Consider the following 489,855-nt stretch of genomic DNA (forward strand, 5'->3'; position numbering starts at 1 on the left):
AACATGCTTTGACTTCACCTGAATGTATTTCTAAGGCCCCAGACATTTCTAATCAGCCCGTCTCCTCGCAGATGGCTCTGCAAACCACTCCTATAGTTGGAAATTATGTTTCAGAAGCCTTACAACCATGATAAAATGCTGTTGCCACAAGTATTTTCCTGTCTCCCCAAGATGAATTAGATGAGCTACTTAGTCCTTCATCAATAAATCATAAAGGAAGAGGCATTGGAATGATGGATGCCCTTCAAAGGTACTTGACTAGTGACTTGCCCTGTGTCCAAAAAGATCAAAACATAAAATGAAATAAGTGGCAAAATGTGCATGATTCCTGGCCACACACCCAAATATTCTTTCCCTTATCCAATATGGTTTTTCCTATGCGTGCTTTTTCACCAGGCTAAGAAAACTAAAATATCTTTCTACAACAAATCTTTAAGGTTTCCCAGAAACACAAGGCAATAGCACCTTATTTATCTCTCGTGAAATTTTACCATGATATTTTTAGCAGAGTGGGTGTTACCCTGACACTGGCCATAAGACTTACTCACGTCTTTGGGGTCTGATGAATGTTGTCTTGTGATTGATTTTACAAGGAGAACTTACTGGGGGGCAGTTGGGGTTCCCAGAGGGAGTCTGTGCCATTGTTGCCTCTGCTGTTATTTAGTGGGTGGGGCACACAGAGCACAGGCATGTGCTCCCTGATTCTATAACAAAACTAAGGACTGAGGCTCCCCTGGAGGGAATGGATTCAGAGGCTCCTGAGGCTCAGTTCTCCAGTGAGTTCCAGGTAAAGTGCAGAAACCAGGCCAAGTGCAATGGCTCACACCTGTAATACCAGCACTTTGGGAAGCCGAGGTGGGTGGATCGCTTGAGCCCAGGAATTTCAGACCAGCCTGGGCAACATGGTGAGACCCCCTCCGTCTCTCCAAGAAACACAAAAATTAGTGTGTGCCTGTAGTCCCAGCTACTTGGGAAGCCAATGTGGGAGGATCGCTTGAGACTGGGAGGTCAAGGGTGCAGTGAGCTGTGATCGCACCACTGCATTCCAGTCTGCTAGGTGACAGAGTAAAGAGCCTGTCTCTTAAAAAAAAAAACCAAACAGGAAAAAAAATAAAGAAGGAGAAATCAGGAAAAGGGAGCTAGAGCAAGGGTTATAACATGAAGGAAAATGAGAACAGCTGCACTTTGAGTCTATGCATTCAACCAAGGTCTGGGAGCATCCATTGTACTCCAAGCGCCATGTAGAGGCCAGGGATTCAGTGAGCCGCACAGAGATGGTTCTTTACCGCACAGAGTTTACAGGCATGGGGAGGAAACAGCCAAAGCCAAGCCAATCCACAATTTGCATAACTCAAAAATTTGCTAAGTGTCAGCAAGAAAGGGTGTTAGGCGAAGGAATTAGGCAAAGGAAGGACATGAGTTAAGACATGTCCAGTGGCTGTGTGTCAGCATAGGTGAAAGTGGGGAGAGCAGAAAAGAAGCAATGGCAACCTTCTAGGTGAGACATGACCATGACCTGGACTCGGGGGTGGGCACCGAAGAGGTAGGATGGACTGAAGACAGCTGCTGGACTGCCACTGGCAACCACATTTTGGATAAACTCTAGCAGTTAGTTCTTCCAACACAGTTCCTACGGGTGATGGGATCAAAATAGAAGATAGCAGTGGAAATGATGAGGAGACCTGGAGTGCTTTAGTTATGATTCAACTCAGCCTGTGTCAGAGCCACAGGGACTCAAAGAGGAAGAAGGAGACACTTCCTCCATTTAACGAGTCTATGTTTCATGGAAGAAGGTGCATCTAGCATGCATGTAACTATAATAAAGGAAAAATATGACAAAAATAATAGAAAAGGCAGAAGACTCTGAGAAGGAGGCTTGAGGTCAGAGTAGGACTGCAACCAGAAGAGATGAGAGTAGGGAATTCAGAGGGGAGGGAGAAACAAGAGCAAAGGCCTGAATGTGGTGATCTGCGGTATGTGCTCTGGGCTCAAGTGTTGGATATGCAGAGAGGACATTAGCTGGAGACTGTCAGGCTGACATTGAACACCAGGGGCGGGAGTGGATGCTTACTGCTCAGCCGTGCACCCCTTTCATGTTCTTTGCTATATTTGTGCAATTGAATGTCTGTAGCATATGTATGTATCAAAAGCCAACTCTCACTTTGAAATTCTTCTTAGTGGCAAGATTCTTTTCTCTAGATTGACAGTGCAGAGCTCACATAGTAATAACCGCTGTTAAAATAGATGTTTAGGACTATACAGCTAAAGCTTAAATACCACTTAAGGGAAGCTGCCGCTATCTGAAATGATTTTTCTTTCTTATTTAAAAGAACCAAATACTCTCTCTCCCTTCCCTCTCTCCTTCCCTCCCTTCCTTATCTCTGTTCTTTCTTCCTTCCTTGGAAGAGTGGAAGCATAACAAGGGGTTCTGGCTAGAGTCTCGAGGTGTTGGCTAGACAGACTTTTTGGAGTTGCTAGTGCCAAGAGACCAGTACACACATTTCTCTAGGGGAAGTACCCCCTAATGATTCCACAGACATCCATGGATTGCTCTGGCTAGCAGAGTAGCACTGCAAAAATAATGATTTATTTTCAGAAAGTTTTTCTTCTTTGGCTTAATGTTCCCATGACCAAGAATCACACTTTATAGTCCTTACGAGCCTATCCCATGCTCAGAAACTTTCCTACAAAATCGTGGAGACGTGGGCAGGCAGACACGTGCATCGGAGAGATTCTTAGATCCTGTCTGCTCAGGCCGATGCAGTGACCAGAGTCACCAGAAAACCTCTGCTCCATCTGGGAGAACCAAGGGAGATCATCTGGAAGCTGGTATCTGGGGACATGGAGTCTGTCAGCTTTGTTTTCTTTCTCTGTCACACGAAAAAGTAAAACAGAGTGTAGAAACAAGCACTGCAGGCAAGGTTACCTTGTCTCCGTGGAAATGTTTCCTTCCTACTGGCTATATTTCAGCCTAAGGGAAAATGCAGCCTGATGCTCAGCTTGAAGATTTTCTTTCACATTGTATTGCACATGGGAGTATAAAGGAATTTCTCTTACTATTGGTTTCTTCCATCTCTGATTCCCTCTCCAAAGGCACCACATTTCTCCAGAGAGTGTGTCCCAAATGCTTTATGTCTACAGAGTTCTTTGCAAACATTAATAGACAAATGGTTAGTTTATATAAAGCACACATGTATTGCTCTGACATAAGCAGTGAGGAGCCCACAGTTTACATTTTTCATCTTTCTTTTAAAGGAATGAGAAATCATATTCCAGATGATCCAACCTTTTATGCTAGGAAGGGAAGAGTGGAGAAGGAACCAAGATTGAAAAGAGATTTAAATTTGGACCTTTTGTGAGCCAAGTGCAAATTGATGTACAAATTCACATTGATCTTTAAAAGAGAAAGCAGGTATTGAATTTGCTTTCCACCTTCAGCTCCATCCTTCTCTGCCTTGAGAAGACCCCCAAAACATTGAACTTATTATAAGCTCCTAAAGATAGACTGAAACATGTTGGGCACGGTGGCTTATGCCTGTAATTCCAGCACTTTGAATGGTCAAGGTAAGCAGATCACTTGAGGTCAGAAGAATGAGACCAGTCATGGCCAACATGGCAAACCCCTCCTCCACCCATCTCTCCTAAAAATGAAAATTTAAAAAAAAAAAATAGCCAGGCATGGTGGTGAGTGCCTATAATCCCAGCTACCTAGGAGGCTGAGGCAGGAGTCACTTGAACCAGGGAGGCAGAGGTTGCAATGAGCTAAGATTGCACCATTGCACTCCAGCCTGTGTGACAGAGACAGACTCCCTCAAAAAAAAAAAAAATATATATATATATATATACACACACATACTGTATATATATATATATATATATATATAGAGAGAGAGAGAGAGAGAGAGAGAGAGAGAAAGAGTGACAGAGAGAGACTGATACAGTCACTAATAATGGTTATAACGGCAACAGGCAGACTTGAGTTTTTATAGGAAACCTCAAGACAGGGCATATCTGGGTTTTCAATGGCCACACGTTCAGCATTCGTGTTCAGCGTTCTTTATAAGTAAACTCATGTGATATCCAAACCCATATTCCTCATTTATGTATTCATATTTTACACAACCGAATGTTTTGACAATACCACTTATGAAATTATTTAAGTCATTTGGCACTTAGAAATTTTTTTTTCATGTAAAAATAGTAGTATTTGAATATCAGTTTTAACACAGTGTATGGTGTAGACTGTAGATCACAGTATAGAGGGTAGAAGTTCAGTGTATGGGGCATAGGGGTCAGCGGCTGTGAGTTCTTCCTCTGCTTCATAGAGCTATGTGTCCTTGAGACAGTTATAACCTCTGTAGACATCAGCTTCTTCATCTTTTTTGTTTGTTTGTTTGCTTATTCTTTTTTTGAGACAGAATCTCGCTATCACCCAGGCTGGAGAGCAGTGGTGGTGTGATCTGAGCTCACTGCAACCTCTCTGCCTCCCGGGTTCAAGCGATTCTCCTGCCTCAGCCTCCTGAGTAGCTGGGACTACAGGCGGGTGCCACCACGCCCAGATAATTTTTGCATTTTTAGTAAAGATGGGGTTTTACCATGTCTATCAGGCTAGTCTCAAACTCCTGACCTCATGATCAACTTTAAGAAATGTATGTATACACACACACAAACATTGTTACTCCTACAAGAGAAAATAGTTAAAATGTTACGTTAGAGTACGTTATTCATACAAAAGAATGTTATACTACTGTTAAAATGATATTTTTGAAGAATTTTAATGTCCTAAAAATAATTAAAATAAAAAGTTAAATAAAGCATCCTATTATATACAGCATCTTCTCTCTCTCTCTCTCTCATATATATAATATATATATATATATATATATATAATTAGAAGAAAATCCATATATGTACATGTATAGTGTGTGTATGCAAACAGTGGTTATTTGGGGATTGTGGAATTATTGCCTATTTTATTTTCTTTATATTTTTCTCTATTTCCAAGTTTTCTGTGATAAGTTCATAATATTTTTACAATAACTTTATGTTCATAAAATATTGTATAAGATGTAATGAACCAGTCCAAGTGACACATTCAGAGAGCCGCAGCAAGAACACAATCACACATAGACTTCCGTGCCTTTAACAAGGAACAAAAGATTGAAGAGGTGACTCCTAAAATGACTTCTAGTAAATAGCAGAGATATCAAGGAAACAAAGACTGGGAATGAACTAAATAAGCCTTTTTTTTTTTTTTTTAAATAAGGAGCAGGATAGCCAGAGACAGTGGGGCAAAATCCTGCAACCTTCAGTTTAATAGGTACTTTCCAAAGATCTTCCCCAGGGCACTAGCATTTAAAAATTGCAGTAGAATGAGCTTTTCTCAGAGAGCACACCCCCCAGCCCTGCCCCAAAGATTTAGAATATGAAGAGTAGTTCAAGCTATAACGGAAAATACAAAATTATTAACTGAATAAAGTCCCATGGCATTTTTTTCCAAGAGTGAGGTCACATTAAAGAGTTCAAAACAAATACATTCAGTATAAACCTTTCAAACTTAACAAGTCGTCCTGTCTGCAAAGAAAGGAGCCTCATTTCACACAGATTCTGTTATACTTAGGCATTGGGTATGTGGATTTTTGCATTTCTGTTTCTGTCTTTCTGTCTTGTTTCACTCCCCGGGAGTTTCAGCCTGTCTAACGAGACATTTGGGCATCTCCTGGTCTCTTATTCTTGGCAGTGGAACCATCCCAAGGAGGGTAACTTTAGGTTAGAGTGATTCTTACGGTGCAGGCGAAAAAGAGTCAGAAGTGTTTGGTAAAACTATTTTCTGGTTTTACAAAACAAACAAAAAACAAGTTGCTGTGTCATTTACTAGAATGGTATCACGCATTTTCTTTTTTGTCTTCCTCCCTCCCTCTCTCTCTTTCTCCCTTCTTTCCTTCCTTTCTCCCTCCATTCCTCTTTATCGCTTCCTCTATTTCTTTCTTTCCCCCTTTTCTTCCCCCACTTCCTTTCTTCTTCCTATGCAAGTACTCATTTCATAGCTTTGTCAAGCAACTGCCGTGTGCCACCCCCTGCATTATCCACTGTGAATTAAAGATTCATAAGACCCAACACACGCTGATGGACAACTTACTGTTTTTTGTGTTAGCTCCCAACTGAACTCTGGTATTCATGTAGACACTGATGTTTATTAGGTGCCTGGCACTTTCACAGAGCTCATTTTACCTAATTCCAGCATCTATCCAAAGGTGGGTGTTATCACTATTCCTATCATTCAGATGGTTGAATTTCAGCCCAGAGACTTTAAATACCTAATGGAGACACTCAGGTTCTACGAGGAGCTTTCAGGAATTTACTCTGACTTTTGGGACTCCAAGTTCAGTGCTTTTTTTCCCACTGTGCCAGAACTATTGACTGTGAAGGATTACGTTCATAGTTTGAAGCTTTCACCTTTTACATACGGCACTGTACGTGGAGTACACACAATAAATATGTGTATGAAACAGGGCATGAATTCTATTACAATGGTCCTGAACAACTCATTTCATATACCTGTATTTGGCAACATTGTCCAGAATTTTCATACGCACATGCATTTTTCATACACAGGAAACTGGTTAGGCATAGACAGCAAGGTGCAGAGCCGGGAGTGAGCCTTCAGACAGGTCAGCAGACAGACGCACTTACACACGGGCTTGTTTGCATTCTGAAAACATGCCTACTCAGATTGGAGCTGGTTACAAAGGACACGTGGGAAACAAAAATATTCAGTTTCCAAATGATGATCAAAATCACCCTTGAAATCATAACAGAAACATCACATTTAAGTTTGAGGGTTTAAAAAATTATCAACAATTAGAGGGAATTATCTAACAAACATTTATGTACCCAGCACTTAGAAATAAAAATTGTCCACATTTTGTCATATTTATTTCAAGATTTTTTTCAAAAAATAAAATTTTCTAGTATTTTGTAATGTTGAAATTTCTTTTGTCTTCCATGCCTGATTCACCTCCTCTCCTTCTCATTCTGGTGAAGATGATTAAAGATCTGGATTCCAGTTACTTATACATACACATGGACACATGTTTTCACAAGGAATTTATGCCATTTTTATATGTTCATTATAAAATATACATAATGGTATCATACTACTTATTCTGCAGCTTCCTTTTTTTTTTTTTTTTTTTTTTTTTGAGACGGAGTTTCGCCCTTGTTACCCAGGCTGGAGTGCAATGGCGCGATCTCGGCTCACTGCAACCTCCACCTCCTGGGTTCAGGCAATTCTCCTGCCTCAGCCTCCTGAGTAGCTGGGATTACAGGCACGCGCCACCATGCCCAGCTAATGTTTTGTATTTTTAGTAGAGATGGGGTTTCACCATGTTGACCAGGATGGTCTCAATCTATCGACCTTGTGATCCACCCGCCTCGGCCTCCCAAAGTGCTGGGATTACAGGCTTGAGCCACCGCGCCCGGCCAGCTTCCTTTTTTTAAAAAACAAAAACTGTTTTTGAGCTCTATGCTAAAATATAAAAATCTAATCAATTTCTTTTATTAGCTATGTAACATTTTGCCATATGAATAAAATAATTTCTTATGCCTTCTCCTATGCCTGCTGATGGACATTAAGATTGCTACAAACAATACCACAATAAACATGCTTATACAAGTTTCTAGTTCTCATACACACATTCACATTTTTCTAAGGTGTTTGTTTACCTAGAAGTTTAATTTCTGGGTGACAAACTTAAGTGCATGTTTAATTTTAAGGCATATTGACAAATTACTCTCTGAAACAATGGTACTAATTTACCTTCTTGCTAGCAATGCATTTGATTGCTTGCTTCTCTATACCTTTTCCAACACTGGATATTGTCAGACTTTTAAATCTTTGGTAACCTAATAGATAAGCAAAAGTATCTTCTCGTCTCAGTTTGTATTTCCCTGATTTACTGGTGTAATCTAGCATCTTTTTGTATTTACTGGTTGTCCAGGTTTTCTTTTTGTGAATTACCTGGCCATGTGTTTTGCCAATTTTTTTTCCTATTGGGTTATTTGTGGGGATTTTTTTCTTACTAATTTATAAGAAAAATTTATTTTGAATATGATCCATTTTACTGCTATTTGACTATTGTACATGTTCTTACTTAATCACTGTCAAGTTCATAGTTTCAAGTCAAGTTTTACTTAATCACTGTCAAGTTTTTTCTTTAGAAAGGGTATACCAAGTCAGTTCCAAATGTGTAAAAGGCTTTATTCTTTTTTAATCCAATGCAAGACGGCATACATAGTCTCTGCAATTGGATGCATAGCTGTAAATAGCTTTTGCAGGTCTAAAACTCTTCCATAAAGGTCTGTGTTGAGAAAATGTTAAGTTTATGAATATTGATGAATGCTGAGTGTATGATAGAATATATTGTTTGTTAGGAAGAACAATGGCAAGGAAAAGGTAGCTGGCATCACCCACCCCCACCCTCGCCCCCACCCCCCAAGTAGAAAACTACCTGGGCCATTCTAAAGTGGTAGGACAATGTGTAAATATCTTACACCGGTTACGACAATTCTTTGAGATCATCTGACCCTGCCCCCGTGGCTCCCTCGTGGAGAATCTCTTTTAGCTTATTTGTAATCAGTGGTAAGTGGGCAACAGCTGCCTACTTGGTAGATTTCTGTATTATGAGAAAATACAGAACACCTGTTTGTTAATAATAATCACCTGTTCAGAGAAAATAAATAGCAGTGGATTAGCGTTTGCTTCGGGCTTTCAGCCTGAAATGCTGTCAGTCCGTGAGGCTCTCAGTTTGTCAAGGCTGCTGGCCCCCCTAAGTAGGGCCCACTTTCCTGTTTTATTTTGAAGTCTGTCTCTCAATTTCTTCAGCTCTGCCTGGGTGGAGGTCTTTATAGCCAAGCTGGTTCTCTGTAGGTTTTTAAAGTTCTTCGCGAAAGCTGGGAAGTAGCACTCTTTGAACTTCTTGGGGTTAGAGAGAGCACAGTTCCATAGACTGCTGGGCAAAACAAGAGGAAAAGGACTTTACTTTTAGAAACCAGTAACTGAGCAGAGTCTACTCTTCTTACCATCTCGAAGTAGTTTGGAAGTGCCCTTCCTAAGTTTTTCACGAAAGTACCCTTCCTAAGTTTTCCATGAAAAAAATTTCTCTCTAAATTTTCCACGAAGAAATTTCTCTCTAAATTTCTCACTTAGCGATCGTTGTTTAGGCATCTCAGATTAAGGAGTTTTAACTTGGACTACGTCGGGTCTTTCTTCTATTTCTCTCTTCACTAAAAAAGCAGGTTTTAATTATGTAAGCATGTTTAGAGTCGTCTAGGGAGTTTTTACCCTTATGTCTTCATCCTGATTGGATGATGGTATGGAAGAACTGGCTGGGCGCTATGGAAACACAAATATGCGCCAAAAACTTTGAGTCTCTACTTGGTTACAAACGCACTAGACTCTAAACACTAGGAGGTGAAGGCCTCATATCCTATCCACGATGATTGTCTGCAGCATTTGGCTCAGTTGATAATCCTAGTTGTAATCTGTTGAACATTCTCAACCCACAACTATTATGGGATCCCACGGCTGTGTTAGACTATACTCTAGGTGGTTCTCGCAATCAAAGTGAGTAGAATAGACATAAGCCCCTGCCTTTATGAACCTCGCATTCTAGTGGTAGGAAATACTATAATGCCGGCGAGTAATGAGAATGAAAAAAAATGCAGTGATGCACACTCCTCTCTCTTTGGGATATGCGGGGTGGGGGGCTGTATTGGGGGGAAGAAGTGAGGGTTCTGTTGTTAAAAAATTCGGCCTGAGACGCTTGATGAAGAGTCATGATTTGATAGATGGAGATACCAAAAACCAGTGTCGGGGCTCCAAAAACTCTTTGTATTTTGATTTGGGGAGCAAAAAGTCTTGAGGGGGAGAAAAAGTGACCAAAACTTATTTTAGATGAGAAGTAGTTAGTGAATTTGTAAAATAAGCTTCCTTTTGGGGGGAGGAATACAGTAGTTTGCACGGTGGGAGAACAGCTGCCTCCAATTCAGCTTGGTGGGCTTCAGCTGAACTGGTCATCGCTTAAGTGTTTTCTGTTTCTGATCACGTATCTCTCCAAGAGCCCAGCTGAGCAAGATAGGTCTTTAAGCTGGTTCAATGCTCCCATCCTGCAGGCAACTACAAACTGTTGCTTACTGGATGTTCTAACAAAAAATGATTGAGAATTCTAAAGTGCAGCCTCGAGTTTGTGTAGAAACTGCCACTTGCACAATCAAAACATTCAGATGACTAAGATTTTAAAGATTAATACAGACTTCTTCGTTTATTTAAAAATATTTCGTCTTCCTAACAGCATCTAGTAGATGTTTCTTCCCCCTAACGCTGGACCAAAAAAACACGCTGTTTTCTAGTCTGGCTTTGTGTTTCTAGCCAACTACTTAAATTACGGATGTTTCATAAGGATCTTTTGATGGATTTCCTTGTTTGGTTTATTTTGCTTTAAGCAATACAGACACCTTCAACTTTTCTATAACAATCCTTTTCAGTCTTCATTTGCGGTGGTTGATGGAGCTTGTCTGAAGATCTTGTAGACGTGCTGATTTTTGCACCGACTTAGCTTCGACACACAACTTACTCTTTGAGGAACCAATCTTTAGAGCTAAGAATAAAAAAGTGTTTGCTCATCTTTCCAAAAATAGATACTTGGGATCCAGAATGAGACAACCGTTTTACACGCTTGTAGGTTTTTTTCCCGAAATGTCCGATCTAACGTATTTTCCTGACTCGTCTTTAATACGCTACAGAAAACCCCTCTCGCCCAGTGACTGTCTTCGCTCTCTAAGATCATTTAAGAATAGAGACCTTGACTTTTGACGGTCTTTTTAGTTTTATTCTTCTCCCGTTACCCTTCGCTGTACACTCGCAGCCGAGGCAGCCGGCGTCTGGGCTGAAAGAACCCTTGGCGGGCGAAGAGAGGAGGGTGTCATGTTGGCGACGGGCTCCTGCTGGCGGCCGGCGAGCCCGCCGGGTTAACGGGGGCGCAGGGGTCAGCGCCCTCGAAGTTGAGGGCCTCGGGCGGGACGGTATCGGAGCCGCGACTGTCGCTGGACCAGAGTATCCCGCAGTCCTGCTCCCTCCAGAGGGGAAGAATCGCCGAATCTGGCGCGATCCCACGGAGATACTGCTCTTTGCGGTGCAGTCTCCGCTGCTGACCGCGGGACCAATGCAGGCGAAGTTGGACGGGCAATAGGGAAAGCCCAGACCTGGGGCAGACAAGGAATTGAGGGGCCGGGAGCCGGGGGGGATTTCCTCCCGCTCTTCCCTCTCGAACGGGAGCGGAAAATGTGATTTGCTGTGCATTCCAAGCGCGGTTCCCTGGGGTGACCTCTCCCAGCCGGCCCAGGCGGAGGGAGCAGACAAAGAGGCGAGGCGGGCGGAGAGGGGACCCCGCGGGGAAGCAGGAGGGGTGCGGGGGGCGGGGGCAATACCGGGAAAGGGGGCGGATAGCGGGTCTGTCGGCGGCGGCGGCGCCTGGCCAATGGAGAGGCGCGGCCCCGGGCGCCGCGTTCGGCTGCCGGCATTTAAACGACAGACTGCGCGAAGCCTGGCACTCGGTGCGTCCTCCGCAGACCGGGCGACCCAGTGCACCGCTGCAGCATTACTCTCGGTCCGGCCAACCCCGCGCAGAGCCCCGGCGGCTCTGGCCGCGGCAGCACTGAGCGCCACGCGTCGAAAGCGCAGGCCCCGAGGACCTGCCACACTGACAGGTGAGCGCGGACGCACCTGGCAAGGAGTGTGAGTGTGGTGGGAGGAAAAGGGCGGCCAACGAACCGCAGGGACCCACTCGATTCCATGCGCGGCAGTCCTCTGCGCGCAGGCCCGGGTGCGCTGTTCGCGGTGTTGAATCATGCAGAACCATCGTGGGGTCCTTCTGAGACTGCGGACACCATCTCGCTGCTCTGGGTCTGGGAAGCGTAGGAAAAGGTTGTCAAGAGTGGGCAGGATGACCCTAGCTCCCGCAACCCCTGGAACACGCTCCCGATGACCGTGGCAGCAGCGCGTGGCACACGCGCTGACGTAGCGTGGGCGCGCAGTCCCGGCCGCTGACAGGGGTTGCCTTGAGGGGTCCCATGGGCGTGAGGCGCTGCGTTGGGTCTGGGGGCGTCTTGGGACGCCCACTGGAGTCCGGGGGCTGGAGCATCTGGAAAATACACAATGTTTGCGTCTGCCCATCCCCGAGATGAGATGGAGACTGGCAAGAGCAAAGCGGCTGTGTTCAGCCACAGCGGAAAATGGAATCTTGGGTAACCCGACAGCTGGGATCCGGGGCGCGGCCCTGGCCGCAAGGTCCAGCGAACCAGCAGTGCTCACACAGCACATATCAACCGCTCGTGCACCGGCCACGCACTCGCGGGTGCTCGCTTCTCTACTCGAGCTTCTTTGCGGCCCCGCGCACGCCGGGGCTGAATGGTAGACGTTTTGGCGCCGGGCAGCGGCCACCGGCTGGTTCCCACTTCTGCGTGCATCCCTTAAACTGTCCTAAAGGAGCCCTGGCCTTGCCGCGCCTCGCTGCACCTCACTAGCTCCTGAGGATGAGGGACTGGCCGCGAAGGCGGGTTGGCAGCTCCAAAGAGGTGAGCGTCTGTGGTTCTCGCGCCCGCCTCCTGGCTCAATCCACTGGCCCCTCCACAGCGTGCCGTGCAAAGGCGCACAGTAGGGGAGTGGGAGGTACATTGGCGCTGTCACCTCCTTGCTGGCTGGAGTTACTTGTAGACTACAGCTCCGGCAGAACAGACGCGCCACCGCTCTCACTTGGCATTGCCTTCAGATCGCAGCTCTTCCTTGGGGACGCCCCAGCTTGGCATTTATTTGCCTGCGCCAGGCTCTGTACGGTCCCCGGCTCAGGCAGGGAGGGTTGGGTGGCAGGTGACCAGCCTTTGCTGTGGATAAATTACTGCGTCCCCAGAGCTGTCCCTAATGCGCTCCCGAGTGGAACCCGTCGACTGCCGACTCGAATCCCGTCTTACAGAAATACAGCCTCAGCGTTAGGGGTTAAAAAATCTCTTAAATGGTCCGAGGGCAGAGAGGTGACCACCGATAGGTAATTGGATCTCCTGCTGGAAAGAGCAAATCTGGGCAGTGTGCACATCTGTTTATGTTCCCCTTCGAGATGGTGCCAGGACACGAACTGATTAAAACAATCTATTGTGTTAAGTGGCTCACTAGGGTTTTAAGCTGTCCAAGGGACCCCAGAGTAGTGGCTTCCTTCTGGCTGTACACACAAGTTAAATAAATAGCGCAGAAGAGGTTAAGATAACCCCATCCTAGGGTGAGGAGTCCTTTCATCCCTAGGGCTTCCCCTCTTCTCTTTCTGGAAGGAGGGGGAGCATGAAAGTCTTGGGGGGATGTACTTTTCAAAGCAAGGAGGGAAAGATCTTAAGAAAACTGTAGATTCTAACTGCCCCCTCAAGTCAAGCCTACAACAGTAGGTGATTTGATTACTATCTCTGGATAAATTGCACTGTCAACTTGTTAATAACTATTTAAGGGATTTTTATTGGGATAGTGGCAGTGTTGAGTGTGTCTGTGTGTTTAACCCCCAGGTCATTGTAGGAATTAGTCTTTTGTAAACTGTAATTTCACAGGTTTTCTATTTTCTTAAAAGTTCGTTTTTAGTGAAATGTTTTGGTAACCCACGCTCTGTAGGAAATCCAGGTTGACTAATGGGCTGCTTATGTGAGTAGTTACAAAGAGAAGAATACAAACCTATTATGTCCCCACATCTCTGAGGGCTGCTTACCCTGTCCTTGAAACTAAGCAATGATGTCTTAAGTCTTAATGGTCAAGTATTAAAAGTGATAAAATTCAAAGAAATTTCATGCCACAGACGACACCTCCGAACTGCTTGTTGGCAGCAAAGCTGTGGAGCATGTTTCAAAACAGTAAAGGACAGCCAGGAAACATTTCATGTAAAGAAAAGGGGGTTTGGCAGACAGTGGTTAGGGGAGGTGACTGCAGCCTCCGACCAAAAAGCAGTGATTGAGGCAAGTGCTACCAGCCTGTGTCTTCTTTAAAAAATCTTTAGTTTTAACATGTGCTCTTAGAAATTCAAAGTACAACGAATTCATTCTTGGGACAAGAGAAATCTATCTTCACATCAGAACATGAAGACGTAATATAGACAATTAGTAATCTTCAATTTGTATTGTATTAGAAAACATATCCGTGGTTCCACTGTTAAGGACAGCACTGGGTGTCAATAGGACAGTGGTTAAGGATCTGTTTGGGTCCAGATGGAATTGGGTTTAAACAGCTAGCTCTGCGGCTTACGAGCTGTGTGACCTTGGACAGATTCCTAACTTTTCTGAGTATAGATTCCATGACTGAAAAGATAATGTTTTCTACCTCATTTTATTATGAAAAATAAATGATAAAATTGGGTCAGAATTGAGCATAATGCCTGGCACAGTAAGGGCTTCAAAATGAAAGATAACTCTTAATAGCAATGGTGTTTGGAAAAGTCATGTTATAGAAGCAGGATATCGCAGGGTAGTTCCGAAATGAAATCCTGAAGCCTGCATTACACAGTGACTGACAAACCCTTCACTACAGAGCAGAACCTATAACTTGGCCACGTCTCAGTCATGCTGCTCAGTGAACATTTGCTATGTTACTTTCTAAATCGGTTGACCTCAAGAATTGTATATAGTCATTAACATTCCGAAGAACTTTGACAAACAGCGCTTCTGAGATATTTCACACCCAGTTGGTCTCCCTGTCCTATACAAAGTTGGGCCCCAGCCAGATTTAGCTGACCTGGTCTTCAGACTGTAGTCAGTCTGTTTAGGGTTTTTACAACACAAAGGGGATGAGACTTTATCCTGTTTGCCAATCAGGATCTCAATATTTCTTCGGTGCAGCTTGTCTGAAAAAAATCAATTGGCTTTAAAAATTGAAGATCAAATTAAAAGTTAGACCTTTCCCAAAGATTTAGACCTGAGAAAAGGAATAGATTTTTATGAAACCAGGCCTACAATTAGAGCATTTGCAGTCACTTCAATTATTTTGATGCTGGGATAATAATTTGATGCCATACCTATTGAATGTCTTTCTAGCGCTTGATTCATCAGGAGGTCATTGACCAGAAGTCCAGGCACAGATATTTGGCTTTCACTGTAATTCTTACTCAAAACTCTTTAACTGATTGAGGAGGTTGCTTAGCTAAAATGAGAAATACAGCAAGAGTGATAGGAACTGGCTTAAACTTTCTCAAAAACATCATGGACACTGGAAACAGGCCATACAGACAACATTTTTGAGTCCTGAGAATTAGAATATTGTGTTCCTACAGGCTTTGTAAAAACTGGAATAGATTTCCGTGACCTGCATAGGATAGAGGTGGTTAATGTGGCTTATCTCGCTTGTGGCTGACTCTTGATCCCTGAGGGAAACAAAGGAAAGCATGCAGTAGAGAGGACCTGCTTTCAGAGTATGTGTCCTTTGGGACAAGTGAAATGAAAGAGGATAGAGGCAGAGGGGGAAAAGGTGGAGATGGGGTGAGACTTGCTGGTGGAGAAGAGTTGCGAAGAAAACTCATGATGACATTTCTTGAGGCTGAACTGCATTGATGGGAAGTGGAGGTAGAGCTGGAAAAGGAGATAGCTAACATCTTTGATACTTTTTTGCAGATAGTGTATCTTGATGCACCCTGGGTCTGAGATGCCGCTTAATTTAATGACGAATAGGCCATTTCATAAGTGGAAATTACCATACAGTTTTTGCGGCTAATGACTGGGTATGGATGTCATAGGAACCTAAGTCTGGATGAACTATGGATTGAACTTTTACTACAGGACACCCTGCTACATGCTGTGGAAAAGAATTGTGCTCAAGAAATGTAGATCTTCATTTCCTCTACATCTCTGATATTTACTAAGTACACATTTGGTGACAATACAATCGGGATTTCAAGTGCACATCATTCCTCTTTGAAGAATCGAGAGCAGTTTGTGGGTGGGGAGAGCTTGGATGATTGACCAAGATGTGGCAGAGCCCTGATTCCACTATCAATTATAGTAATTGCCCCACTGGCTGTCACTTGTGTAGAGCAGCTAGTGTGCCTCTGAGCACTGCTGTTGAGAAGCTGAGGTTTTGATTGACATTTTTGAAGTTGGTGTTTACTTCTCAGAATAAAGGTTGACAACTCGAACATGTTCCAATAGGTACTAAAGATTTTTGAAGAAAAGGCTTTTAAAAAGTGAATAACCATTTCACTTTCCATAGCTAATCTTACTTTGAGAAAGAATTCCTGTCACTCCAGACCCTTTGGCTTAGAAGGTAGACACACTCACATAGGAACAAAGTCTGTCCAAATTAAAACTGAAAACCACAGTTGACTAATTTTGAATTTACAGCTCTGCTGTTGACTTCTGCCATAGTATTAATTTCAATGGCTTCAATTAGAAAATGAAACCCATAGGTTCCAGATGAGAACTCGTAAAATTTCGGGAACATTTGGAATTCCTAAGAAGACAAGTCTTAGGAAGCTCTCTAGGATGGAAGGAATTTGCCACGCTGAGAGTAGGACTGCAATTGCCTCTTCTGTTCACGGGCACTGGTGAAGGCATTTAAAACGCAAAGAATGGTAACTCTGTAAATCAGTGAGGTTCATAACAATCGTGCATTTACCAAATTTTAACGAGCACCTGCCTTGTGCCAGGCACTTGAGGGTAAGGTGATGAATAAGCCCTCATCAACTCTCAGACTAGCTATTTACTCAACAGATGTGAAAATGCCAAGAAGGGAAAGTTGTCTAAAGAAAGCCTTAAGTTGGTTCAGAGAAATAAAAGTGTGTTTTTCAGATAAATGTTTGTGCAAAGGTATGGCCTTATGAGGTAAACCTGTCATATGCAGTTAACATACATTCCCAGTTAGTCTCAGATTGACCTCTGATGAGGAACTTGGAGAGTCTTGGTCTGCGAGGGGTGAAATTGTCTGGAGACTATCTTCAGGAGGTATAGAGGAAGATTGTGGGCATAGGCCTTGGGCCATCTCCTGGAATCCCCCTCTGAAATGGGCAGCAACTGAATTGTATTATATTGTGTTTTACGTTTTTGTTCCAATTGAGTAAATAGCAGAAACTCATGAAACCTCAAATTCACAATGTATTTTGAGACCAGGAGAATGGCTCCACTTACCCTAATCACAGGAAAAATTCAGTCTTGTATTATAACTGGACTCTTCTCATAAGTGGTTCTTTTTTTCCATTATACTTGAAGTTTTGGGATACACATGCAGAATATGCAGATTTGTTATCGGTATACACATGCCATGGTGGTTTGCTACAGCAGTCAGCCTGTCATCTATATTAGGTATTGCTCCTAAAGCTATCCTTCCCTTAGCCTCCCACCCTGCAACGTGTGTGTGATGTTCCCCTCTCTGTGTCCATGTGGTCTAATTGATCAACTGCCACTTACAAGTGAGAACATGTTTGGTTTTCTGTTCTTAGGTTAGTTTTCTGAGAATGCCAGTATTCAGCTTCATCCATGTTGCTGCAAAGAATATGAACTCATCTTTTTTTATGGCTGCATAGTATGCCATGGTGTATATGTGCCACAGTTTATCCACTCTCATCGATGGGCGCTTGGGTTGGTTCCAAGTCTTTGCTATTGTGAATAGTGCCACAAGCATACGTGTGCATGTGTCTTTACTTAATTTATCATCCTTTGGGTATATAATGGGATTGCTGGATCAAATGGTATTTCTGGTTCTAGATCTTTGAGGAATCACCGTAGTCTTCCACAATGCTTGAACTAATTTACACACCCACCAACAGTGTAAATGCATTCCTGTTTCTTCAACCTCTCCAGCATCTTGTTTCCTGACTGTTTAATGATTGCCATTCTAACGGGTGTGAAATGGTATCTCATTGTGGTTTTGATTTGCATTTTTCTGAAGACCAGTGATCTTTTCACGTTGGCCACATAAATGGCTTCTTCTGAGAAGTGTCTGTTTATATCCATCCATTTTTTGATGAGGTGGGGTTTTCTTGCTGTAAACTTAAGTTTCTGTAGATTCTAGATACTAGCCCTTAGTCAGATGGATAGCAAAATTTTTCTGCCATTCTGTAGGTTGCCTGTTCACTGATAGTTTCTTTTGCTGTGTAGAAGTGCACTAGTGTAATTAGATCCCATTTGTCAATTTTGGCTTTGGTTGCCATTGCTTTTGGTGTTTTAGTCATGAAGTCCTTGCCCATGCCTATGTCCTGAATAGTATTACTTAGGTTTTCTTGTAGAGTGTTGATGGTTTTAGGTCTCACATTTGTCTTTAATCCATCTTGTTAATTTTTGCATAAGGTGTAAGGAAGGAGTCCAGTTTCAGTTGTCTGCATATGGCTAACCAGTTTTCCCAACTGCGCTTATTAAATAGGGAATTCTTTCTCTATTGCTTGTTTTTGTCAGGCTTGTCAAAGATCAGATGGTTGTACATGTGAGGTGGTATTTCTGAGGCCTTTCTTCTGTTCCATTGGTCTTATATCTGTTTTGGCACCAGTACCATGCTGTTTTGGTTACGGAAGCCTTGTAGTATAGTGTGATGCCTCCAGCTTTGTTCTTTTGTTTAGGATTGTCTTGGCTATACAGGCTCTTTTTTGGTTACATGTGAAATTTAGTTTTTTATAGACATCTATAGAGCACTCCACCCCAAATCGACAGAATATACGTTCTTCTCAGCACATGACACCAATTCTAAAATTGATCATATAATTAGAGAAAATGCAAAAGAACAGAAATCGGAAGTCTTTCAGACCACAATGGAATCAAATTAGAAATCAAGATTAAGAAACACAAAACTGCACAACTACATGGAAGCTGAACAACCTGCTTCTGAATAACGACTGGGTAAATAACAAAATTAAGGTAGAAATAAGTTACCTGAAACCAGTGTGTACAAAGACACAGCATACCGGAATCTCCGGGACACAGCTAAAGCAGTGGTGAGAGGGTTATAACACTAAATGCCCACAGGAGACGGCGGGAGCTGAAAGTCACATTATCGGCTCCAAGCTTGAACTGGTCTAAAAGTACTCGGTTAATGTTGGAAAGATGGTGCCATTTAAAGATACCTTAAATTCAGCATTTTATTACCTTATTCTAGGGTTGAATGGTGTTTACTTAATGTATGCTGTCCATTAGAAAATCGAGTTTTTATGCTGACTTTGTACAAGGTAATTGCTCTGGCTAATACCAACTTGTCCAGTTTTGGAGGAAGGAATGTGACTGTTCAGTTGCACTTAATGGGTAAGTGTAATACTGGTGTTCCAAAGAGCACAGGGGAATGGGGGCTACACAGCTGTGTTCTTAGGTTCAGAAACCATAGGAATTGGACAGCAGCTTCAGGATTCAAGTCCAGTTGTTGGGATAGCCACAGGAGAGAGGCTGTGAATTTGAAACTGCATTCATCGAAAAGAAGATCCTTCCACATTTTAATAATTCTCTGCTCCATGGCAGCAAGTACTCACAGGCCTTGCTACTCAAAGCTTAATAAAAGACCTGCTGAATCAATCTGCATCTTAATGTCTCCAGATAACGGTCTGTGCTTTCAGGTCTAAGAAGCACTATCCAAAGAGAATCTTAGTCTGGAGGCTTCTCTCTTGCCCTCACTGCTCTGGCTGGGCGTGGTGGTTCATGGCTATGTGCCAGCGCTTGGGGAGGCTGACATGGAAGGATCACCTGAGGTCAAGAGTTGAAGACCAGCCTGGCCAATGCAGTGAAACCCCGTCTCTACCAAACATAGAAAAATTAGCTGGCCATGATGGCACGTGCCTATAATCCCAACTACTCAGGAGAGTGAGGCAGGAGAATCGCTAGAACCCAGGAGGTATAAGTTGCAGTGAGCCGAGATCATAACATTGCTCTCCAGTCTGGGCATCCCAATGAGACTGTCTCAAAAAAAGATTCTTGTCCCCTTCAATCTCCTCACCCTCATCCTCCTCTTCCTCCTGCTTTTGTCTGCCCTACCTCCCCTGAATACCCTACTTGAAGTGTTCCCCTTTCTCTGAATGGGATTCTTCCCTCCATTGTTTTGTCTATACTTTCCTATTTTCTGATGGTTTTCCCTCTGCCTTAATTCCTTGTTGTTGTTGCCTCTGTTCACATGTGACTGCCCTTTCAGACCCATATCTAGCTTCAGACCTATCCATAGTAATGCATTGCCATTAATGTAGTCAATATGCCCATGGCATTTATTGATGTAAATATTTGCACATACTTGTACTGTCATGACCGTTTTTCTAACTTTTGCCTTTTAAATTGTTTATACACAACACATGTGAGTGACAAAGTTCACTATTTAAAAGGTAGAAAAATGTATATCATGGTATAAAGAATGACAGAGTATCTCTGCCCAGTTTCAAGAGGAGAATAAGTGAGGCCACGTGGCGGAGGCTCATGAGTCATGTCAGCCGCCCGCTACGGTCTTTGATTCTATCTGCAGTACTGCCAACATTTGGTTGGTTCTCCAAACGCTCTCACATTGACATTGAGTTGGATCTGAACAACCTACCTGGGGAGACAAGGTATTGGTATCTTTGCTTAAATTGAGCCACTTATTGAGAGGTAAAGTGACGTCCTTAAGATCAGACAGCAAGTTACTGCACCAGGATTGTGACCTTTTCTGTTTTGTTTTCCTTCTGTCAGATGCTTTTTGGTCTCTGGATCTCTCCTTCCACATCCGATAAAAATGCAAAGTCTCATGAGCATTCACAGCTTAGGTCTCCATGAATCTCTCCTTCCACGTCTGATAAAAATGCAAAGTCTCACAAGCATTCACAGCTCCAGAAGCCTCAGGCTGTTTGGGGAGAAAAGTCCTCTGGGCAGAAAGGTTAATTGATCCTGCTGTAAAACAAAACAGAAAAAAGTTTCCTCCAAAAGATGGAAAGGTCATAGGGCAAAAGAGCTTAAGAAATACTATCAAATACAAGAATGAATATAGTCAGGTAAATGTAATAGAAAGTCAAATGCCGTTGGTGCCAGAAGCCAGGAAGAAGTTACTGTGAGAATAGGTGAAGAGAAGAGTCAAGTTTAAACTCAGCCAGGGCCTGAGTCACTGTGGGACTGTGGAGGAATGACTCCATGGATTGATGGCTGGGTCATGGAGATAACAGTACCTAACTCACACAGGTACTATGAGAAGTAAATGGAACATGTTACACATGTGTTTAACAAGTACCGTTTAAGATGATAGGCGCTACTAACTTTTAAATTAATGGTGCCATGTTCTGTGTCTGCCCCTCTCTGCTTCCTTCCTTTAGTATGAGCCGCACAGCTTACACGGTGGGAGCCCTGCTTCTCCTCTTGGGGACCCTGCTGCCCGCTGCTGAAGGGAAAAAGAAAGGGTCCCAAGGTGCCATCCCCCCGCCAGACAAGGCCCAGCACAATGACTCGGAGCAGACTGAGTCGCCCCAGCAGCCTGGCTCCAGGAACCGGGGGCGGGGCCAAGGGCGGGGCACAGCCGTGCCCGGGGAGGAGGTGCTGGAGTCCAGCCAAGAGGCCCTGCATGTGACGGAGCGCAAATACCTGAAGCGAGACTGGTGCAAAACCCAGCCGCTTAAGCAGACCATCCACGAGGAAGGGTGCAACAGTCGCACCATCATCAACCGCTTCTGTTACGGCCAGTGCAACTCCTTCTACATCCCCAGGCACATCCGGAAGGAGGAAGGCTCCTTTCAGTCCTGCTCCTTCTGCAAGCCCAAGAAATTCACTTCCATGATGGTCACACTCAACTGCCCTGAACTACAGCCACCTACCAAGAAGAAGAGAGTCACACGTGTGAAGCAGTGTCGTTGCATATCCATCGATTTGGATTAAGCCAAACCCAGGTGTGCACCCAGCCTGTCCTAGGTATGCAGCCCCAGGAAGACCTAGACCCAAAACCACCCGATTCTTACTTGGCTTAAACCTAGAGGCCAGAAGAACCCCCAGCTGCCTCCTGGCAGGAGCCTGGTTCTGCGTAGTTTGTGCCTGTGGGTGCTTTTAGACACCAGAGGAAACAGTCTCTGCTAGAGAGCACTTAATATTTTGTAAACGTATTTGCTTTAATGGGGATGGTAGCAGAAGCCCACATTAACCTGCTCACGTCTAAAGGGGCGGTGCAGTGGTCTGGTTCTGCCTTTGTGTTCCTTGTGCCCTCCTGGGGACCAGAATCTCCCTTCAGATTGAATGTTCATGGAAGAGGCTATTCTGAGGGCAGGAGACCTGTTTTAGTGCTGTATTCGACATGGAGAAGTCCTTTTAACCGGTGCTTGCATCCTGCCTTACTCATCCCTCCCACAGTCTGTCCCTTAAGTTCTGACGAGGTCAGTCTAATCTTTTTTTGGAAAAAACCTTGCTCTGTTCCCCAGGCTGGAGTGCAGTGGCACAATTTGAGCACACCACAACCTCTGTCTCCTGGGTTCAAGCAATTCTCTTGCCTCAGCCTCCCAAGTGGCTGGGATTACAGGCGTGTGCCACCACATCCAGCTAATTTTCATATTTGTCGTAGAGATGGGGTTTTGCTGTGTTGGCCAGGCTGGTCTTGAACTCCTGACCTCTGGTGATCCACCTGCCTCAGCTTTCCAAACTGCTGGGATTCCAGGTGTGAGCCATCCCAGCCGGCCGATGTCAGTCTAATCTCACGTTTGCCAAGGTTTCTAGATTAATTCACTTATCCATGATGTAAATGTTTTTCATTTGTGAAGACCCTCCAGACTCCAGGAGAGGCTTATTGGAGGCAAGGGCAAGCAAAGAGGGGAGGGTTGGAGGGTTGGAGGGTAAGGCCAAATGAGGCCCAGCAAATGTCAGCAGGGAGATCGCAGAGGCTTGAAAGGCCAGTGCCAGAACACAGTGAGGCCCATGCTTCTGAGAAAGTCTTTTCCTAGTATTTAACAGAACCCAAGTGAACAGAGAAGAAATGAGATTGCCAGAAAGTGATTAACTTGAGCCGTCACTGCGATCTGCTCAAACCTAACACCAAACTGAAAACACAAATATGGACCACTCCTATTTTCAGACTGAAGCAAGTTAGCCAACCCAAACTAACCCCTCTGCTTTGTCCCTCAGGTAGAAAAGAGGTAGTTGAGAACTCTCTGCATAGGGGTAAGAAACAACCAAAACCCTCGGAGGCTGAAAAGTCCTAATAACTCTGCTTTTTTGTGGTTATAATCAGCTAATTTCCAGTTCAATATTTCCCGTAATTGCTTCTGAGAGCCCTTAACCTGATGGACGAAGATGCGGTCTCAGCTGAGCTCTGCTGAGGGTACCTGACAATATTCTAAGACAAGAGTTTTTAGGGACTACTGTTTTAGCAAGAGGTATTGTTTGAGGTGTTTTTCTTTTAACCATTGTCAGGAGATTGGGCTAGAGAGAAGAGGAGTAAGGAAATAAAGGGAAGTGCCTCTGGCTAGAGAGTAGTTAGGTGTTAGCCCTTATGTCTCTACCAAGTGTCATGACCGGCCTCTTTCATTTGCTCTCTGTGATCAGAGGAGAACCCTGCTAGGAGAGGACCGCATCATGGTGTATTAGCTGTTCATCTGCTCTTGGTTGGATGGACATATTGTAACCATTCAGTGTCTCCTGGTACGCACTGTCCTGATTAAACTTGGCCTACTGGCAATGCCTACTTAGGATTTACATAAGAGCCAAAGTACAGGGTGGGTGAACCTTACTGCATTTTGAATTTGGTTAACCTGATTTCTTCAAGTCTGAGGTTTTCTATGCAAACTGTACGAATACTCTTTTCGCCTTGTATCTTCTCGGCCTCACTAGCCAAGTCCTATGTAATACGGAAAACAAGCACTGTAGACTTGTGATTCAGACTTGGATTCAGTTGCCTGTCGGGGCTCCAGCATTGAAAGAACCCTTGCAACTCAAGAAGCCATTTGCTTGTTTTGATCCAGTGCTCTGCCATCTCGCAACTACAAACGGCCATTTCAAGGCAGGCGTTATTTTAAATTTCCAAAATGTTCGGTCCGATTTTCAAACTTTTAAACTGACTACTGATGATTCTCACACTAGGTGAATTTGTCCAAACACATTGTGTTTTGTATACACTGTATGATCCTGTCCCAGATCTTTGTATCATCCGCATTCTCCAACAATAAAGCACAGAATGGATTTAATTAAGCACACAAATGCCACGGCAGAATTTTTGAGGGTGGGAGAGGAAAAAAAAGAAGCTAAAGAGAAGAAACCACACCAGAGAGGATAAATGACATTCAGAACCAGCAAACACTGAATTTCTCTTGTTTATGCGACAAGCCTACAGTTAACAGAGATGACTTAAGTTGGCAGCAGTAATCTTTTTAGGAGCTTTTACCACTGTCTTGCATATAAGTCCAGATTTGGCTCAAGTAAAGAAAATCCTCAAAACTAACTTCACTGGGATAATCAGCAGCATAATTACCATAAAAGCACATCACTAGCCAAAGAGGGAAATGTTTGCTCTTGTTACTGTGCCTATATTAAGACTAATACAAATGTGATGTGTCTTCCAACATGTATTGCAAACACCATATCTGTAACATTTTATTGGTGTCATCGATGATGTAATGATACTTTTCATTATTATAGTAGAATATTTTTATGGCAAGATATTTGTGATCTTGATCGTACCTATTAAAATAATGCCAAACACCAAATACGAATTTTATGATGTACGCTTTGTGCTTGGCATTAAAAGAAAACACAATCCTGGAAGTCTGTAAGTTGTTTTTTTACTGTAGTTCTTCAAAGTTAAGAGTGTAAGTGAAAAATCTGGAGAGGATAATTTCCACTGTGTGGAATGTGAATAGTTAAATGAAAAGTTATGGTTATTTAATGTAATTATTCAAATCCTTTGGTCACTGATTTCAAGCATGTTTGGTTTTCCTCCTTTATATCAATCACTTTGAGTTGGGCAAAGAAGCTGACACATTGTTGTTGGGAATCTCTTATCTAGTCAGCGGGAAACAACTTGATCCACCAGAATGTGTTACTGAGTCATGTACCTGAACCTTTATTTTTTAAATTGAATGTTCTTTAACGGTTAACATTTCTAAAGCAATATTAAGGAAATAACATTTACTTTAAATGTTATTTTGGAAGACTTAGGTGTGTGTACAGACAAATAGCAGATACTGATGAATAGTTCACACAGTTTGAGAAAATAAATGAAAAGTGGATATACAGAACATTTGTTAGTGACCCGTTAATGCTTAAGAGTGGAAGTAGTTCTAATGATTTGTCATTCCTCAAGATACTTAATATCAACTGCGTTATGTATTGTCTGCTTTAGTCAATTAAAAACAGCAGAGAATTACATCGGCTATGACTGAGGTCCTTGATATGTAGGAGAGGATGAAAGGGGATTTGATAGCCTCAAACTAATTTGGCTTCAAGTTTCATGAATCTGTAACTAGAATTTAATTTTCACCCCAATAATGTTCTATATAGCCTTGGCCAAAGAGCACCTAATAAATTAAACCTCTATTTTTGTGTGTGTGAGCGTGCATCTATGTTGTACCTGGTGGTGTTCCTAGGGCATGGGTGGAGCAGGGATGCATTTATCATGGAAAGGGAGATGGAAAAGAGAGAGCTCCTGTCATCTTCAGTGGAATGTATTCCTTTTGCCTAGGCCTTTCAGATCCTGCTTGATTTCCATAGGACACCTCAGGTTGTGGCAAGGGAGAGCTGGTCTGCAGTGGGAAGCATCAGCCTCTTCCCTAGAGCACAGCTAGAGAGAAGAGCTATAGAGTGTTGTAAGGGAGGCCAGCAGATGGAAGGGCCATCACGCACAAATGAAAAAAACTTCATTTCAGAGTGTTCCAGGGGAAAACAGATTTGAGGCTCAGTAGAAGGAAAAGCTTCCTAATGATAGGGGTAACTGGCACAATACCATGAGGTACCTTTAAAAGCTAGTGAACCCCTGTCCTTGAAAATATTCATAGGCTAGATGCCATTTAACAGTGACTCGAGGTGTATAAGTCACTGCCCTTGGTGTGCAATTGTGAATTTGGATTTTTGAGGTTCCTTTTTACTCGGATATGTGATAAAAGATTTCTATTAGGTATGGGTGCTCTGACGATAATGAAAACCCTAGCAACTATGTATAGAATGATAACAGTAGACCCATTGCTAAGGACTTCTGTGAATTGTTGTTCACTCAATCTTGACGTGAGCTCATTGAGGGTAGGTACCGTTACCACTGCTAGAAAGCAGTGAACTTATATGGTGTTACTGTGATATTGGCACCTTAAACATTATGCAAAATGGAGCAACTTTTATCGATTTGGTCTTTAAAGAACAGAACACAGCACTCTAAATAGATCTAACTAGATTGTTCACATCTAGTGAGTAAGGCCACCCTGAGGTTACAGTTGCATCATCAGGAGCCCAAGATCTGAAGCATTCAAAGCCTCTTTGCCACCCCTCTTTTTGTTACGGCCTTCTTGGACTTGGAGGTGGATAGTGTGGAAGCAAGTACCAAGGAGACGGTGTTCTCAAAAAGCCACACCTAAGAGGAAACATCTGAACATAGGCCTGAATTAGGTGAGTGGGACTTGACATGGAAGAGCATTTAAAACCAAGAAAAGTGTGTGGGATGCCATCAGTAACAATGCTAAGGAGTCCCCAAAAGTCTCTCCTCCGTAACACCAATAGAATCTGGCAAAAGTAGACACAACTTTTTATAGCTCTGGAAATTGACTGAAGACTTGCAGCAATTTGCAGAGCATTCATTCAAGGAAACACTAAATCTCTAAGAACAGTGAGCACTGTGATCCTGTAATCTTCACTATTCTCATCTCCCCCTCTTCAGCTCCACAATAGCCGTGAAATCAAATGCTGGTAAAAACCAGCAGTCCGGGAGCCACTGGAGATGGCAGAACAGAGTTCTTCCAAAGTCCCATTCCTAGACAATTGTCATTTAACCTGTTTGGCAGGCCCCGGAAGCTTCACTTGCAAGGCTATCTTTATTTGACCTGATTGGAAGCTTCCCAGTATGAAAAATGTTGTCAAAAGAATTAGAGGCAATCGATTATCTTTGTGGCTGCCTGGGGCATCTGTATGGCAGATGGGGAAGGCAATTGGCTAAACAAAAAGCCTAAAAAAAGCTGGAAAATGAGATTTTCATAGGGGCTTTGAAATGCTCCAAAGTGTTACTGGCAATCTGGACTGCCAAATGCATAAATAGGACTCCATACATGCCCAGGACTGTACGCGTGCTCAGGAAAGACCTGAGAAAGCCTTAAGCTCTCACTTCAGGCTGATCTTGAGGCTCTGCACAAGGGAAAACAGTTGTGAATTGCCTGGCCGAGAGTGAGCGTGCAGTATGCCTTAGCATTCACACACAGTCCCTTGGCAAAAACTGGTTGAATTACTGGTTCTATGTGTTTGAGGAAATCCCCGTACAACTATATTAGATGACCACTAAGCTAACCAAGCGAAGACTTTAATGTCCACACAACAAAAAATACAGACGTTAGAGAATTAGTTCAGAAAAGTTAAAGAAACAAAAACCCTGGGGGAATGACAGTATGATCAAATCATGCAGGGCCCTGCCTGCATGTGGCAATTCTCATCCAAGTCAGACTTGCTAACCATCATGAAAACCCCAAGCCAGACTCCCTTCCTGTTCTCTCAAGTCACTTTCAGACCACCTTAGAGGAGACGTGAGCTGCTCTTCACAAAAAGCCTCATGTGAGTAATGTTTCATACTCCCTTGGGGGGTATATGACATCAATCTCGGCATCTAAACCAAATTTTGGTGATTCATCTTTACAAAACATACACCAGGCTGGGTACAGTGGCTCATGCCCATAATCTCAACATTTTGGGAAGTTGAGGCAGGAGGATCACGTGAGCTCAAGAGTTTGAGACTAGCCTGGACAACATCATGAGACCTTGTCTCTACTAAAATTTTAAAGAACTAGCCAGATGTGGTGACATGCACCTATCATCCCAGCTACTTGGGAGGCTGAGGCAGGATTAAGTGAGCCCGGCAAGTTGTACCACTTCACTCTAGCCTACATGACAGAGCGAGTCTGTCTCAAAACGAAAATAAAACAAAAATACTGAAAGCTTTCCTTGCTCAGTAACTAACAGGATATCTGCTGTCACTATTTTTATTAAATATTCTGGAGGTTCTATCTAGGGCAATTAGGTAAAAAGTTATCCAGATTAGAAAAGCAACAATGATTTCAATTTTCAGATGACATAAATACTGTATGCAAAAATCCTAAGGCATTTACAAAAGAACTGCTACCTTACAAATAAGGTTTGTAAGGCAAACACCCTTGTAATTACCATTAGGTAAATAAGTTTCTCCACGAATCAGAAACTCTCCTATACCCCACCTCAATTTTAACCTTTTCCTGTACCATAGTAGTTAAGGCTTCGCCTAAAATTTAATCACCTCCTTGTATATATTTATAGTTCTATCAACAAAGTGTGCATCCCTAAACTCAACACGTTAGTCTGGTTGTAAACAGTTTAAATGAGAAAAGAAAGGCCTGGATTAAGGCAAACCTAAACCTTTTTGTATAATCTCGATAGTGGTTACCACCTAGGGCATTACGAATGTTTGCTGCTTCCTCTGGCACCAACAAATGTACTGAGCAGAAATTGATAATTGGATAATCAGGCAGGTGACATCAGCAAGATGTTGTATTAGAAAACAATGGACTCTTCAATCCACAAACACACCTATTCTGCAAAAATTCATGGCTAAACTCCTTTGTGAAGAATCTAGAAACTAAAGGGATCCTGCACTCCAAGGAAATGCAAAAGCCAGACGCGCCAAAGCTGGCAGAGATTTGAGACACCACCCTGTCCAAATCTCTAACCACAGCACAGTGCCACATAGTCAGCAAGAGACTCCTAGCATTGAATTTCTCCCAGGTGAGAAGAGTTGGTTCACATATCTAGTACCTCCAACCTCTCTGAAGGGATTCCCCTGAGGACTGGCTTTTGTGATATCAGTCTTGGAGCTCCGACAGAATTGCTACAATCTAGCCACCTGGGGAAGGACAGAGACAGAGGTGTGTAGACCAGTAGATGACCTGGCACCCTGGCCTCGACTGCCTCACCTCCCTCCTGGCTCAGCACAGAGGACAAAAATCATGGCTGTCTGCTTTTTCCTGGAGAAGGAATGATTGGTTAAAAGCCCCCAAATCTCTGGGCAGACTTCTTGGTGGGAGTCTTCTCCTGAGGTCCACCAGTGAAGACTGAGACAGGTGGCTGCCTTGTCTAATGTGCAGACACCAACACGGAGTTACGGAAAATGAAGAATCACACAAAAAGCAATCCAAACCAAAGAACAAGATAAATCTCTGGAAATTGAGCTAATAGTTATCTGATTTATCTGACAGAGTTCAGAATAGCTCTTGTAAAGTTTCTCACCAGAGTCGAGAGAAACAATGCATGAAAAAAAAAAGAATCTTCAGAGTATATTTAAAAGTACCAAAAAGAAATGGAGTCGAAGAACACAATAACTGAAAAAAAATTTACTACAGGACATCAACAGAAGGACTAGGTTAATCAGAAGAAAGAATCAATGACTTTGAAGACAGATCATTGGAAATAATTCAGTTAGAGGAAAAATTAAAATGAAAAAGTGAAAAAAGCCCAAAGGTCTTATAGGACCCTATTGTATAGGCTGAACAATATATTCATTATTGGCATCAGGGAAGAAAAGGGAGAAGAACTGAGAACATAAACAATAGCTGAAAACTTCCCAAATGTGGTGAAGAAACTGAAAACATTCTGATCCAAGAAGCATAAAGTCATGGAAAAAGTGATCCCGAAGCCTACAAGATGATTAGTTTGTCATCGAGAGGAAGAAAAAAAAACTCTCCCAGTGTCCATATTCAAATCTTAGGGAACTATCTTAGGGACTTGGTTTGAGTTTCAAGTCCATTTTTAAAGCCAATCAATGGTAACGAAATGGAGCAAGCTTTTGCCAATGTGGTCTCATGTTACCCTGATGCCTAGAAAGGAAGCAGGAGTTGTAAGGCATGGCGATAGGAGGACTGCTGTATGGCACCATATCGGATGGGGGAAAGGAGTTGTTTTAAAAAAAAAAAAAAATTTTGCAAGAGATGGAAGGAGTCAAAGGTAATAGCTGCTTAAAAGCCTTTACCACATTTAATGTTCTCGTCCACTATATTGTGTAGTAATAAACTTGTATACTTAGAGTTAGTATTGACGTGTTTAAAATGAATGGTCTGGGAAACAAGGAAGCTCATTTCCAAAAGACTGATGCTACATTGTTTAGTGACGAGGGGAACAGAACAGAGAAAGTGATTTCAGCCATAAATACAGGAGATGATTAAAATCCTTTAGTAAATATTAGTATCTAAACCTTGTTTTTATGATACTGGGGAAGAGAAATAGATCAAAGTACTGTAGTCTTAAGTATACAGACCTGTTACTTTCTTAGTTGATTCCAGGGTCTTTTATTCTTTTTCGGTGCTATCGTAAATAGCATTGTTTTCCTAATTGTTATTTAAGATGGCTCATTGTTGGTATAGAAATACCTATGCTTTTTGTATGTTGATTTTTGTATCCTGCAACTTTAAGGATTTTATTAGTTCTAACAGTATTTTGATGGAGTCTTTGGGGTTTTCTGTGTATAAGATGTCACCTGCAAACAGCATTATTTTACTTGTCATTTTCAATGTGAATATCTTCATTTTTCTCGACTATTTCTTTTTGCCAGGACTTCCAGCACTAAATTGAACACAAGTGATGAGAATGGGCGTGTATGCCTTGTTCCTAATCTTAAAGGAAAAGATTTTAGTGTTTTCTACTATTGAGTATAATCTTGGGGGTTTTTTAATCTATGGCCTTCATTATATTGAGGTACTGTCCCTCTAATTATTGAATGTTTTTTTTCACAAGTGTTAAATTTTGTCATACTTTTTCTACATCTATCAAATGATGATGTACTTTTTATCATTGTTAACGGATATATCAAATTAACTAACTTTCATTATCTTGAAGCATACGTGCATCCCAGGGATAAATTCCACTTGGTCATAGTGTTTGAACCTTTTAATATGATGTTACATTTGGTTTACCAGCATTTTGTTGAGGATTTTTGCATCTATATATTCATCAAAGACATTGATGTATAATTTTATTTTCTTGTGTCTCTGGCTTTAGTATGAAGGTAATTCTGGCTTGATAAAGTGTTCCTCTTGGATTTTTTTTGGAAGAGTTTGAGAATAATTGGCATCAATTCTGTTACATGTTTGATTTAATTCACCAGTGAAATGATCTGGTTCTGTGCCTTGGGAGTTTTTTAGTTACTGATAGAATCTCTATACTAGTCATAGGTCTGTTCAGTCCTTGTATTTATTCATGATTTAGTCATGTATTCATGGGTTGTAAAACTTAATAGTCTTAAAATGCCCATATTACCCAAAGTGATCTATAGATTCAATGCAATCCCCATCAAAAATCCCAATGGCATTTTTATTTACAGAAATAGAATAATTCTAAAATTCATCTGAAGCCAGAAAAGACAATAAACCAGTCTTGAAAAAGAACAAAGCTGGAGGCATTATACTTCTTGATTTCAAAATACCCTGCAAAATACAGTAATCAAAACAATGTTACCAGCATAAAGACAAACATATACAGATCAATAGAATAGAGAGCTCAACGACAAATCTATGCATATACAGTCAACTGACATTGGGCAAGGGTGCCAAGGATACTCAATGGGAGAAACGATAGTCTCTTCCACAAATGGCATTGGGAAAAGTGGATATTCACAGAAGAATAAAATCGAACCCTATCTTGTACTCAAACTCAAAATGGATTACATATTTAAATGTAAAACCTGAAACAGTAAAACTCCTAGATAAAACAGAAAAAAGTTTCATGACATTGGCCTTGGCAATGATTTCATGTACATGACGACAAAAGCAATAAAAACGAAAATAGACAAGTGTGACTACCTCAAATTAAGATGTTTCTGCAAAGCAAACAACCAACGGAACAAAAGGTAATGCATGGAAGAGAAGCAATGAGGGTGACATGAGACCACTTAGGCAAACCAGAATGCTCAACTGATTTGGCCACCATGATTGGTTCTATAAAAGGACTTGAAACTCAAAGTCCGTAAGAATTTTCCATAAGATTTGAATATGGAAGCTGGGAGAAACTTTTTTTTTTTTCCTGCTGGCAACTATCATTCACAGGTATACGGATGAAACTACTTGAAGAATGAAGCCCCCATACAGAGAAAATCGGAGCTGTAAAAGGAAGATGCTGTCTTGATTATTTTTCTTGAATTGAGCCGTGCCTGAAGTCAAGCCAACTTTTAAATTATCCTACAGTAGTTAAAACTGTTTGGTAACAAAGTAGGCTAAAATTTAGTAGTTTAAAACAACAAACATCGAGATAGATGGAGTGACTAATCTGGGTGGTTCTGGCTCACTCTGGTGAGTGTAGTCAAGGTGTCAGTAGGGGGCTGCAATTATCTAAAGCAGGCGTCCCCAGACTATGGCCTACGGGCTGCATGCGGCCCTCTGAGGCCCGGCCCGCCGCTGCACTTCAGGAAGGGGCACCTGGAAGCACAGTATGTGGTGGCCCTCCAGCGGTCTGAGGGACAGTGAACTGGCCCCCTGTGTAAAGTTCGGGGACACCTGAAAGGCTAGAGCTGGAGACCCACATTCAATGTGGTGTATTCACGTGGCTATTAGAGGGAGGCCTCCGTTCCTCCCCTTGTGAACCTCTCTTCACGACTGGCTTCCCTTAGAGTGAGTAATACAAGAGGCATCAAGGATTGACAGCCATGACAGCACAGTGCCTTTCATGGCTTACTCTTGAAAATCACAAACCTTTCCTATTGCTTTACCTTACTTGTTAGAGTAAGTCACTAAGTTTGCCCCAATGGAAGATGAGGGTATTTGGGCTTCACCTCTTGAATAGAGAAGCACCCAAAAATCTGTGGCCTTTTTTTAAAAAAAAGAAATTATACTCTAAGTTACACGAGTAAATAAATTCCATTTTTGGCTTAGTTTGTATTGGGTTTCTATTACTTACTGCTTAGGACTCTTGGATTGTATCTATATCTGAATCATTAATAGTTTCAAATATTGTTGCTTTTAATCTAGAGAATGGATATACTGTCATTTAATGCAAGCAAAGCAATATTTTTGTACAGTGTTACTTTTTGTGCATTATACAGATGCAGGATAACACTGCATTGTTAAGCTAACTGGCACCCAAAACTGGTTCTATAAAGGCAGGACCTTAGCGTATAGCAGAGATAACATAACTTCCAGCAGATCCAGAGCTGTGTTTGGTAGGCAGAAATGAATGAAGGAGCTGTTGCATCATTCATTCCTGTTTCCTCTCATTCCCTCTCTAAATTTCAACCCAGGCATTGCCTGCCTTGTTACTTGTTAAAAACTTGATTATGTATATTGCTTTAAAATAAAAACAAAATGCACTTTTACATAAATAATTGTCTGGTTCTCATTAATTTGGAAAGAAAGGCAAGACAGATATTCAAATGACCCCTATTTTAGATGTAAACAAGCTGAAATCGGATAAAATGATTTGCATAATGCCTCATGAGTTACTTGTTCTTTGAAATACTTTAGGAGAATGTTTGAGGATTAAGTCTAAAGATAATAAGCGAAGGTCAGAAAATAACTTAGTTTTCTACACTTTTTTGAGAGGAGGCTATAATGTGTGCAGTTCAGAACAACCCAGAACATGAATGGCATTGATGTGGCCCATTCACAATCTAGAATTTTTGATAGACGTGAGCAGTCATGGTAGAGTGGGTCAGGCCATGCATGGCTCAGCTTCCTACTTCATGCCACACTGTTCAATCTGCTCACTTGATCCACATGCGAGGATGTGAGAATTTTTCTTACATCCCTTTGCTAGAGTCATTTTGGCTGTGCTTATGGTAGTGACAGTTTCAAAGAAGAGGAGCCTATAATGTCTCCCAGGCATACTACAAAGGAAATATAAGTCATCAAATAGCTGAATCTGGATCTGGGCTGGGATAACTCGACTCTTCTTAGAGAAGGTGCCATGGGATCTATAGTGATGGCAGGTGATGGAAGAAGTGAGTCCCCTCAGCTTTATGTCTTGCCTGAAAGATGATAACCATGCTAATAAATTTAGTGCCACATTCTTTACCGTGTGCTCATCCGACCTCTAGAACAAGGCCATAAACCGTAATGGGGTCCATGATGCTTTCAATTATTAGACATTTAATTCTGCTTTTCACTTTCTCTTCTGCCAAAATTTGGCTTTATTGATTACGCTTTATGGAAGGATGGAAGAGGGCAGGGGTAGAAAAAAGGCCCACTTTGTAGAAATCCAAGAAGAATTATATGTCAAAATAAAATCCAGGCTCTCTAATGGGGGAACACAAAACATTTTTGCTATTGTATCTGCCATAAATACATAGATAAAATGAGCAGAGCCTGGTTGGGGGCAGTCCTGAGCCTTTTCAGAGCCACAGGTTATAGTATGTTAACCCTCATTAAGAAAATATTACGTTTTTCTTTTACTAGCAGTGAGGATACATATGACCCCACTTCTGTGGTTTTTTTTTTTTTTTTTTTTTTGACAGGAGGGCATACAGAAAAGTTTATGGAATGTGTCAATGAGCTCCAGAGAGAGGCTCCATTTGCCAAGGCAAAAGGGAAAAGAATAGAAGTGGGTGTTAAAAGATGTTGTTTGAATTTCTTGCTCTAATACTTGACTCCGAAAACTTGCCTTTCCAGTAGTTGAAAGGAAGGCTGGAAGAGCTATTTTATTCCCTGCTGGTCTATTCTTTTGTATTTTATTAAACATATTAACTAGTCACCGATTTCCAGACACAGTTAACACTTGAATGCCATATCCATACCAAATTCTCACCCATGATTCAAGGGAAACTGGGTACTATTCTCAAAATAGAAGTAATTGGCCACCAGCAGTAATGAAATACTAGATGGAAAAATCTCAATTCCAACTCCCTCCAGGAATTGAGATTCTAAAATATTCTTCTACCGTTAAACTTGTCTTGGAATCAAAGTCTTTCATCAGCAATAAATGGTATGGTTGGTGAATAATCAAGATTGTGGAAGAGAATCATGTCTTTCGGAGATGATGATCAGTCTAGAATGATGCAAAATCTCTTGGTGATTTTTCTCTTCATAACTTTTGGCTGGGAGTAAAAGTTTTATCTGAAAGATTAGGGTAGGTGAAAACAAGTGAGGAGAGGAAAAGCCTGAGGTAATAAGAGAAAATGTTGGTTTGCTTTGTAAGTTTCCAGAAGGCCCTTAGTCAAGTACAGAACCAAAATCAGTAGAAGGAAATTGCAATGGAAGGGAAACACAAAAGTGGGACTGAGCAGTATGAAGCAATTTCTGGGTCCTTTAATAGAAACCTTATCCACTATATTGGACAATGAGTGAACCATGTCAGTAGCTAAAGAATGCTGCCAAGAACTCTGTGATGTTCCAAATACGGAATCCATATTGCCATTGTCTGCATTCCTTTCTAGAGTTTTTGGAGTGAGGAATTGGTGAGGGGGGAGGCGGTTGGAATGAGGAAGTACTGAGTAGTTGGAAAATATTAATTGTGGCACTTCCTTCTTTAATAGCTCTCTGAAACAATCTGGAAAACTTATTCTGCATTTTTGCCATTCATTCATTAGAACAAATGAAGTCAGGGTCATATGTACTGTGCCTAGTTGTGGATAGATATTAACAAAGGCCTTTAAATTGAATCATGTCTCCTTTTTTTTTAAGACAGTCTTGTTCTGTCACCTAGGCTGGAGTGCAGTGGTGCAATATTGGCTCACTGCAGCCTCTGCCTCCCTGTGATTCTCCTGCCTCAGCCTCCCGAGTAGCTGGGATTAGGCATGTGCCACGATGCCTGGCCAATTTTTGTATTTTTAGTAAAGATGGGGTTTTACCATGTTGGCCAGGCTGGTCTCGAACTCCCAAGCTCGGGTGATCCACCCACCGTGGCTTCCAAAGCTCTGGGATTACAGGCATGAGCCACTGTGCCCAGCCCATGTATAGAATTTATAGAGACATTAAATAAATTCCTAGTCGAATAGCACAGTTGACTTTGCTTTCAAAGCTTTCATTAGAAAAAACATACGGTAAGGCAACTGTATGTTTTTATAACCAAAATGGGGGAGAATGGGAGAAGGGAGGCACACAAGTTTTCAGCTATGTTTTTGGTGACTCAGTGTCAAACTGATTTGGGCAGAAACAGTCAAATAATCCAACACGATGTGTCTCCTTAACTAAACTAGCTTTAGAAACCAGAAAAGTTCTAGCTTTAGGGGATGGGCCCACACAGGAGGGGTCAGTGGACTAGGCCATGTGATGACAAGATGGCCATGGCTTTGGGTTCTTGAAGGACTCAGATGACCAAAGAGGCACAGGAACAAACTCCTGAGCACATTTGTATATGATCTTGTAGAGCTCGTTTCTTGAGTGTCGGGAGGTTTGACTGATTCGCCCAATATGCCTCAGTGGGAGCTGAAAAAGCCATGTTCTCTAGACCCCAAAAAAGAGAGTGGATGAATTCAGCAATTGGTAGGTAATGTGATCTGCCTTTTGTAGCAAGCCAGAAGCCAGATGTCCCCACCCCTTTGATCTGAATAACACTTTAGGCTGCAGACAATAAGATTGGTTTTAAATTTATTGTCTCTTTGATTTCTGCATTCTAATGCTTTTTAAAATCTTTACACAAGACAGGGCTATATATAGGCAACTGGGGTGGTTCAATGGAGGCCAAAAAAATGCCAGTAGCTTATGAAAAGTGCTACGCAAAGCCTCATGAACGTTTCTCTGTAAGGAAACAAAGCTGGCTTACTAGGGGGCCAGGATTTTTTTTTCCCAGTTGTTTTACTTTAAAATGAAGTTTCCTGCTCCCAGTCCCAGCCAGATAGGGTTGTTCTGAAAGGATTATTTTTTTTTTTTCACTTACTAGCAAAGCAGTAAAGCAGAAGAATCCGACTTAAATGAAAGAAACCAAGAGAATATCTTCCTTCTCTAAGTCCTTCATGACTTTGATCCCGGTTAGTTTTCCTGTCCTTGTTGATGCAGCCTGTGTCAGGCAACCAGATGACAAGGCCAAGAGTTTGATTTCATTTGTTCTGTTGGTGGTGAGCAAACATCTGAACCAAACCTCATCCCAATGAGAGAAAGCAAAGGGCATTTGGAAATCTCCTTCAATCTTCTTTTAAAACGGTCTCTTTTGCCCAGGGTGGAATGCAATGGTGCGATCTCAGCTCATTGCAGTCTCCATCTGCAGGGTTCAAGCAATTCTCCTGTCTGAGCCTTCTGAGTAGCTGAGAATTAGAGGTGTGCACCACCATGCCCAGCCAATTTTTGTATTTTTCCTAGAGATGGGGTTTCCCATGTTGGCCAGGCTAGTCTCGAACTCCTGGCCTTAAGCAATCCAACCTCCTCAGTCTCCCAAAGTGCTGGGATGCCAGCCTTCTTCAATGAATACTATTTCACTTTTCAGTGAATACTATTGATGAGGCCTTCAACTGAATCTGTAAAAACATTTGGCCCCGTTTTTGCCCTCAAGCAGATCAAACCGTGAACAACTGCCCTAAGATGTCAGCCTGCTCTGGAGAACACCAGTTCCATAGCAGGAGAAAAAGGTTCAAGTCTCAGTACATGATGTTTTCACTGCAGCTATATGACCTTGAATAAATCATGGCTTCTCCATTTATTTTCTCTTCTGAAAGAGTAGGTAAACACAAATTGGCCTAACATTCTACTAAATTTAAAAGCCCTTCTACAGACAGAATGTTATTGGAGCCAAACGACACACTGAGGTAGCCAGGGCAGCACTGTCCTTCATATTTTAGGATGAAGAGGCCAAGCTCAAGGACTCCAAGAGTACAGTAAAGCCTTGTGACTGGTTGGAGAGAAAGGCGGTTCTGAGACTCAGATCGCCTGATCTATTTTTTTTTTTTTTTTTTTTTTTTTTTTTTTTTTTTTTTTTTAAGATGTACTTTCGTTCTTGTGTAGGCTGGAGTGTAGTGGTGTGTTCTGAGCTCCCTGCAACCTCTGCTTCCCGGGGTCGGGAGATTCTCCTCCCTCAGCCTCTTGAGTAGCTGTGGTTACAGGCTCCTGCCACCCTGTCTAATTTTTGTGTTTTTAGTAGAGATGGGGGTTTCATCATATTGTCCAGCTGGTCTTCAACTCCTGACCTCAGGTGATCCGCCCAATTCGGCCTCCAGAGTGTTGGGATTAGAGGCAGGAGCTGCTGTGCCTGGTCTTGTCTCTTCTGTCCACTTAGTAAGACTCGCCCTGCCCTCTGCCTCTCCACCTGTGTACTACAGGACTAGAGGTTTTGTCTGTAAGAAGCGTTTGCAAATGAATCCTGCCATTACAGCGAAATTCTGATTCTTCTCAAGAATCCCTTATGAACTTCTAATGACCAGACAAGCCATGAAAGCACTCAGTGGGGTGAGGACTGAACAAACAAGCGGCAAAGGCTGATGGTATTTTTTTCTGTGCCTTGTGGTGCAGCTCACCTTTGCAACATCAAAGAGTTCAGGGTGCCCCTTTATCAACACATCTATCAGATTTTCCAGTCAGTTTTTAATCAATTCCTTGGATATCAGGTATTAGGTCATAAAGCATTTCTTTCCACTTGATCGTTCTAAAACAAACTATGGCCACAGCTGAAGCTTTCAAGTCTGATAGGGATGGCTCCCAAGAGAGGCTCTTCAGAAGCCTAAAGAATAGTCCGAAGGGAGTGTAAATTTGGGAGGAAACTCAGGCCCTCACTGCACTGACATGCAAGTCTCCCTAGGATATTTTCTGAGTGCTCACAAAGCTCCCTCATAGATGTTTTGAAGAAATATGAAGAAACTATAAGACCCAATCTGTAAACCCAAGGACATTACAGGCAAAACAGTAGCAAAAGCACTTAAAGATCTGTGAAGTCAGCGCCAGCAAGAAACTATCTGAACAACTAAACATGGAGATATACTGAGACACAGTGGTGGAAGTGCAGATGTGGCTGGCTTTGCTTATGTTTTGAATAGAGGTCTCTTAAATAACTGCTTCGGGTCGGGCCATTCTGGCTCACGCCTGTAATCCCAGCACTTTGGGGGGCCTAGGCGGGCGGATCACGAGGTCAGGAGATGAAGACCATCCTGGCTAACACAGTGAAAGCCCGTCTCTACTAAAAATACAAAAAATGAGCCAGACATGGTGGCACACACCTGTAGTCTCAGCTACTCGGGAGGCTGAGGCAGGAGAATAGCTTGAACCTGGGAGGCAGAGGTTGCAGTGAGCCGAGATCGTGCCACTGGACTCTAGCCTGGCCAACAGAGTGAGACTTTAAAACAACAACAAAGACTGCTTCAAATTGTCCTTTCAGGCCTGGGAGTCACCTGCTTCTTTTCTATATTTTTGTCCTTTTTTAAAAAAAATCTTCCTATCCGAAAGAAGACTAAATATATGGAATGAATGCTGAAGAGGTTGACTATATGTAATTTTGGGCCTGAAAGAATTGTATAGGGTCTATGGGATTTTCTTACAAAGGACCAGAACCCCTCTGTTTGTTCAGTTCCTGAGAAGGAGCATGAATTCTGAGTTCTAATACACAGGCTCTCCCTCTGACTCCCAATCAGCCAGATGGAAATGGATGGTCTCAGTGCTATGGGCAGGATGCAGGATGTTACTTTAGACTCTATGTGCAGAGGAGATGACTGTAGTAACAAATTTATATGTGGGTCTGGCCTTTCAGTGCTGGAATTCAAATGCACATGAGGTTGCAAAGGAGCCTGGAAATTCAATTGCCATCCCTTGACCTAGCCCAAAGCAAAACATGAAGGTAGCCAGGAAACACCATTGTAAACTGAAATCATCTGGTGTGCACAGCATAGGGATATATAAACATGAAGTTTAAAGCATATAGAATTCTCCAGTGCCACTATCTTACAGTGTATGACAATTTATTCTTAAGTGCTACTTTATGATGTGATTCTTAGAACTTTGTAAAGTAGAGAGGTGAATGTACATTTGGCAGGCGGAGAAACCAAAATTCTAAAAGGTCAAGTAACTTGCCTAAAGTCATAAATGAGAGCTGTGACAAAACCCCAGCCTTCTGATGCTGTAGTACTTTCTTTTTTTCTTTTTCTTAGAACATAACTTAATCTGCATATGGCTCCTGTATTTTGTTTTGGTCCTTTTAAAAAAAAATGTTCTTTATGCATATATATGTGTGCGTGTGTGTGTGTACACACACACACAAATAAAGACACAAAACAAAGTAGAGCTGATTGAAATACTGTCGAACAAAGACCTTTGTAACGTTACCAGCACTGTGGATGTCGTTGCAGTGTACTGACTCAGGAGGACTTCATGCATGTGAGACGGGCTCCTGTGCTTAGCAGAGCCCACACCTTGGTTAGTGTTCTACTGAAGTTTTAAAATTCCTAACAATTTATGAACAAGGAAACTTACATATTCATTGTGAACTGGGCCTGTCAAATTACGTATCCGGTCATGCTCCTATCCAATCACATCTCCTTCTCCCCGGCAACATCCTTTATCCTAACTTCTACGAGTCCCTAGTTTGCTCTTCTCTATAGTTTTATCACCTCAGTATGCTATGTGCACATTATAGTTTTTTACCTGTTGGAGAATTTTCTATAAATAGAATCACACTGCATATTACCGTGTGTGTGGCTTCTTTCAATCAACCTTGTTGGTGAGATTCATCCATTTGTTTGCACTTGTCTCATTCCTGTCTAATATTTTAATCTATGAATATGGCATAATTTTAAAAAATATACTCTATTTTTGATGGAAATTTGAGAGATTTCCAGTTCGGCCTATCATGAATAAGGCTGTTAAATTGTATGTGTTTCTCTGTACAAAAGTGCATGTGCTTCCGTTGAGCATTGACCTATGAGTGGAATTTTGTTAGGTCATAAGGTGTGTGTTTGCTCAGTTTCAGTGATGATGCCGAGTGTTTTTCTAAGCTATTGTCTCAATGTACACTCCCTCCAACAACATCAGAGGATTTTCTGGATCCACAACCTCACCAATGCTGGATGTCTGTTCTTTTAACCATTCCAGTGGGTGTGTGTTAAATCACAGTAATAATCTCGTTGTGAGTTTTTGAGACAGAGCCTTGCTCTGTCATCCAGATTGAAGTGCAATGGTACAATCTGTTTACTGCAGCCTCCGCCTCCTGGGTTCAAGCGATTCTTCAGCCTCAGCCTCTTAAGTAGCTGGGATTACAGGTATGTGCCGTCATGCCCGGCTAATCTCATTATAATTTTAGGGTGGTCTTCCTTGATCAATAATGAGGTTGAATATCTTTCCAAAAATTTATTGGCCCTTTGACTATCTCCTTTTCTGTGGTTTCTTGCTGGTTCTTTTATTAGTTGGGATGTTTTCGTATTAATTTGTAAGAGTTCTTTATACATTCTGAGGAGAGTTCTTCATCAGAACCGTGTAGCAAATAGTTCCAGTCTGTACCTTAATAGAAGAGAGGCTCTTACTTTTAATGTAGTAACACGTATCGGTCTTCATGGTGGGTAACTTTTTGTATCCTATTTAAAAATCTTTTCCTTTCTCAAATCATAAATACAGTCTTTTAAAAATCTGATGGCTTTGCTTTGCCTTTCACATGCAGATCTACAAAGTACCTGGAACTGATATTTGTATATGTATATTAGCTAGAGGTCAAGTTTTCTGTTTTCTGTTTAAATGTAGCATTATCCCAGAACTATTTATTGCAACAGTTTTCTCTGCTTCTCTAGAGTGGCACTTGTGTAATAGATTGTACAGCTATATATGGGTCTGTCTGGGGAGTCTTTATTGTATACCATTTGTCTATCCTTGTACCAATATTACACTGTTGTACTAGCTGTATAGTTTCAAAAAAATCTTTATCTGGTAGAATGCATTTCCAAAAAGCTTGTTCTCTTCTTCAAGAGCATCTTGGCTATTCTTGACACTGTGCAATTACATTCAAATAGTAGAATCAACTTGTCAAGTTTTACAATGACATTTGTTGGGATTTTTAAATGCAACTGTATTGAATATTTATTAGTTTGGGGATGAATTAACATCTTGAAGTGGACTGAATGTTTATGGCCCCCCAAAACTCAGACGTTGAAATTCTAATCCAGAGAATGATGGTCTTAGGAGGTGATTTAGGAGGGAAGTAGGTAGTAAGAAGGAAGGTTTCATCAATAGGATAAGTGCTTTTATGAAGGATGGCTCTGACACTGTCCTTTCAGCATGTAAGGATTCAAGAAGTCAGCTGTGTGTATCTTGAAAGAGGATCCTTACCAGAACGTGACTATGCTGATCCCCTGATCTTGGATTTAAAGACTCCAGAAACTGACAAATACTTAATGTTTAAGCCTCCCCACCTGATATGATTTGGATACTTGCTCCTTCCAAACTTAATGTTGAAATTTGATCTGCAGTGTTGAAGATGGGGCCTAATGGGAGGTGTTTGGGTCATGGGGATGGATCTCTCTTCAACAAATGAATGCCCTGCCTCTGGGTGAGTTCTTGCTCTAATAGTTTCTACAACAGCTGCTTGTTAAAAATCCTGGCACCTTCCCCTTCTCCCTCTTCTGTCCTCTCCCCTTCATCTTCCACCATAAATGGAAACAGCCTGAGATGCAGGTGCTGGTGCCATGCTGCTTGTACAGCCTGTAGAACCGTGAGACAAGCCTTTAAAAAAAAAATACTCAGCCTCAGGTATTCCGTTATAGCAACCCAAAAGAGACTGAGAAACCATCTTTGGTCATTTCTGTCTCTTTGGAGACAGGGTCTCTGTCACTCAGGTGGGAGTGCAGTGGTTTGATCATGGCTGACTGCAACCCCTGCCTCTTAGGTTCAAGCGATCCTCCCACCTCAGCCTCCTGAGTAGCTGGGACCACAGGTATGCACCAGCATGCCTACCTAATTTTTGTATTTTTTGTAGGGATGGGGTTTGATTATGTTGCCCACACTGGTCCTGAACTCCTGGGCGTGAACAATCCACCTGCCACGGCCTCCCAAAGTGCTGGGATTACAGGCATGAGCCACCCCCCCAGCATACCGTAATTTCTTAAAGCAGCCCAAACTGACGACACATCCTAAATACTCAGCGTATAAATATGCTTACATCCCTCTATTTGTTGACATTAATTGCTCACAATAGTGATTTATAATTTTCTATGTAGAAGTCATGTATATACTTTACATGTGATTCTAAATGATCTCACAAATAAGTGAGAACATGTGACGTTTGTCTTTCTGTGCCTGGCTTATTTCACTTGACGTAATCTCCAGTTCCAATCGTGTTGTTGGAAATGACTGGATCTTGTTCTTTTTCATAGCTGAATAGTACTCCGTTGTGTATATGTACCGCATTTTCTTTAGCCCTTCAACTGTTGCTAGACACTTAGGCTGCTTATAAATCTTAGCTATCGTACACTTGATCTTGGCCAAAAGGCCGAGAAGTGATCTGAGCTATTGCAAACAGTGCTGACAGTGCTGCAACAAACCCTACAGTGAAGACGAATCTTCCACATGCTGATTTGCTTTCTTTCCACTCTATACCCAATGGTAGGGTTGCTGGGTCATATAGTAGCTCAATTTTCAGTTTTTTAAACTTGCAAACTGTTGTCCATGGTGGCTGTACTAATTGACAATCCCAACAACAGTGTACAAGGTTCTCTGTTCTCTACATCCTTGCCAGTGTTTTATTGCCTGTCTTTTGGATATAAGCCATTTTAACTTGGGTGAGAGAAGAACTCATTGTAGTTTTGATGTGCATTTCTCTGATAATCAGTGATGTTGAGTGCCTTTATATTCCTGTGTGCCATTTGTATGTCGTCTTTTGAGAAATGTCTGTTCAAATTATCTGCCCACCTTTTGATCAGATTATTTTTTTTCCTATACGGTTGTTTAAGCTCCTCATATATTCTCGTTGTTAATCCCTTGTCAGAGAAGTAGTTAGCAAATGTTTTGTCTCATCCTGTGGGTTGTTTCTTCACTTTGTTGCTTGTGTCCTTTGCTGGGCGGAAGCTTTATAACTTGTTGCGATTCCATTTGCCCGTGTTTGTTTTGGTTGCCTGTGCTTGTGGGGTATTGCTCAAGAAGCCTTAGCCTGACCAGTGTCCAGAAGATTTTCCCAAAAGTTTTCTTGCAGTAATTTCATAGTTTGAGGTCTTAGATTTAAGTTTTTTTTTTTTTTTTTTGAGACGGAGTTTTGCTCTTGTTACCCAGGCTGGAGTGCAATGGCGTGATCTCAGCTCACTGCAACCTCCGCCTCCTGGGTTCAGGCAATTCTCCTGCCTCAGCCTCCTGAGTAGCTGGGATTACAGGCACGTGCCACCATGCCCAGCTAATTTTTTGTATTTTTAGTAGAGACGGGGTTTCACCACGTTGACCAGGATGGTCTCGATCTCTCGACCTCGTGAAGTTTTTAACAATTTCGATCTAATTTTTGCATGTAGCGAAAGAGAGGGGTCTAATTTTCTTCTGTTGCTTATGGACATCCAGTGTTTCCAGCACCATTTATTGGAGACACTGTCTTGTCCCCAGTGTATGATCTTGGCATCTTTGTCAAAAATGAGTCCACTGTAGATGTGTGGATTTGTTTCTGAGTTCTGCATTCTGTTCCATTGTTTGTCTGTTTTTATGCTAGTACCATGCTGTTTTGGTTACTGGATCTCTCAGTATAATTTGAAATCAGGTAATATAATTCTTCCAGTTTTGTTTTTGCTTAGGATAACCGATTACTCTGGGCCTGTTGTGGTTTTGTATATATATTTAGGATTGTTTTTTCATTTCCATGAAGAATGTCATTGGTATTTTGATAGGGATTGCACTGAATCTGTAGATTGCTTTGGGTAGCGTGGACATTTTAACAATATTCTTCCCATCTATGAACATGAAATATTTTTTCCGTATTTGGGTGTCCTCTGTTACTGCTTTCTGATATGGGTTCTCATGCTCTCACTTAAGTGTTCCCAACAGTTTAAAAACTTTATTAGACTTAAACAACTTTTGGTGGTGCTAATCCTATTTTCTGTTGTACTTATTTCATTATTCACTTTCATTAGATTCTATGTATTTGTCTAACTTTTTTCACCCAAGACACTTGTTATAGCATGTCTAATTTCTCGATTAATATTTAGTTTTCTTTTGTAATTATACACTTAAGATTATAACTTCCCTGCCAAATACTGATTTTGCTCTATTACACAAGCTTTTCCATGAAAAAAATACTATCTTTCCACTCAAAATATTCTAAAATTTTCATGGTGATTTTTTTACCCACTGTCATTTAGAAAAACATTTCTTACTGCTTATAAATTTTTCTACTTTAAAAGTTTTTTATCTCCATTTTAATTGATTTGCTTTCACAGAGCATCTTTCATAGTTTCAATTATTTTAAATTTGTTGAGACTTGCTTTATGATCGAACACATAATCAATTTTTGTAAACATTTTGTATGGGCTTAGTTGAGTGTTCTATTTTTGTAGATTAGGTCAGTTTATTAATCAGGCTGTTCATGATCCTACTTCTAATTCCTTTCTGTGTGATTTGTTGGCCAGTGTTGGGTGGATTTTTCGATTTCTCTTCATATTTCTATTTTTTCATTAATCTGAGACTATGCCATTACATAAATGAAACTTTTATCTTCCTAGTAAGTTAAGCCTTTACTCAATGTGAAGCATTCATTTTTTTAATGTACAGTTATGCTTTAGTGTCCTTTAGTGTATATTAATGTAGCTGTATCAATTTAGGGCAGGATTTCAGGTGACAAATTTTCTTTCATTGTGTGCATTGTTTGAACACTGAATTAAGCATATAATTACCTTCTGGATTTCATGCTTTCACTTGAGAAATCAGCTGATGATCTAATTTTCGTAACTTTAAATGGTATATTTGTACATTTTCCACCCTTTCACTCTCATCCTTTCTGAATCTTCGTATATCCCCATAGCTGAAAGATTTTTGGTCTTCCCAAGAAATCCATTCTCACAGAATTTGTTTTAATTGGGGTATATAATAATTACAAATAGGAATTTAAACTCATAGGTTGGTAGATTTTTCTTAGCCAAAATACTTGGGACCATCAGTTTGTCAGATTGCAAATATTTCTGGATTTTGGAATATTTGCATATATATAATGAGATATCCTGGGGATGAGACCGAAGTCTAAACATGAAATTCATTCACGTTTTATATACACCTTAAACTGAAGCTAATTTTACATATTTTAGTAATTTTGTGCATGAAACAGTTTGTTTACATCGAACCATCAAAACATAGGTGCCACTATCTCAACCACCTGTGTGGACAATCTGTGGTTGTTTGGCATCACCATCTTTCCTGACTAAATTTAAATGCAACTGGTAAGCAATCAGTTTCTTAACCTTACTCACACAAGTACCTAACAGTAAAAAATAGGAGGGACCATGAATGCAGTGAAAAAATAATGTTCAGGGTAACTAAGCAGCACAGTAGCATCACCAGAATACCTGTATCAGTTTTTAAATAACAGCAACCACAAACAAAGGCAGGTATTCAATCTCTACCTTTGATGTATATTTTGATTAAAAGGTTACTACACACTGAATTTTAGCTTTTTGGATAAGAAGCATCAGAAGCAGTTGAGAGACAGGAAGTGGGCCCTCTAGGAATGAGGAGGCTTTGTGCTGGATGGCTGCTTTTAAATAGCTTTAAGGGTCTGTTTTCCTTTGGGAATCCTGAATCCACTGAGGTGGTGTCTGCATTTTGACTGCAATCTATCACATGAGGTCAGTTGTGGAATTTTTCCACATAAAATGTCATAATAGTGATCAAAAGTTTCAGATTTTGGAGAATTTCAGATTAGAGATTCTGAACCTGTATAACAAGTCTTTGATTTTGATATCTTTTTTTTCCCTGGATGCCTATTTATTTATTTATTTTGATGGAATCTTGCTCTGTAGCCCAGACTGGAGTGCAGTGACGTGATCTCTGCTCACTGCAACCTCCACTACCCAGGTCCGGTTCAAGCAGGTCTCCTACCTCAGCATCCCAAATAGCTGGGATTACAGGCACGAGCAACCAGGCCCAGCTAATTTTTGTGTTTTTTTTAGTAGAGATGGGTTTTCACCAGGTTGGTCACGCTGGTCTTGAACTCCTGACTTCGTGATCCACCCACCTTGGCCTCCCAAAGTGCTGGCATTACAGGCATGAGCCACCTTGCCTGGCCCTATGGATGCCTTTAAAATTTTATTTTTGTTTTCCTCAAGTTTAATTAGAATGCATCTAGGAGTGAATTCCTTGTCCTTTATATTGCTTGGGTTTCCCAGAGCTTCCCGAATTTGTTGGCTGATACTTTCCTTTGTTTTGGAATGTTTTACCATGAACCCTGCTAATACAGCTTTACCACTTCTGTTCTCACTGTATCCTCTACATTTCATACCTTCTCTTCAGTGTTTCATATTTCTTGAGTTTCATTTTAGTTTCTTCTGGTTTGCTTTTCAGTTTTCTAGTTCTCTAATAACTTTATAATTTGCTATAACACCCATCCTTGACATTCTTAATTGGGATTACTGCGTTATTTTGGTTCTAGAATTTTTCTTTCTCCCAAATTTGCCCTGAAATCTTTCATGGTTTTCAGTGCTTTGCCAAAATTTCCAATGTTTTCATTTATTATCCCTGAACATCGGAAGCTGATAGTTTGTATATGTAAAGCCTGCGCTTGTTTGGTTTTATTGAGCATGTTTCCTACTAATTTGCTTTCATGATTGTTTCCTTGTATGCTGGGTTACCCTTGATTGTGTGACAAATTTCATTTGAAAAATTTTTTGCGAATATAGGATGACATTATATATCTCCAGAAAGATTGTGCTGCTGTCATTCCAGGCACTTAAGAGCACTAGCCATCTGGTATCACCTTATTTCGGTGCTATTGAAAATTGACTGGTAATTTTTTATTGTGGAAGGAATGTCCTTATGCCCTGTAGGAACTTCAGCGACTTCCCTGGCCCCTACTCACTAGATGCCAACAGCATTCCCTCCCAGCCATGACTATCAAAGATGTCTTTAGACTTTGCCAAATGTCCCTTGGTACTTGAGAACCACTTCCTTAACGCAAAACAAGGTGATTTTATCAGGTTTAAACATAATGATGCCTGATCTCACTTTTGTACCTCTAACACATCAAAGCTTCCCAGCCTCTCGGTAATCTTCTTTAGAAACCCTGGGTGGAATACAATCCCAAATGTCATGTTTATCTCTTCTCTCAAATCTTAGTTCAGTAACTCTTACTTTCTAAAGTCTTTCAAGTAAAGACTTTCTAAAGACTTTCTAAAGTCTTTCTATTCCTGTTGCTGTCATTGGAGAGGAGACGCAAACTACCTACCATGCCTCGACATAGGGTGAATCTACATACACACATTTGTGCTGCCTGGACAGCCTCCTGTCTTGTCTTTTGATCTATTTGCAAATGTGATCATACGGTTTCTATATTACTGCCTGTGTCCCACATGGGTCATTATCTTGAAATAGGCTCTTTTTTTTTTTGCCATTCTTGAAGAGAAATGTCTAAAGAGCCAATCTTCAGCTCTAAGCATCAATGACCTCTGCCCAAATATTTTGTGTTTACTGTAAATGCACATTCGTTTTCATTAGTGCTGTGTTTACTATTTGGTATACTGTAGGTCTTGAAGATGGGAGCTCATACGTTGCTTTCTGTAATAGCTGCTTACAGAGAAGCTTAAAAATCATCTGGTCTGAACAGATGTGGAAACTGAAAGGCAAAAAGTCCAATTGAATAAATAACGTACTGTTGTGGGCTAACTAGAACTGAAAGAATATTTCATCCCTAGAGGAATGGGAAAGGCCAGAATGAATCAACTCACATGCAAACTGAGTAATCAAGTGACAAGGTTTGGGTTCAGAAGATGAGACAATATTTTCCAATAGTGAAGTTCAAAAAGGGAAGTTCAAATATTGACTGTTTGTACAGAGCACCTCTGACATAACTCTATCTTAGGAAAAGACTGTATTTCATAGGGCACTTTGCCAATAAGTATAACATGTTTTATTTAATAAACATACAAAGTAAAGATTGCATCCAACCAGATAAGATCACAAACAAGCACACTCTTCCACTACTAGTTATCACCAGAGAATTCTGTGACCTATAAAACAAGCCTTCAGGAGCTTAAAACAGCCATCTTAACTGACAACTTCTTGTAGTCACTTGTAATAAAAACTAGGCATTCTACCACCAAAGGCTCTGCCACCTCAGACACTTGCTTGCTAGGCCTACTGTATTAGCCTATTTTCATGCTGCTGATCGACACACCTGAGACTGAGACATACCTTGGACTTCCACATGGCTGGGGAGGTCTCAGAATTATGGCCGGCCATGAAAGGCACTTCTTACATGGTAGCGGCAATGAAAAATGAGGAAGATGCAAAAGCAGAAATCCCTAATGAACGCCTCAGATCTCACGAGACTTACTCACTATAATGGGAATAGCACAGAAAAGACTGGCCTCTATGATTCAATTACCTCCCCCTGGGTCTCTCGGGCAACATGTGGGAATTCTGGGAGACACAATTCAAGTTGAGATTTGGGTGGGGACACAGCCAAACCATATCATTCCACCTCTGGCCTCTCCAAATCTTAAGTCCTCAAATTTCAAAACCAATCACGACTTCCCAACAGTCCCCCAAAGTCTTAATTCAGCCTTAACCCGAAAGTCCACAGTCCAAAGTCAGATCTGAGACAAGGCAAGTCCCTTCTGCTTTATGAGCCTGTAAAACTGAAAGCAAGCTAGTTACTTCCTAGATAGAATGGGGGTATAGGTATCAGGTAAATACAGCCATTTCAAATGAGAGAAATTGGCCAAAACAGAGGGGTTACAGGGCCCATCAAAGTCTGAAATCCAGTGGGGCACAGTCAAATTTTAAAACTTCAAAATGATATCCTTTGACTCCAGGTGTCATATCCTGGTCACGCTGATGCCAAAGGTGGGCTCCCGTGGTCTTGGGTAGCTCCATTCTTGTGGTTTTGCAGGGTACAGCATTTCTCCTAACTGCTTTCATGGGCTGGTGTGTACATGTGCACAGTGCAAGCTGCCAGTGGATCTACCATTCTGGGGTCTGGAGTACAGTGGCCGCCGCCTTACAGCTCCGCTAGGCAGTGCCACAGTAAGGACTCTGTGTGGGGCCTTGAGCGCCACATTTCCCTTCCACACTGCCCTAGCACAGGTTCTCCATGAGGGCTCTGCCCCATAGCAAACTTTTGCTTAATCATCCAGGCATTTCCATACATATTCTGAAATCTAGGGGGAGGTTCCCAAACCTCAAATCTTGACTTGTGTGCACCTGCAACCTCAACACCACATGGAAGCTGCCAAGGTTTGGGGCTTGCACCCTCTGAAACCATGGGCTAAGCTGCACCTGGCCCATTTTAGCAACAGCTGGAGCATCTGGGACACAGGGCACCAAGTCCCTCGGCTGCATACAGCATGGGGAGCCTGGGGCCAGGCCACAAAACCATTTTTTCCTCTTAAGCTGTGATGGGAGTGGCTTCCATGAAGACCTATGACATGCCCTGGAGACGTTTTCTCCATTGTCTTGGGGGTTAACGTTAGGCTCCTTGTTACTTAAGCCAATTTCTGCAGCCAGCTTGAATTTCTCCTCAAAAAATGGGTTTTTCTTTTCCACTGCATTGTCGGGCTGCAAATTTTCTGAACTCTTAGGCTCCATTTCCATTTTAAAATGGAGTGCTTCTGGCTGGACACAGTGACACATGCCTGTCATCCCAGCACTTTGGGAGGCAAAGGCAGGCAGATCACCTGAGGTCAGGTGTTTAAGACCAGACTGGCCAACATGGGGAAACCCTGTCTCTACTAAAAACGCAAAGACAACAACAACAAAATAGCTGGGTGTGGTGGTGGGTGTCTCTCATCCCAGCTACTCAGAAGGCTGAGGCAGGAGAATTGCTTGAACCTGGGAAGTGGAGGTTGCGGTGAGCTGAGATCATGCCACTGCACTCCAGCCTGGACAACACAGTGAAACTCCATCTCAAAAAAGGAAAAAAAATGCTTTTAACAGCACCCAAGTCACATTTTGAATGATTTGCTGCTTAGAAATTTCTTCTGCCAGATACCCTAAATCAACTAACTTAAGTTAAAAGTTCCACAAATCCCTAAGGGAGAGGAAAAATATCACCAGTCTCTTTGCTAAAACAAGAGTCAGCTTTCCTCCAATTCCCAACGAGTTCCTCAACTCCATCTGAGACCACCTCAGCCTAGATTTCATTGTCCACATCACAATCGGCATTTTTGTCAGTCATTCAACGAGTATCTAGGAGGTTCCAAACTTTCCCACACTTTCTTGTTTTCTGAGCCCTCCAAACTGTTGCAACCTCTGCCTGTTAACCAGTTCCAAAGATGCTTCCACATTGCAGGTATCTTTTCGGCAATGCCTCGATCTACTGGCACCAATTTACTGTATTAGTTCTTTAGTGCTGCTGATAAAGACATACCCAAGACTGGGAAGAAAGAGGTTTAATTGGACTTACAATTCCACATGACTGGGGTGGCCTTAGAATCATGGTGAGAGGTGAAAGGCATTTCTTACGTGGCAGTGGCAAGAGAAAAATGAGGAAGATGCAACAGCGGAAACCTCTAACCCATCAGGTCTTGTGACACATTGACTATCACGAAAATAGCATGGGAAAGACTGGCCTCCGTGATTCAATTACCACCACCCGCCCTCTCCCTCCCACAACATGTGGGAATTCGGAGATCCAAATCAAGTTGAGATTTGGGTTGGGGACACACAGTCAAACCTTATCACCTAGGAACCATCCAGACCCAATCAGGACTCCTTTTGTCTTAGGGCCGTCTGGACTGGTTCATTAACCCTTTCCCCTATCTTTTCTTCTCTTGATGTTAAACATTACTTTGTTGTAAGATACTTAACACATAACACACCTGAATAGGCTATTATGTATGGTTTGCAATATTAACTGACTTGTAAAGTGGCTTGAACCTGTGTGCCCATTGTTTTGACTACTGAGTGAACAGAATACTAAGAATTGCCTCCTTGGAAATTCCATGTAGCTTGTGACTTTTGCGATTGAAATAGCATTAATCAAATCCTGACACTGTGAACAGACACAAACATGCATGGGCTTGGTTTTCTCTAACCTTACACCACTCGTGACACTGTTTTTAAATGAAAGAAGAAAATGTTTATTGCCATGTCAAAAATTGTTGCATTATTTCGTTGTATCATTGACAAACTCGTGTGTGTTCATGAAGAAAGAGCCCCTGACTATCTTAAACAATCCACTGGAGATGTTTTTAATTCCTATTTTTAGATGAGGCATCTGAGGCTTAAAGTGCTGTAACTTGCATCAGGCCACCGTGTTAGTTAAGTGGTGGAGCTTGGGTATAAGACTGGGTCTGATCACAAAGGCCGTGATGTTTCCTTATATTGTGCTTCCCCCACATTTTTGTAGGGTCGTGATTGCTCATTTGAGGACACAAATAAAATTGTGCATTATAGGAGATCATTTTAATCTAAGTTGCTACTGAATTTTAGATGGGGATCCAGTGAGATGAGGGAGGTGTCACATCAGAAAGGATCTCTTTGGAGAGACTTGTAATAGGCCATTGGGAGAGCCCTTGTTGGGACCCTTCATGGTCTCCTACCTCTCACACGAAATCAGAAGTAGAAGCTAAAGAGCAGCAGTGTTTGGACTTTCTAATTCAACACTGTCTTCCCATGACTGAGGCCAAAATTCTTCTGTGGGACAAATCCCTCCAAACACAATGGTTTCCCAGAGGTAACAAAACCATTCTGATCTTTGGAACTAGGCTGGAAGTCTTTGGAGGTCAGGCAAAGTGATTGAATAATTTGGTAACTCCTGTTTCCTAGAACTTGAAGTATGAGGGGAGGGCATTTTAATTCTTGAAGGATTTATCCCTTTCCTTCTATTTCTGGCCAGCATAAGAAAATTGAGGACAACTATCTGTTGTGGTTCCTTCAACAGGAGATGTAATTTCAGTGGCAAATATCTTCAAAATAATCCTGAATAAGCTCCAACTGGGTCTCATTTTGATTATGATCAAGCAATGGACATAGCCACAATATTGGTGCTGGGAAATTCTGGGCAGTGTATGAGGCAATTTTCTTTAAACATTTTTTTTCGTGGCTAGGACATTGTTGGACTTTGTCAGATATATTTGTAGACTGATTGACTATGAGGTTACTTCAGGATAAAAACTCAAAGGTGGATTATATGGCTGCTCCTCTGTCTCATACTGTCCTGTCCCTCAATGCTTGTTACCAGCTCCTGCTCACTTTTTGCCTGTATTATACCCTGCTTCATCCTACCTATAGGAGAAAGAAAAAGTGTTGGATGTATATTAGCTGTTCTTTAAAGGATATATGTATACAAATTTTCTTTGCTTTTTACAGAAACACTGGTGGCTGTAAATGCTCTTGGGCTAGGCATTTGACAAAAAGTAGGCCAATATTTGAAAGAGCAATAATGGCCCGGTGTGGTGGTTCATGCCTGTGATTCTAGCACTCTGCTGAGGCAGGCAGATCACATGAGGTCGGAAGTTTGAGACCAGCCTGACCAACATGATAGATCTTGAATGTACTAAAAATACAAAATTAGCTAGGTGTCATAGCATAGACCTGTTGTAATCCCAGCTACTCAGGAGGCTGAGGCAGGAGAATCGCTTGCATCTGGGAGGCGGAAGTTGAAATGAGTCGAGATCATGCCATTGCACTCGAGCCTGGGCAACAAGAGCGAAACTCCATCTCAAAACAAAACAAAACAATGACTGAGAAGCATCTTGTTAGATGGTACTTTCTTACTATCTCTCAAAAATGAAATAAGACCACCCATATGACAAGATCTCAATCTTTCTCGATACCTTCCTCTTTCTCCTGAATCGGCTAATTCAGTTTCTGTGACCTAAGAGATGGATAGAATTGTGGTTGAGAATGTTTCTTTTGAGTGTTGGAATTGTTTTGTCCACTCACCAACTGCACAGGAAAGTTACTAGATAGTCGAAAAGTCACTTTTAACATCTGTAAAATGGGAATAGTACTGCTCTTTACCTTGTAATATTATGACTATTTTAAATACATAGAAAATGCTTAATAGAGTACCTAGTATATAGGAAGCCCTTAATACATACATACACACTATTTTTTATTGTGGTAAAATATACATAAAACATACCACTTTAAGCATTTTTAAATGTACAGTTCAGGGGCATTAAATACATTCACATGGCTGTGCAGCCATCAGTACCATCCATCTCGAGAAACTTTTCATCTTCCCCAAACTGAAACTCCATACCCATGAAATTGTAACTCCCCACTCCCTCTTCCTCCAGCCCCTGGAAACCAACCACCATTCTACTTTGTAATTTTGATTACTCTAGGTAATCCCTGTAAGTGGACTGTATTAGTCCATTTTCATACTGCTGTGAAGAAAAACCCAGGACTGGGTAATTTATGAAGAAAAAGAGGTTTAATGGACTCCTTAAAGGAACAGCTCCACGTGGCTTGGGAGGCCTCACAGTAGTGGTGCAAGGCAAAGGAGCAGCAAAGGCATGGCTTACTTGGCAGCAGGCGAGAAAACTTACGCAGGGGAACTCCCATTTATCAAACTATCAGGTCCCATGAGACTTACTACCATGAGAATATGGGAGAAACTGCCCCCATGATTTATTTCCACCTAGCCCCACCCTTGACATGTGGGGATTATTACAATTCAAGGTGAGATTTGGGTGGGGACACAGCCAAACCATATCATGGACCATATAATATTTGTCCTTTTGTGACTGGCTTATTTCACTTGTTACATGAATGAACCTTGAAGACATGATAGTATGTGTCGAAATTTCTTTTAAGACTGTATTTCACTTATTTCTGGCCAAGACCCAGCTTTAGCAGGGATAGTCATCTTTTCTAGACATATAAGTAATTAAGGCTTAGGATTTTAGAGTAAAATCCTAGGACCATCATTGAGTTTTTTCCATCAGTGTTCATAAAGTCACTTATAAAATAGAAAGTCAGTTATATCCTCCACTAGTTAAGATAACTCTCACTTTCTTGAAGGTAAAGAGTACTTCTATTCCAGAGAGGCAAGACAAACATAACTGTCCTCCAATATGCAGATTGAGGAAAGGAAGATTTGGGGAACAGTAGAAAAAAATTTGAAAAAGAAATATGAAACCTAGATTTAGGACAAAAATAAGAACAAGGGAAGGAGGAGAAAGACTAGATAGAAAGAACGGGGCAAGCCACTGTGACAGACTGTATTTTCCAAGGATCTCGCCAATATACATACCATCTTACATGCTCTTACAATGTGGCACTTAGATGGTTCCATCAAGAGGTAGAATCTAGTTCCCCACTTCCTCAATCTGGGCAGACCATTTATAAATGGCTTAATATGAAAGTGACTGGGTGTACCTTCTGTGCTTTGGTCAGAAAAATTACCCATTTTATTATGGACCACTAAAGACTCCCATGTGGAGAGGAACTGAGGATTCCAGCCAGCACCAACCTGCCAGCTGAGTCGGATAACTGGGAAGTGCAACTCCTAGTCCCACTCGAGCCATCCAGTTTTCAGATGAGGACAAACTCATATTAATAATTTTTTTTAATGTTCACAGATACTTAAACATGTTTATTAACATCACAGATAAGTTAATAAACATATCACTACAACCCTATGAGACACTCCAAGTGAGAACTGCCCTGCTGAGCCCTTCTCAAATTCTTGATCAACAAAGAGCAAGAGAAATAAGTAATATTGTTGCTTTTAATGCACTATATTTTGGGGTATTTTGTTAAATCGAAATTAATAACTAATATAGTTTCTCTTACCATTTACCATCACACAATGATGGAAACGAAGCAAATGTTACCTTCAGAATTTGACTCAACAGCATCTGCTGTGCACGAAGGGTCAGTGGAAAACTTTTAAAGTTTATTTCCGTAGTGACGATCACAGCAAAGTGAAAGTGAGCAGCTGATCTAGAGAATATTTAGCCTCAGGGATTTATAACCGGTGCTGTGGTTTGAATGTCTTCTGTAAAGTTTATTGCCATTAAAGTTTATTGCCACTGTAACAGTATTAAGACATACGGGATCTTTAACAGGTGATGAGGCGATGAGGGCTCCACCTTCATGAGTGGGATTAATGCTGCTGTGAACAAAGCTAGGGTCCCCTTGCCTCTGTGGCCTTCTGTCTGCCATGTGATGATGTAGCAAGAAAGTCCTTACAAGATGCGGGTGCCGTGATATTGGACTTCTCAGTTTCCAGAACTGCTAGACAATACATTTCTGTGTATAAATTGCCCATTGTCAAGTATTCTGTTACAGGAACACAAAACATACTAAGCCAGATGTTGGACCATCAGCTTCATAGACTAAAGACTAGGAAAAAATGTATAGCCATGAACTAAGCAAGGGAGAATAAATCTTGGTTAGACCAGAGATGAGATGCTTGCTATGGTGTGCTGGTATTTATTCCTAGGTCCTTATACCCAGGCCTCTACCCTCATATAGGTGCTGTAATTCAGAACAAAACCCTAATAGTGTTCCTTAAAAATGTTAGCAGCGTTTGGATCTTTCTTTAAAAAAAAAAAAAAAAAAGTTCCAGAATATTTCTCCATGATGGAGTATTTGATAGGAGAGAGCAATCTAATTTAATGAATGAATCCATCAGTGGCAAGGGCTTTGGCCTTGAGTGTCAAGAAATCTGGTTTCCAGCCCTGAAGTGTTTACCAACATTGCATGTGATTTTTAGCAATATCCTTGAACTTCAGCAGTTTAACTTAGATATTTTCTTCAATGTCCAAAGATTTTTGCAGCTCAATGACTGAATTAGGAGATTTTATAGTGATGAAACGTCTTCCTAGATAAATGTCTGTTCATTAAACATTGCTATACATAATGGGATACATTTCAGCAAATAATCTACAACTCTAGAGTGTATGGCATTCAGCAACACCAAAGAAATAACACAATCACATTTGTATTTAAATAGAACAGTGTTTTGCTTAAAGTGTTTTGGTTTTACGTTTATAAAATACCTGCATGCTTCATATTATTCCTTGAAAAGAATATGTACCTTGTGCTTAGTAAGAATACTAACAATTATGTTTCTATTCTGTTCCTCTAGTTGATTATTTTCAACCCATAACCTGAAGTCACCAATCTTTGTGCCCCATTCCTTGGGCAACTTACATTCGGGGAGTGTTGCTTTTGGGTAAGCCTTGTTGAGACAATGCGGGGCTGGTTGTGTGTGCATGCTGTTAGCCTTGAATGCTTGGCCAAGTTGCCTACAGTTGATTGATAGGGTACAGATGGGAGAAGAAGGAAGATAGAAATGATACTTAGTCAGATCCAGCTCTTGTGCTGAGTAGTAATAGTGTACCTGAGTGGAAATGCAAGTTGGAAATGACAGGTATTCTCCACATTACGGTACTGTGGGGATATTGCTTTACAAGCCTCCTGAAAACAAATCTGCATTGCACACCAGATGGACATGAAACCAAGATTTATTAAAATACCCTTAGCATATTTACAATGGAAACCCATGAATGCAATTCTCTGCAAATTCCCAAAAATATAATTCTATCTCTTAAGTGAATAGAGGTATCAACAGATTAGGATAAATAAAATCTATCACAGAGATAGAATTTTATTGAATAGACAATTGACACTTTTCTAAGCAATGTATATTATGTACAAAAATACACTTGATAGGGTGACCAAGTACTGTCAAGGAGGAAAAATATATAATACACATGTACAAATTGGTTCCTTCACCCTTTTTAAAAATAAATACTTCATTTGGTTGCAAATGACATTTATGAACTCAACTCATGAGCATTTCTCAGCTTTGACAAAATTAAATATGCAAATTAGAAATACATTTTTAAGCAAAGGGAAAAATACCTGAATCCAATGAGATTATGCTTAAAAGTATGGAAGAGCATGTAACGTAAGGTCTCATGTCTTTAAAGTGCCTTCTCCTTTCCCAACTGTCTTAGTTACTGCCGAAAACCCTTTCAGATTGTATCTACAGATTGGTATAATAATTAAACAGAAAAGCCTATGTTTTACCAGGTTAAATGGTTGACATTTTAGGACCTGCTTACACTTTTATAGTTACTGCCGAAAACCCTTTCAGATTGTATCTACAGATTGGTATAATAATTAAACAGAAAAGCCTATGTTTTACCAGGTTAAATGGTTGACAATTTAGGACATGCTTACACTTTAAGTGCTTTCAAGAGTGTAGCAGTTACTGTTGATCTGAAAATACCACAAAGTGTCAACATCCTGATTCAGAACAGGGGTAGATGCTTGAATCATGAATAGTAGTAAGAATGGAGTGACAATAAAAAGCCTTAGGATTCAGTGTTTGCCTGCACAGCATTAAGTCAATTTGTCCAGCAGCACAAAGTTACTTCAGATTGAAAAATTTAGCCTTCTGCATCATAGCTGGTGACCCGGTCTGATGTACAAACTTGTCAAAAGAATGGCCTTAGTTTAAGGTAAATCTGAGAAATTGAGAAGGCCTAGAATAACATGCCCCCCACCCCAGCCAACCTTCTTAAAGTAGAATAAAATGAAAGAGACGTATTTTCCATCTCTTTTATGGATTTTCCTTTTTGCCAAAGTGATGAGGTGATACTGACATTAACAAGAGGCAGTCACAGCAGTGTGTCTCACATGGGCTCCTTGGTGACAGCGGGGCTCCCTGTCCAAACGGCTGAGAATGGAGCACAGGGTATGAGGGGATGGAGGAGGGGCTGCGAGAGATACTCGGTTGTCTGTGATGCAGAGGGGTGAAAAAATCTGGGTCTGGGAGAAATGTAAGAAATAGCCACGGAATATGAAGGAAAAGGAGGCTGAAACAAATATTGAAAGGAGAAAAGCAAAACGAAGCTAGACATCAAAATGACTTTTGAACAGGCATGCAGTAAACAGGGTTTATGGACGAGCAGCCCCATGGATTTGAAACTGTCGGCGCTGTTAAACCAAGTACAGACCAGTTTAACTGGGGTACCTGCTTTTCCAGTACTGTCTGGCACTGATAAACACAAGATCATGGGCACTCATATTTGCCTAACAGATACCTTCAATTTCCATTGAAAAGCTGCCCATGATATGACCATGCCCCCAAATCACCAGCTCTCTAACAATGTAATCTATCAGCAAAACATTGCATTAGGCTCGTTCACATTTTTCTCCTCCATCCATCCTTTTATTCTTGGTCATCCCATTGCTTGCAACCTCACAAGGCCCCAGTTACATGAAGACATGTAACTGCACGGATCAAATGCACTTTAGACAGCAGCATCCAGGGTCCAGGGTGTCACTAAGAAAACTAAACTCTAAAGCACTTTGTGAAGTAATTTACATTTCTGCTAGGTCCGATTCATACTAGGATGCTGACTGCCCTCACTTAGGTTCCGGGCATGCGGGACAGTGCTTATTCCCAAGCCAAAGCACGATCCCCGAAATCAAAGTCCAAGGACATCGACTTGGCATGCTAGTCTAAATTAAAACTTTTAAAACTCGATGAAAGGAAAAGACTAATACAAATCAGTAATATGTTTTCTCTAAAGATTCATAAAAATTCTAATTTTAAAAGTTTCTGCCTTTTTAGAAGTATTTTTAGATTGGTTCTTTAAGGGAAGTCCTTTTTCTTAAAGCTTACACACTGAATATTAGACATCTAGCTGACAGTAGGGTCATTATGCCTTGGGAAATTATAGAATTATAAAATTAATAGTTTTGGAGTAGACTTATCCCTTAGCTAGATCCCTAAAACTTACTTGTGTCATTATAAGCAAACAGGAAAATTGTTACTAGACTTTCCCTCTGGCTCACGGATTTATCAATGGAAAAGGAAGCCTTTCAAAGATTATGCAGAACACAATCTCGGAGGGGCTGAGCTACCCTCTTCATGCCTTGTGGTCCGATGCATGAAGAAATGAGATTTTATCTAGAGACAAGTTAGCATGAAGAGAAGAAAAAGATTTACAGTTCACAAAAACATCTTAAGTGTAAAGATTTAAAATGTCCTTTTAGTCCTTTAATGGGAAGAGCAGTATAATTTCTGTATGCTATAAATTCCTTATTATACATCTCCTATAAAGAAATCTGGAATTCAAAATCCATACTAAGAGTTGGCAGAGAGTTAATCCGGGAAGACTTAGCCATGAGGAGGTAGAGAGTAATTTCCCTAGATACCCAGTCGTCTATGGGACTAACCTTTCATTTTGGAAAGATGGACCTGGAAAGCTAACCCAGCTGAACAATCAAAGTCGTTTGTTTCATGAGATGAAAGTGGAAGAAAGCCCCTGAAGAAATCAATGAAGGAAAGTAGGTACAACTTTGACAGGGACATTAACAAACCATTGCTAATGTGTGCTTGACAACATTTGAGTTCCTTCTTGATATACTAAGTATTAGATAATGCATTGGCAGCTCATACTATAAAGATAAATAATCATTTAAGACATTCTCATAGTTTCAAAGGCAGAGAACCTCTCACTGCACAGCTAGAGTTGAGGAAAATGTTCAGCCCGTGTGAGAGCTACAGGTGGTAGAGGGAGGTTGTTGAATCCAGGCCAGATTCTGTGGATGTGATTTTCTGCCTGAAAACTGTAGTCTACTTTGTATTTTGCTGGCCCAGTGTTAGCAAGTTTAGCACAAAGCTTGGAAAAACAGCCAATAAATGTAGTTAGATCAGCCTCTAGAAAAGGAGACAGAAGATTCTCAGTATATTTAAGAGAAGATTTAAAAACGGAAAATTACATAAGCTTAGAGGCAATGTAGAAAAATAGATGGCTGTATGTACCACTTTCGTATAAAAATGGAATTAAAGTCAATCATCTTCCCTAGATCAAGTACTTCAGAGATATAAAATAAAGTCTGGAGTTCATGTGAGCTACTGACTGAAGGAAACTATCCTACTGGAGAAGAGAAGGATAAGAGAGAAGGTCTTCTATGCCCCTGGTTATCACCAGAGTAGTCCGGAGAAGGGCTAGGGATAGAGGAGGAAATGAGTTCAGTAAGTTCCACTGGACAGCAGGCCTACTGAATGAGGCTTAATTTGCCACCCTCATCTTTCCATTGGTAGAAACAGCATAGTGGCTCAAGAGACAGTTAGCTGGCTGCCATTTTAATATCTTCATGTTTCCAAATCAGTTGTTTACTACACAAGTTTCCCAAATGCTAACTTTCTATCACATTATTGGTTAAAGAGTTTTGGAACAAATAAGGCTACTGAATTGGCTTTAAATTTAACATGTTAAAATTCTCTTAAATTTATCACTTTCCAACAAAGCATTGATCTGGAAGAGTTTGGTAGACTGCCCATTCCTTGGGAAAGGGAGATGAAGAATTAAACAAAAATGCAGCGCCTCTAAGAAGGTGTCAACAGCTGATGAGTGTGCAGAAGTGACACAAAATGGGCTTCTCGGTCACATACAGCTGTGTAACTGAGCCTGGCTATGCCTGGATTCAATTGCTAATGGACATAGGAATATCATTATGTAAGTTTAAAGAAGATCTGCTGAGTCCAGTATTCGAGGGTGCTTTTTTTAAAGCCGCTTCCATACAGGCAGCTGGATTGTTTCTATAGCTGGAAAATGGAAATACATCAAGCAAGTTATTTGCATTCTGGAAAGGCTAAAAATCACGCACTTTTCAAATCCTGTCAGCTTGGCCACATAGACTGGTTCCATCTGTTGCAGGTTTCTTTATGAAGACAAAGCAGATATGAATGAAAGTCCATTTCTTTATTCTCTCCACCCTCTTCAGTTGTAGGGTCCCTAAAGGTAATATAACTACTATAAAAAATATAAAAAGCAGCTTTTTCTTTCCTCTCCACTTTTCGGCCATTTCTTTCTCTGATTAGAACGGACAGGATTTTAAAAAAAGCTCAAATATACCTGATGCTTCTATATAGCAATTTAAAAAGGCAATTTAAACTACTTTAAGAAATCAGATATTTGATACATGGATCGATACATGGGAGGGGGGAGGGGGAAGGCTATTTCTGGACTTCTTCCTTCTCTTTGCCATATAAAGCTCCAAATTGATTCTTTATTGTTTTCGTGGGAGGAGGCGAGTATTAGAAAACTGACCAATTTATTATGTCACGGAATGAAGAGCTTCCCCTGTCAATGTTACAGCCTGATTCCTGGGAAAAAGAGCCTGCAGGTGTGCATTGCTAACCACCCTTCACAAACGGACTTGGTGCAGTTTGCTGTGCTATTGTATGCAATGATCTGCATCAATCAACTGGCCAAGGGAGAAGCAGAAATAGAAATGTGGACACATAACATTCAAGAAAGGAAAAATATAATTAAAACGAAAATTTCTCTGTTGCAGACAGCATCATGCAGAGGGAATACGCAATCCCAGGCCAACAGGCAAATCTTTGCCCCAAATATACATTTCTTCTGCTACATCTCACTGTGGCCCTTAGAAAAAAAAGAATGACTTAACTTACCAGAGGTGTTATTTTTACAAACATGTTATGTTCCTTCCTTCAGTTTTTCGATTTTCTTTACCAGCAGTATATGAACTTTTCATTTAGGAAGCACCATTCTGTGTGGTACTTACGAAACCAAGAGGTACCTGAAGGGAGGCTAAGAGGTTCCCAGCTTCTACTGCCCTCGAAAGGAGAAGGGAGGGGAGACCAGCATGCCCTCTGATACTCAATTCCTCAACCATACTGGCAACTTGTTTTGGCTAGAATATGTAAAACTGTAATAGCACCACTGGGTTTCCTTATTCTACTGCTTAGATTTCAGAAAATCTTTCTCCATAATTCCTGAGTAGTTGCAGTGAGCGTGTAGAAAGACACCATCATCAGCATAAGGATTCAAAAGGCAACTGTTGGACAGTAGGGCAATCACCTGTGACCTCTGGGCCTCCACTGCCGTCATATACATCCACTTCTGCTTGGCCACACTTTGTCTTGTTCCTTTTCCCCCATAAGCTGCTGCTTCTTGAGGTAAGAGCCATAAGCTGGTTTTTGATACTTGAAGGGCCTGATGCTTTTTACCTAACATGTCTATAGTATATTTTATGATATATTCTGTGTAATTTATGGAACTTATGATATTGTATGCTCTGATACTTATTGTCAATTGCTCATGCAAGAATCTGAACTGTCACATTGTGTCCTTGGATTTAGTGAATTTTGTCTAGGAAGAGACAGTGTTGTAAGTTAAGGGTTCTCAGAGTTACCAGTAAGTCACGTGTGAGTGTCTGGTTAGACAGCATAGCAATACTGGCTACTCTGCTTTGTAGTTCAGGAAGGGCTATGCCTACAACAGCCACATAAAGCCTGCTGGCTGGATGTGCTCAAGTTGCCAAATGGCCTCCTGATCACCTATTCTCCAGGGAAAGTTCAGACACTCCTGTTGCACTGAACACAAGCTCAACAGCATTTTACAGGGATCATTTTCAAGGACTCCAGATTATTTTAAATGAACTTCTTTGAACAAACCATCATTGACCTTTACTGAGCATCAACTTGAGTTAAAAATGAAGGCTGTGTCAACAATGTGGTACACTGGTGGACTTCGGTGGGGGGGGCATCCCAGGGTTCAAATTAGTTGAGAATAATGAAGATTTTGCCATGTTAGTCTTAAAACACTACATTAATACATTGACTAGTGTGACAAAACCACTAGATTTCCTTAACTGAGGCAGGCAAATCTTGCTTTGTAGAAATAGGCATTTTACTGCCAAGTTTTAGTCTGTTCACTAGGATGAACTCCAATTAAGTGCTTTTACTCATTCTTCAGCACTGGCCCTGGAACATGGGCCACAGTAACAGCCTTGCTTACCATTAGTGATTTCTCATGAGCATCCTATTTGGAGACTGAAGTGGACTGCAGTGACTCCACTGCAAACCACCTGCTGCTCTCATCAGCCTACCAGGATTTAGACTTCTGCGGGAGCCACAGAACTCAGAGCTGATTTCTATGGCATGGGTAACACGGGCACTTTTCTTGTGCATAACACTAGAAGGAGCACAGGATGGCTACGAGTGGAATTAGTTTTTAATTGATCAGTTCTTTTGGGTGTCTTCGGAGTTGTGAAAACCAAGAAACTAAGAAAGCAGTATAAAAAGCTTCTTGCTCACAAGCAACTTCAAGCCTTTTTAGTCATGGATGTTCCTTCTCAGCTTTGCTATTTTGCTTGTCTCACTGCTTTATTTCAAATTTAAAAAATCCAACCATGTTACCATATTCCTTTCAGTTGAACCAGTAGAAAAGGTGGTTAGCACCTGTATGAATATGGCTTGTATGACTTGATTTGATCCTGATTGCACTTCATTCCGGAGGCTGACATTAGATTAGGATATGGTGCTGCTTTCGTTACTGGATCTATTGCAGGAGCACTCCTGAGGGGCTGCTGGCTGGCAGGCATATCCTGGGAAGATGCTCAGGCACCTGGCAAGTCGAAGGGTTCTGGAAAGATGGTGGAGCAAGGGGCAGGCCACATGTGGTGGCTGGATCAGGAAGGAATGTAAGATTCTTGCTCATCTCTGGACAGTCCTCTACCAATTGGAGGAGAAAGCTCGGACCTCTACTTCAAGGCCTAAAAATGAGTCTGATCATATTCTCAATTCATCTCCAGTCCTCTTTCTTCACTCCTCAAAAGATAAATTCAGAGAGGTGGCTTAAGGACAACATCGTCAGAGAGGTCCAACGTGGTTTCCCCATGTGACTCTAGCCAGGGTCAGATAAAGCTGCCTATGAATAACCAACTTGGAGCTTCATATTGATGTAATCTTTTCATTTTAATATAAAACTTTTTTTCTGCCCTTAAGTTTTTTGACATCAGAGTCCTGCTTCATCCTACTTGACATGCCTGTCAGTCAGGGTCACGAGTGGGGGCTGTGAGTTGCATTTGCTCTCCTGTCTGGAAACTGCCTTCTAGGGATGGTGGGGGAGGTCCAGCTGCACAGTCACAGCACATACCGTAGAACTTGGCTGCAGTTCGACACAACATTGCCCATTCACGAACGGTCCAAAATGTGAAAGGTGCTCTGGCCACTGGGTCTCTTGTCCAAGCAGGGTCTCTGACCCCAAGGCTGTGCTTGCTCAGGTATTAGTTTCTTTTGGGAGTTAGGGTGCAGAATCTCTGCTGGCCCACGAAACCATCAAAGACTGATACAGAAACAAGAATGGGCCTCACTGAATAACAGATGTCTACTCCTTGCATGATAACTTGTTCTCCAGGATGTTTATGGCTGTTTATCTTCCTTTCTCCACCCAGGTACGATTCTGTTTTCTCCTTTCCAATACATAAATAACAATCATTTTTCTAGTCTGGAAAATACATATTCTTAGACCCCTTCAAAAACGGTTTTGATAAGCTGCAACATTATTGGAGAGTAAGATGCAGGATTTTGATGCGACAGGATCAAAACTAAGACAAATAATCAAAATAGCAGTGTGTAAAGACAAAGACTTGAAATCTCCCAAGGCAACTGTCCCAAATGATTGTTTCTCTCTTCTGTAACAATGTGACTTAAATCAAGCTTTGGTTATAAACCTGGAAATGTAAGCTTTAAAAAAAATTTCAGACAATTTTGGTATTCTGGTCTTAAAACAGTGGACTTTGGGCTTCAACAAGAAATAATATTTCTGTAGTGTTCCCTTAAATAGTTTCTCACTGTTCCTGTGGCTTAATAAGGAATGTCTTAAAGAAGGCATGGGGCAGTCTGCAGGTGACGTCAGAAAGAGATGAGTAAAAAAACACTAAGTAACAAATCTCTCAAGAATGTCCTGCAGTCCTGGGGTCACACACAGCATGTGTGCAAGGTTCTCCATGGCCAGAGCTGCCATTTCCGTGTGTCTTCATATTAGTTGGTGTTCACACTAGCTTCCTTCTGACGCAGTCTTTCTTTCTGTTAATGGAAAAAAAAAGTCATTTCTTTCATCTTAACTTTTGATAAATTTGTTAAATTTTGGTCTAGAATGCAGAGTGCAATTATGCCAAACAGCCTAGAAATATTGTTCTTCCCCTAAGCCCTCAGTTTTCTGCCCCTCCCTACCTATTACCCTTAATGCCCAGAAAACAAAAAAGAAATCAACAACCAGCCAATCTACCAACTACATCCATCCTAAAACGAGGGCCTCTACCAAGACAGGGTGATCTTTTCTGTCTTCCTCCTTTGTGACAAAGACCTAAGTTCATAGTGTTACTCCAGGACTCTTTCTTCCCTACCCTTGGCCCACTGATGGAATTAGGGAATGCTCAAGAAATAGCTTTTAAGGAGTCTAGATATGAAAAAAAAAAAAAAAAAAAAACTGTTTCCAAGTTGAATGTATTTGCAAATGATAAACTTGGCAGAACGCAACAAAAGCCGTGCAGAATGGGAGATGACCAGATCTAGTCTCTACAGAATGCGAGAAGTTCCCGATTGGCCAAGGCTGTTCTGCTCTTCTCCCAGCTTCCTCCTCGTGGACAGCCTTCTAAAGGGAGGGACGTGGGCATCTGCTGGGAAGATGTAAAAACAAACAGGAGCACACTACACAGAAACACGGACCCTCACAGTATCTGTGACACCAGGGAAGTAAACACATGAGTGTAGCAAGGATGGGTGTGCCTGCTCTTAGGGGAGGGCAAATAGAAGGCTAAAAATGAAAAGGGAGAGGAGGAGGACACGCTCGGTTGGAATGAACAGAGGCAGAGAGAAGCCTTTCAGCATGGATCCTTAGCTGCTTGTGAGCTATGAGATGTGATGTTCCAGTGAATGACTAAATCGGCCTAGACATAAACTTAAGTTGATAATTTGTTGACACTCATCCTAAATTTGGACCCCATCCCTGACTAATTGGGCAAAATTGAATCAGAAATCTGTTTACAAGCTCTTCCTTAATTTCTACCCACCCACCCACACAGACGAGAAAAGAAGCAACTCCAATAAGCTCAGGATCACAGCTGGGAACTTGCTCACAGGGGAGGTAGTAAACCCACCGTTGCCCTTTGGTCTACATGGGTGACCCCATTCTCCCTGCCTTGGAGGACAGGCTTGGCTGTAAAAGTCTGGATAGAGGCCCAAATAAAAGGTCTGAAGGAAGAGGTAGAAGCTGATGAAGATAAAAATCGGGGTTCAGCCAACTGCCACTGAAAATCATACAACCGGCATGTCACAAATATACTATCAAATGGGAACAGGGGCCATGTCCTCAACAATGGCTTTACCTGACCAAGCTCTATAGCCCTGATGTCTCCATTTCTCATTCATCAACCTCATGAAGCATTCATTTAGCTGCTCATGGGGTGGTTATGAGAAACACCATGGTCAATCAACAGAAATAATCTCACTTTACAACTTGGATCCCACCTACGTTTTCAAAGGGGTTGAAGCATCCAGCAAAAAGGGTAATCATATATAAAGGATAAAGTAAGTAGTTGTGGGACATCAGGCCCAGAGAGGGAGGCGTTTGAAAAATCCAAGAGGGGAGGGTGATACTTTCACTTGCTTCTCACTGCCATTCCCCATTGCACCATTGCAGGGTCAACCAGAGCAGCTGAAATTCACAGCAACAAGAAAAACAACTAATACTTAGCTGCTAAGGCATTTTAAAGTTTTTTCTCACTTTTCTCAAAATAACCCCAAGGGAAAAGTTAGACTACTTTTCATGGAAGAGAAAGAAACAAAATTAACTTTACTAAGGTTTTACAACTATTTAGGCACAGATCTAGGACAAAAGAAAGTAACTTTAAGACTTTTACAACTACTTAACTGGCAGAGATGTGATCTGAACCCAATTTTCCTTCTCAACATCCTGGGATCCTAACCGTGCAGCTATTCTGACTATTGTCTGTATCACCTAGGTGGAGATTCATTGTGATTTCTATCGAAAGCTGGACTTTGGAGGGTAGTGCAATCCCAAATCTAGGAAGACTGGGGAGACTGCTGGTTTCCAGCACGGGGAGAGATGTCGGGAGGCCCAGAATCTGGTCCTGGTTTTTGTTACCCACTTGCCAAGTGACCCTGGGTATTCTGTATCTTCCTGCACTTCAAATTTCCCAACTATCAAAATAGGAGAATTGCTGCCTTTTTCTTTAATGGGGAAAAGGAACTGAAGAGAAAGAATGTATTTAAACATTCTGAGAAAGATACTTTGCAATAAGGGTGACTGTGTTGTGGGTAGGGTATGAAAGGAGGTGAAATGGCAAGTGACTAAATGTGGCTGAGAAATGACCTATGTGGAACTTAAAGGAAAAACATAAAGCTATGTTTTGCACCTTGACCCACACACCTTTTTTTTTTTTTTTTTTTTTTTACCACCTGCAACTCTGGGATGGGAAATGAGAATCTAGATATTACATTTCAGCTTTGAGTTTCCCTTGAATTCAGACGCACTCCTGGATGCACTTCAATTTTAATGAAAATCATTAGGTTATGTTGAAAAATGTCTCACCAGGCTAGCAGTGGGATTGATTTTCTTTGTCTCCACTTTCTTCTCTGACGTCAACTTGCTGACTGATTCCTGAGCCATTTTCAATCTGAAATACAAATAGGGAAAAGACAGGAAGAGGGAAAAGGAAAGAAGAAAAAGGAAGGTTAAACATAAACTCAAATGCTTTTGAATTAATCTGTCAGCGATTTGAAAATACTGAAATGTTTTTTCAATACTTTTTGTTACTAAATTCAAACCCTAATTCGGTGTGAAGGCTTCTCTGCTTTATCAAAACTTAATTTTCTTCACTAGCTGAAGAGTTTTTGTGAACAATGTGATCGTTTCTGATGGATGGAATCTATGCACTCAGAGCATTGTTGACTTCAGTGTACTCTGGCTTGTGATCCACTCAGCAGGTAATGAGATTATTTTGAAAAATGATGTTCTGAGGAAATGTGAAACCACAAGTATTAAGATTCACCAATTCACATCAATTACCATGTGATATCCTAAAGAATGGGCAAAATGTTTATTTTTTGAGACAAGGTCTCAGTGTGTTGCTCAGACTGGAGTGCGGTGGCGTGATCTTGGCTCACTGTAACCTCCGCAACCAGAATGGGAAAAATATTTATATATCATATCTGATGGAGACTAGTGTCCAAAACACAAAGAACTTAAATCTCAAATAAGACAAATAGCCCCTCCTCTAAAAATAGACAAAGGATTTTAATAGACATTTTTCCAAAGCTGACATACACATGGTCAGTAAGCACATAAAAATATGTTGAACATCATTAATCATTAAGAAGTGCAAATCAAAACCACAGTGGGATGCTACTTCACATCCACTGGGATGGCTGGAATCAAAGACATAAAACAAGTACCAGAGATGAAGCTGTGAAGACATTGGAACCCTCATACACTGTTAATGTGACTGTAGAATTATACAGTTGCTTCGGAAAACAGTTGAGTAGTTTTCCAAAATGTTGAGCAGAGAATTACCATGTGACCCAGCAATTCTACTGCTAGATACATAACTATATGTATAACTAAGAAAATTGAAAACATGTCTATATAAAAATTTACATATGAATGTTTACAGACCCATTGATTATAATAGTCAAGAGTAAAAGCAACCAAATTTCCATTACCTAATAAACAAAATGTGGTATATCCATACAACATAATATAATTGAGCCATCAAAAGGAATGAATTTGCCGATACATGCTACCACATAGATATACTTCAAAAACATTGTCTAAGTGAAAAGAGCTAATCAGAAAACACATGACCCCATTTATAAGAAATGTTTAAAATACGCAAACCCATATAGAAAGCAGATTACAAAAACCATGGGTCGCACCAAGCTGGGGAAAATGGAGAGTGACTGTGAACTGGTAAAAGATTTTCTCTAAAATCAAATTGAGGTAATGGTTGTACATCCTTGTGAACATACTAAAAACCACTGTGTACTGAGTACGAATGTGTACTGAATTGTACACTTGAAAAGTGTGAGTTTTAAAATATGTAAACATTGTCTCAAAACTTAATAAAAATTCATTAATTCAACATGATAGTATTTCTTACCCATAAGGTTGGCAAATACAAACAAAATATTAACTGAGGATGTGGGGGAATGGGAAGTGCCACACTAGTGCACTAGGGAGAATAAATTGGTGTAGCTGGCTTTGACAATACCGGGTAAAACCGAAAGCATACACACACTATAAGCCATCAATTCTTCTTGTAGGGAGATACCCAAAAGAATTATAAACTGACACAGAGCTTTCACTGTGGCAATAAACGCAATTGAGAAAAACTGCAAACAACCAAATGAATGTGTTCAATAGAATAATAGACATAGGACAATAACATAACATTTACTGGGTACTTAATCTGTACCAGGTGCTGCTCTACTTACTGTATTTGAATTAAACTTAATTTTTACAACAAGTCTGTGAAAGGAACGCGTCCTATTCGCATTTTATAGGTCTTAACCACCATGCAATGTGCAATGCTGCTTATGTACTGTATTCATTCAGCAGAATAGGGTATAATGGTGAGAAGGAATGAACTAGATCCACAAATTAAACAATCACAGGTATGGGAAGCACGATACTGAGAGTGAAGAATTCTGTAGTGATAGAATGAAGAGGCCATCTATGATGACGGTAGAATTATCAGCCCTATCACTTAATAGCTGTGTGAGCCTGCCCAAGAGGCCTGTCTGGGTGCCTTATTTCCTAAGAAACACGATAGCAAAAGTGCATGATACATAGGATCAATGAGAGGACTGAGTAGGTGTCGGAGGCGCAAAGCAACTCCTTGAATAGAACCTGGGTAAAATGAGGCTGAAACCTACTGGGCTGCATTCCCAGATGGTTAAAGCATTCTAAGTCACAGGATGAGATAGGAGGTCGGCCCAAGATACTGGTCATAAAGACCTTGCTGATAAAACAGGTTCCAGTAAAGAAGCCAATAGAAAGTTATCAAAACCAAGATGGCTACGTAGTGAACTCTGGTAGTCCTCACTGCTACATTTGTGAACTGTATGTTTACTACATTTATAAACAGAGTTTACAAATGCCATGGCAACATTAGAAAGTTATCCTGTATGGTCTTAAAAAGAGGAGGCATGAATAGTCTACCCCTTAGCGTATCATCAAAAAATAACCATAAAAGTGGACAGCAAGCAGCTCTCCAACTTCTCTGCCGATGGAGTAGACATTGTTGCATTTTACTTTGCTAATAAACCTGCTTTCACTGTACTCCATGGACTCGCCCTGAATTTTTTCTTGATGAGATCCAAGAATCATCTCTTGGGGTCGGGATTGGGACCCCTTTCCTGTAACATCTTTCTGGCAACTACAGAAGGGACTATAGTGAGGAAACCCCTTAACCAAAGGCTAGCTTTGGGTAAGTGGTGGGGTCCTGAAACAGCAGTTAGCTCCAGGCAGGTGGTAATAGCTGAATAAATGTAAGCTAGTATTGTTACTTACATGCAGTATGCAACATTGTGCATATAATTTTAAACTGAACCCATACAAACACCTGTCTGTGTTTATATATGGATACATACATATAAAAGTAGTCAAAATAGACTAGACAGATACTCAATGTCACCGTAGAGGTTATTGCTAGAAAGATCTGGGAAGAGAATGACACTGGCAATAACATGCCAGGTAGAATTTCATTTTATCTGTAATACTTCATTTTTAAATTTAAAATCTTAAAGAATATGTGATGAATGTTAATAGCTACAATTCTAGGTAGTGGGAACATAGGTGTGATACATTATCCTTTGTATTTTTATTTTCAAAATTTCTTCAAAACATTAAAGATCTACCAACTCAGACATTTAAAAATACGCTTTTTCTTCCATGCTTCAAATAAAAATCTCTGGGTAAATATTAATCACATACTTTTTGGCATCCATAAGTGGCTGAGTAGCTTAGCGCTTAGCTAATGTTATACAATTTGCTTAAAACACATTTAGTAATCCCATCTCCCTGCCCACATGTGCATGTTAGTTACAATAAATTCAACATTCTTACTTGTGCATTGGACAATAAATTCTGCTGTTGCAGTATGAAAACAGCCATCAGAAAAATACATCAATAAGTAGGCAATGCTGTATTCTAATAAATTGTATTGACAAGCACGATTAGTGTGCCAGACGTGGCTCATAGGCTGTAGTTTCCCAGTTTCTGGACTATATCACAGGATTCAAATCACATGACTTTGGATTGGCAATCCAACCTCCCCCTGTTCTAAACCAAGTTTACTTGTCTGTCCAACCTTTTCAGACCCAGATCTGTTGTATTCATAGTATTCTGGTTTAATTGGCTGAGTATCCTTGGATAAGTCACTTAAGGCCCTGCACCTCAATTTTCTCATCTCTTAAAAGTGTGAATAATACCACACCTAATAACATTGCTGCTATAAAAATTAAGGAAAAAACTATATGTGATTACTGATTAAGTATCTTTTCCTTCACCTCACACCATGTCTTCCACATGACCTATATTCTTTGTACATGGCTTTTTCTCACTTTTGCATCTTGCTTTCATTGTTCCCTCAGTGACTAAGTCATTTCCATTCATTCAAATTCTTCCCATTCTTCTATTCACAGCTTAAGTGTCAAAGTCACCACAGCTTCCTTCATCTGTTAGCCAGAAGTAATTGCTCTTTTCCTAAGTGACAAAGCACTTTGTGCCTCTCTTAAGGTACTTAAGGCGTTTCACCTTAAAATTGGGTAGGTGTCTTCTTAAACCACTGGAATGACTTGAGGACAATGAGCAGATTTATGCATATCTGGGACCGCTCCCCATCCCTTTATCCAGCACTGTGCCATACACAAGTTATTTCTTAGCAAATACCTGTGTGATAAGTGATATGCACTGATAACTTTCTTTTTCTGCCTTAAACAGTTTAAATGTTTAGTAAATACTCAAGAGTTATAAAATAATTGCTTTTTGCATTTATCCTTGGGAAAAATCTATAAAAACGCTTAGAAGTGTAGTTTTAGTTACTGATTAGCTGATTGAGTCTTAAGGAAAAAGAAAAGATGCTCAAGGTGACCCAAATTTGCTAAACATTTACACGTCATCTTATGTATATATGCCAAGATAATTAAAAGTAGCCACATTACTTTGCCCACAAGGAGACCAAGACTGAGAGGTTATTAATTTTGTCCTAAGTCTGGAATTTATTTCTCCCACTTAGGTAAGGGCTTTGGGCATTTAAAGAAAATTTGCTGGTTAGTGCATGTTCTCACTCGTAAGTGGGTGTTGAACAATGAGAACACATGGACACAGGGGAACATCACACCCTGGGGTCCGCTGAGGAGTGGGGAGATTGGGGAGGGATAACACTAGTAGAAATACCTAATGTAGGTGACGGGGGTGATGGAGGCAGCAAACAACCATGGCATGTGTATACCTATCTGACAATCCTGCAAGATCTGCACATGTACCCCAGAACTTAAAATTTGCTGGTTAGACAGTTTCTAGCTACATACATGCTCAACCTCCTCATTGTTTGTGTACCTGTTTTTGTTTCTAGCCTAAATGTTGGTTCTAATGTCCCTCAGTAGACGATGGCACAAAGAAAATGTGCAACACATATACCATGAAATGCTATGCAGTCATAAAAGAATGAAATCACGTCCATTGCAGCAACATGGATGGAGCTGCAGACCACTATCCTAAGTGAAATAACTCAGAAAAAGAAAAATCGAATACTACATGCTCTCACTGATAAGTGGGAGCTAAACGGGGGGTTACACATAGATACACAGAGGGAAATAACAGACACTGGGGATTAAAGTAGGGGAGACAGGCTCAACAAACAACCTCCTGGGTACAATACTCACTCTTTGGGTGATGGATAGAAACCCAGACCCTACCACTATGAAATACATTTGTGTAACAAACCTGCACAAATTCACGTACCTCCTGGATTGATAAAAATAAAAAGAAATAAAGGGTGACTGGCTGTGGTGGCTCATGCCTGTAACCCCAGCACTTTGGGAGGCTGAGGCGGGTGGAACATGAGATCAAGAGACTGAGACTATCCTGGCCAACATGATAAAACCACATCTTTACTAAAAATATAAAAATTAGCTGGGCATGGTGGTACACATCTGTAGTCCCAGCTACTTGGGAGGCTGAGGCAGGAGAATCATCTGAACCCAGGAGGCAGAGGCAGAGGTTGCAGTGAGCCGAGATCACAGCACTGCTCTCCAGCCTGGTGACAGAATGAAGACTCCATCTCTCAATAAATGAATGAATGTTATATGGCAATCCCTACAAAATAAATTGGAAATATAGGGGAAAAATACAAATATGTTAGAGAAAGATAAATATTCTCAATTCATATATATCTCAATAAAATTTTTGAAAACTTTCTTTTCCCTTTGCTCATGATCATGCATTTATTCCCTAAGGAGTTATTGGGAGCCCCAGTAAATACCAAATGCTGCCGAAGTCTACTGAGGAAAGTCACAAGTGTAAGATGGGACAGGGAGTCATGTCCTCTGATGTTCTTGCTTAGTGTTGACCCTGTAGAAGTTGACTGTAACTTTGCTTTCATATTAGAACCACCACAAAATCTTTTTTTTCCAACTCATCAGTGAGCATGGGTTACAGGAAACTAGGTGAACTACATTCAAAAAGTGGCATGCCTTTCCAGTGAGAAACTTAGGCTCCCCACTGTTACTGTCTCATCTTTTGGGAGAGCCTATAGCATACTGTGGGCTTTCTACAGACGAGAGCCACATGCCCTGTAACTAATTCAAGCCAACTCACAATCTAGCTCTCTGGGAGACTGAGGAAGTACCATGTCTTTATTCTGACATTCAGTATTTATCTGGTTTGTGTTGTGCACAACAGAAGATACTGAAATCATCATGAAGTTTGTAATAACAGAAGTGCTTTTATTTTTGACCACAGGGATTGAGCACACGAGCCAATCAAGATAAATGAGATATCGAGGAAGTGGGGCAGATAAGAGTTCAGGTTGCTTTATATTCCTTTTCAGTTTGGGGCAGTGTATGTAATCTATTTTTTAAAGAGCCTTCATGTTCAGCAAAGGTGTTTCAAGGAGAAGAGGCAGAATTAGGGGATCCTCTGGATGCCAGTGTTGGCAAGCTCTACTTCAATAAGAAAAGCTTTATTTTGTTTTATATGTTGATGTTTTATGTATGTTTTTATTTTTTTAAAAAGTCTGCCAGGCGTGGTGGCTCACGCCTGCAATCCCAGCACTTTGAGAGACCACGGTGGGCAGATCATGAGGTCAGGAGATGGAGACTATCCTGGCGAACATGAGACCCCATCTCTACCAAAAATACAAAAATTAGCCAGGCATGGTGGTGCGTGCCTGTAGTTCCAGCTGCTTGAGAGGCTAAAGCAGGAGAATCACTTGAACCCGGGAGGTGGAAGTTGTAATGAGCCAAGATCGCACTATTGCACTCCAGCCTGGGTGACAGAGTGAAATGACAGACCAAAAAAAGGGGTCTGCTGGGTTTGTTTTCCTTTCCCCCGCCCCTCTAAACAGAACCTATTGAAGCTCCTAGTGTGAAAAGAGAAGAAAATAACAAAACAACCGTCTGCTTCAGGAGAATGACAATAGAAGCCAACAGAAGGCTGCTTCCTGAATAACTGCCCATGAATCTCTTAGAGGTGGACAACTGATTTAAGAAGACAAGGCCTGTTAAAAGGATGATTCTTCTGACAGCCATAGCCACAAGATTTCAGATTTTGGGCTGCAAAAACGCATCAAATCTACAAAAATCACAACATGGCCAGCTTTCCCACCATACTTGTTACTTTCCAGATAAGTTTTAAGCCTGTGAGATCACCAGTATCTGGCAAATACAGACAGGCACAGTGGGGACAGATCCAGATGAACCAGACTGTGGAAATAAGTGGGATACCAATTTACTTCCCTGTCATAAAGGCAGAGATGGCCTCATATTTCATTGATTGATTTTATTTATGGTCTTTCCTGGAATTTTGATCTCCCTGATTCCTGCCCTATGCTACTTTCCAATGTCTGTTTTCCCTCCTTTGCTTTTACTAACTTCAGAATAAAAATTAAATAGAGCTAACTTATTACATCTTGCCTATGGCCTCCCCCAACTTAATTCTGTGACTGCAATTAACTTTTTGGGTGGTGGGGGGGTTTGGTGGGGCTTCATCTGCTCAGCCTCGTTTCCTTTCTTTCCCATTCTGCATATTTGTGTGAATTGACAGCCTATTAACTTTTGAGTAACTCTTAAGTATGAGGCTAGGTATGTATATGTGTGTATATATATGTAAACACACACACATATATACGTGTGTGTATTTGTACAGATGACGTTTCACCTTGTTGCCCAGGCTGGTCTCGAACTCCTGAACTCGAGCAATCCACTTGCATTGGCCTTCCAAAGTGCTAGGATTACAGGTGTGAACCACTGAGCCCAGCCAATGACCAAGTAATATTTTTAATGTAAAAAGGAATGTAGGCTGATGACTGGTGTCTGGACACAACTGGTCTGAAATCATGGTTCAGGTTGGGGTCCACACTCTAACATACGGGATTAATTTTAGTGTTTAAAAATAGGTAACTGGTCCCTGAAAAACAGCATTATCTTTTCAATACCTATTGGTGATAAATTAGAAATTCTCCTAAATGATACTGATCGGTTCATTTCAGTCAGTAGAGAAAACACAATCTGGTAATATTATCAGGGCATTCTTGTTAATACATTATCTGCTTTTTTTGTATGGTAGACAACAGGACCAAGAAGTGATTTCAGGAGCAGAGGGGTAAAGTTTTGGCCTCTAGTGCTACCAGCTTCAAAAAGAAAGCCCTGTCAGCCAGCTAGTACAGCGTAACTTAGTTAGTGCATAGCTCAGATCATGTATGTTTCTTTGTCCAAGCCATTAAAAGTTAATGACTTTGGAAATACTGGCAGAGACACATTAAGAGAATATGGTTCATAAAAGGCATATTGGGAAATGTATGAGATCTGATCAGCTATAATATGAATCTCTTTAAAAAGGTCTTAATATCACTCATTGCTAAGGAAAAGGTAAAAATGGTCTAAAAAATGGATAAGAGATGTGGTGTGTATCAACAGGTAATGTGCCTTTAAGTCAGCATGCCACAGGGAATGTCCACATTCCCTAAAAGGCAGGATGATAAAAACTGAAGGTCTAAGCTGCTACACCACTGGACTTATCCTAAATGTAAATACAGGAGTTCAGAATCTCTCTAATCTCTCTAAAAAAAAAGTAAGTTCTTTATTCTCATGACTGTTCAGAAATACATGGAGGAACATGATAAAGGAAGGTGCAAAAAAGCCCATCTTTGCCACTGGCTCAGTCAATTCTGGCCTATGGTCCTTTGGAATGGTGAATAAGATTTCCATGGTATAGAAAAGGTATTGGCCCTCACCGTAGATCACACCCGTAAAATAAATGACTCACCGGTCTGACTACCCAAAATAGCTTGGCTTGACCGACCATTCCCAGGGACAACTTGTATGAGCAAATAACGACACTCTGATGGTCTCCCTTCGGAAGGAAGTAGTCGGCAAAGGGGTATATGGAGCTTCAAGGATGAAATACAAAAAGGAGTGAGTGTTCACTCCTGTGCCATGATCACCTTGCAGCTTTGAAGTAAGTCGCATCAGGCCGAGGCACAAGAAATAGCCTACAGACTTCAGGGCAACATGCAAGTGGCTTTCTTGCCTCAAAAAGCTCACTATCACATGGTTTATGGCACTTCGAATAGAGAAGATTGGGGACAACATTTTGATATTTTCCTCATTAGGCTTACCTGAAGCATAGATGGTATTAACGCTATAAGGGCTCTTGTAAATGTGCCTTCAGAGGGACATGGCTATGTCCAGCCATCCCTCCAGCCACTTCCTGGTAGCCTGAACATCAGAAGTAAGGCTCCGTCCATGCTATGTAGTTTGTTCAGGTCTTTTGATACTCCCTGAGTTTATACAAGGTACGGCCCTGCAGTTCAGAGTCTAATTGTTTCTCCAGGCAAAAAAGGACTAATGTCCAACTTCGCTTCTAAATAAGCGCAATCATAGAGACCTGACTAGGACTGCGAGGACCACTCTCATTTCTATCCTTCTTGACAACGTTCACTCATGAGGCATTTCTGAATTCTTGACATAACTATTGCCCATGATTAATAGCTATAAAAATGAAATAAGTCACTCCCTACTGTTAGAAAAAAAGAAAAACCAAACGTACTAATTTCTTAATTTAAAGGGAAACTTGTCTCTTTGCCACAGTAGCTGATGAAAACGTCATTGACTAGCCTACGTGGAATGTTTCCAAAAGGTAGAAAAATAACAGAAAAGAGCCATAAACGATAAAATAATGAGTAATCCAAAGTTTGTTTATCCCACGCAGGCCAACAGGGCCACTTACTTAGACAGACACACTCTTCCATGCTCATTTTCTCTTCAGAGTCTGACCTTTGGCCCTGACCACTCTGGCACCAACCACCTCCTGTGCCTCCCAGGTCAGTTTCACCAGGAGCCATGATAAAACAGACCAGCAGGAAAGTAAGAATGCTAGCAGAAAGTAATCTTAGGCTTAGCTCCTAACACACCAGAATTTAGCCTTTAAAAGTAATTCCAGTTGGGCATAGGAGCTCACACCTGTAATTTCAGTGCTTTGGGAGGCCGAGGCAGGAGGACTGCTTGGGCTGGGATTCAAGGCCGGCCTGGGCCACATAGCAAGATCCTCTCTATTAAAAAGCTTTTAAAAAAATGAGTTGGGCATGATGATGTGTGCCTGTGGTCCTAGTCAGGAGGCTGAGGCAGGAGGATCACTTAAGCCCAGGAACTGCAGGTTACTATGATGACACCACTGCATTCTAGCCTGGGCAACAGAGTGAGACTTTGTCTCTCAAAAAGTTACACCATGATAAATTAACATAGCAGTTCTACTTTGTCCAATTGTCTACTTTGTCAAATCCAAATTTGACCATTTTCCCGACTCTATTCCGATGATATTTTCCTATTTACAAGTCAAAAACTCCTCTTGGAGACTGCATTTTACCAGCTACACAGATCAGCCACTATATAGTTTTTGTGAGCTATCACTTGTAGTACCCAAACATACTTTTGACTTCAGTGATTAATTGCACAACAAATTCCTCTTCCGTTTGCAGAGTTTCTCCCCCAGGCCACAGGGGAGTAGAAGTTGGGGAGCCCTGGACTTGCCCTGGAATGCATGATCAGTTAAAGCCAATCACTCTGCACTCAGTAGACATAACACCCAGCGCCGACCGGGCGATTTAAGTGCAGAGTGAAAGGTAACAACATTGTATTCATTTTCTCATTTAGGGAGAGCAGTCTGGGAGACAGTTTGAAAACTGAAATCAGCCCTGTGTCATAAATTTACACATTTAATTGAAATGCATGGCTAGTCTTGGGAAGACATTTCCAATCCTGATAATGAAGACATGTGTGTGCTAGCAGATGCCAACTCCCCCTCTTCTGGTTTTGAAACCTCTACCACCTACAGAGTCTCACCAAAAACCAGCACTGACAGTCTGTTTGCACGGGTGACTGGAACAAAAGGGTGAGGAAACGGGGAAGATTGTCTGGAGCAGGGAGCCTCTCTGGCGCCCCTAAAATCATTCTATCCAGGCAGCCCCCTGTTGCATCTCTGCCCAAGGCAGTAGCTGTCAGGAGTCTCGCAGATAAGTAATTTAGAAATATTCTAGGCTGAATGAAGGAGACATACTTGAGGTTTCCATTGTTCTCTGCCAAGCTAGGGAAATAGAGTGTGGACAGATGCTCTCTAAGGTTTTGATTTGAGCTCCAAAGAGGTTTGAGGCTTGGCATAGCCATGAATCCAAAGGATCTCCACTTCCTTGTTTTTTTCTAAACAAATTGAAAGTAATAACAGTCAAGAACAGAGCCGGTGATTGTTTTACTCCATTAACTAATCTTTCTTGTTCTGAACATGTCTATTCTCTTTAACAAAGCTATTAAGATTTTAGATTCTTGGGCAAAAGCAACCCATATGGCATATAGTTAGAGACTTCTATCAGCAAAACCCAAATAAATGGGATTTTTCATCTATTAGCAGCAGATAGCAAATCTTGCAATCAGTTTCAACATGCCAAAAGAAAACAGTGATTATTTGTTCAACAAATAACTTAGCATCTACTATATACAAGGAAAAACAAAGGACGAGAGAAAATAAAGTGGTACAAAACATTGTAATTATCTTCTAGGGGCCTATAATTTATCTAAAAGTGTCGATAACCAAATGAATTTTAAAAAATCATTAAATGCCAAAATCGAAGACATAGTAAACCCCCAAAGTTCTGGAGGTAAGATAGCTCACACAGATTGGAGGAAGTTTAATGAAGGATATCCTATGTGATCAGTAAATTTTTCCAGGACAGAGTTTCAGAGTTTGCATGATTACTTGAGACATAATATTTATTTTAAAATTATGCCTTTACATCAGTATTACGACAGATATTTTAAAAGTACAGTCACATACCACATAATGAAATTCTGGTCAAAGACAGACCTCATATATGATGATCGTCCCATAAGGTTATAATGGAGCTCAACCATTCCTCTTGCCTAGTGAAGTCAGAGCCACCATATTGTTGTGGCACAATTACTTTATCAGAAAAAGAACTTTAGTGTAGCCTAAATGTACAGTGCTTGTAATGTCTACAGTAGGATACAGTAACATTCTAGGCCTTCAGATTCACCCACCACTCACTCCCTGACCCACCCACCCAGAGCAATTTCCAATTCTGCAAGTTCCATTCATAGTAAGTGCCCTACACAGGTGTACTATTTCCTATCTTTGATACTATATTCTTACTGTATCTTTTCTGTGTTTAGATACGGTTAGCTACACAAATACCATTGTGTTACAATTAGTACAATAACCTGCTTTACAGGCTTGTAGCCTAAGAACAATAGGTTATGCCATATAGCCTAGGTGTGAGGTAGGCTACACCATCTAGGTTTGTGTAAGTACACTCTATAAGCCTCACACAATGATGAAATCGCCTAACTGCATTTCTCACCATGTAGCCTGCTAGTTAAGTAACACATGATTCTATGTGTTTGTGCTGCAAATATATATTATAGGAATGTGCAAATACACAAGAGACTGGAGTAGACCAACCACTAAGAAGAAAGCACAGAAAACAGGGCCGTTAGGCCAATCCCAGGGGTAACACTGTGTGATTCCTTCAGAAATGTGTTGTCATCCAAGTCACGTCTTTACGATGTAAACCCACTAGGTCTATGCAGCCAAATTCCTCTGTTCTGTCAATGCCCAGCTCATTTCTACTTAAAATTGCAGGGTTGGAAGAGAACTGCACTATCACCTGAGCCCAGGAGTTCCTAAACTTGGCTGAAGCTAAGAATCACTAGGAAGGTGTCCTGTCTCTCATCTCCAAAGCTTACCTGGTGCATTTAAACAAGAGGATGGTGAAGCCAAGACATTTATTAAGGAAACTACACACAATATGTGTTCTTGCTCTGCCTTTTCTGTGGGGAGCTTCTAAAACAACCAATTTCTAGACTCTACACTCCGATATTCTGATTGCATAGATCTGTTTACATTTTTACAATGCTCTCCGGGTGACTGGGAGATCTGCCAGGTTTGGGAGCTGCTGATCTCTAGCCACTACCCCACTAGCTTCTGAATCTCCTCTAAATCTCTGCTTAGGGTGGTGGTCCTGATTATGGCTAAGTGTCTGCTCAAAGCTCCCTGTAACTTCCACATTTTCTTGGGATCATTTCTTCCTCCAAACTCTTACATCAGCCAGGATCTTCAATGCTCTTTCAATAACTAGCTGTGTGCTGGAGAATGCACCATACAAGATAAAACAAAGAACAGGCTTGTGTTCTAGCAGTGGAAAGATACACACAAACTGCTAAAATAACAAGTTGGAATGGATGAAATGCTAAAGGATGGTAAGAAGAAAATGCTGTCAGAGACCACAGGAAAAGCGAATTCTTTTATTAAGGGAGATTTCAGAAAATTTGTACAGGACCTGGTTGCTAGAGGCACTCCCTGAAGGATGACTATTTTGATCAGCAGGAAATAATGGGGGGCAATGCAGCATGAAGAAATTATCCAATGAGAACATAAAGTGCAGGTGTGAGACAGTGAGTGGTTACAGTAGCTGCAGGGAGGGATAAGGCTATAGGAAATGAGGCTGGAGAGTGAGATTAGGGCAGGTTCTTACAGTGCCATGCTATAATTTGGGAGAGAATATAAAGTTCTTGAAAGAGCTCAAGCTTTAGTGTCAAAGACCTATGTTCCTATCCTCATTCTGTTGATTAACGAAACTATGACAGTGAAAATTCATTTACTCTCTCATGCTTAGCTGTGAGAAATAGCAGTAAATCTTTTTTTTGGTGGTGGGGGGGCTGTTGTGAGAACTCAATACATTAATAAAGTACCAGCCATGGGGCAAACTATCTTCCCTTTATTTCATGAGCAATGGAAAACCACATAATATGTTTAAAGAGATAAATATGATCTAACTTCTGTTTTGGAAAGATAATTGGATGCAATATTAAGGGACATTTAAAGAGGAAATGGAAAACCTCTAGGCAGACAAGAGTTTGAGGGATGTTTTAATAATCCAAGTGAGAGATTAATAGAGCCTGAATTAGGGCAGAGCCAACTTATCCAGGGTAAAGGACAATCACCATTAAGACGGCAAAACAGAGTCAGAAATATATGAAAATTCTTGTAGCATTAAAGAAAATTCTGGTTTCCAGCCTCCCTTTTGATACTGAGAGGAAGATGGTGATGCAATTCAAAGTTAGGGAACCTGAGAAGAATAGGCCTTAGTTGAGATAGATTAATTTCTAACTGAGACATACTGAATTGCAGATGAGGTTTGGATATACTGTGAGAATGCTTAGTGTTCAGTAGGCAATTTAGGTCTGAAACTTGGGAGGCCTTGGCAATGAGGTGATAGGTGAAGCTGTGAAAATAGTTGGGACTAGGTATACAGAGTATAGAGCAGAAAAAAGGAACAATGAGATTTAACTTGGGGAAAGCCTACACTTAAGGAATAGAATAAACAGGAGCTAATGAGGGAGATAAAGAGGGGGAATAGTCACCTTGGCAGAGAGACCCAATATACTATCAGAGCAATGAGGCATTTCAAGATGGAGAAAACTACCATTGGTGTCAAAAACTAGCAGTGGCAAAGAGTTAGGAGTCATCTGACTTGACAATTAGGAAATGTGACACAGTCTAGTAGTAATAATCTCAAAACACATTTCTCCTGCTTCCTTTAGTAATGGAAACCATGAGTCTTTAGCTGAGGACTTGGCTCCCAGCTAAGCCTACATTTCCTGGTATCCCTTGTGTATGGTCATGAGACTAAGTCCTGCCCAATGGGCTAAAGTGGAAGTGATGTGTGTACCTTCCAGCTCATGCTATTTAATATTAAAAAGAAAGATTGCCGGGCGCGGTGGCTCATGCCTGTAATCCCAGCACTTTGGGAGGCCGAGGCGGGTGGATCACGAGGTCAAGAGATCGAGACCATCCTGGTCATCCTGGTGAAACCCCGTCTCTACTAAAAATAGAAAAAATTAGCTGGGCACGGTGGCGCGTGCCTGTAGTCCCAGATACTCAGGAGGCTGAGGCAGGAGAATTGCCTGAACCCAGGAGGCGGGGGTTGCGGTGAGCCGAGATCGTGCCATTGCACTCCAGCCTGGGTAACAAGAGCGAAACTCCGTCTCAAAAAAAAAAAAAAAAAAATGTGCAGTCCCCTTCCCACTGGCAGGAACTCGGCAGCAGTGACAGCAGTACACCTGATGAGAGCCCTGCTTCCACCTTGGGACTAAGGACCTTACCTTAAGGATACCAGTCACAAAAGAGAAAAATGGGTTCCTGACATCTAAACTCCTTGCATTCAGGTTGTTATGCCAGAGGAAAATGAACTTTTCCTCTAAGCAACAGTTATTTTGATCTGTTCTGGCAGCCAAGACGTTATCTTTACTGAGACAGGAAGGAGTGTGTGGTACGAAAAAGGAAATAAGGAAACGAACATAACTTCTTTTGAAAGAAGTTAGAAGGGAAGAGGAAAGGGAAGGAATGATGCTTTCAGAGGAAAGATGGCCAAGAGATCAGTATAGTTTTTTTAAACCAACGATTGTATAATTCTTGCGTCTTTAGCTTATCCTCTCTCCTTAATCATGGCATACTTTTAATTTTACAGATGTTTTACTGCTTGGGGAAATAAGCAGGGTTTACTCTGTTTGAGACAGGGTCTCTATTGCGCGGGCTGTAGTGCGGTGGAGTGAGCTCTGCTTACTGCAACTTTCGCCTCCCAGCCTCAAGCGATTGTCCTGCCTCAGCCTCCTGAGTAGCTAGAATTACAGGAGTGCACCACCACGCCTTGCTAATTTTTATATTTTTTAGTGGAGACGAGGTTTCACCATGTTGGCCAGGCTGACCTTGAACTCCTAATCTCAAGTGATTCACCTGCCTTGGCTTCCCAAAGTGCTGGGATTAGACAAGAGCCACTGCGCCCGGCTATTTTTTGTGATTATGATAATTCTGTTTGTCTTTGGGCATTTACTTTTCGCACAGAACCGTTTTGAAATGTGATTTAGGAAAATTGAAAGTTTTGCCAATTAATCAGAGTGTGATTGTATTATTAAGGGGTTTTTTAAAATAAGCAGCTCTTTAGTGGTTAAATGAATCCAAACTGTTTAGTTAACAGAGGGCAAGGAAAAGAAAGGTAACACATTACAAGTTACTGAAATCATGTCTGTATGTCAGTAGGAAAGCAGAATTCAATAAATAAAAATTGTAAAGAGAAGAACTCCTGTAGTATCTACACTGCAGTGAGTGGCTCCTTTGTAGATTGACAGTATCTCTAAGTCCCCAATTCTTGGTCCTAAAGTGACAGAGCAAGAGGGAGTTCTGAGAACAGCTTTCAGGATAGCCCCACAACAGCTTTTAACTATCTTCTGTCAAGGGTGCAGCAGTTCCATAATTACCCATAATAATAGCAAGTAATAAACTTCAAAACCCTGTTGGTATGTAGCTGGGAGAAAAAAACAGCCCTCCAAAGAAAAAACAAAGTAACTATCCATTCTCCTATGGTATAAATTATAGCCATGTGTATAGTGAAATTTCTTATTTGCATTTCATACACAATTCACCAAACTTCTAATTCACTCATTACTTATCCATTACGGGTTTTTTAAATGACACTTTGAAATTTTGCTTTGGCTCAGGGTGAATTATGTGCCTAGAATTTATTCCTCGAGTCCTGACTCCCGTAGGCCTTGTGTACCTTTTGCAGATTCACAGCTCATTTTGTGGGAGGCAGTGTGTGTATATGTGGAGGCAGTCTTAGGATATCCTAAATGGTAGAATGTTTTAGAAGTAAGGTCCTATCACTCAGAATAAGTAAGCAGCCAAAAAAAAAAAAAAATAAATAAGGAATAGCCAATAATAGTATCAGCAAAAATCAGGTTATCTCCTTGCAGTTACGCATATACTTGGATCATCTATTGACTTAATACATAGAAGAAATGTGTGTACCAAAAATTGAATGTTTGGACATCAGGAGGCACAAATACCTTTTACCTTTACATGAAAAGGTAAAAGCGAGGCAAAGCTGCTTCTGAGGATAAACTCTGATACATCATAAATGTTGGATATAGGTAAGTAGAGAAAAAAACGTTTTGTGTACATGCTCCATAAAAGAGTGGTCTTAAAGAACATTAGGGCCAGGCATGTGGCTTGTGCCTGTAATCCCAGCACTTTGGGAGGCCAAGGTGGAAGGATTTCTTGAGCCCAGGAGTTCAAGACCAGCCTGGGTACCACAGTGAGACATCGTCTCTATAAAATTAGCTAGGTATGGTGGTGCACAGCTGTAGTCCAAACTACTCAGTAGGCTGAGGTAGGAGGATCGCTTGAGCCCAAGTGGTCATGGGTGCAGTGAGCTATGACAGTGGCACTCTAGCCTGGGAGACTCAACGCAAAACAAAGAAAGACCAACGTGAGTATTTTATGAGAAGAACTAGAGGTTCAGGTGAGGCAAGGTAGTTACAGACATCTACTAGTTTCAGGATGGCAATGAAAATTCTCCTTGCCACCTAATCTCTCTCTCAACTTGCCTGCGAGTCCTTGTTTTGAAATATCTTCCAAATTAGTTCCTATAGCTCAAAAGCAAAGGTGAGGGGCATTATTGCAGACCTGAAACACACAATTCCTCATAAAATTATACAGTAGTTTCTAGATTAATAGAGATCTTGAACTAGAAGAGCTCATAGTCACCATTTAGTTCTTGCTTCATCCTAATACATACATTTTACAGATGTGACAATTGGGTTCCCAGTGAATAAGTGACTGGCCTAAGATCACATAGCCAATTAATGGTGGGCAGAAGGGTAAAAAAGCCTATTTTCAGCTCTGTCTCCACGTCTTTTTGACACTGCTCAGCAATGCATGTATTCAGAAGGGATAAGAGAAAGGACTGGGATGCTTCACTGAAAGATGAGTCCTGATAGCAGGGGCAGCACGACAGATGACTGGGTCCCAGACTGCAGGTCTAGAAAGTGGCACTTTGAGATTTGTGCCTGGGCACAGAAGTTTCCTCTTTTGCTTAAGACTGGCTTGAATGTCAAGGAAAATAAAATGCCATTAATACACCATCACACAGTAGATTGCTCTTCCAAAGATACTTAATCTCCAGGTAAACCACCTTCCCTAGTGACATACTGTTTCTTTTACTCAACCACAGAGTTGTGCCCTGACGCTAGTTTAATGATAAGGTTGTTGCCCACTCACAAGGCACAAAACTTTGGACATTTTTACGTGGTCATTTGTGTGTTTAGAGATTATTCCCGATTTTATGAGGGGAAGTTACCTTGTTACGAAGATGCATTCATCTCAATTTTGCATCAAACTAATGGATACTCATGAAAACTATCCTAAACAGGAAAAGTCTTCTCTACCACCTAAAATTAACCTTAAGTGGCCTACATAGTTTTCAACACTTGAATTTCATTTGGAAGTAGAATTTAAACAAACACTATTTTTCATGAAACCCATCCCTTTAAAAATGCTACTATTGATTGTTAATTTTGCCAATGATTTTGAGCACTTAGTTGGCCTACAGATATATTTAAAAAATGAGTTAATTTTTTCTGATGGGATCCCAAACTAGTTTTTTTCCTTATAATGACACATGATCAAGGTTTCATTTGGTTATTTTTTAGGATGACTTTGTTAATGTTCTGTTACCTCCTGACTTTTAGTGTTGTTGGACTATATTGGTTTTCTGGGGAAATTATAATTGAAACTATAATATCAAATATCATTAACAGATGTCAAAACAAAGCAACTTTTTTTAATTTAATTGCTTATTTTACCAAAATGAACGTGTGATTCTAACAGCTAAGAAGCTAAAATCTTTAGCAGATAGAGAACAATTTAACAAAGTTCTCACTTCAGGATTTTAAGAAAACCCTGGATATTAATCAGTTTGTATACCTGGTTTGGCAGTAAGACACATAATGTGCTGATATTTCTTAACATTTTCCTAACTATGCTGCTGCCTCCAAAAAAATTTTATTAGCCATCATCAACTTTGAGATGTTTTACGGTGGACACCTTGGCAATCCGTCCTCACAGAGCATGGCTGGAATGAAGGGTCCCCTGAAACTGCTAAATGAGAAGAAATGAAAAGGGTCTTGTGAAGTCATGACCCTGTAAAGGTGTTGGTTTACAGAGTGTGAAGCAGGCAATTCAACAGCTGCACCCAGGAAGCAATGCCGCAAACACCCATGGCTGGGAATCGCAGATACTGTCATTTTTAAGGATTTCTGGATACCACCTCTATGAAAGACAATTTCTTTGATCTAATTTGGTGATATAAACTCTTTAATTTGGAATATGGTTCAGTATTTCAACAGAAGATTATTAAAATGAAAACCAACTAATTGCCTTCTGTTAGTCTTTTGTTTTAGACCATTTTTAGGGCCCTAAAGATAAATACATTAAGGACTGTGCTCAAAATCTGAGGTGCAAATTCTAAAGCAAAAGTTGTGGATTCCAGGCCCACGGCTGGATGTCCCAGCCCTAAGGTGTGTGGACCTGGAGAGCACACTGGCCAGCTCCCAGGCGGGTATAAGAACAGCATTTTCATATGAGAATTGATTCCAGAGAAACTGATTTTAGCTTACTTTAAAAAGGCTAAATAAGTGATTGCAGGGCAATAGCAATGAGTTGGGCGCCAAGATTTTTAGGATTTTTTTCATGTTATTATCAATGACCTATTTTCTCAACAATGGTACTTTTCTCTGCTTCAGTTTATCTATATAATGGATATATTCAGTTTAATTCCCATGTTCCCAAAGAGGTAATGATGGGAAGATGGGTTGATAAACGGTTTTAAAGCTCTTTAACTTCCTTGGAAAGAAAGAAGGCCTTTTTCTTTTTATAGTTCTCTGACAAAATACTTGGAGACTCAATACTAGGTCAAAAATCTCAGTTTTGATCCTCTGAACTAGTGTTTTAAGGTGAAATAGAGTAGATTGTAATGTGTCTATAAATATGTTATGTATATATCTTTGATTACAAAGTGAAGAATAAGAATACTGAATTACAGAATGCCAGGCCTCAAAGGTTAGTAAAGTGTAGGTGCTAAAATTACATACATCATTTTCCTTACATTGAGGAATTTTTTTTGCCTCCTTTCACTCTGTTTTGAATGCCATTTGTATATATCTGTTCCACAGGAGTAGTAGCTGTTGGAAGTTTAAATCCATGACGCCCTTTACAGAACAGTGTCAATCTGATTGCAAAATGATGAAGCAGAAATGCTTTTTTTCTGATAGAGGGGCAAATTCAATTTCTCCAAGGGAAATGAACACGCACACAGACACACGCACGCATGCGCACACACACACCCGTCTACAGAGTTGAGGTTTTTCGTCTACCCCCAGCTAATAAAATCAGGGGCTGCAATGGGGCTGAGCGGCACACAGTTTGATGTCCGCAGCAGGATACAGGGAGTCAGAAGTGGCGCTGTAAATCCAATGCGGGGTTTCCACGCTGTGTGAAGTGTGGCCCGAGTCAGAGATTTTTCCTTTGATGCAAGTTCAGTATATTAATGGGAAAAGCATTCACTTTTATTTGTCTATACTGTCTGCGACAGCAAGGCTGCCTCATTTAGCCTGGGCCAACATGAAAATACACAGAGAAGCAATCTGTTGCAAATTAGCACAACTCTCCTTTCATTTACTAGCTAGTAATTGGAAGGGGTTAAGAAAGTGTAACCTATCTGCCTGTGTGGACAGCAAGCTTTCCCCGATTCTCCCTATGATACCTGAGGCAAAAGTCCTTCCTCGATGACCACTTTATCCATAAGAAAACATCAACCCGTGTGAAATAGACACACTTTGTTAGGTTTAAGAGTGTAGTTTCCTAGGCTCCTGAAGGAGGCATTAAAATTTTTATATGAACCTTACCTTTCTTTAGATATGTTTTTACTCTCCCGTTTCCAAATTGTCTTGAAGTCACTGCAGAACTCGTACCACACCATAAACACGTAGCTGGGTGTGATCTCCTTCTCGCCAGACTTTGGCTTCATCCCAAAATATCCTACTGTTGTTTCAAAACTGCAACAGGTAGAGGGGCAAATGGAATGAGGCAGAGGGTGAGAAATTGTCAATTCCAAAACCCATTAGAGAGGGAACACTGGGGGTAGTTTCCTGTGGGTTTGTTCTCTAACACAGAAGCTGGGGCTCATAGTTAACTGAAGTTTATTCTAAGCCTCAGAAAATGTATTTGCCCACACTAATTTGCCAAGTAATGCAACCTGATTGGGATGTTCCTGGGCACATCTTATCTGTATAAAATCAGCATGTATAATTTCTGGGGTTGTACAGGTAAAATTTCCTGAGTTTGTTCATCTCAGATCCATGTCTGTTCCCTGCTCTTCATTTGATGTTTAGTGATTACATGAAAGGCTGATGAAACACTGTAATATTAACAGTGGTCAGTTTGATAGCTCGTTGGAAATAATTAACCTGTCAAATGTTTCACAGAAAAGCAAGAAAATCCATTCTATCATTCTGTCATATACTGCCTTTGTAATCTTGGGTCAGTCACTCAGCATCTTTGACTTTGAATTTTCTCAAGAGTAAAATAAGAGATGTAGATGACATGATCTTTAAGAGGGCTACCTTTTAAAGCTTAATATGATAAAAGAATACAAACCACAAATATACAAAAATAGATAGTTGTGGGCATAGCAAGTTTTGGATGAAAAATCATTTCTGATTATGAAAAATGATGTCCAATCTCATCAGAAAAGAACCCTAGTTTTCCAGAGTGGACTCCAAGATACCAATAAGATGTACCTCGGCAAGGCTCACTGCACACCAGACTACCTGGGCCTCCCAAGCAGCCCTTCTTGGAGGCACTAGCTTTGCAGCAATTTATAGCTCTGAACTAATCTTTCCCCCTCACCCCCACCTACCCCAAGCCTCATAAGCTCATTTGCCATGAGCAAGAACACTTAAATAAATGGCCCCCTTTTCCAGGGTGTTGGAAACTAATCAAAGCAGGAATGGCTGGCCAGGTTTATTACTCAATGCTTGATCATCTGTTCAGACACAGACACAGTGGGTTTTTTTTTTTTTTTTTTTTTTTTTGTGGCCATCCTGAATGCTGATTTTCTAATGGAACTCTATTCAATGGCGATTGTAAAACCCTGAAGCCCTGTTACTATTATGGAGCATACTTTCATCTCGTTCTAAGTTATTGGGCAATATGTATCTCATAAGATTTTATCACATTTCACAGATGAACTGTTAATTGATTCCATGGCTACGATTAGGCGAGATCCAAGCTGGAACTGCAGCTCTGAGTCCCATAAATTCTTTGTGCTTCTGTAAAGAATAAATTTGTTTTTAATGCAAATTAAAACTACTGGTCAGGGAATTTTGGCTCCCAGTTATTAAAAGACTGGAAGTGCATAAGTGGAGAAAGGCAATAACTGCAGTAATCTCTCACGGGACTCTATTATAATTCCAAACACACATAATGTGAAGCACAACCAGTAAGGGAAGAAAGTGCCAACGTCCACTCTTGCCCCAGACATAACCCTTAACTCCATGGCAGTCCAAATAGTGGTAAAACCAAATGTATACTCCACAGCATGTAACTTTATTTCATTCCAATGAAAATTATTTTGATCATAGCATGGGAATATAAAAGCAGAGAGTTAAATAGCCTATAGAAACAGGCCATGCATTTCCTATAAAGTCACAGGACTTTAGATGGGGAAAGAATTTACAGGATGACTTGCTAAATTATCGTTTTACAGATGACAAAACAGAGGCCTGGAAAGAGTGCCTGACCTTATTCACTGATGGAGTTGGGCCTAGAACTCGGGTCCCCTGATTTTCTGTGAAACGTTTTGTCTGCTCTATCTTCCTGTTGCTCATGCTGGGTAACACAGGCATTTAAGAGACAAAATAGGTGTTCTCCCCCACCCTTTTCTACTTTAGAAATAGTTGGCCTCTGTATCACACATAACATGCGTTACCCCGGGGAGGGCACATGATGATTTTTTCTTTCTTATGTGTACATTCTATACAGATACATATTCATTTGAGCATTCATGGGGAAGGGAAAGTTGCATTTCTAGTATTTAGAGGAACAACTTATCTTCCAATTTTCCAGCAGAACATAGTGGAGTCCAGTTACTACGCTTCATGGATCACCTGACACCTCTAGCCTTACCTGGAGTCTAGATTGTGAGATCAACATATTGTAAATCCTGGTGTAGTTTCAGAGCATGACAGTGTGATGTGGTGGTTGTCTCAGGTCCTGAGAAAAGCACGTCATTTTCCTGAGGCCTCGATTTTTCCCAACTCTAAACTGAAGCTAACCTTTGCCATCCTTGCCTCTCTCCCCAGGGATTTGTGAGGTCCTGCTTGCTTACTCTCCCTGAAAGACTGGGGAACACTAAGAGAAATACTAAATTTTAGCATTTAATTTTTCCTATGGGTTTTGGAAACTAAGAAAGCAAGTGAACCTCTTCAGAAGAACCAAAGCAAACAGAGTCCCAGAGGGATGGCCTGGCTTTGGCACTCAGCAGTTTTTAAAACACAAAGTCACTTCCAGTATGTGCCTTATTTGATTTCATTGTTATCTTATTGTTTAAGAAAAAGCCAAGAGCTAGAGTACGAACCTACAGTGATCAGCTAAGGTCTAGACTGTTACCTTTCCTACACAAAACTCCACTTTTAAATTCAGTTTTGATTCACAGAAGGCTGATCATTGAAAATCTTTTGCAATTTGGGCAAGAAAATTGCTGATATTTAACAACCAGGAGAATTTTCTCCGATATACAGGAAACAAAGGTCAATGATGTGATTTGAAACTTCTATTTGTCAGCAGACAGCTCTAAAATGGCTCTCAACTTTTAAAAGATTGATTTCTAATCATATGTTTTGTTTTATGTAACTTTTTTCACTGCAAACTATTCTGACCCTTTTCTCTCTGCTATAATTTCCTGTCTGATTTGTATCTTTTTAATTCGGCCAAACATTTATAAAGTACAGACAATGATTACATCAAAGATCCCATAGCAAAGTGAACTGTTTTACTTTTACAGTGCTGAGATGCCAAAGCGAAACACATCCACTTACTGTCTTACATGCATGTCTTTCAGAAACTGCTTAGGAAAAGCAAATACTCCTTACCCTCAGAGTAAATTGTTTCTCTTGAGAATAAAGCATAAGAATTTACTAGATCTCGCACAAATATTGCAACACTGACCACAACCTCCTTAAAGAGTGAAACCAAACAACCGTGGTTTCTACATTACAGATGGGATATAACATATTTGATGTATGACATGAAAGCTAGACTACCTTCACCACAAAGCCACAGAAAACGCTGACAACCAAAATTTATGACTGCCCTCTGCATAGCTAATGCACGGCAGCAGCTTCGGCCCCTCTACGGTGGGTCCCCTTTTCCTTCAGCAAGGATCTTGAAAAAGTATTAGAAATTTGACATCCATCCCGGAAACTGAATTTCGGTTTGGCCTGACACCAATGCGCCCTTGTTGATAATCTCTTCTCTATGTGCTGCATGTTTCTATAACACATGCATGCTAGTTCTATGCACTGGGGAGGGAAGCTTAATAAAGGAATAAGGTCAGTAGAGACACAAATGGCTAAAAGCATAACCATGGAGTTATCTCGCTTTTGAATGATTGTTATGCTAAGATAAGCATGATTTGAAAACATGTCCGTACTTAGCAAAGTGCAAGACTTGCCTTCAATTTGGTTTCACCAGCATTTTAATCTTACTGGTAATTTTAGTGGGAAGCACAGCAAGATGCTGGCACCTGTGAAAGTAGGGCATATGGCACTGTCTATGGGATTTCAGAACTCTCGGAACTTGTGGCTAGACAGGAGGAAAATGATTGATTTCTACAATCTGTTTACTGGCATTTAAATTCCTAACTGGGAGACTTCCTCTCACACATTTGTAAAGCTCCTTTTTCCTTATATGCTGTCTCCTACCCCTACCTCTCATCTAATTTACCAGTACTTTTAGAACTGGTATCAGCAAAATATATCTCAAATTTCAGCCCCCAATACGAGAATACCTCTGTCTATTGCCACTCACTCTTCTATGAGGAAGGGAGAGACAAGTTGACTAGCCTCATCAACGAACAAAAAGGAAAAAGCTCTAAGGGATGAGAATTGATGATTAGACTCTACTGGGTGGAGTGGATGATTCCCCTCTGGTGTCTATTGGCAGACAGAAAGCAAGGAAGATGCCTGAAGTGGGTGACATGAGGCTGAGCAAAAGACCTCTGAGGTCTTCGTCAAATTATGGGGGGAATTGTCCATATGCTACATGGGCATATGGACAGCCCCTTCTCCACACCTGAACATATGGACAGCCCCTTCTTTCTAGCTGCTCCTTGTTTTTAATATCCTCTAGAAGCCGAGGAAAGACATAATAATGTCTCTTAGGTGTCTGCAATAATTAGTTTGATCTAACTGTAATGCTAAGAAGGATCAAACTGTCCCTGACTACCATTAAGCGGTTCAGGAGCAGAGCAATGCAGGAGAGGCAAACAGGCAGAATAATGTCATGACATGTGTGTGAGGTAGGTGTGTCACTTCTGGATGATCCCTGCTTCCTGAGGAAAACTATTCCTAAGTCCCGTTACACTGCTTTCACTCCAGCTTGCAAGTGAAGCTTACTGCTTATGGATGGTATAGTCTTAACATAGGAGGTTGAAAGCATGGCTAGTCAAACATTAAGCTACAGGAAAGAAGCCAGGCACATAAGGACAAATACTGGATGACCCAACTGTAAAAGGTAGCTAAAGTGGTCAAAATCACAGAGATATAGAAAGGAGGATGGTAGCTGCCAGGGGACAGGGGAGAGGGGAATAGGCAATTTGTGTTGAAAGGGTCCAAAGTTTCAGTTGCGGAAGGTGAAAATGTTTTGGAGATAGAATTGCCTAACAAAATGAATACACTTCATAATAATAAAAGAGAATGGCTAGCCAAAGAAAGAATTAGGGTGAAATCAGAGCTGCTTACCTTTTCTGTGCATTCTCCAAGTGACTTTCTTCCATTTTATGCTCTTTTTTGGCTGTGAAAGAGAAATGATGATTAAAAATAGTTTCTTCTATCGTCTCCTTTGTGTAATCTTACAGCTTCAATTACAAGCATTCATTACCATGGCAGGTCTGAATTCAGGGGTGGGCAGCCTCTAGCACATGTCCTGGCAATAGCACTCAATTGGCTATATCTGCCACCACTGCTTTCTAGATAACAGACATAGCTAACAGTGACCAAATAATTGATTTCTCTGGGATACTTTTGAGAGTGATATTACACCTGGACAAAGACAAAATTAGGGTAATCTTGGGCAGATCGGGACATGTGGTCACTCTTGCATGTACCATCATGTTTCCCCTTGCTCTAAACATAATAAATCCAGTAGCATTTGCAGCAGCTCTGTTGAGAGTCATGGGAATCTTGTGCATACTGCCTCCACACTCACAGGCCCCTTTGGTAGTCTAAGGAAGCGTATGGACTCTTTTGTCAGAATAATGTTTTCATAAGGTGACTAAAAAAAATCAATGATACTGAGATACAATTCTGAATCCACAAGTCAAGAACCTAAGTTCTTTCTATAGGATTATCAAGAGGTTTCATTTTGGGGTGTTTCTTTTACATTTCCTTCTCTACAATCGGATACATGATTGTATATGAAAATACCACTCTAACACTTGAAAAATAACCAGAAAGAGGAAAAATCATAATGTGTAAGCTACATAAGCCTTAAAATTCCTTTAATTTAGGGCTACAATGATGTAAAATGAATAAAAAAAAGAATCTCATATCTAGGATCTATGCTGTGATACTTCATGAAAGGTAGTAAGGGATTTTGAAACATCACCATTTTATTAAACCTAGTTCTACCATCTGTTTGACTGTGGGCAAGTTATTTAAGACCAAATGCTTCATTATTGCCTCATCTGTTCCATGAGAATAGCCATAGTGACCATTATCATATACCTGCTATAAAGATTTATGCAGATAATACATGCAGAGGGCTTAGCACACAATGTGTGCTCAATACAGGCCGTGGCAGGTATTACTACATTACCACAATCTTCCTTACTGATTTTAAAATGTGAATTTTATCAAGTGGCTCCCCTGCTCAAAACCTTCCAATGGCTTTTCCTGCCATCACTCTTGACATAATATCTACAGTCTTCACAATGCTCTAGAAGGCCCTGCACTTAAGTCTGCTCCCCAGCTGCTCCATGGCATCACATCCTCTTTCCCACACTCCTTCCTTTCCAGCCTTGCTGGCAGCTGGCTCTGTCTTAAGCACACTGAGCGTGCACATTAGAGGATTTTTGCACATGCTGTTCCTCCTCTCTGGAATGCCCTGACCACAATCTGCACGACTGGGCTCCCTGACTGCACTGAAGTCTCAGATGAAGTATCTCCTTCTCCAGCTTCCCTAAATAAAATACCATCCCTTGCCACTCAGTATCTTCCTACTAACCCTCCATACACCTGTCTTCCTTCCAGAGCCTTCCCACAGCCTCTATCTACCTAACAGACTATTCCTTTCCTCATCTGTTTATCATGCAACAACTGAATGTAAGCTCCAGGAGGGCAGCAGCTTCATCTGGCTTGCTTTCTGCTGTAGCCTTACTGTAGAAAAGTGGCTATATATGTTAAAGCAAGTATTTTAGCTTAAAAACGCATATACTGGATAAAGCTCACTTAAAAAGAGATATACTAGCTTTCCTGAAAAAAACTTTAAGAACATGAACATAACCTAAAGAAGATTGAGAGGCTAAAGTTGTATACCATTATCTCTAAATGTAGTATATTTCAACTAATAAAAATTACTATGTTTTGTAGTAAAATGATTCAGTTTTCCTAAGTGTGTCATTTTAGGCAGAGTGAAGCCACGGCAAGGGCCATCTTGTGCTGCGTTACATCCCCCCCATACTCTTGGCAGGAATTCTGTGAATTAGTCTGGTATTTAGGTAATCAGATACTGAGAAGTGACCTGTGTCTCCCCTAGGTTATCAAGTTCCCCCAAACGTGAAACAAACGAGTGATTTGTTCTTTCCCGGTGATTTTTAAGTTATGGGCATTGCCAAACAGGAGGAAAAATTCCTCTGAGGCCTGAGTGATCTTCTTGGACCAGCTCTGCGCTCTCACAGATGGTTTTCTAACTGCCTACTTCCAGGCTGTGCTAAGCAGACTGTGGCCAAGCCATAAACGTATATGAACTTAGTGACAAGAAATACCCTATTCAAACTGAATTGAGCATCAGATTAAGATTTTGCAGTACCTCTGTGAATATGGTTATTTGGAAAAACAGATTCCAAATGTAAAAAGAGGTATTAGTAAAGGGCAATGCACACTGCAGAAACTCTAAGGGTTTAGGGAAAAGAGCCTTCAAGAAAACGAGAAGAAATGAGAGATCTAAATTTTGCCCAATTTTGCCCATGTACAGATAAAGACATCTACCCTTTTGGTGTGACTTGGAAGCTCTAACAGCCTAAAATATTTCTCCTACCTCACTGTATAAAATTTTAAATCACGACACTATACATTTTAAGTCTTCAAAATGCTCCAAGCACAACACAAATACATTACCTGGAAGAACCATGTGTAAAGATTGGAGTCACAAACTCAAATTCTAATTCCATCAACAAATACGGTAATTGTGGGCCAAGCATAAGAATCCCAGTGTTGTAACATTCTATTTCTAGTCTTTCAATATGGGAAATGATAGCCTTCAAGTGGGGGAAGAAAATAGGAAATTGTAGGAAAATGGGAAGGCTGTGCCCCATTTAGGAGAGGAGAGGCATTTGCATTGTTACTAGAACTAGAACTAGTTTTTTAGATAAACTAGAAAGAAGTTTTTAAATGAATGTTCCCAATTTAAAAGTTGTCAAACAATATGACAAAGGGAACAGTCCTGCTGGCCATGTGTAGGTCTGCAACCTCTGATTTCAGCCTGTAGTAGCTGCTGACGTAATGACATAAGAGGGTTTATTCCCACCTCCATGTGCTAGACAATATTCCAGGTGCTTTGGAACCACCAGTGAAGAAAGCAAACAAAGGTCCCCCCAGAACTTTTGTTCCAGTTGGGGAAGACAAATGATTAAATTTAAGAGAATAAGAATCAGTGTAAGTAATTTTTGGTAAGTGGTCACAACAACAAAACCCCCCAAAAAAACCCTCCAGAGCACAGATGGAGGCCTATAGATGGAGGCCCATGAGTTACTGAATTAGGCATGCCAGGGCAGCCACAGCATGACCCACTGGGACTCAGCACAAAAAGGGGAAAGACAAGATTTAAATTGAAGATGACAAGTCTTAGATGAAAACTGTCCTTTGACTAGGAGTGACTCAAATCTATATGCAAAATTTACATAGTCTTTAATTCTACAAAGCCACATAAATAGTATTTAGATGCTTCGTTTTTCTTTGAGACAAGGTCTCACTTTGTCACCCAGACTCAAGTGCAAAGGCATGATCACAGCTGACTGCAGCCTCAAACTCCTAGGATCAAGTAATCCTCCCACCTCAGCCTCCTGAGTAGCTGAGACTACAGGTGTGTATCACTGTGCTTGGCTAATTTTTTTTATAGCAAAACATGTATGTATATCTATACACACACATATATGTAAAGACATATATATAGGCTAGTCTACCTGTATAGCAAGACATACATATGTGTGTGTGTGTATGTGCACGTGTGTGCTAGTCTCGAACTCCTTGGCTCAGGCAATTCTCCACTTTGGCCTCCCGAAGTGCTAGGATTACAGGTGTGAGCCACCATACCTGCCCATTTTGGGATTTAAATTGCGGCTCTACTAGTGTGAGGTGAGGCAAGGGTAAGCTTCTTAGGAGACAGATGAATTTGGAGGGATTGTCAGACTCAGTATGGGAGAGGCAGGGAAATAAAAGGCATCTCTCAATTTGCTGTTCTTTCCTCTATTGTCTTGAAAAAATTTTTTTTCTTGTTTTCCTCCTCTTATGTATAAGAAGCTCTCATTGTCTGCAATGAGTTAAATATAATTATTTTCCAACTCATAGGAATAAAATGTACCTGCTTAGAATAGTGATAGTCTTACAGTTTTCAAGATAATAAAAGCAATAAGGAAAATAAGTCAGAAATCTGCCTCCCAAATACTTGGTCAAGGTGACTTGTATGCTGTAATGATGACAAATCTTGGAAATACTTGGAGAAAGCTGAGAGGTAAGTTTCCTTGGTGACACACTTACAACATAGTACAATTTTATGTCCTTGGCAGACTGTAGTTTTTCTTAAATTTTCTCCTTGAATAACATTTATTTTTCATAATTCTATGTCACAGAGGAACTAACATGGCTTCCTTAGAAGGTGTTTTTTTAAGAGACATTGATTTGAATTTTATTTAATATAGTCTTGAATGACAAAAGACTGCTAGCTTTTGTGCAAATCTTTAATGTCTTGAAATTTTGTTTTCTGGTTCATTTGATGACAATTATTAGTTATGAAATTTCTCCACAAGAACAGTTCTGAAGTTCATAGTACCATAGCCTACCAAGTGAAGTAGAAATGGCTCTTTGCGTTTCTTGGGCCCATAACCATGGAAGCAAATCGGGAGTCATGATACCTAAATGCCGAGCTGTAAGTCCAGCTGTGTCACTGAATCTCATGAACAAGTCAGTGTCCTGTGTTTGAGTTTCCTGCCCTGTCAAATGGGGATATGATACCTACCTTGCACATAACTGTGAGGGTTACATGAAGTGGGTGTGTGAAAGTGCTAGGTTGAATCAGTCTTTGCAGTCAGGTCTTTGACAGTTAAACTTCATGTTGAGGCTGCTGGAGGTTCAAGCCTCCAGTGGGTTGGCTGTTGAGCCAAAGTTAAACAAAGTGGAAAGAAATTGGGTTTTGTATCAAGTGGACCTGGGTTGAATTTCTGCTCTGGGTGATCTTGAGAAAATCACTGAACTCCACTGAGCCTTATCCACATAAAAATGGGAATAATAGGATCTACCTTGCAAAGTGCTTGTGACTGAGATATACTGAATGTGTGACATTAATCTAGTGACTAATATATGGTGAGCATTCAAAATGGCAGCCGTTTATTGATTGGCTACAAGCACTTTTAGTTAGAGGCAAATGCTAGTAGTCACTAGTCTAGCTTTCTGACTTTAGAATGGTGATTACAAAATTTCACACAAAATGCTTTCTTTAGAAGGTTCATAACCGCTTTCAGTAAACAAGAATTTTGCCTGTTAACATTTTATGCCCAAACCTTTTTTTTTTTTTTTTTATTTCACACACTGAGCTGATGTCCTTAGCATGGGCTGTAAAAGGCTTTTCTACAAAAGGGTGGTTTCCTACTTCTGACCTAAAGTCATTTTATTTGCTGTTTCAACTCTTCTTCCTCAGGAGAAAAAGAGATATTTATAATTTCACAAATAACTAGGGGTCCTGGGGATGGGTGTGAGGGGAGAGGTACTTATGATTATTCTCACCTGTTTTTTCCCCTTAATTATCATTGAGTTCTGTGATCTTTGAGCTGATTAACTGGATCACTGCCCTAGTCCCCCCCAAAAAACATGAGATAGAAGTCTGTTTTTAAGACGTAAATTTTCCGAGAGCCAAGGTTTCTTCCTTGACCTTTAGGCTCTGTATCAGGCGTCCCCAAACTGCGGCCCCCTGAGGCCATTTATCCCTGCCCACCCCTGGCCGCACTTCAGGAAGGGGCACCTCTTTCATTGGTGGTCAGTGAGAGGAGCACAGTATGTGATGGCCCTCCAACGGTCTGAGGGACAGTGAACTGGCCCCTTGTGTAAAAAGTTTGGGGACGCCTGCTCTATATGGTGACATGTTACAGGTTCCCCTCGTTGCACAGTAAATTCACTTCTCTTCATTGCCACCATAACTGCCATCTTAAAAGGCAAACTATGCCCACATAAGTGAATTATGCTCCCTTTCTGCTTCGTGTTCTCACTGGTTCCTCCTCTGAAGACACAGTGCATTTGCAGTTCGCCGTGAGCCCTTCACACCTGCCTCCTGCAGTCAGCACAGCTGCGTCCCCAGCGCTCCAGCTGGGTGGGACTCGTGGCTGTTCTCTGGATTGTTTGTTCTACGGTGATTTTATGTTCGGGCACTCCGCTCCTTCTGTTTCTCATGCCTTCTCTTCCTTGCCTTTCTCCCTTCTCCTACACTTCTGTTTGAATGTCTTGTCTTTTTTCGAAAACCAAGCTTAGAAATCTCCACCTCTCCCCCATAAAGTGGTGAGCCTTTCTTTCTGTGGAGCTCCAACCACACTTGCTCCACACAACTCCTTATCACAGCAAACAATGCTATCTCAAGATCACCGGCTTGCAGCTGGCTTTTCCCACTGGACTCTCTGCTCCTTCAGAGTTGGAAATAAAATGTTTCAGAGCCTTTCTCTCAACTATCAGCTAGTAGGCATTCGTGGACTTAATTTTTTTTTTCTTCTTTTGAGACAGGGTCTTGTTCCGCCACTCAGGCTGCAATGCAGTGGCGCAGTCTCGGCTCACTGCAACCTCCATCTTCCGGGTTAATGTGATTGTCCAGCCTCAGCCTCCTGAGTAGCTGGAATTACAGGTGTGCAATTTTTGTATCTAGAGTAGAGATGGGGTTTCACCATGTTGGCCAGGCTGGTCTTGAACTCCTTACCTTGAGTTAGCTGCCTGGCTCAGCCTCCCAAAATGCTGGGATTACAGACATGAGCCCCTCTGCCCGGCTTCGTGTACTTACTTGACAAATAGAAAAGTAGACAACAGAAGAACCCATGTTAGCAGAACACAGTCCCTACTCATTATGTGCCCATTTTTTGGCACAGCAATTTTTAATCGTCCATTTTTTGTTTGCAACAAAATAGTAAAAAGTGGAAAAAGCAAGAGAATACTAAGACGATCTTATATCCTGTTTTTTAGATTGATCCACTAACACAGGCACAAATAACACACTATAGGGAGGCACAAAAGCATTAACCTCGAGTTTCATCTGTATCAGATTGAGTCTTTAATATACACTATTTTCCAGAGTTAACTTTGAAAAAGAAAGTTTTTATAAATGGTATTTCCATAAAATATTCAGACCAAAAACATTCACCGCTTAAATGTCCCCAAATATTCTAAGTTTTTCTTCTCAACAGCGTGGCATTCATACAATGAGAGTGGCTGAAGGAGGGGGCCACTCTTCAAAGAAAGTGGGGCTTTTATGCCAAACACAATTAAGTCCTATTTATGGATGCCCATCTGGGAGGCAGTAAATTGTGAAATGAGGGGAAGGGATGAATATCTTCCTAGTATTCTTTACACAGTCTATTATACTTTAATATACCATGGTTTATGGACCTGACATGGTTGGTATAAACCAACAGGATGCACAGTAAAGAAGTTGTTTTTACTATAGCTCTACAAATAGAGGAGCTGGGTGATGCTAATAAGGAAACAAAGGGACTGCGCTCTGCTTCACGTGGGATCCATCTGACATGAGTGTGTTTTCCATTTCTTAGAAAATCCCCCTGTTGTGCACTTTCCAGGAGAAACAAATGCTTTACACCAACAGAGGCACAGCACACTGACATTGGAAAGGGATGGCCTTTTAGCATTTCAGAGAAGAAAAATACAGATATTTGGAACCACTGAGTGATGCAGAGCTCTTACCCTTATATTTTTCCTCCTGGTACGCTTGCCTATGGAGGACGATACTGTGTCTGGTCTTCCTAAGTTAGTAGTTTTCCTGGTTTTGCATAAATTAGAAGAATGATCATTTCTGGTCTGTCCGAGCTTACATGTGCAAGTGTCTAAGCTGGATGGTAAAGCTGAAGAGCAGGGGGCCATTTGTGAGATTTTCTATATAAAGTGGTATGAGGTTGTATAAAGCCATGATGCCAAGGTTCCCAGTGTAGGGTGTAAGATTTCCAGGTCGCTTGCCTAAGGCTAAAGTGGACTAGGAAACTAGGCTTTGGGTAAAAGCATCAAGTAAAGGACATTGTATCACTAGACTCTGAAGAGGTCTTTAGAGTCCTAACATTTAAAAAATCCAGATAAAAGGATTCTTCAAATAGTGGTCTAGTCTACCTACCCAGGCTGACGTTCTAGCCTAGATCCTCTAGTATTTTCCATCATTTTATTTTTACTTATTTTTGAAATGGAGTCTCGCTCTCTTGCCCAGGCTAGATGGAATACAGTGGCATGATCTGGGCTCACTGCAACCTCTGCCTCTTGAGTTTAAGCCATTTTCCTGCCTCAGCCTTCCAGGCAGCTGGGATTATTAGCTACCATGCCCGGCTAATTTTTGTGTAGTTTGGTAGAGTCAGTGTTTGGCCATGTTGGCCAGGCTGGTCTCAAACTCCTAACCTCAAGTGATCAACCCGCCTTGGCCTCTCAAAGTGCTGTGATTACAGGTATGAGCCACCACCCTGGCCTTTTTCACCATTTTAATCTACCATTTCCAGTTGCCCCTTAAGTGAATGAGTATTTTATGGATGTCAAAAACTAACAAAATGGCATTGCCTAACTTGGGCACGTGGGGCTGTTCTCAGCTGTGGTCCTTTGAACTGCAGAACACAGAAAAGGATTTGAGCAGCTATTTTCTCAATTTCCCCATATGCACATCACTGGTAACATTCTAAATGTCCAGGACAATGCCAACCCACTACACATAATGGTGGAGTTAGGGCAGTATGACTTAATTCCCTTACAAATAGTTGAAAATGCCTGAGGCAATCAAACTTATAAGTCACTTAAAACATTAAGTCATTTACACTTTCAGACAGGTTGAGCATCCCTTATCTGAAATGCTTGAGGCCAGAATTGTTTCAATTTTTGTCCGTAACATTTTGGGATACTCGCGTATACAAAATGTAATATATTGGGGATTGGACCCAAGTCTAAACAAAAAATTGACTTATGTTTCATATATACTTCATACATACTGCTTGAGGGTAATTTTATTCCCTTGAGGTCACTGAAAAAAACTGTTGTGCTTTTTGGCCGAGACTTGTCACATAAAGTCAAGTGACGAGTCTTACTAAAATGCAGGTGCACAACAGGTTATTCAGTGTCATGTCAGTGCTCAAAATGTTTCAGATTTTGGAGCATTTTGGATTTTCAGATTAGAGAAGCTCAACCTGTACTTCTAAATCTACATGTGATGTTATTCATAAAGTATCTTACTGGTATAACAACATGAATTATGAAGTGCTATACAAATAATCCTGTTCGTATACAATAAAAAGGGTCGGACCTTCTACAGTACGTTAGAAGTATTTCAGGTGCCTTGTATTCATTTATATTCTGATGACTGTAATAATTTGTATGGGTGATAGGTACAGTTTCAGAGATCACAATATACAGTTAGTACTCTGGATCCATGGGTTCCACATTCATGGATTCTACCAACTGCAGTTGGAAAATATTTGGCTAAAAAATGGATGGTTGTCTGTACTGAACATATACATGCTTTTTATCCTTGTCATTATTCTGTAAACAACACAGTCTAACAACTAGTTACACAGCATTTACATTATATTAGGTATCATTTAAGTAATCTAGAGATGATTTAAAGAATGAGTGTAGGTTATAGCAATCACTACAACATTTTATAAGTGAGACTTCAGCATCTGTAGAGTTGGGTATCCACAAGAGTCCTGGAGCCAATCCTCCACGGATACTGAGGGATGACTATAACCTCAAACACTTCAGCACATTTTATCAAGTCTCAGTTCTAGGAGGTAATCAGACACAAGTAGAATTGGGATCTATATGAAGTATATTTACCCACACTTTTTCACAAGTAAACTCACTTTTTGTTTCAATATATTTTCATTAGAGATGAGATGTTTCACCCTGGGTTAGTCTTTGAACCATTTGCAATACTGACAAAACACTTAGCCTTCAGACTTCATGAAGAACTCTGCTCATTCTTCTTAAAGGCAATCATTTAATTGGTGGCTAATATTCTACCTTTTTTCCTCTGCTTCTGTGTATTTCAGTGAATTCCTTCAATGGTGTAGAACTACCTATACACAGAAATGTCTTGGCTTCGAGTGATACAGATGCAATACTTGAGAAAGTTGATAAGACTGTAGAACCTTAACCTTGCTATAACCTACCCCAACTGTTTAACCTCAATGTGGAGAAAACAGATTCTCCAGAATTCCTAAACACTAAGGTGGTATCTCAGAGTTGCACTGTACTACACATCTTCCACAGGAATATATACATCAGAGAGAAAGTTCCAAGATGGAATTTCAGCTTTCACTCTAAATTTCCTGACTCTTCATGCTTTAAAACAGACCATGGGGGTAAAATTTTAGAATGATCCAATGAGAGACTCATTAACATTAATGGGAGTCAGGTGGCTGCATTCTCAAACGGGGTCTGAAATTCTCCATATTATAGCATCTTCTAGGCCCATATAGACCTTTAACTCAGTAGCATTAATAGAAGTGACATGTTTTTGTAAAATGCTTTTCCTTAGTTACTTTTTGCAGATACTTCTAAACAAGCATATTTCTCCCTTAAGTGAAAATTATATTTTGTAATTATACATAAATGTTTCCTTGTAATTAAAGGAAATAATTATACATAAATCCTGTTTCCTTGTAATGTCTACCTGGTCTCCCAGCCATCTCATTTCCAATGGGAAGGGTCAGACTTCTATAACACTTGAAGTATTTCAGTTGTCATGTAGGGACACTAAACTCTATAGCCTCATCATTCGGACAGCAGACACCATTTAAGAAATATTGGGAATTGCAAATAAACTAAAGGCTTCCTGCATTTTGTTTCATCAAGAACCTTGGTGAAATTTCAAAAGCAATGGGTTTACAATCACAGGGCTCTGGATAACCATTTGGTGATAAATCACAGGTATATTAATTTGGAAAAAGGTCATCTTTCTCAAACAACTCTGCCTTACCTTAACGTAAGTACTTGTCTGAAGGTGTATAATTTCTGAAAGGCATGGACTATGGCCTTTTTCTTTTAAACTTTGTATTAAAATGCTTAGCACTTGAGACTATAAAGCTAGTGTTTATAAACTAGTAACTTGTTGCTCTATTAATTGGTGAGAATGTCCACAAAAGTTTGAATTTGTAGCAGGTTCAGTTCATGAGCAAAGTGGTAACAGGCTGCATGCTTATTCTTCTTCCTTCTTTAAAGCAGTGTTCTTCAAAAGCAGTTAACTTTTATTTTTTATCTCATCACATTTTAGTACTAGAAATTCAGCAAATCTAAAGACAGAGAAAGCACCTCCTGTTAATTTTTAAATGAAGAAAAGTTCAACTGGCTTCTTTGGGATTCCCATAAGTGTCTCTGATGATTATAATATTTAGGGCCAATACTTGATTCTTCAGACCTTAACTTGTTCATATGTATGTTGGATAAAATGAAACCTTACATTTGAAAACTTTGGAGCTATATGAAACTTAAGATATATTACCTCTTATAACCCCCCAATGCTATAGTTTAAAAATGAGCTAAGTTATATAATAAGAGATTGAATAGATAGTGGATTTTCCAGTAACAAAATCATGTACTGGATTGTGTCCCCTTCCCCTCACCAGCCATAGCTAATAAGATCCAAGGACAGTCAATCAAATGCTTATAGAGGAGTCTAATGCAAGGGCCTATGATAGTCAGATTGGTGGAGGCAATGATGATGATGAACATTCACTGAGTACTCACAGTATGCCAGGTGCTATGCTACAAAATTCTTAGGTTCTACACTGTGGACAGTGGCACAGCTGAAGCTTAAAAGCGCTCCTTTACTTTCTAACTATTGACATTGGGTAAGTTGTTTAATGTGGCTAAGACTCAGTTTTCTCATCTATAAAGTAATGATAGAACCTACATTAGACAGTTACAGTAATTAAAAGAGATGTTTGTACTAGGCACGATGGCTCAAGCCTGTAATCCCAGCACTTCGGGAGGCCGAGGTAGGAGGATCACAAGGTCAAGAGATTGAGACCATCCTGGCCATCACAGTGAAACCCTATCTCTACTAAAATAAAAAAAGCTGGGCATGGTGGTGCATGCCTATAGTCCCAGCTACTCTGGAGGCTGAGGCAGGAGAATTGCTTGGCACTGGGAGGCAGAGGTTACAGTGAGCTGAGATCATGCCACTGCACTCCAGGCTGGCACCTGGCAACAGAGCAGAATTGTCTCAAAAAAAAAAAAAAAAAGTGTGTTAGGTGCTCAGCCATGGTACTCAGCACATGAGTTAAGTAAATATTAATTATGATAATCGCTACCACCATCACTATAATTCTTTGTCATCCAATGACATTTGCTTGTGCAACCTTTCTTGGGTTCCTGTGAAACTTCTCTGGGGAATTTGAGCATCCTGTTTTTCCTTAGTAATACATGTATCCTTGTGGTAATCTCCCAAGGATTAAAGCACACTTCCTAGACCCCCATACCCCCAAACATGCTTGCGAAAAATATCAAAAAAAATGCTATGACAAAATTATAAATAAAAAAGAATATAAAGCAGTAGGTATGATGTGCCTAAAATTACGTCAAAATTTATGTCACAGGAATAGATATATATAAAAAACAAGGTAACATACCAAATCTTACGGTTGCTATTTCTGCCTCTTTGGTTAAAAGGATTTTTGTTTATCATTTGTTTTTGGTTGCTTTTTGAAAAAAGGGGCTTTAATCGGAAAGAGAAACAACCGACGCTGTTTGGAGGCAGCTGCGGAGCACTTTGACCACTTTGAAAGTGAGTGACCTGCCTAAGGTCATACAACCAGTTTTGGACAAAGAAGAACCTGTCCCCTGACTCTAATCTAGTTTTCACTATGTCATACTGTGATTCTTTATGGGTTCCTGCTGAAAAACTATAAAACTGTCATATTATTACAGAGTGGAACAATAGAGAAATAAGTCATAATGAAAAAGCAAACATTGGGATGGGTAAGTTAAATTTTAGTGAACAGTCACCCACATTAAAGTCCTCTATTCACACCTTACACTCACAGACAAAGTGAAATTCTACAATCTCTATAAAGTAATTATACCAGGTATTTTTACCAATTGTTCAGAAATAAATCCAATATTAAGAATGGTTTCAATCACATTATAAAGCGTAAAATTCACATAAGCCATTAGGAATGGTCAGACAGCTTAAGGCAACTTAAGACTAATGGCTTAAGACTGATTTTTAGCTAAAGAAAAACTAAGAAGAAAGAAGCCATACCTATACATGATTTACAATATACAGCATCATACCTTGACAAAGGAAATTTCTTAATTCTTCTAGATCTATTTACACTAAACCTCTGACATCTGTGTAGCTTAACACATTTGTTAAATAGTTCAAGCTCTCCATCTGGAAAAATAATTGTTCAAATGTTTAGTCACAAAAATGAATAGACTACCAAAACACTTTTTAAGTAATCATGAAATAGCCTTTGCTATCCTTAAACCAATCTTCTTTTGAAACCCTGGCAAAGGCTAAATGTACTTAGGAAAACTGAATTTACAGGGCCATAGAAACTGACAAAGTCTAACTTCCCCAATATTGGCTGTTGCTTGCAACATTAAATTATGTTTTAACCCATTTTTCTTTCACTTGGTCAAGGATTGTCATAGCTGGGGGGTTTAAAACTGGTCCACTAGACACAGGTCCCAAGAATTACCATGACAACCTCAAGAGCTGATGTTACCAAGTATCTGGAGGTGATGAAGGTCATAATCTGTCTCTTGGGTGACACTTCTAGAAAAAATGCTGAGAGAACTGGGATTCCCAAAGAAGATGCTGCAGAGGAGATTTTCCATGTTAAAGCACATTTGATCTGTTCCACCAACAGAAGATAAGCAGAGGAACCATTAGCACAAGTGATCATTGTCAGAGCCAGTAAAAGGAAACAAAAAAATGAGGCTTGGTTTTTAGTGACCACACTGCTTTTTAGGTCCAGGTGAAAATGCTGAGAGTGAATTGAACAGAATTCCTTGTGGACTCCTCCAGAATCACCTTTCAATAATAACTGTTATCCTTAGAGAAAAGCTGTTGTTAAAGAAAAATCTGTACAAACACTGAATAAACACATTGATAGGGTAGCAATTTAACAACACATTCAATAAGAATGAATGTTACAGTTGGTCACTTTTCCCCTGCTTTTTAATAAACCTTTGTATTTTCCCCAGCTTTTACAAGTAATCCTCATTGTAGAACATTTGGACATTGGAGAAAGATGTAAATAAGAAAATAAAAATTGTGCTAAGACTTTCTTGAATGGCACTACTAATACGTTGATTCATTTCATAAAAGTATATATTTATAATCACACTCATTTGTGCTTTGGTATATAGTTGAAATTTACTGAATATAATGTCCTTTCTTGCTTTTTGATTTTACCCCTTGCTTTATATTTAACATAAAAGTGTAGGTATAAGTCAACTTTTAAATGACTACTTTTATAATGAATTTATATTTAAATCTATAATTATTAAAAACAGTTTAAAATTAGGCTTTTTTTCAAAGTGAGTATGGAACTTATTCAAACAAAACATTTTCTAGAAACTCATAGCATTTCAAAATAATTTTTTGACAGTACTTCCTAAATGAGATCTTATAGAAACGTTTATGAAGGATTATTAAAACATTACCAAATAGAATTAAGGCAGATTTCCATCTTTTGATTTAACTTGGTTATAATCTATTGCTTCACTCTTTAGTCCTATTTTTGTGCCTTAGAGAAATGCTTTACATGGCTATGAGTGCCTTTTAAAATAGTGTAATACTGCAAAGTAAGTTGAGATTTCCTTATCCTGCGCTTAAACCTAGTATGTAATACTTACTCTGTATTTGAAAAATACAGTATAAAGAAAATACTCTTAATGCAAAAAATATTGAGGATCAGTATATTCTTGGAAGCAAATATGAAGAAGCCTCTGAGTATATGACAAGCCACACACACAGGCACATGTTCAGTAGGAAACAGATTTCCCTCGAAATCTGAGAGGGTGAAATGTTCAAATATTAGGTAAATTGGAGAAGTGCCACCATCTCCTGCAAGCAGGAGCCTGAAGCTAATTGTACAAGTGCCATGAAGCTGATTTTGGAAAGGGAAAAAAAAATTTCATGAAACCAGAGGCTTGAAATGTTTTACTGGAGAAAAACCATAGCATTACCTCCTCCTGTGGGATGATAACAATGATTTATGAAGCTGAAGTCATTTCTTTCGATGCACTTCAGGGAGATTGGTTTCACATGATCTGGAAGGCAGGCAAGGCAAGCTGAAGAAGAGCCCCACATGTTCAAATGAGGCTTAGCTCTGCCTCTTCAAGCGAATTCCAGAGCTCCAAGGAGGGGGAGGAAAACCTATTGCTTTCTGATCCATGCAACTCCCTTCCCCCAACCAACAAGCTCATTAGGTGGACACACGGCTCTCTTATTTTCCCTCTCCTTTTAAAAAGTATTACTACTTCTACTGTGTGGGAGTAGAAGCTTGTTGTAAATGCACAGCAGGATAGTAGCAAAGCCAAGATTAATTCCCCATGGATTTATATGGGTCGTTCTCACCCACGATGACTTGTACCATTTCAAAGGTGCTTATGCTGCTGTTTTTATGGCTGGTCACTAACTTTATTCTGGCATATGGTGGTTGGCGCCATGACATGGAGTGAACATTTTATACCTGAATTAAAGTGGATATTTGACAGTTTCTGTCAGAAAGTTCAGAGCAAAGAATTTGTGGGACAAGATTTATTGCATATTTTATATGGGACACATCTGTTTCTTTGCTAGCTTTGTTCCTTGCCTTAAAAAAATTTAAAGAAGTTTCCTAAAGAAATATAATGACTGATAGAAAAAAAAATTCCAAAGCAGAAGAAATACATGGTCAAAAGTTGGGCATTTAGGACCTAACTTGGAAAAAAAAAAATTCTCATTTTGACGAGGAAAAATGACTCATAGTCATGTACAAAAGCTCAGTGAAACAATGCTGTTATTATTGGGAATTATTTTATGGTTTAATGCCATTTATATAATGAAATTAAAAATATAAATGCATTACCTACTATTTTCTGCATAATCGAAAGAGAACTGGAGAAAATAATCTGCCTTTGATGTACTTTTTAAGACTTAGAACATCTGAAACGGTGGACTGAATTATAAGTCCAACTACATCAGTGTTAAACAGAATAATTACAGATATTAAAACATTTAAAATTGATATGCCTAAAGATAAACGCAGACAACTTACAGCCAAAGCCATCAATACAACGTGAAGGGCATGTATAAACTTCTCATCTAAAAACTCTATTTTAAGAAGTGAACTAAGAGATTCATGATTACATAAACCGTGGGCCCAAACTGAAACTTTGCATTAACAGGGTACTTTTTCTTTTCACTGCAGAGAGAGGCTTTAATTCGAACTATTGTAAAACTGAAAATAAATCTTCTACTCTTAAATATTGGAAAATTAATCATTAAGTAATTTAGGTAATATACATTCTCCTTATAAAAATATGAAACATTACAGAGAAAGTACCCTTGATAGCCCTCGGCATCACATCCTCTGTCTTCCCCAACACACAAATACAGAGCTATCTTCCACAACTCAACTACTGTTATTTTGGGATTTATCCTTCCAGAACTTCTAAGTGTCCCTGTGCAAACATGCAAGGTTTAAGACATACATAAAGAGGTAGATTTGTTAGCATATCAGGTAGACTCGGGTAGACTGTCAAATATTCCTCCATAATGATAGTATAATTTAATAGGACTAGGGACTGATAATTGTCGTCAAACTTTTAAAATTTTGCAAATCATAGAGCTTTTGGTACAAACCCTTGGTTAAATATTTTGCAAATATATTTTCCCATGCTTTTGCTTGCCTATTAACTTGGTTTACGATGTTTATCATATTAAAATTTAAATCTGAAAAAGTCACATTCATAAATATTCTCTTCATGTCTTTTGCTTCTTAAATCAATTGCAAGAAGATCCTTTTTACTCCCAAGGTCATAAGAAGGTCTTCTATTTTCTTACAATACTGTTTATATTTTTAGTTTTGCTTTTGTCCTTTTACATGTAGATTAATTGAAATTGGGTGAGGCAGCTTTTTTTGTTGCTGTTGGAGATTGATAAACAGTGTTCAAATACCATAGATTTTCTAAGAGATAATCAGAGTATCCAACTAGTGGCAGATTGTCTTGTCCTCTCGGTTTTAAATGAGTCATTTCTTTTTCCTTTCAGCTGCCCTGGGTAAAGCTGGTCCATTTGTGTTTGATTATGAATAAATTTGGATTAATCCTCATTTTATTATGTGCTTTTCTTCACCAAGCTTGCTGGCTGTTTACTTTTCACCTTTTCCTAATTGATTCACCAAACTGTCTTTGCTTCATTTTTCCTTTAATGGTCTGAATATGATAAATTCTTTTTGACTAGTAAATACTTAAATCTTAACACCTATTACACCTGTGATTTTATCTATCCCTAATGATCTCTCAATACCCTAACCTGGAACAATATAAGGCAGGCTGGCTTTTCCTTTCATCCTCCTCCTAAATTCTATGGTCAAATCCAATGCCTCATCCTCTTCTGATCATCTGCAATTTTATTTTCAAATGTTCAAATACAAATACTTCATATTTTATTAATAATGCCTTAATCATTATGGTAAACATTTCTTTGCTCATTATACCTTTTGCTACTCCACTTCTTCCTAGATTTGTTTTCAACTTGGAGAAGTACAACTTCAAGAGATCTATGAGATGCCTCTAATCCCAGCACTTTGGGAGGCCAAGTTGGGTGAATCACCTGAGGTTAGGCGTTCGAGACCAGCCTGGCCAACATGGTGAAACCGTGTCTCTACTAAAAACAAAAAAGTGGCCAGGTGTGGTGGCATGCACCGGTAACTGCAGCTACTCAGGAGGCTGAGGCAGGAGAATCGCTTGAACCCAGAAGGCGGAGGTTGCAGTGAACAGAGATCCCACCACTGCACTCCAGCCTAATGAGAGAAAGAGGCTCTGCCTCAGGGGGAAACAAAAATCAATGGGTAGTAATCTTTCTAGGCCCTGCATTTCTCAAAAGAATTTACTTTTCTCATTTACTTTAATGACAGGTTGGTTAAATTTACAATTCTAGGTTCTGACTTTTCCCCCCTCCAGAATTTTACACTTACTGCTCCATTTTTGTTCTGTATCCAGTGTTGCTGCTGAGAAGTTTGTTGTCTATCTCAGCATTTTTCTAAATCCTTGGTTTCTCAAGGTTCATTACAAAGAATTAAGGGTGTGTATATGTGTGCATTTATTTTTCATTGCCTTTGTTGGCTCTTTCAATAAAAGATGCAAGTCTTATCATTTCTGGGAAGTAATCTTGCATTATTTCTTTCTTACTCTATTTTAAAAAATATTTCATCAACTCAAATTTTAATTTCTATATTCTCCACTGGATTTTTTTTTTATGAAGGTGACTGTATCTTACAGTTCTGAGATTAGAAAACACACGTTCTGAAAATCTGATGTGTCTACAAGCGTGTTTTCTCAGGTGTAAGTTCTCCTGTTTGTTGAGTTTCTTGACTCTCCTCAGTTGCTGATTCTGGATAGTGAACCAGTCTTTATAGTTGAGTCTCAACACTGGGTACAAGAGTGGGACATTATATTGCAGCTATTGTACCTATTTTGGGGAGAGCAGAGGAGGGCAGAATGTTCTACGAGGCAGGGTACTCATTCGTATCCTGAAATACCACTACCTAGCCAAAGCACTGCTTTGTCCCTCCCACGGAAGAGCCCATTCGTGGCCTGTCTGGGAGATGGACAGTTTCTATTGTTACTGCCTACACCAAGGTGTGCCCGAAGAAGTCATCTCTGCAGAATGAGAAAATTCACACAAATGCTGTCATTCCAAAACTGCTTAAATTTTAAAACTCAAAGTTTTAAGTTTCTTCTCCCATAGATTCTATAAGACAGCTCTTGCATGTTTTGAGCATTTTTTAGACTTTAAAACCAAAAAAATGCCAAAATAGCAATTTTACTATTATCTAAATAATGACATGGTGGTATAATCATAGCAATTTTTAAAATACCTATTTTAAAGGCACTATGTGGTAACAAAGCCCCTGAAACCTATTCCAACTCATGTTGGAGATGTAGTCACACCCATGGTCCAGAATGCTTTATGGGTAACTTTCATATTCAAAAAGTATTCTTCACAGAATGGGCTTCTCTGAACTTACAAGGGGGAAGGCATGGAGCCTGGAGCTGTAACATCTTACTGCAAAAATAGGGAAGGCCACTTTGGAACAGTGTGTCCCTGTCAAAAACCATGTGCTCCCTTCTTTACAGTTCTATAAAATGGCATCTGTGACTAAATAAGATTTCACTGGAGTCCTGGAAGCCACACACAGTTGAAACATGGACTGGGGGATGGCAGCAATACCATCAACAACAGATACTGTAGTGTGCCCCTGTGGGAGGTGATAGGTGGGAAAGCAATTTTTAAAAATCTTTGCTCACATTACTATTAATCATGTTATTTAATAACTATGAGCACCATTTAAAAAACATGTCCCATTTCCTTCACACCATGAAAGCCAAGTTCCAACTGGGCTGCAGTGTGGAGCCCAGCTGTGGTTTTCAGAGGCTCAGATTGTTACACAGTCCTCTTAGGCCATGCTTATCTCAGAGTGGATATATGTCCACATAAATTTGACAGATTACACATAGGTAATGCCTGATAGTTTTTTGAATATTTTTAGAAACAGTATTTTAAAATTTTACTTGAAAGAAAAAAATACTTAACAATGGCAAGTCAGGTAGGTTCACGTTCAACATTGGTCAATTATCTCAATAATTCTGATGACTTGCTCTGTTCCCTCCACGGGCTCCTCTCCCTCATACGTACATTCAGGCTCCAAGGAGCTCCGGCTCTCTTGGGCTCGCTCTCTCTACTCTTTTCTATCTTTGAAGAGACAGGATCTCAATCTGTCACCCAGGCTGGAGCACAGTGGTGCAATGAAGCCTCACTGCAGCCTTCAATGCCTAGGCTAAAGTGATCCTCCCAACTCGAACTCCTGAGTAGCTGGGACCACAGGGGTAGCCACTGCGCCCCACCTTCTCTTTTAGCTATCAGTTAGCTATCAATTCAGCTACTCTTTATTTCTTTATTTTAAAGAATATTTCATCAACTCAAATTTTAATTTCTATATTCTCCACTGGATTTTTTTTATGAAGGTGACTGTATCTTGTTCTGCTGATAAATCTCAAATCTATATAATCAACTCCAAACTACATTCTCAACATCAAATTTGCATTTCTCCTGCCCTGCTGGATATCCTGACAAGAACACCTGTCCAGGAATTCAAACTATTTCCTGATTTCCCCTACCATAACAGAAATTTGTTCCTCTCATTGTCTTAGTCACCTCAGTAAATAGCATCGGCATTCACTAAGATGATCAAAACCTGGGAATTATTTTTTGGCTCCTCCTTTAGCATAACTCCTATGTTTAAATCCAATTCCTGTCTTTACGATTTCAAAAATAGTCTTGAATTCATCCATACTTGTCCATCTCAATTTCTACCAGCCTGGTCCAAGATGCTCATTTTCCACCTGAACTACTTCAATAACTCCCTTATCTACTCTTGCCCCTTTGCATTTATTTGTCTACACAGCAACCAGAATAACCGTTATTAAAATGTAGTCAGGTTACTTTCATTTTACAAAGTCTTTTAAGGCTCCCTGTAGAATAAAATCTAAATTCTGCCTCATGATCTTCAGGACCCTCCTAGGTGGCTTGCCCTAGTTCCAGTTATATTCGCCCATCTTAATCTCTCAGCATGCCAAGCTCTCAGCTGCCTCAGAGCTGCCAATCACAGTGTTCTTTCTGCTTACGATGTGTTTTTCTTCGGTGTTTCCTATAACTGGCTCCTTCCCATACTTAAACGTCACCACAGCTCTCCTCTCCATACTCTTTTAAAGTAGGTTTCTTAATAGCAGCCCTCTTCAGCCAAACCTAAACAACTTTCCACGACTGGTAATTATACAATGGGTTACTTATTTGCTCTTTAGTCTCTTGCTCTTGCTAATTAAAAGTTTATCTGTCCTGTTTTTGACTATATAATCTGTGCCTGGCACAGTACCTGACAGGCTGCAGGCTCTCAAAAATGGGCTGAATTCTCTATTATCCTTTGCACTGCAGTTCCCCTATTACATAGTCATCTGTTTAGGACTGACTCTCCTGACTATTGTGAGATCTTTAAGCCAGAAGACCATCTGTTGTCTTTGCTCAGCACAATATCAGCACACTGTGGTCCTACTCTTAAACAATGAATGGTTAAGATTAGGTACTCAGTAACCTTTTTCCTAAATTGTATTAGACATCACATATAAAATCAGTGTGGGAGATGTTATTTAGAGTAAGTAGTTTTGAGAGGTCAAACAACAACAGCGTTGCTAATAATAGCCAATTTTGTACAGGGTCTGTTTGGATAACAAAACTTGAATGATGGGAATAGTAGTTACAAATCATTCAAAGTGAGACTCAAGGGAGCTGACCCTCCCTCTGGATGTTGAAATCTATCACTGACTTAGCAGTGCGGTCCCCAGAGCGTGTCTCGGAATACTGCTTCCCACATATGTCAAGAGGGCCTTAGGGCTGCTTCTTTCACAAGGGTGGTGGGGAGACAAATGAGGTCAAGTGTTCCACAGCCCACAGAGAAGTATCTCTCCAAGGAGAGTGGAAGACTCCCCAGGGCCCTGCTTAGTGCAGCCTGAGAGGCTACAGGCCAGCAGCAAGTGTTGAAAGACACTGATACTGAATTCCCTGGGTGAAAAATGTTGCCCTGAGATTTAAGAAAGAGGCAACAAGCCAAAAGGGTATGCCCAGAAACTGAGGGAAAGAGTTAACGTCATCAGATCAAACCAAAGGAAATTAAAGGAAGATTTAGAGAAAAGAGCAGAAACAGAATCAAAGGATCCCAAGGAAGTGCAGACCAATTTAATGAGAAACCAGGGAAGCAGTGAGAAAAACAAAGGAGTCTCTCTACATCTATGTTCAATCTAGACTTCTTGCCATTTAATGCTAATGCTTTGCTTTGCTCCATTCTTAAGTCATACCCACCTAGGAGTTTACTTTGACTAAGAGAGACCCACTTTGTTAGAACACGAGGTTATCCCACACTATTATAATATTCCAGGTGGCTTCTAGATACCATCTTAGCTGTGGAAATGCTATTCTGTTACGTCTTTCCCAGTTTTCCTAGTACTGGCTCTTTCCAAAGCCGCTCATTCTTACCTTCTTCAGCTACCTTCTAGATAAACAAGCTCAGAAAACACACACATTTGCCTACAATTGATGCGTTCACCATGTTCTGAAACTAAGTAGAACTAAGAGTATTAGAGGAGGGGATCCAGGGATGGCATTTCTTCAGGTCTGTTGCCACGTCTCCATTAAGTTCTGCTTATGTGTTTATTGTTATAGCTCCCTTTCATGAACAGATGGTGTGAGACACAAGTCTGATTTCCAAGGTTCACTTTACTGAGTGGCCTCCAGTCACTCTTTCCGAGAAGAAAGATGGAAAATTATGGTGGAAGCAGCTTTACTGTCCACCTAGGAACCAAGGAGAATGCTGGACCTCAGCCACTCACCAGCTTAAACTGTCATTTACGAGCAACAACATGACGGTCATTGGGTCTTGGCAGCATTATCTCGGTCTAAGTTTGTGGCGTTAATGCCCAGCTAATCACATTTGTCTAATTTGACATTCCCATCACTTTCACAAATAATCTTAGCCACTATTCATTTAAATAAAACAAGAAATGATAACGGAATCTTGTCCTTTTAGATGGAAATCATAACATAAGAAAATAGCATTAGCTTTCATGTTTGTAGCACCTTCTAACAAAAGAGTTCTAATCATTTCACATTGTCTTGTTCATCTTTTTAACAATCCAATGAAGAAGAAAGGATATATAGATTGCTGGCTGTCCTTTATAGTAGAGGTCCAAAATGATGTGACTAACTTAAGAACAGGCAGAGAAAGAGGTATGGATAAAGAAAAACTTGGTTTATTCACACAACTGAATAACGCATAGCAGTTAAAAGTAATTCGATCCAGGCCGGGTGCAGTGGCTCACGCCTGTAATTGCAGTACTTAAAGAGGCCGAGGCAGGCACATCACTTGAGATGGGGAGTTTGAGACCAGCTTTGCCAACAAGGTAAAACACAAAAATTAGCCAGGCATGGTGCCAGGCACCTGTAATCCTAACCACGTGGGAGTCAGAAGCAGAACTGCTTCAACACAGGAGGCAGAGGTTGCACTGAGCTGAGATTGCACCACAGCACTCCAGCCTGGACGACAGAGTAAGATTCTGTCTCAAAAAAAAAAAAAAAAAAAAAAAAGTAATTAGATCCATATGTATCAGCATGAATAGATACTAAAAATTAGGATGCAGAATGATAAGTCCAATATGGTTCATCCTTTCTATAGTGCAGAAAGTCAATTTCTTTTTAGTTCGGTAAATTCTAATCACTGAAAGTCATACAAAGGGAAATTCCATTTTCGTAATTAATGGAGCTAATTAAAATGATTTTATAGTTCTTTATCATTTGACCCTTTTTTTTTTTCCTCACTAGGTTTTTTGTAACAGTTACTAGAGTCTAGCTTGGCTCTAAGAGCTAACAATTTGGCTAACAATACTGCTTTGCAGCTATGGCACTCTGTAGAGGATGATTCAAAAAAGAGGCTACTCATCTCCCCTGAGGATGAAAGATTAACATTTATGTTTAAAATATTGTCACAACTCAGACAAAAGGAGCAATTTAGCCATACCACTTGGCTCATGTTCCCTCCTAACCAAATCATAATTTTTTAGTGATGTAATAAAATTACTGGGAATAGAAAGCATGCATTCTGACTACTAGAAATACGGATACAACAACAGAACACATTAGTAGTTTTAATGTCTTTTACTTAAGGATTTCAAAATTCCTCTCTGTGAACAGGGAGATCAGTAGGTAAAATATAGTATTTCCTGGTAGATGACTTAAGGCAAAACTCTTTATCTGCTGGCACCTTTACACATGTGCTACACATCAAATGCTTTGTAATCCCATAGAGGAAAGACAGTGGTGGATGGCAAGAATGCTAATATTTGTTAATTTGGAGCAAGGGCAGGCGTGGTCACAGACTCAAAATGCAGTGCGTGAGAACTCAAATTGGGTAGCAAAACTCCAGCCAAAATGAAGCAAAATTGCCTACTCTGCTTCCACAAGGTCTACTCTAGTTAATATCGATGTAACTAGACAAATGCCCAATAACAAAAATTGGTCATGCAGTATCTCAGATGGCACAACAATTTATGAGACCACTCTATTATTCTTACTACGTTAAAAACACACACTCGGGCAAAAGTTCTGTCAAACTTAGAGCTCTTAAGATGCGTGCAACCAGGAGGTCTAGGTAAGCCATCTTCTACTTCCAGCTGCTAGGGTTTCTAGCTGGTGAAAAACACAAGACCCCAGGATAGCGGGGTGAAGGATGGTTTTCAAAGATTGAAAAATTTCCTCCAATTTACATTTAAATTAATATTAAGGGCTCTATATTTGGCTGCTGGAGTAGAACGGTGGGCATCAAATCAACACCCCATGCCTTCCTTCCAGTTTCCTAAAATTGGTTCTCTGTGTCTATATTGCATGAGCTGAAAGCATATGGATGAAATAACATTCCAAGATACCTTATTTGGCATTTATATAGAGTGGGCATATCGTCTCAGCTTACAAAAGCAATTATTCTGACTCCTGCCAATCCATGTAAATCACTCTATCTGTTAAAAGGCCAAGATTCGTGAGTGATGAAATTAGTTAAAACTGTTTTGTTGCTGGCATATATAACCATGTTGTATATCTAGATGGAACTCTGCAAGGTGTGAGACCTCAGTGGTGGGAAGGAAGACAAGATTTAGACAAATAACCACATAGAAATGAAGGGGGACACATTTCTCCGAAGTGGCACAGTTAGGAGGTACGGATGGAAATTTTGTCATTATGTAGAGACCTTATGCTGACTGAGAAAGCAAAATAACTAATTAGGCATGACTTTTATCTGCAACTCATTTTAATGTCTTCTTCATTTTTAAAAGCAAATGGCTTAGTGAAGGGAAATTCACTTCTCTGAGTTGTAATACAGGATCATCTCACATTCAGGTTATCTAAAATTTGGGGGATCTGGAAGGCCAAAGACCAAAAATAAAGTATAAAAAAAGTAAATATACATAGGGACTAACAAATGACAAGAGATTCAAATCTTTTGATTCTTATGTCTGGCCATTTAACTGAGTGCCACTGACCATTAAATAAAGACAGTTTAAAAAATAATTGCCCTTATTATAATGGAGCCACCCCGACTCACTGTCTTCTATTCTTATTAGTTTGTTGATTGTTTTTTCCCTCCAGATCACATTTTTAGAGTTGTTGTTTTGGTGAAATAGTGGTTGAAATAATTTAATTTTCCTTTTTAAATCCTGTTTTCACCTCTAGATGAATCTCCATTTATGATGGAATGTCATTCCATTTAGAATCTAAATGAGGAGGAACTCCTTTAAATTCTCCCTTCTGTTTTTGGACAAATTCAACTTGTTTTTCACTGAGCACCACTGCAAGCTAAGTAGGGAGGATACTATTAATGAAGTGAAGAGACACGTTTTCCCTCTCAACAGCTAAGTAATTTCTTAAATATTTAAAAACTGAGAGAAGTGCCACAGAGGTAACAAAAAAGTAGTTATATTAAGAGTGGAAAACTAATTTTTCCTAGGAGTATATGTAAGAAAAGCCCTCCTTGTCTGAGGAGACACTGTCATAAGAAGTCAGATATGAAGGAAGGCGGAGATCAGTTAGGGGTAGGAGCAGCGAGGGCCCCAGGGAGAACTCAGATAGTGCAAATAACATCAAAAGACAACATTAGGTGTGACCTTTCAGATCTGGAAGCCAGGATCGAAGCCACCAAGAAGTCTAGTGGGTTGTACCCTCTAAATAGTTCTTAGCTCTATAATCTCCCTCCACTTACTCAACCACTCTAGTCCAAGCCACCAAACCCCCATGCTGGATTCTTAACCTGATCTCGTTGAGGTCCTCCTTTAAATCGCATAGATCTAGCCCATCTGAGTTCAATTTTCTCCCACCCTTCATAAAATGGAGATAATAGTGCTTTCCTCAAGGTTTTTTTTTTTTTTTTAAATGAGAAATGAGATACTACTTAATATCAAACTTGGCTGAGAGTATTAAAGAAATGTTAGCTGAGACTATTTTTCCTTTTTTTTTTTTTTTTTTTTTGAGACAAGGTCTCACTACTTGACCCAGGCTGGAGTGCAATGGTGCTACCTTGGCTTACTGCACCCTCCACCTCCTGGATTCAAGTGATTCTCCTGCTTTAGGCTCCCGAGTAGCTGGAACTACAGGCACCCAGCTAACACTGTTGTTAATACAGCATAAATGTCACGGAGGCTTCGCAAGTTTTTATAAAACAGGTAGGGCTTGATGGCGGTTTTGAAGGGTATTTGTTGCTTGCCTAGAACACGGGAAGTGGAGCTGGCAATCCAAGCTCAAGGAGCCCCAGGAGCCAGGGCTTGCAGTGGCTGCAGAGGAGGAAAGTGTGCGTGGGATGAGGAGGCTGATATTGCATAGGTCCAGGGAGGCAATCACGAGAATCCCTAGACTGCAGGAAAAATCTTTTGTGGGATCAGTAAGCTTGGACAAGTAGACTAGAGACTATGAAGATAACCTCTCAGACTGACGCAAATAATCCACTCATGCAAATCATCTCAAAGAATGTAGACTTTTTTTTTTTTTTTAAATACTAACTTATGATTCTTAAGGATGAAGAATGTGGGTGGGGAGGAGGGGATGCTTGTTCCCGGTGTCAGTATATAAAATATTTTGGTGGGGAAGTATTTTGTATATTTGCAAGGAAAGTTCAATGCTCTCCAAAGTGTAGGTAAAAACTGGCACCAGGGATTTCTGTGTACCTGCCTAGAAAGACAGGGCTTTAATCTAAAGCCAATGTGAACTTGTTAACTCTTTACAACATCATCACTTCTGAGGGACTTCAGACTCTGTTCCACAGGTCAGCACCAGACCAACAATAAAGAGTTCCTGCGACTACTTAGGATTTGAAACACAAACTCGGGCTTTGCATGTTTTTAAAACATCCCTATAACTATGGGTTGTTTAAAAATATCTATACCCCAAAGAGTTTATTTCCAACATCTGACATGAATGCATTTTGCAGTGATTTGTTATGTAAATAATGGTAGCAGAGAAGACATGAAAAACCAGTGCCCCCTCTCAAAGCCCAAGGAATTTAATGCTTTTGTTAACTCTGAATTCCAAGTCCAGGGGTTGTTTGTTCGTTTGTGGTGTATAAAATAAAATAATACATGCCTGCTTCAGCATTTCTTCTGATGAAGCTATAATTTGCAAAAGAACTATTGTTGTTCTATGGCTTCAGTGTGGAGAGGGGTTTCAATGTATTGGCTGTTGCGGTGATGCTGTGAGTCTTTGCAAAGCAGAGGGAAGAGCTTTTTGAGATGAAGACTCAGGTAGTGTTTGGAATTGGTGATGATTCAAGGTCTGATGATATGGGGGCTATTTGCTGAAGGTTTTATTTCAACTCTCCTTTATGACCCTGGGTTACCTAAATATGTTGCTTTCTAATGTTTTTATGTGAGAGGTGGGAGGTGGGGTAAACATCAGTCTTACATGTGTCAGTGGGAGAAAAGCAAGGGACAGACTTTTTGGCCCCAGTTTTGTCCTCCTTCTAAAGTATTAGCTCCTCTTCCCCACTTCACAACTCTTCCTCTCTCCCCTCCTTCCCTGCTCTGCTCTTCTCTTCCACCACCACTCCCCTGCAATTGTTTATTAAATGCCCATTGCATGCTAGCTTTCTAATTTCTTCTTGTCTCTAATGGTCATATTTTAGAATGTCATTCTTCTAATGACTGCTACCACTTCTAGAGTATCCTAACCTGTACTTCTTTTCTTAAGAGGATAAGTAGAAAAGACATAATGAGGAGGGGAAATGGTTTTGGTCTTCAATTAGTGGAACTGATAAGGAGGAAAGGCCTTGGGTTAAGGGAATGTCTAAAGAAACAGCAGCTGTTTTATAAGGCACTCATCTGGAGAAGTGGGGTTTATCCTCTATTGATAAGGGAGAAGATCCACAAAAAGTCAATTAGCATCAAAACATCTCCAGAATCCAAGCACAGAGGAAGTGAGCCTTCTGACCTGCCATTATCTAATAAGCCCTGAAATTAGCCCCTGCAAGAGATGAGCAACATCCCAGGGAGCAGTTTGTGACTCATGTCCCTGACCCAAAAGTGTAATGAACTTTGTTTCATGGTTTAATGGACTTTTGGCTGAGTTGAAAGGGTTAACAAATTTGAACATTTCTCTGAAACCTGAGACATCCAAGCATCTTTTTTTGAAGGTCTCCATTGAACACACCACTCACAAGTAACTTCTGTAAAGAAAACTTATATGAAAGTATCATAGATGAACCAACTGCTTTTTTCCCCTAAACTCTTAGCAAATGATCTAAGGGCTTAAACATATTAAAAGCCTCAATTTCAGCTTGTGGAATCAAAAGGGCAAAGGACAGTGAGCATATTCATTTAAATATGCATTTGCTGATTCCATTCTTACTCTCTTGGGTTCCTCCACAAACCCAGACCTTACACTAAAAGGCAGCTACTTCTCACTGCAGCAGGATTTTGAGAACGATCACTCTTTATCATCTCCACCCTGACCATTCCCATCTTTTCTCTGATTCTCAGACCCTCCTGGCATGCATTTCCAAAGCAGTTCTATTTGCTTCTGCCAGCTTGGGTTAGCTGCGCCCGTTTTGTCATACTCTGATGAAAAGCAAATTAAACCTTTGGATGGTAAACTCTCTTTCCTTAAACTTCTTTTTGGTTCTTCAGAAAAAAATTAAAAAATTATATTTATGTTAATATCAACCAAGATATTCGATCCATCTCAGGATCCTACATCCCTTGACCAGCAAGTTGATAAAGCTGTCTAACTCCTCTTAGTCAACCTCTCCTCTCATGGTGTGTGAAACAGAACTTGGTCTCCCTTGGTCCTCAGTAGTCGCAAATTGAGGAAGACCTTAATTACATATAAATGTGTTTCCACCCTATGTTAGCTCTGTTCCCTTGTGCTTTCATTTCAAGCTGCCTCAAGGAGGTAGGAAACAGACAGATAAAGCACAAAAGACAAAACTCAGAAGCCCAAGCCTAAATCAAGACTATTAATAGTTCCTACAAAGAAACCAACTGCCATCACCCAAGCTCTATTCATCGAGTTCTTCCTTTCTCCAAATGTGGCTGAAACTCATCTCTCTTTTAGCCCTTTTATTCCCACCATTATAATTTTCAGCCATTTTATCCCAGAAAAGGCAGCCTCATCAAGAGGTGAGCAAATAAAGGTAATCTAGGTAGGACCTGTCTTGGAACAAACACGTTTCCATCTTTTTCTTAGTTCAACTGATCTTGAAAACAATCACCGTTTAAAGGGGCGAAGCCAAGCCCTAGTTAGCACTGATCACCTCGGTTAATTTGGGAATGGGTGCTTCACATTCACCACATAGAGGAGTCTAAGGCTTTTATTCATTTAAACCCTTAAAAATGCTAACATAATGATATAAAAAACTTTTTAAAGTTTTGCCATTCCCAAACTGCCATGCAGTTGGCTTTGTGGCTTTAGACCACACTCAGAGAAGGCATCACCTTTGTTAGAATTTGTGAATTTGAATTAGGTTGGGTTTGTTTGGAAGCAAAGCAACATCAGAAAATGCAGTCCCTTTCTTCCTAAAAGCATAAGCCTGCTAGCCCATGAGGAAGAGCTGAAGCAGAGGGCAGGGCACAGGGATGTCACCCAGCCTGGCTGGGATACACGTCAGGCCTCACCACGTAATCACAGATACTCATGAGCAAGGGAAAGCAGACTATCCAGATACAATGAAAACTGACTTTAAATAAGAGGCGTCCCTTATTTTGTTTGTTATTTCTTCTAAATCATGGCTCTAAAAAAATAAACTTAGGATTATTTTCCTTTTCCAAACTGAAACATCTTTTTCTTCCTGGCTTAGACCACCAACCAGGTTTCTGCCACCGGAAGTGGGGAAAATACTGGATATTCTTTGAGGAAGACTGATCAGATGCCCTATTATCCCAATTTTCAAACCAAAGATGCTTGGAGATGAAGACGCATTTTTTGGTGTGTGTTCTAAGTTGCAACCTCAAAAACTTGGCAGTTTTCTCATCATGGACTATCATTTCCACGAAGGGATGGTTTGGAAGGGTTTGTTTTCAAATAGATGTTATGGGTAACTCCATGGGAATTCTAGGTCAATCCCTCTGAGTTGACAACCTTTCCCTTCTTAAGTGTAACTTTGGTGTTCAGATGACCTTGGGACACAGACAAGGAAGAGTCCCGGTGGTAAATGTCTGTCTGGTACAAAGTGGGAAGGCAGAAAGTGAAGCTTGAAAGTCATGGAAATAAGAAAGAGATTTGCATGCATTATCTTCCTCACCGTTTTTTTTTGAGACAGGTTCTCACTCTGTCACCCAGGCCAGAGTGAATTGGCACAATCATGGCTCATGGCAGCCTTAATCTTCCAGGCTCAAGTGTTTGATCCCCCTCAGCCTCTCTGTATCTGGGACTACAGGCACATGCCACCATGCCCAGCTAATTAAAAAAAAAAATTTTATAGGATGTGGTCTCCCTATGTTGCCCAAGCTGGTCTTAAACTCCTGGCCTCTAGTGATCCTCCCACCTTAGCCTCACAAAGTCCTGGGATTACAGGCATGAGCCACTGCACCTGGCCCACACTGTTCTTCTAGTTTACATTTATTTAGGAGAGTACAGTTCACATTTTCTCATTTTTCACTGGTTCTATTTAGGTTAGTTACAGTAGCAGTAATTCATATTCTAACTCTTTATCCCCTAACTTTTAGTCTTAGTACTACAAATGTCTGCATGCTTTCTCCCTAGAACTGAGGCCTTCATATTTTTTTCTCCCTAAGTTGCATATGACTTAAAAATTTGTAAAATGAATGTAAATGAATGTAAAACTATCCCCTTGCTTGGTGAAGAACAAGAAGACACACCCATTACTTGAGCATACATATCCCTCAGTGACTTTTTTTTTAAGAATGCAAAGTATCTTATTTTTAAATTTTTAAAATCTGAAAAGAAGGTAGCCTATGTTAAATAGCATTGTTTCCAAAGCTGAATGTGCTCACTGGGAGCCCAGTTTTTCTGCTTGAAATACACAACTTCCTGACACTGGTAGGTGAAAAGACTCCTATTTGATGATCTATGATTAGATGAACTGAAAGATCTCAGTTGGTAACATCACTCCCCCTTTTTCTTTTCCATTGGTAAGGGTTTAAAAAATTCTAGAATAGATCCTTTTTTTTTTTTTTTAAGTTTTACACTGACGGTTTCATCCCAAATGTTTCCTGGGAGGTATAGACTGTACAGGAATCCATCTTCATCCTTCTCATTCTCCTACACCTCTGAGATCTGTGTGAAAACACTGACCATGCTGTGTCTGTTCACCACCAGGAAGAAGGTTTGATTAGCATTGAGCTGTAAGCACTTTCTAATTATCTTGATGAGCTCACTCAGGTTGCTTTGGTAAGGTATAAGAAACATCTTTTTATCCAGGACAGGAAACTGCTTCTTCCCCTTGTATTGTTCTGTTACCCCACGGGTTTGGGATGGATGCTGCTCTCTCGTAAGTCGGACATCTACTCTTTGTTTGGAGGTGTGGTGCTGCTTGAAGGTCTTTTCTGATGGCATGGTGCAGGGGTCTGGGAGGTGGCAGCAACACAAAGGTTCTGGTGGCTACCCTGGGTGGCAGCAGCAGTGAATCCAACTCCAGTGACAGTGACTTTACTTGTCGCCCTCAGTCTATTTATTATACACTTGATCAATAAGAAACTATCAAGTTTCTAGGTGCCTCAGAGATCCCAGTGCTCAGGTAAGGGCTTCATGGACTGAATCCTGAAGCCCTCTTGTGTTTAGAAATTGGAAAGATGGAGAACCAGCCTAAAGACTGAGGAATACACATGAAATAGGAAGGAGACAAAAAAGGGTAGGACCTGAAGCAAAGACAAGGAGTTTTCAATCCATCACTTGATCAGCTGTATCTAACGCTCCTAAAAGGAAGAGTAAGATTTTGTGTCAGATACATAGGGGCTTTGAGGCTAAAATCGTGTGTGATTCATTTTTTTTTTTCTCAGAGTCTCACATATAGTAGATTACTTATAAATGCTGAACAAACAGCTGAAAAAGAATAGTAGTGATTGGTCACAGAGAGAGGGATGTGCTCTGTTAATTCCTTGCCCATTAACAAATGCCCATCCTAGGACAAAATGGGAAAAGGACGATCCCTTCCACAGTCCTCATGCTAAAAGGATCCCAAGTGCTGTTACTTTATCTATGCAGCAAGATCCAGAGACACTTCCAGTCTGAGGAACTTCAAAGGTTTTAGGAGGCAGAGGTGGAGGGCTCGGGGAGGAATGAAGGCAAGAGGGAAAGGGATGAACAACAACCACAGAAGGCTGGCATGTTCACAGCGATGCTGGCCAAACATGGTGATTCCTGAATATGAAGGAATCTGGAGAGCGAGTCACAAGAAACCAAAGACATAAGCGGGTGGAGGAGATGCTGAGAGAAAACAGAAAGCTATGAAAGAAGGCAGAGGCTCAAACTGAGGTAGGAGAGAAAAAAATTAAAAGCAGAAGGGAAGAAAAACAATTGGAGGTGGTGATGCCAACGTACGGACAAAGAGCAAAGGAAACACAGGGCCATCGTCTTATGCTCAGAACAGTCTGGGTACAGAGCGACTGGAGCCTGACTTCCGTGTGTCTCAAGAAGAGACAAATGGCAGTTTGAGGGGAGCCTCTCAGCATTTTGGATCCAAGAGGAAAACATACCAGGCGCGGTGAAATGCTCAAGTAAACACAGCAGCAGCTGTGGGGCCTGATGGCAGCCTCAGTCCTCTACTGGCCTCCAGCCTGTGTGCACAACACACATGCCTGCTGAAGGGGGAGGGCAAAATACCCTGCAACTGGGTGACCTCTGTTGTCAGCATTTGGCTAAGTAAGGAAAGATATTACCTACAGATCTCTATGCCTTGGTCCTACTTCCTGCTCATTAAAAAATGGTTTCATGTGAAAAAAATCAAGGCAACAGATTCCAAATTACAATTTTTTCTCCCAAATGAGCTGAATGGCAGTGGCTGTTGTCAAAAATGCTTGAACAGTAAGATTGTGACACGAAGACTAAAATCCAAACAACATGAAGAAATCTTGAAAGCCAAGCCGTCCCTATTATCTCATGCTTGCACGACGATAGTCCAAAAGATGAGTGATGAGTCTCCATTTGTGCAAGGAGAGCAGCAGTCCAAGGCCCTGACACAGCCACTAATTGTCTATCTGCTTGTTTACACAGCCCAGAGATGGTGACTGGACAAACAGCTCATTTCCCTTGAAACTGGACCAAACTGGGAGGAGCCTATCAGGAGTGACACAGGAGGACTAGGAAGAACTCTCATTGGAAAGTGCCTCTAGATCAAAGCCAAGGACAAGCAAGCCAAGCAAAGATTGGTTTAAGCGGTTGGCTTCCCATAGGCAACTTGAGGTCTACCACTTTCTGTGCCCTGCCCACCCTCTCCCAGCAGAACTGGAACCCCACTCCCTGAGGCCGGAACATGTTGAGCCATTCACATAAAACTCTCAACCAGGGAGCGTCAGCACCAAGCTAACCTCCTGGGCTTAACAGCAAGGACACAGTTGTGTTCAGGTTAACTTCTAGCCCTTCTGGACTTTACCTGATGCTTGCTATTTGCTACACTTTCTCATTTTAGTGTTCTTCTTGTCTCATAGACTGGACTGAAAACCTGAGGACAAGGGACTTGAAGACCCTGGATTCCACAGCAGGGCACTTTACATGTGAAGAGTCATTAGCCAGGAAATGCTTATGGTTGTTAATGATGATGAGCTTTTCAGAACATAGTTTGTTATTTGCCTACATCAGAAGCTTGGCTTCTTGAGACAAGAGACTCAGACTTCTCAATTATACTCTCGGCAGGCTGTGGAAATCAATAATGGCTCACACCTATCAGTGTCCCGGAAGTAGGATTCAGAGACGATTCTCTTGAGAATGTTTCTCCTCAAAATAAGATTAGGGTTAAAAAACCAACCTCCCTACTGCTTAGCTCACAGGTATTGTACTAATGGCAGCAATGCAGTCATGAAGTGGGAAGCAACGATTTTTAAAATCCTTGTTAAATTGCTTATTATCCAGAACTAAGGTACAATGAAGAACCATATACTTAACGGGAGGGAGATCTACATTGTTAAGTCAATAAGACCGATTTCAGAATTTTCCCTGTGAGCATGTGCAGAGCCACATATTAGCAACATAAGAAACTATTGTTGAACAATCCCAAGAAGTGATGACTCCTCCCTGGGAGAACTGGAGTCCTGGAATCCAAAGCAGAATGAGGTGGGGGCAGCTTAAGGTCTGTGGGTGGAACTCGGCCCTGCTCTAGGACACTGCTCACCCATTAACTTGGCCTCCTCTTGTCATTGCTGTGTGTTAGCCCTTAGTGAGCATCTGTTAGGCTCAGATTTAATCAGACTGAAGGGACTATGGTGGTGAGAGGGCAGAGAAAGTGGGAGAAAGAAATGGCTCTTTTTTGGAGAGATCTGAGGACTAAGTCACCTCCAGGATGACCTTATTCTCAGGAGGAGCTACACTATGATAATATTTGAATATCTAGCTGCAGGCAGCTCTTTTCCCCATATCACTACTAGAGAGGATTGTAATCATCTGGTATCAGCACATTCAAGATACTACTGAGAACATATCAGCATGGCTAAAACCTCTTATGTCTGCATATAACAGCATGCAAATGACCAAAATCACTTTGCTTCCAAAAACAGTGTGAAAGGCATTTTAGAGCATGTGGGATTCTACACGCAGACAAGTACCAGGGATCTCAGAAGCTTGGCTATTTCATTCAGTGCCAAGGAGGCGAAGATGGGTACAGGCAGTCATGTGGGCAGGAACCAGTCCTTGGATGATTAGCACAGGTGTCTCCAGGAGGGAGGGGAGGATATGGAAAAGATACAAACAGGAGAGAAAGCTGTGCCAGTGGGTTGCCATGCCCCAACTGTACAGAACATTGACTGTAACTGGACAACTGAAATACCAAAAAGAAAATGTGCACACACTGGTTACATTCTAAATTGGGAGAAATCATTGTTTAAAGAAGAGAATTGCTCACTCCACCCTCCCCAGTGTTTGGAAGATACACACAGGAGTGTCACACAGTACAAAAGGTTTGTATTACACGGAAAGAGGGACTTAAATGCAGAAACAACATTTAAAAACAAATGACCGACATCTATCACAGTTTATCCAGCCAATGGTTTTCTCGATCCCTTTTACTATTACTTTAGACATTCTTGCTTGGAACTTCTCCCCGCTTTTTTCCTGACAGCTCATTGATCTTGGATTGGATCATCACAGTTCGTGGGAAGCAATATAGGTTACTTTTCTAGCTTATTCCTTCTTAGATGCCTCTTGGATGTTGTCCATTTAATATGTTTGAAAAACAGAGACAAAACACACAGTATTTTAATCTCGGAGTATATGTAGTGTGTCCCTGGAGAAGTCTCATAGATCCAAGGGAATCATTTCATTATTTTAAAGTAAGGCTTGTATTTCAAATTGATCCACCTGGAACATGTAGTCAAAACCCATGAACTTTAACATGAATTTCAGATTCTGGTTTCTGATCTATATTTTTGGGAACATAATGTTGGTAGATAAACTAATTGAAAAAAGTATTTTCAATGTGATTTAGAAATGGCTTTTAACTATTTCTACAGATTCCATCACTCAATCTCAGAAGCAGCACAATAGAAAACTGCAGCAAATGGGACTTCATATGAAGTCCTATGAAATATATTCTGGCTGAGGTGATGGTTCTTGTGTGCTAAAGCAGGCATGTAACATGTGAATCACTTTTTGGAACTGGGTTTGTGAGGCTAGTATTTATGAAGCTGTATATTTCCTCCCATGTAGTAACACAGAGTGATTAAGGAGAATGAGAAAATCCCATTCCCTGGAAATACCATACATCCTGAAGAAGTGATGAGAACCAGAACACATTTGTATTTTGCTATTTATCTGACCCTTAGAGATTATACCAATCTATATTCCTAGGGCAAGCACAAATGGTCAGTTTTATAAATCTTGATGGACTAAACCAAGTAAAAGCCAGAGCCCACTAGTTAAGAGTCCAGATATCAGCAGATACAAATCTGAGGAACGATCAACTATACATGGCGGTAGCTTGTCTCCAAGACGTCCATCATCAGCTCTTTGCTTCCCTGCATGTTTGTGCTGTTCTCTAATTGATGGGTGGTATCTGTTGCTTCACTCCCTTAAAACTGGGCTGGATTGTGACTTCTTTGAACAGTGACATGTTTCATCCCCAGTGTTTGAGAGGATAGGCAATTTCTAATATCTTTTTTTTTTTTAGAACATTTCCTCAGGAAAAAGCCAGTAACTACGTAAGAAAGCTAACTACTGTGACACTGCCATGCTGTGAGAAAGCACAAGCTATGTGGAGTGATTACATGGGCTCTCAGAGACGCTCAGCCAAGCCCCGCCCTCCATCTACCCAAGTCAAGAATCTGCAGCCTACAGATGATTTCAATTTCAGCCATAATCTAACCCCAAACTCAAAAGAGACCTGAAGCAAGAACTAGCGAGTTAAGCCTAGTCAACTCATTCAACTGTGAGAGACAGGTATTTATATTGCTTTAAGCTACTAAGTTTTAAGGTGGTTGGTTATGCACTGTAGATTCCTATTGCCAATCGGCTATAATAAATGTACATTCCAGAGGCAGAGATTGTGTTCATTTTGCTCATCATTGTATTCATAACATGCAGCACAGCGCCTAGAACATAGCCCTAAATTAATAACATGTAACAACTTGAAAAAGTTTATCCGAACTAGTATGAAAGACAGACCCATAGTCAACTGGCTGACATTTTTTTTTTTTTTTTTTTTAGCAAGTTTGATGGTCCCAATAACCTTATGGTAGTGGTATTACGATCTCTGTGAGATGAGGGAACCTCAGCCTTTTTTCTTTTTTTTTGAGAAAGTAATTTTCCCAAGTTCAGAAGGGTAGGGGAGAGACTGGAACTCGGGTTTGTGCAATTCTAAAGCCAGTCTTTGTTTGTTATAGTCTCCCAGGAGATTACAACAGAAACAATGAGAAAACAATTTGAAAGAGATGCAAAACCCATCCCTTGAATCTTATCCAGGACTATCTAGCTCCATTAATTGCTGTCAACGCGCTGGAACCTATTTCACCACATGAAGCTCAGATGAATTACAGTTAATGCCACAGTCATGACTGCAAGCTAGAAACCAATGCCAGAGGAAGCTGAAGCTAAAGAAAGCAGACGATCACGCACATATATTATGTTAGCAATTAGGCTTAATCCTAGAATTATGAAGCCAAAGGGAATATATTAGAGAACAGTGCCCTCCTGGGAAGAAGAGCAATTTCAAATAGACTCTTTAGTGGCTTTCTACATTACCTACTTGAATATATTATGCTCCCCTAGAATTTCTATATTACTATTACTCATGCCACATTGTATTTCAGCAAGGAAATGGGATGGTGCAATGAGCTCAGAGGGCAGATGGTTTGGTTATTTCAATGAATAATTTGCACGTCAACAAGTTGGTGGATGCTAAGATGAAAGGGGAAGTGATAAATAGCAAAGGTCTTGATGCCTGAGTCTGAGATGGACTAAGGATGAGCTATCACGACTGGCACTTCACTTCTAGAAGTTGAGCACTCAGGCTTTGCTAAATTTATAAAAACACATGAACTAATGTCACATATTTCCTATAATGAGACAACCAGTTTATCTTTAAAACAGTTCAGATCTACTCAAATACACATTTTTAATTTTTAATGAAAAATATTATAATTCAAACTTTAGATACAAAAACTGGGAGGGAAGGTAGATCTTTTTCTTGCTTCTCACTTCAGAAAATTAATAAAATCATCAAGGAATCAAATAATCACAGTCTCTAGCCTCAGCTTACAACTTTTTAAAGGCTGTTTCTCAATAACTGGAAAAGCAAATTCTCATTCTCCCAATCTGTTTGAAAGCAGAGTTGAGCGTTACAGTGATTAGCAGTTATCAAGGCCCATTAAAGTTGTTAATTATAGGGGCATTTACTATCATTTTCCATCATTTTAGCTGCTGTGCCAGGGTCTTTGTGGATTCCCAAGGATCATGTGTTTGCAGTTCAATTCAACAGCCACTAGGTGGTAATATTGTTGATTTTGGTAGCCATGAGGCGAGATCTATCAGACCTGCCCTCTTAGATGGAATTATGTACATCCCTTATATGATTAGGATGTAACTATAAAAATTATATCTTGAAATTATACCTTATAATTATACCTTAAAATAGTTAAAATATTTTAATTGTGAAAAATATAATCCTATATAAAAGCCCCATGCATATCTGGTACCTTTTAAATTTATGCTAATTCTACTTACCTTTTACTCTAATTATATATATGACTATCTTCAAAGTATACTAATAAAAAGTGTCGTGTCCTAGAGAAATCCAGCTTATATTTATTGCTTTGGCTTATTTTTAGAGGAGATGAAAAAGATGGACATAAGTTTGCTTCTAATAGTTAAGACCTTCTATAGTAAATAATTATCTGCTACTTGAACTTGGAACCACAGCTATTTGCACTGCTAGATAAGAAAAACTTCTGTGATTAACTTTCTGAGACACAGTGTCTTAACCATCTGCTGAGATTTGACAAAGTGACATAACAGCAGGAGCAGCTGATACACATAGTGCCAGGTTCTGTGCTAACTGCTCCACATACATTAGTCCTGGTTTCCTACTAGAGCTGTCACAATTCCTTTAAGGCCAAATGAACTAAGCAGAAGAAACAGACCTGTATTATTTGAAAGAAGGAAGAGATCTTTCCCAAATTGGGCAATGTCTACAAAACTATGTATTATATAATATGTATTCTGCACAGTAACTCCCAGAAGGCAATACAAGTGTTAAGTTCTTGTATTATGAAGAAGACAATAACTGTATGTCAAAGAAGTCATGTGACAGCACCTTTGATCAATCACTGATAGAAAACATTACCATAGTTGTCAAGAATCCAGAGAAAGTGGTGGCTAGGCCAATAATTACACGAAACAATTTATTATAAAAACAAGATGCAGAGTTCAATACTGATTACATAAAATAATTAAATACTTTTCACTGCAGTTCCTTACTAATTACAATGGAAACTTTGTTGTTACTGTTGGGAAAGGTAAAAGAGAATCTCTATTAAGACTCAGAAAGGAATCTCTGATGTTAAGGTATTACCCAAGTTAAGGCAAATCTGCTATTCTGATAGTTTTCTGTTATAGATGGTAAGACAAAATGCTTATTTCTGTTTACCCATAGGGTCATGGGACTCAGAGAAACTAAACAGTTCTCTAAGTTAGTACGGTGGCAAGTAACAACACTGGGATTGAGCTCAAAATGACCTTAAGTTACCGAGACCCTCAGACTGTTTTCTTATCCTGAAGTTAGGAATGAAAAATTCAGTTTCAAAGGATTGCTGCAAAAGTTAAATGAAGTACTATGTACCTATTGAAGTCAAGTAGCAAGCCCCCCAACCTCCCCCCGCCCCGCTCACACACACCGGAACCAAAAATTCGGGAGGAAATTTTCAATACATTAGTGTTTTTCACAGAGGGTCAAAGGGGGATAATAAGAATGCCTTAAACATAACACATTGTATTTATTAAAATTTTATAGTTTATATGGTGATTTCCTATGTATGTTATCTAATTTCATCTTCATAGTGACACTGTGTACTAGATGTTACTATTTCCATTTTACAGACAAGAAAAAAAGGTTCCAAGAAATTTAAAATCCTTTACAAAATCAAACAGAAAGGTTAAGTGGTGAATCCAGTGTTCAAACCTAGGTCTTCTAACTTCAAGCACAATGCTCCCTTACATTCGGAACACTTAAAAACCTAACACTTTATTGTGCCTATCGTTATAAGATTGTATTACATACTTAAGAATTTAAGAGGGTAGAATTCATGCTAAGTATTCTTACTAAAATAATAAAAGTTGTATGGATATAGACAAAAGCATTGCTTAATCTAATTAAACTAAAGAGATACTGCATAGCAAAAGAACTAGCATCAGAGTGAACAGGCAACCTCCAGAATTGGAGAACATTTTTTCAATCTACTCATATGACAAAGGCCTAATATCCAGAATCTACAAGAAACTTAAATTTACAACAAACAACTCTAATAAAAAGTGCGCAAAGGATATGAACAGATAATTCTCAAAAGAAGATATTTATGCAGCCAACAAACATGAAAAAAAGTTCATCACTGATCATTAGAGAAATGCAAATCAAAACCACAATGAGATACCATCTCAGACCAGTCAGAATGGCGATTATTAAATAAAAGTGAAGAAACAACAAATGCTGACAAGGCTGTGGAGAAGCAGAAATGTTTTTACACTGTTAAGGGAATGTAAATTAGTTCAACCATTATGGAAGGCAGTGTGGTGATTCCTCAAGGATCTAGAACCAGAAATACCATTTGACCCAGCAATCCTATTATTGGGTATACACCCAAAGGAATAGAAATCATTCTTCTATAAAGATACATGCACATGAAAGTTTACTGCAGCACTATTTACAATAGCAAATACTTGGAACCAATTCGAATGCCCATCAATGATAGACTGTATAAAGAAAATGTGGTACATATACATGATGGAATACTATGCATCCATAAAAAAGAATTAGTTCATATTCTTCGCAGCTCCAGAGTCTCATCAAACTATCTTGGATTCTGCCATGATGAAAGAGAAATTAAGAGATTACCCAATAACACCATCACGAGGTTGTCCTTAGTAATACTTGAATTCTTAGTTAAGGGGCTTACTCAAAGTTGTAAAAACCAGTTTAAGGTACAGTCCCCTGTTCTACCACGGCAAGCAAATAATCTGGTTCCATAAGGTTGGAAAGATGTAGGGGTGTGTGTATGTAAATATCTGCTGCAGCTCTAACAGAGATCACGTATGAGTTAATGATACTTATCTCACAAATAATATCTTACCTCCAAACCCAACCACTATTTTCTCTCTTCCACTTGCATGTAGTTTTGAGACAGTGTTTAAAAACAGGAGACAAGGTGGAGTGTGGTGACTCACGCCTGTAATCCCAGCACTTTGGGAGGTTGGGGTGGGTGGATCACTTGAGGTCAGGAGTTCCAGAAAAACAGGAGACAAAGTCTTTAAAAAATTAGAGTTAAGGCCTAAAATGCAAATACCCATGGAAGAGGTCAGATCCTGACAATGATCTTAAGATATAAATGACTGAGATTTGGTTCTTAGTGATGAGGTTTAAAGGATGGTCTGTGTCGGGGTAATCCGAGATAAGATCTTTACTCTCTGACTTTGGTATGTTCATCAAGTGTACATTGAAGCACCCGTGTAATGAAGGGCCCAAATGAAACAAAGAACAGGATTATGGCAACAAGGGAAAAAAAGATGAGGAATAGGTAAAACACCCTATATAGAAGAGGCCTCTTCTTGACCATAGTGTGAATTAGGGTTCATGTTATTTACCTAATATCACAAAAGTGTGATGCCTGAAACTGAAGTAAGGATGGAACCATGAGCAAAATAAGTGAAGTCAATTCAGATCAAGGAGAAAGAACCGAGGGGCTCCAGCAGATGCGTGTGTGTGTGCGTGCGTGCGCACGTGTGTGTATTGGACTGTCTTGAGATCTTGATGCCTTTAAACATTTCCTTCCATTTTTTCACTTACTGGGAGGATTCCATTGGATAGAGCTATCTAGAGTGAAGCTGAAGACTGGAGTTACAGGAAAGAAACCAAGGTACTAGCTCATGGATCTGGCTCCATAAGGGACCTTCAGATTTCCTTTTAAGCTGTCTGGTCCAGCATCCACCAGAATTAATGAGGCTGTGAGTAAGACCATTTGGTTTCCAATTCTAGATTCAGGTGGCTAAGGGACTCCAGTTGGTACAACAATGGGGAAGCAATGAATAGGAAGCAGAATCTTGGTGGGGAGGGGGGGGAGCAGGGAATGTGAAGTGCAAAGTACTACAGAAAGTTGTTTTTCAAAAAATTTTAATGTTTTAAGAGATATTCATTGGTTAAAACACTCAAATTTATGAAAAAGCTGCACATACTTATGAACCTCATCTATTTTCTACCTGCTACAGCAACGGACCTATTTAATTAGTTTTATGGGTAATAGCCTAAATATTTGACAATAACATAGGTACTAACTAGCAGAACAGACAACCTGTATGGGTGTTATGGTGAGGACCAGCCGAGTATCATTCTTAGGTTAGTTCTTATTTGTTCTCACTGTTAGGCTGTATTCATGTTTTGCTTCATCTTTATCTGAATGGTAAGATAATACACCTAATAATAACATAACTACTCTAACACTTGCTTTTATTCACTTAAACATATATATTAGGGATCCTTCCATGGCAATACATAATGACTTTTTTTCTAAAAATAAAAACCCCAGATGTTTAGTATTCCATTGTATGGAAATACCATAATTTCACAGCTCCATTACTGAATGGTCATTAGAAACTGACTTCGGGGGAAAACATGGGCTCTTTGCAGAAATTTCTGGAAAAACAAAACCCTCTAACCCTTTCACATAAAAGCCTACTTAATAGACCTCTGACAAAATAATTTTTTCTTTTTTCTTTTTGGAGACAGTCCTACTCTTGTGGCCCAGGCTATAATGCAGTGGCATAATCTAGGTTCACTGAAACCTCTGCTTCCCAGATTCAAGAGATTCTCCTGTCTCGGCCTCCAGAGTAGCTGGGACTATCGGTGCACACTACCATGCCTAGCTGATTTTAGTACTTTCAGTAGAGATGGGGTTTCACCATGTTGGCGAGGTATCTCGAACTCGTGACCTCAGGTGATCGGCCCACCTCTGCCTCCCAAAGTGTGGGGATTACAGGCATGCGCCACCACACCTGGCCAAATAGCTATATTCATCTTCCAAGGATTACTGCTCTGTTACTTAAGTGATCTGGAAGTCACAAGAGATTACCTTAATTCTTGGCTATCTGATGATCTCTGGAACCATGTCTGTTGGCATTTTCTTGAGTAACTGTGGGGTATTTAAGAAACCATTTTGGCTCATGGAGAGTGCATGCTCTCCAGCCATATTTCTTCTTTCCACAAGCTTTGTAAAGAATGTCAGAATTATTTCCTCTCGCAAGTTCCGTTGCTCAGATTACTGACCTTTTCTGATCTCTGTAACCTTAGTGGTTGAATATGGTAATTCAGATAGTTTTGTTTCTACATTTCTGGGGGTTGAAGTGAAGAGATTACATAATAACCTGCAGTTACTTTGCAATTTAGAGATTTAAGTATGGCCTTTGTCAATCTAATCTGACTAAAGTATTTACTAAGAATAGATTATAAGCACATGCCCAACATAGAAAGATGATTCTACATCCAGGAGGTCTGACCACAGAAATGTATTATAAACCAAAAATGAACCTCGCCAGATTATGAGACAATTCAGCAATTCTGAAAGGATTTAAACAGACAACTCAAGGAGCGGCGAACAAAAAGACTCTAGATACTTGACACAATTTAAGATGTTTGTTCATAAATTGAAAAAATACTTATTAACACCTATCATGGGACAGGCTGAGCCTATACTACGTTGGGACAAGTAAGTTAACAGGACAAAACAGATACAGTCCTGGCTGTCATGGACTACTCATCTATTTACAAAATTCTTTTTGTATTCAATGTAGAAAATCACAATTACTGCTTTTGTTTATTTTAGCCTGGTAAATTTATCTAACTTTTACTTTCAGATTTTTTTTTTAACTTTTATTTTAGGTTTGGGGGTACACGTGAAGGTTTGTTACACAGGTGAACAAAAATAATTTTTGATATTAAGAATATCTCCAATCTCAGCTGGTCAAAGAAACTTAGTAGTTTCACAGACTGGGGCTAGAATGGTTCATGGAGAATCATTTAGAACTTGGCTCCATTCATGGTTGCCAAGTGATATTAATGGAGAAAGAGATAAGGCCAAGTGTGGGAGAGTGCTGGGATTAGAGCCAGCCTTGGTTCCAGCCCTCCCTGCCAAAGCTATAAATACAAATGACCAATTTAACAGCATGGAAAGACCACCTACAAGATCTATACCTGGGATCTAATCAGTTGCTCTGCGCCTTCTTTTAATTATAGGATCCCTGCCATGTTTACAGGAACTTTTAATGTGAGCATCACATTTTTGAAGGCCATCTCATTATGACCATGTTTGATCTGAGGGTGGGAAAGTAGGAGCTCAGAAAATGCCTGCACAAGGTTATTCTGAACTGAGCTATAAACCAGCTTCAACAGCCTACTGTGGGCGGGGGAGGCGGGGGACCAACAAAACATGTAAGAAAAAAGGCATGGATATCATGGAGTTTGCAACCCTGCCAAGCGTGCCATTAAAATTACTTTAAATTCTGCTCAGAAAATGAAATTCATTAAGAAAAAGTACCACAGTTTTGTCAAATAACACCATATATGGGCATTCTGAGAAAAGAATGATAAAAGACCTAAGGATAAGCACATCATCTCCATTTGAGTGTGGCAACAGGATATGATTTATAAAAGAAAAATTAAATCATCAGGATCGTTAGAGCTGAATTGCAGCTTATGCAAAAATAATCCTGAGTCACAACGCATGTGACTTCTGAGGCATAAAGAACAAAATTGCTTAAAATGTGATGAGTGATAAGAATTCTAATAGAGAATTAGCTTTCTTGCAAAACGCTCTGTGTACGCTGTGCTATAGAAGTATAGAGGTGTCTTTTCTCAGTTACACTTATTATTTGATATCCTGTGCTCAGATACTCTGATACTTCAGGTTTTGTCTCATTCTACACCCTTTTCTTTGGGTCATCTCATTTCTTCCTATGACCTGAACTGCTACCGTTAGAGTCGCATCTAGTTCTCTCCCATGAGCCCAGCATCTCTACCTCTGTGTCTCATATGTACAAAGTTAACATGTCTAAAGTTGACCTCACTGATTTCCATCTCAAATCGTGTCTTCCTCATCAGCATCCAGCCAATTATCGAAGCAAGAAAAAGGAATTACACTGTTCTCCTTCGTTTCATTTTTATATCCAATTATCCTGTTTTGTAATACCTAAAACAGCCTGTTACTGTTTACAAATAAGTCCTTTCCTTTCTTTATTTTTACTGCCATTGCTTTGTTTGTTTTAGAGACAGCACCTTGCTCTGTTGCTCAGGCTAGAGTACAGCAGTGTAGTCATAGTTTACTGTGGCCTTGAACTCTTGGGCTCAAGCAAGCCTCCCACTGCAGCCTCCCAAGTAGCCGGAACTACAGGCACCATCCCATCCAACTAATTTTTGTTGGATGCGGGTTGCACTGTGTTGCCTAGGCTGGTTTCAAAGTCCTGGCCTCAAGTGACCCTCCTACCTCAGCTTTGCCATTGCTTTTCTCAAGTTTTTCACTAGTCTGTTAATTGTCTTTTTTGATATTACTGTTAGTTGTAATGTATTTCTTAGCAATAACAAAAAGCAAAGTGATACATTCTACCCCCCGCCAAAAAAAAAAAAAAAAAAAAAAAACTGCACAAACCAAAACAATACAAACAAATCCAACATAATCATGTCACTCCTGTACACATTATTTTTCAATGTTAGCTGCTGCCTGTCAGACAAAGTTCAGATTCTTGAGCAAGTCATTATGACTCTTACCTCCTTTTTGGTCATGTGTTCTTCTCATACGCCTTGTGATCTAGCCACACCAAGTCACTTGCCATTTTCCAAACACATCATGTCTTTCATCCTTCTGAGACTTGCAGTATTTTCCTCTGCCTGGAATGTCTTTTGTAGCCTGTCTGCTGAGAATTTCTAATCCTCAATTTCCTCATCTGTATAGCAGGGTGGTAATAGTACTCACTTCAAAGGATTGTCATGGTGACCAAGTAATAAGGTGCTCTGTTCCCCATGGCATTTAGCAGATAGAAGCACTCAGTAAAATGTTAGTTAGCACTATCACTGCCGTCATTACTATTTTGCTCTTTTTCAAGTCTTAACAAAAATATCTCCTTTGCTGAAAGTCTTACCTAAAATTGTTGGACATTCTTCCTCTCTGATTCTATGTCCCTACCACATTACACCAACTCCAAAACTGATAGAATTTTCACATTTTAGAGCCTCTGATATTGGGGTACATCTTATTGTCTAAATGCTGTGGCTTATGGCAGCACTTTTTCTTTCTCTGTAGTACATATAATAATGGCATTTCCTACAATAAATAAATATTAGATGAAACACTAAAACTGTATGACAATTGTCATAGAAATTTGATTATCCATGGTGAATAGTACATATTTGTGGTAAATGGAAAATCCTACATTTTCTATGAATCAGTGAAATATCTATGTAATAGAGGGACTACTATTGGGAACTCTAAATAGTAGCAAGAAGATAATCCATTTGTATATACTATAACTTGGCAAAAACCCAGCCCCTACAACACAACATATTGCTGTGAATTATAATGTATTTCTTCACCACAGACCCTAAACCATACATTTCAGAACTGCAGAGGTAATAGTCTGACAAAGTGGCATGCTGTCACCTCCTTTGGTTAAGCAGTCCCACTTGAGAGCCAAACAAGGGCCAGGCCCAGAGTGGGCAGGGGGTGAGCTTATAAAACTCTGCATTCCAAAAACTTAAGATTCAAGCTGAGAAGGTTGAGCAAGAATGAGAAGAGAGCGTAGGCATGAACTGAGGAAAGCCTATGGACCATGCCTCTAGACTAGCACTTTCTGACAGAAATATAATGTGAACCACAAATATAATTAAGATTTTCTAGTAGCCACATTCAAAAAGAAGAAAATATAATTTGGCTAATATATTTTGTCAGGTTATTAGCATATTTATTAACTTATATTAAAATATGATTATTAATTTACAGGTATCTAAAATATCACTTTAACATGCAATCAGTATAAAAAATTAGCAATAAAGCATTTTACATATTCTGTGCTGCGTCTTTGAAACCCAGTGTGTGTTTTACCCTAGTAACACATCTCTGTTTCCATTAGCCACATTACAGCTGCTCAAAAGCCACCGGTGGCTGGTGTTTGCCACATTGAACAGCACCATTCTAGACTTTTTTTTTTTTTTTGACAAAATGAGTTAAGTAATGAAATAATTGTAACAGGCTACTTCTACAGTAGACTTTTCTACCATATGATATTGGGAGTGTTTAAGATTCCTACAATAGTATATATATTTTTATATACTTAATTTTTAAACAGAATGGTAATGTTTCCTTCAAATTCATTTTGTGTCTTGTTTTGGCTGGTTTTGTTTTAAGCATAATTTGATGTTATCCCAGTATCCCTTTTACTTAACCTGTTGGTTAAAGAGGAGCTGATTATACTCAATTATAGACATTTTCCCACTAAGAAATTGCTTGTGAGAAGGTGTAGGAGTATACAATTAATCTTAGTACTCTCAGTGTCTATCACAGAGCCTACCACATAGCAGGCTCAGAATAAATCTTTTTGAATACACATTAACAGATGAACTAAGCTAGACATTAGTGGCTATCAATCTGGGTTCCACACTGGAATTACCTGGAGAGTAAAAAAAAAAAAACAAAAACCAAAAACCTGATGCCTGGTCCCACCCCAAGAGATGCTGATGATGGGTCTAGAGTTGCGCCTGGGTATCAAGATTTTCAAAAATCTTCCAAGTGATTCTAGTATATGATAGAGTTGAGAACCAGGGTTCTAGGGCTTTCTTAGAATAGCTTCCTGTGGCCATACCCTTGCTTCCCTGACAGAAGATCCAGTTTCCCTCATATAAATTCCCTTTCTCTGAAAAGACCAGAATTGTCTTAAAAGCCCTAGGAGAGAAGAGGCTGGCACATTATCCCAAATGGGGATTTGCAAATTCCTTTTCCAACATACCAAACAAGATTCTCAAGATTTTAAATCTATTCACATTTATGTCTTCTCAACAAAAAGAATAAAATTCACAATATAAGCTAGCTGCTTTGCAGAGCTAGGATTCTAAGGCCATTACAGTATATAGGCAGATAGTACCCCAACATACACATGACAACATTTCTAGAAATAGAATAGCAATTAAAAACAAAAATGGAATCCAAGTACACATGAGCTTCATTTCAAGTTAATTCTACATATGTAAAAAGCCGACACTATTAACTTGGATCAGCAAAGGGAAGTATTTCATGCTTTTCTTCAGGCTACTTAGGTTGTATTTACACAGTATAATGATATATTTTTTTCTAAGTCACTTAGAAAAGCCATCTCCTATAGTCACATAACACATAAGTATTGGTGTCTTTGCTCTCTAGATGGTTCTTTGCCTGACAGCATTTCTTCCATCATATGTGAGGTTCTGTAATGGCTGAGAGAGAAATCTGACTTCTCCTACTTCACTACAGACAACTTTGTATCATGGAGAAGGAAGCAATGGTCTCTGCACCAAGGGAGAAGCAGCTGGAATGGAGTTTCTCTGACTCATAGACTGAGAATTTCCCTGCCAAATCTCAAGCTGGTTTGGCCACACTTTATGCATTCACCCTGCTTAACAGTCTTTTGTTGATGGTGTGGTCCCACGTGGCCTTACTCAGTAATAGAAAAAGCATGTTGAGATATCCCCAAAGACTCCTATGTGTCTTTCCTTCAGCTTTCCAGCAAGGAAGAAAGCTGCCTTCAACAACCCTGCACTTATTTTTGTTTTACATCTTAAGTTGAATTTGAGAAATGAGAATAGGAATTATCTAAAAGAATGATACTTCCATATTCATTAACCCCAATCAACAAAAGTTCCATACTCAGGTCAAAACTGTGAAGGAAGAAAATCTAAGATTTCACAATAAGTGCTGAGTCTCATGCATATCACTTCTACAGACTAACTTCAGAGGGCTGACAGATAGCAATGATTGATGTGTGACATTCACTTGGCCCTCATTTTCCTATCTGAAAAGGAATGGAAAATACCACACAAGTTTCCAAGTTGCTACACTCATATAACCAGGAAGGTGATCACCATCCACCTGTCCAGGCTGACCACAAATCTGAAACACATGACTGCATCTGCCTTGCACATAGATCGTTTAACGGTCAACATGGGCTGAGAAATCCCTTAAGCTCCATGAAGAGACAAAAAAGTTTGTCCTCAGTTTATAACAGCCAGAGTAGCATTAAAGGATTTAAAACATTAAAATGGATTTGAAAGGTGATATACAAGCTATAGGACAACTCCATCTACTTTGAGTACGTAACCACCATAGGAAGATGGGCTAATGAAATCACCAGAGCTGCCCCTGGTCAGCCAGGATGCAAGGGCCGTGAGCCTCAGAGAAAGCTTCATGGAATGAGGAATCGGGGCTGTGTGTATGTGCTGCTGACAAAGCTTCCTACCTTTTTGGAAGAACTCCTCTAGTTTGTCTTTGAAAGGCTGGAGATACTCCTTTGGAGACTCCTTGCACACCACCACCATCTGTTTTTCACTTGCTGTAAAGAGAAATTTAGAATTAGACTTACTCAGGAACACATATTTGCTCAGCTCCTGCTATGGACCAGGCACTTGGGTACCAACTGTGCACACCCCTTGTCAATTACTGTTTGTCCAAATTCCAGGGAGGAAAAAAAGAAAAAAAAGGAAATAATAAGCCAACAAAAATAATTAGTTCATTCTACACCTCTCTTGAGGAACAGGGTAATGCATAAGCCTTCAATTTTTCTTCTAGAGTTCCAGAAAAATCTCAACCTAGGATAGATGAAATATTCTGCCTGTGTTCTCCCAAAGATAAAGAGAAGCAGAAACTACTTGAGGATTAGTCCCACAGAATTAAGGGCACGACCCTCTTCAGATTCATGCTCCAAAAGAAGAGCCTGAAAAAGATACTGCGGAAATTATCAGGCATCTAAGCTGTCTAGAACTAGCAACCTGGTGATTGGCCAGGGTGACACATGCACCCCAACGTGAGAACTAAGCCCAGGGAGAACCCTGTCTGTCCTTCCTGCTTCCCATTCACCTAGCCTTCCTTTTAATCCTCTACTAACACGTGGGAAATAGTTTTTATAATTTACTGCAGATACACTATCTAAAATTTGTAATAGAACACCTTTTGATAATCAAGTCTGAGGTGACTTGACTTAAAAAATGACCTACCTTATTAGATATGACTTGGCTACATGGAAACCACACTAATTCATAGATCACCATCACAAAAGGTAGTTAACCCAGGCAAGAGATACCTCCCCAAGGTTCCTATGTGTTTGTGCCAGTTGCAGCACACATGGGGGAAAGAAAGTCTTCGCTTCTACAAGGCTAGACCTGAGTCATGATCACTTTTATCTTTTGACTACGGCCCAAAATTACATATGTTCTTGTTCAAAAGCCTATTAAGTACTGGATTTTCACCATAAAGATATCATGCCACCTTGTTCACAAAATAGAGAAATACATGCTAGACATCTTAGAGGAATTTATAAACACACAGGTAAGGCATCTTGAAAGAAGGAGGTTGGGAAGGAGATCTTTACGTTGGCAAATTCCTATCCAATAATTTGGCATACTTAAAACTAGCATTTTGGAACAATTATTGCAGGCAAAACAATAAACATGTCAGTACAGAAATATAAAAAACACAAAAGACACCACTTAATTGTTCTCTGAAATTAGTTATGTGAAACTTTTCATTTGCAATATTGCCAACTAAATTGCAACTGGACAACTCTGGGGACTATAAAGTGGTGCTAAAAATAAAAGAACAATTTGAGGAAATGCTTTGTCATTTTCTGTGTCAAGGTCAAAATCACCTACATTCTCAGAGGTATCCAGGGATTTGTCATGATACAGGGATGGTAGATCACAGGACAGGAGTACCTAAATTCAGGCTCTATTGACATGGTTTCTTTCTAAGAGTTTTTAATAGAGCTATATAGAATATCTGCTATTAGCTATTCTGACAACCATTCCAAGGCTATCTAAAAAATCCTGTCCATTGGGATGCAAAGACTAATTTCTTTAAAATGACTTAACTTACTGAAAATAAAACAGAAAAAGGCCCAGTGAGGTGGCTCATGCCTGTAATCCCAGCACTTTGGGAGGCTGAGGTGGGCAGATCACGAGGTCTGGAGATCAAGACTATGCTGGCTAACACAGTGAATCCCTATCTCTACTAAAAATACAAAAAATTAGCTGGGTGTGGTGGCATGCACCTGTAATCCCAGCTACTTGGGAGGCGGAGGCAAGGGGATCGCTTGAACCCAGGAGGCAAACGTTGCAGTGCGCTGAGATCATGCCGCTGCATTCCAGCCTGGGCAACAGAGTGAGACACCACCTCAAAAACAACAACAACAAAAAACAAACAAAAAAACCAAATCTTACCTTGAGACAACGAGAACAAATTCTATAAATCCAATCACATCATCATTTAAAACATTCATTTTTTCCAATTTTTTTCCTTTCTTTGTAAGCTTTTTTATCCCCTCTCCAATAACTACTTTATAAGTTGCCTGCTATTATAAGGTTACCCTTCACCCTTTTGAAATAGATGGATCCGTGGCCAAATGGCAAGTATGTCCTTTCCACTACCATCCTTTTCTCAAAATAGGGCACTCTGGGCTAGGGTGGGATCCAAGGAGCAAGAGAGTAGATGGAGCTGGAAGATATTTTGCAGATGTAACAAATAGGTCTTACTGATTCAGTCAAGGTAGGGTTGAAGCAAATGGAACAGTAAAGGGGTGAGCAATGGGTTGCTGGGAGTGCCATTTACTGAGATAAAGAATAGCAGGGAAGTATCTTGTTGGATTATTTTTTTTTAAGAGGCACACGAGATCAAGAGTTAAATTTGAAGCTTGTTAAGTTTCCTCTAGTCTCTATAACTTACAAGGCCATCTCATCCCCTGGAAACAAAGGGGGAAAGGTACAAAAAGATAAAACTATTATTAATGAGTTCTCATTGAGAACTCAATTAAATTTAAACTTTAGGGCCTTGGATTTAGGGCCTTTTCAGTTATGGCATATTTCAGCTCTATTTCCCATGTGTATTTGACTAACCAAAGCTGTTCAATGTTTTCGAATTATATTATTCAGCATTCCCAGTTCCATGTCTTCATTCATGTGGTTCTTTGCTCTGCTCTCTTGCCATACATACTTTCAACAATATGTGACGAAGTCCTGTTCCTCCTAAAAAGCTTCTCTGAGATGCCCTGATTGCCATAAAGCATTTTTCAACCCAATGTTTTTGCATCTTTCAAACATCTCTATTATTTTCTGCATAGTGTTTGTTTTACCTTTTATTATACATATTTATGTAAAACTCCATACATTAATCCCTGAGAGGTCATCATGCAGGATTCCTTTACTAATCCCCAAACTTCTCTAGAGAGCTTCATGTATGTGGCCAAAGCATCAGATTTCCTTATTTTGGTTGAATGTTGGGGTTCACACCTGTAATCCCAGTGCTTTGGGAGGCCTGAGTGGGAGGATCACTTGAGGTCAGGAGTTCAAGACCAGCCTGGCAACACAGTGAGACCTTGTCTCTCAAAAAAATTTTAAGTCAGCCAGGCATGATGGTGCATGCCTGTAGTCCCAGCTACATGGGAGGCTGAGGTGGGAAGGTTGTTTCTACCCAGGAGTTCAAGGCTGCAGTGTCATATTGTATTCTAGCCTGGGCAATAAAGTGAGACAGACAGACAAGAAAGAAAAGAAAAACTGAAAGAATGAAAGGAAGGAAGGAAACAAAGGAAGGGAGAGAGAGAGGAAAAAAAAGAGGAAGGAAGGAAAGAAGAAAGGAATGAAGGTGAAAGGAAGAAAAGAAAGAAAAGAAAGGGAAAGAATAAGAAAAAAGGTGTCTTCCTCTTATCTAGATTCCCACATATAGGAAAGTTTAAATAAAATTAGCAACGTTGGCCTGGCACAGTAGATCATGCCTCTAATCCCAGCACTTTGGAAGGCCAAGACACAGGTGAGCCTAGGAATCTGAGATAAGCTTAGGCAAAGTGGTGAAATCCTGTTTCTACAAAAAATACAAAAACTGGTTGGGGATGGTGGTGTGCACCTGTGGTCCCAGCTATTCAGGAGGCAGAGGTGGGAGGATCACCTGAGCCCAGGGAGGTTGACACTGCAATAAGCCATGATCACACCACTGCATTCCAGCCTAGTCTCACAGGGTGAGACCCTGTCTGAAAAATATCTATACATATATATATTAGCAATTTGACCCAGACTCCACATGGGCTTTCCAGAGATGCAACGTGATCTATTTGTCTCTTCCTTTCCCCGACCCACTACTTTGCAGGAGGTGGGTGCACCAACGGGTCCCAATGTCTGTACTTCTCAAATATGGTGAGGTGTCTCAAGATGATCTGAAAGGGTTGCGTGTATTTTAAAGAACTCCAGAAATGTCCACCACTTCACCCCACGAGGCATAAGCAAGGTAACAGGTGATTATCCTGATTGGGTAGTTCTGAAGGTAGCCAGGGAAGTGGGAAAGACATCTGCTTTAAGGAAACAGCATTTCTCAATGAACATTTGTGGCCACATAAACTTTCCTGATTATTTCCAGCTATGATTCTGAGAATACAGTTAAAGAAAAGCTAGAATTTCACACAATATAAATTGGGAAGAGTTCTTTATTTAACCCTCTACTACATTCAAATTCCAACAATTTCATTTATAAAGAATTGTTTTTCATGAACATAAGGTAAAGCATGCCTGCAATTTACTAAAAGGATATAATCGAAGGCCTGACAGTAATTCCTTCAAGGTTACTTCACCGGGTGAAAGCAGAGCGGAAGGCTCAGCTTGTTTCACCAATTACAAAAGCAATACCTCTGCTTTTGCCTGAATTCACAGGGTTGATCACCGCAGCTCTCCCTTTGTGCTAGATGTGGTGACAGAGCCCATGGGGTGCCCATCAAATTGCTCAAATTTTATGAGGCCATATCATGTGGGTGGTAAAGAGCTTGTGCTTGGATAGAGACCCACTGGGGCTCAGGTGGGCTGTGGCTTGTTTTTCTCATCTGCAAAATAGAGACTCCCCCAACCATTGGCATGTTATGAGAATTAGATGAGATAAGTCATACATAATGATTTGCAGAATGCCTGGCACTTGCAAGCAGGCTCATAAATATTATTTGTTATTTTTATGATTTAGTAAAATTGGTTGGGAAACACGTCTAAGTCTGAACAGCAAGAGAATCATGGCTGAGGATGATTCGCTACAGATGCTGGGCACTGTATTTACGGAAATATGCCACAGTGCAAATCTCCTTTTTAGAACATAGGGATAATGACTTTCATTCCTGTGCTGAAGTTCCACCACCCATTGTGAGAACTCACTGAAGAATGCAGGCAAAGTCCTGGGGAAAGACGAAGCAAAATGGGAAACAATTCTCGTAGGCCTCTGAGCCTCACGGTTTTGAAATTAGAAACTGAAACCAGTACAAACGAGAGCAACTCCACTGCTGTGCTCTGAGGTCCTCTCTGCACCCCCACGGGCTGGGATTCCCATGTGGCCTGTTAGAATTAAACTTCCCCACACGATCAAAGGAGAGGGCTGCCCTCCGATGGTACCCACAGAGCCACACACCCCAGAGGCCAGGCGGCTTGCCTGCTCCAATTTATTAACTTGGCTTATCCAAGATGCTTTCTAGCAGACAAATGGGAGACATGAAGCCTAATTAATGATGACACCAGAGACTGGCAGTGCATAACGAAGAGAGGTCATGGATAAATTCACAAATGTCGTTTATTGTCCAACCAGAAGACTCGCATACAATATTGCTAGACCACCAAGGTTGCCTTAGGCACAGGTTGTGCCAGGATCTCCAGTGTTAAAAGCCAAAGTCACCCCAGGTTCTCTTGCTGTTATTTTTTTCTTCGTAAAATTTTTGGCAATAAAAACTAAAGTGATTTCTGAAGTTAGCTACTACTAAGTGATCATTGTGAGAGAGAGATGAACTATTAAAAACAAATACATAGTGAAATAACAGACTACATTGAGAATATTTTCACTTACAAGTTAAACACATGTGGAGTATTTTAGTGAAAGATATGGGCTTGACTGTTTTAAGATTTCAGATATTAGGCTGTTAAGGTCAGGGTTACCTGTTTTTTGTTTTGGACCCTTAAGAACAATGGATAAAGTACTGAGCCACTTAAACAGCATAGGTAGGTTAGAAGAATGTAGCAATAAGACCTACATATAATTAACACCAAATATGTTTAATTGCATTATAAATCAAATGTATATAGGCAGTTGTTAAGAAGATATGGAACTTGTTTCTTTTCCTGTGAGCTGAAGGACCTACGGGCTTAGTTAAGTCAGAATACAGTTTTAGAGGAAAGGAAAAGTTTATCAGCCTATCTGCTCTTCTAGAGTTCTCTCTTCTTCCCTCTCTGGTTACTTAAGTCTTACCCTGCCCTCCCACAGTCTTGTGCCAGTTCTACCTCTTCTTCATTTTTACAAGATCCATGTCCTTTCCACAAGCTCCATGCTCAAAGAACCACTATAGAAAACGGTTGCAGCAACATACGGAACTTTTTGACTAAAGCGAATTTTTGTGTTATATCAATGGGGCTTAGAGGAGAGATACAGACTGAAGTGAGAGATAAAGAGCCTAGAATGCTTGGTTAAGGAGTTTGTCATAAAGGAATCCATTCAATAAATATATCAATTCAATACATGCCTACTGAGCATCTACTATGTGCCATACATTGTATCAGGTATTGGAGTTCCACCAGTGAAAGAAACAGACTAAATTCTCTGCCCTCCGACATTATAGTGAATGGGTCGCCAACTAAGATTTCTTAATGGGCACGGCACCTAGTAACCATTGTTTCTAGTAATTTGAGCTGTAAACAAACCTATGAGTTATTTTCTTTCATGGTCATATATCCTGCTTTAATTTCTTTAGTAAGAAGAGGACAGTCTAGTGCTCTTCCTAGTGCTTTTTACACATTCATCAGTGGCAGCAGTGAGGTGGGAAGAGGTGATTAGAAAGACTGAACACCGTTTTAGCTTTCTGCCTCCAAATACGCTTTTATCAAAACAAATGTAAAAACAAATTCAGAACTCAGAATCTCAATATTAGCGTGACTTGCACAATTTTATTCTTATATTATTGGCCTTAAACTAAAAAATTACATGAAATTCATTGTAATGAAATACTAAAATCAGAAGAGTAACATTTTATTTCTGCTAGCAGCAATTCAAGGAGTTCTATGAAAAGGAAAAATCGTAGTTAAAATTAATAAAATGTTATTTTAAAAAATTTGCTTATTAAAGCTTGGCACAAATTGAGAAATTACTATTTTGTGGCTATCTAATGTACACATTTTTTTAATAAGACTATATGGAAAAGGCCACACAAAGGGAGATTTCAAGTTGGTTTAAGACAAATGATAAAAGCCTGCAATAAAAAGTAAGTATTTCATGTTCTTGAGGTCTGATGCTAAATAGCAGAAGTATTATTAATCTTGGCAGTGGAAAGAGTAGTGAGTGGTATTACTGGAAATCACAGGGTAAGGATAAGTGGGAAAGGGCAAAGGGAAAATCTATTCAAGGAGACACCTACATATGATAGATTTTTGAAGGGGACTGCTAGGTCCATTTTCTGTTAAATACCCCTTCAAAGCCCAAATTTCTGAGCTCACATCAGACAACTGTGCATTAATGACCTATGTATAGAAAATCCATATGTAACAAAAGATGCTTTCTTTTTTTAACCTTGGTTTGGGGATTCACCTGATAACATATACAAATTTTTCTTCCTAATGATTCTATTCATCCAAAGACAAGCCACTATATTTAAAGTGGTCAAAAAACTCCTAATTCCCAATTGTCCATTCTCGTTAAAACACAGGCTTTAGACATGTAAAACCAAGGTCAGAATATTACCTCAGACTAATGTAGCTACATACACAGACTTACACATACAAGCACCTTTTTATATCTACACATACAGTGTCTGAGCCTCAAAAGCTAATTAGAACATTACGCTTAGTGAGTAGAGCTTTGGTATATTCCAAGAAGTAGAAGCAATCCCAATGTCCATCCGTCATCTGATAAATGGATAAATAAAATATACAAAGAATGAAATATTTGGCCATTAAAACAAATGAAGTACAAATACATACTACAACATAGATGAACGTTGAAAACGTTATGCTAAATGAGAAAAGCGAATCACAAGAGACCACATATCCTATGATTCTACTTTGATGAAATATCCCAATAGGCAAATCTATAGAGACAAAGAGGATTAATAGAGGCTGAGGACTAGGAGAGAAAGAGGGAGAGAGTGAGACAGGTTACAGCTAAGGGTGTAAGGGAGAAAAGGTTTTCCTTTTGGAGTAATAAAAAATTTAAAATATTGATTGTGGCAATGGTTGTAAAACTTTGTGAATACACCAAAAGTTATGAAATTGTATACTTGAAATGGGTGAATTATGTGGAATGTAATTTCATCTTAGTAAAGCTGCCTAAAGCTAAGCTAATGAGAAAGTCAGCCTTAAGCTGGAACTATAATGAACAGATAAATGAGGAATCCCTAATTTGTACTTGTTTAAGGGAAAATAATTTTTAAAATCTTAGGTGCAACTACATCTTCATTATAATAGTTGCAATACCACTAGATTAGGAATCGTAAGTGGGAAATGAGTTTGAGATGCACATATAATTGAGAAATTAACCATATTAGTTGATCTTCAAAAAGTAGTACCAAATGTTATTAAAATAAAAGGCCTACTAAAAATAACTGAACTTCATAAGAGAAATACAAGTAAAGCATTTAAATTAAAAGTGCTAACTTGTGGAAAATTAAAACAATAGCTTTGGTACGTTCTTAATTGTGGTATCTAGCTGTATACATAACTATACAAATATATATATACACATATACACCAACAATTGATACATTAGGACAATTTCCCCTTTGAACTACTCTTGATCTAAAGATGCATTTGTTCTATCTTAGTTGTTCATATACTGTATTTGGCTGGAGAAGTGATTGAATCTCTGACTCTTAGTTCCTGGATACATAAAATCTTGTGAGGACTAAATAAACATGCCAAAACAGCATTTTGTATATTGAATAGTAAAAAGCTAGCCAAAATATTCTTTAGCTATTTAAAATAGTCAAACAGTAGGAAGGCTGGCTGGATAAAATACTGTACATGACCTTAATCTTTGTTTCGAAGAAGGGCTAAACAATAACAGCAACCTCACAAACATTTTGAATAACTGACATTCCTAATATTTATGTGTTTAATAAGCAAATCATGATATAGTCTAATCCTTTTCACAGTCCAACTTTCTTTTAAAAATTGCAATACTTTTTTCCGTTTCTTGTTTCGTGACCCATTGAAATTTACTTCCTCCCCATTGTGACACTGAGAAAGCACTCTGAAGTCGCTAATTAACCCATTCTGTGGTCACTGTCCTCATTTTGTACCTGCTCCCTGACAACCCAGAAGGATGCTGCATCTTCACTACTTCTCTTTTTGTAAAATTCTTTATCCCTTTGCTTCTGAGTTCCCCATTGTGGGTTTTCCTCCTACTTTGGCCCGCCCTGTTTCCTATGCAGCCTCATCTTCCTATATTGAGTCATTAAATGTTAAATTTTCCTAGGGTTTGGCCCAGGGCCTTTCCTCCTCCGTGCTATGCTCTCTGTCTAGACAATGTCATCCAGGTAAACATTTCAGTAACAAATTCGGGATGTGTCTCCCAAGTTTACCTGGCTAGCCCACAGTTTCTCCTCCTAAAGAACTCTCTAATTCATTACTCTCTGCCTGGCTGCCATAGTCTCAGCCTAACTGTTCTTCCCACATCCACCTGCTTCTTTCTGATTTGTACTTCATACCTGAGTCAAAATGGCCTTTATAAAAATCTCATTATGCCAGTCTCCTACTTAAACCTGGCAGGTGCCTCTATTACTCTTAGAGGTTGTCTCCTATCCCTCATGCTGGCCTGCGAGGCCCTACATGCACTGGGTCTTGGCTGCCTTCCTAGCCTTACCCTACTTTCCCTGCCACAGTGGTCTCTCTTTCAGTTCCTCAAGCATGCTCACTTCTTCCCACCATTGGGGTATTCCTCTGCTATGTCATTCTCCTCCACTTCCTAGTAACCAGGGCCTAGTCAGTGGTTAGTCATCATTATGACCTCAGCTCAAAAGTGTCATCAGGATTTCTTTTCCACCTTCCATTCTGTAATGAGATCTCCTCTGTTACAAAGTCATAGCACTGTATATCTTTCCCCTTTTCATGAATTGATTTTCTCTCGTTAGGCAGAAACTGTATTTTTCTTACTGTTAAATCTCCAGCATCTACTATAATGTCTAACCCATTGAACATCTTTTACCGGAATTTGCTAAATAAATGAATAAACTACCAATTAAAGGGCAGAAACTTATACATGTGCAATATGTAGATGAGTGTCTTGATAGAATTTGGCTTAGTATATGCATAGTCATGAACCTCATAATGATGCTTCTGTAAATAATGGACCACATATAAAACAGTGGTGCCATAAAATTATAATGAAGCCGAACAATTCTGATAGCCTAGTGATGCTGTAGCCTTTGCAACACTGCAGTGCAAGGCATTACCTTTCCTTTGTTTAGATACGCTTAGATACACAAATTCTTACCATTGTGTTGTAACTGCCTACAGTTTTCAGTACAATACTGAATATAGTTACAGTATAGCCAGTAGTACTATAATATACTGTATTTGGTATTCTGCTGAATTATGTTGGGGACTGTTGGCAGTATAGAAACCTGCTCTGCAGGTTTGTAGCCTAGGAGCAATAAGCTACAGCATATAGCTTAGGTGTGAGGTAGGTTACACTATCTAGGTTTGTGTGATTACATGCTATGACATTTGCACAATGATGAAATCGCCTAACACATTTCTCAGAACGTATCCCAGTTAAGTGACACATGACTGTATGTATATGTAGACACAAACATAGGCATAGACATGTGAAAAACATAGCTCTTCATTTATAATACATAGCTCTACATGTATAATACATGTAGACGGATGCAGGGGCTGGAGAAAACACAAGTAGACTGAATGCCATGCTATTTTCACTCATTCAGATGTGAGATATGCATTTTTTTTAAGCCCCAAAACTAGATTCAAAATCTTTAGAAAAGGGACAGTCATTGTTGGAAACAAAGTCTTTGATAAATTCTTGCAACCAAGCATTCCACCATCCCCACATGAGGATCTGAATAGGTGTTACCTCATAGTGTAGCTTTATGGAAGGCATGTTGTCTTTCATAACAGAAGAACTGGAACCTCCATAAGGAGAGACAGATAGAGAGAGATAAGGCTAAAAACAGAGAGGAACAATTGAGTTGGAGAAGGCTGGCCTCTGGGGTTTCCCCCTGCTTCAGTGAAGCCTCCTGAACTCAAACTGCTTGCTTTGAGGGTGGGCTGTGAATACTAAATACAGGGCTGAATTTTATGCCAAGTTTGGACCTAGTTCAGAAGACAGCTCATACAGAAGCAGGAGTGCCCCTATGCATCCTTCAATACTCTTGCTTTCAAGTCTTATGGATAGCTTTATCTTACGGGATTTCCGAGTATTTGCTCTTAGGTCAGAGGACACTGGGTGGTTCTGAGCCCTATCACGAGTATATACAGTTTCCCTAAATACTCACACATTCAAAATACTTATTAAGTATCTGCTATATGCCACTGAGCTGAATGTTGGGTACAAATATTTAATGAGATCTATTGGTCATTTCTCCTCCAGAAACAGTCACAGTCTAGCAACAATGAGAAAGAAGGAAATGAACAAATTGTCGTGTCATGGAACACGGTACAAGCCTCTATTTCACATTGGGCCAGGAAGGTTCTCCAGGAGAGGTAGGAAGGCTCTCCAGGAGAAGTAACTTGGGAGTTGAACTGCAAAGGTCAAGCAGGAGCTGACCTTCAACCAGAGTGAGGAAAGAGAATTGTTTAAGGGGAAATGTCATGAATAAAAGTAAAACATGACAAGAATGCATGGGCCATTTGAGATGAGTTAAGTGGTATAGCATGTCTGGTGCTCTGGGACCTTCTCTCCTCCTCAGATCACTAGTGTTCTGCATTCAGATTTTGGTGTAAAGGAAAGAGTGGGTGTAGGGGAGAAAAGCTGCTGGACCCCAAAGCTATCCCAGGTTACACACAGGTGAATGGTGAGAAGGCTGGTGACCAGCCTGATTAGGAAAAGTGTCACAGACATAGGGAGCCTGCAGTTACATAAAGTAGTTAGGAAAAGTCTCACTGTGAAGATATTTGACTAGAGCTTTAATCAGAGTAAGGGAGGGACTCAGAGGCAAGCCTGAGGTGGAAAATCAAAGGCGTTATTTAGAGCATGTTAAGTTTGAAATGTTAATTAGACACTCATGTGGTATGCAGAAGTCTGCAGTTCGGTACTCATGGCTGGAGTTAAAATACAAACTAGGAAGTCATTGATATACAACTCTATTTAAAGTAACAGCAAAAGATGAATTAACATGGGGAGAATAAAATAGCCAAGGAAGAGAAGGGGTTGCAGGACAGACCCTGGGGCCCGTGCACAGTGGAGGAGAGGCCAGCAATGAATGGAGAAGGAGCTGGTAAATAGGAAACTGTGCGTCTGCAGTCACATGACCTGAGAGGAAAACAGTATTGCAGGAAAGAAAGAGCAGTCAGGTCTGTGCAGAAAGGTCAAGTGAGATGGAGACAGAGAAGTAACACTGATTCTAGTGACACAGAAGGCACTTGTAAACTCAAAATCAGTTCCAGGGAAGCTGGAGGTGCAGGGGGAAAAGCCACCTTGGACAGACGTGAGGTAAATGGAGAAAGATTGTGTAGCCACTTGTTTAAGCTACAGAAAGAACACCAAAATGGGGAAGTCATTGGAGTTAAGCCTAAAAGATGGCTCTGGTTTTCCTGTTCAAGGGCTACAGATCAAATAAGGCCATGCAAGTGTTGTTTTCTTAGTACTTTAAGTACTTATCTGCCTGGGATGTTTTTGATAGTTTCCTTTCATGGTTGTAGGACTCCTTAGAAAGATTCTTCCTTAAATATTTCAAGAAAACTCCCACAGCCCTCATGTCACAAAAATCAGTCCATACAAGAAGATATTCTCCAGGGCTACTTTGATCACGTGCAGAAGAGGTCTAACCCTTTACAGAGTGGGTGCCTCTTTCTCCAGAGGAATGTTGCATAAAAATAAACCCACCAGGAAGCTTGAGTTCAGGGGAATCCCATGATTCTGATTCACTCCACTGAGGGAGGCTGCCCAAGATCAAATTCACCTTAATGTCCCGTGATCGGGAGTGAGTATTCTCCATGAAAAAATTTAAGCAGAAGTGACAGGGCCAAGTGAGGACATGCCAGCATGCTTTAGGACTTTGGAAAGACTTGCAAAGCTGGGCCACTGACTACAGCCTTTGCACGGAATTGTCTAAAGCACCATTCAAAGGTCCCTCCTACCCAACGTCACAGCTGAGTCAGAATTTCCACTGTGATGATTATGTGGTTACAAATGTAGCTTTGGTCTGTGAGACATTAGCATGAAAAATATTCATTAATCACCTACCCATGATGAGGCCTAAACATAGAAGGATTGAGCATGATTTGATTTATAGGGTGTTAAGCGATCCAACCATTTATTCAAAAATATCCCTTCTGTGGTCCCCACAAAAATTGCCACCATTAGAAGCCTTCCCTTGAACTAAAGATGGTAACTCCAGAAGTTTCGTTAGAAATGCATATGTATTTGTTGAAAAAGAAAACATTGTCAAGAATAATTGAACACTTGAAATTTATTTTCTCTCTTTTTTTTTTTTTTTGAGACAGAGTGTCACTCTGTCACCCAGGCTGGAGTGCAGTGGCACATCTCAGCTCCCTGCAACCTCCGCCTCCTGAGTTCAAGCAATTCTCCTGCCTCAGCCTCCCAAGTACCTGGGATTACAGAAGTGTACCACTATGCCCAGCTAATTTTTGTATTTTTAGTAGAGATGGGGTTCACCATGTTGGCCAGGACAGTCTTGCTCGCTTGACCTCGTGATCCGCCTCCCTCGGCCTCCCAAAGTGCTGCGATTACAGGCATGAGCCACCACCCAGCCTGTAGAAATTTATTTCCAAGTTTGGTTTAGGAGACAGCGGATTTCAAAAACAACAGGTAGAAAAGTTGTGTTAAAGTGGAAGAAAAAGGCACATACTGCAAGGCTCTGACATTGAGGTAGACTGTGTAGTGGGGGGGTCCTTAGGCAGCTCAAGCAGGAAGGTACTGGGCCTCTGAAGGGGAACGGAACTCCTTTTTGGGAGGAGAGCAGTGACTATATTCTGAAAAGTATTAGGAAGGTAACATATATATACAAAGACATTTGCAAAACAGTTTTAAAACAGCAGAAAAAGCAAATCGGTCGTGTTACCATGATCAGAATACAGTCACCATCTTAAGACGGGCACTTTCTCTTTCAGGGTCTTGGCCTCTGTGTCACACTCTTTGCCCCTCCATAATTTTATGGGGGTTGCCTTACTTATATTTGATACAGATTATTTTTTTGTACTTTGTTTCTATTAACATATTATGCACACAGTCTCCTGTTATTTCACAAAACCCATAAGCATGTTTAACAGCCATATAAAATTTCATCAAATAGATATGCCATAGCTCCCTTAATTCTCCTGTACTTGGACAGTAAAATCCTAGTCAGGCTTGAGTCACATCTGTGTCCATACAAACTTATTCTAGTTTTGAGGGTCATTTCTTTAGGAGAGATACAAGAAATGAAATTATAGGTAAAAAGGAAAAACCTTTTTCAAATTTTCAATATATAGTGATCAAACTGTTTTTGGTATGAAACGGGTTGTACTACAATGGAAGAGATGAAGGGAGAGATTTTGGAAATGAAACTATTTTTCTTTACCACTTCGCAGAGGTGGCTGGCTCCATGTAAGCTAGAATGGTGCCTGCCACTGTCATATAGGGGCTATGGTCATTGCATGTGAAGTGCAAAACTCTGGAATGGAAAACAGCAAGAAGACCATCCTTCCACTGAAGTAATTTCATCAAACACAGACCATAACTGGTGATATATGAGAGTTGATACAAAAATCGGGGATTAATATTAGCATAAAACTAGGTTTGAGGCCTGTGAATGAAAATTACTTTTTTTTTTTTTTTGGAAAGGCCCTAATGTGTCACATTTAATTGAAATGTAAATTATGCAACTGTCAGCACTAGCAGAGATGTCTGAACTTGGGGAAAGTATACAGCAAACTTACATAAAACGATCAGATTTTTGTAATATACATTTATGTAACTATAAGCACACATAATTTTAAATGCTCAGACTTTCCAATCAACAATATCAAGTAATTATTTGGACACAGGATTACAATTTGAGCCATTTGTGAAGAACTTATAGAGCCTACATTTTGGGGCACCCCCGTTAAATATTACTTCAAGAAGCACGCAGGTATCAGTGCAAGACACTGGTAAAAATCAGCAAAGGCAGAGCAAAGCTGTTAATGTAAAATCCCTCACTGCCCCAAAACTATAGCCACCCATTTTTATCCACTGCTCTAATCAGGAAAATAGCACTTCTATAGGAATGCTTAAATAGTAAATATGTCCTCTGGAGTCAAAATGCACATTTCGTGGCAATTTTTACTAGAATTAAGGGAGGATTCTCTCACATATACAAATCTTGAAGGCCACAGGCCTGAGCCTCTTTATGAATCAAGGAAATCAGTAAGAGGAAGAGGTATTACAGCAATGCTGGTCTTAGGACTGTTTCCCTTCCAGCAGTACAACGGCTGGCTACAAAGAGGCCAGTGATTAATATACACAAGCCTGTTAGCAAAAAGCAACCTGTTCCCACATTGCTCCACCAGGACAGCTGCAAGCCTTCCATGGTTTCTCTGACCTCTGAGCCCATGTTCCCATTTGAGCCCTCGCCGGTTAGTCACATTAACTGTAATTTTCTACTCTGGAAAGTGTTTATATCTAAATGAACCATGAGGAAATAAAGGAGAAATGATGGAAGGGCAGAAGGAGAAGAGAGGGGGGGAAAAGGATGGAAAGTTATTTTTAAGACGCATAACCTAATCTGGTGGATGAATTCTGGTATCTAGTCTTGGCTCCAGCAACCGCTGGCAAAGCATGGGGCTGGCAGCCACTGCTAATCAGTTTGCCACTGTCTTCAGATTTAATGCAATATTTGGCTCAGACTTTTTAAAAAATTCCCCTATTCCAGCTAAAATATTTACACAGTCCTATGTGTCTCACTTAATGCCTGTTAAGCAATCGTCTTTTAAAACTCCACAGACACTTGTAAATCTGTCGGGAGAACTGTGGCCTATAAACAAGGTTTCATATAAAGAAGGCTGCATTGTCAATTTTGGGGGAGTAGGGATTTCTTAGGATGTGTCTGAAAATAAAGTTGAAGATCAGAAATAGTCTAGAGTGGGTAACAAAGTGGCCAATAGACTTGCTTGCTGGACACTGTTAGTGGTATTAACGGGAAGCCTCCAGACACTGATCTCAGCTATTTACAACTGTGCTCTCCTGTAAACCTGTCATTGATTCTACCTCTCTCTCGAGTTATGTTGCAGGGAGAGTTTCTGGTCCAGCATCCCCTGGTAGTCTGCATCCCAGGGCCTGTCAGTCTAGAAGAGATGAGCTGCTGAAGCCTTTAACAGGAGGCTATTAGGTTATACACAACGTGAGTGTGTTTAAGCATCTTAGGAAGGATGGGGAACTGCTAGAGGAGAGGGGGAGTTCTGGGCAGGGCTGATGTTGAGAAGAACAAGATGGCTGAAATGACAAATAGTATCCACTGAGAGAGGCTAGGTGTCATAGATTCTGAAATGCCTATGAAGCTCTTGAACATCCTCAGGCCTGGTGTTAATAAGACTAGGTGATAAAACTTGAAGTCAAGGGAGGCCCCTCCAAGCTGTCTCCTGCTGGCCTGGGGAGCCCCAGGAACGTGTCTTTGTCTTTGGAACGAGTCAGGTACTTATAATATGACTGAGCAAACTGCTCCATCATTTAATGGTTCCTAGATTAGCTGCCTTTTTATGTTTATTCCACTTAATTGTTGAATATGCCATTGGTCATGAATCACAATTTTATATTAGTTTTTTTTTTTTTTTTCTTTTTTTGAGACAGTCTTGTGCTATCGTCCAGGCTGTAGTGCAATGGTGCCATCTCAGCTCACTGCAACCTCTGCTCTTTGGTTCAAGCGATTCTCCTGCCTCAGCCTCCCAAGTAGCCAGGATTACAGGTACCTGCCACCATGCCCAGCTAATTTTTTGTACTGTTAGTAGAGGTGTGGTTTCACTATGTTGGCCAGGCTGGTCTTCAACTCTTGACCTTGTGATCTGCCTGCCTCAGCCTCCCAAAGTGCTGGAATGACAGGTGGGAGCCACCACACCCAGCCTATATTAGATGTAAAGAGAAAAATCATACATTAAATGTACACATCACTTTAAAAGCTCAAGCCCAGCTTAAACACTCAAGTTTGGGGTATCAGGGAATTAGGAAAAGCTATGTCATGGATTGAAAAAAAAAAAGATTTGTAATTCCAAGGCATATAATGCCTTGAAACTGAGGTAGTAAATGTTTGTTGATTGTCTTCAGGATCACAGTCAGGAAGGGCTTTGCAGTTGTTTTTATGAATCTTCAGAACAGCTGGAGGAAAATCTGTATACCTTCCCTCTGTATACCCTTTATCAGACTGACAAGTGTTATCACTGTTCTCAGGTACAGTCAGATTCCTGTTCCTGAGCAGAAGAGAAATCACAAGTAGGAATAAATCTCTCCCCTAGAAAATGGGGATAAAACTTACCCTTAAAATGTGTTTATAAATGACTTGATATTTCAGTGAGTTTATTTAAAATTAGCAGTGAACTCAGTGCTAAGAATAAATATTTGCTGAACAAATTAACTGTCTGCAAAGGTCAAACAAGATATCTTCTGTCTCATTTTCTGCAAATTTTTTTTCTTTGATACCAGGAGACTTGATGACTTTTTAAAGACCATCAAAATGGTCCGGAAAAGGTTTAAAAACAATACCAAATTAGCATTGTTACTACATTAACCATTACAGATGTTCCTTGGGCATTTCCTCCTTCTGTGTACCATGACAGGAAAAGGTTCTGATGCAGTAGGTCCTGGTCCTCCATGCTGACTTGGACATACTGTCCATTTATCTCTACACCCAGTAATTCCGTGAAAACAATACCAAATTCTAAAACTGTATTATCAAAAGCAAATGACCCTTAAATGGCCAAGGGTGGCTTAGATCTCAGCCTGCTTTACGTGTGTTATCTCATTTTATTCCTTATGAGAACCTTAGGAAAGTTTTCCTGCTATCAACCCTGCTTGTCAGTGAGAATTAGTAAAGTCACACAGATAGGAAGTGGTTTAGTCAGGATCTGAATCCAGGGGTAACAGACCCCCTTCCCTTACACTATGCTGCCTCCTACTTCCACCATCTGCAGGGAAGTTCTAGAAAAAACTGAGACATTTAGGAGAATCCTTTGTAAACTGTAAGGAACTAAGTAAAAAGAAGCTCAAAAAAATGACCAAGTGCTACCACTGGGATCCTGTCACGTTAAACGGGGAAATGGTCCATCAGGAGGCTGGGTTATTAAGTGGCATGGCAGAGAGCTGAATGAGGGCTCTCCATTCCCTGATAGGTCTGTCATTCTTCCAGGTGTATTAAAAGTTAGAGTCATAGTTCATGGCCCCTATTCACCTAGGAGCCACACTGAGGTTAAGCTATCTGGGAAAGAATCTGGGAGAGAGAAGGATATTGGCAAAAACTCTAGTCCACTTTGCAGAGGCTAAGGAGGTCTCCCTGTAACTACACTCATTTGGTTGACTGACATGAGAAGAATCCATTTGTGGATCGTGAATCTTCTACCGAGTCCAAGATATACAACTTACTTGGGCAGAAAAAATATTTTGATATTCCCAGAACGACCCACAAATCTATTTCTGTGAAGAAAATGTTTTGACCCAATACAAGTTTATGGTACAGTAGCTTGGGCACTGGCTTGGCAAGTCAAGGACCCACATTCTGTGCCTGGCTGGGTGATCCTGGCCACGCCGCTTCCTATCTCGTAGACTGTTTTCCAAGCTGCATACGCCTGCCCTAGTCACTTGGGAGGTGAAGCACCATAGGCAGGTAAACTATGACTAGTATAAGAGTACCTTATAAAAAATCGGAAGACAGGAAATATCAAAGACACTTTGTTAATGAACTTGCTAAATTAATGTTACTTTCCATTCCTCCTACTTGATTTAGTCTTCCCACTATGGAGTAGAATCCTAATCAAAAGCAGTTGCATTGTTTCTAAACCTGTTTAAGTCTGTTAATTTTACTGAAATTATCTAATGACTTGATGGTAAACTACATAAATGACTGCCAAAAGGTACTATTTCTATAAGTTTAAATGAAAGAAGCGAAAATATTGCTGTTAAATATAGGTACAGAAGGCCAGTGGAAACTGGGGAGAGATGGCAATTAAATGCAATGTGGTAGTCAGGATTTGATTCTGAAACAGAAAGGGAACAGAAATGGAAAAAAACCAGTGAAATCCATATAAAAACTAGCATTCAGTCACTATAAATGTATCATTGCAAGTTTCTTAGTTTTAGCAAATATATCACAGCAAGGTGAGATGCCAGCAATGGGGAAACTGACAAAGGCTAGATGAGAACTTTCTACTCTCTGCAACTTTTCTGTAATTTAAAAATTATTCCAAGACAAAAATTAAACTTTTTTGTTTAAAAAGTGTGGGAAAGACAGTTTTAAAAGATGGAGAACAATTCTAAATATCTAGGAAGATTCTGTGGTGATATTTACAGTCTTTACTTAAATAACACAGTAGGGATATTATAGACGATCTATGATGGATGTGGAGTATGAAGGGAAGACCCATAGGACTGCATTCAACAGACTCATAATCCAAGAAAAGGCCTCATCCCTGCATCAAAAGGCAGACACAAGATAGAATATTCATTTGTTTTAAGTTAGAATGTTAAGGAATACAAGTCCATGATTGTTGATTCTGGCTCTTTTTTTTTTTTCCATTAACCTACCACACCGGACAAGTGCTCGGCTCTATAAAGATAGATGGTTTCAGCCGGGCATGGTGGCTCTCACCTGTAAACCCAGCACTTGGGGAGGCCAAGGCGGGTGGATCACTTGAGGTCAGGAATTTGAGACAACCCTGGCCAACATGATGAAACCCCATTTCTACTAAAAATACAAAAAAAATTACCCAGTCATGGTGGCGGGTGCCTGTAATCCTAGCTACTCAGGAGGCTGAGGCAAGAGAAGCACTTGAACCTGGGAGGCAGAGGTTACAAGTGAGCCTAGATGGCATCACTGCACTCCAGCCTGGGCAACAAGAGTGAAACTTTTTTTTTTTTTTGAGACAGATGGTATCAACACAAGAATTTTTGAGGCATGAATTCAAGAGCTCTTTCAGAGTCACTTACAAGGAGAGCACCTGAGATGTAAGCCTGATATAATTTTACAGTTGACTTAAAAGATATTTTGTAAATGGTCAGAATTCCTAGGATTTTTAGTTGTTCTAATTCAGTCAGTCAGTCTAGTGAGGAATCCAGTACAGAAAGCCTTCCTGAACAAGGAAAATTGTAGAATGAACTGAAATAGCATAGTAATAATGATACTCTCAGAAACTCAGGAGTGGAATCTATCTTCAAAATTGTCTAGCAAACTACCAGTCTAATGGTAACTGCTCTACCTACCCACATAACACAATCTTTCAGCAAGCAGTGGGTAAGGAACTGACTACTGCTCAAGGCCATCAGTTTTCTCTTCAGACAACTTTAAAATTGATCTCTGTAAAAGATTTTACTCACAGATGCTTGTCGGACATCTTTGGCCATAAGGAAGTGATCTAATTTCTCTCTAATACCAGAGTCAGCAATTATCTGAAGTTCACTCATTTCTTTCATTGTCCATTTGCTGATTCATTCATCTACCCATTTAGCAAATATTGACAGCACATATGTGGCAGGTGCTGAACAGCACAGTAAATATAAAGATAAAAGGGTCATATCTGCCTTCAAGAAGCTAGTGGAGGAAGAGATAAAATTTACAAATAAATAAATAGAAAATGATATGAAATATGAATACAATATGAAAGTAATATGAAAAAAAGAAGGGTGTAATAGACAGCGATTATTCAAAGTGCCTCCTGAAGACTGGGTGGGCAAGGAAGGCTCAGGGCATGGTACAATATGGCAGAAGGGCTTTCTAGGAGAGGGAACCATTAGGCAATGATCCTAGAGCAAGAACAAGCATGTCGTGTTGGAAAACAAAGAAGGCCTGTGTGGCTGAAGTTTAGTGGGCTCGAGGGATGGGTGGTATAAGAGGCGAATGGAAAGGCAGAAGTGGTTAAATCATGCACAGTTTGTAGGGCATGACTCTGAGGTTGGATGTGATTCCAAGAGGAATAAATAGGAAGGAAGCGAGTGCTATGACCTATGCGGCAGGTGGACTGGATTAAAGGAAGGGCAAGAGTGGAAAGCAGGGAAACCTGTTAGGCAGCTGTTGGTATGGGCCAGGTGAGAAGGTGGTAGTTTGGATTAAAAATGAGGTAGGTGTGGAGATGGAGAGCAATGAATCGATTCCAGACACTTTTTGAAGGTAGAGGCAAGAGGACTAGTTGTTAGATAGAAGGGCACAAAAGGAACCAAGGAAAAGTATGACACATTTGGCAAATGCTATGAAAAGGAATTTCCTTTGTAGGATCCCAGTAAATCCTCTCAAAGAATCAGTGGAGCAGGTAGTATACTTTTTTTTTTTGAGACAGAGTCTCACTCTGTTACCCAGGCTGGAGTGCAGTCGTGTGATCTTGGCTCACTGCAACCTCCGCCTCCCGAGTTCAAGCAATTCTCCTGCTTCAGCCTCTCAAGTAGCTGGAATTACAGGTGCCTACCACCATGTCCAGTTAATTTTGGTATTTTTAGTAGAGATGGGGTTTCACCGTATTGGCCAGGCTGGTCTCAAACCCCTGACCTCACGATCCGCCAGCCGTGGCCTCTCAGAGTGCTGGGATTACAGGTGTGAGCCACGGAGATGTCAGGGATGAAACGATTTGCCAAGGGTTACACAGCTTGTGAAGCAAGAATCTGAATTCAGGACTTCTACCCAGACTTTTCCATGATTGTAGCTTTTATTTAAATATTTTATGTTTCTTGTCAGGGAAAAATCTCAACTAAACACATTCTATTAATCATGTGTTTTTATAAATACAGGGTAGAAACAAAGGGTGCAAACTGAGAGGCGGAAACCAGGACAACATAACTCATCCTTCCCACCTAGAAATGTCACAATCACAGCTTCAAAGGAAAACACAAACTTCTTCCATTAATTAAATGGATGAATCAAGTTTCAGTTTCCTCTCTCCTTTCTGTACAACTTGTCTTTGAAGGCATTTCATTTGGGAAATGTGTGACCTTTAGTCTCCATGCTCACTTAATTGAATGCTTTGCATCAAAAGTCACCATGCTGATCAACATTTTACACCCACAGCTTTTCTGAAATACTTATCCCAGTTCCTTAGCTCTGTTTTGTTGAAATCATTTTACAAAAATAAATCATATCAAAGCTTTTTTTTTTATTCTAAAACTTTGCTTGCAAAACTAAATATTTTTAACACCATGGCAACAGGCTCAGGACTCTGGCTAACATAACCAGTCTCCTACCAGTGCTCAGACTTAGTAAACTACTGCTGTGGACAAATGGGCTGTGAAGGAGAAAAGAGCTAATAAATTAGGGACGGTCAGTAATCATTCAAGTCATGTCTTCTGGAGCTTCCCAAAAGGTGATACATTAGCCAGACTTGTCCTAATGATCAATACCCTGCTCTCCCTTCTAGAACACACCAGCGTCCACTGAGTAAAGTGCAGACTGCAAGGCTTCTGAGGGTATTTAGGTCCTTCTCACACATTCTGAGGTACCTCCTCAGGCAGCACCTCATCTGTCCCTTTCAATACCCCTTTTTGTGTGTTAGGCAGAGTCCAGAAGTATGATCATCTTCATCTTTTTTCAGTAGCGATTCACAGAGGTTAAGTGATGTGTCAAAAGTGCATGGTTTATCATGTGGTAAGTCGGCAGAATTAACTTTAAAGTTACATCTCCTAAATCTCAGTTCAGTACTATTTTCAACACACCAGCTTCTGTCATTGAAACTTAACAAATTCACAATGTTTGTTTCATTGTGGGGTTTTTGTTTTTATATATTTGTCAAAGTGATACATGCACAGAAAAAATCAATGCATTCTGTCTACTCTAAGCACAGCAGTCTCCTATCTCCACCCCACCAATTTCCTCAATAATTTCTCCTCAGAGGCTTCCTCTTTTACCAGCTTTACCTGATTATTTGGTGCTTAGCAGTATGTCTATAACAAGCTTCTATTGGTATTTTTTAAATTTTTCTCTTTATCAACTGTAAATGACATTCTTTCCTCCATTCCCACCTCTTAACTTCCATCATCCCAATACACCACAACTTGGTTAGACTAGCATTTAGTGTTGACGTTATTACGATTTTGCAAAAAACAACTCACAGTCCCAGCTGATATTTGTAAACTCTGATTATCCCATATTTCCAGCACATTCCTCTCTCTCACTTGCTCTCAAAAATTTTTTTTTCTGATTTGGTTTTTCTATGAGCTTACTGTTAAATGAACCTCACGCTGCTTACTAGTTGTATAAATCTTTTGTCCAAACACTCAGATATGTTAGATGCATTAATTGCATATTCCTTAAGAATCTTCTCCATGATTCTTTTGTCCTAGTCAAATCTGGAATGTTTTCTTTCAACGTCTGGCTGTCATCTTGGGCTTTTTCTCTATCTGGAGGCTTTATTCACCTTCCTTCTCCACTGGAATCTTTATTTCCTGGGACCTGTCTTCCTCTTTAATGCTAAAGTACTTTCTCTAGTAGCATCCTAACAGATAACTGTATGGGAGATAAGTTTTTTGAAAAATTGCATGTTTTGAAATGTTTTACTCTCTCATATTTGACTAATAGTTTGGTGGATGTAATGTTCTGGACTGGGAAAATTTTTTCTTCAGAATCTTGATGGATTTGTAGCTTTTAGTAATGCTACTGAAAAGTCTGAAGTTACTGTTTTCTGGCTCGCTCTGTGTGATCTATACCCACATCCCAGCTACTCATAGAAGTGGGTAAGCTTTTTCTTTGTCCTAAGTATTCTGAAATGTTCTAATAATAGTGTAAATCTGTTTTATTTTCCCATATTAGTCAAATATCTCATGGTAAGTAAGTGGTAGAATTAACTTTAAGCCTGACGTCTCCTAAATCCTAGGTCAGCACTATTTTCAATACACCAGCCTCTGCCATTGAAACTTAACTGCCATTCACAATGCTACATTTCATTGCACAAGTTTTGTTTTTGTATATTTTGCATATTAATCAAATATGGTGTGTAAAACGGATTTACACTACTGTTAGAACTTTAGAACATTTTTAGGCCTTTTAAAATTAGGAACTCATCTAACATTTAAAAAAAATTTCTTAAATGACTATTAACTAATTGATGTATAAATACGTATGGCGTTTTGCATATTTATTTGTATAAATATGCACCAACTATGCTATCTATAATAAGCCTTACAGTGAAAATTGGATTGCTTCTCACCTCCTATCATTCTTGGATTAGAATTCAGTTTTCTTGTTGAGATAATTCATTTATCATGTATCTGTCTATTTTTGAGTTTCAAAAATTTTGTGGTTCTCTCTATGCTTTTAAGTTGATGCTTTTAAGGAATTCTATTATCATTCTAGAAATTTTCAAAAGAAATTGAAATTCTACATGAGTGTTAAGTCCTAGATGAGTGTTCAATCAATGATGTTTCTGCCAAAGTCCTCCAAAAGGTTTCCAAAGTGACTTTCTCCACTTAGTAGAGCCATACCATTGTTTATGGGTGATGTTTTAATTAGTAATTAAAGAAAATATTCACTCTCATGATAAAATCTAATTTTTGTCTTAAAGTAATCTATAGGTTCAACGCTATCCCCATCAAGCTACCAATGACCTTCTTCACAGAACTGGAAAAAAACATCTTAAACTTGACACGGAACCCAAAGAACCTGCATAGCCAAGACAATCCTAAGCAAAAAGAACAAAGCTGGAGGCATCACACTACCTGATTTCAAACTATACTACAAAGCTACAGTAATCAAAACAGCAAGGTACTGGTACCAAAACAGAGATATAGACCAAAAGAACAGAACAGGGGCCTTGGAGGTAATGCCACACATCTACAATGATCTGATTTTTTGACAAACCTGATGAAAGCAATGGGGAAACGATTCCCTGTTTAATAAATGGTTTTGGGAAGACTGTCTAGCAGTGTGCAGAAAGCAGAAACTGGACCCCTTCTTGACACCTTACACTAAAATTAACTCCAGATGGATTAAAGAGTTAAACATAATACCTAACACCATAAAAACTATAGAAGAAAACCTAGGCAAAACCATTCAGGACATAGGCATAGGCAAGGACTTCGTAACTAAAACACGAAAAGCATTGGCAACAAAAGCCAAAACAGACAAATGGGACCTAATTAAACTCCGGAGCTTCTGTACAGCAAAAGAAACAATCATTAGAGTGAACAGGCAACCAACAGAATGGGAAAAAATTTTTGCAATCTACCTGTCGGACAAAGGGCTAATAGCCAAAATCTACAAAGAACTAAAACAGATTTACAAGAAAAAAACAAACAAGCCCATTCAAAAGTGGGCGAAGGATATGAACAGACACTTTTCAAAAGGAGACATATATGAGGCCAACAAACATATGAAAAAGGCTCATCATCACTGATTATTAGAGAAATGCAAATCAAAACCACATTGAGATACCATCTCACACAAGTTAGAATGGTGATCATTAAAAATCTAGAAACAACAGATGCTGGAGAGGATGTGAAGAAATAGGAACACTTTTACACTGTTGATGGGAGTATAAACCAGTTCAACGATTGTAGAATACAGTGTGGTACTTCCTCAAGGATCTAGAAATAGAAATTCCATTTGACCCAGCAATCCCATTACTCAGTATATACCCAAAGGATTATAAATCATTCTATTATAAAGACACATGTACATGTATGTTCATAGTGGCATGGTTTACAATAGCAAGGACCTGGAACCAACCCAGATGCCCACTGATGATAGACTGGACAAGGAAAGTGTGGCACATATACACCATGGAATACTATGCAGCCATAAAAATGATGAGTTAGTGTATTTGTAGGGACATGGATGAATCTGGAAACCATTATTCTCAGCAAACTGACACAAGAACAGAAAATCAAACACTGCACGTTCTCACTCATAGGCGGGTGTTGAACAATGAGAACACATGGACATCACACTGAAGTCTGTTGGCAGGGGCCAAGGGAGGGACAGGGAGGCAGGGGGTGGGAAGGTCAGGGAGGGATAACATGGGAAGAAATGCCAGATGTAGGTCACGGGGGATGGAGGCAGCAAACCACATTGCCATTTGTGTACCTATGCAACAATTCTGCATGATCTGCACATGTACCCCAGAACCTAAAGTATGAGAAAAACATTTTTTAAAAAAGGAAGCACTTACACTCTCATGGAAGGAAAGCCACTTGATGATACCAGGTGGCAGAGGTCATTTGTTCTGTAAGGTCAGGGCTGGTCCTGAGCACAGGAAGCATAGTTTGCCCTGTTAAGTGACTTGACAAGTCCTGGAATATTCCCTTACATTCTCAAATAAATCGGGTCCAATATGTGTAACTTCCACACATGGAAGAGACAATAAAACCCTGCAGTTTGCCTAGTGGTGGCCCTTTAGTCCTCTATTAGTTCAGCTAGCCACATCAAACTAGTATGTTGTCTGTCTCTGGTATTAACTGGTGCAATCAGAAAGATGAATTCACTCCTTGGTGTATTAGTTTCTGATTGCTATGATAACAAATTAGCACAAACTTAAGAGGCTTAAAACAACACAAATACAGCACATTATAGTTCTATATGTTAGAAGTCTGGCATGGGTCTCACAGGCTAAACTGAAGGTGTTGACAGGGCTGTACTCCCTTCTAGAGGCTCTAGGGAGAATCTGTTCTTTGGCTTCCCCCCTTCTAGAGGCTTCCCACATTCCCTGGCTCATGGCCCACTTCCTCCACTTTCAAAGCCAGTGACATTACATCTCTCTGATCATTCTTATGTAGTTATATCTCCCTCTGATCACAGCCAGGGAGTCCTCAGTGTTTAAAGATTCGCTGTAAAAGATTCATGTGATTAGATTAGGCCCACTTGGATGGTCCAGGATAATCTCCCGATGTCAACGTCGGCAACGTCCCTTTTTGCCATGTAAGGCAACATAGTCACAGATTCTAGGGATTAGGGTTTGGACATCTTTGGGGGGCATTATTCTGCCTACCACATATGGGTGGGTAAGAATACCCTGAGGGTTCCAGCCCGCAAGCAAGGACAAAGAGGGAAAATGAAAGTAACTATTGCTGTTGTGTTTCCCCAATTATTTCTTACAACTTCACAGTATCAGGGCAATAGAAATTATTGTTAAGAGATGCAGAACAATCAACAAAGTATGGAACATGTTCCCAAGCGCCAATAACTTGGTTCTCTCTTTAGAACGTAGAGAAGCAAGCACAAGTGCTCTGTGAATTAGATACTCCACAAATACAGCCAGCCGGCCTCTTAGCAACACAGGCTGATTATATAGGCTATGTACTTTCCAGTAAAAGGTACATGCCCCTAATAAGCTTAACTGAAACTGCCCTCCCTAAGAAACTGTGCAGACATTATTTCCTATGATGCAGGTCCTATAACTGTCCCATTTTACAGGTGAGAAAGTGAATACTTTGTACGATTATGCCACTTGGCAAGCTGTTGCTTTCACTGAACCAGTAAACATACACATCGGAACCCAAAGCCTGATTTAGTCCTATGTAATATGCCTATTTCTATGTCTATTTGAAAACCCATCTAATCAGTACTTCTTCCCCCTTCTAATTCCAACCCAAAGCAAGTTCTTTCCTGTGACTCTATCTGATCTGACAGTTTACATTTGTGGTTTTGGGAGTGTGTGCACACATGTGCATGCTTGTGCATATGTGTTGAGGAACTCTCTAATTTTTTTCTTCATGAGGCTTCACATTTTGAATGCCATACTTTCTGATCTCCAATCAGATATGGAGACTTCTGGCTCAGAGGCGGGATATGTATTGAACATATGCCTTAGAGTCATATCAAAACTTGGCTAGATCATCACCTGTGAAACATTGGCAAATTACTTGAGTGCCACAAACTTCAACTTTCTTATCTTGTGAGAAGTCAAAAATAGTATCTATCTCACAAGGTCACTGTAGAATTAAAAGAAGTGATAGAGATAATAATCACACAATACATTGTAGTTGATACTATTATCAATTCCATGCTATGTTTACCTGCATAAAAATGCTATTCAAAGTTCTTGCCTCTCTGAAAGATGGTTATTGACAACCTCTACTTAAATCAGTGACATTAGCATGACCAATAACGATAGGTTAATTCACATTAGGTTAAGATGTGTTCATACTATTTTTTTTTTCTAAAGGGCTCTGCCTGCCCAGAGAAGTAGTACCTGATGCTGCTTGAAATTTGGTAATCACATCTGGTTTAGCTTTAGACATTTTCTGGGATTTTGCCAGCAGCTACGACACTTTAATGGCTACAATAAACCTCAAAGCCTCATCAAATCTTTGCTGTATGTGTGAAAATTATGTCCTCTTCAATTAAACATTCAATCTCAACTCGCACCAAGGCCTTATGGAAAAGAAGGTGAAACCTGAATGGAAATGTAAGATGAAATGAACCGCCATGATTCTGGCCATCTTGCCAGATGGTATTTAGAAGAAAAAGAAATTCATTAGAGAACCCACAGTCTGTATTTTCTTTAAATATTTACTGGGTACCTTTCATGTGTTGAAAACACTGGCATCTCTAAAGATTAGCAGGGCATTTTTGTTTAAATATTCTATGTGTCTGAGGTGGGGGAAGTCATTTCCTCATTTGCCTCTGTGGTACTTCATGTGCTTTGGTGAAGCCCGGTACAAAGAAAAGTAACTGAGGCAATGTTCGGTTTTCTCTGCTAGGGCAGCTCTACTAGCTTCGAAAACTTCTATTTTCTTAAAATCAGCCGAGGAAGGATTCAGTTGAGTACTGAGAGATCCAGAATGACAATTCAGAGCCTCCCTAGCCAAAAGTGAGGTGCTGTGGGGGAACCCTTGCCTCTCTACTGTCCTCCCAATTCACTCCTCTTATTCTCTTGATGTTTATCATCAAATATACAGGGACGTCGAAGGGAGGCAGCCCCTGGGAGGAGAAGGGAAAAGACCAAACAGGGATCAGGTTTCGGCTCAAAGGCTATAGGAGAGGTCAGGCCAAGGGTTTCACAAGGGGCCAAGAGACAAGAAGAAATGGGCATTCAGGAACGGCCATGGAGCAAACAAGCTGGAGTCTTCCTCCGCCATTGCTAACTCTTGCTGCCACATTGAGGACTGGCCTGGGCCCTAATTCTACCACTAGAGAGGGACAGACAGAAACGCTACGTGATAGCTTACTATGCTTTATGACAATATTCATCAAGCTTCTCAACTTCAACAAGGATACAACTGCCAATTCTTCAGGAGAGAGAAAATAATGACCACAGGTTCACATACGGCATTTCTCAAGGAAGCATCCATTTGGCTGAATTCATTCAACCACATCAATGGAAGAAAAAAACCCCACAAGTTCCTTTAAAAATAATATACAAGATAAAAATATTCACTTGTAACCATTATCCTTTCCATGTAAGTTTTATGCCCAAAGTAAAAATAAACGGCTCTCTTTGCCACCAGGAGCAGATCTTTCCCACTTTACTTCCATTTCCAAGTTGTTCTCAGTCTCAGACTTAGATTTCTGAGTACTCTTTCACAATAAACATTTTTAAAAGGTTTACTTTATGTCTTAATGTTAAAATATTCCTGGTTGAAGCCCTTCATTTCCTCAAGCTCTGCTTCTGGCACTCCGGGCTCCATTTCCACATTAACACACTCCCTAAATCCTCCGTAGAGCTCTTCAATTGGAGTTATACAAGCTCCAAGGCAAGTATTTATATTCTTGGACAAGGAGATGTCTCCACAGGGAAAATACAAGACTCTAGAAATGCCAAAGGAAAATTCCTGGCCAAGCAAGATACATTTTCACCTTTTAAAAAAGCCAAAAAGGGGCTTTCAGCATTTTCTTTTGAATAATTAAATGTGTAAATTAGACTAAAATGGAATGTTTACTGTGGGCCTTACCATCATCATTAGACTCATATATAAACTAAACATACAGGAACGTACGTGTGTGTGTGTACACATATGTGTGTGATACATTTATTTAAAGCAGCAGAGTAAACTAAGAAAATGTGTGAGTTCTAATTGGATAGACTTGATTAGAGTTCAGTAAATCTGTCTCTTACTGGCTGTATGAACATAACTTCTCTAAGCCTCATTTTTCTCATCTGTAAAATGGGTTTAGTGTAGTTCCAGCTTGTTAGCATTATGAGACAACAGTAAGCATCCAGTAAAGGTTACTACTATTATTAACGTTATAACTACTAAATGTTAGAAAATGAAGATATAACAAGATAGGTATATAAGAAACATATGATCTACACTAATGAAAGAGAAGAATTTGAAAATACAGTGCCTCTATACACTACGTAGAGATGGAAAGTTTCATGAAAGCTGTAGTGTGCCATCACTGAACTCTGCACCAATCCCACTCCATGAGCCAGACCTAAACAATCCTCTTAAAACATTTTTTAAAAGTAATCTTTAGCTATTATCAAAATAACAGAACAGTTCCTATTACCTTCCAGTTGCCTCTTCAGTTTTCTCAAATCTTTTATGAGGTCTTCAAACTTGACTTGGGAGGCCAGAAAGAAATCCTGTGGTTCAGGCAGAGGGAAAACACTCTTTTCTGTTCCAGCTTCCTAAGAGAGAGATGGTGGACAAAAAGTACATTATACTTCCCAATTGTCACTTTCAGTTGAAATTCCAAAACATCAGTGAAAAAAAAAAAAAAGCTTTTTTATTGGATGTCTGAATAAGAATCACAGTAATGCTCCCCTGCTATTCTTAAATTTGGACTAGTGACTTTGTCTTTCTTGTCTTTCACATCTTTTTGGACTTACTGGCAATGAGGTTGGCTATAGCTTTGGCACAGGCTGGGTTCTATTTTGCCTCATGAATCAAAGAGAAAATTATCAGGTCTGTCCTGATTTTGGACACTCTACTTCCATGAAAAATGGAACAGGGGAACACATCAAAGTACTTAAATTTAAAGTCCCTGCTTGATTTACACATGCTAGCAATTAGACAAGTCCTCTTTGGGGTATGCCAATGGGGGTGAATCAGAAGGTGCTGAATAAGAAGGCACTGAAATGGAAGATACAATCATCCTCCCATCACCCTTCCTCACCTTCTCTATGGCTTAAAGCTCTTCTGTATGCATGCATGTTCAAATTCTTTGTATATGGATGTCTACACACATATACATATGTACACTTTTTGTTTTGATCTAGGGTCTTGCTTTGTCGCCCAGGCTTAAGTGCACTGACACAATCATGGCTTCCTGCAGCCTTGACCTCCCAGGCCCAAGTGATCCTTCCACCTCAGCCTCTCAGCTGGGACCACAGGTGCATGCCACCATACCCAGCTAATCTTTAATTTTTTGTACAGATGGGGTCTTGCCATGTTGCCTAGGCTGGTCTCAAACTCCTGGGCTCAGGTGATCCTCCTCCTGCCTTGGCCTCCCCAAAATTCTTCATATATTTGAAAAACTTTTCCAAATGTTGTTTGGCTTATCTTAGGAGACTGAGTGCAGGGTGGGGTATAGTTTTGACAAGCTCCACTGCTGTACCTAATGGAGGATTGTCAGCTGAGAAACGTCTTGAAGGACAAAATCTTCAGGCACATTGAAACATAAGCTGAGCCTGAAATATCTTTTCCAGCCTAGCTCGCTTTGTCCCTGAGTTGTTTAACGTAAGCTTTGTATCTTGCATGTCTTAGTCTTCAGTTATTCCTCTTTCTGCACAGGCTACTTTGCCAGTTTTCCTTCACATTCCATCTTCCCTACTGCCATTAGGACTAATTCCAAACTCTACAACTGCTTTACAAGGCACTTTATGATCTGGCCTCTGTCTTCATCTCTAGCCTCATTTCTACCTTCCTCCTATCTCCAACTCCCTCTAAACCTTCATGAAATAATAAACCACAATCTCTTGCTTCTAGGCCTTTGTCTATGAAACAGTCCCTTTCCGACCCTTCCCTAGTGCCTCCTTAAACTTCCTTGTTCATACTCATCCTTCAAGTCTTAAACATCCTTTCTTACAGATTTCCCCCTAATTCCCAGCATGTGGATGTTTCTCCCTTGTTCTCCAAGGGCCTGTGACATTTACATTATCATAGTATTTATCACCATTAATTTTTTTTCCATAAGTTATTGAGGTTCAGGTAGTATTTGGTTACATGAGTAAGTTCTTTAGTGGTGATTTGTGAGATTTTGGTGCACCCATCACCTAAGCAGTATACACTACACCCTGTTTGTAGTATTTAATCACTCAACCCCCTCCCACTCTTCCCCCCAAGTCCCCACAGTCCATTGTACCATTCCTGTGCCTTTGCATCCTAATAGCTTAGCTCCCACGTATCAGTAAGAACATATGATGTTTGGTTTTCCTTTACTGAGTTATTTCACTGAGAATAATAGTCTCTGATCTCCTCCAGGTAGCTGCAAATGCGGTTAATTCATTCCTTTTTATGGCTGAGTGGTATTCCATTGTGTGTGTGTATATATTCCATCGTGTGTGTGTATATATATTACTTACACGCGCGCGTGCGTGCGCACACACACGCATCATAGTTTCTTTACCTACTCTGACTGATGGATATTTGGGTTGGTTCCATGATTTTGCAATCATGAATTGTGCTGCTATGCAAGTCTTTTTTTCATATAATGACTGATTTTCTTCTGGGTAAATATCCAGTAGTAGGATTGCTGGATCAAATGGTAATTCTACTTTCAGTTCTTTAAAAAAATCTCTACACCGGTTTCCATAGTGGCTGTACTAGTTCATATTGCCACCAGCAGCGTAGAAGTGTTCCTTGATGACTGCATCCATGCCATCATCTGCTGTTTTTTGATTATGACCATTCTTGCAGGATAAGGTGGTATCGCATTGTGGTTTTGATTTGCATTTACCTGATCATTAGTGATGGTGAACATTTTTTCATATGTTTGTTGGCCATTTGTATATCTTCTTTTGAGAACTGTCTATTTATGTCCTTAGCCAGTTTTAGATGGGACTGTTTTTTTCTTACTGATTTGAGTTCATTGTAGATTCTGGATATTAGTCCTTTGTCAGATGTATTGATCGTACAGATTTTTCTTTCACTCTGTGAATTGTCTGTTTATTCTGCTGACTGTTCCTTTTGTCTTTCAAAAGCTCTTTAGTTTAATTAAGTCCCAACTACTTATCTTTGTTTTTATTGCATTTGCTTTTGAGTTCTTGGTCATGAAATCCTTGCCTAAAACAACATCTAGAAGAGTTTTTCCAATGTTACCTTCTAGAATTTTCAAGTCTTAGATTTAAGTCCTTAATCCATCTTGAGTTGATTTTTGTGTAAGACGAGAGATGAGAATCCAGTTTTTCTCCTATACATGGCTAGCCAATTATTCCAGCATCACTTGTTGAGAAGGGTGTCCTTTTCCCAGTTTACGTTTTTGTTGGCTTTGTTGAAGATCAGTTGGCTAAGTATTTGGGTTTATTTCTGGGTTCTCTATTCTGTTCCATTGGTCTATGTGCCTATTTTTATACTAGTACCACACTGTTTTGGTGACTATGGCCTTAAAGTATGGTTTGAAATCAGGTAGTGTGATGCCTCCAGATTTCTTCTTTTTGCATAGTCTTGTTCTGGCTATGTGGGCTCTTTCTTGGTTCCATATGAATTTTAGAATTATTTTTTCTTTTGATGGGGATTGCATTGAACTTGTAGATTGCTTTTGGCAGTATGGTCATTTTCACAATATTGATTCTACCCATCCTTGAGCATGGGATGTGTTTCCATTTCTTTGTGTTGTCTATGATCTCTTTCAGCAGTGTTTTTTAGTTTTCCCTGTGGAGGTCTTTTGACTCCTTGGTTAGGTATATTCCTAAGAGTTTTATCTTTTGCAGCTATTGTAAAAGGGGTTGGATTCTTGATTTGATTCTTCACTTGGTCGCTGTTGGTGTATAGAAGAGCTACTGATTTGTGTACATAAATCTTGTATCTAGAAACTTTCCTGAATTATTTTTATCAATTCTAGGAGCTTTCAGGAGGAATCTTTAGGGTTTTCAAGGTAGACAATCCTATCATCAGCAAACAGTGACAGTATGACTTCCTCTTTACCAATTTGGATGCCTTTTATTTCTTTATCTTGTCTGACTGCTCTAGTTAGGAATTCCAGTACTATGTTGAAGAGGAGTGGTGAGAGTGGGCATCCTTGTCTTGTTCCAGTTCTCAGACGGACAAAGCTTTAAACTTCTCCCCATTCAGTATTATGTTGGCTGGGGTTTGTCATAGATGGCTTTTATTACATTGAGATATGTCCCTTTTATGTGGATTTTGCTGAGAATTTTAATCATAAAGGGATGCTGGATTTTGTTGTATGCTTTTTCTGCATCTATTGAGATGATCATGTGATTTGTTTTTAATTCTGTTTATGTGGTATATCTCATTTATTGACTTGCATATGTTAAACCATCCCATCCCTGGTATGAAACTCACTTGATCATTGTGGATTATCTTTGTAATATGTTGTTGGATTAAGTTAGCTAGTATTTTGCTAAGGACTTTGGCATCTCATCAAGGATATGGATCTGCAGTTTTCTTTTTTGGTTATGTCCTTTCCTGGTTTTGGTATTAGGGTGATGCTGGTTTCGTGAAATGAATTAGGGAGGGTTCTCTCTTTCTCTATTTTGTGGATAGTATCAAAAGGATTGGTACCAATTCTTCTTTGAATGTCTGGCAGAATTCTGCTGTGAATCCATCCAGTCCTGAAGATTTTTATTGTTGGTAATTTTTTAAATTACCGTTTGATTCTTGCTGCTTGTTATTGGTCCATTCAGCGTATCTAATTCTTCCTGATTTAAGCTAGGAGGGTTGTATTTTCCAGGAATTTATCCATCTCTTCTAGGTTTTCTAGATTATGTATCACGATTAATTTTTAATTGCCATGTTACCTTGTACATCTTCCCTACTAAACTATAAACACCTCACAGGCAGAAACTGTGTTTTGTTCTCGGTAAACAATATCTGGCATATCAATAAGCTTGATTTTTGGTTTGTGGGCACTACTACAGAGGGCCTATAAGACATGGTTCTGAGATGTATGTATCTTCAGCAGGAGACATCTATTTTATCACTATGTTTTCTTGTGGTTTCAGGAATTCTCTTGACCCTTCCTCTTTAAGGCCATTAGCATCATTAGGGATGCTAGGATACAGTAGTTGTCCTCCTTTTATCAGAACACAATGTCCTTTTATTTTTCCCATCTTCATATACTTATTTTACTACTTTAAAAAGGAAGCAGTACCCTCGTCTGAGGGCCAAGATGGAACAAACTCTAAGATCCTCACCACAAAGCTCCATTCTAATCTTTACTGAGAGAACTCAGGCATGGTATCTCTTTCAATTTTCTAAAACTGTATCATTCAGTCCTGGTTTTGATTGTGTGTGTGTGTGTGTGCGTGCACACACACTAGAAAAAGAGGAAACTGCTGCTGAGCATATCAGGCTGGTAGCAGCTCTTGTGAAAGCTGCTCAATTAGAGTTCAAAAAGCATGACTCTAAGTGGGTTTCTTTAAATTTCACAGACCAAGACTTGGACCAAAAACCAGGCAAGAGAAGAAGGAAGCAGGGAGCAGGAGTCACCTTTCTTCAGCTAATTGCTCATCATCGCTAACCACAAAAATCATCACTTAGGTTCTTAGAAGAAAGGGCCAGTTTCATAAATCACATAATTCTACACTCCAGTTGAGTGAAATACATTTTGCACAGTAAAAGCTAGAAAAGCACCACACTAATGTGGGCTTATTTTTCTTAGACTGGGCCATCCCGTTTGAAACTGTTCTCATTGTAAGATTTTCCTCTGTGAAGTTGATTCCACCGGGTTCAGCTCTCTTCAACCACAACTATATTCCACAGGCAAATTTTAGTCTTCCCACACAATACATTTGACTTGGTTGAGGTAGGCACTACCAATATATCTGCCCATGCCAACCTAGGGTTAGAAATATCACCATCAAAGATCCTTCAGGATAATTCTTCTGCCACATTAGTACTTGCTGTCAAAACCTAGGGTATGTGCATATGTGTCTGCTACTGCTCCTTAATTTCCTGAAGCTAAACACACCTTCCCCACTCTACCAGAAAACAGCTCTCATCTCCTTGTATCTAGTTCTTTGCAGATGCCACTTATTACACATTTGTGAATATTAATATTACATCCAGTTCAGCAAGTTTTATCAGACATCTGAATTGTAGACAATAAAAAGAGACAATGGCCAGGCATGGTGGCTCATGCCTGTAATACCAGCACTTTGGGAGGCTGTGGTGGGTGGATCACTTGAGGCCAGGAGTTCAAGACCAGCCTGGTCAACATGGTGAAACCCTATCTCTACTAAAAATACAAAAAAAATTAGCCGGGCATGGTGGTACATGCCTGTAGTCCTAGTTGTTCAGGAGGCTGAGGCATGAGAATCACTTGAACCCAGGCGGCAGAGGTTGCAGTGAACCAAGATTGCATCACTGCACTCCAGCTTGGCAATAGAGCAAGATTCTATCTCAATTTAAAAATTAAATAAATAACAAGAGTGAGACAGACAATGATGCATTCTGAACCTTAAGAACCAATGCCAAGGAAATTCCTCATAATACATACAAGGCAGAATAAGATGTATCTTGAGAGAGATTCAAATAAAATACTTCCAGGCTTCAAAGGTGAGGGCTTTAAAGCCTTCCTCCAAAGATCAGGATGGTAGCAATGACCTCATAGAAGGGCCATGTAAGATTAGACTAAGTTATTTTTGACTACATCTTTTTTCACTTTTACAAGTGATACATGTTCATTATGTTTAGTATTGGAAAGACAGAAGACAGTAAAAAAAAAAACTCTTAAAACCCTAACATCTGGAAAAAAAAATTTAAATATATTTTTTCAGGTTTTTCTGTATGTTTGTGTGTATTTACATTTATCTATTACATATTTGGTATTATATGTTATTTTGAAACACAAGCTTGTAAATTAAAAGCAGATCAAAAATACTTTGTAGCAACAGATGGAGAAACATTCCATGTTCATGGTTAGGAAGAATCAACATCGTGAAAATGGCCAGACTGCCCAAAGTAATTTACAAATTCAATGCTATTCCCATCACGCTACCAATGACCTTCTTCACAGAACTGGAAAAAAAACACCTTAAACTTCATATGGAACCAAAAGAGAGCCCACATAGTCAAGTCAATTCTAAGCAAAAAGAACAAAGCAGCAGGCATCACACTACCGGACTTCAAACTATACTACAAGGCTACAGTAATCAAAACAGCATGGTACTGGTACCAAAACAGATATAAACCAATGGAACAGAACAGAGGCCTCAGAGGAAATACAACATACCCACCACCATCTGATCTTCAACAAACCTGACAAAAACAAGCAATGAGGAAAGGATTCCCTGTTTAATAAATGGTGTTGGGAAAACTGGCTAGCCATGTGCAGAAAGCAGAAACTGGACCCCTTCCTGACACCTTACACTAAAATTAACTGCAGATGGATTAAAGACTTAAACATCAGACCTAACACCATAAAAACCATAGAAGAAAATCTAGGCAAAACCACTCAGGACATAGGCGTAGGCAAGGACTTCATGACCAAAACGCCAAAAGCAATGGCAACAAAAGCCAAAATAGACAAATGGGACCTAATCAAACTCCACAGCTTCTGCACGGCAAAAGAAACAGTCAGTAGAGTGAATCGGCAACAAACAGAATGGGAAAAAATTTTTGCAGTCTACCCATCTGACAAGGGGCTGATATCCAGAATTTACAAAGAACTAAAACAGATCTACAAGAAAAAAAACAAGCCCATTCAAAAATGGGCAAAGGATATGAACAGAAACTTTGCAAAAGAAGACATACAGGAGGCCAACAAACATATGAAAAAATGCTCATCATCATTGGTCATTAGAGAAATGCAAATCAAAACGACATTGAGATACCATCTCACACCAGTTAGAATGGCGATCATTAAAAAATCGGGAAACAACAGATGCTGGAGAGGATGTGGAGAAATAGGAACACTTTTACACTGTTGGTGGGAATGTAAATTAATTCAACCATTGTGGAAGACAGTGTGGTGATTCCTCAATGACCTAAAAATAGAAATCCCATTTGACCCAGCAATCCTATTACTGGGTATATATCCAAAGGATTATAAATCATTCTACTATAAGGACACATGCACACGAATGTTCATTGTAGCACTGTTCACAATAGCAAAGACCTGGAACCAACCCAAATGCCCAACGACGATAGACTGGATAGGGAAAATGTGGTACATATACACCATGGAATATTATGCAGCCATCAAAAACGATGAGTTCGTGTCCTTTGTAGGGACATGGATGAACCTGGAAACCATCATTCTCAGCAAATTGACACAAGAGCAGAAAATCAAACACGGCATGTTCTCACTCATAGGCGGGTGTTGAACAATGAGAACACATGGACACAGGGAGGGGAGCACTACACACTGGGGTCCATTGGGGGGAAATGGCGGAGGCACGGGGGGGTGGGGAGGTGGGAAGAGATAGCATGGGGAGAAATGACAGATACAGGTGAGGGGACAGAAGGCAGAAAAGCACACTGCCATGTGTGTACCTATGCAAGAATCTTGCATGTTCTTCACGTATCCCCAAACCTAAAATGCAATAAAAAAAAAATAAAAAAATAAAAATACTTTGTAGCACTACTATATTCTCTCCTATGCACTCTCGATAGCATTATATTATTCCAGTGTGTGACTCTAGTATAATTTATTTGACCTTGGTCTCTATCATTGGATACCTTCCAAAATTTTTCCAATATTTTGCTATTATAAACTATTATAAGTGAATAGTAATTAAATATATCATTATATTCTTAGGATAGAAATTTATTAAAAGCTTACACATATTTCTAGAGCTTCTAATGCAGAAAGGTCAAAAACCTTGCTTTTGATCCTTTTGCAGTTCATGAGCATGATGGATTGGGTGTTCATGTGCATGTATAAAATGTGCCACCATCGAACCTTGTTATAATGTGGGCACATGACCTGGCTGATATGAAGAAAAAAGAAAATGAAAGGAAAAAAATGAAAAAAACTGGGGTAAAAAGGGAAACAAAACGAGAAAAAACAACCTTGCTTTCCCTTAAAGCATATATGTATAGGCTAGGAAAATGCATCCCCTGTAGACAGGAACAGCTTCATCGACAAACAGCTTGACAAGCGCATGGCATCTTTATGTGAATTTTTAAATTTTAAAGTGTGGTCCTTATAGTGTATATAGTTTGGTGAGTCAAGGGCAGGCTAGATATGAGTCCCATTTGACCTAGAGACTTTAAACAGAGAATAACCTGATTTACCATACGTGACAGTCCTGAGAAAGGTTTGATCGATTTACAGTATTAATTCTACATATCTAGTTGACAATTTATGTCTTCTATATGCCTTTTATAAATTGCCTGTGATATATTTTGCCATTTTAAAAAATAAGGAAGAACGTTCTTTTTTTCTTGTTAACTCTCAAGAGTTCATGGTCTATTGTGTTGTAGACATTTTTCCAGTATGTGATTTTGAATTTGGTTTGAAGTCATTTTTGAGATACTAATGTGTTTTTAAATTTTAATTAGGAATTAAAGTTTTTTAGTTTTATACATTGAAAGTTATCATTCTAATCTTTTATGGTTTCTGCCTAGTTTGAACAGTTTGAAAGAACTTTGCTACTTCAAAATCAGAAAACTATTTACCTATACTTTTGTCATGTCTTTTATGATTTTACTTTCATTTATTTCTACATTTAACTCTTTTGATCTTTAAAGATTTTCTCTGGTCTCTGGTACAAGGTCTAGGAGATAATTCAATTTCTTCCTCCTCCCAATTACTTGAAATTTTTCCATTATTACATACTTAACACATATTTATTTAGGTCCATTTCTGAGATTTCCTTTCTATGTTCTTAAGTTTTTTGATGTTATTCTATCATTCCACACTTATAATTATTACAGCTCTATAATACATTAGCATACATAAATGAATGATTCTGTCTTCATGTTTAAATCCTGTTCAAATTTTGTCCAATTATTTTTACATATAATATTTAAAATTATTTTGTCAATTTCCAAGATTGATTAGCATTCTAACTGATTCTTCCAACAGAACGTGATGCCACTCCTTATTGTGGTTAAAAATAATAATAAAAATAAAAAAATAAACCCCCCCACATAACATGATATCTACTCTCCTAAATTTTTAAGTGTACAGTATAATATTGTTAGCTATAAGCACATTGTTGTACAGATCTCTAGAACTTTTCCATGTTACATGACTGAAACTCCATATCCTCAATTCTCCATTTCTGCATTCCTCCATCACTCATTCTTCTTTCTGTTCCTTCAGTTTGACTACTTTAGATACTTATATAAGTGGAATCATGCAGTATTTGCCCTTCTATGACTGGTTTATTTTCACTTAGCATTATGTCTTCAAGGCTGATCCATGTTGCAGCATATGACAGTATTTCTTCTTTATGGCTGAATACATATATGCATTTTCTTTACCTGTTCATCTATTGACAGACATTTAGAGTGTTTCCAAATCTCAGCTATTGTGAACAATGTTTCAATGAATATGAGAGGAAAAATGTCTCTTTGAGATCCTGGTTTCAATTCTTTTGGATAAATACCCAGAAGTGAGATTATTTGATCATATAGTTCTATTTTTAATTTTTTGAGGAAACTCCCTACTGTTTTTCATAGCGGCTTCACCATTTTATATTCCCACCAATAGTGCTAACAGGTTCCAATTTTTCTACATCCTTGTCAACACTTGCTATTTTCTGTGTGGGAGGGTTTTGGTTTTGGTTTTTATTAACAGCCATCCTAATAGGCATGAGGGGATATCTTACAGTTGTTCTGATTTGCATTTCCCTGGATTAGTGATGTTGGTACCTATTGGCTATTTGTCTTATTTGGAGAAATGTCTATTCAAGCCCATTAGCCATTTTAAACAATAGATTTTTTTTTTAACTTTGTTTTTAAATTCTTATGACTTTCAGTGCAATTATGTAAATTTATTCACAAAGGTCTGTACTTTTCTAGTTAAGTCTGTAACACATATATTGGTAATGTTACTGGGAGATTTTTCCCAAAAGATCTTTAAATTTATTATTTCTAGAGAAGAACAATGAGAAAAAGTGAGGTTTTATAAAAAGGCTAGAGACAAAGATACTTTCAGTTAGGGAGAACATCAAAAGTAAAAAAAAAAAAGCACAGGGTGTGTTTGGAAAACATCAGGTCTTGAGTTGGATCACAGAGTATTTGTTGTGGGAAAGTAATAAAAATGAGGTTGTAAAAGATTGGAATTAAACTGGTAGAGTCCTAATTCACTTGAAAATGGGGAGCCACTTCTGTTTTTAGTAGAAAAGCAATATGATCAGAGCTGTGTCAAGAGGGTGTGGCGTGGCTTAGAGGTGTAGAACCTAGAGATAAAGAGCTGAGCTGGAAAGCAACTGAAATTCGCCATGTGAGCCATCTTAAAACCTGGGTAAGCTGGGGTCAGCAGGAAAACAAAGCAAAACAGGGAAGACATAAGAAACAACTCAGTGGAAAGACAGAGAGGAGCCAGGGGAGGACAAGGTTTCATGCCTGAATGACCAAAAACTATCAAAAACTACGATATTCTTAATAGAAATCGGGGAGAAGTTTGAGGAGGGAGGAGATGATGAGCCTAGCTAGCTAGACTGAGAATAGATAAGCCCGCCAGGAGAGCAGAAGAAAGTATTAAGAAGTTCATCAGAGCCTCACTTGTCTTCTGGATGAAATTGCAGGCCTATTGAAAACAAGGCCCTGGGATCGTTACTATTCTTTCCCCGATGCCTAGGAACAATTTTGCTTACAGGGACAGATAGGCAGAAGTCCTGACAACATTTACTTTGAGACTTTTACTATTCATATTGATCGCTATATTTCTCGACATCTTACAACAATACCTCTTTCTTCTCAAAATTGCAATTCCTTTTTCTCAATTTAACAAGAAGGAATAAAACAGAAAATTCTGCTCAGATGGATTCACACAAAAATGGTTACTTCTAATTGCAAATGCCCTTTAAGCAGAAAAGATGGATTTTTCAACTTCCACATCTTCAGCCTGTTCACAGATTCATTACTGATGAGTCTTACTTTCCTAAATTTTGCTCTGCATCATCAGAATACAGTTTCAACTACAACCACTTACTAAATGGATCTAGATTTCACAGAGAACCTCACTCTCTGGCCATAAAACACTAGGGCAACTAGGGTCTCTCTGAAGCTACCATACAGTCTATTGAGACTCAGAAGATTTATACCGCTGAATAATGCTTCTATACATAACTCAATTAAATTATCTTGGTTTCAGTGTGTTCTTCTGTAAACCAAGGAGCTGGAGAGCTCTCACATTCTGTGTTGGGCTTGCAATTCATCCATCTATCCACCGTCATGCAACTTATGAATGCCAACAATGACTAACAGTTGAAAGTTTTCCACATAATGCCATTTCTTACCTGATCATAGTAACGCAGGTAATACTTCACGACGTAGTCCACCAGATTAATCCCATTATCCTAGGTTTAAAAGAGAAATTTACATAAAAATCATTCCCACGAGACTGTCATGTTTCATGGTTGAGAGATGAAATCTCAGGTTGAGAAACTTATAATTTGCAAAAACTGGCTTTAATTCTCTTCCATGGTAGCAAGGTTTTCCTTCCTCGGCTTCATCCTATCCATTTACTATGCCAGCTACACAAAGAAATTACCTTGTACTATCCTTTGTGGGGAAAAACAAACATAATCCATAAAACTTCTGAAATAATGGCTAAAACAAACAAAAAACTGTCTCCTTGTATTTTCTGGCATAAAGCCAAGACAGGAGGGGGCAGGGAGAGCTAAAGGGAACCAGGGTCTAGAACAGAAAAGCACCCCTCCCTTCCCACCTTTCAAAAAATGTGTGTTCTTAATGGTGTGAAAAACAATCCAGGCCAGCTTAAAAGGAGCACCACACGACTTTATGACCCCGGGAGGCCAGGGGGGAGCAGGCCCTCCCACAAGGCAGCCTTTGTGTCCTGTTCACTGGGGTCTAATTCTAATTTGCCTGTGTGTTTCCCCTCCCTGCGCCCCTCTGCCCGCCATGGGATGCCTAGATATGGGCTGGTTGTTTCTAAAGGGGTAGCTCGGCAGGGGTGTGGAGCCAAGTGATCATCAGGCTCACAGAGTTTGACAGTAGACCCCAGCCCAATTGTTGTGGCAAAAGAATGATGGGTGATTCAACATTGCTCTGCCATTCAGGAATCAGTAAAGTACTAGTAGACAACACTAAACTCAAACAGCCTCCAGCCTTTACAGGACGCTGGTACTGTATGCTATCTGTTTTGTTCTCTCATTGAGCAGCAGTTCAATACCTAATTGTGTATGTCAGAGAACACATACGCATAATGGGAATTAGATCCCTGAAAATAAGGTCTAACATGAAAAAACAAAACAACCTCTTTATTCAAAAGTCAAAAGAAAGCAAGAAAAAAAAATGCATGATTTAATATAAATGATTGTTGTTGGGAGAGGACAGATATATGGAACAATGTGGAATACTTTTTTTAAAATTAAAGATAAAGAAAGAAAATAATGGCAGATCATAGAAACTTATGAAAAATAAATACCCGACTTTTGACATCCTTGAGTTTGGGCAGAATTTCTAAACTATATCCATCAGCTTGTCCCCGAGTCCTATTTCCTCCGTTCATATAATTTCCAAAAGCCAGAATGAGCGCTAAAATATCCTTCACACTCTTCATGTGCAGCAAGCCCTGTGATGGCAAACACCAATCATTATGGAGCTGAACTCCAAATGCACCCAGGTTCATTCAATAACAAATATTTACTGAGTACTCAATCGGCTGTCAGGCGGCTTGGTACCAAAAGGATTAACAGTTGGTGAAATAAAAAACACACTTGACTAAGCCATAAGTGTCTTTACAAACACATTAACAGCCATTATTTTCTACCCACTCAACAAATTAATTATAAACAGCGCATGTTTTAATACGTGAGGATTAATGATTAGTTCTAAATTTTCATTTGAGTCAGTTTAATTTTTAATACTTAAAGTAGACATTGTTAAAAAGGGAGTTGGCATAGTAAAGCTTAGCCTTGGATGACTTCTAGGTAGAAAAAGGGTTACCTTTATGAGGATATATTTCAGGCCTATTTATCTACATAGCCAATACAGTTAAATGCAGAGCAGACACAGAAAAAGTATGTTCTTCTTTATCCTCAGATACAATTTTCAGAGGTAAACTGTAATAATGCATTTTAAGGCCGTAGGCCATCTTTAAGAAATTTATTAAACTTACATTTATTAAGTCCTTGTATTTCCATTAACTTTTACAATTTCAAGCTGCTTAGGATTTTCTTTGGCTCCCTGTCTCATTCGTTTTTCCTTTTATCTATTTTTTACTTCAAGTACAAATTTTCCAATTTAAACATTTTTCTTATAGTCTTAGTTGACCTTCTGCCCCCATCCTTTATTTCAGGGTTAAAAAAAGAAAGAAAAATTAAGCTCCAGGCAGACTTCTTTATCTGCTCCTGCCTTTCAGGTATTATTAGTGAGTATATAATTATACTTTGGTAATATTTATTTTTTCTCCATTGAAACATTTCATATCTTAGAGAAAAAATAATCATGCCTCCAAATAAGGAACAAAGTACTACAGTATTTGTGGAGAAGAATAACGTGTCCTTAAGAGCATGGGTCAACTGTGAGAAAAAGCCAGGTGCTAGAATTTAACCTTATAATGAACACCAGTGTAGTAAAACGAACTAAAATTGATTTGCCAATGACTCATTGTCAGTCATTTCACTTGTCAAGTCTCTGGAATCCTTTTGCTTTCTCAGGTTGACAGATTTCAGATGATCAAATGCATGGATGTAAAGCAAAATCTCTTCTGCAATCCAAATTGTAAAATAGGAAACAGATCATGCTATTTAGATTGGTTCTTAGTGGCCAGTATGTACTTTGGAAGATATTCAGAATTTTTTAGAAGCAATCTGTGAAAGTGTCATTTTTTTTTCTTCCTCCCTCTTCTGTCTGCATCTCTCCTCTCCTCCCCTCCCCTCCCCTCCCCTCTCCTCTCCTCTCTCTCTCTCTCTCTCCCCCCTCCCCCCCTCTTCCCCCTTCCCCCCCAGGATAATCATCAAATTTTCACTTAGAAAAACATACAATCTGTGTCCAAAAAGGTTTCTATAATGGCACTACAGTGGTCTTTCCCACTTTCTCCTCTACTCTCAATCAGAATAAGGCTATCTTTTAAATTAGACAGCAAACATACCTTAGAAGCTCGCGTGATGATCTCTACCTTTCTGTGCAAGGAGGTGATACCCTCAGAAAAGATAGATCTGAAGATTATGCACTGGGCACGTTCAGCAAAATTAGGAATCTGGGCTAACTCATGTAAAAATCTGTAAAAAAGAAAATGAATCATCTAGCTTCACATACAGTCACAAGAAAAATAAAAAGACAGCTGAAAAAGATCCACTTTGAGAACATTCTTTATCTGACAATCTCAACAACTATAAAAGATGTCGGATCGGTAGACTCAAGGAATTCCAAGGGCATGGGTTCCATTGCTGACAACAGGGACACTTTTTAAAGGGGTTCTATCATGATGAATAAATGTACAGTGTATAAATTCCTTTGGGAACAGAAAGTTAATGCAAGTATACTGAACAAGTTATCTATCTCCTGCTACCCCAACAAGAGACTGAAGCCAAATGGAAAGCCCTAGTCTTTAACATATGAGAAAAATTATACAATAAACTCCCTCATAATGGAGCATTCTCTAAAGGTGTATTTATACAGGCTAAGCAAACTGAAGACTTGAGGCAAATGTCTACAGACAAGTGATTTAAAAAAATCTCTTACTGAAGTGATATTGCTACTATTTTTGCTCAGTGAGTTACATAATCACATATAATGATCACATTCTCCAGATATTTGTTTACTTTTTCACATTAACTTACACATATAGACATAGTTTACAGCTCGGTATTTAGAACAAACCAGGCACTCATTAAGTAGACTACCTAAAGTTTCCTTAAAAATATGGCAAGACAGATCTTAAAAGCTAAAGGTGAGTAGTGACCTACACACAGTAGCTTACTGTGTGAGCAGTTGGGCACTGGTTCCCTTTGCAAAACTGAGTTGGAAGAGCTACATATTCTCCAGGCCAACCACCAGAGGAAGGGGTATAAACGAAAGTGGGTGGAAACAGTTGGACATGAATTCAGAAAAGGAAAGAATCCACTAAGAGCCATTTATTTCATTCTGGAGTTGAGATGATGATTAACTGATATTTCTGTAAGTCTTGGTCAACTCATAATGTCATTACCATGAAATTTTTGCCATCTCTCACCATAAACGGTTTTACATAGGAACAAAGCTGGAGGCTACTTTTTTTATACCTGAAGATATTTTCTTGGCTTATATTCTCTGTGCCTTCTCTACTTTTAGGGATATTTGGGTTTTAATAACTTTTCTATCAACTGATTTCATATTTATTCCACAACTAGGTCATAATCCACAATCATTTTTTTGAGATGACACTTCATTAAAGCAAGGAATATCCATAAAAGAAAACAGTCTTGTTTTAAAGTTCAATAACCCATTACGAAAATTATATGATGTAGTATAAAAGCAGAAACTCATAGGAATATATAAATTACTTCTTTATGAATGTAATACTAAACAACTTATTCATTGATTGTGACTGAAATCAGGGGTATCAATTTTTACAAATACCTAAGAAAATAAGAAGCTCACAGGACTGGTAACATCTGATCTTGTAATGAGTCTTGGTAAGAAGTATTTATTCAGATGCTGAACTATTTTGAAAGAAGGACCTTGCATTTCTCCTCTTCCAAATGTGACCATAAGATGTTATTCAGGACGTCTCGTGTATACTTCCCACTTAAAATGAACACAGTGAGTAAAGCAGTTACAGATACCACATGAGAAAATATATAGATCAATGCCTCAGCTCAACTAAAAGGACTTAGATGAAAAGCAGAAAATGCTGGATGAATAGTTACTCATAAATAGTCTTAAAAGAGGAAGTGTAGGACCAATATGAGGAGAGAAGACCATAGTCTTTCAAATGTATCTTATGCAGTAAAGGGTAAGATCAAATTGCAAGGCTCTCTAGGATTAAAGGCCTCACGGGGGTTAGGGCTTGCACTGGAAAAAGTCTTAGAGCATCTTAATGTTCCAATGTCCTCTTTAACAGAATGGCCCAGAACCCACACACAGAGTTGCAGTGGGGAGAAAAGATCAGAATTTTATGTTATTTTTGGAAAGAACTGAAAATTACTACTAGAAGATCAGTAACTAAGAATGTCAGTCGCCTTCAGGAATGTATAAGGCATGTACAATATGTCAGGGACCATGCTAGGGCCTGGGAACAGAGCTTAACTTATAATCCCTTCTTGATAATCTGAGAAGTAATTCAACGATTACTGTGGAGTGTGAATAAGTGCTATCAGTGATGGACTGGATCCAGAAGAGGAGCTAGGAAACTAAATGCAGGACACTGAAGTGTCATGGGGGAACAATATCAGCTAGGGTCCCCAGAGCCCTGTGATGCTCATGCATAACATGTGAGAAACTGCCAAGAGAGCCATGATAGGCTGAATGGGTATCTGTGGGGGAAGTGAGTAGAAGGCGATGCTGAAATAGTGTTCTGTATTCTAAAATGCAGGGTTTCAACTTCTGAATGAATGAATGAAGGTTTGAAACAGTAAAGTGACAGTTTCTGCTTTTTGTTTTAGAAAATCTCCATGGCAGCAGCTCAGTTGATTGGATGGGATAGGAAATTTGAGGCTGGGAGACCTCTTGGACCACAGCTGTAGTCTTCCAAGAGGAAAGGTAAGAGGGCCTTGCAGTGTGAATGGTGAGGGGCAAATGGATGAAGAAGCTACTAAGGCAGCAAGACCCTGAGTAATCTAACTCTAAGAGATGTTGTGAAGAGTCCAACTTTGGATGACTTTGGAGTTTTGGCTTGGATGCTTGGTATAAAGTGAAAATACAAAATAATAAACAAATTTGGAAAAAAATTAGGGTTTTATGACCCTTGCCATTCAAAAATAGCCATGCAAAGAGCACTACAGCTCCTCTCTTATTTATCTGCTAAGGTACCAGAAGCATAGGTTACTTTGAAGGCTGTGAAGCAAGCATCTGATAAATATCTTCTCTTCCCCTGCCCTGCTCCATTACTGTTTTATCCTCTACCCTCAAGAGCAAAAACAGTAACTCTCTCAAATATTCCCAAGCATAGGATCTTAGACACCGGGCCTTAGTACTTACGAATCTTTATGGATTGAGTTCCTTTTGGACTAGTCTAACTTTACACTCTAGGTTCATTAATAAAGGAAAAAAAAAAAAAGAAGACTAAATATTCCCAAAAGAGGCCACAAATGCAGGATCCTTTCCTTCTTTCTCCAATACAGGCTAATGTTTCCAGGAGGGACTGTAACTTCAGCTTCTAATATATAAAAGAAGTTCTATGTCTCACATTGTTTGGGTGACACATCCACAGCAGGAACTCAGCTGATAGGTGGAATGATGCAATGTGGCCCACTGTTTTTATGGGACTGACATTTGATTTATTATCCCTAAATTTCTGAATGGTATTACTTAAGGTGTATGTGCACACAGGCAATACACAGCATAACCGAATGTTGTAACCTACATTCTTTGATGGAGGAGTACACTAACAGAGCCTACTGTGTGGGGGTCCCAAAGCAGCTATGGACCCTCATGAAACATCACAAAAGGCTGTGTATAGTGTTCTCACTCTAGGCCATAAGGAGTGTGAACCAGGCCAGATCAAACCCAGTAGAGCCTCACCTCACAACCATTACCAGGCAGCATAAGAAAAGAGTCAAGAGTCATCCCTAGAGGGAGTGGTTCTCAGACAGCCTGGTCCCAAGCAGATGACACCTCTGTGGGGAATGGCTTTCTAAATCTGGCACTGGGGTGTAAGAGAGTTGATGAGGTGAGTGATGAGACCAGTCTCTCCATGCTCTGATTTATAGGACTGGGCACCACAGGACTCTTAGGAAACTGCAATGTTAAAACTATAAATGATTCGTATTTTCCAGTATGTAAAAGATGCTTATAGTTGACTCACTTGGAGTTAACGGCAAATAACTTGGAGTTAATGGCAAAATAATGGTTTGATTTACTGCCAGAGAATCAGAGTGGCATAAATCAAACAAATGCTGGTTTGTGCAGGAGATTGGTAGCAAAGGTGAACTGTGCACCCAGGTCTGAAGGCCCCCACCTATCTGTGCCTCACCCTCCTGCAACTGAGCCCAAGCAAGTCACCTCACCAGCACAACATGATAGTCCTTTTTGCTAGCTCTGCATGTTCATGAAGCCATTACAATGACCATTTATAAACATTAAAATGCTTTTCTATCTAAATCATCAGTAGAGACAAAAAGAGTAAGTTATGTGTTAATTACCTGCTACCATTATCTAAGTCCTGGCAATTAGAACAATAATTAGGACAGTTACAGAAACCCATGATCTCTCCATGCCTATTCATTTCACCATATCAGCCATTCTCATAGATTAGAGCAAGGGCTGCTTGGTGGTTAAGGGGTTGGCAAATTGCAGCTCACAGGCCAAAACCAGGCCAGCACTTGTTTTTGTATGGCCCGTGAACGAAGAATGATGTTTACACTTTTAAATTGCTGAAAAAACAATCAATAGAAGGCTAACATTTTATGACATGTAAAAAATGATATGAAATTCAAATTTCAGTGTTCATAAGTAAAATTTCATTGGGACACAGCCATACCCATTTGTTTATCTATTGCTTGTGGTTGCTTTTGCACTGCAATGGCTGACTTGAATATCTGTAACATCCCGTAAGTCACAAAGCCTAAAATACTTATTATCTAGTCCTTTACAGGAAAGGTTTGCCAACTCCAGGCTTAGAGGAGAATATTACTGTGCAACTTGGTATAACCAGCACTACCCTATTGCTTGATGTGCTGGCTGTGCTCAAATACATCCCCATGGCCTTGTCCCTGTTGAAATATCCCATTATTAGTCACTTTACTTTCAGTCATTAGCACCTTAGGAGGGACTAATTTGTTTTATTAGGAAACATGACTTGGAAATAAACCATAGATCAGTTGAGGGTAGGGACTGGTAAGGAAGGTGTCTCAAGTCAGTGGAACAAGACAGCAGGGGAACCTCATTTGACTTGATTCACAATATCCCTAGGCTTTAGAAACCAATTTGAGGGGGGAATCTTGAACCACGCTCCATGTGAGAGCAAATCATCCAAGGTTCCCAAAACCATCATGTAGGTTTGTCAGTAACTGAGTACACCCAGAATTCTCTTCCTGACTCCCATCCCCAGTCATTTAGAGATGTTTTCTTAAGTCTAAATGTCCAGGCATCCATGGGGACTTAGGTATTCTATAGCAGCTGTGCCCAACCTTTTTAGCACAAGGGATGGGTTTCAAGGAAGACAATTTTCCCACAGACCAGGGGTTGGGGTTGGGGGATGGGATGGTTTCGAGATGACCAAGCTCATTACATTCATTGTGTACTTTGTTTCTATTATTACATTGTAATATATAATGAAAAAAGTATACAACTCAACATAATGTAGAATTAGTGGGAGCCCTGAGCTTGTTTTTCTGAAACTAGATGGTCCTATCTAGTAGTGATGAGAGACACTGACAGATCATCATTAGATTCTCATGAGCACACAACCTGGATCCACCTCCTGTGCAGTTCACAGTAGGGTTTGTGCTCCTATGAGAATCGGATGCTGCTGCTGATCTGACAGGAGGCGGAGCTCAGGTGGTAATGCTGGCTTGCTTGTCGGTCACTGCTCACTAACCACCTGCTGTGTGGCTTGGTTCCTAACAGGCCATGGACTGGTACTAGTCTGTGGCCCAGGGGTTGGGGACCCCTGTTCTAGAGGATCCAAAGGACAAGGCATGGAAGCCCCAGTGCAAGCCAGAGAAACTTGGATGCTTCTACGGCTGACTTGTAACCCTGATCTGATCACTGCATTTCTGCTTCGTTTGCTACACTTGCCTCATCTCTAGGTTGAGAGGGTCGGCCTGAATTGGACAAAAAAAAATTCAAGGTAGCAACAAACAAAAGCAGCCCCTGTGTCCTCTGAACCCATTTTACATTCTCACAGAGTCTTAGGCCCTGGAAAGCCAGGCCAGGGGCGTGGGGCTGCAGAGCCCCAGGAGCTTATGTGTCGCTTCAAGACCCCAAGAGTCACTCAGTTACACCTCGGAGTGCTGGGTTTTCAAAGCCTATGGAACGGCATCGCAAATGACAGAGCAACCAGCTAGAGACAGTGCGTGGAGAGAAGAACAAGCATGTGCAGAGTGAGGGTGAGAAAAAGCCACATGTAACTTGGGCAGAGCAGGTAGAGAAGTTTGAGGAAAAGCTGGCACATTCAGGCTGCATTTACTGGATATGACCTTTAGGAAAATAAATTTGAATTCTGTGACTCTGATATCATCTTTTCAACTACATCAGCAGAACCTGAAATAGAACAATGCCTCTTCCTTCCTCAGTTACCCTTTTGGTAAAAATGTTTAGTCTAGGAGGATTTAACAAGTTGCTAGAACAAGAAACGGGAGTCTCGTAGGGTGGGGGAAGTGGGTGAGACACGCTGTAGCCAGCAGCACAAATCTCACTGCTGCTCTTCCCGGCAGCAGGGTCATCCTGCTGCCTGCAATAGGTCACAGGAATGATGGTGCTGTGATTTAGCTCACTGCTAAAAATTTAGATTTTGTTATTCTGAGCTGGGAGACAAGAAGACAGAAATTGCAGTTCTTTTTTTGGCCAAACAGAAAAGTGTTAAGTATCCTTACTGCTCAGGTTTATCCAGCAGCTTCAGTTCTTCTTCTTTGGATGTCTCATAATACTTTCTTATTTTAACCAGCTCATCCTCTTGGGCTCTCTGTACCAAAATAGAAAACAAAACAAAATAAATGGGCAGTGAGACGCTTGTAATGGGAGTGGGTCTCAAAGTGTGATTCCTAGACCAGCAGCATCAACATCACCCGTCACTTGTTAGAAATGAAAATTACTGGCCCACCCTACACACAAGAACTGGGGTGGGGATACAACCCCACCGGGTGATTTTGATGCATGCTCAAGTTTAAGAGTCAATGCAAATGTTCCTAACAAGTGCATGCAGCTGGACACAGAAGTACAGCTATTTGAGTTCTACCTTTGAATCCCGTCTCTTCCCCCATAAGGAGGCTGGGGACAAATTGTTCTTAGAATTTGCTTCCTTACCCCTAGAACAGCCCTAAATTATATGGGCTTGCAGCTCTTTTATTTGTAGTCACCATCATCCCTTTTTTCAAATTTCATAAGCGCTCATTGTCTGTACCACTTATATTGCCATTTAGTTACTTCCTCAATTTATCCACCTATTGCAGTTGCATGCAGCTTATCTCTACTGTGAGCTAACAAGCGGCAACCATGTGCACAGTCCTGAGCTCATGGTAACAACGGAAAGCATCTGGAAGGTAGTGCCTTTGACAAAGTCCTTTAACATGAACCACTGCAGCCTCATTTTACAGATTATTCCACTGAGGCTTCTACTAAGTAACTGTTAAAGAGCTTCAGACTTGGAACTCTTTCTGCCACTATACCATGCTGACCTCCGAGTATTCAAGTGCATAATTGGCTCTCAATGGCCTGTTATTTGTGTACTCTGTGGTTTATTAATGAAAGCTTTACTAAGGGAAATGTGAGAGGTTCCCACCCACTTGTATTAAGCAGCCCTGATACATAGAAAAGATGTGAAATGAGCAAGGAATTGGGTGATGCCACCAGGCCTAGAATATTAGACTTTGGAAATTTTCTGTAAGAGACTTAAGGTCCCAGGGGACAAAATATTGAAATGAATCATCTTTTGAACTGAGTGACCACAGCATACTATAGAGCCCTAGACAGCTTCCTGGGAAATACTATTACTTAAGAGAATGTGGTTCAATCTATGTTTTTGTATCCTAACAGTCAGTGAAGCAAAACAATTAACAATCATGGGAATTCTGACTCTGCTGTGTTATCTTCTCAAGACAGCCTGATAATTCTGGTTACGTCCACTTAAAACCCAAATCAAAAGACCTTGTATGTGTATAGTCCTGTTAACTTTCAAAATACATTGCTACTGCTACATATATTAAATGCTCATTTGATTAAAAAAAATCAGATAGAGCCTGCTATAATCCCCACTGGACTGATGATCAAACGAGATTAGGGAGTTTAAGTAACTGGCCCAAAGTCACTTAGCAGGCAATGGTAGACACAGCTGGACCTCAAACCTAAGAGTGTCTCACTATAAATCCAAAACACATACCCGCCATTCTAGACACCTTTCCACATTCAGTATCATCAGCTCATTTGGACTAAGAGTAATCATCCAAGCTGGTATCAGCAGTCCCATTCCTCAGAAGGAGATCCTGGTACACACTGTCATTTCAGTAGGCAGCTTACCTTCATTCACTCTGCCAGCAAGTGACTGGACTGGGTCTCAGGGCACATAAGTGGTGTCCACCTGAGATGCCCTACCTTGCAAGTGTGCAATGAGATCCACCAGTCTAGATACCACAGTGGGAGTTGGGAACATAGTGCTTCTCACATCCACTCCCATTCAAGCTTGTGTTTCTACGCCTTCATCTCTTCTAGGCCATGTCAAAACCCTTACTACCAAAGAACATGAATGGCACAGTCATTCTCAGGTGGAAGATAAATATGGAAATGCCAGCTCTGTAAGTCTTTGACACTCACGTTTTCATATAAGGCTGCCAGGGTCTCCAGATCAACCACAGAGTCATCCACATTGAAAATGGCTGCCGAGCACCCAAAAAGAAAAGAAGATAAGGGATTTGATTAGGTTCCCTGCACCAATGTTTACTCCACATCCAGCTCCCAAGCAATTAATAAAGTATTGCACTTTCTTACACAAGTTTTGCCTCTCAGCTTGTTTTTGCTCCCCTTCCTTTCACACCCTGGGTCTCAAGTGAAAGAAACCAAAATGGTTCCTATGGTTGGCCTGAGCCTTGGCTCTGACTTGTTTAATTCCTCAGGCTCTGTGTCCTTTCTGCAGGTTAATTTGGACTCCACAGGAGGAGTGTTTGTGCTTTAAAACTAAATCAGTTTGTAGGTTTGAAGTGCAATTTTAAATCTTTCTTCCCGGATGGTAATTGAGGAGATTTAGTACCTAATGCACCAGAACTGACTCTTGCCCATTACCAGAAAAAAGGAGAGAAAAAGACAGTGTTGGCAAATTAAATGAATTCAGGCATGTGATTTCAGGCACTTTTCCACGGCCACTGCAAACATCTTGTTTGGATTAAAAAGACAAGAAAAAGCAATAACTGCATCAATAGCAAATTAAGATTATGGAAACCTCCCATGAGCCAGTCTTGAGGTAGATTCTCATTCCCATGGTTTTATTAGGAATCTACTTGTTCTGTATTATTTAAGATGAAGCAATTTAGCTGTTAACTAATATGCTTATGATTTCATCTAGAGAGGTACCTTCCCATATATACTGGGATGCAAAAATTGAGATTTTAAATCCTTAAAGGATTTGGCTATCCAAGTGTTTGAAATAAGCAGGTCCACATCTTTAAATAATTATTCAAAACTAATAAGGTTTGTTCCCTCAACCCTACCTCCCTTCCCTGACTTTACATTGTGAAATTAACCAGCACGCTAGTAAATTTTCTCCATGGCAGGCTAATTAATTTTATTAAACCAACCAGTGATACTTAGAATGCCTTAAAATTTTGCTCGTCAACCATTATTCTGTTCATTTCCATTACACCATGGTTTTTGAGAAGGTGGGGATCAAGGTAAGGGGCAGGTTGTTTTTCAGGCGTTTTGCTTCTTTCGTGGTTTAGAATCACATGAACTCTTTCATACAATTTTAACAAAGCTAATTAACTGAGCTAAGATCATGGACCCTCACAGAACACCAAGAAATGTACTTAAAATTACTTCACAGTCCACCTTCTTAAATTTGGGAGTTATTCAGCAAGCTATTCCTAGATACGCGGAACAGAGAGAAAAGAGGTGGTTAATATGCTATAGACAAAGTAAGTTACCTCAGATTCCACCAAGACAAAGGAACATCACACTTCCATAAAGACCCATCTAAAACCACCAAAGAAAAATGTAGTTTGAGGACAGAAAGAAAGAATTTGCCCTCTCAAAACTGTTATTTTGTGTGTTGAGATAATATCAATTGACTAGTTTGTCAGACAGAACATGCATTTTTAAATGTCTAGCGTTTTGAAAATCAAAATAGCCAGAAACAGTGTCTATTTTATGTAAATCTCAGTATTCTCTTATAAAAATCAGCCAGCATGAACATAGAAGAAAAGGTCAAATTCTAAACAGTAATCTACCAAACATGTTTACATGTTAACTAATCACACATCTTGAGTAACTATACATGTAACTACAAGCTTAGATATAATCAAATAATCTTAATGAGAAAGAGAATGACCTGTGAATTTCTTTTCCTCGTAAGTAAATATTCAGTTTTTAAAAGTTAATCAGTCTGGGGCCCAGGAACACAGTTCCTCAGGTTATATTATCAGCCATGCCCCTCCCACTGTGTTTAGTAGCAGAAAAATAACACCCAGAGAGGCTGGGACTGAGTTCTGAAGACATGGATTCACATTCAGAATAAATATTTATTGAATGTGCACAGAATGCTCCAGAAACTTCTAAAATACTGTGGATTTTTAAGTTGGAAGTGCAAAATACTTAATCTCATGAAATTTATATTCTAGATTGGACAGAAAATAAACAAGTAAATACATAATTTCAGATAATTTACTAAGAAGAAAGTAAAATAAAAATGTACAACATTGGACAGAAGGATCCCTGTCACTTCTTTGGGAGGTGACATATAAGTGAAGACCTGAAGAGGTCAGTTTTGTAACTATGTTGGAGAGTAATGTCCCAGTGAGAGGCAACTGCAAAGACAAGTTTCTTTTTCTGAAGGAACACATTCAAGGTGGCTATAATGGACAGGGCAAAATTTCCTCACTGTGTGATCCTAATGTGTTAAATTTTCTGAGCTTCAGCATATCTATAAAATAGATCTAATACCACTTACTGAAAATGTTAAATGACGTAAGGTGTATGCTTAGCATAGCGTGTCGAACGTGGCATGAGCCCAAAATGGTATGTATGAGCTATTTCTATCATGATTTCAAATATATACATTGTAAATGTGTTTTAATGCTTGTTAATGCCTTATCCCCTTTAGCACCTGGAAAGAATTAGAGAAAACTACAACTACTGAGTGATTTGTGCTGTAAATCCAACTTTCCAGAATTCTTAGGTGTTTCAGATAACAGTTACTATGAAACACTTCCAGTCCTTTAAAACCTCACTCAAGGGCCAACTTCAGAAAGCATTATTAGTAGGAAAGGTCTATGACATAACTCCAATTACAAAAAATAATGGATCAAGTGTCAAAATGTCAGGTACCTCCAAGTCTGTATTATCATATTTTTATCTCTAATTTCAATCTTTCTCATCAATCTATCTTTCATTGTACCAAGGTTATTTTTTAAAAATGGATTTCGAAATTTTACTGTGATGCTTAAAATACCTCCAATATCTTCCTTTAAATACTAAGTGAGGTCTAAACTCTGTAGCCTGGTTTTTAAGCTCATTCCCTGCCTGGCCTCAATTACACTTCCAAAGTCATCATCTACCATGTTCTCCATGCACCTTGGGTTCCAGTCACACTGTGTCATTCCCCATTCCTGAACACACCATGGCTTTCTCCTTTTCTTCATCTCCCCAAGGTACTGAGGTCAAAGCCCTTTAAGGACATCCCTTGACCTGCAGATCATTAAGTTCTCAATCTCTTCCCCTGCCATGGTACCTCTCTCATATTTTACATAAGGTGAAGATGGTATATTTTATGAATCTATATTATGGTATGTTACATAACAGTTTCCTTCCCCACTGGATTGTGAGAGGCTTGCAGTCAACAGCTGGTTTCTTATGCATCTTGATAACTGTCTCCCAGCATAGTACCAGGGGTGCAACAGGTATAACATAAATGTTTGTGGATGTGGTTATACTATAGGACTCCTGAAGAGTGAGTCCTGCTGATGGGAGGAAAAATTTCTTGACAAAGAAAACAAAGGGTCTTACAAAGAAACCAGAGAGCCTCCGAAGAGGGATAGTCTTATATAATGGGGCATGTATCTGAATTATGGTTGTTTGCTTCTTCCCAATTTTACCCTGTCCAAAAATCAAGGTTTGGCTAGCAGTTATATAATTGTGCCCCCAACTCATACACTCGGTACAGATCACACTGCTTGCCTGAATATATTCTTTTTTTTTTTTTTTTTTTTTTTTTTTTTTTTTTTTTATGAGAGGGAGTTTCGCTCTTGTTACCCAGGCTGGAGTGCAATGGTGCGATCTCGGCTCACCGCAACCTCCGCCTCCTGGGTTCAGGCAATTCTCCTGCCTCAGCCTCCTGAGTAGCTGGGATTACAGGCACGCACCACCATGCCCAGCTAATTTTTTGTATGTTTGGTAGAGACGGGGTTTCACCATGTTGACCAGGATGGTCTCGATCTCTTGACCTCGTGATCCACCCGCCTCGGCCTCCCAAAGTGCTGGGATTACAGGCTTGAGCCACCGCGCCCGGCGCCTGAATATATTCTAACAAAAATAATTAACTTCAACAAATGAATGTTCTGATTATTAGGGAATAAATAAGGAAAATATCTTTCCCTATTCAAAAAAGTTTTAAACAGCTGTATCCCCTTAGGAAAAAAAGGTTATGAGTAAAAGTTCAACTGCTATATCGCTTCAGGCAGACACCTAAAACACTCATCTATTAATCATCAATAATTAAGCTAAATTAATCCATGCAATGACAATTTGCAAATATGCAGTAAGTGCCAGTGAACATATACTGGAAAAATGTAAGACATTCCAGCTAGAAGAAGCAGAACAGTCTCATGAAATGTTTAGGAAATGGCAGGTAGCTCAATTTTGGTTTGAAGAGAGAATTAAAGGGACCGGAAAGGTGCATTCCAAACATAGTTTGGGGTAGGACCTTGTTGAATTTTGAATGCCATGATGAACCTGTAATACACTTATTATACAGGAGGGAGTTGTTGAGCAGTTATGAGTAGAGGAGTAAATTGGACAAAGTTAGGTCACACACAAAGTCAAAATTTGAAAAGACTAGTTTAGAATTTATTGTAGTGGGCAAGAGGTAGCAAAAACCTGAATAGTGTGGAGAGAAAGGATAGGGTAGAAAGGAAAGACACTATAGAGCATTATTACAGTGATATTGCTAACTGGCTTTAGAGACTGAGGAAAGTAGAGTCTAAAACCTACTTTTCTCTAAGGCTTTAAGCCTAGCTTTAGGAGAAGAGCTTTGTACCATCCCCTGCCCAGAAATGGGCCCAGGAGTCTAAGAGATGAGCATACTGTTGATCTGTCCCACAGAGACTGGGAAAAGAATGGAGTAGGGAGGAAAGGACAGGTAAAGGAAGTAAAGAGATGAACCGAGGGCCAACGCCAAGCATTCCACTGAGGTTTCTCCTCTTCCACAAAAGGATCTTAAAATTTAAAAAGTAAAAGAAAAATCAGATGGAGAAGAAGCAAAAGAGATTAATACTGAGCCTAGAACTTTAGGAAATTAAATTATTTGTATTATTTCTAATAAAAATAATATTGGCCTGGGAAGGTTAGGGTATCAGCCAGAAAGCTAAAAAAATAAAAAGACCTACCAAGTCCTAGGACTCCAAGGAGAACTGCCTTACATGTACGTAATTCCTTCCACCTCTTAGTCACCAAATATAGTTTCAGTTCCTAGAGAGCCAAAATCTATACCTGATAATTCTATTCTCAAAATACGGGAACAATATATTAGAGAATCAATGAATGCTCTCTGATTAAGTCATTCTTGAAAGCAGTTACCATTAAACTTATTAGCTATTATATAAGCCCAATTAATTAGTTAACTAACTAATTAGTGACCACAATGATCACAATATGGAAAGAAGTCAGTCTTTAAACTATTTTTGGAGTTACCTAGGATCAGATTTCTCCCTCCATTTTACACTTTAAATACACTCACTTTCTGTCTCTGTTTGTCTCTTCTATGCATGTGTATGCATACAGGCGCACCTCTCATATGTTGAATAAACAAATACTGGCCTATGCAATTTTACAGCAAGCCCCAAAGCTCTGATACAGTAATTCCAAGTAATCCTAGCTTTTGTTCCCATCTGTATAGGTCTCATTATACCAACACTCCTGCAGATGGTGTCAGAAAGGTGAAGTGTCAAATCCACAAAGGGGAGACCCCAACAGCTCATTGCTACTGCAATATCAATCATTGCTGGTGGTTTTTACTTTTATCTCCCTCCCTCCTTAGTTGTCCGGCTCACACTGTCAGTTCAGTTAGAATATTTCACCTACACCTCACAATATGTCAAAAGGAAGTAGACACACGCTGTGAAAAGCTGGTAATTTTATTGGGTTCCTTTACCTTTAAAAATCTGTTACTTGGTCAAGTCTGGTTTCTGGGCTTCTTTTTTGCAGGGAAATTGAGGCAAACATTTTTATGTGGTCCTCTGGTGCCTGCTCTGTACCACAAGAATTATATACACAAGGATCATTAGAGAGTAGTGTTTCGCCCATTAAGATATAATAACCGTCAGCAAGGACAAAAAACAGATCAGTATCACAAATTCAAACTAACAGGCACACATAAAAACTATGTGCCTGCTTTAGGTACATGCACAGGGTCAGGGTCTTACACAATAGGAAAATTCCCTCTCCGGGTCAGAGATGTCTTTTCACAAGACCAGCGTAAGTAGAAAGAACATGCAAAATTCTCTCAGCTCTCCAGCCATTTTTCAACCCTGAACACTTCTATCTCCAAGTGTACCATATGCAAGTAAGCCAATAATGCGTTTGCTGTTCAAAGGGCTTCTAATTAGTAAAAAGGCAGAGTTATTTAAGGGAGTTGTTCTTTTTGACTGAAGGAGCACCTTTGAGCAGGAAGCATGGGACAGGGTAGTGAGAAGGGCTTACCCCTTAAGAAGTCTGTTAAGATTAGCCAAAGTAAATCTGGTTATCTGAAGTGTGGAAGATGCCACAGGCAGGTAGGGGGTTGGGTTAGCTCACCAGGTTTTGGCTGATGGTAACTTTGAGAATAATTTGTATGTAGCCCATTTTATTTTATTTTATTTTTTAATTTCCTTAAGCGGCTGATGTAAGTCTCCTGCACAAAGTGGGTATGTAATAATGTTTTGCAAATGGACTGGATGTATTCTAGTCTGGCCCAGGAAAGCAAAGATTAAAAAGATTATTTAACTCTATTAACAGAAATTATTTTGTTTACAATGTTAACTCTCAAATAGCCAAATAAAACTTAAGCTACTTTGCCCAAATTCCTGATATTTTTTAGAACTTGATAAAAATTTAATCAGTAAGAGAAAGAGAACAGACCAGGGAAAGAAATATAGAAGGACTTGGTTTTTTGAAACTCTTATGTCACCTATGCCCACAAAACTCTGACAAACCTACTCCCTGACCTCTACAAAGCAAAGGATAACATGGAGTTCATGGGAAGAGGCAGGGGTAGAATGTGAGAGTTGAAGAAAGGAAAGGCAGAAACATCTTCCCGCAGTTTCACTCCCAACAGTGAGGTCATCCCTGAGAGTGAAGACGAGGTCTAAGAAAAAAACTGCAAGACATGGAACGAAGGGGAGCTGGCAGAGAGGGATGTGGAGCCTGGAAGGACCACTAGAGGCTAGGCCAGGGAACTGTATAGACCTGGTCCTACTGAAGAGCTCTGTAACAAGCGTCTTCAAAATGGTCACAGTTCTCCTATAATCTACACCTTGCATTTCTTCTACTGGACACTAGGTTCCACTTCCAATAAGCACCAGGCATGCCTGTGCAGACCCAGATAGGCACAAATCCTCACTCTATGCAAGTATCCAAATGAGATGCTTACGGGCACCAATTAAGTAGCAGCTTAAAAGAATCTCTGTCTACTACACCAGAGGGTGAGGACAGCAAGCAGACTTTATTGGGGATTTATACTTAATAACTGATAGGATTTATTGTAGCTTCCTCTGTATCAGGTATTGTTCTAACTGTTTTGTATTTAATCATATGAAGTACATGTGTTTGTGATTTCTAGTTTCAAAGATGATGAAACCAAGGTACAAAGTCACACTGCTTGGTTTCTCAAACTCAGTTCTATAATCACCCCAACTATCCTCCAAGAAAGTGGTAATTTACAGGACCAAGATTGTACTTTATTCATCTTCAGAGATGTCAGGTTACAAATAATCATTCCACCTAAAATCCTTACCACCAAAAAAAAAAAATTTTCAATGAATTAACCATTGAAGAACAAACTACCCAAAAAAGTCTACAGAGAAACCATGGTTTCTAAATGGCATCACATACTTTTTACACTAATCAGCAATCTCTGAGTAGGAACCACATACAGCCCATGTTACAAAAGTTTCATTTACTTAGTATATACATCTATAATTCTACCATTATTTAATTCACCCTAATATGTAGTTCACTTCTAATATGCTATTTCAACATATGCAATAAAATGATTACGCTTTAATCTTCGTTATAAACTATTTGCAGCTCTTCAAAAGTAATCAGTAATGCAGCTAAGTTAGAGCAGACAGAATTCCTCAAAAAAAAAGAAAGAAAGAAAGAAACCTGGAATTTGAAAAGACCTTATCTTAAATAAAAAGAAAATAAAATCTATAGTAATATAAGGTCTAATTTTCTTGAAGATAAGCAATAATTGTAATTTTACACTGCATGCCAAAATTGACTAAAAAGAAAAACTAAGGCACACAGCACATGAAGAAACACAAACAAAAGTTGCATCTAAACAGATAAAAGAATAAGAAATGTCAAGAGAATATAGTTTATAATGTTACCTAAATTGCTAACTGCCTGCTACTGTGTCATGTGAACCTGGCCTCTGGTGGAATAAGAGACAAGTATAAAACACACAGTGAACAGGAACTGCGTAGGAGATGGAAGAAATGAACAGTCGCAAAAGGGACACATATCTATCTAATCTATTACAAAACTTCAAAATCACTCAATCTGATAAAGCAAAAATCCTGATTCTCACCTAATTCCAGGCATGTACTATGCCTGAAGTGGCCCAAGGTGTCCTTTTATAGGTACAATTAAAATTGTCCATGGTTCAAACCTTAAAGAAGGGCATAGAGCATAGAATTTACAAAACTTCCCCTTCTATATATCCTCTCTTCTCCAGAGGGCTGTGGAATGAGAAACAGTTTGGGTAAAGCTGCTTCTGTTCGTCCATTAGTTCTGGTTCTTTTAAGCCAAAATTACATTCCAGGCAGATTGGATGGTCTCAGTCAGTTGCCTGAAGGTAAAGTACAAAGAAATGCCACCCTCTGCTTTCTGGACTCGGCTCTATGAGTGAAGGAATGCAGAATGGTTTAGAAAAGGGTAGGTGGGAGCCCAGCTGCTTAGGTGTTTTAGACTCAGCAGGCGTGAGGAAAAGGTAGAAGAGCAAAGGGAAATACTAGAGCAGCTACTTATATTTATCTAACTTTTAAAAAAATTTAGCTCTACCTATATTTAATACGTTAATTAAAACAGCGCAGGTCAGGATCACTTGTCACTTTTGGTGGATAAACTCTCTCAGACATGGCATCCTCACTTGCTCCTTTGCTTTCAACATACTGTGATGGGGGCGGGGGCAGGATTAAATGAAGTTTTCTCATTCTAAAATCTGGTTTTAACTAAACTTGACAAAATAAACAAGTTGGCTTCAAAAGACTCCTGCAGTGAAACCCCAGATTTAATATAATCCGTCAACAATAGGAAAATGGCAGAGCAGACACTTTGGTTGCTAGCATAAACTCTTCATCAGTTATGGAAGTGAGTAAAAACAAGGATAGCCAAATGACATCTGCCAAGAAGTTGACCCCAATAAATAGAATTTATTACTAAGACTATTTAAAATGTGGGTTTAATTTCACTATTTAACAATAGTTAAATTTGATTTCACTATTTAACAATAGTTAAATAATGAGACTCACTGAATTGCATATTGAGTCTTGAGATGTCATCAGGCTAATGACAATCCAAAACCATCAAAATTAGCAAGACTTTTAAAAATAATTTTCATTCATATTTTTGCATATTTTATAACATGCATGTTCGTTTGCTCATATGCTTATATATTTTAGAAAATATACCTTGAGAAGCATGCTCTAAAACTTTTTACTTTTAGGGGTGCATGATAAAAAAAATTCTGAATGCCAAAAGTATTTTGAGTAGATGCTCTTGTAGGCTAACCTAAGACTGTTCCTCAGGAAAGTCCTAGATAATCTATGGTGGATTTCAGATGCCTAGTCAAATTTGCTATGTTTTAGACAACTTGCATAAACTTTGAAAAATATTTCTGGCAATTATTAAGGCAAAAGGTAACAAGGTCCAGTGGGCATTCTCAGATCTAGGTTTTAGACTCTGAGGACATAAGTGATATCCCTTTTGTGCATTTTGAACTGAGATTCCTTAAACAGAAAGAAAGTCAATGTCGCAGCTGCTATCTTAAACTGAGATTCTGAACTAGTAAGAACTAAATAAAGGATGTTTATCTTGATGTTATTTAAATATTATAAATATGAATTCTAAGTGTATGGGAAATTCCAAATGAATGCCAGGAGGTCGATGGCATCTAGTCTTTTGCAATGCATATGAACATTTATATCAAGAATAGTCAACAGCAATTTTCTATCTCCCCTGGGACACAAATAAGAGGAACTCACTAACATGGAATGAAAACACTAATGTAGGCAGTCAATATGTCCAAGGATGCCAAATGCTTTTAAATATAAGTCATCCTGGGGGTGGGGAGTTAGGGAGAGATAGCATGGGGAGAAAGATGGGGAGGAAGGCAGCACATCACACTGCCATGTGTGTACCTATGCAACAATCTTGCATGTTCTTCACATGTACCCAAAACCTAAAATGCAATAAAAATATAAGTCATCCTATCTAGCAGATGGAAACCAGCAGTAAGTAAATGACTTATTGAGAGTCTCTCCTGCACAAATGCAATTGCTTTTGGTATTATGGTCACCCTCCTGAAACCATTCTTCCTCTACAACCAAGGCTTTTTTTTTTTTTTTTTTTTTTTTTTTTTTTTTTTTTTTTAAGTAATTCAGTGTTTAAAACTTCAGGCAGCATATGGATTTGGCTTTCTTCTACAAGACATCAAACACTATCTTGGGTAGAAATAAATGGATAAAGGTTACTTCTGGAAGTATATTATGTCTAACCTAGCCCCATCGACTTACCACTAGCACAGAATTTTCAGACGCTCACTGAACACTTTGGCTGAGATGTTTCCAGTCATCTCACACTCTAATCACCCAAAACAGAATTTACCTTTACATTTCAAGCCCTGCTTTTGCTCCTATGTTTTCAGTTTCTGGTTTTGGGCACCATCATACACATTCCTATTGAAGCCAGAAACCCAAGGTACAGCCAAATGTCTTCTCTATTACTCCTTGCATCTTAGGTGAGACACTGTAGCAATTCTCTCTCCAAATATCCCTCATACACGGTCTCTTCTCTACATTTCTATAGACACAGCTTCAGTTCTGAACAAGTACAATCCCTTCTAAAGGATTTCTCCACCTTCAGTCCTATTTTTGTTTATTCATTCAACAGGCACTTGACGATCATCGCCTGGGTGCCAGACACAGGTGCAAGGTGCTAGGGACATATTACAGGCATTGATCGACTTACGACCCATGCAACTTATGACCATTTGACTTTACGACCACAATCACTAGCCATGACTGCTCCGCGTCTGGCAGCGCAAACGTTGCCCAGCTGGGTGTACGACAGTGCGGACCAGCTTCCGGCAGCACTACCAACTCTGCGTGCACGATTTCAACTGTTATCCCACAGTTGGTACAGCAATTTGTGTTTTGTGTCTTGGATATTTTTCATCAAACCCCTCCCAGGATGTCTACCAAGAGGAAATTGTCTTTGTCTATGCCTCAGCCTGCCAAGAAGGAAAGAAAGGTCATCGATCTCGACACGAAAATGAAGGTAATTAAGCAGTACGAAGGAGGAAAGAAAGTGAATGTGATCGCACATGATACGAAGTTATCACACTCAACTGTGTCGACGATTTTGAAAGATAAAGAATTCGTGAAGCTGTAAAAGGTTCTGCCCCCATGCGATCAACAGTTATAACACAGCAATGAGGTAGGTCCATCCACGAAACGGAGAAATTGCTATATATTTGGATGGAAGATCAAATTAAAAAACGGACACCATTAAGTCTTTTTACTGTGCAGATGAAGGCGAGAAGTCTATTTCAGACTCTGAAGGAGCGTGCTGGAGAAGATTACAGTCAAGAATTTGTAGCAAGCACTGGCTGGTTCCAGCTATTCAAGAAAAGATTACAAATGCATAGTGTTCAAGTGACTGGAGAAGCAGCGAGTGCGGATGAGGAAGGAGCACATAAGTTTGTTGATAGTCTGGATGAATTAATAACAGATGAGGGATATCTAGCAGAACAGATTTTCAATGTTGATGAACTTACAAATGAAGAGCTAATTGAACTGGAAGAAGAAAGAGTGGCGGAAGAAGAAAGAAGAGAAGCAGAGAAAGAAGAGGAGGAGCCAGAAAGAAAGTTCACCACTAAGGGCTTATCAGACGGTTTATCTTTACTGAATAAAGTTCTTAAACATTTCGAAGCAATGGACCCAAACATCGAACGATTTGCAAGGATTGAACGGATGGCGCATGATGTGTTCGTCCGTATCGTGAAATTTATGAAGAAAAAAAGAAACATACAATTCAGACAAAGCTCACCATGTTTATGAAAAAACCAACTCAGGTAACCCCAACTGCTGCCTCAGATGACATCAACGATCCGCAGCCAAGCACCAGTGGCTAATAAAATGTTTCATACATGTTTTATATATTTTGATATGTTTTGCAATTGGGAAAATGTTTCCTATGGTATTTTTTACACCTGTATTTTGTATTTTTGTATGCACCTGTATTTTGTAATTTTGTATGTTTTGCAAATATTAAACCAGTTGTACTGGTAATGCAGTGTTTTACTTAAACCTGATGAATGTAAAAATACAGTAAGAAACAAAATGGCGTAGAGATTATACAAATGGCATAAAATGAACAAAGAAAATTATGATATATAACAATAATGAAAGAAAATTATGATAAAATATGACTTAAAGATTTTTATAATATCATTTCACAGTACTGTACATATAGCCTACTCAACTTATAACCAAATCGTGTTACGACTGGTCTGTCGGAACCAATCGTGGCCGTAAGTTGAGCACTAGCTGTAGTGAGCAATCTCCTTCTTGCAGCTTATATTCTTGTGGTGGATGTAAATGAAAACATAAGTAGATGAACAAATAAAATATTAGCTGCTGTGAAAGAAATGAGAGTATTAAATTAGAATGACCTGTATTGAGGGGGAGGACCTAGGAAGCTTCTCCTAGAAGGTGACATTTAAGCTGAAACCTAAAGAAAAAGATCTAGTTACATAGAGAGTAGGGGAGAAAAGTATTTCAAACAGAGGGAGCCTGCAGTGCTGTTCATGCAAAATACGTTGTGCATGCAGCAACAAAGAGTAAGAAAAGTACTTGGCCTTTTTAAGAAATCAAAGATGACCGCCATGGCTGGCTAGAATGCAGTGAGATGAGATGCAGGTGGAACAAAGTGAAGTCGGAGATCTATGTTTTGGCCAAGCATGCAAAGCAGCAGAGCCCAGTCTTCCATGAAACAGTGTGATAGATATTGCTGCATTCAAAATCAGATCACAACATGGCCCTTCTTAGGTTTCTTGTCCCCACCCACTACTGATGCAATAATGTAAACATTTCTTGTTATCCTATTCAGGGATCTTCCTGGTCTGGATGATGCTTGTGTTTCTAGCCTTCTATCCTAAAACAACCCACAATCATAAATACAATCTATGGACACCAGCGCTCGCTCGCTCTCTCTCTCTCTCTCTCTCTCTCTGAGATGGAGTTCTGTTCTGTCACTCAGGCTGGAGTGCGGTAGCATGATCTTGGCAACTTCTACCTTCCAGGCTCAAGCAATTCTCCCACCTTAGCCTCCCAAGTAGCTGGGATTACAGGCTCGTGCCACTATGCTCAGCTAATTTTTATATTTTTTGTAAAGATGGGGTTTGGCCATTTTAGCCAGGCTGGTCTCGAACTCCTGGGCTCAAGCCATTCACCTGCTTCAGCCTTCCAAAGTCAGGGATTACATGTGTCTCTTTTTCACATTTTGTTTCATGCTCTTTCCTGAATTGGAAAAGCTCCATCTCCATGTGATGACCACTATTCCATCCTCTCAGACTTAACATTAATTTCTACAGGAAGAGTCAAGCTATTGCTCTGTTATTTCAGAGCCAATTCTACTGTAATGTTGGGCTGCTTTACATCGCTCCCACCATTTTGGGCATGCGTGAGGATGTTAGAGTCTGAACTTACGTGATGTTGTAGTCATGACACCTGATGCGGAGCTCACACTCAATACAGGTTTATGGAAGAAAAGAAGGCAGGCAAGCAGGCAGTTTTGTCCAAATGCACTGGAATGGAATACATGGCATTTGGATCCTATCTAGTTTAAGTCTGTATTTTTTTTTAAAAAAAATTTAATTTAACAAACACTTGAAGATATGACTTTTATGTGTCACACATTAGCCCAGTTAGTTGCAAACAATGTCTAATCATCTCAGACATTCTTGGCAAAGAAATGCATAAAGGAATGAACACTGGCTCTGCTCCTTGTTACCTGTCAGACATTAAGGTATAGAGCACCCAAACTCCACTTCCTGAATGGAGAGTATAGGCTGTGCTAGGAAGACCACAGATAAGCGTTCATCTTAAAAAAGAAGACAAGCAGATTGCTCTTAAAGAACGGAACCAGTAAAAGCCAGATTATCTATTTGTGGGAGATAACTGCAGACTGAAATACACAAAACTGTTATGAAGGTGACAAAGTTGTAATCTCAGAAAGACTGAAATGTCATTGTCCTTTAGAAAACTGGGATGCTCGAAGTGCTCCAGAGTGTCTGTATTTCTATTTCTATGAACTGAATAGTACAGTCTTCCAAGAATCACATACTGTATTTTGTCCCTAAATCTGTTTATGCCTGTTTCTTTGCATTCATAGCTTCATCTATCTCTTTGCTCACCCATTCAAAAAATATTTACTGTGTGCCTGCTATGCATATGCTGAAACAGAGTGATGGAAATGACATTTTAAGGGGAAAATGACAGGTAGAGAGAAATGATGTGGAGAAAACCATCAACAAATGTGATAATTTTTTTTTGTCATAAGAAAGGAATACTCTTCTCTAAGTAAATATGCTGGCTTTCTGGTTTATACATCTGCTTCTTGTGAGTTTGGAAAGTATGAGTTAATGCCTCTGATCTTTGTACATAGCTAAAGATGAATATACAATGATAGGGCTGGAGAACAGTCTCTGAATTGTGGTCATTCCACCAGGGCTGATCTGCTGTGAGACCTTGCCTGGCTGCCAGCTGGCCTCCCCCAATCACATCTAACCATAGCCCCTCTTAAGGGGCTTTTAGGCCAACATCAGCACAGGAAGTCCTTTCACCCGGGTGACAACACAAGGCCAAGTACATTCCACACACGAATTCAGAATGAAATATAACTGATACAGCCTGGGCTCCTAATGACCTTCAGATGCCAGTGTCAGTCAATGACTCCAAAGGAAAACTAACCTCCGGTTATGGTGCCATATTCATCTGGAATGCATTACTAAACCAAGAAATGGAGTGGAGATAATTTTTTAGAACTTAGAAGCTAACTTTGTGGTGGATCACAGAGGTGCTTGAGGAAAGAAAAAGAACAATAAAGTTCCCACAAGGCCTAGAAGTCTGTGATGCTACAATGAACATTTCTGATGCTGAAATGAAAGTCCATTTATGCTTCATGCAAGCATGTTCTTGTCTAGAGTTTAACATTGGGAAAGGTCTGGATCTATGAATATCTTACTGAACTCACAATAAACATTCAATCTAATCAGGCTAGAATGTCATGGGAAAGTTGACAGTCCTGAGCTGGTAACTGGACTATCACTTGGTTGGAATGACTTCTATACATGTGGAAATCTGACACTGCAGCAGGACATGCTTAAAACAAACAGAATATAGTCCTATGTTATGTGGACATTGTGAAAACTCACATCCGTGGCATTACACATCATGGTGATGAAATCAAGCACACTCGAGCTTCACCAAGCTCATGGAGAACACTGTTAAGACAAGACCCTTTCATCATACCTGAAGAATCCCTAACTTCAGCGACTGCCTCTAAAAAGTCAGTCCTTTACCAAAAGACTATAAACTCTCCTGAAGAGATTGATTTTTGTTTTTCCTTCCTTTTCCTCTGCTCTAACATCGTATTTTCTGACGTAAATTTATCAGAAATTCAATTCTTCTGGAAGATCTAACTTTAGATTCTTCTAAAGTCCCTGAAAAATCCCATTCAAATCTCAATGACAGGTCTTTTTAGCCACCCTCTGCCAACATCGATTTATCTGAACTTTAATATTCACACTTAGGTATTCAGCTCTGTTACTCAGCTTAACTATTAAACAGCTTATTTGAATGCTCTGTGACTATCATTTAATTTGTTTCAGTTTTTGTGGAATTTTTAATTTTCACAATGTAGCAAAATTTTAAGTCTATAACAAAGCTTCCTTGAATGGAGGAGTAGCAGGTGATATGAAAGTAACTTAAGTGTCTTGTAGGTCAGGACCCACGGGTATTCTGTTGAGTAGCAAAGTCAAACAACTCAACAACATGAACTGGAACCTAAAAGGCAGTGTGGTTTCAAATGTTTCCACTGTGAAACCCCTAATAAACTCTGTTGAAACCAGCTAAGAGATTGTATTAGCACTCAGAAAATGTAAGTGAAATGTCAATATAAATATTTACATTTAATTAATTACTGAGGAAGGGCAATATTGTTGTCATGCAAGACACAGATTTCAAAAAGGTATGATGTCTTCTGGTCTACTTTTCTAGATACTAATAAAAATACATACACACAACATCTCTTCTCTTTTTATCTAAAATTGAGCCAAAGCTAACCAAATAGAAATAACATTTTGAAAACAAAAGGCTTAAGACACAATGACAAAACCAAATAAAGGAAAGTGTTTCTCCCTAGAAGTATTCCAGCTAATGAAGAAATGATGGAATTAGTACATCATTATTTTGAAAAGTTCTAATGAATAATGAATCTAGGCAAAGATCATCAGTGCTCACTAACATCACAGATAACAAAGTATTATCTACTTCTTGATAGAAAACATAATAGCATCTACGATTTATTCTTCCACTCAAGATAGTTTATAGAAAATAGGGAACAGGGGAACATGATAAAAACATGGCAACAGGATCAGCAAAATCTAAAATGTGGGAAAGTCTACAAGACAAGTAACCTGATTTCTTCAACAAATACATTATAAAAGAGGAAAAATGGAGAGTAGAATCTTCTAGATTAAAAGAAACTTGAGAGGCACATCAAAGGCAATGCATGGAATTTGTTTAGATCCTCATTTAAACTAACTGTAAATGAATGCATGAATTAATGAGTATACAAACAAAAGGGAAATTAGAATTACATTGTGATGATAATTGAGAAACTACAATTAATGTTTTTAAAGGAAAAATAATGTTACTGGAGTATTGTTTGAAAAAGTATCCTCGGGCTGGGCATGGTGGCTTATGCCTGTAATCTCAGCACTTTGGGAGGCTGAGGTGGGCACACTGCTTGAGTCCAGGAGTTCAAGACCAGCCTGGGCAACATGGCAAAACCCCATCTGTAAAATATAAATAAATAAATATAGTTTCCTTATTTTTTAGCAATAGTACTAACATTTTTAACAGATGACTTATAAAGCATCTGAAATTTGCTTCATAATAACCTATTTGGTGAGAGGAGGGTGTTTTCAGATGAAACAAGACTGAGTTGATGGTTCTGTAGCTGAGTATTGGGTATATGGGATTCATTATGGCGTTTTAATTTTGTATGTTTTTGACATTCTTCACAATGAAGTGTTTTTTTAAAAAATAGAAAACATAAACGTGATAGAAAAGACTTACCCTGCTGGATATCCTTCATTTCTAAATGTAAACTAGATATTAAGATTCCCACAGTTTGAGATCGTTTTCCATCCAATAGTTTGATGATCTAAAATTAGAAGAAAAAAAGAATACAAGCTCAAATGACCATGCAGTCTTTCAGAATGCACACCAAAAACATTAACATTTTTTAGATACACTGACTGATGAACTAAATTGATGCTGCATGCACTCTTCTTTAAATAATACTTAACTGGGAAGTAACTTATTCACAATTATAGACATCTTACACAGTGAAAGACAGTTTACAAAATAGACACATAAATTCCATCAGCCTAGTACAAACACTAAATCTTTATATGCTACTGTGATCGTTTTACTCAAGTACTAAGTTATACTGACATCAAGATGTATACAATGTTGTATTCATCTTTTTTATTTATCATTGGAATATTTTCTTGTTGTTACTGATGAAGTCACTTCATGGCTTCCAATCATTTTTAGTAATGTCATCTGCTGAGTGATTTAGGGGAAAAAGCATGACCATCTGAGACAGCCATGACCCGCGATATGGCCTTGGTAAAGTAACAATCTCTATGAATTGATTTCCTCATCATGAAGAGCTGACTGTATTTAGTCTATACTTTTATTTTGAGACAAGGTCTGGCTCTGTCACCTAGGCTGGGGTGCAGTGGTGTGATCAGAGTTCACCTTAGCCTTGACCTCCTGGATTTAAGTTATCTTCCTGCCTGAGCCTTCAGAGCAGCTAGGATCACAGGCATGCACCACCATACCCAGCTAATTTTTAAATGTTTTTATATAGACAGGGTCTTGCTAATCTGATCCCAAACTCCTAAAGTCAAGTGATTCTTCCATTTCAGCTTTCCAAAGTGCCAGGGTTACAGGCGTTAGTCATTGCACCCAGCCTATACATTTACTTTAGAAATTAAATAACTATATGCAAAGCACCTAATGTAGTTCTTGACATGTATTTATTTAAATAAAAGTTTGTCGGTTTCAGAGTGATTACTTGTGTTATTGTTAATATAAACAATACAATACCTTGCACACAAAGCTTTAATTATAAATTAATTAATGAATTAATTTTCGAGATAGTATCCAGCTCTGTCACACAGGCTGGAGTATAGTGGTGCAATCATAGCTCACTGTAATCTTGAACTCCTGGGTTCAGTGATCCTTGTGCCTGAGCCTCATGCATCTTAGCAAGGACAATAGATGCATGCCACTATGCCCAGTTAATTTTTATTTTTTTGATGTTTTGTAGAGACGGGGTCTCACTGTATTGCCAACGCTGCTCTCAAACTCCTGGGCCCAAGCCATCCTCCCACCTTGAAGTATTGGGATGACAGGTGTGAGCCACCACACTTGGTCTTAAAATTATTTTTTATAATAATATATATGTTTACAATCTTTGTAGAAGCTCCATATACCTCAATGCCAGTTATTTAAACCTTTATGAATATTCCATGGAGAAGTCTACATGGTTTTGTGCTTCTCTACAACTAGGAAACCAAATCAGCTCCCTAATAACACATCACACAGCTGCCACTAAGGGAAAAAACTATCTTTTCTCTCATGTGACAGGGCTACAAAAATCAAAGAGAAGCACCCATAAGACATCGCCAAATCTTAAAAATGTTTTTAATGTGCTTTGCTGGGTAAAATACAAACTAGACTGAACAGGTGTGTTCTCCTTCCCACCTAAGTACTTATAGACTTGCCAAACTACTGCGAAGACAAGACTAAACAGTAACAAATGTCTACATTTGTATTATTACTGTAACATCTGAATTGCTTGCTGGTTGAAAAATAAGGGATAACAATAGTTTGTTCCAAAAAAGATTACATAACTGCCTAATTGTCTAACTACCTACTGATCAATCAATCTTGAATCAATTATTGCCTGACATTTTCCCCCCTTCCCTGTACAGAATGGCTACTTTCATATAATGATTAGAACTGCAATACAGTAAATACTAAGCATTAATCAAGATGTAAGGGAAAAAAAAGTCTCATTTTTCAGTCAGTATGTTTAAGCCTTTCAACATCTACCTTAGAGAGAAACATTCTTGGGGCATACAGAATTTTAGGAATTTTAAAGAGAAATAGAAAAGGTACTCAGTATTTTTTTATATGAAAGCAAAAGCAAGAAAAGGCAATTAAGCATAATAAAATATCTTCCTTTAAAATGCGATTTCTGGCTTTTTCTTAGAAAACCCAAACTTAAATGATTTTTTTGTCCAGTAAAATAAAATTAAGAAAAGTCAATTTAGTTTTAAATAACTATTCAGCCCTGCACCCATTCAAAAAATATTTACTGTGCATGTTACATGCCTGGCATTGCTTTGTATTCTGGGGATGCAGAAGTGACTGAGACAGATCAAGTCCTAAGAAGTTTGCTGTAAAGAGTCAAAAAGGCAAATAAAAGCATCACCTAAACTAATGGAATATTACTTGACCACAGAAAAGAAGGAAATCTTGTCATTTGCTATAACATGAATTGGCCTTAGGACATTATGCTAAGTGAAAATAATCTAGTCACAAAAGAATAAATGCTGCGTGATTCCACTTATATAAGGTATCCATGGTGGTCAAACTCATAGGAACAGAAAGTAGAACGGTGGTTACCAGGGGCTGGAACAACAGTGAACTGGAAATTTGCTCTTTTGTGGGTATAAAATTTCAGTTATGCAAGGTAAAAAAGTTCTAGAAATCTGCTGTACAACATTGTGCTTATAGTTAACAATAATGTACTATACATTTAAAATTTTGTTAACAGGGTACCTTTCACGTTATGCATTTTTCACAAAAATAAAGAGAAATTAGTGTTAAGCCTTCAAATCCATGGGAGAAAAAAGAGGAAGAGACTAAGAGGATTTAGGACATACCATTCTGTGTCCATTGCATTCCTACCATTTTAGCTGGTTTTGAGAAACCTGGTGGTATTACACAACAGTAGCTATATGGAAACATAGAAGGATATTTTTGAAAATCTAGTCAAAAGTAGACAGAGAATTTTGTACAGATAGGGAAGAGAATACAAAGGCTCCAACTTCACCACTGCCTAAATTTCCAAACAAACAAACAAAACCCTCTTAAGGCATTAGTTCCACTAAAGGCAACACTCACCAAATACCCAGTTGCAGCTTTTTTTTGCCTTTTTCTATATTGATAACTTCTTTTGTGTTTTGTTTCTTACAGTGAGATACTTCAATTCTTTTCCCTTTTTTGTTGTTATATCCTCTTTAGGCATTTTCTTTGTTACTATGAGACTTATATAAAACATTTTATATTTATAATCTATGTTAATTTCAATCACATATACAAACTCTACTCTACTTCTCCACTCCCAAATTTTATGTAATTGATAGAACAAATTACACTTTTTATGTTATGTATCCATTACCATATTTTTATAATTATATTTGTTTTTAATACCTGCAGGTATAAATTCTATACCAGAGTTAAAAGTGATTTATGCACATCATTAGAGTACACTGTATTTGTCTGTACATTTACCTTTATCTGCGAGCTTTGTGCTTTCATATCCTTTTGTGTCTGCTATGTCATGCCCTTTCATTTCAACTTTAAAGGCCTCCCTTTATCAATTCTTATAAGCAAGTTTAGTGGTTGTGAACACCCTACACTTTATCTAGGAAAGTCTATTTCTCTTTTGTTTTTGAAAGACAGGTTTTCTTTTTGTCTTTTTTTGTTTTCGAGACAGAGTTTCACTCTGTCACCCAGGCTGGAGTGCAATGGCATGATCACCACTCTGTAACCTCTGCTTCCCAGGTTCAAGTGATTCTCCTGCCTCAGCCTTCTGAGTAGCTGGGATTATAGGCATGTGCCACCATGTCTGGCTAATATTTTGTATTTTTAGTAGAGGTGGGGTTTTGTCATGCTGGCCAGGCTGGTCTTGAACTCCTGACCTTGTGATCTGCCTATCTTGGCCTCCAAAAGTGCTGGGATTACAGGAATGAGCCACTGTGCCTAGCCAAAAGACGATTTTTGTAGATATAATATTTTTACTTGGTAATTTCCTTTCAGCGCTTTAAATATATTACCCTAGATCCTTCTGGCCTGAAAGTTCATGCTGAGAAATCTTCTGATAGTCTTGTTGGAGTGCCCTTGTATGAGTTGCTTTTCTCCTGCTGATTTCAAAATTCTCTTTTTGTCTTTAACTTTTGACGATTTGATTACAATGTGCTCACTGTGGTCTTTTGAGTTCTCCTAATTTGGATCCACTGGGCTTCTTGAATCTGAATGTTTATTTCTTTCCCCAGAATCTTGACCATTATTTCTTCCAATAAACTTTCCTTCCTTTCTACTTCCTCCTTCTGTGATTCTCATAACGCATCTATTGATCTGCTTGATGGTGTTCCAAAAACCTTTAGACTTTCTTATCTTTTTTTTTTTTTTTGAGATGGAATCTTACTCTGTCACCCAGGCTGGAGTGCAGTGGCACGATCTCAGCTCACTGCAACCTCTGCCTCCCGGATTCAAGCGATTTGCCTGCCTTAGGCTCCTGAGTAGCTAGGATTACAGGCACATGCCACCATGCCCAGCTAATTTTGGTTTCACCATGTTGGCCAGGTTGGTCTTGAACTCCCGAACTCGTGATCCCCCTGCCTCAGCCTCCGAAAGTGCTGGGATTACAGGCATGAGCCACTGCTCCTGGCCTCCTCTTCATTTTTGTCCTTTTGCTCCTCTAAATGGATCATTTCAAATGACCTCCGATTTTTCTCATTCCTCCTTCTGCTTCCTCAAGTGTGCTATTGAACGTCACTAGGTGAGCTTTTAAATTCAGTTATTGTATTCATTAGGCTCCAACATTAGTTTGATTCTTTATAGTATTTTCTGTCCCTTTGTTGATACTTATTTTGTTCATGTATCTTTTGTCTGAGCTCATTGAGCATCTTTATGACATTTATTTTGAATTATTTCTCAAGTAATTAATATACATCTGTGTCTTCAGAATTGGTTTGGTTTCTTTTGTTCCATTCGTTGGTCCATACTCCCCTGTTTCTTTTGTGTGTTTTGTTACTTTGTGTTGGGATTTGAAAAAACAGTCACCATTCCAAGTCTGTACAGACTTATTTCATACAATGAAAAATCTTTGCCAATAAGCCCAGCTAATGACTCCAGAGGATTCTCAAGCCTTTTCTGTGGATAAATATTTTCATGTACATAGGTGAATTCCCAATTAGAAGGATTTTTTTGGGTTATTTTTCAGGTGCTCATAATCCCTGCTCTCTCTAGTGTCTGTCTATGGTGCTGCAGGTTCTCTGGAGGTATAAGCTGCACAGCTCATTTTTGTTTACATCTGACCCCAAACATCTAGAGTATGTCAAGTCCCATGAACACACAGAGTGGAAGAAGGAAAAGGAGAAAGGAGAAAAGAGGAGGGGGGAGGGGGAAGGGGAGAGGGAAGAAGAGGAAAAAGAGAGGAAGGAGAAGAAAGAAGGAAAACAAGGAGAAGAAAAGAACAAGAAGATGAAGAAGAGGAAGACGAGGAGGAAGCAGAGGAAGAAGAAAAAAACAGTTCCTTGGGCAACACTGTGAAGAACTGAAACACTGGACACAAGCTCCATTCTTTCTTCCCCTACCATCCCTATGGGAGAAGCTGCTGAGCTGTATTGGCCTCTGTCTGTTGTACTGCAGGCCACCTAGCTTTCTGTTTTCAGCAGTCTCCAGGCATCTAGAGTATGGTGTGTCCCATCAGCACTCCAAGTCAGGCAAGACAGAAAGCAGTCTCTTGGGTGGCCCTCTGAAAAGCCAGAGCATTGGATGGATGCTCCTACTTTGTCCTTCTCCAAGCAGAAGACAGGATTTGGAGGTTTACTCTCACCTACTCTATTCTGAGCAAGGGTGAGGGGCAATCGCAATGAATGCATACTAATTCATACCATCCTTTCTTCTCAGTGGTTCCCAACCTGGTATCTTTCCCTGTTAACTCTTAGATTCAGACACCACAGAAAGCAGTCTTTCAAGTACCTCTCCAAAAGTCTGAACATTAGACATAAGATCTAGTTTTTTCTCTCTCTCCCAAAGGAGAAGCCAGGAGGTAGAAGTTTCTCTAAATCACTGCACTGTGCTGGGGAGGGAGTCAGGTGAGTGAGTGCCATGAATTTTTCTATTAGCTTCAATTCAACTGGTTTCATGCTCACCTGGAATATAGGAGCCTCTTAACTGATTTCTGATTCAATACTTTCTATTCTGCCATCTTGACGACATTACCTCCCCGCTTCCCACTTTTAGTTTCTGATATGCAAATGCTATATCATCCATGGGTAGAGAGAGAAAAGTGATTGGGTCCCACCAAATATGTTGCTAGTCATGAAGTGTATCATATGGCCATGGTGGTAGAGTAGTAAGAGCAGGCTCATCTGAGGCCGAGTCAGGCTTCACTGAAAGGAGGCTGGCCTCTCCTTCATAACTGAAGGACGGTACCAAACAAATGACAAGGAGAAGAATTAGAAATGAAGGAAGAGTAACAAGAAAAAGAGTACAGGAAACGTATCTTTTAAAACATCCTCCTCAAGTCAAGATACGCAAAATAACTGAAAGGAAACAAATGGAGGAAAATAACACAGTAGACTTGTGAACACAAAGAAACGGTTCAGTCCAACCCAAGACTTTGGTGTATATTTAGATCTTTCTGAGATTGGTTAGAAACTGGGCTAAGCAGACTGTGAGGAGGTGAGGAGAAAGTGTTGAAAGTAGGAGGAAAAAAGAAACTTGAAGACTAAAAGAGAGAAAAAGTATACGTTTTGTTCTATGTTTTTTTTTTTTTCACTCTGTAGCATGTTTTTTCATGTAGAAACACATTACTGACATCTTCCTTGTCAGTGTAGGAAGAGCCATTTCTAAGAATATCACATCATTGAAGTATTCCCTTATTAAAGGGCAATTAGAAATCATCCAAATTTTGGCCGGGTACTGTGGCTCACACCTGTAATCCCAGCACTTTGAGAGGTTGAGGTGGGCAGATCACTTGAGGCCAGGAGTTTGGGACCAGCCTAGTCAACATGGTGAAACCCCATCTCTACTAAAAATGCAAAAATTAGCTGGGTGTGGTGGTGAACACCTGTAATCCCAGCTACTCGGAAGGCATGAGAATTACTTGAACCCAGAAGATGGAAGTTGCAGTGACCCAAGATCCAGCCACTGCACTCCAGCCTGGGTGACAAAGTAAGACTGTTTGAAGAAATGTTTCCAATTTTGTCAATTGTTAAAAATGCTACAATGAACAAGCATGCAGATATATCCTTATTCACACAAGTTTGTATTTTCATAGGACTTATAGAAATAATTCAAATAATATACCCATTTGAAAACTGATAAATATTTCAGAATTGTTTCTAACAGTCCCTCTCAAATACACCCCTGCCAAGTATTTGAGAGGTACTGTTTTTCTGTTCCCATACATACCCACTCTAGGTGTCATCAATTTTAAAACTGTTGGATTCAAAAATAAGTGGAATGTGTTTTCATGATTTTATTTTGCATTTTTAATGATTTAATAGTAAAGTGAAAGATTTAGTTTATTAGTCTCATCTTCTTATGAATTAACTTTATATTCTTTTTACTATACTTTCCAATTACTAGGTATACTAGGCTGGTATAATGCAAATACATTTAAATAAGGACTTAGCTAAATAAAAGGAAAAAAGATTTACAAAGAGCTTGCTGTACATAAGTCATTTTCAAAGGGAAGAAGAGGGAATAGAATGACTTTTTACTGCACCTCCACTAAGCACTGGTATTGTGTTCCTTTGTACATTAGCCAATCCAAACGGACAGTTGTGAACTAGGGGCAGTGAGCACTGCAATATTGTAAACCTTTAGTCCTTTAGTGGTCCACTGTGAACTTCCAGAGTAATAATACTTCAGGCTCAAGAGTCTTGTAAAGTAAGTATAGCTATCTCACTGCTGGGCATTAAAGCAAGAAACAGAGCTAACCGGTTTTTTATGGTAATTCATTTTTTTTATGCTTATTATCAAATCTTACAACCTCCTTACCCAGATATATACCCATTACTGAGGAATTTATTATAGAGTAGTGAGGAATAAAATACTAAGAATAAAAAAAGAAAACAGTGAAGAAAACTGAGAACAACAAAGAGGAAAACAAGATTTGAAACATGGCAAAGATTTTTTTAAAGGCTTGATTTTTTTATCAACGAATATTATTACTTTGCTTTCTGAATAATTTTTTAGAATCATTGAGTTTCAAATAAGCAAAACACAATTTATGTTGAACTTTCTATTAACTGAAAATTTCCCTCGCTTTTCTTTTATTGGATTATATGCATTATTAGTAAGCTAACTTTTAGACAGAAAAAGTGAATTTCAAAAATTCCCCTTGGAAGAGAAAAACTATATGAAGAAGAACTAATATTGGGTATTTTTTCTCCCAAATCCATTGACTTCTCTTATACTGGGCTTGAAAGAAGCCTAATTCAATGAATTACACTTTCTATATCTGTATATTTACTGAATGCTGTGGACTGGGGATCACAGTGATAATCTAGAAATTTTTTAGATTCATAAATTGCCTGAAATTGTCAGATACTTAATACTCTTTTTATGGTAGGAAATTTAACTAACATATATTTTTAAATAACCACAAATTTCCAATACAAAAGTTATAAGATACTGATTACTACCTCAAAAATCTAATTATTAAGCACCAACACAACAAAGCTTCTGTTTGAGATTAGCATTCTGTGCTATTTTGTTCCACAATGTTCCCAACAATATCATAATCTAAGAAGAAATACAGAAACTGAGAACTATAGCCATAAACTATAACAGTACTTCCCTCTAGTTTTCAATCTTTGCTTGCTGAGCTTTCATAAATGACCCCTTGGACAGCTGTGGAATGGGATCAATGTCACCATCTAGTAAATCAGTTATTAAGAGAGAAGTCAGGAGACCAGACCTCAGCCTTCTATTTCCAGGCCTGCCCTTACTCATCATTGTACCAATGCTGAAAGGCAGACAGTTCAATTCAACAGTTCTCACAATATGCAAATTCCTTTGTCTAGTGCAAACAAAATAAAAATTACGTACGTGTGTATGCGTGTGTCCAACATTCAAAGACTAGTTTAAAGAGGGTAAACATATAAATAACTGATACAGGAGCTATTCATAAGATCAGTAACTTAAAGAGTTTGGAATTACCCTCAGGTATATGATCCTTGAAGATGTCAAGACTCTTATTTAAAAAGGGGGTTTGAAAAAGATGGCTGTTTCTGGCACAGTCTTTTTCCAGGTAACTCAAACACATTCCAGAAAGAATGTTATATGAGGTGCCTTTTTTTCTGAAACAAAGATCTAGATTCCACGTTAGGAAACCTCTCCATCAAGGAGACTTGAGAGACGACAGGCTCTGCAGAACATGAACCCCCAAAGACATTGTAACTCACCCAAACCCTTCTGGTTTGGGTGTCCAAACAGTGGCCATTCTTCACAGCCACTAGGGTGAAGGTTCTTCCAGGTATTAGGACCCAACAGCAATAGAAGCTTTCACAAAAACCTGAGGTCAGTTGATCACATTTGATTGCTGGACATTAGTGGGATTCCTGACTGTATTAGTATCCAGCTTCATCATATTAAAGGGAGTTAGTTAGCTTACCTTAGGTAAATAACAAAGGAAGGGTTCCTGGAGAGCCCCTGGCCGACAGGTTAGTGCCTTATCCCCACATAATATGAAAAGCAGGCTGGGGAAAAGATCAAGTTGCAGGCTTAATATTAATATTAAAATAATGATTTTTTCATGTTTACGTGAAGCCAATACATAGAATTTATGCTTTAAGCTCCCAACTTGATTTTATTCCATGTAGGTTCTTGGGAAAAAGTGGCTACTCCAGGCTGTTCAGGAATAATTCAGAAAACATTTACTGGAGAGTGCAAGTCTTTGGGAAATTTTGCTTATCCAGTGTTACTCTGGTTGAATTGGATTTAGAAGTCGTTTAATGCTTAGCACTGAAGAAATCTACAAATTTTACCTAATGTATCCCTCTGCCTTTGGGTTGAACCAGAAGAACACAGACCTTACTTCACAAGAATGTGCACACTTTAAGAAAGTATTAAGGTGACATTTATACAATGCACACATTTATAGTCATTTTTCTATCAAACAAGAAAACATAATACTACTTCAGCTAATTGTAAACACAAATGAAACTGTTCATCCCCTTATCATGACCCCTTATCATACCTACTTTTTATTCTTCTTTGTCCTCATATGCATATTATGTGACATGTAATAATCCTCAAAGTCATTTTCTAGTATTAAGAAACTTTTGACAGTGAACTGTTTTACCTGATGTTTGACTTAAACTCCTCATGCTTCCATTTTGAACAATCTTTTTCTGCTCTCAGGGAAGGGAGAAAGCAGCTGGTCACCATCCCCTACACTAAGGTTCAGAAAACTCAAAATCACCATTTTTTTTTAACAAGAGATGTCTTATATCAAATTCTTAAAAATCAGTTTTTGAGGGATGTTAGCAACGCCTCAGTTTATCCCAGTCCTATTTACTGTCAGCTGAACTTGGCAGCACGTGGTCTTCTCCTAGGTATAATTACAGTCTGGAGGAGAATGCAATTTGTGCAGTATTCCACTGATCTACAAGCTGACCTTGTGCAGGGGCAAATTCACAGGTTGCATTAAACCCTATTAGACATGCCTAGTTTAAGGCAAAGCCTTTCCAGACCCCTGCCACATGCCAGGATTAGGGCCTGTCACACATGCGTACCATTATGTTGCCCAAGGAACTCTCCCAATGCCTTCCAGAGGGCTAAACGCAGGCCCACACTCTCTAAACCTGTACCTTAAGCCAGTATAGACAAATTATTATTATTCCTCACATACGTGAATTTTTTTTAAAGCCTGCCTCTGTGAATAAGAATTAAGACAAAAATGGGAAGACAGATTTGTGACACTGGGAAAATCATACCCTCAATTCAGCTAGAAAAGTTCTGCCAGACAGGCTGAGAAAGAATTCTTGTCAGGTCCAGTAGGATTTTCACATCTACAGAAAATCTGTACACTGAATATCTCCAGCTTTCTGCCTGAGCTTGGCAGACAGGGCCAAAAGTAAAAATAAAAATAAATGGTTCTGAATAGACCACAAGTGCTGGAATTCTGCTCAGCCAAGTGAGTTTGGCATAACTACAAAATTAAGAGAAACACAGAAGCCCTCTTCTTCCATGGAGCGTTCCCTGTCTGAAATGAAGATGATTAATTTCTACATCTACACCTTTGCTAGACACCAAATGCATTCATACCTATACCAGATCGAATGGATATTTGGTTCTTTGGCTTAAGTCTCACACTTGAACATACTCAGTTTCAGTTACAGTATTTTTCACCTCCAGCAAAGTCAGTTTTATCCTAGACCGTGGCAAATAAGCACAGAGTCTGTTCAAATACAGCCACATGTGTTATCAACAATGAATAGTTGCTGGTGCTTCAGGGAACTAAGGGCATCTGAAAGCTGCTGCTTTTGTCTGAATCAACTCTTCCACCCCACAAAAAACAAACAAATAATTGTATAATCCCTATATTGAGTAAACATTTGCTTTCATGACAGTAACATACAGATCAAGCATCCTGAATTCAAAAATTTAAAATTCCAAACTATGAAATACTTCAAAATCCTTAAGTTTTTGAGCACCGATACAATGGTCAAGGGAAATGATCATTGGGGTATTTCAGGTCTTGGATTTTCAGATTTGGAATGCTCAGCTGGAAAACCTGAAATCTGCAACATTTCTGGTCCCAAGCATTTCAGATAAGTGATACTTGACCTGTATACCAAATATCAACATAAAGTACATGGTCAGCTATAGAGAACAAATGGGTACGTGATCTGGCCTTTCTTGTTAAGATTGAACAACAGAGTGGAGAATACATACAAATTAGACAATCTGATTCTCCCAAGTACAATTCTAAAAAATACAACTTCTATTTTTGTGCCAACAGACTAGTGTTATCTTTTGCTTATGCTTCACATCAGTACTCACTAATTTTCACCATCTGGTAAAACTATGGAAATTAAGAGGCTCATTGGTACAAAGCAGATATGCTACTAATGGTAAGTAACAGTCACCTGTTATATACACTTCTAAGTCATGGGCTTCCAAATAGATAAAGGTACAGTCTTATTAACAGTCACCTGTTATGCTTCTAAGTCACAGGCTTCCAAAGGGATAAAGGCACCTTCGTAATGACTGCTATGTTTCTCTTTAAGACATTCTTGTGAAGTGGGTTGGAAGACAGGTAGAGTCCTATCTTAGGGATGTAGAAATTGATTCATCTATTCAAAGGGCTACAGGCTCTGATGATTGCACTGCTACTTTAGTCTGAACACCTCCAAATTATAAATATAAATTAGTATAGGGCCTAAAATTTAGCTGGATTAGACAGCTGCATCTTCATGGGATAAGAGAGAATATCAATGAGCTTTTAGGTTGAACTTTCTCATTTAACTGCCATCCAAATCAAAAATTCTTATAAATGATGGACATCTAATTTAGCAAACAGAGTGAGAGTTTCCCAATGGAAAGAAATTCCAAGAACTGATACACAACAATGCAAGGCATGGTAGCCCAGGGACACAGGCCTTATACACAGAAAAAAATCATGGGGGAAACAATTGGCACAATCCTTTTATAGCTATTCTGGTCCCCTCCCTACCATTTCTAATACGGCAGTGACTATAGATGGGCCAGGTAAGCAATGATTTCTCCCAGCCAGTGCCAGGAGAGGGAGTACTTGGGGAAGGGAAGGGCAGGACCAGAGTCATCTTGCTTTCTCTCTTTAGGGAGAATGAGTGCTTCTTTGGAAATATGCAATTGTTACTTGGCAGGTGCCCACTACAAATGCTGACTCAGGTTCCTTGGTCCCCTTCTGCTCCCCTGCTCCACCCCCTGCAACTCTGGCATTACACACAGAGGAGCTGGTTGGCTGGCTGTGTAGTGCCATATTATGAAATGTCATTCGACGTGGTGCAAACAAGCTCTTGCTGCCAATGGCCAGCAAGCCCTGGTATGCTTGTGGAGAGTGGCCTCTGTCAACTGGCCTGATAGTGCCATTAAAATAAGCTTTCCACACACAGCTGATAATCTGTCCCATTAAATGTTTCAAGGAAAACTAAGCTTCACTGTTTAGTCAAACTGTTAGGTCTGAATCTCTTCCATGGCCTTATTTTTGGGGACACATAAAATTACTTGGATGAAGTTTACTTTAAGGCTCTAGGCTCTTCACCAAGAAATGTGAAAAGGCAAATTGTCACCCTGTCCCAAGTCTGAGAACATATTTGGCACCTCATCCCCATCCTGATGAGACAGAAAAACCTTTTTCTTGTTTTGCAGGCTGATGAATTCTACTCAGAAAGTGAATGCAGAGGCCACAGCAGGTGAAGGCTATGGCAGTGTTGGGGTGAGATGGGCTGGCCTGGGGAAGGTAGGGCTGTGGGCAGGCGATATTTCTGATATTGTGTAATGTAGAAAACAAACCCCCAAACAAAATCACATGCATTTTCTCATTGATCGTGGAGTCTTGGGGGAAGAAATGACCAAGAGACATCAATGCATTCACTGCCTTGCCTTCAGACAGAACCAGAGCTACCAAAGCTTGGCCCTGCCAACAGCTTTGATTTTAGATTTCTACACTCCAGAATTATGAGACATTTTTGTTGTTTCAAGTCAACAGTTGGTGATAGTTTGCTAAATCAGTCCTAGGAAATGTATACAGGGGCTAATATTTTTATATTTCAAACAATCTTCCAGGCAATGATGTTGCTGGTCCATGGACCACATTTGGAGTGGTGAAATGACTATAAATAAATATACTATTTTGTTCCCTATCATTGGCACTTAGCACAGTGCCTGATACATATGTATGTATGTATCTATAATCCCTGATTTCCAGAGGTTTTTTCCCATATGCCCCTTTCAGAATATCAATCTCCATGGAGTCCTTTACTAAAGCTATTGAACTCTTTCAGTAATTACTGCAAGTAACTTTCTCATAGAAAAGGCCAATCCTAAGTATACAAACAGCCATACTGCCGTCCTAAATCCTTTAAATAGCAAAGTTTGCATGACCTTTGGACTTCCTGTCTTGTCTATATAATTTCTCATCTAATAACAAAAACTTCAACCCAGCCTCGCACTCGTATATCCTTGGTGGTTCAAATAGGGCTTTTTCTTTTCAACATTTAGAGTGTTAGGCTTTTGAAAAGAACACATGCTAATAATTACTCCAAGCTGGTTAGAGATAATGGGCAACAGAAAAGTTATTATCTTCAATGTCATTGTATGTCTTTGATATGATAATCATTTGCATTCAAGATATCAGAAATGATGGATGGTCTTTGATTTAGAGGGTACCCATGATGTAAATTACCTGGCTCTTTCCCACTGCTGTTTAGAGGTGAAGAGCCAGCAACAGTGAGCACCCCTAGCTGCAGTGCCTCAAGCCACTGGAAGGCAAAATCTGAGACAGAACTCCAAGGGAAACACTTATTCCTTTAAAGATACTTAGGGCAACTTCACATTTTTCTTTTGCAGACAACCTCTCACATAGTCTTCATTTGCCACCATTTTCATAATGTACACTATTTACAACCCAAGTCATTCTACTCTATTAATTTTCTGGCTAACAGCTGCTGACATGAAGTATCACATTGCTTCAAACAGGTTTACTGAGTTCCTTCCATAAATATAAAATAAATATTCCACAAAATGTTGGTAAAAAGAGAAAGGTAAAATAATACTGTATTTTAGTACATATTCTAGAACTGCTACAAGATTTTATTAGGACTTGAGGTGTTATGTCCCATAACATTCCTCCCATAATGAGTCTTATCCTCCTTCTTACTCTCATAGCACAGCTATCACGGGAAGCAAGTAGGTATCATACTATCATTCAGTCTTTCAGGTGAATGGAGTAACATAGTAACTCAAAAAACCTACCCACTGCCATCCATGAAGAGTGAGCGTCTACACCCATCTTGACTGGAATCATGAACATATGCACCAGAGCATATGTTCGTATGCTTCTCTTAGATGAACCAGAGGTTCTCTCAGATGCACCAGAGCATAACACATACACGGCAAGTGATTTGCCCAGAGATGCCTAGATGCCTGACTTCTACTCCTGTGTCCTTTCCCTTGAAATAATTATTCCAGCAAAGATGTATCTCCCTAATTAGTCATACTGTAATAAGGCAATAGCCTTTAAGATATGAAAATCAAATTCACTTTGAGTTTAGGGTGGTAAAGGTCTTTCAATTTCCTTTTCCCCTAAAGAATCACCTCAAAATTATGAAACTGAGGATTTGAAAAACAAAGTCTATCTTCCATAAAACTAGAAGAGCCCTTTAAGTTTTAAAACAGAAAATGCAAAGTTGGAGGAGTAGTAAATTCCTAGGCATAGCTGTGAGAGGCAGAATACCAGACATACATAAACAAGAGGCATCCAGTGTTGGGGAAGGCAGGGATGGTTAAGAATCTAAACAGAAACTGATTATTTCAAAGTTGGCAGATAGAGCAACTAGGTGCATGATCTAGAATTCCATCTACTATGATCAGGTGGCATAGTTTCTAGAGAAATTAAACCAGACAGACTTTGGACTCAGGACATCAGGCATTGCAGAGGATAAGGCTGAGGTCACATACTGGAACAGGGTGATTATCAAAATTCAACATCCTTCCTTGGCTTCCCTCTCAGATTGCTAGCAGTCAGGCTGACACTCCATACTCCAGAGTATGTATATAGCAGAATACATCCAAGAGAGACAGCTGAAGGCACTGAAAACCAGTGCCTCTGTGTTGCAAGGTGGGAATGCAAAGAGAGAGTAACAGGAAACTTTTTCTTTTGCTAACGTTGAAAAGCTGTGAAATATCACACGTAAGAATAGCATAATAGCATACATACCCTTATACACAGTTTAAAGGATGATAAAAATAAAATGTGTCCTCACAACCACCTTAAGAAATTGAGAACTGCTAATACCTGTAAACGCTTTCTGTTTTCCCCATCAACTTTCCTCCAAAAAACCACTTTTCTGAATTTTATGTTGATTATTATTTTTAAAAATTGTTTTGTCACAAATGTGTTATTCCATAAAATTCTTCAGCTTTTTATGTTTTTGAATGTTAGGCCAATGAAATCATTCTTTTAAGACTTGCTTTTTATCACTAAGTAAGCTTAACAATCATTGATGTGGATGCATTTGGCTCTTTCTCAAAGCTATATATTTTATTATGTGTCTCCACCTCAGTTCACTTATTACTCTTTATTTTATTTTATTTTATTTTGTATTTTAGGTAGAGATGGGGTTCCGTCATGTTGTTCAGGCTGGTCTCAAACTCCTGACGTCAGGTGAGCTCCCTACCTTGGCCTCCCAAAGTGCTGGGATTACCAGCATGAGCCACGGGTTAATGCTGATGGACATTGTTGCTTTCCGACTTTTTCTATTACAAACAAAGCTTTCACATTTTTATGTGTGTATCCTGGTATAAGGGTCCAAAAATTGGAGCAGAGTTTATACACATGTTCACATTGACTGGATAGAACCAAACTGTTTTCCAAATATCTGGAACAGCTGACTTTGTCATTGGTAGCAATGAGAGTTGCTATTTTACCACACCCTCCCAGTATGTCCCATGGTTGTATTTTTTACCTTTTGCCAAGCAAATTAGAAAATGCAAAATAAAACTAAAATGAGATTATTTTACACCCAACAGCTTGGCAAAAGGTAAAAAATACAACCGTGGGACATACTCTCTCAAGAGCATGAAAAATTATGCCATATGCTTGAAGACATTTGTAATACATGTAGCTAAATAAGAATTGTTATCCAAACATATATATGTATGTATATATATATACACACACACGCACACACACACACACACATATCTATATAAATGTATATAGAGAGCCAAATTTGTGTGTGCGTATATATACATATATATATATATATATATATATATATATATATATATAGAGAGAGAGAGAGAGAGAGAGAGAGAGAGTGCGAGCGTGAGCACGTGCTATATATATACACATTTTTTGAGATGGAGTTTTGCTTTTGTTGCCCAGGCTGGAGTACAATGGTGTGATCTCAGCTCACCATAACCTCTACCTCCTGAGTTCAAGCGATTCTTCTGCTTTAGCTTCCTGAGTAGCTGAGATTACAGGCATGAGCCACCACGCCCAGCTAATTTTTTGTATTTTTAGTAGAGATGGGGTTTCTCCATGTTGGTCAGGCTGGTCTCAAACTCCTGACCTCAGGTGATCTGCCCTCCTGGCCTCCCAAAGTTCTGGAATTACAGGCATGAACCACTGTGCCTGGCCGTATATATTCAATTTTTAAAATTTATTTTGATTTTTTTGATAATTTATGTGGCGCTGAGGGAATATATTCAATTTTTGAATTACTTTTCTTCATAATCAATTTTGCCCACTGATCTGGGATATCATGTTTCATATATTAGTTTCCATATATGCATAGATCTGCTTCTGAGCCCTCAATTCTTTTCACTCATTATTTATATGTTGTTTATTTTTTCCAGTGACAATTACTACCATATTATAGCCCCTCTACTAGCTCTTATTACCGTATTTCCCTTGATATGAGGTAGAATTTCTCCCACTTAGTTTTTCTTTTTGGAGTTTTTGATAATTTTGAACATTTGTTCTTGCATGTAAATTTTTAGAATAAGCTTATTAAATTCCAAATAATTCTTAGATTTTGATTGAAATGACTTTGAAACTAGAAATCAATTTGGGAAAAACTGACATCTTTATAATACTGGCTTTTCCACTCATGAAGGGACTGCGTCTCTCTTTTTATTTATTTCTACTTTAACACTTTCAATAAAGTTTAATAATTTTCTAAATTAACTATTGACTATATTTGCTTAGATTTATTCTTATTTTATGTCCTTCTAATGGTATTTTAATTGTATTTTCCAACTTGCTGATAGTGTATAAAATGCAAGTGATTGTGTACTTATATCTACTCTAATAGGTTTATTCTCCTATGTTTAAAAATTTGTCAATACAGATTTTCTATACAGAAAAATCACAATTCATGGTTTCATTTCATTTCATCCTTTCCAATATATTTTATTGGATTTTTTTTTGCCTTATTATACTTGCTTGGTTTAAATAAAGGAGGTAGAAATTGGTATCACATTCCTATTTCAGGCTGATCTCAAAAAGAAAGCTTTCAAATTTTCACCAAATATGCCTTTGTCACATGCAAATCCTAGTTATAATCCCAGTTACAAAATTTCACTATAAATCAAAATCAAATTTAATCAAATGTTTTCCCATCACCTTTTAATTATTTGGTCCCCCCTTAATCAATTAACATTTTATTAATTTATGAAAACATTTACTAATTTTGAATCAAATTTGTCAATCTGGAATAAATTAGTTAATCATCAGATTTTTTATATATATTACTGGATTTCATTTGCTAATATTCTGGTTAAGATCTTCACATTTCAATTTATGAAAGAAATTGCCCTGTAGTTTCTTTTACTTCCTACCCTTGTCTGTTTGTGCTGTCAAGATTATATAAACTAATCTTGAGTTCAATATGATTTTCTATTCTCAAATATTTTGTGTAAGAAAGACATGTTTAGGGTAATGAAACAACCTGGACCTTGTATTTTGTGTTAGAATTTTAAACTACTTATTTAATAACCTTCAGATTTATGGGACCATTCAGGTGTTCCACTTCTTGACTCTGTTTTGACTATTCACAATCTTCTAGAAAATTATTTTCATTAATTACCAAAAATTTGTTCATGGTATTGTATTATACATTTCTATTGCATCTATAGTTACATTCACTTTACTTTCTTAATATTATTTATGCTTGTTTTGCTCAATCTTGCAAAAAGTTTTTGAATGTTATTCTTTATTTCAACGAAGAAACTTTTGTCTTTAACTGATCTTCTCTACTCAAATTTTTAAAAATTTAAAAATTTTCAATGTATTATGTTAAACCACATAAAACTAAATATTTGACCATATTTAACCTTCAAAAATGGCTTTTTTTCTGTTGTTCAATGTAATATTTCCTTCTAATCTCTTTGATTTATTTGTATTTTTCTAGCTATTGATTTGGGATGCTTAATTAATTTTTGATTCAGCTTTTACTTTTGTAATAAATATTCATGACTATACATTTCAGCTACATCCTATGAGTCTTGTTATCGGTATTTTTATTCTTTGCTGTGTTTCTAAATTCCATTATAATTAATTTCTTAACTTATTTTATTGATGTGATCATACATTTTTTAGTGAGGAAGTTTTTCCCTTTTAAAATTTATAGGGAATCAAGAAAAGAGCCCAAATAGCCAAGGCAATCCTAAGCAAAAAGAACAAAGCTAGAGGCATCACACTACCTGATTTCAAACTATACTAGAGGGCTACAGTAACCAAAACAGCATGGTATTAATACAAGAACTAACACATAGACTAAGTGAACAGAAGAGAGAACCTATTCACTGCCACCAATAAGACAGCACACATACACCTATCTGATCTTTGACAAACCTGATAAAAGCAAGCAATAGGGAAACGATTCACTATTCAATAAATGGTGCCAAGATAACTGGCTAGCCATAAGCAGAAGATTGAAACTGGACCCTTTCCTTACACCATATACAAAATTGAACTCAAGATGGAGAAAGGATTCAAATGTAAAACCCAACGCTGTAAAAACTCTAGAAGACAACGTAGGCAATATCATTCAGGACATAGGCCCAGGCAAGGATTTCATAATGAAGATGCCAAAATCAATTACAACAAAAGCAAAAATTAACAAATGGGATGTAATTAAAATAAAGAGCTCTCCTGCACAGCACAAGAAACTATCAACAGGGTAAACAGACAACCTACAGAATGGGAGACAAATTGTGCAAACTATGCATTTGACAAAGGTTGAATGTCTAGCCTCTATAAGGAACTTAAATTTGTAAGAAAAAACAACCCCATTAAAAAGTGGGCAAAGGACATAAATAGACACTTTTCAGAAGAAGACATGCATGTGGCCAAGTATATATATATATATATATATATATATATATATATATATATATATGTATATGTATATGTATATATCTCAACATCACCGGTCATTAGAGAAAAATGCAAATCAAAACCACAATAAGATACCGTCTCACACCAGTCAGAATGGCTATTATTAAAAAGTCAAAAAATAACAGATGCTGGCAAGGTTGTGGACAAAAAGGAATGCTTTTACACTGTTATTGGGAGTGTAAATTAGTTCAACCATTGTGGAAGACAGTGTGGTGATTCCACAAAGACCTACAGACAGAACTGCCACTAGACCCAGCAATCCTGTTACTGGGTATATATCCAAAGGAATATAAGTCGTTCTGTTATAAATACATGCACATGTATGTTCATTAAAACACCATTCACAATAGCAAAGACAAGGAATTAGCCCATAGATGCCCATCAATGATAGACTGGATCAAAAAACTGTAGAATACTATGAAGCCATGAAAGAGAATGAGATCATATCCTTTGCAGGGACATGGATGGAAGTGGAGGCCATAATCCTTAGTAAACAAACACAGGGACTAAAAAAACCACACACTACATTTTCTCACTTGTAAGTGGGAGCTAAATGATGAGAACACATGGACACATAGAAGGGAACAACATACACTGGGGTCTATTAGAAGGTGAAGGGTGGGAGGAGGGAAAGTATCAGGAAAAATAACTAACAGCTACTAGGCTTAATATCTGAGTGACAAAATACAATAAACCCCCAAGACACAACTTTAGCTATGTAACAAACCTGCACGTGTATCCCTGGACTTAAAAGTTTAAAAAATGTAGTTTTTGATACTGACATGTTAGTTATCTTTTTTAAAATTGCATTTTAGGTTTTGGGGTACATGTGAAGAACATGCACAATTGTTGCATAGGTACACACACGGCAGTGTGACTTGCTGCCTTCCTCCCCATCACCTATATCTGGCATTTCTTCCCATGCCATCTCTCCCCAGCTCCCCACCCCCTGCTGTCCCTCCCGAGTTATCTTGTTGTTATTTACACATAATTCCTAACTTAATTTCATTTTTATCAGTGGATGTGATCTATATGAAAAATTTCTTGAAATTTGCACAACTTTTGCTTTTCTGTCTTAATATTACTTGACTTTTAAATTCTATTCACGCATTATGCTGATAAAATTTAATCAAGTACTGTATGAAAGTTAATGAAGTCTATTTGTTAATAAAGAAACCAACTTAAAATAACATCAGACTTGAAGGCCTCACCATTACCAAAATCAGCCATTCTATATATGTTTATTTATTTATAAGCTATTATGCACTATAAAGATTTTAAAAGGTGACATTATGTTACCTGCCAATAGCTGGCATTCTTAAAATTGTACCACAAACACAGGTTACCATCAAAGTCAAATACAAATAGAACTAGAAAATGGAGACACATTTTTTGAAACTTTTTGTTGTACTGGACATTTTTTTCTTGGTACACACTGAAGGAATTCATCTCTGAGAATCTGGCTAATGTTCATTTGCTTTAACTGCATAGCTGTGACCCAGTGGGACATACACATGCACACACACACACACATACACACACACACACACAAATAGGGCAAATAGATTTTAACTGGCATTCCCTGGAGTCCAGGAACCATCAGTGAATGAGAGATGAAGCTTCTGGTTAAAATCCAACCTCTGCCGGGCGCGGCGGCTCACACCTGTAATCCCAGCACTTTGGGAGGCCGAGGCGGGTGGATCATGAGGTCAGGAGACCGAGACCATCCTGGTCAACATGGTGAAACCCCGTCTCTACTAAAAATACAAAAATTAGCTGGGCATGGTGGCGCATGCCTGTAGTCCCAGCTACTCGGGAGTCTGAGGCAGGAGAATTGCTTGAACGCAGGAGGCGGAGGTTGCAGTCAGCCAAGACTGCGCCATTGCACTCCAGCCTGGTTAACAAGAGCAAAAAATTCAGTCTCAAAAAAAAAAAAAAAAAAAAAAAAAAATTCCAACCTCTTACTTTCCTTTGGGATGACACTAGAAGATGTTTCATTATTCATATTCCTGCTCCTGATGGTGGCAACGATGGTGGTGATAGCATGGTGGAAACACCATTTATGTGCCAAGCCCAGGCCATTATACATAAAATAATTTAATTTTCACAACCACCTTTGAAGTAGGCACTAATATTATTTCTTTACAGGTGAGAGAACTGTACAAAGGGGCCTTAGAAAGATGAAGGGACTTGCCCCATGAATGATGACTCATAAAGCAAAAGCCCCCTGCTGCCCTACCACACTATCACCTTCCTTACTTAGTGTAGAGGTGACTTCCACTGCACTGGGTATGCTAGACAAGGCAGCTGGTCAGAAACTGGAGCTTAGGCCTCAGCTACAGCCTTGTCACTGGCTTCTTATTGCTCTGAGGCAAAGACCAAGATCTCAGCTTGATCTTGAATTCACAGGTATGAACTCTCTGTGTGGGTCTGCGAGTTCTACCTCCTTTTCCATGCACCTTTAGCCTCAGAGGCTCATCCTTTCCTGCAGGGGCAACTGAATGGCTGGGTCTTATAAGGCTAAGTTTTTCAGATACCTCCACACCCCAAGAAGATATGTTACACAACAAAAACATCATCATGGCCCAGTCTCTCCAATGTCTTACTAAAGCATTCTAAACATAGATGCTTTAGGCATTTTATTGCTACATTCTGAATCACATTCTTCTCCAAGCAACCACCCCAACGTTTCATTTTTTCCATTAGTAAGATGATTATATACAGAGTGATTTATAATGAGCCCCAGCTCAAGCAGTATAGCTTTCAATTGGCCTCATTTTATATAAATCTTTCTTTGTTAATTAATGTGTCTTATCCCAGTGTTGCAAGGAACATTTATGTTCCTGAATTGGACAGGAAGGAAGCAAACCACACCCAAGGTGAAGGCTCCCAAATCCTTAGAATCAACAGGAATGTAGTAATTGTTTGAAAACAAAGTTTAAACACTAGTTTCTGTGCATATTTTAAACTGAGGAAGTTGTACAAGAGGGTCTACAAGAGAGTAAAAAGTGATGTGATAATTAGGCCATGAATTAACCCCCTGTGTACTTGCAGCTCTGTACTATTTTTAAAGACCTCTTTCTCACCTCTTAGGATATTTTGAACATGCAGAATGCCTAATGTGACTAATAAGGCACCTAGCATGAAAGTTAATTAATGAAAATGAAAACACTAAAACTCAGGTTATTTAGTAAGGAGGGCCTGGAGCCAGATCCCAATTAAACCACTCTTGTGGTGAAGGGAGGGATCAAAATGCCCAATAGGTTCCATCTGGCTGCTTCTCTGGGTCAATGTAGAGCCTCATGTCCATGTCAAATTAGCTTTTCCACTCTCTTCTTTCACTTGCAGGGAGGAGCAAAAGGCAGTCGTCCCCACACTGTACTGGGAACTCCCAGGCTCTCCCACTTACATACAAGGGGCTTGGCAGCTAAGAAATCCAGCTGGAAGCAAGTATGATTCACTTGCTCTTCACAGTCCAATCCCTTTTGTCGTTCGCCCCACTGGAGGGGCCCCCTAAACCTCCAATCCCATTTGTACCCCACCTAGTAGATCTGATAATGGTCCTGGCAGAGCTGTGGCTTTTCATAACTTCTGGCAGGGGCCTCGCTGACCCATAACATGACTACACACATGATTTCTTCTCATACTGTCTTTGTAAATTGACCATGGCTAACCTTGCTGCCCTAATCAGATCAATCAGAATAACATGTTTTTAGCTGCTGCACACTGGAAGCCTCCTGGGCTGAGGCATAACTCAGAGTCAGGCTGGGATACAGAAGGTGGATTTTTGAATGTCCTGTGGTCTCAGGTTTCCTTTGCTTTTATCACAGTTGGTGAGCTTTGTAAGGTCCGTGTTTACAGCCATGCAAATTAGCCTCAGCTGGAGGGAAATCAGGTCAGGCCTAAAATGAAATGAAGCTCTAGGTCAAAGGTATTTTTTCAAAAACTGGAAGTGTGGCCATAGTGCTGAGGTCAAGCCAGACTATCCTAGGAAGTAAGTGGATAGTTTTGTCTGGTGTAACCTGAGCTCCAGGCCTCTGGACTGTGGAAACTCTGCTAAGAGATGGAAGAATGGTGGAGGGCCACCTCAGCACAATAGGGGCTGGCCAGTTCCACCACTGGTTGCTGCTGCCAAATGCATTTCTGTTACGTAAGAAACACTGCAAAGAGGGAATATTTTATATTGGAATAGGGAAACATTGTGGTTGTGAGTCTGGTTTGCAGCATATCCCATGTCACTCATTGACTAGGAAAAATCTAAATTCACTATTTCAATCTTACACACATTGAGTTTAAAAATGTATGTGGGAATGAATCCACATTAAGTCCTGAGATTGTGCATCTGGAAAGCATATTTGAAAATTTTCACTCCAAATGCCATACTAGGTATAGAAGCTAAGGTCAGAGGGGTTACATGACTGGACATACAACAACCAATAGTTACTTTCAAGAAAAGATCTCTGGCTCCCAATTTCCACTGCAGTTTTCTCTATCATATTCCCAGTCCTTCAGTATCCCCAGTATATAAAGAAACTTGGTTTGTTTAAAAATAACTCTCCAATATATAAACCTGCCTTACATTTGGGGGATTATTAAAATCAGAACAATTATTTGCTGAACCCCCATGTACCTGTGACTCATACAATATGCTACTAGAGTTTGAGACAGCTCTATCTATCTGATTAGGACTGGCTCTGAGTGCTAAGATAGATACTGGTCCATGTGATAGATAGAAAGTTGGTAGATTTTGAGTGTCTTCATCTGCAAAGTAGAAGTAATGACCAGATCCTTGGAATTCATCTAATTAGAGTTTATCTTTTGACATATGAGAAACCTGAGATCAGAGAATTTAAAAGACTTGTCAGGATTCGATATTTGGTTAGGGTCAGAGTTAGAATTAGAAACCATGTTTACTGACACCAAAGCTGGCACTTTTTTCACTGTACAATGACTAAGAAATAAAATTCAGGCTTGGTAAAGTGAATTTAAAGTCAGGACTTGTAGTTAAATGCAGATGAATGACCTTCGGTCAAGTAATTAAGAACACAAGGCCAGGCATGGTGGCTCACGCTGGTAATACCATCACTGTGGAAGGTCAAGGTGGGTAGATCACTTGAGGCCAGGAGTTGGAGACCAGCCTGGCCAACATGGTGAAACCCCATCTCTACGAAAAATACAAAAAGTAGCCAGGCATGCTGGTGTGTGGCCATTGTCCCAGCTACTCTGGAGGCTGAGGCATGAGAATCACTTCATGGACCTGAGAGGTGGAGGTTATAGTGACTGGGCAACAGAACAAGACTCGTGTCTCTGTCTCTGTCTCTGTCTCTGTCTCTCTCTCTCTCTCACACACACACACACACACAGACAAAACAAGCTCTGGGGTTGTTGCTGGTGACATTCCTTTGCTCTGCAGAACTATGTGGTGCTGGGCAAGTTGCCCAACTCCACTAAACTCCAGTTTTCTCATCTATAAAATAGGAAAAATAATAGGAACTGTATCACTAGGTTCTCGAAGATCAAGTAAGTTAATACATGACAGGCACTTAAACAAAACTCTTTATTTAGCAGTGGCACTACTAGTGATATCTTTACTTTTTAATCTCCACTTGAACAATATCAAATAAATCCAAGGTCACTGAGACTTCTCTCTGTTCATATTAAGCATGTGCCTGTGAAGGCATGTGCACATGCACAGGCTGTTTTGACCATCATGTACATAGGAGATGCATGTATTGTGCAAAGCATTTACAAGTTCAGCTTCAAAAGCATCCATGTGACCTGGATTTGCAGCACAGGTATACATATTATCTTTCCCTATTCTTGTTGCATCTTCATACACTTCTAAGTTAGAAATGAAGGTCAGAGGAGTCACTATTACCATCAAGGTCCCAACCACAGGCACTCAGCCTCATCCTATTGTCTAGCTCCAGCTGCATAACACAGTCTCAGAAAAGGGCCTGGACTGAGGATAAACGAATGAGATTCAGGAAAATATAAGTGAGATTTCAAAACTTTCCTCAACAAGGAGAAGATAAATATTTAAAAAAACACAAATATTTAGAATAGTTCTTTCATAGAATATACTATACTTTCTTGTATTTTCCAATTAGATAACCTCAAATCTATATTTAAATAAATTTCTGCTTTTCCCTCTCTTCAAATATTTAAGATTTTAAAGATATGTTTGTGTGTGTGCATGTGTCTGTGTGTGTAGTGAGAAGGGAATTCCAGAATCAGTCCCAAAGGAGCTAACTCTAACACTTCATATATTTTTATACTGCAGTCATTCATTCTAAGCACTGGAACAATGGCTACTAATAATTTTTATTCTACTAATACCTTCAAGTTTTTCTAATATGCAATTGGCTCCCAATTCTCTGTGTGGGTAATATGCTGTGAAATTTGGTCTCATGGTCCACAATACAGAGATATAAGAAGACTAAAGAGAGAGCTGAGGGGCAGTTACTCTCTTTCATGTTCCTGTTCTCCAGGTTCTAGGATTGATGCGGCTTTATCTTTGTATCTCAGCATTCTAAGGTGCCCTCTTGTGGTGCAGGGTTGGTAAAAAACATACTAATACAGCTGGCTGGAGACACAAATCCAGATTAAGTTACTGTTTAGCAGCCAAGAAGAGAATCTAGTTGAACTCCAAGAATAATACTTAGATTCAACATTCTGAAAGAATCATTGATATTCATATTTGACAAGTCCTAACCAGCCCCTCCTTTTCTTAAAATAAGCAAATAAAATAAACCTACAACTTAACTTTTTGGGCTGTCTCATTTCCAAATAAAATTTACAAGGTGGAATTTTTGTAAACTGGTGCCTGTCATTGAGCTCCTGTTTCCTTTCAGTAAATTTGGCCAGTCAGGGGTCTTTAAACTGAACAGGAAAGACCTGATCATTCCAGATATCACTCAAGAAATTGGGACCGAACACTAATTTAGCCTCCCAGGTCATATATTAGTACAATCAACTCATGGGCAAGTTATTTCACTCACTTCTATAGATGATAATCCCTAACCCCACTGCTCATTTTTCAACCATGTAAAAAATGTAAAGGGGTAGACAAAGTTATCACCACCCCCTATATAAAAAAAATAATGCACATACCTTACACCAAGTGAGCCCAGAGAAATTATCTTTGTACACAAAGCTGAAATAATATAAACTTGGAAAGCAACAAGTTATGAAAATCCTATAAATTTATGTTCAGGCTTCCAAACAATGTTCTCCTTCCATCTTCTCCCCTCCCCAATAAACTGAGACACGGAGTCTGGGATTTGAGAATTACAGCTATGATCCTTGCCAAAGTGACCAAATTACAATCAATGCTGAAGGCTTTTGGCACCAGAAAGTTTCAACAGACTAGTGTCTGCTGAACCATCACAACCCCCTTCTCCCACAGTGCTTAGGGAATAGCCATTATCTCATTAATTCTTAAGAAATATCTATTAAAAAGACAGAGAGAGGGAGAGGGAGAGAGAGGAATGCTTTTCCGTATCTCACAGAACAGGAAACAAACAGAGATGATTTATAACTTAGTCAGATCATGAAATCTCAAAAAAGGAGGAATATTGGCAGGTCATGCTGCTTTGCAGAAAGTTGTTGGGCAAGTTTAGGATACAATTGGAAAGTTTATCAGAGCAGCTAGTTCCTTTATAGGAACCAGGAGAAAGAATCACAGATAATGAAGGCAGATTTCTGGCTCCTCGTCAAGGTTCTGACCTACCTTGCTCGGGAACAAATGTCACTCAGAGACAGTGTAAATATGACATATTAACAGGGGAAACTCTTATCTTTTAGTGAAAAGAGACCATACAAACATGAACTACTAGATGTCTGACTGTATCACTAAATAAAGTTATGGAATACTTCCATGAATGTTGAAAAGCAAGAATGGCCTAGAGATTCCTATTTGCAAATAGCATCAGTTTGACTCATTAATGCTTTAAGACCTTGAAAACATTGGGAATTAAAGACGTTGAAGAATTTCTTTCCAAAACTTTCATATTAGTGCATAAACTAGGAGATTAATGCAAAGAATGCTTAAGGCCTTCTTACAATTTCATATTATCCTTGCAACCACCACATTAAGGAGGTGTTCTTCCCAATTTGGTAGAAAAGAAATCAGTGTGAGAAGGTTAAATGACTTTTTCTGAATGTTATGAGAGGAAAAAATATGAGACCGTACCAAGTGGTAGTGATTTTACTGAGAGCTGGTATTGTGAGCTCTGGTTCTCAGTTTCGTTACTACTATGTAGCAGCAGAGTGGTCTTGTATCACAAATGAGCATGGCACCTAAGTATGCAATACAAATGTCTAATAATTTCTATTCATTTTATTATAGCTAATATTTTAAATGGAATTGATAAGGTCAAAGAAAAACACCAGCTCCAAATCTGTATATCTTTTGCTGGAGTTACACAGAAAGCACATTTTTTTACTCAAAGATTTGGCTTCCTATTGGAAGACTCTGAAGAAAACTGTGGATAATTATACAATGTAGGAAATACTTTGGATCTGCAGAAATGTGGCTATATTTTGTTGATGATTTTAATAATGGCTACTCTCATTTATAAACTTCAAATAAATCACCCCAGTGCAAGTTGATACTATTGCCAATGTGGCAAATTACCATTTAAATAAAGAGGAAATGCTGACACATGCTGATGAACAAGTGTTTGTCATTATCAACGTCTTCCCAGTTAAAAGTGTGCAAACCCCTAGGAGTCACTTTATCTTTCTAGGTCTCAGTTTCCCATGTGCCAAATGAGAGAACTGAATTAGATGATGGGTAAGATTCCCTCTAATTCTTAGACTACATGATATTATAGAAGAGGATCCCTGCCTAGTTTAAGAAGATATATAGAGAGAGTTACTTTAAACAACTGCCAGTGATATTAACTTTAAATACTACTGCAGTAGTTGAAGTTAGAAATTAATACAGTATCTGAGTTCCAGACTCTTGATCATCCTATTACATGTGAAATGTGCTGAGGGATGAAGATCAGCTGTGTTTAAGGGATATTCATGGCTAGGTACAGTGGCTCACACCTGTAATCCCAGCACTTTGGGAGGCTGAGGTGGGTGGATCACCTGAGGTGAGGAGTTCAAGACCAGCCTGGTCAACATGGTGAAATCCTTGTCCGTCTCTACTAAAAATACAAAAATTAGCTGGGCATTGTGGTGGCTATCTGTAATCTCAGCTACTTAGGAGGCTGAGGCAGGAGACTCTCTTGAACCCGGGTGGCAGAGGTTGCAGTGAGCCAAGATCGTGCCATTGCACTCCAACCTGGGTGACAAGAGCAAAATTCTGTCTCAAAAAAAAAAAAAACAAAAAACCGAGAGAGAGAGAGATTCATATTTTCATATTCACATTTCAATGCTGCTGAGGCCCTATAGCCAAGATTCAGAATCTTGGATTTTGAAATCCAGTAATATACTAAGTACTTTCTCCTGTTTAGTCATTTTATTACAAAAAGACCTATTTGGCATGTGTCCTTCTGGTCTTCTCATATGGGAACCATTCCATGATCCAGCTGAAGGATTTGGTCTTCAATGCTGAAACTCCTCAGCTGCTCACCACCTCTAAAACCACTTTTCATTTTCAAGAGGGAAGAAAACAAACATCTGACTCTCAGAAGAAACCAAGGGATCCATCTTGATGTTGGAAATCTGGCCACAGGCATGGAGGAAAGATCATAGGAGGCAGGTTTGGAGTTTTCTGGCATCAGTTCAGCTTGCTATTTTCTTTAAAACTTAAAACCTCAGCTCTAAGGTAGGACATAAAGCTTACTGAAAACTCCAAGCTGCATATTACCACAAAGCCCAGTACACCCATTTTTTTTTTTTTTTTTTTTTTTTTTTTTTTTTTTTTTTTTTTTTTTTGCCTCCACTTACAGAGAAAAGCAAGCACTACTCAAGTGCATAGATTCTACGGGGCAATGGCAACCACCCTGTACAGAAAACTTAAATGAAGCGTATTTCCCGCCTCAGAGAAACAAAATGAATTTATCGAGTACTAACTGGCTTAGTTAAAATCCTTTGTTGAATACGCAAACCATTATAAGAAAAGAAATAAGAATAAATGACCAAATGCTTCAATGTTTTAAAAACAAAACTCATTCACCAAAACAGAAGTGCATAGTTCTATGATAAACAACATGTTTTCAAGCATCTGGAGAGAAATGAAGAGTAATAGCAATCTAAGAAGCAATAGAGAACAAAAGTAAGTTTAATATGATCTTGCATAAGGAAGTATTCAGCAGAGTTTCTGATTAGTCAGAGAAGCCTTCCTGAAAGAGGCAAACTGAAATTAGCTTTGGAATATAGAGATTTTCCTTTTTACATTCAGGTAGAAACAAGTCTTCTGTTTCTACAGATGGCATTTAAAAAGCCAGCCTGGTTACAACATGTCGTATGAATCTAACTGCATGAAAATACATTTTATGTAAATCAGCTGACTTTTTTTTGGGGGGGGCAGATTTGTCTGGAACTTACTATTTATATTAATCTATTTTCACACTGCTATAAAGATACTACCAACACAGCAGCAGGAGACAGAAGGTGGGGTGGGAGTGGCACCAGACACTTATCAAACAGCCAAATTTCGTGAGAACTCATTCACTATCAGGAGAACGAAAGGGGAAATCTGCCCCCATGATCTAACCACCTCCCACCAGGTCTGTCCTGGACATGTGGAGATTATAATTTTTTTTTTTTTTGAGATGGAGTTTTGCTCTTCTTGTGCAGGCTGGAGTGCAATGGCTCAATCTCGGCTCACTGCACCCTCTGCCTCCCAGGTTCAAGTGATTCTCCCTCTTCAACCTCCCAAGTAGCTGGGATTACAGGTGCCTGCAACCATGCTGGGCTAATTTTTGTATTTTTAGTAGCGACAGGGTTTCTCTGTGTTAATCAGGCTGCTCTCAAACCGGTGGCCTCAGGTGGTCTGCCCACCTCAGCCTTCCAAAGTGCTGGGATTACAGGCATGAACCACCACACCTGGCTGGGGATTACAATGAGAGACGAGATTTGGTTGGGGTCATAGAGCCAATTTATTAGAAAAATTCAATTTGTTCCATGCAATATAGCCTCTTAAAATTTTGCTTTAATACTTATTTGGATATTTTTCTCAAGACAACACAATTCCAGCGAACTTGAGAGATGAAAAATTTTGATCATGATTGTATCCATAATTAAAGTCAGTGGGAAAATCTGACTCGATTAACAGAAAACTATATTCAGACATTTTCCATTTGTCCCCAGTAATTTGCAGCTAATTTCATCATCATTACATTACTTGAGAAATGAACTGATAATGAACCCCACTATATAATTTAAGAAGGAAGGGTAGCCAGGCATGGTGGCTCACACCTGTAATCCCAGCACTTTGAGAGGCTGAGTTGGGTGGATCACCTGAGGTCAGGAGTTTGAGAACAATTTGGACAACCTGGTGAAACCTGTCTCTACTAAAAATAGAAAATTATACGGGCATGGTGGTGCATGCCTGTAATCCTAGCTACTTGGGAGGCTGCGGCAGGAGAATTGCTTGAACCCAGGAGGAGGAGGTTGCTGTGAGTTGAGATCGTGCCATTGCACTCCAGCCTGGGTGACAAGAGCAAGATTCTATCACACACACAAAAAAAGGGTTGATGCTATCATTCAATATTATACACTTTGCAAAACACTGCCGCAGACCCTCTTAGATGTAAATTTCACGACATTCTAGAGGGTCAGGTAGATTCAGGTACTATTAATCCTATTTTACAGGGAAGGGAAAATATGACAAGGAAGACAACCAGCCCAAGCTCACATAGCAAATCAATAGCAGACCAGAGTACTATACTTTTTCCTTGACACCATTTCTGCTACTATTAAAAATAAGGAAAACCAACCAAACAAACAAAAACCCACTAAAACAGGGAAATAGTAGCCGTGGTATTAACAGTAGCAAAAGCAAGAGCAGCTATAATATGTTGAGTACTGACAGTGTGCTGAGCCTGATACATGTATTACCTCATTGAATAATTAGAGGAACATTATGAGCAGACATCATCTCATGCTACGATGCAGGGACCCAGACAGAATGGAAGGACCTAGCATCACTGCCTCAGATCTCACAGTGAGTGTGTGGGGCAGAGTGTGATTCATCCTCATGGTTGCCTGACTGCTTGACAATCTTAAACTCATTCTCTTACAGATGGCTGGTGCCTCTCAGTTTTCAATCCTTGAGTCACTACTCAGAAGTCACCTTCATAATGAGGCCTACCTCGAACACCCCATTTTAAATTGCAGACCTCATTCCCACCCTACTAAACTTGGCCCTCCTCCTCCTGCACTAATATGTGATTGACAGAGTTTGTGTTTAGCATTTGTTAATATAAACTCCACGGGGGAAGGATTTTTTTTTTTTTTTTTTTTTTTGCCCTCAACACATCCCAAATGCTTATGACAGTGCTGTCCAACAGAGCTTTTTATATGATGGAAATGTTTAACATCTGTGCTATCCAATATAGTAGCCATTAGCCACAACAACAAAATTGTAAAGCGGCTAGTACAATGAAAACTACATTATTTTATTTAATTTCATTACTTAATAGCCACATGTTACCATACTGGGCAGTGTAGGCCTAGGACAAATGCCTAGCACAGTAAACCCCTAGGAAATATTTGTTAAATAAATGAATTTATAGAAAAAAACAATTTTTTCATATAACCTACAGACTACTTTCACTAACCACAAATTAAATTTTATTTTTATTTCAATAGAATTAACGGTTGAAAAAGTCCAGATTAAATTTTGAAAATTCGGAAGATATGGCCAAAATAGTATGCACAGATGCATGAACTATTGGCTCCCTTGCCCTCTACCACTCAAAACCTTCTGAAACATTTCCTGAAAACAGGGAAAGCAAACCAACAGCATGTAATGAATTCCCATGACTCATATAGAGACACACATATAATGAATATGTAATAAATTCCCATGAATGACACATATATGTATATGTGTGTATATATGATATACATACCATTTCCCTGTATTATTGTATATATACGTGTGTGTGTGTACATATAATTATAGCTTTGCTATAATCACTCAGTACCTTTTTGACCTTGTTTTTTTTCTCGTAAGTCTCTGACAGAGGTTTTTTCTTCTGTTGAGTTGTGTCTTTGGAGAATAAATACTCAAATTCACTGGGGTCCTGAATGTCAGGTTCTTCTAAGGAGTCCCATAAGGTTGGTGCAGCATTTTGGCTAAAAATAGAAAACGACAAGTTAACCATAAGAACCAAAATAGGAGAGAATATAATACAATGAAATCTTTCTCTAATGCATTTTTAATTTTACTTAAAAAAACACAGAAAACTCTCATAATGCTTGGAGAAAAGTTTTTCATATTATGCATTTGTTAAAGTCAAAATATACTACAGAACATTGAAACACACGCAGACATATTTCGGAAAAAAACCGACTGTCATTAGGTACAATCAGAGACAGAGCTCTAGAGAACTCCTTGGGGCTACAAATCCTGGGATTTGGATTACTAGGGGCACCCAAGCTGCTCCTCCTTCAGTCTGGGCATTTCCATGATGCGTAAAAATCGGCATCATATAAAGGCTGAAAATATAAAACAATTTGAGTCTTTGACAGGATAATTCTGAAGTAGATTGAAAATGGAGTACCAAATTAAAGATCTGCCTCCTCTTTGGACTTTTTCAACTACTTTTAAATACAGCTTTTAGGATTCATGCAGGTTAACTCAGTGCAGAGTCCTTAATCTGTGCAGAGGCTGAGCTTATTTTAAAATAACATGATTTATAGTCTCTACATCCCCTAAACAATGTAACATCAGAAACCAATCAGAAGCCTTCTCCATTATACCAGCCCTCATGGGATTTCAACTAAAGCAGCCACAGGGTAATTGTGCTGACTTGACTTCCAGAAATGAGCACTCAAGTTTGGGAGGGAAGAAAGAAAAGCACTTTGGGAGGTTGAGGTGGGCAGATTACTTGAGATCAGGAGTTCAAGACGATCCTGGCCAACATGGTGAAACCCTGTCTTTACTAAAAATACAAAAAATTAGCTGGGCGTGGTGGAGTGCGCCTGTAATCCCAGCTACTTGGGAGGCTGAGGCAGAAGGATTGTTTGAACCTGGGAGGCATAGGTTGCAATGAGCCAAGATTGTGTCACTGCACAGGTGACAGAACCAAAGTACATCTCAAAAATAATAATAAACACTCTCAATGCCCACAGACAGGAAAAAATTTTATCTACATACTTATCATTTATCAAACATACGTACATGTTACAATCCATAACATCTAAAATACATACCTCTGTTTCCAAACATATTTTCTCAATGAAAACTAAAAAGATAACTATTATTATATAGAATGGTCCACCAAACTTTTTGATACTACAGTTGATTTTGATATTTAAAACAGTTGGCAGCACTGGCTTCTCAGGCATGCATGTTCACATTTTGCAATAGAGCTGCCTTTCCCATGATATATGACATTTTGGTTTTGGCCACATTCACCCCTTGTCTCCTCTGCTTTTTGTTATTTTTTAAATTATGATTTTTCTAATGGTTGAACCATTTAATAGTATATATGTGACATGGAAGTTATAAAGTATAACAATATAATGAACACCTGGGAAACCATTACCCAACCCAAGGGCTAGAACATTTCCAGTGAAGTATATCCCTGTATGTGTTCCTCCCTCAGCCATACCCCTCTGCTACTCACCTAACTTCAACTTGAAACATGAGCACCACTAATGTTCAGTGCTTATCATTGTTGTGCTGGGGGAGAGGTGGGGAAAGGTGGGATCTTGATTGAGGAACCCAGCCATGGAATTCTGGAGTGAGCATGTGGCATATTAAGGGCCACTGGTATGGGCCTCAGGAAGGTTCTGGGCAGCTAAGGAGTGATGCTTAGAGTGAGGTGATACAATGTGATAGGCCAACTGCTCAGCCCCATCCCCACTTCCTGCACCTGGTTGGTTCTAGCTACATGGACTCTGAGATCAGGCCAATATAACTAGTATTATAATTCACTTATACTCCGGTGTAAATTGGCTTTGGGAATCAATGGTGATCAGTTTGAGCACCTGATCTCCATTTACAACACTATGTCTATCGGAAAGGCATTTCCAACACTGAATAAAAGAATTTTGGAACACTGCCTCTCAGTGATTTGGGGATAGCTGGCATTTGGTAGGGCAATAATAAGGATCTGCTTCACAGTGAATGACCTGCCATGGTGGTCAACTGACCACTGAACATACAATTCTAGCTCACATGGAAAGCAGGGGAGGGAGAGAATGAAAGAAGAGGAGGAAAATGAGAAACTTACTAAAAAGCTTAAAAGGTAGTTAGATGGGGATTTATTTTTCTTTAACTAATTGTCTCTTTCTAATTCTAGAAATCACAAAACAGACACCGAAGAAGGCAAAATGGCAAAATAAAAAAATCAGTTCATACCAGTAGTCAAAAGCAATTTAGGTGGATGAGTGGCAGTGTATATATAATGCTGAAAATTCACATTTTGTTTCTGGCTTCCCAAAAAGCAAGACCAATATTTATGATGCAATCATTATATAAACTACTTACTCCTCTAGTTGCACAAAATATTAAAATACAATTTTGCCTCCTTTATAAGAAGGTACCCAAATAATTGCACTTTTGCTCATAAGCAAATACTCCACAGACTCTGAATCATTTTCATTTAAAAGCAGTAGTTCTAACAAGTAGAAAAAGTTGGAGGGACCCATAATAAAAGAGATTGAATATGTGGTGTCATCAGGAAGTCCCCATGTAATAAGTCGTAACATATCATAGCAGGGCAGCCCCTATGTTATATTTCAGGCTCAAGGGTGATATGCTCACCAAACAGGGCTCTCTTGATGTCCTATTCATCTGCTTTTCATTTGCTCAAAAGTAAAGGCCTAGATTTATGATGAAACCAATGAGACCTTGAGTATCTAATTGGTTTTCTTCTCCAAATGGCCAACTACATAAGGAGGAAACAAGGCTGACAATAATTATCCCTAGCTTTCCCTTTGTCTTGGGTGAAGGGCCCATATCTCCCAGTGCCACTGTTTTATGGCTGCTGTGGTCTACAGTATCTGTTGCTCATGAAGTGTCTCAGGGAAGGAAGTGAAAGCAGGCTAGTAGGACACAGGTGTGGAACAGTTCCCTGCACTGCCGGACACACTCATCCAAGGCTTGCAGGTGGCAGCCATCACCCTGGAACGGCTGTCCACTAATTCGAGAACACTAATAAGGAAACATGACTCAGAATAAATATTCTGGGAAATGATTTTTTTAGGAAATGTCTGAGTCTTTATTGGGGAAAAGGGAATACTAGTACTTTAGTTAATGGCAGAAGTTATTATAGGATCATCTCACTTTTTTATTAACTATTCATTTGGGAAATTACAAAGTATAATTAAATTTTGAAAAAAGAAGTATCAGGATATTCCAAAAATTAACTCTTGGCACTTATTTTTTGGCGAGAGGAAAGGGGGAAAATATGAAGCACATATGCTTAGTTTTAAGGTATTCTCCATTCCTCCAGTGATTTCTGGCTGTTTTATAATTGTGAGTTGTGTGTTATTTTGTTTCATAACCTGCCTTCCGTAAGCAAAATGTTACATAAATTGAAGAATTTACTACCACATCATGACTTGGGAACAGTTGTAAAATGTGTCCCATATTTGCTGTTCTTTGCAAATAAATTTTAAAGGAGAAAGTGGCAGAGGCAACATCTCTCTCATTGTCCTCCTTCCAGACTCAAAAATAAGGCCGAACAAATCACATTCAAATCTGTTTGAATGATGTTTCCAAGCAACTGTATCTTGCTACCTTACAAACCCAGCTTATCAACCTATATACACGGAAGATGCTTTCAGCTATCCACATACTGATACTTTCTTTGAAGGGCATCAAGGTATAAAGAAAGATGTGAGAGTATTTAAAAGTTAGAAGAAATAGCGTTCAAGCAGAGAGAGTTTATATTTTAAGACTCTCCTCTAATCTAAAGAACTAATAACTTATCCATATCTTGTTCTTTTAATAAAAATTGAAAAACACCCATTTCTATTAAATATCTAGATTATAGGTTGATTACAGCATCTAAAAACAAGACAGTAAAAAGTATTAGAAAAATCCTCAGTGAACCTACAGTACAGAATCAGGTTCAATTCTTTATGATTACTCATCAGTTGTAGCGATGTTGGGGAAAGCCCTGGTTTAGACCTGGACTCCAGTCTATACAATTGAACATTTGCCTTAGAGAAAAATTTGACACTGAAACACATTGTTTCTCCCAGCAACTTTAGAGAATACAGAGAGGCCTTGCTGGAGACAGACATTCTCCCCAAACATCCCAACCTTGTTTATCCAAGGCATTCACTGTATCACACTAGATAATGGGCGTTACACTATGGACATATTGACCCAGTAAGAATAAAACGTAATTTGGGCAAAATCCTGGGAATTCACATGCTGAGAATGGGATACGGGAGAGCTTACCTCCTATCACTTATTTGTATCCTAGTCCAGTATAAAGGCTTCATGGGACAACTGGGCTCAATGGCTGGTTTTCGAGGACATTGACTGGAAGAAGAGCCAAGTCCAAAGAAGAGTCCAGGGGGAGGTGGGGGTGCAAGTCCTGGTGGGGTTGGAGCAGGAGGAGGCCCTCCAGCTTTGGGTGGGGCAGGGAAGTTAGGAAGTGGGGGTGGGGGTGGGGGTGGTGGAGGTCCAACACTTGAAGGTGGAGGTAGAGGTGGTGGTGGAGGTGGCGGCGGAGGTGGTGGTGGTGGCCCAGCACTCACAGGTGGCATTGGAGGTGCTGGAGACAAAGACCCAAGTCCTGGGGGAAGAGGTGGAGGGGGAGGGATGGATGCCGGCAGGGGCGGTGCAGGAGGTGGAGGCGGTGCCCTCTGCAGATTTGACTCGGAGCCTTCCATTGGCTGGAGTGCTGCATGGATGTCTTTGTTGTCGTTTGGGGGAGAGAGCTGGCTTAACGAGGAGATATTCAGCTTTTTGGGTACTAATTGATTACTTCTGGTTGTCTTGCTTTCACCTTCGCTGGGCTTGAGGAATGTCTCTCTGTCTGTCTGGATGCACACATTTCTATAGGTCTTTGGAGGGCAGTCATCTTCGGTGGAAATGCATGCATCTTTCCTCTCTTCACAACCCCCTCGCCATCTGTGTTCTAACTCGTGTTTCAGATTTTCAATCGTTTCTTCTAGTCTCGCTGTTATCGCTGCATGCTCGCCCCGGATATGAAATGTCTGAAGTTCAAACTGGGCCTGTCAGAAAATTCAGTGGGAAAGAAAGTCATGAGTTTATTAAAAACCAATATAGGAATTTAGAAACTAATAATACTGTCACTGTGCCACTGTAGCATGGCCCATATAAACGCAGGGAAATACAGAGACATTCTTTCAGGAATCCATAACAGTGTAAATTTCACTCTATGCATTTTCCAGGGACCTAAACAGGCAGGAGACAAAGCACAATTTCATCCAGCCTAAGCTCAAGGGAGGTAATTTTCATGGATTAAGGCTTCAAGTACATCTGTTTCCTAGGAACTCTTACCCAGTTTTAATATCAAACACAAAACTTTTAATAAAGCTTTGGACATACTTGAATATCACTTTATAACTTTGGGGTTTGGTTTCAAAAAATTATTTCTCCACATCCTCTCCAGGACCTGTTGTCTCCAGATTTTTTAATGATCGCCATTCTAACTGGCGTGAGATGGTTTCTTAATGCAGTTTTGATTTGCATTTCTCTAATGACCAGTGATGATGAGCATTTTTTCATGTTTGTTGGCCTCATGTATGTCTTCTTTTGTAAAGTGTCTAACCATCATTCTCAGCACACTGACATAAGAACAGAAAATCAAATACCACATGTTCTCACTCATAAGTGGGTGTTGAACAATGAGAACACATGGACACAGGGAGGTGAGCATCACACACTGGGGTCTGCCGGGGGGAAACAGAGAGACAGCTGGGGGTGGGGAGTTGGGGAGAGAGAGCATGGGGAGAAATGCCAGATATAGGTGAGGGGGAAGAAGGCAGCCAATAACACTGCCATGTGTGTACCTATGCAACAATCTTGCATGTTCTTCACATGTACCCCAAAACCTAAAATGCAATTTAAAAAAAGAATAAAATAAAATAAAACTATACAGAAAAAATAGGTTTGGAGATCTTCTGGCTTAGGGCTGCTGTTCTTCTAGTCTTCCTTAGAATGTCTCTTTCACTGAGTTTCCAGAACAATAAAGCAGAAACAAGCAGTAAGGAAAGAACCAGTGATAACTTATTTTTTTTAAGTTTCCCTATAACAGCAGCCCAAGATCAGTATTTGTCTGTTTGATAATACAGCAATAAATAAGCAATGTAGAACATAAATAATGAAGATATTAAAGTATGCAATTTTCTTCTACTTACACAGCACTTTAACCTATGGAAGACAGTAGCCTTTTTAATACTTATTGCCTCAGTTATTTTAATACACTGAGTCTATAATTGTACACTTACTAACACAGAGCTAGTATACTCACATTCATTAACTAGCCTGTTCCCCAGTATTCAAGACCATTACAGTTAACTGGAAAACAATCACATTTAGAATTTTATTAGAGTTTTCAAAATCCAGTTAAAAGTAATTAAATATTTTTGGTCAGCTTTTAAAATTTCTGCTTCCCCCATGAGATTATAAACTCCAAAAGATGAAATTGGTGACAATATTGTCTTTATTTCTGTATCTCAGCAGGTGGCACAGCAAGTACATAGCTTGGAAGAGATGGATGGATAAACATCACTGGGATAGTTATATTCACTTTCATTGTCCCAAGTGCCTTGCTTATCGAGACTCTCTTCAGTATAATTTCAACACAGGTATCCAGAACAACTAAGCACACACAAGTACAGCTCCCTTTTGCATTGAAAAAGTAAAGAAATGTTTTTAACAGCCTTGTCAAGCAAGATATAAACATAGGAAGCTTCTCTACCTTGATTGAGATAACTTTTATACTATGATGTTTGCATAGTTCAGCAGAATGAATTATGAAGAGATCTACCATTTGTCTGGTGTTGCAAAAAAAAGATAACTTTTAACTATTTTTTACTAGGTTTCCCCTAATATTCATTTCCCTAATATTCATTCTCAAGAACAAAGGCCTAAAGAACTATAGTCAGAAGAATTGAAAGACAAAGTTTTTCGAAGGCTAATCTTCTCACATGTGGACATGGTAGCTCTGAGCCAACTCTGAAGGAAGTGGCTAGATCAGGACACTGTCTATTTCTTGTACAGTGCAGAGTTTTGAGTGCTTGGGTTTGGAGTCTCACCACCTGGCTCACATCTTGGCTTAGGCACTTGAAAGTTCTATGACCTTAGACAGGGAATGCTGTGTCTCTAAGCCCGAGTTTCTTCACGTGTAAAGTAAGAATAATAGTGAGCCATTCTAGGACTTTTATAAAAGTAAAATGAAATACTTCATATAAAATAGCAGGCATTGTGCCTGGAACATAGAAAGATTTGGATAAATCTTACTGTTAGTTCTGTTGCTAATACTAATAGCAGAGCAAGAGACTAAAAAATTCCTAATTATTTTTTAAAATTTTCAAACAATGCTACTTTTGTAGAGGGATAGGCATAAAACTAGGAAAAGCTCAAGCAATCAGGATAAGCAATGTGACTCAAATACAAAAGTTTACCTAGCCTTTTGTGAGTTTTACCAATTACCTAAAAGTAATTTCGAGCTTCACTCAACTGTGTGATCAAGATAATCTTTGTTTCAACATCCTATCATTTCCATCTTCATTTCTCTCTTTCTTTCCTGTCCACTTCCACCCACATTCTAGCCCTGATTACCACCCTGAATTACCCACATTTTAATTCATTCTAATGACTAGTTCAGTTCTGTCACAACAAACTGACTCTCAGCTGTTATTCTCAACTAAACTTTCTTTCAAGATTAACAGTCAAATATTCAAGAGACAATAATTTTACTCAATTCTCAACTTTTTAATGATATGAAAGAATTGCAAAGACATATTGCATGGTGAAACTTCCCCTAATAAGGGAAATATTTTTGGTGAACTTAGTTTCTGCCCCCCCCTCATCAGATTATAAACTCCACAAGATGAAATCTTTTATCTATAGCAAAAGCCCTGGTCTCTACCTCTTCTTTCTACCACTCAATCAAGGATCTTCTAAATCTGTTGAAGCTGATGTGTACAAGTATATATCATTTTAGCAGCTCTGAGGTAATGCATTTGTTTAGTGTAGCAGGCAAAACACAAATCAGGCAGTTAAGTTTACCTCTTTGTACCTCAGTTTTTTATAAGCAAAATGGGGATTATAAAATGGACGTGACAGAGCAGATATGCCAGGGAAGCAAATTAATACATGTTAACAAAATACAGAAGAGTGTTTGTAGCATAGTAAGTACTATTTCAGTTTGCCATCATTATTATTGTCTCGGCAAATCAGAGGCCAGTGGCCCCATCAGCTTGCTCTTAGCTCTGGGTGTCCTTCCTGGTCCCATACCTTGTCTACATGCTCTATGCTTCTAAAACAAATATAGACATCCCAAATATACCAAAATACTTCTTAAATTCCTTTAGCAATTGTATTTTTAACCCTACCTCTTTTCCTTCACAGCAGAAATTTTTGAAAAAAGCACTCAACCCATGCTTTATTTTTCTCATTCATTCGTTTTCCCCCCAATTACTGGCTCCTATTCCCACTATCCTATTGAAACTCCATGATTTGATTATTGCATTCAATCGCACTTTTCAGTGATTTTGACCTTTGTGCCCCATTTATTTGAGTTGACTGTTGCACAAGCATTGAAATTCTGCTTCCCTGAACTCGATTTTACCTCTCTCCTTTTGTTCACCTCCTACTTCTCTGCTGTCTCTAGTCAATCTGTAGACTAATTTGCATTCATTCATCCCTTAACTGTGGTTCTCTGGGCATCCTCCCTGCCAGTTCTTTCCTTCTTACCCTACACAATCTTTCTACATATACTCATATGATAAATGACACTAGGTGAGTACCTTCTAAGTTGGTACGTCGAGACCATATTTCCAACTATCCTCTGGATTAATCTACTTGAATATTTAACCAACTGCCTCAGATTCAACAGGTTGGAAAGTGAAGTCACTGCTGCTGAACCCCAATTTGTTCTTCCTCTGAAATTTCTCCTCTCCATTAAGGGCCACATTGCCTCCCAGTCAGCACATCCATAAACCTGACGCCATGCTGGATTTCCTACTCTCTCTCATCCTCAACATGCTGTTTTCCAATTGTTATTGATTTCTCTGATTCATTTCCTTCTTTTTCACCCCCACCGCCTCAATCTTTCACTGAACAAAAGCGATGAGCATTTTCTTTATCTAGACAAAGGCATGAGCATTTTCTTGACTCAAATTTAGCCACTTTGGTTCCAAGATTTTGAAAATAATAATAATAAATGCAGATCCCTAGTCCTTAAAATCCCTTCAATAATTAGCTATTACTTGCAGACTAACAATGTAACTTTTTGGCACAGACACATCAACAGCTCTTCTGATTTGCTTTCTGACCAACTTCTCCAGTACTGGTTCCTGTCTATTCCCCAGATACGCCTTGGATTCCAGTCTTCTAAACTGGTCCATGCTCTTTCATGCATCTAGGTCTTTTGCAAATATTGTCCTCTTCCAATTATCTTCCTCTTTTGCAAGCACCCAAGATAAGGAGTCGATTACTAGGCAGAGATTCCATGAATGGGTTCCTTACATACTGTATTCACTGATATGGAGAATAACCAAATAAGGAAAACAATGAATTGCTATGTACTGTATACCAGTATGCTGAGATGATAGTAAAAACCTTTCTGGATCTCTAACATTTAATTGCCTCTCTCTGTCCCTCACCCCCCGAAAAAACACTTGCCTTTGACCTTTCCTGTTCCATAATCTTTTGATCATTTCAATTTTGTCTTGGTTGTGTTCTTCACCTCGGTATGGCAGAGTAACTCAAAGTGATTAAAATAATAAGCACCTCATTCATTCTGTCTGTCCATATTATGTCAATTATTTTACATTGTGTCTGGCTCTATTATAAATGAAGCACCTCAAGTACATGCATACCATGAATTGAAGCTTCGGGAAAGCTAATCTTTAGACACTATTTTTATTTCCTGTTAGTTACCACTTCTACTTTGTACATGAATATTATGTGCTATTCCCCCTCCTTTATCTAGATAGATAGCTAGAGAGACTGGTGATGATTTGATGATTCTAATACAGAGTAGAACTTTCTGTTAGATAATCATGTACTCCCAATCTTTGCCCAGGATCCTGGGAATCTTTAGGAAGTGTCAAGCCTAGCCTCTTAGAATCGAAACTACAGATAAAGCCAGGTCAAGGAAACAAATGCCTTTATATCCTGTTAACTTTACTTACAGATTGAACATGTGCTTGTAAGCAGTGTACAATTATAAACCCTCCATTCGTTTTTAGAACAAAGTTCTTTAGGACATACAATGAAAGACTTAAGTTTTTGCCTCTCCCTCCCCTGCTAAAAATCTGCGGATATGACCCAATACGTCATTTGAAAAGACACAGGTGCTGAATTTTGACATATTTCCAGTCTTTAAGTTTTATCTATCTCCTTTACTCTTAATTTGTTTGCTTCAATTGCTTTCATTTTTAATCACATCCTCTTCTCACCTGCAATGGTCTGTTATAATGATATATAGCCACCTCTTAAGAAGATTCAAACTTATTAGCTTTGAGAGAACAATGCCACTTAAACAATCCTGTTTTGATTATCCCTTTTTTTTCCTAGTGGCACAATTTTTAATCTTTCTAATAAAGAGGTTCTCAAGCCCTGCTTCCATTAGAATCAGCTGGAGAGCTTTGTGGACGACACTGACACTGAGGTCCATCCCCAGAGATCCTCATTTAATGAGTCTGAGATGATGCCTTTGCACTGGTGTCTTTAAAGCACCGCAAGAGATCCCAATGGGAGCCAGAGGTGGAACCAAAAACAACTGTTCTTAATCTATATTCTGCTCTAACACAGCTCAGATAGTATAACATCACAATGTCAATGGGTTCTTTTGGCAATGACTTTCACTTGGGTCATTTCAGAATCTCCAAGGAAATATGTTACTTGGTAAAGCCCCTTTCCTGATTCTGATATGCCCAATAAAGGAAATATTCCTTCATTGCCCATATTGAGAATAGTTATTCTATGCAGCAGACAAACCTAAATTCTTTCCATGATACTCATGGCTCTTCAAAACTTGGCCTCTGCCTACTTTCTCAGATATTTCCCCACTCTTTTCCTTCGCTACACCACTATAGACTCAAACATTTAACTAACTCGCACATCTTTACTCTTTTGCACATGCTGTTTCATCTCCTAGTGAAAGCCCCGAAAAAAAAAAAATTCAAGCTCAAATGAATCTTCTGGCTTAAACTTTTCTTGATTCTTCTTGACAAAAGTTTTCCTTTTTGTTTCCAAATAACATCCTAGGTTCCTGTTGCATTATAGTCATTTATGTTTATCTTCTTTGCAAATTTAAAAACCTCAGGCAGTTGGGGACCACAATTTAATCATATTTGAACCGCCAGAGCATCACACACTGCTTGCCTATTGAACTGATTTTTTTAGCTTTAAATATTAAGACTTCCTCATGCCTTTGTATTACCCATCCAATTACAAGTGAAACTCCAAAAAAAATTAAGGAGAGATAAAGATCCTTTTCTTTTTGCTATTCCCCTATGCAGCAAACTCTAAGACCTGTTAGTCATCAATTGTTAGCCATTACTTAGAGACTAACACTGAAACTATTTAGATCAGACATACTAAACACTCTTCTGATATCTCTTCTGTCATTTGCTTCACTTTTGGGCTAGAAAACTCATAAAGCATTCAAGTTTTAAAAATGAAGGTTGATGTTGATGTTAGTTTTAATAATTCAAAATATTTAATGTAGATAAGAATTCTCTTCACAGTAAGCTCAAAGGCTATTCCCATACATATAATAAACTATCCAGTAGAAATGAACCACATTTGTGATTCTAATCTGATTAGGAATTGGATTCTAGCAACTTCCGCAGCCTCCTCTGGGGATAGTTCTCCCTTCCTCTACCAAATCCTCATTATTTTTTAATATCCTTCCCATTACCACTGCTCAGAGATATCATCGAAGGAACACATTGTACTGAAACCCAAGCAACAGGAGGGAGACTTCTGCTTGTCTCGTCCCCACAAACATGTCTGTCAAAAAGAAGGTGGAAAAGTGCCTACTGATGAAAGAGATCCTGCTAGTGCCAAGCACTGTGGAAAAATCATCCGTTAGCATTTTGTTGTTATGAACATTCTCTCTTGGTGGTTCTGCCAGAGCCAATAAAAAAATCAGGTTATCTTCTGCACAACTTGAGTAAATCAGTCTTTTCCAGGGACTCTTCCAAATTCTACATCCCTAGGTTGAGAAAAGCTGGAGAGTTCCTGGGGGCTGCATGGAGGCTCTATAAAGCATTGGCACCTCAGAAAAGTACAGTGGGAGCAGAAGGAAGGAAAGGAAATGAGGCTTAGGAACACAAAATGCCTGGCAGGGATGGGATTCAGTTCTTACAGAATGCTTAGCTAAGGCAAGAAGATGGTGATTCTATGGCTTTGGATGTGCATATGAGTTTTTTCTTTCTTTTTTTTTTGAAGGCTGTCCGAAGACTTCAATAACCCCTTAGCTAATTGACTTATACTTGCCACTGTAAAAACGAGTTTCTATTAATGAAGAGAATGGAATTGGGTTAGATGAGAGCCCCATAAATTAACAAAAGCTGGTTTTAATTAACTATTATAATTTTTTTGTTCTTATCAGAAATGAAAGCACATTAAGTTACAACCAAAAGGCCATCTCAAGGACACTTAGAAACATGAGGCACATTTGACACATTTCTGTAATTAGAACTTGCTGGGAGGGATAAAGAAATAGAGAAACAGAGCAGGAAAAGAAGGGGTAATTGACATGAAATTGATTCAGAGGAAAACCCAATGCATCCAATACTGGAGAGTAAACACATGTGAAAATGGTGCTCGGGAAAGACAAGAAGAGAATCCAAACCAACAAGGAGTGAGTGTTGTAATGTTAGGTGTCTTCATCCTCACGACTCTGCAAGGCAGATATTCTGGGGAATGTGTTAATCTGTATAAGATCCTGTGGCTGGAATCTCAATCCTGGCTGGTATAAAAATTTATGCTCTTTCTTCCTCACTATTTTGAATTAATATCAAATGACTCCCTACATTGATAGCCAGTAAATAATAGTAACTCATAATAATTGATGATTAGTAACACTACATTCCACTATTACTTACAATGCATTTGCATTACATCAATGCATATAATTATCACAACAATCTTTGGGTACACTGGTATTGTGGCTGTTTTCTAGATGAAGAAAGAGAAAAAAAACACTGAGGAATTAAGTAAATTGCCAATAAGAGATAGACTAAATCCACTATCCACCTTATCACTGATCCTCAATGATTAACAATCCTTCCCATGCAACACATTTCAGGAGGTCAGTATGCCAACACGCAAAGAGAGATGATTTCTAGTCACAGATGCTTTCTTCAAAAAATTTTGCCCTCCTTTCTTCTGAAAAAGAAATGGAATTATTAAGTAAATAATTTAAGTTTCTTGACTTCCAAGTGGAAAAAGCATTGGGTTCAAAGACTTGAATTCTACTTCTGGTTATCTCAATCGTTAACTACTTGCCCTTAGCCAATTTTTAAATTTCCTCTAAACCTCATTTTACACATGTCTGAAATCAGAAGTTCAAAATACTTAATTATTAAGATTTCCTCTAGTTCTAAAACATTAACAATTTCCACACCCAAGACTCTGTATCACTTTCTTTCAAAGCTTTTTTCAATACATCTCTATTCCTGAAAGCTTCATAAGGACTTAAAGCATGGTATTATCTAAGGAATATAAAGAGATAGGTTTATATAAAGATAAACCTCTATATAAATGCAAATGTTCACATGATGTGGGATTCATTAAGGTGCTCTGAAAACCAGTGATGAGTATGCAATCTAGATAAAATTGTTCTTTTTTTTTTTTTGAGACAGAGTCTTACTCTGTCACTCACACTGGAGTGCAAATGGCATCATCTTGGATCACTGCAACCTCCACCTTCCAGGTTCAAGCGATTCTCCTGCCTCAGTTTTTTGAGAAGCTGGGACTGCAGGCAAATGCCACCACACCCAGCTAATTTTTGTATTTTTAGTAAAGACAGGGTTTCACCATGTTCACCTGTGATGTCTTGACATCGTGATCTGCCTGCCTTGGCTTCCCAAAGTGCTGGAATTACAGCTGTGAGCCACCGCATGGCCTACTAATTATTGTTGAAATGTGGTAGTTAATTACAAATATTAAAGAAACACCTTTAAAATCAGCAAATATAACCATGGATAGTCATTCAAGGAGTAGCAGGCAAATAAAACAAGTATTTGAAATCTGCACTGAGGTTTATACTTGAGACACAAAACAAAATTGTAGCCAGAGTGCATTTTATGAAATAAAAGTCAATGTTACTTATCAGGGAACTTCAGTAACATTTTATTTCTAAGTTATTAATATCCAAAATATAGTATAAGTCACAGACTGGACATACATCCATGAAAATGACATTAAGACTTCATTTTTCCAAAAAATAATTCTAAACCCAATGAGCAGACCCAAGACTGCACATTTTAGGCAATGAGCCAACATACTAATTCCTTCTCTATTAAAACAGAGGACTTGCAATTTTATATTGTTTTATTATTATCACTACTGAAGCTGCAGCTAGTCCAGTGAGGCATTACACATTCTAGAGTACATGCAAGCTTAGAAGGAACAGATGACAAACCCTGGTCCTTAATATACTGTGACAAAATAGGGTTCTTCAATTAATTACAATAATCATTTTAATATTTCCCTCTAGATGCCTCACACACTTGTCTATAAAGGGATACTATTCCATGGTCAGTGTTCATCTGCCAAATAGTATCATTTTGAAAACTATGATATGGATTCCTCAAACATGCTTGCCTCACATACTCCCAACACTTCGTGCATTTTCTAAATTGGAATTTAGTAGGAAATGAAAAAAATGACATTAGGTCAATTTTGTAGAACTACCAAATGGTGTCAGATGATATCAAAAAGGCCAGCTGTTGAGTTCTCTCTTGTGTAAAAGATGAAACTTATGCATAAGACTGTAGGAGTACTGACTAGAAAAATAGTTACCACAACTTTACAAATGATACAGCCCTCTGGGAGCAAGAAGAGGCTCAGAGGAGTGGTTGGTGACAAAGTTCCTGCTTATGAGCTTACTCTTCATAGTGGTGCTGTATAAACCTGGTAGAATGCAAACAGGTTTTCATTACCACAAAGATGGGCTCCCTACCAGCCAATATTCAAACAAGCTTTGATAAGCATCTTGCAAAGTACCAGATCTTGTGGAAAATAAGAAACCATTCATACTTTGAGAAGCTCACATTCTAGGTAGAAATGGTAATATATTTGTAAGTTATGAATAACATCCAGGACAACTGAGCTTGTGTGAGTTCTGCAGTATCATTACTTTTTTTATTATTATTCAGACATAACTTTTTCCTTGACAACTGAAGAAAACCAAGGACAATACCATTAAATGCATTTGATTCATCCAGCAAATGCATACCAAGTCATCTGTGTTCACTGTATCCCATCAGCAACAACCTACTCCAAGCTCAACCATTCATAAACCAAACTCCCTGAATTAATTTTTGCAAGTAAGGAAGGAAGTATTTGGCTTTCCACCTTCATTACTTAAACAAATGACCAATGATGCATGCCTGGATCACAATCACCTTCTCCTTGCCACTTCGAGTCTTCTTAGTCACTTGATAACTCTGCCATTGAATGGGTTTTAAATTATTGGCCAATCGACAGGGCAAACAAACAAAAGAGTTTGCTTCTCTTTCTTTAGGATTTGAGTTCTGGCTTAGGACGTCTCTTCTAAAGAAGCTAGAAAGGGAAATGTTTTAAATTTCCAAATATTGCTCACCCCAGTTGAAAGGAACACTCATTATGCAAGACGTAAGTTGAGATGACAGAATGGACTCAGAAAATTGAACATAGTCTTTCTTCTTTAAGAAATAGACTCAATGAGAAATATTTTCTGCTAGAATTTGAGTGTCTAAGTCAGTTAAAAAAAAACTAAAATAGAGTCATAGCACTCGACTTTAGTTCTGCATAAGGCTGCTAAATAACCTTAAATTTGCTTTATATATCTGGTGTTTATTTTCTTAATCTGTGAAACAAACAGATCAGAAAAAGATCAGGGCATTTTACAAACCAGGTTTCTAGGGATCTAAGGAGGTGCTTCAGTTCTGTAAACACTTAATTTTCACACTATTTTAAAAGAACATTTAATCTTAATTACTGTGATTTTAAAACTGTACTGTATTATGCCAAAAATGTTACACATTCATATACCATGTTCTGTTTTTTTTTTTGTTTTATTAAGTCTTTGGAATACCAAATTTTCTCTGATTTTCTGAATCTATGTCTCCAAAATGGTTTCATTGATTAGGAAAAATTATAACTGGTCTATTTTCCTTCCTTTTCTTTTTTCTTCTTTTAAAGTTCAGGCTCAGCAGATGGATCATCCAAGGTCAGGAGTTCATGATAGTCTAGTTAGCATGGCAAAACCCCATCTCTACTAATAACACATAAAAATATTGCTGGGCGTGGTATAGCATGCCTGTAATCTCAGCTACTCAGGAGACTGATGCACAGGGATTGCTTGAACCTGGGAGGTGGAGGTTACAGTGAGCAGAGATCACGTCACTACACTCCAGCCTGGGTGACAGAGTGAATGTGTCTCAAAAAAGATAAAAAAGAAGAATTTCCTAAAATTCAAGTTTAATCTTAGAGACTCTTTTTAATTTATACAATTCTATTCAAACCCTGCATAAGGCGAATTTTTTTTTTCCAAAAATGTTTCCATTTTTAACTATATATTTTCTAATGTGATTTTTGAGATTTTCTGTCAGGAAAATATTACATTAAAATTAATTAAATTCTGTGCTAACAAAAGACCTGACAGTCTTTGATTCAACTTTTTGGTCAACTCTGTCATCATTCAAAAGCATCTTAATGAAAACATAGAAGAATATACTTAGGACCCCGGATTAGGCAGAGTTCTTAAATATGCCATCAAAAGCATGATTCATTTAGCATAGGACATCAAAAGCATGATTCGTTTAGGATATGTTACTTATCTTGATTTAGACATTCCACAATGTATCCACATATCAAAACGTGTTGTTGTACTCCATAAATAGATGCAACTTTTGTCAACTAAAAAAATAATTTTTTAAAAAAGCATGATCCACTTAAAAATTGATCCATTAGACCTTTCCACTATTAAATTTTCTGTTTGTTGCAAGTCTCTATGCCACACAAGAGAAAGTGTTGGAAAACAACTGACAAAGAACTGGTTTCTGTAGCACAGAGAGAACTCTGTTAAAACAAAGAAAAAAAAAAAAACTTCCCTCCACCTCTGAAGAATGGGTAAAAGATTTGAACAGATAATCTACCAAGGGAGATATGTGCATAGCAAATAAGCACATAAAAAGTTGTTCAACATCACTAGTCATGTCAACAGGGAGACACAAATTAAAACCACGAAAGATATCATCACATGCCTATTGGGAGAAGGGAGGAGAGGGAAGGGTGACAGAGGAAAAGGACTGACCTGACGATACCAAGTGCTGTTTTGAATGTGGAGCAACTAGAACTCTCAGATGGCTGATGGGAATGGACAGTGCTACAGCCCCTTTGGAAAGCAGTATGGCCATTTCTTTAAAAGTTAAATATACACTTTCCATATCAATTATCAATCCCACACCTACTCACTAGCCCAAGTGAAACAAAAACAGTTTAATACGAAAATCCATATGCATTGTTTTTGGTGGATTTATCAATAATGGCCTGTGATGGTTAACCTTAGCTGTCAACTTCACTGGACCCCAGGGCACCCAGTTATTTGGTCACACGTTATTCTGGGTGTGTCTCTGAGGGTGTTTTTGGATGAAATTAACATTTAAATCTGGAGGTTGGGTAAAGCAGATTGCCTTGCCTAATGTAAGTGGGCCTCGTGTATGTGGGCCTTGTGTAAGTGGGCCTCGTGTAAGTGGGCCTAATGTAAGTGGGCCTCTGTTAAAGGCCTCAACAGAATGAAAAGACTGACTCTCTCACTACTAAGAAAAAAATTCCTCCTTCCTAGTGGCCTTCCAAGTGGGACACAGGTTTTCTCCTGTCTTTAGACTTGAACTGAAACATTGGCTCTTCTTGGGTCTTGAGTCTGCCAGCCTTTGCACGGGAACTATACCCCCACCCCCTCTGGATCTCAGGCCTTCAGACACAGATCAGAACTATACTGTCAGCCCTCCTAGGACTCCAGTTTACCAACTCACCCTGCAGGTATTGGAACTTATCAGCCTCCATAATCATGTGAGCCAATTCTTTATAATAAATCTCTTTATATACATTATTTTTTTTTGAGACAGAGTCTCATTCTGTTGCCAGGCTGGAGTGCAGTAGCACGATCTTGGCTCACTAAAACTTCCACCTCCCAGGTTCGATTCTCCTGCCTCAGCCTCCTGAGTAGCTGGGACTACAGGCACATGCCACTACATCTGGCTAATTTTTTTTATTTTTAGTAGAGATGAGTTTCACCACGTTTGCCAGGGGTTTGATCTCTTAACCTCAGGATCCACTCGCCTCAGCCTCCCGAAGTAGTGGGATTACAGGCATAAGCCACCACGCCCATCCTATACACATTCTTAAATATTCACATGTATTAAAATATATCTATATATTTTATGTATACACATACATAGATACATATATCCTATTAGTTCTGTTTCTCTGGAAAACCCTGACGAATACAATGCCCAAAATTAGAAGCCACTCAAATGTTCTTCAACTGGTGAAAAAATAAAACTGTGGTAGGTGCATGAACTGCAATCCTACTCAGAAGTAAAAAGAAATCGACTGCAGGTAGATGTAATAATATGGATCAGTCTCAAATGCTTTCTGTGAAGTGAAAGGAGCTGACTCAACAGGCTATATATTGCAAGGTTCTATATATACGACTTTGTGGTAAAATCAAAACTGTATGGACAGAAAACATCAGTGGATACCAGGAGCCTGAGGTTGGAAAAGGGGCTGTCTTCCAATGGACACAGGGACATTTTTTATGGTGATGGAAATGTTCTAAATCCTGATTGCAGTATGTTTATATGACTGCATGTTTTTGGTGAAACCTCAGATGGTACACTTAAAACGGCAATTTTTTACTGCATGTAAAATTATATCTCAGTGAAAAACACCTCTTAAAGACTGACATTATAAGTGAAACACACGTTAGATAAATTAAAAACTGTAAAATAAATGAACACTTATAAAATGTTACATAAAAGTGGGGCTTCCACAGCAAAATTCTGCCTGCAACAAAATCTCTGTTGAAAAAAGACATTATCACTGTCAGTAGAGTAAAATGAGCCCCAAAAGTATCTAAAGTAGTACCCACATCTTAAAGAGACTCAAGTGTTTAAATTTCTTGAGGTTAAAGTTTAACCTCCTTCAATACTAGAGCATTTTGCACTCTAATGATTCACCTTTTAGAGGTTTCTCTGTTGAGGTGAAGTCAGTGCTAAGATAGAATTATTAGTAATCCTCTAAGATAGTACTGCCACATTCAGCAACATTCTTACATTGCAGCTATGTAGGAACATGGCCAGGGGAGGGAGTGAATGACAACCAAAAGCTCATAGCATTAGGCAGAATGTTATGTTGCATTTAACATTGTGATACCTCATTTCTTCCCCTTTCTCTACAGCCGATTTTTTATCACATCACTTATTTGAGTATAATTTTTTCCAAAGTAGTTAATCAATAAATGCTTCTAAACAAAAAACATTTCTGCTTTTGTAAGGAAAAAGGACCTAACATATTCTATTTCCAAGCCAACTTGAAGATTTTTTTTTTAAGTTTTGTTTTTCTTAAGCCAGCCTCCAATACAAGGATCAGTATTAGGTTAAAAGACTACTTTGGGTGTTCTATTTTCTTTCTTGCAATAGATTAATATTTTTTTCTTAGTAATAAAGAATACCACTTATCAAAACAGACAGTTTGTCCCACAGTGCAGTTAGAACAGTTTCCTCCTATACGTAACAGGTCTCCAAGACAGTAACAGTTATTATTCCATCAGTATAGTAAACTGCAAATTCTCCCTCAGGTTCCAGTCTGTAAAATGAGGATGATATTGCCCATCTTGCTTCCTGACATATTTTTCATGGGGAGTGAAAGAAACTCAGAAGAAACTTCACAACAAATATAAGCATATTCTGAGAAACACTGAAGAATTAATATCATATTGGATACAACTAACAGCAACTATTTGGGATTATAGTGCATTATCAATCAGAAGCTATGAGCACAACCCTTACATTTATGTATAGTTTGTATATTTAGATGGTGGTGGCCTTAGGGAAAGGAGTGGCTAAGTGAAATTCAACATTGTTTTTTTCTACACAAATTGCATTAAGCAGGATCCATACATCACAAGAATGAAAATCAAAAGTCATCACCATTGCATATGCAATAAAAAGCTAGAATATCACTTGCGTGCAAGACACACTGAAGTTTTGTTGAGTTTTTTTCAAGCAACTTTTTAACATGTTTATTGATAGGTATGCCTCCAATCTCTCATCCCTACCTAAAAAGTGCTTAAGATCTCCTTTTCTCTGTTCATCCATCACCAAAAAAAAAAAAAAAGAAAAAGCAGCGCAAAACATTTGCCTTCATCCCTTCTTCAAAATAAAATCCCCCATTATATTCATTAACAAATGTTGCTCCCAAGGATTAGTAGTTACTTATTATCTTTGTATCTTTACCATATGCTTTCTGTAAGGCTAGTTCACCATTGTGCTGAAAATGTTCACATAATTAACTAACAGCTTCCTAAACCACCCAATTTGGTGGATTTTTCCTCATTCTCATTTGGAGCTCTGCACAGCTTAACTTGAGAATGGCCTCTAGATTTCTCTGATAGTACAAATTACTGGTCCTCTTTCTGCCTTTGAGATTATCCTGCCTGCTGTGCTACCTTCTCTTCCTCCTTCCATCTTCTAAATACATCAACTTTATAGGGACTCATGTTTTTATCTTTTGTTCACTGATGTATCACTGTAGCAGGGATAACTGAATGAAAGAATTCTTCAATGTCCTTGGCTGACTGTTAGAAATCCAAAGCTGTAGTGCCCACAACTACTAGGTTCTGTTAGCAAAAGAAAAAGAAGGAAGAAGGGATTGTCATATTAAGTAGTGCCTATGAGCAGCCTGTTACATACATGATAAAAACTAACTTGTATGATTATTGTGACTGTTCCTCAGCAAGGTCACAGCTGCTAAAGTGCACAGCTGACTGTGACTACATTCTTTGCAAAAACCTAGCATTCTTAAATCCAAATTGACAGGTCTATCTCCACACAGGTATGGTAAGTTTGTTTTGTTTAGCAGTCCTCCCAACTGACTTATTTTACAATATGGACAGGGCCCAGATGAGAGTCGATTAATTGATCTCAAATGAGTCAAAATAAAGATATTAATATTGCCATCACTGTGAATGCACATCACATTTTAACTGGTAAGAATTTTTATAGCTCTAAGTATATTCCCACTTCAATAACATTAAAAGGACCATTGAAGATGTTTTAGGCCACATGCATCCAAGTGTTATTTTTTATCCTACCTTCACTGAGAGACAACAAAATGATGGGAAGAGGGGTCATGAAAATACATCAATCAACAAAAAGAGCCTTGAAACAGCACCCATAATAATATGGCTGATAGATCTATTCTTTGTGGTAGCAAGGCTCTTTTTGAGTTCCTGGATATAAGCAACTAAGCTTACCAAACATATCCAGTTATGGATCTACCCAGGAAGAGGCATAAAATGTTTCTGGAGCTGCACTTGTTTCATTTGGAATACTTGCAATTGAGGACATACATGGGCTGACAGTGTACAATTGATAAAGTGCATCTATTACGCCTAAGCTTATATGCTTTAAAACAGCAGTGAGAACCAGAATAAGGGTATTTTTGAGTAACGAGAAATTCTAAAACCTCACAGGGAAGATCCCCTGACCACAGGGCATCAATACCCATCATTTTTACAAATAGTTTTGGCAAAGTGTCACCCTGATTTATTTGAATTCACAAAGATCTGATGTAATATTTAAAAACAGATATCTTCTTTGTGTAAACATAGATTAAGAAAAATGTAAATCTCCCATCTAGGTTTATTTTTTAACAGCAATTTAAATTATACATTTATAAATCTAGAGTGCTCAATGCCTTAACCAGTTAAAAAAATAAATGGGATTTGGCAGGACGTTTGTTCTGATCACTAGATGTTTAATGATACTTGGAACATCAAGATGCATGTGGAATTACACTCTGCTAAGATGCAGACAGAATAATTTGGAAAAGATCAGATCTCATTTTGACTGATTCTCTTCTCCTGGAATACAGACAAACCACATTCTTCTTTTCCTCCCCCACCTTAGATTATACCATATTACTTTTGATTGATACTCATCTCCATAATTTTTGCTTTTTGAAAGGATAATGGTTATAGGAATTACATATTTCAGTTTTTTCTAGTAATTGGAATGTATGAACTTAAATCAGACTTATTTCCTAACTGATCAAACATAGAATATAATTTATGAAATATTTTCAAAATAAATGTTTATCCAATGTGAACTTTAAACAACAATTCAAATGTAGTTTGACAGAGGGTTATAGATGGCTACATTTCTTTTTCTCCCAGGCAATTATTTTAGTTTAAATGTTATAGCTGCACATACTAATAATGTGAAAAGGCAGAGGCAGGATTACTTTAAAACTCATACATCACTTTTTCATAAGTCACTCAAAGGTCACTACCTAACCATAAAGGTTAATGATACAAGGTCAGCTGTATAATATCCATACTAAACCACATGACTGCTGTAGTGTTTCATATCACTGATGTGTTGCTGTTTTGTGGAATGTATTTGCTGGCTACGAGAGATGGTATGCTTATTTGGTGCCATGTACCTTTTATGAAAAAATGAACTGGCTCAAGTATCCATGCCAATCATGTACTCCAAATAATTACAAGCTACTTCACACTCTAAATACTTAGATCACTAGGAATTTCAATGTTGGACATCACCTTTACCCGCACTGCACATCGTAGCAGAAGACTTTCTAACTGTATCTCCTTGAACATGATATTAATACAACATATGAAATGGATTAGAAAGGTTGAGGTGTTTGAAAGAAAGAAAGTCTAATTTTTATAAAGATTGGCATGAAGATCATTCTTCTTGGTCCAAATTTGCTTTGCTAAAATATACCTCCTTCTCAATTGCAGTTGCCAAATATAAAAACAAATGCCCACTTGTTTCTGAATCACTCTTTTTGATATTTGTCTTGTGTATTTTTCAGATTTTCATATCAATGTCACACAGGTAAGAATAAAAGTATAGAATTAAATCCGAATATTTATCTATGAGGAAACACTTAAAAGGATGGTACTAAACTTGGAGCACGTAAAGGCAGAAATGTGTCTTTCTGTTGTTGAGTATCATTTAGTTTAAAAAGATTTTTCTTTTAGGTTTGCTATGCAAAATCCTCTAGCAACAGTCACAGCTTCTCAGAAATGGTGTTTAAAATTTCGCTGCTTTGGGTAGTGCCTCGTTGCAGTTTTAGCAGAAAAAAAAATGTAAAAATCACTAGAAAAGGTATTCCTGACAGCTGGCAGCCTTTCTGTCTCTCCAGCTTTTTTTTTTTTTTTTTTTTTTTTTAAGGTAATAAGGTTGGTAATGAGCAGTGAGTGAGTGATGCCGTTGGACTCCAACGTCTGATTCTAGGTCACAATAGGACACAGTCAATCTGGACACTGACCCATGGCTCATGACTCAAAGAATGTCATCTGATTAGAAAATAATCGACCAAGCTCCTATTTGTAAACCTTCAATACAATTCTTAACCTTGCAGAGATAAAGTGTTGGGGAAAAGGAAGTATTTTACAACCTTTTAACCTTAAAAAAAAGGAAATTTGAACTTGACTAAAGTATGTGAAAGAGGTGGTCTTATTTTCCTCCAACTGATTTGTACATTCCTAACAGAAATGTGTTCAAGTTTGTGTTATCTGAAGATTCTGCTTTTAAACATGCTACTTTATACCTAAGACAGCATATTCTCAGTACAATTCACCATTATGAGCTGAGTGCTGGTTTTTCTGCCCATCACTTAGATTGCAGTCAACACTTAATCTTTGGCAGAGCAATTTCCCATCAGTGATGGGGCAGTGGACTAGGAAGAGGCTTGAGTTTCAGTCACTGTGCTTCTATCAGTTGCCTGCATGGTCTTGGGCCCTCTTGTTGCTAACTAGTAGTAACCAGACGGTCAATCTCACAGGGTGGTCAACTTCCTTGGCTACAATAAAGCCCGTTCCTGTTGTGATAATGTCACCTCTCTTTAATGTACCAAGAAAGAAAGGTTGAGAACCATTAAGCTAGAGTCTAAGACCAGTTCTTTTTGCCTTTAGCTCCTTATCTATAAAACGAAAGAGTTTCCAAATGATCACAAATTCAAGTAAGCCTAAGTTGCTTTCACTTAAGCTATCTTAAATGATCATGCAAATGTTGTCTAAATGCACATTTAAGACAGTCAGAAGCAATAAACATTCTCCCAGCAGAAAGTCAGAAACTGTCAAAAAATATCTTAAAAAACTTTCTGGGAACACAGTTTTCCCACTCTAGTTTTACTTTGTCTCCGAGTTTTTGAAAAATATTACCTGTGAAATCACTTTGGTTTACATCCAGTTTCCACTACAACGGATGGAGAAAGGAAGACCAACCAGGGATTAGTTTATGGACTAATGCATTATTGTGACGGCAGATTCAATTGTTTGCTATTTAGTGAAGGTTTATGTCCATCACGTACATGACACTGGGGATGGAAAGTAGGTGGAGGCACCTCTGCTTTCATAATTATAATATGAGAAAAAGTCTGCTAAGTGACTAAGTCAACTTAAAATTTCCTAGGAGGAAGCCTTAGGGAATTAGAGATGGTTTATGTATGATAATGAACCCTTTCAGGGCACAAGGAATTGACAAAGGTAAAATGAAGGATTGTAAGCAATCCAAGTGAAAGGAAAAGGCATGCGGATGAGAATGCTTAGGGAAATAGAAGAGAAAACCACAATAATCATTCCCCATCCTTTGTAGTCAAGTGCATTTTAGCCCCCATACCACCCCACAAAAAAAAGAAAGCCAAGATAAGTTGGAGGGTCTTAAATACCATGCTAAGGACTTTAAACTTAACTTGATAAACAGTAGTGAGCCATCAGAGGTGTTTTAAGAGAGAAGAGCAACAATCTAAGGAAGTGATAAGGTAGGCTGAATACACACAAGCTATGCTAAAGGCCAATGTTAGGATGATGGAACCAGGAGTGCCAAGGAGTGAGTAAATATGAAATCACAGAACTCAAATTAACATAAGTTGGTAATCAACTAGATGTGAAGCAGAGGGTGCAGGAGTTGTCAAGGATGCATCTGAGATTTTTGGCCTAGACTTTTAGTTTTAAAACCATGACGTCCTACATATACAGGGCAGCTCAGAAGGCTGATTGCTTTTTGTCATGTTTTCATTGGGAGGGGAGGAGGAAGGGGGATTCAGGAGACAAGTAGATGAAACAAAAGATCCCTTTCTATGTTAGCTTATAAAATTTTTTAGATGCTCTGGCTTTGGAAATTTTAAGTTTGAGATACTAAAAATATTTCCCAGGGTAGTTTTCCACAAAAAGTTATCTGGAACTCAGGAAGAAGTTTGAATTCAAATAAATAGGGCTGAAAAGCACTTATACAAAGATAAATTTGTGGCAATAAAGGAAATCTCCAAGAGACAAAATATAAAAGATGAGGTGACTAACCAGCCACAATTTGGCGTGCTGAAGAGGCAAGGCTGGGAGGGCAGCAAAGATGGAGAAGCACACTCAGAGGAAGAAGAAAAAGTACTGCAGAATTTGCTGGCCCAGATGCTGAGGGAGGAGATTGAGGATTTCAACTGACTCTCCAATTACTTCATCTGTTTCAGTAGAGATATAACAGAATTTAAGTGGTAGGAGAATTTGCTATATGTCATTAACATTTAAGAATTTTGCCAGTGAGAGAAAGAATGGAAGCTCAAAGCAGCAGTGTGTTTAGGAGAAGGGATTTTGATGTAAAGGATTGCTGAATTTATTATTAGAAATGGGGGAAGGCACCTGCTAAAAGGGGAATTGTATTAGTCTGCCCTCAAGCTGCTGTAAAGAACTGCCCCAGTATGGGTAATTTATAAAAGAAAGAGGTTTAATTGACTCGCAATTCCACATGGCTGAGGAGACCTCAGTAAACTTACAATCATAGTGGAAGGGGAAGCAAACGAGTCCTTCTTCACAAGGTGGCAGGAAGGAGAAGAAAGAGAGCCAAGTAAAGGGGGAAGCCCCTTACAAAACTATGAGACCTTGTGACAACTTACTATCACCAGAGTATCATGGGGAAACAGCTCCCATGATTTAATTACCTCCCACCAGGTTCCTCCCATGACACATGGGGATTTGGGGAACTGCAATTCAAGATGAGATTTGGGTGGGGACACAGCCAAACCGTATCAGGAACCAAATGAGGAAAATGCAGAAGTAGCAGTAGAGGATGATATCAAAGAACAGGTGAAGAAACACCAGGCACCTTCATTTCGTTTCCTATGCATGAGGCCAAACCTAACAACCAAGCAAAGAAATAAAGGCATTTACAGCCCATAGACAATGGCCCTCATTCTTTATTTTCTGTTTGTCTCAGAAGAAATGCCACCTCTTACTTCCCAGAGCTAAGGCAACCTCCTGGGTCCCTGATTTCACTGTCTTTCACATTCTCAGGAACACTTTCTCCTGAGAAACTTACTCCTTCTGGCCAGCCCCCTGCTTTACCTACTTAGGTCTCTTGCTGAAAATGCTGGACTGCTCAGGCTGTTTCCTGTACCATCTACATCTACTGTATATTGATTCCCATATGCTGCATAGTAATGTGACAAATATTACCCTATATAATCTAAACAACACTGTGGTAAAGGTAGGAGCCCCAATTTCTGGACCATCCAAAGTCACAATCTAGGGAGCATCAGGGCTGTGACTCAAAACTGGCTCTTCCAATGGTACACCCTCATGTTCTTTCTCCTTTGCAGGGCTGTCTCTTGATGCTGGTCAAGATGCAGGCGGTAGACTGTTTCTATCTAAACATTACAAATGACTTGGCTTGCTGTCAGAGGCCTAACTTTAAATAGCTAAAATCACTTGATAAATGGTGTGAAAATTTTATGGTCCTTCCATCAGACACCATAATTTATTATCACATAATGCACAGTTAGAAGAACCAAAAGAAACCATCCCACAAGGGCAAACAATGTGGAGGCAGTGGCCCTTTGACACTCAAAGGCCACAGGCATTATATGGATCCAATAAGAAAGCTGCTTCTACTAGCGAGAGAACAACCTCTTGATCTTGCAAAATGTTTTTGGACACCTAAAGGCTCTTTTATTACTGTGGCTGATTAAAATGAAAAGCTTAAATGACTAAAACGTTCTTTTTGATGAGTTTTTACCATGAACTATAGACCTTGTAGTCCAGTGGGATTCAAGCCCTTTGATCCTGAGAACTCACATAAATTCAGAGTCATAAAACAACATCGGATTTGATTTTACTAGTGTAGCTGATGTTGCCAGATTTGTAATGCAATCTTGTTTTCTCCCCTCCTCATTTTTGAGCCCATCCACCATTGTTTTATAGCAAAAGGAAAGGAGTTTCTATTTGTTTTTGGCAATCAAGTTTCAAGATTGAGCCACTTTTCTAGAACATTGGAATTTTACAGAAAAATAATTAATGGTACTGTATTATATCCATCAAGATGGGAATCAATGTTAGTTTTGTGTGCTGAAAACTAAGTATCAAAAAGAAAACCCTCTTTCTCATTATAATAATCACAGATTTTCATTACTTCAGATGGTTAGAAGATGATGTAGTTGAGAACAACAATACAAGTTTGAAGTAGAAAAACTGGTGTGATTTAGTGTTTATAAATTTCCCTCAGAACTCACTGAAAATACATTAGAAATATCAAAAGATGCCCAAGTTATTTAGTAATGACTGGCAGATTATAGATTGTATCTTAGTTTACAAACTTAAGAAAAAGGACTGGTATCTGTGGGAGCAATAAAGAAAATGTTCAATAAGACATATGTTTAACAAAAGACATGCAGTAAATATAACTTAGATATTTAATTCACTTTCTTCTAATCTCCTAATCATTTTCCTGTGCATATGTGCAATGTCATATTCCTATAACTCCTAATATATAAGACATGAAACTTTTACTATTCAGGGTCTATGAGGGAAAAAGAAGACAATTTTATGAAAGCTATGTTACAAAGACCAAAACAATTAATAGTGTGTCATAATTATTCCTTTTTTTGGAGTAAAATATCAGTCTGGGTTCAGTTAGAGAGATTAATGACATATTTAACAGTTTTCACTAATTTTATTTTTCATGGATTGCCTGAAAGATGAAACATTCCGCACCAAGATTGTATAAGTGACACAGGACATAAGGGTCATGGGATACTTCAACAATTCTAGTTTGAAAAGAGTCACCATGCAAGGAATGCTTCACTCTCCTAGGGGCAAGGCCTTGTGATATTTTCAGCTTCAGTCCCTTAATATTTCTATTTGTTTCTATTTGTATTCTACCTGCTGAGGCCTCAGTGAACATTTCATAATATGACTCATCCAGACAAATATCATTCCAATACACATTCACTTCCTTGCCATTTGGCATAAATATATCACATTAAGCCATATCAAATTGCTGTTTTATAAGTCAAATCGGTCAAATATCACCAATTTAATGTAGTTCAACTTATAAACTTCATTTAGCAAAGTTGAGAATTATCATTGTTCTGTGTTTTCTCAGTTGATCCTTTATTAACTGAAAAAACATAGAAAATTATCATTGTTCTCTCAGTCTTTTAGTTATTACATCTATTTGCAGTAGATAAGCATCATGCCACATAGAGTATTAAAACAAAATAAACAGAACTATGTTATACACATACCTACTTCAGCTTTCAAAGACAGTATAAGAAACTGCCCCGTTTACAGAGACAAGTAATTGTTTGGGTGGTATGTATATTCAATTAAGATAAGAGAAGGGTATCCAGTTAACAAGAAAGAGCTTTCTCATTTCATGCTCAAAAGGGTACTGTGATATCAGCAACTTCTTCCCTCTATTCATTCATTCAAGAATTATTTATTGTATATTTTCCATGTTCCATGTTCCAGAGGGAGAATCAAGCTGTGAACATTTATAGACAACAATGACAGTTTTCATGGCTCCAGTTTTAGCAGAAGCAACCATCAGCACTGGTAGAAAGTCAATGCTTGTTGTCAGAGAGCATAAATTCTCTCTTGACCCTACCTTAGTCAGAGCCACTACCATCTCCAACTTGGACAGCTGCAATGCTCCCTGCTGTCCTCTCCACATCCCACATCCCCTCTGCCCTCCTCAATACATCCCTTACACCAGTAGCAGGGGGGTGGGGGTGGGGGGTGAGGGGTATCTTTTGGAAATGCAAATATGCTCACATCACATATTCCTCTGCTGAGAATTAGTAGATTCTAACTTCTGAAGATGAAATTGGGAAATCTCAAAAAGATGTATGAAGCCCTTCCAGAATCCTGCCTCTCGCCTTTCTCCACTGCACTGTTTTCAACCCATGGGCCATCATCAATCAATGAGATAGCATGTTAACAAGTCAAGTTTTACTTTATCCAGAGCATTTTTAAGAAGAGTTGAATATATCTGAGTACATCACATGTAATAAATTCTGTTTAATGGAACTCACTCTTCTCTCTCTCTCTCTCTCTCTCACACACACACACACACACACACCCCTAACCTGGGTCTTGATATACAATACACTCCTCATTCTGGGTTGCAGTATAAAAAGATTGAAAAAATCCTACTCCAGAGCTTTATTTCCCACCTCTCTCCTACTTGTCCTGTACTGTGCTTTGGCCACACAAGGCCTCCCTGTTCTCCAAACAAGCCAAGCTCCTCTTCACTCTTTAGGACTCTGCATAAAGGTCAGTTCTTGTCTGGATCCACAGATCTAAATCGGACCCCATCAGAGCAGCTCTGCAGTACTCAGCACAGTGTATTTATTGGCTGAATATTTTATCAGTATCTGTTTCTCTAATTACTACAAGTTCCAAGAGAGTGGGGACTGTATCTGTCCTGCCCCCTCCAGCATCTAGCACAGTGCCTGGCATCCAGGAGGCACTTAATCAACACATACTGAACAAATGAGAGAGAAACCTCTATTTACTTTTGATGATTCCATTCTTGGATGAAACACATGATTAATTTCATAAGGCACTATTTTTAGGTGGTCCTCTGTCATTTGCTATATAGAATGTACCTATATATTTAGAGCCATAAACATAGCACGTATTGTCTCTGTAAGTAGATTAAGCATTGCCTATGAGTATGGACTTATGTGCACTTTGCTGTGTTTTTTTTTTTTTTTGTAACATAAACTGAATTTTCATGTGTTTAAAGCAAAAGCTCTTAGCATAAAACTGGAATGTATTTCAATCATCAAAAGAGAATATTATCTGAAACTTTAAGAGAAAAAGTGTCAAGCTGACCTCCAGTGGTGAAATTGTGGAATGGCTCCTAAAATAATTGTAAAATATTCAGATAACCTATCACACAGAAGCGTGTGTATGTGTATGCGTGTGTATGCAAAACACATTTCTCAATATTTTAAATTATGTTTATTATACCAACTCACAGTAGATAAAGGTCATGCCATATATTGTATCAAAACAAAATAAGCTGAAGTGTATTACATAGACACCTCTAACAGCTTTCAGAGGTAGTGTATGAAATCGCCACACTCAGTAAATCTAAGTCGTGGAAAGAATCTTTTTTGAAATCTGAGATCTACAATCAGCAAATTCCATAAAAAGTTGATAAGTTTAAAATGCTAACACTTAAAAAGTCTCTCCCTCCATTATTCTCTGGGTAATATTAGGTCCTCAGAGTAAGCTGAGTGCTGCTATTTAGCCTTTATGATATAAATTCTGTTTCCCCAACTAAACAGCAAATTCTCTGAGTACAGAACCTATATGAGAATTAAACAAAATAATCCATGGTAAATGCTAAGAATACTGTCTGGCATATAGAAATATGCAACAAATGTTAGCTGCTGCTATTATCATCATTACCATCATTATTAAATGATATTTTATCTCTAGCACATCTGTTATATTTGACATGTACTCAATTGGTGTTTACTGATTATAAGAGAGATAAACTGTAAGAAGCCAAGTTATGTACATTAAATTGTAGTTTAGAAAATTTGTCTTTACAGCAAAAACAATTTCAACATGAAATAACTTAGTTAGAGCCATTCCACAGATCTGGGCTATAACTCTTAGGGTGCTTATACATACTCAGATCTTTCCTCCATGAAACCATGGCCACAGCAATATTTCTTGTGAAGAGGCAATAATGGAAATGAGCACATCATACTTTTAGAACATATTAAAAGCAATGCTCCAATGAGCATTAGTTCTAACAGTAAATACAGAATGTTTCTCTTTTACCTCAGCACATAATTTGTATTGAACAAACTTTACCACCAAAAAATACACTTTGCCAGTTACAGACTTTTAGTAAACTGAATATCCTGCTCCTCATAACAAATACAATAGTTATGATAGATTGCTTATCTACCACATGCCACTGTGGCCCAGTCCCACCCTAAGCTATCACAACAGTTGCAATCAGTCAAAATTACCAAGTTCCAATATTGTCACACCCAATTTACAGGTGAGAAGCTGAAGCTCAGAAAGACTTAAATAATTTCTTCAAGACAACACATCTAGTAGACAGCAGAAACAGGACTCAAACTCAGGGAGGGTTACCTATTTCTCTATTCCACTATCCTGCCTACAGTTATGTCACATTTTCTTTAATGAATGGTCACATGACTTCTTTATACGAGTTTATGCTTCAGCGTGTTCTGCTCTAAAGGGCCGTTACTCCTAAGGGCTAGTATCTACCCAAAGATAGATCAGAGCCAAAGGTCAATCCAGAATCAAAGTCACATCAGAAATATTCATGCTAGGGAAGGACCTTCAAGATATATGACCTTCCAGAGGCAGTTCGGTGTAGAAGGTGAGAAGGCCACCTCATAAAGTTGGTGTAACAGCTCATTCATTCCTTATATATAAAGACTGGTACACAGTAAATGGTTAATAAGTACCATATTATTATTGTTATTCCTCCAGGACACAGAACAAGCTACAACAAATTGCAGTGAAATGGTCAAAGCACACATAAGTTTATGTGTGTATACACACAAACACATAATAAATCCACACTATGAATTCCATAGTGTGAATATGGAGTAAGTCTAAAGGAGGCTGGACTTGTTAGAAGCAGCAACTAGTACAATTTATCACACAAGAACACACCATATCGGGAGGTGGCAGTAGAGAGAACACAGCTGAATCACCCCCCCGCCCCCCAAGGCTTGTTAAGGAATCAGTAGTATTGAGTATTAGGAACTACACTGGAGAAGATAAGGTTAAAGAACAGCTAAGCCCCTATGTTCAAATTACAAAAATCATGATGAAAAACTAAGTAGCTGGCAAGCTGCATAGAAGCTTAGCCACAGTATTTTCTCACCCAATTTATGATCTTGAAAATTAACTTCTATGAGATTCAGGTTTCAAATCTCTAAGATAAATATAGGCAAATATCAAGATTATGGTGACAAGTATTAGAGGCACTTCCTCAAACTGGGCTCAGGACCAGCTATGAGAAATAAAGCTGGAAAGGGAAATCTCCCACCTGCTCCTTTCTTCTGTACCTCTGTAGGGAGAACAGAACACCTTATTTATGAAACCAGTTAAATACAAGAACTCTATGGCTTACTTTTCTTTTTCCCAACACTACAGAAATATCACTGTCATTTCTTTATCACATGAAAACCTTGTACTCGAAGGAATAAAGGATGATCTACAAAAGTCTTTGACATATGACTAGAGAAAAAGAAAAAATTAAAAGTTAAAAAAACCATTATACTGAACAATAAATACATATCAAATTTAGAAACTAGACAGACCTGGTTAGTAAATCTAGTCATCCTACTGGCCAGCTGTGAAAGCTCAGGATTGCACTCGACTGCCGGGTCTCAGGTAGTTCAAAATTATCTATGTGAAGCACTGAGCATGCTACCTGGCATGGAGCTGGTACTTCCTACTACGTAGCTGTGATTATACACATCTTTGATTAAGTCAGAAAACATGGGACACTCAGCATTTAATCAACAAAATCCCTTCCCATGCCTTCCTGAAAATGTTTTAGAACACAGACCACACCTACTTTTTTACACTAAGAGCTCATCTTTCAGTTACACTTCTAAAGCTGCTTCCTTTTCAATTCTATTGATAGCCCTTTCAGGGAAGGACAGAAGAGAGGAAGAAAGGGAAGGGGAAGGAAAAGGAAAAAGAAAAAGAAAAGAAACAGAAATGTAAATGTCCATAAATATCTAAAAGCTCAAGGGATTTTGCTTTATATCCGTATGTCCATGAAAAAAAAAGTTACTCAGCCTCTTTATCCTCTCCACCAGAGGTCACAATCTCAGATGTCTATAGGCTCCAGGCAATCAACATATAAGTAAAAGAGGCTGACTATAAGACAATAGGAAGTATGGGGCAGTATTTTGGCAACTAAACCATACATACTTTATTTGAAAATTACCCAAAGGTAACTTTTTTTTTTTTTTTAAACAGAGTCTTGCTCTGTTGGCTAGGCTAGAGTGCAGTGGCACGATCTCAGCTCAATGTTACCTCCACCTCCCGGGTTCAAGCAATTCACCTGCCTCAGCCTCCCGAGTAGCTGGTATTACAGGTGTGCACCACCACACCCAGCTACTTTTTCTATATTCAGTAGAGACGGGGCTTCACCATGTTGGCCAGGCTGGTCTCAAACTCCTGACCTCATGATCCACTCACCCAGGCCTCCCAAAGTGCTCGGATTACAGGTGTGAGCCACCATGCCTGGCCCAAAGGTAACTTTTTAAATGTTATTGTGCTCAATGAATAAATATCTTTGGGCTGTATTTGATGGTATCACAAATTTAAGAATTCTGCAGCTTTCCTAATGCTGTTCTCCAAATAGCATTCTACTTAAATACTGTGAGTCATGAAAAAATTTCTAGCAATGTCCAGTCAGATCAATTAACAACTATTTATTAAGTTTCAGCCAGTTGCCTAGCTCTGATACAGGTAACATGGGAAGAGATCTCCTAGACTTTTGGATTGAGTTGGGACAGATGCATGGGCCCACTCTTTTCCTACGCCAGAAATGACAGAACTTTTGAAGCTACAAGGAAACTTACACCAGCTAGTCCAGTGCTTTTACTTTATAGCTGAAGAACCTAATATTTAAGAGTGATGCATGATTGTATAGAATTTACAGCATTATTGAGTGAGGCAGAACAAGTCTGGAGAGAAGGAAGCACTCCCCATGGTGCTCTACCATGCTTTTTCCTACTTCATGAAGAGTCAAAAGCAATGGTCAACACTCAAAGTCACCAGTTCCAGCAGTAACCTGTCACTGAAGGTCAAAAAACTTTTGCAAAAGAAAACTGTCTTGGTCCACCTGTGTTGACTCATGTTCAGAGGTTAAGATTCAGCAGAAATGATTGAGGGCTGATGGTGCATGAAGGAAATGTATAAAACCGGCATTGGCTCCCATGATACAAATGAGCAATGAACAGATTCTTAATTCTGTAACAGCCTCCTTCTGTATCTGAACTGTCTGAGGGCAAGACAGCATCTTGAAGGCTGAGATGAAGGGCTCCTTTTCCACAAAAATTCAAGTCCAAATGTACCTACTGTATTCTGGGTTGCCAGTCACCTAAGAGGAATCTCAACACCAGTAAACCAGCAAATCTAGTAACCTCATAACATTTTATATTTACACTGAAATGATGAATTAACATATTTCTCAATATTTTTTAATGTTTCCTTTTTGGCATATCAGTAATGAATTATACTAATAACAGCACGTAGGGGAATATCATAGTTTTTATGAAATCATCATATTTCATACTTGTGAAAGTTTTGTTTATTGGCCTACAAATTATTCCCTTTCCCTCACAGTATTATCTTGGAATTAAGAGATTTAAATGTATTGTGTTGATAATGAAAAATATAAAAAATGAGACAGGCTGAGGATTTATGTCTCTATAAACTTAGTTGTATCAGCTCAAATAGAGTCTGCACTCAATTCTGTTTCAACAGCAATGTGTAAACTATCAGAAATGGATCAGTGGAATGTGTTGGAGACAGTAAAAGAAGAACGTCTACAAGTTTCTTTTAATGGAGGCCAGCACACCATTTGGTTCTCTTGGGGACAAAAAGGTACAATGTAAGTTAACTTTCAGTTTGGCATTGATCCCTGGATCATTTTGCAGTGGGAGTAACCACTCTAGAAATTTGATTGCATTGCACAATGAGCAGGGGCCTGCCAGAGGCCATCGCTCAGTGAAGTTTCCCCTCAATTAGGAACTACGCATGTGATGAATAGGGTAAACGAGAAATGTCACTGTTGGCTGCTGCTTCGTCTTGCATCCCAGAATCCAAAGAACATTAGTTAAAAACAGATAAAACAATCTGTGATTTTCAAGTTTTCTACTTTCAAACTGCTTAAGGTGTTGGTCAAAAACTATATTCTTAAATTACCCAACTCCTCACAAGCCAGACACAAAGGGAAGGTATCTTTCTTTCTTCACTTTTCAAAATTGAAGAAGTAGAGATCCAAAGAAGTCCTACCAATCTCATGCTCATGCTTCCCTTTTGTCATAAAGATTTGGGCCTCCTATGGTGTGTCACTTACCTTCCTAGAGCTGCATCCCTTCACTGAGTGAAACATCTGAAAAGACACTGGAAGGTTAGAGTACTGCATTCAGAGTGTAACTGAACACCTGAACACATTGCTCCACAGAGGCAAGCAGATGGACTAGAGACCTACTGACTAGAAAGGAGAACTTGTACAAGTAACTAAAAGGCTTAAAATGGGAGGAGGTGTAAATAGTAGGAATTTAGGTCCTGGGTATGGTGGCTGACACCTGTACTCCCAACATTTTGAGAGAGAGGCCAAGGTGGGTAGATGGCTTGAGCCCAAGAGTTTGAGATCAAACTGGCCAACATGATGAAACCCCATCTCTACAAAAACAAAACAAAATAAAATAATAAATAAAGGATGTAACCTGAACTCAGGAATTATATATTGAGAAAATAAGATTATATTAATCAATATAGGGTAGTATCCCAAATGATGGGTTTCTTGGAGAAAAAGATTTATGTTGGAAACAAGATATATAGGATTCTTTCTATAGTTCTTTCCTTTACATGGTAAAGCTCTAATAGGGCAATAGATATTTCTCAAATATATTTGACCATAAAACTTTTTGTCAAGGGACATTTCAAAGTATCACTGTTCAATGGATTCTGCTTTGGGAAAGCCTGGTTTAGACAACCCTGATGTAAAGCACACAGGCACAAGAACAGCAGGAAGATCACAGGCAAGTCACCCTTAAACAATGAAGCTATAGCTGGGTATGGTGGCTCAGGCCTGTACTCCTAGCACTTTGGGAGGCCGAGGCTGGCGGATTCACTTGTGGTCAGAAGTTTAAGGCCAGCCTGGCCAACATGGTGAAACCCCATCTCTACTAAAAATACAAAAATTAGCTGGGTGTGGTGGCAAAAGCTTGTAATTCCAGCTACTCAGGAGGATGAGGCAGGAGAGTCACTTGAACCCAGGAAGTATAGGTTGCAGGGAGTCAAGATCGCACCATTTTCCTCCAGCTTGGAAAAAAATGTACTACATCTTACAATTATATTCTTTCAAAAGCAAAGATTTATTGATTATTTAAATGAATCAATTTCTGGCACATATGTTTATACACCTTTACTTAAACTCGAAGTACTTGGATGATACTGCCATTCAGATCTCTAGTGGGAGAGTTGTTGCGGATCAGACATTTCCCATGACTCTACTGTTTTATGTCATTTATAGTATCCACAACAAAATTCTTTAGTTTTGTCCAAGTGTGTCCTTCATTTAGCAAACTCTGCCTTGAGAGTTTATGGCCACTTCATGGTATTTGGCATCGCCTGCTTCATTTTCTAATTTGGGATAATTCTGTTAACTTTATTTTTGAAAAGGCAGCACCTTACCTTTACATGGTTTCACTTGTTTGAGAAACTTTTCTAAGTGGTAGCCATTGTACAGCAAGTTAATGATGGTTGGGTAGAAACACAGTTTAGGTATGTCCTACCAAGACATATGATAAAACTGATTCTCCCAATAATAGTACAGATAATTACTTCTTTGAGATTGCTTCAAGGATCTGAAAATCACCATTATTACTGTTTGGCAGATAATTTCTCTGTACAGTTGATCTTTTTGCTTATCAAAGTCATAGGTATTATTTTATGTGTGATACATGATGACAGTGAGAAAGAACTTGGGTTCTGAAGTTATGGATCTATTCAACTCCTTGCACTGTGCCCTTGAGAAATAAATCAGATTCTTTGGTACTTAGTTTTCTCAGTTTTAACAACTGAACAATGAAAATAATAAGACTGATAGTGATGAGACCACCCTTCCTGGGTGGTTCAATATACACCCTATAGTACCAGTTACATGGCACATACTCAAGCACATGTTATTTCTCATTAGGCAACTTGAGTTTAGAGTGGTCTTTGTGCTTTTTTTTTTTCTTTTTTGGTTAAGGACATATTTGGGACATTAAACTCATTCTTCTTCTTTTTCTTTTTTTGAGACAGTCTCACTCTGTTACCCAGGCTGGAGTGCAGTGGTGCAAACACAGCCTGCTACACATTTTTGCCCTTTCCATACTGCATTACTCAACAAATGCTGGCTGTAGAGCACACATGAAATAAAAAACCCTAACCTCCCCCACTTAGTAATAATGTGACTACAACGTAAAATAACCAACTGTCCAATCAAAATACTTCAGGTGGTAGGGCTTGCATGTTGCTGGTGGGAGAACTGAACAATTAAGTGACTTTCCTTCAAAGGTATGGTTAAAAGGAACATAGAAAGTTCAATTTCGGTTCTCTGCTTATTGAATCATACTGTTTTCTTTAAATTCTATGAAAACATTTCAAAAAAACTAAATGTTATAACATCAATTCTTGTATACAGTGACAGAATCAATCACTTTTCTTGTGTAGTTTAAAAGCATGAAACCCATCTTATTCTAGAAAGGCATGCTGAAGAAGTCTGGAAACATACCTGACTTCTCCATAACCTGTATGTGGAGAAAAAATATCTAACTGACAATGATAGCTACCAATGGAAATTACATGTAAAGCACCAGTACAGCAGTTTTCCCACTCACTATCATCCACTAGTTCTGTGACAATAGATGAGACTGCTACTTAGTGGAACAAAACAGGTAGGCTAGGTTTTTGTCAGTTCGTTTTATGAACTCCCATCTATCTTGACTGACTGTGCTGATATCAAACAAGCTGTCTCATTTTATGTTCAATATCATCCAGAGAACAGGGGTAATTAAAGCCTAGAGGGTCCAGGCAGGTAAAATGGCCTAGAGAGCACTCGGGCAAATGAGAGGGCATGTATCGTGGTGGAAGTGAATACCTGCTACTTAGCCCCAGCAGGTTGAATTTAAGAGATTGGTCAGAATGGTGCAAGCAATTATAGAAAATGTGAATCTTCTTGGAAGCCCAGAAGGTTTTGCAAAAGCCTTGGAAGAAGTTATGGCTGATGGCAGCCTAATCCTCTTACCTTGAGCTAATAGCAAAAAGCAAATAACAAGGGAATGTTGAAGAGTTTATCTAAATAGTTTGTTTACTCATGTGGTCCTAAGACCAATCTTTGATCATCCACACAACTGTTCTCTACTGTGTGTGTGTGTGTGTGTGTGTGTGTGTGTGTGTGTGTGTGTGTGTGTTGGGAAGGGGGTGTAGGCAATGTTAATTAACCTTTAATGGTGTTTTACTTGAGACCTTTGTCACTTAATCTGTGCTAAATAAATGCCAACATAGGCAGCTTATCATGGCCACTGCTGACTCTGGCAGAGATCCCCTGGCTGCATTGACTGGCAAGCCTGTGTCAGTGTGCCTTTTTCATCTGTCGCTTGGTCGAGTCTGCCAGTTGGACTAGACAGTTGAAGTCACACAAGAAAATAAGTCCTTTGTTGCCAGCTTCTCCAAGTTTTAAAGAAGCAGCTAGAAATCCAGGTTTTATATAAAAATTTCCATATTTTAAAATATGTATTCCTAGTTCATATTTGGCTATGTTTGCCAAATGAAACAGTTCTCTGGGTCAGATCAGAGAAAAGAGTTGCTGGTTTCCTGTTGAAGGTTGTCCATCGGTGACTGCTGTAATAGTTTATAGCTAAGCATATAAACTGCATGTACCACCCTGATGGCAATAGGGAGCCATGGTAGCCATGGCTTTAGCAATTAGGTATAAATCATAAATGTGGGGCAAAAAAGTTTTTTAAGTTTACTAATATCACCAAAAGAGCAGATAATTCTACAGATACGTTTTAAAAATCTAAAGTATAGTTTGGAACACTTTTAATCTTTACTACTGTTAATCACATCTTAGTCTAACCTGTATTTTAACTGCAGATCATGATCACAATACACTTTCTGTCCTCCATTTACTTGTCTCTTTTCTATCTCCAATCTTTTCTTAGTTTGAGATATTTAAGATCATAAGATTTACACAGAGATGGAATGAGATAATATATATAATGTGCTTAGAACAATACCTAGCACACAGGAAGAATTCGAAACTTGTAAGCATCTTCTGTTATCGTGAATATTATTTCACTGTCAAAGCCCTCACCAGGCTGATCTACAGTTTGTGGAAAGGTAGGGTTAACTGCCACAACTTGGCTGTTAACAAAACTTCTGCTTACACAATGACTTCTGTTCCTGCCCTCTTTAGGTATCTGTGTCTTAAATTATCCCCCATTAATTTCAGTTCCCCTGAGGCAGCTGAGAATCTTTTTCACATGAGAACAAAGAAAAAGAGAGGTCTCCATAGGGCATTTTGTAGCAAGGGAGATAAAGGGCCTCCTTCTCTCCTTTTCTTCTAGGAGACAGGGGTACTTTTCCACTTTTTTGTTTCTTTGTGAAACTGACTCCTTTTCTCTCCCAAACTAATTACTCCACTGGATAGGTGGGAGTTGAATTTGTACACCATACTACTTATCTAATAATTTTCTGCTACTTGTAATAACTTAATATATAATCCAGTACACCACCTCAGTTATTTTTAAAAGTGCATTATCATTCATTGAAAAGAAGGATATTTTCATATATCTTAAGGGATTAATATACAAAATGTTTAAGAAATTCAATGGCAAGAAAACAAACAGCCTGATTTAAAAATCAGCAAAAAATCTGAAGAGGTATTTCGCAAAAGAAGACATACAACGCCAGGCATGGTAGCTCACACCTGTAATCCCAGTGCTTTGCGAGGATGAGGTGGTCGGATCACCTGAAGTCAGGAGTTTTAGATCAGCCTGGCCAACATGGTGAAAACTCATCTCTACTAAAAATACAAAAATTAGCTGGATGCAGTGGCATATGCCTGTTATCCCAGCTACTCAGGAGACTCATGCACGAGAATCACTTGAACCCAGGAGGTGGAGGCTGCAGTGAGCTGAGATGGTGCCACTGCATTCCAGCCAGAATGAAAGAGCAAGACTCTGTCTCATAAAAAATACAGACATACAAAAGGGCCAACCAATTATGAAAAAATGCTCCAACATCACTAATCATCAGGGAAATGCAAACTAAAACCATGATGAGATATCATTTCCCAACTGTTAGAATGGCTATTGCCAAAAAAGACAGAAGATTATAAGTATTGATGAGGTATACGGAAAAAGAAGACCCTTGCATACTATAGGTGGAAATGTAAACTAGTTTGTGGAAAATAGTGTAGAGGCTCCTCAAAAAAATAAAAAATAGAACTACCATATGACTCAGAAATCCCACTACTGGGTATATATTTAAAGGAAAAGAAGTCAGTATGTTGAAGAGATAGCTACACTCTCATGTTGATTGAAGCGTTATTTACAAAACCCAAGACATGGAATCAGCATGTGTGTCCATCAATGGACAAATGGATAAAGAAAATGTGGTTTATATACAAAATGGAATACTACAGCCTTTAAAAAGGAAAAAATAATCCTGTCACTTGCTACAATATGGAAGAACTTGGAGAACATTATGTTACATGAAATAAGCCAAGCACAGAAAGACAGATACAGCAGGACCTCATTTTTACGAGAAATCCAAAAAAGTCAAACTGGCAGGAACAGGCAGTAGAATGTCGGTTATTAGGGGCTGGGGGCAGATGATGGATGGGGGAAGATTAGGGAGATGTTGATCAAAGGAGACAAAATTTCAGTTATATTTGAGGAGTAAATTCGAGATGATTCACTGTTCAACATAGTGTTTATAGTTAATAACCATGTATTACCATACTTTAAAATTTCTGAAAAAGTAGAGTTTATGTGTTCTCACCACATATAAATGACAAATATAAGGCAATGTATATATTAATTAGCTCAATTTAGTTACTCCACAATGTATACATATTTCAAAACAAGTCATATACCATATATATACAATTTCTATTTGCAAATTAACAAATTTTGAAAAGAAGAATATCTGATCCACAGGTCCATTAAATTAGCAAGTAATGAGTTAATATTAAATAAGGAAGAAATGTTATTGAAATGTTGCTGTCATTCTCTCCTTAAGTAGGGGCCATCAGTAAACAAGTCTCAATCAGTAAACAAGTCTCAGTGCCTGATTCAGTATTCAGTTATTTGAAGCTAAGATTCTGAAATTTCTATCACAGGCACTATAAGCAAATGCCAAACATAGGGAATGTCAATTAGATGGCAGCACAAGGGAAATGACTCCTCAGCCATTCAGGGCTTCACAAAGGAGGATCAAGTCAACAATTTCCCAGCACTCTCAGGGGATATGGAAGGGCTCAGCACAATTCCACTACCTCTTAGGGCTCCTTCCTTAAATTCTGTAATCTGCATCACATCATATTGCAGGGATGTGCTAAGAAACATACAGACATGAACACCTGAACAGGAGGAAGCTAAAGAAAAATAACTTCCATTGTACATATAAAAAGTAACTTCTACTGTATTTTTTACAGTAGAGGTCTATTCTGTCTTCTCTCCTGCTTTAAAAATAATCATTTTCTAATCCAATCAAATGCATTTATGGTAATTTTTTAATTGCATTTTAGGTTTTGGGGTACATGTGAAGAACATGCAAGATTGTTGCATAGGTACACACATGGCAGTGTGATTTGCTGCCTTCCTCCCCTTCACCTATATCTGGCATTTCTTCCCATGCTATCTCTCCCCACCTCCCCACTCCCGTCCCTCCCCCATTTCCCCCCAACAGACCCCAGTGTGTGATGCTCCCCTCCCTATATGGTAATTTTTAAATTAGAAATTGAATTACATTAAAAAACAGAATCCAAGGCTTTTCAATCCCCATATTAGACACAGTGCCTACTGGTATCTGCAAGTTGTGATGCTGTCTAGTTTAACACTTCAACTCAAGGGGAATATTTACTTCGGTGTAGGAGAAAACCACGTATCAATTCTATAGAACCAGTTAAGTAGAATCAAAGAGGTATACCTGCAGGTTTTCAATTTCTTCTTTGTGCTCCCTCTTCAAGTGTAAAATAGCAGCTTGGTATTCTGTAAAATGAAAAAAGAAGCCAGTTATAAAGAAGTACAAAAGTAGGCACAAAATGTATTCTAATGGTCCTCTTCAAAATAAACTAAAATAAATGCCACAATTTGATATTAACCTGACAAGAGATGTTAAAAATTGCTGAAAGACATTACCAATAGTTAAGGATAAAAGGTAAATTCCTTCTTTTCAGCAAACCCTGAATTATGAAAAGTCACAAATTAAGTAGATGGGATAGGGTTAAAAAAAAAAAAAAAAGGATGATGAGTATGTTCCAGATTAACACTGGGTCAGGTGTTATCTTTAAGGAGTTGGAAGTTAAGGCCCCACAGAAGACAAATACAGAGGTCTTAAGAGCAGAAAGGGCAGGAAACAAAAGAAAACTTTCTATGTGAGATCAGAGAACTCTATTTTTAACTCCGCTTCAAAAAAAGAAACAAAAATCTCCATTTGAATGCAAGGCTAAGTAAGCACCCACAGCTGATTTTAATCTTTATCTCAGAAAGTCAATACTATCTGTCATTTGGATGAGAGATTCTTGGGTGAATTGAGGCTGAAAGGACAAAACTAAATTTCTGGTCCAATTTTAATATGATTCTAATCATGTTTATTTCAACAATAAGTCCCAAGTGTACACAAAAACTCCAGCCAGCCACTAAAACTACCATTCTGCTGGCTAAGCATGAAGCTGTTAAGACAACTTTATTTCCAGCAGAAATGCTAAGTGTGTGGGGTCATGGAACTATACAGGCTGCAAAGAACCACAAGGCAAAATGCTATGAGCACACATTTTTGTGAGATAAGCCAATTTTTTACAAATGTGTTTGGGGTCATGAATGTGAGTAAGAAAGGTGTAGTTTTCCTTCTTTTAATTATGTGTGAACGCCAGGCTATTTTTCTAAGTAGATTTCCTAAATCAGGCATGAAAGTTTGAATTTTAATTAAAAAATGGAAAAGGAAATCACTGGCAAAGCCATGCCAGAAGAGGAGTGTTGCTGCTGCTAATTATGGCTATAGACCACTACTGTTGTGAGGAAGGTGCTCCACTGAGCTGTGAATCCATTCGAAAGTTCTGTGGTTTCTAAATCCAAACCATACCTTGAATGGTTTGGTCATGAGTACTTGTCACTATCCCCACCAGCACAACGATAATCCAAGCTACCACCCACTCTCTGCTAGACTAAAGCAGTGTACTTCTGGTAGGTACTTCTACTCTTAGCACCACTGTAATTGATTCTCATCAAAGCTGACTGAGTTATCTACATAGACGTGAACCAGATCATCTCATCCCTGGCTTTTCATGCAATTCGAGTGAAACCAGAGCTCTCTGCTGTAGCCCATAAAAACCTCCATGTCCTGGTTCTTACATCCCTCTTCCTATCATTTCATACCACTCCTTCCCCTTGTTCATTATACTCCAGGTACACTGGCTTTCTTGCCATTCCTTGAACTTGTTCTTTTCTACCTCAAAATCTTTGCTAATATTGAAAACAACAGGAATGACTACTTACATCAGGCATTATTCTAAGTACTTTGTATTTATCAACTCATTTCATCCCCGCAATAACCCTATGATGTAGGTACTTTTATTATCTCTATTATTGATGAAGACAGTAACAGATATTAAATAGCTTGATCAAGGAAGTAGAATAATTTTCAGAGCCAGAAAACATGCTTAATTTAATGGGTGAATGTATAAACAAATGATGGTATGTCCATATAATGAAATACTATTCAACAATAAAGAGGAATATATGCATCAACATGAAAGAATCTTTTTTTCTTTTTTTGAGATGAGATTCACTCATGTCAGCCAGGTTGAAGTGCAATGGCACAGTCTTGGCTCACTGCAACCTCCACCTCTCAGATTCAAGCAATTCTCCTGCCTCAGCCTCCCAAGTAGCTGGGATTACAGGTGCCCACCATCAGGCCTGGCTAATTTTTGTATTTTTAGTATAGACAGGGTTTCACCATGTTGGTCAGGCTGCTTTCGAACTCCTGACCTCAGGTGATCCACCCTCTTAAGCCTCTCAAAGTGCCTGGCCAATGTGGAGAAATCTTAAAGGCATTATGCAGAGTGAAAGCAGTCAGTCTCAGAAAGCCAACCACTATACAACTGCATTTATATGACATCTGGAAAAGACAAAACTAGAGAGATGAAGAACAGTTCAGAGTAGTAGTTGCTAGAGGTTAGAGATGGGCATTCAGGGAGGGGGTTGACTACAAAGTGGCAGCAAGCAAAGGAATTTTAGGGGTAATGATATTAGATATTATTCTCTATCCTGATTATGGAGGTTGTTACATGAATCCATATATGTTGAGTGTTAAAATTCAAGAAACAGTACACCAAAAAAAGTATGGTAATTTGTTTTAAATCTGACATCAAATATTATACTGGTAAATGTTTTCTCTATGAGATTCAGCATTACACAAGGATATCTGCTACCATCGTTTATATTTATCATTTTTCTCGGGCTACTAGCAGATGTAATAGGATACGCAAAAAGACTAACAAGATAGAATAGAGAGTCTAGAAAGATACCATTAATTTATGGTTCCTTTATTTATGACAGAAGTAGTACTGAAGATCATTACTTAAAGAATGATCTTTTCAATAACTATTGGCTGGGAAAAAAATAATATTCTGCCTATTTCTTATGGAAAAAGACAAAACTGGATCCTAACCTTATACTATACAATAATCTATTTGAAGTCGTGTAAGTGCTCAACTGTAAAAAGCAAAATTGTAAATATTTTATTAGATAATATAGCATATTTTATAACATCAGATAGAAAAAGGATTTCTTAATATTTACAAAGCAATATATATAAAGAAAAAAACTTGATAAATTTGACTGCATTAAAATTAAGAACTTCTTTTTCTTAAAATATATCATAGAGAAACAGACTGACAATAGATCAATCTGTTATCAATAGAGATAATATTCCCCACAGAGTGGGAGAATATACTTGTAGCATAATCCACAAATATCTAGTATAAATATATAAATAAATCCTATAAAACTATAGAAAATTAAGCTCATGTGAAAACTGGGCAAAAAACATCAACAGGCACTTTAAAAAGATAATATACAAATAATAACTATGTTAAAAGGTGCTCCTTCTTATTAATCAGGAATACTTAAGGTCTGAAAACAGAGCATTGGTGAAGATCTGGAACAATGCAAACTTTCACACGCTTACAGTAGGAGTTCAAATTGAGACAATCACTATGAACAATTATATTTTCTAATAAAGTTGAAGATATTCATGCTTCCTTAACCAACAATCCTAACCTTAGGCATGTATAAATGACAAAACTATGAAGAAAAGCAACCTTTCTGCCATTGGACGGCACAAAAGAAAGCACTGTCTGTCTTCCCACTGCTGTCATGTCTCAGCCAGAGTCCTTCAAAGAGCCCTAACGCTGTGGAAGCTCCTCATCAGAGGGCTGAGCTTTGAAACCACCGTTAAGAGGCTCAGGAGACATTTTGTGCAATGGGGAATGCTGAAGAACTGTGTAGTAATGAGATATCCAAACACCAAGGGCTCCAGGGACTTTGGGTTGTCACCTATGCCACTGTGGAGGAGGTAGATGCAGCCTTGAATGCAAGGTCATACAAGGTGGATGGAAGAGTAGTGGAACCAAAGAGAGCTGTCTCAAGATTCCCAAAGACCAGGTGCCCACTTATCTGTGAAAAAGATAATTTGACGATAGCATTAAAGAAGACACTGAAGAACATCACCTAAGATTTTGAACAGTATAGAAAAACTGAAGTGATTGAAATCATGACTGCTCAAGGCAGTGTCAAGAAAGGGGACTTTGCCTCTGTAGCCTTTGACAACCATGACTCTGTGGATAAGACTGTCATTCAGAAATACTATACTGTAAATGACCACAACTGTGAAGGCAAGAAAGCCCTGTCAAAGCACTGAATAGCTAGCGCTTCATCCAGCCAAAAGATGTCAAGGCAGTTCTGGAAACTCTCATGGTAGCCATAAAGGTTGTTTTGGTGGGAATGACACCTTTGGTTGTGGAGGAAACTTCAGCAGTCATAGTGACTTTAGTGGTAGCTGTGGTGGTGGAGGATATGGTAGCAGTGGAGATGGCTATAGTGAATTTGGTAATGATGGAAGCAATTTTGGAGGTGGTGGAAGCTACAATGATTTTGGCAATTAAAATGATCAGTCTTCAAATTTTTGATCCATGAAGGGAAAAACTTTGGAGGCAAAAGCTCTGGCCCCTATGATGGTCGCTTTGATATTGGAAGCCAATACCTCGCCAAACCACAAAACCAAGGAGGCTATAGGGGTAGCACTAACTATGGCGCTGGCAGAAGATTTTAATTACTGCCAGGAAACAAAGCTTAGCAAGAGAGTAGAGCCAGAGAAGTGACAGGGAAGCTGTAGGTTCCAACAGATTTGTGAACTCAGTGAAGCACAGTGGTGGCAGGGCCTGGCTGCTACAAAGAAGACATGCTTTATACAGTACACCTGTGTATGGGCAAAAGACTTAAGGACTGTATTTGTGATTAGTTGTATAACAGGTTATTTTAATTTCTGTAGTATAAAGCAGTCCAACAAAGGGTTTTAATATAGTGGGGGTTTCTTGCACCCATGCTATGAATTGTGAAATGTGATAGTCTGATCATGAAGCAGAATAAATGTGTCTTTTATTTTAAAAAAGAAAGAAAAGCAAGTAATAATATTAATAAAAGTCAGAAGAATGGTGGTTTCCAGGAGAAGACAAACTGAGCTGGGTTGTGATTGGGCAAGGAGGTATTGTATAGATATTAAATGAAAAATTATTCTTTAAATTGGAAATGTTTTATGAAATTTTCTTTATGCATATCTAACATTAAGATAAAAAAAAGCTTTGCTTTTGAAAATTGGTTACATTAGTTTTCTCAAATATCAATATAGGCAAAAGAGAATATCTGGATTCATAAAATAAGAAGCACAAAATGATTTAGTAAGTTTGAATCTTGTGTAAATGTTGAGTCCTAGCCCAGGTCTTGATAAATATCTAAACCCTAACGAATTCTAAGCTTCTACAAAGTAGTCAAAGGAAGGGTAGTTAAACCAAGCTCCTTGTGAAATTGATGTCCCTTGAGAATAGCATTACATTCTAAATAGAAATTACACAAACTATGTTTTGAAATGACTCATTTTGTGTAAACTGTACCTATATGGGTGTGACAGATATTGTTATGACTAATTCATTAACCAATCAATGAAGAACACTACTGCAGAACTAACACCTAGGAAGCATGATTCATCTCCTCCTTACAAATATTTTTACCAAGAGTCCTAGTGTGACAGGTGGCAGGAAAACACACTCCCATCGCAACAAAGATGACAAAGTCCCAGAGCAGCATGTAGAAGGAGGAAGCTAATGTCTTTATTGCTGGCATTGGTGAATGCTCACTTTGAGAGTTCATAAGAGGGGAGTAAGAGAATATAAAGGTTATAAAATAAAGTCCATGAGTCAAAGCTTAGTTAGTGGTTTCTCAATGTGCCTTGCTAGTAGCAGCCTCCTGCCCTGAAACGCTTCTTGAGGCTTGCAAATACCTTAGAGCAGGCGTCCCCAAAATATGGCCCATGGGCCGCATGCGGCCCCCTGAGGCCATTTATCCGGCCCCCCGCGGAACTTCAGGAAGGGGCACCTCTTTCATTGGTGGTCAGTGAGAGGAGCACAGTATGTGGCGGCCCTCCAATGGTGTGAGGGACAGTGAACTGGCCCACTGTGTAAAAAGTTTGGGGACACCTGCCTTAGAGTGTGTGAAGATGGGAGGCACAGGTGTCAATTCCTGTGAATTGACAAGGATGCATGTATTTGTTAAAATACAAATACACAAATATTGAAAAATTGACAAGGATGTGTGTATTTGTTAAAATACAAATGCACGCATCCTTGTCAATTTTTCAATATTTGTGAAAGACCAAGGATGCGTGTATTTGTTAAAAAGAGAACTTGACTCTAGTATTGGTATTCAGTACCTCTGTGACCTTATAAATGTGTGAAAAGGAGGAACACAGATTTTAAATTTCAGGGCTTGAAAAGGGCAGACTCATTTGAAGTCACATTAGACCCTAATGGAAGTTAATAAATGAATTTAAATAATATAGCCCACATAAAACAAGCGTAAAGAATGTCTTTTTTAAAAACAGTAATACAGTCCATGAAAGACAGAGAAAAGAGTAAGGCTCCTAAATGGCAGGATTCAACATTTTGGAGGAAAAAAAATAAAAACTTTCTCTGCAGAAATAAAGCTCTTAGTCTAGTATTTGGGCTAACTGGTTCCTTCCCTTTATGCTGCACAAACCTTTGTTTGATCAGTTCACAATAACAAGACATCCTTTCTGCCAGGTGTCATTACAAGGTTTGTGCCCTCCAATTTGTGAAAAGTAGAATTAAAGATGATTTCACAAACACAGAAGGCATGTAGTAGTCCATCACTTATTAAATGAGCTTATCTAATTATATGTGGGTACAGGTAACATTATTGAGGGTTATTTTTCAGGAACAGTTTCAAGCACTTTATGCAGATTAACTCCTGCTATCCTCACATCAAATTTACAAGGTAGATCCTATCATATCAAGACTTATTTTACAGATGAGAACACCTCAGGTTGAACAACTTTTCTAAAACCACATGCTAGTCAGTGCCAACAACATTCAGACCCAAAGAACCTGTGCTGGCTCTGCAGTTTCTGTTTGTTCCCTTGTTTTTGTTTCTGTTACTGTTGTTCTTGTGGTTGCATAAGCAGCAGATGCAAACAAAACTCAAAACCTCTATAAAGTGAAAAGTTGCTTGCTTCATCCTATTACTAGAGAAAACTTTTTTCATAACTCTTTAAAAGGAGAACGCTGATTTTTAATCACGGGGAGGTTTGATGAGCCAGGGGTCAGAGTGAATGGTGTGAATTTCAATGGCTGGTATCAACAAGTTCTGTGATTATGATTAGTTTGTCTTTTCTAAAGGAACTTTGGGGTACATAATCACCAGTTTGTTGTTAAATCTGATTTCCATTCATGCTGTTTCCTACATATATATCCCAGCCTCTCCCTATCACACATGCATATGACATGGGCAAAACTGGATTATGTACAATTAGGGAATTAGAAACGTTCTTATTTCTCAACTGACTGGGAAACACGGATTCCCACCCACAGATCCTGATTTGTCCAGCCTGTGACTCTCATTGGCCTTTACCCACTACCTCACATTGCTATATTTTTAAGTACATACATGACTTAAAGGGGGGAAAAAAACCTTCCTCTAAATTATGCTTGGGTAATAATCAAACGCTTCCTCTGAATTATATTTGGACAATACTCAATCAGTGCTTCCAAAGCTTAGCACACACACCGACAAGGTCACTGTCTGTAGATACCTGAACTTTAAATTTTGACAGATGAATATTTTAATGTATGTTAGGAAAAAATATCAAACTAGCACATAAAACCCATGATTTCACTGATAACGCTTTCAGACAGTGCTGATCAGAGTCTGGTGCCTGGACCAACAGCATCAGCATCACCTGGAAAAATCTTAGAAATGCAAATTCTTTCCTCTACTGTGGATCCATTGACTCAGAATCTCTGAGGATGCTTTACAAAGCCTACCAAGTGATTATGATGCACATCAAATTTGAGAACCATTGCTTTAATAAGGTTTATTTAAGCTAAAAAAGTAAATTGATTAAAATAACAAAGTAGTATAAAATATATATCAAATTTCAAGAAGCTGGTGCATAAAGGATAACATGTGAAAAAATATGGTAATTACTGACAGATAAATACAAATTCAAACTCACTCATTTGTGAGTGAATGTACAAAGCTTCTCCAGCCATTTCTAACATTGACAAAAATGGCAACAGTTCATGTAAGGCAGAGTCACAAGTAATTTACTCCAAACCTAAGAATAAAATCAAATGTAAGCTCTCATATTTAATAAGCTTATGAAAGCAAAGCGTGCATCCTGGCCTGGGTACATTGGCAGTCCCCCGTTTCCTCTCCAGATACTTGTAAACAACGCAGTCCTCAGTAACTGTGCACTCTGAAAAAAGCATAACCAGTTTTGTATCTGCCAGAAGCAGTGGAGGTAGATTCAAAGGCAGTGAAGTAAAGAGAAAAAAAGTCAACAGTTGCTGGCAGAGGTTTTTAACTGGGCATCTCGAGCTAGCAGCTGGTGAGAGACCATTACCTGTAATGTTGATACAACACCTTTTGTCAGTGGGCCTTCAACGATCACACATATGGTAGCAAAAGTACAATAAGAAGTCTATCGCTATTGTTTGATGACTGACTGCTGACAGTTTTTAAGCCTCACCATTCCTCTTCCCCTGTGCCTCACACATCTGGACAATCTGATAGGAAAAGCTTTGACATAGGAGATTTGAACCACATAGCTACGGCCCTTAAGCAAGAATGCTCAGCCCATTACTACCTGCTGAATGCCATAAAAACTCCAAGCAAGTTTTCTTCACTTTCTCTCACAAGTCCTTTTTGGACCAGCTTAAGAGGCCTGTCTTGCTTTCCCTGGAGGTCTCATTATGTGAGTAAATAAACTTTTTCATGCCCTCATGTGTGTGCAAACACATATGCATGTGTGGTCATCAATATTAGCCAGGTGTGGTGGTGTATGCCTGTAATCCCAGCTACTCAGGAGGCTGAAGCAAGAGAATCGCTTAAACGCAGGAGACACAGGTTACGCTGAGCCGAGATCATGCCATTGCACTCCGGCCTGGGCAACAAGAGCAAAACTCCATCTCAGAAAAAAACAAAAATTGGTATCTGAATCATATTTTGGCGGGGGTCGGGGGGGGAGTTCATCCTGCCTCTTCAGAAAGGATGAGGCCATGTAGAAGTTAAGTGAATTATCAGTAAGCCTACTATGTTGTTCAATAACATACAGAAAGGAACCTAGTTTCTATATCAGAAAAATCTAATATTGGACAATAGCTGGGAGAAATCCCATTAATGTAGGAGTTATAACTCTCAACCTCTTTTCAAGACATAAAAGTTTTTTAGGCAGAAATATAAAAATGCCAATATTAAAAGATGGGGGAAAACTTTCGATTCTCCAAGCCCAATAGTTTCTTACCACCATAGTTTGAATGTTTGCGTCCTACTAAAATTCATATGATGGGCGGGGTAGGGTGGCTCATGCCTATAATCCCAGCACTTTGGGAGGCCGAGGCAGGTGAATCACCTGAAGTCAGGAGTTCAATACCAGCCTGGCCAACAGGGTGAAACCTGTCTCTACTACAAATACAAAAATTAGCTGGGTTTGGTAGCTCATACCTATAATCCCAGCTACTTGGGAGGCAGAGGTAGGAGAACTGCTTGAGCCCAGAATGTGGGGGATGCAGTGAGCTGAGATCATACCACTGCACTTCAGCCTGGGAGACAGAGTGAGACTCCATCTCAAAAAAAAATTTATATGTCAAAATCCTACCCACTAAGGTGATGGTATTAGGAAATGGGGACTTTGGGAGGTGATCAGGTACCTTGTCCTATGCACTGTTCATCTGTATCCTTTGTACTATGCTTTCTAATAAACCAGCAAATGTGTTTCCCTGAGCTCTCTGAGAAACTCTAGCAAATTAACCAAACCCAAAGAGGCAGGGTTGTGAGAACCCCAACTTGAAGGCAGAGCCCTCATGCCTAAGATTAGTGCCTGTGATACTGCAAAATATATATTTGGTCCTTGATCCCGTTTCCTGACAATTTGTAAAATCCTTATACTCTCCAAAGTGATGTCTTTGTTTTTTTTATGTTAATGATTGACCAATAACTGGCAGCTTTTAGGTAGCTTCAGGATGGGGGCTGGTCACCTGAAAGACCAAGGCCAAGTCATGATTAGAGGGTTGGCACTTTCAGTCCCACTCCCCAATCTGTCAGGAGGGCAGAGATGCTGAAGGTTGAGTCGCTCACCAATATCCAATGATTTCATCACCCATGGTCCATAATGGAGCTTCCATGAAAACCCAAGAGGACTGGGTTCAGAAACCTGGACTGCTAAACACAAAAAGGTTCCTGGAGGGTAGCACACCCAGGAAGAAATGGAAGCTCTATGCCCCTCCTCCCATACCTTGTCCTATGCATCTCTTCATCTGTATCCTTTGTACTATGCTAATAAACCAGCAAATATGTTCCCCTGAGCTCTTTGAGCAACTATAGCAAATTAATCCAACCCAAAGAGGCAGGGTTGTGAGAACCCCAACTTGGTCAGTCACAAGTTCTGGAGCTCAGACTTGTCACTGGCATCTGAAAGTGGGGCAGTCTTGTGGGACTGAGTTCTCAACTTGTGGGATCTAACACTATCACCAGGTAAACAGTGTCACCATTGAATTGGGGAACATCCAGCTGCTGTTGTCCGCTACGGAACTGACTGCTTGTTTGGGAAAGCCCCCCATCCCCCCACTAGATTTGATCACTATAAGACTCACTATGTGGCCGGGCACAGTGGCTCACGCCTGTAATCCCAGCACTTTGGGAGGCTGAGGTGGGTGGATCACCAAAGATCAGAAGCTTGAGACTAGCCTGACCAACATGGTGAAACCTCGTCTCTACTAAAACACAAAAATCAGCCAGGTGTGGTGGCAGGAGCCTGTAAGACCAGCTACTTAGGAGGCTGAGGGAGGAGAATCACTTGAACCCAGGAAGTGGAGGTTGCAGTGAGCTTAGGTTGTGCCAGGCATTCCAGCCTGAGAGACAAGAGTGAAACTCCATCCCAAAGAAACAAAAAACAAAAAACCAAACCAAGACTTACTATGCTTAGTGGCCTCTTTTGTGGATGTGCTCAGTATCTCTGTAAGCCAGGCACTGAACTAAGCATTATGTATATACAACGAAATAGCATGCATTTCCAACCTTAAAAGGCTTTCAGGGTGTGCATCTTTGAAATGTCTAAGAGCTTCCAGCATTTATATTACAGTTTTAACCCTTTAAACCTTTGTTTTCTTAAAATACTATATTTCATTTGATCATTTTATATGTTGTGAATGACTAGAATTTTGTTTAGCAAATATTCATCTGCTTTTACCTCCCCATTTTGGGGCAGTGAAGAATACTTCCTATGGCTTTAGGCTTGGCCATGTGACTTGTTTTGGCTAGCGGAATATAAACTGAAGTGAGATCAAGAGGGATTTAAATGTAATTGCATAGTTTGACTTGCCTCTAGTACTCCTGCTATTTCATATAAGAAAAACATATCCTGGGTAGCTACTACTCACTCAGCCCGGGTTCCAGAGGAAGATATATGGTTTAGACTTAAACCCTAGCCACAGTCAGCAGTCAAGAACAGCCTGAAAAAGCCCAAACCAGCTCAGCTGAACCACAACTGACCTTTACACCTATACTAACAAATGCTTGTTCTTGAAAGCTGCTTAATTTTAGCATGGTTTGTTACAGAGCATTATTAAAGCAATAGCTGATGAATACACTTTGTAAGTTTTCAGTCAAGTTAACTATTTAGAGACTCACAGCATTTTGGATGCTTCAAACAACTGAGGTGGAGTCTCACCATCTTTTCTCTACACATACACACACAGAAACAGGTTTAAGAGAAGAGGATAAAATGGGAGAAATGAATATGCTTATATTGTTTAATACTCAAAAAATTAGCTCAGGACAGCAATTGAGACTTTATGTTCTGGGGACGATATAAAATATGTACAAAGGTCAGGAAATTCATAACTATGACTCTGACTTTTACCTGTATTGAAAAGGTAAGTATTAAAGGCCTGGAACCATTTGATGGACACCTTGCCATAGAGAAAACTGTAATCAAATCAAATTCTAGCTGCCAATCCTGGGGTAACCTGCTTTCTACCTTGTCCTTTTCTGTTACCCTTATTTTCTGTTCTGTCATAATGGAGATGCTAGGTGGTTTAGAATTCCATCAGTACATGATCCCTAAAACTTACAATCTACTTTCTACTTATGTGGTTTAAAAAAAAACCATAGTCAACAAAAATTAGATGATGGTCAAGAAACAAATCTTCCAGAAATGGCACACACTTAACTAGAATAAAATTTCACCTACAATTGAAAATAACCAACTCCTGTCACTAGGTGGCAGTCACAATAAAGTCATCCCAAGGCAGGAGTGGGAGGGATTGGTTCCAGGACTGGAGGATACTAAAATCTGTGGATGCTCAAGTCCTTATATATAAAATGGTGTAGCATTTGCATATAACCTATGCACATTCTCCTACATACTTTAAATCACCTCTATATTACTTATAAAATAAATATCGAATACAATGTAAATGCTATGTAAATACTTATACTCTTTTTAAATTTGTATGATATTTTGGTATTTTTTTCCAAATGTTTCCAATTTGAGGCTAGTCAGATTTGCAAATGCAGAATCCAAGAATACAGACAACCAATTGTACTTCATATTTAAACTCTAAATTTGCTACCAAGTGCCACAGCAAGGCTTGAAGGGTTTGGTGTGGAGGGGACGCTGGGGAGAGACAAGGATGAGCCAAACTGTGAAACGACAACTTCTCCTTGATTTGAAAAGTGGACTAGCATGGACATGGTAACTAGCTGAGAAATATCAGAACAAATAAGGGATATTTCCAATCTGATGTTACTAAAAAAGTTGAAAGTTTCCCAATAGATCTCCAGTTGTTAAAGTTTCACATTTTTTAGCTCCCTCCTAAGCCTATGTAACAATGAAAAAAAGCAAGTGAGTAAAAAGACACAGTCAAGAACCAAAGCAGAATTACATCTTTGAGAAACAGAAATGGGACAAACCAGTAAGTGGCACTTCAGGCCTGAAGCTCTGGCCTGCTGTGCCCCAGTTACCGTGGCAGGCAGGGAAGGCAGGACATCCTGGAGTCAAGTTACTGTAGAGTACCAGCGGTTGACAGCACTAACGTGGGGCAGGAAGCCAGGGCCAGGCTTGCTGCTTAGAAAAAGAGTCTGAGATGCAGCCATAGTTCCCAGATGGGAAAGGGAAGGTGGAAGAGGTTGTCAATTGCTGCCTGGGGGCCTAAACAGTAGGATAGACACAGTGGCTCAGTGGCTCAGGCCTGTAATCCAGGTGTTTCAGGAGGGAGAAGATGGGAGGATCTCTTGAGGCCAGAAGTTTGATGTGGAAGTGAGCTATGATTGCACCACTGCACTCCAACCTGAGTGACAGAGACCCGGTCTCAAAAACAAACAAACAAAAACACCCCCTAAACCTCAAATCAAATTAAACCCCCAAACCTCAAACCTCAAATCCATCTATCCCTGTCACCAGCCGACTAAATCTGCAACATACACGTATCACCTCAGGCTAGGAAACCCTATACACTATTATAATAGAAACTTGGTCTGCAGGAGTCTTAACAGGTAAGACAACTGTAAAACAAACATGGGTAAAGGGAGTGGAGAGGGAGACTTTAAAAAAAAAAATCACCCTATAGATCATGAGACTTCAAACTTTTAAAACATATGAAGAAATCTAAGCATCAAGATAAGCAACACAATAACTGAAACAAAACATTGCCCGATGCAAATTTAAATATTAAACACATGAAAATATTTTATTAATGTTTAGAGTCCTTACCAAAATAAAAGCAAGAATAACAATCATCAAAAACAATGACAGTAACAACACACTAAAGGATAAGAAACAATAGTAGGTGACTATAAAATTCTGAAATACTAGAAACAAAATGCTGAACAGCCATTGAAATAAAAGATGCAAAAGCTGAATAAACTCAGGTACAGTCAAGGAAGGACTTTGTAAGTAGAAGATACTGAATAATTAACTGAGAATGCAACATGGTACAAAAAAGGATAATAGAAAAAAACAAAAAATGAAGAAACCCTGGCATTGACACAGCAATAGCAAAACAGACCACAAAATAGAGTACAAAAGAAAGTACGTAAATAAAGACAAGTACCAAATGAAAACGTAATATGTGATTTGAGGTTGCATTGAAATTTGTGGGGGAGGCATTGACTATTTTTTAAAGCCACATTTAAGAAAATATTCATACTTCAAAACCATACACAAGAATCACTTCTAGTGATTCAGCTATATTAAAATGTACCAGAATTGTGTCTATTGAAGATGGCAGGAGAAACTGATAAGCCGCATAAATGGAGAAGACATTTGCAAAGTGTATAACCAAGAAAATGTTAGCACTCAGAATAAACAAGTCCTAGAAATAAATAAAAAGGAAAGCAACCATTAGAAAAATGAACAAAAGGAAGTTAAATTTGTGGCAGATAAACTCCAAAAGGCTAATAAACATATAAACATACAAAAGGACACAATCTCACTTGTCCTCAGGAAAGCGCAAATTAAAACTACAGGGGGATGCTATTTCACAGCTATAAGATTTAAAAATAATAATTAGTCTGCTAATACTAACTGCTGCTGAGAATGCCTTAGAATTCCACACAATGTTGATGGAGCATTAATCGCAATAATCGCTTTAGAGAGCACTTTGACAATATCCATCAAATTTAAAGGTGCACATAAGTAAAATCAGAAATTCTACTCTAATGTTGATCCTGTAGGGAAGCATTTACACATGAACACAAATATTAAAAAGAACACTATGGAACCATTGTTTCCAACAGTAAAAAATAGGAATAAACTTAAATTTCCATCACCAGCCATACAGATAAGCAAATGTTAAGACGTGCATTCACTCAGAATGATACTATGCAGATAATGAAATAGAGCTATGCATATGAACACAGATAAATCTAACAAATATTATCTTGAGGGAGAAAGCTGCCAAAATATATACATAGTGGAAGCCATTTTGTAGACTCGTGAAACACATAAAAATCATGTTATCCATTGTTTTGATTTTATACATTTTGGTATAAATATAAAACATGAGATTAAAAACAATTTTACTCAAGGGGATGGGGGAAGGCATATAAAGTCTTCAAATATATTTGTAATGTTTTATTTCCTAAGTTAGGTAGTGAGTATAATCATGAAGTTGAATACAACTAACACACACTTAAAGTATATGAACCAAAAGAAGGTGAGGGAAATGTACTAACAAAATTAATCAATAAAATGGTACGAGATATCCCTCTATCAGAAATTGATAAATCAAGAAAATAAAAACATAATGACTGACAAAATTAACAATCTTGATTGCATATGCCCAGAAGCAACAAAGCAACATGTATCTTTTTCAGTAACATATATTTTCAAAATATATTATTGATATATTTGCAAAAAATTGATTCACAAAGAAAACCTTTAAAATTTTTTCAAATACTGCCACACAGACCATGCAATAGTAATGCTTTCTATAATGATATTAAATTAAAATCCACAATAAAAGGAGAAACTAAAAACAATTAAAAGAAACATTAAAAACCTAGAATTAGCAAATCTAATTCAGCAATTTGTGAAAACCAACCAACCAACCATGCAATCATGTAGGATTTGTTCTAAGAATGTAGGAACTATATATTATCTGAAAATTGATCAATAGTATCTGCCACATTAATACACTAATGGAGAAAATGTATTGTATCCCCAAATCTCAAAATGATACAGAATGACAAAGATAAAGCTCCACACAATTTTTTGATTTTAAAAAGAAAAACAATCCTCTTAGCTAAGTTAGAATAGAAGAGAATCAGATTCAGAATATCTATCAAGAACCTTCAACAAACTTTAAACGTAATGGGAAAACTTCAGGAGGCACGATGAAAAATGCACACCATTACCCATATTTTCCTACATTAACTAGAGGTGTGAGATAATGTGCTAAGAAAAGAGATGTAAGAATTGGAAAAGAAGAGATAAAATAGATAATGTTTAAAATGATATGACTGTCAAAACTTACACTATGACAGCATTTGAATGGAGTTAAAAAAAACCATGCTATATCTTGCTTAGGAATACTCACACATGCGTGCACGCGCACACACACACACACACGCACACACACAGGTTGATTGTAAACAGCACCCCATGGAGTTCTGCATGGTGGTAACCACACACAAATGCTGGGAGAGTTAACCATCTCTGTGGAAAGAGGCAGAGAAACTGAATAAAAAGAGGTAACAAAAGGGGCCTCAACGCTGACTTTAAAAATCTAAAGAAAATATGATAAAATGTTTAAGTAGAGATGATTAATATATAAATGCTAACTCTACTTTTCTGTGTTTGACATTATTTAAGATTCTTCTTTATAAACAAAGAGGGTGTCTGAATTTTCTCTCTCTCTCTCTCTCTCTCTCTCACACACACACACACACGCACACCCACACACACACTTTTCTGTTTATAAGACTAAGTTTAGCCTTATAGTCAGTGAGGAAAAAATTGCCTACCTCAAAAAGAATACATACTCAAACAGTATACAAAGTACTTGTAAGAAAAAGCACATTCTTCATATAATACATATATAATTTTATATAATTATTATATAATGCATATATATAAGCATTAGTTGACTTGACTGAAAATGGTAGGAGAATCTCTGTCTTTAGCTTCTGCTTTGACTCAGTAATTGACAGAGCCCTTTATTTAAAGCTGACAAAATGAACCTCAGAAGAGAGAGGTGAAGGTCAGTCTCTTGAGAGGTAGGTGAAAGTCAGCCAGATTTAACTTGAAGGAAAGTGGAATTTTCTAGTAAACCAGGCCAGACAAGCACCCAGGAGGCCAGGCTACCTGCCCAGGTTTCTAAGGGAGACAGGACACTTGTGTTTCCCACGTGGTGGAAAAGTACTCCAAAGTATAACATATTGCAGCTGTCACTGGGCTTACTGCCTGTAAGAATAAGGTCTTATCTTGTATTGCTTCCACCATTCAAAATTTAAGACCTGAATGTGTGTAGAGTGTGGGGGTGAGGTTATTAAATCTGCATTTCTCAATTCTAACACTAAAAACAAGGGGTCACATCAAGGGTTCTCAGCGCAGAAAAAACAGACAGCTCTCTGGTCTACTAGTCCAGAAGTCTAGCCCATACCTCCACAGGGTGCCAGGAGGGACAGGCTAGACCTATTTTCTAATTTAGAAAATAAAACTACAGGATGCTCAGTTAAATGTGAACTTCAGAATAACAACAGATAATTTTTCCAGTGTGTGTCCCACTCAATATTTGAAATACACTAAGTAATTACTTATTGTTTATCTGAGGTTCACATCTTGTGTTTTATCTGGCCACTCCAGGAATTCTTAAGTATTCTTTGTGGGAACTGTATACAACGGGCCAGGAATTTAAAGAAATTGGAGACTACATATGCACACAGGTGGAAACAGAGCCAACCAGAATCTCGGATGGCCAAAAACACCAGTTCTAAACATTTCAGTTTAACATGTCCTTTTCAAATTGTCTGGGTTTTGTTGTCGCTTTATGGTAGTTGTTTTAGTTTTGTTTTTCCCCAAATAATCTGATCTTTCCTGGATAACTGACTTTCTCATAACTGATACAGTGAGAAATGATCTAGTATTCAAAGTGAATGGGATAAACAATAAAACACCAAATGAAATGGAGACAACACACACACACACACACACACACACGAATATACACAGCACCTGCTGTCCCTTCTTATAAAGGGTTAGAAATACCATAGACAAGAAAATACGAAGAGAAGCACACACTGATTCACAGGCAAAATACAGTTGCTGCTTAAAGCATATATTAACAGGCTTCTGAAAATCAGTCATCCACAGCTCACCACCTTCGATCCCACTACGGTGTTACTAGCACCAAAATCAGGAAAGATGAACTGGATAAACAACCAGCTCATTTGTGAAAGTCAAAACTTCTTCACAAGCCAATCTATTTAATGGCCCCCTCCATAAAGCCTTTATTCCAGTGGCTTTAAACACTGACTACATATAAGAATCACCTGGGGAGGTTTAAAAATTACTTATGTCTGAATTCCAGCCCTGGAGACAGACTTAATTGGCATGAGATGCCTGTCTGGAACTGGAATTTTTAAAAGCTTTCCAGGTGACTCTGATGGGCATCCAAAGCCAAGAACCACTGCATTTGTAAGTTATCCCCAAACAATGACGTCTGGGGAGGGCCAGAAAGTGACATGTGTGGCCAGGCGCAGTGGCTCACACCTGTAATCCCAACACTTTGGGAGGCCGAGGCAGGCGGATCACGAGGTCAGGAGTTCAACACCAGACTGGCCAACATGGTGAAACCCCATCTCTACTAAAAAATACAAAAATTAGCTGGACATGGTAGCTTGTGCCTGTAATCCCAGCTACTTGGGAGGCTGAGTAGGAGAATTGCTTGAACCGGGACCCGGGAGGCGGAGATTGCAGTGAGCCGAGATCGTACCACTGCACTCCAGCTTGGGCTACAGAGCTAGATTCTATTTCACAAAAAAAGAGAAAGTGACATGTATATATATATTACAAAAAGTAAGCCCCTACATTTGACTCTAACTCCAAGCTCTCTGCTATCCAAGTTGATAAGGCCACAAAAATGAACTTTGCAGTGAGTCGAGAGCTAATATTAAGGAACTTGGCTCTTTCTTACCCTACTGAAGTTTCCCTGAAATTCTAGCAACTAGAAATGATGCTCAAATGTTGGAAAAATATAGAAGGAACCATAGAGAACAAAACATAAAATAGGCAAGATACCTTTGGAAATCCCAGTTTACTGGCAAATCTCAACGTAACCTGCAAGATCATTTTTGAAATGCACCATCTGGGCAGCATGTGAAGATATCAGTTCATTTCACATAAATGTTCAGCTTAGTCTGGTAGCAAAACTTAAGGGGCTGCTGGTCACGTGCACTATCCACTCTGTGGAATAGAACCTGGTTGGGAAACACATTCTTCTTCCCCCGAAGCCCCTGTCTGAGGTTCAAGGCAAACTCTTGATTAACTCTAACACAGAAACAAAATACTTAAGTTTCTTCAAATGCCCCCTCCCTCCTGTTGATATGATGCTAAATCCAAACAATAAGAAGTCATTTTCACTAGTTTGAAAACAGTAAAATAGAAAAAAGATAAACTTTCCATCACAAAAAGACAAACATCATGTCCTGGTTTCTGTGACAAGTAAGAATATCCCTGTTTTACCTAAGAAATGACGTTGTCAGAAGTAATCTCTGTCTGCACATTGAAGCTGGTTTGAAGAAACACACACTTAAGTAATACCATAAAAATCACAGAATCTTTATAAGATAGAGTCTCAGAGGTCACTCAGACTAATCCCTTTCCTCAAAATACATATGAATAAACTATGAAATGAATACCCAAATAAACTGACTCATTTGATTTATTGCATAGAAAATCTCAGATCCATATGCAGGTGGAAACATATTTTATGAACACACAAGGAGAAAAGAAATCACATGGCTGTTCAGCAGAGCACAGGTCTCCTGACCTGTCTAATATATTTTCTACCATACTCTGAAGCCTCTTTATGGCTCTTAAATGAGGTCAAATGCTCAGGGTAAAGGGAGAGAGAGAACGAACTAGATGTTCTGAAGGAGATGGAAAATATTTGACATAACAGCTGTTGAAAGTCGAGTGTAGACTAGGAACACACGCTAGAGCTGGAGGACCCATTTGTAACTAGAAACCACAAATCCACAGTGGCAGAACCTTGACAGTTGTATTAATTTTCCTCAGTAGCTGTTGTAGTCTAGACTAAGGTAGGAAGAGACAAACGTTTGGATCTCTAGAGGCTAGGGTTTACCAGATAGACGGCTGCTATAGAAGGCAATGGGGTAAAGAAATCAAAGACATCACCGAGGACACAACACTACAGAATTTCAGTGTCTCAGAGAAGGAAGTGAAGACAGCAAGGGCTGATAGACACCGAAAAAGATGTGTGGAGTTAAGTCCCTGAGGAAGAAGGGATTTGTGGTTTGGGAGAACTGTGGGGAAAAGCCAGAATGATAGAAGTTGGTAGGTAGAAACATGAGTGTTAAAATTTATCCTTTCAAAAATAGAACCCTGTTAAGTAAACACAAGAGCCAGAATTTAGATGCAGATAGTATTAGCTGACTGAAATGGAAAAGAATACCACTGGAAGTGAGGAGAGGCCAGAATTTGGAATGGTTTATCCCAGTGGTCATTAAAAGAAAATAGAGGAATGCTGGGAAGATGGCCGCCTAAGAACAGCTCAAGACTTCAGCTCCCAGTGAAGGTGCAGAGGGTGAGTGGACGCCGCATTTCCAGACGAACTCTTATTGCCCACAGACCAGGAGATACCCAGGCAGAGGGGTCGCCAGCTTCGCAGTCCCAGCCGGTGCGGCTGTTTTGGCCCCTGTGGGGCTGATTCCGCCACGCCCTGTTGCTGCGGTTCTCCATACAAAAGCCACTGGTCTGGGAGCCCTCTTAGCTGGCGAGCAGAGCCCTGAGACGGCAGAGTTGCCCATTCATTTGAAATAGCGAGTCAGGCCAGGAGATTCCTAGGCAAAAAATTCACCAGGAGCCGGCGCCACAGTTCGAGCCGACTCCGTGAGTCGCAGCATGGGAGATCCCGGCGCCTTTTCAGCAGGCGACCCGAACGCGGGGTCGTTCAACTTAAAAGAAAAGACTCTGAGTCAGGGAGCCAGGTGATCAGGCTCGGTTGGTCTCACCCCTCCACCCCCAACAACAACGAAAACAAAAACAGTAATTGGAAACCCTCTGGGTTGAGCCCTTCAAACCAAGCACAGCTGAACCAGGACGGTCCGGCTCGGTGGGGGAGGGGCTTCCGCCATTACTGAGACTCTCCACCGCTACGGAGGCAGGCCGCCGTTGCCAAGGCAACCTGCCACAACAGAGAGAGTCCGCCATAACAGAGGCGGGGCCACTGTTGCCGAGACAGTTCTAACTACGCCCATATAAAAAGGACCACAGGGAAGAGCTCAGGGCAGCTGGGCGGAGCCCACAGCAGCTCAGCAAAGCCCCTGTGGGCAGGCAGTGGCTAGGCGTGCTGCTAGCTGAGCGGGTCAGACCTGAAAGAAAAATCAAAAAAGGCAGTAGTGCAACGGAAACTCATAAAGTTCCAACTCCCTGGGACAGAGACAGTCAACAGGTGGATAAACCCACAAAAATGGGAAGAAACCAGTGCAAAAAGGATGAAAACTCCCAAAACCAGAACACCTCTCCTCCTAAAAGGGATCACAACTCCTCACCAGCAAGGGAACCAGACCGGATGGAGAAGGAGGGTGATGAAATGACAGAATCAGACTTCAGAAGGTGGGTAGTAAGAAACTACAATGAGCTAAAAGAACATGTTCTAACCCAACGCAAAGAAAATAGGAACCTTGAAAAAAGATTGGACGAACTGCTGACGAGAATGGACAGCGTAGAGAGGAGTATAAGTGAATTGATGGAGCTGAAAAACGCAACACGAGAACTTCGTGAAGCATGCACAAGCTTCAACAGCCGAATTGACCAAGCAGAAGAAAGGATATCAGAGGTCGAAGATCAACTAAATGAAATAAAAAGAGAAGGCAAGAACAGAGAAAAAAGCACAAAAAGGAATGAACAAAATCTTCAAGAAATGTGGGACTATGTGAAAAGACCTAATCTACGTCTGATAGGTGTACCTGAATGTGATGAAGAGAATGAATCCAAGCTGGAAAATACTCTTCAGGCTATTATCCAGGAAAACTTCCCCAACCTAGCAAGGCAGACCAATATTCAAATCCAGGAAATACAGAGAACACCACAAAGATATTCCTCAAGAAGAGCAACCCCAAGGCACATAATCGTCAGATTCACCAGGGTTGAAATGAAAGAGAAAATGCTAAGGGCAGCCAGAGAGAAAGGTCGGGTTACCCACAAAGGGAAGCCCATTAGACTCACAGCAGATCTCTCAGCAGAAACCCTACAAGCCAGAAGAGATTGGGGGCCAATATTCAACATCCTTAAAGAAAAGAACTTTCAACCCAGAATCTCCTATCCAGCCAAACTAAGCTTCATAAGTGAAGGAAAAATAAAATCCTTTGTGAACAAGCAAGCACTCAGAGATTTCATCACCACCAAACCTGCTCTACAAGAACTCCTGAAAGAGGCTCTACACATATAAAGGAACAACCAGTACCAGCCACTCCAAAAACACACCAAATGGTAAAAGAGCATCAACACAATCAAGAATCTGCATCAACTAACCAACAAAACAGCCAGGTAGCATCAAAATGAACAGCATCAAATTCACACATAACAATACTATCCCTAAATGTCAATGGACTAAATGCCCCAATCAAAAGACACAGACTGGCAAATTGGATAAAAAGCCAAAACCCATCAGTGTGCTGTATCCAGGAAACCCATCTTACATGCAAGGATACACAAAGGCTCAAAATAAAGGGATGGAGGAAGATCTACCAAGCAAATGGAGAGCAAAAAAAGGCAGGAGTTGCAATTCTCATCTCTGATAAAATAGACTTTAAAGCAACAAAGATCAAAAGAGACAAAGAAGGACATTACATAATGGTAAAAGGATCACTGCAACAAGAAGAGCTAACGATCCTAAATATATACGCACCCAATACAGGAGCACCCAGATACATAAGGCAAGTTCTTAATGACTTACAAAGAGACTTAGACTCCCACACAATAATAGTGGGAGACTTTAACACCCCATTGTCAATATTAGACAGATCATCCAGACAGAAAATCAACAAGGATATCCAGGACCTGAATACAGACCTGGAACAAGCAAACCTAATAGACATTTACAGAACTCTCCACCCCAAATCCACAGAATATACATTCTTCTCAGCACCACATCACACCTACTCTAAAATTGACCACATAATTGGCAATAAATCACTCCTCAGCAAATGCAAAAGAACAGAAATCATAACAAACAGTCTCTCAGACCACAGTGCAATCGAGTTAGAACTCAGAATGCAGAAACTAACTCAGAACCGCACAGCTTCATGGAAACTGAACAACTTGCTCTTGAATGTTGACTGGATAAACAATGAAATGAAGGCAGAAATAAAGATGTTCTTCGAAACCAATGAGAACGAAGACACAACATACCAGAATCTCTGGGACACATTTAAAGCAGTCTCTAGAGGAAAATATATAGCAATGAGTGCCCACATGAGAAGAAAGGAGAGATCTAAAATTGACAACCCTATCATCAAAATTGAAAGAGCTAGAGGAGCAAGATCAAAAAAACTCAAAACCTAGCAGAAGACAGGAAATAACTAAGATCAGAGCAGAACTGAAGGAAATAGAGACACAAAAAACTCTTCAAAAAATCAATAAATCCAGGAGCTGGTTCTTTGAAAAGATCAACAAAATAGACAGACCACTAGCCAGATTAATAAAAAAGAAAAGAGAGAATAACCAAATTGATGCAATAAAAAACGATAAAGGGGATATCACCACAGATTCCACAGAAATCCAAACCATCATCAGAGATTATTACAAACAACTCTATGCACATAAACTAGTAAACCTGGAAGAAATGGATAAATTCCTGGACACCTGCATCCTCCCAAGCCTAAACCTGGAAGAAGCCGAAACCCTGAATAGACCAATAACATGGTCTGAAGTCGAGGCAGCAATAAAGAGCCTACCACCCAAAAAAAGCCCAGGTCCAGATGGGTTCACAGCTGAATTCTACCAGACATACAAAGAGGAGCTGATACCATTCCTTCTGAAACTATTCCAGACAATCCAAAAAGAGGGAATTCTTCCCAAATCATTTTACGAGACAAACATCATCCTGATACCAAAACCCGGCAGAGACTCAACAAGAAAAGAAAATTTCAGGCCAATATCCATGATGAACATAGATGCAAAAATCTTCAATAAAATACTGGCAAACACAGCATATCAAAAAACTCATCCACCATGATCAAGTAGGATTCATCCCGGGGATGCAAGGCTGGTTCAACATACGCAAGTCCATAAACGTAATTCACCACATAAACAGAACCAAAGACAAAAACCACATGATTATCTCAATTGATGCAGAGAAGGCTTTTGACAAAATTCAACAACCCTTTATGCTAAAAACCCTCAATAAACTAGGTATTGACGGAATGTATCTCAAAACAATAAAAGCTATTTACGACAAACCAACAGCCAATGTCATACTGAATGGGCAAAAACTAGAAGCATTCCCTTTGAAATCTGGCACTAGACAAGGGTGCCCTCTCTCACCACTCCTATTCAATATAGTACTGGAAGTTCTAGCCAGAGCAATCAGGCAAGAAAAAGAAATAAAGGGTATCCAAATTGGAAAGGAGGAAATCAAATTGTCTCTATTTGCAGATGACATGATTGTATATCTGGAAGACCCCATCATCTCAGCCCAAAATCTCCTGAAACTGATAAACAACTTCAGCAGTCTCAGGATACAAAATCAACGTGCAAAAATCACAAGCATTCCTATACACCAGTAATAGACTTCAAGAGAGCCAAATCAAGAACGAACTGCCATTCACAATTGCTACAAAGAGAATAAACTACCTAGGAATACAACTAACGAGGAACGTAAATGACCTCTTCAAGGAGAACTACAAGCCATTGCTCAACGAAATAAGAGAGGATACAAACAGATGGAGAAACATTCCATGTTCATGGTTAGGAAGAATCAACATCGTGAAAATGGCCATACTGCCCAAAGTAATTTACAGATTCAACGCTATTCCCATCAAGCTACCAATGACCTTCTTCACAGAACTGGAAAAAAACACCTTAAACTTCATATGGAACCAAAAGAGAGCCCGCATAGCCAAGTCAATTCTAAGTAAAAAGAACAAAGCAGGAGGCATCACACTACCGGACTTCAAACTATACTACAAGGCTACAGTAATCAAAACAGCATGGTACTGGTACCAAAACAGAGATATAGACCAATGGAACAGAACAGAGGTCTCAGAGGAAATACAACATATCCACAACCATCTGATCTTCGACAAACCTGACAAAAACAAGCAATGGGGAAAGGACTCCCTGTTTAATAAATGGTGTTGGGAAAACTGGCTAGCCATGTGCAGAAAGCAGAAACAGGACCCCTTCCTGACACCTTACACCAAAATTAACTCCAGATGGATTAAAGACTTAAACATCAGACCTAATACCATAAAAACCTTAGAAGAAAATCTAGGCAAAACCATTCAGGACATAGGTGTAGGCAAGGACTTCATGACCAAAACGCCAAAAGCAATGGCAACAAAAGCCAAAATAGACAAATGGGACCTAATCAAACTCCACAGCTTCTGCACGGCAAAAGAAACAGTCAGTAGAGTGAATCGGCAACCAACAGAATGGGAAAAAATTTTTGCAGCCTACCCATCTGACAAGGGGCTGATATCCAGAATTTACAAAGAACTAAAGCAGATCTACAAGAAAAAAACAAACAAGCCCATTCAAAAATGGGCGAAGGATATGAACAGATACTTTACAAAAGAAGACATACAGTTGGCCAACAAACATATGAAAAAATGCTCATCATCACTGGTCATCAGAGAAATGCAAATCAAAACCACATTGAGATACCATCTCACACCAATTAGAATGGCGATCATTAAAAAATCAGGAAACAACAGATGCTGGAGAAGATGTGGAGAAATAGGAACACTTTTACACTGTTGGTGGGAATGTAAATTAATTCAACCATTGTGGAAGACAGTGTGGCGATTCCTCAAGGACCTAAAAATAGAAATCCCATTTGACCCAGCAATCCCATTACTGGGTATATATCCAAAGGATTATAAATCATTCTGCTACAAGGACACGGGCACACGAATGTTCATTGCAGGACTGTTTACAATAGCAAAGACCTGGAACCAACCCAAATGCCCAACGATGATAGACTGGATAGGGAAAATGTGGTACATATACACCATGGAATATTACGCAGCCATCAAAAACGATGAGTTCACGTCCTTTGGAGGGACATGGATGAACCTGGAAACCATCATTCTCAGCAAACTGACACAAGAGCAGAAAATCAAACACCGTATATTCTCACTCATAGGTGGGTGTTGAACAATGAGAATACATGGACACAGGGAGGGGAGCACTACACACTGGGGTCCGTTGGGGGGAAATGGGGGAGGGGTGGGGGGTGGGGAGGTGGGAAGAGATAGCATGGGGAGAAATGACGGATACAGGTGAGGGGACGGAAGGCAGCAAACCACACTGCCAAGTGTGTACCTATGCAACAATCTTGCATGTTCATCACATGTACCCCAAAACCTAAAATGCAATAAAAAAAAAAAAATAGAGACCTGAGACCTGGGAGGTCAAGAGATGAATGTAACAGGAAAAGTTCATCTTGAAGGTCACATGATATATCCCTGAGGCTCCAAAGAACTGAAAAATCACATGACTCTATCTTCTCTATGTTCTGACTCACTGAATTTTTGTTTTAAAAGCTTTCAGAATACAAGGATAAAGGGCTTGCAATAAATATGCCTTATTGGTTTAATGGGGACATTAGGGTCTGGTTTTGGTCACAAAACCAAATAAATGATAACACTAACATAACATTTTATCTTGCTAAATCATGTTTTACTGTTTACTAATGCTCTATTTCTTCATATACAAGACACCACTGATTCTAAGATGCATCTGTATTTATATACCACAAAGAAAGTAAAACTGCTATCAGTTGTAATTGTAAAATACCCACTGTAAAGCACATCCTAATTTCAGCTGTAGAAAATGTGCATCATATATTAGATAAAATATATAAACTCAAATAATCCTCATAAAAATTTTATGTGGGATTATTATTATCATATCTGTGTTACAGGTAAAGAAGATCAAAGCACAGACAGCTTAAATGGTTGCCCAGGCTTACACAGGTAATAAGAAATAGAGCCAGGATTTGAATCCAGGAAGCCTAACTCCAGAATCTATATACTCTTAATGTCCACAGCATACTATCCAAGGTAAATCAATATCCACTGAAGCAGATGAAAAACCATCATGACACACAAACCTAAGCTTCTACCATCAGAAGGAGTCAGCACTGTGGAGACTGTCTGTTTCTAATGTACCTGCGAGCATGAACTTTGCAGAGGACTTCCAATTCACAGGACAGATATGACTCAGACCCAGTCCTTGGGTCTGAGTCCTCTCCAGAGGAGCCGCCCCGATTACTGGTTTCCTGAAATACAGCCCTCATGACATGACCAGTCAGCATCAATTCATCCCCACCTACGGGTTTTTTTCCACTTGGCCATTACTATGCCCATTAAATCTTTAGCAGTACATACTCTTCCTCTTCTTCCAGTTGTCATCATATGCTTTATTTCACAAAGGCAACTCCTGGAGCCATGTTCACAGCTGTCCTTAATAGAGAAGCCACAGCTGAATAAGCAGCCAGATGCATCCAGCCATCAGATGATACAGCCTCAGGCTGCTCCATCCCCTCTGGCTTCTCATGGCTGGCAAGCTCGAGGCCAGGCTCATGAAATATACATATTCCCACTCACTGCATTAGTTACTGTGGTAACAGACGTCACAGAAATAGAAAGCCATAGTCATCACTTTGCTATGTCCTATAAACATATGAACAAATGTTCAACCTTATTGGTAAACAAAGAAATATTGATAAAAAATAATATCAATTTTTGTCTACTTGTTTCCAAAATATTTTCACATTTTTATGCCATGAAACCCAATGTTGTCTAAAAATCAATAAATGTAATCATGAAATGTTATAATCATTAACAACAAAAATAATAATTACTACTGCTAGAACTGTTGCTAGTATTCACAGTTATTATATGTGTTCTATGAGCTAGGAATTGTGCTAAGCATTTTACCTGACTTTCTTTAATCCATGGAGGTAGACACCATAGTATTTCACTTGTAGGACACTTAGAGTCATTAGTTAGAAAAGAGAAAAGCAGAATACCTTTTGGGAGGTTGATTTGGTAGTTGGTATCAAATACTGAACAAGTATGTGATGGTTTTAATAATGCATTCTTTGAATCCCCCTCCAATAATTTCTGGAATATGTTCAAATATTTAGATCCAAATATTCATTACAATGTTATTTTAATAGCAAAAACAAATATTGGCTTAAAGGTTCAAAAACACTGATTTCTTAAATATTATCCATCAATACTGTAATACTCCATAGTTATTAAAAACAGTTGATAAATGACTTATTTTCTTCTGTTTGTATATATATGCTTGTATTTTCTAATTTTTCTATAGAAAACTACAGATACTCCTAAATATACCCTGGGGTTATGTTCTGATAAACTGATTGAAAAGTCAAAAAATCATTAAGTCAAACCATCATATGTAGAGGATCATCTCTGGCATTATTTTCACAATTAAAATAAGTTATACAAAGTATTACAGGTTTATGAGCATAACTCTGGTTCCAATCAAGCATTGATGAGTTGATTTAACTTTACAGACAGATCATGACCGCTGTAGATGGAGTCACAGAGCTGAGGCAGTAAAGCAACACAGTTAAGAAAACAGATTTCATACCTAAAAGGCCTGGTTCAAATCCTGGCTACCATTTACAAGCAGTGGGAGCTGGGGGAAATATTTTACCTATTGTGTCTTGTTTCTTCATCTGTAAATGGCAATAATGATGATTCCTACTTTATGAAGTTGTTGTGAAGATTGGAGTTATTAATTATAATTATTTATTCATTACTTAGAGCAGTACCTGGCATACAGGCATGCAATATTACATATGGCTAGCTGCTGTTTTATTATTACTGTCTCGGTCTTTGCTCTTCACTTATAAAGCTGAAGAAGAAGTTGTGCATCCTCCCACCTACCACAGTCCCTGCCCTTGGATCTGTTACTAGAGGTGGTTTTCCAGGCTCCTATCAAAGCCTTTCTTAGTACAGAAGATCTTATCCCTCTTACTTTTGAAAGCATCACTCCAAGTCTTCCCTCTTCCTACATCAAATTTTCTCTCTACCAGAAACATCTTTCTGGCATACAAAAATGTCTTTATTTTTCCCAACTTAATTAAACAAAATGAAATCTTTCATTTGCTCTCATTTATCCCACCAGGTAGCTCCTTTTTTTTTTTTTTTTTTTTTTTTTGGTTTCTTTGCAGCAAAATCTCTCAAAGTCATCCACATACTATCTCCAATTATCATTCTCTTTTAACCCCACTCCAAATTCAACTTTTATCCTGACACCTCCAACACTCTTTCATCGTGAAGATCACAGTGATATCCATGCTTCCAAATTCAATGCTTAATTCTCAGTCCTTACTTCATTTGCTCTATCACGTGGCACATTCCCTTTCTCTCTGAAACAATGTCCTCACGTAGCATTCAGAGCTCCATAATCTTTTAGTTTTCCTCCTGCCTCACTGGAGGCTTTCTCAGTTCTCCTCTTCATCGCAATCTCTTTCTGTTGGAGGTCCCCTGGGTCAGTCCCAGCTCTTTTTCTCCTCTATGTTCACCATCTCATCCAGTCTCAAAGTGTTAAACACCAGTTTTACATGTACAAATGACTCCCCAAAATACATCTATAGCTCTGAACCCCTGTTCCTCTATATCCAAATGTCTGCTCAACATTGCCTCATACATGACAAACTGACATCTCAAGTTTAACATGTCAGAAATGATGCCCAATCTTCCCCCTGCACATGCTCCACCCTTACTCATCTTCTCCAGTCCATGGCAATTCCGTGCTTCTATTGCTCAGGTCAAAAACCCTGATGTTCCAGCACTGTGGGAGGCCAAGGCAGGAAGATTGCTTGAGCCCAGGAGTTTGAGACCAGCCTGGGGAACACTGAAGACCTTATTTCTACTAAAAGTAAAAAAAAAAAAAATTAGCTTGGTATAGTTGCATCTGCCTGTAGCCCAAGCTAGTAAGGAAGCTGACGTAGGAGGACTCCTTGAGCTCAGGAGGACTAGGCTGCAATGAGCTGTGATTGCACCACTGCACTCTAGCCTGGGCAACTCTAGCCTGAGTGTCTCAAAACAAACAAACAAAACCCTTGATGTCATCCCTGACTCTTCTCCCTGACATCCAACATATCAAAAAATCCTGATGGCTCTACCTCGAAAATCCAGAATTTGATTACTTTTTACTGCCTTTATTACTACAACCACAGTCCGAGCCACCACCTTCTGTGCAAATATAATCTCTTGTCTGTATTACCAAAATGATTTCCTGGGCCTACTTACCCTCCCTTCCGCCTGCACCCTCAATCTCTAGTTCAGCAAAGCAGCCAGAGGGAGTCTTTGCAGTTACAAGGAAGATCACATGATGCCTCTGCTCAGCATTCTCTAACAGCTCCCCATTTCACTCAACGCAAAAGCCAGTGTCAAACAATATCCTATAATGTTCTACATCAGGGGTTCCTTACTCTGCACCATGGATTCCTTTTGGCGGTTGGCAAAGCCTAAGGACCCCCTTTCTCAGAAAAGGTTTTTAAATTTATAAAATAAATTACAACAGATTATAGAGAGAACCAATTCAGATGTCAACATATTTTTAATTGTGATACACTAACATATGCCCTCCTTTATTGACACATTAAATAACAAGATCTAGTGGCAGGTGTAAAAATTGACATAATTTTGAAATGGCTCTAAACATATTTTAAGGTATCCGCAACAACAATAATGTGGTATCTGTGATTTCTATTGCTGACAAAGTCATAGGATCTATCTACATTTATGATGGAAAAAATGCTAAACTTTAGTTAGCTATTATTAAAATAAAAAATAAATGAATTTTTCCCATCTACATTTAATAGGCCCCTGGATTCTGTCTATGGACTCCTCAGAGGTCCTTAGATCCCAGATAAAGAATGTCTAGCTCTGCACTGCTGCTGAGAGCTCTTCTCCTAGCTAACTGCTTAACTGTTCCAGTCATGTAGACCACAGCACTCCCAATCTGTACTTAGAGCCTTTGCCCTGGCTGTTCCTTTTCCTACGTTCTCTTCTCTCTCCCTCTTTTCTTATTTAGTTGCTCAAATGTCAACTTCTCAGTGAGGCCTGCCCTAACCATCCTATTTAAAACTGCAACCACCCCTGCCATCACCATCTCAGTCCCCTACAGCCTGCTTTTCTTTTCCATAGCATCTATCCTCATCTAATATACTACACAATATATTCACTATGTGCTATGGTTTGCCCCCTCCAAAACTCGTGTTAAAACATAACTACCAATGTGGCAATATTGAGAGGCGGGGCCTTTAAGAGGTGATTCAAGGTCGGGTGCAGTGGCTCACGCCTGTGATCCCAGTACTTTGGGAGGCCGAGATGGGCAGATCACGAAGTCAGGAGTTTGAGACCAGCCTGGGCAACACGGCATAACCCTGTCTCTACTAAAAATACAAAAATTAGCTGGGCATGGTGGTGGGTGCCTGTTATCCCAGGTACTCGGGAGGCTGAGGCAGGAGAACTGCTTGAACACAGGGGGTGGAGGTTGCACTGAGCTGAGATCATGCCACTGCACTTCAGCCTGGGCAATGAGCAAAATTCCATCTCAAAAAAAAAAAAAAGAAAAAAGAAAAACCGAGGCGATTCAATCATGACAGCCCTGACCTCATGAATAGAATAATTTATTCATGAATTAATGGTTAATGAACTGTCATAGGAGGGAAACTGGTGGATTTCTAATAAGAGGAAGAGAGACCTGTGCTAGCATGTTAGCACACTCGACTCCTTCGCCATGCCCCACACCACCTCGGGACTCCTCGGGGTCCCCACCAGCAAGAAGGCCCTCACCAGAGGGGGTCCCTTGATCTTGAACTTCTCAGCCTCCATAACTGCATGAAAGAAATCTCTTTTCTTTATGAATTACCTAGATTCAGGTAATATGAATTATCTAAATTCAGGCAACATAAAACAAGCTAAGACGCGACGTTTCTGTATTGTGTCCTTAAGGGCAGAACCATTTTTGTGCTTTGTTATAGTAAGGTAATTCAAATGCCTAGAAGAGAGCTTGGTGTGCAGGAGATACTCAAGCAATACTTAATAAATCTATACATTTCAAATAAAATTATTTGATGAGTGCCTATTACATGAAATGCTTCCTTCACACATAATTTCATGTATGAATACAATGCTATAAGGTTTTACACATTATCACTATATATTTAATATTTACTTATTTCTGTTCATTCCAACGTAAATCCTCATTCAAGTACTTAGAAATGCCCCTGTATTTATACTGAGAGAAGTTAGCACAGTTTCCATTGTGAGCTGAGATGTCTGTCAGTTGAATGGTACACAGTACTGGTTCAGGAGCTAACTACTAGGGTTCAAACAGTATAGACTTCTCTCTTTCCTAGCTTTGCAGCCCAAGTATAGTATAAAATTTCTCTAAGCTGCAATATCCTTATCAGCAAAATATGAATAATTACCTACCTCATAGCATTATAATAAGAATTAAAATTCAATTATTTAATCCATGTAGAACTTTTAGCTCATTTCCAAGGGCGTGGCAGATGAAAAACACAACGTTCAGTATTGCTTGTATTATCATCAATGAGACACAGAAATACTCACAGTGCAAGTGCCAGAGTATCCATTTGTACCATTTGAGTGCCTAATATCCTTTCTCTAGAAATAACTTAATTTGGCAAATATTTTTAAATTATAAAAGCAATGAGAGCATACTCTATAGAATTTAGGATACAAAAGAAAATCCATCCCCCAAGACAGTTAGCATTCTGCTTTATTTCCTTTTGTTCTTTTTTCCTATATATCTTTATCAGGGATTCACATCTGATTTCAAAAATGACCAGGAACTCTTCAGTAACTGACTTCTTTAATTTCTGATCCTTTTTAAAAATCATAAAATAGATTAACAGAACTCACAGTCCTTTCTTGCTGATTTCCCAGGCCAGTCCCAGAGTTTGGGATGATATGCCCAGATCTCAAACGCAGACGCTGGCTGGTTTTCCAGGTACATCACAACAGGAAAGAACTTTTTTTAATCGCTGGTAGAGATGCTTACAGTTCCCAGACTCCTACACAGTCTCATTCCTTCAAATACTCTATAGGTGATCTGAGTTTGGGTGAGGAGGGGAAAATAAGGTGAGGGATTTGGGAAGGGAATACAAAATTTTGTCTGAGAGCCTGTGTAGGCTGGGGCTGACTGCACAGGCGTAGGGATGGCATGGAGAGGAAAGGCAAGTTAGTGAGAAGGAAGTTGTTGGAGCAGGCTCATACAAGAGAGAACTGGCTGTGTCCTTTGTAATGTTAGGCTCTGGTTCTAACCACTGGAAACCAGGCAGCAAGCCACAGTGAAAGGAAATTTGCCATGCCCTGGGCAAAGATCAAAGCATTGACACTTTTGTAAAAATGAGCCAGCCACTTTCACTTGTTTTGCCACACAGAACTGACTCAATAAATGTCAGTTATAATTATGCATATTCCAGAAATCTACATTTTTAACACAGTCACAGGTGATTCGGATACAGTATTTTTCCAAGTATAAACTAGAACAGTGTTCTTCAAACGCTTCTGCTTAAATACCTACTAAGATTTTTCTGAAAAATAAAATGCATATTTAGGGCGGCATCCAAAATATAAACATGTAAAAAATACAATAAAACAAAAAATAAACTATTACATCACTCTTTTAAATGTAGCTAATTGAATCTAAGAACACTGATTTGCCACCCTGCATCTTCTGTGTTTAAAAAGTATGTGAGCAAATTCTGATGTAACATTCAGAAGTTTTACAGGGTTCATTTCGTCCCTTCAAACATTTCAATATTATTTTTTTCACGGAATTTACTGAAAAGTAACATAGTTTTATGCTTGAATTTTTTTTAATTAATCACCCTCTCATTATTTCTATGGGATGCAAATAGTAAAATAATTTGATATTTTAAAATGTCCTGTCATCAAAAGAATTTTCATTTTAGGTTTACTTCTGCACTGAGTTATGATTTTTATTGCATCTAATCTATGAAAACAACACATAAAATTTAACAAATAGTCAATATAAAACAGGTATGTTTGGTATTTTAACAAATAAGGCTTCCCAGAGATATTATTTGGAATTATCCTTAAGTCCCTGGGAGTCTTTACACTTGAGCAAGGTATCATAGAATGATTTGGAATGGGTGAGACTTTCATCTTTTGTTGAAAGTGGATGGAAGTTCCATTTAAACTAAGAGTACTAATGGAAGCTGAGGATCTGGAATGTAGTTTGCTCAAAATTATCCAGGATTCCACGATTTTCTTTAGAGTATGCTTCTGTGTTCCCCACTTTGAAGAATTTTAATCTAGCACCTCCTATATATGAAATGTGTGGATATCTTGTTAAAAAGGCAGATTCACAGACTCACTCCAGGTTTCTGAATTAAAACAGGCTCCCCACATTATTTTTGTTACCCCAGTGAAGACTGAGAAAGATTGAAATGTGGGATAAAACAAACATATAAGATGTTAAACAATATAATAAGATTTAAATAAAAATTTGACAATAAAAGAGTTATCACAGTCATTATCCAATCATCAAAAAAGTCAGAAAAGGTAACTGGAAAGAGAAATAGTCAATGTCTTTATAAGGAAGTAAAACTGCAACTGAGAGAAGGGTGGGTAGAATTAGAAAGATAAAGGAACAGAGATAATAATTTTCCAAGGTTGACAGGTATGAGATAGGGATTTGTTGGCTGGGTTTGGGCAGTTGATGCCCTCAGAAAGTATGTGGCTCATCACAGAGACACTGGTAGAATGGTAGTGGGTGATTTTGTCTACCTGTAGCAAATATGATAATTATTTGTTGCTAAAAACATAATAGGTTACTGAGGAAACATTTTTTTGTGTGTAAATTGGTATTCGACAGCTGGTTTTATGAAGTGTTCTGCTGGAAAAGTTACCTAGAGCTGAATGTATATTTTACCCAGGCACTGGATAAAATTTAAAAATAATAAAGACTAATATATATCACTTTTAAGCCCTATATCAGCCCCAGGCCAGGCAAAGAAATTAGTGTAAATTCTATTCTTTTAATACTCCTAACAATAAGTTTAACTAGAAAAGAGGTATGAGCCATCACCTAAGATGAAACCAAGAATATCTACTGATTTTTATGATCTCTGATTCCGTTATCACTCAGTGTCATGAATAATAAAGATTTTGAATTTATCTGTTCATAAGAAAATAGAAGTCACTGGTTGTCTCCATTATCTCTCCTCTGGACTACTATTAGAAACTCCAGATTGGTCTTTCTACTTCCCCACCACAGCCACTCACCTTCCTCCCAGACTCATATCCATCCTTGGTACTTCTAGAGAAGTCCTACGATATTATTCCCTTGCCTAAAACCTTTTAGTGGCTCTCCTAACTGTCTATAGTTCAAGGTGCTAAGCGTGGCGTGCCATAATCTCTCTTCCCATGGAAGACCTGGTATCAACCCAGTCTACCGGCATGATGCCCTTGTGTATCATTTGCTCATATATATCATTCATGATAAACTACAAACAAGTGCTACTCTGTCTTTGCTCTGCATGTTTGCTCTACCCTGTCTCTATCTGACTTATTCCAACTATTGTCTTCTGAGTCAGCTCAGGAGGCCTGTCCTAATTACTCTAGGTAGGACTGATGACAGTCTCCTTTTTGTTCCACTGCATGCTATACATTCTTCTTTCTATAAGAGCACCTAGAATGTTTGATTGCACTTATTTTTGTATTTGTATACATTTAAAATCTCCCGACCCTACTCTCTGTCACTTACCCACTTTCCCAGTGACAGAAACAACAACAACAAAACATGAGCTGCTTGATTCCAAGTACCTGTCAGACTTAGCAGGACCTAGTAGATGCTTATTATATTTGCTACATAAATGATTATTATTTATAACAGTGGAATTAATAATAGCACCAATGAATTAAACACTAACAATATGCTGGTGTTACTAAATAAGAGTTAGAAATGATCTGGAAGCACTGGTGACTCTGATGTCACAGCCATTTACTTGCAACGTCTAAGATTACACCACGAGATAGAATATGTGCTCTAACAAAATCGAGGGAAATCCCCCAGGAGTCATCCTAGCCATGCCATGTAGCTCAACATACAATAGCATCTTTCTATCAAAGTTCACGTCTACTTATCTTGAATGGTGGTATAATGAAGGCGTCTTCACATTAAAAAAAAATAACTTCAGAGATTAGCACAGAGGACAGATCTGAAAGCCATTTGTTATTGTTTCTATTTTAACAAATCTAGTGCTCTACTACAGAGTCACTGGATACTTTGCTACTTAAAATACAGAAAATGTCTCCATGGTTTCCTTTAGTTTCCCTTATCTTGAATTCAGAAGGTTGATTACTTTGGGCTAAGACTTTTCTTTACTTAAAATGGCCAGAAAAATCAGCAAATCACATTTAGTATTTCACCATGACCAAATAAAACTCTTCTCAAGAATGTAGCAATGGTTTCACACTAATAAATCTAAAATGTAAATCAATAAATAGATTGAAGAGAATCACATAAATCACATGGTCATTTCAAATATACAAATAATTAAATTCAAACTACTTTTAGTGACGAATACTTTGAAGCCTAGGTCTAGGATAGAAGACGGTTAACCAAAAATCTTCCACCCATAACGCCTAACTGGAAGATATCAGAAGGAAGCCTTTAAAATCAGGATTAATACAAGAATGTCAGGCCGGACGCGGTGGCTCACGCCTGTAATCCCAGCACTTTGGGAGTCCGAGGAGGGTGGATCCCGAGGTCAAGAGATAGAGACCATCTTGGCCAACATGGTGAAACCCCGTCTCTACTAAAAATACAAAAAAAATTAACCGGACGTGGTGGCACATGCCTGTAATCCCAGCTACTTGGGAGGCTGAGACAGGAGAATTGCTTGAACCCATGAGGCGGAGGTTGCGGTGAGCCGAGAATGCGCCATTGCACTCCAGCCTGGGTAACAAGAGCGAAACTCCGTCTCAAAAAAAAAAAAAAAAAAAATGTCTACTATTCACTTTTTTTTCAGCTTTCCTTTGACCTTCCTCACCAGTTACAAAAAAACAAAAACAAAAACAAAAAACAAAAGCGACTGGAAAAAAGAGTTAACAATTTGTGTTTTATTTTCTAATGTTTACAATCTCATTAAAAAGTAGGCAAAGGACTTCAATGGACCTTTCTTCCAAGAATACATACAAATGGCTAAGAAGCAAATGGAAAGATGCTCAATCTTACTAATCATTAGAGGAATGAAAATCAAAAGCACAATGAGATATCACCTCATACCCATTAAAAGGGCTACTATTTTTTCAGGAAAAGAAATGATAAATAAGTGTTGGCAAGGATATAAAAAAAATTAGAACCCTTGTGTATGACTGGGAGAAATATAAATGGGGGAAGGTGGAACTAGGAGTTGTTTAATGCACATAGTGTCAGTTTTGCAAAATGAAAAACTCTGGAGAACCACTGTACAAAAATGTCAACATACACTACTGAACTATACAATTAAAAAAGAGTAAGATGATAAATTTTATGCTGTGTGGTTTTTTTTTTTGCCACAGCTAAAAGTAAATTTTTAAAATGATTTAGATGATAAATTTTATGTTATGTATATTTTACAATAAAAAATAAAACATAAATTGTCATGTCTACCTAAAAAAAAAATCTAATGCTCTCAATTGAAAAGCTAGCAGAACTAATAAGAGCATAAAAAAAGTCAGAATAGAAACATATAAAAATCAATTGCTTTGGTGCATAAACAAAATCAGTGAGAAAAAATGAGAAAAATCCCATTTACAATCAAATATCCAGAAATAAATGTAAATGTGCAAAAGCTGTAAGAAAAAAATGATACAAGTTTACAGAGGGATATAAAAGAAATCTTGAAGAGGGAAGTTATGCTCCTAGATGGGAAGACAGTTTTATAAGATTCCTTATATTGATCTATAAATGTAATGGAATTCCAGTAAAAATTACAATAGCATCATTTCATAAATCTTAAGAAAACAACCTTAATGTTCATATACAAGAGTGTATGTACCTAAGTATCCAAAGAAAATTTGGAGGAAAAAAACAAATTGAGGTAATCTGAATGATCAGATATTTAAATAACTTTAAAACTACAGGATTGGCAGTTTAGATAAATACCCCAGCAAAAAAATAATAGTCTATAAATAGATCAGCATTTGAAAGTGATTTATAAACAAGCGTGTTAGTACTCCATGGTCTATAGAGCAAGAGTAAAGTATTTAGTCAACGATGCTGGGGCCAGTGGTGATCAATGTGGGAAAAACTTTGGTTTCACAAGGATTCAGCATTATTTCATTGAATACTGAAAACTACTTTTTTTCTAAAAAAAAAAAAAAAAAAAGAGAGAGAAACCTGAGGCACAAAAGGGAATTAATTTGCCCAGAATCATACAGCCAGTAGCTGCAGAAGCCTAAAATTTAATTCTATGGCATGGAATTCCATAGCCCAAGCTCCTCAATCATTACAACACACTGCTACCCCCCTTAACACATCCTTATCTATAACACATACACAAACAAATAATGGAATGGAAAAACAAATAATGTATATAAGACAGTCCCTGACTGTATTTTAATATACATGTATACCTTTAGATTTGATTCCAGCCATGGAATCAAATTTTATCAATATGATTTGACTTACGACGATTTTTCAACTTGACAGTGGCGCAAAAGTTTTAGGCATACAATAGAAACTGAATTTTGATCTCTTCCCTGGTTAGCATTATGTAGTACAATACCCTTTTGAGATGCTGAGCAGCAAGCCACGGTGCCCAGTCAACCACGGGATCATGAGAGTGAACAACCGTTAATCAACTTTAGCCTAAAGCTGCCTCCTTAAATATTTTTGTCCTAAATGTTTTTCTGTACGCCATGAACCATAACAAATGGAAATGTAAAATGACCTATACCAATCACTGAGTTTTAGCCTATGAAATGTGGCCAACTGTGCAAACTGTGTTCAAATAAGGCAAATGCCGAGCTGTAACCAATCCAGTTGTTTCTGTACCTTACTTCCATTTCCTGTACATCACTTTCTTTATGCTGTCTATAACTCTTGTTTTACCACGTGGCTGTACAAAAATCACTCTGAATCTGCTGTGATTCTGGAGACTGCCCAATTCACGAATTGTTCAATTAAACTCCTTTAAGTTTAATTTGGCTGAAGTTTTTCTTCAGTGTCAGAAGCAGGATCCAAAGTAGAGCTTTAATGACATCCAGGAATGCTGAGTAAATAAGCAAGGTGCTGATGGCAGCAGCGGCCTGTCTGAAGTGGCTGCTGCCATGATGTTGGCTATGGTGGGGGAGGCATGGCCAGATCTACACAGTCCATGGAACCAGTGAAAGCCAGGAACAAGCAGAAGCCCACCCCTTCTGAGTTGGCAGGGCATGAGCCTCTTGCTCCCGAGGTGCAGCCGTAGCCGCCCAGCCATAGCTGTGGAACTAGGCATTCCTGTGCTCTTGGGGGCCAAGAGCCCTGCCCTCTTGGACGAAGCTGCAGCTGCTCAAGCCATGGCTGAGGACGCAGGTATTTCTGCACTCTCAGGGACCCAGGAAGTCCCCCTTCCCCTGCAGGTTCAGAGGTACCTTTTCCCAATGCCTGACCTCTCCCTTCTTCCAGCACCTGCTGTAATCTCAGCACAGATTAGAGCTAGGCCAAGCCCAGGCATGGCCACAACCTAGTTGGGTAAGTACACATTCAGGGCAGTGCTGACATGCCAGCCCTGTGCCACCTTGGTGCCCTCAAGACTTGGGCATGGAAAGGAGGGTGAGGAAGAACTGAGGGCAGCTCAGCACTGGCCTGAAGGCAACCCTGAAGGCACAAACACCCTGGGATCCATGAACAGTGACAAGACGCAGACAGGCTCCTGAGAAAAAAGGGGCAGGTCCCTGGTAAAGTCCTACCTTAAAGCTGGGGAAGGCCTGAAGCCTAAGGATTGGGCTACTAGTTCCACAGACTACAGTGGGAAATTATGGTGCTTTTTCTGGGCCTACCAATGGCCACCTATGAACCAGGTTAGCATGTATTTCCTCTCCTCTGAAGACCATAAAACCCCAGACTCAGCCAGAATCAAAAAGGGACAACAAGACAACCATCTGTGGAGAGAAGCTACCCACCCAAGGGTCTGCTTTCTGCTGGGAGCTGAGATGACGATGGGACGACCTGCCAGCAGAAAGAACCTACCCACCCCAGGATTTCCTTTCTGCTGAGAGCTGAAAAGGGATGAGGGGATGACCAGCTGCAGAAAGGAGCTACCCACCCCAGGACCACCTCTCTACTGAAAGTTGAAAGGGGATGATGAGATGACCAGCTGCAGAGAGGAGCTACGCAACCCAGTGTCTCCTCTCTGCTGAGAGCTGAAAAGATGACAGGATAATCAGCTGTAAAGAACAGCTACCCACTATGGGTCTCCTCTGAGCTGTTCTATTGTTCGATAAATCTCCTCTACGCCTCGCTCACCCTCCACTTGTCCATGTACCTTATTCTTCCTGGTGCCAGACAAGTACTTGGGACCTGCTGAATGGCGGGCCTGAAGGAACTATAACACAAACAGGGATAAAATATGCCCCTTGCTTGCCACATCGTGGACAAGAAGAAGGAGAGAAGAGCTGTGCCCCTTTAGGGAGCCCAGGCCTAGGAGCTCCCTGAGCTAGGACTGTGACACCTGCTTTGGGGCTCTGCAGTTTCTGGCTCCTCCAAGATTCTCAGTGCCACTGCATTCCCTGGTGCCAGCTGTGGAAGCTGCTTGCAGTACACTTGGTCCAGCCATAACCTTGCAGGGAGCCCGCACCCATGCTGGCACCTGGAGTTGCCCACTCCACTGCACCCAGCGTGCCTGGTTGTGGGCAGTGGCCGGACCCCATGCTTGCTTGCTTACACACTCCATGCCACTCCACTTGCCCTTGATAAGGATGGGATCCAGGCCAGTAGCACCAGCCAAGTGGGCCCAGCAGGCCACAGAGAAACTCAGGCAAAAGTGCCACTGGCCACAGAGGTTTCTGGCTGGTAAGCAATACACCAAAAATCCTATAACTGTATCTCCTGGACTCACTTGTGTCCTTTGATCTCTCAGAGGGTCTGGGAATCATGATAAGTTCTCTCCTGGATTTCAGAGCTCCATGGATTTGTGTTTTAGCTAGCCAAGTTTGTTTGTGCAAATATCTGTTCAAAACTGGATTTGGAAGTCATGACAGAAACTGGACTGGGTCCAGGATCGAACTTCATCTGGTAATTAACTGGATTGGATCCACTTAGAGGTCTTGTACATCTCACTAGGTCAGAAAGCAACTGGTAGTAAAATGGTAGTATTGCAGGGGTTGTTAAGTTTGCTTTTGAAAATTCACAGGGATTTTTGTGTTTTACCCTTTGTTATGTTTTTTTGTGCACACTTAGGTAGAAAAAAATTCATTGGCTAAGTCAATCAAGGGAACCTGAAAACAAAGCCAATACTTTAGATAAAAATGGGATCCTTAATTTCTGAAAAACTGAGTTCCTTCTGGCTTAAACATTAGGACTGGGAAGCAGTGAAGTCTTACAGAAATGGCAAAATGTTACTAAAGATAACTCACAGTGGAACATTCTGAATGAACAATACACTAAAGTGCATTTAAAAATGAGGTTTCCCAAATTACTCTCATCTAGGGATGCCTATTCATATGCAGAAGCTTCTAAAAAGGTTTAGAAATGACAGGGCCCATCTGGGGACACGTCTGACCCTTGCCAGTTTGATATTGGGTGCTAAGCAGAGTGGCTAATGTCTATGTTTTGTCAGAAGTATTTTGCTCTGTCCAGAATGAAAAACGCTAATTTGGTTACTCTAGGTAAGCCTTTGGTTAGCAATTTGCAAAACTTAGGATTTTGTCTGTGGTTTCATAACTTTCCTTTCTGATGTAGGATGGACCCTGGAGCTGTGGTATGGTGAACAGTGTCGCTAAGGTCACTGACATACTGGCAAAAAGGGTAAGAATTTCTTACCAGTCATATTTCTGGTCTCTGTCTCTGTGAAAAATGTTTGAATGAATGATAATAATCACTGTTTATCTCCTGTAAAGTTCTGATTAATGGAAAAAAGTAATTTGTGAGGCTAGTCTTACACTGCAGCCCATTTGGAGTGCTTTGTATGTCTTTCTGTATGGTTCTGTCATAAGGAAAAATACCTGAGGATAAAATATGGGCTTAAAACCTCATAAGCCTGCTGTTCAAGCTAGTCTGGCAACCTGATCAGTAACAAACTTTGCTGCAGTTCCCTGAAACAAACAAAAAACTAAATGAGGTCTCCATTTTGTTTTATGCCCTTGAGAGCTTGAGCTTGTAACCACCTGATGGTACATTCTTTTGGTCAGAAGACCAACTTTGTAGTCCTGGTTCTACTGTTACAGGAAGTAGCTAGTCAGACATGAGCAGGGCAGGAAAGGGCCCTCTCCCACCACCAGGATGTCAGGCAACCATCAGGTGATGGTCAGGTGGTTAGGACACCGCCTCTCTAAAATAATAATTGGTCACTGCTGGTGCCAGGGGAAGGCAGTCTCCTAAAAGATATAAACACCTGAAACTGGTAATCAAAAGCTTCCTGATAAGATCTGAGGAGTTGGGTGAGTGGGCTCAAGCATGGGTATGAAGAGGCAAAACGGCAGAGTTTAACTGGTAAATGACCTTCCTTTAGAAACACCTGACTGGTAAGGGAAACATGCCTCAAGTAAGCATGTGTTCAATCCAAAAAAACACACTGTGCATAGCCCCTCCCAAGTGCTAGCAGCCCACTGCACATGCTGATAGCCCACCCCAAGGGAGGAATCAGGGGAGAAGGACACAAGGCCCCAGAAGCATGCCAACACGTAAAACCAAAAGTCAAAGGTCAAACAGTGCACTTGATCTCTCCTCATCCACTTGGGCCTCTTCTAAGTGTACTTTACTTCCTTTTGTTCCTGCTATAAAGCTTTTTAATAAACTTTCACTCCTGCTCTAAAACTTGCCTTGGTCTCTCACTCTGGCTTATGTCCCTTGGTCAAATTCTTTCTTCTGAGGAGGAAAAAATTGAGGCTGCTGCTAACACTATCACTAATCAGCAAGTGTGATGACCTTTCTGGACATCCATTTCTCTCCAACTAGGAGAGAATTAAAGCTGATGTTCTCCAAGGGTCCTTCCAGTTCAAAGAACACATGAAACTATGCATTACTAGGCTGGTAGCTTGCCTTGAGATTCCAGTTTCCCAGCTGAAATGTCTGAAAATATTTCATTTAATGTATTTTATTAAAATTATGATCAGCATGTAGCCACTAAAAATGGTTACTATGAAGACTACAGAAAAAAAAAAACATGGATAACATTCATAGGATGAAAAGAAACTCAATAAAAATGCTGGGCTCAGTATGTATATGACCATGCAAATACACATGCATGTAATCAAAGACTTAAATACAGAAAAAGAAAAATAATTACTTCACCTGTCTGATGTTTTTTTCTGACATCAATCAATTCTCCAATATCAACACCAGTTCTCTGATGTCAAATGTGTATCCTACAATTCAATTCAATTCTGACACCAGAGTTAGCATTAGACTCCACAGATTTACAGGCTTAGTCTCACAATGATAGTGACAGGAAGCAGCCAAATGCCTAGGCAGATAGGGGTAGGTCCTTGGTGAAACCTCACCTCCAAACCAAAGACAGTTTAAAGCATGAAAGCCAAACTAGAAGTTAGATCCTTGGACTGGATTGAGAACTTATCTGCCCATTTGGCATGTTTTCCTCTGATTGATCCCTACCCTTAACGTATTTTACATATACCTACCCTTTCCTAATTGGTTTTCTACACTGTCGTGCTCACCTTTGAGTGGTGTCTTCAGTTTAACCTTTTTTGCATACTCACAAACCAATCAGCATGCACTACCCATTCTGAGCCCATCAAAGGCCCCAGACCCACACAGAGAGAAACTACCTGACTGTGGGAGTAGGGGATTATCTCCCTTCCCCACATCCCCTATCTGCTGAGAGCTGCTCCATTGCTCAATAAAATCCTCTGCTCTCATCACCCTTCAATCGTCAGTGTGACCTCATTTTTCCTGGATGCTGGAAAAGAGCCTGAAACCCATTGAGAGCAGGTGCTCTGAAAGGCTGTAGCACTGGGCCTTTGCCCTCACTGATGGAGGGCAGTCACCCTGCTGACTGAGCTGCTAATACACCACTATCCATCAGACTGCAGGCACCCCTGCCTGGGCACTGCCATGTTCCCCTTGTGGTAACATGCCTGGTCTGGCAACGGGCTCTGCACGGAGGTTGCTCCTATGTTGGCACTTGGAGCTGCCAGCCAAATCCTGCACTTGCTCACTCATGTGCTCACTCCCACAAGGAGCTGAGTGCAGTGGGTACCCCTACTGTGAGTTTGGCAAAGGGGCCAAGAAGAACCTTCGCTTCAACAAGACTGCCCTTATTTTAGAGGACAGTGGCAAGTACTGGGTCCCCAGAATATCCATACAACTGACTGACGGGGCTACAAACTTGGGTGTTCCCACAATACTCCCCATCTTAAGTTTGATAATTTCCTGCAAAAGACTTACAAACCTCAAAAAAAATGCTATGTGTATTATTATAATGTATTATAAAGAATACAAATGAGCAGCCAAATGAAGAGGTATAGGTAAGGTCCAGAAGGGTCTCCATTACAGGAGCCTCTGCCCCTGTGGAGCTGGGGTGTGATACTTTTTCAACATGTGGATGTGTTTTTTTAAACTCAGAAACTCTCCAAGTGCTGTGGTTTAGGATCCTTCCTTTCTTCCTTCCTTTCTTCCTTCCTTCCTTCCTCCCTCCCTCCCTTTCTCTCGCTCTCTTTCTTTCTGTTTAGGAATTTTTAATGTAGATTTCACTATGTAGGCATGATTGATAGGTGGTGCTGAAAATTCTAACCCTATAATGAAGATATGAACTTTCTGGTGTCCAACCCCCATCATGAGACTTTCTAGGGGCCCTACCAAGAGTCATCCCATTAGCATAAACTCAAGTACAATTGAAATGGGCTCACTGAATAACAAAAAATCTGCATATAACTCCTATTTCTCAGGAAATTCAAAGAGTTTTAGGAGATATGTGCCTGGAAATAGAGACAAAGACCAAAAATACATTTCCTATTATACAACTAAATATAAAATTCCAGTTATACCGCACCATCTCACCAAGATGTTCTTTAAGATCATTTCTATAATCCTGTAAATTAAAAGCTTAGAAATTTTTCATCTAAATTTTCTTATATTTATTAAATCCTCAATTATGATATGATATCATTTCATTTTTACATGGTTATGCATTAAGTAAAGGTGCCTTTCCCCCCAAAAATTTTTAGGATGTAAAAAATAGTTTCTGTAAGAAAAGCAAGGCATAACCTTAACAATGTTGCATCCATCCCCATCCCCATACTATCTCATACTGAGAAGCAAGAGCAATATGTTTATCAAAACCAATTACCCTTTCCCTCCTCTTCTACATGAAATGGTCACAACAGAGTAGACAGAAATAAGGAAAACTAAACACTTCACAAACATCAGAAGAGAGCTGAGGAAATGAGGGATCCCACCATGAGGCAAGCATAAAGCCAATTACAGCTTCTGGAAAATGCAGGCTGAAATTCTTTCCAACAGTTTTTGGTGAAAGCTTTTATGTCTCAGTTATTTATAACTCTATATTGCTTGATTATGCATGGAACAGTTCTAGCTACTTGTATCTTACATGGAAATACAAAGAGCTGAGAGTAACCAAGGAACAGGAACACACTCTAGCATGGTATCATAACCGATTACAGAGCTATACTTGTAAACCAAAAATAAAATTTGAAGCCCTCAGTCCCCTGCAACCACCTGAATGAACTCTCTCCTTGGTCACAGCACTCAAAAATTTAACCTGAACTAATGGTTCAGGCCATGATGGGAAGTGGGGGTTGGACATGCCTTGTTATACCCCTCCAGCATTAATATCAACACAGATTTTTTTTTTTTTTTTTTTTTTGAGACGGAGTTTCGCTCTTGTTACCCAGGCTGGAGTGCAATGGCACGATCTCGGCTCACTGCAGCCTCCGCCTCCTGGGTTCAGGCAATTCTCCTGCCTCAGCCTCCTGAGTAGCTGGGATTACAGGCACGTGCCACCATGCCCAGCTAATTTTTTGTATTTTTAGTAGAGATGGGGTTTCACCATGTTGACCAGGATGGTCTCGATCTTTTGACCTCGTGATCCACCCACCTCGGCCTCCCAAAGTGCTGGGATTACAGGCTTGAGCCAACACAGATCTTAAGTCCGATACACATCTATAATCTATTCTCTCTGAAGCCTGCTATCCGGAGGCTTCAACAGCATGATAAAATCTTGTTTTCCACAACCCCTTATCTTAACCCAGACATTCCTCTCTACAGATAAAAATGCTTTCAACCAACTACCAATCAAAATATGTTTATGATCTGTGAAGTCCCCCCACTCCTTCAAATTGTCCTACCCTTCCAGAATGAACCACTGAAAACCTTACATGTATTGATTAATGTGTTATGTCTCCCTCAAATGTATAAAAGCAAGCTGTACCCTGATCACCTTGGGTGCATGTCGTCAGGACCTCCTGAGGCTGTGTCACCGCTATTTCCTTAACCTTGGCACAGTAAACTTTCTAAGTTGACTGAGACCTGTCTCACTTTTGTGTTCACATAGTCATTAAGACAGTGTGAAACTTGTACAAGGCTAGACAAAGCTACAGAACAACGGAATAGAATACAGGCCAGAGGGTGAAGATGGGTTTTTGAATAAACAATTCTGGATAATTTGGATATAAAAACAAACTTGACTGTACTTCAACTTATAGACAAAAAACAAAGTCAATGCCCAGCATATTGTAGGTCTAAATGACAAATGAAGGGCACTAAGTAAAATACATATATTTTCATGATTGGGTTAGGAAAAAGATAACTTTAAGAAGGCTCCAAATACCCTAAAAAATAGGACCAGATTCATTAGAGTAAAACTGAGAATTTGTACTAATCAAAAACTACTATTTAGAGAGAGAGAAAACACTTGCAACACACTTAACCAAAGGGCTCATATCCAGCATATGAAAATAACTTTTATACAAATTAATATGAAAAAGAGACAATTCATTAAAATTAAACAAATGACTCAGGCACTCCATAAAAGAAGACATGCAATGGCAATGAAAAAGTGCTCAACCTCGCTGGTGATTGAGGAAATACCAACAAAAACTAGAATGAACTCAAATTAGAAAAACCAAACACACTAAATGTTGACAAGAATGTGGAATAACCGGCACTGTCATATGCTGCTCGTGGACGTATAAACTGATAAAAATCCCTTTGAAAAACTGTTTAGCATCATCTACTGACATAGAATCCAGATATGGCTGAATACCAGCAATTCTATTTCCAGGTATACACCCAAAAGAAATGTCTTCCTGTGTTTACCAAAAGGCATGTCCAAGTATGTTTATAGCAATGTTTGTCATTGTTAAAAGAAAAACCTTAGCCAAATTACATTTAACAGAGTTTAACTGAACAAAGGACAATGAGAATCAGGCAGCCAGAATCAGCTGAGAAACTCCAGTGTAGCCATGTGGCAGAAGAGATTTCTAGTTAGAAAAAAAAAAAAAAAAAAAAAAGGTGACACCCAGAAAACCAAAGTGAGGTACAGAAACAGTTAGATTGGTTACAGCTCAGTGTTTGCCTCATTTTAACATAGTTTGAACAGTTGGCTTCCTTTGATTGGCCAAAGCTCAGTGATTGGCACAAGAGTAGGCTACAGTGTTTATACCTCCATCTGGGTTATAGTTCACTATGTACATAGAAACCTTTAGGTTGAACTTAAGATACATCAGGAGGCAGCTTTAGGCTTAACTTGATTTAGCATCGTAACAGCCACAAACTTTGAACATCAGTGTCTATCAGCATTAGAATTGGATAAATATATTGTGATATATTCATACAATGGAATACTATAGGGGAATTAAATGAACTACAGGTACATGTAATAACATATATGATTCTCACAAGGATAATGTTATGAGAATGAAGCCAGACACAAAATGAGTCCATTTATATTAAGTTCAAAAGCAGATGAAACTAGGCTGGGCACAGTGGCTCACACCTGTAATCCCATCACTTTGGGAGACTGATGCAGGCTGATCACTGGAGATCAGGAATTCAAGACCAGCTTGACTAACATGGCAAAACCCCATCTCTACTAAAAATACAAATACATTAGCTAGGCATGGTGGTGCACATCTGTAATCCCAGCTACTGGGGAGGTTGAGGCAGAAGAATTGCTTGAACCTGAAGGCAGAGGTTGCAGTGAGTCAAAATGGCACCAGTGTACTCCAGCCTGGGCGACAGAGTGAGACTCCATCTTAAGAAAAGAAAAGCAGGTAAAACTAACCTATAGCGTTAGAACTTAGGATAACGGTTTTCTCTGAGGGAAAGGGAAATTGTAGTGATTGGAAGGGGGTAAGAAGGGGCCTTGTGTTGTGCTAAAGATGTGCTACTTATTGATCTGGTGGTTTCCTGGGTGTTTTCACTTTGCTGTAACTCAAAGTGCTATATACTGTTGTGTAATTTTCTCTATGTTTGCTATTTTTCTATAAAACTGGTTTTAAACAAGAAAGTCAATAGTGCATTGAACTTCACATATATTGTCTCATTTTATCTTTACAATAATTTTTAAAATTATCATTACCCTCTTTTTATATTTTTTGAGCTGCAGTCTCGCTCTGTCACCCAGGCTGGAGTACAGCAGCGCCATCTCAGCTCATTGCAACCTCTGCCTCCCAAGTTCAAGTGATTCTCCTGCTTCAGCCTCCTGAGTAGCTGGGACTACAGGCACATGCCACCATACCCAGCTAATTTTTGTATTTTTAGTAGAGATGGGGTTTCACTATGCTGCTCAGGCTGGTCTCAAACTTGTGACCTCATGATCCACCCACCTTGGCATCCCAAAGTGCTGAGATTACAGGAATGAGCCACCACGCCTGGCCCACTACTCTCATTTTTTAGAGACAAGGATGAAGATCCAAAGAAGTAAATTATCTTGCTCCAGGTCACGGCTGGTACATGACAGAGCTAAAGCTTCAAAGTCAAGTTTAGTTGATGCTCAAACCCTTGAATCCTGCAGTAAAAGCAATGCCAAACTTAATTATGTCCTTGGGACTTCCCGGGTCCTACTTTTCTTTCCCTTTGAAATCATTTTCTACCTTTCTCATCTCATGTTCGTACCCCTTCATCCAGTATTTCCCATTTTCTTGGGGGGAAAATGCTTGAGAGTTTACATATTGCAACTTTGGGTTCAGTTATTTCTCAGGAATAATTTGTTCTTTCTACAGAAGAAGAAAAAGTTGTAATTTACAACTTCCCATCTGCTTTCTATGGAGAGCAGATCTGAAAGAGTGTGCTCTATTTGCTGAGCTAGTTGATGGCTATGAGCACATGAAAAGTGGACTGAGTGGAAAGAAGTAAAGTGTGAGTGAGAAGGTATGGTGGGGCTGCTGGTAGAAAGGTATGGTGGGACTGCTGGTGGAGGAGGCTGAAGCCAGGATGATGAAGAGGCTGCTTGGTGGATGACCTGGAAAAAGAACACTTGGTGGCTGGCAACAAACAAAGATTTGCAGAAGAGAAGAAAAATGAGGCCACCTGGATAGGAATTATGAGAAAGACAATGACTATTGAAAGATGTTTGTAAAAATGTGGTATAGAATATGGCATATCAACTTCATTCTAATCTTTCCAAAAGATACCTCAAAGCAGACTCGATGCACTGGTTTTATCTTCTCTAAAAACCAAGAAAACCACTAAAATAACAACTATTAAAATAAAAATGTTTGCTCATGTACCTCCCATAACCATTTACATGTACACCACGCATTTTACCACACAAACTGTGGCTCAATGAATGGCAGCTGAATAAACCTAAACTTTCCAAGAATTCACAGAGTAGAAGCATTATTTGCTTGAAATTGCTTATGCTTCATAGCATAAAAAATACCATTAACTCATTTCTTTGATTTTTACTTGAGGAATCAAAAGAACAGCATTAAATGACCAAGTGAGATTTTGCAGATGAGTCCAGTGAGCCAGGATGGCCTCATATGCTCTACTTTATTGTTCAGGTCCACTCACTTCATATTACATAATTTTTAATAACCAGTATAATATTTATTGACAAATCATAGTTGTCTACATTAACGGGGTATATGATGCAGTGTTCTGACACAGACATACAATGTGATAAGATTAAATTAAGCTAATTAACGTATATATCACCTTTCTTACCTATTTCATTTGTTATGGTGAGACATTTGAAATTTATTCTTAGTTCTTTTGAAATATATAATACAATTTTTTTTTTACTATAATCACACTGGTGTGAAATAGATGACAAAACCTATTTCTCCTGTTTATCTAAAATGTTGTGCTCTTTGATCAACAACTCTCCATTTCTTCTGTCCCACATTCCCAGCCTGTGAAAACCATCATTTTATTCTCTACTTCTATGAGTTCAGCTTTATTAGATTCCACATGTAAGTGAGATCATGCAGTATATGTTTTTCTTATGCCTGGCTTATTTCACATAGCATAAGGTCTTCTTGATATATCCATACTGGCACAAATCACAGACTTCTCTCACCCTTCTTTTAAGGCTAATTGGTATTCCATTGTGTATATATATCATAGTTTATTTATCCATTCTCCCATTGATGAATACTTACATTGTTTTGGCTATTGTGAATAGTTCTGTAATGAACATGGGAGTCCAGATATCTATTTTATACACTGGTTTCAGTTCCTCTGGATATATGCCCAGAAGTATGATTACTGGGTCATTTAGTAGTTCTATTTTTAGTTTTTTCAGGAACTTCCATATACCATATTCCGCAATGGCCATACTAATTTACATTCCCACAAAAATTGCTTCCGATCCCATGTGTTTTCCTTGTTGGATCTTTAGATATTGTTATATTGACAAAAAAAAAATTTAAAACAAAGATTTTAAAATTCATTATTCTTCAATTTGAGACTATCTTTATCTCCAAATTATAATTACAACTCATAATTATTACACATAATTTATCAATACAGAATATTAAGTTATGTGTATCTTTCAGTAATTCATAATCTCACTATTATCATCTGTGAAATGAATAAGTTAAACTAAATGACCTAAGATGTTTGCAGCTCTCAGTTTTTTATGTTGTAAAAACTGAGATTCTATATTTTAATCTCTTGCTTCAACTCTTCCTGAGCCAAAGATCTTTACCAATATTTCCTTGAATACAGTATGTGATGCTTGAGTCTCCAGTCCCCACTTTCGATTCCTCTCCTAAAAGTCAAGCTTTAGTTCTCATTTATGTTGGGAGAGTCAGTCTCCTCTCTTAGGACAATGGAACTGTTTACGTATACTAAGCAGAAGCTTGGCACAGCACACTTCACCTCTAGTTTCCCAGTAAACCTTTTTCTGTACCCACGAACTGCAAGACATTTCTGGTGTCTAGTCTGTACAGCTTCCAATTTCTGGGCAATCACAATCCAATCACTCCATGCAAGTGAGGACAGCATGCTACAGAGGTCTATGAAATATAGTACCATGAACAAACCCATTTCCTAGATGGTGAAAGAGAAAGTTAGGATAATTTACCTGGACACATGACTTTAAAGGAAAATCCATTCTTGACTAACGCAGCCTGTTAGCTATGAACGCAGAAATTAAAACTCAAATTATAGTAGGCCAATAAAATCCTATGAGGTATAGCTCTCTTTGACTGGTAAAGCAAGGACACCTGATTTTTCAGTAAGAGTGGCAAACAGCTCTCATTTTCTAATGAAGGACATTCAAATTGAAGATAAGAGGATCTTTATTAAATGGCAGGATACATTATTATTCTATTTCATCTAAAATACTCTACATAGGGATGTTTCTGAATTGCTCTCAGGTTCTAAGAAAAGATGTATCTCCTGGAGATACTGCATGTCTTGACAATTTGGTCACTTTCAGTAACTACAATGTATTGTGGTAAGTTCTCTTCTCTACAAAAGCTATGGTCCTCACACTCAGCAGGGCAATACATTTGCCATTCCCTAGCTCCAGGACAGCTCTGAGATGCTGCAGATAGAAAAGCTTTTCCAGATGCACACTGAAAGAGAAACACAATTTAATTCAGAAAGCATGAGTGGTTTTCTTCAAACGTTTTTCTTTTTCATTCTGTAATTCAGTCACTGACAGCTCCCTAAATGGTATCATTTTAATTCCAAATACATTAACCTCACTTCCCTTGAGAATTTTGAGATCTATGTCATGATGATGTATGTTTAAATGTCTTAATAATAAGAAATTTCAAGCACTGTTTCATAATACAAAACAGAAGACGAAGGAGAAAGGAAGTCCAGCTTTGGGTTGAATGTTTGGAACAGGTTCTTCCTCTGAACCTTGAAGTGTCCACAAATGGCTGTGGGTTGGGGAAGAAGGTCTAAAATAAACACTAAATTAGATGTCATGTTTTCTTCTGTGGCTTTCTATCACTGCTAGATTTTAAAGGAGTCTAAAACTATGAAGAACCACTAACCCCAGTAAAAAGGAGGGAAGATACTACAAGTCAGTCCAAATGTGTCCTTAAAACCCAGTCAAGCGCTGACCCTGGGGAGAAAATCACCTGCAACGAAGCTAGTGTACTTGAGTCACTAGAGGCTTAGGAACACATTTGACTTCTAAGAAAAATAAATCACAAGAAGCAAATCCATACCATGTATTTGTCTTTTAAAAAATATGCCAGGGAAGATACTTAGAAAAAAAAAACAAGATATATACAAATACACAAATATATATTTTTATGTAAATAATTACTGTATAATTTACTGAATGTCAAGAAACTTTGAATAGTTTTATAAGACACACTCCTGGTGAAAATACTAAGCACTCTCATTCCTACCTCACGTTAATGTATAAATTAATACAATTCCAATAAAAATTTTAGGTTTTTCTAAAATGAATATATGAGGAAACCCAAAAACATTTTTAAAGGTATGCAGAAGAAATGGAACCATCAGATTCTGAGGTGTACTGTAATGCTATAATAAATAAGATATGGCATAATATACAAACATATCAAAGAGAACAGAAAGCCCCCAACAGTTCTAAACAATATATAGAGAAAATAATTATTCCAAAAGTCTGATAAAGAATTAATTAGCAATTTAGAAAAAAGTTGTCTTTGATCTCTAGCTCAGACTATATACCAAATTAAATTTTTTGTATGAAATGGAGTGACGGAAGGAGAGTAAGAAAAGAAGTAGAAGGAAACCATTTAAGAAATACGAAAACATCGGTAAACTTAGATCAGAGAAAGTCTTTTAAGCCAAAAGAAAAATTAGAAATTATATAATGAAAGGAAGATAGATTTGATTATGTAAATAATTTAAAATTCCACACATCAGATAACACAGTAAAATTAAAAACAAACAATAAAAAGTAAAATAACAGTTTCAAAATGGGAATTTTTAGGGATAGGTATTTGGTAAGAAAAAACAACTATGGCAATATGGTAATATACATCAGAAATGTTAAAAAGGCATATACTCTTATGTACAGAAATTCTGTCTATAAGAATTTATCCTAGGCTGGGTGCAGTGGCTCACGCCTGTAATCCAAGCAGTTTGGAGGCCAAGGTGGGTGGATCACCTGAGGTCGGGAGTTCAAGACCAGCCTGACCAACATGGTGAAACCCTATCTTTAAAAAAAAAAAAAAAAAAAGAATTTATCCTAATTATTAAAGAGAATATGCTTATAAACAAAGATGTGTAGTACCGTTATTTACAATACAAAACTGAAATAAATTTTTATAATTATCAAAAATGTTTTCAAGAGTTTAAGAAAAGTAGTGTATAGGCCGGGTGCGGTGGCTCACGCCTGTAATCCCAGCACTTTGGAAAGCTGAGGCCAGCAGATCACGAGGTCAAGAGATCGAGACCATCCTGGCCAACATGGTAAAACCTTGTCTTTACGAAAAAAAACAAAAATTAGCTGGGTGTCATGGCATGTGCCTGTAGTCCTAGCTACTCAGTAGGCTGAGGCAGGAGAATTGCTTGAACCCGGGAGGTAGAGGTTGCTGTGAGCCAAGATTGTGCCACACTCCAGCCTGGCACCTGGCAACAGAGCGAGACTCTGTCTCAAAAAAAAAAAAAAAAAAAAAAAAAGCAGTCTATAATATGATTCAAATTTTAGTTTTATTTTTCAGTATTAAATTCACATAGGCCTATCATGTTTCAAAATATTGACAACGGTTTCTCTGAAATGGAATCACAGAAAGTTTCTTTTCCTTCATGATATTTCTGGGTATCTTCAAATTTTACTTTATTTTGTAATAAAAGACCTATGAGAGGTTTTCTGAGATTAGTAAACAAACCCTTCACATTAATACGAAGTAGTTATCTACAGAGCAAGCCTCTGAATAATGGTCATCACATTTTCTATGAACTGATTATATTAGAAAATATAACCCTCCCACAGGATGACAAAAATGCAAGTTGGTCTTTGTGCCCTCGTACTAAAAACCCGTGTGGTGCGGTACAGCAACATCAGCATGTGTGTGCAGATTCTTCTCCAGGAGGGTGTTAGAAGCCTTGGCCACTCATGGTTGCAGTGTAACTGTGCAGGGGATCTTCTCCATGCCTCTCTAGGTCTGCACAGGCCTAAAAGGATAGCCTCGAGGGTGTTCCTGTCTGCTGACTTCTCTTTGGATTTGGCCAATGGGAATGACAATGGTGGGGGCCAGAGACTGGGACAAGCAGAGATCAGGCTGCCTGCCCTCAGCTCCCAGCCTAGCATGTCACTGTGGACCATGCACTTCCCTGCTTAGGGCTGCGGGTCCTGTCCAGCAGCTTCTCCACACCACTCAGCCTCTGTCTTAAGTTCTAGTTTCCGATAGCCACTCCTACCCTTGCCCCTTAAGGCCTAGGCATGGTAAAAGCTTCTCCTGGGTACTAGCCCCAGAGCAGCGCTCTCTTACTGCTTTTCCTAAGCCCCGTCTGTACCTTTGTGAAAGGTCTCTAATAAACTCTCCTCAGATCACTCCATTCGAGTGCCACCTGATTCCTGATTAGTAGGACGCTCATTGATAAAATAATGTATGTAATTACCCTAAAGAAAATAAAGCAAAGTGCATTTGGACTAAACGAAGCAAAAGGAAAAAAGTAATCTAATGTGTTTAAACAGAAGTTTAGCCCTATGCTACTTCTATGCTTCCATTACTTAGAACATCTTAATGCTTTCCAACTTTTTTAAAAAAAATTTTGGGGCAGGTTACTAACTTATATAATCTCAGCACATAGTCCAGGGTAGTGTCCTTAGACATGGAGTAGAAGAGAACAGTGATTATCTCAAGAGACAAATCGTTTTCGCCACATCAAATTGAAAGATAAATATGCTCCTCTTAGGTTCACCTTGTACTGTATCACAAAATACCTTCTCACTTTGTTCACGATTGGGTTTGATGTTAGCCCCTAGTTTCACTTGCCATTTCAGTTTTTTTTTTTTTTTTTTTTTTTTGCTTTATAAATTATTTATTATGAGGGGCTTCCTCACTGAACAAGTGTTACAACCTACTGTGAAAATGGGGGGCGGGGGATGGCAGTGAAAGAAGGAGAGAAGTCGTCATTGGAATCACTTGTAAATAATATATTCATTGGTCAAAGAAAGTTATTGCCTTTTATGAAGTGTTTAGAATTCATCTTGCATACTAAGTGGGCATCCTCTGGCTGACTTGTGAGTGAGCGGCTAGAGCCTCCTTTGCTGCTCCATCTCTGAACCTGGTGATTAGGATGCCATTTATTTATTTCAGCCAATGCCACAATTGCCACTTCTGATCACCTGGTAGGGGAGATACCGTGATCATGAAGGTGGTTTTCCCATGGCGAGCCTTACCCATCGTGCTACAGATGTGCTGACCCCTGCGATTTCCTCAAATGTGGGAAACTCGACTGCCTAATTTGTGGTAGTGGGGGACTGCGTTCGCGCTTTCCCGGGTCTGTACTCAGCATGAGGGCTTTGCTCCTGACTGCAGGTCACTTTCAACTCTGTTTCACAGGGTTCACACTCTGGGAGTATGTTTCAGAGGGCTCACCCTCCACGCACCCCCACCCAACGTCGGTTAGCAAACCCCCTTGGACATGATGCCCTGCTCTCCAGGGAGTGTCTGGCGCGACCTCTGCCCGCTTACTCGGGATATTTGCTTTTGCCAACCCCGCTTTTTTGGGGGATGCTGCGCCCCCCCTTCTCACGTGCGCTGCTCTCGGAGCCCCAGCCGGCTCCACCCGCCTTGGTGGTCTGGATATTTATTGACCTCGTCCTCCGACTCGCTGACAGGCTGCAGGACCCCCAACACCCCGATCCACGTTTTGGATGCACTGAGACCCCGACATTCCTCGGTATTTATTGTCTCTCCCCACCTAGGACCCCACTCCCGACCCTTGCGAATAAAAGGCCCTCTATTTGCCCCCCACCCCACCCCAAAAAAAGGTGGCAAAGAAAAGGTGGCAGGAACTCACTGTGAGTTTACTAACCATTTAAGGATCTGAGAAGCCCAGTTTAGGGGGAAAAAAAAAAAAAGCGAGAGAGTGAGTTCCCACCCAAAAATTAAGACAACTCCACAACTTAGTTTCAATAACGAAGTCCTATTTTCAGAAAACTGGAAAGACAAATCTGAGAACTATATGACATTTGTTACCAGATTATCCCAACCCCATTGCAAAGAAAAGGGGGACAAAATACTTTTTACTCAAAATTGCTGTGAGGCATTCCAAACACAAGGGACAATGACACTGATGATAACATAAGCATGAACAGCACAAGGGATGGAAAATGATTGTTTCATCTGAGCAGAGCAATTCAGACACAGCAGTAAATTACCGCCATGAGTCCCCTGTCCACCTACCCACTCACTCACCCACCTAGAAGTTGGCTCTAGCACCTATAGCAGTCACTTGAGGGTGCCAGGGCTTTGCTTCTACCAAATGACACATCACCAAGGCTCCAAGAGCTCACAGAGAAGCCCTTGACAGTGGGCACAGTATCAGTGGAATGGCACTGGAGGCTCTAACAGTACCCAAAGGCTTTAGCTGCCCAGGGAGGGAGTCACAGCATCTTCACCTGCAAGCTGCAGGTGAAGCTGATGGCTTTGGTTTTAGAGTAGCAGGAATGGGCAGCCTTGCCAGCGGGCACCAGCAATGGGATGAGCTACCCTCCAATGGCTAAAAGGACTTCAGAAACCACTGTTTAAAGGTGCAACGTCTCTAATATGGACTCTATTCCTTTTTATCCTGAACAAAAGTTAACTTACAGTATTAGGTGATCTCTTAAGCTCTCAGAAAAAAAGAGTATTAAATAAGTTCTTAATAGAGGGAGATCAAAGCAGTGGCAAGTCCTAAGAGTCTGGGGACAGCACAGGAACAGTGGGGGCTCATGATGAAAACACGCCAACTTTTCCCGGCTCCACCAAGGACCAGTTTCGATGTCAACAGCGCATGTGAAACACAAATACTAGAGTCTTAACGTCCCATTCCACTAACGTAAAAAAAGAACACTGAAGATGTAAAAGCACAAGACTTCAAACACCTTATCTTGGATCTAATTTCTGTCTCTTAACCCCCTCACAGTATGGCAAATTTTGTATGTTTTCCTAAGGGCAGAAAAACTAATCAAAATACCTGCAAAATGTTTGATTATAAACTAAATGCTTATAGAAATCCAGTTTTTAAATTATAGAAGAAAACCACAGGGAAAATATTACTTTCTCACAATTAGTAATATATGATGAAACGACCATATGCCAGTATCCATGAATAGGGTAAATTTAAGTTTCTTGCAGGCATGGGGTATCTTATTCTTCTTTGGAACTCTTCCCCCACCCCTGCTACCTGGAAGAGTATATCAGCAGATTAATTTAGAAGACACTCAAGGAGCTAGCCACTACCCCCTGGAACACAGCAGGTCTACCACAGGACTGCCAGCCAAGAAAACTGGCTGGGGAGCCAGATGCCTTCTCCACACATGGCTTCCACTCAGTCTCAGTGTGTAACGGAGCTGGCAGAGCCCACCCAATGAACTAGCATTAGCGCCTTCCTTCCTATTTTCCCTCATCTCATCTAAGACTTTAGGTAGCTCTGAGAACACATTTCATTATCTTTAAAAAGATTGGGAAAGCCTTGCCAAGGTAAACTATGATGCCCCCTTGAGCCACTGAAAATGCAAGAGAACAGAAAGCAAAGACTAAGAAGTATTAGTAGAGGGGGAAAAAAAATCCCAAAATACTACATCAGGTGGATTCCAAAACCATTTAAGACATTTATGACATTTATGTCCTTCTTTCCTCAGTAGATGCCCATTATTACAAAGAAGACTGCCATGACACACTAGTCAAAATCACCAATATCAACTAAAAAGAAAAACTCACAGGCCCAGGCACGGTGGCACACATCTGTAATCCCAGCACTTTTGGAAATGGAGATGGGCGAATCACTTGAAGCCAGGAGTTCAGGACAAGCCTGGCCAACACAGTGAAACCCTGTATCTACTAAAATCAGAAAAAATTAGTTGGGCATGGTAGCGCACACCTGTAATCCCAGCCACTCCAGAGGCTGAGGCATGAGAATCACTTGAAGCCAGGAGACAGAGGCTGCAGTGAACTGAAATCGCACACTGCACTCCAGCCTGGGGAACACAGTGAGACTTATCTAAAAACACACACACACACACACACACACACACACACACACACTCTCTCTCTCTCTCTCTCTCTCTCTCTCTCTCTCTCTCTCTCACAGGATTCTGGTTTTCTATTAAAGCAAACTTCAGTACTTTTAATCATTCACACTATCCAAAGTCATGAGAAAAATAACTCAGTGTGTGCTTCAATATTGCAATTACAAGCATTCCAATTTTGGAAAATCAAATGTAGGCAAGAAGACTTAAATTGCTGTAAGTTTTCACTGAGGATATGAGTTTTCATCCTAAAGTCAAACACTACAGAAAGAAAATGTTATCAAGTAACCAATGCCCTGCAAAGTCATAAGCAGCAACTGTGTAAATGAAAGCTAGAAATGATCTCGAGATTCATGTGCCAATGTGCTCTCAACCACTGGAATAATTTGGTATTACGGAAAAACCTACTGAACCACCCAAACTTTGATCCACTCATGTTTATCAATGAACAGGAATGGAAAAAAGTATTTTTCTATAACCAGATAGACAGACCTTAATACACACACATACCTAAGAAGACAAATATAAGTCATGTGTAGGTAATCTCCAAATATCAAGCAGAAGGCAAAGAGATTTCAGGGATATATATATACACACACACATGCAATTGTTAATATATACCCATCTTTTAATGCTTCGGTGTCATTTAAAATTTCATGGGAAACTTTCACTTAAATAGTAACCATATCTAGATTCTCATTTCATTTAAATAAATTCAAGTAAAGTTCCTGGGCAAGTTTCCAGAGAGTTAGGTTACTTTAAAGTTGGCCATGCATTAAATAAAGCTTTGTCTCACAAAAGTGAATGAGTAACTGATATGGTATCTGTACATTCACTCTGCACAAGGTTCCTTTATCTCAAAAGCATTACTCAAAGACAACAACAAATCAGATTACAGCTCTGGAGAACCATACTCTGCCTCTTCCAGCAACACTGCCAACTCACAAAATTATATGAAGACCAACCCCTGGCATCCTGAGGGATCGGTTATTTACCTTCTCCATCAGGTCCCCTAAGGTTCTCCTACCTCACACACATGCCCCCTTTCATTTACTCCACTGCATTCATCTTTCATCTTTCAGAGGCTCGTTAACAATAAGTGTGCAAAGGTTCACTTTAACAGCAAAACCAAAAAGAGAGCTTTCAGCATTAGATTTTATAATGAAACAAAATCCCGAATTCTGAGAGTCAACTAAGCGAGAACTAAAAGCCATTGCAGGAAGATATTCATTTCTTGGTCCCTAGCTTCTTTTCACATTACCTGCTTCGGTGTACCTCAGTCCCACTTTTTCTTCGGTGTCTTTTGTCTTTGGGGGTGGCCAGACGGCTTGAAGTCGGCCAGGAGTCCTGTCGTCCTGCTCAGTCGGGCTGTGGTCAGGCTGTTGAAAGAGCAAGCAAATAATAAGTGAAATGTGGTCAGAGCCAATTAATTCCTGAAAAATGACATGCTAACCCTAATTATGAAGTTAATTTTAATGGCTAGTGCACATTGCTCTCATTCACTATAATTTGTGATATCTTATTATAGTGTAATCCTTTCCCAGAAGTGTAATGTGATCAGTTGAGGTAAAAATTTAAAAAACAACAACAAAATCTTGAGAATAAGTATGTATTACACAACCCTTAAAAGATTACTTTTATTATATAATTGTTTGAAAAAGCACAAATATACTTTGGCCTCAAGAAACAGACACAAATGTACTACACTGAAGTACATTTATAGGAATGTTTACACATGTATCCCAAACTCCGGTATTATTTAATATAAAGACTAATTTCATGAACATAAGCAGCAGACCAAGATACATTTCTCCAAACATTCCACACTGCTAATTTCTCCTTTTCCCATACACGGACGAATGAGATTACCTTCATAGTCATTTTTATATGGGTTTATTTTTACAATTAGGAGAATGTTATATTGTGTTTAGTTTTTAATTGCAATCTGAGAAAATTTTGCCAAAGGATTTCACTTTTAACACTTTAGCTGAGCATTTTAAACATATAGGAGGGGATGATAATCATACACTGAACTGATATCAAGCAAGAAATTCTATTTATTGTTCTTATGATCATTTAAGATCTACTGGACAGGTACTTACTCATCTTTATAAATTACCTGAGTTAGATTTGAGTAATAACAGCTTCCATTAATTAGATGCTTCTCATGAACTGCCTTCATTTAATTCTTTTAACAACCATATAACTATTTTATTTTCCTAATTTTGCGCATGAGGAGATTGAGGCTTGGAGATTATCAAGATTACCCAGCCAGTAAATGGCAGAATTAGAATTAAAACTCAGGTCTCATTCTAAATCCAGTGCTCAATCCAGAAGCGTTCCAACCAATGTGGAATACTCTAATCACATCACAAACACTTTGTGCCAAATGGCAGACTTTCAAAGGAATAATATAGTTTCTGTAGAGGTATAATTAAGTGGTGAGGAAACCCTGTAAACCTGGGCTATACTTCCATATTGCATCACTTCCTCATGCTACTTGGTTTTATTTGCCATCAACATTTAAACTCCCGGTGACAGTTACCCTTTCCTACCTGCACAGCTTTATGTACATCACTCTTGTAATATTCCAGATAAAAATCAGGATGCATGAAAGCACTTCTGTCTAACTCTGTACTCCTTGCAGGACAATATAAGTTGACTATAATCCTTTTTCACCTAAAGAATCACCAACAGGCAACTAGGATTCACTTTGGGAAGAAACCTGGAAAGAAATACAGCAGCACCATATTATATAATAAAACGCAAACCCCAATTCTACATACACTTTTGGAATCAGAGGGGCCATCCGCTGGCTTTGACTTGGACCGTTCAAACACAGCTCTTAGCGACTCCTTCTCATGTCTCATCTTGCGCTTGAGAGCTTCCAGCTCAGAGGTGTCAGCTGTGGTCCCCTTTCTGGGGGGCCGGATGAATAAGGCTTTAAAAGCCTCCAGGGCCGTCTCTGGCGGCTTTGGCTTGACCTCGCCACCCTGGGTTTGGGCTTCTCTAGGGCCGCTCTGGCTCTCTTGGTCAGAACTGCCGCCCATCTCTTCTCTCCTGGGCGACTCAGGGTCTGCTCCCTTCAGTTCAGTTTTGGGCATGTCGATGTTGAGCAGCAGAGAGAGCTGCTCCAGGAGAGTGGGAGTGGCCTTCGGATCAGTTGCTTTATCCTCACTCTTCATTGTCTGTGGCCCTGCCTGCGCTAAGGACTTCTGCACAGGCTGGGTCAATTTGAGCAAAGCCAAGTCCCCATCCTTTGGTTTAATTTCAGTGATGGTCTCTCCTCTCTCAGCGTTAGTCCCCTTCTTCAGCACACGAAGCCCACTGAAAAAAGCTGGAAGCTGGAATGACTTGTCCCCAGAGATTTCTTTTTTAGAAGAGGTGCTCTCAGTGACACCAACACTCAAATTCTGGTTTGTTACTGCAGGTAGGACTTGGGACCCTTCTTCTCCCTCCTGGCCCTGGCTGGGGTGATGCTCTATTGGAAGACCAACATTGCCAGGTTCTAGTCTGCTGCTTGTCTCAAGTGGAATCCTTTGAGGATCTTCTGCACAGAGTTCTGCACCATTCATTTCCCCAGTGACAGTATTTTCCCTGAAATCCGGGTTTTCTTTGGACTCTTGAGATGGCTCAGATAAAACAACACTAGGGGACTTGGAGCCATTGGTGCTGCTTCCCTCCTCTGGCTCCTGGCCACCATCATCAGAGTCGGAATCACTGGTGGTATGCACGAGGGTCCCATGAACACAAATGACATCACCTTTTGTCTCTTCCAAAGTAGAGAGTGAAAGCAGCTCTTGAGCAAGGAGAGATGTCCCTGCTTCTCCTTTTCTCTGACTTCCCTCTGATTCTGTCTCTACCCTTACAATTTTCTCACCATTTCCGAGGTCCACTGAAACCCGAGACTCTGCTTCCTGTGGATCCAAGCCACTGCTGGGATCATCCTGCTGAGATGTGGGCTCCACGTCTAAACTGCGGAATGCTTTCAGCACAGCATCTTCCTCTTCTGGACTCACAGATTCCAGTTTATTTGTAAATCCAAACAGGGATTTCATAGCGAACTTACTCAGGATCGACTGAGCCATTTCAAGTCCAACTTCTGGTTTTGCTGGTTCTGAGACATCACTGCCATCCAGAGAATTATCAAAGTTCTCCATGTCTCAGTAATGCCCTTGGTGGAAGTTCTGACTTGTGCTACCTTCTGCTCTCTCAGTTTATCCACTCCATCTGCTCTTAATTTGCAGGACCGAGAGCAACAGGACCTGGGAGTCGGGCAGTCAGCCGAACAGCAAACACACTTGGTCTCTTTCAGGTCACTGTGCAGTCCCTCTGGTTTGTGCAATGATGGTGCACCCAGGCAACTGTGAAAAGTGCGTGGAGTCTGTGCCCAGAAGCTGCCAAGGCCGCGCACCTTACTACACACGGACCAGGGAGGCTGCTCTTCTGAAACTTCCGTATTTTTTCCCGGGGACAAAAGCCTTTTTGTCATAGGGAAAGTCAGCCTGCCCTGTAATCCCAGCCCAGGACTTTATGAGGAGCTCCGCCCCAGGCCGGCGGTTCTCCTGCTGGCATTCAACTTCCTCATTGGTGAGCAAGTGAAGGCTTCTGAAAGTGCTGAGCCGGCAAGCTGATTCTGACGGCACTTAGCCACTGCCCTGGGCAGCCTAAGGGAATCAGAAGTGAATCAGCAGAAAATGACTGAAATACTTCTGACACAGGCCTTCTTTTTCATTTGGATTATGATCAGAGAGTCCTGTGCTGCCCAGGCCAACAAACTAGCAGTACACCCAGATCAGCAGCCACTTACAATGCCACAATCAAGCAAGCAAACTAGAGAAACCAACAGATCATCTTGAAAGTGCCCAGAACTCTCAAAGCAGTTCATTTACAGCCCTTGAAGCATTTTTTTTAAAGTGCTTTCTTCCGCTTCCCTGCAGGTTTCATCTGACATGCAGGTTTTCGCTGCTAAAGCCAGAGAGGGAAAACCTACAGGACTGGTTTCAGGTGACTGCTCTTTTAGCTCTGCCCTGGCTGTCTCAGTGCTCTACAAATAGGTACTAAGCAAGCACGCCCACCACGCCCAGTGTCCACCAGCAACAGGGTGGCAGAGTAAACAGCCCAGGCTCAGCAGGAATGATTACCCTCTACACTCCCTGTGCCACCCACAGGCTTCTTTCTGCTCAGCAGCTGAGACTTGCTGGCTTCCTTAGAAATCCTGGCATTAGCAGGACACCCCTCTCCCCTTTAGTGTCCCAGCCAATTAAATGAAACATGGCTTGGCACAGGGTAACACACAACCTGCCCTGTTAGACAAAACAATTCAGAGATCCCCAAGGATCCGCATTCCCCTAAAGGGCAAAATATTTGAAAAGTCTCTATCAGTCAGATCTCTATCACAGACCCAATTTGCCTAAACAAAAACAGGACAGACAAAACAACCTCCAAACATCAGCCCAGTGTAGTTTCTACCACTCTGTTTGCATGCTGGGAAGCTGGCAACAAGGACAGGGGTGAAAATTGCGGCCCTGTTTCCTAGCTGCATAGCTGCCTCTTGGGACAGCTGCCTATCTACCTGAAGGTCTCGGTGTTTTTCAAATCCAGTCCCATTCAGCGGGCATGCAGTGAGTGCCTGGGACAGGCAGGGCACTCTTCTGGATGAAGAGGTGAGTCAAACTGGCTTAACAGTAATTGCCAGCTCTCTTTGAGAAAAGCTTCAAGAAGACTGGGGTCAAGTGTTAAACATAAACAGCAATTTCTTCTGCAAAACAGAAATGGTAACCCTAAGGAAAATGCAAGAGGGGGTGGCTGCGAGTCACACACTGATAACTTGAACCGTGTTCCTCAGTACTAAAAACAATGTTTGTAAGTATTAATACTGAGACATTCTGATTGCAAAAATGCATTTCTAGCAATGTATTCAAAATGAACTCTCACACAAATAAAAAAGGTACCTATCATTACATCCCACCAACCACTAAGGGAAAGTTAAATACCTTCTAAACCTTGATTTGATCTTGTGTTTCAAACGGGTACTTCTCTGTTTGCTCCTGATCACAGTATTTTGGGGGATTATTAACTGATGCACAATTAATCAAAAAGCCATCAGAACACTGAATAAAAATTCAATGGTGTCTATTAAGTCTCAGAACAAGCTTCCCTTCTACAGGAAATACCCATTGATTGAAATCAGACATCTGTTTCTTCAAGATTGTAGAAAGAAGAAATCATCACCAAAGACCATAAGATCAGTCTTCTTACGAGCAATGCACATCATCCAATTCTAGTATGGCAGGGGACAGTGGGAGATGGCACATATTTGGTCTTATTCTGTTTTTTGAACGGAAAAGACTCCATTTTCTCTGATATAACTAATATGGATTTCTGGAATAAGCTTCCAGGCCCCTTTATAGATTTGGGCAAAATGGAATAGACGCTGGAAGTGGCTATTGGACCTTCTACACTATGGCATGGAGCAGAATTATACGGTTTCAGTATCTCCTCAATACTCATAGATGCCAACACAATTTCATGGAAAATGGGTCAAGTCTTTGGTCCCAGGAGATTATTTTATTTCATCCTCTTGGCTCTAGGTAAGTAAGGTATTATTAGGCTCATTTTAAAAGGTAAGCAACCATGCCTGAGAGAAGGTAACTTGCCAAACTTACACAGCTAGTAAGTGGGGAATAACATCATTTAATATTCAAGTGTTGACTACATGCCAAGCAGTTTTAGGTGCTCCACATATATTAACTCATTTAGTACAGACAACAACCATATTATGAGTTGTTATTATTCTCTTTTTCCTGCTAGAAAACTGAGGCACAGAAGGATTAAATGGCTTGCCAGTCCATAGACACAGTGAATGGTGGAACTGTAATTGGAATCCATGCAGTTGGGCTCAGCATCCACACTCTCAACCACTCTTCTAAAGCCCAGAGCTCTACTTCCTTCCCTAATAGAAGACCACACACAGCTGAGTCTTGATGTGCAAAGGTTTCAGTCCAGTTCACTGGTGGTCTTTAACTGGGATGTGAAGTATACTATACTGTATCCTCTTAAATGATACAGAAGACACACTTCATACACACATACGCCCCAAACTTATACAGAGGATGACTATTCTTTTCTCCTGTATAACTTGGGGAAAAATCTACAGGTGTTTCTTAGGAAAAAAAAAAAAAAGAGAGAAATCAAGCAAAAATTCCAGTAAACCTAGCTGGCCTATCTACCTACCACAGAAGAGACACAGAATCCGCTGGGCTCAACCATGTCAAGGTTTTCCAGTTTTCCTACCATTCTCCTTTATTTATGAAGCATGACTTCTATTAAAAAGGCATAGTCATCCAATGTAATTAATGAGCACCAACAATGAATGTGGCTATGGGGACATAAAAATAACGATAACCCTGCCTTCCACCTTCATGAAATGTGTAGTTTAGTTGGGGATATCCATTTAGAAAGAGGAGACCCTTTGTCTATAGACTGTATCCCCCAAGGACTTGATCCCCCATGCTCAGTCTAAAAGTAATAGCTGGACCTAAATCAATTTTGAATTAAAGCCAGGAGTGACCAACTAAATATGAACATGAGTAAGAGGAGCATGGTGATTCACAGAGATCTTTCAAACACTGACTCTTTCAAGCCACTGGTTCTCATGACCGTAAGAAATGTTACCATTGTTGGTCACTTAGGGAATGAGAGTGTTTCAGATCATAATATGCAAATAAGCAACCTACAAATTAAATCTAAATTTATCTTGACAAATGAATCTCTTTAAAGCTTTAACATTTTCAGAGAGGAAAATAATCACTTCTTTTGGACATTATCTCAAAATCTAATTTTGTGCTGAAATAAGCACCTATTACACAAAACCAGTGGAGGCAAAGACATTTGTCTTTTACAATCTACTACTACTCAGCTGATTCTCTTTTGTCCTAACATCAAGACACATAAACTCTCTAACAGCCACATCTGTGCAAAAGGCCAGATTTAAAATGATCCACCTCAGACAACACAGGTTTGAACTGCATGGGTTCACCTATACAAATTCTTTTCAACAAAAAGAAGATGGAAAATGCAATCTTCATGGCATGTGAAACCTGCATATATGAAGGGCTGACTTTTCAACTTTTCCTGTTAGTGAGTTCCCAGGGCCTACTGTGGGACTTGAGTGTGAGTAGATTTGGGTATACATGGGGGATCAATCTTCCAAGTATGTGGAGGAAAAACTCTAAGTCAAAAAACAGTCTCACTCTAAGTGAAAAATAGGTAGCATTTGACCTACATGATGTTGTTATAACTCTTTTGTTAAAAACAATCAGTACCTAGCTACTTAAAAATGTGAGCATAGTATTTGTGGAGAATTATTTACTAGAAAACTTCATGTATCTCTCATCTCACTGTCCTCTCAGCTGGAAGACATATTAGAGCTGGAACCAATTGTACCTCGTGGCAAAAAGAAGATCAGTCTGGGCCAGGCACAGTAGCTCACACTTGTAATTCCAGTAATTTGGGAAGCCAAGGTGGATGGATTACCTAAGGTCAGGAGTGCAAGACCAGCCTGGCCAACATGGCAAAATCCTGTCTCTACCAAAAATGTAAAAATTAGCCAGGCATGATGGTGGGCACCTATAATCCCATCTACTTGGGAGGCAGGGCCAGGGAATCACTTAAACTTATGAGATGGAGGTTGCAGTGAGCCAAGATGGCACTCTAGCCTAGGTGACAGAGCAAGACTCCGTCTCTCAAAAAAAAAAAAAAAAAAAAAAAAAAAAGTCTAATAAGATGACAGTAAGATAAGAACAATTGCAACAAAAGGCACAATGTCACCTACAGGCAGTACAGCCTAGCTCCTTGATTTTCGTAATATTAGGAAATTAGCAATAAAAAAATTTTTTAAAATCATTTTGTAAAAATTGGACACTTTCTGTCTGAAAGAAACTTCTTAAGGGCCCCCTTATTCTTTGTAGCACTTCCCGATATTATTCAGTTTGAATAATTCACCCCACATTCTCAGAAAGGCAAGGTGAAAGTAAAGCAAACAGGATTGCATTTCACTGTTAGGCTACTTAATTGTCATGATTCTCCTTGCCCAATTTATTTCAGCTTCTAGGCCTATTTTTAATGACTAATTGTTTCTAGCTTCCTAAAGTAGTTCAAATAGCTTCACGTGAAGACTGGTTGAAACAAGAAGTACAAAGTGGAGTTGAACTTAGTAAAAATAAGAGTGGGGAAATGATTTCCACAGAAGAAAAAAGTTAGCAGCAATGGACTGGGAAAAATAAGCAAGCTCTGAATAAAGATATGGGTAGGGTAATGGGTGAAGACCGGGGTTTTTGGTTCAGGAAGTGCGTTTTAATTCAACAGATGGAGTTTTGGATAAAAGGGGAGAGCTGAGGAAATTATGACATCACAAGGAGTCAAAAAAATGCAAAATGAATAAGGTGTTGTATAAAAGGAGTACAAGATTATGGAATAATTTGGGTAGAACCAAGTGGTTAGAAGGTTGAATGGAACCTTAGAAATATTAGAAATTATCCAGTTTGGCTTTTTTTTTTTTTTTTTTTTTTTTAGACAGGGTCTCACTCTGTTACCCAGGCTGGAGTACAGTGGCACAATCACTGGTCACTGCAGCTTTGACCTCCTGTGCTCAAATAATTCTCCCACCTCAGCCTCCGGAGTACTTGTGATTATAGGTGCATGCTATAATCACCACGCCCGGCTAGTTTTTGTATTTTTTTGCAGAGATGGGGTTTTACCATGTTGCCCAGGCTTGTCGCAAACTCCTGGTTTCAAGTACTCTGCCTGCCTCGGCCCCCCAGTGTACTGGGACTACAGGCTTGAGCCACTGCTCATGGCCTGGCTTGAACTTTTGTTTTAAAGACGAAAACAGGCCGGGCGCGGTGGCTCAAGCCTGTAATCCCAGCACTTTGGGAGGCCGAGGCGGGTGGATCACGAGGTCAAGAGATCGAGACCATCCTGGTCAACATGGTGAAACCCCGTCTCTACTAAAAATAATAAAAATTAGCTGGGCATGGTGGCGTGTGCCTGTAATCTCAGCTACTCAGGAGGCTGAGGCAGGAGAATTGCCTGAACCCAGGAGGCGGAGGTTGCGGTGAGCCGAGATCGCGCCATTGCACTCCAGCCTGGGCAACAAGAGCGAAACTCCGTCCCCAAAAAAAAAAAAAAAAAAAAAAAAAAAAAAAAAAAAAAAGACGAAAACATTTGAGGTCCAGGGAAGCTAAGCAACTGGTACCAGTTCACACTGCTCAAGTGCAGCACCCAGATGGGAAACAAGGCGTCCTATCTCCCGTTCACCCACATCACATCACCCTGCTGCTATGCTGTGGGATCTTACCTTCTTCCTGATTGCCGTCTTCGTTATGCTCATTTTCCACATCTTTGAAATGGAGACAACACCTTACTGCTTCTACCTAATTCACAGGAATATAAGGCCAAAAGAAAGACAAAGCCAGAGATACCCTAAACTTCTAGTTGTATAGCACTTTCCCTGCCTTCATGATGTGGCGTTTCTTTGCCAATGCAACATTTACCACAGCCTCTCATTTACCACTGCCTGGTTCACCCTATCAAAAGCCTGCAACTGTTTATACTAATTGGTTAAAAAGAAAACAGGCAGCACCTGCCTCTTGCAAGGACCCATCCCAGTAATTAAGTCCTTTTTTCTGTTTTAAAGTCTTAGAGTAAATATTTCTAAGACTGGTTCCACTGGGCAGTATCAAAGCTTCTGTGGAAATGGGTTGAATACTGATAACAAACCAGAAGAATCTAAAAGGAAAGGAGAAAGGCTGGGACACCTTGTGAAGCTGGAAGAAAGGAAGACAGCAGTGGGTATGCAATCTTGTGATGATCAAGAAACACGGGCAGTGTGCAGAGTTAAGAACGGGCCCTCAGCTAGGTGCAGTAGGTCACACCTGTAATCCTAGCATTTTGGGAAGCCAAGGTGGGCAGATCACTTGAGGCCAGGAGTTTGAGACCAGCCTGGTCAACATGGCAAAACCCCATCTCTATTAACAAGACTCAAAATTAGTGGGCATGGTGGTGGTGTGTGCCTGTAGTCCCAGCTACCTGGGAGGCTGAGACAAGAGAATTGCTTGAACCTGGGAGGTGGAGGTGGAGGTTGCAGTGAGCCAAGATGGTGCCACTGCACTCCATCCTGGGCAAGAGTCTATCTCAAAAAAAAAAAAAAAAAAAAAGAACAGGTCTTGAGTCCTGGGCTCACACTATGCTCCACCCCTACAAGAGGCTTAACCTGGGGTAAGTTATATATAAGCTCCCTGTGCTGCAGCTCCCTCACCTGGAAACTGATAAGAACAGTACCTACTTCATGGACTGTTGAGGCATACACTATTATGTGTTTGGCTCTTATCAATGACTGACATGCAGTAAGTACTATATGGGTAGGATATGTTTTCCTAAGAAAAGAACAACTTCCTTAGGGACAACAGCCATCACCTACAGACGTTTTATAGCATTCTCAACAGAAAACAGTATCTACTGATGAACAGTCCAAGCAGGAAGTTTTCTTCTCCCAACTCCCTCTTTTATATGCATTTGGGCAGAGGGACTACATATAACACACCTCTGTGTGCCCCAGCCGCAGCCATGCCACAAGGAAACTGAGCTCCAAAGAAATTCTTCCAAGGGATCCCTTTGGGTGTTTCAGGGCCAGTGCTTTCTGGATTGGATTTTTCCATCAGTGAAAACTGAAGTGAGTAATTAAAGTTTTCTCAAGCGGCCATTGCATAAGGTGACAAAGTTTGCCCTGTTTTGTTTCCCAAGCTCCAACGTGATTTTTAAACCAACTCAGTTATTTGAGAGAAAAAAAAAATCCATGAATTTGTTGTTTCCTCCATCTTTTTCTCAAGAATCTTCAGCTGAGGCATGCTGATAATAACACTCAGTGCCTCAGCACTGAGATTTTCCCCTTCTTTGGGGAAGGACTGTTGTGAGACAGTGAGCAAGCCTGGGTCCTCAATAGTAGAGCACTAGCCCTTTACTCATTTATTTACTTTTGGGTTTGGGTCAATTCACTGGATTTCAAAGGTGCTACTTCATTACAAATGAAAGAAAATATTACAGACATGAAAATCAAGTTTGAAACAGTTATTACACTACTGGTTAGAATCCTACTCTCAAATATTTCTAAGACTAGGTTGTTCCACCAATCAGTGTCAGAGGTTCCCTAGAAATGGATTTAATGTTGATGACAAAGTAAAATAATGTAAAAGGGGAGAGAAAGGCTGTGACTTGTGAAGCTGTGGGGGATGAAGGCTGGTGGGTAGCAGTCTTTAAAGAACAGAATTTCCTGGGATGTGTTTCTAAAGAGTTTTGAGCTTTTCCAAAGCAAAGGAATAATATTGCTGTTACATATGACTAATGACAGCAGAAGCATGGAGTCGATGGAGAAAGCATTTCATTGTGACTAAGATGCTCCTGATAAAAAAGATGAAGCCCTGGAATTTGCTAAACTACTTATGTCTATGGCTGCTTATACTCCCTTTTTCTCATGCAGTAAAACAAGGCAGTTCATGGTTCTGCTATAACTTTTTCTTTAATTTTTTAAAGTAAAAGTTATCTTGAGAATATTAGTTCAAACTCCAAAGATCCAGGTATCATTTAAAAATATTTTTAAAGGGGGCAATAGAAAATCTAGGGAAGATGGAGATTTACCTAAAAGAAAATGAAGATGGATGAGAAGTGCAGGCATATTGTTCCAAGTAGGCACCATGCTAGGTTCCTTATGCAAGTTTTCTTGCACCCTAATCCTCTCCAATGAAAGTTTCTTCAGTGAAGCCGGCACGTATATTGGATCCATCTGATTCTAAATGTTTGTTCTTTTCATGACCAAAACAAACAAACAAACAAAACACTATGGTATTTTATAACAGTTTTCTTTTCTACTGAAACATAGGAAGGGAGGCAAAATAGATCACTTGGTTACCTAGAACCAAATGGCTACTGAAATTCGAAGTTTACAGAGGGTAGAAAGGTCACAAATGAATCCTGAATCAGTAATGATTCTTTGACCTTAATACTCACATGATTAATTTAGACATTTAAAGAATAAGAAATGTCAGTACACTAAAATTACAAAGGAGAAAGTAAGTCAGATGTTGCCACAGCTATGATCCAATTCGTTTTTTGAGAAGGGGTCAAGCTCTGTTACCTAGACTGGAGTGCAGTGGGACAATCTCGGTTCACAGCAATCTCTGCCTCCCGCAGCACAAGCTTCCTGCCTCAGCTCCCTGAGTAGCTGGGACCACGTGTGCATGCCACCAAGCACGACTCATTATTGTTCTGTTTTGTTTTCTAGAGACAGGATTTCTCCATGTTGCTCAGGCTGGTTTCAAACTCCTGGGCTCAAGTGATTCACCTGCCTTAGCCTCCTAAAGCACTGGGATATCAGGTGTGGGCCACTGCACCCAACCCGTCAATTCTTAAACAGTTAAAGAGAGAGCAGAGAAAAAGTAGAGGGAGCCACAAGGGCTATGTCTTTGAAGAGTGATGTAATGGGGTTTAGCATGAGATATTACTAATCACACAATAAATGTGTCACTTGAGGCAAGTTCTTTAATGTCTCCAAGATGGCATCCGTGTGTAAAATGGGAAAAATAATACTTAACTCGTAGAACAGTTCAATAATTAAATGTGGTAATATTCTTAACCCACTGCTTGCTTGATTGCCCACAGACACTAAATAACTGTGACCATCATTATTATGGAGCATGTGCAGGTGGTGGGGAGGAACCACATTTCCATGGTTTTGAAATATATTCACTATTGCCTCCATGTGGTACATCATTTTAATTGGAGACTTAAATAAAACAAGTATATATAGGACTACTGTCATTTTCAATACTTTAAAAAGCCTCATGAAATGTTCTGAAGAAATGTTATAACCATTCCTAGAATCAAAGTCACATACTTTCTAAAGCTGGAGGGGGAAGTTTATGATGTTCATATGCAAGACACCAGTAGCTGCAATCCTTAATGCAATTTAGAAATAACGATACTAATAAATCAGAATTGCTTAACTAAAATCTGTAAAAATCAAAGGCAACAGAAAAACAACTGAGCCATAAAAAACAGAACTTTATGTTAATATAGGAGTGTTCATAAACAGTATGTGAAGGCTACTGCATTTCAAATTCTAAATAGCTCATATGGGATTGTAATGTTAACCACAAATTTCCACCTTCATCCTGGAGTGAGAGAAGAAGAGAAAAAGCTTTTCTGAAAGACACACATGGAGTATAAATGATGAATATAGTAAGAGATCAAGGTTGGAAGACACCATGTCAGATTCACAGCACTCCAAGTCTAGTGAACGCCGACAGAACTTTAAGCTTTTGAGACACAAAAATGAGGGTAAAAAATTGGAACTCATCCAAAGGGGGCAAAAAACAATCATATGAATTTTAGATAAAATAAGTATTTTAGCAGCAATAGTCCAATTCACTTAAATACAATTCCTAGACAAATTCGTCATCATTTTTAATAAACTTCAGTCTTATTCTTTGTTCTTTCTGGCTTTGAAAGTATAATACAGAGTTTTCTCTGTATATACTCTCAAGAGTCCAAATTTTATATGAACAGCTATGATATTTCTTGTCAGAATAGGAGAACGAGAAATAAGAATAATGAGTGTTACCAAGATCAAAGAAAAGTAAATATTTCCTTTTCAGGTGGGCGGTTCACCCGAGGTCAGGAGTTTGAGACCAGCCTGGTCATCATGGTAAAACCCTGTCTCCACTACAAATACAAAAATTAGCTGAGTGTGGTGGTGCATGCCTGTGATCCCAGCTACTCGGGAGGCTGAGGCAGGAGAATCACTTGAACCCAGGAGGCAGAGGTGGCAGTCAGCTGAGACTGTGCCACTTCACACCAGCCTGGGTGACAGAGCGAGACTCTGTCTAAAAAAAAAAAAAAAAAAAGCTGAGCTCTTACCAGATTTGCCATTATCTTGCAATTTGTAGAGAAGTGTGAGAAACAATATAAGAATTAAACTCTGTGATTAGCAGAAAATAGAAATTCTATTTAAACCTGATAACAATCCTCCATACCAATTCCCAAATTTGAACTAATTTGAGAGATAATTGGTTAATTTGCGTGTGAATTAGGAATTAAATCAGATTTTTTTTCAACTGCTTAATCATGACTGAAAGTGATGAGGAATTTGTTAAGAAACAAAACAAAACAAAATGATTTTCCAAATTGATCAATAATTCATCCCTTCTAACTGTTCTTTTCATCTGGATAATTTCTTGATCATTTATCATACCACCAACAGACACATGATCTCTCTCATTCTTTTTCTCTTTCACACATATACACACTGACATATGTACTCACACACACACAAATATACATACTCCTTTAGGAAACAAGCTACTTTAGGAAACAATTCACTTCACTTGCACGTACAAGTCACATTGTTATGAATATCCTAATGCTATGGCCTTTGGCTTTAAGTGGTAGACTCTTTTGTCGGCTTCCATGGAAACAATACCGAAATGCAGCCCCAGGACTACGGGATCATTACCCAAACAGAGCTTCCCTACACAGCAGTCTGGAATCTATACCAAAGTATTAGTTGTGTGGGATACTGATATAATAAGAAAAATACTGTATATATGGTCTTCTTCTGGCTCCTGGACAGAACTTCTAAAACCCTTGTAACTTCCTAAGTGATAAGAGTCATGGAAGTAGTAATAATATTTGAAAATACTCAAATATATTCAAATATATATACAAGTTGTAATAATACTTGTTTTTTGTCCTCAGCTACTGAAATAACTCAGAAGCAATAAAGGTAAAAGGGGCATCTTTTGCTATTCACAACAAGCCCCTTTCAACTACACATGAGCTTATGTTAATGAAGTGACTTTCAGAGGATGAGAGGCTGGTTGTCAAGTAAACCAACATTGTGTTTAGGGGGTGGACATTTTGGTCCCCAGCAACTCACCCCCAGGAGGGTAGAGAGGCTAAAGGTTGAGCTAATTACCAATGTAATGAAGCCTGCATAAAAACCCTAACCAAAGAAGTTCTGTCTCCATAGGGACAGAAGCTCTTGTGCTCGGGACCCTTCCAGACCTCACCCTATGTATCTGTTGATCTGGCTATCTCTTGATTTGTACCCTTTAAAAATATTCTTTGTAATAAATTGGTAATGTCAGAGACGTCTGAACCAGAGCGACTCCATCTTGAATAGGAGATAGGTAAAATAAGGCTGAGACCTGCTGCGCTGCATTCCCAGTAGATTAGGCATTCTTACAGGATAAGAAAGAAGGTTGCCACAAGATACAGGTCACAAAGACCCTGCTGATAAAACAGGATGTGGTAAAGAAGCCAGCCAAAACCCACCAAAACCAGGATGGCTATAAAAGTGATCTCTGGTCATCCTCACTGCTCATTATATGCTAATTATAATGCATTAGCATGCTGAAAGATACTCCCATGACACTCCCAGAAGTTGGCTTATATGGTCTAAAAAGGGAAGGGAGCCCAAATTCCAGGAAATCTTTGCCTGTTTCTTGGAAAACTCATGAATAAATCATCCCTTATTTAGTATATAATCAAGAAATAACTATAGGTGTACTCAAGCAGCCCATACCACTGTGCTCTGCCTGTGGAGTAGCCATTCTTTTATTCTTTTACTTTCTTAGTAAACTTGCTTTTACTTTACTCTATGGACTTGCCCTGAATTCTCTCTTGTGGGAGGTCTAAGAATCCCCTCTTGGGGTCTAGATCAAGACCCCTTTCTGATAACAGTAAGTAAACTGTTTCCCTGGGTTTTACAAGTTATCCTAACAAATTATCGAGTCTGAGGAGGGAATCATAGGAGCCTCCTATTTGTATTCAAGTTGGACAGAAGTTATGGGTAACCTGGGAACCCACCACCTGTGACTGGCATCTGAGGTATGGCAGTTTTGTAGGACTGAACCCTTAACTTGTGGGATCTGACTACAATTCCAAGTAGATCATGTCAGTTGAATTGAATTGTGGAACATCTAGTTGGTGTCTACAGAGAATTGAGAATTGCTTGTTATGAAAAACATGCACACTTGGTCTCAGAATATCAGAAGTGTTGTGAGGGTAAAGGAGGTTTTTTTTTGTTGTTTTTGGTTTTGTTTTGTTTTGTTTTGTTTTTCCATTTAGTTTGTTAAATAAATGCTGCCCAGAGTCTCCCTAGTGTTTGTCCTACACCAATCCCACCTCCTGCCATTCCCCAAGGAACCCCTGAGTCTTCTCATAGTTTAGTAACTAAAAGGTGAATGCTCAGTTAATAAGGAGACTTAGTAACAGCCCTGACCTTAATGCCAGTGTCCATCCTGACACGCGATGCCAAACTCCCACCGATTATTTCAGGTATGAAATATTTTAGCTGGCATCACATACTAACGAGTCAGTGTAGCCACAAAAAAAGGCTCAGGAAAGTAACATTCTGATGGTGACACTGAAAGTCAGGTTTAAAACTGGAACCACGGCAGTGCTGGTCCAATGTCTAAGGCTGATCAAAATGAGTCCAAAGCCCAGCAGAGGAAAAGGGTTTTTGTGAGCTGCTAGTCATTAACAGGAGGCTCATTTCTTCTTCTTCTTTTTTTTAAATTACTTTTTTATTTCCATAACTTATTAGGGGAACAGGTAGTGTTTGGCTACATGAGCAAATTCTTTAGTGGTGATTTATGAGATTTGTGCCGATCACTCAGGCAGTATATATTGCACCCAATGTGTAGTCTTTTACATGATACACATTTTTTTCTAAATAAGTATAATCCTTTCAGACAGAAACCTTACCTAGAATATTAATATTTAAACATATAAGAGTCAAGTCACACTGTCCACAGAGGGGAGAAGGGCTTGGAGGTGAGGAAGGAAACACAGGCCCCAAAGCATAAAAAACGTTGATCCAGAAAATAATCTAAAGAAACTATTTTAGTTTTTATAATTCGGATTAATAAAAAACTAAACATATATTTATTTTTAATTACACAATATTTATATGAATATACAAATATATATTTCTATATCACACATATATTTGTAAATATATTTAAATTATACATACATATGTATAATTTACGTATTATATATATGTAATATATAAATATATATAAAACCCATAAAAGGCTAGTTCAGGAAATATTTTTCATCTAGTGATAAATATAAAAAAAATCCACCTCCTAGAATTTTATTATAAAGAAATAGACCTAAATAAAGGGGGGAAGGGTATAGGAAAAATTATACATGTGGTCATGCTATTTTCTTTCCAAATAGTGGTTCTATTCCAAAACTGGAAACAACTTCAATACCCAATAACGGAGAAATGAGTAAATAAATTTTGGCATACCATTTTGGGGAATATAACTCAATTACTTAAAACACATCTGTAATATGCTTGTAACAATCTGTATAAGCAGTCTAAGAGTAATTGGTTAAAAAAGAGAGGTGGTTATAAAATCTGGCATACTTATATGTTTAAAAAAACTCATTGAAAAACAAACCACACTTAGTGAAAAAAACAAAGAAATTTTATCAAATTGTAACAGTCGTCATTGCTAAGATTATGAGGTTTTTTTTTCACTGTAACTATGTATTTCAATTTTTCTGTAAGGATTGTGGAGGATTTTTATAATTGTAATAAATTAAGTTAAAAAATCATTTAATTTACAGAGGAAAAGGAAAACCAGAAATACAGTGTTTAGCTAATTAAAAAAAAACACATAGACACAGTATTTTTTTAAAAAAAACACAGAAGAAAAAGTGGCTTTTCAAAATCTATTTCAGCACTTTTACACTCTACGCCTGCTGTCTGTGGCAAATGCAACTTAAAGTAACTCACCAACAGATGTCACTGTTACGCTTCCTACTTTAAGCACATCTCTTAAGAAACACAACTTCACTTTAGGTAGGGGAATAAAACCAAAAACTTAACTAATTCCCATGTCATCTGCTGCAGGGTTGCAGATTTCTCATCTTTCAGCTTCATTCTAAACCACCCTTTGTAATACCTGGAATGTTGAATGCTATTCTAAAATGACATACAGTGACCATGGTTTCATGGTTATGAAAAGTACAAGGTTCTCCCGCTCTTTGATTGCCACCCATGTGAACACCACAGACTTAACCCACAGTCATCAAACACATGGTTCCATATCTGAAAGTAATGACTTGGAGAGAACGCAAAACTGTCAACAGGCAGTAAAATAAATAGCTAAAAAAAGGAAAAGTGCTTCTTAGATTTCTGGTGCTCACCTCATCTGTGACAGGTAACTGGATGGGTAAAGAGGTATTGCCGAATATCACAATAATCTGGTAAATCCTATCAAGCCATCTAAATGTGGAAGTAGCTGAACCCCAGCCCAGTGCTTTCTAAGGGGGAGTCAATACTTCTGTGCCAATGAAAACATGAATGAATAAGAAAGGAGAAGGCAGCTAGGTGTGGTGGCTCATGCCTGTAATCCCAGCACTTTGGGAGGTCAAGGCAGGGAACACTTTGAGGTCAGGAGTTCAACACCAGCCTGGCCAACATGGTGAAATCCCATCTCTACTAAAAATACAAAAATTAGTTGGGTGTGTTTGTGCACGCCTGTAAGCCCAGCTACTCAGGAGGCTGAGGTGGGAGGTGAGGCTTGAACCCAGGAGCCAGAGGTTGCAATGAGCAAAGATTGTGCCACTGCACTCCAGCCTGGGCAACAGAGCAAGACTCCATCTTAAAAAAAAAAAAAAAAAAAGGAGAAGGCTATTTTTTTTGAACTAAAAGCTAAAAGTAGATCTACCATTTGATCCAGCAATTCCACTACTAGGTATATATACCCAGAAGAAAAGAAGTCATTATACGAAAAAGATACTTGTACATACATGTTTATAGCAGTACAATTTGCCATTGCAAAAATAGGGAGCCAGCCCAAATGCCCATCAATCAATGAGTGGATAAAGAAAATGTGGTATATATATACCACAGAATACTAATCAGCCATAAAAAGGAATGAAATAATGGCATTTGCAGCAACTTGGATAAAAATGGAGACTATTGTCCTAAGTGAAGTAATTCAGGAATGGAAAACCAAACATTGCATGTTCTCACTTATAAGTGGGAGCTAAGCTATGAGGATGCAAAGGCATAAGAATGATACAATGGACTTTGGGGACTTGGGGAAAGTGTTGTGGGAAGTGAAGGATAAAAGACTACACACTGGCTACAGGGTACACTGCTTAGATGTGGTGCACCAAAATCTCAGTAACCACCACTAAAGAATTTATTCATGTTACCAAACTCCACCTGTTCCCCAAAAATCTATTTAAAAATAAAAAATAAATTTAAACTGCAGAAGAGAGGTTATTAAAAGTGAACAAAAATTTTTTAAAAAGAAAGCAGAAGGTTATTTTTTTTAATGCATCGTCCTATATTCTGCAGATTTCCTGCCACCCTATTCACCTGTTGTTTGAGCAGCTGGAGAGAAAGGTTCATGAACATGCAAGGAAGCCAGGCTATTTGGATTTCACTTGAGAATCTAGAGCATATCAGTTGGCTTACATATGTTATTCACAAATTTTTAGTAAAAGGATATTAAAAAGTGACTCGCAACCATTGGGTACTCCCACAATGAGATTCAGGCTGCAAAGTTAATGAACAGAGTGCTCTGAAAAGACTCAGATAAATGACAAACACAGTCACTTCAAGAAAAGTTGCTAATTACTTTCTAGTTTACGAATTTAGGATCACCAAGATGCATCTTGATTTTCTGCAGCCCACTGATGTTTTTATCCATACTGATGCATACATGACATTAACGTATGCATCATTAATGACGCATACACTGATCCATACATTAAATGCAGCTTTATATGTATAATTTACATAAAATTCATATGAAATGAGCCTCTGTTGACTACAAAGAACCACAGCACAATCACAAAGATTTCTACTTACATGGAGATCCAAGTACAATTCGCTTCTGTTTGACTTTTCCCTTTCCTCGTGAAGCAAAAATGGACAGGCTGGTCCTGCTCTGTAGTCCAGAACCCACGTGCCTCCATCCCTGTTGGGAAGGTCTTTAAGTGTCTGCTCATTGAAGCAGTCCCAGGGAAAGCTCTCAGAGGAGATACCTAAACAAACAGAGAGAAGGCCATCAGTGACATGGCAGCCAAATAAATAAATAAATAAATAAAGCCAAACTTGGGGAACTCCTACGTAGACTTTTTCATACTATCTCCTACTTTACTTTCTAAATTATACTTTTAAGAGATTGCTTTCCTTCTAAAGTTTTTCTCCCAACAATTTCTGGTTCACTCTAACAAAAAATTACAACATATGTCTCCATCTTCAATTTGAAAAGACAAGTCTATTGGCTCTACTCTATGGTCCATATTCTTGCTTAGAGGTTGCATGGGCCGTTCTATCTCAGAATGGAATCAGAGGAGGAGCTGAGGGACAGGAGTCAGGAGGCCTGACCTGTTAGCTTTCCTGTAACTCCTAAACAGTGTCATCTGAGCCAAGTCACTAATGTGGGTGTTCTCCAGGGCAGGAACTGTGTCTTGTTCATCTTCATTTCTGGGAATAGAATAATTATCCATGGTGCATACTGGACTTGGTCAGTTTGTTGAATTAGTAAGTAGTGCATGAGAAACCTATTTTGGATTTGCTTTTGTCATCTCTAGAATCAAAGGTATTAAGTCTAGTTCATTCTTACCTAAACTGCAGGTAAGTGATAATAGGGTGATAATCATTAACTATGTGCCAGACACTCTTCTTAGCTCTGTTCTTCAATTTTTATGATAACATATAGTTAGGTATCATTAGTGTTCTCATTTTAAATGGGGAAACTGAAGTACAAAGAAGTTAAGCAATTTGCTCAAAATCACAAAATCAGCAAATGGTTAAGCTAGGATTTGAACCTAGGCAGTTTAACAATAGAGGGCCACGCTTTTAATGACTACACTCTGGCCCCTGCCTGACATTCTATTCTTAAGATGGCAATAAGTGTTCTACAACAAAAGGATTCTATGGTCAGTAAAGTGTGAGAAAAGCTACGTACTGTATCTCTTAGATATATTTCCCCTGCCACGTGACTTGCTTTGGCCATCTGAATGTATCTCTTAGAGAGCCATGACTCGTGGTAGCATATTAAAGACCTTGGATATCCTTTAGCAAAGAAAACCTAGTTCTGTAGAATAGCATTTTCCAAACTTGTTTGACTACAGAATCTATTTAAAGGGACTCCTGCTAAACATGTCGCAAGCCACTTAATGGTGTACTAGAACATAGTTTGGAAAACACCAGATAGATCACTTCTAATGTTTCATATAGCACTCAAGTTCCTAGTCCTCTTTTAATTCCTAGTAAGCAATCTTGACAAAATATTAAGCAATTAGGCAGAAGTTAAAGGTTTATGCTCAGTGTATTTTGCAATAGAGATTAATGTTGAATATATGAGAGTGTTTATTACACATAATCCCTGTAAGAGTCTGTTTGGCAGTCACCCAAAGCCAACCAATGGCTTCTACTATGCTGAAACCTGACTTACACGAAACATGAGCTGAGAGTAAGTCAGCTCACAAAAGAACTGCAGGATAGCCTGCTTCTCCTTTATATTAGAGTAGCATTTTAGAAGAAAGAAAATTTGAAAACAGCTAAGGTTTGGCTATTGTTTGCCTGCTCAGTTTGTTGGTTTTCAATCACACTTCGAAGTAAAAGATGATGCAGGGCAGTGTTTCTACAGTTGCCCCCTAGCAGGCTGTTCACAAAAACACCTTCCTGCAGCCACTGAGAAAAATGAGGGTCCAGGGCTTCCCAAGTCTATGCTCACCTCCACAGACACAGTTGTCTAGAAGAACATACCCAGGCTCTTCCTTGATCTGGGCCAGAGGCCTTAGAACAAATGCCTTTCCAGTTAATCCCCTCGCTACCTACTGTCTACAAACAGTGTTCTGGGCTTTGATTTAGAGTCTCATGTGCTTTGGAGTGACCCACTCCTATTCTCAAGACATAGGAATGAACTAACGCCTAAAAGAACCTCAGGGAGAAGGCACTCTGCTTAGCACCTTTGCTTTATCCTCATGTTGACTCTGAGGAAGATAGTACTGATTATATTTTAACAGATGAAGAAATTAAAGCTCAGACCTCTTATAACTTCTATTTATATGGTTCATCCTCTTCCTAGACTACTTCTGTTCACCTTTGGTATAAAGCTTTTAAAATTTACAGTATACTCTCACTGTACTATCTCATCTTCCAAGATGTACTAGTTACTAATGACATCCCTCATTTTAAATCCCTCCACCTTTCATTTTTCTTTTGAAGTAAACTGCTGGCTTTGGGTAAAGTTTGCATAGAATAATAAAACAATATAAAACATAATATATATTATATATATCACAAAACACAATGTACAACACCTGAGGTAAGACATCTGTATCATCAGAGGCATATTGTCTGGTGAGTATAAGTTCATCACTTAGGTACAAAAGAGTGAAAAATTCCCACAATAACAAGGATTTGGGGGCCTTGATAAAACACAGATGCATACACATGCATGCATATTTATGCGAACACACATGCAGACCCCTCACACACCTGCAGTGGCTATCCAATACTGCATTAATGAGGTGAGGCATGCAATCAAATTCACTCTCTATGCAGAGGAAAAACAATGTAAAGTTTAAGCAGAAACATTTAAAGTTATTTCTTTCTGAAAATGCTTTTAGTTTTGAAGCGTTAATTTCTAATGCCTAAGGTTTAACCAGACAATATCCCTATGAAGGAAACATGCAAGGTAAAACCATGATGCATAATAATTTTGGTAAGAATCCTTTGGACAGAAAAGGACCATAAGTAACATAAAACTGAAATAAGAAACATAAAACCGAAATAAGTAACATAAAATCGTTATTGTCAAAAGTCTGACAAAGTAGGTTAGGACATAGGACAAAGTCAACATTCTGAAGACTATAATGAATTTATAAAATAATTTTTAAATGGAGAGTTTTAATAACACAAACACAACATTTTTAGTCAAAAATAAAGCACATGTCCATATTTATTAAAATGGGTAGTATCCAAACTAGTCTCTCCAGCTGAATAAATTTAATCAAGAGAAGAAAGTTATCTGAAATTGGATAAATATATTCTGTCAAAACAGTCAACTGTCATTTAATCTTCTGATACAAATAGATTTTGGGATATTAGATATTTAGAGAATATTTTGTGAAAAATTGAATCAGTTTTATCAATTTAAACTTGTGTCTTTCCCTTTCATGTGCATATTACAAATCAGTTTTTTACTCGATATTAGTTATTTTGTTTCTCAAAGACATTTCAACATTTTGATCGATCACACACAAACACACAGGTTATTTGTACAGCTGACCACGGTTAATACAACGTACAGCACAGTCACAGTAAAGGTAGGGTGACTTACCTTGGAAACACTTTGACAGGCTGTATTTTCAAAACCATTCACATGATGAGCTGCACTTCCTGATGCTAATCTATAACATCAGTCTGAGGTTTTGCTGTCAATTATCAAAACAACAGAAGCAGACAGAATGGAAAGGTAATATGCCATTTAAAATAGGAGGCAGTGTCCACAGCTCATCTTTCCAAAATGGAATCAATCAGTCTGTCTAGCAGGGGTACGCTGGATTATTGTTCTCACTGCTTCACTCCCTCCCTGCATTCTGATCATGGACCCAAAGCCTTTTCTGGTATATTTCCCCTGCCACGTGACTTGCTTTGGCCATCTGAACATAAGCAATGTGATGGTGTGCCAATTCTAGGCCAAGGCCTTGAGATACGCATGGTGTTTTCATGCCCGGCCTTGTGCTTCTGCCCTAGGGAGCTTGGAATGAAACTTGGAACGTCTGATCCAGGCACAGTCCTACAAGCCTGGAGCCAAGCTCAGTTAAACACAGACCAGATCGAATGAAACTTAGCCAACTCCCAGGCCAGTGTATAAGAACAAGACATATTTATTGTAAGCCATTGAGATATGGGACCTATTTGTTGAAATAGTTGCCTCATATACTATCATGTCTTCTTCCACTAGAAGCACTGTGATTATTGAAGACATTAAACCTTTTTAGCTGAGAGGCCTTAAACACAACAGTGTTTTCATTTTGTAATTTGTACTGAAAAAATTTATTCAATGTACTGCAAGGTTTTGAAAAATCATGTGAAAACTCATGGCACACCCATTTCCTCATTCATACCAAGATTCATGCACAAACTACATTTCGTTAAAAAGTTAACCTTATTTACCATACACTGTCCTTAATCATCTAAAGAACATGCATATAAAAATACACCAATTTCTAAAGTTAGTCTGTGAACATACTATACAATCAGCAGATCTGGACAAAAGTCCCTAAGGGACAAAATTACAGTCCCTTTTAGGTTGTTTCCTGTAATTCTCCCATCATACCAAGCCCTCGTTTGACAGCAATGATGAAGCAGTTATGCATCCAAAAAGAGGAGAGAAAAAAACAAAATCCCTCAGCTTAAAACTCTCCTGAGTTTTAGCTCCTGTGCTGGAGTGCCCAAGGCCATTCATCATACTTGACATAAAATAAACCCTAAGAGGTGAGGTTTTCTCAGCCGTGAATATCAGATCTGATATGTAAAGGTAGACAGGTTGTCTTCCATTATGTTATTCAAATGTGTACTTACAAGCAAGAATGACAGCAATCTAGAAGTGTAGCTAACAGAAAATGACACTGCTAAGTACTGGTAGAGTGGGTGTGAGGCTGTGTGTATAATCATTCATGTCTATATCTAGGAAGACAGAGCTCTGGCAAAAGTATAGTCTCATGGCTGGTATCTGTCGATCAGAAATCAACACTCACTAATGCAACTGCCCCCATTTTCATTCTCAGTGGTGTTAAATGATACAATGTCACCAACCCAGCTAGGTAGATAAAATGCTGAGAAGGTGTGGTATCTATCCATCCCAGCCTCTAACTCCTCACTGGAAGTGTATAGGACGAGAAATGGTGAATGAGCAAGGATGGAAAGGTGGAAGGTATGGCCAGGCAGAGGAAGGCTGCTGGCAAATCAAAAAGTAGCAGAGAGTGGGGAGCGACCTATGTTAGTCTGAGCATCGATGAGGAAAGCATCCATTGCCATCAAACAACTACAATGTAGTTTGCATTTCTAAAATCATGCTTAAACTCAAATAAAATAAAATAAAATTTACAGTTGGAAGGAATCTTGTATATCTCCCCACCTACATACTCATTTTACAGTTGAGAGAACCGAAGCCCATGAAGATTGCAGTATTTCCAACGTGCCCAGCTAGCAGCAAAGGCAGAACTAAAATCTAAGTTCTTAATGCTATTTAGAGGATTTTATTGCCAGTCTCCAGAAGGGAATATTGAGAGCTAAGAGAGAAGTAGATGTGAACAAGTTAAGAGTGTGGGTACAGGGCTTTAACATGTGAGCTAAATTCCTGGCTGTGACCTTTACTAATTATTTGACCTTGGTGAGGTTACCAAAACTCCCTGTCTTTACTCTCTCATCAATAAAATGAACAGAATAAAAATATGCCTGATATTGAGCTAGGCTCACAATTATTTTCTTTAAGAAGACTTTTCTGGGGTGGGGGATACATAGATTTGATGGAAGAAGCAAATAATTTCCCTATACACAATGAGAGCATATCCAATATCACACAGTCATATGAAAGGCTATTTTTTGTCAAAGAAGATAAAGAGAATAATAATGAAGCTCATAAGAATTCAGTTGCACTGTAGTGCAGCAGATCCTAAATCTGTTCATGTTCCAAAAATAGAGTTTACGTCATCAAATGCAACAGCTCCAAGTAAGTAGCTGATCATCTCTGAAAATGACAGCTCCTCAGGGGCACTCAAAGATACCCTATGATACTTCTTCCCAGAAGGTCAAACATATGAGCCTAGAGCCATGAATGGAGCTATTTATAGTAATGACTTTAAATGAAATAGCATTTTAAGGAAATATATAAATATCTCTTATGATTATTGTATTAAGCTCCTCCCATGGTTTTTTCCTATGAAGAATACTAGATGAGGAGTGTTATTACTCAAGATAGGAAATTTATTTGTGGCCATAGTTGCACTGCATAACACTTGAAAACAGGGACACAAAAGACACTAAGAATAGATGGAAGATAAAAGCACCTAGGTAAGGTTTGATGCCAAAAAGATCAAGGAAATAACAAATTTAGGAGGTTATAGAATTCACTGAGACATTAAAAGCCTCTGTCTATTCTCAGAAAATAAATGTTCAAGAAATTAGATGTTAGTACTTCAAATACTTAAGTGATCAAAACATTTTAGTATGTTTGATTATAAAGAATATGGCCAGGTACAGTGGTTCACACCTGTAATTCCAGCACTTTGGGAGGCTGAGGTGGGCAGATCACTTGAGATCAGGAGTTCGAGACCAGCCTGGCCAACATGGTGAAATGCTGTCTCTACTGAAAATACAAAAATTAGCTGGGCATGGTGGCTGGTGGCTGTAATCCCAGCTACTTGGAAGGCTGAGGCCAGAAAATCGCTTGAAGCCAGGAGGCAGAAGTTGCAGTGAGTCAAGACCATGCCTCTGCACTCCAGCCTGGGCAACAGAGCAAGACTCTGTCTCAAAAAAAAAAAAAAAAAAAAAGAATATACTTGTTTGTTAACAAAAAACATGTATATATATTTTTGAGACGAGGTCTCACTGTGTCACCCAGGCTGAAGTGTGGTGGCATGATCATAACTCACAGTAGCCTTGGCCTCCTGTGCTCAGCAATCCTCCTGCTTTGGTTTCCCAAGTAGCTGGGACAACTGGTGTGTACCACTAAACGAGGCTAGCTTTTAATTTTTTTTTTTTTGTAGAAATAGGCTCTTGCTGTGTTGCCCAGGCTGGTCTCAAACTCCTGGTTTCAAGTAAACCTACTACCTTGGCCTCCCAAAGTGTTGTGATTAAAGGCATGAGCCACTGTGCCTGGCCCCAGAAATATTACTGAAGAATAAGAAAAGAAAAAATATGTCATATGGCATTCATTGTGAGTAAATTTGAATAACATTTTCCCTTTTATGTCACATTAATTTAATTATTATGAGGATAGTTGCACCAGTGGGAAATCCAACTCTAGAAGACATACAGTTACTGGTTATCTTAATAGCTAAGGAAGTACAGTAAAGAAAAAACTATAAAATACTAAGCCTTGGATTATAAAATATATAATAAATGATTTTTAAAACTTCCTTTCCAAAAAGAAATTATCTTAGGAAACTCACAGAAAGGAATATACATAAGATAAATACAAAGAAAAAAAGAAGGCACACTTATTAGCATTAATATATATACAATACAATTAAGTATACAATATAATTAAGAAATTGAGAATACAATATGGCTCTGAATGTCCTTGTGACATAGTGAGAATAAGGGGACATTCTTTATTTCATTCCTATCATCAAAAGGAAGAAACAAGCTGGTCCTTGATGGCTGACAAAGGTCTTTGTGATATAAAATTCTGAGAAAAATAGCTGTATAATTGACTTAGTTCCCATCTTAGCCTTAGCTCTATCCCAGGTGTTTGGACTAACAATTATCCTTACACAATATTGTTGCCAGCACGAGAGCCAATAAGGTTGGTCCAGTCGTCTGTCAATAACCTTTGCCCTTCTAAACAGAAAAGTTTGGGTATTACCTTGACTGCCCATTGATTTGGAATTAAAGTGATGAACTCTTCAGCAGAGCTGCTAAGGAATGGCCTCTATAAAACATCGAGATTCATAAATTGCCACCTTTTGCCCAAGTGTTTTAGGCACCAGAGTTTTCCTATCGCCCTTCTTCTGCTAGTCAGTACCGAGGAGGAGTCCACACTTTATACCAGCACCTGATTTATCACTTTCCCTCCCAACACATATGCCTTTTTTTTTTTTAAAGACAGGGTCTCACTGTGTCATCTAGTCTGGAGTGCAGTGGTGGGATCTTGGATCACTGCAGCCTCAACCTCCTGGGCTCAAGTGACAAGTGATCTTCCCACCTCAGCGTCCCAAGTAGCTGAGACCACAGACATGCACCACCATGCCCAGCTAATTTATTTTTGTATTTTGGTTTCACCATGTTGTCCAGGCTAGCATCAAACTCCTGAGCTCAAGCAATCTGCCAGCCATGGCCTCCCAAAGTGCTGGAATTACTGGTGTGAGCCAATTCACCTTGCAGCTCCATTTCTATTTACACACATTTCAGACTGGTTGATAATGCCCCATAGGTCACTGGGGCTCAGGTAATTTTTTTCAGTCCAGAAATCACCTCTCAGTAGAAAGCCTAGGTAGCCAGGCACAGTGGCTCATGCCTTTAATCCCAGCACTTTAGGAAGCTGAGGTAGGCGGATCACTTAAGCTCAGGAGTTCAAGACCAGCCTGGGTGACATGGCAAAACCCTATCTTTACTAAAAATACAAAAATCAGCCAGGCCTGGTGGACTGTGTCTGTGGTCCCAGCTACTTGAGAGGCTGAGGTGGGAGGATCACTTATCACTTGAGCCTGGGAGGTTGAGTCTGCAGTGAGCCATGATCACACCACTGCACTCCAGCCTGGATGACAGAGTGAGACCCTGCCTTAAAAAAAAAAATAGAGAGATGGGCTAAAAGAAAAAGAAAAAGTATTATTAGCTTCAATTTTCCAAATTTGAGGAAAATTATTAACCCACAGACCACAGTAGCTCAATGACTCTCCAGCAGGATAAATACAAAGAAAACTAAAATGAACAAACTGAAAAATCAGTGATAAAAAGACAAGTATGAAAGTGGACAGGGAAAAAATATTATGTATAGAAAACTAAAGAATTACTAGACTTTTTAGAACATGCAGCCCAAAAGACAGTGGAATAACAATGTTAAAGTGTTGAAAGCACTTTAGAGAAAAACAGTGGGGAGGAGGATAGACAGAGGGATAGAGAGAGAACTTCCATAATGATAAAAGAATCAGTTCATCGAAAAGAAATAATCTGCCTACATTTTCATTATTTGTACTTAGCATTACTAGAACTTCAAAATACATGAAGCAAAACGATCAGAACTGAAATAATTACATAAATACACAGTTATATTCAGAGATTTCAATATTCTTAGTAATACAATGGCTTCACAGAAACTCAGTAGGGATACAGAAAAATTAAACATTAACTATCAATTTTATCTAACTGATATTTATAACACACTCCATTCAATAACTGTAGAATATGTATTTTTGCAAATGCATAAGGAATTTATCAAAATAGATTGTGTACTGGGCCACAAAACAAGTGTGAATAAATTTAAAAGGATCAAAGTCATATGAAATATATTAATTGGGTACAATGGAATTAAATTAGATACTGATAACAGAAAATTACTTGGAAAATCCCCAAAACTTGGAAATGAGACAATACACTTCAAAATAACTCATAGGTCAAAGCAGACTCACAAAGGAAATTAGATAATATTTGGAACACAGCTAATCAACAATCAGAGAGAAACTGATAGCCTTACTTAATGCTGAGTGACTGTCCTCCCCCGCTATGGCTGATGGTGTTTTTCCTCCGGACTAGGGGAGACAACAGGCATAGTTGATGCATGATTAACTCATAGCAAAGTGGAATCAGTGACCATATGCTTCCTGAATGCTGAATGCTGAGGCCTGAGCTCCCATCTCCCCTTCCTAGTCTTCCAGAACACTTGTTTTCTCTAAACCTAGGCACACAGTAGAACATTATTCTGAAAAAAAACATGACTAGCTCAAGAGAAAGAACCGGGAGATACTGACACAGGAATTTCCTCAGTCAATAGCCATGCGTGATCACCCTACAGTGATGTTCAAATCCAGTATTCTTACACAAGCACACAGGGATTCCAGTTAGCTTTTTAGTACCCATACCTCATGAAGGTAGACAACCAATGATTATGAGACAGTTGAGGAGAATTTCTAATACAAAGATAAAAGAGCAGAAAAAGAGAAACAGGGTAACAAGGCTGTGTCACTGCACACCTGCTGGATCCAGATTTTGGATTTGGCTACTTTCTTCTACCACCACAGCTCTTACTACATGGCCCTTTTCCCTGGCTCCAGTTTTGCCAGTTTCCTGTAATATTCTCTCCTCCCTTTTCCCCTTCAGGCCTAAGGTTGGTAAGGGCTTTCTACTGTTGCTAGTTCCTTGGAAGCTCACAAGCCCATGCTTGTTTTGTGGGGTCCTTTAATCTGGACACAATCTCTTCATTAAGTTATTTTCATTTTAAGCTCTCTTGAATAGCCCAGGAATAGTGGCCCACGCCTGTAATTCCAACAATTTGGGAAGTCAAGGCAGGTGGATTGCTTGAGCCCAGGAGTTCAAGACCAGCCTGGGCAACATGGTGAAACCCCATCTACAAAAAATATAAAAATTAGCTAGGTGGGATGCTGCATGCCTGTAGTCTCAGCTACTCTGGATGCTGAAGTGAGAGGGTCTCCTGAGACTGGAAGGTTGAGGCTGTAGCGAGGCAAGATCACACCACTGCACTTCAACCTGGGTGGCAGAGTGAGACTCTCAAATAAGTAAGTAAATAAATACTCTTTTCAATGTACTGTATGTCAGGACTCTGACTGATAAAATGATTGGCATCAGGAATGATGTTTATTTCCTACCCTCTAGCACGTTTGTATATATCACTAAGGCATTTAGGGTGATTGCTACTTGATGCTCACCACATCCAATTAGAATAAGAGCAGCAATGTAATGGGCCAGTGTACTCTTTTGTGAGCTATCAATATGAGCAAACTCCTCTCAGAATGTATAATGAGAGAGAATAGGAAAATTGTCATAACCACAAAGAAGGCAGTGATGGTGTAGTGTTGTTCTTTCCAGGACGAATTGATTTATATGAAAGTAAAGCATTTTCTAAATAAATAAATGCATATTAGATTTAAGGAGCTGTGCTGATACATTTGGTAGGGATACCATATCTGAAATAGCACCTGCAATTGGCATCGCCATTTATGTTTCCAATAATCCAGTCATTCTCTAAAAGCCATCTAGTTTTCTCACTAAACAAAATTTAAGTGGGAATATGGTATGAGTAACCATTTCTGCATTTTTCCAAGCTTTGAGGTAGCATAAGTCTCTCAAATTTCCCCAGCACATGCCTTTTTCCCAGAATACACAGGTGTGGGAATCAAAAGAAGAGATAAGTCTGTCCCTTTTTGTGCTATTATACCCAATAAATCACGGCAGAACTTTTGCTTCCTGTCCTGCAACTTTGTGCTTGGCAGGTTTGGAGCTCTTCGTGTCCAAAAGAGGAATGCTTCCAGTAGGTAACCTAGCCATGGTTCCACTAAACAGGAAGCTGAGACTGCTTCTTGGCCATCTCAGTTTTTTATACATCAGAGATATGTTTATTTGGTTTTAGTGTCTAAAGAAATGAATGTTTTTAGTAGAATATTCTGAACTGAGCCTAGAGCCTTAAACTTTCAGAGTAAAAAAAAAAAAAAAAAAAAAGAAAGAAAATATAAAACTACACATTTTGAAAAATAATATAGTATATGAATGCCTCAATAAATGAATGTCCTTATATCAATAGTAAGATAACACAGGAAAGCTATTGTGAAACAAATACACTCAAAGTTTTCTGGTAAAGGAATAAATTGATCTACAACTTTGAAAAGCTATTTGGCAATATCTATCTGAAACAGGGGTTGACACCTATGGCCTAAAGGCCAAATACTGCCTACAGCCTGTTTTGTACATTTTTATATTTTTAAAGGAGGAAATGGAGGAGGAGGTGAGGGATCAAGATGGGGAAAGGGAAGAAAAGGAGAGAAGCAGCTGCAGCAAGACAGATCTTACGGCCCACAAAGTCAAACATATTTACTATCTGGCTTTACAGAAAATTTTTCCAACCCCTGTTCTAAAATGTTAAACACATTCTTATCTTTTAACCAATAAAAATCCACTTGAGTGAATCTATCCTAGAATAATCATCATTGTTATTTGAGATCTATTGCAAATATACAAGGCATCCACCAAAATATAATCTATGACAGAAAAAAGTGGGAAACAAAACACCATTGACTATTATATAGTCATTACTGTGGAATATTATGCAATTATTTAAAATCATGTTTCCAAAGAACATGTAATACATAGGAAAATATTCACAATATGACATCAAGCATGAAATACAATTTTTACCCTTATTTTAATGTGTAAAAGAAAAGAGATCAAAATGTTGGCAACAAGTTTCTTCTTTATATTTTTCTGTACTTTCTACCACTTTTTCAATGGACTTTCTAAATTTCATTTAGAAAATGAAGCAAGTATTAGTATTATAATCAGAAAAAATAAAAGTAAGTAAAAAGGCAGAAAACAGATTTGAACAAGTCTTAACCACCAAAGGATGATAAAGCATTGAAAATCATCTGTAAATTGATGCTGCATAGTGAGCCAAATCTGGCATTGACTATCTGCCAATGACGCATTCTTTCAAGATGTGCAAGTTGAGTATACTGGAGAAGGTTGTCAATTAGGTTAAATCAGTTAAAGGTATTCTAATTTAAAACTATACTTATCTACATAATCCTGTAATACAGGGGTGTCCAATCTTTTGGCTTCCCTAGGCCACATTAGAAGAAGAATTGTCTTTAGCCACACATAAAATACACTAATGTTAACAATAGCTAATGAGCTTTAAAAAAATCACAAAAATGTTTTAAGCAAAGTTTACGAATTCGTGTTGGGTCACATTCAAAGCCATCTTGGGACGGGATTTGGACAAGCTTACTATAATCCTTCATGATATTCCCTGCCCCCTAACTCAAATCCCAATCTGAAGGGTGAACCAAGAACACAGCTAATTTTACCTTGATTGTAAACCAAGAACACAGCTATTTTTACCTGCCATTCTTTGACAGCATGAGATCTAACAAGAGACTTTCTGTTGTTTTAAATCCTATCGCATCAGTCCTATGATTATAACATTTCTCTACTCATAGACCTTCAATGATTTCTTGTTATATACAGAATAGAATACAAATTCCTTAATTGTATAGGGAGACCATTTATGATTGGCTTTCATATATTCTTCTGAATACCCATCTATAACCCCACATATGCATCCCGGCTTCCAGCCATTGGGATAATGGGGTTTTCCATTATCTGGGCTGCTTTCCATTCCTCATAACACACTTCGTTGTCTATCCTCTTCATCTGGACTGACTATATACCTATATCTGAAAGACAAGGGCTACCCATCCTTCAGGACCTTCCTTTAATTTCAGTTCCTCTACCAAGTTTACTTGTGTCTTCAAGACTAAGCTGATCTCCCATTTTCTGATATTTTGGGGGTACTTTGTACATGTTTGATACTCTATCATGTTATGCTCTGTTATGTGCTAATTTATTTTATGTGTATCTGCTTTACCATGAAACTGAGTCTTCAGAGAGTTTTCCCTATATCAGGACATGTGTCTTTGTATTACTGACCAAGTTCCAGAAAAATTCATACCCCAATTCAAAGACATAATTTTTCCCTTAATTTTCAATGAAAGAAGGAGCTGTTAGAGAAATGAGAAGATGTGCTAGGTAAGGAGGGGATGTAAATAGAGGAGCAAAACATTAGGGAGCAGATAAAAATTAACAATTAAATATAAATAAAAAATAAAAAAGATGGAATTTCTCTTCTAAACTCCAAAGATAGATTATTCTCATAAAACTAAATTTAAGTAATGAAAGCTAATGCCATCAGGTAGAAGGTGAATCCAATTTTAAGTCACCCCTAAATGACCAGATTTCTTCTCTCCATCCTTCCTCATTCTTTTCTTGTCTTCCTCTCTCCCTCCTTCTTCCTGTCTTCTCTCCCTTCTTGGCAAGGAGATTCCACCATAAATTTAAATAATATTTGGTATTTGGAGACCACAATTACAGGAAAAGCCCAAGCAGGAGTTTGCCTCGTGAGGTGTGACCCATGAGCAAACCCAAAGGAAATGATGCCTTTCTGCTTTTTACCCCTTTCATAAACCTCCTAAAGTTGGAGACAGTAAGGAAACGTTGACTGACAATGATTCTATTTCACTTCCAGTAGATGAAACTGTATAATAAAACTTTCTTATATGAGTACTCAGTATAAAGAAGTATACTTTTACCAGTTTTTTAAACCAGGGAACTAATTAGAACTTCCTGTTTAAAATAGATGTCTCCAGTGATTATTTTTACGGCAATCTAATTTTTCCTCCATAGAACATCTTTATTTACTTTTTATTTGTCTTTAGGATCCGGGAAAAGGCTTAACAGGGGAAAGAATGTTACTTGCCTTCTCTAGTACCAGGCACTCCAGCATCTGACACAGTGCCTGTGTTTACTGGATGTATAATAATATTTGTTGAATGAATTAGATATACATTATATGAACAGTTTTATGTAAAGAACGTCCAGGTTTTTCAGGTAATAAGCTCTACTCTTTTTCTATCAGTCCAAATGAACACTTACTGTTGAGCTTAGCATGGACTCTATAGCAGAACAATTTTGTTTTAAATCTCAGCTCCACCCTCTTACTAGCCGGGAGACCTTACTTAATCTCTCTATGTCCCAGTCTCCTCTGTGAAAGGGGAAAATAATGTTTCTCACCTTCTGGAGCTACAGTAAAGATTAAAGAGTCGATCTATAAAACGGACTCAGAGCAGTACCTGGCACCTATAAGCACTACAAAAACACTTGCTGTTAGAATTATTACTGTCTGCTCAGTGCTAAATTAGATACCGTAGAAGGCAAAAAGAATGAGACAGACATCCATTTCTCCATAGGATTCACTTTCAAGTTCCAAGGAATGGTTCAACAAATACATTTGCAAATTTTATTTTATCCATTATGAAATATTTGAAATGTTGTTTCTCATTCTCCCTTCAAACTAAAATATGCCAAAAGAGAAAAACAAAAACCCTAATCTACCAAAATGAGCTTCATTTTTTCATGCAGAAGAGTATTTGGGAAGTTACGGTCTTTTCTAAATGTTTTGTTCAGCTAAGTTATCATGGTTTCTATTCTATAACACCTTGAATCTATTTGGTCAAACTTAAAATTAACCTAAATCATGTTTAATTTAGCAACTTGCTTTCAGCACCTTATTGCTATCTGAAAACTGCCCTTTTCTTCCCCCAAGGTAATTACTGTAATTTCAGGTTTATTATTATTATTATACTTTAAGTTCTGGAAGACATGTGCAGAATGTGCAGGTTTGTTGCATAGGTATACACGTGCCATGGTGGTTTGCTGCACCTATCAACTTGTCATTGACTTTAGGTATTTCACCTAATGCTATCCCACCTCTACCCTCCCACCCCCCGACAGGCACCAGTGTGTGATGTTCCCCTTCCTGTGTCCACATATTCTCATTGTTCAACTCCCACTTATGAGTGAAAACATTCGGTGTTGGTTTTCTGTTCCTGTGTTCCTTTGCTGAGAATGATAGTTTCCAGCTTCATCCATGTCCCTGCAAAGGACATGAATGCATCCTTTTTTATGGCTGTAGAGTATTACATGGTATATATGGGCCAGATTTTCTTTATCTAATCTATTACTGATGGGCATTTGGGTTGGTCCCAAGTATTTGTTATTGTGAACAGGGCTGCAATAAACATACGTGTGCATGTGTCCATATAGCAGAGTGATTTATAATCCTTTGGGTATATACCTAGTAATTGGATTGCTGGGTCAAATGGTATTTCTAGTTCTAGCTCCTTGAGGAATCGTCACATTGTCTTCCACAATAGTTGAAGTAATTTACACTCCCACCAACAGTGTAAAAGCATTCTTACTTCTCCACATCCTCTCTGGCATTTGTTGTTTCCTGACTTTTTTAATGATTGCCATTTTAACTGGCATGAGATGGCACCTCAAATGTGATTTTACCACACCTTGGAGCTATTATCCTACCAGAAAATATAGCTCCAATTTAAAATGCATGTCAGTAGAAATCAATTTACTAACAGAATATTAACTTCATCAGCAAAATTTTCAGGAAGGAACTGAACCATAAAGTGAACAAAATCTACACTAACAATAGAGTATATAATATATTTGTCAACTGAAAAAAAACTATCAATACAGTCAAATGCATGATAAACATTTCCTAAAATGACTTCACCAATGATAAAAGAGAAACTCTTGAGACTCATATTGCTAAGAAATGATAAGCAGCATAAATTTGTTGATAATGGCTTCAAAAACAATAAAGAGCATTAGACTGAACTATATGGTGCTGGCAAATATTTCAGGAGTCATGTTTTTACTTTGGGCTTAAATTTTACTTACAAATATGTAAGTGGACTTTATTGCCAAATTTTCACAATTTATAATTTAAAATGATAGTATGAGTCACAACAGTGACTTGTTGCCAAGGAATAGAGGCAGTGAATACTTTATTTTCTTTTTTATTTGAAACGACAATTATATATGTTAACGATAGAGATGCAGGAAGTTCCTAGGGAAAGCCACAACCACCCTGGTATGTGGTTGGGGAAAATGATACATCAGAGGACTCAGCACAACTGAAACATGAGATGGACCTAAGACAGCTCCAGCCACTGAGAAATGAATCAGCTAAAGGAAATGAAAATAAAATTACTAGGGATGTGCTCATATGTATATATTCCTGAAGCAATGTCTTTCACCTAATGTAATTCTAAAATAGTTTTAGAATTTTCCATGGAGCCAGGGATAGTGTGAATTAACTGAAAAAGAGAAAAATATAAAAGAAAAATGAGATAATTTGATATAAGTTTGTAAAGGTATTATTTTGCAAAAGTGATTCAACACTATTTGCTTTGCAGAAATGAAAATATATCATTTCTATGTTAAAAAAATGATAATTTGAGTCTTAATATTTGCACCATTAAAAGAAAAGGTAAAAAGATGGATTTAACTGGTGCTGATTTCTGTGATATGCAAAAGGTGGAATGACCATCTCCAAGAGCTCTCAGAGAGGTGGTGGAGATGCCCCAGGATGTGGCACTTTGCAAGCTGTGGAGCTATCCCACTACATAGCACATGTTCTGGCCTGATGCAGTCTCTCTCACTGTCTGCAAAGAGGAGATGTGCAACCAAAGGGTTAATATTAAAATTTTTATTTTCCTGACTATAATGATTCTAAGCCAGGTGCTCTTTGTGTTCTGCATGTTTCATTACTAAATGGAGCTATGTTCCTACTTGTCAGAACTGGGGAGAAGGAGTCATCCCTCAGAATTAGAAAGAAAGACTTTTCCCTGGGCTACTTTGAGATCCTCCTATCAAGAAACAACAACAACAACAACAACAACAACAAACAGAAAATAAAAAGGTAGGGGTTGCAATAGGATTGTGGAATCAGAGGAATATGGAGGAGAAGTTGGCAGAAGACTCTCATAATATTATCTAGATGGACTGTCAAAAGTTCAGACCTCTCAGAAATAAAGGGTTGTTTTCCCTAAAGAACCCAGACCAACTGAAATGCTGCCTAAAGGCATGGATGACTTGAAATGGGTAATGACTGGGTCAAAGATTTACAGATTATATGGCTTTGAGATCAAGTGGGAAAATAGAGAATCTTGACTAAAATTGTGTTTTCTTACATACTGTTGGGATATCTAAAGATTAAATAATTCTTCCTGTTTTCTCTTTCAATAAATATTATCTACTTTTCCTTCTCTTCACATTTTTTGATCTCATTACTAGGATATATTAATTATAATAAAAGTATCCATTGATTCATAAGTTACAAAATGTTGTAATAGGACAAGAAAAAAAAAAAAACTATTCAGCAAAGACTCAAAGAACAGGGTGCCTTACGGCATCACTTCCAGATCTAATTACTGTCTGAGCTTGCACTGTCTCCTGTTAGGAAGGAAAGGTTTGCAGCTTTGCTTGATACAGCTGAGTCTGCTGCTATTTGAATGTATAGAATGAAGGGGTAAAAGCTGGAAGGTACCCCTTAGAATGGCTGTCTATCCCATACATAAGGGGAGGCTCTGAGTAGCCATGTCTCAACGTGATCTGGAGTCATTGGATCTGAGTCTTATAAATGGCAGAAAATATCCAGGAACTTTTGCTTATGGGATTCTGTTCTTTATGGTTGCCACCTGGCCCATTACTACTATTCAATTTTTCCTGTCTTTATAACATACCATAATGTTCTATAAATAAATTCCTATTTTGATTACAGCTAACCAGAATCAGTGCTACACACACACACACACACACACACACACACACACACACACACACTACTAAGCAATGAGAATATCAAAGTTTTGTTTGGCCTTGTCTCTATGGCTTTTTTTTTTAAAGTCAACTTTCTTTCATGTGTATGTGATTCTACAGTAGTATACAAACCTCATCATTTAAATCTATTAGCCTTTAGAGGAATTTTGAGTCATACTGATATATCCCAAAGTTTTCATTATCTCATGGAACTTCTCAGTAGCATCCAGTAGGGTTGAATGCATACTTTTTTCTTGAAATTCCTTTCCAGAAAACAGACTCTTCTAGTTCTCCTAGTTCACTGTTCACTCTTCAGTTGGCTTGCTGGCCCCTCATCCTTTTAAATCAGTATTCTTAATCTCAGCACCATCACTATTTTGGGCCAGATAACTCTTCTCTGTGGGAGGATGTATTTTGCATTGTATAACAGGATGTTTAGCTGCATCCCCGACCTCTACTCATTAGGTAATAGTAGCATCCCCTCCCCAGTCCCTTGGCCAACTGAAAAATCTCTCTGAAATTGCCCCTAGTTGAGAAGCACTGCTCTAAATGTTTCAGTACCCCAAAGATATGTGCAAAATCTTCTCTTCTCCATCTTCATTCACTCCATCTGACATCTCATTCAGACTCAGTTTTAAATATCATCTCAGCTCTAGTGACTTCCATATTAATATATCTACCCACAAGCTCTCATTCTATCTTACACAGGTACCCAACTACTTATTGCTTGGATAATATTCATTCCAAACTCTTTATGTTCCTTCTAACTTTGTTCTTCCCCCAGTCTTTCCCATCTAAGTAAATGGCACTCAGTTTCTAAGATTAAAACCTGCTTCATCCTTGAGTCCTCTCTTTCCCTCATATTCTTCTTAAATTTTACAAGGAAGACCTATTTGCTCTACCACCAAACAATATCCCAGATCTGACCACTTCACACATCATTACCACCTCAGTCAAAGCCACTATCCACTCTCATCTGGGCAACTGGAAAAAATCTCCCAGCTCTTCTTCCTTCTTCTACTCCTGTCTAGACACAATATTCTCCACAAAGCATGCAAATAATCTTTCCAAAATGTCACACCATTCCTCAGATCAAAATCCTCCAGCGGCTTCCCATCATAGTTAAAATAAAATGCAAATCCCTGACCTTAAACAACATCACTGGATCTGATTCCCTGCATATCTCTTTCTCTCCACCTCCTAACCTCTCCTTTACTTTATTCCAGCCACCCTCACCTTCTTGCCGTTCTGTGATCACGCCAACCTCATTCCCGCCTTTAGCATTTATGCTGGTGTTTTCTTGGCTGAGATTCTGTTCCCAGACTGTTACATGGCTGATTGCTTCACATCACTCAAGTTCAAGTACATGTTCAAATATTCTTCCAGCAGAAGGGCCTTCTTGCCACTGTCTCTTTGCCAACATGCTCTCAAATATTTTACCCACTGCACCTATCATTACCTGAAACTATATAATGAATGAGTCTCAAAATCAACTCTAGCAATGCAAGATATCAGATATTGGTTTCTTCTGTATATAGATGGCACTATGATGATCCCTCTTTTAGGACAAATAAAATGGAAACGCTAGTATATTTTGGATTTTTCACGTTGGCCCCTTATTTATTACAGTTAACTGTGGAAGCCCCAGAAGTGTGTTTGCAAATCTATTGAGAAAATAACAAAGGTTTCACTTTGGATGCCATGTTATTGGCAGTGAGGGGCTAGAATGCAACACTGGCAAGGATTCTGGGCTAGGTTCAGGTCCAGCAAGCAAGAGTCTCCTGATTTCTCTGAGAGAGCAATGCCTTCCCTGGCACAGAAGGGGTGGTGGTGGAGGGTGTGTGTCATGTTTTTGTCACCTTTGACTAAGCCCTCGGTTTTCTTGCCTGCTCAATTGGCAGTTCTTACTGGCATCTTCATTGGCTTAACAAGACAACAGAAGAGATATAAAACTCAATCAGCCAACTAAATAGCTGCTGCTTTGGTGAAAGTTTTGATGGAGTGGGGAAAACACATATAACTAAAGGACATGCTGCAACAATCAGTGGGTGTGAATCCTCTATCTACATGTCTCTTATTCCCTTGAGAAAGGAAAGGTGATAATGGCCTACAAGAAGAGGAAATGCATTCAAAATGGTATTATTTTACTCTCCTTGCCCTCTAAGGAAAAACAGCTTAAATTGTAATTCTCTAACTCTGCTCGTAAGCAACGAGAGGCCTGGAGAAATTGAAGTTGGGGAGAAAAAAAAGAAAGTGAAAGGATGAAAAAAAAAAGGCCATTATATAATAAAAACTACCCAATCATTCAAATTCCTCTCCCCACTCTTAAGAAAGGTCAACTGATAGCCCTTGGCTCCTGATGTATAACTATATCCTATTCCTCTTTTGATGTTCTCACCAAGAGGGATTTAACTGCCTTTTCCTTGATTCATTAGATGGTCACTTCAAAGAGACCTTAAAGAGGCAACATTTGCCCAAACAACTCCCCTGTCTTAGTAAATCCAGACAAAACCCAAAAAGCAATTCATCCTAAATTTCACACATTATTGTCTTTGGCCTCTGTCAGTGACCTCAGCCTACAATATTGATTACCACTCTGCCTCCCAATATGAAGCCTTCAGATGATCAATCAGTTCTCAGGACAGAGAAGGAGTTATCCAGTCTAATACTAAAAATGTCTCCATGCCTACAATTAGTCCAAGTATAAACTAAACAACCTAACAAACTTGTCATAACTTTACCATTTATAACCTATTTCTTCTCCCAAAGGCAAGGAAGGCGTAATCCATACTTGGTCTAGAGTGTGCTAGACTCTATTAAAGACGAAGATGGATATTTGGTTTAGTAACAAATGAAAATATTTTATTAAATTAACAAATGTCTTGGTTCTACCATGCAAGTAAGGTTTTTGAGGTTCCTGTACAAAAACAACATACAAATCCATTATAGTTTCCTTATTTTTATCAAAATATTAACAGATAAATGGCCAAAGGGAATATAAGAATAAACAACCAATGAGTATGGGAAAATTTTAAACGCCACTAGGAATAGCTAAAATAATTGCAAGCTAAAAAGAAATGCAAGCACTACTCAGAGTAGCAAAAACATGGACTGAACCTAATGTCCATTGATGACAAAGCTGGGTAAAGAAAATGTGGTACATATGCACAATGGAATACTATGCAGCCATAAAAAATGAAATCATGTCTTGTGTGGTAACATGGATGGAGCTATGAAGGAACAAAAAACCAAATACTGCCATGTTCTCACTTACAAGCGAGAGTTAAATGGTAAGAACACAAAGAAGGAAACAACAAATACTGGGATATACATTATGAGAGAGGATGAGAGGAGGGAGAGAAACAGAAACAATTACTATTAGCTACTGGGCTTAATACCTGGGTGATGAAATAATATGTAAGACAAACTCCCATGATACGTGTTTACCTATGAAACAAATCTTTACATGTATTCTCAAATCTAAAATGAAAGGTAAAAAAAAAAAAAAAAGAAAAGAAATGCAAGCTAAAAGAACAACATTTCCCTGTAAATCAGAAAGTCTAAAATCTTAAAAATATGCATTGCTGGCCGGGTACTACCATTCATGCCTGTGATCCCAGCACTTTGGGAGGCTGAGATGGGCAGATTATAAGGTCAAGAGATGGAGACCATCCTGGCCAACATGATTAAATTCCAACTCTACTAAAAACACAAAAATTAGCTGGACATGGTGGTGCATGTCTGTAGCCCCAGCTACTCAGGAGGCTGAGGCAGGAAAATGTCTTGAACCTGGGATGAGGAGGTGGCAGTGGGCCAAAATGGAGCCACTGCACTCCAGCCTGGCAACCAAGGGAGATTCTGTCTCAAAACAAAACAAAAAAGCAAAATGCAGTGTTGCGAATAGAGTAGGAAAATTAGCAGTCTGCTCTAAAAACTTAAGACAGTGTCCATTATGTTTAAGTTAGCACCAGCACTTCACCTAGCACCTGGACATAACAAGTTCCCATTAAGTATTTATTGAATAAGTAAATGGGTAAGTGCATGAATGCTCTTCAGGCAAAAATATATTGAATAAAATTCTGACAAACAATTTGATAATAAATGTTAAAAGGCAGATAACTGTCATACTTCTGACAATGTGACACTTCTAGGAATCTACCATAAACAAATTCTCTAAAATGTAAACATTCTACGCAAAAATACCTGTCAGATTATTAAAACACTGAAAAGCATAAGCAAGTAAAGTATCCAGAATTAGGCAAATAACAGATAGATGGTCTATTCTCTTTGCAGAATTGTTCACAATAATTAAAACAATATTTATGAAAATGCTTATAACATGTTGAACCAAAAGGTTATGTATTAAGTTCAGGAAAATTTTTAAAGTATAGTAAAAAGATTGGAAATCAATGTAAATTTTAACAGTAATTTTTCTACGAGTGGTGGTAATGGAAGGTGTTTTTTTTCTATCCTTATAAATCTATGTTTTTCTATAACGGCCGTTTAATAATAGTTGTATAACAAAAAAGGTAAAATTCTGTGTTAACGAAGGAGAGCACCTTTTGAAAAGAGCTATTCTGTCATTCCTCTCAAATAACATTAGTAAAACATGTCCCCTGGGCGCTCATATTGACGCTTCTCTTTTTAAAATTATTTTGTTATTCTTTAAGCCATTTTCTCTTTGTCATTAAAGCCAAGATAAGGACAATTTGTCAGTACTTTTAATCCACTGAAATATTTCCACATTAAAACAATGTTTAATGTCTTGGAATGTGGTATATTTTTATTAACTTTAAAGAAGTTCTAAAAACAAGTCCTTTACATTTTCCAAGATGCCTTTGTATAGCAATTAAGATTATTATTCCATGTAAATGAGTTAACACATGTGAATAAGTGCTATCCAATTATAAACTGCCATCCAAATGTTAGTTTTAAGTTCTTATGGTATGCTATTTCTGACCTTACATTAATTTCTGATGGCATATTTCCATTTCCTTCACAAGACATGAGATGATTCATTTCTGTGTATTTTCCATGGTGCGTTGCATATGCCCTCTGTAAATTACATTGATTTTTTAAATGTACATTGTAAAATGCTTTCAACTCTACAAGAGTAATTTAAAAAATAAAAAATCTTAAAAGGGGACTTTGCAATGCAAATCAAAACCTCAGTGGGATACCACTTCACTTGGATGGCTATAATTAAAAAGGCGGATAGCAACAAGTGTTCATGAGGCTGTGAAGAAGTTGGGACTCTCATAAGATTATTGGTGGGAGTCTAAAATGGTACAGCAGCTCCAGAAGACAGTCCGGCATTTCCTCAAAAGGTTAAATCAAGAATCATAATACAAATCAGCAATTTCAATTCTAGAAATATATCTAAGAAAAATAAAAACACATCTCCACACAAAAACTTGTACACAAATGTTCATAGCATTATGCATAGTAGCCAAAACGTGGAAATGACCCAAATGTTCATCTACTTATGAGTAGATAAACAAAATGTGCTATCTCCGTACAACGGGATATCTTTTGTCTATAAAAAAGCTAAATCTTGAAAACATTATGCTAAGTAGATGAGGCCAGTCACAAAGACCCCAATATTGCATGATACCATTTATATGAAATTTCCAGAATAGGCAAATCTACAGAGACAGAGAGAAGATCAGTGGTTACTTGGGCTGGAGGTGATTGTGGGAAAATAGTGAGTGACCACTAATGAGTATGGGGTTTGGGGAGGTGATGAAAATGTTTTAAAACTGATTTTGATGATGGTTGCACAACTCTGTGAATATATTAGAAACCACTGAATTATACATTTTAAATGGATAAATCATGTAGCATGTGTATTATATCTTAATAAAGCTGTTTTTAAAAAGACTGTGAGTTACTATTTTATATGAATTGGTTATATCACATTTTACTGTAATTTTTTTGGAAAAAAATGTAGTGTTAACAAAATATTTCCATCTTTTTATAATTTATAAGTTATTTTATAACTTACTTCTATTAAAACCAAAAGCTATACAAATAAATATTTTAACCACAGTATTTTTTATTAGTTTCAACTTGGAAACAATTTAAATGTCTATGAATTTAGTACTATGGTTATCTACATGATAAAATATTATCCCTTAAAATTATAAAGCTATAATTAATGAGACAGTATATAAACATTAAAAATTTGAAATAATATTAGGTGGCAGTATATAAAATATAAAGCAGCCTGACCTTTGTTATTTAAAAACACCTATCTATATGAAAAGAGTTGAGGTGGCTGGATTATGGAAGATTTCTGTTGTTCTTTTTGTCTTCTGTACTAATTTTCTTACATAATCCTTTCAACTAAACAAAGAGGAAGTGTTATGGCTCCATTAAACAAGTGGTAAGCACAAGTATCCTATAAAATAAAAAGGTTCCCTAGAGATGCCTAACCTAAGAGCACTGGGTACCCACAGCCAAGAATGTCAGGCACTAGTGCTTAAACTCTATCATAAAAACACTCCAAAGATATTAGAGGCAAGAAGGTAGTTACAAAAACTCCTGCTCATTAACTGGCTGGCCTATATACTATTTGTGCATTTAGTGTATTTTTTCACCAGTTACTTGTCAAGTCCATGGTAACCATCACTGCTGCTCAGTCAACAGAAGTTCAGGATATTGTCCCTGTTCTCCTAGAGTTCACATGAGAAACGTGGGTTGCTAGAAAGTGGTGAGGGTAGATGGGAAGAAATGAAGGGCATTTAGAGCAGAGTCATGCAAATGTCAAGGCCTACCGGACTGGGTTTTTATTGTGAGAAAGGTTTAGCCTCCAGGCTACAGCTGCCCTAGGCAGTGCTGGTGTACTGGGACAAAGGGGAAGGCAGGGAAAGTCCAAGAGAACCTTGCTATTAGGCATTTTGCCAATAGAGTGTCTTGTCTATTTTCTTCGCAATGACTCAGGGTGGTGCAACAAAAGAACAAAAGTACAACCAAAGTGTTTAAAACCCTCAAGGCATATCTACCTCTCAATACGCTGTTTCAAATGTCTACATTTATTGGTGTAATTTGGATGCTTTGTAGCTAAAGCTTGACCAGTGTACTGTGTGATCATTTGTTAGTGGATTACTCACTTTCTGACATAGTCTTCCCTAAAGGTCAGTGGGCTCCTTGATATAAATTCAATCAACTTCAATGGAGGAATTAAACAGAATGAGTATTTCCACATATTTTTTAACGGAGGTCCACTACAAATTTTGAATTATCTATTGTTTTAAACTACACAAGCCTCTTATTTTTTCAATTAATAGTTCAGTAGATTTCATACCAGCCTTTCATTCTATACACAATTTTTGTTCTTGTCCTATATTCTTTCTATATGTAACATAGATGTGAACACAGGGTACGATATAGACAATTACACAGCCTCTTTTTTCCACAGTTTGCTCCTCCATGAAATATGACCCTACTCCTCCACCTTTACTCAATACCTGCACTCCTACAGAAAACACAAAAATCATCCAGTGTCAGTATACAAAGGCACCTTCTGCTACAGCCCACCCCACACCCCAATTTAAATAGTACCACCACCCACCTTCTGTTACTTATCCCGCTTCTAGACAGGGGCCCCTTGGATAATAATACCAGTCACAATCAAACACAGCTCTACCAATCCCATTGAACACTGCACACTGGGGATCTGGTGTTCTATCTGGGAGCCAGCTTCCATGGCCATGTCAGTTCCTTCAGCTGTGATTCCTTCCAGACGGTCTTATGGTTGAGGCTGCTGAGGTATCAGCACACTTCAAAACAGAGCCTTCTCTAACAACGAAACCCTGACTGAAAACTGCTTCTACTATTCCTTTAATCAGACTTACTATGCTTTCACCCACAAGCCTGGGAAACCAGATGCATACTGGCTCCTTAGCTCAGGAATTGCTCTAGGCTAAACTCCCTAAGGTCCAAGTCAAGCCTCCTCCCCTTGGCAGTTCTCCAAGGTCTTGTAAGCTGGTTTCCTACCTGAACATCTTCTCTTGGAGCGGCTCTGTTCAGAATGTCAGCCTGGTTTCCCTCCGAGCCTGTTCTCTCCTCAAGATCCCAAAGGACACTACTGCTGGTGCCTGCCCTTCATAACTCAATGCTCTGCAAGAATGGACAGGAAGTACCACATGGCCTTGTAGTCCAGGCCTATGGAGTATTATTTCTACTAGTCCTTGCTTGTCCAAGGAAGAGGAATCAAGCAGCTCAGGATTCGAAGTATAGCATCCTAAGAGCCTAATTTCAGGACAGTGACATAAGAAGAAATAATTGACCCCTGGCTTCCTGAATATTTAGACTCAAACATAAATATGCAGAAATCATGAAAATCTGAATATTTTGCGAGGAATTTTTATGAGTGTTGAACATGTAATGTGTGGTCACTGGATTCCAAAAGCCAGTCTGTCACATCTCTTCCTTTTCAGAAACAAGTCATTGTTGATCCAATCATTTGAATCACCCAGTCGCTTGTTTGTGTACACCACAAGAACACCACGCAAACGCGAGTCTCTCCTTGTCTCATGACAAAAGCACTTAGGATTTCCTTCCCTTGCCACATGACTAACAATGCACCTTTCTTTGGAGAGAGACTGTGCGTAAATAGTCATGGCTGCTGTAATGTCTCCTGAACTATAAAGTCCATATTTCTCATCACCTGACAGGCAGCATCACCCAAATGCCCCAAAACAACTAAAGAACCACAATTAAAAGAATAAAAATAATCCTATTTTAGTTGATAAAATGTAAGATCTTTGACTTCTGGAAATTGACCTTTTTTCCCCTCCCTTATTTTGCCTATCCATGTTTGAAAAGATGCAAACATCTCTACAGTTACTGTCCAGCCAGGTGCTGAAAAGTTTAGGGGTCTAGCGGCTGAGCAGTCCTCAGAAGATAAACTGACCTGCACCAATCCTTCATGCAATATATGATCCATGTATTGATTGTACACAGTCCTCATGACTTCATCTATCAATCAGTCAAAATGCTGATTAAGCACCCACTATGCCAGGCACCAAATCATATGATACAAAGATAACTAAGACAAGGCCTTGCCTTTGAAAGGAGTCCAGTCTCCTATGGGAAAAACAAAGAAATAAATACATTCTTGTAATTTAAGTGTTAAAAGGAGAGTACTAAGGAAATATAGAGCAGAGCTGCCTAAGGCTGTCCTAAAAGGAGGGTGGGAGGCTGGGAGTCACAATGGGATACTTCTCATGGGAAATAATAATTGAAGGATGAATAAAATTTAATGAGGCGAATCAGAAGAAACATGTGAACATAAAAGAATGTATGTGTAAGAAGATGGCATATTTTCAACAGACTGGTATATGGGCTGCTTGTGGAAGAGGTAGGAAAGGCTAGGTTGTTAAGGTTCTTGTGTACAGCCTTGCTAAAAAAAAAAAAAAAAAAAAATAGATTTAATCCATAAACCACCAGAAAGAAAAAACAAAATTTTGCTGTCTTGCCAGCCTCCCTCACATACACCCTCCCCCACCTCTCCTATCTTGGCCTTTTACATGCAAATAATTCTCCCACAGTCCACAACCACAATGCACTGAGCACCTGAAATCCAGCTGTGCACAGTACCTGCATCAGGTAATTGTCTGGAAATTCTTGCCTGTTTCCTCTAGACTTGTTCTTCCTCACCCTTCCTGCCTCTCATATCCCTAAACCTATGCTCAGCTCCCATGTTGCTGTTTGTGGCCAGGCTTTCAATTACTACTTAGAAGTTCCCTTTCTACCTTACTGCTTGACTCTTAACTCCTTGTGTCACATGATTTTATTGACCTTAGCAGCTTCCAGTAAGAGGTGTTCTCCACCAGCTTTACTCCAACCAGCAAATCCATTTGCATCATTATTCATTTCAACTAGATTCTCTCACATACCTGCTTGCAGTAATAGTAACAATAGTCAGTTTCTCAGGTAACTCTGGGCTGGACTGAGTTAACAAATTTTCTTGGAGTGAATGGGGGCTATAATCACTCACCTTAAAGGTATAGCGAGAAAGACTAGAGATCTAATCATAAAAAAGACATTCCTGAGTTTTAGCTATGTCCCTGGTGTTTGGCTAGTGCTATGATTTTCCCTAGCCCTGTTAGTAGTTACTTAAATCCCCATTTATACAGAAACAAGATGTAAACCTAGACTAACTTTTTCACTGGGGTTGACCTACAGACTAGGAAACATAATTTTCTACTTTCCTCTACATCCAGTTTGGAAAACTCTTTTAAATCATCCTTGGCTTACACGAATTTGTGCTTCATCCAAGGACAAGCCTTGGAAAATCACAGCAGCCAAGTTGCAGCAAATCAGAGGCAGCCAACTGTTCAAACCATGCTCAAAAAAGGCAAAGGGCCAGCTGTAGCCAATCCAGCTGTGTCTATGCCTCATTTCCGTTTTCTGTCTATAAATGCTATCCGACCATCCGGCAGCCCTGAAGTCATTCTAAGCCTATTCTTGTTCTGGGGGCTGACTGATTCAAGAATCGTTCTTTGCTCAATTAAATTCTGTTAAATTTAGTTTGTCTAAAGTTTTTAAAAAAAATTTTAACACCTCCCAGGCTTAAATTATTTCTGCTCATTATTTGGCACTCCTTTCCAGCCTCTCCCAGCAAAACTGCTTGTGATAAAGCAGCTGTAGCAGGGAAATTAATACTGAAGCCCAAACATGATTATAAGCTGCAAAAACAAATAATGCTAGATATGGCTTTTTCCCCCCTCATGAAAAATATAGTAGAGTGGATAAAGTATAGGCCTTGAATTCAGGAAGGTTACTATCCATCTGACTTCAGGCAGGTCCTTCATATAGAAAATGGAGATAATAGAGATCTTTCAACAGTTTTTTGAGGATTAAAGAAGATGAAGTACTTGACACACTTTTTACAGCACTCAGTAAATGGTTGTTATTACTGTTGTTTCCACCAACACTACCACTGTTACTATCATTACCACAACCAATTAAGTGTGGCACTGACCCAAATTTAAAAGGAGCTATGGATGATCCAGCAGAGACTGAGAAATATCCTATTTGAAATAAAGTTAGCCTCAGATCCAGGAATATTACATGGGGGCTTAAGAACAATGGAGGATCTAGTTTGTAGAAATTACTCCCCTCCAACAACTATCATGAGTCCCCAACCCCCACTCCAAAAGAGAGAGAAAACAATTCCAGGTGCCACTGCTGGAAGCTATACGCCCTCAGATTCTGGCAATAACAACAAAAGTATTTGTAATTTCCTGCCATAAAGAAGACAGTGCAGAAATTCTGCATCTCCTTAAGAGTAATTCGAAATCTGGGGGCATCGAAACCATAGCTACATTTTCATTACTGGCATTCTGAGAAATACACAGGGGCTGAGAGATTGACAAGGTAGTAGCATTCATTTCTTGGTGTTTTCTTATTTAACTAGGATATGTTCTTGAACATCTTTCTCCTACACAAGTAATTTAACCTTAACAATTGCTTTTGGAAAATCTCAACTATGGATTAAGCTGGATGTTTGCTCCTTGCACTTCAATAAACTTAGGGAGTTCACTTCAGAGATCAAAATTTATAGATATGTGGAATAAGAAATTTAATAAATGTTTTGCAGTGATTCCAATAAGTAAATATTAATTTCTGAACTGTGCTTCGCCTACATCTACTAGAGATAACTATCATCTGGCAAACAACATTTTTGTACTCTCTTGATGAGACAGAAGGAATGAAAAGATTAATATTGCCTTAAAGGAAGGACCACTAAAGCAAAAAATGGTTATGAAGCATACATGGGACCATATAGCAAATTAGTGTTTGAACTAAGAATAAAATTCAAATTGACCTTGCATTCAGATGCCTATTCTTTATCTAGTTTAGGTTATGGGTGATGGAGTGGTAGTAGAGAAGACAAATAATAGTTTTTCATGTTCCTAGAAAGAAAATTGTGAATTTGCAAAGACCTTAGCATCAAAATAATGTTATAGGGTGTTGTGAATTTGCAGACATTTTCTAAAACTGCTTCTGACTTTCCCTAAGATGACATCATATGAATTGAGAAAATATAAACAAATGTTAATGTATCTCTATGAAATGCCAATACATCACAAAATATAGTTTGCAAAATTAAAATTTTAGAATTCTTTGCCTAATATCTCCCATGGGAAACTATCTTTTTCTGTTTTAATTGCTAGTTCCAACCAAGAAATTATAATGTGAGATATTTTCTAATTTGTTTTATTAAGAATTTTCCTTATAGTTTAATATCCAGTCCATTTGGAACTGTTGGAACAGTTATGATTCTCCAAACACAGAGATTCTCAGGGGCATACTAAGAAGTTCATCTAAAACAGGCATCCCCAAACTTTTTACACAGGAGGCCAGTTCACTGTCCCTCAGACTGTTGGAGGGCCGACACATACTGTGCTCCTCTCACTGACCACCAATGAAAGAGGTGCCCCTTCCTGAAGTGCGGCGGGGGGCCGGATAAATGGCTTCAGGGGGCCGCATGCGGCCTGTGGGCGGGCGTAGTTTGGGGACGCCTGATCTAAAAGATTAGAACAAACCAGAAAAATGGAGATCATGGCTTCAAATGAGCACCAGCAAACAGAGAACTAAGAAAGTAAAAAATGTCAATTTCTCCCTTAAGCCTAAAATTAATTACTTTTACATACTTATTTTTCCTAGGTAATTTTTCTAATTTCAGTATAAACTTGTTGATAAGAGTCAAGTGAAACTTGTTTGACAGGAATGAGGGACAGTTCTTGCAGGAAAGAAGAAATCAGAAAATCTCTTCCTCTCACATCCTAATAATGCCTATATTAAATATTAAATACAAAAAGCATGATTTAAACAATGTCCATATGAAATATTAGATACAAATATTTTCATCTATTTTGTTTAAATAATCTAGATTCGGTATTTCTTGATATTGATACAGCATTTTAGTACATTAACCTATCTTTAAAGAATGGTATAAAATCTTTAAATTTCAAACAATTTCTAGTCACATTCATACTCCAAAGACTTTATGAAGAAAATAATGTCTATAAAGAAAGATTGGCCCTCAACCTTCCTTTACAAAAAAAAAAAAGACACATAAATTCTTAGTTTTGTTCAACATAGTTGAATGAAATATTCAGATAGTATAATTAAAAAAATTGGAGATCAACAGCCCTGCAGGTAACAACTGGAGGATAGTTCAACCCATAAAAACTAGAAAACTAAAAAACACTAAGTAGAGAGAAACTTCTATTCTGATAATCTAGTCAGATTCATCTCTGTGTTCAATAAACACCCTTCTTTCCCCACCTGCAACCAAGAGCATGGGCTTCTGTGTTTAAGCTTACCTTCCTCTGGGGTTACTGACCTCCTGTGCCGGCACTTCCAAATCTTGGGGACTGAAATGGACTGTCCATATCTTGGGCTATAGTGGTAGCAGGCACCCATGGTGCCAAATGGTGGGGAGCCTGTGGTAAACATGATGGATGCTCAGGAACACCTGGGAGGGAAGAGTATGTGGAGGATGTGCCTCCCCTGTTCCATCACAAGAGCAACTGGCACAGTGCACCTGGGAGGAGACTCTGCCAAGCATTAATGAGTCAACCGTCCGTACACTGAGTGGGCCAGACAGGTTTCACCACTTTATAGACCTATTAATGATGGCAAAAGTTTCTGTAAAAAAAAAAAAAAACTGCACTATTCTTGAAGAGCTTGCTTTTATTTTCTTCCTCTTTCAAGGGACAGAAGTGATCACTTTGTTTTACATAAGATGTTTTCAGTTAAACACAGAACTTACAAAATTTTTTTCATTTTTTGAATCATCTCTCAAAACTAAGCTCTCATATTCTAAAAACTGTTTGTACTATATTCGTCTTTAAAATGTGTTAGGAATTTCATTTTTGGATTTTGAAAGCCAGTCTTCTCTGCTCTCATAAAATGACCTCTATCACTAGATTTAGCCTTGGATATAAACTTGAACTATGAAAAATCGCTGTATAATTATCTTAATGAGATTTTGTGTTTATATTGTGACTTCTATCTCAAGAGCTCAAAGCATTTTGTGAACATGATCTTATTAAGCATCGCAACACCTCATTCAGGAATGCAATGGTAAGGATTATTATTATCAATTTTAACAGGTGGGGAAACAGAGATTAGCAATTAAATGACTCAATTTGAGATTACAATGTTAGTTGAAGGCACAGTTTGATTCAGGACTCTGACATCTATTTCCAACGACATACTCAAGTAATCCCTGGAGAGCAGCACAGTGAAATAAAAATTGTTTTTCATTTCTCAGAAAGAATCTGTTCTTTTGCTCTATGGCTTTGAAGAACATTAAATATAGGCAATTAAAAATATTTTATGTTTACAAATTATGGCACACCCTGCTAAAGACAGCAGATGTGCTACCTCCAGTCACTTTATTCTCCTGCTTACCTTTTCCAAGGGCCACCACCATCTTCCATGTCAATGGATTAGGTCACCAACTGTGCCCACACTGTTTATAGAGTGCTTAGCTAGTGCACTTTTTTCTACACACCAGGAGAAAAGAGGCTTTCAAAGCTGGCCATCTAGTGCATGTTTACTGGGGGACATTCCAGCAACAAGGAATTCCATAATGCAAAAATGAGAAAACGTCATGAGGCAACCCCAGAGGTTACTATTGTTGTCTGTGTAGATATATGAACACAAATGTGGTGATACCAAGATAGTGTTTTGCAGCTGATTTTTGTTGTCTTTTCATGTTCTTCTATTCCCTGATCATTGCTGTTTGTCAGTTCATATATATCCACATAATTCTTTTAAGTGACTACATACCCATTTTATAGATATATGTATAAGATATGGAAAAATTTATTCTACCTATTACCCTTTTACTGCACATTTGGATATTTTTTTCCTCCTATAAACTCTAATGACTATTCTTGCAAGATTAAGTGTTTTTAAAAGTGTTTCTTTTGAATCTACTTCCCATTTTTTACAAGCTCTCTAGGGCTCTCTTTTCTGAAAATATATCTGTTGCACTATATACTGAGCTGCTCATGGTATAGTAAGCCCACCATCTGGGATGCAAGTGAATTCACTTGTTCCTTCCTACTGCTTCTTGGTGGAGGTTTTGGTCTTAATTATAGGATACGACTCCACCTTCATTCACATAATCCAAAAATGTAAACTGGAGAACCTTCCACATGGGGTAGATGAAAGGTTGGCTAGATGATGTTGTAAGAACAGTCTATAATACGCCATCTATGATTTACAGCCCACTTTCTCCAAGTACTTAGATCAATAACAAAAAATTAAAGTCTTGCCTTTTATTGATGGAGTGGTGGGTCCTGTGTTTTGGAACAAAAGGTATTTTGCAAATAAGATTTAGATGCCTAATTCTGAGTTTGAGTACCATAATGACTGATTACTTTGAGCCTCTGTTCCCTCAGACCACATGGGTGATTCAGGAACATATTCAATACCAAAGTCAATATTGTTTACAATGTTGTAGACTCTATAAATTGAGAGCACAAAGGGAGTAACTTATTTCCTCATTTCCAGTATAACATTTAGTTCTATATGATATAAAGGTGGAAATCATTTGTTTATTATATCACTTCCCAATAAAGTACATAGTTGACAAGTTTTTATTTAATTTTAAGAATTTAAGAAGGAAAAGAAAGCAGTAGACTTAGAGCCACAACAAGAAAAATCTAGAACTTAATTAGGTCTCATTATGTTACCTATTCATTAATTTATATATTCATTTATCAAAAGTTTACTGCAAGCAAACAATGTGAAGAAGACACAATCTCTATTTTCACGGAGCTGACAACACAGTCAGGCCAAGAGGCAAAGAAATAAGCAAATATAGAATACTACTCTGGAAGTGTAGGAAAGGGCCTGGGAACTTTTACAGTTAACTATGCAATGAAACAAATTCTCCCTTGCCTGCAAAATTAAATGCAATGTTCTTAGTCAGGTGAAACCTAAAAGACTTGGAAACTCTGACCTATAGTCACCAAAAAAGTGAATAAGCTGAGAAGTCTTATTTATCTTGTCATATTCCAATTCTTTGTGTTTCTACTCCTTCTTAAAATATTGTTATGTTCTGCAAACTCAAGTTACCATGTGATTGTGTTTTTTTTTTTTTTTTTTTGAGACAGAGTCTTGCTCTGTGGTGCCATCTTGGCTCACTACAACCTCCACTACCCGGGTTCAAGCAATTCCCTTGCCTCAGCCTCCCAAGTAGCTGGGATTACAGGCATGCACCAACTGCCTGGCTAATTTTTTTCTATTTTAGTAGAGATGGGGTTTCACCATGTTGGCCAGGATAGTCTCGATCTCCTGGCCACATAATCTGCCTGCCTCCGCCTCCCAAAGTGCTGGGATTACAGGTGTGAGCCACCGCACCTGGCTGTAATTGTGCTTTTAAAGAAGAAAGAATTTTTTAACCCAGGCACGTATTAATTTTCTCCCAAAAAGTACATGCCTAGTGGGAAAGTAGGGTAGTTCATAATAGGTTTTATAAAATTAATATTGGCTTTGGGCAGTACACATTGGGCTCATCCTTTAAATGCTTAGCCCACAGTACATTTCATGTATACCTTCTAGATGTTCTGAGTATATAAAATGTAACAGGATAAACAACCAGGTCATTATCCTGACATCATCTTCTAAACAGTACCACTAGCTAATGCAACAAGAGTAAAAAATCTAATGGCCACTAGTGGCACGTACAATGTGAGAGAGAAAACTTGGAGTCTACGTCAAATCTATGAATACTAAATTGGCACATGCTGGCCTATTCTACTCCAAGTTAGCTTCTCCAAAAAACTAATGATGAGTGTCAACAAAGATTGATCACAGCAACAGATTGCTGCCATTATTTTGTTATGTAATCTGAAAAAAGAGGGAACTAGAATATTTCTTATATATAGGAACAGAAAGAGATTGACACAGTACACGCTATCCAATCTTGATAAAGCAAACTAACATCTATTTAGCATGTACTATGTGCTAGGCCAAGCGTCCCCAAACTTTTTACACAGGGGGCCAGTTCACTGTCCCTCAGACTGTTGGAGGGCCGCCACATACTGTGCTCCTCTCATTGACCACCAATGAAAGAGGTGCCCCTTCCTGAAATGCGGCGGGTGGGGGGGGGCGGATAAATGGCCTCAGGGGGCCGCATGCAGCCCTTGGGCGGTAGTTTGGGGACGCCCAGTGAGCTAAATGCTTTATATATACACGGTCTAACAATACCCTGTTAGGTAATTACTGTTAACGTCACTTACAAATAAAAAGGCCAAGACAGGTGAAATAATCTGACCATGTTCACATACTAAATAGGTTTACAGCATCTCCACATCCTTATAAGTAAAGCTCAAATTCTAGAATCATCTAGAATGCCTTTTTTTCTTTCAGTATCAGATTGTTAAGCTATGTAGACCTATTTGTGCAATGTTTTCATATCCATCCACTTATTTCTAGGCCCAATTCAAGTCCCCATCCATGGGGACAATCACCAACTGACCTTCCTTTTTCTAACCTCTTATTTCTGTTTACTCTGTTGTTTAGTTAATCTTTCTGAATCAAGGCTGGGGTCATGTCATTCCTTTGCTCAAAGGCCTTCCATAGCTTTTTGCCATCTATTGAATTAGGAAAATACTCCTGAACCTGGCATTCAAAGCCCACTACACTATATAGACTTGGTTCAGTCAATGTTTGTTGAGTGAATACATGGCACTAAGCTAAGGCTCACTTGTGGCAATAGTTCCTCAAAGTAGTATCACAGCATATTAAGTATTAAACATGTCTTCAAAAAATAAAAACAAGCATACTAAGGAAAAATTAAATCTAACATATGGGACGGTATGGGTTATATGGTGAGGGTTGTTGGTCAAACAGAGCTAGCTAGGTGATGGAATGTATGTTTTAACACAGATTAAGTTTTCCAAGACAGGTATGTTCTTTCCACAAATTCCTCACTCCAATATCAGTATATTGCTTCCTCCATTTGGCCTTTTGGCTCCACTAAGGAGTTTCTTAGTTAGAACTTCTTACATTACAACTGGCAGAAATTCAACTAAACTGGCTTAGGCAGAATAGAATTCATTCATGTAACCAAAAAGTCCAGAATTACAGGCATGGGTAAATCCAGGTGCTCAGATGACATCACAGGAAATCTCTCTACATCTCTCAATTCTGTTCTTCCCTCTTGGTAACAAGGATAATCATTAGCTTCAGAATTACATTCTTCTAGCTCAGTAACCATAGCTACTAAGACAGTGTCCCAACTATTCCAGGAAAAGACTGGGGAATTACTCTGTACAGCATAACTTAGAAAATGTGCCTGCCCCTAAACAGATCACAGTGACCAGGTTACATGCATTCCCATTCTTTGGTCCTGGGTTGCATGATCATCTCTAGATACAGGCGTCCCCAAACTATGGCCCGCGGGCCGCATGTGACCCCCTGAGGCCATTTATCTGGCCCTCTGCCGCACTTCAGGAAGGGGCACCTCTTTTATTGGTGGTCAGTGAGAGGAGCACAGTATGTGGCGGCCCTCCAACGGTCTAAGGGACAGTGAACTGGCCCCCTGTGTAAAAAGTCTGGGGATGCCTGATAGGAGATCAGCTTCACTCTAACCATGAAGAGTGCCAAAAGTGAGACGTGGCTTTTCAAAAGAAAAGTAGGACAATGTTACAGACAAAAAGGAAATGGATGCTATGTGGAGAAAAATAAAAATAAAAAACATTGGCATTCACTGTAGAAAAGTTCTGAGACATAAAATTGAGAAGAGGGTGGTCAGCTTCTTGCTGTTTTACAGCCTCTCTGTGCCACTTCTGACCAATGAGGGGGTCCCTCTGTACATTTCACCACATTTGCCATTTTGTGCCTTCATTGGTAAAGCTTCCCATGGCCCTGTCATTCAGCAGAGGAGGCAGCTGCATGGCATTCTTAAATTACTGCTTAGGACTGAGCATTGGGATTGCTTTAAAGCTCTCCCAGGTGATCCTACTGTGTAGCCAGGGTTGAGAGTCGCTGGAGTAGAAAAGCACTGGGTCTCACCATCAGCACATACAAACATTCCATTAATCTTCTGCTACCTATTTGGTCCAGTCTAATAATCTGTGTTTTTCTGAATAAAAAAATTTGAGATTATTGCTTTCATTTTCAGAAACTGATCCATGAAGTCTGGAAGGAGAGGAAGGAAATCTCACAAAAATCAGACACTAGACTAAATAGCGTTCCTTTGTCCTCCTTAATTATGGTTTTTGTTTTGTTTTTTGCATCGGATCAATTCAATACTAGATGAAAAAAGTGCTTAATTTTTTTTTTTTTTTGCATTTGTTTTTAATTTGGAAGGGGAAACAAATCATGGAGACTTGTTTGCCACAAGGGCAAATGTTAAATATACTATGTGCCACTCTCCTCCACTGAGGTTTTGATTTCTTTGAAATCAGAGGCAATTCAAATGAAGTTATATTCTAGAAGATACAAAATCCTTTCTCGGATCCATGTCTACGCTCTCATGGGACGTTTAAATAATTCAAAGCAACTGAGTTTTTCCATTAGCCCCTCTCTGTAAAATAGCATCATATCTTATAAGAACATTATATCTAGGGAGGCCAAATGATGTGGTAGAATGCAGAGCTTGAATCACTGATCCAACACTTACTACCTATGCATCACTTACTCAGCTTAAGAAGATCACTTTTCTAAGCCTAATTTTTGTCTTCCATAAAATGGAGGAAATAACCTCTCTCAAAGACTCATGTAAAGTGTAGAGATAATACATAGAAAGCTTCTGATGCACAGTAAGCTGTCAAGAAAAGTTATCAATCATCATTTAGGAAAATAAACTCCTTTTAAAATTCAGTCTTGAAGATTAGTTCTAGTTGAAGAAAAGTAGACTCTTCCTAGATGTACCAGGGCACTAAGACAATATGTGTGAAAAATTATTTAAAGGAAATATCTAATGGGGTTATGCAAATTAGTAATGTTTGATGTTCAAATGAACCCTTCTCAAATTTGGATACCTAAATTACAACAAAAAAATTTTCAGAATAGTCTGAGCATGGTGTCTCACATCTGTAATCCCAGCACTTTGGAAGGCTGAGGCAGACACATCACTTGAGGTCAGGAGTTCAAGATTAGCCTGATCAACAGGGTGAAACCCCATCTCTACTAAAAATACAAAAATAAGCCAGGCGTGGTGGTATGCCTGTAATCCCTACTCTGGAGGCTGAGGCAGGAGAATCACTTGAACCCAGGAGGCAGAGGCTCCAGTAAGCCAAGATCGCACCACTGCACCCCAGCCTGGGTGATAGAGCAAGACTCTGTCTCAAAAAAATAAATTAAGAATAAAGTTCATTAAATGGCCAACTTTGTATGGTGAAATTCCAGTAAAAACTCCCACTGTTTTAGTGACTGAGCCCTTCCTATCTTTATGTAGTTTATCAAGGATGTGTTTCATTAATATTAAATGCCTAAATGTTTAATTTCCTAAGTGTGTTTGATCGGATATATATATAGCCTATTGAAAAGTGCCAAATTTCTTTCTAAAAATCATCTCTTTTTAACAATCTATGGTTGAAGGCTCTTTTGTGCAGTAAGTCACTACGTTGGGAAAGTGGCTTCTACATCTATACATGAAATAATAACAACAATAACACCAACCTCACAGTGCAGTTGTGAAAACCAGATGAGATAAGGTGGATGAAAGGGCTTTGTGAGTGATAAAGCACTGTGTAAATGTTATGCTTTTGCAGCTGTGGCTGCCACAGTGCTGACTAAATGAGTTTATCCTCGGTCATGAGGAGCATACATCCTTATTAGAGACATGGTGTGTTATTAAGCACCACAGGAAGAGAGACAGAGTTTTCTTAGACTTCAGAGGAGGAGGATGAGTGGAGAGATCAAGGAAGCACCACCGTGAGAGAGGCAGGGCGCCAGGCCCTCATAAGTGAGCAAGAGTCTAATGGAGAGTAGGCAGAAGGTCACTGTGAGCAAGCAGTCCAGCAGGGCAGCACTCAGTGTGCAGAAACAGCAAGAAGCCTGGAGGCCCAGAGCTTGTGGAGGGTAAGACGGGAAGGTGGGTGCAGATGGCAGAGAGTGGATCCTATAATGTCCAAAATTTTTTCAAGACAGACCAACTCTACATCTACTCTTCTTGTTTGCTGAGTACCCCCAAAACTCACTGAAAAAGTTCCATAGATTTAGGTGAGGGTTCTTAGCACTTCTGCTCATTCTTCAGTAGACCAGAAAAACTGAGGGAAAAACAGGAAATTGAAGGAAAAGAGAAAGTTGCAAATCCTGGCAGCATGCCCAGAATGGAACCAACTCAGCAGACAGGAAGTGAAGGCAATAAAAGAGCAATGTAGGCTGCATGCAGGCTGGAGCAGACACTCAGGAAACAAGGGAAGACAAATTACTGTAACAGCCAGTTTGCAGGGCCATGAAACTCGAACTCTTTTGGATCCGCCTCCTTGGTGAGTCTTCTGGCTCTGCAACTTTGGAAAGGAAAACTGATACCCATAAATAGCTGTGGCTGTATAACTGCCAAAGTAGGATAAATGTTTCATCTTGATTAAACGTAAGGTGGTTCCTAACAAAGAAAGAAGTGTGGCTGGCTGACTATGGAGAGACTTGTAAGATGCCATCATGACTACATGTGGGAGTTTGAAAAAGCTGCAAGATGCATGTTGCAAAAAGACATGCTGAGCTTTCTGCTGTTTTCCAGGCACTGTATCAGGAGCTGGGTGGGGGATGATGAACGAGATAGGGTCCGTTAACAAGGAGTAGCAGATTTCCTGTCTTACATTCCCTCAAACACAGAGGAGGGCAGGCCATATCTGCTTCTCTTCGAAAATAAAGTCTCAAGAAAAATCAAGTGATTGGTTGGATCATCACTACCCAACCACAGACCTCCTTCCTTATTCTTCAGAACAAGAATCAGCCAGATAAGTCATTTGGCTACTCCCCATTCAACCTGGACTCTAAAACCCTCTAAATAACTTGATTCTGTTCACACACAGACCACACACTTAACCACAGTCTCAAAGGATGGATCAGAACAATTACTTAGTTGAGCAAATGAGTGAACCTAGATCTAACTATAAATAAAACACTAACAACAGATCACTATTACTTACTAAATGAAACCCAAGTATAAATGTTTTTATTAAACTCAAACTGAATAAAGATTTTTTTAAACACTGGTGGACCTTTTAAAATAGAAACCAATCTGCAAGTGTCCTAAAGCTATTCAACCAGATAGAAGTTAACATACAAATATTTTCCAGTCACACTCAGCACCATTCCAACTCAAGCTTCCACTTGGGGCCGTGAAACTCCCTCTTTGTGCCAGCTGTGATGAACCTGAAAGGTGATTTCAGGCAGGTTATATTGTAATGATAGGGGAAACCAAAGCCATATCCACTTGCAGTGTCTGTGGAGAGCTAAGTCTTGCAACATATCCTAGATCTTATTCCTAGGACTCCCTGAAGAATTCTGTTGGCAATATAGTAATGAGACAGTGGCTGTGTTTCTGAGGGATCTTATACCTCTGTTCATTCTACAACATATGAAGAGAGATGCAAAGAGACGAGGAAGAGGCAACAACAGGACTGGAAAGAGGGAAGAAACGGGAAGGGAAGGAAAAGGAACAGAAGGGCCATGGGGGAAGGGGAAGATAGGGAAATCATAGTAGAATGCACAGACATGAAAGCAGGTCGGGTGACTGGAAGGCCAAGAAGGATTGGAGGAGAAACCAGAAATGAGGCCAGATGAAGAAGAGAGAGGAGACAACATAGTGATGGGACCAGGAAAGGGCATAACAGAAGGAGGATGGAGAAATAGAGAAAGTAAACAAATTGCTCTAGGAAAACAAAAGCAAAAAGCAGATTTGTGAGCAACCACAGGCCATATTTCCAACATCCTCAGAGAGCAGTAATGAAAAGAGGATCGACTCGGAATTTGATCATGGCTGTTGCTTAGACAAGACCATCAATGAGGGCTGATTCTGGGCCTGATCCTTGAAGGATCTTAACAATTCACCAGCCTCTCTCTGGGTTCCAGTTGCCTGCCATTTGTTGATCAATGAAATCATTCTTTCAACATTCTAAAAGGAGAATTTTTATTCCTATTACACTGCAAGGTCCATTTATAAAAAGCCTCATGCAAGGTTTCGCAGTCATTATACTGAGGATAAGACATAGTGTTATTTTATGTAAATACATATTTTAAAGCTCAGTGTAACTCTTGGTGAAAAGAGCAGTTAGACAACACCACAATTCAGTTAGCTACCAGAATTTGGGGACAAAAATTGAAACCACTCAATGAAATCTACAAACTTCAGATTATAAATATGTGCTTTAAATATAAATACATAGTATGCCATACTTCTTTTCCAAATGAGGTAAATCACTAAACTTAGCTGAAGTAAGTCTGAGGCTAGCTTAGCAATGTGTATAAATAACCATGGTAAGATTACCAAAACACTGTTGAAATCTGAGTATTTTTGAGAGCTTTGTCAGCACACCTGCACGTGGGTAAGTTGAAATACTTTGTTTCTAACATACCTTTCAACTGACAGGTTAAACTGGCATATGTTGATGCCCACTTCCTGGCATGCCATGCCAGACACCCCCATGCGCATGACCTCATGAGTCTCACAACCATCTACTGCGGTGGGTGTCACCCCAATCCTACGGATGAGGACACTGAATGTGGGGGTGGCTCAGGTCACACAGTTGATCACTGGCAGAGCCAGGAGATGGACCCAGGGCTTTACTCCATGTCTGACACATTTTGTAAGATAATCAGACTGCCTCCATGGTTCACACCTCTGACCAGAAAAGAGTTGACTAGCATCCAGGAGGTAGGATGCTGGAATGTAAATATCACCTTCTTATTCATCTATGAGCATGTGACATACACCACAACAAAAATATATATGGTGTACTGTTACAAGCTGATGTGTGTTCCTACAAAATTCACATATGGAAGCCCTAACCTTCAGTAGCACAGAATGTGACTGTATTTGAAGATAGAGCTTTTAAAGAGGAAATTACATTGTAATTGGATGTCATAATTATATTGTTAGGGTGGGCCCAAATTCAATCTGACTGGTGTCCTTATAAGAAGAGAAGCTGAGAACACACAGAGATGCATCAGGGTGCATGTGCACAGAGGCATGACCTTGTGAAGAGGCAGCAAGAGAGAAACTGTCCACAAACCAAGATGAGAGGCCTGAGAGGAAACCAACCCAGCTGGCACCTTGATCTTAGACTTTCAGCCTCTAGAGCTGTGAAAAAACTAATTTATGTTGTTTAAGTAGCCCAGTCTATGGTATTTTGTTATGGCAGCCCTAGCAAACTAATACAAGTACCTACAATGTGCCATGTATTGTGCTGATGGCTACGAATATTATGGTAAATATGACAGCGTTTCTACTCACAAGAGTTCATAGTCTTGTGGGAGTCACTTGAAAGCAAACAGGCAATTAGAACGTAGCATGTTAAGTGCTACAAAAGGGCAAATGCAGAGCGCTACGGGGAACATGGAAAGACTGTGTGATCTGATATCTGGTATACATATGACAGAGGGTATCTGGGAAAACATTAAAGGAACAAACATCTAAGTTGAGATCTAAAGAGATTTATCCACAACACCTGGAAGAGCCTCCAATTTCTATTGACCATGTATTTTTTTCATTCTTCATCTGAGTTCCTGCAAATTCAGAAAACCTTCCACTTCTGTCACTCAAGATTGCCCTGCTAGCATTTTATTTCTATTTTCATTATTTATTATAACTATGCCATTAAGAAGAAATTCGTGGGCTGGGTGCAGTGGCTTACACCTGTAATCCCAGCACTTTGGGAGACAGAGGTGGGCGGATCACAAGGTCAGGAGTTTGAGACCAGCCTGACCAACATGGAGAAACCCAGTCTCTACTAAAAATACAAAATTAGCCGGGCATGGTGATGCATGCCTGTAATCCCAGCTACTAGGCAGGCTGAGGCAGGAGAATCACTTGAACCCGAGGGGCAGAGGTTGCAGTGAGCAGAGACTGCACCACTGCACTCTAGCCTGAGCTGCAGAGTGAGACTATGTCTCAAAAAAAGAAAAAAAAAAAAAAAGCTGTATTAAAATCAGGATGTGCATGGTTATTATTTTTATTGACTTTTATGGCACTCTTTCTGAACAAGTAAATTTCAGCTGAAGATAGAAACAAGTGTTGAAAATAATCTCTAATCATAACTAGTCATTGATATACTTTCTCACTGTGTGTCAGTGTGACCCAGACCACTTCTGGGTAGACTCTGATGGAGCAGAGCTCCCATCACTGCATATTCTTCGTGATCTCTCACAAACTGTTAATGTAATAATATGCAACACCAAGTACTTGCCACAGGAAATAACCTTCACAAATACAACTACTCCACTGTGAATTTCATACTGAGAGATGACAGCATCACTGTAGGTCACATCCTCAAAGCAACCAGCCTGACCAGCCATGAGGATAAGCCATCAGGAAACCAACCGGGAGGGCAGGTCCATGCATGGGAAACGTACAAAGGTGGAGCCAACACTTACTAGGTAAGTGGCCTCTGAGGGGAATCCAATCTCAAGCAAGTGAAACATCTCTACCGTGCCACTAAATGCTGTTTAAGGAGATGTGAGAAAAGCACTTTAAGATCCCCAGAGAAAGATACTGATCAAAATAGCATGGATCATTATTTTTCCACACCTGCTTTGATGCTCTCTACTTGAAGGGGAGAACAAGATAAAGACACTGAAGTACCAGGAAGTGAAATGACCTTTGTCTTCCTTTCCCCCCAGGGCCATGGTTCAGACCAGTTAGGCAAAGGATGTGAAATAATATCTCCCACACCTGAGTTGGAAGGAAGTCAAGAATTTTCTCTTCCTTTCTTTCTTTACTCCCCTTACTTATTCTCTAACTCCTCGGCTTGTCTCCTGTTCCCCCTCTTCCTTCTTTCCTGGCTGTAATATGCCTGTCTCAATTCTAACAATACAAAATATAAGCAGCAGAATATTTTCAATAAATCAGCAGTTCTCCAAAACTACTCAATAGCTTCAGCTTCTCTATACCTACACTTCTCATTTCTGCTCTTTTGTACTTCTTTTGTTTTGGTTGGGTGAGGGGTTCTCTATTTTGGTTCCCTGCAGTCTATCACTTTAAAGATGAAAGAATCAGCTATTCTTTCTCAGACCTCAGCACATATTCTTCAGGTGTAAAGAAGCTGCCTGTGTGCAACTGGGTCCCAAAAGGAGATACTATATTTCTATCCAATGTAGCCCACATCATGTCATTTAGAAAAGGAGCCTCAGACTAGAGCTGACATGACATTATGAGGCAGAGCTCTGTAAGTCACAGATAAGTGCCAGGCCATTTGCTTTATTAATATTATATGCATGTATTATACCCAGGATACTCACCACACTAAAAGCAGAGGGAAGAATTGCAACAGTAATATCCAAACCTACAGCTTCCCAGACTATTATTATTTTGGGTGAAACATTAACCTAAAAGAACTTTGGGGGCTCTGGAGATTTATTTCCTAGGAATGCCTTTCACTTCCTTTGTAATTTCAGACAGCAGGCACTTGAGCTCTTCCATCACTGTCTCCAGCTCCTCCCACGCACATGCCTGCCCAGATCTGCACCTCTTTGACCACATCTTCAAGATGTCTCCATAATAATCCAACCTGGAGGCCAGAAGTGTTGTTAGTCTGTGGGCACACATCCCCCTCTACTGGACAGAACATGAAGAAACATACGCGTCTGGGAAGGAACCTCAGAATTCTGGAACAGAAAGGAATGTCTAATTCATTGCCCTCACTTTGTAAAACCCAGGCCTACAGAAGTGACCCAAGTCACAGACTTACAACAGGAATAGGGGACCAAGCACTGCATCTCTCTGCCTCCCACATCAGGCACCATCACTACATGGAACTGTGTGTCCCTTAAGAGTTCAATTCACAAGGAAGAGAGGATTATGCAACTGAGTCCATGGGAATCTTCAGGTTCTGAGTTCAAACCCTCCCAAGGCATAGCCATCAACAAAGAAGGAGAGTGTGTGGTTGAAAGAATGGTGATCTGGGAGTCAGGGCATTTGGTCTCTAGTTCCAGTGCTAGCACCTACAGCCTCTGTGACTCTGAGCAAGACACAGTCCCTGAGCTTCTAAAAGATCAGTCTTCTGGTCTCTAAGGAACTTTTCGCAATATGAACATAGCTCTGTGGTTCTCTGTAAATGGCTAGGCCAAAGAGTACAAACAGGGTCACAGAACTGTAGAGGAAAGAGCATTAACTGGAGTGCTAGAGACCTGTGTACTAATTCTGTACTGGTACTCATTAGCTACTTGACCTAAGTCAAGTCACTCTCTGGAACTCTGGCCTAGAAATCAAGATGAGGCTAGACGATCTCCCCAACCCCACAGTTTCTATAAGTATGCCTATTGATAACTCTAAGCATGAATGATTTATTCAAAGGATCCTAAGATCAAGAATCCATAGGACTATGTTGATACATCTTTGGGACAATGGAAGGAACAGTAACGTTTCTACCTGTTTTATAATAAATGTAACTAAGGGCAAATATATCAAACTATTTGCTCAGAGTTCAGAGAAGCACAATGAGATGTGCCTACTTCCAGCCTGTGCTATGGATGACACATTAGTCCAGGATACTAAGGTCAAACACAAAGCTTTTATAAGTGATGCCAGAAAACCAGTTTTCTGTAAAAAGATTAAGTAGGCCGGGCATGGTTGCTCATGCCTGTAATCCCAGCACTTTGGGAGGCCGAGGCGGGCAGATCACAAGGTCGAGAGATCGAGACCATCCTGGCCAACATGGTGCAACCCCTTCTCTACTGAAAAACAGAAAAATTAGTTGGGCGTCATGGCATGTGCCTGGAGTCTCAGCTACTCGAGAGGCTGAGGCAGGAGAGTTGCTTGAACCCAGGAGGCAGAGATTACAGTGAGGTGAGATTGCGTCACTGCGTCTCAGCTCGGCACCTGGCGACGGAGCAAGACTCTGTCTCAAAAAGACAAACAAACAAACAAACAAACAAAGATTAAGTAGACCTAACAAATTACAAAATTAGATGATTAATTCGACGTCTCATTTCATTATTTCTTTGTTTATTTTGAGGAAAGGTCTCACTCTGCCAGGCTGGAGTGCAGTAACACAATCATGGCTCACTGCAGCCTTGACCTCACTCAGGTGATCCTCCGACCTCAGCCTCCCAAGTAGCTGGGACCACCGGCACACACCACCACACCCAGCTAATTTTTTGTATGTTCTGCAGAAATAGGGTTTTGCCATGTTTCTCAGGCTGGTCTTGAACTCCTGGGCTCAAGTGATCTTCCTATCTCAACCTCTCAAAGAGCTGGGATTGCAAGTATAAACCACCACACCCAGCCAATTCCCAATTTTAAATGGGATTATAGAAAATAACATCAAGATTAAATAGAGAGACAAAACTGTGGCAAGGATGCCACTGGATAGCCCAGGGATGTCTCAGGAGGCAGTTGCAGGGGAGGATGCTGAGCCAATGGTTCCACCTTACCTCACCCAAAATTACCCAACAAACAACAATCTAAATAAAAAGAGTGTGCTTGACATGTAAATGCAGTTTGAAAACAAGTTTTCTAGCTGCATCATCACCTCACCTTGCACCAGGCTGCTGCCATATGGGAGTTCTATATCTGCTAGACATTGGGGGAAACAGTGGTAGAATGGGGTAGCCAAACAACCAATGTTTAGGTTGCTGGCCACAAGGTCATGCATGTGGAGGGGAGGAACGAAAAGAACTGTGACCCTACAAGCTGCTTAACCTCTCTGACATTCAGCTATCTCACTTTTTCTTAAAAATTTAAAAATAAAAGGGAAGGCCAGGCATGGTGGCTCATGCCTGTAATTCCAGCACTTTGGGAGGCTGAGGTGGATGGATCACCTGAGGTCAGGAGTTTGAGACCAGCCTCGCCAACATGGTGAAACCCCCTCTCTACTAAAAATACAAAAATTAGCTAGGCGTGGTGGCTCATGGCTGTAATCCCAGCTACTTGGGAGGCTGGGGCAGGAGAATCACTTGAATCTGGGAGGTGGACGTTGCAGTGAGCCAAGATTGTGCCACTGTACTCCACCCTGGGTGACAGAGTGAGACTCTGTCTCAAAAATAAAAGGAACATTTTGAGTTACAATGTTTTGCAGCTAAAATAAAGGCGTCTATACATTGGAAATATTTTGTTTTTTGAGTTTCTCCCTTCAAATTATCTTCCAATGCCCCACCTTTTTTGGCTCCCCAAGGAATGTTTTTCAAGTGTGGAGAGTCAAACAAAATGTTTGACTTGCACTTTAGATGTTAAATATACAACTATTTGAAGACCTTGTGCTAGAAGTTTCTCTACATAAATTATTTTTTCAAAAGGCCAGTGTAACCTTTTGAGAGTCTTTGAACCTCACTCCTTTTCTGAAGTCCCGTTTTGTAAAGACGTGTCGCCTGAAAATAAAAGGAATATTGATCTTTAAATGTTGGTACAAACCGGACAACAGCAGGAAGATCTCAAAATAAGATAAGCTACAGCACAGCACAGAATAACCTACTTAGGGAGGAGAATGTCGTCTTCCCTGGCACTGCTTCTCACTGGCATCAACTAGGAGAGATCCCTTTCACACTTGACACAAGTATGCACTGTCCTTCTGAAATACGAGAAAAGCAGTTCCCTCAGGAACAACGAGGCCTCTTGGCAGAGGTTAGTGAAGCTGGAGGAACAAAGAGCTTGGCTGGCAAGGCCTGTGTAAGATGGGACTCTCTGTTGGAATGCTGGTGGAATCAGTTAGGTTACTTCCCCAAGGTTACGCAATGTTCTTAAAATATACCACTTAACACTGGATAGAATTCTTATCGTGCACTGTGTACCAATACTAACTGTTCTATTCTATGAACCAAAAAAACATGGAAGGTCTTTGCCCATCACACACATGCCCTGCTGCACATACAGTATACAATTTACTGATTATGTTTTGGTCTTCACCCTTCTAGAATGTGAGCTCCATGAGGGCAGAAATTAGCTTTGCTTTTGTCTGTTTTGTTGACTGCTGTGTCTACTAAGAACAATAGGCATTCGATAAGTGTTTGTTGAATAAAAATAATTTTTGAATGCTTTGCAGATACAAATAATCAGAATGATGGAGCCATGTTTACTACTTAAGTTCAGAGCAGATGGCTTAATGGCCACTGAAATTATCCCCATGACATCACAATGTGGTACAAAGGTAGGACAGAGGATTTAACATCAAAGTTGTCCCTCTATTGTTTACTTAGCAAGGTACACCCTCTGAGTCTTAACTCCATCCTCATTCAAAGAGAGATGTCATTATCTGCTTCAGAAACAGGACTGTTAAAAATTACACAAAGGCACATGTCTTGGAGAGGTTTAAATTTCATGAGAGAATATGAAAAACATACATTTTTATATGTGTACACAGAAAAGGAAGACACACAACCATAAACACAGAGGAAGATGTGTTTGGGAAAAGCTTCAAATAGGAACAGAAAGTAAATACTCGCCTCCTAGGACCATGGAATAGTTCTTAAACTCCCACTTCTTAATTTTTAACATATTTCAGGGCGAAAATGTCTAATCAAGTGTGGTTTTTTTTTTGTTTTTGTTTTTTTTTTTTTGATGGACCATGTTGTAGTTATTTCCTCCTGAAGTCATAGGCAAGGATCATGGTAATGGTTCTACAGGGTTTGGCTCTGAAATATACCATCAGTCAAGATAAATTTGTGCTGGTCAATATAACCCTAAAAACAATGTTTTCTCTAATTTCTATCATTTGTTTTAAAGGTATTTTATCTGCTATATTGAATGCAAGTACCTTAAATTATTTCTGGGACAAAGTAGAACATAAACCAAATAATTTTTAAAAGTAGACAGAAACATGTCAGGCATGGTGGCTCACACCTGTAATCTCAGCACTTTGGGAGGCCGAGTTGGGTGAATCACCCTGAGACCAGGAGTTCAAAAGCAGCCTGGCCAACAATGGTGAAATGCTATCTATACTAAAAATACAAAAATTAGCTTGACATGGTGGCGGGAGCCTGTAGTCCCAGCTATTTGGGAGGCTGAGGCAAGAGAATCGCTTGAACCCAGGAAGCAGAGGTTTCAGTGAGCCAAAATCACACCACTGCATTCCAGCCTGGGTGAGTGAGACTCCATCTCAAAAAAAAAAAAAAAAAAAAAGAAAGAAAAAAGAAGAAGACAGAAGCATACCCTCTTCCAACAGGGATTTTTATGAGAATTTGATAATAATGATATATGGAAAAGTTCTGGGTAAGCAATAAAATGTGTACCCACAGATGTGACTGAAATTGGTGGTTCTTAACAGCTTTCAGCCCATGCCACCCTTGCCTTTCCCCATTCCCTGTTGCCATGGGACCTTCACTGTCACCTGCACTCAGCAGCAAAGCATCTCTTCCACATTTGCCTCTTTTATTTAATAGGCCAGGGCAGGAGTTTTAGGAGCATTCCAGAGTTCCTTCTGCCTACCTAAAATGAGAAGGGTAGCTATATATATTTCTAAGAGGAGAAAGGAAACCTGCATGATTCCAAACTAATCCCAAAGAATAAGACATGACGGATTGTAAAGCCCCAGATTAATGAGCTCAAAGGATAATGTTTAATCATATCACCAAAGAAGTGTTCACATTTCTTCCCAGGAGAGGATTCTCATTTTTGTTCAGATTCCATACAAGAAATTACTTTTTCTACAAGAACTGGACAATACATTTCCTTTCAACATGCTATGTAAAATATCTGCCCTTTTTTTTTTTGTCACCAGGCTGGAGTGCAGTGGCACGATCTCAGCTCACTGCAACCTCCACCTCCCTGGTTCAAGTGTTTCTCCTGCCTCAGCCTCCCATGCAGCTGAGACTACAGATGCAAGCCACCACACTCAGCTAATTTTTATATTTTTAGTAGAGACGGGGTTTCACCATATTAGCCAGGCTGGTCTCAAACTCCTGACCTCATGATCTACCCACCTTGGCCTCCCAAAGTGCTGGGATTACTGTGTCTGGCCACTTGCACATTGCTTTACACTGGGATATGGCTTCTCTACATGATTATGGACATCAGAGGTAAGAGGGGAGTATCAGGTACCCCAGTTTCTTAAAGAATCCATCACTATACAGCTTGCCCAACAAATTGCCCTACTGCTCTTGTTCCAGGTTTTCAAGGCACAGTCATGAAGAGATGAGGGACTACAGCTACAGTCAGTCAGGCCTGGTGTGACTCTGGGTTCTGCCTCTTATTAGCTGGTGACCTGGGGCATGTACTTCACTTCTATGACTTTCCATTATTTTCTCTGTAAGATGGAGATAATATAACTATTGGGTAGACCGTGGTTTGGCTTCAGTACAAAATTTAGAAAGTGTCCAATTCAGTAGTTGGTATGCAAGAATAAATGAGCACTGTTGCTGTTACTGTTATTTATTAACAGTATCCATGTGCACAACTGCCTGCTATGACACAGGAAAACAAAAGTGATGAAGGCACATGAGCAGAGAAAATAAACACTGGAAAAGGTCTCCAGGAAATGCTCTATCAGCAGGAACACTGTCACTGACTGTCTATACTTGAGGGAATCAGATTTCTATCGGGTAACCTAAAGAGGAGTAGGTGGAAATGCATCACCAACTCTTGGCCACTGGGCTCTGCAGCTGTTGCTCCTAACTAGCTTCACTCTGTTTCATTTTTCTTCCATCTTGCTAATGCAATGTGGCCTATGCATTTGTCCCTATATTCCTATCATCTCCTCCTCAGATATCTCTCCCCAGCGACAGCCTGGCACATCCCCCAATGTCCCCAACAAGATACTGCCACCTTCCTCTTGTCTAACCTCTCAAGGTGGGCATACAGAGGCTAGAATTATCCTAGCAAATTCTGTATTTTCATGGTTTACTAGATAATCTGACTCCTCCTAGAAGTGAGGATATTATTGTGTCTTCATTAAATCAGGTACACAGCTTTGATTATTCTAAACCACAGGGTTGTTCTATGTATGAAGGCTATGATTTAGGGCTCCAACCTGGCTCAGATATCAGTTCACATCATCATGCTATGTCCCTCCCAGCATGAAGAGATGGTGGCCATAGTAATGGTAGAGGAAAAGAAAGGGTTCAGGTCGGAGGCTAGGAGTAGCATCCTTCCAAAGTCTGCTCTGGCCCTTCACTGTCTCTGGCCTAACCTGAAAAGCTTCTTGTATTTCAAGACCCTGGAGGAGTTCTTCATGAAGTAATGATGAGTAGGTTCATCTAATCTCTTCTCCTGGTAAATGGAGGACTAGGAGAGGATGAGAGGCACACTGGCCATACCAAGCCCAACATTTCCCAGTCTGGGGATATTACAAATAAGATATCAATAATTATGTAAGATTATGACACTTAGACTATCATAACTAATGAAAAAGTAGACATTTATTTTTGAAAACTTCACCTGTTAATCCATACTGACTATGAGTCTAATAATTATATTGCACTGAAATGGAGTTGTATATCCCCTTGAGTTTAGGTGCTAATGGATATCTCTTATTAATTTACGAAGGCCACCAGGCAATTGCTTACTGGGGAGGTTTCAAGGGATGCAAAATAGGTACCTAAGTAGCTATTGTTATTGAAACTCAATGTCACTAAAGATCTAAATAAGTTTCATGTTACCTTGAAATTGGTGGTAGGAACAGAATGTGGAATAAAGCAAAGCAGCACAACTCAAGTCAGAAGATCTGGCACATTCCACCAATAAACAGCTATGACACTTCAGATGAACCTTATTTTAATCATCTGTAATATGAAGGCCTGGAGCCAAGGGATCTTTTTCACTTTTTTTTTTTTTACTATTTTTTAAAAATATTTAATTATCATTGTAAGAGGCAACAAATACCAACTAAATCATTTACTTTCATGTGGAGTGTGTACAAATGCCACTGACTTTTTTTTAAAGATAAGAAAATTTTCAAATGTCTTTAGGGTGTATATTTCCAAAAATTTAAATTTCCTGAGGGAGGGATATTTTATTTTTAAAAATACGCTAACATATTTTCTCTCTCTAGGCAAAGTATATTTATTTCACTTTTTTGGGATTAAAAATAAATCCTAATGATGCCGATAGGCAGCAATATCCCTGAAAGAAAAGCGATTAATTAACAACAAAGACAAATAAAATTTATTTTCTCCCTATGCAACCTTTTACATATGGTTAAACACACACACACACACACACACACACACACACACACACACACACACACAGAGCACTATCTGTTTATCCCCTTTAATTAAATTAAGAGTGGGAAACACATCAGCCATATGCTCCACTGCAGGTGATGAACAATTAAGAACTCTTCTTCAAAAATAAAGTTGCTCTTGAATTAATTTTAGTGGGTACATTAAAAAAGAAAACAAAGCAACCATTACAGAGCATTTGAAGTTTAGATCTTATTTTGAAGGGATCTGCTCTAATGGAAGAGCCACTGGGGCAAAGAATGGAAGATGCACCCATCCAATGTTGATTCACAAATCAAATATTAGACACTATGATCAAGGCCACATGCACATAGAGAAATATTGTATGATTCCTACCATGCATGAGCTAGTGATTTAGTGTTAGACTCACTTGTAAATGAATAATTACAACAATGTCAAGTGTTTTAAGATGGAAGAAGCACAAAGCAATATCTGGAATATAAAAGAGGAAATGCTTAACTCTAATCAGACAGGTTGGAGAGCTTTATGGAAAAATGACACATGTGCTAGGTCTTGACAGATGAGAAGTTTACAATGGAAACAGCATGTGCAAAAGCACAGAAGTAAAGGAAGGAAAGAAAAAGAAGAAGAAGAAAAGAAGGAGACGTAGACTATAAATTCAAAATAGTATTTTCCAATCTAATGTGTATAAACTAGGATCTTATTTCAATTTTCATGTTCCTAATTGCTTGTGAGGTTAAGTATATTTTAATACACTCATTCATCATTCAGACTTTCCTATAAGCGAATTGACTATCTTCTTTGCTCATTTTTTTCTTCCTGGGTAGTTTGCCTTTCCTTTACTTATTTATATGATTTCTTTACAAATGTTGCATGCTAATTCTTTGTCAGTCATAAGATCTACAAATATCTTCTCCCAGCTTCTCTTCTTATTTTGTTAAATGATAGCATCTGTCATAGTCAAATGCTTTTAATTTTAATTTTATATTATTTCAATATAGACAAATTCACCAATAATCTGCATTATGCTTTGTGCCTTTAAGGAACCTTTTCCTAATCCTTCCGTATTTTCTTCTAAAAGCTGTTAAGTTTTCCTTTTCACATTTCAGTTCAAAATGCACCTGAAATAGACTTTTGTGCATGGCATAAGACACATCCAATTTTTTTCCCCACATGGATAACTAATTGTCTTAGCATCATTCATCAAACAATTTATACTCTCCCATTACAAATAATGGGAGCTGTTATAGGTAACATAATGTCAGCTATCACAGGTAGGATCCCCTGGAAAATAGACCCTGAAAAGAAATTCCATGTAGAAGGTTTAATGGGGACTGCTCTTTGGAGCAATACCTATGGGAAAGTGAGTGAAGCAGGATTAGAGAAGATGCAATTTTGACAGAGGCCTCAGGTGATAATGTAGGGAGCACTGAAGCTGGGATGGCCCTTCAGAGCTGTCCTACACACGGCAATAGTGCTGAGCTTCCATACTCTTACACACTGATAAGTCACTGGTCAGGCCTATGCTTGAGGAGAAGGTGTAAGGTTGGCAGAGGTAGCTCCCATTTGCAAAGGGCAGTTCCTGGAAAGGTACTCAGCTGCACACCTTTGGCTGGCAATGCTCCCAGCAGTAGAGAGAACAGAGTATTAGTCTTGCAAGGGGGATCTGTGTGGCACCCACAGCACACACGACACCACCTTGCATACACTACGACATTGTGATACATGGACTACTCTATTTAATAGAACTCTTTTTCCATGAAATAATTTCTAAATATGTTTCCATCCTGGTCACCAACACGTAATCTAATTTGTCAATAATGCCCCTTCAAATATGTGCCTATAACTATACCAATAACTCCAGATTCATCAGACTATACAGAGTACAGTAGCATATTTTCTCCCTTGATATGAATATCTATTACTAAAGTAGCCTGACTTTTTGTTTGCAACAGCTACACATTACCCAACTGGCTCAAAATCAATATGTTGTCAGCTAAAATTGAAACTGAGGTCTCTGATGTCCTTTACCTGTAAGTGGATAGTTTAATCTCAATGCACGATGTTTCCATTATCCTCTTGAGTTTAATCTTGTTCCATTTAGTTTAGGAAAATTTAACAAGCTTTGACTCTGTCACCTAACACCTCTTGCTGTTTCAATTTTTCTCTAAATTTGATAAAGGATGCCAAAAAGATGTTAAAAGATCCCATGAGATTAGAGAGCAGCAATGAGTCTCATGACATGCCAACGGTAGCCTGACTTCTACTTCCACTCTTGGAAACCCATCCCATAACCCATTCTGTAAAGATCTTGGTCTGCTAGGTAATATTAATATCAGGAGCTTCATCAGCAAATTAATATAATGACTTATAGTGAGTTTTGTGCATAGCTTTTGGAAATCAATCACATGACCTCAACTTATATTTGTATTGTACACAAGTTTTCTAGCAACAATGCTTTCACACAGAAGGCAAACTTCCATGGTGGGCATGAGGCACACAGCAGGTGAGCCTTGCAGGACTCCCTGAATCACAGCCTACAAGAGTTACAGGCACCTGCCTGGCCTTCTAGTTCACCGATGTGTTGGGTCATAAAATATACCTTGGTTCACATGTGCTGTCCTTTGATCATTCATAATGCAACACGGTTAATCTGTGACCAGTGAAATACATGAAACATTAAACTGCCTCTGGTTTCTGTTTCAAGTTTGATCACTTGACTGCCCCGCAGTAACTGGATTTTATAATAAAGTTAAGTTTGATTTAAAAATGCAAAGCTGTCTGTTCTGGTAAAGTCAATCATATGTTGTAAAGTTATTCCATTTAAAAGAACAGTTTCTTTGTTCACAAAAGACTTGGCTTTGCATACTCATGCTCCATTTAATTATACTCCATCTTCTGAGTACATTTAGATTCCCAAACCCATGCAGAGATGAATAGTTTCAAGGTTAAAAACAAAAAAAGTATTTTCTAGCAAAATAGGGTCAGTAGCAGCATCTAACATCAATAGTAATCACATAATATGTTATGAAACCAGTTTCATTGTTTAACACAGGAAAAATGGGGAAAATGTGCCCCTGTTACCAGTTTACAGACTAAGTTCTCTCATCATTCATCCACCTGTTTATTCATGCACTCAACAGAACACTTATGACTACATGCCATGGGTCAGTTTCAGTAACTGACCCAGGTATACAATGATGAATATGATACCATTGCTATCTTTGAGGAGAGATTTTTAAAAATAAATAAATAAAAAGACATCTGTTTCCATTTTTATGTGTTATCACTAGCAGAAACAGGTTCCAAATGAAGATGGGGCACTGAGAACAAAGCAAGGCAACCCCTTTTTACTCTGCTGGATGGCATGTCAGCTGCAGGAATTCCCAATCATCCTGTCTGGCTACTCCTAAGGGCAAATTGTTGCTTGCAGCCACTGCCTTATCAGGGTAAGCTGGAAGGTTGTTTTTAATTAAAGTCAACCACCACAATTTTCTTAATCAGTACCTATTAATCTACTATTTATGAAACTACAAAGTGTGCATCCAAAGTAAAAGATAAGGTCCTGTATTAATAACTTGATAAGAGCTAAAGATAAACTCTTTATCACACAAGAACCAATGAGTTAAAATTACAAAAATACATATAAGAAGATAATTGAGGTCCAAAATCTATTGCCTTGACAAAAGTATGATATGGAAATCAGGAGAAACAAAATTACTATTAGCTGCAGAAATTGAGAACATTTTGAAGAGGGGGAAATGTGACTTCACATGGTTCAGAAATGATTGGTAGAAAGAAAGGGGATCTTTGTTTTTCTTTGCTTTTGTTCTTTCATCTTAAGATTTCACATCGAAATGACATTAGTAGTCAGACATGCCATTTCAATTCCTTTCTGAATTAATTTAATCTAGAAAATTTTAAAACCCTGATTAAATTCAAAGGCTACTGAGTGAGCCAGTTTGAAGCTAGACACTGTGGGGAATACCTCGGGGTATCCTATATGATCTCTGCCCTCAAGTATTTTTTATTAATGCAAATTAGGTAGAAATCCAGTATTAACCTATACAAAACAATAAGAGATCGATAAAGATGCTATGTAAGTAAGTGCCTTAAAAAAACCTAGAAGCAAATATAGAAGTTTAATCAAGAGCAAATCAAGAAATTCACATAGAATAAATAACTCATTGTGAACTATATTTGTAGCATCATTTCATCATTGGAAAATACCAAAAGGAGTAGGTTTTTAAAATCCTTTCTGCCCCTATGAACCAGCAATGATCTATAATTATAATAAGCTAATTTTAAAAAGTGCTTTATGAAGTATTTTCACTGATATTATTTCATTTGAATCTCAAAACAAACTACGAATTTGACAAAATTCCTTACAGCAACCGCAATCATGGGAGTAATAACAAACTACAAAATCAGTATTTCACTGATTCTAACAAGGTTGATGCTTCCTTCTCTCCCACACCAAGTTCTCCTGAACCATTCTAGAAATCATGTGTGCTTGTGGATGTAATCGTTCCTCCTTATCACTGCTTTTATCTCTTGCTCCGGCTGCACAAGGTGCCTCTTGATGCTTCCAAAATGGGCACCAGGGCTGCTGTAGTCAAAGGTACCAGACGGGTTGCCCAAGGCACAACTGCCTACCTCTCCCACTTCTCCTTAGGATAAGACAAAATCTCATTCATTCTATCATAAATAAAACCACACTGGATAAAATCTAGTTCATTATGCCCTATCACACCGTGCTTCCATAGCACCTCCAGCAGGGACTCTGCTTCCACAAGTCTGTACATTCTGTTATGCAGAACTTGCTTTCAATGTCCTAAAGAAATTTTAGTAACATTACTCTTCAAATTTTCACACTGCTTTTTTTTTATGGCAGTCCTCTCTCCCTCTCTCCAGGCATGAGTCCATGGGGCTGGCGCAACAGAAAATCTGGAGAACATGCGTCATGCTGTATTTTCAGTGTTGTCCCTCCCCATGGTAGCCAATAGCCCTCGGATGTGGCTCAAATTCTTGCTTTCCTCAAGATGAGCTTTGTCCTGTGATGATTATCCCCACACTAAAGCAAAAGACTCCGGACAGGCATGACTGTCAAATAATCCAGACATGCCCAGACAGGTATGAATCCTAGGGAGAATATAGCTGAGGCCCAAGCTGCACACATTATTTACTCTTCATGATTCCTCTGGGCTCACCTGGAAACCAACAGCTTTACTCACTCACAGAGCATTTCTGGGCTCTCCCTCTAAATACAAAAGTGAAACTCAAAACTTTAAACTTTAACATTTTAGAAAACGTGAAATCTGAATGAACTGGTTTGTGACTTTACTGTGAAAAAACTGTTACCATGAATTTTTTTTTTTTTTTTTTTGAGACGGGTCTCACACTGTCACCAAGGCTGGAGTGCATTGGCGTGATCTTGGCTCACTGCAACCTCCTCCTCCAGGGTTCAAGTGATTCTTGTGCCTCCACCTCCCGAGTAGCTGGGACTATACCATGAATTATTAATATAAAAATCTGAATATTAGTGTTTGAAGTCCTCACTCACTTGCTTAGCATGAAACCCAGTCAGCTCTTCAACACTGCAAAACTGTTGGGCTTCTGATGATAAAGTTCTTCCATTCCTTTGTGCCAAAGCTCCTTCTTTGAGTGTAGGGGCCCTCCTAGGAGCATATGGAATGTCTGTCCACAGACATTCTGGCCCAGACATGTTCTTCTCTCATGGTACTTTTCCTTCAGCAGTTCATGGTTCCTCCCTATTGTCCAACATCCTTCTGGGACCCCACAAATCCATCTATACCCTATACATGTCTGAATTCCAATTCTGACCTAATTTCAAGTTCTTTCCTATAAGGCTCTGGGCCCTTGTTTCAATGTACTGGAACAATCCACGACTGTGAGAAAAAATTCCTAGAACCTTCTATGATGGGGTGGAAATCTCAGAACATGCCATGATAGAACGCTGAGCTGCCAGGGCACACAGAGGATCTCCAGGGGGACGGTATGACCTAGTATCACAGCCCAAGGGCTGCAAAGTTACATTAGATAGCACCTGATTCCAATTTTTAAATTGTCTAACAGAAGTCACTATCCTTGTAAGTGATCAGAAAGCAAATAAAGTGAGATTGTCAAATGCCTTTTAACTCTTAATCAGCTGACATTAATTATATTTTTTCATGGGCACAAGAATTGATCAAGTGATTCTCAGTTCTCAGTATCAAGAAGAACTATTCCTGGGGCTTACGCTTCTATCACCACATCAGTGGTGACTTCAATCAAAGGAAAACAATCACAAGATTACTCAGAGCACACTAAAGACTAGGTATTTTCGAGTGTGGTGAGCCAAGTTCCCTGTGATTCTTCTGGCACGAAAAGGGCTTAATGAATCAAAGGTAAATGAAAGCAAGCAAAACAGAAAGGAATCCTAGCACCAAGCCCCAAGGATACTGCTTCACCGGCTAGCACAACTAAAGTTCCTCAAGGTTTGGGGGAAGACCATACTCCACAAAGGCTTGGGAACTTTCCACATCAGTCTCCATCCCCCAGATAATAAAATACCATAAAACCGATCTCCAGGTTGACGGTGGGAAGAGGCATGAGAAGACAGACCTGACTACCAGTTCTTGTTAGTATAGTCTCTATTTTATCACCACTATGTAAGAGATTCCCGTGCATTGTCCTTGAAATAAGAAAATTACAAGCCAACAGAAGGTGCATCACTGGCTTCTGTGATATCTTTATGCTACATCCTGCGTGAATGGTAATGTCAGCTTCAACTGCTTAGTCTCCTAAGAAGGATAAGTGGGTTTAACTATTTCCTGGGAATTACTGCTTGCCTCTAACATTGAAGAATCTTCCAAATGGAAACAGAGCTGATTACTTTTGCCAGACTTAATCTCTTACTTGAGCAGTTAATGAGAGCCTTCAATAATCTTAATGATATCACTTCAATAAAAATACCCAGATGTTATTTCCACAGGAAATAAATGTCCACAGACCATAAACTTAACCTGGTTAATAGCTAACCTGGGAGAAAGGTGGGAGTTGGGTTCAGATAAAGGGACACTGTGATGGTAAATGAATTATTCACTCCTCCTTCTGGACTGCTGGCAACTGTCCAAGCCCTCTTCTGGGTTTAGGTGGGAAGAGAAATGAAGTGAAAGACAAAGGTAGCTGGAAGCAGGAAAATTCTCCTGGAATGGGCTTACCAGCCGCAGGGAGTCACTGAAGGGTTGAGAATATAAACAGGACTCATGGCTACAGAAAAGGGAAAATCAAGAGAGGAAAGGGAACTAAAACACAGGATACATATCAAAGGTACTATCTGGGGAACTCACTCCCTCATGCCTTTCAAAATAGTGCCAAATAGGAGGTAATGGCTGGAGGCCCTGCAGGAAGTCTCCATATCAGAGAAATTACCCATGTCAGAAAAAAAAAAAGCTCTTACCCGCTCCTACTCTCCTTCCCTTTTCCAGCCCCTTCTTTTATAAGGTTAGAAGCACAAGAGATCCTTACATGACTGGCTCCTGAAAGTGCTGCTGAAGATCCCAATGGAAAGCTGAAGTAAAGGGAACGGTATGAGCATGTGCATGGAGAGGCCAAGGGAACGTGTGATCATCCATTTAACTCGTCCTTCAGTGGGACCATGGTCAGTCTCCAGCAGAAACTGAATGTGCTCTGTGTGCCTGCCTTGACCAAGATTCACTGGAGCTTTTATGATATTTTCCAAACAGAAAAAGGGTTAAATAATAAGATAATCCTAAATCAAGGAAAAGAGGATTTACTAAAAAGCAATGTATTTAATACACAGTTTCTGCACAGTTTTTGAAGTTAAGGCAGCTGAAAGATATTGTACACTCATGCCTCCAGAAGTCTCTTGCCTAATAATATGAGTTTCCTTGTCAAGTGTTTCTAAGTCGTCAGCATCCAACAGGAGAAAGAATTTTCATCACTAGGGTTCTATAATACATAATATAAAGTCTACGATTCTGTGACTTTCCTGAAACAGATTGGTTATGAAAGTGGTAGACCTTACCAAAACAAGATTGATATATTGCAAAACACAAGATGAAAAGCATTTACCACAGTTTTAAAGATCTACCCCCAGATCAATGATCTAGAGAGATTTACAAAATTTCACAAGTTCAAAATGACCCAAAAGCATTGAGGCTTCTCTTCCCTAGATAGATATTTTTATCTCAAAATTGCACTTGATATTTGCTCTAACCTGTAAGAGACCGTATATCATATTACAAGCTATTTCCTAGACAGAGCATTGCCCATATGCTGTTAGAGGATCTCTGAAAAAGAATACATAACCTGCACAATGGCATATGAAAACCCTGAGAATCTGGCCACAACTGTCTAGAAAATGTAATGAATACTGAAATGGCACTTCTTTTACACAGTCTTTTTTGGTCCTACTGAATCCCAAGAATTGTTTTCACATAACATTTTAAATCACATTCAGTATATAAGTCAAATGAGCTCTTTAGCACCTTTTACATAAGAAATGATGCTATACCAGTAACGGTAATAACCCACAAGTAAAACATAACTACAGAATTAAGTGATTTTGTGCTTATTTGGGAAATTTAAAAACAGTAAAAAAAGAGAAAACTTTGAACCAAGTTTCTTCAAATTAGAGTGAATTCATCTTTCTTTTGGTTAAAAAAAATAATAACAGTTATAGAGGTGATTACTAAAAACAAACAAACAAAAAAAACCAAAATACTCTTGCATTTCTGCTTAGAGAATCCCAAGAATGACTCCAGCAGCATGAACTGCCAAAATTAGGTCAAGAGGTCAATTACCTAGTGTCCACATCAAAGGCAGGGACAAGTTACTACTTCTTTCATCCTATTCCTGTTTCCTTTGAGAGTCACTGTGTTATCAAACCACAGAAGCAGCCTTAGAGGATGCTGGAAAAAAAAATATAAAGTATTGCTTCTGGAAGCAACTATACCTCTGAACCACTAGGTCAAAACCATCCCCATCATCTCCACATCTCCCAATACCACTCCCAGTTTTCTTGCTACAAAGTGAACTAATAGGCCCAGGAATTTTGGTTCATTGTTAATTAGCCAGTCTCTAAGTAGCACAAGCAGACTGATAGTTCTCCAATCAGCCAAGAATAGATTCAAAGCATCTTAAACAGAGACTAACCTGGAGGTGACTGGTGCTGGGACTTAGCTGTGGTCTTCCCTGGCCCCGAGCTCTTTTCCAAAGGTTCCCCAGGCACCAACTGAGGTTGGCCTGCTCTGAGGAAGGCCGGGCTGGCTCCTTTGGTCTCCGTGACCTTTGCAGAGGATGGTGGCTCCAAGGTGTCAGCAGAGACGCACCCAGGGAAGACACGGCTCTTTCTACCAGGAGAGTCATTAAGAGCAGCTTCCCTCTCACCAGGCAGTGCAGGGAGGCGGAGGATCCTGTGATGCTGCTGAGGGCTGGGAAGCCTTGGAGACAGAGGCGAGGGAACAGGTAACGTCTGTTTGTGTGTGCTGGACTGTGAGGATGAATTATTAAACACCTTGCCGAGAGCTGCTGGTGCTGGGGGGGGTGGCTTCTTATCATCACCTCTGAGTTGTGAGGAGTCAGGACCTACTTTGTGGGGCAGATCCAGAAACAAGGACTTGTGGCCACTGAGGGGCAACCCGGCTCTCCTCTTGTTTCTGGTTTCTGGGCGAGTGTGGGGGACACTCGTGTGGAAAGGGAAGCCCAGTCTTTTCCCTTCAGGGGCTTCATCTAACTTCTCACTCTCTATCACCTTCAGGAGGACCTTGTTCACAGCCCCCTCGGCACTGGTTGGTGCGCTAGAAATGGAGGCTGCTTCTGTGGCTGGTGACTTCAATGACCCATTCCCTTCCCGCTCCTTGCCCCGCCGCCTGGAACCCCGAGCCCCAGCCTCAGCTCCCGGGAGGGTGAGCAAGTCAGCTTTGGGTACAAACACAGCTTGGGCTTCTGGGCAAATGGCAATCCTCTCCTCACCCTTAGAATGCGTTTTAACTACTCTCTGTACCTGTGAGGACAGGTTCTGAACTTTGGCCACCACTTTGGATACAGGTTTCTGCTTGCAAGTCCGCTTAGCTGGCTTCTGCATCTCATCCTTTTCTGCCTCTGGATGCTTCTCAGGGTCCTGGGGACTTTCAGACAAACCTGTTTGCTGATGCTCCAGCCCGCTCGGCAGCCTGCGAAAGCCATCCTCTCCTGCCTCTGTGGAGCTGCAGTCGGGGGGCAGCACTTCTCTTCCAAGCCCAGTGTCCTTGAAAGCAAAGCTCCCAAAGCCAAGGTCTGTGTCTGGTGCCTTGGGAATATCTGGGGGGCAGCTCTCTCTCCTCTGCAGGGAGGAGTCAAGTGCCCCATTCGGGAGCAGATTTCCTCTCTCTTCTAGTAGCCAATGATTAGGCCTTGTTCTAGAAAGAGGAAGGGAGTTGCTGGAACAGATCTGGTCCTTGCCCATCAGAGGAGCTGATTCTCGGCCTCCACGCCCTTTTCTTCTTGTCCTCTTCTGTGGAAGAGCCCCAAAGCTCTCTCTCCTTCCACCAAACCTCCGAGGCTTTTTGTTCCCATGGGTGCTCTTCTTATTGAGAGGACCCACAGGAAGCTCTCCCTGCCAGTTGCCAGCACTCTGGAAACAGTCATCCTCAGGGGCGAGGCTCACGGACAGCTCTGGCAGCTTCCCCTCCTGGTTTCCCATCGTGATCCCCAGGATGTGGTCTGAGCTCAGGAGATCAGCTAGCAGTCTCTCTCTCTCTGTTGTGAGTTTGTACAGCTCAGTTAGAATGTCTTTCGTGGGAGTCTGCTTGAAAAATATGTCGCCTGGATGTTCGTCTGGCTCCTGGCTGAGGCTGATGTCTGACTCCTCCCTGACTTGGTAGCAGTTATGAAAACCTTTATTGGATCTGTCTAGAGTTACAGTGCCCTTGTATGAAAATCCTCTGACTTCCCCCTTTGGAAGATAGAAGCTGATGTAGCAGAGTTCCGTAATGGGCTTATGCAATTGGAGGGTGCAATGAGTGCCTTCCATTATGCCTACCTAATTATTCATGCCTTGGAGATGCCGGTTTGTGGTCAGGCTTCCCAGGCTCCAGTGGTGAGGCATGTGATGGTGGCTATGCAGAGAAAGCAGCTGACAGTCATCTCCAGCAATGAGACTGCCTGTTAAAGGAACAGGGGAAGAAAGCAGCTTGTCTAACAGAGTGCATAAATCACACACCAACATAAAGTCAAAGCATAATCATGACTTTTCCTTCCTCTCTGGCTGACCTCAACAACTCAAGTAGTCAGACAACAGCCAGATTTCAATCTCTTCTGCACTCCCACCCGACTCCTGATCAGTGGAACTTTTGTATAACTGAGAGATGGGAAAGTCCTCTAATTTCACCCCCAGGACAAAAGTTCCCTTTCCCTACATGGAGTGGGTGGGAGGACTCACTGTGCAGCCTAGACCAGGTCTCTCAACTTCTCTAGAGCTCGGTTTCTGTTCTTCTGTAAAATAGAGCTTTCATGACTCCCTTATCTAGGGGGCTTTGAGATCCTTAGAAAACATGGCCATTTTTATAACTCATATTTGGAATATTACTTTGCAAATATAAGCCTTTCTACCCTTTAAAACCCACCTTCAAGATCTGAGCTCAAATTATCAATTTAACTTAAAGCACAATGTGGGGAAAAAAATCTTAGGTCCAAAATTTGGAGTCAATGGAAAAAATTTCAGTGTAAAAGTTTGCAATTTGAATAACTCAAGTCTTCCTCAAGTTTTGTTATTTTCCCTTTTTGTCTTTTTCCTTGTTGTTGTATTGCCTTCTTTTTTCCTTCTTGTTGTCTACTTGAAGCCAAATGGAATGACAGAAGAACATCAAAAAATCTATGAGGAACTGCTGGCCCTGTACAGATTTTCAGTTACTTCACCACAGAAATTATTGTAATTTCACATAATCAGTGAAGGTGGCTGCTTCCTTGTGTGATATGAGGGACCTCGGAAATGTCTCTGTGGCTACCATCCCCACATACAAACTCTGTATTTCTAATTTCTTAAGCTATTGCCCAGTCTTCAAGTTTTCCTTGCTTAACAAAGTGCCACCCACACCCTGGGAATAACACAATAACTATTCATTAACCATTGATATCTTTAGTGAATTATTTTCCTCAGGTTTTTCCTAACTGCTTCTAAATAGCACAAAACTACAGAGAAGTACATTTTGAGTGAAGGAAGAGAGAAAGGAGGAAGAGTCTATTAAAAATAACTCCTTGAGGAAGAGAGATAAAATTAAGAGTGATAATGAACATTGCAGATATCTGGTCAAACCAGAATGCCAGGAGAACAGGAGAGGCCTTGCCTCTTTCACAATTGTATATAGGGCTGCTCTCATTCAAGTAGTTTTGTTTGTTTGTTTAAGAGATGGGTTCTTTATTGCTCAGGCTGGATGGAGTGCAATGGTGCAAACATGGCTCACTGTAGCCTCAACATCCTAGGCTCAAGTGATCCTCCCACCTCAGCCTCCCAAGTAGGTGGGACTACAGGCATGTGCCGAAACCACCCAGCTAATTTTTTGGATTTTGTTGTTGTTGTTGTTGTTGTTTTGTTTTTGTAGAAACAGGGTTTCACCGTGTTTCCCAGGCTAGTCTGGAACTCTTGGACTCAAGCAATCCTCCTACCACAGCCTCTCAAAGTGCTGGGTTTATAGGTGTGAGCCACTGCTCCTGGCTGTATTTTTAAAACTTTTCTAAAATGCTCATTGCTAGCATTTTCTTAAGAAGCACATGTATAGGGATAGTTAATAATTATTGCTACAAACTCTCTGTATATGTCTAAGAACTCACTTCGGAGGTGGTTTCTTATTTTGTACTTTAGAATAATCACTAATAAAAGCAATTGCAAAGATGTCAATATCCACTGAACACTAAGCATTCGAAGTTCATTTAAGAATTCTCAGACAAGCTGAAGGGAAGCAGCAGATGAGCTATGCTGAGTTTTGGGAAAATAGAATTCTCTCTCTCTCTTCAAGCATCGTTTTCCTCTTCCTCCCCTTACCTCCTCAATTCCCATGGATTAGAAGAAGTGTGTGATGTTGGGGGAGAAGTGTTAAAAATTTTCAGAATCTGTTCAAAGTCACAGCAGAAAGTTTATATTGTAATTTCAAATAAGAATATGAGTCCATATTCTAAGAGCCTATTCCCTAAGAGAGGGAATTTGTATATACTGAGCTTACACTTACACTTTCATTTTGTTACCTCATATAATCAGTACATCTCCATTTTACAGATGAAGAAACTGAAATTCAGAGTGACAAAGGAACTTGTCTAGGGGAATGTGACTCAGAATATGCAAGTTTCAAACCCAGGTGTGTCTCCCTACATTGCTTCATAGGTCATGTTGCTCTTTACTGCCTTTACTAACAAATTGGTTTTCCATGCAATTTGAATAGAGGAGTTTTTTTTTTTTAATTTTGTTAACCTGGTGTTACATAATTTCTTAGCAACGTCTCTGAGACATTCACTGGGGCCAGGTGCAGCAGCTTACTCCTATAATCCCAGCATCTTGGGAGGCCAAGGTGGGAGGACTGCTTGAGCTCAGGAGTTTGAGACCAGTCTGCACAACATAGTGAAACCTTGTTTCTAAAAAATTAAAGAAAATTAGCTGGGAATGTGGTTCATGTACGTATTCCCAGCTGCTCCTGAGGCTGAGACAAGGGGATCGCTTGAGCCTGGGAGATTGAAGCTGCAATGGAGTGAGATTGTGCCACTGCACCACTGTACTCCAACCTGAGTGACAGAGCAAGACCCTGTATTTAAAAAAATAAAATAAAATAAAACCCCACACTCATTGGAGAGCTTTAGCATGTATGTCTGAAGATAAAATGCTGCTCCCTAAACTCATCCCTTAAACAATAAAATCTAGAAAAAGGGCACCAAGAGTTCACTACAGCTGGCATAGACAGTAAGAAACTCAATGAAGATTCTAATTTAGAAATAAAAGAAGAGAGGAGCTGATATAAAGCTACATCCTTTATGAGAATTATAGACATGTGATGCCTGTTTACAGGATCAAGTACTTTTTTCTCCCGGTCTTTGTAAGTCTTGGTTGTGTAAATGGAGAAAATGTCATGGTTAGAACTCTGTATGTTAGTCACAGTTGGGAAATTCAAGTCAAGGTTTACAAAATTATAACATTGGCTTTTATAGCAATAAAGCCACAATGCCAGGCATAAAGCTACGATTATTAAAAAGACAAAAAGAACTTCACCCTATTGCCTCATCCACCCAGAAACTTCCATGTAGAGTGAGTGCTCACCACACTTGTGGTGCCCATGTCTGGAGCCAAGGTGGAGCAGAACAGAAGAAGAAAAAAGAAATGGGAGTTTGTCTCATGATCTTGGGACTACAGTTCCTTTGTTCTGGGCCCTGGGAAGCAGTGTGTTCTAAGAAGCTTTTTTACCGAACATAGACTAAGGAGTTTCACTATCCCAGGATTCATGGGAGCCAATGAAGAATCCTAAACTACTTATGTAGACTTGTTACAAAAAGATTACTTCAGGAGCAAAGTGAAGACTAGATAAGTAGAGGGTAAGACTCGTGGTATAAATCAATTAGAAAGGTCTCTAAGTATTCCAGAAAGAAGTATTGACGGCCAAAACCAAAGCAGTAGCAATTTGGACAGAGAAGAGATGGTCAATCTATAAAGATAGATTTCAGGCCCGGCATGGTGCCTCATGCCTGTAACTCCAGCACCTTGGGAGCCTGAGGTAGGTGGATCACTTGAGTTCAAGAGCAGCCTGGCCAACATGGAGAAACCCCATCTCTACTCAAATTACAGGAAAAAGTTAGACAAGCATGGTGGAAAACACTATAAGCCCAACCATTTGGGTGGCTAAGGCACGAGGATTGCTTGAACCCAGAAGATCTAGGCTGCAGTGAGCTGAAATCTGTCACTGCACTCCAGTATGGGTGAAAGAATGAGACTCTTTATCCAAATAAGTAAGTAAAAATAAAAAGATAGAATTAATTTAAAGGGCCTAGTGGTTGTTTGGATATGTGTGACAGGAAAGAATTTAGTCATGATTTCAGATGTAGGTAACTGGGTAGACTGTGGTGCCATTCACAAAGATAAGAAATACATGAAGAGGAATAGGCTCCAGGGGAAGAAGATGAATTCAGTTTTGGAAATATTGAATTTGATGAATCAGGGGAATAATCAAACAAATATGTCTGGGACACTGCTAGATGCAAAGAGATAGAAAATGAGATCTAGGCTAGGGTTATACATTTGGAAGGAACCATACACTACACAAGGTGTTTCAATTCCATGTAAGATAAAGTAAGCACTCTCTATTCTATCTCTCCCACTAAATGCAACTGAAAAAAACATCAATATAAAATGCATGGGGAAGCTATTTGAACACTCTAAAAGTAAATAGTAGCAAGAAGATTGATGAGGAAGATGAGGCTTTGAAGTATCACCCAACTGTAAAGCAGTTAACTTTCTCAACTTTGTTCTTCAGTAACCCTTAAGCCTGGACTCAAATGCACCTGAAACATGAAAGTGAATATCAGCACAAACAGAGGAAGCCATAGGAGAGAAGTCCTGTAATTCAGAATCAAGAATAGGAAACTTTGACAAACCTGACAAAAGCAAGTAATGGGGAAAGGATTCCCTATTTATTAAATGGTGTTTGGAAAACTGGCTAGCCATATGCAGAAAACTGAAACTGGACCCCTTCATTAAATCTTATACAAAAATTAACTCAAGATAGATTACAGACTTAAGACCTAAAACTGTAAAACCCCTAGAAGAACACCTAGGGAATACCATTCAGGATACAGGCATGGACAAAAACTTCATGACTAAAACACCAAAAGTTTCTTTTGCACAGCAAAAGAAACTATCATCAGAGTGAACAGGAAACCTACAGAATGGGAGAAAATTTTTGGAATCTATCCATCTGACAAAGGGCTAATATCCAGAATCTACAAAGAACTTAAATTTACAAGAAAAAAAAAAAAAAACAACTCCATCAAAAAGTAGGCAAAGGATATGAACAGGCACTTCTCAAAAGAAGACATTTATGTGCTCAGCAAACATTTGAAAAAAAAGCTCATCATCACTGGTCGTTAGAGAAATGCAAATGAAAACCACAATGAGATACCATCTCACGCCAGTTTGAATGATGATCATTACAAAGTAAAGAAACAACAGATGCTGGAGAGGATGCAGAGAAATAGGAACACTTTTACTCTGTTGGTGAAAGTGTAAATTAATTCAACCATTGTGGAAGACAGTGTGGCAATTCCTCAAGGATCTAGAACCAGAAATACCATTTGACCCAGCAATCCCATTATTGGGCATATACCCAAAGGATTATGAATCACTCTACTATAAATACACATGCATACATATGTTTATTGCAGCACTGTTGACAATAGCAAAGACTCTGAACCAACCCAACTGCCTATCAGTGATAGACTATATAAAGAAAATATGGCACATATTCACCATGGAATACTATGCAGCCATAAAAAAGGATGAATTCACGTCCTTTTCAGGGACATGAATGGTTCTGGAAACCATCATTCTCAGTAAACTAACACAGGAACAGAAAACCAAATACCACATGTTCTCACTTATATGTGGGAGTTGAACAATGAGAACACATGAACACAGGGAAGGGAACATGACACACTAGGGCCTGTTGGGGGATGAGAGGCTATGGGAGGAATAGCATTAGGAGAAATATCTAATGTAGATGATGGGCTGATGGGTACAGCAAACCAACATGGCATGTGTATACCTATGTAACAAACCTGCATGTTCTACACATGTATCCCAGAACTTAAAGTATAATAATAGAAAAAAAAAAAGAATAGGAAAATGTTTTCTTGTTGGCACCTAAAACTCTTTGAGGGAGAGAACAGTTTTCTATGATCGGAGGAATTATAGTCCCAAGATGTATGTGGGAAATGCCCTATTCCTTTTTCTCTCACTCTGTTCTGCCTCTCGTTGGTTTTAGGTGTGGGCAGAGTTGCACGAAGTTTGTAGCCAAAGAGTTGGAGGGTTAACAGTCCTCGATTTCTAGCTAGAGGACTGAAATCAGCCTCAGAGAGCCCAGAAGTATGGGGGAGAGTATGGAGAAGGAGCTTAGAAAGTGACCATAACGTTGTTCATGGACACCTGAATTAACCTCAAGCTGTGGATTGTGGATGTGATCTTAAACAGCATATAAATGGCTTTGAAAAGAAATAAAGAGATGAGACAATTTCCCAGGCCCTAGACTGGCCACTGGGTGGCACATACATGGGACAGAGTACTGCAAAAGCTTTGAAAATGGAATTGACATGAAACCCACAGCCCACAGAAGGCTCAATGGAACTTGTGGCCTGAGCCAAACTAGGTTGACTAGCTGGATGTTTCAAGAAAAAAAGCATCTTCCCTGAACAAATGAACTTCAGCCTCAAACCTACAGTGTGTTCCATGTCAGAAGAAGGCTTTAGAACAGGTCAAACTCTTCTCTGTGACAACCCATTAGAAAGTCAGAATGCAGTATGGAATCATCACACATATTTTCCATCCTAGAAGCCGGAGGAAAAAGAACTGTAAGTCCTAAGAGGAAAAAAAGCAAAATGACAGGAAATCAATGTGCAGTGAGGTTAAATGCACTGGCATTGCAATTCCATGCTGAGTTCACAGGACTATTTCAAACAGCATTGCCTCATTCTACTTGGACTCAAATGTAGCAGCTCTGCAGGAGCCACACACTAAATTATACATCTTAATTTGGCCTATAAAGTGACCTGCTCTGGTTATGTTCAAGGTAAAAGCACTTTGCTTCCTGGGGAGTCTTCATGTCTTCTATTTTCTCTGACAGACTCCAGGCTGGCATTCTCTCTATGACAATATTGCAGCAGTGATTTCTCCCTTGACTCTTTTTCCAATAAACAAGTAGATTACCTCACTCTACCCCAAATGGAAATATCTGTTGTGCCTCATCATAACGAGAAATTATTGCCTTTTAGTAGATGCTATCTATTGTTCACAGCATTCACCAATGCTTAAAATAAGATTCAAGAATTAGCTGTAGTCATTCTGTCTGCTGACTGCAGACATCCTAATTGATTTTGGCCTTAAAGGGCCAATGCAAAGCTTTCTTTGCTCAGTCATTGGCAGTCTTGCCCTGTGATTCCATCTGAGCCCAACAATGCTAAGATAGATTACCTGTATTCCATTACTAAACTGGAAATTTCTTATTAGTCCAGTCAAATTCACACTCTACCTTTCACACGCTCCTAAGACCAAGAGACTGACTTTGGTCAACTCAATCAAGTTCCCTTGCACTGTGGCTTCTACTAGATTTAGCCATTGGAAATAGTAACAGATTGGAGGGCAGACGGAAGAGGGCTCAGGACCTTTATCCCCTGGTTTACTCCCTCCTGGGCTATAGTTTGGCAGTAGGCATGCCCTCTAATGAAGACCACAGCTCCTCTGGGGTAGTCCTCCTCCAGCTGTAGCTACTTTCTCTGGGTACCATTACTGACCCCTCCCCTTGCTCATTTAATCCTAGATAGCTTTGAATTTTGCCTCTCATATGTGATTTTGGACAAGTTATTGCCTGCCTTTCTCCTTTCCATCTACCCTGGGATGGAGTGCAGCTTTTTCAAAGAGGAAATTAAAAAAAACAAAGGAAGTTCTGCAATAGGTTACTGGCTCCTCTTCTTTCCATGGAGTTTTTCTTTACTTTGCTTTCCTTTTTGTTTTTCTGTCTTTCTTTCCTTTTTTTTTTTCTTTTTTCTTTTTTCTTTTTTTTTTTTTTTTTTTTTTTTTGAGATTGGGTCTCACTCTGTCACCCAGTCTGGAGTGCAGTGGCATGGTCTCAGCTTACTGCAACCTCTACCTCCTGGGCTCAGGCAATTCTTTTACCTCAGCTCCTCAAGTAGCTGGGAAAAGAGGTGTGTGTCATCATGCCCAGCTAATTTTTGTATATTTTGTAGAGACAGGGTTTTGCCATGTTGTCCAGGCTGGTCTTGAACTCCTGAGCTCAGGTGTTCTGCCCACCTTAGCCTCCTAAAGTGCTGGGATTATAGTTGTGAGCCACTGAGGGGTTTTTCTTTACACGCCGTAAGAGTATAGGAAAAATAACAAAATTACTATAATACTCAGCAGAAAGAGACCTATTCTATAGGGTATCAAGGAACAAATCAGAGGAGTTCAAAAAAAGAGGGGAGTCCACATCATGTTTGTAGAATCAGAATAACACTTCAGGCAGAAGACAGCATTTAAAAATAGCCGCTCATTAAAATATGAGCCTTGGAAATGTAGAGATTAAGAAAATGAAATTCCAAGAGGAGGAAACATAATACAATATTGAGAAAACTAACATGTACAAAGAAAAATAACTTTGCTTTTTAAATACATGTCAGGAGAGATAAGACAAGAAAGAGCAATAAAACATACCAAGTCATAGAAAGATTTTAATCGAGTTGGTAGGAAATTAATGCTATCTTCACAGACAAATGATTCATGAAGCCATAGATGGTTTTTGACCAGTGAAGCAGTATGTTCAGAACTACACTTAAAGATTAAGTCAGCAGTAATGTCAAAACAGATTGGAGTAGAAAGAGAACAGACAGGGAGTCAAGAATCTGGAGCTGGGGACAACATCAAATTCTACAAAGAGGTCAAGAAAGAAACAAATTAGAAGAAGTATCACAGGCCAAGTGCAGTGGCTCGCTTCTGTAATCCTAGCACCTTGGGAGGCCAAGGCAGGTGGATCACCTGAGGTCAGGAGATCGAGACCAGCCTGGTCAACATGGTAGAGACCATCTCTACTAAAAATGTAAAAATTAGCTGGGCGTGGCTAATTAGCTGGCTACCTAGGAAACAGGTGGAAGAATCTCTTGAACCCTGGATAGAGAGGTTGCAGTGAGCCAAGATCGTGCCGTGGCACCCCACTCTAGTCTGGGTGACAAAGACACTACCTAAAAAAAATAAATAAAAGCTGTTACAGACAGAGTTTTAGGTAGTAAATTTAGTAGAGTGGGAGAACACAAAACTATATTGAAAAGAGCAAGAAAGAATGCTGATGGTTAAGATAAAAAATATATGAGTAACAGCCTGTACAGATATTAAGGCTTAGTCTTTGCTTTTTTTTTTTTTTTTTTTTGGACATGGAAAATGTAAGCATGTTTTCGGGTTGAAAAGAAGGAAGTGGTGAAGAGGGAGATATTGATGATTCAGTGAAAGATGATATAAAATATGGGAGAACAGGCAAAAAAAAAAAAAAAAAAAGGCACCAGAGGAAGAAGACATGGGCTCAAGGACACATAGGGAGGAATCAGCCTTGATAAGAAGGAGGATGGTTTCCTGCCCAAAGACTAAGGTTAAGTAAAGGAAAAAAGATTATTACGAGATAGCAATGAAAATTGACAGAGTTTAGGCATCTTCTCAATGATTTTTGTTTTCTTCAAAAAGACTGTAAATTTATGATTTTCTTTGCATTCTTACAATGTCACAAGAAGGAAAGCACTACACCAGTTTTCAAGAAGCAAAATTCCTTCCGGTGAAACTCTGATTTGACTTTGAGACCACCAACACAAGCTAGGTCTTAACATACTGGAAAATCTCCACAAAAATATAGAGGACAAATTTCAGCCAATAGAATTATTTTAGATGATAAGTTTCTAGCCAAAGTCACAGCTGGTTATTAAAGGGAAAAAAGGGGCTCCTTTTTGTGTACACGGTTTCTTTGCTGTTCATTTTTTGACTCACAAACCAACCCACACAGATACTCAGATATGCTAACAAGGTGTGCGCATTAAAGATCCTCTCAAAGACTTCAGGGAATTCTTTCTTTGCCTCTCCCTTACCTTTTGAAGGCTTCATTACATAAAGAAAAATGAATATTAGCTTTCCTCATGATTTCCATGAAAATAAGATATTGAGATCCTCAGCACTTCTCTGGTTTTATGTCACTATCAGCTAACATCATCCATCTGTAGGAGATATAGAAGTATGCTGAGGAAATAAGCCTCTTCCCCAAATTTAATTTTTAAATCTTTATGGGTACATCATAGGTATATATACTTATGGGGTACATAAGATATTTTGATACAAGCATTTAGTGAATAATAGTCACATCAGGGTAAATGGGGTATCCAGTACCTCAAGCATTTATCATTTCTTTGCATTACAAACATTCCAGTTATATTCTTTTAGTTATTTTTAAATGTACAACAAATTATTGTTGACTGCTGTCACCCTGTTGCGCTATCAAATATTAGATCTTATTGATTCTATGTTTTTGTACCCACCCCATGATTTTAAAAAAAACTCTGTAGATAGAAGATTCCTATTCATTGAACACTTACAGCTTCACCAACAATGGTGACAGCACAGTATCTCACTAAAAGTGGGCTTGGTACATTTTACTCTGTAGTTAGTAAGACAGAGCTTCCTTTTCAACTACTGAATGTATTTTTTTTTAGATATGTGAACACATTTTGTGGAGTTTGCTTTTATGAGAACTTTAAATCAGGAACAATCCTTGCATATGTTACATCAAATTTGCATTTTCAGATTAAGAAAGCTGCTCTTGAACAATGGCCTTCCCAATAGACAGCACTAGGGATTTAAGTATGTTTTTCTTTTTAACAGGCAACTGCAAACAGATTGTAACCCTGTTTTATAGAGGATCAAGGATGCAGGCAAAGTGTTTTGATGGCACTCTCATTTTTAAAGGTCTGCCACAGAGCACAGCTCTTAAGGAGGAAGGGAGGACTATGGGGGCTCTCCAAGACAAAGCTGATCTGCCATCCCTCCCACTTCCCTGATAGCCACATCTGTTGGAAGGAAACTTATTTTTTTTTTTGTCAAAATGTCTATTCGTTTATAAATCTAGTAACATGAAATAAAAACCTATTTTAATTATCTCACATTATGTGTGTTTAGATTTTATAATACTGGAAATCTTTTTATAAATCACAGTAATATGACATCTGTTAAAAAATTCCATAAAAGAAGTTCTTTGGTTTAAACTTCCATTTGAGCCAAACCACCACCATGTGAAGCAGATGTAGCAGATGCTGTTATTATCATGGTACACCCAAGGAGGCTAAAGGAGACAAGAAATTTCAAAATAACTTGCCCCTGGTCAGACAACTTGTGAGCAATGGAACCAGACTCAAATCCAGGTCTCTGGACTGTCTGTATGCTGCTGTTTCCACTACCCTAGTACCGCTAGCACTCACTCTTTTGATTTTTAAAGAAAGAAGATAAATGAAACAAAATGCCATTTGTAAAAAGTGCAAAATTTAAAAATGTATAGCTAAATATGGCTTAAAATACAATATAGTACTATATGCAGTGAAGCAAGTGGACTCAAAGCCACTACTTTATAAAGATTTCTCATTTAGATACAATTTTATTAAATCTTGAAGTAGATACCTTTTAAGAAAAATTTCATATCCCATCAAATACTCAGAATCCTACAAGAGATTATATAGGCAACAGTTTCATAGGTGTGTTTGCTTCCTTTTTGCTTTGTTTCTGTTGTTCAGGGAGAGATACTGGTATTAGAGTTTCACAAACAATTTTGTTTACCATGAAGATCAAGGAAGACTTCTTCAACTTAATCCGGTGTTATTTCATGAAATCCATCATAAGAGTTAGTTATTTTGAAATGCACTTTGCAAAATACCAGTGACCATATACATAGACTGCTTAAACAGAAGGATCTACCCAGGGTAGAAAGGGATGGGTAGTCAAGCAAGGGAAGCATTGGACCATGAGTTGAAAGCATGCATCCCAATCCAACAAGGACAACTGGACTCACCAATGTTGTATGTCAAGCTCATTTTTTTCTTAGTAGACAAATCAAGGGGCAGGAAGATAACAATTTATGGACAAGCAGTAAAAATCTAGTACAAATTAAATATTTAGGTGAGGTCATGAAATGGGTAGATTCATACTTGGTTAAGAAGGAGAAAGAAAGAGGCGAGGAGGGAGGTGACATTAGTCAATGATACGGCTTGGCTGTGTCCCCACCCAAATCTCACCTTGAATTGTAATAATCCCCACATGTCATGGGCAGGGTCAGGTGGAGATAACTGAATCAGGGGGGTTGTTTTCTCAATACTGTTCTCATGGTAGTGAATAAGTCTCATGAGATCTGATGGTTTTATAAATGGTAGTTGCCCTGCACAACTCTCTTGCCTGCCATCATGTAAGACAGGCCTTTGCTTCTCCTTTGCCTTTGCCATGATTGTGAGGCCTCCCAAGCCATATGGAACTGTGAGTCCATTATACTTCTTTCCTTTATAAATTACCCAGCCTCAAGTATGTCTTTATTATCAGCATGACAAAAGACTAATACAGCCAAGATTTTATGAGTTCTTAACCAGTGCTATGCCTTTGGCTAAATGTACACTATGCCTCATCCATTTACAGTTGACCTTTCACCAAAGCAGGGGTTGGGGTGCTGACCCCCTGCCTACACAGTCAAAAATGTATGTATAATTTTTGGTTCCCCAAAACCATTACTACTAATAGACTACTGTTGACCAGATGTCTTACTGATAACATAAACAGTTAACACGTTTGTATGTTATATGTATTATATACTGTATTCTTATAATAAAGCAAGCTAGAGAAAAGATGTCATTAAGATCACAAGAAAGGGAAAACATATTTATTCTTTATTAAGTGGAAGTGGATAATCCTAAAGGTCTTTATTCTTGTTGTCCTCACATTGAGTAGGCTAAGGACGAGAAGGAAGGAGAGAGGTTGGTCTTGCTGTCTCAAGGATGGCAGTGGCAGATGCAAAGAAGGAGGGAGGGAGGAGTAACAGGCACACTTGGTGTAACTTTTATTGAAAAAATTTCAGGTAAAAATGGATCCACTAAGTTCAAACCGATGTTATTCATTGACCAACTGTAATTCTCATGGTCCTATGAGATGGGTACTAAAAATTCTTCCATTTTACCCATGAGAATCATGTAAGCTTAGGGAGGTTAAGTAACTTGTCCAAATTCACAAAGTTATTCAGTCACAGAACTGGAATTTGAATCCAGGACTCTCTATTTTAAAAGTATCTCTGGGTAGAAGTGACAAAATACTGCATTTCTTAAATGTTCAGGGTGAAATAATGAATCAGGGGGCCTCTAATATAAAGATTACTTTCCTTTTCTTCAGAAAAATATGGTTAACAGATTGTATTTATTAAGCAGTTAACACTATGATCTATGGGCCCGTGATCAGAATATAAATTATTTAGAAGCAAGGACAAAAAACATGTAATGTTTGCCAAATTCCTGTTAGGAATTCCTCTTTGTCCTGAAAGTATGTTAGTGCTCATGGTTTAAGGTTTCTGTCAGAGCCTAGAGAAGAACTTGTCCCTCAGTACCCTAGAGACAGTGACAAAGGTTAAACCTGGATGTCACCATTAAGTTTGCCTCAAGTGAAGTAAAAGAATTGTGACTGAATTTCAGTTTCTGCCAAGGGGATATAATAAAAAGGGTTAAAGTGTCAAATTTTGAAGTGGTCCTCTTTGTGATTAGGAGGTTGGCTCTAGGGTGGACAGTTGGTATCTGCTCAAGCATTTAAACCAACCCCACCTTTGCAAGTTCTAAGGATAATATCTAAACCAGATCTAACTAGCCCCTATCTCTCAATATGGTAACTTAAAAGAATTAAAATCTCAGTTGTAAGTGCTAAGACAGAGACCTTCTAGATCACAGCAGCCACAGTCTGACCCAAAGGGCTTAGCAAAAAAAAAAAAAAAAAAAAAAAGTGGTGCCATCTTGGGATAAACAATACACAGCTTCCTCTTAATAAACTGAGCTGCTCTGGGAACTCCCCATTTGATCGCTACTCACAATTTCAATACTTTATGTAAATCTCATATCCATAATTCCTGCAGTTGGAATTATCACAATAGTTCTTTCACGCTGTTTACATACAAGTTTAGAAGCATTTCTAGATGATTCCACAAATTCATTCTCAACCATCTGTTAATTGATCTCAATAGAAAGGCAAAAACATTAAAAGGACATTGCTTATTAGAATGGCTGGCATGGAAAGAATAAAGGGGAACATAAATATACATTTATGAAACCAATAGAAAAGCCAAAACTTTTTTGCCCTAGATAGCTCATTATAACAATGTCACGCTGCTTGTAGAAATCTACTATGCTCCTAGGACTCAAAACACATCCTCAAATCACATGAATAAAAATCCTTTGAAAATATAAAACAGTTTAACAAAAACAATTTCTGAATTTGACACTGCTAAAACTTCTAATGTGATTGAAAGAATAAATATATGCAATAAAAAATTGAAATGGAATTTTTAGAAAAATGGCTACTGTTGAAATTCCTAACGGGAAGAAGGGTAAGTTTCTTCCTCTTACAAAAACTCCAGGGGTTCTCTGGAAATTAAAGAACTCTGAGCACAGTTCTGACATCAGAAAGATTTTACATTGTCAGTGGCAAATTTCAAAGACAGTGTGAAATAAAAGCAAATATATAATAAGTATAGCAAATAGGTCTGTGATGGTAGTGAGAATGCTGAAGGAGAAAAGGAGCTGGGCCCAGAGATCCAGCTTTTTATAAAGAGGACTTTTTTTTTCTTTTTTGGGAATAGCCTTTTCCAAAAAGTTGCAATTGGCACAAACTGCAAAATAAATCTGTGAACCAGATGAAGCCACTATTGAGCATATTATTTATTCTTTTGTCATCAGATTAAGCAATATTTTCTAAAGTAGATGCATACTTGCATAATAAATCAATGTTTCAGTTGGATGATTCTGTACAGATTAAGAGATCAGGATTAGCAAGAATATCCTTCTCAAAAATCCTGACACCATCAGGAGAAAGATGCATTTGGTTGCATTTATTTAAGCCAAATAAGTTTATAGCATTCAAGTCTTTCTTCTATAAACCATGTTTTACGGACCAACAGAAGAGAATGGAGAACCTAAAAATAAATCCCCATATTTACAACCAACTGATTTTTGACAAGGGCACCAAGTATATACATTGAGGAAAGGACACCCTCTTCGATATACAGTGCTACGAAAACTGGATATCCATCTGTAGAAGAAATAAACTAGACTAGCTATATCTCTTGCTATAAACAAAAAATCAACACAAGATGGATTAAAGACTTAAATATAAGACCTGAAACTATGAAACTAGTAGAGGAAATCATAAGGGAAACACTTCAGAATTATGGATTAGGCAAAGATTTTATGACTAAGACTTCAAAAGCACAGGCAACAAAACCAAAAATAGACAAATGGGACTATATTAAACTAGAAAGCTTCTGTATAGCAAAGCAGAGTGAAGAGCAACACAGATGAAGACACAGCCTATTGAATGGGAGAAAATATTTGCAAACTATTCATGTGACAAGAAACAAAGATACAGAATATACAAGGAACTCAACTCAAAAATTAAAAAAAAAATCCCATTGAAAAATGGGCAAAGGATATGAATATGGTATTTCTTTTTCTTTTTTTTTTTTTTTTGATGAGTAAGATATTTCTCAAAGGACATACAAGCGTTCAAAAGGTATATGAAAAAAAGTTCAACATCCCTAATCATCAGGGAAATACAAATCAAACCCACAATGAGAAATCATTTTAACTCCATAATAGCAACAAATAGCAGACAAAAAATAACAGATGCTACTGTGAATGCAGAGAAAAGAGAACTCATACACTGTTGATAGAAATGTAAATTAGTACAGTCATTATGGGTGAATATTTCTCAAAAAAAAAAAACAACTAAAAATGAAACTACCATATGATCTAGCAATTCCAATCCCACTACTAGGTATTTATCCAAAGGAAATCAATATAAAGAAAATCAGTATTAAAAAAGGGATACCTACATCCTCATGTTTATTGCATAGCAAAGATATGGAATCAATTGTATGTATAAATAGATGAGTGGATAAAGAAAATGTGGTATATACACGATGAAATACCGTTTGGCCATAAAAATAATGAAACTGTGTCATTTGGAACAACATGGATGGAAATGGAGGTCATTAAATAAGCAAGGCACAGAAAGACAAATATCACGTTTTCAATCATATGTGGGAGCTAAAATGTTGGTATCATGGAGGTAGAGAGTAGAATCGTAGTTACCAGAGGCTGAGGAGGGGGTGTGGAGAGAGGGAAATGAAAAGGGGTAAGTTAATGGGTACAAACATGCAGTTAGATAGAAGAAATAAGTTCTGTTAGGCGGTAGTAAAGTGGCAATAGTTAACAACAACATAAATTGTATATTCCAAATAGCTAGAAGAGAAGATTTAAAATGTTCCTAGAACAGAGATGATAAATGCTCAAGGAGATGACTGTCCTAAATATCCTGACTTGATCGTTACACGTTCTATGCGTGTAACAAAATAACACATGCACCCTATAAATAAGTACAAATATTACGTTGATTTTAAAAAAACATGTTTTAGAACACTGAATGTTTCAGCAAATGCCAACATTTATAATATAAGTAACTTCAGGGCATGGAAATTGAATTCCAGTAATGATTCTTGGAATTTATTAACAGAGGAAAAATGAACTGTGGTTTTTTTAAAAAATCTTGATGTTAGGAGACAAGATACAACATTTCCCTATTCCTTTCTACAGTCGTAATTTCCTCCCCAGACCTAAAATCTCTTTATTGCAGCTACAGATAGTTCTTGCTCAAAGATGAGATGTTTCAAAAAAAATATGTAAAATGCTATTCACAAATGCATTTAGAAATGTGATTATTTTATGCAACTATGTGTATATATCACTAACTGCCATTATGATGTACAGCCATGAATAGTGTTTCAAACACAATGATTCAAATTAATGTTTTCAATTTAAGACACGCGTGGATTTTAGAGTATTAATGAAAATTTGATGTTATTAAAGTATTAAGAAGTGGAATGGGTGGATTTATGTTTAAATGATCGACCCACATACTAAATGGAGGTTCCATGATAAAGTTGGGACAGAGATCAATGGTATACTCAGTTATCTGGAAGAGGAATGGCAAGAAGAGAAAAGGTACCACACATACAGTGAGAGTGTTATGCAGCTCTTCATGAGTGACGGATATTACAGCCATCTGCCAGGGAGGTGCAACTGAGTCACCAAGGGATGGGACAGAAAGGGGAAGAAGTGTAGGATACTGACACTGGTTATGTGGTTTGACACTGAGTTGGAAATTCTACATTTTTCAGCTCCTTTAACCCTGGCAATTTAACTTCTGCCTCATAAGTTTGTTACCTTCACTTTGTGGATGAAAAATGGATTCACAAGAGGTTCACGAGAAGGAAGTGGCAGAGCTGGACTTCAACACAAGGTAATGTAGCCCCAAAGTCAACAGTCCTCTCAGTACAGCACATTGAGTAAAGATTAAAGAGTGTCAATATTCTAGCTTATCAGAAAGCATTTTTTTAAATAGGAAAAAAAAGAAAAACAGGAAGCACATTATTTCAGTATGTTTCAGAAAATATGAAGGATAAATAATCAAAGAATGTGACTTTAGGAGGAAGAGAATAGGGAAGGGTGTGAGAGGGAAGCAACTGTTAGAAAGCACGCAATAAGTACGAGACTGATCTTCCTAGAGGTTTTCTAACACAAGGGCAATACCATATATCCTACAGAACAATGATGGAGCAGCTGAAGAACCTCATAATAAAGTTGCTCTGTATCAGGGTGACCCACTTGACCGCAATCTGAGATATCCAGTCTACCTCTTTGTGAAACTGATGAATAAGGAATACTTTATAGGTTTATTACACAACTAGATAGGCTGGGAGAGAATTTTGAGAATGGAAGTACAAGAGGGAGGACATATTTGGTTACAAGACTCTGGGGAAAGAGAGGAAGCTGTCAGTAAGGTGGATGAGGGAGAGAGAAACATAAGGACAATGGAGAGAAACACTATCTGACTCAGACAGAAGAAAGAAGGTAGAAGTTTCTTTGTATTTATAAAAATCTTTATGAGACCATGAAACCAAGCAGTGCTGCTTCAGGGCCCAGGTGAGAAAGCATGCTCAGGGTCACATAAGAGGCCATTCTCCCCCATGCCCCAACTACTTCATTGCCCTAAGAACTCAAAATGGCCACTGCAAAAGCCTGCTGTGCCCAGCATAGCATCATTTTTATGGAGGGCACCAGCAGCAGAGGCCAGAACAAAATGCTGTGAGGAGCAGGATAGGAGAAAATATGATTGGTCCAATTGCCGAGCACAAATGAAACCTCAGGGAATAGGCTGGGTGCAACGACTCACAACTATAATCCCAGCACTTTAGGAGGCCAAGGCAGGTGGATCACCTGAGGTCAGGAGTTCAAGACCAGCCTGGACAATATAATGAAAACCTGTCTCTAATAAAAATACAAAATTAGCCAGGTATGGTGGCGAGTGCCTGGAATCCCAACTACTTGGGAGGCTGAGGCAGGGGAATTACTTGAACCCAGGAGGTAGTTTTAAGGAGTTGCAGTGAGCCGCAATTGTGCTACCACACTCTAGCCTGAGCGACAAGAGTGAGACTCACATAAAAATTAAAAAAAAAAAAGAAAAGAAACTTCAGGAAATAACCAAAGGAGATTTTAAGAGGTGAATTAAATCCTAAGTAAACAGGAAAGAACTAAGATTCAACATAGTATATATTATTATTATTATTATTATTATTATTATTAATGTGGCCTCACTGGAACCTATACACAATGATTTCTAGGTTGTTAAGTTTACAAAGGATGAAGGAGTGACACAGAAAAGGATATAAAAAAGAAGAAACTTGATAAAAAATATGACTCCCATCCCAAAGAACGGAAAATAAAAATCATCCAAATGAAATGGGTTTCTTTGGAAGGCCTGCTATGATTGAACATTTTCAAGTGCATGTTGATGACTATTTGATAGAAATTGTAAGGAAATTCTACCGATTTCCACAGACCTGCAAGTACTTCTTAATACATTCCCCTCTCAGATTCCAATCCATTACTAGGTCCTATTGATTTTACCTCTGTGTGAAAGACCAGATGCTTGAATGAGTTGGCCTTCAGAATCACTTCCATTCTGAGCTAGTAGTTTGTGTACATTATGGTATACAATCTTCTTGGAAAGGCAAAGAATCTTTGCCCTCTTAAGCTGTATTCTATACTACTCCAAATCATAAAATTTTCATTTCAAATACAAAGTAGATCCCAATCATCAACTTTTTCATTCAGTTAATTAGACCATTTAATTCCTTAACACACAAAATTTGATCCACTGATACTTAAGGGATCAATCAAGGGTTGCTAGCCCCAATACTAGCCATTATATTCTTAAGAGCATAGGATCATATTCAGCATGTATGATATAGTTTTCCATGTTGCCAACTCCCATACTCCGAATATTACCAACAACAAGATCCCTGTGTAACCCATATTTAGACTTATAGAACAGCTGGACAATAAGAAATAATGACACATTTCCACATTTTACTGTTTTCAACAAGCCAAGTGCAGTGTTTCAATTACATCAGGTTTTATTTTTCAAACTCTTAAGTGCTAACCCGTAGGGCTGGAAAGGCAATGTTACACTGATAATATTTAGATGGAAATAATTTTCTTACCACATCTGCTTTAAGGAGTAAAATTAGATTCCTTTCAGAGGAGGGGATGATTGTTTGCTTGTTTGTTTGAGATAGGATCTTGCCCAGGCTGGAGTGTGGAATGCAGTGGTGCAATCATGGCTCACTGAAGCCTCAACACCCCAGTCTCAAGCAATCCTCCCACCTTAGGCTCCCAAGTAGCTAGGACTATAGGTGTATATCAAATGCTCAACTAATTTCTATGTTTTCCTTTTTTTTTTTTTTTTGTAGAGACAGGGTTTTGCCATGTTGCCCAGGCTGGGCTCAGATTTCTGGCCTTAAGTGATCCTCCTGCCTGACCTCCAAAAATGCTAGAATTATAGGCATGAGCCACCATGCCCAACCTGAAGGAATTATTCTTTAAGAGCTAGGATTTTAATTATAGAGACTTCCTAGGTTATTTCAACGGAAATAATTGACTTTCTGGAAGAAAACCTCCCTGCTCTTCTAAGTGTTTTACCATCTATTTTCTTCACTACTTCTATTTTAAAAGAAATCTAAGAAGGTAGGTAGCCCCTATTTCTTTCTTTCTTTTTATACATATATATATGTACAATAAAATATATACATATATTATGTACAATAAAATATATTTTTTATTGTACTTTAGATTCTGGGGTACATGTGCAGATCATGCAGAATTGTTGTACAGGTACATACATGGCAATGTGGTTTGCTGCCTCCATCCCCCTGTCACCTGTATCTGGCATTTCTCCTCATGTTATCCCTCCCCAACCTCCCTATCCCATGCTGTACCTCCCCTAGTCCCCCCGAACTGACCCCAGTGTGAGATGCTTCCCTCCCTGTATCCATGTGTTCTCATTGTTCAACACCTGCCTATGAGTGAGAACATGTGGTGTTTGATTTTCTGCTCTTGTGTAAGTTTACTGCAAATGATGGTTTCCAGATTCATCCATGTCCCTACAAAGGACAGAAACTCATCATTTTTCATGGCTGCAGAGTATTCCATAGTGTATATGTGCCACATTTTCCTTGTCCAGTCTATCATCGATGGGCATTTGGGTTGGTTCCAGGTCTTTGCGATTGTAAACAGTGCCACAAGGAATATATGTGTGCATGTGTCCTTATAATAGGAAAATTTATAATCCTTTGGATATATACCCAGTAATGGGATTGCTGGGTCAAATGGAATTTCTTTTTCTAGGTCCTTGAGGAATCGCCACACTGTCTTCCACAATGGTTGAACTAATTTACACTCCCAATAACAGTGTAAAAGTGTTCATATTTCTCCACATCCTCTCCAGCATCTGTTCTTCCAGATTTTTTAATGATCGCCATTCTAACTGGCATGAGATGGTATCTCAGTGTGGTTTTGATGTGCATTTCTCTAATGACCGGTGATGATGAGCATTTTGAGATACATTCCATCCATACCTAGTTTATTGAGAGTTTTTAGTATAAAGAGCTGTTGAATTTTGTTGAAGGCCTTTGCTGCATCCATTGAGATGATCGTGTAGTTTTTGTCTTTGGTTCTGTTTATGTGGTGTATTACATTTATAGACTTGCATATGTTGAACCAGGCTTGCATCCCCGGGACGAAGCCTACTGGATCATGATGGATAAGCTTTTTGATGTGCTCTTGCAATTGGTTTGACATTATTTTATTGAAGATTTTTGAATCTATGTTCATCATAGATATTGGCCTGAAGTTTTCTTTTTTTGTTGAGTCACTGCTGGGTTTTGGTATCAGGATGATATTGGTCTCATAGAATGATCTGGCAAGGATTCCCTCTTTTTGGATTGTTTGGAATAGTTTCAGAAGGAGTGGTACCGGCTCCTCTTTGTATGTCTGGTAGAATTCAGCTGTGAACCCATCTTGACCTGGGCTTTTTTTGGTTGGTAGGCTATTAATTGCTGCCTCAACTTCAGCCCTTGTTATTGGTCTACCCAGGGTTTCGAATTCTTCCTGGTTTAGGCCTGGGAGGGTGCAAGTGTCCAGGAATTTATCCATTTCTTCCAGGTTTGCTGGTTTATGTGCATAGAATTGTTTGTAGTAATCTCTGATGGTGGTTTGTATTTCTGTGGAATCAGTGGTGATATCCAAAGATTGTTTTTCATTGCATCTATTTGATTCTTCTCTCTTGTCTTTTTTATTAATCTGGCTAGCAGCCTATTTTGTTGACCTTTTCAAAAAACCAGGTCCTGGATTTGTTGATTTTTGAAGGGAATTTTCTGTTTGTATCTCCTTCAGTTCTGCTCTGATCTTAGTTGTTTCTTGTCTTCTGCTAGCTTTTATGTTTTTTATGATCTTGCTCCTCTAGCTCTTTCAATTTTGATGATAGGGTGTCGATTTTAGATCTTTCCTTGCTTCTCATGTGGGCATTTATTGCTATAAATTTTCCTCTAGACACTGCTTTAAATGTGTCCCAGGGATTCCAGTATGTTATGTCTTCATTCTTGTTGGTTTCAAAGAACATTGTTATTTCTGCCTTCATTTCATTGTTTAACCAGTCAACATTCAAGAGATAGTTGTTCAGTTTCCATGAAACTGTGTGGTTCTGAGTTAGTTTCTTAATCCTGAGTTCTAATTTGATTGCACTGTGGTCTGAGAGACTGTTTGTTATGATTTCTGTTCTTTTGCATTTGCTGAGGAGTTATTTATTTCCAATTATGTGGTCAATTTTAGAGTAAGTGCAATGTGGTGCTGAGAAGAATGTGTATTTTGTGGATTTGGGGTGGAGAGTTCTGTAGATGTCTATTAGGTCCACTTGGTCCAGGTCTGAGTTCAAGTCCTGGATATCCTTGTTAATATTCTGTCTCGTTGATCTGTCTAATATCGACAGTGGAGTGTTGAAGTCTCCCACTATTATTGTGAGGGAGTCTAAGTCTCTTTGTAGGTAACTAAGAACTTGCTTTATGTATCTGGGTGCTCCTGTATTGGGTATGTATATATTTAGTATAATTAGTTCTTATTGCATTGATCCTTTTACCATTATGTAATGTCCTTTGTCTCTTTTGATCTTTCTTACTTTAAAGTCTATTTTATCAGAGACTAGGATTACAACTCCTGCTTTTTTGCTCTCCATTTGCTTGGTAAATCTTCCTCCATCCCTGTATTTTGAGCCTATGTGTGTCCTTTCATGTCAGATGGGTTTTCTGAATATAGCACACCAATGGGTTTTGACTTTTTATCCAATTTGCCAGTCTCTGTCTTTTGATTGAAGCATTTATCCCGTTGACATTTAAGGTTACTATTGTTATGTGTGAATTTCATACTGCCATTTTGGTGCTAGCTGGTTGCTTTACCTGTTAGTTGATGCTGTTTCTTCATTGTGTCAATGGTCTTTACCATTTGGTATGTTTTTGGAGTGACTGGTATTGGTTGTTCCTTTCTGTTTAGTGCTTCTTTCAGGAGCTCTTGTAAGGCAGGCCTGGTGGTGATGAAATCTCTCAGTAATTGCTTGTTCATAAAGGACTTTCTTTCTCCTTTGCTTATGGATATGAAATTCTAAGTTGAAAGTTCTTTTCTTTAAGGATGTTGAATATTGGCCCCCACTCACTTCTGGCTTGTAGGATTTCTGCCAAGAGATCCGGTGTGAGTCTGATGGGCTTCCCTTTGTGGGTAACCCGACTTTTCTCTCTGGCTGCCCTTAGCATTTTCTCCTTCATTTCAACCCTGGTGAATCTGACGATTATGTGCCTTGGGGTTGCTCTTCTTGAGGAATATCTTCGTGGTGTTCTCTGCATTTACTGGACTTGAATGTTGGCTTGACTTGCTAGGTTGAGGAAGTTCTCCTGGATAATATCCTAAAGAGTGTTTTTCAGCTTGGATTTATTCTCTCTGTCACATTCAGGTACACCTATCAAAAGTAGATTCGGTCTTTTCACATAATCTCATATTTTTTAGAGGTTTTGTTCATTTCTTTTCACTCTTTTTTCTCTAATCTTGTCTTCCCATTTTATTTCATTGAGCTGATTTTCAGTCTCTGATATCCTTTCTTCTGCTTGGTCAATTTGGCTATTGAAACTTGTGTATGTTTTGTGAAGTTCTCTTGTGTTTTTCAGCTCCATCAGGTCATTTATAGTCTTCTCTAAGCTGTTTATTCTCATTAGCATTTCGTCTAACCTTTTTTCAAGGTTCTTAGTTTCTTTGCATTGGGTTAGAACATGTTCTTTTAGCTCAGAGAAGTTTGTTATTACCCACCTTCTGAAGCCTGTTTCTGTCAATTTATCAGACTCATTCTCCATCCAGCTTTGTTTCGTTCCTGGTATGGAGCTGTGATCCCTTGGAGGAGGAGAAGCATTCTGGTTTTTGGCATTTTCATTCTTTTTGTGCTTGTTTCTTCCCATCTTTGTGGATATATCTACCTGTGGTCTTTGTAGTTGGTGACTTTCAGATGGGATCTCTGAGTGGACATCCTTTTTGTTGATGTTGAAGTTATTTCTTTCTGTTTTTTAGTTTTCCTTCTAACCGTCAGGCTCCTCTGCTGTAGGCCTGCTGGAGGTCCACTCCAGACCCTGCTTGCCTGGGGATCACCCACAGGGGCTGCAGAACAGTAAGGGTTGTTGCCAGTTTCTTCTTCTGTTACCTTTGTCCCAGAAGGATACCCCCCAGATGTCAGCCTGAGCTCTACTTTGTGAGGGGTCTCTTTGGATATACAGGGGTCAGGGAGCTGCTTGAGGAGACAGTCCATCCCTTATAGGAGTTCAAGTGCTGTGCTGGGAGCTCCGTTGTTCTGTTCAGAGCTTCTGGGCAAGTACGTTTAAGTCTGCTGCAATGGAACTCATAAACACCTTTCTTCTCAGGTGCTCTGGCCTTGGAAGGTGGGGATTTATTTGTAAATTCCTGACATGCTACTGCCTTTTGTCAGAGATGCCCTGCCCAGCAAGGTGGTAGTCTAGCCATAGTCTGCCAGCAGAGGCGTTGCTGAGCTGCTATGGGCTCTGCCCAGCTGCTGTGTGACCTTCCTGTTAGAACTGACTTGGTAATGGTGGTCTGCCTCAATAATGGTCGACTGCCTCAGTAATGGAGGACTGGTAATGGAGGACACCCTTCCCCACACTGAGCTGGACTGTCCCGGGTCCAGCTGTGCTTACTGCAAAACTCTCAATCCAGAGCATTTCAGGTTGCTGGTCTTTGTGGGGGTGGGACCCACTGAACCAGATCACCTGGCTCCCTGTTTCAGCCCCCTTTTTTTCAGTTGAATGGGCAGCTCTGTCTCCCTGGCATTCCAGGCTCCCCTAGTAGGTAGGTTAGAGGGTCCCCAAAGCAAATGGCACATTTTCCATTCAAAAATCATTCCTGGAGTTTCCACTGCTTGTCAGACATTTTCCTCTGCACTATTCCAAATGGATAATTTGTCTTTAAGCACTTCTAACCAGCCTCTTTGTATTTCCTTTCTTCTCCCTATGAAAATTCACTCTAAAAATATGACTGGATACAAATAATTTCATTCTTGACTATATATGTTAGCCATCACAGGAAGATTTTCATTTTCAGGGTAACCTTTGTCAACGGAGAATGACAAATTATGAAGCCAATTAAAGGAATCCAGCTTCACTTGAATAGAAGTATTAATAATGGTCAGAGCATCTTTACAGATAACAAAGTCCTAATGCTTCTCCCTGCAGCTAAGACACTGCTTAAGAACACCAAAAGTGTTTCTATGCTTTGGATCTCGAGCAAAAGATGAAGGAACAGTGTATGCCTTTAAATTATTAGGATAATTACTACTGAAATGATCACTTATCATGTACTGGCCACTCTTCCAAGGCTTTACCTGTTTTAACACATTGATTTTTACAGAAATCCTACGAAGTAGGTACTATTACTATCTCCATTTACAAGGAAGAAACTGAGGCGCAGGATGGTAACTTGTCTAGGATCTCACAGCTTGTAAGCTGCTGAGCTGCAATTCAAACCCAGGTGCTTTGACCCAGAGCCCTAGCTCTTGAAATTTGTTACAGGACTAATTGAGGATACTAGGTTCCATTCAGAAAACAGATTTACTCATTTACTAATTTATCTTCTTTAAGTCATAGAATATAGAGCACTGACGCCATGTATAACTGGTCTAGGACTGATCAATCTTCACATGTGATGGTTTCTACCAGGGCAGGGCAAAGTAAGAAAAAAGCAATGAATGCAGTGTCAGAAGGCTTGGAATCAAGTCCAGCTTTGCCAATTACTAACAAACTCCTGTGCAAGTCACTTAACCTCTTCGCACCCCAGGGTCCTCATCTGTAAAAACGCCTTTTGTTCTCCTTACTTGCACTGCACTTCCATACTCCGCCTTGCAAAGAAATGAAACCCACTTGCCAAATTACTTTTCTAGGTAGTCAGTAAATTCAGGGCACAAGTAGGATCAGAACCCAGATTTCCAGAGCCAAAAGAGATAACACAAGATGGTACAGGTGAAAACAGGAAAAGGAAATGGTGTAAGAAATTTAGATATCAGAAGGCCGGGTGCAGTGGCTCAAGTCTGTAATCTCAGCACTTTGGGAGGCCAAGGCAGGTGGATCACTTGAGGTCAGGAGTTCAAAACCAGCCTGAGCAACATGGTGAAACCCCATGGTGTGCATGCCTGTAATCCCAGCTACTTAGGAGGCTGAGGCAGAAGAATCACTTGAACCCAGGAAGCAGGGGTTGCAGTTAGCCTAAATTATGCCAGTGCACTCCAGCCTAGGCAACAAAAGTGAAACTCCATTTGAAAAAAGAAAGAAAGAAAGTTTTGAGGTGGGTAGGGTCAGGGGGAAGCCAATCCTTCATCAGGAATACAAAAACTAGAAAAAAAGCAAATGAAGTCTCAAAAATAAGTAACAGCACTGAACGTACAAAAAAATTTAAGTGAATGAACTATTCAATGCATATGATTTCCACTTCTATTGTAGAAGAACATTCACTGTTAGCTTAAATGAGACCCAGGACACCATCACCTCTCCACTCCAGTACTTCCAAGGCTTTTCTATCTGCTTTGATCCAAACACTATCTGCATTTAACATGTACCATCTGAGAAGGTGCCTTTAATCACTCCCTCCTAGCCTGTGTATAAAGGCAAAAATCTTCAACTTGAGACCTTCTTGGGCTTTTATCTGCCATTCTCAACCAGTTTATGATGTCTCCATATCCTGCTCTGTGTCTCAAGTCTGCTTAGCTACCTCTGTTAGATTGGTCCAGTCCTAACCCTGCCCATGAACTTATACTTTTGGTTTCCTTGAGGCCCATGCCTCATGGTCTTGAGGGCAAGGGTATCCCTTCCTCTTTATCCCTTAGCACAGCTTTAGGACTATACTGTTTAGGTTAAGATCCCAGCTCTTCCACTTAGCACAGTAATGTTACATAGTTATGTAATCTTTGTGTGCCTTCATTTCTAATCCCTAAAGTAAGTCAATGCCTGATAGATATATTGGCATTTAGAATACAGTGACTGGTACATAGTAGGGACTATACAAGTAATTGCTGCTTTTATTATGCACTGCTGACCTTCATTATCCAGGAATAGAATCCCAATACACCCTGCCTTCTACTGGCAATGAACCTTTTGCAATGTATTTTTCCTATTTGATTACAGGTTCTCTAAAGGGAAGACTATCATCATCACCATCTTTATATTCCCCGTAGTACATAAAACATGACACACATTCAGTAAATAGTGGATTAAAATGTAATTATCTAAAGATACAAATCCAACCTGTGTCTCTGCCTGAAAATCCAAGAATATTATTTGTAGCCACCAATAATGATTAATGACAGCTTGATCTTTACTTTCCAATAAACACAACAATTAAAGTAGACAAAATCATAATTAGGAATAAAATTGGCTTTCCACCAATTAGAACATATATCAAAGAGAGAAAAATATGAAAAGTATAAAAATGTAATAAAAGAATAAAAGGATAGATCGATACCATTCCATTAAAAATCAAACTTAAATGGCAGTAGGGAATGTGAAAAGTAAAGAAAACAAATTTTAATGTTCTCAGATACTAAACAAAAGAAAATGATGGATCTATAAAATGTTGATCCATCCCTGAGAGGAAAAATGAAAGGTATGATTTCAGGATTCTAACATAAACTGAAAAAAATATAATTTTGTTGTTCCCTTTGCCTGAACTGCCCCCGAATCTTTATGACTTACTCTGGGGCTACTTTCAGGTATCTGCTCAAGTGATACCTCATTAGAAAGGCTCCTTGGTCACCCAATTTAAAGTAGTGCCTACAGCTGCCATCACTGTTGAGTCCCTTTCCCTGAGACATCTGTCTCCATGGAACTTGTCACCTGCCATAGTATATTTCTATTGGTTACATTCTTTCTCTCCCCACAACTGTAGAGTATAACTGTCATGAAAAGAATTTTGTTCACTGCCATGTCCTGTGCTTGAGAGATTAACTAGAAAATCATGAGTGATCAATAAAAGCCTGTCCAATGAGTGAATCACTTATTAATACAAATATTAACAGATATATATGGAAAGTGTTTAAAATGGTGCCTGACACATAATGGGCCCAGTTAGCTATTTTTAATAGGAATAGGAGTAGTAGCATTCCTTCCTTGATTCTTTTTGATTGATTGGTAACAAAAGTCTTCTGCCTTGGGTGACTAGAGAAAAGTAGGAAGCCTTAGCTAAGTAAGGAGTTGGGAGGCAGCTTTGAAATCAGGAGTGGAAATACTTACTTTATTTAGGGACAACTGCAATTTACTAATCTGCTCTGTAGTACAGCATGGTAAAAGAGCAGCTTTAGTGGAACTGACAATATAACAATGTGGAAGAGAAAACAAGGCTTCACCCACAGAACGCTGTGGGTGAAGACACTGCATGGAAGTCCAGGGCCAGAGCTCAGTGTGTCAGTGAGCAGAAGGTCGCCATGATTTAGTCCACCTTCTTACCTAGATCAGCCTTCGCTTGGACAGCCTCCAGACGCTGAGATGTCAGAAATGTGATGCCACCAGGCCTGTGTAAAAAAAAATAATCAAGGCTTACCTGAAGTAATTTTCACATTAGGTGTCTTTTGTTATGTTTCTTTTACATATTAGGTGGCTAATTTGAAGGGACTTTCAGAAATTGGGGTCACAATGCTGACCCTTTAAGATCTTCTGGAGTAAGTCTAGGGAATAGATAATCTTACCTCTTCCAGGAGATAACCTCATCTCTCACCTAAACTACTGCATAGCATAGGGTAACCAACCATGCTGGTCAGCCTATGATTGAAGAGTTTCAAGGATGCAGACATTTCAGTACCAAAACCAGCAAAGTCACAGGCAAGCCAGTGCCAGTTAGCCATCCTGTATCCTTGTAAGCGTGCGTATGCTCATCTACTTGGTGTTCACACTGCAATGAGAGCAATCATTTAAAACAAATCTGGTCACATCATGCCTCAGCTAGTCACACACAGCCATATCTTTTCAGAGGCTCCCCTGCTGCCTTTTTTTTTCCCCCAAGACAGAGTCTTGCCCTGGTTGCCCAGGCTGGAGTGGCAAACTTCAGCCTGGGAAACCCTGATTATATTCTGGAAACTCTTCAATCATAGGCAAACCAGCATGGTTGGTTACCCTATGCTATGTAGTAGTTTAGCTGAGAGATTAGGGTTATCTCATGGAAGAGGCAAGATCATCTGTTCCCTAGACTTACTCCAGAAGACCTTAAAGGTTCAGCGTTGTGATCCCCAATTTCTGGGGCTCACATGTGGCATGATATTGGCTCACTGCAACCTCCACCTCCAGGATTCCAACGATTCTCCTGCCTCAGCCTCCTGGGTAGTGGGGATTACAGGCAAGTGCCATCATGCTCAGCTAATTTTTGTATTTTTAGTACAGAAGGGGCTTCCCCATGATGTCCGGGTTGGTCTTGAGCTCCTGACCTTAGGTGATCCACCAGCCTTGGCCTCTCAAAGTGCTGGGATTACAGGTATGGGTCACTGTGCCCAGCCTCTCCTGCTCTTAAGACAGATTTTAGCTCTTATCATGGCCTGAAAGGCCCTGTGTGGTTGGGCCTCTGCCGACTTTTCCAGCTTAATTTTTGCACCATGCCCCAGCCAGTTCCCTTTTGAGGGCTCACATGCAGGCCTCTTCCTTCTGCTGTAAGGGTTCCTTGCATCATGTTCCCCCTGCATGGAATATGATATCTACCTCTCCTTCACATAGTTTTGCTTCTAATGTTTCTTTTTTTTTTTTTTTCCAGATCGTTTTACTCCTAAACTGTTTCCATATAGTATGTCCATAACTGTCACTTTTTCTGAGATGTCTCTCCTGTTTCTCCGGAGCAGACAAATCCCCTTTTATGCCCTTTTGAAGCTGCAGGCACTGCTGTTGGTGCCCACCATGTACTCTTGATATCACCTCCACACACCAAAAGCTGCTTGCTGCAAACACCTGTGACTTTCTGCTCAATGGTCTTTCTATGCACATGGAAACACCTTCCCCAGTACACAGGATGTTATCAGACGATATTAGAGCAACAGGGAGGAGCCAGATCAGGGAGACTTTCAGGGCCATGATATAGAGTCCAAATTTTATTCCAAGTTCAATGGAAAGCTATTGGAGAGTTTTACATTGGGGAGAGACAAGATCTGATTCTATTCTTTTTTTTTTTTTTTTTTTGAGACAGACTTGCTCTTGCTGCCCAGGCTGGACTGCAATCTCAGCTCACTGCAACCTCTGCCTCCCAGGTTCAAGTGATTCTCCTGCCTCAGTCTCCTAAGTAGCTGGGATTATAGGCACCTGCCACCATACCTGGCTAATTTTTTGAATTTTTGGTAGAGAAGGGCTACCAGCATGTTGGCCAGGCTGGTCTGGAACTCCTGACTTCAGGTGATCCACTTGCCTCAGCCTCCCAAAGTGCTGGGATTACAGGTGTGAGCCACTGCACCCAGCCCCTGATTATATTCTTAAAAGGTCACTCAGACTGCTATATGGAAAATAGACTGAAAGGGCAGATCTGGAAGCAGAGGGAGGCCAGTTGGGAGGTTAGTATAGTAGCCAAGATTATATTTCTAGACAAAATCATTGGAAGTAAAACTGAAAGCATAATAAAAAAGTGGCTTTTTTTTTAACAGCAGCTGGAGACTTCAAGTCTAGGGTTACTGGCAGAAAGCAACTTACCTGAGAAGGCCCTGTGAAGTCTGGCTCATTCAAGTGGGTTCTTAGAAAGGAGTGAAAATCTTACTCTTCATACATAAAGCAGGGATAATAATAATAAAAAAAAAAAGTTTGAGAAACACTGTTCTAGAATCTCAGACAGGCTGTAGGCTTGTTTTTAGCACCCACCATTGCTCTTAAGCTGGCCTGGAATGGCCCCTGGACTCCTTGACTAATAGCCCTAAACCTACCCTATCACCTCACATTTCTTCAGCTCTGTACAGACACTGACTAATTCACCTACTCGGTGGGAAGATGGTCCATTAAGATAAGATGATCTATTTTCAAAGTCAGCCTCTCTAAACACAGATACTCCTGTTTAGACACCCTCGAAGTATACAAGTGAAGGAAGGAAGTGTTAGGAGTTACATAGGGTAATGCAGATATCATGCATCTCAACAGGAACTCTCATTCCAGGTTCATGCTTCTCTTCTTGCCTAGGCACCATCTACCTCTCAATGGATGAATTCCTATGTTTTCAACAGAGACTAACCACAAATGTCACCTACCCTGGAAATCCAGGAGGAAAAAATTACTCATTTTTTCTGAGCATCCAAAGCACTCTGAAAAAAATACTATTAACAGCTACTATTTCTTGAGCACTTGTGGCAGACATTATGATAAACATTTTACCTAATTATTTCATTTAATCCCCCCATTGCTAACTCCTTTTTACAAATGGGAAACTAGGGCTTACAGCAGTGAAGGGGCTTGCTCAATGTCAGATAAGTAATAAATGGTAGAATGAAGATTCAATACCAAGCAGCCTCTTCCCCTGTAGACCTTAAATACACTGTTCTGTGACTTACACCACTGTATTATAATCGGTAGTTCACGTGCCTCTTTCCTTTATTACTTTCACCATAAATGACCCACGCCTGCTGTCATAAAAAGATAATAACTTTTATAACCAAACACTGTTGTGTAACTTCAGGATATTACTTACTGAGACTCAGCTTCCTTATTTAAAAAATGGAGAAAATAACTGCCTACCTAATAAATTGCTGTTAAGATAAAATTAGATATAACTTTTAATGCACTTACCATAGTAAAGGCACATAAAGGCCCATTCAATTAAGCAAGTATTATTTGAGGGCCTGTGAAATGCCAAGCCTTACGATGGACACTGAAGATAAAGAAATACTAAAATATCTCTCATGGAGCTAACACACGAGAAATTTATTTTATATATTAGTTTCTTTTTATTGCTTGAAATTCAAGAAAAGCTAATGTATTGTTTTTGTTATAAACAGCATCTCTATTCATTTTCATAAAAGCATTTCTACCTAAACATCCATCCAAGTAGATTCAAAGACAGCTGTCTGAAATGATACTGCCTAAGGTTAACAATCAGAATGATAGTATTTAAAATTATTTTTAAAATTTATCTTTGAAACGTAATGCCTTATATGAATTCTTGTAATCAACATATATCATTTTAAAAAGGATATTTCCTACACTTTCGAAAGAGCAAATATGCCAAGATGTAGTTAATTCTTCCTGGTAGGAATATAGATTGTTGTTATTTTCTTCTTTATACTTTTGGTATTTTTTACCTTTCAAAAATGATTTTTTTTAAAATTTTATATCAGACTCTACATCCATAAGTAAATTTCTTTCCTTTTAATTTAGATTGTTTCTTGTTTTTTGTTTTTTTCTGAGACCAAGTCTCACTCTTTCACCCAGGCTGGAATGCAGTGACACAGTCTCAGTTCACTGCAACCTCCGCCTCCCAAGTTCAAGCAATTCTTGTACTTCAGCCTCCCAAATAGCAGGGATTACACCACTACACCAAGCTAATATTCATATTTTTAGTAGAGATGAGGTTTTACCGTGTTGGCCAGGCTGGTCTCGAACTCATGGCCTCAAGTGATCCGCCCACTTTTGCCTCCCAAAATGCTGGGATTATCGGTGACAACTACTACACCCCAGCCATAATTTAGACCTGTAAAGAGTTGTTCTTTCACATATGTTGTAAATCATATCCTTAAAATTACCTGAGACCAGTTTACAAAGTGGAGAAGACTGTATTCTTTTGAATGCTCTTTATAAATGTAATCCACTTAAGTAAACAAAGAGCTAATGAATATGCTACGTTATACTTACACTGTTAAACGTTTATACATGAAGAATGAGAGATTATATAAAGCTTCATATCAGACCATGTCTAATGGGGTCATTAAGATCAGGATTTTCAAACTAAGTGGATTTCCTTGTCCTCTTTGTCTAAAGCATAATTATTGAATGTTAGCATCAGCTTGCTGTGTAAGTGACAAACTAGAATAATCCAGTTCTCACCCCTGAGTTAAGAATAATAATTTAAAATATATGACAGTTGCATAGCCATAATGTTTAGGAGGTTGTAGATAGAAATACCTGAGCTACCTGTTTAGGTGCTGTGGCAATACTTTTTTCATTTATTTGGAAAAAGTTTGGGAGAAAAGTTAGTACTCCTATCGATTCCTTAAAATAATTCAAGGAATCTATTGTTTCCTATAGAAATTCAGTATTCTCTGGGTTTTGTATTATTATATTAATATTACAGAAAGTGTTTTCTATTTGAGTGAAATACTACGGCTATAAAAATTTTAATTACTGTTATTTCCAATTTAGAGAACAGAAAGTAAATTTTTATTTCCTTTACTTTTTAGAAATGTTTTCTTTCAATGCAAATTTGTAGTCATTGTTTTTTTAATAAAGTAAGAGTTTTTTTTTTTTTTTTTTTCTTTGAGATAGAGTTTTACTCTTGTTGCCCAGGCTGGAGTGCAATGTTGTGATCTTGGCTCACTGCAACCTCTGCCTCCTGGGTTCAAATGGTTCTCCTGCCTCAGCCTCCCAGGTAGCTGAGGGCATATGCCATTACACCCAACTAATTTTCTATTTTTAGTAGAAACAGGGTTTCACCATATTGGTCAGGCTGTTCTTGAACTCCTGACCTCGAGTGATCCTCCCACATTGGTCTCCCAAAGAGCTGGGATTACAGATGTGAGCCACCGTGCCTGGTCAGGAAGAAATTTTTTGTAAAACTATATTCATGAAATGAAATAGTCATAGTCATAGGAAAAATGATAAAATCTTAGATTCAAAGAAAACTTAGACATTATTCATCTCATCCCACCTCCTTCTCAAGGCTGGGCCCTCTCCTTCAATGCAACCCTTGTGAATGGTTCTCCAGTCTTACCTTGAGCTCTTCTATTGCAGAGTTCTCTACCTCAAAAGGAAAACTCATGGCCTTCCAGACAGCTCTAACATAAAAACACTCTCCTTTTCTAAGTCAAAATCTATTTCCATACATTTATTTTCATGCATTTATTTTCACTGGTGTCTCTCACTTCCAGAGCTGCAGTGATTATATTCAACTCCTTTCCTGTCCAATGGCCCTTTAAACACCTGACCGCCAGTCATGTTTCCTGAGACAGCTTCTCATGCTGACTAAATCATCCCAGGCCCATTAGCAAGCCCTCAAATGGAAGTGTGTTCAGCCTCGAAAATCCTACATATCATCTGACTGTTCTCTAGTCTGTCAATGACCCCACTACAAAGCAGTGCCTACAGTTTTAAATGTTCCTCAAAAAAAAAAAAAAAAAAAGTGAAAGTTGTTCCAGTATCACAAATACAATTCTCGCAACTGTCACTTTAAATTATTAGAAAAACACATCTTAAATAGCCAGATTCTATCTTACTATCTCTTCACCTATCTTAAGTTTCAGTTTCCTCTTCATCATGCTTTTCTTCCTTTGCAAATTTGAAGGCCACTCTTAAGTTTCTCTTGGTTGCGAGCAACTGAAACTGATTTTGGCTATCTTAAGCAAAAAGAGAAGCATATTGAATCTCATGAAATTCATGGGCAGTTTCATAAAATAAGAGAAAGAGTAGAAAGGTCAAGAGTTGGAAGAAGAGAAAGAGCTTTCCAGTGGCATTTGCATGAGGCTCACAGGTATCTCCCTGGTGTACTTCTCTTACTGTGACTTAACTCCAGTGACTCTTAGTCAATGCAATCCTTCATTCCAAAACTCCAGTTTTGGGAAGACATTCCATCTGGTCCACCTTGGATCAGATTTCCAGATCCCCAGTTTAACTAGTCCTGGCCAGGAACACAGTCATATCTACAAGGACCCCATGCCTACTATATATTGGGGTCATTCCCAGAGAAAAGAATATAGATGTGAACAAGGCAGACATCCCCAATTGGTGTACTTCTAAAAGAAAGTAGTGTTCAAAAACATAGATATTAATCCATGTTTACTTTTATTTGTCCTTGTATTTTCCCCTTTGCTTAACCTTCACTGGGGAAGGTATCAGAATTGCTATTCATTACATCAGGAGAGTTATGTGGTAAGGAGAAAAAGATAAATAGCCTGTGATTATTCCTGGATTTTGTTTCCCCAAATTGTAAACTCTTAACAACATAGGGCATTTCTTGAAGGATGTACAAAGGAGTGAGATTAATTGACATGAAGAGTCCTGAAGAACCCTGAAAAGAGAATTATCCCCCCAGGGCTGTTGGGAAAGGAAGGTGAGAGGCTTGTGGATCCTGGAAGGAGGACACCCAGGCTATACTTCCTGGCAGTGTCCCCAGAGAGGTCACATGACCTTAGAGCCTTGTGTGCTATACCTCGGTAAGAAAGAACCACAGGAAATGTCAACCAAAAAATTCTGTGTGAATACAGCCACAGATGACTACCACTGAGAGAGCTGGGAGAGCAGAATTACTGAGTGCTGCAGAGTAACCTGTGCAGTCTGATGCCTCAGTGACCAGAGGGTGCCTCTTCCCATGCCATGGCACTATGTCAGTTCCCTGGAGGCTTGACACAACTCTGGGGAGTGGTATAATTCTGAGAAAGACTGAGGTTAATTGTTCCACCTTTTCACAAAGAAAAGGCTTGAAATAGAAATGAACATGGTTTCTAAAAAATAAAGAGATAATTTTCATATACCTCTCTTTGTGGATGGAGAGTCTTATCTGCAAGGCTTGAATGAAAATGACAGGAGCAAAATGAAAATTGAGTAGTTCTGATTCCTTACGCTCCGTGAATTTGACCCATCTTTTTCAAGCAGCTGGATTTGTACATCATGCACTGATTGAAATGCTAAAAGCCCTCTTTTAAAAAAGCCGACTTAGCATTTTTTCAAATCCTCTTGTCATTAATGACCTTAGTTTTCCTGAAGCTGTTGCCCTGGGTCCATGTCATATCTATCTATATATCTATGTATATGTATATGTATATGTATACATATAAACATGCACATGTGCACACACACATACACACACACACACGCACACACACACACACGCACACACATCTATCTCGTCTTAGACTATATACCTCTTCTGTGTGTTTCTTCCTTCTTAGATGTGGTTCAAGCAGAAGCTCCCTACACAACTACTTTGGAGTCTTCAGCTACATCTTTCTTTTGCTTTTTCATCTGCCGAGTTTGCGACTATGACATAAGAATTTTGTTTTTCTTAATAAATTCTGTTAAATTCCTGAATTTAGCTGATAGTGCTGTAATATGGCAGCTATTGATACATTCTAGCCAAAGATTAAAAAACAAAAAAGCCAATCACCAGAAACTGAGTCTGAGAGTTGACTGGCTTCAGTTTTGTAGGCTGCAGGGCTATTACTTCCTAAAGAGAAGTTGAGTGATGTAATGAACAAAGCCCAGGGAGTCAGGTGAATTGGATCTATTCTTGGCTGTGCCACTGACCATGTGTGACCTTGGGCAAGTCACTTTTTATCTCCCATCTCAGTTTTCTCCACTGTATAACTAGAAAAATGTCTTGTCACTTAACTAGAAAAAATCTGGGCACAAGAGTTACTGTTGCTTGCTGCTTGAAAAAAAAAATTTTTTTTTTCCAGTCTACCACAGTTTTCCTGAAGACAATGTGATATCATGGAGTTTCAGTTCTTCAAATAATCATGACAATTAGAATTAAATTATGTTTTTGGAGCTTAAAATTAGGACCAACTGAAAATAAATCAGAAAGTGATCTTAACAAAAGGCCAGTACCTCCATTATGTGTGATATGTTTTATTCATATTTACTTGGGGTTGGATGGGTAGGAAAGAGGGAAAGCCCAGCTAGTCTCCTGTAGGTAGAAGGTAAAGGATGCTACAATAGAAATAGAAATAATGAGAGAGAGGAGGACGTTGGCAAACAAGGACAGGACTGATGCCAATTCTGTAGATGAAATCCATTTTCTGCAGAACTGTGGGCTTTTAAAAAATTATTTGCCAAGCTCTCCAAATACGAGCTAGGCTTAGAAAATTTTCTAAAGTGGCTGCTTTCATCTAAAAAGAGAAAGGATAATAATTTTAATGCCTAAAAAAGCAACTCTTGCTTTTCACTATATTCATACCCAGAATACTGAACTTTATTTATGGTTTATCCTGCTCTGAAAGTTTAAAATGTTTTAAAACAGGAATGTTCTCTGAGGCTTACTAGAGCACAGGCAGAAAATAGAAAGCAAGCCTGGCAGGTAAATACTATCCAGATTTCATTGACAGCCAGACCCTTAAGCAAACACATTAACCTCTATGATCCTTGATTTCCTCATCTGCTGGAGAGGTACAGTACCATTTACCTACTTCACAGAGGAACCAGCAGATCACATAACCGAAGGAAGGAATTTAAGTCTTCTATATTAAGCCAAGGATGGACACAGAGAAAACATACAACTCATGCTCACTTGGTCTTGCCCTTAGAAAAGACTTTGCGGACATTTTTCTCAGAATAGAACATCGAGTTACATGGATTCCATAGTGTAATGGTGAGAAATCAGCTTTATTAGTACTCACAGGGCTGAGACCATAGGGATGTGCTTTCGGTTAGTGAAGAGATCAAAGCAGCAATGCACACTTTGAAAATGGTAACAAAGATTTTATTCACTGCCTCTTGGGGACTGAACACATTTAGACATAGCAACGTTTGCCCAGTTGTAATTCTCAAAGAGGAGGAAGACCATTAAATGCTATGACAGCAATTCTTCCCAAATACTTTCTCCATTCTGGCTCAGCAATCCTTATAATAGCAAAGAGCAAAAAAATCTGCTCTTCGATACTTAGAGAAAGTGTGAAGAGATTGAAAAGAGTTCTTGAAACTCTAAAGAAGAGATTTTAGAGAGCATGAGACAGTGTTACAATCACCTGTGTGTTGCTCAAAAGATGCTATTGGTTCAGTTTCATTTGCCCAAATATTTAACCCTTGGGAAACCATGAGGTTTCCCAAAATCACTATAGTGAGTGAATCACCAGGGAGGGCTTCTCCTAATAAGTAGACAGTTCTCTTTCTCTTTGATAGGTTCATACTTTTCCTTCACTATCTCACAGAGGACATCACTAGAGAAAGCACCTAGGCCTAGATGAATGCGGATAGATACTCATGTGGGCAAAAAACAGAAAAACAGCGCAACTATGGCTAAAGCAGTGTTTAACAACAAGCACTGCTGTCTGATGGATTTCTAGACTACTGGTCTTCAGATCATATCATGTTCTCCGAGCTTCTTTAACAAAAACATGAACTAGAGCACTCCTACTGGAAAGCCTATAGCAGGGGTGTGAGTACTAGTGTCCTGGCAGCAGCATCCTAATGGTGTCTCCCACCCCACTTTGACAGCCTTGTCTATCCTCCCAGTCAGCCTTCTGGCTGTGCCTGCTGCTTCTCCATTAATGTCCGGATCCTGATGACAAACATGAACATTAAAAAGTCCTGGCTACCTCCAAAGTATTTTCCCCAATAGCCTTTCACTTGGAAGACCACAGTAAAAAAGTGTTTAATTTGAAAGGTGTTCATCATTAGCAGTGACCTATGACAATTTACAAGAGGTAGGCATAGTTCTAATAAGATGGAACATAAAACAAGTCAGTATTAAGGAAACAGGAGATGAGTTGGTTAAAGAAAACAAGCTTAATTATCAGTCTGCTTCCTAGAGAGGTGCATCACAGAGATCTTGGTCATTTCAGGGCAGTGGTGAGGTAAGGATGTCCACAGGGAGGATGAACTCTCTTCTCTCTCCCCCATCCTCAAACATGCACTAAGGCAGTATTTGCTGAAAGCCTAGATAAACATAGAAATCCAGATAACTTTGGGAGATTTTTCACTCTTAGCTAGGGAACTTGAGAAATGCAAGTGAGAGGGAATGCTCCATTTCCCAGACCCTTGCTTTATAGGCTGACAAGGTAAAGAGGTTCATCTTTACATCTTCCCACTTTAGTAATTACTATTTTATAAAGCATAGAGTTGATGCTTTGTCAGCACTTCAGCACAGACACTAAATATAGGGATGCTTCAGTTCCTTCACAAGGCCAGCCTGTTGGTGCAAGCTTATGTTAGCTGCAGGTGAATACAATTCCTATAGTTTAGCATCTCTGCAAGATCAGGCAAATCAGATTAACAGCTGTAATTCTGTCAACACAGGCTGGGACCTGTTGAGAATTAAGCTGATTTTTAAGACAAAGGCCATGTACATCTAAAAATAATGGCTACTATTAAAACCAGATCCCAACAAGAGATTATGAATAACCCCTAAACATGGTCATATTACCAGTAGTAGCATCACTACAAGATATGAAATATCCGTTATATCCATTATGAATTTTCACACTGATATACATAAAGTTGTAATAAGAAAACCATTAAAAGCAAGATCATCTAAAACACACCACAGCTTGGGATGGTGTGCATGAATCCAAAACTTTAACATAAAACTAGATTTTGAGGCATGGTATATGAGATAAGAGAGAAGCATTTCTCAATTTTCTATCAAGGATGTTTACCATCATCACATCAAGTTCCAGTCAGACCCCACTCCTCTTCCTCTGCGAACAGCTCCACCAGTTTTATGTTGGGAAAGGGAGGATGACCAGGATATGAGATCTACCCTTAGAAAATCATAGGACCTAGGGACCCCATTTCCTTGGCCAAACATTTAGTCTAGGCAGGGTTAAGCCTGTGACAAAGGCTTCATCAATCACAGTCAGTGCATTGAACACTCAGTGAGAAAGAAGCAGCCTAGTACAGGCCTAGAGGCCTGGAAATTTTCTCTAAAGCTGCATGTTTAATGTATCTCAACTAAGAATCTGCTAAGTACTTGTGAAGGCTGATGAGAGAAATGTCTGTCCAAACACAGCTGGCTTCAATAGCGGCACCCCTCAAAGATGTAGTGCTGTAAGGAACCTGAAGGCTACCATTCCCCATTTGCACCAGTTCTGAGACCTAAAAAGGATAAAGACACTGGAAAAAAGTACATACTCTTCAGGGAAAGAAGACTGGTGTTTTTTATCCTTCTCAGCTAGTATTATTAAGAGCAGTTACCATAAATTCCCCACTTATAATGTGCCAGAAACTACTGAGCATTTTACCTATATTATCTCATTTAGTCCTCACACCTTCTCCTAAGAGACAGTATTATCCCTATTTTACAGACGATAAATTAAAATTAAAGAGGCAAGCAACTTGCAAAAATCTGAGGTAGTCAGTGGCTGGTCAAAGATATGAAGCTACGTCTAACAGGTTTATGAGTTTAACCATTATAATATACTGTCTCGCAACTCCTCTCCATTGTTTTCCTCCATTGAAGCCACTGCTTCTTAGTTCCTGCAATATGTCTAACTATCCATTGGTCCTGCTCCTGGACTATAACACAGTTGAGGAAAAGGAGACTAGTGTCTAGATATCTGATCAAGACAAGCTGGGACCTCTTTGACTCACTGTGGAAGCAACATCTTCCACAATGACAGCTCATCTGGTATGCAATCTCAGCTTTACTGTTTTCCCTCCCAAAAAAGGGTTAATAAGTCGGCAATCCAAGAGATTTGCAGTAAGCCCTGGAAACAGCTGAGCAATGGCTGTTGAATCCCATTGGTGTGCCTATAAGGTACTACCTGGTGTAGACAACAGGATATAATTCTCTCTCCCTGGAATTTAGACCTCTCCAACACATACACACACACACACACACACACACACACACACACACAAAGATGGCATAGCAGATGATGACACAAGTCCCATATGCAAACATGAATAGTAAACATGCTTCAGTACAGCTGGAGCCACTGTGGCAGAAAGTCAGATTGTCTGCTACTCGACCTGATCTTCTTAAAGGATTGGGTCTGGACATTCACCACTCCACGACTTAAACACCATATACATATACCACAGGTTCAAACTCTGCATTCGGCCCATTCAGAATGTGTGAGTGCTAACATGGAACTCTCCAGCAGACAGCAAGCAGAAATTTGGATGATTAAAGGGTTTTGTTTGGCAATCTCAATTGCAAATGAGAAGAAGGAAAATCCTCCCAACTCACACTCTGCTTCCAGCTGCTTGTCCTTGAGTTAAATGAGGGCTTGGCTCTGGCCTCGCGGGGCTAGGGCACTGCTTGTTATTTGGTGGTGGGGGAGGGGGTGGGGGGATCGGTCAGCACTTACATGCCTTTCGAGAATCTGCCTTTACAGAACTTGAAGAGCTCTGATGGAGGAACAGAGATGCTGTGATAGTAGTGGCCTTGGAGGTGGTGGTAAGTGGCGATGGTGATGATGATGAAAGAAGAAAACAGTGATGGTAAATGTCACCTATAAACGCAAGCACAAAGCAGCAACAGATACACTTCTAGTCATTGCCAACCATAGTAATGAAGCTGCTTCTGTTCCCAGTCCAATCCCATTGTGGTGCTCCCCCTCTGCGCTAAACACATCCAGCTTCAAAAAAAACCGCTGTATCTCTCCCACCCCCCCTGCCCCCCGCCCTTCCGCCCTCCACCTTTCCTGTGCCAAGCTGGGAATGAGACTGCACTGGCGGGTTAAGGGGGCTGGGAACTGCGAGTTAACGACAGGAGTTCTGTAGTGAGGGGCGTTGGGATGACCCGGAGGGCCCACCAACGCGCACTTCGGAGCATGGTGGTGTGGAGGCTGAGGAAACCACACAGAAGGGGAGGAAGATAAGCTGACGGGGTAAATAGACTTGATGCCTCATTCCAAGAACCCTGAAGCCGCGGGGGAAGGCGGGGCAGGGAGCCTTTGGTCGGGAAGAAAAGATACGGGCAGATGGCCAGCAGAACAGACAAGACTCTCTTTACCTGACCAGGTGCAACAGCCGTAGCGGCTGCAGCGAGGATGCCGCGCTCCAGTCCAGAGCCAGAGCCCGAAGCGGCCGCTGCGCCGACCTCCACTGAGGCCCCGCCCCCACCCCGCCCCTCAGGCAACAGGCCCCGCCTTCCTAGCACGCGCCGGCCTGACGAGCTGTTTGGGGGAGGCGAGCAGTAAACTGATAGGCAGGGGTTAAGACCAGTGGAAACGTAAAGCGGCTGGAGAGGCGGGGCGGGAGGCAGTGGCTCCCAATCAGCTGCGGAGCCGCGCGGCCTGACTCGGGAGCAGTCCTTTGGCGCTGTCTGTTCCGGGCTGCGGGATTGGAGGCGGTGGTCTAAGAAGGACGGCCGGGGCAACAGCTAGTCTCTCGCTTCTTGTCCCCAGCTTGTCTGTTTCCGAGCGCCTCTCAAGGCGCACGCTCTGGACCTGTTCGAATGAGGGAAGGGAACCGGTCTGTAACTCCCACAATTCCCGAGGTTCCCACTTCTCCAGATCCGGCGAGGTAGTTTCGCTCCAGTGGCCGGGTCCAACCCCTGGCCCCTGCACCCTCAGCGTAGCCGTTCTTGATCGTAAGCGCTAAAAGGAGCAAAGGAGGAGAACTCAAGAATCCACACGTAAGCCCAAACCCTGACATTAGTCTTTTCCCCTAGCATCTCCCGCCTGCACTGCCTCCTAGTAGCTTTTTAACTACAGCTGCTGAATGGCGTGTAAATTACTCTCACTGGTTGAATTAAATGCAAAATAGGCTTAGCCTGAGATATGGTAAGGGCCTTGGTAATCTGAGAAGGAAAGACTGAGTCCGGATGTCAAGAGGCCTGGGCCTCACGAGGGAGTTTCTCTGCTTATTTGAACACCGCAGAGTTGAAGAAGATCTTGTTACTGCTATTTCTGTGCTGGTGAATCAGTAGAGACCTTGATGGCAAGGTACTGTTTTGTCCCCAAGTGTCTAATCATTACTGAAATGAACTACCTTCAAACTTTTCCTAAGAGGATTTGAGGTCTTAATGTCGTTGAGATTTGGAATGTGATTTGAGTGACACTGAAGTCTTTTCCAAGTAGGTAAGGCAAGAAAGGGCATTGTCTTTAATCTGCTTTTGGATAAATGCTAACCATGTTATCCATTTAGTACTTGAAGACAGAATTTTGTCCTGATAGATACTGTTTTCAAATAATAAATAAATAGGAACATTTTGGGAGGTATTTTTAAGGTGTTTTTTTTCACTATTTGTTTTCTAGAAATAATAGTGTATGGGAATTCTGATTTATTCTTATTCATAATATTAGCCAAACACTGATCGGCAATTAATTTGTTTATTTAACACAGGGTCTCACTCTGTTACCCAGGCTGGAGTGCAGTGACATGATCTTGGCTCATGTCACTGCAGCCTCAACATCCTGAGCTCAAACCATCCTCCCACCTCAGCCTGCAGAGTAGCTGGGACTACAGACATGCACCACCATGTCCAGCTAATTTTTTAATTTTTTATTTGTAGAGACAGGATTTCAGCATATTGCCCAAGCTGATCTCAAACTCCTGAGCTCAAGCAACCCTCCCTTCTCACCCTCCCCAAATGCTGGGATTACAGTTGTGAAGTGCTGTGCCTGGCTCCATAGGCACTTTATGTACATTATCTCCTTCAATCCTCACATCTTCCTCTTATAAATTCCACTTACAGATAAGAAAACTCAGGCTCCCAAAGTTCAAATAAATGGCCTTGGGTCACATTGGTAGTTAGGAGTATAGTCAATACTAGGTCAGTACATCTTCTGCCTAAAAATCATTATCATCAGTTAAGAGAATAAGAAGACTCAGTGCAACTCTTGATTCTTTGATGCTTTTTTCTTTTTACCTGAAAATTGTCATAGAGGGATCCAGTTTTCACACTATTGGCTTCTTGAAACTGCAGCCTCAGAAGCACCTCTAAGATTGAAGCATCACCTCTGAAATGTGTTAGGAGCAATTGCTAGTCAGCTTTGCTCATGGAAGGGAGCTGTGATTTGCTGTTGTTTGGAAGGAAGCAAATTTTTGCGGGGCTTGAATCAAACTAGGTTTTAATTGATGAAGAAATCTTTTAAAGTCCACCTACAAAACAATATGGTCATACGAACTTAGTCCTAGAAAGGTAAAAGGATGTTAATCCAAAGTCTTATTCCAGCATTGTTTCAACAGCTTTCTGAAGAAATTCCTAAATCCTACTCCGTCCTTTAATCAAACCTGGAAATATGTACTTGCTTTAAGGTTGGTTGGGGGAGGGAGTTGGAGGTATTTTATAGAGAAAGGAGAAGAAAAGTGTTTTCCCAAAGAGGCTATTTATAAAGACTAAATAAGTCAAAGGTTATAGATCAATATAAAGGCAGATACTAATTAACAAGTTACTGGATTTTTTTTTTTTTTTTTTTTTTTGACAGTTTCACTCTGTCATCCAGGCTGGACTGCAGTTGCGCAATCTTGGCTCACTACAACCTTTGCGTCTCAGGTTCAAATGATTCTTCTGCCTCAGCGTCGTGAGTATCTGGGACTACAGGTATGTGCTACCACATCTGGCTTTTTTTTTTGTTTTTTTAATAGAGATGGGGTTTCACCATGTTGTCCAGGCTGGTCTCGAACTGCTGACCTCAAGCCGTCTGCCTGTCTTGGCCTCCCAAAGTGCTGGGATTACACTGTGAGCCATCATGACTGGCTTGTTAGTAGAATATTTATGTGCTTCTTGCTTATAAACAGTTACTGGCCGAGAGCATGGTCCCAGGAGTTTGAGACCAGCCTGGGCAAGGTAGTGAGACTCGATCTGTACAAAAATAAATGTTAAAAAATTAGCTGGGTGTGGTGGTACATACTTGAAGTCCCAGCAACTCGGGAGGCTAAGGCAGGAGGATTGCTTAAGCCATTGCCCTGTAGCCTCGGTGACAGAGCTAGACCATGTCTCAAAATAAAAAGATAAAAGATGAAAAAATAGCCACTAAGTGCCTAATATATGTTAGATACTGTACTAGACTCTGGGGATATTCAGTTCAATAAAGCCCATTTCCCCATGGAAATGCACAGCCTAGCTGAGAACACTCAATCTGGACCATACTTGAAGAGATTACTTTATCAACAAAATTACTAATCTTTACAACCACCCAGCAGGGTAAGTGTTATTACCACATCAAGGCTGAGGAAAGTGGGACTAGAGAGGATAATGACTCACTTGAGGTTGCACGTTTAAGCAAAAGTCTTGACCCCAAATCATTCTGACCTGGAGGCCCACATTTTCTTTTCTTTTAGACCAAGTCTCATTCTGTTGCCCAGGCTGCAGTGCAGTGGCACCGTCTTGGCTCACTGCAACCTCTTCTTCTCGGGTTCAAGCAATTCTCCTGCCTCAGCCTCCCGAGTAGCTGGGATTACAGGCATCCGCCACCACGCCCAGCTAATTTTTTGCATTTTTAGTAGAGACAGCATTTTGCCAAATTGGCTATGCTGGTCTTGAACTTCTGACCTCATAGTCTGCCCACCTCAGCTTCCGAAAGCACTGGGATTACAGGCATCAGCCACCATGCCTGGCCAAGGCCCACATTTTCACAGTATACCATGCTGTCTTCCTAAGAGAAAAAGCTATCTCTAATAATCCTTAATGAAATGCGTTACTCCTAAAATATGTGAAATATATGATACAATGCCTATGAATTTGAAATTTGGTCAATTTGCTTATCAAAGGGAACCAAGAAAATGGAAATAATGGTCTCTGCCTACATAGGGCTTAAGGTACTATTTACAGATTCTCCTTTGAAGTCCCCAGGGGTAAGTAGGATTTCATGAGATTCCCCATTTATTCTTGTGTTATTGTATACATATATTTTAATATATAAATACATATATAATTAATTTTAATACATATAATAATTTTCATTCAGGATTCCTGGCTCATGCCTCCCCTAGCCATTGCTGGTCTTTTGTTATAATGTTGTACGTGTTAGGCTTCAGGGCCAGGCCTCAGAAAACAGAGTCTCTCTCCTGCCCTATCCTTATCTGCTCTAAGGCAGGATTCTAATCTCCCCTCTTTCTGACTGTGGGTTTTAAGACCCTCCCCACCGAGGTTCCCGTCCTATACACTGGAAGAAGAAATGCTGGCATCATGAAGCTTCCATAATAGCCCAAGAGGACGGGGTGTGGAGAGCTTTTAGAGAACTGAACCTGTAGAGGCTGCAGGAAGGTGAAGAAAAACTCATCCATGTGCTAGGAGGATGGCGCAGCCCAACTCCTGGGGACAGAAGCTCCCACACTTGGGACCCTTGCAGACCTCACTCTATAATTTCTTCATCTGGCTGTTTATTTGTATTCTTTAAAATACCCTTCTTAATAAACTGGTAAATGTGTTTCTGAGTTCTGTGAGCCGCTCTAGCAAGTTAATCAAACCCAAAGAAGGGAGTATTGGGAACTCCAACTTAAAGCTGGTCGGTCAGAAGTTCCAGAGGCGCCCCAACTTGCAAGTGGTGGGGCATGGAGAGGGTGGTCTCGTGGGTCAGAGTCCTCAGTCTATGGACTCTTGACACTGTCTGTAAGGACATAGTGTTAGAACTGAATTGGAGGACACCCAGCTGGTGTATACTGCTTGGTCTGGGGGAGAAAACTCCCCACACCTTTGGTTATAGAAGTCTTCTGTGTTGATGTTCATTGTGGTGGTGTGAGAGCAGAGGGAAAAGGTGATTTGCGAGCATTTTTCCCAAAGCAATTCTTTGCCCCTTAGTTCATGTCCAGTAAAATTAGTTAGTGAATATCACACCCAAGTATGTATGGCCAGAAGACCTCGCAGGATTGACCTCACCTGCTTGTTGGAAATGCAGAATCTCAGGTTCACCCCAGACATCCTGAATTTAGACTGCATTTTAATAAAACACCCGTAAGTGATTCCTAGGCACTAAAGCTTGAGGGCTGGTTAATCTGAAAGAAATGAGTCTAATAACTCTAGCAGCTTTCTGCTTATAGAGGCTTGCTCCTGACCCTGGACTGCACAAGAGAGGAGAGGAAAAGGAAGGGAGAGGAGGGGGATGGGAAGGAGGGGAGGGAAACATCTGCAATACACATATTCACGCAGAGGAGCATTACCTCCAACAGCAAAAACTGTTACTGCCCACAGATTGCTAACTCTAACTTCTCTCAAAAGATTAAACCATCCCTTTCCTACCAGAAGAGGAGAAAGAGAAGCTTAAGCCAGGCTTTGCACTAGATGTAACCTACAATATAGCTGGAGCTTCCTAGGCCTGCTGCTATGACCTACAGTCAATGAAAGCCACAGATGTCATAGTTCAACCAATTAGTGCTTCCTTTTAAAGATCAAGGTCTATAGGTCTTTTCAGCATTAAGCTGCATGTCAAATGCCACTTCCTCCATGAAGCCATCTCTCATTCCCTTTCAGTTCATTTCCAGTTCCGTGCTTCCGTATCATGTTGTTTGTACTTCCTTTACCCAGTTGCCTCTCATAAAGGGCTGCAGACCTATTTGTTTTCTATCCTGGATTCAAAGCAACTTGAAGGAAAGAATTGTCTGAGGTTTACCTTTTCATTCCCCCTAATACCTTGCATATAAGGAGTGATCTACTTTGTTCAGCTGAATCACTGTCCTTCCCTGAGGTGGGTGGATGACTTCAATGTATGACCTAGAAAATCAGAAGAAGTGATCAAAAAAGAAGCAGAGAAACAAGATGCAGAAAAAGAATACATTCTGGTGGTTCCATTTGAAAGAACTCCAAGCTTGGGGGAAGAAAAGACATGAGATGTGGCAGGTGACATCATCTGTGGCTTTAGGGTTTCACCTTCCCATTAAGTAAGAGAAACTCCCAGTCAGAAGCAGGGAGTTTCTCTTCCTTAAGAGCTGATGTCAAGGAAAGGGAATCTGTTAGAAGTGGCGTATGGATGTCAGGGAGACCAGCTAGAGTGAAAAGGGGACTCGATACTAGGAGTGAATACTGGGAGGACAAAAGGGGCAGTAATTGAACAGCATCCCAGACAGCCATCCCAGGGAAATGGACTTTGCTCTTCACGGAGACATACCATTCTCTCACAGGAATGAGGGCCTAACAAACAATTCTAGAAATGGCTCATCATTTCAAAATCCCGCTAATGATGTGGCCCAGCCCAAATCACCTTAACCAATCTAGACCTCAGTTCTCTCTTTCTGTCACTGAAGGGGAATGACAGAGTTATCCCAAAGCAGCAGTCACAGAACCACTAATGTTAATGTTCTTTGTTCTGAGCTAAATTTACACATGTAACATTCTCCAAAATAGATTTTGCATTTATTTCAAACCCAAGACAATCTATGAGAGGGAAAGGCCATCCATGGAAAACATTAAACTTGAAACCAATGATTACATCCCTCTGAAATGTAGGACACTGGGAGCAAATCTAATCTCCAAGATGTTTCCACCCCATTTGCCCTGGGCTGTGTAATCAGCTTTTCTTCTCAATGCTGGGATAAATGCAACTTGCCTGCTGCCGCACTCATCCTAATATGGATGCTATTCTATCGATGAATAGTTACTCATCATCCCGAAATTCCCTGAAAATACTTAATGGCATCAAAATGGTGATCTCTGCAACAGGTCTGGGTATCTCAGATACAAAACAACAAGGATTTTATGCTGCTACATTGCCACTCAACATGGGTTCATAGCCTGAGAAAAGACAGATCTGGCCGTGGAAAAGTCAGAACTTAAATAACAGTTACAGTCTTCAGACCACCAGAATAATACCTCTTCAGATTTAGGAGACTTATTCTCTCTGATGCATCCTCCATACTGATTTATTCCCTAACTCGTTCTGAAAAGGAGTTGAAATGACAAATTATCTTTGAAACATTGCAACACGTAGGTGAACGTTGTGGAGGCTGATAAAGTGTTTGCAGACTAACAGGATTTTTTTTAACTTGCCTACAGAAGTCTTAAAAATATCTTAAGTGCCACCTGAAGCACCATATGGAGAAATTACTCTCACTTAGCTACAACCATAATTGCATTTATGCTGTCGTTTTATACAAAGAAAGCAAGAACTTGCATCTCAAAAGGAAACCTTGAAATCACTCAGATTTTCTGAAAAGGCTTAGATTTGACTCAACAGGAAAAGTCATAATGATTATAGTGCTCTTGACTTTGGGGAGTAGAGAGAAGAATGGGGGTTCCTGCCAAGAGATATATTCTCAGACACCACAGCAGGATGTGTACTCAGTACAATGCTACTGACTTGTCACTAGCTGGCCAGACAGGCTTGGTGTGCCACTTTGTCCAAGGATCATTTGCTGAGTCACAAAAGCCACCAGGCTGCATCCCTGAGGGCAGGAAAGAAATAACAGCAGGCTCCTAAGTCACCTGCTTTGTGAACAACCCAAAGGTAATGCTCAGAAAGAATCTCCCCAGTTGGGGGAGAATTTCAGACAATGCAGCACAATTATGTTCCATGGCGTAAACTAACTGGAAGGGCAGCAGTTAGAGGAATCTAAGCCAAAGGTAGCAGGCTCTGCAGAGAACAGCTGCAGCCTCCAACAGAAAGGAAAAGCTTTCCTTTCTTTTATTTTTTCTTTTGAACAATTTTTAAAGCAATTATGCAAGTATCACATGAGCTTTGTAATATGAAAAAAACACAAGAGAGCACAAAGGAGAAAATAAAAATTGATTATAATCCTGCCATTCATTTATGTAATCAGCAAGTATTTCTTGAGCCCCTTCTAATTATTACCAGGCCCTTTTCAAGGCACTGGGGATGGAGAGATAAACTTGCTGTCTTTGAACTTATAGTGCAAGAAAGAAGACAGAGATAAGTAACATAATTGCACAAAGGAGAGGATCACCACTTCCTACGCTAAGCGCCACAACGAAATAATGCGTCTCTAAAAGCAGATTATAAAGGAATCTGGGCAGGGCCCAGTGGCTCATGCCTATAATCCCAGCACTTTGGGAGGCTGAGGCAGGTTGATCACCTTAGATCAGGTGTTTGAGACCAGCCTGGCCAACATGGTGAAACCCTGTCTCTACTAAAAATACAAAAAATAGCTGTGCATGGTGGAGGGTACCTGTAATCCCAGCTACTTGGGAGACTGAGGCAGGGAGAATTGCTTGAACCCAGAATGCGGAGGTTACAGTGAGCTGAGATCATGCCACTGTACTCAAGCCTGGGCAACAGAGTGAGACTCTGTCTCAAAAAATAAATAAAATCAAAATTAAAGGAATCTGGCCAGACTCAGGGGATCGGGGGAAGGGAGTAGTGGTCTGAGAAGGCTTCCTACGGAGGTAACCCTTAAACTGACATCTGAGGAATTAGTAAAAAGCGAGTTGAAGAGCCACCCAGGTAAAAAGAATCTTATGCAGAAGCTCCCTGGAAGGAGGAGGGAACATGAGGTGTGTTGAAGAACTGAGAGACGCCACTATGAATAAACTTACAAAAAGTGGAAGGAGAGAATGAGACATAAGCCTGGAGAGGTAGGCAGGACCAGACCATAAAGGGCATTGTCGACCTTCATAGATATCCTTTGTACTTCAGATACTTTATTTATTTATTTTAAAGATGGGGCCTCACTCTGTCACCCCACGCTGAAGTGCAATGGTATGATCAGAGTTCACTCAAACTGAGCTCAAGTGATCCTCCTGTTTCAGCCTCCCATGTAGCTGGGACTACCAGCTGCCATGCCCAACTAAGTTTTTTATTTATTATTTATTTATTTATTATTATTTTTTGAGATGGAGTTTTGCTCTGTTGCCCAGGCTGAAGTATAATGGTGTGATCTCGGCTCACTGCAACCTCCACATCACGGGTTCAAGCGATTCTCCTGTCTCAGCCTCCCGAGTAGCTGGGACTATAGTCACATGCCACCATGCCCAGATAATTTTTGTATTTTCAGTAGAGACAGGGTTTCACGTGTTAGCCAGGATGGTCTCCATCTCCTGACATTGTGATCTGCACACCTCAGCCTCCCAAAGTGCTGGGACTTTAGGCACAAGCCAGCACACCCGGCCTAAGTTTTTAATTTTGTTGTTAAGACAGGGTCTCTCTATATTGTACAGGCTGGTCTCAAACTCCTGGCCCGAAGCAATCCTTTTGTGCCTTGGTCTCCCAAAGAGCTGGGATTGCAGGTGTGAGTCACTGTGTCTGGCCCCAGATGTTTTATTTATGTGTATATATGAGCATATATATGTGTATATATGTGTGTACGTACCATATATGTATATATAATGTGTATATATGTCTGTATGTTAATGTATATAGTTCAACATTACCATCAAACTGCCAAATTTTCCTCTAGTATGTACCAGTATACTCTTGCACTATATAAGAATGTCGCTTTCACTTCCAACAATACTCATTACCTTTTTTAAAACTGAACATTTGTGGGGTTTTTGTTTTTTTTTTGTTTGCTTGTTTGTTTGAGATGGAGTCTCCCTCCCTCTGTCATTCAGGCTGGAGTGCAATGGTACATGGCACAGTCTTAGCTCACTGCAACCTCTACCTCCCAGGTTCAAGTAATTCTCCTGCCTCAGCCTGCCAAGTAGCTGGAATTACAGGCCTGTGACACCATGCCCATAGTATAGATGGGGTTTCACCATGTTGGCCAGGCTGGTCTTGAACTCCTGACCTCAGGTGATCCACCCGCCTCGAACTCCCAAAGTGCTGGGATTACAGGCGTGAGCCACTGTTCCCAGCCCATATAAATTAAACATTTGAAAGCAAAAAGGATATCATTTAAGTTTCCATTTAACAATGAACAACTATTTATCACCCATTGTTTTCTCACTGGCTTCACAGAGAGAGCAGGAGTTTTCTTATCAGTGAAGTAAGTACAATATTGCTCATGTGAGTGGAATAGACCCACTGTTGGAAATATCTCTTGCAAACGTTCAGCCTAGGTATGTAATGGTCCCTTATTACTGATCCCTAAATGAAGGCATTAAAATATGTGAGCAATCCATCAAATTATTGTCAGCCATTAGCCTTAGTTCAAATTCATGCATGAGATTAATTTCCGCCTGGCAAATCACATAGTACAGCCCTGAGGGAAAGAGAAAAGTCTGCTAAGGCTTCTTGAGAAGAGAGAAAAGGGTCATATCTGGGTTTGACAGGAAACGGATCAATATGAAGGAGGTAATGAATGATGGGACCCAAACAAGGGACCCCTGAGTAGGCTTCGTGTCAAGGGAAAAGGGCAACCATTGGGAAGGTGAGTCAGTGGAGAGAGATGGATGAACCTAAGTTTGACAGCCTCACCATTATGCCTAGTCAGAGATCTGTACATTTGTATGCATCACGGTTGAAAGGCTCACTGGCCTCCCATCTCTCCTTAAGTCCCTTTTGCACAAATGGGTTTTGATCACCAGAAATCAGGACTCTGATTGAGGGTGTGTGGAGGTTACAGAGATTTATGCATAAGTCCTATGTGGTATAAAAGGCTTGCCCTGGGACTGAAATCACCCAAGAAGGCTGGCAAAAAGCTGTATCTGTGAGGAGGATTGGGGAGGTGTGGACGTGGGGCAGGAAGGTTTACCTATTTTCAGGCACTGGGACACCAGAATCTTTACAACAATGGTCAAAAGGGATTCAGCCCAGAAAACTTGCCACAATAGCGCTGAAGTAGTTGTTTATTTCACTTGAGAACTTGATGAAATGATGTTGAGAAAGACTGAAAGCACAAAGCACACCAGCACTGAGTTTGGTATACATTTTGCTATCTAATCTGTATGCCACAAACCACAAATATATTGTGTTTCTTATGTAAATTTCTAGGCCCAGCTTATTAAAGAGGAGGGCAGTGCTATCACATCTTTCTTTCTTTCTTTCTTTCTTTCTTTCTTTCTTTCTTTCTTTCTTTTCTTTCTTCTTTCTTTTTCTTTTTTTTTGAGATGGAGTCTCACTCTGTTGTCCAGGCTGGAGTGCAATGGTGTGATCTCAGCTCACTGCAACCTCTGCCTCCTGGATTCAAGTAACTTTTCTGCCTCAGCCACCCGAGTAGCTTGGATTACAGGTACCTGCCACAACACCCAGCTAATTTTTGTATTTTTAGTAGAGACGAGATTTCACCAGGTTGGCCAGGCTGGTCTCAAACTCCTGACGTCAGGTGATCCACCCATCTTGGCCTACCAAAGTGCTGAGATTATAGGCATGAGCCACCACGCCCAGCCACATGTTCTTTATTGTGGTCTTTGGAGGATGCCTCCCCTTTTGTCCTGCTCATGTTCTGTGGGTGCAGGTGAGACCCACCTTCTGTGGGTCTCAGTTCCATGTTGTAATGGCACGTCCAGGTCAAGCTTCAGGGGCATGCAACCTGTGCAGTCACACGGGCCCAGAGCGTAGAAGGGCTCCATGCTTTGCTTAATGTTGCCATCTTGAAATTTCTTGAGCAAGGGGTCTCACACTTTCATTTTGTACCAGGCCTGCAAATTTTGTAGTTGGTCCTAGTTATGTCTTGTCACCAAGGTTCTTGTTTCCAGTATTAAGAAGTCCTAGAATATTCACAGCATAATGGTGTGGTAAGGAAAATATGTTTGAAACCAGGATTTATGTCTTAGTTCTGCCACGTCCTAACAGTGTAAATTTTGAGATACAAGATCTCTCTAAACCTCAATTTCCTCACCTGTATCTAACTTATAATTTGAATTTTCTTGTTTAGAAAGTATTCAGGCCAGGCACAGTGGCTCGCACCTATAATCCCAGCACTTTGGGAGGCCAAGTTGAGTGGATCATCTGAGGTCAAGTGTTCAAGACCAGTCTGGCCAATATGGTGAAACCCCGTCTCTATTAAAAAGTAGCCAGGTGTGGTGGCGGGCACCTGTAATCCCAGCTACTCCGGAGGCTGAGGCAGGAGAATCACTTAAGCCCAGGAGGTGGAGGTTGCAGTGAGCTAAGATTGCACCATTGCACTCCAGCCTGGGCAACAAAAGTGAAACTCTGTCCACAAGAAAGAAAGAGAGAAAGAGAGAGACAGAGAGAAACAGAGAGAGAGAGAGAGAGAGAGAGAGAGAGAGAGAGAGAGAGAGAAAGAGAGAGAGAGAAAGCGAGAGAGAGAGAGAAAGCAAGAAAAAAAAGGAACGAAAGAAAGAGGAAAAGAGGGAAAAAAGGAAAGAAAATATTCAACATGTGGCAAAGGACAGCACAATACATGAAGAGACTATTAGCATATGATTATATACATTTTAATTTTATTTTGTGCGTTTACTGTGCTATTTACGGGAGACTTTGCTCTCCTCCAACATATTTGACGCTAATTACCATAGTAACAGTTTGTCTGACTGTGTGGTTGTTCAGACCTGCATCTTTCTCTGTCTCCTTAATTGGCACACTTTGTTATCTGGTCAGTGGCTACTGAGTTCTTCCCACTTTGTGTTCCTTTCAGTCGGTGTTCTGCATTCTCTTTGTGGCCACGAGAGGGCTTTTATTCTGTAACCTTAGACAGAAAGAATAACTCTTTGATTTGAATCTAGGCTAAAAATGGATTCTGAATTATTTGGGGTTTTTTTGAGATGGAGTCTCACTCTGTGGCCCAGGTTGGAGTGCAGTGGTACGAACTCGGCTCACTGTAACCTCTGCCTCCTGGGTTAAAGCAATTCTCCTGCCTCAGCCTCCCTAGTAGCTATGATTACAGGCACCTGCCACCATACACAGCTACTTTTTGTATTTTTAGTAGAGATGGGGTTTCACCATATTGGCCAGGCTGATCTTGAACTCCTGACCTCGTGATCCGCCCGCCTTGGCCTCTCAAAGTGCTGGGATTACAGGCATGAGTCACCTTGCTTGGCCAGATTCTCAATTCTTAAGGCATTCCCACCATCACCCACTTCACTGCCATCCATAACAATTTCCATATAACACCATCAGGCATTAGTCCTACCCACAGCAGTGCAGCAGTGTTAACTGGGGTTAACCATTCCACACCCCAAAATATGTACCTGGACATAGGCGTCATTTAAAACATATACACGAGTGTGTGCATACACACACAAACACACAGATAAAATAAGTGTCAAAAGAGACAAAAAATTGATAACCAGAACTGTTTCAGAATAAGTGTTCTGATGTC

At 39.4% G+C, this 489,855-nt stretch overlaps 2 protein-coding genes, 1 long non-coding RNA gene, 3 other non-coding genes and 1 pseudogene across 10 annotated transcripts; 5 read left to right on the forward strand and 2 right to left on the reverse strand.

The window, feature by feature from the left end:
• Positions 1-11,586: 11,586 nt before the first annotated feature.
• On the forward strand, positions 11,587-25,504 carry GREM1 (gremlin 1, DAN family BMP antagonist). Its single transcript, XM_003935752.4, has 2 exons — positions 11,587-11,766; positions 21,309-25,504. The coding sequence occupies exon 2, from the start codon at positions 21,310-21,312 to the stop codon at positions 21,862-21,864; it is 555 nt and encodes a 184-aa protein (XP_003935801.1). The 5' UTR covers positions 11,587-11,766; position 21,309; the 3' UTR covers positions 21,865-25,504.
• Positions 25,505-53,731: 28,227 nt separating this feature from the next.
• On the reverse strand, positions 53,732-476,904 carry FMN1 (formin 1). 4 transcript variants are annotated; one of them, XM_074394139.1, is made up of 21 exons: positions 476,813-476,904; positions 476,166-476,309; positions 463,486-463,550; positions 433,178-435,166; positions 371,441-371,616; positions 351,743-351,860; positions 291,795-291,856; positions 253,292-254,073; positions 248,856-249,006; positions 215,607-215,694; positions 198,154-198,215; positions 196,221-196,309; positions 189,635-189,764; positions 187,967-188,113; positions 186,816-186,875; positions 174,788-174,908; positions 144,257-144,349; positions 94,636-94,687; positions 89,521-89,670; positions 68,522-68,606; positions 53,736-65,994 (listed from the first exon to the last, which is right to left on the reverse strand). In XM_074394139.1, the coding sequence occupies exons 4-21, from the start codon at positions 435,033-435,035 to the stop codon at positions 65,950-65,952; spliced, it is 4,269 nt and encodes a 1,422-aa protein (XP_074250240.1). In that variant the 5' UTR covers positions 435,036-435,166; positions 463,486-463,550; positions 476,166-476,309; positions 476,813-476,904; the 3' UTR covers positions 53,736-65,949. The 4 variants fall into 4 exon arrangements, with proteins under 4 accessions (XP_074250242.1, XP_074250240.1, XP_003935802.3 ...); XM_003935753.4 differs by lacking the exon at positions 476,166-476,309 and having other exon boundaries at positions 476,813-476,888; XM_074394140.1 differs by lacking the exons at positions 351,743-351,860; positions 371,441-371,616.
• Positions 94,694-144,245, reverse strand: LOC141583663 (microtubule-associated protein 1 light chain 3 beta pseudogene; annotated as a pseudogene).
• Positions 183,234-183,338, forward strand: LOC120361412 (small nucleolar RNA U13). The gene has a single exon (XR_005577612.1). It is a non-coding gene; the product is annotated as a small nucleolar RNA U13 (small nucleolar RNA).
• On the forward strand, positions 255,805-255,872 carry LOC120361406 (small nucleolar RNA SNORD77). Its single transcript, XR_005577606.1, has one exon. It is a non-coding gene; the product is annotated as a small nucleolar RNA SNORD77 (small nucleolar RNA).
• Positions 347,585-347,748, forward strand: LOC120361417 (U1 spliceosomal RNA). The gene has a single exon (XR_005577615.1). It is a non-coding gene; the product is annotated as a U1 spliceosomal RNA (small nuclear RNA).
• A 215-nt stretch (positions 476,905-477,119) lies between the features above and the next one.
• LOC141583664 (uncharacterized) lies at positions 477,120-481,182 on the forward strand. 2 transcript variants are annotated; one of them, XR_012516419.1, is made up of 3 exons: positions 477,120-477,436; positions 479,232-479,347; positions 480,881-481,182. It is a non-coding gene; the product is annotated as an uncharacterized LOC141583664 (long non-coding RNA). The 2 variants fall into 2 exon arrangements; XR_012516418.1 differs by having other exon boundaries at positions 479,232-481,182.
• The last annotated feature ends 8,673 nt before the right edge of the window (positions 481,183-489,855 follow it).

Source organism: Saimiri boliviensis, chromosome 2, assembly GCF_048565385.1.
Source record: "Saimiri boliviensis isolate mSaiBol1 chromosome 2, mSaiBol1.pri, whole genome shotgun sequence".
Lineage (NCBI taxonomy): Eukaryota > Metazoa > Chordata > Mammalia > Primates > Cebidae > Saimiri > Saimiri boliviensis.

What these genes read in the sequence shown, in the direction of transcription:
- GREM1 (XM_003935752.4), top strand. Translation starts at nt 21,310, where the DNA reads ATGAGCCGCACAGCTTACACGGTGGGAGCCCTGCTTCTCCTCTTGGGG.
- FMN1 (XM_074394139.1), bottom strand. Translation starts at nt 435,035, where the DNA reads ATGGAAGGCACTCATTGCACCCTCCAATTGCATAAGCCCATTACGGAA. An exon ending in ATACAAATAAGTGATAGGAG is followed by an intron (nt 249,007 to 253,291) that starts GTAAGCTCTCCC and finishes TTCTATTTTTAG; the next exon opens with CCAAAATGCTGCACCAACCT. An exon ending in TCAAGGATGTCAAAAGTCGG is followed by an intron (nt 186,876 to 187,966) that starts GTATTTATTTTT and finishes TTTTAAACCTAG; the next exon opens with GATAATGGGATTAATCTGGT.